This window comes from Bufo bufo, chromosome 2 (genome assembly GCF_905171765.1).
Source record: "Bufo bufo chromosome 2, aBufBuf1.1, whole genome shotgun sequence".
In the NCBI taxonomy this organism is placed as follows: Eukaryota; Metazoa; Chordata; class Amphibia; order Anura; family Bufonidae; genus Bufo; species Bufo bufo.
The window spans coordinates 776,369,960-776,935,624 of record NC_053390.1 but is presented as its reverse complement, the minus strand read 5'-3'; the positions used below and the strand labels follow the sequence as shown (position 1 = coordinate 776,935,624).

The window sequence follows — 565,665 nt, the reverse complement described above, 5'->3', positions numbered from 1 at the left end:
CATCGCTGGAGGGGTTAAAAAAATTTTAACTCACCTTAGTACACTTGATCGCGATGCCGGCATCTCCTTCTGTCTTCATCTGATCTCTGTGCAGCAATAGGACCTGTGGTGACGTCACTCCGGTCATCACATGATCCATCACATGATCTTTTACCATGGTGATGGACCATGTGATGAACGGAATGACGTCACCAAAGGTCCTGTTGCTGCACAGAGATCAGATGAAGACAGAAGGAGATGCCGGGCTACGCGATCAAGTGGACTAAGATGAGTTAAATTATTATTTATTTATTTTTAACCCCTCCAGCGATGTTTTACTATGCATTCTGTATTCAGAATGCTATTATTTTCCCTTATGACCATGTTATAAGGGCAAATAATACAATCTACAGAACACCGTTCCCAAGCCTGAACTTCTGTGAAGAGGTTCGGGTTTGGGTACCAAACACGCACGATTTTTCTCACGCGAGTGCAAAACGCATTACAATGTTTTGCACTCGTGCAGAAAAATCGCGGGTGTTCCTGTAACGCACCCGCACATTTTCCCGCAACGCCCGTCTGAAAGAGGCCTTACTTTTAAATGACAGACCGGAGAGGTGACAACTTCTCTATAAATCCAGTGACTCAAAGGTGACATTTTCTCTTCTATTTTCTTCTCTTCCAGCCCAGACAGCCATGACAACATCTCCTGACGACTGCAAAGTGTCCTGCCCATATATCATTAGCCTCTTGCTACTGCAGCCATCTCTAGCCTCTATAGCAACACAAATAAATGCTGAACCCTGAAATAAATACGGGAATAAATAGAAACCCCACAAAAAAAATACAGCTCCTAGTCCCCTAAACTATACAGGGAGTGCAGAATTATTAGGCAAGTTGTATTTTTGAGGATTAATTTTATTATTGAACAACAACCATGTTCTCATTGAACCCAAAAAACTCATTAATATTAAAGCTGAATATTTTTGGAAGTAGTTTTTAGTTTGTTTTTAGTTTTAGCTATTTTAGGGGGATATCTGTGTGGGCAGGTGACTATTACTGTGCATAATTATTAGGCAACTTAACAAAAAACAAATATATACCCATTTCAATTATTTATTTTTACCAGTGAGACCAATATAACATCTCAACATTCACAAATATACATTTCTGACATTCAAAAACAAAAAAAACAAATCAGTGACCAATATAGCCACCTTTCTTTGCAAGGACACTCAAAAGCCTGCCATCCATGGATTCTGTCAGTGATTTGATCTGTTCACCATCAACATTGCGTGCAGCAGCAACCACAGCCTCCCAGACACTGTTCAGAGAGGTGTACTGTTTTCCCTCCTTGTAAATCTCACATTTGATGATGGACCACAGGTTCTCAATGGGGTTCAGATCAGGTGAACAAGGAGGCCATGTCATTAGATTTTCTTCTTTTATACCCTTTCTTGCCAGCCACGCTGTGGAGTACTTGGACGCGTGTGATGGAGCATTGTCCTGCATGAAAATCATGTTTTTCTTGAAGGATGCAGACTTCTTCCTGTACCACTGCTTGAAGAAGGTGTCTTCCAGAAACTGGCAGTAGGACTGGGAGTTGAGCTTGACTCCATCCTCAACCCGAAAAGGCCCCACAAGCTCATCTTTGATGATACCAGCCCAAACCAGTACTCCACCTCCACCTTGCTGGTGTCTGAGTCGGACTGGAGCTCTCTGCCCTCTACCAATCCAGCCACGGGCCCATCCATCTGGCCCATCAAGACTCACTCTCATTTCATCAGTCCATAAAACCTTAGAAAAATCAGTCTTGAGATATTTCTTGGCCCAGTCTTGACGTTTCAGCTTGTGTGTCTTGTTCAGTGGTGGTCGTCTTTCAGCCTTTCTTACCTTGGCCATGTCTCTGAGTATTGCACACCTTGTGCTTTTGGGCACTCCAGTGATGTTGCAGCTCTGAAATATGGCCAAACTGGTGGCAAGTGGCATCTTGGCAGCTGCACGCTTGACTTTTCTCAGTTCATGGGCAGTTATTTTGCGCTTTGGTTTTTCCACACGCTTCTTGCGACCCTGTTGACTATTTGGAATGAAACGCTTGATTGTTCGATGATCACGCTTCAGAAGCTTTGCAATTTTAAGAGTGCTGCATCCCTCTGCAAGATATCTCACTATTTTTGACTTTTCTGAGCCTGTCAAGTCCTTCTTTTGACCCATTTTGCCAAAGGAAAGGAAGTTGCCTAATAATTATGCACACCTGATATAGGGTGTTGATGTCATTAGACCACACCCCTTCTCATTACAGAGATGCACATCACCTAATATCCTTAATTGGTAGTAGGCTTTCGAGCCTATACAGCTTGGAGTAAGACAACATGCATAAGAGGATGATGTGGTCAAAATACTCATTTGCCTAATAATTCTGCACGCAGTGTATACATGGGGCAGATACTGTATGCTGCAGAATTTTACAATAGTAAAGATGGTGAGATTTTACACTATGGATTCATCCTTAGGGTACTTTCACACTTGTGGCAGAGTGATCCGACAAGCAATTCCATCGCCGGAACTGCCTGCCAGATCCGGCAATCTGCATGCAAATGGACAGCATTTGAATAAGGATCAGGATCTGCCTCACAAATGCATTGCAAGAACGGATCCGTCTGTCCGTTTGTTATACGGACAAACGGATCAGTTTCAATTTTTTTTTCACATTTTTACCGGTCTGCACATGCGCAGACCAGAAGAACGGATCCGGAGTTCCGGTATTTTTAATGCCGGATCCGGCACTAATACATTCCTATGGGGAAAAAAATGCCATTCAGGCAAGTGTTCAGTTTTTTTGGCTGGAGATAAAACCGCACCATGCTGCGGTATTATCTCCGTCCTGAACAGTCAAAAAGACTGAACTGAAGACATCCTGATGCATCCTGAACGGATTACTCTCCATTCAGAATGCATTAGGATAAAACCGATCAGTTTGTTTCCGGTATTGAGCCCTTAGGATGGAACTCGATGTCGGAAAAGAAAAACGCTAGTGTGAAAGTACCCTTACGGTTCCCAGAACAGACCTTACCATAACAAATACAAACCCAAGAATAGACCTGAACCAGACCCCCTAAATAAATATAAACCCCCAAAACAGTGTGCATCAAGTCTCGGGCCAGGGACCATTGCAGAAGCCAGTCTTGAAAATATTAAAATATTAACAATTGCAGAATGGCTCAGCGGTTAGCACTGATGCCTGGCAGAGCTGGGGTCCTGGGTTTAAATCTGAGCAAGGACAACATCTGCATGGAGTTTGTATGTTCTCCCCATGCAGGGGTGTAGCTAAAGGCTCATGGGCCCTCGTGCAAGAGTTCAGCTTGGGCACCTCCACCTTCCCTCAGTGCTTTATGGCAAGGGGCAGGGGTGCACCTAGCCTTTCTGCTGCCTGAGGCAAAAATGTAAACATTCTCAACCTAACCCATTCCCTCCAGTCCTGCTGTTGTCCTCTTTTTTACTACTGATGACCTATCCTCAAGATATCAGACCGGCGGGCATCTCCCGGCACCCCCACCGATCAGCTGTTTGAAGAGAGGGCAGTGCTGATATGAGAGCTGCTTTCTCTGCTCTGTTCACCTGCTGGCCGCAGCAATTGCAGTGGTGAGCAGGAAAACAGAGCAGAGAAGGCAGAACTCATACGAAAAAAAAGTGGACAACCCCTTTACTTGGAAAACATTACATACAGCGCTACAGAACATACAGGGTAATAGAGTGCCACATATGCACCTCTTCCATCCAGTGACTTCTCTTCTCTGATGTAGATATTCTCTTTCCTCATCTTCTCCTTTCAGACCAGACCGCCATGATGATTTATTTTAGCCGCGTCTCATCTCTGCAGAGTTTAACAAACAGACATCTTACTTTCCTACTTTTCCATCCTCCTCCTCACCTTCTCAACACCCCATCCTGCCCCAATACTATACTGCAATAACAGTCCCTCTGAAAATACTGGTACCACGCAGATAGTGTGCCAGTACAAAAAATACCCCCTTACCTTTCAGATCAGACCCCATATCAAACCCCAGATGAGAACCCCCTATCTCAGACCAGACCCCCTTTAGACCTCTGTCAGACCCCATATCAGACCTCCATGTCAGACCCCTATTAGACCTCCAGACCCCAATTAGACCTCCAGACACCCAATCAGACCCCCATTAGACCTCTAGACCCCCAATCAGAGACCCATTAGACCTCTCTAGATCCCCAGCCAGACCCTTTAGACCCTCAGTCAGACCCTCCAGACCACCATTAGACCTCAGACCAGACCTCCAGACCCCCATTAGACCTCCAAACCCCCATATCTGACCCCCATTAGACCTCCAGACACCCAAGTGGACCCCCATTAGAACTCCAGACCCTCAATCAGACCCCCATTAGACCTCCAGACACCCATTAGACCTCTCTAGACCCCCAGTCAGACCCTTTAGACCCTCAATCAGACCCTTCACACCCCCAATCAGACCCTTCAGGCCCCCAATCAGACCCTTGAGGCCCCAAACCATACCGTTCAAACCCCCAATCAGATCCTTCAGATCCCTAATCAAACCCCCAATCAGGCCCCTAATCAGACCCCCAATCAGACTCTTCAGACCCCCATATCAGACTTCAGATCAGACTGTAAAATAAATAAACAAACTTACCTCTCCTGCTCTGCCGCTCCTCTCCCGGTCAGGCTGTCTCCTGGGCTCTCATCTTTTCTCAGGTCCCGCGCTGCAGTCACCTGACCTTCTGCAGCGTCAGGTCAGAGTGCGCTGTGTACGTCCTGATGCTGCAGGCGGCCAAGGCACAGCAGTGTGGGCCCCAGGAAGAGCGAGCAGGAGGAGGGGTAAGTACTGTACAGCGCTCACAGCGCTTCTCTCCCCCTCCTCCTGCAGACTAGTGAGCTCTTCCATAATAGAAGCGCTCGCTAGTATTCCCTTTATAAGATGCACTGCATCTTATTAAGGGAAATATACAGCACTACTGGCAAGGGGCCCAGTCGCAACGGTGTGTGGGTTTCCTCCGGGTACTCCAGTTTCCTCCCACACTCCAAAGACATACTGATAGGGAAATTAGATTATGAGCCCCATTTGGGACAGCTTGAGGCTAATGTCTGTAAAGCGCTTCGGAATATAGTAGCGCTATATAAGTGTGTATAATGTATAAAAAAAATCACAGCAAAAGTCCAAGGAGCAGTCATCTCTACATGTACAGTGTAATGTTATCTATCAATAGTAATGTACAGTATGTGGAAGGAAATAGAGCGACACCTTGTGGTAAGAATAGGTTTTACACAACCTCATTAAAGAGCTGTTCAGCAGGTACCTTACTATATAGTGTATGCTTACTATGAAGCAAAATAATGGGGTCTTGTGTTTTCCTAGGAGGGAGCAGCATTTGTTGAGCAGGCAGTCAGCTGCATTCATTGTATAGTCCTGCATGGACACTGCTGCTGGCATCATGTATCCTGGAATAAGGAAACAGCCCACTACAGCTCAGCAATAGATCAGAGATAAAGCTCTATATAGAAGCAGTAGTCATTTAGGGGCCCTAGTGCCAGCAGGGGTTCAAAGACCTGTCTCATCGACATATGAGCACAGTAATACACTGCTCAAAAAAATAAAGGGAACACTTAAACAACACAATGTAACTCCAAGTCAATCACACTTCTGTGAAATCAAACTGTCCACTTAGGAAGCAACACTGAGTGACAATCAATTTCACATGCTGTTGTGCAAATGGGATAGACAACAGGTGGAAATTATAGGCAATTAGCAAGACACCCCCAATAAAGGAGTGGTTCTGAAGGTGGTGACCACAGACCACTTCTCAGTTCCTATGCTTCCTGGCTGATGTTTTGGTCACTTTTGAATGCTGGCGGTGCTTTCACTCTAGTGGTAGCATGAGACGGAGTCTACAACCCACACAAGTGGCTCAGGGAGTGCAGCTTATCCAGGATGGCACATCAATGCAAGCTGTGGTAAGAAGGTTTGCTGTGTCTGTCAGCGTAGTGTCCAGAGCATGGAGGCGCTACCAAGAGACAGGCCAGTACATCAGGAGACGTGGAGGAGGCCGTAGGAGAGCAACAACCCAGCAGCAGGACCGCTACCTCCGCCTTTGTGCAAGGAGGAACAGGAGGAGCACTGCCAGAGCCCTGCAAAATGACCTCCAGCAGGCCACAAATGTGCATGTGTCTGCTCAAACGGTCAGAAACAGACTCCATGAGGGTGATATGAGGGCCCGACGTCCATAGGTGGGGATTGTGCTTACAGCCCAACACCGTGCAGGACGTTTGGCATTTGCCAGAGAACACCAAGATTGGCAAATTCGCCACTGGCGCCCTGTGCTCTTCACAGATGAAAGCAGGTTCACACTGAGCACATGTGACAGACGTGACAGAGTCTTGAGACGCCATGGAGAACGTTCTGCTGCCTGCAACATCCTCCAGCATGACCGGTTTGGCATTGGGTCAGTAATGGTGTGGGGTGGCATTTCTTTGGAGGGCCACACAGCCCTCCATGTGCTCGCCAGAGGTAGCCTGACTGCCATTAGGTACCGAGATGAGATCCTCAGACCACTTGTGAGACCATATGCTGGTGCGGTTGGCCCTGGGTTCCTCCTAATGCAAGACAATGATAGACCTCATGTGGCTGGAGTGTGTCAGCAGTTCCTGCAAGACGAAGGCATTGATGCTATGGACTGGCCCGCCCGTTCCCCAGACCTGAATCCAATTGAGCACATCTGGGACATCATGTCTCGCTCTATCCACCACAGACTGCACCACAGACTGTCCAGGAGTTGGCAGATGCTTTAGTCCAGGTCTGGGAGGAGATCCCTCAGGAGACCGTCCGCCACCTCATCAGGAGCATGCACAGGCGTTGTAGGGAGGTCATACAGGCACGTGGAGGCCACACACACTACTGAGCCTCATTTTGACTTGTTTTAAGGACCTTACATCAAAGTTGGATCAGCCTGTAGTGTGTTTTTCCATTTTAATTTTGAGTGTGACTCCAAATCCAGACCTCCATGGCTTGAAAAATTTGATTTCCATTTTTTTTATTTTTGTGTGATTTTGTTGTTAGCACATTCAACTATGTAAAGAACAAAGTATTTCAGAAGAATATTTAATTAATTCAGATCTAGGATGTTATTTTTGTGTTCCCTTTATTTTTTTGAGCAGTGTATTATAACAGGTACATGCTAGGGGTAAGTTACATGGAGGTGGGAGCTATTAGAGATTTTGCAGCCTTAAGTTATGTCTCTGAAGTCTTGAAAATAAAAATTTTGCACTAATTTCATGCTCTGTCCAGCTGTTGTCTGGAGGAAAGCAGGTTGATAACCCATGTAGCTTGTAAGAGAGTATGGCTGCAGGGGCCCCTTACAGTCAGAACAGATCTTTTTGGCTCCTCATGACACCCAGTATATCACACAGTCTCTCATTGGTCTTCCTATTATACAAGCCCTAACCCTAGCTATCAGGATGTACGGCCTGGAGCAGTGGCGTACATAGAAATGTAAGGGCCTCATAGCAAGGATCAAACCAGGCCCCCCACACAGGACAGAAAGGTTTCTGCCTAAACCCCTTTCAATGACCCTTGGGCCATTTTTGCACTGCCTAATTTGCAAAAAGTTTTGCCTTTAGAGGGTAGAGTCCTGACCAAGTTTTCACCTCCAGTAGAAGAGGCGATTGCACTGGGCCCCATAGCAGCCGAATGGTCTGCCGCTATGGTAGTTACGCCCCTGGCTAGGAGACTTCCTTCTACCCCTCAGCTCCGGCCGTAGCTGCCCTGCGGTGCTTAGCTGCATCTTTGCCCTATCTAGGCCATGTGATTGTGCACCTTTATGGTCTGTGACACTTACCTCGACTAATAGCTAGCTACACGCAGGAATCTGCAGCATCTATCAACTTACACTCAATTACCGAAACTCCTGCGTCCACCATGAGGTTAGACTGAGGAATGTGTTTTTTCACCCTTTCATGGGCATGTACTCCCGCTATGGTTCAAGTACCGGCATAATTAGATTATATGATGAAAAAGGTCCTGTTCCCCCAACAGCATATTTTCCAATAGCAATCACAAAATTGGTCACCAGATGGCAGCATAACTTGTACTGCTTGCAGAATACCCATATACAATACAACACAATTATATCAAAGTGCAATACAATAGTGCGTTTCTCATTGTCCCCAGTGTGGCTCATCTGCAATGTCCATCACATCCTGCCCAAGGAAATATGACTACCCCAGAGTGGTGATGTACCATTACAGACTGTCTACATTTCCCTCCATCATACAGCTATTGCCAGGGCATAGAGGACTTTTCACCCACATTAGTGCATTACCTGTTTTTAAGCAGCCTCATTGGTGTTACCTCAGCCGTGCCAAGCCTATGTTCGCACATGATCTTGCTGGTGTCTCACATGAGCTTAAAGGCGCAGTACACATGGTGTATCATTAGGGGTGCAAGTTACATGGCACACTTAAGTATAGGGAGATATAATAACATGCAATAAACAATGGTAACCCATAGCAACATGCAATAATAGAAAAGGATTTATTAATTCATGGAAGTGAGAGGGACACTTTGTTTCAACCCAACAATCTGTCATTATATCTTCCATAGTGTGCCCACCGTTCATATACCCTGCTCCGTTGACATTGTAGGTGAGGGTCCCAGACGTGGGACCCGCACCTATCAGACAATGGGGGCATATCCTCGCTATGGTGAATCTGCCTCGCTATGCATCATATGTCCTCCATGTTGCTGCCTTACTAGGTGGCTTTGTTGTTCACAATATCAGCTCTCGCCAGATGCCAGCACCCACCGGTGCCATGCCTTGTTTGTTCTGTCTGGCTACAATGAGTAATACACCTCAATGTTACAAATGACAAACCTGACAAAATTTACACCCTACAGTCTCAACCATTGCTGTCTCATAAGAGTGACAACTATAGTATCTTTATATCGGTGCATCCAGACAGGGTGAATTTTCTTGTCAATTTCAGCTATCACATTGCTTAGGAAGAGAAACATAGAAACATAGAATGTGTCGGCAGATAAGAACCATTTGGCCCATCTAGTCTGCCCAATATACTAAATACTATGGATAGCCCCTGGCCCTATCTTATATGAAGGATAGCCTTATGCCTATCCCATGCATGCTTAAACCCCTTCACTGTATTTGCAGCTACCACTTCTGCAGGAAGGCTATTCCATGCATCCACTACTCTCTCAGTAAAGTAATACTTCCTGATATTACTTTTAAACCTTTGCCCCTCAAATTCAAAACTATGTCCTCTTGTAGCAGTTTTTCTTCTTTTAAATATTCTTTCCTCTTTTACCTTGTTGATTCCCTTTATGTATTTAAGTTTCTATCATATCCCCTCTGTCTCGTCTTTCTTCCAAACTATACATGTTAAGGTCCTTTAATCTTTCCTGGTAAGTTTTATCCTGCAATCCATGTACCAGTTTAGTAGCTCTTCTCTGAACTCTCACCAAAGTATCAATATCCTTCTGGAGATATGGTCTCCAGTACTGAGCACAATACTCCAAATGAGGTCTCACTAGTGCTCTGTAGAGCGGCATGAGCACCTCCCTCTTTCTACTGGTAATGCCTCTCCCTATACACCCAAGCATTCTGCTGGCATTTCCTGCTGCTCTATGACATTGTCTGCCTACCTTTAAGTCTTCTGAAATAATTACCCCTAAATACCTTTCCTCAGATACTGAGGTTAGGACTGTATCACTGATTTTATATTCTGCTCTTGGGTTTTTACGTCCCAGGTGCATTATCTTGCACTTATCAACATTAAATTTTAGTTGCCAGATTTTTGACCATTCCTCTAGTTTTAATAAATCCTTTTCCATTTGGTGTATCCCTCCAGGAACATCAACCCTGTTACAAATCTTTGTGTTATCAGCAAAAAGACACACCTTACCATTGAGGCCTTCTGCAATTTCGCTGATAAAGATATTAAATATGGGTCCCAGAACAGATCCCTGAGGTACCCCACTGGTAACAAGACCATGGTCTGAATATACTCCATTGACTACAACCCTCTGTTGTCTGTCCCTCAGCCACTGCCTAATCCATTCAACAATATGGGAGTCCAAGCACAAAGACTGCAATTTATTGATAAGCCTTCTATGTGGGACAGTATCAAAAGCCTTACTAAAGTCTAGATAAGCAATGTCTACTGCACCTCCAGCATTATTTTAGTCACCCAATCAAAAAAATTAATAAGATTAGTTTGACATGATCTCCCTGAAGTAAACCCATGCTGTTTTTCATCTTTCAATCCATAGGATTTTAGATGTTCCACAATCCTCTCGTTAAGTATGGTTTCCATTAATTTCCCCACTATTGATGTCAGGCTTACTGGCCTATAGTTGCCCGATTCCTCCCTACTACCTTTCTTATGAATGGGCACAACATTTGCTAATTTCCAATCTTCTGGGACGACTCCTGTGACAGTGATTGGTTAAATAAATCTGTTAATGGTTTTGTTAGTTCACCGCTGAGCTCTTTTAATAGCTTTGGGTGTATCCCATCAGGCCCCTGTGACTTATTTGTATTAATTTTAGACAGCTGACTTCGGACCTCTTCCTCTGTAAAGACACATGCATCAAAAGATTCATTAGTCTTCTTTGCTAACTGAGGTCCATTTCCTTCATTTTCCTTTGTAAAGACTGAACAGAAGTATTCATTGAGGCAGTCAGCTAGTTCTTTATCTTCTTCCATATAACTTCCTTCTTTTGTTTTTAATTTGGTAATTCCTTGTTTTAGTTTCCTTTTTTCATTTATGTATCTGAAGAATGCCTTATCACCTTTTTTCCCTGACTAAGCTAATTTCTCTTCTGCCTGTGCTTTAGAAGCTCTTATAACTTGTTTGGCCTCTCTCTGCCTAATCTTATAAATTTGCCTGTAATCCTCTTTTTTTTATTATTTATAATTCCTAAATGCTATCTTTTTGTTTTAAATGATTTTGGCCACTTCTGCTGAGTACCACAGTGGTCTCTTCCTTTTTTTGCTTTTACTGACAAGCCTAATGCAATTTTCTGTTGCCTTCAATAGTGCCACTTTAAAGTAGTCCCATTTCTCCTGGACTCCAATGAAACTGTTCGAATCTGATAGGGACTCGTATACCACTAATCTAATTTTAGAAAAGTCAGTTTTTCTAAAATCTCTAACTTTTGTTTTTGTGTGGTGTGACTCAGTCACTGTACTTATAGTAAACCACACTGACTGGGGATCACTAGATCCCAAGCTTTTCCCTACAATAATATCAGATACCAAATTCCCATTTGTGAATACTAAATCTAAAATGGCCTCCTTCCGGGTTGGCTCCTCAACTACTTGCTGTAGAGATAATCCCAGTAGGGAATTTAGTATATCTGTACTCCTGGCAGAACTAGCTATTTTGGTTTTCCAGTTTACATCAGGAAGATTGAAGTCTCCCATAATGATAACTTCCCCCTTCAATGTCATTTTATCTATTTGCTCAACTAGTAGATCATCTAAATATTTGACTTGGCTAGGTGGTCTATATATCACACCTACACGAGTTACCTTATGATTATCAAGCTGCAAGGTAACCCAAACTGACTCTAAATTGTTCTCGCTAACTTGTATCAAATTAGATTTTATGCTATCTTTCACATACAGGGCCACCCCTCCCCCTTCTTGCCTTCTCTGTCTTTCCTGTATAGAGAGAACCCTGGTATTGTTATATCCCAGTCATTACTCCCCTTGAACCACATCTCAGTAACAGCCACTACATCTATATTCTCAGATGCCATTATAGCCTCAAGTTCATTGATCTTATTCCCTAAACTGCGAGCATTTGTAGACAAGAATCTGAGCTTGTAATTTCTTAACCTTTGTGCTACTGGCATCTTCTGGCATTATTCCGGGGGGCAGTCGGACTGCTGGATTATCACTCTTTTGCCCCCCTTTCCTAGTTTAAATGCTCCTTAGCAAATACCTGGAACTGTTCACCGAGGACATTCGTTCCCTTGAGAGAAAGATGCAAACCATCTTTCTTGTACAGTTCTTTTCGATTCCAACAAGAGCTAACATGAGACACAAAGCCAAACCCTTGGTTCAGACACCATTCACCAAGCCATACATTGAATTCCTTAATGCGCATCTTCCTGTCATGCTGAAGTTTATGCACAGGCAAAACTGCAGAGAATGAAACAGTTGATGCAACCTCCCGTATATTATTTTCCAAGTGTGTGAAAAGCTTCTTTCACCTTTGTCTGTCTGGAGAAAGCTCATTGACATCTATGGGAGAGTGTTATGGGCATGCTGTGTGACCTGTGCAGTGGTCATTGTGCAGGGAGGGAGAGCAGATAACCTGTGACCACCTATTGTGAATGGTGGCTGCTGTGTTATCTTTATATAGGTAATACTGTATCTGTCATTGCAGTCCTACCTGTGATGATAATGAGATGACTGCATAAAAGTGATCTGTACAGAACAGGAAGTGTCAGCCTATTATGACGATCAGTGGGAGAGCTGCAGGACTTCAGGATTATTTTAAAACTGTAGACCATGACACAGAAAATTTGACCAAAAAAAATCATGTTTTTTTTTTAAAGCTTTGCTTAACATGCTGCACAGAGCGGACAGCCTCTGAGCGATACAGAAGACCTGAAGCCTTTACAGTGACTGGTCTTGTGAAATTGGGTAAATCTCGTGAGATCAGCAGGTCTGTCAGCTCTGATTGGAGGGATGGTGGAGACAACAACTACTGAGGACAGATGTGGTCTCTTTCTCTTTGTACAGTACCTTGACTGCCAATTAACATATCTGGTGCCAAAACGGAGTGGGACAATGGGGGGAGGGCCTAGAAAAATAAAAATTACATTGCTGGAATTGGGAGGAAGGTGCATAAAAGGGAGATATGTGATTAAAAACAAAACAAATGACAGGTCCTCTTTAATATGGACCCCAGACTAGATTTGCCCTTAAAGGGGTATTCCCATCACATACAATGGGGGCATATCGCTAGGATATGCCCCCATTGTCTGATAGGTGTGGGTCCCACTTCTGGGACCCGCACCTACAATGAGAACGGAGCGGGGAAAGCTGTGGCTGGAGGATTTCCCGGGGTCCGTCCACCATCAAGCGCTACTCCCCGCTGCTCCCGTAGAAGTAAATGGGAGCGCCCCCTGCACGTGCGGCACCTGCTGCCATTAATTTCTATGGGGCAGATGGAAATAGCCGAACCAGCGCTCAGCTATTTTCGGCGGCCCCAGAGAAATGAATGGAGGGCAGCTGCGCATGCGCAGTGTGCCCTCCGTTAATTTCCCCGCTCCGTTGTCATTGTAGGTGCGGGTCCCAGAGGTGGGACCCGCACCTATCAGACAATGAGGGCATATCCTAGCGGTATGCCCCCATTGTCTGAGATGGCAAAACCCCTTTAATACAGACCCCAGACTAGATTACCCCTAAGTACAGACTTCAAACCAGATGATCTCCAAAATGCAGACCCAAGACCAAATATATAGTTACTCACCTCTCCCCATTACTGCAGTCCTCTTTACTCCTGGGTGCTCCTGATGAAACATCATCGACTGCAGAACCCAGAATTGAAGAGGACTCCAGCAACAGGGAGAGACAAGTGTAGTCCAAAAACTGTGTGGCACGAAGGAGTTTTGCCTGCTCTTTCCGAGAGTTCAGGACAATCCAGGAGAGCTGATAAATATGGTTTATATATACATTCAACATGATTTAATACAGTATGCTCCACTGGATGCTGATACTGCGTTTTCCCTATAGCTACGTACCAATGGAGATCCGAATATTCAGATTCATACAGTATATATACAGAGATCTGTTTAAAAAATGGCTTACAAGAAAGTACTGTATTTATTGTAACTTGTACTGCAACGTGCTTGAAAGTCCTTTTTTCTGATGCAAAGCATATGGAGCAAGACAAAATCCATATACAATACAGGAAGCCATACAGTGCTCAATCTGTGCACATCCACTTCTAACGATCTTAAGTCATTTATACAGATGCACACACCCATGTCTGCAAAAATATAGCTGTATGCAATGATCTCGCGACTCATGTCTTTGACAGACCCACCACTCATGTACATGTCAAAAAGTCTGTACCGATTCAGCTCTTAATTTATCTTTAGGACAGTCAGAGGTTGGTTCTCTTTACCTAGGTGTAAACCCCTATATACACACATTATTAAATGATGCCATTCTGGCAGCAGTCCCTAGAGAGAAAGTACTGTATATTGTGTAATGATTCAGTTCAATGCATAGGATATAAGCTCCCTCTACTGGTGACTGTAGGCAACAAGAATTTTACCAATTAGGTCTGTGTTGGTTGATTTGGAGTCCTGTATCAGAGCTAACGCTGGACATCAGGGGTGTACACAGATATCATGGGACCCCACAGCAAACCTTAGTACGCCCGCCCTCCACAAGTCTGCTAGATTTCTCCCCGAATTTCTTATATGGAGGAATTTTTTTAAGGTGAGCTCAGTGCATAGGAATGTATACAACTAAGGCCTCTTGCACACCACGCTGGTTGGGCCCGTGCTGCGGATCGCAAATTGTGGCCCGCAATGCACGGGCATCGACTTTCTGGGGCCGCCGCATGCGGATAGCGGACCCATTCACTTGAATGGGTCCGGGATCCGTCCGTCCCGCAAAAAGATAGAACAAGTTCTATTTTTTTGAGGTACGGAACGGAACCCTACGGAAGCACTCTGTAGTGCTTCCTTGGGGTTCCGTTCCGTGCTTCCGTTCCGTTCCGTACCGCATCTCCGGATTTGTGGACCCATTCAAGTGATGCGGATTGCACATGGCTTGTGCCCCGTGTATTGCGGAACCGCCGCATGCGGGCAGGCCACGGGAGCAGTACGGCCGTGTGAAAGAGGCCTAGCAGTGAATACAATGGTAGCTGTAAACATCTCTTTGCACTGAGCTCTCTCTAGTGACAGCTCCATGAAAATGCAATGTTTTCATGTCTGCAGGCACCCCTCCTCTTGGAACTACTAGAAGTCATGCGGTCTGCCTCCATCGAAAGTACGCCACAGCCGGCTGTGCATATAAGAATGAAACTAACCGATCAGTCATCTGTGGATCCTACCAGCAAGAGGACATACTAAACTGACTGAGGAAGTCAGTTTAAAAAACAAACAAAAAAAAACGGACTCCCTGCTTTTGGGGAGATGGCAGTACCCTGTGCCTCCAGAAATGGTCAGTTAATAGAGAGAGGGGCCCCTTTAGTGCTACCGTTAGGGCAGTTGTGCAGTCCTCAGTAATATGGTGCTTCAGCCACCATGATTGATAGGAACAGCAAGTGTGCCAGTCTCAGTGACCAGTGTGGGGGGCACTGATATGTTGCAACGCTGCGTCATCCACGTGAGTTAAGACTGGTAAGTAGGGTGGGGCTCGTTGCCTTCCAGTCAGGTGTTAAGAGAGCAGAAAACCCAAAGTAACCTGAGATTGAGGAACCTTCATCTAAGGGCTCATGCACACGACCGTATGTATCTTGCGGTCTGCAAAAACGGATCCGCTAAAAATACAGATGACATGTGCATTCCATATTTTGCGGAACGGAACAGCTGGCCCCTAATAGAACAGTCCTATCCTTGTCGGTAATGCGGACAATAATAGGACATATTCTAATTTTTTGCGGAACGGAAATACAGACATACAGAAACAAATTAACTTCCGTTTTTTTGCAGAACCATTGAAATGAATGATCTGGTGCCTGCACCCAGGGAATGGGTAGAGGGACAACTGTCCTAATTATTATTATTTTTTTTAATTCTTAAGGATTTTTTCCATCATGAGCCTCAAAATGTATCAGCAATTTGATAAACATTGGAAAAGGGGCCACATGGTCAGATTGTTCCCTTCCCAAGTTAGGACTGCAATAAAACTTAAAAGGGTTTTCCAGTACTCAGGATGCGGGTTTTCCAGTACTCAGGATGCGTCCCGGGTGCATTGCGGCAAACCCGCGCGAGTAGATACGCAATTGTAGTCCGTTTTGACTGCGATTGCGTTCCTTTGTTCAGTTTTTATCGCGTGGGTGCAATGCGTTTTGCACGCGCGTGATAAAAAACTGAATGTGGTACCCAGACCCGAACCCGGTCTTCTTCACTGAAGTTCAGGTTTGGGTTCAACGTTGTGTAGATGTAATTATTTTCCCTTATACCATGGTTATAAGGGAAAATAATAGCATTCTTAAAACAGAATGCTTAGTAAAATAGGGCTGGAGGGGTTAAAAAAATAAATAAAAAATTTAACTCACCTTAATCCACTTGTTCGCGCAGCCCGATTCTCTTCTGCCTTCATCTGTGAGGAATAGGACCTGTGGTGACGTCACTGCGTTCATCACATGGTCCATCACATGATCCATCATCATGGTGATGGATCATGTGACGGACCATGTGATGAGCGCAGTGACGTCACCACAGGTCCTATTCCTCCTGCACAGCAAAGAAGAAGAAAGAAGAGAAGCGGGCTGCGTGAACAAGTGGATTAAGGTGAGTAGAATTTTTTATTATTATTTTTTTAACCCCTCCAGCACTATTTTACTATGCATTCTGTATTAAGAATGCTATTATTTTCCCTTATAACCATGTTATAAGGGAAAATAATAATGATTGGGCCCCCATCCCGATTGTCTCCTAGCAACCATGCTTGAAAATCGCACCGCATTCGCACTTGCTTGCGGATGCTTGTGATTTTCATGCAGCCCCATTCACTTCTATGGGGCCTGCGTTGCGTGAAAAACGCACAAAATGGAACATGCTGCGATTTTCACGCAACGCACAAGTTATGCGTGAAAATCACCGCTCATGTGCACAGCCCCATAGAAATGATTGGGTCCGGATTCAGTGCGGGTGCAATGCGTTCACCTCCCACATTGCACCCGCGCGGAAATCTCGCCCGTGTGAAAGGGGCCTTACAGTTGAAACCAGAAGTTTACATACACTATATAAAAAGACACATCTGCATGTTTTTCTCAATATCTGACATGAAATTAGAATAAACCTTTCCTGTTTTTGATCAATTAGGATTATCATAATTATTATTATTTGCCAAATGCCAGAATAATGAGAGAATGTTTTAAGGGATTTTTATTACCTTCTGCAAAGTCAAAAGTTTACATACCGTACATTTCGTTAATACTTGGTACCATTGCCCTTCAACTGTATGACTTGGGTCAAACGTTTTGGATATCCTTCCACAAGCTTCTCACAATAGTTGGTCGGAATTTGGGCCCATTCCTCCTGACAAAACTGGTATAACTGAGCCATGTTTGTTGGTTGCCTTGCTCACACCTGCCTTTTCAGATTTGTCCATAAATTTTCAATGGGATTGTGATCAGGGCTTTGTGATGGCCGCTCCAAAACATTGACTTTGTTATCCTTAACCCCTTAGTGAGCACACATATGCCTTTTTACGGCGGTCACTAAGGGGCCTTAGGCTGGGCCGCCGCTTTTTTACGGTGGCCCAGTCTAAGCGCTGCACGGGTCACCCGTGCAGCAGGGAGCGGGGCCCGGCTCTCACATGAGAGCCGCAGCCCTGCTCTAACAGCCCGGACCGGCAGGGGTGCCGATCCGGGCTGTTTAACACTTTACATGCCACGGGCAATGGCGCCCGCCGCATGTAAAGTGCTGACAGAGGGAACGGACTTCCTCTGTCTCCCATCGGCACCCCGCAAATGCGATCGCAGGGTGCCGATGTGTGTGAAGGCTGGCTGGGGTCTTGTGTAGGCCCCAGACCAGCCTTGAGTGATTTCCAGCAGGCTGCGCCTCTCTGGCGCATCCTGCTGGTCAATGTCAGAAAAGCACTGATATTAAAATGCAATGCACTATAGGGATAATGCCTTGCATTTTTAAATCGATCAGAATGTTGTCTGTTATAGTCCCCTTGTGGGACTATTAAGTGGTAAAAAAAAGTTAAAAAAAACAACACATTTATTCAATAAAAATATCCCATGAAAAAAAATTATGATTGTTATTGGTATGTTTGGTATTGCCGCGTCCGTAACGACCCGGACTACATAAATATCACATAAATTATCCCCTACGGTGAACGCCTTAAAAAAAAAAAGAAAAAAGACAGAATTGCTCATTTATACTTAGTTGCCACAGAAAAAACGTAATAACAACTGTTTAAAAAGCGCCATGTACTCCAAAATGATACCAATGAAAAATACAAGTCGTCCCGCAAAAATCAAGCCCTCATACAACTCCACAGAAAGAAAAATAAAAAAGTTATGAGTCTTGGTAAGCGGCAATGCAAAAACTTTTTTTCTTTAAAAAAAGGGATTTTATTGCAAAAAAGTAGTAAAACGGAAAAAAAACTATATTTATTTGGTATCACTGTAATCGTAGTGACCCAGAGAATAAAGATATTATATTATTAATACCGAAAAATGAACGCCATACAATTTATAATGTAAAAACGCTGTGGCAGTATTGCTGTTTTTCACATTTCCCTCCCAGAAAGAGTTAAGAAAAACTACAACTTGTCCCGCAAAAAACAAGCCCTCATAAAGCTATATAGATGAAAAAATAGTTATAGCTATTGGAACACGACGATGAAAAAAGGAAGAAAAACTATTGGTAAGGCCCAAAACAGGCTGTTCACTAAGGGGTTAAGCCACTTTGTAACCAGTTTGGCAGTATGCTTCGGGTCATTGTCCATTTGGAAGACCCATTTCCACCCCAAGCTCTAACTTCCTGGCTGATGTCTTGAGATGTTGCTTCAGTATTTGCACATAATCTTCTTTCCTCATGATGCCATCTATTTTGTGAAGTGCACCCGTCCCTCCTGCAGCAAAACCACCCCAAAACATGACGCTGCCGCCCCCGTGTTTCACAGTTGGGATGGTGTTCTTAGGCTTCCAAGCTTCTCCCTCCAAACGTAACGATGGTCATTATGGCCATTTACAAACATTAATCTGGCTTTTTTATGTTTCTTTTGGAGTAATGGCTTATTCCTGGCAGGGTGGCCTTTCAGCCCTTGTTGATATAGTACTCGTTTCACTGTGGATATTGACACAATCTTACCAGCTTCCACCATCATCTTCACAAGGTCTTTTGCCTTTGTTCTTGGGTTGATATGCACATGTCGGACCAAAGCACGTTCATCTCTGGGACACAGAACCAGTCTCCTTCCTGAGCGGTATGATGGCTGGACATTCCCATCTTTTTGCATATAATTGTTTGTACAGATGAACGAGGAACCTTCAGGTATTTTGAAATTGCATCCAAGGTTGAGCCAGACTTGTGCAAGTCCATAATTCTCTTCCTGATATCTTGGCTGATTTCTTTAGACTTATTCCCATGATGCTACACAAAGAAGCAGTGTGTCTCAGGTGTGCATTTAAATACATCCACAGGTGTGTCTCTGATCACCAACCTAACAGAAGCTTCCAAACACATGACATCATCATATGGGCGGTCCAGAATTGTTTAAAGGCATCTTAGTGTATGTAAACTTTTGACATTGCAGAAAGTAATAAAAATGCCTTAAAACATTCTCGCTCTCATTATTCTGGCATTTGGCAAATAATAATAATTATGGTAATCCTAATTGACCAAAAACAGGAAATGTTTATTCTGATTTCATGTCAGATATTGATAAAAACATGCATATGTGTCTTTTTATATAGTGTATGTAAACTTCTGGTTTCAACTGTAGATACCGATGTCTATCCTTAGGATAAACCATCAATATCATATTGGTGGGGGTCCGACACTCAGCACTCCCATCAATCAGCTGTTTTGGGCAGCAGTTCTCTCCGACTGGTTGGAGCTGGAAGCACAAGTTTCCATCCACTGTGTAGTGGTGGTGTATGCAAACTCATCTCCCATTCAAACTGCCTTTGGAGATAACCACTTGCCACTAGGGTCTATTTCCTTGACTTAAAGGCTATGTACACCTTTGGGGCCATTTTTTTATTATTGCATTTTACTCATTTTGAGCTAAAAATATATTTTTGCAGTTGCTCTTTATAAAAAATTTGAAACCCTTATTAGGCAACAGAAGCTCGCAGGTCCTTCAGTCTCGACATACACATCCAATTTTACACCAGGTGCTGTGGTGGTCACTATTAAGGGGGTGGATTATTGTGGAAATCACTGTTAAAGAGACGGGGTACTGTGGAGGTCACTAATTAAAAGGGCGGCCACTGTGGAGGTCACTGTTAAAGGCGCGGGCACTGTAGAGGTTACTGTTAAAGGGGCAGGGCACTGTGGAGGTCACTGTTAAGGGGCAAGCTGTTGTGGAGGTCACTGTTAAAGGGGTGGGCACTGTGGAGGTTATTGTAAGGGGGCAGGTGAGTGTGGAGGTCACTATTAAAGGGGCAGCCGCTGTGGAGGCCACTGTTAAGGCAGCGGGGTACTGTGTAGGTCACTGTTAAGGGAGTGGGGTACTGTGGAGATCACTGTAAGAGAGAGGAGTACTGTGGAAGTCACTGTTAAAGGGGCGGGCGCTGTGAAGGTCTCTGTTAAGGGGGCAGGGAATGGTGGTGGTCACTGTTAAGGGGATGGGGTGCTGTGAAGGTCACTTAAAAAAGGACCTTTCACCTCTCCTGACATGCCTATTTTAATAGCTTCATGCATTCCCTACGTACTAACAATTCTGGAGCATCTATTCTTATGACTCTATGTTGTGCCATTCCTTTATTATTTCTACTAGAAGTTATAATTGAATTGCTATTAGCCTTAAATAAGGGGACTGAGGGGAGGTAACCAGTTGGGGGGGGGGGGGGGGGGGTCCCTGCACAGTCTGAAAATGGCAGCACTGATTGGATAGAGTGAGTCTGTGCAGGGACACACCCCCAACTAGTTACCAGCCCTCTGTCCCCTTACTGCAGACTGCTAGCAATTCATTCATAACTTCTAGTAGAAATAATAAAAGAATGGCACATCATAGAGCCATAAGAACAGATGCTCCAGTATTGTTATTACATGGGGAGTGCAGGAAGCTATTTAAACAGACATGTCAGGGGAGAGACAGGTCCTCTTTAAGGGAGCAGGTTACTGTTGAGGTCACTGTTAAGGGGGTGAGGTAATGTGAAGGTTACTGTTAAAGGGGCCACGCTGTGGAGGTCACTGTTAAGGGAGTGGGGTGCTGTTGGAGCGCACCGTTAAAGGGGCGGGGTGGTGTGAGGGGTGTCACTGTTAAGGGGGTGGGCTGCCGTGGAGGTCCCAGTTAAGGGGGCAGGGTGCTGTGGAGGTCCCAGTTAAGGGGGCAGGGTGCTGTGGAGGTCACTGTTAAGGGGGCAGGGTGCTGTGGAGGTCCCAGTTAAGGGGTGGGCTGCTGTGGAGGTCACTGTTAAGGAGGCGAGGTACTGTAGAAGTCATTGTTATGGGGAAAACTGTGGATATATTTTAACGACACACACAAACATTAAATGAAATAGATGAAATATACCCGTGTGAAGCCGGGTCCTTCTGCTAGTTTTTAATAAAGACTAATTGGAAAAATGATTTTTAGCTCAAAATGAGTAAAATACAATCATAACAAAAACCTGTTAAATCAGACTTTATTGATGATATAGGGGTTCGGCCCTGAGAATAATTTCCACTAATGGGCCCAAGGAACCCCAGACTGACAGGGCTATAAATCTGCGTGTGTCCATAGTACAGAAGTTTTTGGTTATTACAGTATCTTTATACATTATAAATTAAAAATGTTCTTCGAGTGTGATTCCATGATGTCCTCTGGGTGATGTAGTGCCTCCATCTGCCCTTCATTGTCCACTTTACAGTGTTTGTCCTCACATTATGAAGTCAGACAACGGCTGCTCACAGGCTTTAATTAAAGGGGAGGGAGGGAACCAATCTGGCCAGCAGCAGTTCTCCCATGGGGCAAACAATCAGTTTGCCTTCAGTTAGGGCGATGAATCAGGACTGGATCTCCAGAGGGGCCGCCTTCGCTTGGCCTATTGATGCTATAAACAATCTGTCAAGTGAGATGTCAGCGCAGCCCCCACTAAAGGTCAATGGATATTGTTTGCATCGGGAACACAAGCAGAAAGTAAAGCACCTGGCAATGGATTGCAATTGAAGAATTGCTGGCTTGTGCATTTTTTATGAGTTGTGCAAACATTGGGAATTTTTATTTTTTGGAGAATTTTTTCAGGCTTTTAACTTGTCTAATGATCCATTTTAATGATCATTTAGTGAGTACCCTCAGGATGATGCAAACAAGAGAACCAAGAGACAACGTAGAACATACAAGGTGAATGTCTACGATACTCTGACTGCGCACCAGCCTCTGTACCTAAGGCCTCCTGCACACGAACGTGTGCTGCCCGTTGCCGTATTGCGGACTGCATTTGCGGATCCGCAATACACTGTCGCCGTTCCGTGGGCATTCCGAATTACGGATGCGGACCCATTCACTTGAATGGGTCCGCAAATCCGGAGATGTGTAATGATGCGGAACCGAACCATACAGAAGCACTACGGAGTGCTTCCGTGGGGTTAGGTCCCTTACTTCCGTTCCGCAAAAAGATAGAACATGTCCTATCTTTTTGCGCAACAGCCGGATCGCGGACCCATTAAAGTGAAAGGGTCCGCGATCCGCTGCGGCTGCCCCACGGTCGGCGTTCGTGCATTGCGGCCCGCAGCATGGCCATGGGGCGCACACGTTCGTATGCAGGAGGTCTGGGGGTGCTGTCACATTGTCAGGTTTCCTGATGCAGTTTTAAAAGCCAAAATCAGGAGTGAATTAAAAAAAAGAGAAGTCATACCTGTCCTTTATACTTTATCTCCCTTTATGATCCACCCCTGATTTTAGCTTCCGAAATTGCACCAGGAAACCTGACCGAGTGGCTCTGGCTCCAGATTTTCTAATGCTTTGTAGCCTGTACTGTATTCATATGGGTCATCTTACACTGGGCCATTGTGCACCAAGTATAATGTATATATGACATTGTGGAGCAAAAATGTTACATGGGGTCACTGGTATAATACATATGCATTATATACAAATGTATCAATTGTAATCAGGTTTGATGCTATAGATGTAGCTGAGCTTTCATTGCTTTCTTTTGAGCAAAATTATATCTAATTTAAAGGGAACGTAATGGGGTTGTCCAAGTTATTTTTATTGAGGACCTATCCTCATGATAGGTCATCAATATCAGATAGGCGGGGGTCAGACACCTGGACTTCAATGGGACGACTGATAGAAGTGAATAGAACGGCTTGTAATTACCTGCTCACCGCTGGCATGGCGCACACTTTCTTTTCAACCAGCTGAGTGCCAGGTGTCGGACCCCCACTGATCTGATATTGATGACCTTTACTGTGGATGGGTCATCAATTAAAATAACTTGGACAACCCCTTTAAAAGACTGTGAACCCCTTTTCACATGTGCAGGCAGGGTGCAGGGATTGAAAACAAAAAATTCACTTGTCACTGGCACTGCCAAGCTCCCTTCTCCTCTTCTGGTCCTCACTGGACCAGAAGTGTTATGTGCTGTCTACATGAATGCCACCATTGCCAACCAATCAGTGACCATGATCGGTATTGATTGTGGCATCTAAAATAGTTGACAATATAATTCAGGAAATTTAAGCCCCACCTCCAGGACCACCCCTTAAACACCGACATCCTGCACAATTTGGCTTAAATTTGTACAAACCCCGCCCCCATCTTCTTTGTAGTCAGTCCCACCCACTTCCACTTGACACTTGGAGGTTTCTCCGATCCTGGCCATCACATCTAGAGTGTGGGGTCCATCACAACTGTGGGGCCCACAGATCTTCTATGTAGCTCTAGGTCATGGAGCCTCTAGGCGAGGTAAACCATGATGAACTTCCCCCAGGGGTTCGTTTTACCCATAGATAATACAAAGATATATAATTGAAAACTGATGAGCTTTCTGTGTAGGTTACAATGAACAAAGCACAAATTAGCCAATATATAAGGACTAGTTAATTAACCACTGGAGGACATGCTCTGTTCAATGCCACTTAATTAAAGGGAATTTACATGGGCTGGATTTATACTCTTGATTTACTAATTGGCGGCTTCCATTATTCTAATTAATAACAATCTAATTACAAGCTCTATATACTGTATATAAGTCCTACTGGGAACTTCAGAAGCCATCTGAGGGCCACACCATGTTTTTGCTTTAGGATAGGACACCAATGTTTGATTAGTGGAGTCCAAACCATGGGACCCCTGTACACCAGCAATATGAACGGCAAATACCAGGCACAGTCACTTATATGGATGAGCTGCTGCACCTATGGAAACCATGGAGGGAATCGCTAGCACTGAGTCAACTGCATTGTGCTGATGCTAAGGACAGGACGAAAAGGTTATCATCATCATCAGTATAGAGAACCCCTTTAACACAATGCTAAAGGAGAAAACTATCAGAAGGGCTGCTTTTCTGTGCTGTTGAAGAACACAGTCCAGGTGGATCCAACAAGGGTCAATGGAGGGGCAACCTAAATCATCAGAAAATAACATTATTAAAATCAGGTTTTTATTATGAACAGAAATATCTTACTTGTTCTTATATGACTTTGATAGATAGAAAAATGTATTTAAATATTCCGCTACTCACACTGGTTACCGTTATCAGCAGCCTGCTAATTAGCTTTGCTGTGTAGAATGCTGGAGCAGTGCTGCACCGTCCATGAGGCGAGATGAGCATCTCCGCCAGGGCTGTAGGAGGGCGGCAATTTAGTTAGTGTTACACAGCTCTGCGCACATTTGTGATTATTGCACATAAAGATTTTGTTGCATTATTTTTTTATGTGAATTGCAAAAGTCCCTGAAGATAAAATGAGTGCAGGATCAATTACTGCAGAAGGACCTGTGCAGATGAGGTCACATGATTAGATTTCTTCAGGTCCTGCAGTCAGGGCTGTAGGACTCTGCTGAGGAGAATCAAGAAAGGAAGTCTGTGGGATACTGTGTCAGTGTTATCTGCTTGGAGTCTGCACTTGTTTTGAGGGGGTCTGTATTTATTTTAGGGTACTGTCCAGAACTGTTATTACATGGGGGATGCATGTAGTTAATAAAGAGACACGTCAGGAGAGGAGACAGGAATAGGGGGCGATTCAAGTCTTTGTTTTATGTGGGACATATTAACCTGATGGTATAACTCTATTTTTTGGGGTCTTTACAAGTATGGATGATAATGTGCATTTTTACAGGTTATTATTTTTTTTATGAAAATTATAAAAAACGCTGAAAAATTTTATTCTATTTTTTTTTGTCTCAGGATGCAATTTGTTTATATAATCCTGCATTTTTTTTAGAATTATATTTGACATTACTCTCTGATCTCTATCTACAGATACAGCCAAGCTAAACTTAATGCGTTAAGTAAAGAATGGCAAGAGTCAATTTTAGCTCAGCTACATCTGCAGTTATATAACAGTATATAATATATATATATATATATATATATATATACATATACACACACACAATATACAGGTGAAACTCGAAAAATTAGAATATTGTGCAAAAGTCAATTTATTTCAGTAATGCAAATTAAAAGGAATTGCATTAATGCAGCTTAAAATTAGAATTTTGTGAAAAGGTTGAATATTCTAGGCTCAAAGTGTCGCACTCTAGTCAGATAATTAATACATACCCCCTGAGCAAAGGGGACCTGAGATTGTGACTTTGGGGTTTCATAAGCTGTAAACCATAATCATCCAAATTATAACAGATAAAGGCCTGAATTATCTGGCTTTGCATGTAATGAGTCTCATATCTTAGTTTCACCTTTTAAGTTGCATTACTGAAATAAATGAACTTTGCACGATATTCAAATTTTTGGAGTTTCACCTGTATATATACATAGTCATCTATCAAACTGGTGTAAAGTAGAACTGGCCCATAGCAACCAATGATATTCCACCTTTCATTTTCCTAAGGAGCTGTCAAAAATGAAAGGTGGAATCTGATTGGTTGCTATGGGTAACTAAGCCATACATTTATCAAACTGGTGTAAAAATGACCCTAATAGTGCTTAGGCATCAGTTAGGACATACCATAGGTGTTAATACTAAGCAGTCTTGGGTGTCTTTTTTTAGGCTCAGGGTTGTCAGCATCTTACCACTAACCCTGAGCTTAACCATGCTGGGCTGATGGGTAACGAACAACTGGAGCCTTGTAGTGCTTTTAGGGTTAAACAGTTGGAATTGGAGTTTTCTCCAAATCCAGCTATTAGTACAAAAGTGAATCGGTCATTCAGGCAATCACCATGATATGACTCTCGAAATAACACAGCACCTTATGTGTGGACAGGAAGTCAGGTGTGTATTCCTATGGGAGCCTCACTCTCAGTTTCCTGTCCTGTGTCAGTTGGAGATCAGAGAGGTCACATGACACAGCTGAGGATTAGAAGGGAGGTTATACCTTACAAGTACAGTCACATGACACAGCTGAGGATCAGAAGGGAGGTTATAACTCACAAATGCAGTCACTGGTGAGAAGATTACCTTCACTACAGTTTACATCATGGAACTTTCTAACAGGTCAGAGAATAAAAGTGCTTTTTCAATATTCAACATTGTGTCTGAATTACCTTGATTCAATGGCGTGCATGTAGGTTACTGAATGTTAAGGGGTTAAAGTGGATCCAAAGCTGCATATAGTCCCATATAATGTGCACAGTCATTAGTGAGGCCTTGCTGTTCAGTCCATTCCCTATGGAGAGCGTTTTCTGTGATTCATTATTGTTAGATGTACTGGCCTCATCACTACAGCGCGGTCAATAGTCCCATAATCTTCGCCGGTAATTAGCCCTTGTACACGCTCAGAGCTTTCCTGCCGCGGGAGGGAATAATAAATAAGGGCTTTATATTAGATAGTCAGCGCAGTACTAGTATTTAATGTATGGCGGACATGAGTAATGCTGGAATGACTCAGTGCAGAGGTGAAGTAACTGCCCCAGATAACATGTTCTCCAGCGTATGATCAATCAGCGACAAGGGAAAGCTCAGCACATTCACAATGGAGTCGTGTGTTATCGGCTTACGTCTTCCTGGGGCGGTTTGGTGAAAATGATGAGGCTGTCATTGCTCCAGTAAGAGTTGTCAGTTACTGGGAAACTCGGAGCCAAACAATATGTGCAGCGTACTCAAGTTGTGTGCAATAAGTGTTTCTGGGTGATGTAGTGCAATATACACTAACCTGGTACGGCTGACTCTCTGCAAGGGCAGGTGATGGTATAAATTGTTCGTGACGCCAGTGCCGAGTAAACGGTGGCACGCCGTTTGCGGATAGCAGGAATAAATTGAGGAACACGTGGTATTAAAACAGAACTCCAACTTTAGTAGTTTTCATGCAGAGACAATATTGGAATCGCAGTTCCTTGGCATACAGTCGATTTTGCAATACGGTTGATGCAGGCAATTACAGATTTAGCAAGGTGATTACAGAGTGTTGAACACAGGACTTGTAGTACAGGAGCTTGCACTCTATTTCTGTCTGATCCTGGAATATAGCAATTCTTCTCCAAGGCCCAATAACCTAGTTCTGGCTTTATATCCTTGGCTATAGCTTTAGAAAGTACCTCCTCTGTTATTTTTAGTACCTCTTGCTTCTCCGCACTTTGCCTCTGTCCCTCTCAGCTTCCTTAGGCTCTAGAAACTTCTGAGCTCTCCACTAGACTGACCTTTGCTTCCTTGACTGGGCCTTATATAAACTAGGGCTCCCTAGCTCCCTCTAATGACTAGAAGCTGGAATGACACCCCTAGCAGGCCTGTACATGCAAGTTTCACAGTAACAGGGAAATACATGCATTACATTATATGACATTTTATAAAACTGACATATACCAACTTCTCCATAATTAAGGAGGGACGACAGCACACCAAGTGACACTTTGGTAGTGACGGGTATTACAGTCCCCGTACACTACATACCCCACTGCTTTAAGCTGAGTACGACCTCGTACTCCATCATGGGTCGCCCAACTGGAATCTCTACCTGAAATAGAAAAAGAGACATGCAGGCATACATACATGTAATTCATCTGCATTTACATTCATATCAGGTCCACTTGGCAAAGGTGAAGGGTAGTGACAAGGGGCGTCGTTCTCTTCTCTCAGGATAGGGAATGGAACGGGGGCGCTGACCTGGCACAGCGTAACATTATAACCAGGATAGTCCATGACAATGAATAAGTCCATAATAGAACAGCAAAATGGATAAAACAGTATAAAAGTTCTTGGAGGCTCAAAGAACAAACATGAGTCCGTACCCAGGTTATTTTCCTATAAATCACAGAGGCTCTCATGCGGTGGAGTCCATCTCTGGGCACATTTCCTTTTTAAAAGAGCAAAAATCTCAGAGGCTCAGGTTCTTTTGAGTCTGTCTCCGGGCACGGTTCCTTAGTATCAAATTGCACAATAAAAGGACAGCAAAGACAAGTGCTGTAATACCCCTGATCAACCTGAAAAGGGGGTGAAGGGTAAAAGGTGCAACTAAAAGAACAGGCACAACTTGGCGTGGGGTAGCAAAAGCAGGCAGGAGATCCTGGAAACAAACGTGGCCTTGCTGACTTTGTGATTTCAGTGGTCAACACCTACCACTGAGCCGTGGACAAACTGGCAGCCGCAACAAAGGACCAGAAACGTAGGACCCCTGTCCTGGAAGGGTTAACACCATATTTCTGCGCTGAAATAAATCAAAGGCCTAGCAGGCTGTTTCACAGTGGCATATCGTACCCACTTGGCTCTGCTGGCAAGTACGGCCTGTAGTAGTCCTCTACAGGAGGATGGGCCCACATAACTGTATTAGGGGGTAGCTGCAAGGTGAAGGGGCCCCTAATAGGTACTGGCCCCATGGGCCTAGGGGTAAACCCTTGGGTGGACCGTACCGGTCCCGGCATGATAATGGTGGGATGGAACGGAGTGGTTACCGCCGTCTCAAGCGGTCCGGTGGGCTCTGCGCAGCTATTCATAGCAACCGGGGGTCTCCTTTGGGGCACTGACGGAGCGGTGGCAGCAGAAGGTGGTCTACGGGTGGTGACAGGCACCCTTACCTCGTCCTTCTTTGGCGGCGTCTGGATCCTGGCGGTCGCGATCTTGCGCAGCTCCCGCAACTTCTCCTCCAGCCGGACAATCTGCTCACCGATGCTCTCTGTGTCGGAGTCGCTGTCATCTGCTGGCGCCGCCGGCGCAGGTACAGTCACCGATGGCGCGGACTCGGCCTCTGCAGGTTCTGGCGATGCGTCTGGTCTCCGACCCCTCCGGATGTTCTCCAAGGTAGCATGAAGTCCTTTCAAGTTTTCCATATCTTGTATGGTCTTCTCCCGACGAGGCAGCTCGGGGGAAGGATAGGGGCTCACCCATTTCTCCAACACGGTTGGCTGCCAGAAGACGTTAGGCCCAATGAAGGAGCTCCGCTCCTGAAAGGCGTGATGGGCCGGCTCTGGAGAGCGTTCAGGTTCCCGCTCGCAGCCAGAGTAGTCTTCTCCTTCTTCTGCCTCCCAGTCCTCAGGTGCTCGTTTGGGACGGGTCACGGCAGTGGCATAAGGGCCTCGCAGGCTCTCGGCAGGGGTGTACTCCACTTCCTCTCCCTCACGGAGGCTGTGCTGATAAGAAGGGAGGTAGTCTCTTTTGACAGACCTTCGATTCACATAGAGGTCTCTGCCAGTTAGATAGTCCTGGATGAACCCGTAGCCACGGGTTTTGTCGAATGACAGCACCACTCCCTTTCTCCTTTCCAGGCGGGGTTGGGTGTTAGCATGCTTTTCATGGATTGTTTTAGTCAATTCTTCATAAACGATTTTGGTCTTCGTATTCCGCTTTATAGCGGCCTCCCGGATCTCCGCCATAAGTGATGACCACTTGAACGAGGGCTGAAAAAAGTCTCTCCACGAGCCATAGTAGGGCTCTGGTTCTTTCTCCCTTGGGCGGCAGGCGGGTGTCTCCGGTCCCGGAGAGTAGGCCGGTGGAGCCTCCTCTGGCTCTACACCAACATCAGGCACTTGCGGTATTTTAGGCGTAGACATTGCAGCACAATGATGCTCACTTTCCAACATGCTCGATCCTTCTGAGGAGAGCGATAGGGTCGCGTCAATTACAGCAGCCAGCTCCTCCCACTGCACTGGGAGGCCGCCCCCCCAGGTATTCCAGTATATGGAAGGCGGAGTCCATGCTGACCGACATGCAAATGTCCAGATAAGCAGTGGTGCCTGACCTTGAACTCCTTCCCGCTCTTTTCTCAGAAAGGCGCCAATTTTTCCCGCTTTTTCGGGATGAAGGTGACGCAGCAGTAAATTCAGCAAGCCCAGCAGCCATCTTTGGGTATAAACGCTGTCTATTCACTGACAGCAAGCAGGATTGTAAAAAGTCCACAAAACCACACTCCAATGCGGCGATTTTCTTCCTCTGTGTAGCGCAACACTGCACAGCGCTTTTTAGAGGTTTTAGGAACACTTTGGGTATGATTTTCAGTCCACAAAGTCCACTTGAATAAAACGGGCAAATTGTCACTTTGGTCACAGGCAACTGTATAAGGCACAAAGTTCACGCTTCTTGCACTAGAAAGCGTGCGTATCCTGTTCGTGATGCCAAAAGAGAAGTGCAGCGTACTCAAGTTGTGTGCAATAAGTGTTTCTGGGTGATGTAGTGCAATATACACTAACCTGGTACGGCTGACTCTCTGCAAGGGCAGGTGATGGTATAAATTGTTCGTGACTCCAGTGCCAAGTAAACGGTGGCACGCCGTTTGCGGATAGCAGGAATAAATTGAGGAACACGTGGTATTAAAACAGAACTCCAACTTTAGTAGTTTTCATGCAGAGACAATATTGGAATCGCAGTTCCTTGGCATACAGTCAATTTTGCAATACGGTTGATGCAGGCAATTACAGATTTAGCAAGGTGATTACAGAGTGTTGAACACAGGACTTGTAGTACAGGAGCTTGCACTCTATTTCTGTCTGATCCTGGAATATAGCAATTCTTCTCCAAGGCCCAATAACCTAGTTCTGGCTTTATATCCTTGGCTATAGCTTTAGAAAGTACCTCCTCTGTTATTTTTAGTACCTCTTGCTTCTCCGCACTTTGCCTCTGTCCCTCTCAGCTTCCTTAGGCTCTAGAAACTTCTGAGCTCTCCACTAGACTGACCTTTGCTTCCTTGACTGGGCCTTATATAAACTAGGGCTCCCTAGCTCCCTCTAATGACTAGAAGCTGGAATGACACCCCTAGCAGGCCTGTACATGCAAGTGTCATAGTAACAGGGAAATACATGCATTACATTATATGACATTTTATAAAACTGACATATACCAACTTCTCCATAATTAAGGAGGGACGACAGCACACCAAGTGACACTTTGGTAGTGACGGGTATTACAGTTCCCGTACACTACATATGTAGGGTGGCAAGCCAGGCAATTGCCACTGCCCCTGTTTCCCAGGGGAGAGGGGGAGTGCTGGGAGGAGGATGGGAGTGGTAGCGGTGGCACAGACAGGAGTACAGTTGACAGTGGTCGTCAGCGGTTATTCTAAGCTGAATGTACCTGCAATCGTCAGATCGCAGAAGATAAGCAGATTAAGGCTGGGCAAGTACCAGCTTGGTAGACTGGTTGGGAATTCCTGGTTCCGTTGACACAGACAGGAGTAGTAGCGGTTCACGGTGGCTGTCCTCACTCTGGTGCTCCCTGGAGACTGTGCAGTGACTGGAGGACACACCCGTTCTACACGTGGGGCACACTCTGGGCCTTTTAGGGACTCCCACCTGGTGGTAGCTGGAGTGCCCTTGATGGTGATCAGTTGGCAGGGTGAAAGGCAGGAGGACAGGTGCAGGGCCACCGAAAGGTTAATGGAGTCAATGACCAGGCCTGTTGGTTACAATAAACAAAGTCTCCCTTTACTAAATTGATGATAGGAGTAGTAGTAAAACACATAGCAGCAATAGGCACAGTTCCGAAGTGTAGTCTTTTCCCAATAGCTGTATATAGGCAGCAATGATGGTTGTAGTAGTGTCCCCTGTCTCACTCTAAGTACACTTTGCAGTCTTGCATGCAATCCCATTCTCATTAACCCTTTCTGCAGTCCCTGTCTCCCAGGATGCATGTCTTAGATCCAGATGGCCAGTCTGTCTCAAAGTGTGGTGGTTACCGAAGCAATATACCCTTTTCACAGCAGTGAAGTCTTAATGCCATAAACGTGCGGTACATTACTGTCTGAATCCAGTGCTCGGCCTTAATGGTTCCAACCCCTCTGTAGATGCCTGATATTTTTCCCTCTGGGGTAGTTTCTCAGTTACATTGTTCTCTGGCAGCTTTTCAGTCTCGGGAATGGTGTTTCCTGGATAAGGCTTCTCTATGGGCCTACTTGGCAGGAGCTCACACATGTAAGGCTACTTTCACATCAGCGTTTTCCTTTTCGCTATTGAGATCTGTCATAGGATCTCAATAGAGAGGAAAAACGCTTCAGTTTTGTCCCCATTCATTGTCAATAGGGAAAAACTGAACCGAAGGGGACGGAGTGCACCAGAATGCATTACGTTCCGTTTTATTGTGTTCCCAAGACGCACACGAAAACGCTGCAAGAAGCGTTTCTGAGTGCGTCCTGGGAAACTGATCAAGACAGTCATGACTCAAAACGGTGACGGATCCGTTTTCTCTGACACAAAATAAAACGGATCCGTCCCTCACTGACTTACAACAGTTTTAGAGACGGATCTGTTTTGGCCATTTTAGAGATAATACAACCAGATCCGTTCATAACGGATGCAGATGGTTGCATTATCATGATGGAAGCGTTTTTGCTAATTCATGACGGATCCAGGAAAAACGTAGATGTGAAAGTAGCAGTCTTGTGTTGTCTCTAGCTCTGTTCAGCTAAGACTAACTAACCAAAGGTGGCTGGACTACCCAGTTTCCATGATAATCTAACCAACACTAATGAGGAGAAAACCGGCACTCTGAGTGCCGGTTTTCTCCTCATTGGTTTATCGGGGATGACACCCGCTGACTGAGCACCCATATTGTGACGCAGTGACGCTTGACATCTTTGAACAAGAATCTAACCAACACTGTCAGTGTTAACTGTTTGTTGTCTATACAAAACCATTTTAATACATAGTGCATGGAGAGATCAGTGTTTTTAGCATTAAATCACAACATTTTACTTTTTGCAAACAATTAACTTGTGATCCTTTGGGACGCTGCACATCTAAGAGCAACATGAGAGTTGAGGATGCATGTTTTCTCTGTCATGAGCCACTTGGGATTATGCAACCCTCCACTATTTAGGCATTGCATGGCAGTACTATTTGGACTTGAATGGTACAATTGTGTGGGAAGTATGGCAGCATTATTTGGTATTAAATGGATGCATGGACCTATTAAGCATTGTAAATAGGACATTGTAAATGCAGACAGCACACGGAGTGATGTCTGCATCTTTTGGGGCCCCATAGAAGTGAATGGGTCCGCATCTAATCCACAAAATTGCGGATCAGATGCGGAAAGCAACAGACGGGCATCTGAATAAGCCCTAAGGAGAACCTGTTACTTCTCACATTTCGAGTAAATATTTACACTCACCTAAAGAATTATTAGGAACACCATACTAATACGGTGTTGGACCCCCTTTTGCCTTCATAACTGCCTTAATTCTACGTGGCATTGATTCAACAAGGTGCTGATAGCATTCTTTAGAAATGTTGGCCCATATTGATAGGATAGCATCTTGCAGTTGATGGAGATTTGAGAGATGCACATCCATGGCACGAAGCTCCCGTTCCACCACATCCCAAAGATGCTCTATTGGGTTGAGATCTGGTGACTGTGGGGGCCATTTTAGTGCAGTGAACTCATTGTCATGTTCAAGAAACCAATTTGAAATGATTTGAGCTTTGTGACATGGTGCATTATCCTGCTGGAAGTAGCCATCAGAGGATGGATACATGTTCTCATTCTGTTTACGCCAAATTCGGACTCTACCATTTGAATGTCTCAACAGAAATCGAGACTCATCAGACCAGGCAACATTTTTCCAGTCTTTAACAGTCCAATTTTGGTGAGCTCGTGCAAATTGTAGCCTCTTTTTCCTATTTGTAGTGGAGATGAGTGGTACCCGGTGGGGTCTTCTGCTGTTGTAGCCCATCCGCCTCAAGGTTCTGCGTGATGTGGCTTCACAAATGCTTTGCTGCATACCTCGGTTGTAACGAGTGGTTATTTCAGTCAACGTTGCTCTTCTATCAGCTTGAATCAGTCGGCCCATTCTCCTCTGACCTCTAGCATCCTCAAGGCATTTTTGCCCACAGGACTGCCGCATACTGGATGTTTTTCCCTTTTCACACCATTCTTTGTAACCCTAGAAATGGTTGTGCGTGAAAATCCCAGTAACTGAGCAGATTGTGAAATACTCAGACCGGCCCGTCTGGCACCAACAACCATGCCACGCTCAAAATTGCTTAAATCACCTTTCTTTCCCATTCTGACATTCAGTTTGGAGTTCAGGAGATTGTCTTGACCAGGACCACAACCCTACAAGCATTGAAGCAACTGCCATGTGATTGGTTGACTAGATAATTGCATTAATGAGAAATAGAACAGGTGTTCCTAATAATTCTTTAGGTGAGTGTATATTCCATATGAAATGGCCATTCCAGAGAATCTTTGCTTACAACTCTACATTGTTCCATTCCTCTATTATTCCCACTAGAAGTTTATTAATAAAGGTACAACTGGGTGTTACCAGTGAAGTCTGACAATATCCAATCAGTGCGGCCACTGGCAGAATGCACAGGGACAAACTAGTAACGCCCTGTTGTACTTTTATTCATAAACTTCTTGCAGGAATATTGAAGAATATCATAAAAAGATAAAGACGTTTTAATTAATATGCTAATGAGGCTCAAGTACCTAGTGGGTGTAGGGGGTTTCCGCACCCAATCCCTCCACTTGTAACTGATCCTAACTGCTCCCCTTGCTTTTCAATTTGCTCCTGCTCTCCTCCTGACATCACTCTTCTCCACCTTGAAATATCACGCAGGGTGCCGAATACCGCCCGTCAACGCACGTGGTACCAATGGTATGTTATTCATGCTGGACATGTGGACAGTTTACTATGTTAAAACAAGGTGGCAGACTCCCTTTAAATCTCCTTCTTAGCCCTAATATTTAGGGGTACACTACACAAATATGGAGAGAGACCTTGCTGGAAACCCTTGATACATTCAGGGCCGAGGGGTTGTCCCACAAAATATTTGGTGCATTTTTCAAACCAACACTTGGATCTGAATACTTTTGTAATAGCATGTAATTAGCAACTGAGCTATTCAATAAAATATATCTGTATAGTGCCACCTGCTGTTTGCTCTTTTCCTTATTTTTCCATCCACCCCATTGAGGTGGTCGCACACTCTCAATGTCAATCTTCAACTCTCACCAGCCCTATCTTCTGTTAGAAGCTGTGGCAGTTACAGGGAAAGAGCTATAGGAAAAATGAGACATCCCCTGAGCTTATGGTCTGAAATAAATCTAGTACAGCAATTGGTGCAATGAATGTTGAGATCTCTGGATCCATGTGAGGTTCAGGGCTGGTCCTAGTTTTGTCAGAAAGAGATTGTCATGGACTATATGATGTCCGATTTTAATTTTTTTAATCAATCATGGTAAAATCCCTTTAACACACTGGTGGACCAGTGCAAACATTTCGGTCGGCCACCTTCCTAAACATTTTCATATCCGATGCAGAGTGTCAGCTCTACGGCACTGCAGTACTATGGTCCCTATATTCTACTACTGTGTTATATGCAGTAAGTGGGTGTGATGTTTGTTCCTAGTGCCATGGAGGCACATACTGTATGTGTATAATGGCATTTTAATCACAAATAGTACCTCCTCCAGTATACCCCCCAAAAAATATAGACCTCCTAAACAGATAAAGACCACACACTAGACCCCTAAATAAATATCTAGACACTTCCATACAGTATATGGATGCCAGGCCAGATTTCAGTTTACAGATCCTAGAACAAACCCCTTAAAAAACATACCCCAGAACAGACCCTCTAAATAATAGAGCTCAGATTAGACCCCGCCCAATACCAGTCCTCTTCTATTTACAGGCACTAGTGGGATACTGCTGCTGAATATGCAGAGCTCTCTAAGGTAGCTCAATGAAGTCCCCATGTCACGTGTAAGGATAGGTCATCAATATTATGGCACTGCACTACTGCCAGAGTGCTTATACGTCTGTGGCTTGTTGGTCTCCATGGAACACCTCCCCCATGAAAAATGAAGTAAAACAAATAGAAGAGATATATATGAATAAATTACATGTCTTACTGAATCTTTTCTCACAAAACTATATATCAATCTGCTTGGCTTCGCCTGCACTATATGCAGCCCATCGGCCCACAAGGGAGACGAGAAGATAGGAGTAGTTGCGGCGGTAATGAAAGTGATCATAGTCCTCACGGTGGCTAACCCTGCTCCAGCGCTCCCCCAGTCTGTGTGTGCAGTGATGAGAGGGGTGCAACCCTTCTTCCTCAAACCAACACGGGACTTTGGGTTCTCCTGCCTGGTAGTGTCTGAAATGCCTTTGGCAGGAGAACAGGGACCAGTCAGTCACTGATGGAGACAAATAACGAGGCCAGCTTGGTAATTGTAAAACAGAGTCTCTCTTTACTGAGTAGATCTTGCGTGTCACAGTACAAATACAGGCAGAAAGCACACTGGGTGGGCTTTTAATAAAGACTGTGTGTAGGAAATGTCTGCTATGATAGTCCTGCTTGAGTTTCTCTCTAAAGATACAAGCAGTCTTCCCAAATGACCAAAGGTGTGCTAACTCTAATATTCGTCTGCAATGCCCAACTGCAGGGTGAAGTCCTAGAAATGAAGACCGATCCATCTCAGTAGTGTGTCGGGAGTGCAATAAAGTCTCCAGCTCTATGAGTGTGTTACCTTCACTGTCTTTCTTGCCCAAGCACTGTTCCTTTTAATTGGTCCTCAACCTTCTGCAAAAAGTCTGTTCTGTTCTCACTAAGAGGTTGGTTCTCAGCATAATTGCTATTTCCCTGAACAAATTTTACTTGTCTGGCTTACACACCAGCAACTACATGCATGTCTTCACTCTTGACCGACCTGCCAACTCACTAAGCAAGTGGACCCAGCCCACCACCTGGCAACTACCACTAAGGACTACAAGTTAACTATTTCCTTCCCATATATAGCCTTTTGAGATACATAGTTGTGCTACAACTATCTCATTATATAGATAGATGTAAGACAACATAACGAGACACATAAATCCTTCCTGAATTTCACATACCTTGTCAGTTGGATCCACCGGTGGTATCAGGACTGTCTGTCGGCTATGTCATAAGATGCTGTAGGCTGCATCCCTTCTTCACATGTACATAATGTATGTCCACCAAATACAGATGTCACGCCGTGCGGTGTCAGAGGGTAAAGGGGATCAGCCTGGCCAAAAAGGAGAGAAAAGGGAGCAGGTCACCTCCTACCGTGTCCCTAATCCTCTCCCTGACTCCTCACCATATGAGCAAACCCCGATGGTGGGACGGCTCATACACTGGATACCTAATATCCTGAGTCGCCCTGGAAATCCCTCACTTAGGAGCAGGGGAGAGGCGACCTGTTCATCCACAACACGGAGGAACAGAAGTCTCAAACTAAGGCCAGGCTGCAAGGAGGGGAAACACATACAGCTAAAGGAGATGGCAGGTAAGTGAAACCAGTAACACACTGCCACAGACACACTGACTGGAACCCGTGCACAAGTGCTAGTGTCCACACCAACATTAAAGGACACAGCACACACCACGAACCACACAGGAACCCCAGGTACCATAGCTGCAATAACTTGAGACAGGGGAATGTCTAGTAAACATGACACCAAACACAACCAGACATGTAACAGCAACCTAGACATACAAACACCCTGCACATAACCCACTCCATACAAATAGGGACAGGAAGGGAAGGAGACACCGGGATGACATAGAACATCTGTGACCACAAGGGTGGCCCTTACTGGACAGATGGAACACCCTGGACTGGAGCAGCACCAACGACAGCTGAAGTACAACTGACTCCAGCCAGGAAACCACAGAAGATATAAGGCAAGTGACCACACCCAGTCAGGGAGTTAACCCTTAAAGCAACAGACAGAGGGAGGCTACAACTTAAAGGGGAAGTGCACACACAAGCATACCAAACACGTAACCACCGGCAACAGCATGCGTGGCCACCAATTTCACGGCAATCACCCAGAAGGCCGAGACACTGCCACCGCATGCTCTCACAGCAACACGTTGCCGCGGGCAACCGCAGGTGTGGCAACAGTGTCACAGCGCAAACCAAAGGCCGTGACAACAGATGACTTATTTTTGCGTGAGTAAGTGATAGTCCTCAACCATGTAATTAGTTGGAACATTTCTTCAGCAGGAGCTTGATGGCTGGTAAGTCTTTGGGGCGCACATACCTTGCCAGCATTGCGCCCAGTCTACGTGGTGGTGCGAGACTGCTCAGGATTGTCCAAATCTCCTAAAATCAAACACAAAACAATAACAATATCGATAATAATTAATACAAATATAACATGAAAAGGTCTAATGAATTAAGGTTAAGCCTACAAGCATGGGTGACCAAAAAACCTGGATTAATAAACACGCGACAAATTAGAACAACTAATACAAAGAGAGGGAGGAAGGGCGGGCGCAGATCAGCTTCTTTCTTGAATTTTACGTCTTCTGTGGCTTGATCACCGTCATATAAAGGTCCATCTTCCCGCCACCGGAATCCACAAGCCAATCCTATAAGAGAATAAAAAAATCTGCCTGAGAGATGAGCCCGCAACCACAGCTCACGCCATTGCGCAGCTGACCATCCACAGGTTATGTAAGAACCATCTTGAAACACACAAAGGAGGAAGACAAGACAAGAGAAATTAGAAAACAAGAGGAGAGTAAGGAGACTTCCAACATACCATAGACTAAGTAAACATGACTATTTAAATAAGAAATGGTTGGTGGCAGGCTGTGTGAGCGTGTGCCCCCCCAAGCTAGTGTGCTTTCAAAATTCCAGCTAAAGATTTAGCAATAGCTGACCAAGATAAATCACATCATCAAAGCATGCCTATATAAGAGCACAATGACCATGTCACATTTTACAAGAGAAGAACCAATGGTGGCACAAAATTCCAGCCAGTCACTCTATGCGATCCAATAATCAGTCCATGTTTTACTGGCCACTGACCTCCTAATGCAGTCTGGTATCAATCTCAGATCAAAGTCCAAAGAAATTCACATAGTCTGTGCCTCCAGTGCCAGCAAACGGAATTGGTCCCGCTGATGACGAGACAAGGGATCTGCAATGTCTTTACTCTTACCTTCTACATAAGGTCTCTAAACAGCAAAGTACTAGGGGTCTCAGTAACTTAATGACCAAGCCACACTTAGGAGGCAGACTATTAACCACATAAACCACTATTATTATCCGTGTGCAGCATCAGTCTGCAATTTGCAAAATGATTACCCCAAATAACCACAGAAACTACAATGGGAAAGAATTGCTAAGGCACTTAATCCAAGACATAAGCCATTTCTCTGCTGACTGTTCCACATTAAAAACGCATCATATCCCAAACTACCTTCTGCATTTCTGAAGATCAGTATCCATGAGATCAGCTTGCCAAAGAATATGTCCATTAAACTTACTAAAGAATTCCAACCATAACGGTAAATCCTCCTTGAAAGCCATTGTGAGCCAAACCTGTGAATATGGTGACTTCAGACCTCTAGTGGCAAAGTACAATTGTTTAGAGAAGACCCAACCCATAGGAATCACTCTGGAAATAGGAATGACTCTAGAAGCAAAGTTCAACAAATCCAACAGTGGCTTCAGCTTCATCAGAGTAGTCTACCTTCCCGCCAAAAGCTCTACCAACAGGCTCCTAATACGACTTAATTTATCAACTAGTAAACTAAACTGCCTTCTAGTAGAAGTAATACTAATACCTTAAAATTCTAATGCCCTACAAGGAGAAATGTTTTTTACTCCAACACTAATGGTATGCCAAAATAATCAGCTAGCTCGGAAACTAACTCAACAAATTCTGACATAAATTTGAACCAGTCTCACCAACAAACAGGAAGTTATCTAGGCAATGTAAAATGCCACCATCCGGGATCTTGACATTTAGCACTCAATGCAAAAAGCAAGCGAAAATAATAATAAAACTGTGTAAACCCCATCGAGAAGCACTTATCAAAGAAGTAAGCATCCTCAAAATACATCCCCAAAAAATTGAAACCGGCAGGATTCACTGAAAGCAGACGAAATGCAGAATGTACAGTACAAACCAAAAGTTTGGACACACCTTCTCATTCAAAGAGTTTTCTTTATTTTCATGACTATGAAAATTGTAGATTCACACTGAAGGCATCAAAACTATGAATTAACACATGTGGAATTATATACATAACAAACAAGTGTGAAACAACTGAAAATATGTAATATTCTAGGTTCTTCAAAGTAGCCACCTTTTGCTTTGATTACTGCTTTGCACACTCTTGGCATTCTCTTGATGAGCTTCAAGAGGTAGTCCCCTGAAATGGTTTTCACTTCACAGGTGTGCCCTGTCAGGTTTAGTAAGTGGGATTTCTTGCCTTATAAATGGGGTTGGGACCATCAGTTGCGTTGAGGAGAAGTCAGGTGGATACACAGCTGATAGTCCTACTGAATAGACTGTTAGAATTTGTATTATGGCAAGAAAAAAGCAGCTAAGTAAAGAAAAACGAGTGGCCATCATTACTTTAAGAAATGAAGGTCAGTCAGTCAGCCGAGAAATTGGGAAAACTTTGAAAGTAAGGGCTATTTGACCATGAAGGAGAGTGATGGGGTGCTGCGCCAGATGACCTGGCCTCCACAGTCACCGGACCTGAACCCAATCGAGATGGTTTGGGGTGAGCTGGACCGCAGAGTGAAGGCAAAAGGGCCCACAAGTGCTAAGCATCTCTGGGAACTCCTTCAAGACTGTTGGAAGACCATTTCAGGGGACTACCTCTTGAAGCTCATCAAGAGAATTTCAAGAGTGTGCAAAGCAGTAATCAAAGCAAAAGGTGGCTACTTTGAAGAACCTAGAATATGACATATTTTCAGTTGTTTCACACTTGTTTGTTATGTATATAATTCCACATGTGTTAATTCATAGTTTTGATGCCTTCATAGTCATGAAAATAAAGAAAACTCTTTGAATGAGAAGGTGTGTCCAAACTTTTGGTCTGTACTGTATGTCAGCCTTTAAGGCATTTTGATCTAAAGGTCTAACTAACGACAAAGCATTGTCACGGATGATGTTGCAGATAGCTGTAACTTATGAATAAACGTCCGACTGGCTTGATCCCAAACTAAGGAGCATATAGGTGAGCCCTATAAAATCCTAAGAGCTCTCCCTGACTGCTATGCCCATGCAAGGGTCTCAATGGTAGACGATTGCATGCCCACGTACCTAAGACTGTGTGACACCTGAAAACCCTATAATAGTGAGGGCACACGACCACCGGCTCCCTGCACTTAATACGGACAGAGTCAGGGTCACCTAGAATCAAGCCAGCAAGGAAACACAATACATGAAAAGACTTATCTGAGTAAACAGCAGCAGCAGCCTCCAGCAGTGAACACTTCATCCAGGAAGTAGTATAAACCACAAAGTGAGGCAGTATGGGAGGGAATATAAAGGGAGACGATTAGTCTAAATAGGTTATACCTGGGAGAAGGAAAGGAGATGACAAAGTGAAACCAAAACAAAGAACATCATGCAAGAAGTAAAGAAGGATGTCTGCCAGACCTTCTCACAGAACTGGCGGTGACAAGCATTGTCTAAAGAAGCATAATGGACTGCAGCTTTAGCTTTAGAACAATCTTGAAACAAATAAAGGGGGAAGACCGTACAAGAGAAATGGGGAAAACAAGGAGACACACCATAACACACCATAACTTAAATAAACATGAAAATGTCAATAAGAAAAGGGAGTGTGTGTGATCTGGGGGGGCCTGTATTTTGTCCACCAAACCTGCCAGATATCTGACTATGGTGAATATCATTGTGCTGTTCTTATGGCAGAGTCCTCCTTCTATTAAGGCTGTCACAGCATGGCCTGGCCTGACAATATCCACCATGGATGATAGGGTACTGTCCACTGCTTCCCAGGTTATCGTGTTGTGATCGTTTGGTGGAGGTCGTAGTCCATGTTTGCTTGCAATATGGAGGACATCATGTCCAGGCACTTGATAGCTGCCAGGCACACTGCAGATCTCAGGTTGGTCACTTTATTACTGCAATCCTCAGTTCTTGCATTGTTGTTAGAGCAGCTTATGGATCGACGAATATCAGGGAGATAATTGGATTAATCCCTCTCATTTTCTTTTCCCAGTCTTCGCTTACCACTAAACTCAGGGCCTTAGCAACGCCCATCTTTGGCTGGGACAGTTTCTTTAGATGTTTACTGTGGTTTTGGATTGCATGATGACTCCTTGATTGTCCTATAGATGGTAATTCTGATGTCTTCTTTGTCTCAGGTGAAGAAGGCTCATCTTATTGGTCCCATGGGTGTAACTGAAATTTTTTATACTGGTTATAATGGTTTTGATGGATAAGAATACTTCTTTTTCCTGAGGGAGTCCAGGGTCTTTGTCGCTACTTCCAAATATTTACAGTCGGATGCGAAAATGTTTGGGCAACCTTGTTAATCGTCATGATTTTCCTTTATAAATCGTTGGTTGTTACGATAAAAAATGTCAGTTAAATATATCATATAGGAGACACACACAGTGATATTTGAGAAGTGAAATGAAGTTTATTGGATTTACAGAAAGTGTGCTATAATTGTTTAAACAAAATTAGGCAGGTGCATAAATTTGGGCACTGTTGTCATTTTATTGATTCCAAAACCTTTAGAACTAATTATTGGAACTCAAATTGGCTTGGTAAGCTCAGTGACCCCTGACCTACATACATAGGTGAATCCAATTATGAGAAAGAGTATTTAAGGGGGTCTATTGTAAGTTTCCCTCCTCTTTTAATTTTCTCTGAAGAGTAGCAACATGGGGGTCTCAAAACAACTCTCAAATGACCTGAAGACAAAGATTGTTCACCATCATGGTTTAGGGGAAGGATACATAAAGCTGTCTCACGCAGTTGTTACTTTCTGATCCTAAATGCTCCATTGACACTCGTTTATGGTCTGACCATGCCCCTGTATATGGCCTTATTTCACCTCAGCCCTCTTGCCCACGTCCTTTCTCGTGGAGATTGAGTGATAATCTACTATCGGATTTAACTTGCTTGACGGACATTAGGAAAGCTATTTCCGATTTTGGTAGTGACCATCGGGCGGATTTGACGGCCCCCCCCCCTGTAAAATGGGAGTCTCTCAAATGCGTACTGCGAGGCATATTTATTTCCCATGGTACCAGGCTGAAAAAAGAACGTTCTCATAAATTGAGATCTCTCTTATCAGACCTTGCTCAGAAGGAAAGTCAAAATAAGACCTCCCCATCAGATGTTCTAAAGTCAGACATTTCCCTCATGAAACAACAAATACTCCAAATTCTGAACCAGAAATCGCTGTGTATTAGGGACAAAATTAGGCATGTTTTTTTTGAGTATGGAGATAAATGTGGTAGCTGGCTAGCCCGAGCACTACATCCTCGAACGTCGCTAACCCATGTACCCTCAATTAGCACACAATCCGGGGGCTCCGTACATAACCCTGTAGCTATCACTTCAGAATTCAGGTCCTACTATTCTTCCCTGTATGATCTTCAGCCGACGGGTACAGCACAAGGGCCTTCGCACAGAGATGACATTTGCAACTACCTATCCCAATTCGGCAGCGCTCCCATGCCCGACACAGTTACTGCCACGTTAGACGACGATTTTACCCCCTCTGAGTTGGGAGCAGTCATCAAGGATTTGAAAAATGGGAAATGCCCAGGACCAGATGGGATGACCTCACGTTTCTACAAAATTCTCAGGGAAGAGTTAACCCCTATACTCGTTGAGACATTTAACTCCATCTCACAGGATTGCCCCTTCACACACCAAGCTCTCCAGGCGCACATCACGGTCATTCCTAAACCAGGTAGAGACCCTACGATATGTTCCAACTATAGACCTATTTCCTTACTCAATGTGGACCTCAAGCTGTATGCCAAGCTCCTGGCCCTGAGACTCCATCCTCACATTCCGAGTTGTATCCATAAGGAACAAGTTGGATTCGTCCCAAATCGTGAAGCCCGCGACAATACACTCAAAACATTGGGGCTGATTGCGAGATCACAACTACTCAAAATGCCCTTATGCCTACTCACTGTAGATGCGGAAAAGGCATTCGACAGGGTAAACTGGCGGTTTCTTGAGGAAATACTGCGCCACATTGGTCTGGGAGACAGAATGATACATAGAATATTAGCTCTATATGCATCACCCTCGGCCTGTGTTCGTGTCAATGGTCTTCTGTCTTCTCCTTTCGATATCCAAAACGGTACTAGTCAGGGGTGTCCCCTATCGCCATTCCTATACATATTAATGATGGAATCCCTGGCGAATGCCCTCCGTTCGAATCCCTCCATTTCAGGTGTTAGACTTGGTAATACAGAACATAAATTATCCCTGTTTGCAGACGACTTACTTTTATACTTAACCTCCCCCAGAATAGGACTCCCCTCGGTCCTTCAGGAATTCAACCTTTTTGGTTGCCTTAGCAATTTTAAAGTTAATGTACAGAAATCGGAGATCCTAAATGTCACTCTACCCCATTGAGAAACGGTTTACCTTAGGGACTCATTCTCCTTTAGGTGGGCCTCTCACTACATTAAATATCTGGGTGTTCTTATCCCGGCAAACCTGTCGCACCTGTTTAAACTTAACTACTTACCCATGCTTAAATCCATCGAGTCCAGCATCCAGAAATGGGCTTCACTTCAGATTTCCTGGTTCGGACGGATTAATGCCGTTAAAATGGATATCCTGCCGCGCCTTTTATATTTGTTCCAGACGATCCCGTGCAAAATTCCCATCACTTATTTCACTAGACTTAAGAGAATGATATCGGTTTTTGTTTGGAGGACGTCCAGGGCTAGGCTTGGCTATAGTTTATTGTCTCGTTCTAAATCTTCAGGGGGTACAGGATTGCCAAATTTCCTCACATATTACAGAGCGGCAGTTATGAACTGTGTCCTAGACATTCACCACAGCCGATCCTCTAAATTATGGGTTGATATTGAGCATGAATTGACTCCTCACCTAGCTACTGGTATTTTTTGGCTCTCTCCTACCTCCTTGAATTCCGCATTCCCCGATGCTCCTTTACTCTTTAGCTAGACTTTGGAGTAAATTTGCCACTAAACTCAACCTGATACACGCTCCTGGTCCCCTTACAGCTCTTACAGGTCACCCAGGCTTTCCTGTCGGCCTTAACCAACTTCCGGCATTCGGATCCCGAAGTGGCCCCACAATCCAAATGAAGGACATATGCACTCAGTCCGGTCTGCTCCCCTTAGAAGACATCTCTCATATTATACCATCGATTCCTGGGCGCTGGCTCCTTTATTTTCAGTTACGAAGCTATGTCAACTCCCTGATGCCTGGATTGCAGTCCTGCCCTCCCTTAACAGAGTTTGAAAAGCTGTGTACGGCTAGCTCTGCACCCGGACATGCTATATCTCTTTTTTATGCCATTTTGAACTCTGGGGAGACTGAGAGCTCTTCCATGGGTTCTCACAGAAAGCTGTCTCACAGATTTCAGCTGTCTGTTTCCACGGTTAGGAACATATTGAGGAAATGGAAGACCACCGGCTCAGTTCAAGTTAAGGCTCGAAGTGGCAGACCAAGAAAAATCTCGGATAGACATAAGCGACGAATGGTGAGAACAGTCAGAGTCAACCCACAGACCAGCACCAAAGACCTACAACATTATCTTTCTGCAGATGGAGTCACTGTGCATCGTTCAACCATTCGGCGCACTTTACACAAGGAGATGCTGTATGCGAGAGTGATGCAGAGGAAGCCTTTTCTCCGCCCACAGCACAAAAAGTGCCGCTTGAGGTGGGCTAAAGCACATTTGGACAAGCCAGCTTCATTTTGGAATAAGGTGCTGTGGACTGATGAAACTAAAATTGAGTTATTTGGCCATAACAAGGGGCGTTATGCATGGAGGAAAAAGAACACAGCATTCCAAGAAAAACACCTGCTACCTACAGTAAAATATGGTGGTGGTTCCATCATGCTGTGGGGCTGTGAGGCCAGTGCAGGGACTGGGAATCTTGTCAAAGTTGAGGGACGCATGGATTCCACTAAGTATCAGCAGATTCTGGAGACCAATATCCAGGAATCAGTGACAAAGCTGAAGCTGCGCCGGGGCTGGATCTTTCAACAAGACAACGAACCTAAACACTGCTCAAAATCCACTAAGGCATTTATGCAGAGGAACAAGTACAACATTCTGGAATGGCCATCTCAGTCCCCAGACCTGAATATAATTGAAAATCTGTGGTATGACTTAAAGAGAGCTGTCCATGCTCGGAAGCCATCAAACCTGAATGAACTAAAGATGTTTTGTAAAGAGGAATGGTCCAAAATACCTTCAACCAGAATCCAGACTCTCATTGGAACCTACAGGAAGCCTTTAGAGGCTGTAATTTCTGCAAAAGGAGGATCTACTAAATATTGATTTAATTTATTATTATAAACTTCATTTCACTTCTCAAATATCACTGTGTGTGTCTCCTATATGATATATTTAACTGACATTTTTTATCTTAACAACCAACGATTTATACAGGAAAATCATGACGATTAACAAGGTTGTCCAAACTTTTGCATCCCACTGTATGTACTTAGTCAAGGCCCTTGGTGATCTCTTCTAATGAGGCTCTTTGTGGCCATCTAGGTGGTTTTGAGTTAATAGGAATATCCCAACCAGGTTTGCTTTCATAGTCACTAGATGCTAGATGTCTTCTCAGCTGGGGGTTTCTGGTCAGCCTGGCCAGCACTCTCTAAATCTCCATGTCTCTGCGTTCAGTAAAGTTGTCACCTAGGTGGTATTTCATAGATAATAATCTTTGCTTCATGCCATACCAGATGGAAGATAAATCTGGGTGATCAGAATCTGATCTACAGTCACATCAGTCTGACTCCTACATCTTCCAAAAAATTCTCTAAACCACTCGCAAAGCACTTATCAATATCACTGCTGTTCTCTAGAAGGGAAGTGAACAAATGTACAGAGCTCTGAGCGAGCGCGGTTCTAATCCAATAACTCACAATATAGAATTTTCCACCCCAAAACTGAAATAATATTTGGAATATGGTTCAATAACAAATACACCTTATTCCATGAATTTTTTTTTATAAATAAAGGCTCAATCTGTGACTTTCTATATTTAATTATGGTTGAATTTATTTGTACAAAGGCGATTTTTACTTGTTATCAACCATTTTAAATACATAAAAGTCTAAATATTCAACATTCACAATCTTATAATTAATTTGCAATTACGTATTCAGGGAACTTGGTCACATTTTTATATACTCACCCAGCTGACTTTTGCTTTTTACTATGCCATCAGCATCAAGAACTGATTGCCTCCAGATGTTTGTGATATAAAAAGTGTGAGGTTGGGGTCTTCCTTAATGACTAAAGGGCTGAGCATGAGGGGACATGGGTTACTTTCACTGTTGGTTCCAGGAGTAACTGAGATTCAGTTGAGGAGGAGAACTATTAGAAGACATCAAGAGACTGATTATAGCCAGATAATGCCATCATATTGTCAGGGGAGCACCTAGCCTTTCTGCTGCCTGAGGTAAAAATTAAATTCTTTTCACCGATCAGCTGTTTGAAAAGAAGGCAGAGCTATGAGAGCTGTTTTCTGTGCTCTGTTTACCTGCTCATCACAGCGTTTGCAGTGGTGCAGGGCCGGCGCCACCCATAAGCAGAGTAGGCAACCGCATAGAGCGCACTCTGCCTGGGGGCGCCGGCCGCTGCCTGCGCCCCGCCCCCTACTTGTCATCCATCTGACATCATCTCATCTCCTTCTCTTCCTGTACTTGCCGGCCGATGCGCTCCGATGAGTTCACTTCGAGCAGAGAGAGCGGCACGCAGCTGTCGCAGCTGAGACACAGCTACGAGACCCTGGTGTATTTAAATCTTATTTAGGCTTTCTTTCAGAAAAGTTTCTCCTGGGATTTAAACTCACGACCTTGACACATCAGAGCCAAGGCATTTACCCTCACAGCCATGAAAGCTGTATTACCAGTTGCTTAAAAAAAATAAAAAAAATATAAGACTTCTACTGTAGGTAACTTTGATACCTAGTGTACATCCATACACATGTCAGCTGCCCCAACACACCCAGCTCTGCTACATCCATACACAGTGTACTGGGGCAGCTGTCATGTGTATGGATGTACACTATCAAAGTTACCTACAGTAGAAGTCTTATATTTTATTTTTTTTAAGCAACTGTTAATATAGCTTTCATGGCTGTGAGGGTAAATGCCTTGCCTCTGATGTGTAAAGGTTGTGTGTTTGAATCCCAGCAGAAACTTTTCTGAAAGTGTTTTTTTTTTTTTAATACCGGACTGTTACTTTACTGCCACGGGGGAGGGGGGGGCTATTGGCGCCATGATACTGGCACATGGAGGGGGGAGGAGAGAGGCACTTTATACTGGCACATTAGGGGGCAGGGGGAGAGGATGGCACTATGATATTAGCACATGGGGGGGGCAAGAAATGGACATGAATCATGAGGGGCAGAAATGTGAAATGATGGGGAGGGGGCAAGAAATGGACATGAATCATGAGGGGCAGAAATGTGAAATGATGGTGGGGGGGGGGGGGGAATGTACATTTGCTTCTGTTCACAAAAATCCTTGCACCGGCCCTGACTTCGGGCGCGCAATCCCGCGATATTATATATAAATGACCATAGTCAGACTGGCACAGGGTACGCGACTATAGTCAGACTGGCACAGGGTACATGACCATAGACTGGCACAGGGTACACGACCATAGTTAAATGTTGCATGCAATAGGTGGCTGAAATAGGGGCGAAAAAAGGTGTGTGGTCAATGGGCGGAGTCAAGGGGGCGGCAAAATTAGCTTTTGCCTAGGGTGGCAAAAATCCATGCACCAGCCCTGCAGTGGTGAGCAGGTAAACAGAAAAGAGAAGGCAGCGCTCATATGAAAAAAAAAAAAGCAGACAACCTCTTTAAAGACATACTTGGAAAACATTACATACAGCGTAACAGTGCTACAGAACATACAGGGTCATACAGACCTACATATGTACCTCCTACATCCTGTGATGTTTCTTCTCTGATATAAATATTCTCTTTCCTCATCTTCTCCATTCAGACCAGACAGCCATGATGATTTCTTTCAGCCATCTCTTGTCTCTGTGCAATGTGCCGGACCGCAGGGGAAAACACGTGAGGTGACGGTGGGCCGATGGGGGTAGTAGTTCATGTACTCACGGTTAGCAGAGCCACCCTGGTCGGGCGTACAGCGGATGGGAAGACAGCACTAAATCCTCCGGGGCACTCTCGGTTGCAGGGAATACCAGCGAGATGGAAGTTGAGGTGCCCTTGATTGTGTAGGTGTTTAAGGTGCTTGTGGTGGCTGGGCCCCTGGTTCGTGACGCCAGCACCGTAAGGTGCAAATGTTGAGTGTAGTAGTAGTAATGAAGAGTCAGTTGTTGTTAAACAATTTCAATCTTTACTTGAATCAACAGTCTCAAGGCAGATGTTACAGTCCATCAATAAAGTGCATTCATATGGCATAAGTGATGACTCAGAAATTAGTTCAATTGTATTCCACTTATCAGGTTTAGGCATTTGTCAGTTGAGGAGTTCTCTTTAAGGTTGACACTTTACAGGCAAGACTTCTTATAATAGTTCTAAGCTTAATCTATAGCACTCTGGTACTAAATATGCTGGTTTTGAGCTATCCTATAAGGGCGTTCTCAGTCATGGCAGGCAAACACTTTTGCTACATTATTTGCAGGATGCTCTCCTAAAAAGGTTTAGGTTTTTCGACTATGTCCCGGAAGGATACAGCGAAGTCACAGACAAAAAAAGTGACACAAACTCCAGCTTTTAGTAACCAATAAAACTTTACTAAACATTGACAACCAACATAACGATGTAGGAATACACAAGGTAATATTCCCCACCCCTGAGTCCTGTCCTAGTCGGCTAGCCAACCCTAACTCGGTGGCATGCAAAGCAGAGCCTGAAAAGTCGATACTGTGCTGCGGAATAGAACAACCCTGACCGATGGCGCCCACAGCAGAGTCTGAAAAGTCGATACTGTGCTGCTAACAATCCCGGGCAGCCTGCCGAGTACAAATCCTACCTATCTAACTAATGGCAGTTACAAGCTCAGTCTCAGATTCTTCAGGTACCACTAAAACAGTGTGATGAACACGACAAAACCCGGGTTCACTGACCTGATCTCATCTGGTAACAGAGGATGTCTCTCATTAGGATAGTTCCAGGCCTGTAAGCACAACTGCGGCCTTGCTGAGTAGATGTCCTTTTCTTTCAAAGCTCCAATCAGCTCTGCTGGAGACAATTCCTTCTCCTGAGGATAGGATCTGGGTACGGAACGGGTGACAGTCCCTCTCTACTATCACCCCAATCACTGCAGGACACTCCAGCGCCTTGATGAGACCGGCTTGTGTCTCACACACACCATCCTCCCAAGATGTCTGACTCTCTCCTTCCTGTTCTTCTCAGAGAAAACAGCCTGCATGAGTCATAAGCATGAGTCATCAGCTCCTTTGCATATTCAAATCCAGCAGTCACTTTAGCTGTGTGGGGAAACAGCGGCCTCTAGTGCCCGAAATGCCAAATGACAGTTCCAATGCAATTATACACAAACATTATACAGGAAGAGCTGTTCCACAATCTCACATAAGGACAATTCTGTGCACTAATTATCCATACGTGTCCCGGCACTTGGAAAGTTGCTCTTAGGCACTGGTGCTGATGAGGTCCATAAGCTAGATTCAGCTGTAACCCTCACTAGGCTCACTTCATATTTATACATAGACTCACTGTCTGGTGCTTGGTTGCTGTGGTTGTCTTCTCCAGGCTTGATCAGGGCCCAGAGGAAAGGAAAACAGCTAAATGTTGATTTAGTCCTGTTTCTCTCCTCCATGAACTTGCTTCTCCTCTCTCACTCTGACTCTAACATAACATTCTGCTCTAAGCTAGACACACCCCAAACTATATATAGTGTGGTGCCAGCACCACCTAGGGGCGAATGGGTGGAATGGCAATGCCGGACTGATAATGTGAAATACCATACATCAGATAAATACATAAATAAGCAGATGTTTAAAGTGTCCCATTTACACACTGATGTGGGACGCTGAATCTGCAGAGTTTGATAAACAGACATCTTAGTTTCCTACTTTCCATCATCCTCCCACCTTCTGAACACCGCATCCTGCCACCCCCTGTGCCCGCTGTGCTCCCCAATACTATACTACAGAGAGAGCCCCTGAAGATAATGGTACCACACAGATAGTGCGCCAGTACAAAAAATACCGACTTACCTTTCAGATCAGACCCCCATATCAAACCTCAGATGAGATCCCCCATCTCAGACCAGACCTTCTTTAGACCTCTATGTCAGACCCCATATCAGACCTCAAATCAGACCCCCATTAGACCTACATGTCAGAAACCCCCCCATCTCAGACCAAACCCCCCATGTATCAGACCTCAGACCAGACCCCCATCAGACCTCTCAGACCCCCATTAAACCTTTCAGACCCCCATATCAGACCTCAGAACAGACCTCAAGACCCTCATATCAGACGCCATTATACCTCCAAACCCCCATATAAGACCTCAGACCAGACCTCCAGACCACCATATCAGACCCCCATACCCCTATATCAGACCCCCATTAGACTACCAGACCTCCATATCAGACCTCAAACCAGACCTCCAGACCCCCTTCAGACCTCCAGAATCCCATATCAGACTCCCATTAGATCTCCAGGCCCCTATATCAGACCCCCATTAGACCTCCAGGCCCCCATTAGACTTTCAGACCCCCATATCAGACCTCAGACCCCCATTAGACCTCAGATCCCCCATATCAGATCCCAGATCAGACAGTAAAATAAGTAAATTAACTTACCACTCCTGCTCCGCCGCTCCTCTCCTGGTCTGGCGGTCTCCATGGTCTCTTCTCAGGGCCCACGCTGCACAGTCACCTGACTGCCTGTAGCATCAGGTCACAGTGCGCTCTGTATGTCCTGACGCTTCAAAGCCAGCACAAAATGGCGCCTGAGGCGAGATTCTCATCTCACCTCATGGCAAAAGCTGGCCTGCATATTGTTACCTAAGACAGAAGCCCATGTGTAGTTGAAAGGATTATACCTAGTAACTGGATGGCGGATGATTTCATATATTTTATATGTAGTATTTAGGTTTTAATCTGTTTGGAAGTGCAAGTGTCCCACGCCCACCAGTGATGTCGTGAGCTGGCACCGCTGTAACAAGTCAGTCTATGAAATTCTTTACCCAGATATTCCACCATCAACTGTAAGTGGTATTATTGTAAAGAGGAAGCGTGTAGGAACCACAGCAAGTCAGAAACGAAGAGGAGACCGCGTAAAGTAACAGAGCGGGGTGCCGAATGTTGAGGTGTATAATGCATAAAAGTCACCCTTAGGCTACATGCACACGATCGTATGTGTTTTGCAGTCTGCAAATTGAGGATCCGCAAAAAAAAAAACGGATGACTTCTGTATGCCATCTGTTTTATTTTGCGGATCCATTGTAACAATGCCTAAAACGGCCAAGAATAGGACATGTTCTAATTTTTTTGCGGGGCTACGGAACGGACATACTGATACGGACAGCACACGGAGTGCTGTCCGTATTTTTTGCGGACCCATTGAAATGAATGGGTCCGCATCCTATCCGCAAAACAAAACGGAATGGACACGAAAACAAACAACGTTCGTGTGCATGTAGCCTTAGTTTTACAGGTTTTTTATTTACAGCGTTCGATGTGCGATAAAACTGAGCAGTTACTTTCATTCTACAGGTCAGTACGAATCCAGCGATACCTTATATAAATAGTTTTGATAAAATTTTGTGTACGGAGCTGTGTTAAGGCATATTTTTTGTGGGGCGATCTGAACTTTTCATTGATACCATTCTGGGGTGTGTATGACTTTTAGATCACTTTTTATTATATTTTTTTGTAGAAAATGAAACGACCAAAAACGGCGAATCGGCCATTTTGACTTTTTTTTCCCGTTTTGCTGTTTGCTGTATGGGGAATATATTTTTATATTTTTATACTATAAGCGTTTTCGCACATGGCGACACCCATGATGTGTATTTAAAAAATATATATATTTTGGGAAAAGGGGCGTGATTTGAATTTTTATGTTTTTTATTTTTAAAAAACTTTATTTTATTTTTTACACTTTTTTATAGTTCCCCCTGGGAACTTTAACAAGCAATCTTTAGATTGCTAATCTCATAGACCCCAATGCATTAGCATTGGAGTCTATGAGAAAAGTGCTACTTTCCTGTGGAGCCCTATTACAGGCAAGGGCTCCATAGGAAATACTATGCAGCAGCCTCCTGTCATTCACAAAGACAGGGGCTGCTGCACACACGCTACGGCTCCTCTGATCGCCGCATGGGAGAGCTGGAGCATCACCGGAAGCTCGCACTTCCGGTGTTTCATGCGCTCAGATGCTGTGGTCAGGATTGCCGCGGACCGGGCTGAAGAAACAGCAGGCAGACGGCGGCTATGGCACCCACTCTGCTCAGGAGCGGGCGCCATCTTTAAAGACCCGGCCAGAGCCGTACTATTACGGCGCTGGTCGGGAAAGGGTTAATGAATCAGCATACCAAGAAATTTTGGACTATTGTCTGCTTCCAAGTTTGTGGGAACAGTTTGGGGAAGGCCCTTTTCTGTTCAACCATGATAATAAAGGTCATAAAAGCATGGTTGGTGAGTGTGGTGTGGAAGAACCTGACCGGCTGCACATAGCCCGGACCTCAACCACATCTGACACCTTTGGGATGAACTAGAACACATATTGTGAGCCAGGTCCTCCTATCCAACATCAGTGTCTGACTTCACAAGCGCCCTTCTGGTTGAATGGGCAAAAATTCCCAGACACTCCCCAAGATCTTGAAGAAAGCCTTCCCAGAAGAGTGGCAGCTGCTTTAGCTGAGACCAACTCCATATTGATGCCTATGGATTTAGAATAGGTTGTCATAAAAGCTCCTGTAGGTGTGGTGGGTAGGTGTCCCATTACCCTGTCCATATACTATATTTATGTGTCCCTTTCGCTGTCCTGGTCCCATTGTTTCTGATTTCAGGCATTGAAATTTTTGAATATGATGCCTTTTATTGGGGGTTTTCATTATTGTCAACATTAGGATCACTTTCTAGCATATAAGAGGCCTCCAAAATGCCAGTGTTCACAAAACACAGCATAAAGCTAGCCTTGGCTGTTCTTATATCCTTTTGCTATTTTCTACTAAGAACTTGTGTAGGACATTCGCTTCCAGAGGAACTGCATTGTTAGCATACAAGAGGGTTAGGAATTGGCCAAAGGATCTTAAAAGGAAGCAAAATGTGCCAGTATGATTGGGCTCCACTTTAAGGAGGTTAACCAATTGTTTAATATTGATGACCTATCCTTAGGATAGGTCATCAGTATCTGAATGGTGGGGGTCCGACTCACTACGCTGAGTGCTGGATCCTCCTCACAGCTTACCAAGCAGAGCGCCATCCATTGGATAGTGGCTGTGCTTGGTATTGCAGCTCAGCCCCATTCCATTGAATGGGACTGTGCTGTGCAAGGTCATGTGACTGATAAATGTGATGTCACGTTTGCCATGGCCAGTGACGGCCGTGGCACTCACTGGTCTCTTCAAACAGCTGATCGTGGTGGGGGGGGGAGGGGGGTTGATGCCAGGAGTTGTACCCTCGCCGATCCGAGACGCTAGGCTATCAATTTCAAACTCTTTGCTAACACCTTTAATCTTTGCTATGAGGTCACCCTCTGTTCTGCTGTACACCACTGTAAGTACCGTAAACGCTCCGTACTGGGGCTCATTAAGAGTAGTGTTCACTGTTATTAGCTCCCATATAACCCAGTAAGCAGTTGATGGTGAGAGTGTCATTTGTCACAATTTATTCCGTCTCTCCCAGAGACTCTGCCGAGTCATTGATATACTGTACACTGTGGGGGCATTTGTTACTGTAATATGATTGGGGGGCACTGTGGGGGCATCTATGGGGCACTACTTACTGGCACATTATTGGGGCACTATGGGGGCATCTACTGAAGCCACAAAGAAGGGGTATTTTATATGGGGGAAGGGGGGAGAGGAACACTATGGGGGCTTCTACTGAGGCCACAAAGAAGGGGTATTTTATATGGGGGGCTCTGTATAGGGGCATTTTATACTGGGGCACGTTATGGTGGGTACTATGGAGAAGGGGAGAGAGGAGTACTATAGGCTCATCCATGGGGGGCACTAAGAAGGGGTATTTTATACTTGCAAATTATGGGGGACACTGAGGGAATCTACTGGGGCACTATATATGGGGCATTTTATACTGGTACATTATGGGGGCACTAGTAAGAAGGGGGAGAGGAGCACTATGGGGCATTTACTGGGGCACTATATAGGGGTATACTGGCACATTATGGGGGCACTATGGGGACATTAGCTCAACTGGGGGCATTAAAAGGGGGTATTTTTTGCACATTATATGGAGAATTACGGTATTACTACTGGGGGCATTATTGATGGGCTTTATTACTTCTGGGGGTCTATGGGGAACATGATTACTAGTATGGGAACTATGGGAGCATTATTACTTCTGGGACACAGTGGGGACATGTTGGGGGCACTGTAGGAGCACTATTACTGTGGGGGCACCTTGGCACAGTATCAGCTTACCACAATTATTTTTGGGGGACGTTATGTTTACACTATTAGTGTCAGGGGCACTATTTGCCGGGCGCAGTTATTTTAGGGCAGTGTGTGCCAATAATTATTGAAGGGGGCATTATCTGCATGGTACTAGTATTATCAGGGGTTTTTTCTGTTTCTGCAGTATAATATTGGGGAGCACAGCGGCACAGTATTGGGGGTGGTAGGATGATTTGTCCAGAAGATGGGAAGATGATGGAAAAGTAGTAAACTAAGATTTTATTTGTCAAACTGCAGAGACGAGAAATGGCTGAAAACTGGTGGTCTGGTCTGAAGGTCTGAAAGGAGAAGATGAGGAAAGAGAACATCTACATCAAAGAGACGTCACTGGATGTAAGACGTATGTGGCGCTGTATTACCCTGTATGTAGGGGTGGATGGAGGAGGAGTTAGTAGTACAGTACTATCTGCACATTGTAAAAAAAAAAAGTAATCTGCAAAATATTATATATTTGTGTCAGAAGTTGTGCTTTTTAATTTTTAGAATGATACAGCCATTTTATTTGATACTTTTCTGCTGATTCTTTTTCCCCCCTCAATATTAAGGGACACTATAGTCACCAGAACCACAACAGCTAAACGTAGTAGTTCTGGTGTCTATAGCATGTCTCTGCAAGCTTTTTAATGTAAAGACAGGAAAAAAGGCAGTATTTACATTACTGCCAAGGAACACCTCTAGTGGCCACTCATCATTATTAAAGTTTACTACTCTACGAGGTGTGTGGATTTTTTTTTGTGTGTGTTGTGGTGGAGGGTGTGATTGCATGCTAGGGTGTGGGAAGGCAGGATCCAGGGGGCCCAAGTAAATTCTTGCCCAGGGTCCAATCAATATTAAAGACGGCCCTGGGTACAGTGGTCATAATGGGAGATTTTACCTTCCCAGACATTGACTGGGGTCATGATTCTTCCTCAACCGCAAAGGGGAGAAAATTCCTCAACTTGCTGCAGGACCACTTTATGGCCCAGTTTGTAGAAGCTCCCACTAGGGGCGATGCTCTGTTGGATCTGGTAAGTTCTAATGATGCAGAGCTTGTTGGAAATGTTACTGTTCGAGTAACACTAGGTAATAGTGACCACAATATAATTATATTCCGCCTAAACTATAAGAAGCAAACTCTGTCAGGCAGAGCATAGACACTGAATTTTAAAAAAGCTAATTTCCTTGTGTTGAGGGCAGCATTTCAGGGCATATGCTGTGAGGAGCTACTGTCACATAATAAGCCTACATACACACGAACGTGGTTTGGTTCCGCATCCGAGCCGCGTGTCCACATCCGTTGCTCCGTTCCGTAGCCCCACAAAAAAAAATAGAACATGTCCTATTCTTCAAAGAAAAAATGTGAGGGATTCAGTCAGCACAAATCTATATGCAGGTGCACATCGCTATGGCGAAATACATATACAAAGAAAAAAACAAATGCAATCGCACTCTGCAACCAGCACTCTGCCCTGCCTCCATGCTGGATGTTGAATGAGGCATTGGTGTACATTTTGGCCAAAGCGTAATAAGCCACTCACCACGTCAAGGTCGCCTCTATGAGTGGTCCCTAACACTAGTTCCTACCTGTTTATGGGCCATGATAGCCACACAAAGTCCAGGGAGCGCAGGTACAGCATGCACGCCAGGCACACTCTGCTTTTAACCCCGTCCGGTGCCGTTACAGCTTTCATCGGATCCAGGGATGCAAGTACCAACATGCATGCTGAGCCCACTATATACTTCTCCTGGAGCCAAATGGCTACTGGTAGGCCCTGTAGAAGTAGACTCAGTTTTATACTGACTTTAAAACCAGCCTCCAGGGCAGACTAACTGGTCAGGTGTGCATGACTGCATGGAGATCGCCACGCCTCCAATATATACTACCAGTAGCCATTTGGCTCCAGGAGAAGTATATAGTGGACTCAGCATGCATGTTGGTACTTGCATCCCTGGATCCGATGAAAGCTGTCACGGCACCGGACGGGGTTAAAAGCAGAGTGTGCCTGGCGTGCATGCTGTACCTGCGCTCCCTGGACTTTGTGTGGCTATCATGGCCCATAAACAGGTAGGAACTAGTGTTAGGGACCACTCATAAAGGCGACCTTGACGTGGCGAGTGGCTTATTACGCTTTGGCCAAAATGTACACCAATGCCTCATTCAACATCCAGCATGGAGGCAGGGCGGAGTGCTGGTTGCAGAGTGCGATTGCATTTTATTTTTTATTTTTTTTCTTTGTACATGTCCTATTCTTGTTAAAATTTTGCGGACAAGGATAGGCATTGTTACAATGGATCCGCAAAAAAAGGATACCATATGGACGTCATCCTTTTTTTTGCGGATCCGCAATTTGCGGACCGCAAAACACAAACATTCGTGTGCATTCAGGCTGATACTGAGGATAGATCCACATTGAGTAATTGCACTAAAAAATGTATTCCTTTATGTAACAAGTATAAACGGCTAAAATTAAACCCCCCCCCATGGCTTATAGCTACTGTAAAAAGTGCAATAAAAGACAAAAAAAAGGGCATTTAAAAAATACTAATCTGAGGGGTTCAGCTGTAGCGTTTGAAGATTACAAAGGGCTTAATAAAAAATACAAAATGAACAGCAGGTGGCAAAAGAAATCCCCAAAAATTATTTAAATGCTAAAAAAACAAGGTCCGAGCAGGTAGGTCCCTAAATAATGGTAAAGGGAAAGGGGGAAGGGGGGGGGGTAGTCACTGAAGATAAGGAAAAGGCAGGGTTACTAAATGTTTTTTTTTAGCTCTGTATATATAAAAGAAGAGAAAGGAGCTGATATCTGTGGCGCCGGGGTTGTTAGTACATCCAGTGATATACTCAATTGGCTAACTATAGATATGGTCCAAGATAAGTTAAATAAGGTAAATTTAAACAAGGCTCCGGGTCCAGATGGATTACACCCAAGAGTGCTTAAAGAGCTCAGTTCAGTCATTGATGTGCCCCTGTTTATCATTTTTAAAGATTCTCTAGGTACTGGTACAGTGCCAAGTGATTGGCGCAAGGCAAATGTGGTGCCCATATTCAAAAAAGGATCTAGGTCCTACACAGGTAATTATAGACCTATAGGCTTGGAAAGTATAGTTTGTAATTGGATTGAAAACTGGCTGAAGGACCGTGTCCAGAGAGTTGTGGTCAATGATTCCTATTCAGAATGGTCCCGAGTTATAAGTGGTGTACCCCAAGGTTCAGTGCTGGGCCCTTTGCTATTTAATTTATTTATTAATGATATCGAGGACGGGATTAATAGCACCATTTCTATTTTTGCAGATGACACTTCAGCCACTCGTACACCACCAAGCCCACCCTCCTTGAGCTGCAGCGGCAGAACGGCGTCCCCCAACATAGGCTGATATGCAACGTTTCCACCTGTTGGAATTCCATCCTCCATATGTTGGACCGACTATACGAACAGAGAAAGGCCATAAACGATTTCTTGATGATCAGAGCGGACAGAGGTACTCCCCTTTGTAACTTCGATGTTAGCCAGTGGCAGCTCATGCGTGACACCTGCCATTTGCTCATGCACTTTGAGGAGGCCACTTTATTTGTCAGTCGCCAGGACTACGGGATGTACAATGTCATCACACTGATTCATATCCTGGAAAAGATGCTGGTAAATCTGGCTGGTCAGGGGACTGGAGACGTGGCAACTATATCTCACGGCCACATGAGCCCTGTGGGGTCTAAACTGGAGGAGGCGGAGGACATTGGAGCACAAGCAATGTGTAGCGAAATGGGTGGTTTTTCTACACAGATGAAAGGAGAGGAGGAACAGCCAGAGGAGCAAGAGGGAGATGAGGAAGATTAGGCAGATGACCCAGGCACACTGTGGCAGTATGCAGTGGAGATAGGAAGTCCCTCCGAGTCACTTGCACAAATGGCCCGATGCATGCTTACTTGCCTGCATAGTGATAGCCGAATTGTCACCATTCGCCAGAGGGATGACTACTGGCTCTCCACCATGTTAGATCCTCGCTACCGGTCCAAAATGGGGGCCTTTTTTACACCCACTGAGAGGGAGGACAAACTAAACTACTATAGAAACATCCTATGTAGTCAGTTGGCCCCTGCATATCTGCACCATCGTCCATCCTCTCACAGGTCTGAACGGGGGGCCCTCTGCGCTCATGTTCCACTGCCATAGCTGCTGGGGGGGGGGAGGGTGCAGGAACAGTACCAGCTCCATCAGCAGCAGCCTGAGTCTAGAGTCGCTGATGAGCAGCTTTCTTCACTCGCATAGTGAAGAAACTACTCACCAGCAGCTAGACATAGTTCAGAACCTGAACCAGCAGGTGGTGGCATACTTGGAGTGCACCCTGCCACCTGTCATCGAAAATCCACTGGACTACTGGGCAGCCAAACTGGATTTATGGCCACAACTGGCCGAGTTTACCCTGGAAAAGCTGTCCTGCCCAGCCAGTAGTGTGGCATCAGAGCGGGTGTTTAGTGGAGCGGGGGCCATAGTTACCCCAAGGAGAACTCGCCTGTCCACCCAAAATGTGGAGAGACTGACCTTTGTCAAGATGAATCAGGCATGGATCAGCCAGGATTTCCACCCACCAGTGCCTGATGCATCAGATTAGATCATCCATGCTGCCTCAACCCAAACCTTGACAAAAGAGACCAGTTTCTTCTGGCTACCTGCCTCAGCTACTATTCTGATGCTGCCACCCGCCTGATACCACACATATGATGCCAAGTGCTCCTTCTTACACCCACCATCGTCAGCGGGTACTGTTATTGCCACCCACCTTCCCACTCTGTCACCGGGTCCCTCTGTGGTCTTCTCATGCTGTAGCCACCTCCACAATATGTCACCTTGCCATTCTGTGGTCTCCTCATGCTGCTGCCACCTCCACACTATGTCACCTTGCCACTCTGTGGCCTCCTCATGCTGCTGCTGCCACCTCCACACTCTGTCATTGTGCCACTCTATGGTCTCCTCATACTGCTGCCTAAACACTATGTCACCTTGGCACTCTGTGGCCCCCTCATGCTGCTGCTGCTGCCAACTCCACACTCTATCATTATGTCACTCTGTGGCCTCCTCATGCTGATGCGGCCACCTCACCACTATGTCACTGGGCCACTCTGTGGTCTCCTCATGCTGCTTTCACCTCACCACTATGTCATTGGGCCACTCTGTGGACTTCTCAAGCTGTTCTCCCACCCTCCCCACTCCATGACTGGGACACTATTTTGTACTTTTGGCCTGGATGACATCACCATTTATTTGACCCTTCTTCTGATCTGTCAGAAGGAAGGTAAAATGAGACGCACAACGGATCCTATCTGTGTAACAAACTTACTGCTGACACCCTCTCCACTCTGTCGAAGGGCTCTAATTGTATAATCGTTTAATAGAACAGGTTCTGTAGACATCTATGTGGAATCAGCTGCGGACGGTGTAAAAGGACTGCGCTTCTTCTTGGCTCTAACATCGACCTGTAAGGCTGAGTTTGTACTTGAGTTATTTGGTCAGTTTTGGCCCCGTGACTGCCCAAATAAGTGAAGTGTGCAGTGATTCTAAGAGCGACGCCTGTCATCTGCATGTCATACGGACTCACAGTATTATTTCACTACCACAGCAGACTCCCTATGAGTGTTACTGCAAGGCACAGTGTTCTACACCACTATACAGGCTCTCTGCAGCCAGGAAATAGCTGTTTTTTAACGCGATTCTCTGCGGATAAATTCGTATCGAATCGTTTCGTAAAATTTGGTGATCCGGACTAATCAAATCTTTGAAAAATTCGCTTTTTTCTAATAATAATAATAATAATAACAACAATAATAATGGTAATAATAAATATTTGTTGTATGTTGTGCTATTAACAAAAACAACAAATGTGAAAAAAAAGACTTTTTGCATTTTTTGTTACATTTTTCCTTTTTTTATAAAAAACTAGCAGAAAGACTTCACATGAGTGTATTGCGTGCACTTCATTTAATGTTTGTGTGTGTGGTTAAAATATATCCCCAGTGTTCCTATATCTGTGACCACCACAGTGCCCCAACCCCATAACAGTGACAATCACAGCACTTCGCCCCCTTAACAATGACCTATAACAGTGAAGAAAAATGGCTGTTGTTATGGAAACCTGATGTACAACTGTGTGTATGTCAGTGAAGCGAAGGCTGAAGGACCTGCATACTTCTATTAGCTAATAAGTGTCATGTGTCATGTCAGTTAGGATATGAGTGAAGGAGCTCTGAGCTTCTATTGGATAATACGGGTTACGTGATGATGCCAAATTAGCATTTTTGGGGGAATATCTCAAGAGAGCTGAGACCTGGTCTTAAAGTCCTTTCTAAGCTCACGATGAACCTATATGCCAAATTTGGTGCAGATGGGTCTAGTCTATTGGCTGTGAATAAAGAACAGACAGACAGACAAGCAGAAATAAATTTTTAAATATATATAAGAGATTAAAATGACATAAAGCCCAATTTATGACCGAAAAAAGGTGCAAAAATTATTTACATCTCTGAAATCATAGAGGCATGTGCAAAAAAAAAAAAAAAAAGGAAAATGTTCCTGATCAGGAAGGATGGTAAATGGCCCGATCTTTAAAGGGGTTGTCTCTTTTGTTTTCATTAACACACTGCCGGGCGGAAGCTTCCGCCCGGCAGTGTGTTCGGTGACGTCACCGGTTCTGATGGGCGGGCTTTAGCGCTGCCCTAGCCGTTTTACTGGCTAGGGCAGCGCTAAAGCCAGCCCATCAGTGCCAGTGACGTCACCGGGCTTCCTGGCAGCCCCATGGAGAGCCCGATTCGTCACCGGAACTCCTGAAAATGCCTTTGCCCTGCGCGATTTAGGGCAGGGCAAAGGAGAGCATCGGAGCATGAACTGCTTCGATGCTCAAGTCAGGGGGGCTGCCGGGGTGAAAATGGGGATATGTCCAGGTTCAGCTTTGAACCCGGACAAGCCCTTTAAGTGGTTAAGCCATTGCATAAGAAGACTTAGGTTACTTTCACATCTGCGGCAGATATTCTGGCAGAGAACAGCCTGCCGGAATTCTCTGGATATGGCACTGCCGAATGCAACTGGAATGTCCGCCAGCCCTATTAACTGTAATGGACAGAAACCACTGCACACTGCGGTTTGTTATTCTGGTGGCCGGATCGCAGTGCCGCGGATGTGAAAGTAGCCTTATGTATTGTGAGAGCAGGACTTCATTGGATGTGTTTCCAGCTTCTATTCTAATAGATCAGAAACGCTAATAACCTCCTATTATACAATACAGGATGAGAAACATGGCGGACACAGCTCCACATCTGTCCACGCGATGCATCTGCAGCTCGGCTCAAGTGAATGGAGCCAGGTTCTTCTAATCCTGTACAATCCCTTTAAGCTTCATGAAAATAAAACCAATTATTGGCATGTTCTATTATTCATTTGTATGCTAAAGTTCAATATTTTTAGAGTTAGTTCTGTGATACAATGTATCCAACCTCACTAGAAGTAGTCAGAGGTCTCCAGGTTACATGTAGAGCACATTTCTCAGCAGAAAACACATCTCTCCTGCCATTAGATGAATCTGACCAGATATGACGCTGACCTACGAGGAAGCTTTACTCTGCCATGTCTAACTGCATTAATCCTTCGCTTTTCTATCTGCAAACCTAAATACATTATTGACTGAGCCTCCAGCTCTCCCCATCTGTCTACAGCACTGGGGTCATATGAAGGTTACCATAGTAACCCATTTTTAGAAGAACGCGGCGGTGTGCAGGATGTGTTTTACATAAGGGTCTTTGATGTCCTCATATATCACGGAATAGGTGTCACAGGGAGAAATGGGAGGCTCATTCACACCTTAGTTCAGGGCACAGGGATACGGTTTAGACGTGGTCTGTTATCTAATAGATATATATCCGCCTCTCCTGAAGAATCTGCTGAGACGTCTTATACACTATGCAGATATATAACACTTATTCTTAACCTGGCATGGTGTCAGTGAATGGAACGAAATGTAATTTTGCAAGTGATATATGATTATTTGGAGACATTTGATCTTGAGTTCAGACTTAAAGGGGTTATCCAAACTATAAAACATGCCCCCCAATGCCCGGGCCCCTAATATAGATTATATTTACTCTGCTTGACGCTCCTGGTCCCCGCATCTCTCTGTGGCATGTATAAAAAAACATCCAGCAACGAGGGTGGCAGGTGCCTGGGGGGCAGCCGATAGCAGGCAGCGAAGGGAACGAGCCTCCTTAGCGTCACCCGTGAAAATGTATAGTCCCCTTAGAGGACTTGTACATGCGATCTTCTGGTCACTTGTACCATAAACTGCAATAGAATACTATTGCACTGTATGGTAATTTATAGGCTGCCTATCAGGGGCGGACTGGGAACTTAAAGTGGCCCTGGAAAAAATACTAAAAGTGGCCCAGTTTTGTAGTAGGGTCCAAATTGATGGAAGGCAGGGCCAACAATACCATATTGTGGCACATTATACCACCCCAACAGAGCCAAATACCACAGTCCATCACAAAAATACTGCCACCAGCAGCACAAGATACATCCCCGAAAACTTCCACTGGCCGGCATGAGGAGGGCTCAGGTGGCCCCCTGGGATTCGGCCCACCAGGAAATTTCCCTGTAAGGTCTTATGGCAAATATGCCCATGCTGCCTGTCAAGTCCCGCTGCTGGCATAGTTTTGCAGGCAATTTACTATGACAGGCCTGGGAGCCTTCACAAGGTCCCAGGCTGTCATTACAACAGATTGGAGCCCTGTGATTTTGCCCTCTGTCTAACCACTCAGATGCCACAATCACTATTGATTGCAGCACACTGTAGGCCTAAATGACCAGGATCAGAGTCATCTCTGATCCCGGTAACTGCCAGGTGGTGTCTGCTGTATTATATAGCTGGCACCGACCACATATGAAGTGAGCTCAGCTTGTGAGCCTGCTTCATATGATCCCATGTACAGCATTTTGCGTTAGAGGGTTAAAGGGGCTGGCTGCTTTCTTCCATCAACAGTGCCACAACTGTCTATGGATTGCTTCTAGTATTGCAACTCCATTGAAGTCAATGGAGATAACCTAAAATACCACACACACAACTTGTGACCATGTAGTGGCCGTGATTCGTACTGCAGCTCAGGCCTTCTGAGTTCCATTACTGTTAAGAATGCAGGGCATTTCTTGCCTTTATGCCAATGGAAATTTTGACTACAGAATGTCTCCCGCTCTGGAGGACCTGCCCTGCATTATACAGGCAACCCACTGATTGGGCGTGGGTTAGTGCTTAATTTTACCAGTGGTGGCGCTGCAGAGAAAATAAACGCTTACTGCCAAGTTTTCCCTTAGATTACAGATAATCACTAGAGGTCCCAGCAGGAGGATACTTTGTGACCACCTTATTGTAACGGGATCCTTCTAGAAAGTAGTGATTGTCCGTACCCCTTCAACTATCCAGATTGTTATTATAGTATATCACACATTAAAAAATTACCATATTTTCGCCCTTTAAGACGCAAGGTTTTAGAGTAGGAAAATAAGAGAATTTTTTTTTTTTATAAGACCTCAGCTCAGACCCCCAATCAGACCCCCAATGTTAGAGACCACAGAACAGACCCCCAATGTTAATTAGTTCCCCAATTAGACCTCATATCAGACCTCCATGTGAATGACCTCCAATCAGATCTCAGATTAGACCTTAATAAGTCTCCCAATTAGACCTCAGCTCAGACCTTCAATCAGACCCCCAATGTTACAGACCACAGAACAAACCCCCAATGTTAATTAGTCCCCCAATCAGACCTCATATCAGACCTCCATGTGAATGACCCCCAATCAAATCTAAGATTAGATCTCAATAAGTCGCTCAATCGGACCTCAGTTCAGACCTCCATGTGAATGACCCCCAATCAAATCTCCATATGTCCCCCAATCGGACCTCAGTTCAGACCTCCATGTGAATGACCCCCAATCAAATCTCCATATGTCCCCCAATCGGACCTCAGTTCAGACCTCCATATGAATGACCCCCAATCAAATCTCCATATGTCCCCCAATCGGACCTCAGATCAGATCTCCATGTGAATGACCCCCAATCAGATCTCCATAAGTCCCCCTATCGGACCTCAGATCAGATCTCCATGTGAATGACCCCCATGCTCAGATCAGATAAAAAACAAAAACAAGTCACCTCTCCTGCTCCGGACACCTCTGCTGCTCCTCACATCCAGCTCTCTTCTACTTCCTACCACGTGCTGTGCAGTGAACTGACGAGCACAGCATGAGGTCACAGTGCGCCAATGTCCCCATACTGTGTGCAGTCACAGCACAACAAGCAGCCGAGGACCAGGAAGCGGTGAGTAGAGAGCATGGGGAGCGCTGCATTCACCGCTTCCCGGTCCTCTGGTACTAATGATTACTTCCATAATGGGAGTGCTCATTAGTGTTCACCCCATAAAATGCACTGACATTTCCCCCCACTTTGGGGGGGGGGAAAGTGCGTCTTATAGGGCAAAAAATACAGCAAATATTATATTATCACACTTTGTAGGCTAGCAAAAATAGTGGTCAAACATTGAAGTAGCACTTGAATACAAGATAGGATGACACACAGGGTTTGTTCTCTGTAACCATGGAGACATATAGATTTGCATAGGAGCTCTGTTACCCAAATTGTAAAAATGACAATGACAGCAACACCCTCTAAGACTCTGTTCAAATCTGCATTAAAGGGGTTGTGAAAGAATGGAGGGTGCCCCGCCCACGGGAAAGGAAAAATGACTTACCTGCTTCCCGCTGGGCTCCCTCGATGTCAACATTTCGTTTGACATCACGGCACTGGCCACGGTAGAGACCGGATCCCCTTGCACCATGTGACCATTTGTCGTGACACAAGGGGAGCCGTTCATCTCCGAGGTCAGCGATTGGCTGAGGCGATCTCAAACCGGATGTTGACTTTGAAGGAGTCCAGTGGAGCATCACAGGCATGGAGGAGAAAGAGTGGGATGCCTTTACAAGTCTGGCCAATTGGTGGGGTTTGCCCCCCCCCAATCATTCTTTCACAACCTCTTTAAGGCATCCATTTCTGATGGATCCGTCACAAAACGCCTGAATTCCTTCCTCTCCTGCATATCAGTGACACCCACTGACCTCCATAGATAGATAGGTTTACATTGCCTATCACCCTAGCACTGTACTATGAGCTTTGTGTCCATTTTGGCACCCATATGAACTGACATGGAAGCCTACAAGACTCTGCCCCTCCTATGGAGCCTAGCTGTCCTTCATCCATTCTAACACTTATGGCTATATTTACAGTGTGTGGCACACATAATAAAATGTCATTTTACGTGACATTAACAAAGACATTATAAAATATTACGCGACACGTGAACTCAATTTATTCTAAACATAAAATGATCCCAATAAAGAGGGAAGCCATGAATGAGATTATTGTAGATCTTTCTGTGCATAGCTATGTGTTCCTCGGCTCACGCAGACTTCATGCATTATCCGGAAACCTATTATTCTTCATTCATAGGGATCAATAAATCAGTGTTCATAGTTTAATGCAATTCAGCGCATCACCGTCCCCCAGGAGTCAGCACTTACCCTCCTACAACCACAATGTAACCAAACGGGGCAATTAATAAGCTTGGATTGTTTCTTGATGAGATTGCTCTCAAAACAGCAATTAGAAGCCATTTCCAAGATTTTGTCACTAGATTTATGACAAGACTGGTATATGGCAAGATGCATAAAAAGAGCCAACAGGTACATAGCATGATCTTTATATTAATCTCAGCGTAATATACTGTATATGTGCAGTAGTCCTGTATAGCATCATCAATATGTCAGTTGTCTGTAAGTGCAAAAAGTTCTGTCCCTAAAGCCCATCCAATCACTGCCCATTTCAAAATAATGTCCCCTTAAATTTTTTTTTAAAAATATATAAAACTAAAATGTAAATGACCATGCGCTTGTAATTAATTTCCAGAATATTCTGACTATCAATTATCCACCTCATGCATAATGCTGCCATTCAGTGCACATAGTCCATATAGGGCCCACATCATAACGCCATGCAGAGCCTGGAATATACACTTAGCATAGCCAATATTGTAAATAATGGATACATATAGTGCTAGATTAATAGTCCCATGAATTACTGAAATATGAAATAGAAGTGCTGGACTCTCATAATAACAAAGTATATTATTCATATAATCATGGCCTTTATTAACAGCTGTGCAGATACGTATGTCTGCCATTCAGGTAAAGCCTTAAATTGTGTCTGTCAGCAGTTTTAACCATGCAGACAGTGTAAGGTAGTGGTCGAGGAGAGCACGACAAACATACTGTCACGACAGAGGCTAGGGATAAGTGCAGCCCTAAACTCCACCCCACCTCTGTCCCTGCCTACTTGCGCGGCCCCTCCTAACTGACGGCGTACAACTTGGAGGCAGTCCCTTGCTTAGACACGTGCAGGGGCCTAAGAAGATAAAGAAGTACCGTAACAGAGTCAGGAAAGTCAAGGTCAAAGCCAGGAGGTCACGCAGGTACACAGGGAGCAATACAATAACGAGGTCAAAACACAATCCGGAGTCAGAAGCCAAGAGGTCACGTCAATTCCAGGGAGGTCACAAGATCGAGGTCAAAAACAGAGCCGAGGTCCAAGCACACACAGAAAGGCGCAAAACAAAATGCTGGTGAGGGTAGCAAGACCAATCACAGGCAACCTGTGACCAGCAGGCTGCCTGTTTGAATAACCCCTACAGGTGAGTCACATGACATCCCCTGCTGCTCGTTGTCTAGGGGACGGAGGACGGCGGCCACGCTGAGGAGGCGTGCGCGGCTGGGTCCTCCCCGCCCCCTGGTCCCCATGGAGACGAGGATGCCGACCGCGTCCTCGCTCCGCTGTATGCACGGGATGCCGGCGGCACTGCGAATGAAGACCCATACCTTTTGTGAAGCTTTTTTTCGGAGTAGTGTGAATGTGAAGCTTTTTTTTCTGTAAATTTCTGTTCCTTAAAGGGGTTGTCTCATTTCAGAAAATTGCATTTAGCATGTAGACAAAGTTAATACAAGTCACTTACTAATGTATTGCGATTGTACATATTGCCTCCTTTGCTGGATTCATTTTTCCATTACATTATACACTGCTCGTTTCCATGGTTACGACCACCCTGCAATCCATCAGTGGTGCACATGCTTGCACACTACAGAAGAAAGTGCCAGCCTCTCTGGTGGTTGGGTCCGTGGGAGTGGGCGCAGACCAGTGCTTTTTATAGTGTGCAAGCACGGCTACCAATACTGGATTCCAAGGTGGTCGTAACCCATGGAAACGAGCAGTGTATAATGTGATGGAAAAATAAATCCAGCCAGCAAAGGAGGCAATATGGACAATCACAATACATTAATAGAATTAGAGGGGGTCCTTTCCTGGTGTAAAGTAGAACTGGCTTAGTTGCCCATAGCAACCAATCAGATTCCACTTTTCATTTTTGACAGCTCCTTTGGAAAATGAAAGGTGGAATCTGATTGGTTGCTATAGGCAACTAAGCCAGTTCTACTTTACACCAGTTTGATAAATGACCCCCAGAATGTTTCTATGACTAGTTTGTTTATGTGTTATCTAATCCTCCTTGAGGTCAATGATTATTATACTGTTCTTTCTGCAGTAGTCATTCCCCATACACCTCCCCTATCTGTGTTAGGTAGACAGAGCAAGCCCTGCAAAACATTACAGATAAAGGCATGCTGGGATTGGTTCCAGGGTTGCCCAACCTACGGCCCTCCAGCTGTTGCAAAACTACAACTCCCAGCATCCCATGACAGCCTACATCTATCAGCCTACACGAAGGCATGATAGGAGTTGTAGTTTTACAACAGCTGGAGGTCCGCAGGTTGGGCATCCCTAGGTTAGAGAACCCAGCAGGAAGCTGATAAAAACAGGAAGTCCTGCATATGAACATCCTGCCAGGATGCAGTGATGCCAAGAACAGGGGAAGGAAAGTGCTGACATAAAAAACAGGTGTATGGGGGCAAACATATATAACATGCCAAGACATTTTGGACAACTTTGTGGGAACAGTTTGGTGAAGGCCCTTTTCTGTATTAGCATGACTGTGTCCCAGTGCAAGGTCCATAAAGACATGATTGGGTGAGTTTGGTGTGAAACAACAAGACTGGCCTTCACAGTGTCATGACCTAAACTCCATTTAACACCTTTGGGATTAACTAGACCTGAGATTGTGATCCAGGTCCTCTCATCCAACATCAGCATCTGACCTCACAAATGCTCTACTGGATGATTGCAATTCCCAGGTCACTTTCCAAGATATTGTATAAAGTCTTTCCAGAAGAGTGGAAACAGTTTTATCTGCAAAGAGGGATCTCTATATATTAATTCCTATGGATTTAAAATGGGATATCATAAAAGCTCCCGTAGGTGTAATATGTAGAGGTCCCAATACTTCTCTCCATATAGTGTGTATTTGCATATGAGCTGGAGTAGTATTTTTATTCCGTTTCTGCATCATAAATTATTGCAAATACAGTGAAGCAATAAACAAAAATTGCAAAAGTATACATACCCTGTATTAATTCTCTCAGAGCTGATTCTGACTATGTAATACAACAGACAAGGAGAAGTAATTATCTTATTTTTTCCACTTGGTTTATATGGATGATGAGATTTATGCTGCATTCGTACTGTGCTTGTGGCTGCTTTTACTGCTGTAAACTGTGTACCAGAAAATTGGAGAGAAGCCGTGAACATCTTCTAGAAAGCTCTTCAGTCTGATCACTGTCAAGGTTGGCAACGTCAGTACAATTTAAGATGCAGGGTAAAAATAAGAATAAATTTTGGGGAATTGAGTCAGCACAACCTGCATATAGGTGCAGATCACTATGGCGAAATACATATACAAACGGAGAATACAAATGTGATCGCACTATATATCCAGCATTCTGCCCTGCCTCCATGCTGGATGAGACATTGGTGTACATTTTGGCCAAAGCGTAATAAGCCACTCACCGCGTCAAGGTTGCCTCCATTTGAGTGGTCCCTAACCCTAGTTCCCACCTGTTCATGGGCCATGACAGCCACACAAAATCCAGGGAATGCAGGTCAGCGTGCACGCCAAGCACACTCTGCTTTTAACCCCGTCCGGTGCCATTACAGCTTTCATCGGATCCAGGGATGCAAGTACCAACATGCACGCTGAGCCCACCATATACTTCTCCTGGAGCCAAATGGCCACTGGTAGGTTCTATATAAGCAGACTCAGTTTTATACTGACTTTAAAACCAGCCTCCAGGACAGATTGACTGGCCAGGTGTGCATGACTCAAAGGAGATCGCCACGCCTCCAATATATACTACAAAGAAAAAATGTGGGTGATTGAGTCAGCACAACCTGTATAATATAGGTGCAGATCACTATGGCGAAATACATATACAAACGGAGAATACAAATGTGATCGCACTCTATATCCAGCATTCTGCCCTGCCTCCATGCTGGATGAGACATTGGTGTACATTTTGGCCAAAGCGTAATAAGCCACTCACCGCGTCAAGGTTGCCTCCATTTGAGTGGTCCCTAACCCTAGTTCCCACCTGTTCATGGGCCATGACAGCCACACAAAATCCAGGGAATGCAGGTCAATCTGTCCTGGAGGCTGGTTTTAAAGTCAGTATAAAACTGAGTCTGCTTATATAGAACCTACCAGTGGCCATTTGGCTCCAGGAGAAGTATATGGTGGGCTCAGCGTGCATGTTGGTACTTGCATCCCTGGATCCAATGAAAGCTGTAATGGCACCGGACGGGGTTAAAAGCAGAGTGTGCTTGGCGTGCACGCTGACCTGCATTCCCTGGATTTTGTGTGGCTGTCATGGCCCATGAACAGGTGGGAACTAGGGTTAGGGACCACTCAAATGGAGGCAACCTTGATGCGGTGAGTGGCTTATTACGCTTTGGCCAAAATGTACACCAATGTCTCATCCAGCATGGAGGCAGGGCAGAATGCTGGATATAGAGTGCGATCACATTTGTATTCTCCGTTTAAAAATAAGAATACATCGACATTCCTAGACGTTATCACTTTTAGGATTATAGAGGTAGGGTGGACTTTGTTGCCACAAATGCTTCGCTGTAAAGCAATACATTTACCATGACTTCTTTTAGGCTAAAATCAATCAGCAATGAGATTCCCAAGGGTGTATTGAGATTTTATTTTTTAAATCTGCCTTGTGCCAAACATCTCAGGATATCCTGAGCCAGGAGAATAAGTAAGAAGAACACCTCTGTACACAGGGTATGCCATACATTAGGTGAGGGTCCCAGCTATGAAGAGAATTGGCCTCCACCTGCTTGGCTCTTTACATAACTCTAATGGAAAGGAGAAAGCATTCCACATGGGCTCAGCTCATTGTCTGCCTGGATGTGGGACCCTTGGTCTCCCGGTAGTGGGTTATGGTGCTGGTTCAAACCAAACTGAGAAAAGTGGTCACTTGTGAGGAGTATGGATTGGGCCCCCACTCATCATGGAGGTAGCACTCACTATATCAACTGTATATCACCCTGTTTTCTGCTGTCTGATGTCCAGGTCTATAAAATTCCCCACCTGCCTGCTCAATGTGGGGCACCACTATTAAAGGGGTTTTCCAGGAGTAGAGTATTGATGACCTATCTTCAGGACAGGTCATCGATATCATATCACTGATCAGCTGTTTGAAAGGGCGGCAGCGTATACCAAGCAGAGCACCATAAGTTGTATAGTGGCTGTCCTTGGTATTGCAGACCACGCCAATTCACTTGAATGGGAGTGAGCTGTGACTAATCAATGGGACATCACTGGTCTAGGAAGAGGTCGCAGCACTCAGTTGAGCACCGCAACCTCTTCAAACAGCTGATCCAAGGGGTTGCCAAAAGTCAGACACCTACCGATCTGATATTGATGACCTATCCTGGGGATAGGCCATCAATATTACACTATTGGAAAACCCCATTAACCTTTAGTGGCCTGCGACTACATGGGGGGTGCTGAGTGTCAAGGAATTTTCAAGGAAGTTTTCTTCCCTTCTCCTAACTCCAAATTCTGACTGCAGACCTGAAGGAATCCATGTAATCCCACACTGCACATCACGACAGAGCTATAGAGCTACAAAAAGTGCAGCATGTTACACTTAACCCCTTTCATGTGTCATTATAATTCTGCAACTCCTCAGATAGCAGTGCTCATAGCCAGAAATCCAGATCATTTCAACAACATATTTTATACACGTGTCCCTGGTTAAGCAAAAACTGATGACATTTTCATACTCATAGATAAAGTACACCTAGGTGATGTCTTGTACCCGGCCTTGAATTATAGGCAGGGCAAAGGGAGAATTGTTTATGATCCCGCTAGTTCAAATAAATCATGCCTGATTCTTGTTTTCCCCAACAGCAAACACCTCTGCTTATCTATATCTATACAAAATATACAGAGGTGAGCGCACTACAGAGACATTGACTATCTCTCACCATATAATGGTCAGATTAAAGGGATAGATAAAAATTAAAAAAAAGACTAGAATATGTTAAAAATAACAAAGAAGCTTTTCTCACCTCCAGTGATCCTCCACCACTGCCTTTCCGATGTTCCAGTCCCCATTACTCTCCACTAGTGTTGAGCGCGAATATTCGAATTGCGAATTTTTTTCTCGAATATCGCAATTTCGAGATTTCGCGAATATTTAGAATATCGTTCTATATATTCGCGAAATAGAATATTCGTTTTTTTTATTTTTTTTTTTATTATATTTTTTTCTTTCCCACTTCCCTAAAGTTGTTCTTACCTGTCCTTTGGATTCCTGGCTTCCTGGCTGCTCCAGTCAGTGGCGTTTTCAACTTACTGCTATATTCCATATTAGCTAAATTACAATCTAATCTATATGTGTATTTTACGAAATTTCGCAATAGTCGCAATTGCGATGCGAGTAATATAACACGAAATATTCGCATGAAGATTTCAACTTAGCACTGCTATACTCCATATTCTAGCCTAATATGGAATATAGCTGTGCTAAGTTAGCACTGCTATATTCCATATTAGGCTAGAATATGGAGTATAGCAGTGCTAAGTTGAAATCTTCATGCGAATATTTCGTGTTATATTAGTCGCATCGCAATTTCGACTTTTTCAAATGTTCTTAATATTGCTCTAACTTCGTCTTTTAGAAATTTCGTAATATTGCTCTAACTTCGTCTCTTAGAATATTACGAATATTCTAAAAGACGAAGTTAGAGCAATATTACGAAATTTCGTAAAATACACATATAGATTGTAATTTAGCTAATATAGTGCTATAATCCCTTTTTTTTCCTGTAATTTTTTTTTGCCTCTTCTGAACTTAAGTTTTGTAAAATATGTACACTATTAAAAATTATTACTATAGCAGTATATTAGCTTAAATACAATCTATGTGTATTTTACGAAATTTCGTAATATTGCTCTAACTTCATCTTTTAGAATATTACGAATATTCTAAAAGACGAAGTTAGAGCAATATTAAGAACATTTGCAAAAGTCGAAATTGCGATGCGAGTAATATAACACGAAATAGTCGCATGAAGATTTCAACTTAGCACAGCTATATTCCATATTCTAGCCTAATATGGAATATAGCAGTGCTAACTTAACACAGCTATATTCCATATTAGGCTAGAATATGGAATATAGCTGTGCTAAGTTTAAATCTTCATGCGACTATTTCGTGTTATATTACTCGCATCGCAATTTCGACTTTTGCAAATGTTCTTAATATTGCTCTAACTTCGTCTTTTAGAATATTCGTAATATTCTAAGAGACGAAGTTAGAGCAATATTACGAAATTTCGTAAAATACACATATTAGCCTAGCCATAGTCATTAGCATAGGAACGTTGCCTTATACTATCAAGATAAATTTTCGCAATATGCGAAAAAATAATTTCGCGATAATTGGAATAATTGCGAATATTCGATTTCGACGAATATAACACGAATATTCATGCGAATATTCGCGAAATATCGCGAAACCGAATATGGCACCTCCCGCTCATCACTACTCTCCACTTCTTGACCTGGCTCACTATGCTGGATGGGCTAGGACAGGATCACTGGATGAGGTGGGTCACTGCTAAAGCCAGTGATTGGCTAAGTGGGCCTTTCTGCTTTGTCAAGGATGAGAAGTGCAGATTAGCGGGGACTAGAGCACTCTTCGAAAGATGGGCAATTAGTAGAGGTGAGTAAAGCTTCTTTGTTAGTTCTAACAGTTTCCAACAGGTGGCCATTTGTGTGAAAAGGTTATTTTAGTGCTTCTAACCATTAAATTCCTTGTAATGTAGATGGTTAGTGGTAGCAGGTACCAGGCCTGCACCAGGTACTGCACACTGAAGACCTTTAGGAAAGGCTAGGAGAGGCCAGGAAGCTGCTACCTCCACCTCTCTTTGTATCATATAGGCATCAGCTAGATGCCATGTAGGGGACTGGTCGATGGGTTTCTCGCTCATATCTTGATTGCTTTGGTGACTGTTACTTTACTATGTATTTTATCTTAGTTTAGTAAATTTTTATGCATCTAAGCCATGATAAGCCTGTTTATTCTCGGATCACAGAATTCACAGAAATAAACCATGTATGCTTATGCCCTCTGAACTGCAGCCAGCGACTGCCTTAGATTTAAAAAGACATAGAGGGTCATTTATGAACTGATATATTCCAGTTTTCTGGCGAATATCTGTCACAGATTGCAGCGAAAAGGTTATTTGAGCCACAATCTGTGGCTTTTCCCAGCCCATGCTGGGTCTAAATAAGGGGGCATGGTGTGAGCGGCGGGAATCTGCCTCCAGCACAGCCAGCAGCACGATGTGAGTGTGGGAGCCTGTCATCAGGGAAGAAGGTAAGTATTATGTTTTTTTTCTTTCCCCATAAAGCTGCAAAAAGGGGCAACCACTAAAGTGAGGGGGGCACAAAAGAGCCACTGTGAGGGGCACATATCTGGGTAAAATAACTACTGTGAGGGGCACAGATATATAGGCATAACTACTATGAGGGGCACATATCAGGCATAACTGTTATAAGGCAGCTCATATCTGGTATAACTATGGGCACATATCTGGCATAACCACTGTGAGGGGCACATATTTGGCATAACTGTTATAAGGCAGCTCATATCTGGCATAACTATGGGCATTGGGCACATATCTGGCATAACCACTGTGAGGGGCACATCTGGCAAAACTGCTGTATGGGGGCTCATATCTGGCATAACTAGAGGCACATCTAGCATAACTGCTGTGAGGGAGGCACATATCTAGCCATAACGACTGAGGGGGCACATATCTGGGCATAACGACTGAGGAGGCACACATCTGGCTATAACCACTGTGAGGGAGGCACATATCTGGGCATAATGACTGTGAGAGGGGCACATATCTGGGCATAACAACTGTGAGGGAGGCACATATCTGGGCATAACGACTGTGAGGGAGGCACATATCTGGGCATAACTAATGTGAGGGGGCACATATCTAGCATAATGACTGTGAGGGGCACATATCTGGGCATAACTACTGTGAGGGGGCACATATCTGGGTATAACTGCTCTGACGGCTTAATTACTGTGAGGGGCCACAATGTGGGCATTAGTACTGTATGGTAGCACTAGATTACCCTGCTATACATTGGCATGGCTCAGTCTTACAGGACCAGAACAGTGCCCCCTGCTGGCGATTTCACAGGGGCAGTCACCATCCCTTCCTTATGTGATTATTCTTTTTCTCTATCACCACAGGGACCTTGTTCTGGATCCAGCGGACATCACGCCGACGCCAGTGACATCCTGGATGAGGTAGGAGCAGATTTTATTAGGACTGGGTGAGTGTAGCCATGCATTGGGTTTAGGGCTCTTTCACACGAGCGGATCCTGTGCGGGTCGTCCGCTGCGTGAAAGAGAGCCAAGCCCCGCACCGGACAGCAGAGACACGGAGCAGTAACATGATTGATAATGCTCTTTGCCTCTCTGTGACCTTTTTACTACAAAATCACGGTGACACTGTATGTTTTGCATTGCTATAAGTAATCTTAGGACGGAATTGGTTATGTTGAGAACTTGGCTTGGAGGGGAGGGGGCCCAGGCACATTCTTTGCACAGGGGCCCTCTGCTGTCTGTGTCCGCCCCTGGTGAGCGTGGAAGGGTGCGTTGTTCTAAATCTACGCGGTGTGGGTGGGGAATGTTCTAAATCTATGCCAGCACGGAAGCTGCCGTAGATTAAGACTGGCGATAGATGCGGCGAAGTTACGTAGAGGACAGCGCCTCTACAAAACCTCGGCAGATCACCCACTAGTGCAGGGGTTATAAAGACCAGCATCAAAAACTCCTGTCTTAATAAATGACCCCAATATTCTCTCGCATACCTGAAAACCTCTTCACCTTCATGCAGGAACCCAGTCTCCAGAGGAACAGCATTGTTATCAAACAAGTTAACCCAAGGTTCATGGAAAGAATGTGGAGGAGAATACAAACACCAGGTCCTTCTGTCCAGAAGAGTAAAACTATAATAGGTGCCCTTTTTGATCTTTGCAATGGGGCCTCCCTTTTAGTTTGCTACTGGAGATTCCATACATGTGTCTGGTGAGATTATGTGATCTAGAGTGTGTCTATTTCTCAACAATCACATATGGTGACTAGATGTTATATTCTATAATTTCTTAATAACAATTTCTTGCCCTTACAAGTTAGTAGTTCGCATTTTCATATCTGTCCAATCGTCCAGGAAATCTGATAATCCAGCACCTAGCTGGTCCCATCTCTGCTGGATTAAAGGACTTTTAACGATAGTTACGTCAATGTCAATGGCTTCATTTTATTATTTCCACCAGACATAAACTCAATCATTCAGATCTATTTACATACATGGCTTGTCTAATCTCAGACATCTATGTCACATACACTGGATAGGCAGTGACTGCTGCTATTTTCACACTCACCTTAAAGGGACACTGACAGGCGAAATCAGCATATATAGTTAGATATATGACATTACAGGTCTTATAGAGTCTTTTAAAAGCATATAAGTATCCCCCCTGTCCACCTTATAAAGAGCGAAATATAAAGTTTTATAACCTGCTTCTCCGTTCAGCAATCTGCCCAAGGGGCGGCGTTTCATGTGAAAATGCGCCCAGCCAGCCTTCCCAACTGCCGTTCTTAAGCCCCGCCCAGCTCATCATTATTCACTTCGCTGGGCGGGGCTAGAACTCTCCCCAGTCCCGATCCTGCGCCTGCGCAATTCAATCCTCCGGGCATCGTTCATGCCCAATCTTCTGCGCCTGCGCCCCGCCGTGCCGTTAGATCGCGCCTGCGTACACACACCAGCCTGCGTCTTCGAGGCAGCTGCAGCCTCAGCCATGCACTGTTCAGAGCAGCGCTTCAGAGCGCTGCTCACTCACATCATATAAGGGGTTAATTATAGTGCGTCCGACGGCACGGCGGGGCGCAGGCGCAGAAGATTGGGCATGAACGATGCCCGGAGGATTGAATTGCGCAGGCGCAGGATCGGGACTGGGGAGAGTTCTAGCCCCGCCCAGCGAAGTGAATAATGATGAGCTGGGCGGGGCTTAAGAATGGCAGTTGGGAAGGCTGGCTGGGCGCATTTTCACATGAAACGCCGCCCCTTGGGCAGATTGCTGAACGGAGAAGCAGGTTATAAAACTTTATATTTCGCTCTTTATAAGGTGGACAGGGGGGATAGTTATATGCTTTTAAAAGACTCTATAAGACCTGTAATGTGATATATCTAACTATATATGCTGATTTCGCCTGTCAGTGTCCCTTTAAAGGGGTTCTCCAGGAATAAAAAAAATATGAAAATACTTAAATATTATTTTATTATAAATATATTCACAAATATCTTTCATTACTTAGAATGGCTCGTTTTGTCAAGGGGGCAATCATTAGGAGAAATAAAATGGCCGCCGTCCTATCAGTACACACAAAACCCAACCTAATCACACAGCAGGACAAGTTACTTCACCACAATGAGCCATAGTGCTGCCTCATCCTCCTCTCTGCTCTGCTTGTCAGGAATCATGATCCTGAATACAGGTGAATCTCTGTGGGAATGGAGATGATGAGGAGACATGTGAGGAGAGTGAGGTGTGGATAATGAGCAACAGCTCTTGTTACAGTCTTCATTACCACAGCAACACATTACCGCAGCCTGTCCTGTCCGTCCTCTCTGTACCTCATGTCTCTTCATGAACTAAATTCCCCAGAGATTCAGCTAAAGTTCTTATCATCTGTATTTAGGATCATAATCCCTGACAAGTAGAGAGGAGGATGATAAGGCAGTTCTTTACCTCAGTGTTGTAAAGTAACTTGTCCTCATGTGGGATCAGGACAGGTTTTGTGTGAACTAATGGGACAGCGCCCATTTTGTTTCCTTCCCAGACAAAACAAGCCTTTATAAATAATGAAAGGTATTTGAGAATTGTGCCACAGTGAAGGGTATGATCTGGGAAAACAGGTATTGTCCTCCCAGTGTGTGCTGCTGGGCTGATTTGCAGCCAGATGGGGTCAAACACCGGACTCAATTTCAAGTGCCAATCCGGGTTTTGACAGCACCTAGCTGTCCTTCAAAAACAGCTGGGTTCAGCAGCAAAGTGTGTGTGTGTGCTGGGATCTGAGGCTCGTGCCGTGCTGGAGGGCTGAGACCCGTGTTTAGGGGAAACAGGCCCCCTAAACGCCTGCTATGGACTGCTGGAGATAGAACTGCCAACAAGGGAATTTTTGCTAAGTGGACTTTCCATTGTGTGTGAACTAACACCAAGACTGCAAAGTGACGTTTTGTTTTTGCCTTATGTGTGAATAAACACAGAAGTTTGATTTAACCGCCTCACGTCCGCCCATAGGATATAAACGTCCTATGGGTGGACGTCTATTTCTGACAGCACGTTTTAAAACGTCCTGTCAGAAATAGCAGCTGCACGCTAATCGTGCAGCTGCTGATCGGGTTGCCCGCTGTCAGTGACAGCAGGGCAACTCTAAGACAAGGCAGGGACAGTTCCCAGGTGTCCCTGCCTTCTAGATCGCTGCAGACACAGCGCTCACCGAGCGCTGTGTCTGCAGAGAAGGAAGCGCTGTGCGCTTCCTGTTCCGGCCCGGCGGTCATGTGACCGCCGTGACCGGAGTGTGCAGGGGCTGTGTGAGGTCTCTCAGAGACCTCGATCAGCCCTGCTGTGAGGCTGTACAGCGCAGGATTGCTGCTGTACAGCCTCTATAGGGGTGCATTTGTCCTGTAACTGGGGCTACTATGTCAGCCCCAGTTACAGGAGAAATCAACAGTGTAAAAAAAAAAAAAAAGTGAAGTAAATGTCCCCCAGAGGTCTTGTATGACCTTATGGGGGACGAAAAGTGTAAAATAAAATAATAATATAATATAGGGTTGAAAAAATAAAATAAAAAAAAGTTTCACATGTAAAAAAAAAAAAAATCCCAAGTAAGGAATAAAAAAAAAAATTAAAAATAGAAAAAATAAAATAAAATAGACATATTTAGTATTGCCGCGTCCGTAAAAACCAGCTCTATAAAAATATCACATTACCTAACCCCTCGGGTGAACACCGTAAAAAAATAATTAAAAAAACTGTGTCAAAACAAGCAATTTTTGTCACCTTGCATCACAAAAGGTGCAACACCAAGTGATCAAAAACGCGTATGTCCCACAAAATGGTACCAATAAAACCGTCACCTCATCCCGCAAAAAATGAGCCCCTACATAAGAAAATCTCTCAAAAAATAAAAAAACTATAGCTCTCAGAACATGGAGACACTAAAACATCATTTTTTTGGTTTCAAAAATGCTATTATTGTGTTAAAGTGAAACAAATAAAAAAAAGTATACATATTAGGTATTGCCGCGTCCGAAAAAACCAGCTCTATAAAAATATCACATGACCTAACCCCTCGGGTGAACACCGTAAAAAAAAAAAAAAAAAAACTGTGTCAAAACAAGCAATTTTTGTCACCTTGCATCACAAAAGGTGCAACACCAAGTGATCAAAAACGCGTATGTCCCACAAAATGGTACCAATAAAACCGTCACCTCATCCCGCAAAAAATGAGCCCCTACATAAGAAAATCTCTCAAAAAATAAAAAAACTATAGCTCTCAGAACATGGACACATTAAAACATAATTTTTTGGTTTCAAAAATGCTATTATTGTGTAAAACTTTAATAAATGAGAAAAAGTATACATATTAGGTATCGCCACGTCCGTAACAATCTGCTCTATAAAAATGTCACTTGACTGAACCCCTCAGGTGAACGCTGTAAAAATAAATAAATAGAAACTGTGCTAAAACAACCAATTTTTTGGTCACCTTGCCCCATAAAGTGTTATAATGAATGATCAAAAAATCATATGTACCCAAAAATAGTACTAATAAAACTGGCACCTTATCCCCTAGTTTCCAAAATCGGGTCACTTCTTGGGAGTTTCTACTGTAAGGGTGCATCAGGGGGCTTCAAATGGGACATGGCATCTAAAAACCATGTGGAGTTCCTTTTCTTCTGCGCCCTGCCGTGTGCCCATACAGCAGTTTATGACCACATGTGGGGTGTTTCTGTAAACCGCAGAATCTGGGTAATAAATATTGAGTTTTGTTTGGCTGTTAACCATCGATGTGTTAAAGAAAAAAATTGATTAAAATGGAAAATCTGCCAAAAAAGTGAAATTTAAAAATTTGATCTCCATTTTCCTTTAATTCTTGTGGAACGCCTAAAGGGTTAACAAAGTTTGTAAAATCGGTTTTGAATACCTTGAGGGGTGTAGTTTCTACAATGGGGTCATTTATGGGGGTATCCACTATGTAGGCCCCACAAAGTGACTTCAGACCTGAACTGGTCCTTATAAAGTGGGTTTTGGCAATTTTCTTAAAAATTTTAAGAATTGCTTCTAAACTTTTAAGCCTTCTAACGTCCTAAAAAAATAAAATGACATTTCCAAAATGATGCCAACATAAAGTAGACATATGGGGAATGTTAAATAATAAATATTTTATGAGGTATCACTTTCTGTTTTAAAAGCAGAGAAATTGAAATTTAGAAAATTGAGAATTTTTCAAATTTTTGGGTAAATTTGGGATTTTTTCATAAATAAAGGTGAAATATTTTGACTCAAATTTATGACTATCATGAAGCACAATGTGTCACGAGAAAACAATCTCTGAATGACTTGGATAAATAAAGGCGTTCCAAAGTTATTACCACATAAAGTGAGATATGTCAGTTTTGCAAAATTTGGCCTGGTCAGGAAGGGGGCAAAGGGCCCAGATGGGAAGTGGTTAAGAACTGGTAATTTGCCTCTGTACTGCGTCCGCATACCCTGTCTACCAGAGCAAATCCCCACAGAATATATTTTATAATAAAGTAATATTTAAGTATTTTTATTTTCTTAATTCCCGGAGAACCCCTTTAAGCTTTATAGGCAAGCTGTTCCGGCATGGGAACAGCCTGCTGGATCTGTACTACCGTTTGCACACGTGTGCTGCTGGAAGTCCGCCCCAGCCCCATTCAGATAGATAGATAGATAGATACATAGATACATAGATAGATACAGAGAAAGATAGATATGAGATAGATAGACAGACAGACATCTATTTAAAAGGAAAATACATAATCATACAGCTTTATAAAAGGACACAATGCTTCATCTATATCTAGGAAAGACAGATAGATAGATAGACAGACAGATAATTATATTATTTATTAAAGCATCATTCATTCCATGGTGCTGTACATATGAAAAGGGATGCACACTATATACATAATTTGAGATAATTGCAATAAGCATGAACAAGACGAGTTACAAACTGGTACAGAAGGAGAGAGGACACTGCCCGCGAGGGCTGACAATCTACAAGGGATGGGGAAGCATTAGGTGAGGGTAGAAGCTGGTCATATGGCGGTATAGCGGCAGCGGCTTGTCATATAGACAGATATACATCTATATAAAGAGTAAATACATAATATACATCTGTAACTAGGGCAAATACGTAATAAAACATCTACACCCCCATATATCTAGGGTAAAAAAGTAATGATAAAAGGTTGTCGTAGCATATACCTTAGGGCTCATGCACAGACCCCACAACCATATATATTTTGTGGTCCGCAAAAAAGGGTACTTTCACACTTGCGGCAGAGGATTCCGGCAGGCAGTTCCGTCGCCAGAACTGCCTGCCGGAATCCGGCAATCCGGACGCAAACGAATGGCATTTGTCAGACGGATCCGGATGCGGATCCTTCTCACAAATGCGTTGCAAAACCGTATCCGTCTTTCCGGTTGTCATCCTGAAAAACGGATCCGATATTTTTTCTTCTTCTCATTTTTAAAGGTCTGCGCGTGCACACTTGGGACCGGATCCGGCATTAATGCATTCCAATGGAAATTAATGTCGGATCCGGCAAGTGTCCAGGGTTTTTGGCCGGAGAGAAAACTGCAGCATGCTGCAGTATTTTCTCCGGCCAAAAAACGTAAGAGGGACTGAACTGAAGACATCCTGATGCATCCTGAACGGATTGCTCTCCATTCAGAATGCATGGGGATAAAACTGATCAGTTTTAGCCCCTAGGACGGAACTCAATGCCGGAAAACTAAAACCCTAGTGTGAAAGTACCCTTAATATTTCAGGTACTGGATGAATGTATCTGCGGGCTATCTTGCCTTATCACAGGTTCTATATCTATCTGTCTAATCTATTCTTGTGTGTGGCTCCAGCCTATTCTCCAGCTGCTAGCCAGTCCTTCAGGAAGAGGAGGGTCACATCCATCTCCCATGAGTGGTTCTCCTGAATGAGGCTGCTTCCTAGAGGTGTCCCCCTACTGCAAGGCAGTGCCTTGACTAGCGATTGCCTGCCTATGCTGTCTTTTCCCTAGCAGGCACCAGCCCTTTCCACCAGCAGAGCCCAGAGCCTGCTGTCTGCTTCCTTCCATGTGCAGACCCTGCCTCTGCCTCCAGGATTGTTGCCTCCATTGATTGCACATTGCCTCCCCTCATCTGCTGCTGCTGCTGGTAACAATAGGGTCCTTGTGTCTTTCCATCCAGACACCGCACTGCTGCATTTTATATGATCAGCATCAGCAGAAGCAGGAGCACATCATCCATCCTGTGAGAGGAGGGCATTAGGGGTGCAGCATGGCATCAGAGAGGAAAAGGAACTGGAATAAAGAAGATGATCTCCCTGTCTATCTGGCCAGACCAGGGACCACTGCCCAGACCCCCAGGGTGAAGTATGGGGGCATGTTTGCTTCTGTAGAAGGGGCTTATGAGAACAAGACTATAGATTTTGATGCCTACAGTGTGGGCAAGAAGGGGACCAGAACCCCAAGGAGCAGCAGCAGGGCGGATTTGGATGGGGACAATTTCAGTGAGACAGCCAGTGATGTGAGTGAGATCTCTGGATCTGTCATCAGCTCTCCTGGAGAAAGGGAAGACAGGACCCCAGGCATTGAGATCAAGTATTCCGGTGGGAAGGAGCTGCTGCAGGGGCAGGACAATGGCAAGGTACAGTGTGATGGGAGGGAGAGGCCGGGGGTCTGCACCAGCAGCACTGGGGACCAGCACATTGACCTCAGGGGGGGGCTACTGCATGGGCTGGAGGTCCATCATCTGTTGTTCTTGCAGGATTAACCCTTTTGCTTCCAGCAGCAATCTGTGGCTTATGCTTGTAAAAATCCAGATGCCGTGGATGTCTGTGCCAAAGAGCTAGCAATCTGGGCGGCTTGGCTTTTCAAGGTCATAATGAATTGCTATTGAGTTATTAGATATAGGTGTTAAATACTGTATATGATGCATTGTATATGTTATGTAAATATATATATATTGTATCTACAGACGTAACTGTATTAATATGTAGTAGAATATCTTATAATGAACAGACATGACTATGCAATTCATGATTAAAATGCCACCTTTAATTATCGGCCTGGGCCTGGTGTACTGTAGTCTAGCATGGGAATGATACATTGGATTTACTGCTGTACCTTGCATGCTACAGCGTTGGCATTAGATGTTCATTGAGAGTGTGCAGCGTTTCAGTCAATATTTAAGCAGGCTTTTAATCCTTACGTCTATCAAGCCACCTATACTATATTTCCAATGAGTAAGTCCATTGCATACTGGAAGAGTAAGGGTGCTCGGGTAGTTTGCCGTAGTGTAACAAAGAGAAGAGGTGCTGAATCTGGGAGGCCTCCAGACCTCCTCTCCCTGAGCCTGCCTTCTGTCCCACCACATTCACTTCTTTGCATTTTAATGTCCTCCAGCTTGACAATTTAAGTCTGGCGGACGGTATTTCAGTTTGTAACAGGGCGACATTCATAGGGAAACCAGGCTGGACTGGGAGGAGTGCAGTGTTGGTTGGCTTAACCACTTCCTACCTTCTAAAAGTTTGGGCTTTTTATTATTTTACATCTCTTTTATGCTTTTTTTTTTCTTGGGGGGAGGGGGCGGCTTTATAAAGTTTATTGGAAAATTCTAGCCTCTGGGGCTACATGGGCGATTTTCATCAGTGTCAGCTTATAGACGAGTCATTGTATTGCACCCTTGGCCACCAATAGCCGGTTCTCACACTACTGCAGTACTTGCTGCTGGTACATTGTTGATGCTTGCTGGTAGAAATTGCGCATCACTGTGTGGCCATGGCTTTAGATTAATTGAAAATTAGGTAGAAATGGTACCCCATACCAGGTAGTTTAGATGCCTTCAAGAAGACTGTTGGCGATCAAGCTGATTAGATGTTGAGGGTTGTATGACAACACACCTTTCATAGAGTATGGTTATTAACTTTTTCTATCTGGTAACTACCGTATGTTTAGGTTGTTTTTACATCTGGGCATCTTTTTAGAACATAGAATTAGAGAGTCCTGTCCTATGACTCCTTCAAAACTTCTTAGTCACATTTAAAAAAAATAAAGACAGTCAGGATGCCACTTGTGACAAAGTTGTCCTTGCTGGACTTCCATCCATTAAAACACCCATTCCTTTTAGAATGAAGGCGATAGGGAACTCACTTTTTTGGCCTCTTCTGGCTATTCCTGGGCAACCAACCAAAATAATGCATTACAGTCTATGGACCATCTTGGAGACCTACAGGAGCGAGCCCACATGGAAGGGCACTTTCTGTCTAGGGAATGATGGGAATCCAAGTCTGCAAAAATAGGGCACTTTTTTGTCTACAGTCTGTAATAAAAATAGATACAGCCAGAGTCGGACTGGGGTACTGAGGGTCCACCAGTAAAATTAATTCTGGGGGCCCACTGTAAAGCTACACGCAAATACTACCTGCTCACACAGTGGCAGCAGTGAGGTGCTACAAGATGATTACTTCAAGAGGGCAGGTCCCTGGCTAGCCTGACTCCTTACCTAGAAGTCATCTCCACCACCCGATTGCATCTAATACCTAGGTACTTTTTAAAATAATCTACCCAGTTATTTAGATGAACATAGGATTGTTAAGATGCTGTACACTGCCTATCCATATATAGTGCACTCAGACCACTCCGCCATGTGCCACATGTGCAGGGGATAGGGGACTAGGAACCCACTGTAGGATTCACCTGTTCCCGTGTGAGACTCTCTGAGCTTGGATAGAGCCATGATTTTTCCATCAGGGTGCCTTAGTAGATTGTTGTAATTGCTTATATTATGTACTAATCCATTTTGGTTCTCCAATTTGTCCACAAGAAATGTAGCTGTCTGTAAGTTTTAGGCTAAGCCTAAAAAGGATTTGACAACCCTAGCGGACCCCATTGACAAAATGTCTGTCTTGTCCTGTATTATAGGTTCTTCAAAACTGGAATTACACTTTAATTTCATGTGTCTTACTGTGATTCTATTGAAATTCCCATTATCCGTTTCCCTTCATGTAATCCTGAAGCTCAGTTCTCAGGGACAGTATTGTAAGGTTGTGTGTACTTACATGTTGATGCAGCGAGTCTAATAGTCTGGATCCAACCATACAATGTGATCTCTGAGATCTTGGCTTGAGGACGACATTGAGACAAATTGTAGTTCCAGTGCAGAAGCAGACTGAGTACTTTTAGACCAGAAGCTAATAAAGGCATTTCCTAACAATCAAAGAACCCATTCATAAAACCAGACACATTTCGAATCCCTTGAAGGGTTTCCTTGAGTGGATTATCGCTGAATGTTGAAGAGCACAGCTGTGAATCTAGGGTGTTCTGTAAGGACCATCTATAAAGTAAGCATTGACCATACTCCTCTCCCCATTACAGATCATACAGTAGATGTGGCCAGTGCTTTCGTGAATACGTTTTTATTCTGTCTCACTATTGGTATTGAGTTTTTAAATCCAGTTTTCTAAGGATTTATAAAAATATTCAATATTAATTTTTGCTTGGAACAATTTTTCATTGCAAAAGCTATTCGACCAATGTGAAATTGACAGCTGTTTGTGTCTATAACTTGTTTAAAAATCACTAAATCTTGAATACAAAGATTGTAAAGGAGCTGCTGATATGAGTTACACAAATGTATGTAGGGCTCTGTTCACACTTGCCTTTGAGGGTACTGTTGCAACCCCAACGCCTTGCTGGAATCTGTCTGAACACTGAACTGGCAGAGCTAACATGGCTCCATTATAAAACAGAATTCATGATGCTAGTGAGATTAGAACCAAAATCAATATTACCCAAACACATAAGTCTACATGTGGCTCCTTAAAGGGGTTTTCCGAGATAGGTCATCAGTATCTGATTGTTAGGGGTCTGACACCTGGGACCCCCGCCGATCAGCTTTTTAAGAAGGCAGTGGCTCTCCTGTGAGCGCTGCGTCCTTCTCTTCGCTTTTCTAGGCCAGTGACGTCACGTTCAATGATCAAGTGGCCTTCAAGTGAAGTGGGCTGAGCTGCAATACCAAGCACAGCCTCTATACCAGGGGTACTCAACTAGTTTTATTAAAGGTCCACATACCTGGGTCTGCAGTCAGGTGAAGGTCCGAGCTGAACGCCAACAGTAAAGATGCCATGCGATCATGTGATCCATGCGCGTGGGGCGCTCTGACGTTATAGTGGAGCGCCCCGGGTAAGTCCCAGAATTAGTAATGGCCACATTAGTGCCCCAGTAAGAATAATGCCCCCAGTAAGAATAATGTCCCCATTAGTGCCCTCAGTAAGAGTAATGCCCCCATTAGTGCCCCCCTTCTCTGCTTTTGCAAAAAAAAAAAATAGCATTCACCTGGCTGCGGTGAACATTCGCTGCTGACTGCAAGCTCAGGACCGGTGCTCTAACGTGATGGCGTCTTGTAGGTCCTGTCCTGAGCTTCTAGTCAGCAGGAAGTGTTCTCCACAGCGTCAGCAAATGGAGGTGGAGGTACCGTAATTTTTTATTTTTTTTTACTAGCACAAGTAGCGGTGGAGGTAACGGCTGTACTAATGGGCGTTCCATGATGGAAGCGCTCATTAGTAAGGGTACTTTCACACTTGCAGCAGGACGGATCCGACAGGCTGCTCACCCCGTCAGATCCATCTTACCACTACTTCGCCGTGCCGCTGCTCTGTGCCCATCGACTATAATGGGGATGGGGGCAGAGCTACGGCGCAGCACGGTGAGAGGCCGCCAGACTAAAAGTACTACATGTCCGACTTTTTCGTCTGGCGGCCTCACGCCGTGCACTGCCATGCTGCGCTGTAGCTCCACTCCCGCTATAGTCCATGGGGAGTGGCAGTCCGGCTAAATAGCGGCAGGACGGATCTGACAGGGTGAACAGCCTGTCGGATCCGTCCTGCCGCAAGTGTGAAAGGAGCCTAACAGTCCTTACAGGAAAATTCTGGCACCGGCAAGGGAACTAAAATACCAGCCTTGCTGGTGAACTACTGGCCGGGTGGCAACCCAAGCCACAGAACAGACATATGATAGTTTTGTTCCGCATCCAATTCCCATTATTGGGGGATTGGATGCGGCCCCTTAATTACAATGGGGCCACAAGAGATGCAGACAGCACACTGTGCTGTCTGCATCTTTTTCCGCTCCATTGAAACTAAGGGGTCTGCATCCAATGCCCCAATAATGGGAATTGGATGCGGAACAAAACTATCATGGTTTGATGGGGCTTAATCACTTTATGTAATCAGGTTACCTAAAGAAGATGGCCCAGGGGAGATGGGAACATGACACTGGAGTCAGTGACGTGTTCCCGCCTCTCTGTAGCCCTCTCCGCGCCCCCCTTACTTTCCAAATGTGACATTTATTTCATTGGTGGCAGTGGTGATGTCCCTCCCCTCTCCAGCAGCACGTAAGTGTCCTTTGGAGCTTGAAGCTCCCTTACGTGCTGCCGCTGCTGCAGGGGAGGAGGGACCTGTGAGCGCACTGAGGGAGAAAGCGCTGGTGCCTGCATGTGGAGGGAGCCGTCTCTCACTGCGCCCCTGGGGCAGGAGGAAGTGCGCCGGTAAGCTCCGCCTCCTGCATGTACCAGAGTGTGCAGGAGAGGAGGAGCGCTACATGTGGAGGGAACCCTGTCTCACTGCGCTCTGGGACAGGAGGAAGTGCGCCGGTAATCTCCTCCTCCTGCACGGCACAGTGTGCAGGAGAGGAGGAGCGCTCTGAAGGATGGCCGGGGTCCGGACAACTGGCGGCCGCGGTCCGTATTTGGACCGCGTTCCGCCAGTTGAGTACCCCTGCTCTATACTGTACGGCGCTGTGCTTGGTAAGCTGCTAAAAGGCAGCGGTGCTCACAGGAATGCCGCTGCCATCTCAAAACAGCTGATCGGCGGTGGTCCTGGGTGTCTTATCCCCACTAATCAGATACTGATGACCTAGGATAGGTCATCAGTAAAAAAAAATCTTGCAAACCTTTTTAAAGGCCTTTGCATGGACAGATGAGAAGGTCTAATGATTGCTCTCTACTGATCATGGCCTCCTGGTAAGGTGCCCAGCAATCAGTTGACAAACGTGCATACTTTGATCCTTTATGTGCAAAATGTATCGAATATTGGCTAACACCATGGCCATGTAGCACTTACTGGAACTGTAGATAAATAATTGGTTCTAGTGCCTGGTTTATAATTAATACACATTTATAGCTCTTGTGGCTCAATGTTGTTCGGTATATTTTATTGGCTATCTCCAACAGTGCCATAGTGTTTGGCTGGAGCAGCAGTGCTCATACTTGACCATCACTCCTTCAAACATGGGATCTTGAAATCAACGGGGTCCCAGTGGTGGGATGCCAAATGTTCAGACACTAATCAACCATTCTGTGGATAAGTGATGCAATGGCGTGCAAAAGTTTGGCACCCCTGGTCAAAATTACCTTTACTGTGAACAGTTAAAGCTACTTTCACATCTGCGTTTTTGCTGGATCCGTCAGGCATCTGGTACTGTATTTAATACAATCATCTGCTTTCATTCAGAACGTATCCAGTTGTATTATCTCCCAAATGAACAAGACGGATCCGGCACTAAATCCATTGTAAGTCAATGGGCGCCAGATCAGTTTTTTTAGTGTCCGAAAAAATGGATCTGGCACCATTGATTTACATTGTGTTTCATGCCCGATCCATCTTGCTCAGTATCCCATGATACACTCAAAAACACTGTATGCGTTGTGGGAACACAACAAAATGAAACGGAACACACTCTGGTGGACTCCGTTCTGTTCAATTCAGTTTTGTCCCCCATTGACAATGAATGGGGACAAAACTGAAACGTTTTCCTCCAGTTTTGAGATCCTCTAATGAATCTCAATACCGGAAAGGAAAACGCAGACGTGAAAGTAGCCTAAGCAAGTTGGAGATGAAATGATCTCCAAAAGCCATACAGTTAAAGACGACACATTCCCTTTGTATTTTAAGCAAAAACAATTTTTTTAATTTTTGTCTTTTACATTTTCAAAACAACAAAACAGGAAAAGGGCCCGAAGCAAAAGTTTGGATACCCTGCGTGGTTAGCACCTAGTAGCAACCCCTTTGGCAAGTGTCACAGCTTGTAAACGCTTTTACATCCAGCCAAGAGTCAATTCTTCTTTGATAGATTTTCATCCATTCTTCCTTGCAAAAGTTTTCCAGTTCTGTGAGATTCCAGGGGTCTATCCACAAATTTTTAGGGACTGTAAGGGCCATGGTAAAAGCTTCAGCTTCCATCTTTTGAGGTAGTTTCAGGTTGCCATTTACTCAATTTGAAATGTAATTAAGAAATGCCCGTTTTTGTTTTAAATAAATCTTTATTTAAGCAGTATATTTATAATGACAAGGATGAACATATAATCATATATGAGAAACGTAGTGAAACATTGAATAACAAAGAACAATGTCACGTGAAAATGAGGCATGGATACAAAGCGTACAAGTAAGGAGCATGTACATAAAGTTGGATCCTATGAGACCATGGTGCATATTTCGCAATGATCACTGGAGTGACCCTGTATGCAAAATAATGTAAGGTTAAGAGTGAGTTTTGATGTTGAGTCTTATCTGCCAGACAAGTACAAAATCAGTGTGAGTAAGACGTGTACCACTTAGGAATAGTACCACTTAGGAGATAGGAATTTATCATGCGATAAGGTTAACCAACTACTAAGTTCTTCCATTCTATAAATTTCCTGCATTTTCCCAACCAGTCGTTTATCGAGGGAGTTTGTTCACTGAGCCAGAATTTGGGTAATAACTTGGCTGCCATTATGAACATCGGTGGGAGGTGTGATTTTTTTTAAGTGGGCAATCGTGCTCAGGCTTGTTAAGTAAGACTGAGATGGCTATTAAAAATAGTCAGCGGCTTCTCCTACTGTCTTAGAATATGGACTGGTGCACACCTCTCGGTATCCCCAAATACAGAAGAAAACTGTATATGAAGAGTAGAAATGGAACGATGGGCACTCAATAACTAGAGGCGTATAGACATCAATACAAACGAGCTGCTCATTTGTATTAATGTCCATAGTTATTGAGTGCCCCTTGTTCCATTTCTACTCTTCAAGACTAGAGATGGGGTGAGGGTAATGGACGAGGAGCATATCTGATTAATTGCTGTTGTAACCTTCCCCCAAAATATAGAGATACGTGGACATTCCCACCATATGTGGAGCATGGAACTTTGGGCTTCGTGACATCTCTAGCAGTCTGCAAGAACGGATGGATTTATTTTATGGATTATATCAGGGGTGCAATACCATCTGGTCACTATTTTGTATGAATTCTCTTGAATTCTTATAGATTTTGAGATGCCATGAGAGTTTTGAAGGATCTGTTTAGATTCTAAATCTGAAAAGGATATACCCAAGTCCTTCTCCCACTGTTTGAGGAAGATGGGCTTAATTGTGGCATCGTTTTCTAAGATCTTTTTGTAGAGCAAGGAAATGAGTCCTTTGCGTTGGGTTGAAGAATCTAACAATGCCTCATACCAGGATTGAGACCTACTTGGCCTCTGGGCCTCTAGGAAGCTAGTGCATACCTTATGGAAATGTCTATAGTGGCTTTCGGACCATGATTTAGTGCAATAAGTATCCTTAATCTCGTTTCCGGGGGGATTGAGTTACCAGCTAGCAAATCCTTAATTAGGATGTTGCTTATTGTGGACCAAATCCCTAAGTCATCTCTATAATCAAACCACAGTAGGTGAGGAAGTAATTTGGCAGTAGTGAGAGAAGGGGAATCGAGTAGTTGTAAAGGGGTAGCTAGGTTTTGCCATGTGTATGACACCCCTTTGAATAGGGGGTGAATTGCCAAGCCCGGTTGGGGATTGCCAGGGGTTTTCCAGAGATTAGATATCTCAGATGGAGAGAGAAGCAGAGAAGCTATGTTCACACCTAGTTTGTTAGTGTGAGGGTTGAGCAATTCTATGTGCAGGCATAGTTGGATCGCTCTGTAATACGTTGTGATATCTGGAAGACCAAAGCCACCCATACTCTTAGGCAAAGTCAGGAGTTTATAAGATAATCGTGGGCAGGAATTTTTCCAAACAAATGCTGAAAAGAGTTTCTTGATTCAGGCCAAGAAGCTAGATGGGACATGTATCGTGGCAGTTTTCATAATATATAGTAGTTTTGGGGTGATGAAGGTTTTCAATAAGTTTTTGCGCCCTATCCAAGACATGAACGGGATATCTAAATTGTTTAGTTGTTGTGTAATCTCTTTTAATAGAGGGGGATAGTTTAGCTGGAACAAGGTCTCTGTCTTGGGAGCTATGTTAATTCCTAGGTAGAACATGTGCGTGAGGGCAAATTGAAAGAGGTATGTCTGGGAAAGAAATGTCTTTATAGTATGTGTTCTTTTGATACCTAGCGATGAACATTCTGGGAAATTAATCTTGAAGTTCGACATTGAGACGAACCTGTCAAATAGATTCAGAAGGGCCGGGAATGCACTGACCGGATCCGTAAGGAAGAGTAGCATATCGTCTGCAAAGGCAGCAACCGTATGAGTAAAGTTCCCGATAGTCAGCCCTTGAATAGCAGTATCTTGCCTAATGGCTTGAGTTACAGTCTCTAGACATAGACTAAAAAGGGAAGGAGATAGGGACATCCCTGTCTTGTACCATTGTGGATGTTGAAAGTAGGAGAGAGGATACCATTTACTCGGACCCTGGCGTAAGGAGAAGAATATAAGGACATAACTGCTCTGAATTGGGAAACGGAATTGGGAAGCCAAAATTTTGCAGTGTCAGTCCCATGAACCTCCAGTCAACCCTATCAAACGCCTTTTCGGCATCTGTGCTAAGGAGCGTTAGACCTGTTCCAGTACGATTGGCATATTCTATGGCCTGTATAACCCTGAAGGTACTGTCTCTACCTTCCCTTCCTTTAACAAAGCCTGTTTGTTCTGGAGAGATTATTTTTTGAAGCAGTGGGGCGATATGCGATGCCAGGACTTTGGCCCAAAGTTTGGTATCTGTATTTAAAAGTGATTTAGGCCACGGCCAAAGCCTTTGACTCACTAGAGTGGCTGTATCTGATGAAAGTCATGGGAAAGTTTGGCTTCGGACCTAGATTCATGCAATGGATCCGGATACTTTATAAAAGCCCCAGGGCCAATATCCTAGTAAACGGTACGACCTCAGCTTATTTTAATTTGCAGAGGGGTACGAGGCAGGGATGTCCTCTCTCCTCTCTCTAGTTTGCAATTGCCATTGAACATTTGGCTATCTGTATTCGCCGAGATCAAATATACACAGGAGTTGAGATGGGAGGGAGAGAGGACAGAGTAGGCCTCTATGCAGATGACCTTATATTGTTCATCAGTAGGATGGATGTCTCTCTACCACGGGCAATCACTATTATAGAATTGTTTGGAAGGTTCTCCGGGCTGCATATCAACTGGTCTAAGTCGGCCCTAATGCCATTATGGAGTTCTGACTGGCCCAATGTTTATCATAATCTTAGGATAGTAGACCGTTTTAAATATCTGGGGATTTTTATTACTAGAGAGCCGAGAGAGGCCTATACCAAAAATATTGCCCCTTTAGAATCTATTTTTTCTGGCAAATTCAAAATTTGGAGAACCCTGCCTATATCTTTTATTAGAAGAATCAACCTGATAAAGATGATCCTTTTACCCAAAGGGTTATATTTGTTGGAACATGCTTGCACTCCAATACCTCTGAGTTTTTTCGACCGCCTTCACTCATTAATGGTCCAATTTATCTGGGGCAGGGCCAGACATAAACTCGCCTTAAATACTCTGCAGCGTTCTAAGATACAAGGTGGTGCAGCACTACCAGACTTCCATCTGTACTTTCTTGCAGGTCAGTTGAGGTTCCTGGCTAGCTGGGTAAATGGGGAACCCCTTATGAACATGGAATATTATCTACAGCTATATTTGGAATTATCCCATTTATGGCCAGTGCTGGAAAGGGCTGAGTCTTTGTCTGGGAAATTGCTACAGATTCATAGGTTGGCACAACAGGTTTGGAGAGACACCAAATTGCGTCAATACCAGGACTGGGCAGATGATATACCCTTATGGGATAATCCATTATTCCCGCACTTACAGTCCATAGAGGGTACTCACATCTGGTTATCTTTAGGGATTACTGCGCTGCGAGACTTATATCAGGAAGGTATTCTTTGTTCCTTCTCCCCAATTCAAGAGAAATTTGGTCTGGAACGTACCCAATTTTTTAAATATCTACAGATCAGACACGCCTTACAGGAACAGTTTAAGGACCGGAATAAGGCCATCTCCTCCTACCCTTTAATCGGGGTTATAAAGTCACAAGGATCTAGGGGCATAATATCAGCTCTCTATACTTACCTGATAGGTTTACGGATGTCCTCACAGCCCATATTAGCTGAGACCAGGTGGAAAGGGAACATTCCCCATCTTACTGCAGAGGAATGGACGGATGCGCTGGAGGCTGTGATTCATGTGTCCCCCTCGGTTAATAACAGACTCATCCAATTGTTTATGCTGCACCGTAGTTATTTGACTCCTACCAAATTGCATAAGATGGGGAGGATGTCCCAGCCTAATTGTCTTAGATGCACTCATAATAATGCTGACTTCTGGCATATGATGTGGGACTGTAACCATATCAGATCATACTGGCGAGATGTACTTGGAGTTTTATCATCATTGGGTATGGGCCCTATAACTTTATGTCCCAAGGTATGTCTGTTGGGTATTTTAGATAATGATGGGTGGACTCACTACAATAAAATACTCCTAAGTGAATCCCTGTTTATGGCCCGCAATACTCCTAAGTGAATCCCTGTTTATGGCCCGCAAGGTGATTGCCCTTAAGTGGATGGCGAAGGAATTTCCTACAATAGGTATCTGGAAAAGACTAGTAAACCAGATCATCCCTTTTGAAAAAGTACTATATGTGAATAGAAAGTGTCCTGAGAAATTTCAAAAAGTGTGGGGTTTATGGTGTGATTCCACTCATCCGGCTCTGCGGTTTCTATAGATCCTTGATGTGATATAATAACAAATCTCACATGCTTATCATGGTTTTAATAGCTTAATTTATTATTCTGAGTGTCTGCATTTCATATGGGAAGAAACTTGACATAACTAACTCTACTTTATTATATTTTATTGTATTTTCAGCAGGGAAAACGTCAAAATACATGTTATTGTGTGCTGTATAGGATTATCTTGTATACATATGTCTGTACCATGAAAGTGCCTTGTTACTCTTTTTCAATAAAACGAGTAAAAAAAAAAAAGAAGTGATATAGGCCTGTAGCTGGTTGTTGCTTCAGGGTCTTCACCCGGTTTAGGCAGTACAACTACATGTGTGCTTCTAATGATTGTTTAGCAGGGGGTGATCCTTCCCAGAGTGCATTGAAATATAGTTCAATGCGAGGGCCCAATACGGGGAAAAATCTTTTTATAATATGAGATAGGCAAGGGCCAGGGCTTTTACCAGAGGGTGTGGAATACAGCGCTGATTTAATTTCATCTAAATGAATTGGGGCTATGAGGTCTTCAGTGTCTTCGTCACTTAAGGAAGGGAGCTTTAAGGAGTCTAGGAATTTTTTAATAAGTGAGGATCTTTTTGTGAGGTCTTCCTGAGATTCCTCTTTTCTCAAATTATATAGGGAGTGATAATACGTGGAGAAAGCGGAAGCAATATCTGACGTGTCGGTTAGTACATCGCCGTTCAACGTTTTGATAGATTTTATTTGGGTTTGTTCCATAAATAATAAGGGCATTTGTTCCATTTCTTAATAAGGGCAGACATAATATTATTCCCTTTTTCGCCATGTGCGTAGTGTTTATGTTTTACCTGCATATAAGCTTTAGCTGCTCTAATATTCAGTAAATCCTTAAGGGAGTTGCGTAATTTAGTTAGTTCTCCGTGGTCTCGCAGCGCCAAAGATCTTTTGTGTGTTTTCTCCAATTTGGCTATATTTTGGAGGAGTGAAGTAATTTGAGATGAGCGTTGTTTCTTAAAAAAGGAACATAATGCTATGAACTTGCCCCTGATCACAGCTTTATGGGCTTCCCATATAGATGACTTTTGAGGGGACGCATTTTCTGCGAAATACCTATGTAGTTTCTCAGAAAATGCTTGTACCATATCAGAGGAGTCTAAGAGAGTGGGATTGAGTTTCCACGTCCACATCCTTTCAGGTGACTCAGCGAATTCTAGAATAAATGTAATGGGAGCATGGTCCGATATTGTGATACAGTGTATGTCAGTTTTCACCACCAGAGGGAGACATCCACTGCTAATTAAAAAGTAGTCCAATCTTTGGTAGGATTTGTGGGCATTGGAATAGAAGGTGTAATCTCTGACGTTTGCATTGAGGGTGCGCCAGACATCACACAAGTGAAGATCTTGTAATTGACGGTGGATCCCCCTCAAGGCTTTGTAGGAGATAGCTGATTTCTGAGAGGATGAATCCACAACAGGGTTCAATGCAAGAATAAGGTCCTGAGGCAAATTGAGATATTATGCATAGTGTCTCTCTCAGCCATTTCACTGTCTTATTATTAGGGGCGTGGAGGTTACATATAGTAAGTTGGTTGCTGCCAATTTGGCCTTTAAGCAAGAGATATCTCCCTTCTGGATCGATAGGCTTGTCTGACAATGAAAAGGGAACATTGTTATGAAGGCGAATGCTGACACTCCTAGACGCCGAGCTATCTTGGCACGCGTGGTACCATTTCTGATAGTGGGAGTGAGAGAGATTGGGAATACGGCCTTTTTTAAAATGCGTTTCTTGTAACAGAACGATGTCAGCTTTGGTCTTTCCCAACACTTGGAAAACACGATTACTTTTACATTAAAGGATGCAAAGCCAATATGTAGATTAACCATAGTAGGTTACATGGGTATTATTAGATACATTAGTACCTCATTCCCACGAACACACCAATAACAATGAATAATACAGATAACAGTATAAAACCAAATAAATGTGGTGTTGTATAGTAATGTGAACAAAGTTTGTGGCTTAGGAAGTATGGGCTCCGAACGGAGCAGATAAGGGGGGAGGGGTGATGTTTCATAAATAGCCTGATCGATCAGGCCCCCATCCTAAGAGCCCAGCCGCTGAAGCATTAAAGAAATCTCCCTATGTGTATGTACAGGGAGTGCAGAATTATTAGGCAAATGAGTATTTTGACCACATCATCCTCTTTATGCATGTTGTCTTACTCCAAGCTGTATAGGCTCGAAAGCCTACTACCAATTAAGCATATTAGGTGATGTGCATCTCTGTAATGAGAAGGGGTGTGGTCTAATGACATCAACACCCTATATCAGGTGTGCATAATTATTAGGCAACTTCCTTTCCTTTGGCAAAATGGGTCAAAAGAACGACTTGACAGGCTCAGAAAAGTCAAAAATAGTGAGATATCTTGCAGAGGGATGCAACACTCTTAAAATTGCAAAGCTTCTGAAGCGTGATCATCGAACAATCAAGCGTTTCATTCAAAATAGTCAACAGGGTCGCAAGAAGCGTGTGGAAAAACCAAGGCGCAAAATAACTGCCCATGAACTGAGAAAAGTCAAGCGTGCAGCTGCCAAGATGCCACTTGCCACCAGTTTGGCCATATTTCAGAGCTGCAACATCACTGGAGTGCCCAAAAGCACAAGGTGTGCAATACTCAGAGACATGGCCAAGGTAAGAAAGGCTGAAAGACGACCACCACTGAACAAGACACACAAGCTGAAACGTCAAGACTGGGCCAAGAAATATCTCAAGACTGATTTTTCTAAGGTTTTATGGACTGATGAAATGAGAGTGAGTCTTGATGGGCCAGATGGATGGGCCCGTGGCTGGATTGGTAAAGGGCAGAGAGCTCCAGTCCGACTCAGACGCCAGCAAGGTGGAGGTGGAGTGCTGGTTTGGGCTGGTATCATCAAAGATGAGCTTGTGGGGCCTTTTCGGGTTGAGGATGGAGTCAAGCTCAACTCCCAGTCCTACTGCCAGTTTCTTGAAGACACCTTCTTCAAGCAGTGGTACAGGACGAAGTCTGCATCCTTCAAGAAAAACATGATTTTCATGCAGGACAATGCTCCATCACACGCGTCCAAGTACTCCACAGCGTGGCTGGCAAGAAAGGGTATAAAAGAAGAAAATCTAATGACATGGCCTCCTTGTTCACCTGATCTGAACCCCATTGAGAACCTGTGGTCCATCATCAAATGTGAGATTTACAAGGAGGGAAAACAGTACACCTCTCTGAACAGTGTCTGGGAGGCTGTGGTTGCTGCTGCACGCAATGTTGATGGTGAACAGATCAAAACACTGACAGAATCCATGGATGGCAGGCTTTTGAGTGTCCTTGCAAAGAAAGGTGGCTATATTGGTCACTGATTTGTTTTTGTTTTGTTTTTGAATGTCAGAAATGTATATTTGGGAATGTTGAGATGTTATATTGGTTTCACTGGTAAAAATAAATAATTGAAATGGGTATATATTTGTTTTTTGATAAGTTGCCTAATAATTATGCACAGTAATAGTCACCTGCACACACAGATATTCCCCTAAAATAGCTAAAACTAAAAACAAACTAAAAACTACTTCCAAAAATATTCAGCTTTGATATTAATGAGTTTTTTGGGTTCATTGAGAACATGGTTGTTGTTCAATAATAAAATTAATCCTCAAAAATACAACTTGCCTAATAATTCTGCACTCCCTGTAATGTATCCATGAGTAATAACGGATATATAGTTAAAAATTATATCTTATGTCTGCATCCGAGGCTTCAGAGACAACTGCTCATAGGATTGCTAGTAAGGCAAATCAGAACCCCTGCTTGACTGCAAAAGACCTTCAGGAAGATTTAGCAGAATCTGGAGTCTGGTACATTGTTCTACTGTTCAGTGACACCTGAGCAAATATAGCCTTTATAGAAGAGTCATTAGATGAAAACCTCTCCTGCATCCTCACCACAAAATTCATTGTCAGCAGTTTGTAAAAGAACATCTAGGCTACTTTCACATCTGCGTTTCTTTTCTGGTATTGAGATCCGTCAAAGGGTCTCAAAACCGGAGGAAAACGCTTCAGTTTTGTCCCCATTCATTGTCAATGGGGACAAAACTAAACTGAAAGGAATAGAGTGCACCAGAATGCATTCCGTTCCATTTGGTTGCTTTCCCATGCCGCACACGTTTTTGATTGCATCATGGGATACTGATCAAGACAGATCCGGCATGAAACACAATGTAAGTCAATGGTCCTGGATCTGTTTTTTCGGACTCGAGATAATACAACCGGATCCATTCAGAATGGATGCAGCCGGTTGTATTATCATAACTGAAGCATTTTTTGCTGATCCATGACGGATCTAGCAAAAACGCAGATGTGAAAGTAGCCTAAGCAAGATTGAGGCATTTTGGAAACAAGTCCTGTAGACCGATGGGGTTAAAATTTAACTCTTTGGCCACAATGGACAAAAGAACACCTCTCCAACCATTAAGCAAGGGGGGTGGATCTATCATGGTTTGGAGTTGTGTTGCAGCCAATGGCATGGAGAACATTTGACAGGTAAGGGAAGAATGGATTCAATGAAATTCCAGCAAATTCTGAAAGCAAGCATAACACCAAGTGTAAAAAAGCTGCAGTTGAAAAGAGGATGGCTTTTACAAATAGATAACGATCCTAAACACACTTCAAAATCCACAATAGACTACCTCAAAAGGCGCAAGCTGAAGGTGTTACCATGGCCCTCACAGTCCCCTGACTTGAACATCATTAAAAATCTGTGGAGAGACCTCAAAAGAGCAGTGCATGCAAGATGACCCAGCAATCTCACAGAACTGGAAGACTTTTGTAAGGAAAAATGGATGAAAATCTCTCAAACAAGAATTGAAAGACTCTTGGCTGGCTTCAAAAAGCATTTACAAGCTGTGATACTTGCCAAAGGGGGTGCTACTAGGTACCAACCATGCAGGGTGCCCAAACTTTTGCTTTAGGCCCTTTTACTTTTTTGTTATTTTGAAAATGTAAAATATGAAAATAAAAAAAAGTTTTTGCTTAAATTACAAATGGAATATCTTTAACTTTATGCCTTTTGGAGACCATTTCATCTTCAACTTGCTTAACTGTTTTACAGTAACAATAATTCTGACCAGGGGTGCACAAACTTTTGCATGCCACTGTATGTTTTGATATTGTTCCAACTCTTTTAAATGGGATTTAGTTGCAAAGAGCTACAGTAACAGGCACGGCTGTGTGTCTGGATTTCGAACCCCCAATTATCTGTTGCTATGGATAGGCCATCAATATCAAAGTCTCAGACAACTTTATTTCAGATTCAGACCAGCAGATTACTTAGACTATTTGCTGACAGTACCAGTATGCTACAAAACTTTTCTTTTACCCCAAGAATGGGTGCTGATAAGCTTTGGCTTTCACAACATTCTGAAAATGGGAACATCTTTGTCACATGATGGATATGATTTAGGCCTAGATTCCATCAGTTTGGGTTATTTATTCTGTACAGAAGATTTATGACAAAATAATTTAAAGTAATTCAAAGTCATGATGAAGTTCCCGTTCCTTGAAAGGAACGCAACCCAAGACATTTATAATGAAGTACCGTATAAGTTACTTTAGGCGAAAAAAAAAAGTCTAGGCCAGTCACATGGTCAGCAATTGGTTTGGATTTTGCATGAGTATTTGCAAGCCAAAACCATGAGTGGAACCTACAGTATCTCTTTAGTGTTTAAAGACCGATTCTTAGTTTTGGCTTAAAGATCTTGAGGCAGAAAAACTGACTAAAATACTACTAAGTACTGTATAAGTGGATGAAGACCATCCAGTAAGGCCAGTTGTGGTTACTGTGACACATCTTCACACATTATGACCTGGCCAAGACTCCTATGCAAAAACATAACCAAGACTTTAGAGATGTCTTTGGAATCTAAAAGGTTTATTAATAATGTGAGGTGTTATTTATTTTGCTCACTTATATAGCACTGACAAATTCTACAGCGCTTTACAGACGTTATCTTCACTCTCTGGCCCCAGTGGAGCTCACAATCAAAGTTTTCTATTCGTATGTCTTTGGACTGTGGGAAGAAACCGGAGTACTCAGAGGAAACCCATGCAAACACAGTGAGAACATACAATCTCCATACAGATGTTGTCCTTGGTTGGATTCAAACCTGGGACCCCAACTCTGGAAAGCACCAGTGCTGAACTTCAACAATGTTTCAATGACTTTGGCATCTGTATTTGAGTCTGCTTTTCGAGACCTTCTAGCTGTTCTGTTTAAGTGATGCTTAGATCCAACAGGTCCGACAGTGATCATGCCTGGGCCTGGCTAGTGAAACTTACCAGTTGTCAAATGAATTTGGTTAACTGGTTGGTGTAGTAGCTAAGGTTATTTTCATACCTGCAGTAAAGCTATCCAGCAGGTTGTTCCAGCAGAGGAACAGCCTTCCAGAATTCACGGTATCCAGCCTAGCTGGATACTACCAGGTACCGTGAGACCCCTGTTGTCTATAAGGGGATCTGGCCAAAACCCGGCACTCACTATGTTTTTGTCCCGGCAAAACCCAGCGCTCATGCTGGAAATCGGCAGAATCCCCACCGCAAGTGTGAAACTAGCCTAAGGGGGCAACTACTTTTTTTACTTTTTTATGGCTTTCTTAATGTAATTCAGGGGTTCATACAGAACATCTGGTGGTCTTTCTTCTAGAAAAACCTATTTAAAAATTATTTTGTTCTACTGTGTTCTCAATTAGTCCTAATGGTCATGTACTGGAGATTTTAGACCAATTTGGACCCTCTTCCACTGACTGTTGGTGTCATTGTGTGACAAAAACAAGTCTGACACAGACCAAAGACAGATTTCTTTGGAAAAGTTGATTGGCCCCGTTTTTTTTTTTTAGTTATTGGCAGATGCTGCTAAGGCAACCATCAGACCTGCATCCCATCAATGGATTCCCAGACCAGGCCACAAATCAAGGCTTAATTGGCAATTTGTCGATTTAACGTATGTACCGTAATTGTCGTTTAGGATAGCAACCTCCACAGATGAACTGTGAATGTCAAGTCGTTCACAAAGTGGCCACCTGCAATATCCATTATGTTCTTACAGTTTCTCCTAGGCTGGAATGGTAGGATTCTCTCCTAGATAGACTTGTATTCTTCTCGGCATCGCCATGACCTCCGATAGCGGTTGTCTCTTGTAGACAGGGATATTTCCTATGGTTGTTATCATTTCATTGTTGTTTTCCAGGCAGGTTTACCAAGCAGTTATTTATGTTGTGGTGCTGTCTACTGCACCAATTTCCCCTAGGCAGTCAAGACAGACCGATACAGCAGTAGCATTATTCCTAGGCAGGCATGGTGAGCGAACACTGGGCCAGACCTGTCTTAATACTTTAGACCAGGGGAGCACTAACTTTGCTGGTTTTTAAGGCTACTACATGTCACTCCCAAGGATCATACTGACCTGGAGAATGAAGGTTACAGGTCAGTTTTACTGCATAGGGAATGCTGTAGAAACGAAACCCATAAAACTGTGGTAGAATTGTGTTTTTTTCCCAAATCCACCTCATTTGTAATTTTTTTCCAGCTTCCTACCACATCATATGCAATATTAATTTACGCCATTAGAAAGTACAACTTATCCAGCAAAAACATGCTTTCATGTGGCTATGTAAATGGAAAAAAAAGGTCCACAAAGTCCTGACGAGGTTAAAAATTGAGGGTCTACAAAGTGAATGGGACAAAGTGGCAATACCAAGCACAACCATGATGAACAGTAGTGTTGTACGGTACGGTCCCATGTAAACAATGGAGAGACCACATCACCTTGGGGATTTATTAGGCCGTGCACTACAGACATTTGAGTTTTAAAAAAATCGCAATAAAAGTAGGGAATTGCAACTTTTTGGACTAATTTTCAACAAAATTTTTGGTGACACATTCCAGTTTTGAAAGTGAGTGGGACAGTTCTTGTGGTTAGTCTGACAAACAAATTTTTAAAAAGTTGCAAAAATTGTCACAAACTTCAGTGTAGAAGGTGGAGGAACATCTCAAGTATTTGGGGGCATTTATTATGAGGGGAATTTTAAAGTCATTTTTTCAGAAGTCTGCGTTGCCATAATTCTATGTCATTTTAACTCCCCTTTTCCATAGGAATACAAACCACCCACAACATGAAAGGACGCTGATAATCTTAAAGGGACACTCCAACTAGTTCTGATACATTGCATTACTCCTAATGCAGGTCCTTAAGGTGCAGTACATGGCTCTCTGTACTATTTTTTAAATGTCAGTGTTGATCTCCACGAACTAATGGCCTGCACTAAAGAACAGCGTTTTACCTGAACTGCTCCTTTAACCCCTAAAGGACCACTTAAGGACTGGCCCAGTTTTGGGCTTCAAAACCAGAACAATTTTTTAATCTTCCCTTTCTGCATTCCGGTGGTCACAACTTTTTTATTTTCATGTTCGACGTAGCAGTATAAATCTTTGTTTTTCTTGGAACGAGTTGCACTTTATGTCGGTTGCATTTTTGGTACATACAAAAAAAATGCAAACAATTGCTAAAAAATAAAAAAGGAATTGGACTTACTGGTTTAAACCTCCTTATCTACTGCAGCATTGGGACTCTAAACCTTCAAGCTGGGTTTGTTTACACAACTGCAGTGGTGATGGCCCGTATACCGCTCATGACCGCTGCAGCCAATCACTTGCCTCAGCAGTCATCGCTGCAGCCAAAAACATGACATCATGGCAGCCGCCAGTTTTTTATTCAGACAACTCCTCTGCTGTACACTAATTATATTTTGAGTAAAAATTTATTCAGTTCAGAGCAGTATTTAGCTTTTTGCTGCATACACCAGTAATCATTAAAGAGGACCTGACATTGCAATATCACTACCTGTAGGGCATGAGTAGATGTCAAGTTTTTTTAGTTTTTTTTCAGATGCACTGCTTCGTTTCCCCCGCTGTTCGCTCTGTTCTCTTTTGCCGACTGATGTGCATTAATAGCATCGGTATAGGGAGGAGGAGACGGCCATGTTTCTGAAAAGAACGTCTCCTTCTCCTTGGCTGTGAGCGGTCCAATTGTAGCGGAGAGCGTCACAGCCAGAGACAAGGTGAGCTATTTTTTCTCCCTGGCTGTGATGAGGTCTGTGATGGCTGTTAATAAAAACGGCCATCGCACTTCATATGAATGAGGCTGAAGTTAGCTACCGTGGAGAGCATATCAAGGATTAAATCTAGACTAAAAAAGATCACTGTAGGTGGACCTTCTTGAAAGACCAACATGTGCTTGATAGCTGATATAAGCTGGAGATCCCCTTTCCTCTTGGGTTTGAAGAGGTTGTCCAACTCTTATTCCACCATCAAGAAGTTTGCTTTCAAGTTGGTGAAATGTAAAAGACAGGCTCGGACTGGCCCACAGGGGTACAGGCGAGTCCCCCGTGGGCCTCTGTGTATGATGGGTACCTATTACCCCCACCTCCTTCACAACTTATCCAGCAAAAACATGCCCTCATATGGCTATGTTAACGGAATAAAAATAGGTCCTGAAGGTCTGCAATGTCCTTAAGAGGTTAAAAATTTATGGTCTACAAAGTAAATGGGACTAAGTGGCAATACCAAGCACTACAAAAGTAGTGTTTTACCGTATGGCCCAAAGTAAATAATAGAGAAACCACAGCACCTTGGGCATTTATCCGGCCGGGCACTCCAGACATTTGAGTTAAAAAAAAATTGCAAAAGAAGTAGGGCATTGCAGCTTTTTGGCACAGACTAGGCAGCGGACATCATCTCAACCAGCTTATGTTCATATAAAAACTGTATGCATTATTTAACAAACCACCAAGTCTATTATTATAGATCTATTAGGAGGCTGAGGAGACTTCTAGGTTTAGAGGCAGGTCAGTCAGTCCCAGAAAACCCCTTTAAGAGGTCACTAGGCACTAGCATCCCGTGCCTCGCATGACTTAGTGGTTGACAGCTATGCTGGAGGTGGTCAATAAGGAACGGTCCGGTGTGCTGAGACCAGAGTGGCTGACATCTGAGAGCCACTCCAGTCTCACTTTCATTTCTTCTTATTTCTTTTAGTAGTTACAGTATTGCAATTACTTTTTTTTGTCAATTTGATGTAGTGTCAAATAGTAACCTAATGATAATAGTAATACTTATTTATATACAACTCGCAGAAGGACCCGGCTTCGCACGGGTATATTTCATCTATTCAATTTAATGCTTGTGTGTCGTTAAAATATATCGACAGTATCCACTATAACAGGGACATCTACAGCACCCCGCCCCTTTAACAGTGACCTCCACAGTGGTCTTCCCCCTTAACAGTAGTATCCACAGTGCCGTCCACTTTAACAGTGACCTCCACAGCGGCCGACCCTTTTATTAGTGACCTCCACAGTACCCCGTCTCGTTGACAGTGATTTTCACAATAATCCCCCCTCTTAACAGTGACCTCCACAGAGCTCCATTCCCTTAAAATGTCACCTCCACAACACCCCGCCCCCTTAACACTGACCTCCATAGTGGACTGTCCCCTTAACTGTGACCTCCAACGTTCCATGCCCCCTTAACAGAGACCTCCACAGTGCCCGCCACTTTAACAGTGATCTCCACAGCATCCCACCCTCTTAACAGTGACCTCCACAGCGTCTCACCCCCTTAACAGTGACCTCCACAGCAACCCGCCCCTTTAACAGTGACCTCCACAGCGGCCGCCCCTTTATTAATGACCTCCACAGTACCCCATCTCCTTAACAGTGATTACCACAACACCCCGTCCCCTTAACAGTAGCCTCTACAGCAATCTAGCCCTTAACAATGAACTCCATAGCGGACCGTCCCCTTAACTGTGACCTCCACAGCAGCCTGCCCCTAGGGTGGCCAGAGGTCTGGTTTTAAGCGCAGGGCCTGGACGGACACAGGGATGTCCTTTTGAACAGCTCACTCTCAGACAGCAGCACTGTGCTGTCTGAGCGTGAGCTGCAGGGAGAAAGTCACCCTCCCTCCCACCCCTGCAGCAGACAGAAGTTGATTTTTACCTTCATTTTTTCAATCCCCGTCGGCTGTGGAGTGGGTGTGGTCTAACCAGATCGAGGGCGTGGCTTAGCGGGACCTTGGGGTGTGGTTTTTAAGTCCGTCTTTTGTGGGAGGCCTGAATGGCCACCTTACCTACCCCCTGAACTGTGACCTCCACAGCACTCCGCTCCCTCAATAGTGTCATCCACAGCGCCCTGCCCCTTTAAAGCTGACCTACAGCAGTGAAGAAAAATGGCTGGGTTGTTATGGAAACCTGGTGTAAAACTGTGTGTATGTGGAGACTAGGGCCTGCGAGCTTCAATTGGCTGATAAGGGTCATGTGACCAGGCTTCTATTGGATAATGCATTTTTTGGGAATATCTCAGTAACGGTACGTCCTAGAGAGCTGAGACCCGGTCTAAAACCTTCACGGACACCTGATGTACCTGTGTGCCAAATTTCATGATATGATGATGTAAATGCGACGGTGCGGATTCCTTTAGCGGACATGCATACATACATTCAGCTTTATATATTAGATATAATTACAATCGGGGAAGTGACAAACAAGTAAAATCACAAGTATTAAGAACAAATAAGCAACAATGGGAGGATAGGCCCCTAAAAAACTGTGAGAGGTCTCTGTCCATAAGAGCTTACTGTCACGGTGGGGAGTGGGGGGAACTCTCCACCGTACAATGTAAAGTAACATACACATAAGTACCGACAAAAAGAGGTCCAAGGAAGGACACCGGTTCAGTTCTTCGGTGTGAGTGTGGAGTAAAGGCGATCGATCCCACAAAAGAGCTACTGTAGTAGCTTAAATGGAATGTGTCATCCAAAAATGAGAAAAAATATTATTTAAATCCAATTTTTATGTTAAACATATTTGGGGTCATTTATCAAACTGGTGTAAAGTAGAACTGGCTTAGTTGCCCATGGCGGCCAATCAGATTCCTCCTTGCATTTTCCAAAGGAGCTGTGAAATATGAAAGGTGAAATCTGATTGGTTCTACTTTACACCAGTTTGATGAATCTCCACCACTGTTTTTAGAATTTTGGCGATTTTGTTTTACATCATTCGTATCCCTATCTATATTCAAAAGAAAAACCTAAGATCCTGCAGTTAAAATATGTCAAAACTTCATGTCTTTTGAGAGCAAAGACACAATATACAGGACAGGACCCCATTGACTTCTATGGGAGAGTTTTCTAGGCCTGCTCTGTGACCTGTGCAGCGGTCAGGAGGGAGGAGGATCAGCTGTGATATCACCTATGGCAAATGGTGTATCCTGTCTATACAGAAGTGATATCTGTCATGGTAATGCTGCCTGTGATGATAATGCAATGGCTACTGAAAAGTTACCTGTATGGAACAGGAAGTCTTAACATATTATTAGTTCTCGTGGCCAGTGTGAAAACTGAACGATTTTAGGTATTTTCCTTTTTTTTTTTTTTTTTTTATATAGTGATATGGAAAATGAAAACAAAAAATAAAATTATGAAAAAATATTTTTAACATAAAAACTTGATTTAAACAATAAGTTATTTCCTGATAACACAGTCACTATAATGTCAAAGCTGTGTTGGCAGTATGAGGTGGACCTACTTAGGTTTTAATGTTATGGCTGCTCAGTGTACAGGGTGTTGCATTTTCTGTCTGCTGAGGAGATCTTAGAGCAGATTCAGATATTGAGGCTTTGTTGCAATTTTAAAAGGGTTTTCCACGAGGATAGGTCATCAGTATCTGATCGGTGGGGGGTCCAACACCTGGGACCCCCGCCGATCAGCTGTGAGCGCAGCGGCCTTTTCCGTACTCACCAAGCGCAGCGCCTGTACATTGTATAACGGCTGCTGTGCTTGGTATCGCAGCTCAGTCCCATTCACTTTAATGGGGCTGAGCTGCTCCTAGGCCACTAGGGTGACCACATTTCCAAACTGCCATTCAGGGACACCCGCCCCGGCCCCCCCGCACCCATGTCCACTCCCCAAAAAATATGATTTTTGATACCTTATTTTTAAAATTAAGTCACTTAGTGACAGCGGCGTACTTTGTACTTACGCTGGCAAGTTCATTGCATCGAAGTTATGCTTGAGATTGCTATAAACATAACTGCCTGTGCATTGTTCAGTAATTTGTGATTGTGCCCTGCACACAATCACTGGCTACCTAAAACAGGTCATATTTTTAATGTGTTAGACATCTCTTAATCCCCTTTTATAGAGAGGGGGATCTGTGGATGACACTGCTATGGGGGGGATCTGTGGATGCCACATACCGTATATAGCATCTTATGCTATATGTGTCATCCCCAGATCCACCCCATGACAGTGTCATCCCCATTTCCCCCTCCATAACAGTGTCATCCACAGATCTCCCTCCCTATAACAGTGTCATCCACAGATCTCCCTCCCTATAACAGTGTCATCCACAGATCTCCCTCCCTATAACAGTGTCATCCACAGATCTCCCTCCCCGCCTCTCACAGGAGTGTACATATATAAAAAAAGCATATTTCACATGAACACTTACAGTTACTTGGCTTGGCCCTTGGGGATCTCGGACGCCACTTCAACACTTTGGCCGGGGGCTCGGCGGCGCTGATGTTGTGTTTTATCCTAATGAGAAAGATTTCATAATAAGGATTTGGAGAAGGGGCAGAGGGGTCGCAGAGCAGGGAGAGACTGGTGCTGCTACTAGGGGGTCATACCATGGGGGAGTAATAAAGCCCACCATAATGTCCCCCCAGTAGAAAGAATTCTCTTTATAATGTGCAAAACATACCCCCTTGTAATGCCCCCAGTTGAGCTAATGTCCCCCATAATGTGCCAGTATAAAATACCCCTATATAGTGCCCCAGTAAATGGCTCCATAGTGCTCCTCTCCCCCCTTCCTGCTAGTGCCCCCCATAATGTACCAGTATAAAATGCCCCATATATCGTGCCCCAGTAGATGCCCTCAGTGTCCCCCATAATTTGCAAGTATAAAATACCCCTTCTTAGTGCCCCCCGTAGATGACTCCATAGTACTCCTGTCTCCCCTTCTCCATAGTACCCACCATAATGTGTCCCAGTATAAAATGCTACTGTACAGAGCCCCCCATATAAAACACCCCTTCTTTGTGGCCTCAGTAGATGCCCCTATAGTGCCCACCAATAATGTGCCAGTAATAAGTGCCCTCAATAACGTGCCACTGCCAGTAACAAGAGCCCCCCAATGTGCCAGTAACAAGAGCCCCATCACGTGCCAGTAATAAGCCCCCCATCACGTGCCAGTAATAAGCCCCCCATCACGTGCCAGTAATAAGCCCCCCATCACGTGCCAGTAACAAGAGCCCCATCACGTGCCGGTAATAAGCCCCCCATCACGTGCCAGTAATAAGCCCCCCATCACGTGCCAGTAATAAGCCCCCCATCACGTGCCAGTAATAAGCCCCCCATCACGTGCCAGTAATAAGCCCCCCATCACGTGCCAGTAACAAGAGCCCCATCACGTGCCAGTAATAAGCCCCCCATCACGTGCCAGTAATAAGCCCCCCATCACGTGCCAGTAATAAGCCCCCCATCACGTGCCAGTAATAAGCCCCCCATCACGTGCCAGTAATAAGCCCCCATCACGTGCCAGTAATAAGCCCCCCATCACGTGCCAGTAATAGGCCCCCCCATTACGTGCCAGTAATAAGCCCCCCCATTACGTGCCAGTAATAAGCCCCCCATTACGTGTCAGTAATAAGCCCCCCCATTACGTGCCAGCAATAAGCCCCCCATTACGTGCTTGTAATAAGCCCCCCATTACGTGCCAGTATTAAGCCCCCCCATCACTTGCCAGTATTAAGCCCCCCATGATGTGCCAGTATTAAGTCCCCCCATCATCATGTGCCAGTATTAAGCCCCCCCATCATCATGTGCCAGTATTAAGCCCCCCCATCATGTGCCAGTATTAAGCCCCCCCATTGTAATAAGCCCCCCCATTGTAATAAGTCCCCCCATTGTAATAAGCCCCCCCAATGCCAGTAACACTATTGTAAAAAAAAAAAAACAACAAAAAAAACCACTTATACTTACCTCAGTGTCAGCGATGCGATGCAGACTCTTCCTGTGTCCCGCGCTGTAAGGCTCGGGCGGTGCGATGACGTCATCGCCCCGCCTTCGCCGGCCTCTGATAGGCTGCCGGCCTAGTGCCTGCAGCCTATCAGAGGAAGGGGAAGGGACACGCCTCTCCCTCCCCTGCACCTCCGCTGGCACAGGCAGATTACTAAGGAGATGAGCGCAATGGAAGCGCTCATCTCCCTGTGCCCGGCGGCGGCGGCGGCGGCGGCTCACTTGGGGGGGCATTTTAGTTGGGGGGCACAGCATGATGTAGGGGGGGCCGTGGCCCCCCCCTGGCGACGCCACTGAAGTCTGGCAGGCTGTTGATTCCGGGACTCTCTATTGTCCCGGTTTGAAGGCTCCCGGGACACGGGACAAAAACGTAAATTACGGGACGATCCCGGGCAAACCGGGACACGTGGTCACCCTATAGGCCACGTGACCGATGAACGTGACGTCACATGGTCTTGGAAAAGCTGTGAGAAGCTGCCTTCTTGAGAAGCTGAATCTACGGGGGTCCCGGGTGACGGACCCCCACCGATCAGATAATGATAACCTATCCTGAGGATTTTTTCGTCTTGGAAAACCCTTTAGAAAGTCTCGGAAAACCCTAAACTACTTCTGTCCGCTGAGGAGATCTTATAGCAGATTAAGATCAGTGATGGCCAGTTTGCCGTGTTCGCCCGCGAACACATGCGAGCTGCCATCTTAACTGACAAGTCCGGCGATGCACAGGTAAGTCCTTACCTGTGCCTGCGCGCGAGCCGGTCGGAAATGGGTGCAGTTCCGAGAACAGCCCAATGAAGGCCCCCGGCGGCTGTTCTCAGAACTGCCTGCTCCCGGTGACCGCATTTCATTTCAGACCGGCTCGCGCACAGGCACAGGTAAGGACTTACCTGTGCATCGCCGGACTTGTCAGTTAAGATGGCAGCTCGCATGTGTTCGCGGGCGAACACGACAAACTGGCCATCACTGATTAAGATATTTGGACATGCTGGTTACTTATAAACTGCATATGGTGTGAAATTTTGATTATATATTATGAACATTTTTATTCAGTTATTTTAGTATACCCCGAGGGCCCAGCTATAAGTTTATTATTTTATATGGAAAACCTTTTGCCATAAGTGGCATACAGTGTTACGGTCCATTCACACGTCACACGTCCCGGCCGGCACCACCCATATAACTGCCTATTCTATTTTTTTTGCGGAGCTGCGGCCCGGAAGTTTGGGGCCGAAGCCCGGAAGTTCGGAGCCGCACTCCGGAAATGCAGATGCGGAGAGCACATAGTGTGCCGGATCAGAAAAAAAAAAAACAAGAAAAAAAAAACATTAACTCTTCACGGAAATGAGTTCTTCAGTGCACTGACACCCCTGGGTGCACTAAACCCTTATTTGCATAGAGAACACAAGTCTAATTGTCACAAGACAGGTATCACTGTAATCAGCAGGATCAACTCCACCAGGTAGCATGCCTGGTTTGATAGAGTTGATCCTACTGGCAGGTGCTCTTTAAAGAAAATGACCTACGTAAATTGAAGTTTAAAGGGGTTACCTGGGAAAAGATATTGATGACCTATCATTAGTAGGAGTGTAGCTATAGAGCAGGGATGGCCAACCTGCGGCTCTCCAGCTATTGTAAAACTACAACTCCCACCATGCCCTGCTGTAGGCTGATAACTGTAGGCAGTCTAGGCATGCTGGGAGTTGTAGTTTTGCAACAGCTGGAGGACCACAGGTTGGCCATCCCTGCTACAGAGGAAGGAGGGGATGTGCCTGCTATGGGGCCCAAACTCAGAAGGGGCCCCACTTGGGATGCGACCTGAAAGGTTTTATTGTCAGGGCCCCCTCAACAGTATATACAGTGACATGACATACAGTATATACGTGTAGGAAACGGGCGGAGGGGCTGCCTGGCCTGGTCTAATAGAAGATCTTGACTAACCGCAGGAGTGGGGGTTGCACTGGCGGAGCGGGTTGTGAAGAAGTTACTGGGGGGGGGGGGGGGGGGGTAGATATTTAAAAATAGCTTTGGGGCCCAGTCATTTCTAGTTACATCACTGATAATAAGGATAGGTCATCAATATCAGATTAGCGGGGACCCCCACCTATCAGCTGTTAGTAGAAGCTGGGCGCTAGGTGAGTGCCGCGGTCTCTTCCTAGCCATTGGTCACGTTGCCTAGTTGTAGCTCAGCCCCATCTAGTCAGTATTGCTGAGCTGGGCCTAATAATAGGTCATGATTTCCAGTTCTGTATTGGTTACTTTTCAGTAGCCATTATCACCACAGGCAGGATTACAATGACAGGTATCACCATTCACAATAGGTGATATCACAGCTTATCTACTCCCTCCTAAACCTCTGCTCAGGTCTATCTATCTATCTCCTATCTATCTCATATCTATCTATCTATTATCTATCTATCTATCTCTCTATTATCTATCTATCTATCTATTATCTATCTATCATATATATCTATCTATCTATCTATCTATCTATCTATCTATCTATTATCTATCTTCTATCTAATTGATCTTTGTAGGCCTAGTGGTTAGTGATTTTAGGAGTATTGGGGGAGATTTTTCAAACTGAAGTAGAACTTGCTTAGTTGCCCATAGCAACCAATCAGATTCCATCTTTCATTTTTCAGAGTTCCTTTGGAAAATGGAAGGCGGAATCTGATTGGTTGCTATGAGCAACTAAGCCAGTTCCACTCTACACCAATTTTGATCACTCTCCCCCACTGTTTTTAAATATAGATAGGCATATAAATTAAAAGTCAACCAAAATTCTAAAAATATGTTTATTAATTTGAACAATAGGTTATTTTCTGATGACACATTATTTTATAGAGGAATATTGGAAACCCCTTTATCAAGCCAATTGATAGATGATTCAGTGTGCCTATGTCCCAGTGAGTGGTCCTCTGCAGGCCGGGGTCTGATAGAGGCCTGGTCCCTGTCATTGGGAGCCTTCCTGGGCTGAGCTTAGAGCAAGGTGTAGTGCCGCCCGGCCGCCTCTAGGAGGAGCTCTCGGCGATCTCCAGGGCAGCCTCTGCCTTGCATCACTGCTGCTGATACGCTGCCTCACAGATATTTATTTTTTTTCCTATTTTCTGTACAAAGAACTTCCTGCATTTTTTTTTTTTTTTTTTTGTAGCTTCAGTTTCCATTGCAAGATTAATCATGTCTTACCAGGGGAAGAAGAGCATCCCTCACATCACGGTAAGAGCTGGGGGTGGGGAGCAGGGAGGCTTCAGCACCAGGCGCTGTCCCTTTGTTACAGACGCTGCTGAGCAGAGCACGGGATGAGTGGGGGGCAGCTCGTCCTGGGGGGCATCCTGTACAGTGCAGCCATTAGAAGCCCCCCATAAATAGTGACTGTGGTGGGGGCATCCTGTACAGTGCAGCCATTAGAAGCCCCCCATAAATAGTGACTGTGGTGGGGGCATCCTGTACAGTGCAGCCATTAGAAGCCCCCCATAAATAGTGACTGTGGTGGGGGCATCCTGTACAGTGCAGCCATTAGAAGCCCCCCATAAATAGTGACTGTGGTGGGGGCAGCTGCATTGCACAAGGTCGTGTGTGGTCACCGGCAGTAATCTCCGGGCTGTGCACAGAATGTAGGGCACTGTGCAGATGCAGCAGAGCTGACAGGGTGGGGGGTGAGGAATAGAGACGGAGGAGCCGGCGCCATGACAGACAGCACCCCCGGAGGAGCTCCTCAATGGCTTCCCAGAGACCACATAGCAGAGCCGGGGGGAGAACTGCAGTAATGACATTGTCATCTACTAAGTGTGTGGAGCTGAAGGAGACGTCATTGTATTTCCCGGTATATCAGATGAATTTCTCATTTATGAATGATTTTATTTACATAGTATATCTAATATCTATCTATCTATCTATCTATCTATCTATCTATCTATCTATCTATCTATCTATTATCTATCTATCTATCTATTATCTATCTATCTATTATCTATCTATCTATTATCTATCTATCTATCTATCTATCTATCTATCTATCTATCCTTCTCATATCTATCTATCTATCTATCTATCTATCTATCTATCTATCTATTATCTATCATCTATCTATCTATCTATCTATCTATTTATTATCTATCTATCTATCTCTCTATCTATCTATTATCTATCTATCTATTATCTATCTATCTATCTATCTATCTATCCTTCTCATATCTATCTATCTATCTATCTATCTATCTATCTATCTATCTATCTATCTATCTATCTATTATCTATCTCATATCTATCTATCTCTCTATCTATCTATCTATTTATTATCTATCTATCTATCTATCTATCTATCCTTCTCATATCTATCTATCTATCTATCTATCTATCTATCTATTATCTATCTCATATCTATCTCTCTATCTATCTATCTATTTATTATCTATCTATCATCTATCTATCTATCTATCTATCTATCTATCTATCTATCTATCTATCTATCTATCTATCTATCATCTATCTATTATCTATCTATTATCTATCTATCTATCTATCTATCTATCTATCTATCTATCTATCTATCTATTATCTATCTATCTATCTGTCTCTATCTATCTATCTATCTATCTATCTATCTATCTATCTATCTCATATGTCTATTTCCTTCCTTCTCTCCCCTGTCTCCGGCGTCTCTCTGTATATTTCCTGGTGCCCTCTGCCCCCCCCCCCCCAGTCAGGATACAATAATCTGGTATATGCTATGACATTACTAGGTGGTAATACTCCGTTGAAGGGATTGTCCGTGATCCCCGGGAGCTCCTGTCTGGGTATCTGGCTGCATTGTATGGAGAAGTCAGCGTCTTCCCTCTCCCCCAGCTCCTCTCATGGACAGAAAGCTGGGTGCACTTACCTGCATTGCTGACATGTGTCCACACTACCCTTATAGTAATGGAAGGCGCTGATACTTGGTTCACATGCCACATGACAGTCCACATGCCACATGACAGCCCACATGCCAGGCCACATGACAGTCCACATGCCACATGACAGCCCACATGACAGGCCACATGACAGGCCACATGCCACATGACAGTCCACATGACAGCCCACATGACAGGCCACATGCCACATGACAGTCCACATGCCACATGACAGCCCACATGCCACAAGACAGTCCACATGCCACATGACAGTCCACATGCCACATGACAGTCCACATGACAGCGCACATGACACATTACCGTCCACGTGCCACATGACAGTCCAAATGCCACAAGACAGCCCACATGCCACATGACAGTCCACATGACAGCGCACATGACACATTACCGTCCACGTGCCACATGACAGTCCACATGCTACATGACAGTTCACATGCCACCTGACAGCCCACATGCCATATGACACCTGACAGCCCACATGCCCATGTAGCCTATTCTTAAATGCCATAGGCATGAATACATGGGACTTTGCTCCTTTTGCATCTCGGCCTGAAGCCTATATTTTATATTGGAGCTTCAATGTTCCCTTAAGGGCTGTAAAAATAAAAACTATTGTGACCTCGTAAAAACAGTCCATTGTGACCCCATAAACGGGTGACATTTTGCTGTATTTATAGAGCCAAGTACATTTTTATTGTCCTCCACCCTGGGTTGAGTCAGCAGTATATGGCAGACATGTATCGATATTACATTTCCGTCTGATGGGAGTTGCCCTCAGGGGTCTGGACAGAGCGATGAGTCCACATTGATCCTTCTCATTGTCATTCCGTGGCACACAGCGCACTGCCAGCTCTTATACCGGGCGGTGAGGCGTGGTATGTGCACATATTACAATAAATTATCGCCTTCCTGTGTGCATGATTCCAAGTTATTTGCAATTACAAGTGACAAAATACAGGCGGGAGGGTCTGGTGTGACATTAGGGTGTCAGATTGAGAGGCTGCGCATACATCAGCACTTCTGGGTGCAGACACATTCCTGGCTCCTCGTCTGAGATTCATTACCATTTAGTCGCCATCTGGAACATTTAAGACCTATCCAAAGCATGGGCCATAGATGTCAGATAGGTGTGGGTTCCACCTCTGGGACCAAGAGCAGACCTTGAAGTGAACGGAGAGCAAGCCGCACTTGCATGACCATCCTCCATTCACCGCCATGGGACTGAGTGCTGGCTCAGCTATTTTCGGAAGACCCATAGTGGCGAGCAGCGGGGTGGCAGCTTGCTCACCGTTCACTCAGAAGATCCATAGCAGTTGATAGACTGGACGCTGCGCATGGGCATTGTGCTCTTCGTTCACTTCGGAGGGCAGGACCCAAAATTTGGACCTACATCTGACATCAATCATCTATCCAATCAATATGCCATAAATATCCCAGGACGGAAATATCCCTTTAAATTACCACATTTTTTATCTATAAAAGGAGGCATTGCATTAAAGCAGTTTTCTGGGACCCATTGAGACCCATCCATCAACTTACCTTAATTTTAATTTGCCTTCAGAAGAAAGTTTCCAATATATTTATTGTCTTGAAGTTGCATGGATTGGCCGCTCAGGAATCCAGTCACTTGGCTCTACATCCGCTGAGGTCATGTTCTTCAGTCTAAAACTCAGGTGTCCGGTCTGGCCTATGAGATGGGCACATCACTTCTGCGGCCCAGAACAGGGTACTGGTGCCGAGGACGAGGTTTTCCTTATGCATGTGCAGATTAGGTGGTTTTAAGAATTCGCTTATGCCTCATCGAGACAAGTAGTTCTGGTGCCATTCACAGCACCTCTTCTGTTCTGGGCTGCAAAAGGGACTTAGTTAGTCCATAGAAAGGACTAGAAACCTGCTATTCTGAGTTATGTCGATGGATGTAGTATTTCCAAGAAGAGATGCCTTACATGACCGGGTTCCACTAAAGGCACAAAGGTGTGATGAGCAGAGACAGTACTTCAGAGGTTTCAAAATGGCCGACATTGGTAGCAACTACCTGCTCCTATTTACAGTAGGAAGAGCACAAACTGCTGTTGACAAATTAAACATTGGTGTGCATCTTTTTTGGGGTACAATAGAGGCCTTATTTATAGAAGCTTTTGCCTTTAGGTTAATTAAAATCTGGTATATTTTTGTGTATTATTTCCAATTTCGCAGCTCTGTGAAGGTAGGAGGATTTGTGAGGGTACTAATAGCTGCAGTTTGAAGATCTGAAATGTAGATGTATTGCCTTCTTTACCCACGAACATGTAGGGTACTGTACTTTGTTCACATTTTGTTAAGTTGCGGCCTTGTGCTAAAATCCAAAAAGTTCAAGTTTTCCCCCAACGTTCTGCGCTCAATGCCCCATAACGAGAAAGTAAAAACAGAATTTTTTTGACATTTTTGCTAATTTAGTAAAAAGAAAAAAAAGAAAAATTTTGCATGGATGTAAGTATTCAAACCCTTTGCTATGACACTTTATTAAATGTTTTAAATTTAGCTCTGGGGGCCTCCCATTTCTCTTGATCATCTTTGAGATGTTTCTACATCTTGACTGCAGTCTACCTGTGGTAAATTCAGTTGATTGGACATGATTTAGAAAGATATAGCTGCGTCTATATAAGGTCTGACAGTTGTCAATGCGTATCAGAGCAAGCAAAAACCAAGTCATGAGGAGGATAGAACAGCCTGTAGGGCTCAGAGACAGGGTTGTGTGGAGGCACAGATCTGGAGAAGGGTACTAAACCAAAAATTCTGCTGTACTGAAAGTTCCAAGAGCACAATGGCCTCCATACTTCTTAAATGGAAGAAGATTGGAACAACCATGACTCTTCCTAGAGCACCAAACTAAGGCTACTTTCACACTGGCGTTTAGGCTACTTTCACACTAGCGTTCGGAGCGGATCCGTCTGATGTTTCATCAGACGGATCCGCTCCGATAATGCAGACGTTCGCATCCGTTCAGAACGGATGCGTCTGCATTAAAACGTAGAAAATTTTTTAAGTGTGAAAGTAGCCTGAGCGGATCCGTTCAGACTTTACATTGTAAGTCAATGGGGAACGGATCCGCTTGAAGATTGAGCCATATGGTGTCATCTTCAAGCGGATCCGCCCCCATTGACTTACATTGTAAGTCTGGACGGATCCGCTCGCCTCCGCACGGCCAGGCGGACACCCGAACGCTGCAAGCAGCGTTCAGGTGTCCGCTCACTGAGCGGAGCGGAGGCTGAACGCTGGCAGGCGGATGCATTCTCAGTGGATCCGCGTCTACTGAGAATGCATTAGGGCTGGACGGTTGCGTTCGGGGCCGCTTGTGAGCCCCTTCAAACGGAGCTCACGAGCGGACACCCGAACGCTAGTGTGAAAGTAGCCTTACTCGTTCCGGCAGGCTGTTCCAGCAAGGGAACAGCCTGCTGGATCCGTAACTACAGTGTACATCCGTGAGCTGCCGGAGGTCCACCAATAATGGGGAGCGGCACAGATCTGGGCGCAGTGTGGAAAATATTCCGGGAAGCGGCCGGACAAATACCACTGCACACAGTGTGAAACAGGCTAAAGTAATTAGAGAAGGGCTTTGATAAGAGAGGTGACCAAGAACCCAATGGTCACTCTCGCTGAGCTCTAAAGATCCTGTGTGCAGATGGGAGAAACTTTCAGAAGGTCAACTATCACTGCAGCACTCCACCAATCTGGGCTTTATGGCAGAATGTCCAGAAAGAAGCCTCTCCTCAGTAAAAGACACATGAAAGCCCACCTGGAGCTTGCAAAGAAACACCTAAAAGACTCTCAGACTGTGAGAAAAAAGATTCTCTGATCTAATAAAACCACGATTGACCTTTTTTGCCTCAATTCTAAGCGTCATGTCTGGAGGAAACCAGGCACTGCTCATCACCTGCCCAATACTATCCCTACAGTAAAGCATGGTGGTGGTAGTAGCATCATGCCATGGGGGTGTTTTTCAGTGGCTGGGACAAGGAGAATGGTCAGTTGAGGGAAAGCTGAATGGAGCAAAGTTCTGAGATATTCCAAATTAAAACCTGACCCAGAGTGCCCGAACCTCAGACTGGGTTGAAGGCTTACCTTCTAATAAGACAATGACCCTAAGCACACAGCCAAGACAACAAATGAGTGGCTTAGGGACAACTCTATTAATGTCCTTGAGTGGTCCAGCCAGAGCCCTGACTTCAACCCAATCGAACATCTCTGGAGAGACCTGAAAATGGTTGTCCAACAATGGTCTCCATCCAACCTGACAGAGTTTGTGAAAAATAGCAGTGAAGAATAGCAGAAAATCCCCAAATTCAGGTGTGTAAACCTTGTAGCATCTTACCCAAGAAGACTGGAGGCTGTAATCGCTGCCGAAGGTGCTTCAACTTCAAGTCCTGAGTAAAGGGTCTAAATACATATGTGAAGGCAAGATTTTACTTTTTCAATAAATGAGCAAAAATGTTAAACATTCTGTTTTCTTATTATAGGGTATTGAGTGCAGAAAGATGAGGGTAAAACTTGAATTCTTTGGTATTTTAGCACGAGGTCGCAACATAACACAATGTGCAAAAGAGAAAGGGTCTGAAGACTTTCCGAAAACTTTGTATGTGCGGTATGAATACTTTGATATAAGAAAAGAGTTGGAGTCATTGTGGTCCATTTATTTGGGGAGTAACTGAAACAAAGGCATGGCTCAGCTCCAGACTATCTATAGTCCATAAATCAAATCTCTGAATGCTGGGCAGCTCAGGTAAAATGGCTGTCCTCATAATCATGAAAAAATAAAATCCACAATCAGAAAATAAAACAGATTAGAACAGAGAAGGAAGGAAATATGTTTCAATATCTAGGTGACACGTTCTCTTCAAGAATCTGTGAGCTGGAAGATTTCACTGGAATACCTCATGATGCACAAGCTGGACCTTCCAGTCGTCTCATTTCCATTCATACATTTTAATACCAATATGCTTATGTTGCTACAGAATATGATTTAAATGTAATAAATGGTTATTCATAAACGGAACTTTGGAATACAACCCTAATACGCCATGTGGATCCCGGTTAAAACATATTGCACTTCCCTCCTCTTTGGTCTGCTGTAGATGGAAAATTGATGTCTACTTTTAAGGGGAGTCTGTCACCAGGAAATTCACTGGTAAACCAGGCACAGGGTGGAACATAGATCACTTGACGCCACAATTGTGGCGTAAAAAAGTCACACATTATGGCGCTATAATGGCACTATAACTTTTGCCAGAAAGTGAAGGAAGTTATAGCTGAAGTCTACGCCAGCCTGTAGCTGCGGTTTGTGTCGGCCAGTTCTCCGCTTGTCTACCAGAACAGACCTGCCGGAGTTTCACACCATATGCACATGAGCAGTTAAGTGCACCAAGGGCGGGCCCAGGTCACTCTGTGCACCCTTTGCTCCTCCCTCTCCTTTCTGCAGAACTAATTTGGGCAATTTCCATGCAGCATTAGCTTTTTTGGGGGATAGTTAAATCTAAGACAATATTTTAGGGCATTGCATTATAGGTATGTATTACTTTACTGTTATTACTAGAATCACGTATTAATGGCGGAGATTACATGATAATATGAAGAGCTGTGAGGACGGACACATTTCATTTTTTCACATAAGCCTGGAAAATTCATCAGCAGACTCCTTTGTCTGTGGAAATGACTGGCATTAGAGACTGGTTCTGATTCTTCTGCGTTCCAGTCCAGCTGGTGTCCCTCCTTTCCTGCTCGGTGGGTCTGATCACCTTCTATTCAGGCTGAGGCCTGCTTCTTGCTGAAAATTCCTTTTACTGCCCATGTGGTGCTTGCACAAGCTTCTTTTGGCTCTTAAAGGGCCAGTGCATGCACCTTGATCTTCCTCTTCCAATGGCCAGCAACCCTGAGGGAAGGTGCCTAGGCACTAGGTTCTAGTGCTCTGCTAAGGTATGCTGTTTCTACATTCATCTGTCCATTTACTGATTTCTCCCTGTTTCCTGGATTTCACTTTTCACTGCCTGACCTAATCTCTGCCCGGTCTCCATGCTGCCCTTCTCTGACCTGACCCTGATTGTTTATCGGACCTCACAAACTTTGCCTGCTCGTACTTTGGCCTGTCCCTGACTACACTTTCGCCTGATCCCTTGGTGTTCTGTATCGGTGTCTCTTGGGTCAGAAGTCAATTGAATAGAGACTACTACAAGAGATATCGGCCTGGTGGTTGAAGTCCAGGTCCCTGTACAGGGGTTGAAGGGTGAAGGCCAGGAAGACCACTTAGATAATGCCTTTAGGAGTAGCCCTAAGCCAAATCTGTTCAAGTGACACACAGGGTTTGTTTGTAGTCTGTTTCAATGGAGACACATAGGTCTGCCTATGACCTCAAAAAATAGGACATTAATTTGAATTGAACACTGTAACGGAACGCCTAGCACCCCGACCGGGTACCTCCGTTGATAGATGCTCATAGTGCTTCAAGAGGTCCCCAAGCACTCCACTTGACACCGTCAGCACTGCAGACCCCACGAACCGTCAAAGCTTGGTGGAGGTCTCGCCGTCTCCTACCCACCCTGGACCTACGACAAGGCTCAGGCTCCAGTGGGTGAGTGAACCTCTCCTAAATGCAGAGACAGGAACCAGGAACAAGCTCTTACAAGAGCTTATACTCAGGGGAGTATTATGATATAGCAATCCCCAAGAGTGTAGTTATCCCATCCCCCAAACATGAGCCAAGACTTCATAAAGGGGCAAAGCAGGAACTCTTTAATGGGTTATTTTTCAGACTTTTATGCAGGTCTCCTAGCAAGGGACACTCCCCCTGGGGCCCTTGTAAAAGACTGTGACAGTTTATATTTTAGCCAATCACATGCATTTACAGTATTGAAACCCTTCCCAGCAATTGTACACAAAATCCCCTTCCCTCTGTCTGTAACGCAATCAACAAAATACAATGAGCATTGTCTGAGATGCAATTAACTAACACACTGGCATTGTCTGAGACAATAATCCTGGGGCAGGAGGCTGGCAAACAGCCCCCTCCAAAACACAGTGGCGAGGTTGGTTTCGCCACAAACACTATTTGCAAAGTTGATTCATTTCTATTTTAGATGCATTTGGACATTAACAAAATTGGTTTTGAAGTTGCACCTTCTGCTGTATAATTTCACTTTTACCTACTGTGCAGATAGCTTTACAACAGGGATGCTCAACCTGCGGCCCTCCAGCTGTTGTAAAACTACAACTCCCACCATGCCCTGCTGTAGGCTGATAGCTGTAAGCTGTCCAGGCATGCTGGGAGTTGTAGTTTTGCAACAGCTAGAGGGCTGCAGGTTGAATAAAGAGCAGTTCCTTGAAAAATAATAGCTATATAATATAAAAAAATGGTGTTACTCATCGGATGCCGTGACTGCCTCAATTTCACATTTCTTCAAATTTCTAATTGGGAGGATGTGATGGCTTTTTTCTAGATTTACGGAAAAATGTTCTTACTTGTAAAAATGTAATTGATCATCCAGGACCTCAAATGACATTTCCTATTATGAAAAATTAGATGACTCGTCTCTAACCTCTGATGTTAGTATTTTTCCTTCAAGGTATGTGTTATCTATGTACCGTGCGATACTCACAATTCTGTTACTAGAAGTCTGTGTGGATTGGATAAAATATAGAATTACTGTAAAAATGTCAGTGTAAGGTCATAAGGCCCAATGAAATACCCATACACTGTATAGAGAACCAATCAATGGATATTCCAGATTATTTAAAGGCAACGTACATCTTTGGGGGCCATTTTTTAATTATTGCATTGTACTCATTTTGAGCTTTGGTCTTTATAAAAAATGTAGCAGCCTTTGGATTTTCTGTCTTTTCCATCAGACCAGGAGCTGATGGACTCCTTATCTCCGATCTCTGACATTATAAACATTCATTATAGCTCAGTTTCTATCTTACTGATAAGAATGTCGCTTAAATTAGTGTTTATGACCTCTTAGTAGTTTAGAGATAAAGGTTATTAGATGACCGGCATAAAGTGAAAGCACCAGTCACACAGCTAAAAAACAGTTAACCTTTTGTGACAAAAAAGCTCAATATTTTCAACAAAGACCAATTGAAAAAGTGATTTTTAGTCAAAAATGAGTAAAATGCAATAAAAAAAAATTGACTCTGAAGGGGCATATGGCCTTTAAACTTCCCAGGATCTTCTAATGACCTGGCTCCAGTACTCGCCATTAATCTGGTGTTAATACTTCATTTCTCCTGTGGTGGCACTGCAGGGAAATTTTACACTTACTCTCATGTTCCTGCACAATTGACTGGCGGAGGTCCAAACAGTGAGAAATTGGCTTAACATTGGAGACCTTTTAATGAAAAAGTTATTTTCCACAGGACTTGGCAATTTCTTTTAGTTTTTCATCCCGTCTTTTTGAGAAATGCAATGTGTCTGTATTAAGCCCCTTTCACACGGGTGAGTATTCCACGTGGATGCGATGCGTGAATCCCGCACTGAATCCCGACCCATTCATTTCTATGGGGCTGTTCACATGAGCGGTGATTTTCACGCATCACTTGTGCATTGCGTGAAAATCGCAGCATTCTCTATTTTGTGCGTTTTTCACGTAACGCAGGCCCCATAGAAATGAATGGGGTTGAGTGAAAATCGCAAGCATCCGCAAGCAAGTGCGGACGCAGTGCGATTTTCACACACAGTTGCTAGGAGACGATCGGGATGGAGACCCGATCATTATTATTTTCCCTTATAACATGGTTATAAGGGAAAATAATAGCATTCTGAATACAGAATGCATAGTAAAATAGCGCTGGAGGGGTTAAAAAAAAAACACCAAATAATTTAACTCACCTTAATCCACTTGATCGCGCAGCCCGGCATCTCCTTCTGTCTTCATCTTAGCTGTGTGGAGGAACAGGACCTGTGGTGACGTCACTCCGGTCATCACATGGTCCATCACATGGCCCATCACCATGGTAAAAGATCATGTGATGGATCATGTGATGACCGGAGTGACGTCACCACAGGTCCTGTTCCTGCACACAGCAAAAAAAGAAGACAGAAGAGATGCCGGCTGCGCGATCAAGTGTTATAAGGGATAATAATACAATCTACAGAACACCGATCCCAAGCCCGAACTTCTGTGAAGAAGTTCGGGTTTGGGTACCAAACATGCCGATTTTTATCACGCAAGTGCAAAACGCATTACAACAATGTTTTGCACTCGCGCGGAAAAATCGCGCATGTTCCCGCAACGCACCCGCACATTTTCCCGCAATGCCTGTGTGATAGAGGCCTTAGGGCTTTTTTTGCAGCAGTTTTTTTTTTTTAAGATTTCACCATGCGCCATACATGATATATTTCCTTTATTCAAGGGGGTCAATACAATTATGGAAATAAGATATTTATATTTTTTGTGCTTTATTACTTTTGCACTATATATATATATATATATATATATATATATATAATTACTTTTTTCTATTTTTGTGGCATAAGGAAGTTTTAATGGGGTAAAGGTTTTTTTATGTTTTCTTTATTTTCTTATTTTATATTTTTAAGATTTTTTAAAATTTCCTTTTTTCCTTTTTTATTTTCATCCCATTTAGGGGACTTGAACTCTAACTGTGATCACTCATATAATACACTGCAATACTTCTGTATGGCGTAAAGCTGGCAGGACCTAGTAAGTGTAGTGAAATGGCAGACCTGAGTCGCCTCCATCTATCTAGCCACTTGGATGCCTTGGTCAGCAACCGCACACATGTACTATTACATCAGTTTTCAGGAGCGGTACAGTTCCCATGACATAATATTCAAGTTCTAAAAAGTTACAGTTGGATTGGTTGGAGTCTGACTGCTCGGACACCCACTGATCACGAGAATGGGGGCTGCGTACCCTGAAATAAATAGCTGTGCTATGTCTAACAGTCCCATACAGGACGAATGGAGCAGCAGTGAACATGCACAACCATCTTCTCTATTCATTTTGTGGTAGCCCTTAAAAGGGGTTCTTGTGGATTTAAGAAAATTAAAATACTTAAATATTACTCCATTATAAATATATTCCCAAATACCGTTCATTAGTTATAATGGCTTGTTTTGTCTGGGGAGAAATCATTAGAAGAAACAAAATGCCCGCCGTCCTATTCGTGCACACAAAACCTGTCCTAATCACACAGGAGGACAAGTTACTTTACAACACTGAGGTAAAGAGCTGCCTCATCCTTCTCTTTGCTTGTAAAGGATTATTATCCTGAATACAGATGATAAGATCTTTAGCCGAATCTCTGTAGGAATGGAGTTCATGAGCAGATGTGGCTAATGAGCAGCAGCACTAGTTTATAGTCTCCATTACCACGGTCTGTCCTGTCCATCCTTTCTGTACTTCATGTCTCCTCATGAACTAAATTCCCACAAAGATTCAGCTTAATACCATATTAAACTGTATTCAGGATCATAATCCCTGACAAGTAGGAGAGAAGGATGAGGCAGCCCCTTTACCTCAGTGTTGTAAAGTAACTTGTCCTCCTGTGTCATTAGGACAGCTTTTGTGCGTACTAATAGGACAGCGGCCATTTTATTTCTCCTAATGATTGCTCCCTAGACAAAACAAGTCATTATAACTAATAAAAGGTATTTGGGAATATATTTATAATAAAGTAATATTTACATATTTAACATTTTCTTAATTCCTGCAGAACCCCTTTAAATTCACCCTTAGTTCTCTTACAGATGTATTACATTTTCTGCAGAGTAGTTTGGGGGCATTTTATCTTCTGATTGCATTTTACTCATTACGGGCTAAAAATAATTTTTTAAATTGGTCTTTATTAAAAATATTCAGGCGTTTGAGGTACATGGGTTAAAACTCACTTTCTGTTTTCTTCAAATCTCGTCTCCCATCATCTCCTGACCTTTTAAACACTTATTAAGCCATATTCTTATGTTTGTTAAAAATTTAGCTATAATGAGTGAGGAGTCAGGAGATCAGAGATAGGAGTTAAATATGAGCCGTCAGATGACAGGATTCAAAGAAAACAGAAAGTGACTGCTTGCAAACAAATAGATTTTTAACCCCTGTATCTCAGAAACGGCTGAACATTTTTAGTAAAGACCAATTGAAAAAAAGATTTTTTTATGTCCAAAATTAATAAAATGCAATCATAAAAAATTGCCCTAAAGGTGGCATTTTTAAGTCACACCCCGTGTACCACCTGGGTACACCGCTAAAATACCCTGGAACACCATCCTAACACATGTTTGTATATTTATTGTGGATTTATACGTGGTGACAGGTTGATTTACATCAGGAAACTATACAATGTGATATCCAGTAGTTATTAGTTTTTTAAATAATAAATTCTAGATTAGATCCCATCCAGAATTAATCTTGTCCTTCTCTGATTTCAGAGTGACCGACTCCTCATCAAAGGAGGAAGAATCATCAATGATGACCAGTCATTCTACGCCGATATTTACCTCGAAGATGGCCTTATCAAGTATGTGCTTACTGTTGTATTGTAGTCTTTAGCTCTGCCCTAGCCTGTAAAAACAGGCTAGAGCAAATCTAAAGACCACCCATTAGTGCCAGTGATGTCACTGGGCTCACTGCTAGGCAGAAGCCTCCGCCTAGCTTACCCATGGACAGCCCGGTACTTTACTGGATCTCAAGAAAATTCCACTTTCCTGCGCGATTCAGCTCAGGGTAAGGGGGAGCAATGGAGCGTGAAAAGCTCAGATGCTCCACTCATTCATGGTGAATGAGTGCAGATTGGGTTGTGTCCGGGTTCAGGTATGACACTGGACAACCCCTTTGTGCACCTTGACGTAACTGTATGTCTGAGGTTTGCAAGAAGGGTATGGAACGGGCTCACAAGCTGAACCTGGCCTATATGTTGTTGGTGCCAGCTGTGTAATACAGCTGACACCTGCCTGCTGTGACCAGGATTGGAGATTTCCTGGTCATTTAACCTCCTTAGATGCCAGAGGCCAAGGCATCTGAGAAGTTAATGTAGTCACACAGAGGGGGTTCCTTGGGATCGTGGGATGTCAACAGGGTATTATGGTAGCCTGTAGTCTTGTAAATACTCCCACACTTGCCACAGTAAACTGCTTGTTAAGCCCTGCCTGTATATGTTGTATTGTGTTGGTTGTGTTGGAATAACAAGTCTGATCCATGGAGGTCTCCAGGTCACAGAGTTCGCTTGTCTTTTTTTGGAACCCATAGAAATGAGTGGAGAGCATGCAACGCAAACGCAACCACCTCTTTATTCTCTTCTATGGGTCTGCCGGAAATAGCAGAGCCAGTGCTTGGCTATTTTTGAAACTCCGATAGAAATGATTGCACTCGGTTTTGGGGGCCAATTTTGGAGTTAGGTGCGGGTCCCACCTCTGAGACCAGCACCTATCTGATATTGATGACATATCAAAGTCCCAGGTAACACAACCCCTGCTCCTTGGTGCCATAAACAACAAGATTCCATTAGAGGTCTTGTGAAGTCTATGCCTTGACAGGATCGAGGTGATTTAGTTGTATGACTGAGGCAATATTAGACAGGTGGTTTATTGTTATGGCTGATTGGTGTACAGTATATGAAGAGATTGTTAAAACTCTCTAAATTGTAGTCTCCAACCTGTGCCATTCCAGCAGTTGTAAGACTACAACTTTCAGAGATGCTAGGCATTGTAGTTTTGCAACAGTTGAAGAGGCTACAGTTGGAGGATATCTTCTTCTAAAGAAGTCACGTTGGCTTTATGAATGGTGTAACTGCTGCCCAAATTCTATTAATCCCTGCATCTAAAAATGTTTTCCTATCATCATATGGTTGTATAGTGAAATGTTATGCAGCGTCTTGAGATAATTATGCATCCACTGCTCATGATATGAAGATCTCCACTTGCTGTCAGTATGACAATTGGTGTTTCTGATATTTAGACAAATTGGAGAGAATTTGATTGTTCCTGGTGGAGTGAAGACCATCGAAGCTAATGGACGTATGGTTATTCCTGGTGGAATTGACGTAAATACGTATCTTCAGAAGCCCTACTTGGGTATGACGACACTTGACGATTTCTACCAAGGAACTAAAGCCGCAGTAGCAGGAGGGACCACCATGATCAGTGAGTAGATTAGGAGTACATGTACATGTGTGATGTATACAGCTCGTCGTATGATTTATTACTGGAATTATTTGCCGCCTTCAACCAGGTTGGCAGGTGTTATATGTATGGAACCTTAGCAGGTTGTTAACTACAGGTATCCACCTTGACTATGGCATAGTTTCTTCCATATGTCCAGATCTATGAACCAAGCGGAGAAAGCCGCTGCCAGACAATTCTGGTGGTGGCTTATCTCCCAGGAGAACAAAAGGATAAAGCAAAAATAAAAATTTTGCCTGATCCTTGTCTCCCCTGACATCATCTGTTGGGGGAGAGTTGGAAGCTCCCCACACACATTAGAGTGTCAGCTAAACCTTGGCAGGTTCGGCTGACAAGAGACTAACGTGTATGGCCAGCTTAAAGGGGTTATCTCATCTTAGACATTGTGGGCATATCACTAGGATAAGCCCCCAATGTCGATAGGTGCGGGTCCTAGAACGGAGCCCGCAAAGTTCCTATGGCTCGGCTATTTCCGTCAGCCCCATAGAAGTGAATAGGACCGCTTGCGTGGTGCACTTCCTATTCATTTCAACGGGACTTCTGAAAATAGCCGAACGCACTGTGCGGCTATTTTCGGCACTCCCATAGGAATGAATGAAGGGCGGCCGCGCATGCGCAGTGTGCCCTCCTTCACATTGCAGGCTCTGTTCTAGAGCTAGATGCGGGTCCCAGAGATGGGACCTCCTCCTATCAGACATTGGGGGCATATCCTAGTGATATTCCCACAATGTCCAAGATGGAAATAAACCTTTAAGCTGTTTTACAGCCCTCTGCATGACAGCTATGGTGGTCTCCTGGTTGGATGCAACAGCTGTCACTCAGAGAAGAGGGGAGGGACTGTGAAGCCTCTCAATGCAGAGGGCACTTGACACTGTAGCACCGCCTGTTGGGCAATTGCAAGAGCGGAATATTTACACTACGCAAAATGTATCAGGCTGAGTTCACATCAGCATTCAGCCTTTCCGTTCTTCTGCAGACGTTCTTGAGCAGAAGGACGGATTCGGCACATAACGGAACCGAATGGAGCCTATGGACCCCATAGACTATAATGGTGTCCGTTAGGTTTCCGCTCAGAGGAAGATCTCTAAGCGGAAACCTAGCGGACCTCATTATAGTCTATGGGGTCCGTAGGGCTCCGTTATGTGCCAAATCAGTCCTTCTGCTCAAGAACGTCTGCAGAAGAACGGAAAGGCTGAATGCTGATGTGAACTCAGCCTTATCTAGTACTGTCCGCAGATTAGGATGGTCAAAACTGCTGACACCCTTTAAGAAGGTCGAGATTATGTTAAACGTGATGAAAGGCCAGGACTCCCATCTACATAAAAAACTGATGGAAATGTTCAAAAAACTGATAAATTAATTATGCAGCATGACCACAGACTCGGTATCTGAATGATGGCAGAAACAGTGGAAACTGTAATGAAAAGTGTGCACAATGATCTTAAAGGAGTTGTCTCATCTCACCGATACTAAGGTGAGATGAGACATAGTCCTGACCACCTCCCGGCCGGGAGACAGTGGAGTGCCGGAGCCAGGAGGTGGTCGGGACTGTGTCTTATTTCGCCTTAGTAACGGCGACATGAGACAACCCCTTGTTCCGATTTTTGGACTCCTTTTAACTTTCTACTCCACCGTGATTTAAAACATCATACTTACCTCCTCTCATCAGCCATCAGGGTCCTTCAGCAGTTTTCCGTTCCTTGTCCCGTAAACTTCCAGACGGACAGGGTCATGTGCATCGGTGAGGAGCAGTTGAATAGGAGTTTTTCAATAGATGCAACATGCTGCCGGGGACAAGTAAAAAAATTAAGTCTCAGAAGATGGACTAATACTTTAAGAGCCAACATGACAACCCCGTTTGTCTTTGAATATGGCAACACATGGAGTAAAAGGAGGCGCCTGATGATGTCTGCAGAGCTGTGAGAACAATGAGGGGAAGAAGAAGAAGAAGCAGCGCTCCCGTTTTTACACCTATGTTCACAGGATCCAACTTTCTTGCTCCTTCATGGACCCATTTTCAAGCACTCCATGAATGAGCTGAAACTTTACATCCTGGGAACATGGGTGAATAAAATATGCAATTCCTCTTGATATATGAGGGTATATACGGGGGTGCTGCTTTTTATGTACCGTATATTGCTTGGACTGCAGACCCCTATTGGGTAGCTTATGCAGCTACAATCTTTGTCTAAATTCTTAGTTTTTTATGGAGTTGTCCTTTAAGCTTAGGTAGAACTTTGACGTCTATATTTCCAGATCCTATTATGTGCATTCACTATATCTACTAAAATGTGCAGCTTGAAATTATTGTAGTGAAAACTTCCTTGTAAACGTCCATTAATTTCTGACCCGGAATGAAGATTCCAATTCAATATCTGCAGGAAGAGATCTTGAGACTGTGAGGACTATTAGAATACAGCAAACATTGCCACTGTACTGTGATTAAAGGGGTGGCAGCAAGTCATTCCTTATTGCTGGGGGTTCCAGTGGTCAGACCGCACTGACTGGTGGGGGTCCAACTCTCTGGAAGACAGGTGTCCAGTTCCTTGTACTAAAGGAGAAGCAGGCCAAGCATGAACCCTGATACTCCATTCACTCTTAGTAGGACTGCTCTCTAGAGAATGAATGGGGCGGCAGGGCACATGTGGGATCGGTGGGGATCTCAGCCGTCTGGCACTCACCAATCAGTCAGTCATCCCCTCTCGCACGAATCAGCAACCTCCGGCATTTCAGCTGTAGTGAAACTACAACTCCCAGCATGCACACTTGCTTGGCTGTTTTGGAACTCCCACAAAAGTGATTGGAACGTTCTGGGAGTTTTAGTTCCACTAAGCGCCGGCCTCTACATAACTTCGGCGGATCCATTTTCTACGCCTAAAACAGGCATAGAAAATGGTAAATGAGACGGACCTGGCAGCCCGTCCCCTTCCCCGCCCACGGTACGTCCACTTTTGTAGACCTGGGGTGAGCGGGGATAAGTCTCAGATCTTTGCACTGCAATCTGTGGCAGAAATACACCTAATTTAGGCTTATTGCTGTTTGATAAATGACCCCCTATGTGTCCATGTCCTATACACTAGTTGGTAAGGCTGATTAGTCAGCCTGCATTTGTGGGAGGGGCGGAGGCTCTTCATATACGAGCCACAGCCTCACTCACAGGCGTGTGTTCTCAGGTGCACAGGCCGCATGTTACCTTGTCTGTCCAGGTTCAGCCACGGCTGATACTATATGTTTTTGTCTTGTTACCTGGATCGCCCAGGCAGAGTTAAATGTTGTATGTCACCTGGATCGCCCAGGTTCAGCCACTGCAGTTACCGGCTATGACATTTGTCTTGTTACCTGGATCGCCCAGGCCGAGTTACATGTTGTATGTCACCTGGATCGCCCAGGCCGAGTTAAATGTTGTATGTCACCTGGATTGCCCAGGCCACGTTAAATGTTGTATGTCACCTGGATCGCCCAGGCCGAGTTATATGTTGTATGTCACCTGGATCGCCCAGGCCGAGTTAAATGTTGTATGTCACCTGGATCGCCCAGGCCGAGTTAAATGTTGAATGTCACCTGGATCGCCCAGGCCGAGTTACATGTTGTATGTCACCTGGATCGCCCAGGCCGAGTTAAATGTTGTATGTCACCTGGATTGCCCAGGCCACGTTAAATGTTGTATGTCACCTGGATCGCCCAGGCCGAGTTATATGTTGTATGTCACCTGGATCGCCCAGGCCGAGTTAAATGTTGTATGTCACCTGGATCGCCCAGGCCGAGTTAAATGTTGAATGTCACCTGGATCGCCCAGGCCGAGTTAAATGTTGTATGTCACCTGGATCGCCCAGGCCGAGTTAAATGTTGAATGTCACCTGGATCGCCCAGGCCGAGTTAAATGTTGTATGTCACCTGGATCGCCAGGCTGAGTTATATGTTGTATGTCACCTGGATCGCCAGGCTGAGTTATATGTTGTATGTCACCTGGATCGCCCAGGCCGAGTTAAATGTTGTATGTCACCTGGATCGCCAGGCTGAGTTATATGTTGTATGTCACCTGGATCGCCCAGGCCGAGTTATATGTTGTATGTCACCTGGATCGCCCAGGCCGAGTTATATGTTGTATGTCACCTGGATCGTCCAGGCCACGTTAAATGTTGTATGTCACCTGGATCGCCCAGGTTCAGCTACTGCAGATACCATGCTATGTCATTTGTCTTGTTCCCTGGATCGCCCAGGACAAGCTAAATGTTGGGTGACAACTGGACCGTCAGGTTCAGCCGCTGCTGATACTACGCTATATGTCATGTTTTGTTGTTAGAATAAGTCTCGACCATACCCCACTCTATCGGTATATCGGGTTTACTCTACTCGCACCCAGAGCTGCGTTCACACGTCCTATACTACTACAGGTTCTTTCCAGGCCCATTTCAAGAACTGCATTCATGTCGCTGTTACATCTATGTTATGCTCCGTTCACAACCAGAGCTGCTGTTATACCAAATTTCATGCTCTGCTTATACCCAGAGTTGTGTTCACACTTATACTGCTACACCAGGTCGTATACCCCACTCACCAAAGCCGCTTTCCATGTCTGCTGTCACATCAAGTTAATATTCCGTGCACATCCAAAGCTGCGTCCGCATGTCCGCTTTTACATCTTGTCCTATACTCCATTCACTACTAGAGCTGCGTTCACGTGTCTGCTTTCGCATCACGTCAATACTCTGCTCACTTTCAAATTGCATTCATACGTCTGCTTATACCATGCTTTTCATGTGCTACCCATACTCGGAGCTGTGCCCATACCATGCTTTTTAGGTACCACTCACATCCAAAGCTCCGTTCACCCATTTGTTGTTACATCATGTGTTGTACTCTGCTTCCACTCAAAGCTGCATTCTCCTGTTCATTGCTACGTCATGGTTTTACTCAATAATCTCACCGGGGCAGTCTGCACCCACCGCTCTGGTTCTTTAATCCTGGTTCATATTCACTCAGACTGGTCTCCTTTTACTTCTGGTTCGTATTTACTTAGATTGGTCTCCTGCCCCAGTTCACCAAACAGCTCCTCAACGGAGGTCAGTCGGCCAATAGGAGTAAGTTTCCTGCTATGTTTTCACAAGCTGTTCATTTGTTTGTCACGATAGAGACTTCTCTTAGCGAACTTGCAATGACTCAGGCTCTTGTTTTTCTCCCATCTCTGTTTCAATTTCATGTTTACGTTTATGGTTCGCGGTGGTTAGTGTTATGTATGCACGTGCTTCGGATTTCTAATGTCTATATTTTCAACGCCTGTTGGCAGTTATGTTACTTAGGCCACCTTCTAGCCAATCCAATCATTCAAGCCTCTGCATATCCTATCAGGTCCGGCTTACGTTTTAATTACTTATCGTCACCGCAACGTCATCCCTCTGGCTTCGGGGGCCCTATGATTGATCCGGCCTCATGGCTCCGGGGTCCCCTTGACCGTTTTTCATGTTTTGTTTTGTTTGTTAGGGGTACGACATGGTTGTAGGCTGGTTAGTGTCCCAGGTTAGCTGTTGGAGGGGTCATGGCTATGCGAGTCCCCAAGGCATTCTGGTGCTGCATAAGTGGTTTAAAAAAAAACAAAAAAAACATAAGAGGCTTGCCCGAGTGGCTGTTCGCTTATAGGACCTCACGATTGGCACTGACACTTGTAGTTCGCACGGCCATCTGATACTTTTTTCCGCCATATGTGTCTCGCACGCATGGCTTCTGCCATAAGGGACTCGCACGCATGGCTCCCGCCATAAGGGACTCGCACGCATGGCTCCCGCCATAAGGGACTCGCACGCATGGCTCCCGCCATAAGGGACTCGCTGGAGTGGCTCTTGGCTTAGAGGATTTCACAATTGTCATTGACATTGGTAGGTCATACGGCCATCTGATACTATTTTCCATGGCACACCTTTCAGAAGTTTTATTTTGTTAATTTATATTTTACAGATTAGTACTAGCGGTTCATTTCAGCCTCATTTCATTAAGAAGCTTTACCCCATGTCTTTGTCTTTCTAGGTTATCGAGTCCCGGTTGATTACTAAACCCGTCGGGTTAAGCCCCAATCTTTTCCCCAGCCGTCCTCAATTCTAAGGTTCGCACCCCGGCGGCTGCCCGGCCCCATGGGCCCCTGGTGGTTGCTTCAGGGGTCCGACCAATGGTTGTCTGTCCACCTGTGCAGCTATGCTTTTGGTTTTGAATGACTCACATCTTTGCCTGCTTGCCAACTTATGTTATTTAGGTTTCATTTTAGTTAATGTCCGTTATTATCTCCATTTTCTGTCACGTTTCCCTTCGTCTTTTCAGGTCATGCAGTTGAATTCATGTTGGGGGTCACCTTCCACATCGGTCTGGTCTCGTTCCTAACGATATTTCGCCTTGCATGTTATTCAGGCCACGTAGTTTATCTTAGGTATCGCCTGCCACATCGGTCAGGCTCATGGTTTAATTTCACCTGCACCTTATTCAGGTCACTTATTATAGTCATAATTTCTTGATTTAAAAAAAAAAACCAAAACTCTGCCCCATGGCTTCGGGGGCCTGATGACTGCTTCGGCCCCATGGCTTCGGGGGCCTGATGACTGCTTCGGCCCCATGGCTTCGGGGGCCTGATGACTGCTTCGGCCCCATGGCTTCGGGGGCCTGACGACTGCTTCGGCCCCATGGCTTCGGGGGGCCCGATGACGGCTTCGGCCCCATGGCTTCGGGGGCCCGATGACGGCTTCGGCCTCATGGCTTCGGGGGCCCGATGACGGCTTCGGCCTCATGGCTTCAGGGGGCCCGATGACGGCTTCGGCCTCATGGCTTTAGGGGGCCCGATGACGGCTTCGGCCCCATGGCTTCGGGGGGCCCGATGACGGCTTCGGCCCCATGGCTTCGGGGGCCCGATGACTGTTTTCAGTCCTGCTGGTCTGATTGCCTGGTTGGTTGTCCATCTGGGCTGATTTTATCACATACATACCTGCTTTCCTAATTTCCTAATAATCCATGTTGATCGCTCACTTTATGTTTTGACCGCAAACTGGTCCGGTTCGCCCTACAGCATCATTGTCATGTCTTACGCAGATATTTTGTCTTGCTTTAATTGTTCATGTTTTCGTTCAGGTCCTGCCAGAGGAGGAACAAGTAGGGTAATTCCCTCTAGCATTTCAGTCTCCGATCGTAGTCGACCATATCTTGTCAACCAGGTCCCCGCGCAAAGTCTTTGCCTTTTTACCACGACTAGGAATTCATTTTCGCCGGTAGCTTCATTGCAATTGCATTCCCTCACTCATGGGAGGTCATAGACAGAATCTTGTATATTATGGCTTCGTAGCTTCTTGCCGCACTAACCTCAGACTCTCTACAACCACGTTAAATCGTGTTTTGGACAAGGTTCAGCATTTCCTCACAGTAGAAGATTCAGATAGTAGGTCGGTCTTCACGTCTCAATCGTTAAAACAATTCTCAGGGGCACACAGTAGAACAACGCGCGGACCACGGCTAGCAGATAGCTGTTGTCTGGAAAACTATTCAAGGATTCTCTTCCTATCTACATAGTCCTTTTTGGCCCTCATTCCTGCATAGTCTGGGCCGGGGGTCGGCGGCCTTCGGCGCTCCGGCTGTGGTGGGACTGCAGCTCCCAGTATGCACACTTGCTTGGCTGTTCTCAGAACTCCCGTGCAGGGTGACGGTGGCATGCTGGGAGTTGTGGGTGCCGGAGGTTGCTGAGCCCTGGTCTAGGCAGTTAGGTTTCGGTCCCACGATCTCCTGAGGCTAGGGCATTGCCAGTACTCCCTAGAACCAAAACTTTACAAGGTTCAGTTGGTTTTCATGATCCATTTCACAATGTATTCCCGGTCCTCCATTCCGCTTTGGGGCAGTATCCGCAATATTGAGCATCATTTCTCTGGCCTTGTCATCCACAAGATGGGTTGTAGGTCTCCTTCTGGCCTTGCCTCATACACCCCAAATTTTTCGCTTTAGATCCCTGACGCCTTGCAGTTGGCTTGGGGATTAGTTTGCACATGCCATTAAAGTTCCTTTTCTACCCTACTTGGCTTGGTTTTTGCCCACTTACAGGCCTATCCACGATCATGGCTTAGGGCACACAACAAGCCATTTAGTCAGGTCAGCTAAGACACGCCTAGCTCGGTTAGGTTGTTCCCGTTGTTTCTCTCCCTAGGGTTCTTCGGATATCTCTTGGCCGTAGCCATGACTACAAGTTGGTAAGGCTGATTAGTCAGCCTGCATTTGTGGGAGGGGCGGAGGCTCTTCATATACGAGCCACAGCCTCATTCACAGGCGTGTGTTCTCAGGTGCCCCACCCTCCCTCCCTTATCTTCTCATTTCCACAGGGTATGCCCACTTACAGGCCTATCCACGATCATGGCTTAGGGCACACAACAAGCCATTTAGTCAGGTCAGCTAAGACACGCCTAGCTCGGTTAGGTTGTTCCCGTTGTTTCTCTCCTTAGGGTTCTTCGGATATCTCTTGGCCGTAGCCATGACCACAAATAATGCAGTGTCTCTTCCCTTTTAGTTGACCATGTGGTTCCCGACCCTGGATCCAATATTTTGGCCTCATTTGAAAAATGGCATGAGGTGGCCGATACCAAATCCTGTTGTGATTACTCCCTCCACATGGACATCACCAGCTGGTACGATGGGATCCGAGAGGAGCTGGATATTCTGATGCAAGACAAAGGTATGGACTGGGGGTACACAGCCACCTGGCTCTCTGACAACAGAAAAGTCACGTTCTATTTTTATAAGGCTCTGTTCACATCTATATCATGGTTTCGGCACCGGATCCATTGCATGATGAAAACCTCCCCAGTGATTTATAATGGGTATATTGAATCTTAGGAAAAACCCTTTAAGCAGTTGCCACTTGCTTGTCAGGTTGCACTTGTTTTTCCTTCTCATCAGTTTTGATAAATCTTCCTTCTCCACCAAGAACTTCTCTCTCTAATGCTCCAGACTGGAGATCTGCAGTCATCTTCTCCTGGTGTACTGTACCATCAGAACATCTCCAGTATAGAAGGTGACCACACTGGTATCTACAACAGCATGGAGGATCCAGGGTGGTCACCAGTAGAGGTGGAGTTTGGAGTCATCCAGGGTCTCTATGGAAAACCCAGTGCTTCCAATCATTATTTATTTTACTGAGCGATTACAATGAAAAATTTCCATTTTCACCAGAGTTTTCCTTTAAACAGTCATAATGGTCCTGATATTTTTCCCCTTTTCCTCTTTACAGGTATCAATTCATTCCAGATATACATGGCCTACAAAGATCTATACCAAATGACGGATAGCCAGGTAGCTATATACTGCGTCTATATACGGGGATTCAGTGAAAACACTAGACGTTTGATTCATACAATGTAAAATATAATACCACCGCCATTGTGAGCTTGTTACTATGGGGAGGCATGGTACGCACCGTCTTGAAGAGCTTGTCCAGGGTTAGAAAACAAGTCTTCTTTTTCCAGAAACAGCGCCACTTATCTATGGTGACCGTGTCTGGTATTGCAGCTCAGCTCAAATGTATGGACCTGAGTTGTAATGCCAAACAGTTTATAGACAATAGAGGAGCCGCCTCTTGTCTAATCCCAGACGACACCTTTTATATAGTTGTTTTCTGTGTTATTTGTCTGCACAGAAATTACATAATCCTGAATGTATTATATATTTATTTATTTTCAGCTTTATGAGATCCTTACCTTCCTCAAGGGTCACGGTGCTGTAATTATGGTCCACGCCGAAAATGGAGATTTAATAGCTCAGGTGAGTGAGATTATTATTGACAACCAGTTAACCAGCAGACGTCACCCAGTACTCGTACCAGTAAGGCATCTTGCACACGACCATTCCGTTTTTTGCGGTCCGCAAACCCATTGTAGAAATGCCTATTCTTGTCTGCAAAACGGACAAGAATAGGACATGTTCTATTTTTTTTGCGGGGCCACGGAACGGAGCAACGGATGCGGACAGCACACGGAGTGCTGTCCGCATCTTTTGCGGCCCCATTGAAGTGAATTGGTCTGCACCCGAGCCGCAAAAACGGTGGCTCGGATGCAGACCCAAATAACGGCCACGTGCATGAGACCTAAGTGGTAGCATTTCTACATGCAACATGAACCCTTCTTTACAGTATGTGAAAAGATGTAGACTACTTTGTGCTTATATCTGGGCAAAGAGATAGATAGATAATAGATAATAGATAATAGATATATGTGAGATAGATATATGTAAGATAGATAATAGATAGATAGATGTAAGTTAGATAGATGATAGATATTAGATAGATGATAGATAGATAGATAATAGATAATAAATATAGATAGATAGATAGATAATAGATATAGATAGATAGATAAATAGATAGATAGATAGATGATAGATAGATAGATAGATAGATAATAGATAGAGGATAGATAGATAATAGATATAGATAGATATAGATAGATATTAGATAGGCAGATAGAGAATTGATAGATGTATAGATAGATAGAATTGATAGCTAGATATGGATATGGGATAGATACATATGGGAAACATAAAATATAGATAGATATTTCCCTATATTAGATACTACCTTTCAAAAAATAACACCCTAAATCTAGACCAGATTTGCTGTAAGAAAATGTTCCGTTCCATCTTATACTATGACTACTTTTCATCCTGTTTGAGAAGTGACCCCTCTAGAAAGTCATTTCCATGCTATTCTGGGTAGACTTTGCTGTATTTTCACTCTTCCCTTTGCTTTTGTCTGTGTCAGCTCAGCTTTTCGTAGTCAGGCAGTTCAATAGACTTATTTTTCTGTTAATAAATTCTAAGGCTGGTTTCACACGGGCGTTGCGGGTGCGTTGTGGGAAAAGATGCGGGTACGTTGCGGGAACATGAGCGATTTTGTCCCCGCGAGTGCAAAGCATTTTAATGCGTTTTGCACTCGCGTGAGAAAAATCGCCGTGTTTGGTACCCAGACCCGAATCTCTTCACAGAAGTTCGGGTTTGGGTTAGGTATTCTGTAGATTTTATTATTTTCCCTTATAACATGGTTATAAGGGAAAATAATAGCATTGTTAATACAGAATGCTTAGTAAAATAGGGATGGAGGGGTTAAAAAAAAATATTACAATTTAACTCACCTCATTCACTTGTTCGCGCAGCCCGACTTTTCTTCTGTTTTCTTCTTTGAGGAAAAGGATCTGTGGTGACCTCACTGTGCTCATCACATGGTCCATCACATGATCCATCACCATGGTGATGGTTCATGTGATGGACCATGTGATGAGCACAGTGACGTCACCACAGGTCCTTTTCCTCACAGATCATCAAAGAAGACAGAAGAGAAGCCGGGCTGCGCGAACAAGTGGATGAGGTGAGTTAAATTGTAATATTTTTTTTTAACCCCTCCATCCCTATTTTACTAAGCATTCTGTATTAAGAATGCTATTATTTTCCCTTATAACCATGTTATAAGGGAAAATAATAATGATCGGGTCCCCATCCCGATCGTCTCCTAGCAACCGTGCGTGAAAATCTTGCTTGCGGATGCTTGCGATTTTCACGCAGCCCCATTCACTTCTATGGGGCCTGCGTTGAGTGAAAAACGCACAATATAGAGCTTGCTGCGATTTTCACGCAACGCATAAGTGATGCGTGAAAATCACCGCTTATGTGCATAGCCCCATAGAAGTGAATGGGTCCGGATTCAGTGCGGGTGCAATGCTTTCACCTAACGCATTGCACCCGCGCGGAAAACTCACCCGTGTGAAAGGGGCCTAACTACTTGTAATGATAAAGTGACAAAATTCAGTTTTACTGCAGGATGTAAAACAATTTTTTGGGGGATTTATCAGCCTGGAGTGAAGCTTGCTGACATCCAGTGGCAAAGGGAGAACAGCAAATTTTCATAATTTCTATTTATGTGTCTAGATATGATAAAGACTGCATAAAATAAAATAAATGAGTCACCAAAAAAATGTTGGCACAAAGAATGTATTTTTTTTAAACATTTCAAGCTCTAAACGTAGTGTCCATATAAAATGAAGCCTGAGTTAGGCCTCATGCACATGGCCGTTGTTTTGGTCCGCATCCGAGCTGCAGTTTTGGCGTCTCGAATGCGGACCCATTCACTTCAATGGGGCCGCAAAAGATGCGGTCAGCACTCCGTGGTCCGCAAAATCCGTGCCGTTTCGCAATTTGCGGACCGTAAGACACACAACAGTCGTGTGCATGAGGCCTTAGATGTATTAAAACATTGGTATACAATGTTTGGAGCTGCGTCATTACCATTCAGGACACATCTTGCACACAAGTCATCCCGAGTCATTCTGTGTGCTCCTCTCCATGATTTATAGGACAGGGGGTAATCCTATTTCCTGCTGGAGAATTGCTCCCATTTAGTATTCACCTGCAGTCACATATTATATCAGCCGGCCCTGCTTAGTGTTTTATTATGTGCAGATGATAAGAGTAACGACAGATGGTTTATTGTGCAGCATTAAATTCCTCCCCGTCAGCGCATACATATACGGTATACAGCTCCATGATGCTGCATTATCTCTCATTGCCTCACTGTGTTGCTTGTACAGGATTGTGTGTGATAATGTAGCCCTATTAACTTCAATGGAACTGAGCTGCAATACTGAGCACAGCCTGTGGAAAGAAGAAAGCAGCCATGTTTTTTCTAATCCTGTACAACATCTGTGCCCGCCTACCAGCGCCAAGGTGGTCTCAGTCAGGCAGGTCCTACTCTAATCCTACCTATGCCGTATGGGCACCTATATTCAGGAGAGCAGACGCTGCACATATATTGTGCTGCTCCTAGTCAGCTCTGTGTGCATCAAGCAACGGGTAGGTGGGCACAGATGTGTTTTGATCAAAATATATTGGCTAAGAGTCTCAGATTTCATGTTTGCATCTATTGTTTCAGTGCATTATTTTCCGTGACTTTATAAATGTAGCCATGTACATCCGCATATTTACCATCATATCGTGCAGGATTTTTTGTATCTTTTTTCTGTGATTTTTTTGATTTGTCTTGAAGCAGCGGCATCTTCAGGTGCGAATGCGCTTCTATCCTGGGAATAGCATTTATGTGCACTTTTGCCCCACCTATCTAATAGGCCGCCTTGATTAGGTGGTACATATAGGTGTGTGTGCTCCTCCTCTCATCGGTTGCTGGATGCACATGGAGGTGACTAGGAGCAGTACACTATATGTGCGGGGTCTGCGCTCCTGAATATAGATGCATAACGGCATAGGTAGGTTTAGACTAGGACCTGCCTGACTGAGACCACCTTGGCGTGGGTAGGCAGGCACAGATGTGTTTTGATCAAAATATATTGGCTGAGAGTTTCAGATTTTATCATTAGAGTGAGGGCTTAGTCCATATGTTATGTTTGCATCTATTGTTTTAGTGCATTATTTTCCGTGACTTTAATCATGTAGAACCCCTTCAAATCAGTGGGGCATATTTTCTAATACCGTTCCTTTACCAAGTGGTACACAGGGATGCCATATGGTGCAAAATATGGTTCAGGTCTGACCTGAAAAATAATTCCCATAATGCATAGACATTTACATTTAGTAACTTTAGGTGACATCTCCTCCTTCTGTTCTATGTCTAGGAAGCTTTCATCATTTCAACATAAAAATATACAGTATATTTTTTTTTACATTTTTAATCAATAGGAACAAAAACGGATATTAGAAATGGGCATAACTGGACCTGAAGGACACGCTCTGAGCCGACCCGAGGAGGTAGGTACATTTTGCTGCAATCTTTTGTGCTTATTTCCAACTCTGATTTTCAGTCATTTACCACTAGTCAAAAAGTTTACTTCCACAAAATGAAAGAATGCCCTACATGGACAAAAAATTGTGAAAATAACATAGACTGCCTGCAGCTGACACCAGAGGGAGCAGGTGAGCTGACCGCATACTGTCTTATTATTGAGTTCAGTGTATGATCTGTATGCAGAAAGCGCCCTCTAGTGGCAGATACAGGTAAGAAATATGTTCTGTGTCAGAAAAAACAACATAATTAAGAAATGAATCAGCACATTTCATGTCTCTCCATATTTACCGCATGGAAGTTATTAAAACTATTTATTAGGGATTAATATTATGATGAAATATGATGCACATTTTGCATCGCTGGATCGGATTAGGTGAGATTCACTGAGTTAAGACTATTCATGCCTGGATCTTCTCTATTTTACCTTGAATCAGCAAAATTTTGAGCGGTGAATTATTTCGGCTCTCTGCTCTCAGGATTGTCCTTGAAAGATCAAGAGCCCGTGTTTAATTTAAACTTACAATGTGGATGATAAAATTTTCATCACGACCCATGTAGAAACCTTCCCGCTTGGCATCCTGTCAGCAATTTTTTTTTTTTTTTGCAGTGTAATTTATTTTTATTTTGCCATTTCAGTGCTGTGTTGCATTTTAGGCCCAGTATTGTAAGCTGATTCATTTAGTATTCTATCAGAGGTCCATTTTTGGGGAACTCACGATAGCCAAGAGTTGAATATGGTTGACTTCTGTCTGACTTTAGCTAAGACTAGACGGAGGCAGAAGAGCTGACTACGATATTAGCTCATAAGCTCCCCCTAGTGGTGGTTGCAGGCAGCCTGAAGTTTGTTATTTAACTTTATGTCTACGCAGGGAATTTGGAGCTCTATATCTGATTTGAGCATCAGGGCCTGTGTTAGGGGGGGGGGGGCAAACAGGGCAATGGCCTAGGGCCCCCATCCCTAAATGGGGCCCCTTGCTGAGCTACCCAGACAGAAGTGGAAGAGAGCTTGTGGCCGCACCTGAGAAGAGCACAGACAGCACAGCAAGGAGCGCTGGTCCCTGGTCTCCCGCCCAATGTAGTCCCCAGGGTCCTTATGCTGTAGTGAGGAGCTGGGGGCTGCATCCATAGCAGGGGCTCCACAGCAGTCAGGCAGACCTTGGCCCCTTCCCCTCTCTCACCGGAGGCCCTGCACTGTGAAGGTAATGGCCTCCTCTGCTCCTGTGGTTTACTGGGGAGTTCAGAATGTGTCGCCCTCTAATGACCTGACATGTGTGCTGCCAGCCCCTGTCTCCTCTCTGTGCTGCCCTAATAGGTGGAGCCGGACAGTCCAGACCCCGGACTAACAGTCAATGCAATCTACTTGGTCCAGAATGCTGCCTTTCTTCCATCATTTTAGATTGTTCAATGGAACGTTTCAGTCCCCAGGACTTTTCTCACATAGTATTTTTATAATGCTTGAGAAAAGTCCTGGTAAAAGGACCGAAACGTTGTATTGAACAACGTTTTGGAGCAGCATGGATTTTTTTTTTCTAGATAGGTATATAGATTTTAGATAGAAAGATAGATATGAGATAGAAAGATAGATATGAGATAGATATATATATTAAATAGATATGAGATAGATATGAGATAGATAGATAGATAGATAGATATGAGATAGATACAGGGGAGGGCTGGCAGCCTTAGTCCTGGGGGGCAAATCCAGTCAAGTGGCCCATTTTTAGCCCCGCCCATTATTAGAAGCCCCTCCTACATATAATAGGCCACTCCCAACACACACTGTACAGCTGACATTCTATAGTTGAGGCCTGTCTACATATCATACGGAGGGGAGGCCTGTCCTGGCTGCACTGCCTGCTTATACAACAAGCTACAGCCAGGAAGCTCCTCCGCTCTCCTCCCTCCCCTGATCCTGCTCAAGGCTTGTGGTTCCCCCCACCATCTGCCACCCGCCCGTGGCCTGCTGCCCCTTTGGCTGTCCTCACCCTGCTCTGAATCCTCCTTCTGCAAATGGCAGGGGGAGGAGCCGGAGCATCTCCTCTCCTACATAGCGCCCCCTACCTCTTACATCCAGTGATGTCACCTTTGTTGTAGACGTTCTCTTTCCTCATCTTCTCCATTCAGACCAGACCGCCATGATGATTTTTCTGCCATCTCCCGTCTCTGCAGAGATTGAGAAACAGACATTAGTTTCCTGCCAACCCCACTACTATACTGCAGAAACAGTCCCCCTGGAAATACTACTACCACACAGATAGTGCCCCCTTAAACAATTATTGGCACACAGTGCTCTAAAAAATAACTGCGCTCAGACACTAATAGTATAAAGATAATGTCCCCCAAAAATAATTGTGCTTAGCTGATACTATGCCAGGGTTCCCCCAAAGTAACAGTGCCCCCCAAAATCCCACCAATAGAAATAATTCTCTGCCAGAGCACACTTAGTAGTAATAATGCCCCTATAGTGCCCTAGTAATCATGTTCCTCATAGACCCCCAGTAGTAGTAAAGCTCCCCATAATACCCCCTAGTAGTACTAATTTTCCCTATAATATGACAGTACATGAAATACCCCCGCTTAGTGCCCGCAGTTGAGCTAATGTCTCCATAATGTATGCCAGTATAAAATACCCCTATATAGTGCCCCAGTAAATGCACTCATACTGCTCCTCTCCCCCTTCCCCATAGTGTCCCCCATAATATGCCAGTAAAAAAATGCCCCTTAGTGCCCCCAGCAGATGCCCCAATAGTGCTCCACTCCCCCATAGTGCCCCCAAATAATGTCCCATAGTGCCGCTCTCCCCTATAGTGCCTGCCATAATGTGCCAGTAAAAAATGCCCCCTTAGTGCTACCAAATGCCATAGTGCCACCCATAATGTTCCAATACAAAAGGCCCCTTTAGAGCCCCCACTTCCCCATAGTGCCCCCAAATAATGCCCCTATAGTAACACCAGATGCCCCATAGTGCTGCTCTCCCCTATAGTGCCCCCCAGAATGTGCCAATAATAAAAAAAAAAAAGCCCCTTTAGAGCCCCCAGATACCCCCATAGTGCTCCTCTCCCCCATGGTGCCCCCCCATAATGTGCCAGCAAGAAATGCCCCCATAGTGCCAGCTCCTCCAATAGGGCCAGCTCCCCTCATAGTGCCAGCTCCCCCCCCATAGTGCCATCCCCCTCATAGTGCCAGTTCCCCCATAGTGCCAGCCCCCCCCATAGTGCCAGCCCCCCCCATAGTGCCAGCTCCCCCCATAGTGCCAGCTCCCCCATAGTGCCAGCCCCCCCATAGTGCCAGCCCCCCCATAGTGCCAGCCCCCCCATAGTGCTAGCCCCCCCTATAGTGCAAGCCCCCCCCATAGTGCCAGCTCCTCCCCCATAGTGCCAACCCCCCCTATAGTGTCAGCCCCCCCCCATAGTGCCAGCCCCCCATAGTGCCAGCGCCCCCATAGTGCCAGCTCCCCCATAGTGCCAGCCCCCTATAGTGCCAGCTCCGCCTATAGTGCCCCCCCAAAGTGCCAGATCCCCCCCCATAGTGCCAAATCCCCCCATAGTGCCAGCTCCCCCTATAGTGCAAGCCCCCCCATAGTGCCAGCTCCCCCTATAGTGCAAGCCCCCCCATAGTGCCAGCTCCTCCCCCATAGTGCCAAGCCCCCCCATAGTGCCAGCCCCCCCATAGTGCCAGCCCCCCCATAGTGCCAGCCCCCCCATAGTGTCAGCCCCCCCATAGTGCCAGCTCCCCCATAGTGCCAGCTCCCCCATAGTGCCAGCCCCCCCATAGTGCCAGCTCCCCCTAGTGCCAGCTCCCCCTATAGTGCCCCCGCATAGTGCTAGCTCCCCCAAAGTGCCAGATTCCCCCCATAGTGCCAAATCCCCCCCAAAGTGCCAGCCCCCCCTATAGTGCAAGCCCCCCTATAGTGCCAGATCCCCCCTCCCCCATAGTGCCAGATCCCCCCCCATAGTGCCAGCCCCCTATAGTGCCAGCTCCCCCTATAGTGCAAGCCCCCCCATAGTGCCAGATCCCCCCCATAGTGCCAGCCCCCCCTATAGTGCCAGATCCCCCCCATAGTGCCAGATGCCCCCCCCATAGTGCTAGCTCCCCCAAAGTGCCAGATCCCCCCCCATAGTGCCAGCCCCCCCTATAGTGTAAGCCCCCCCTATAGTGCCAGATCCCCCCTATAATGCCAGATCCCCCCATAGTGCCAGATCCCCCCCATAGTGCCAGCCCCCCGCAAAGAAGAAAAAAAAAACCACACTAATACTTACCTCTATCAGCAGCGATGCAAGCCTCTTCTGGCCTGTGTCCCTGCTGTGTGCTCAGGCGTCGCGATGATAATGACGTCATCGCACTGCCTGAGCCGGCCTCTGATAGAAGGGGAGGGACACGCCTCTCCCTCCCCCTGCCCCACAGCACACACAGCACGGCCGCAATGACATCCAGGGCCGCGCCGCCTGTGGTAAAGATCGGCGGTGCGGCCCTGAAGAATAAAAAAAAATATATATCTTTTTTTTTAAGACGGGCGGCCCAGCGGCCGTTTATTTAGGGCGGCCTGGGGGGCAATTGCCTCCCTGCCCCCCGGCCCAGCCCGCCCCTGGATAGATATGAGATAGATAGATTTGTTGCACTTAATGTGATGTTAGGTGACAAAAAATTGCTTTTTTGGGAATGTTTTTATTTTATTTTTTTACAGTGTTCACCTGAGGGTTTAGGTATTCTGATATTTTTATAGAGCTGGTTATTACGGACGCGGCGATACCTAATATGTATACTTTTTTTTTATTTATTTCACTTTAACACAATAATAGCATTTTTGAAACAAAAAAAAATGATGTTTTAATGTCTCCATGTTCTGAGAGCTATAGTTTTTTTATTTATTTTTTGAGCGATTTTCTTATGTAGGGGCTCATTTTTTGCGGGATGAGGTGATGGTTTTATTGGTACCATTTTGTGGGACATATGCCTTTTTGATCACTTGGTGTTGCACTTTTTGTGATAAGGTGACAAAAATGGCTTTTTTGACACATTTCAATATTATTTTTTTATGGTGTTTATCGGACGGGGTGGGTCATGTGATATATTTATAGAGCCGGCCGTCACAGACGCGGCAATACCAAATATGTCTATTTTATACATTTTTTAAAATTTTTAACATTTTTTTTTATTACTTAATTAGGGAATTTTTTTTATAAAACACTTTCTTTTTTTTCTTTTGTCTTTTACTCTTTGCGTCCCCCATAAGGTCATACAAGACCTTTGGGGGACATTTAACTTCACTTTTTTTTTTCCCACTATTGATTTCGCCTGTAACTGGGGCTGACATAGTAGCTCCACTTACAGTGGAGATACACCCCCCAGAGAGGCTGTACAGCATATTACAGCGCTGTGCAGCCTCAGTGCAGGGCTGATCGAGGTCTGTAGAAGACCCGACAGCTCCTGCACTCTTCCACATGACCACTAGGCCGGGACAGGAAGTGGCATAGCGCTTCCTGATCTGTATACACAGCGCTCGTTGTATACAGCAATCTAGAAGGCAGGTCCCTGCCTTCTCCATGGGGTGCTATGCAGCAGATCCCCTTCCTTGGCAGCTGCACGATTAGCATGCAGCTGCCATCTCGTTCCAGAACGTCGATTCAGAGATAAACGACCACCCAAAGACGTTTATAGTCAACGGGTGGTCGTGAAGTGGTTAAGTAGGTTTAATGTTATGGCTGATGTATATGTGTGTGTATATCATTATATTTGCTAATAATGGGATGACACATTACTGTCTGATCACCAGTAATGAAAGGAGGTAACAACTGAGAAGAGATGGACGCATCAGAACTTGGAGAAGGGGGACGGGGGTCTATTACAGAAAAATGGTCTTACAGGGGGAATTGGGCTTTAAAGGGGTTGTCTCACTTCAGTAAGTGTCATTTATCATGTAGAGAAAGTTAATACAAGGCACTTACTAATGTACTGTGATTGTCCATATTGCTTCCTTTGCTGGCTGGATTCATTTCTCCATCACATTCTGCACTGCTCATATCAGGGGTTACGACCACCCTCCAATCCATCAGCGGTGGTCGTGCTCGCACACCATAGAAAAAAGTGCCTGCCTCTCTGGTGGCACACAGGGTGGTGCCTTTTCCTATAGTGTGAGACAATATGGACAATAACATTACATTAGTAAGTGACTTGTATTAACTTTCTCTACATGATAAATACTATTTGCATAAGTGAGACAACTCCTTTAAGTAATTGCTTTTTTGGTCGTCTTGCAGCTTGAAGCTGAGGCAGTATTTCGAGCCATTGCCATAGCAAGCCAAATCAACGCCCCTGTGTATATTACCAAAGTCATGAGCAAGAGCTCTGCTGATGTCATCGCACAAGCCAGGAAGAAAGGTAATCTACACTAGCCAACATGGTGGTCACTGAACTGTTACCCATACCAACCAATCAGAGCTCAGCTCTCATTTCTTAAGCTGCTTTAAAAAAATGAATGCTGTGCTGTGATTTGTTGCTATAGGTAACAGGGCCGGATTTACTTTTATACAGTTCTGATAAAACGGCCTGTGTTATTAACTAGGAATTAATGTGTTTACTAGAAGTTATGTATTAAAGCGTCCACCAACAGCATTTATCATCTATCTACAGGTGGTCTAGGGGTCCCACTAATCACAAGAACAGGGGTACTCAAGTTCCTTATGTGAACGGAGTGGTCGGGCATAGATGACTACTGCTCCATTAGGCCTCTTTCACACGAGCGTCACGATTGGCTCCGGAAACTCGCACCATTTTGTAAGCAAGTTCAGTCAGTTTTGTCTGCAATTGCGTTCAGTTGTTCATTTTTTTCCGGCCGAGTGCAATGCGTTTATATGCGTTTTTCACGCGAGTGATAAAAAACTGAAAGTTTGCAAACAACATCTCCTAGCAACCACCAGTGAAAAACGCATTGCATCCGCACCTGCTTGCGGATGCAATGCGTTTTTCACTGAAGCCCCATTCACTTCTATGGGGTCGGGGCTGTGTGAAAAAAACGCAGAATATAGAACATGCTGCATTCTTCACGCAACGCAGAACTGATGCATGAAAAACAACGCTCATGTACACAGCCCCATTGAAATGAATGGGTCAGGATTCAGTGCGGGTGCTATGCGTTCACGTCACGCATTGCACCCGCGCGGAAAACTCGCTCGTGTCAAAGGGGCCTTAGTCTCTATGGGACTGCTGAATACCGAGGTTGATTTTCTCCCAGGGGCGGACTGGGAAGTTAAAGTGGCCCTGGAAAAAAATACTGAAAGTGGCCCTATTTTTTTTGTTAGATACAAATTCATGGAAAGCAGGGCCAGCAATACCATATTGTGGCACATTATACTACTCTAACAGAGCCAAATACCACAGTCCATCACAAAATACTACCAGAAGCGCAAAATACATCCCCAAAAACTTTCACTGGCTGGTGATGAGGAATACCCAGGCGGCCCTCTGGGCATCGGCCCACCGGGAAATGTTCCTGTAAGGTCTATTGCCAATCCATCCCTGCTTTCTCCCTCAGTCTCATAGAAGTAAATGGAGGGTGGTCACACATACACATGACCACTCCAATCACACCGGGGACTGATGAACCCTGTTCTCCTGATCAGTAGAGGTCACCATGGTCAGATCCCCAGCAATCATTTCAGAGGTGGTCTTTTCTAGGAGGTGGTCTTTTAGACTTAATCCCATAATGATCATCATCAAGCTTTCTACTACTTACAGGGTTTCTATTGAAGCATTTTGACCTACCCACATTTATAGATGCAGCACTGTGTGGGAGGTTATGTTACTGCGGCCTCACTCTTGCAGGGTCTTGGGGGGCATTGCCTGCTCGTATTGTCACTTGGCTACTTGGTGTCATGCCTTCAGCATTCAAGTAGGTACCCACTTGAGTTCTTATGTCCATGCCATTAGATTTTACTTACCAACGATAGATCATTGGGTTGAATGTGCAGACAAACCTCCATCTCTTGTCTAAATGCCCCAAGCCCCGGAGGAGTGAAGCAAAGGATGGGAGTGGTAGTGGCTCTGGCTGCAATCATTATTCACAATGGCAGTCCTCACACTGATGCTCCCTAGGGTCAAGGCAGTGATAGGAAGGCACACCCTTTCTTCCCTCGGGGCAAACCCTACTGCCTGATGGTAGTTGAGGTGCCCTTGGTGTTATGAGTTTAGTACGTATGCAAGGTAGGAGATGTAAGTGCTGTTGCTGGCGAATGGTGCTGGAATCAGTAACCAGGTCGATAGTAGAAAATAAACAAGTCTCTGTTTACTAAAATGCAGATAGGGAGTTGTAGTACATCCAACGATATCAAAGCACAGTACCAAGGGAAGTCACAGTGCAGTCTCTTCCCAATAGCTGTATTTAGGCAAACAGTAACAATGTTGATAATAATAATCCCTGATCTCCTTCCAGACACCTTTCCAAGATGCATGCGTGCAAAACTCATAAAAATTTGGTAGGTGTCCCAGGCTACAAACCATCCACACACATAGCAAGAAAGTGTGGTAGGCTCCAGAATCTACAAACCATCCCCATGCAATAAGTCTCACAATCAGCTCTGCAATATCCCGAGAGATGCAGATTTTCAAATGGTCAAACCTGTTAATCCTTCCACAAGCACCACAATCTTTATCGACCATAAATTGTGAATGCCTTGCTAGCATACATGGCCTTGTGGTCCTAGACAGTCTAGAAATGTGTTCTCCTGCTTTCTCTCGAGAATTGTTCTCTCAACAGGAATGATGTTTCTCCTGGAACTATACTGAACTAGCCTCTGCCAATAACAGCAGGCAGAGCTAAACTGAAGTGGCTGATGCAATACTCACTAGAAAGCTCCTCCCTCAGAGGATAAAGCTATTTCCCTCTGCTGAGTCAGGGCATATTTATCTAGACAGTGTCATCTACAGACAGCTTTAGGGAATGTATACAAAGCATAATACAAAGCATTAATCATTTTAGTAATATACCAAATTAACACTTTGCAGGGCGTCGGTTCTGGGGGACTTCACATATTTACAAAAATGTTCTTCCATAGTGACCCATAGGATGAATATCATTGCATTGCTATATTGATTGTAATATGTACTTTGACTCAAAATCTTTCTCGATTTAAGGTGCGTTAGTGTTTGGTGAGCCAATTACGGCAAGTTTAGGAACAGATGGAACCCATTACTGGAGCAAAAATTGGGCAAAAGCTGCAGCCTTTGTTACCTCCCCACCTCTCAGTCCAGATCCTACCACACCTGACTACCTGAACACTATGCTGGCATGGTAAGGATTGAAGGAGCTTTCCCCTGAAGGTGAAACATATTGCAAAAATACCTGGATGTTTATAATACAGTAATATGTAGTAGTATGGATTCCCATTTTCATATACCCTGCTAGAACATATGAACATCATAAAGAGGATCCTTTCAATGAAACAAAGTTGAGAGCTGCTTAAAAAGCATCTCCCTATCTGCAGACTCAACACAACCATGCATTTATAGTGGTCGCCTATTCTTCTGAAATAATCAAAGTAAACAACCTCATAGTGCGTCCCCTGGGAATAACTGCTGTTGGGGTGCTTAATTCAAAGAAGTGGCCAAATGGGACAACCTTTGTAATATGGATTGGAAACCACCATGGTCATGGTTATGCCTTAGAGTCAAAGAATCGGTGAGATATCAAACGTACATTAGTAAGTTGTACCATAAAATAGTCACAAAAGTTAAAATGGATATAATTGGGATCCTGGTGGAATCTCTTATATCAATGGTTATTTCAATAAGCCATTGAAGAAAAGTTCTTTGCTGATGAGAAAGTATTGAAGATATTGAAGAAAATACCATTAGCCACTAACTGAAGGGTTCATCAACTTTGAAGCACCACTGTAGGTTTTGATTTTGGGCACAAGTACATCACAGATGCAACAAGTTGATTAAGAGGCCTGTATATTATTCTGGCGCCAATTTTACTAAGACCGGTGTGTGAAACGCTAGTCTGTGATAAATTACACCCAAGATCTTTATTCAAGGGGCTATTCCTAACCAAGACTTTTTTGACATATCCACAGAATATGGCATAAATGTGTGTATTGACTATATTTATAACTCCCATAGAAGTGGCCACTTTTCTACTCACAGAAGCCACAAGATCAGGAGACCCATCTTTAAGACATTTATGACATAAGCTTTGGTTATTACATGTTCTTTGGAGGTGTTGGTCTAATTTGATTTCTTGTTTATGCTGTGGTTATGCCATAAATGTGCACAATTCTGGGTGCTTGGATCCACAACTAGGGGGAGCTGCATACATTTTTACTTATGCATGCTATCTTAAGATCCCCCTAGTGGTGGCTGACATTCACCTTAAATGCTATGGCCACCTTTGGGGCTTGCATGTTACTCATTTGGGGCTAAAAATATTTTTTTTTGATATATGGGTTAAGAATCAGTTTGCAGACTGTCCCTCCTGAGTTTCGTCATCTGAGGGCTCATATGTAGCTGTTATCTCTGATCTCCTGACCTCATAAACACTCATTATAGCTAAACATTTATCAAACTGATAAGAATATGGCGTACATGAATGTTTATGAGCCGTCAGCTGGTGGAACTCAGGAGGGACAGTCTGCAAATAGACTGATTTTTAACCACATGTATCACAAAAACTGCTGAATTTTTTTTTAACAAAGACCAATGGAAAAAATAATTCTATCACAAAAAAAATTCCCATAAGGTGTCCATAGCCTTTAAGTATTTTGTGTCTTTATCGCTTTCCTGTTTTTAATATATAGTACAAAAAGTTTTCTTATGTCTCTTGTTTATAATTTAGTTTAGTTTTTTTTTGCTTTTTTCTCCTGACCTTTTTGCCCACTTGTACTGATCAGGCTGTTATTTCACATTCTTACATTTATTTTAGTAGTTCTCTATAATGTGCATAAAAGTTAAAATGTACATGTACTGACCTAACATGAAAGTTGTTCTCCAGCGGAGATCTACAAGTTACCGGAAGTGGACACTGCTCCTACAGCACGGCCCAGAAAGCCATAGGAAAAGATAACTTCACTCTTATCCCTGAGGGTGTGAATGGTATCGAAGAAAGAATGACGATTGTTTGGGACAAGGCTGTGGTAAGGTTCTAATAGAGATACCCGTAAAATAAAGGCAGTCCATATAACTGCTATGGGGCCCTGGAGAGAAGGTGCCCAGCCCAGGCAGGCCCCATCCTCTTGCCTTTTGGGCAGTGGGAACCTCTGATCTGCTGGGCTACTCTCTCCACAGGCCATTCAGTGTTAGCAAATAGTTTAGAGAATCAATCCAAAGAACAAGTCTGCCTATTCTAGGTGATTATGGGGTATGGTGATTCCAACCAGTATCAGAAGGAGACCCCATTTTAATTTTTACAATAGTGCCCCCTAGCTGTGTGCTTCTGGCTTTACCCCATGTGATGCTGCTGTCTGGCAATATCATTGCATGTCACTATTTCGAGCCACATTAGGTGTACGTTGATGTAAGGTGATGATAATGACCCCATTATTTCGTTACAATCACCAGTCTCCTGCTTTTTCACACAGGCTTCTGGTAAGATGGATGAGAACCAGTTTGTCGCAGTCACTAGTACAAACGCTGCTAAAATATTCAACCTCTATCCAAGAAAAGGGAGAATAGCAGTCGGCTCTGATGCCGATGTGGTCATTTGGGATCCTGATAAGATGAAGACAATTTCTGCAAAAAGCCACAAATCGGTGAGTTCACAAAATCTAATGTACTGGTAAATATAGTGGGTGCGGAGGATGTCATCGTACCCAGCCCCTGGTGCCTGCGGAGGACCAATCTCTGCCACATGGGAGGAATGCAGTATTATAAATGACGTGCTAAGGGAAACAATGGAGCACATTAAAGGCGCCATCTAAAAAAGACAAGGCTTGATTTTTCCAGGGAAGGCCATGTCCAACCAGATAATTTCCTTGCAGCAGCCTCTGCAGAAGTAATGTAGTATTACATGGTGGCCATTTAGTTGTATTAAATCTATATTATGCCAGAGTGAATCCTAATCTTACAGAACAGTTATCCATTCTGATCCATAGAGAGGCGTCTAGAGCTGGGAACATCCATATTGTCACTGTGGGGAGTGGTGGAAACCCCCCACCGTACAATGTGGGCAATATGGGGTAGCAACTAGGCCTGGATGCCGGGAAAAGGGAGCTGATCACCTCCTTCTGCAACCCTTATCCTAGCCCTAACCTCCTAATCGCATGAGCAAACCCAGATGGTAGGAGGGCTCATGCATCAGAACCTCGGACCCTAACCGGCCCTGATGATCCCTGGGATAAAGGTCAGGAAAAGGAGACGACCAGTTCATCCACAACACGGATGAACCGGAGTCTCCAACAGGCCTAGGTGCAAGGAAAGGAAAGGCAGAAGACAGCAACTGGATAGGCAGGTAAGAGCCCACAACAAGAAGCACTCACCTGCCGAGGCAACAACGACTGGAACCCGTGCCTCCGTACTGGAACCTGATCACCTACCAGGACACAGCACAAAGACAACAAACACGGAGTCCAGCAAACCAGAAAACTGCCTGGACCCCCATGCGGACAGGATGCATGGCAGCCCCAGGCAGAGCTGCTAACTGACTGGTAGTTCCCCCTCCGTTGAACCTAGGGACCCCCTTCCGGAGGACACAACAGACAGGGGAAATGTCTAGCAACCATTCTGGATAACAACACCAAACATACCAGACATGGAACACCAAACTAGACATTACAACACACCTAAAACATAAACCCACACCAAACATAACTGTGACAAATACCGTACCCCGACTAACGTCAACTACGTAGGGCCAGCGAGATACGGTATAGTCACTAGTTACCAAGGCGTGACGTTACGCTGTCCCTGAGTAGCAGGTAAGGTCAGCTTGGTACAGTTTTTACACACTCCTCCTGTCCACATGGGCACAGAGAGGCAACAAGCTGAGGGAGCCTTTTCACTGCCCCAGTGAATCAGCACTTTCTCAGCCCGGGTATATACGTCCACCAGCTTCTCGTTTGATATAAGCACGGTCCGCTAATGGGATTATATAGGGTGGGAAACCAACCCGCAGTAGCGTATAACTAGGCCAAAACACGGACGTGGGAATTCGTGATCGAGATACCAGACAGCACAAGATTAAATTATATATTTAATCGCTTTAAGGGCTTGCTAGATATAACACTATACACACAAAGAATATATACAGTGGTCTGAGGTTGCAAATATAGGTAGTATGGTACAAACAGGATTAAACAGAGAAAAAAAAGTCAGTTTACCAGATGGATGAGTACTTTGGGTTGATGAATAATGGTTACTGTAATCCTTGGCCGTCGTCACCTGGGAGGCAGTGATGTCAGCCATTTCCCGGTCCCTTCCAAACACGTGATGCAGCATGACCATCCTTCAGAAAAAAGACACGCCCGCTGGCTTGCATGGGCCTTTTGGCCTGTAGCCGGCCCCTCCCCTCCCTGCCTCTGGGAGGGGTCCACTCCTCCTCTTCTGGTGCTGGCAGCCAAGGACCCACAAAACCCATTAGGGCTCCAGACCAGAAGGTCACAGGGAGATGGTTCTGGGACCAACGGATCCGCCTGGGTTCCAGCTACAGGTAGAGTCCAAACATGGTAGCATTATTAGGTTTCTGTGGGAATATCTGTATACCTCCCCTCCCTGGCCTCCTATTGCCAACCTATGACCAAGGCCATGTTTGTCTTGGCCACAGGGTGACAAATATATATCTAGTTTATGCCTGTGATGGACGGGCGATTCATAATTCCTTATGAATCGTCGGTTACATGATGTCTGAGGGGTATGATAGATCTGGGCAAGGGCTGAGACCCCCTACAAAGAGGTTTTCCTGTAGGATTAGCTGGCCTCCATGCTGGCTGGTCAAGGTGGGAATTTGTACGCATGTGGCCTCCTTGAAGCCAGAACCCCTGTGGAGTTCACTACTTCTGCTATCTGACAGCAGATGTCTGGAATGAGATCATGTCTGACATTAAACAATAATTCTACATTCCCCACAATACCAAACATGTAAGGAAGGGTACAGAACAGAGGTAACAAAGGGAAGACAAGGTGACATCGATGTCCAACTAGGTGGCCCTCAAACTGGACCGATGACACATCCAGAACTGGAGCAACTCCAGCACACACCAAGGCTGGAGGACAACTACTCCAGCCAGCCACAGGCAGATATCAACCCAGTGGCCATACCCAGCCAGATAGTTAACCCCAAAGACACCAAACAGGGGAGGAACCTGGAGAAGGGGAGAAAAGCACATACATGCTGAGACAACAACGCGTTGCCGCTGGCAACCAGCATGCACGGCAAAAGTGTCACTGCGCACAACACCAAGGCCGTGACACATATGCCCAGTTAGGAGAGAAAGCTCCTTTAATGCTTTCTTTCTGAATAGTTGGGTGAAAGATGTTGCAACAGGTCAAGGAGCTTCATTGTCAGCTGTGTGTATATGAATATTTGGTGTAGTATGTTATAATGATCCTTCTATAAACATGTATTTCTTGCTAGGCGGTGGAATACAACATTTTTGAAGGAATGGAGTGCCATGGAGCTCCACTTATTGTTATAAGCCAGGGAAAGATTGTGTTTGAAGATGGAAACCTGCACGCCAACCAAGGAATGGGACGGTTTATTCCCCGGAAACCCTTCCCAGAATATATTTATCAGCGCATCAAGACAAGGAACATGGTATGTTCATCGGATTCATTAAAGCGTATTTCCAGCCTGCAATGAAGCCATGGCTGTCAACCCTTATGTACTGTACAGCGACTGTGAGCAGCTTTTGTATAGTAAGTCTGGCTGCAGTCCTCGGGACCAGGGCCGATCTGTGAGGTAGACCAAGAGCATCAGTCTCCCCTGTTAAAGGGGCACCACAGATCACCTGGTACCCAAGGCTTGCAACCACTGCAAGGTTAATGTTATCATCATTACTATTAATATTACCATTAATTTGTTTTTATTCTTAGATTACTTTATGTCTTGAGTAGATATGAGCAAACCAATTCTAATGAATTGATTTGTCTTATTAGCTGGACTTAACCGTTTGGGGGCTGTCCCTGCAGGAAAAGAAGCGCCCCCCTGCCGCTAGATTGACAGGGCCGAACCTTTAATTAGCAGAGCAAGGGCAGAGACTCTGCTTAGGCTCTGGAGCTGCGACTGCGCAGGTGCCACTACCAGCTGGTACAGTTGGCATGGTGGATGACTGGGGACAGCGCACACAGTTCCAGACAGAACTGCATAGACATGTTTGTCAGTGTATCATTGAAAGGGCTGCACAAGCCTCACACCCCTTTTGTTCTGCAGATCGGTTGGGCCCCTGTCCCATTGATGGGCCATTAATACTATATTCCCTGAACACAAAGAATTTCCAGATACCAATTGATATTAATATCAAATTGATGCCGTTATTGTAGGTGAGCGGATTGCAACCTGTGTCCCGCGGGATGTATGATGGACCAGTGTATGAAGTTCCAGACATTCCAAAGTATACAACCCCTGCCCCTTCTGCTAAATCATCACCCTCCAAACCCCAGCAGCCTCCACCCATCAGGAATCTTCATCGGTCAAACTTCAGTTTATCAGGTAAAACTATGTTAGCCATGAATTGTGTTTCTTTCTTTATGGGAGACAGGTGAATACATTATTTTACAGTTTTTCAGTACCGGTATACAATGGTATATAACTGTTGCAGTATATATTAGGAAATATATTAGGAAATATGCAACCAATCCAATATTTAGTCAGGATGTAATTATTTACTGCTGACTCCTATCATTCATATTTAAAAGCTGTGTCCCTTTCACCGCCATTTTTCCTTTGGATCAACAATGAAAAATGAAGCAACTTTGGAATTTGACTTTATTACAAATCTCATATTATTCTTTACAGCTTCTATGAAGACCTATGGGTCTCTATGGTAACAGACTACAAACAAACTCTATGTAGTCCTACTTTCTTTTATGTGGCCTGTACTTCTTACTAACATACCAAATCGGATCCTGTAAAAAAAACGCATCCTGAGCATTATTAGGCTGCGTTCACACGAGCGTGTCCGGATTAGTTCCGGATGCGTCCCGGTGTGTCGCGCCAAACCCGCGCGAGTAGGAATGCAATTGCAGTCAGTTTTGACTGCGATTGCGTTCTGATGTTCAGTTTTTATCGCGCGGGTGCAATGTGTTTTGCACGCGCGTGATAAAAAACCGACTGTGGTACCCAGACCCGAACTTCTTCACAGAAGTTCAGGTTTGGGATCGGGGCTGTGTAGATGTTATTATTTTCCCTTATAACATGACCTTGTACTAAGCATTCTGTTTTCAGAATGCTATTATTTTCCCTTATAACCATGTTATAAGGGAAAATAATACAGTGAATAGATTGTCACCTAGCAACCATGCGTGAAAATCGCACCGCATCCGCACTTGCTTGCAAATGCTTGCGATTTTCACGCAACCCCATTCACTTCTATGGGGCCTGCGTTGCGTGAAAAACGCAGAATATAGAGCATGCTGCGATTTTCACGCAACGCACAAGTGATGCGTGAAAATCACCGCTCATCTGAACAGCCCCATAGAAATGAATGGGTCAGGATTCAGTGCGGGTGCAATACGTTCACCTACCGCATTGCACCCGCGCGGAATACTCGCCCGTGTGAACGCAGCCTTATTCACATTTGGCATTTCATTCAACCATTTCCGTCTGAGATCCGTTATTTTAGATGGAAAAAAGTCCTGCGTGCACTTTGTGATTTAAGCTGGAAAAACATGTATTTTCTCCTACAGTACCTTGTATGTGTGCTCATCTTCCGGCAAGAGCTACACTCAGTCTAAAGATCCTGCATCTCTAGTTGTCCCTTATGAGTGACAAGACTTGTTGTGTCTGAGGTGGACCAGATATTGTGGTCCATCAGAAGATTGGCCTTGATCTCAATCTCTTTATCTGCATGTAGCATTTACCTTCAATAATATAGCGATAAAGGTTACATAGGTTACAATTTCAGCTAGGCCCTTACAGTGTAGTAGTCACTACCTCTCATGACGTTGATGTGGTGAGACAACCATACAATAAAGACCCCTTTAGTTGAAATCATAAAAGGTAGCATCATCTCACCCTACAAATGTAGAATTGGTTTTCAAAGAGCATACAGTACTGTATCTTTATGGAATTATATCATCAGGGAGTAGTTGGGTGGTCCAAGTCTAGTGTTGGACAGAGTCGCATGTTACATCTCATGATCATAAAAATGTGTCTCATTGTAATGTGTTATTATCTCATTGAACTTCAGGTGCACAGATTGACGATAGTAACCCTCGCCGCACAGGACACCGTATCGTTGCCCCACCAGGAGGTCGCTCAAACATCACAAGCCTTGGCTGAATATTGGCTAATAGAGAAAGCTGATAAGGAAGATCATCACCAGAAAATTGTTCAATTCTATGTCAGTGTTATTGAGCCCACAATGTTTTTGCTACTAATGGAAAATTAATTTAAAAAAATGGTCTGTTTTGTATCGGAAAAGATGGTCATAGTGTGGTGAAGTGCTTGGAATGGTTTGCCTCACCTTAAAGCATGGAATACACCCATCACTGTATTAGACTAGAGACATCAGCTTTGTCTTGTAGCTATCTTGTTTTTTTGCACCATTACGTTGTATGTTGGGTTGGTAATGCATGGTTTTTGCGTTATTTATTTCTAAGATGTAGCCTGTGAGTTTAATGCCAACCGTCATCTAGACACAATGCCAAGAATGACTTTGCCACACATAACTAAGAAATGTGAACAATTTTATGTATGCAGTAGGTAACTCAGTGTATCATATTTCACTTACTTTTAGTCTTTTTATTGTAACTATGACACAGCAGGAGAGATCACTCATGTACAAAAATCTGACTAACTGTACAGTTCTGTATGTTTCACCACTGGGGATATTCACACATACAGCTTTCTTTAAGCCGTGCAACACAATGAGCCGGTTTGCATGGGATTTTGATACTGTCAGTCCAGCGTAGCTGCCTAATTTTTAAAGTTTTGTACAAAGGTTTTTTTTTTTTCAGTTTGTACTTCACATTGCATTTTTACTTAACAGTTGCGTATGACGTTTTAGATGTGATTCTGTTTCAGAATTTGAAGCGTGTGAAATAAATAATGAGGAACATTGCAAATGTGTGACACTTTCCTGTTGTCTTTATTGATTCAGGTGCGGGGGCATATGGAGCCGAGTTTGTCACATGCAGTATAGCACAGGTTATAATAACTTGCAATGAAGCACATTTATAAAAAGAATATAAAAGGTATTTGATCTAGAAATGAAAGACTTGCTTGATTCAGCGCTGATGCTGCTGTGATCACAGGACTTTAATATCCAGAAAGTTCCCTCTACAAAAATATAGACATCTTGTAATTCTCCGTACCCTTTAGCTATATCTATATTTTAGCAGGGAGCAGTGAACAGAGTTTTTAATATTCTTCCCTAGAAATATTGTATCCAGATGATCTCCTAAATATAGAACCATGTGAAATGTCAGAAAATGGACCATGGAGTGGCTATTGTCCCTACACAGCCATGGAGACTCTATGTGATTAAGTACAGGCACAAGTGGGGTTTAGTGAAATCACTAAACCCCACTTGTGATTTCACAGAAACATGCATAAGAGAAACACACCTGTGACATCACAGCATCTTATGTTACTAAAACACACTTGTGATGTCACAGGAGCTTCCCTGACTGAAAAACACTTGTGATGTCACAGGAGCTTCCCTGACTAAACACACTTGTGATGTCTCAGGAGCTTTCTCGACTAAAACACACTTGTGATGTCTCTGGAGTTTCCCTGACTTAAACACACTTGTGATGTCTCTGGAGTTTCCCTGACTTAAACACACTTGTGATGTCTCTGGAGTTTCCCTGACTTAAATACACTTGTGATGTAACAGGAGCTTCCCTGACTAAAACACACTTGTGATGTCACAGGAGCTTTCCTTACTAAAACACACTTGTGATGTCACAGAAGCTTCCCTGCCTAAAATAAATTTGTGATGTCACAGGAGACACCAATAACAGAAAACACTTCAAGGACAGCACATGAGTTTTCCAGCTGCCTAATGGTAGGACTGCCTTCCATACATCAATTTATTCATGGCTCTCATGAAAATTCTTCACCAAAACAATCCCAAAGTAATTATGAGACCTAGGTACAGTAGAAAGGATGTTTCTGACATGTAGAGAAGAGTGCCAATGATTGCTATATCAGCTGAAGACCTAACAGTTACCCCTAGGTCGACAAAGTATGGAAGCCTATTAGGCTTAAAGGGGTCGGCCCTTCTCAGACTTTGATAGCATCAATGTCATATTGGTGCAAGTCACACCTCTGGAACCCACTCCTATGTCGACAAGAGGCCCCTGGAATAAAAGAGAGCACATCATACATATGCGGGTGTTCTCCGTTCACTGTTACAGGAGTTCCAAAAATAGCCAGGTGAGTGCACTTGGCCAGTTTCTGGAAGTCCCTTAGTTAGGAACGGACAGCGCACCGCACATGCATGGCCACTTCTCCACTGTGATGGGACTACCGGAATCGATCGCCTATTTTCAGAACTCCTCTAATGGTGAAGGGAGTGCGGCCGTGCTTGTGCAGTGCACTCTCCTTCACTACAAGGGGCCGTTCTGGAGACAAGAAGGTGGTGGGACCTGCACCTATCTGACATTGCTGGCATATTCTATCAACCTCTTTAAACCCTTTTAAATAGTGCAGCTTGTTATGTATGTGAAATAAGTAAGGTGTGGAAAAATAAATCTATGCAAATTTGGTATCTCCACGTGTGTAGTGACCCATCCTATAACGTTAACTTGCTATTTCACAGATGCTGTGAACGTCGTATTAAAAAAAGATTTTTTTTTTGTTCATCCCAGCTTTCAAAAAATTTAATAAAAAGTAATAAAGTTGTATGTACCCCAAAATGATACCAATTTAAACTACAGGCCGTGATGCAAAACAAAAGCCCCACATAAAGAGGTTTTCTGGGATTTTGATACTGATGACCTAAACTCAGGTAAGTAATATTATTTTTTTTAACTAATAAATCTCTGAAAGCCCTCATTTTTTATCTCAGATGCCACGATGAGCGATGAACGCAGGATCTGAAGGGTTCAATGACGGGGGGGGGGGGGGGGGGAGTCGGGCCAGGATTGCTCCCTCTACTTACAAAAAAATGTGCTTCATGATGATTGATGAAGTAATTAGTCACAAAGCAAATTTCTTTGTGAAATTTGGTGAAGCAGCTGAATCGAGTTTTAGTAATCTTCACTCAACACTACTGATGACCTATCCTGAACAAAGGTCATCAATAGGGATGAGCGAATCGACTTCAGATGAAACATCCCAAGTCGAATCGCATAAAACTTTGTTTTATACTGTAAAAACCATTTCCCGAACTCGGGTTCGGTTCCAAGGTACCACTTGGAACTGAACCTGAGTTCCGCAAATGTTTTTTTACAGTATAAATCAATTTCTGAAGTTATTATGCGAAGTCTCACGAGACTTTGCGAAGTAATAACTTCGGCTCATCGGAGCCAATACATTCTAATACTGTATGCAGCGCTTGCTCCGTACAGTATTGAAACTAAGTTTTATGCGAATCGACTTCGGATATTTCATCCTAAGTAGATTCGCTCATCCCTAGTCATCAGTATAAAAATCCCGGAAAACCCCTTTAACGGAAAAATAAAAATGTTATGGCTCTTGAAATGCAACAATAGAAAAACAAACAAAAAAACGTTTCGTCCTAAGACCCGAACTCGCCTGGTTGTTAACAATGTAAGGTATGTTCACACGGTACAAATACACATAAGAAAAGTCTAACGTGTATTTGCCTTGGAATCCACAGAAGAAATGCAATGTTGACTCTTGGATTTCTGCTGCAAGTTAACAGTCATGGCACGGAACAGCCCATTGAATGGTGCCCAGACACAATGCCAAGTAGTTCTATTTTTTTATTCGTAATGGTAAGTGTATGATGCTTTCAATATTGCCCCACAGGTCCTGTGCCCTGTAAACTGGAAAGTGATAATGGCACCAATGCTGTGTGCCAGACATGTACTGTGCCACACACATGCCCTCTGAGATATACTGTGTAGCCATGTATGCCCTCTGAGTTGTACTGTGCAGACCACACCACACCACAAAATACATATCCTAAACCAGACCCCAAATAAATTTAGACCCAGGCATTTTATTACTGCTCCTTGCTGCAGCCCCCAATGTCTTGACATTGGCCCCGACATCAGATCAGTGTATGGCAGGACCTCGGTGCGAAGGGCCCAGGAGCAGGAAATAAAAAACACGCCTAATAGGATAAAAAGTGGAGCAGCTGCCTCGCTCATTGCCATGGTATAAATCAGTGTCTTTCCTGTTGGATTCACCCAAATCTGGGACGCTCATCTCTAGATCATTTGCTATTTTAAAAATTGGTGACTTTATTATGTGAATCAATTCTTACATGTGAAATCAGGAAAACTGTGACTCAGATCCTGAAATAAAATGTTCCAAGAACTAAACTCTGCTAACCATAAAAAGGTGCTTTTTCTGCCTTATGTAGAGAATCCATATTATTTCTCAACTAAAATAGTAGTTTATATGGAATCCACTAGAGGGCGCTGCAGGGCTTTATATACAGTATATGTAGCTATTGTACTACATGCTATATGCCATATGGTACTGGTTCAGATTAATTAGAACTGAAGGCCTGAAGTTAGGACTCTGTCATTCAGGGCAAAGGCTAATAGAGTGTATGTATACAGGGATTCGTAGTTCAGCGGCGCGCTCACTAGGCTGCTCTGAGCTGGCACTGCTACTACTAGGTGAGAGACCCTCTGGTCTACAACATAATCATCATACAAAGTCAGCTTGCTGCTGAAATAGTGTATATATTGTGACACAGTGAGGGTTTGTGTCTGTCAAGGCAGGTATTTTCCTCCTAGCATGTGTGGCTGGGCTGGTTTCCAGCCAGGTGAGGTCAAATACCGGACTGGAGTTTAAGTACCGGTCCGGGTTTTGGCAGCACCTGGCTGTCCTTAAATAGGCAACTGGGCTCAGCAGAGATGTCTCAGTTTTTGTGGATCTGAGGCTTTGTGCCGTACTGGAGGGCTGAGAGCTGCACGCTGGGGAAACAGGTCCCCTAAAGCCTGCTTTGGACTACTGGAGGCAGAACTGCCAGCAAGGTGACTTGTGTTATATGAACTTTCCATTGTGTGTGAATTAACACCAAGACTGCAAAGTTACGTGCTCTTTTGTGCAATTGCCTCAAGTGTGAATAAACATTGATGTTTTGAGTTAAGAACTTGTACTTTGCCTCTGTACTGCGCCCGCTTACCCTATCTACCAGAGCGATACCCCACAATTGTTGGAGGATGCGGGCAAAAGCATTGAGGCTGGCATGAACGCCAATATTTTTGGTTTTCCATTTTTCAGGCACGGTTGTATGTCGTACATTAAACCAGCTGCATTACAACCAGTGCCCCATGACAAAATGGAGGCTGTTGTGAAGGCCCTCATGGAGGCTAATCTGCAGCAGCGAAAGACCAACCTGCAGCAACACGAGGCTAATAAGCAGCAGCAGGAGACTAACCCGTTGCTGCTACAACACGTTATGGCTTTGCAGACAGCAGGAGCAACCCCGAGCGTCCACGATGCCCGGAAAGCAGTCCGTGCTGCAATTCCTAAGATGACCCCACAGACGACATCGAAACCTACCTGGTGATGTATGAGAAAGTGGCCATCAGGGAAAAGCTACCCCGTGACCAGTGGGCTGAGGTCGTTGCTCCATTCCTGGCATCCAATTCCCAGCGGGTGCATTTCAACTTGCCGGATGATCAAGCGGCCGACTACCAACAAGTAAAGGGTGAGATTTTGGCAAGACTGGGGTTGAATGTGTTGGTCCGGGCCCAGCGGGTACATCAGTGGGGGTTTAAGCCAGCTGAGCCTGCGAGGACCCAGTATTATGACTTGCTCCACCTCTTGCAAAAGTGGCTACAGCCTGATGTGCTGAGTCCCACGGCTATGCTGGATAGACTATTGGCTGATTTTTTATGGAGGGCTCTGCCACCCCTTCTCCAGTTCTGCATCGGCCAGGTGTCTCCTGGCAACGCACTAGAAATGGTGGACCTGGTGGAGTGCTACGAGGCTACCAAGACTGTTACAGGGGGTTCTTTTGGGAGGGGGCCAGTCAAACCCCGTAAATCTCCATCCCAGACCCGGCGACTTGTACCAACCAAACCCACCCAGGGTGTACCCTCTACGGACCTGGCTCCGATAGTCTGCTGGCGGTGTCAGGAGCCGGGCCATGTAAGAGCTGACTGTCCCCATCAGGTGGAACCCATGGATACCAACTATGACTACCGTCAGTCGCTATATGCCAGGAAGCTGTGTGCAGCAGATAGGAGACACTCCAGCGGAGTCTGGTGTCCCTAGTAAGGCCTCCCCTGGTATGGTCAGCGGAGTATACTGGCCGGAAAGTCGGGGTCATGTGCATCCATGGAGACTTAAAAGACTATCCAACGCCCTGGTGTCTCTAGCCACAGGGACTGGCAGATGGACTCACGAAGTGGCAGTTGCCCCAAATCTACACTACGAACTTCTAATAGGGAGAGACTTCCCAGAACTGTGGCCTGCTATGAGAGTGACTGATACCCATGAGACAGGCGTAACCCTAGCAGAGTGGCCCGGCTCAGCGGGGAGACCAGAACCCTGGGAACCTGAGACTGAAGGGCCAGCAGTAGGGGTGACAACCCCGCTAAGTGTGATGGTGGGAGACGTGGAGGGTCCTTGCCGCCGGGTCCTGAATTGGCAGACCTCAATGTCTCCGGGGGTAATTTTGGTACCACCCAACGTCAGGACCCAACCCCGCGCCTGGGAAAATGTGTTAATAGTAGATGGTGAACTACAACAACCTGGGGCAGGGTCAATGTTTCCCCGTTTTGTGATTCATCAGGATATGTTGTATCGGGTAAACCAGCTACAGGGTGAGCCTATTTAACAGTTGGTGGTCCCCAAGGCTTATCGCAAGCTTGTGTTAGATCTAGCCCACCAACACGGGGTCACCTGGAGCTGCAGAAAACTCAGGATCGTATTCTACAGCGGTTTTACTGGCCCAGCATAGTCAAAGAAGTGGAAGAGTTTTGTAAGTCTTGCCCGACCTGCCAGATAACTAGCCCCCAGCCACATTTCCGTAGTCCCATAGTACCTCTCCCGATTATCGAAGTACCGTTTGACTGAATAGCTATGGACCTCATAGGCCCAGTACGGAAGTCCACCAGAGGGCATCAACACATCTTAGTCATTCTAGACTACGCCACTCGGTACCCGGAGGCAGTGCCACTGAGACATACATCCGCCAAACTCATAGCTAAGGAGTTAATGGAGATGTTTTCCAAAGTAGGACTACCTAAAGAGGTTCTGACCAACCAAGGGACCCCTTTTATGTCCAAGGTGATGAGGGAACTCTGTAAGTTGCTGCACATAAAACTATGGACGTCCATTTATCATTCGCAAATGGACGGTCTGGTAGAACAGTTTAACCAAACATAAAAAAATATGTTGAAAAAGGTAGTGACTAAAGATGGGAAGGACTGGGACCTCCTTTTGCCCTATCTCATGTTCGCAGTGCGAGAGGTACCCCAGACCTCTACTGGGTTCTCGTCCTTCAAACTGCTATATGGCAGACACCCTCGCGGTCTCTTGGACATGGCCAAAGAGGCGTGGGAACAACAACCCACTCCACATAAAAGTGTCATTGAGTACGTTACCCAGATGCAATATCGGATATAGACAATGTTGCTTCTTGTTAGGGAGCATATGGAGGCAGCACCGAGATCAGAGTTGGGTCTATAATGTGCATGCTCGGGTCCGGATCTTTAACCCGGGTGATCGGGTTTTGGTTCTGGTGCCGACCGTGGACAGTAGGTTCCTAGCTAGGTGGCAGGGCCCCTACGAGGTACTCGAGAAAATTGGAGATGTAAACTACAAGGTACACCAGCTAGGGCGGTGAAAGCCGGAGCAGGTTTACCATGTGAATTTACTCAAACCATGGAAAGATGGGGAAACCTGTACAGAAGACAGCCCGCAGCCGGATTTTCTAGGAGAAGTAGTACCGGCCCCTCTGTCTGATGCAAGAGAGACGGCTGCCACAGTAAAAATTGTTGACAGCCTCTCCTTAGGAGGCCAGGGAGTTCGTTAGTCGGAACACGGATGTGTTCTCAGACCTTCTGGACGCACTTCCATAATCCAGCATGACATTGTCACTGAGCCTCAGGCAAAAGTCTGATTAAAACCATACCAGGTACCCGAGGCTCGGCGACAAGCCATATCGGAGAAGGTGCAGCTAATGTTGCAGCTAGACGTCATTGAGGAGTCAAAAGTAAGTGGGCCAGTCCTATAGTATTAGTACCCAAGCCAGACAGGAAGTTGCGGTTTTGTAACGACTTTCGAAAACTTAACAAGGTTTACAAATTCGATGCGTATACCATGCCCGGGTGGATGAGCTTATCGAGAGGTTAGGACAAGCCCGGTATTTTTCTTTTTTGGACCTCACGAAAGGGTACTGGCAGGTGCCCTTAACGGAGGCTGCCAAAGAGAAAACTGCCTTCATCACGCCTGAGGGGCTGTATCAATATAAGGTCTTACACTTTGGTTTGCATGGCGCCCCCCCTGCCACTTTCCAGCGACTAATGGACATTGTGCTTCGTCCATATCGTCGGTACGCTTCTGCTTACCTGGACGATAATGTCATCCACAGTACCAACTAGGAAAGTCACCTACCCAAAGTGCAACCTATAGTGGACTCCCTTCGGAAAGCTGGCTTAACAGCTAACCCAAAAAAATGTGCGATAGGGTTAGAAGAGACTAAGTACCTGGGGTATGTCATTGGGCGCAGAGTCGTCAAACCCCAGGAGAACAAAATATAGGCGATATATGGAATTGGCCCCGACCTGTCGCCACTAGGAAAATAGTCATTCCTGGGAATGGTGGGCTATTACATGAGGTTTGTTCCCCACTTTGCTACTCTAGCCGCTCCCTTGACAAGGCTCTTGAAGGGACGAAAAGCAGTGATGGTTCGCTGGGATGATCGGGCGGAAGAGGCTTTTGCCGCTTTGAAGTCGGCCCTGTGTGGGACCCCGGATTTGGTGACGCCCGACTTTAAGAGGGAGTTCGCGGTACAATCGGATGCCTCCAAAGTAGGCCTCGGCGCTGTACTGTCTCAGGAAGTCAATCCCGTTGTCTTCCTAAGCCGCAAGCTCATCCCAGACGAAACCAGGTACAGTATAGTGGAGAGTGCCTGGCTATCAAGTGGGCACTCGAGTCTCTCCGCTACTATTTGTTGGGGAGAAAGTTCTGCCTGGTGACCGACCACTCCCCTCTCAAGTGGATGAGCAATGCTAAAGACAGGAACGCCCGGGTCACCAGATGGTTTTTGTCTCTGCAGAACTTTTAAGTTCTCGGTAGAACACAGAGCAGGGCGATTGCAGGGAAACGCGGATGCTCTGTCCCGGGTACATTGTCGGGCGTGTGTCCACCCCCTCAGGGTTGAACAAAGGCGGCTATGTGACACAGTGAGGGGTTGTGTCTGGCAAGGCAGGTATTTTCCTCCCAGCATGTGTGGCTGGGCTGGTTTCCAGCCAGGTGAGGTCAAATACCGAATCAGAGTTTAAGTACCAATCCAGGTTTTGGCAGCACCTGGCTGACCTTAAATAGGCAGCTGGGCTCAGCAGAGATGTCTCTGTTTTTGGGGATCTGAGGCTTTTTGCCGTGCTGGAGGGCTGAGAGGTGCACGCTGGGGAAACAGGCCCTCTAAAGCCTTCTGAGAATTGAGAAAGCTCGTTGGAAGAACGAGTGAAACGTTTTCAAGAAATCTACAGTAAGTCCAGTTGCCTTGATTAATTCTTTACAGATCTTTACAGAACTGTTTCAGTTCAGCAATATTCTTGGGATGTCTGGTGGGAATCACTTTCTTGAGGTCATGCCACAGCATCTCAATCGGGTTGAGGTCAGGACTCTGACTGGGCCACTCCAGAAGGCGTATTTTCTTCTGTTTAAGCCATTCTGTTGTTGATTTACTTCTATGCTTTGGGTCGTTGTCCTGTTGCAACACCCATCTTTTGTTGAGCTCCAGCTGGTGGACAGATGGCCTTAAGTTCTCCTGCAAAATGTCTTGATAAACTTGGGAATTCATTTTTCCTTCGATGATGGCAATCCGTCCAGGCCCTGACGCAGCAAAGCAGCCCCAAACCATGATGCACCCCCCACCATACTTCACAGTTGGTATGAGGTTTTGATGTTGGTGTGCTGTGCCTCTTTTTCTCCACACATAGTGTTGTGTGTTTCTTTCAAACAACTCAACTTTGGTTTCCTCTGTCCACAGAATTTTTTGCCAGTACTGCTGTGGAACATCCAGGTGCTCTTGTACAAACTGTAAACGTGCAGCAATGTTTTTTTGGACAGCAGTGGCTTCCTCTGTGGTATCCTCCCATTCTTGTTTAGTGTTTTATGTATTGTAGATGCGCTAACAGGGAGGTTAGCATATGCCAGAGACTTTTGTAAGTCTTTAGCTGACACTCTAGGATTCTTCCTCACCTCATTAAGCAGTCTGCGCTGTGCTCTTGCAGTCATCTTTACAGGACGGCCACTCCTAGGGAGAGTAGCAGCAGTGCTGAACTTTCTCCATAAAAGCGTGTTAAAAACAATCTGTGTTGCCCAACACAGATTGTTTTTAACACGCTTTTATACCTGTACTTTTGTGAGTATATTAAATCCTCTTTATCTGACACATTGGTACGTACTTCCTCCTTCCTTTGAGATCGTTGGAAGTGGGAGTCCGGTGTTATCCTTTACAAGCGGCACTTTACTGGTTGGATCGCGGTTTGGATTAAGACCTGCTGAATCGATGGCTCCTGGCTCATGCCCGCTCTACCTACAGAGCTCTCCTATTGAAGACACTGATGAGACCTTCATCCACGCGTTTTACAAGTGGAGTCTTGTGAGTATATCATATACACAAGGCGCGATAGGTGCTTGGAGCATACTACACCATAGTGCATTTTTTTCACTACATTTCAGGTTTCCATGCCACTGTTGAGAGTTGACGTGTGTATGTGGTCCTATTAACTGAAGACTTTTTTCGAATATAAAAGAAAGAGTTTTGACTTAAACAGAAAAGATTCTCCTGCAGCGCGATCCTTCTTTTTATCACTATATTTGGCGGACTCTTTCACCCACATTGTCCTAGGATTTGCAGCGCTTGAGGGGACAAATATCCTGTACAGAGACTTTATTATTTATTGGAATCCTTCTATACCTGTTGGATTAACAAATCCTGAGATATGTGGTGTGAGGTGACACACAATTTAGTTTAAAATAAGCATGGATTTTGTGATACTGTGCCACAAGATGTCTATCCTCTATGTGTGGCCACCCAGTGGCCGTGTTGTGGGTTGCAACCTGTTAAATGTTTGGCAATGTATTATAACAAATAAGCAGACAATAAGGAAATATATATGTTTTATTAAAACCACAAAATAAATATTTTAGAAAAACATTAAATATTATTTTCAAAATTTGTGAAATAAAAAAGCAGGATACTATTTTATTAGTACCATGTTTAAAAATAATTACCCCAAATATACATTACACCCCCCTACTGTATGTCCATTTCTTAGGAATGTGGTGATTGCAGGTAAACAGAATTCTATCATTTATCTATATCACTGTGCAATAGAAAAGGAGATTTGGAGCTATGTAACAGAATAAAACTAAACTCCCACCCCAAAACATGATGTGGACATTTGGACTATTTAGATCTGAAGTGCAAACTGTTTAAGGCTACTTTCACACTAGCGTTTCTATTTTACGGTATTGAGATCCGTCATAGGGTCTCAATACCAGAAAAAAACGCTTCCGTTTCTTTCCCATTCATTGTCAATGGGGACAAAATGTAACTGAACAGAAACTGAATTCTCCAGAATGCATTCCGTTCCATTTGGTTGCGTTCTCATACCGGAGAGCAAACCGCAGCATGCTGTTTTTCTTTCCGTCCTGGGATGCAGAGAAAGACGAAACGTCATGACCCACAATTCAAGTCAATGGGATCGGATCAGTTTTCTCTGACACTATCTGACACAATAGAAAACTGATCCGTCCCCCATTGACTTTCAGTGGAGTTCATGACTGATCCATCTTGGCTATGTTAAAGATAATACAACCGGATCCGTTCATAACGGATGCAGATGGTTGTATTATCAGTAACAGAAGCGTTTTTGCTGAACCCTGCCGGATCCAGCAAAAACGCTAGTGTGAAAATACCCTAAGCTTAATATATTACAATGATAAATTCCACGCTATTTCCATGCCTACGTGTTATCTGCTATACATGTACATAATGTACACCCATGCAACAGACAGCTTGTCATTTGGCATCATACTCTGATGTTCTGTGTGTTTTTCTATAGAACTGTATTTACAACTTTAAAGGGGTTGTCTGTCGCCTCTCACACATTCCATCAATGTCAGATAGAAGCTGGTCCCAGAGGTGGGACCCGCACCTATCTCCAAAACAGGGTCCCCAAAATGAACAGAGAGCAGTTACACATGCACAGTCACCTTCTGCTAACCACTATAAGAGTTCCGAAAATAGCCAAGAGCAGTTCTTATTGGACACTAGCCATGTGCATGGAGGATGGATTAGCCCGAGTTTGTCAGAAGAACGTTAGATCTTTTTCACAACGCACTTTCCTATTCCATACTTTACTTCAGACTACAAGTTGTCACAATTATGTGTGGTTTGATGTTCATCCTTGTTCGGTGGTGTTAAGGAGACCACCCATGAATGTGAAGTTGTGAACCACAGTACAAGTTATCCATCTCGTAGAGACCAGTACCATAGAGGAGATGGGGTTCACTTCAATACCAGTTTCATATTCAGGTGTCCGGTTGTGCGGCAAGCTTCATGACTTCTGCTGACACTTCTACCTGGTCATTTTAACTTCTTCATGGAGGGGATCCTGCTGGAAGGTTCTAGAGTAGGAAGACAATGCAACAATAAGAATGAAGTCATCTACATCCAGAAGAGCGAAATGTAATAATGAAAAAGTTCTCAGAAAACGTGCTTATCAAACAGATTTCATTACTGAAGTCAAGCCACCCTACTTTCCTAACACAAGCGGGATCATGTAATACAGACCTCACTTACCCCTTCAACAAGGCAAAATCTTTCATGAGGCAAAAACACAAAAAAACTGGCCCTATAAACAGGATATAAAGAGAACAAAAAATGCTGAATAATAGCAAATGCCCATTAAATTTCAGTAAACTTTTGATATGTTATAGGAACTCCCACCAATCTATTGAACGAGAGGAGAGAAACGTGCTCTTAGCAGAGTCTCTCTCCTCACTGTACGAGATGGGAGCTATGAGGCGCCATTTGTTCACAGTGCAGCCCAGAATGTCATTTTGTCACACAGAATTCAGTTTGTTGCACTAAATATCATTGTGTGACAAAATGTCATTTTGTCGCACAAAATTTTAATTTGTCACTCAAAATGTCATTTTGTTGCAAAAATTTTGTTTTGTCACACAGAATTTTATTTCTTGCACAGAATGTCCTTTTGTGACATCGAATTACATAAATCAATTTGTCACACAAAATGTCATTTTTGACAGAATTCTACTAAATGCACTGTGAACAAATGGCACACCATAGTTCACAATGGGAACAAACAGCAGCCTACATGCTGCCTTTTGATAACGTCACAAAATAGCATTGTGTGACAAAACGGCACAAATGAATTTTGTGCCACAGAATGAATTCCATGTAACAAAATCCATTGTGTGTCACAAAATACCATTCGGCGCGACAAAATGAATGTGGCGTAAAAAAATGAATTTTGTGCCCCGAGATACAATTCTGTTAATTTTGCGACACAAAATAAATTCTGTTTATCAAAATCAATTCTGTGTGAAAAAATGACAGAAATGAATTTTGAGTCACAAAATAAGTCTGTGACAAAATCATGAATTGTGTGTCACAAAATAACGTGCGACAAAAAGATTTCTGTAAAGACAAAATTAATTCTGTGATCACTAAATTCATTTTGTGTCACAAAATACATTGTGAACAAACGGCACCCCATAGGGAGTGAGGCGGGCCCATAGACTTTCTATTCAGTCTGTATCACTTCCTGTCCTGCAGTTAGAAGAGGGAATGCGCTGTGTGCGCTTCTCTTCCCTTGTTCTAGGGATCGTGGGGGCCTCAGCGCTCAGATTGCAACCTAAACTTTTGATATGTATAGATAAGATTTTAAAAGTATCATCTGCCTATCTGATGCTGTATTATTCTGCTGATTTTCCATGTCCAATATGCAATGTGTACACATGGCCTAAATGGGTATTCGAAACCACTAATTTTATGGCATATCCACGGGATATCTTATTTATCTTGAGAACGGGGCCCCATTTGCTGGCTATATACGGCTGTGTATGGCGAGGTGGTCGCACATTTGTGATTCTGTCAATTCACTTCTATGGGAGTTCTGTGAATAGTCAAGTGCAGTCCCGAGGCATTATAGACACATGGGAGGAGATCAGACCACCACTCATTCTTAGAACAAAAGGACTCAAAGGTCCATTGCCAATGACAGTGTATCTAGAAGGTTATGTCAGATTTACAGTAAGTGAAATCTCTAGTCAGTGCTAATGCGTTCTTTAGAGACTATCATCAGTAGCCGAATATTACACAGTTCATGTGTTCTTCATACATGCATCTATGGCGGTTCAAAAGATCATTAGATTTTCCTATTAAAGATTTGTTCACACACATTTTTTCGGCCTTTTTAAAATGTCACGATGACTTCCTAGCATTTGGCATTTGATGTCATATTTGTTACATTTTTAAATATAGAGAAACCTGTTGGAGGAACGCCAGAATTAATGTCATACCCAGAACATGCAGAGTTAAAAAAGAAAAATACCATTGGACAAATGCTGGAAGGTGTCTATTTTGGGGTTACCAAGTTACTCCTTTAGAATACTTAAGCCAAAAATAGGCTGTAATTACTAATAGAATACCCTATAGTTTAGGATTTAAACTAATTTCCACACCTTCCACTCATTTTTTTTAATTTTTTTTTTATGCGCACTGGAGCTCTGTTTTTTGAGGGACTCTTAGGCTACTTTCACATCTGCATTTTTCTTTTCCGGTATTGAGATCCGGCAGAGGATCTCAATATCAGAGAAAAACCACTTCCGTTTTGTCCCCATTTATTGTCAATGGGGACAAAACTATACTGAACGGAACGGAGTCCACCAGAATGCATTCCGTTCCGTTTGGTTGCGTTCCCATACCACCATGGTATGGTGCCAGGTACATTTTCTCGGACACAATAGAAAAACGGATCCGTCACCCATTGACTTACAATGGTTTTAATGCCGGATCCGTCACTGCTATTTTAAAGATAATACAACCAGATCCGTTCACAACGGATGCAGCTTATTGTATTATCAAAAATGGAAGCGTTTTTGCTGATCCCTGCCAGATCAGGCAAAAACGCAAGTGTGAAAGTAGCCTTACCTTTTTGCTCTTGCCAGGATTCTCCTTTTGTTGACAGAAAATGACAAGGAAAACTAGGAGTAGACTTGCTACCAAATTATTATCTCGCAGGGTCAAGCAATAAAAGAGTCTAATATTCCTAGAGGTCAGTTACCAAGACAGCCATGAGGTAGAACATACCTCAGCAATAGCATGAGGTGTACAGGTGGAGGTACCATATTAAGAAATGTTCAGGTAGCTACACACAGAAGATTTTCTCTGACCGGGGTAACATGACCTGTCAGTGAGAAGTTCTTACTTTTATACTTCATTGTCATCATGGTTTTTCAGTGAGTGCGGTGATTCTGAATAGTTAAGAGACATTGTAATAGGAGGAAAGAAAAATAAAGCAGTTTTCCTCAATGAGATATATATTATAAACATAATGCACTACTAATTTATGGGAAAATAATTTAAATAATAGGTAGGCTTTAAAATAGCTTCCTCACTGAATCCATCAAAAAAATAGAAGCCTTGATGCAAGTATAATCCCTTAGCCCTTTCTACTAATGTGTATTTGTGAACATAAAGCATAAAACCTCGAGAAGTTTTCTAGAAAACAAAACCTTCCATCTATCAACTTATCTGTTCCAGCTACTGACCAGAATTCATGTTCCTGTTGACTGAAGAACTGTTGTCAGCCAGACGCATCCTAGCCATTGAAGCCAGTTCAGCGATGAACTCCTGTTCTGTATCCTAAAAAGAGGAATAGACGAATGGATACAGAGTTTTAGGGTGTGCATAGACGTAACATTTTATTACATTTTTCCAACATGACCCTTCACATTGTGAAGACACCCCAAAATGCTACCTTCAGCTTGTTCTCCAGCTGTCCTTCTAGAAGATGTAGAACCGATTTCTTCTGTTTCAGGGTTTCCAAACGGATCTGTTGAAAGTGTCTGAGCTTTTCCAGCAACTGCTTTTGTTGAGAAATCAGCCTAATGAAACAGATATTAATCATGTTTTTTTTAAAATATACAAATCGTTAGTATATCTTTACATACGGTAGATAAGATGGAAAGAAATGTGGCAAGATGACGCTGGCTAACTTTCTGTTATAACCAGCAGAATGCTTTTGAATGATGGCTGTCCCATTTGGATAACCTCCTCCATAAATGATGGATTTCTGGCGATCAACTTAACACCATGGGTTTGGCAGCAAAAATGACCCAGAAATGTTGCAAGCAAAAAGCACATTTCTCCTTTAGTGGCCACTGCAGGAATTGTGGTAGCACATGGCACTTCAAGTCTCCAAAGCCACAGCTGATCTGTGTTATGACCCGACATCCGGATCTAACACAGCATATGGAGAGATGTTGCTCCACTTATGTCTACTGTGAGTACAAGAACCTCTCGCAACACATCCAGAGATGGCAAAGCATAAAAAACAGAGGTGCGACTTGAACCTTTTGTGCCCCATCTGTAACAGGGCATCTCACCTACCATGTGCTATCTACAATGTTGGTGTTTTCTTATATGGCAGAAGGGTCTTTGGACTCCGTTAGGCACTAAAGCTTAGATGTAATTGCAACAACCGCACTTATACCATTATGCCACTGATGAAAAGCTTCAAGCCATGACCATATTGTCTTTGTGCTTACAAAAGGAGGCCCACGTCCATATAAATGGGTATTCCAGTTTTTAGATATTGATGACCTATCACTTGAATAGGAGCCAAATTGCAGTAGGCTGGCACGACCACTACACCGTGTACGTAGCCTTCTGTTTCAGCTCCATCCACTGCTTAGTTTCTGGTGCCTGCCAAAAACAGCTGATCGGCAGGGGTGTCGGGTGTCAGACCCCCATCGATCTGATACTGATGACCTATTAGGAGGACAGGTTATCAATATCTAGAAGTTGCAATACCTCTTTAAGGTCAATCAATACCATTTCTGGAATCTAATGTGACTGGAGAAGACTTGGGTAGATAGCTTTGTATTATAATTTTTAAAGGTGTGGTCCACTTTGGATAAACCCATTCTATTTTCCCTATTATGGCATACTGACAGATTTATCAAAACTATTGAAAATGAAAAGCAGAGCGGAGCACACACTTTTCATGAAGATCGTAACTTGAAGATGGTTCCGGAAGTTTCTTCATGGGGTTGGTTTTGGCGAGTTTGTGGTTGCTTCCCAGTTTTGATGCACTTTCTGTTAAATAAAACATTTAATTTAAGAATAATGATACATAATGATACATTTTTGCTTTAAAGGGAACCTGTCACCAAAAAAACGCTTAGTGTTGTATAGTAGTTTCCTAATGCACTTTTTCATCATTTAGCCGCATCTAGCCTCCTTGAGAAATCGATGTTTTATTCAGCCGCTGCCCCCTGCTTCAAGTCAGGTTTGAAGTCAAGGGGGCAGCGGCCTAGGTGTCTCCAATGCTGCTCTCCCCGCCTCCCGCCGCCTTTATTGACAAGCCGGATCTCAGTGCCGGGACCGCGCTCCCAGCCCGCATGCGCAGTAAAGGGCTGCTGTAGCGCGATCCCGGCTCCGGCTCGTACACTCAGCCGGCTTCAGTTTCGCTACTGCGCAAACGCCCGGCATCTTCTGTAACTGCGCTAGTATGTAAGGCTGGCGGGCGCATGCGCAGTAGCAAAACTGAAGCCGGCTGAGTGTACGAGCCGGAGCCGGGATCGCGCTACAGCAGCCCTTTACTGCGCATGCGGGCTGGGAGCGCGGTCCCGGCACTGAGATCCGGCTTGTCAATAAAGGCGGCGGGAGGCGGGGAGAGCAGCATTGGAGACACCTAGGCCGCTGCCCCCTTGACTTCAAACCTGACTTGAAGCAGGGGGCAGCGGCTGAATAAAACATCGATTTCTCAAGGAGGCTAGATGCGGCTAAATGATGAAAAAGTGCATTAGGAAACTACTATGCAGCACTATAAGGTACTATTAACAGCTTAGTAAGCATTTTTTTGGTGACAGGTTCCCTTTAACATGAAAGGGTTTGTTCACTTTGAACAATCCCTGTTTGATAAACTGGTCACACGGTATCCTGCAACTGGGAGAACCTACAAGCAAGTGTTCAATCTCCCTGAAATATCACCACAAGGGACATGAAGCACTTACTCGTTTTCATAAATAAATGGGCTGTGCAATGAACTGTTGAGTCCGGGAATAAGAAAGGCTAACTCTGGCTAACAGGTGGGGATTCTGACTGTGCCCCCACCCGCCTATTAACTATCATATCACATATATTTGAAATTCTGCAAGCAGACAACCCCTTTAACTTTAACAATTTGGTTTTCTGGCCATGGACAATGCTTATCAATGATCTCTATCCCTCAAAAGGATTGTGTGACATTAGAAAAACTGGTCATTCATGGGCCATCCATGGACACCAATAACATATGTATACTACTGAATTGGCATTACAGTTAAATATGTTTGGTACATATAGAGGTGTCCACTCTTACCTTATCTTAAAGGCTATGTACACCTTCGGAGGCAATTTTTGTTTAGGATTGCATTATACTCATTTTTTGCTAAAAATCATATTTTCAATTGGCCTTTATTAAAAATAATGAGCCGTTCTGTCACAAAGGGTCACCTGTTTTTCTAACTCGGCAACTGGTACTTTCACTTTCTGCTGGTCATCTAATTACCCTTAACTCTAAAATACTGAGAGGTCATAATCACTTATTTAAGCCACATTTTTATCAGTAAGATAAGAACTGAGCTATAATGAGTGTTTATAAGGTCAGAGAGCAGAGATAAGGAGCCTGTCAGCTCCCCAACTGACGGAAAAGAGAGAAAATCCACAGACTACTGCTACGGCTTCTCAGCTCTGTACACAAAAAAGAATCCCATAATTGTAATAAAGCCCAAGTGAAAAAATTATTTTTAGCTCAAAATAAGTACAATGCAATAATAGAAAATTGCCCCCAGAGGTGTACATAACCTTTACATTTAGTTGAAGTAGTTGTCCCATGAAAAATAGTCTACATTTTTCAAATCAGCATGGATCTGAATACTTTTGTATTTGCGTGTAATATAATTTTTTAGCATAGCCATTGAGCTATTCAATAAAATTTAACTGTATAGCGCCACCTGCTGTTTGTTATTTTCCTTACTTCTTTGTCTATCTCAGTAACATGGCTGAGATGGTCGCATGTGCTCAGTTATATCCGTTACTGCCACCAACTAGATCTACCATTAGAAGCTGTGACAGTTACACAGAAAGCTGCAACAGAAAGGACATACCCCTGATAAAGGACACACACCCAGAGCGCCAGCCTGAAATAAAACTGTTTGAAGAGGCTGCGGTGATTAAATTAATAATTGAACAACCCTTTGAAGAACACTCATTTCTGATTAAACAAATTCAACAGGCTAGCAAAAACCTTGGTAGACTGCAATGCAAAACACAACCACTGGCTGGCTGCATATAGGCACCTATAGAGTAGACATCTCATGACAAAATATCAAACAAATCATGTTGTTTTCTCTCTTGCCAAACATCTCAGAATATGTTAAGCCAAACGCAAAGGTAAGTAAGGACACATCTAAATGTTTGTTGGAACTTTCAAAACATGCAAACTGAACAGCCTGACTATGAACTATAGGTTTCATTAAAGTTGTCTGAGGGTGGACGTCCCTTTCAGGAATATTTATTTATTCCTAACATATTCAACAGTTCTATACGGAGATTGTCCCCATTACATCAGTTCCTGCCCCCATCTCTCATCCCTATTTCATACGAAGCCAATCAGAACCTATTAGAATGTTTCTGTAATGTGGAAAGATAATGAAAACAAAAACACTGGAAAATACAAACTCCATGCAAATTATGCCCTTGGTCAAATGAACCCAGTGCTGCAACGCAACAGTGCTAACCACTAAGTCACAGATATGTCCACCCTTATCTTAGCTCCAATTTGGTTCCGAACTTCTCATTCAAACAATATTGTGACATGAATGCAAAACCCTTGACGTCTATGGGCACCTAGACAGTTTATCCTAATTTCTAGCCGGCAAGAACCCCCTTCCCCCCCTCAGACGAGAGCCATTTTGGAAATCTATATTAAGGATATCGAACCCAAATGGGCTTATGTGTACCCCATCACTCCATTTCAACACCCTTCTCCTATCCTCTAAGCCGACACAGAAATGTAAGATCCAATAGTGCTTTAGAGGCAGCAGAAACTGAGCCTTCTTGATATCTTATAGCTGCTGTAATGACCTAGAGTGCCATTACCACTCCTTTTGAAACCTTGCTACCATTTTCATATGTGCTAATATCTGTCATCCAATGTAATTCATGTCATCTTCTGATAATGTGCATATTTACTCCAAGTAATTATTATGTTCATGTAATGTGCCTGGTTACCACAAGGTGGCAGCAACTCTTGGCAGTGCAAGAGGAGGGAATGGACTGGATTGTCTATTTTCTTTCTCCCTCTAGAGGGGGAAGGAGAGGAGGAGTTTAGTGGTAGTGAGTCAGTCTAGCTTAGCCCCTGTAAGGGGAAGCAGCAGGTTCCCGTTCCTCCTGGGCGAGCCTGCAGAGTTCTAGTCTACCCTCCTAAGGGAGAGGTTGTGTGTAGGCCAGCAGAGTGCTGCCTGCTCTGGTGGGCCGGCAGGTTCTGCCTGCAAAGGACTGTTTAGCTACATGTCCTGAGCTTGCATTGCCGTCACCCAAGCTGAGCCAAAGCTTGAGGTACTGAATACCAGGACAAGAGGTTCCTAGGAATACCTACAGAGAAAGAGACTACTACTATTGCTAACATAGCAGAGCTGAGAAAGCTACAGCATAGCAGAGCTGAGATTGTTGCAGATAAGTATTTGCCTGCTGAAACCTATTGGAAACCAAGATAAAGTCTGGAAACTGTATTGATTACCGTTTATGCCAAGTAAAAGCAACTGTTCAACGTTTACCAAGTCTGGACTCAAGTTTGTTCTACCCCATCCAAGTTCTTTATCCCCTTTTGCACTGCCTTGGTCGACCACGTCTGGGATCCACCCGTATTCAGATAGGAGCACCGTGACACAAGTGCTACACAACATCAGCAGGGATATTGTGGGTACCAACACTACCATCTAGAAAGGGGACTCCATGTTCCTGTTGCTTAACCGCAACTGGCATCACATTTACTTGCTCTATAAGAGGGACATATTTCGTAGAAACCTCCTAACGGGCAAGGGATCCCCCAGGCGCTGGCCCCGGCCATGGGCATCACACTGCCAAGAGAGGCTAAAACACTGTCTTTATAGAGCAGTTTCCCTGCTTCTTCTCCCCTAACCGTCTCTAGAGAATGCTCCATCAGTCACATAAGGTTTCACAAATGAGATTCCATAATGAGGGAGGCACTTCCATTTCCAAATCCTTGATGTCTGGAGGTAGCTGACAAGACCTCTCCTTCTTGAAAGGTGACAATGCGTTTGTCAGGGAGATACTATGGTAAATGGGATCCAAAAACAAACTGTATTTCAAAATTGCTGCTTCCCACCTTCTAGGACACAGAGTGTGCTGATAGATTTGGAGGTTGCCAATTGAGCCTTTTTGAAGCCTTTCTATATCATATCAACATATGTAAGGAGAGCAGCTCCCTGTTCTTGAAAGCATTCGCAAATAGTGTTCACCAATATAGCGAAACATTGAAGCCAATTTCCAACATTACGAGGCAATGGCTTTGATTTCTCTGTTCGGACTTGCCCATGCGTTTAAAGGGCCTGTGTATCGATTCCCTGTCCACAGGAATGCTAGCTAAATGCCAGCTTAATGGTAACATAAGACATGTAGGGGACAGCCTCAAGCCAGGCTCATATTGATAGGTGGGCCTATCTGCATTGTGAAGTGGGGATTGAGTATGTGTGGTTTGGACAGCTAATGGCATCTGTGATGGCTTTGACAATCTGTCCAATATAAGTGTTCATATTTGGCGTATGTCTCCCATGTTGTATACTAAATCCTCTGTACCCCTCCATGCACTCTACCACTCACACTCACTTGTTGGCAAGCCAAATTGTCGAGACGGAGAAAGAAAGTCAAGGTAGGGATGCCGGTGTGCACAGGATGCCTTGGATTGGAATGAAGGAAGCGGTCTTGGAGGCTAGAGGGTCAGTGAAAAGGAGGTCTGACTCCACTAGGCAGAAGATAAGCAGAGCGGTGGTCGTACTGGAAACTGGGTGGGAGTGGAGGGTGTCTCCTTTACTGCTGTGTGAGACCCATGGTGGAGAAGATTAAATAGATGAGGTGGGAGTTCCAGCAGCTGTGCAGCCCAGTGATGAGTGTGTCACTGGGATGCTTGAAGGGGTAATGGGGTGGCCATTGGAGGTATGGGCAGTGGGGTTGAGGAGGAGGATGGGCCGCAATGGAAAAGAGGCCTGCGCCACGTTTCGGGTGGGAACAGAAAAGATAGGTACCCACTTCTTGTCACTAACAACGCAGCCTCCACATCACTTTCTAGCGAGGGAGAGAGGGGGGCACTGAGCCATGAGGAGAATGGAAAGGAGCTCCACCAGCCTGTGTTGTCTTTGAGGCTGGGGACAGGGGTGAGGGAAGAACGAGCCCATGGGGAAGGAGTGCGGGCTCTAACACAGGGGTGAAAGGTAGAGGCAAGAGGTCTTATGGCAATGTCTTGTTCTGACACTGCTGCTGGTCCAAGAGGGTGGTTGAGAAACAGGAGGCTTTGGCTGGGAGAAGCCAAGTGGAGGAGAAAATTTGGGGTCATAGAAGTCATGTGTGTGTGTGGAAGTTTCTTTCTTGCAGCAGGACGCATGGGACAGGCTGAGCCTACAGGGAGGGTCGAGACTGCTGTCGCCATTTAGAGCCTAGACACTCAGAGGGATAATCAGAGAAGCCCACCTCAGAGTTACGGGATGTGGCCACCTGAAAAGGAGGACTTGCAGCCATTCTACTCCTGTCTCTACACACTGTCAAACTTGTAGGTATGAAGGTATATTCTTTCCTATGTATATATGTTCTCAGTCCAGGGACAAGTGTCAAATGGCAAGAATGCAGCACCAAGCCAGGTAGAACCCACCCTTACAAAGCCCGGCCAATAGTAAGTAAAAACAATGCCGTATTGTATATGAAAGAGACCCGACCAGTCTTCTAGAAGCTTCAGGTCAGTCATGAGCATGACACCCATGATCTCAATCCATAGGTCATGAATGCCACTTGACAGGCTGCAATGCACAACACAACTACTGGGTGACCGCACAAAGACTTATACAGGATTGACACTTTGTGACTCAATATCTCGAAATCATGTTTTTTTCCCCCTGAAAAGCTATCAGGACATGTCCGGTGAGAGGAAAGATGAGGAAGGATAAATCTGTACCATGCTGTCCAAAGATAGTTTGAGACGTGTACGGTAGTTGAGGACTAGATCTTACCTTTTATTGCCTTCAAATGTTTGCTCTTCTCCTTTTCATGATCCTTTAAGATTTTTTCTATATTTTCATTGTAGCCTTGGACTAACTTGTTGACGTTGTTGCTTGTGACATACACACTCTCAACTGCAGCTTCCACCAGACGTTCCTGCCATTTAATAAGGTGAAAAGTAAAAAAGAATAACATTAAAACACATGTTGCTTGCATGTAGCATGGTGGGAGGTGAAGCAGAACAGTCACGTACAATTCCATCCATGGAAAAATAACTGAATTTCATGTTATCCAAGCACAAAAACACCATCTGGATAGCGCTCAATTATTTGTGTCCACAACCTAGGGTCTAAAATAGAATGTGCCGGCACTATTGGCATCTGGTATGATGTAATATGTTTACACATGTCACCCTTTTTTCTAATCTTATACAACCCCATTTAAAGGGAATGTGTTATCAGAAAATTATCTACTGTTTAAATCACATTTTTACATTAAATATATATATTTTAGAATTTTAGGTTATTTGTGTTTCAATTTTTAAGGTCATTCTTTATATTAAAAATGCCTAAAATCATGCAGTTTTCACACTGGGCACTAGGCCTAATAATAGGTCAAGATTTCCTTTTCTGCATAGGTAGCTTTTCAGTAGCCACAGGCAGAAAACCAAAGACAGATCACACATACAGTCGTGGTTAAAAGTTTTGAGAATGAAACAAATATTAGTTTTCACAAAGTTTGCTGCTAAACTGCTTTTAGATCTTTGTTTCAGTTGTTTCTGTGATGTAGTGAAATATAATTACATGCACTTCATACGTTTCAAAGGCTTTTATCGACAATTACATGACATTTATGCAAAGAGTCAGTATTTGCAGTGTTGGCCCTTCTTTTTCCGGACCTCTGCAATTCGACTGGGCATGCTCTCAATCAACTTCTGGGCCAATTCCTGACTGATAGCAACCCATTCTTTCATAATCACTTCTTGGAGTTTGTCAGAATTAGTGGGTTTTTGTTTGTCCACCCGCCTCTTGAGGATTGACCACAAGTTCTCAACGGGATTAAGATCTGGGGAGTTTCCAGGCCATGGACCCAAAATGTCAACGTTTTGGTCCCTGAGCCACTTAGTTATCACTTTTGCCTTATGGCACGGTGCTCCATCGTGCTGGAAAATGCATTGTTCTTCACCAAACTGTTGTTGGATTGTTGGAAGAAGTTGCTGTTGGAGGGTGTTTTGGTACCATTCTTTATTCATGGCTGTGTTTTTAGGCAAAATTGTGAGTGATCCCACTCCCTTGGATGAGAAACAAACCCACACATGAATGGTCTCAGGATGCTTTACTGTTGGCATGACACAGGACTGATGGTAGCGCTCACCTTTTCTTCTCCGGACAAGCCTTTTTCCAGATCCCCCAAACAATCGGAAAGAGGCTTCATCAGAGAATATGACTTTGCTCCAGTCCTCAGCAGTCCATTCACCATACTTTCTGCAGAAGATCAATCTGTCCCTGATGTTTTTTTGGAGAGAAGTGGCTTTTTTGCTGCCCTTCTTGACACCAGGCCATCTTCCAAAAGTCTTCGCCTCACTGTGCGTGCAGATGCGCTCACACCTGCCTGCTGCCATTCCTGAGCAAGTTCTGCACTGGTGGCACTCCGATCCCGCAGCGGAATCCTCTTTAGGAGACAATCCTGGCGCTTGCTGGACTTTCTTGGACGCCCTGAAGCCTTCTTAACAAGAATTGAGGTGCAATCTTAGTAGCCACAATATCCTTGCCTGTGAAGCCATTTTTATGCAACGCAATGATGGCTGCACGCGTTTCTTTGCAGGTCACCATGGTTAACAATGGAAGAACAATGATTTCAAGCATCACCCTCCTTTTAACATGTCAAGTCTGCCATGTTAACCCAATCAGCCTGACATAATGATCTCCAGCCTTGTGCTCGTCAACATTCTCACCTGAGTTAACAAGACGATTACTGAAATGATCTCAGCAGGTCCTTTAATGACAGCAATGAAATGCAGTGGAAAGTTTTTTTGGGGATTAAGTTAATTTTCATGGCAAAGAAGGACTATGCAATTCATCTGATCACTCTTCATAACATTCTGGAGTATATACAAATTGCTATTATAAAAACTTAAGCAGCAACTTTTCCAATTTCCAATATTTATGTCATTCTCAAAACTTTTGGCCACGACTGTATATATATATATATATATATATATATATATATATATAAATAAAACATGATCCCCCATTTACAATATCACAGCTTATCTACTCCCTCCTGACCTCATCACAGAGCATGCCTAGAAAACCTTCCACAAAAGACAGTGTGGTCCCCTCCTGTACACCATTCATAATAGGTGATATCGCAACTTATCTACTCCCTCCTGACCATTGTTCAGGTCACAGAGCATGCCTAGAAAAATCTCCCATAGAAGTCAATAGGGTCCCCTCATGTCCACCACTCACAATAAGTGATATCACAGCTCATCTACTCCCTCCTGACCTCAGCACAGGTCACAGACCAAGCCTAGAAAAATCTCCAATAAAAGTCAATTGGGTCCTCTCCTGTCCATTGTGTCTATGGGCCATGTGGCTGCTCTAAAAAAACAGGAAGTCATGACATATCTTGGGTCCTAGTGGCCGGGGTGAAATCTTCACAATTTTAAACCTTTTTTTTAAATATAGCCAGAATTTTTAATTAAATGTCTGACAGGTGTAGGCCCCACCTCTGGGACTGGTACTACAGCTCATTCCTATTGACTTGGGAAAACATGGAACGGTTTCTGGAAGATTAATTTTATTTTATTTAAAATCATTCTCCAAAAAACTCTCTGAAACCTCAGTATGTGATGGTTCATTGCAACAATGCGAGTCTCTAACTAGAGGAGAGGAGGAGTGAAGTGAGCTCTAGGGAAAGGATCTTCTATGGAGATGGCTAATATTCAGATGGCAGGAGAGAACAAGTACATGACTGATACCTTAAATTCGCCATTATCTTCCATCATGGTCTTTGCTGCTTCCTGCTGTGCGCGGTGTATGAGCATTTGTCCAATTGTTCGCTCCATGTGATGCCGGATGCCATTATTTGCATCTGTCAAATCTAAAAGTAGCTGCTGCTGAAAATCACTGTGCGCTTGCCAGGTTTCTTCTTCCAGTTTGTTCTCTTCTTCTAAGATGTGAGCATTCTATTAAAAATACAAGAACATACTAAGAGTGCATTCGCACGACCGTAATTCTGGGTCCTCATCCGTTCCGCAATTTTTCGGAACAGGTGCGGCCCCATTCATTTCAATGGGGCCGCAAAAGATGCGAACAGAACACTGTGTGCTGTGCGCATCCGTTGTTCCGTTCCGCGGCTCCGCAAAAAATATAAAGCATGTCCTACTCTTGTTCACAATCGCGGAACGCACACAGCCGGTATCCGTGTTTTGCTGATCCGCAATTTGCGGACCGCAAAACACTTACGGTCGTGTGCACGCAACCTAATACTTACATTCCCACAGTGCACACTATTATGCACAAATATATAGGTGCATACCATTTCATTTAGACCCAATGCCAAACATGGCAGCGTTCTTCAAAAAATAACAGCGTCACACCTGTCCATGGGTTTTGTGTAGAACTGCAACTCTGTTTCAGTCACTTGAATGGCTGAGCTGCAATACAACAAACAACCTGTAGAGAGGTGTGGCACTGTTTCTGGAAGAAAGTAGGCTCTGCTCTGAGGCCCTATCATATCTCTGCTCTGAGGCCCTATCATATTAGGAATGTCACAAAAAGAGGTGGAGAGAGAATGGTCCAAGAATGCTGTTGCCACATACAGTTAAAGTACATGGAGGGCTGCTTTAAAGGGGTTCTCACATCTCATACAACGGTGGCATATCCCAATGTTAGATATGTGGGGCCCGCACCTATCTCTAGAACAGGGCCTCCAACGTGAAGGTAGAGAGCAGCGTGCATGTGAGCGTTCTCTCCATTCACTTCTATTGGAGTTCCAAATATAGCCAAGTGAATGCTCGGCTATTTTTGAAAGTCCTGTAGAAGTGAATAGAGAGCGCACCGCACATGCATGGCCACCTCTTAATTCACCTCTATGGGACTGCTGGAAATAGCCGAATCTATTCTATAGCGCTCTATACATTGTTTATCCAATAATTTTCCAAGTATGACAATCGGCACTTACATAACGTACTAGGTGGGCACCACTCTACTAATATACCAGTCCTCTCATTCATACCTCCTCTCTGTCATGATATTCTTATATATAGTTTTTCACACAATGTGCCTTTTCAGAGATCATAATTTATGCACACCGATCCCTTGTCATATGGTATGACACTAACGTGCCGCACAGTGACACCAAGTCCTTTGCTGAATAAACTATCTACACTGGCGTGCAACATATTGTCAGCAGAGGGATACGGGAGTGTTAACATGAGCTTCAGTGTTTAAGATTAATGCAGGTGGCCAACACTCTCCCTAAGATTGACATGGCCGAGTGGGACATCTATGGCGCTCCAGTTTGGCCGTGCTACATTGTGGGGCACCTGCCACCAATTGACAGCAGGTGGGGGAACCCTACCAGGGGAACTAATTGGTCATGTATTCTTCAGGAGATCATCTTTTATTATATTTCATCATATGGCCTTCTTTATGGGGATGGATGTATTGGCCAACTTAGACATCCCATCTTCAGGTTGACCTATTTAACTCCATCTCTATTGTATGGTATTATTATAGCTTCTTAGTTATTATAGGACACCAGAGACCTGATTAATTTTCGCTGTTATCTGCTGAACAGGTGGTTGCCATCAACATATTGTGCCATATTGTCACACATTGTTACAATCTGCTCTCCTTCACTTTGGGTGGAAAGTTCTGGAGATAGGAGCAGACATGGGACCCGCACATATCGGACTGTGGTGGCGTATCATAGTGATATGGCACCAATGTATGAGATGAGACAACCCCTTTAAAGGGAAATTTGCCAACTTTTCTGGAGAATGTCAGACTGGAGTTCCTTGGGCCCACCAGTGGAAATTATTCTTCGGGCTCAATCCCTATATCATCAACGAAGTCTAATTGTTTTGAATCAAGAAATAGAGCCTAGTGGCAAGTGATTAGCTACAAAGGCAGCTCCAATTTGGGATTTTTCTTCTGGACTTTTGGGGCCCACTTTGTCTTCAGACAATAGACCCACTGGAGGATCCTCTGGTATTGTGGCGGGCCAGTACAGCCCTGCTTCCAGAAGTCCAGGAGGTTTCTCCTTTTTTCAGAAGCCTCCCAGATGTTGCAGGAGAGTTGACAAGTATATGCATACATACAGAAAGAATATCACAAATACACAGATGTTTGCAAAAAGTTAATTAAAAAAATAAAACAAAAAACAAGCAACCCTATTAAAGTTTTTTTTTTTTTTATCCTATCCTCAGGATAGGTCACCGATATCTGATCAGTGTAGGTGCGACTCCCATCACCCCCACCAATCAGCATTTGAAGAGGCCACATCACTCCGGTGAGCGTTTAGGCCTCTTCCTATTTCTGAAATGGTCTAAAAGAAAACCTTATCTTTCGTCCATAGTGACCAATCACATCACAGCTTTTATTTCATATACCAGTCCTGTAAAATTATAAGCTGTGCTGTGATTGGACGCTATGGGCAACAGAGACAGGCTTATTTTTTAGACAGTTTCATAAATGTTTTTATAATTGATGCTGCAAATTAAGAAGATTGGGGAAGAAATCTGATTTACAACACAAGTGGCAAGCTCCGAACCCATGGCTGTGCCCAAGCGCTTGGTATGATGTATTGGCTGGAGAATTTTTTACAGAGATCTTGGGCATCGTGCAGTAAAGTGACATCTGCAATTACCATCTCCTTCTGAGTCTGCCACTGCTCCTCATCCTGTAAATGCCATTTGCATCTCTCCAGGGCATGCTGCTCTCTCAGCTCCTGGACAATGACAATCTTCCTCCACATTCTCATTTGGGTCAGGGTTGCTATGGCGATGTTCCGCAAAGCGAGCGTGCGCAGGATAGATCTCAGCAAGAACTTGTGCCTTTGAAGAGCAAATTTATTGGAACTGAAAGAATATAAATAGGAGAATTGCTCAATCTTGGATCCTGAGAACAATATTTTTTATCAATCAGCCCTGGCGGTACTTGAAGAAATGTAAAGTCCATAAAGGGCATCCTTGAGCAGATTAGTACCTATGACACTGGCTGACCTGTTACATGTGCACTTGGCAGATGAAGACATCTGTGTTGGTCCCATGTTCATATGTGCCCGCATTGCTGAGAAAAATGATGCTTTAATATATGCAAATGAGCCACTAGGAGCAACAGGGGCGTGGCCATTACACCTAGAGGCTCTGCTCTCTCTGCAACTGCCACGCCCTCTGCACTTTTAATGACAGGGTCAGGTATGATGCCGTTTACACTGCCTGGTCCTATCAAAGTGAAGACGGTGTTGGCGTAATTTTCTCATAGCAAAGTGGTCTGGACACCTTTCTTTCATTCATTCATAGAACTATATAGCTAGATTGCTCTATAAACAGTGGAGAAGGAATTACATACCATATGTATCTCTCGAGCTATATGGGAGGGAGTACTATCTATGTTGGGGAAGAAGGGGGTTAAAGGATAACTGTCATATTTTCATCAAAAAAATCAATTTTAGCATATGTTACTGCTGCAGCAGCATTATGCATAAAGCAATCTTTAGTTTCTACACTTACCACTGTTTTCCTTGAGTTTTCCCCTTAGTTACGACTGTTTTGAATCCTACATTATGAGGATCTTCTCAAGATGGCTCCTCTGCCAGTTCTCTGAGGCCAAAACTGCATTCCCTCAGGTCACATACAAACTTGCTGTAGCCAGCAGCTCCCTGCCAGCCAATCAGATTGGATTACTGAGAGACACGCCTACTCACTCTGAAGCCTAATGCAGGCATGCAGTGTGGAGGACCGCCCCTTTGTCTTCCTAGCTGGAGACAGATGAGCAACGGTCTTTTAAGGGAGCAGTGGAAAGGGACAGGAGACATTAATGAAAGCTGTTATTATAAGGTAATTACAGATCTTTTGGCAGTCGTTGACTAACTCAGGTATACATGCCTAGCTCTAATAAACTAGCAAATAAAATAAAAATATGACAGTTATCCTTTAACAAGAGCTATCCTGGGAGATGCAGGTGTTTAATTGTCTCATGTGAGCTGCTGCCCACCCACAGAAAGTGAATAAAGTCCCCCAGAGAAGCACAAAAGTGAGTTTAAAAAAAGTATTAAATTCATGGGATAACCCCTTTAAAATCTGAGGCATACAGTTTGGTTCCCTATGAGTGGTGAACTGCAGATCCATATACATTGGAACTTGTATGCTGCTGTAATACGGTCGAGTGCAAGAGGAATAAAGTGATAATAAGCCCCTGTCTAAGAGGTTTCAATTTGGATTCTGCTAGTAAGGGCACATTCACACGACCGTGTGTAATCCTTTTCTGTTCTGCGGTCCGCAAATAACGGAACTGTGTGTCCGTAATTTGTTTCCGTTGTGTTTCCGCATCCGTTCCGTGTGTCTGCATTTTGCAATAGTAATATCAGAATCTTTTGCACCAAGCTCAGGGGGCAGGGACTTCAATTACACGGAAACGGATCAGCAAAAAACGGATGAATGGTTTCCGCATATCTTCCTCAATTTGCGGATCCATTGACTTGAATGGGGCTGCGGACCGATCTGTGCAGACAATAGTAGTACAAGCTTCATTTTTTTGCGGACGAGAAATGCGGAAACACGGATGCGGACAACATAACGAACGCTGTCCGCACATTTTATTCACCCATAGGAATGAATAGATCTGCATCTATTCCGCAAAATGCGGAATGGATGCGGATTGGAGGCAGATAAAATTACACGGTCGTGTGAATGTAACATAATACGTAAAGGGGAACGGGTAAACAGACCGGTAAACAGAGCTCCGACTGCTAATAAAATATATTAAAGTGTCACAAGAGTAAGGAATATGTAGAAATATAAACTAATCACGGACGTTAATAATGAAAAGCTTTTTAAAAAAAGTCACATTTCTGCTCACTTACTCCTCGCTGAGACCACTCAGTCGGATTAGGACTCCTTGGATGACCTGTTGCTGCGTCTCACACACGTATTTGTCTAGGTCAGATGATTGGACTTGTTCCTTTATCCACAACTAAATGAAAAATAATCAAAAGACAAATTATACTTCATCACTTAGAAAATTACTCCTTCCTAACATGGCGAGTTTTGATTTTCTAACATTTTCGTTTTTTTACTCCCTGCCTTCCCAGAGCCATAAGTTTTTTTATTTTTCCGTTTACATAGCCGCATGAGGGCTAGTTTTTTTGCGGGATAATAAGTTGCACTTTCTAAAAGGCACAAAAAAAAAAAAAAAACTCCTTGAGGCTATGTGCAGGGTGATGTGAAGACATACAGCCCGAGAGCTAACAGGAAATCAACAGAATTTAAGTGCACTTGAAATTGTGAAAAAGTGCACACACACAAAAAATCCTGCGACCAAGGCCTCATTCAGACAGCTGTAATGTGGACACATTTACAGCCACAAATTCGGGCCTCACGCGGGTCTAATGATCTGAACTTACTGTTACTTTGGGTCAGTGGATCTGCCGTCGGGCCTGTAATATGGATGCTAGAGTGTGCCCATATTATGGCCACCTGAGTGATGTTTAACCCCTTAAAGGGGTTGTCCGAGTTATGAAAAAAATATATATAGCACTGAAAATCTGATGGGCAGCAATATATAACTAAGCTAAGCAAGTTTTATGCAAAAGAAATATATATATATATTTCCTCGTTTCCCTGGTTCTTTTCTGGCCCTTTGTTTACATGCAATAAAAACAATCTCTGCCCCTCCCCCTGCACTAACAAGAGCTGCCCTGAGTGACATGTCTGCCTGCTGGGAGACTCTGCAGCATGTTGTATGTGTAGGACTACAAGTCCCAGCTGTATAATGACACTGCTAAGGGAGTGAATACAAGTGCTGCCCTGAGTGACATGTCTGCCTGCTGGGAGACACTGCAGCATGTTGTATGTGTAGGACTACAAGTCCCAGCTGTATAATGACACTGCTAATACACACAGGATCTTCCCCCTACCTTCTTGTGCAATGCTCTCTCTAGTCCTTCAGCTTCTATGCCCAGAATTGTCACTGCCTGCTAGCTGCCTGCCTTCAGTCTGTGCAGCTGAAGGGGTTAAGAATCCTAGCAGAGAGCAGAGTGAAGGGGGCGTGGCCAGCACAGTGACGTCTCGTTTACTGGCTTGTTAGGCTGGGTTCACACGAGCGTGTCCGGATTAGTTCCGGATGCGTCCCGGTGTGTTGCGGCAAACCCGCGCGAGTAGGAATGCAATTGCAGTCAGTTTTGACTGCGATTGAGTTCCGATGTTCAGTTTTTATCGTGCGTGTGCAATGTGTTTTGCACGCGCGTGATAAAAAACCGACTGTGGTACCCAGACCCGAACTTCTTCACAGAAGTTCAGGTTTGGGTTCGGTGTTCTGTAGATGGTTATAAGGGAAAATAATAGCATTCTGAAAACAGAATGCATAGTAAGTGATCAGTTGAGGGTTTAAAAAAATAAAAAAAATTAACTCACCTTCTCCGTTTGTTCGCGTAAGTCCCGGTCTCTTCTTTACTTCTTAAAAGATGAACTATGGGCTAAAGGACCTTTGGTGACGTCAGATCACATGCTCCAATCACATGGTCCATCACCGCGGTGATGGACCCTGTCATTGGAGCATGTGATCTGACGTCACCAAAGGTCCTTTAGCCCATAGTTCATCTTTTTAAAGAACTAAAGACCGGGAGAACTACGCGAACAAGAGGACAAGGTGAGTTAATTTTTTTTATTTTTTAACCCTCAATTGATCACCTACTAAGCATTCTGTATTCAGAATGCTATTATTTTCCCTTATAACCATGTTATAAGGGAAAATATTACAGTGTATAGACAGTCACCTAGCAACCGTGCGTGAAAATCGCACCGCATCCGCACTTGCTTGCGGATGCATGCGATTTTCACGCAACCCCATTCACTTCTATGGGGCCTGCGTTGCGTGAAAAACGCAGAATATAGAGCATGCTGCGATTTTCACGCAACGCATAAGTGATGCGTGAAAATCATCGCTCATCTGAACAGCCCCATTGAAATGAATGGGTCCAGATTCAGTGCGGGTGCAATGCGTTCACCTACCGCATTGCACCCGCGCGGAAATCTCGCCCGTGTGAACGCAGCCTAAACGACCTTTATCAGAGCAGGGAGAGAAGCTGACATGACAGGTCATGTGACCCTCAGTGAAATTTGAGAAACCAGCCACTGGAGATAAAGTGAGTTAATTGGAAAGCTGTTATATTTGCTTAGTTAGGAACATAGAAAGAACAAATAAATAACTTGGATAACCCCTTTAAATGGATTCTGTCACCTCCCCTAACCCAAAATCGGATTTTAAAGCAGTCATGCAGCACAGCTTACCTTGAATGGGCTGTGCTCTTCTATCTTGTAATCCGTCCAGTAGTTTATGAGAAAAACGACTTTTAGGATTATGTAAATTAGCCCTGAAGGTGCCCAGAGGGGCGTTTTATTCCCCTTAGTGTGCCCAGTAACGCCCCTCTTACAGTGCCCGAAACGCCTTCCTTCCGACTGCCTAACCGCCCACAGCCTCTCATCCCTCTCCTCCCCCTCCCTCACGGCCGAACGAACTCTCGCGCAGGCGCAGTACCCACTGAGGGCTGCACCAGTGCGATCTGCAGGAGACTGAGGGCAGGAGCTTCATCCTCGTCACTGGGCATGCGCCGAGCCCAGTGATGTCCGATGCTCGCTCTTCCCTCAGTCAGCCTGGGAGGAAGCGCAGAGGATTGACGATCGTCTGCTGCACCCTGCGTTTTCTCCAGCCTGCCTGCCTGCCAGAGTGAAGTGTAGTGTACGGGGACTGTAATGCCCGTCACTACCAAAAGGGTCACTTGTTGTGCTGTCGTGTCCCCTTATTCATGGGGAAGTTGGTATAAGTCATATTTATAAAATGTAATGTAAGGTAATGCTATGTATTTCCCTGTTACTGTGATACTTGCATGTACAGGCCTGCTAGGGGTGTCATTTCAGCTCTTAGTCACTAGAGGGAGCTAGGGAGCCCTAGGTTATATAAGGCCCAGTCAGGGAAAGGAGAGTCGGTCTAAAGTCAGTCTAGTCTAAAGCCAGTCTACAGCAGTTGGAGTTTAGACTATGTCAGAGTCAAGTCCAGGCCTGAAGCCTGCGGACCAGGAGAGGGTATTGCAGTCCCTGTAACCGGGTTCCAGATCCAAGGAGAAGGTTCCCCTCCTGAATTTATATATGCAGAAGCAGGAAGACCACTGTTAAACAGCCTGGGAGTCAGAAGTTTCCAGAGTCAGTGCTGAGAGAGAGACAGAGGCAAAGCTCAGAAAAGCAAGAGGTACTCAAGACAACAGAGGAGGTACTTGATAAAGATAAAACCAAGGATATACGCCAGAGCTAGGGTATTGGGCCTTGGAGAAGATTTTCTATGTTCCAGGATCAGTCAGGAATAGAGTGCAAGCTGCCTGTACTACAAATCCTGTGTTTAACACTCTGAAGTCACCTTGCTATATATATATTGCCTGCATCAACTGTATTGAAAATCAACTGTCTGCAAAGGAACTGCGTTTCCGTTAATGTCCCTATATGATGACTACTAAAGTTTGAGTTCTGCTTTAACATCACGTGGTTCCTCAGTTATTCCTGCTATCAGCAAACGGCGTGCCACCGTTTAATTGGCACTGGCGTCACGAACATTTTTCATCATCACCTGCCCTTGCAGAGAGTCAGCCGTCTCAGGTTAGTGTCTATTGCACCACAACACCCAGGAACATTTCTAAACCTAACTTGAGTACGCTGCAGAAGCCAGCCAGCGATTTCTTTCCCCACCCTCCCTCTTGGAAACAAATCATTATTACTGGGCTCGGCGCATGCCCAGTGACGAGGATGAAGCTCCTGCCCTCAGTCTCCTGCAGATCGCACTGGCGCAGCCCTCAGTGGGTACTGCGCCTGCGCGAGAGTTCGTTCGGCCGTGAGGGAGGGGGAGGAGAGGGATGAGAGGCTGTGGGCGGTTAGGCAGTCGGAAGGAAGGCGTTTTGGGCACTGTAAGAGGGGCGTTACTGGGCACACTAAGGGGAATAAAACGCCCCTCTGGGCACCTTCAGGACTAATTTACATAATCATAAAAGTCGTTTTTCTCATAAACTACTGGACGAATTACAAGATAGAAGAGCACAGCCCATTCAAGGTAAGCTGTGCTGCATGGCTGCTTTAAAATCCAATTTTGGGTTAGGGGAGGTGACAGAATCCCTTTAAGGACTCAGCCGTATTTCACCTTAAGGACTTGGCCATTTTTTGCAAATCTGACCAGTGTCACTTTAAGTGCTGATAACTTTAAAAAGCTTTGACTTATCCAGGCCATTCTGAGATTGTCTTTTCATCACATATTGTACTTCATGACACTGGTAAAATGAAGTCAAAAAAAGAAATTTTTATTTATAAAAAAAATACCAAATTTATCAAAAATTTGTAAAAAATTGCAAATTTCCAAGTTTCAATTTCTCTACTTCTATAATACATAGTAATACCTCCAAAAATAGTTATTACTTTACATTCCCCATATGTCTACTTCATGTTTGGATCATTTTGGGAATGATATTTAATTTTTGGGGGATGTTACAAGGCTTAGAAGTTTAGAAGCAAATCTTGAAATTTTTCAGAAATTTTCAAAAACCCAATTTTTAGGGACCAATTCAGGTCTGAAGTCACTTTGCGAGGCTTACATAATAGAAAAACACCCAAAAATGACCCCATTCTATAAACTACACCCCTCAAGGAATTCAAAACAGATTTTACAAACTTTGTTAACCCTTTAGGTGTTCCACAAGAATTAATGGAAAATAGAGATACAATTTCAAAATTTCACATTTTTGGCAGATTTTCTATTTTAATAATTTTTTTCCAGTTACAAAGCAAGGGTTAACAGCCAAACCAAACTCAATATTTATGGCCCTGATTCTGTAGTTTACAGAAACACCCCATATGTGGTCGTTAACCGCTGTATGGGCACACGGCAGGGCACAGAAGGAAAGGAATGCCATACGGTTTTTGGAAGGCAGGTTTTGCTAGACTGTTTTTTTTTTACACCATGTCCAATTTGAAGCCCACCTGATGCACCCCTAGAGTAGAAACTCCATATAAGTGACCCCATCTAAGAAACTACACCCCTCAAGGTATTCAAAACTGATTTTACAAACTTTGTTAACCCTTTAGATGTTTAACAAGAATTAATGGAAAATAAAGATACAATTTCAAAATTTCACATTTTTGGCAGATTTTCCATTTTAATATTTTTTTTCCCAGTTACAAAGCAAGGGTTAAACAGCCAAACCAAACTCAATATTTATGGCCCTGATTCTGTAGTTTACAGAAACACCCCATATGTGATCGTAAACCGCTGTACGGGCACACAGTATTGGAAAGGAACTCCATATGGTTTTTGGAAGGCAGGTTTTGCTGGACTGTTTTTTTTGACACCATGTGCCATTTGAAGCCCCCCTGATGCACCCCTAGAGTAGAAACTCCAAAAAAGTGACCCCATTTTAGAAAATACGGGATAGGGTGGCAGTATTGTTGGTACTAGTTTAGGGTACATATGATTTTTGGTTGCTCTAGATTACACTTTTTGTGAGGCAAGGTAACAAGAAATTGCTGTTTTGGCACCGTTTTTATTTTTTGTTATTTACAACATTCGTCTGACAGTTTAGATCATGTGATATTTTTATAGACCAGGTTGTCACGGACGCTGCGATACCTAATATGTATACTTTTTTTTATTTATGTAAGTTTTACACAATGATTTCATTTTTGAAGCAAAAAAAATCATGTTTTAGTGTTTCCATAGTCTGAGAGCCATGATTTTTTCAGTTTTTGGGCGATTATCTTAGGTAGGGTCTAATTTTTTGCGGGATGAGATGACTGTTTGATTGGCACTATTTTGGGGTACATATGACTTTTTGATCGCTTGCTATTACACTTTTTGTGATGTAAGGTGACAAAAAATTGTTTATTTAGCACAGTTTTTATTTTTTACGGTGTTCATCTCAGGGGTTAGGTCATGTGATATTTTTATAGAGCCGGTCGATACGGACGCTTACGGTGTCGGTTAGATTGGTACTATTTTGGTGGGCAAACGCGTTTTTTGATCGCTTGGTGTTGTACAGTTTTTATTTTTTATGGTGTTCATCTGAGGGGTTAGGTCATGTGATATGTTTATAGAGCCGGTCGATACGGACACAGCGATACCTAATATGTATACTTTTTTTCCCCCCTATTTCATACCAATTTTTTTAACTTTACTTGGGAAAAATTACATTTTTGTTTATTTTTACTTGAAACTTTTAATTTTATGGGGGGGGGACTTTATTTTTTCAACTTTTTTTTTCACTTTCTTTTTTGTCCCACTTTGGTACTTGAACTTATGGGGGTCTAATCCCCTTTACAATGCATTCCAATACTTCTGTATTGGAATGCATTGGCTGTATGAGTAATACTGTGTGTATTACTCATACAGCTTCCGGCCTGTGAGATCCAGGGGGCTGGATCTCACAGGCTCATTACCGGAAGGCATGGCGCTGCCTTCCATGCCATCGGGTCCCCCCTACAGCCGCATGAGGACCCGATGGCACAGCCGATCGCCGCTGCAAACCTCAGGTAAAGCCACAAACCGCAGGTCTGAATTGACCTGTTTGCTGCGATCGCCGATGCGCGGGGGGGGGGGGGGGGGGGGGTCACATGACATTGTGACAGGATTCCCGCTGAATGTGATTTCAGCGGACATCCTCTTCCGATTAACCCCCGCCACACCATAGTTTTAAAGTTAGGACGTACCGGTACGTCCTAAGTCCTTAAGGGGTTAATATATAAAGAATGATTCTCTCTGACCACGCTCTGAGGAAGACACATGGTGAGGATGAAAGGCATCACAAAGTGTCCGACGTCATTCTACTCCTGCATGGCATTGCTCCATGCCAACTCCAACCCTGGCACCATTCCTTGAGCAGTCATGCTCCACTGGCTCTATGCAGTTCCCACATTTGCACTAATGATTCAGCATCCGATTGCTGGGTCCCAGTGCCCATCTGGATCGGACACACATAGAGGCATATGGCTACCAATACCTACTCATACGTTCCCTGATGAAGAGCAGCTGCCGGTTGATGTATGGAAAACCCTATGACATCTAAATAACACTAATCATATTCGTTACCATGCCACAGGTTGCTGATGATGCAGGACGCATGTTGCGCCCTGCATCGGCTAACCCCCACCCCCTTCTGTGTCCACTCCTTCATGCCTCCCTCCAGTGAAAGAGAATGCGTGGTGTCCTCATGCTCCTCCATTGGATGCTTCTGCCATCGGATCAGGTGTTCAGTTTTTCCCTAACTGTTCCTAATCCTTGGTTGTTGGAGCTGCTAGTGATGTTGTGCTAGCAGTACTTCCTACATTCTAATACTGTACAGAGACAATTTTCCGTACAGTATTATTTCGAAGTTACTGAACGAAGCGACTTCGGATGAAGCATCCCAAGCTTGCTTCGCTCAACACTACTTGCAACCATTATTAAAAATCAGGAACATAAAAATCTGATTGCTTTAATTAAAAATAGAGAAGGGAGCATAGTCAACAACTCAGAGAATATTAATGATGTGTTTAAGGAGCATCTAGCTGCGAGTTATACATTAGTTTCTAATATAAATCTGAGGGAGGTAGAGTTTTTTTTTTAAATAGTGTTACTATTCCAGTGCGGTCTTTAGAAGAGGTGAAAGATCTAATGGCCCAGATTACTTTGGCTGAACTAAGACAGACCTTATCTGTTAGTCCATCTAATAAATCTCTGGGTCCAGATTGCATACCATTCAAGGTTATCTCTACCCATCAAGACGTGGTTCTTCTTTTTTTTTTGTGAGGTAATTCAAGAAATATTTCTGCAAGATAAATCTTGTCACGTAGCGAAAAGCTAATAACCCTAATTCCTAAATCAGATAAAGTTCACAATAATCTGGGAGCTTTTAGACTAATTTCTCTAATAAATGCAGATACAAAATTGTTGGCCAAAATTTTGGCTGTTTATCAAAAGTAATCCCCTCAATTATATGGACCAAAATAGATTTATGTGTAATAAGTGTTCTAGTCTCAATCTTCGATGTCTTTTTCGGAATTTAGGGTTATGCTCGGCTTTTGGGGCTGCCCAAGATGATTTTTCAGTTATTTTCTTGGACAACTCCAAAGCTTTTGATAGTGTCGAATGGATTTATTTGTGGAAAGTTTTGGAGCATTTTGGTTTCCCATTTATCACATGGTTAAAAATATTATATTATAATCCAACCGTGAGGGCCAAATCCAATCAAGTAATATCAGGGGATGTCCATTGTCTCCCCTGTTATTCTCTATTATTATAGAACCATTGGCTATAGTTATTAGGAAGGACAAGAGTATAAAGGGCTTTGAATTTGGTAATATATTGGATAAGATTCTATTGTATGCAGATGACGTTTTGTTTTTGAGACAGACATCGGAGTCCTTGGGTATGGTTTTTTCTATTATAGATAAATTCTCTTCAATTTCTGGGTTAGAAATTAATAAAGAAAAATCAACACTAATGCCATTGGGAAAGGTGGCATTGTTAACCTTGGGCCTTAATGTGGTACAAGAGGGAGGATATTTTAGGTATCTAGGAATAAAAGTGAGTAGGGATTACCGTGTATATTGTATGTTTTGGTAAATTTTTCACATTGGATTAATGATAATGTATAGACGGGCTTCTGGGCCTCTTAATATAGAAGGGAAAACCAGCCAGACTGAGACTGTCCTTTTGTCAGTGGCACAAATTCAGAGGGGGTTTGGGTATCTCTAATTTAAAGTTTTATATAATGGCAGCTCAGTTTAGGCATCTTCCATTTTGGGTTGATTTTTTTAAGTAAAAATAAAATAAAAATTTAATAAAATTATTTATATGTATTCTGTATTTCAACTACCAGAAGCAGGTCCAATGTTTTAAAGGTATTTGAAACAGCACATAAAGTGTGGGTATGGTTTAGGAAGTACATTTCCAGTTACAAAGCAAGGGTTAACAGCCAAACCAAACTCAATATTTATGGCCCTGATTCTGTAGTTTACAGAAACACCCCATATGTGGTCGTTAACCGCTGTATGGGCACACGGCAGGGCACAGAAGGAAAGGAATGCCATACGGTTTTTGGAAGGCAGGTTTTGCTAGACTGTTTTTTTTTTACACCATGTCCAATTTGAAGCCCACCTGATGCACCCCTAGAGTAGAAACTCCATATAAGTGACCCCATCTAAGAAACTACACCCCTCAAGGTATTCAAAACTGATTTTACAAACTTTGTTAACCCTTTAGATGTTTAACAAGAATTAATGGAAAATAAAGATACAATTTCAAAATTTCACATTTTTGGCAGATTTTCCATTTTAATATTTTTTTTCCCAGTTACAAAGCAAGGGTTAAACAGCCAAACCAAACTCAATATTTATGGCCCTGATTCTGTAGTTTACAGAAACACCCCATATGTGATCGTAAACCGCTGTACGGGCACACAGTATTGGAAAGGAACTCCATATGGTTTTTGGAAGGCAGGTTTTGCTGGACTGTTTTTTTTGACACCATGTGCCATTTGAAGCCCCCCTGATGCACCCCTAGAGTAGAAACTCCAAAAAAGTGACCCCATTTTAGAAAATACGGGATAGGGTGGCAGTATTGTTGGTACTAGTTTAGGGTACATATGATTTTTGGTTGCTCTAGATTACACTTTTTGTGAGGCAAGGTAACAAGAAATTGCTGTTTTGGCACCGTTTTTATTTTTTGTTATTTACAACATTCGTCTGACAGTTTAGATCATGTGATATTTTTATAGACCAGGTTGTCACGGACGCTGCGATACCTAATATGTATACTTTTTTTTATTTATGTAAGTTTTACACAATGATTTCATTTTTGAAGCAAAAAAAATCATGTTTTAGTGTTTCCATAGTCTGAGAGCCATGATTTTTTCAGTTTTTGGGCGATTATCTTAGGTAGGGTCTAATTTTTTGCGGGATGAGATGACTGTTTGATTGGCACTATTTTGGGGTACATATGACTTTTTGATCGCTTGCTATTACACTTTTTGTGATGTAAGGTGACAAAAAATTGTTTATTTAGCACAGTTTTTATTTTTTACGGTGTTCATCTCAGGGGTTAGGTCATGTGATATTTTTATAGAGCCGGTCGATACGGACGCTTACGGTGTCGGTTAGATTGGTACTATTTTGGTGGGCAAACGCGTTTTTTGATCGCTTGGTGTTGTACAGTTTTTATTTTTTATGGTGTTCATCTGAGGGGTTAGGTCATGTGATATGTTTATAGAGCCGGTCGATACGGACACAGCGATACCTAATATGTATACTTTTTTTCCCCCCTATTTCATACCAATTTTTTTAACTTTACTTGGGAAAAATTACATTTTTGTTTATTTTTACTTGAAACTTTTAATTTTATGGGGGGGGAACTTTATTTTTTCAACTTTTTTTTTCACTTTCTTTTTTGTCCCACTTTGGTACTTGAACTTATGGGGGTCTAATCCCCTTTACAATGCATTCCAATACTTCTGTATTGGAATGCATTGGCTGTATGAGTAATACTGTGTGTATTACTCATACAGCTTCCGGCCTGTGAGATCCAGGGGGCTGGATCTCACAGGCTCATTACCGGAAGGCATGGCGCTGCCTTCCATGCCATCGGGTCCCCCCTACAGCCGCATGAGGACCCGATGGCACAGCCGATCGCCGCTGCAAACCTCAGGTAAAGCCACAAACCGCAGGTCTGAATTGACCTGTTTGCTGCGATCGCCGATGCGCGGGGGGGGGGGGGGGGGGGTCACATGACATTGTGACAGGATTCCCGCTGAATGTGATTTCAGCGGACATCCTCTTCCGATTAACCACCGCCACACCATAGTTTTAAAGTTAGGACGTACCGGTACGTCCTAAGTCCTTAAGGGGTTAATATATAAAGAATGATTCTCTCTGACCACGCTCTGAGGAAGACACATGGTGAGGATGAAAGGCATCACAAAGTGTCCGACGTCATTCTACTCCTGCATGGCATTGCTCCATGCCAACTCCAACCCTGGCACCATTCCTTGAGCAGTCATGCTCCACTGGCTCTATGCAGTTCCCACATTTGCACTAATGATTCAGCATCCGATTGCTGGGTCCCAGTGCCCATCTGGATCGGACACACATAGAGGCATATGGCTACCAATACCTACTCATACGTTCCCTGATGAAGAGCAGCTGCCGGTTGATGTATGGAAAACCCTATGACATCTAAATAACACTAATCATATTCGTTACCATGCCACAGGTTGCTGATGATGCAGGACGCATGTTGCGCCCTGCATCGGCTAACCCCCACCCCCTTCTGTGTCCACTCCTTCATGCCTCCCTCCAGTGAAAGAGAATGCGTGGTGTCCTCATGCTCCTCCATTGGATGCTTCTGCCATCGGATCAGGTGTTCAGTTTTTCCCTAACTGTTCCTAATCCTTGGTTGTTGGAGCTGCTAGTGATGTTGTGCTAGCAGTGTCAAAATTGAGGGGTGTACCTGGTGTGCCACGTGTGAGGTGCATGGCGTTACACATGTCCATGCCACATGTCTAAATACTGTTTACCGCATTCCACACATCCTCTGTTCTGGCTCCTGACGGCTAAGAGCCCTAAAAGGGGTTCTCCAGGAATTAAGAAAATGAAAATATGTAAATATTACTTTATTATAAATATATTCTAAAATACCTTTCATTAGTTGTAATGGCTCATTTTGTCTATGGAGCAATTATTAGGAGAAACAAAATGGCCGCTGTCCTATTAGTACACACAAAACCTGTCCTAAATCACACAGGAGGACAAGTTACTTCAAAACACTGAGGTAAAAAGCGGCTTCATCCTCCTCTCTGCTTTGCTTGTCAGGGATTATGATCCTGAATACAGTTTAATATTATATTTAGCTGAATCTTTGTGGGAATGGAGGGGACATGAAGTACAGGAAGAATGAATAGGACAGACTGTTGTAATGTGGGGCTGTGGTAATGGAGACTGCAGACAAGAGCTGCTGCTCATTAGCCACATCTGCTAATGAACTCAATTCCAACAGAGATTTAGCTAAAGATCTTATCATTTCTATTCAGGATCATAATCCCTGACAAGCAGAGAGGAGGATGAGGCAGTTCTTTAGCTCAGTGTTGTAAAGTAACTTGTCTTCATGTGTGATTAGGACAGGTTTTGTGTGTACTAATAGGACAGCGGCCATTTTGTTTCTCCTGATGATTGCTCCCCAGACAAAACAAGCCATTATAACTAATGAAAGGTATTTGGGAATACATTCATAATAAAGTAATATTTAAGTATTTTCATTTTCTTAATTCCTGGAGAACCCCTTTAAAGAAAATACTGCAACTGCTGTGCTGTTTATCCTTCTTTCTCCTATTTGCGTGGATTGGTAAGGAAGATAAGAAGGACTGCTGGTTCAGACCCCCAGGGTTTCCACAGAGTCCCCGCAGGAATAACTTAACTGAACAGCTGAATAAGGAGTGAAAAAGAAAAAAAAAAAGAAGTGAAAGAAAGGTTCTACATAAAGAAAGTTATCGCAAATAAGAATTAAAAGCAGAAAAGAAAGTGATTAAAGCCAAAGGACAGTGAGAGTAAAGGGAAAGAGGAAAAGAAGGAATGGAAAAAAAGGAAATAGGGAAAGGAGAAGGAAAGAGAAAAAAAAGAAAAGGGCTTTTCAAACTGTATTTTTTGAGCAGTGATTAAAGCAGCAAGATCGGTGAGGAATGTCTGGTCAATAGTGGAGTATAAAAGCATCAAAAATGGATAACAGAGAATTTTGGTTCACATACCTGTAGTACCTCGGAACCAAAGCAGAGTTTGGTTTCAAGTTTTAAAGGGATTTTCCACTTTAAAAATCAACTACCAAAGTTATTCAACAAAGTCACGCGCTACTTCGTGAATAACTAACTTCGGCTCATTGGAGCCCATACATTCTAATACTTCCTACATTCTAATACTGTACAGAGACAATTTTCCGTACAGTATTATTTCGAAGTTACTGAACGAAGCGACTTCGGATGAAGCATCCCAAGCTTGCTTCGCTCAACACTACTTGCAACCATTATTAAAAATCAGGAACATAAAAATCTGATTGCTTTAATTAAAAATAGAGAAGGGAGCATAGTCAACAACTCAGAGAATATTAATGATGTGTTTAAGGAGCATCTAGCTGCGAGTTATACATTAGTTTCTAATATAAATCTGAGGGAGGTAGAGTTTTTTTTTTTAATAGTGTTACTATTCCAGTGCGGTCTTTAGAAGAGGTGAAAGATCTAATGGCCCAGATTACTTTGGCTGAACTAAGACAGACCTTATCTGTTAGTCCATCTAATAAATCTCTGGGTCCAGATTGCATACCATTCAAGGTTATCTCTACCCATCAAGACGTGGTTCTTCTTTTTTTTTTGTGAGGTAATTCAAGAAATATTTCTGCAAGATAAATCTTGTCACGTAGCGAAAAGCTAATAACCCTAATTCCTAAATCAGATAAAGTTCACAATAATCTGGGAGCTTTTAGACTAATTTCTCTAATAAATGCAGATACAAAATTGTTGGCCAAAATTTTGGCTGTTTATCAAAAGTAATCCCCTCAATTATATGGACCAAAATAGATTTATGTGTAATAAGTGTTCTAGTCTCAATCTTCGATGTCTTTTTCGGAATTTAGGGTTATGCTCGGCTTTTGGGGCTGCCCAAGATGATTTTTCAGTTATTTTCTTGGACAACTCCAAAGCTTTTGATAGTGTCGAATGGATTTATTTGTGGAAAGTTTTGGAGCATTTTGGTTTCCCATTTATCACATGGTTAAAAATATTATATTATAATCCAACCGTGAGGGCCAAATCCAATCAAGTAATATCAGGGGATGTCCATTGTCTCCCCTGTTATTCTCTATTATTATAGAACCATTGGCTATAGTTATTAGGAAGGACAAGAGTATAAAGGGCTTTGAATTTGGTAATATATTGGATAAGATTCTATTGTATGCAGATGACGTTTTGTTTTTGAGACAGACATCGGAGTCCTTGGGTATGGTTTTTTCTATTATAGATAAATTCTCTTCAATTTCTGGGTTAGAAATTAATAAAGAAAAATCAACACTAATGCCATTGGGAAAGGTGGCATTGTTAACCTTGGGCCTTAATGTGGTACAAGAGGGAGGATATTTTAGGTATCTAGGAATAAAAGTGAGTAGGGATTACCGTGTATATTGTATGTTTTGGTAAATTTTTCACATTGGATTAATGATAATGTATAGACGGGCTTCTGGGCCTCTTAATATAGAAGGGAAAACCAGCCAGACTGAGACTGTCCTTTTGTCAGTGGCACAAATTCAGAGGGGGTTTGGGTATCTCTAATTTAAAGTTTTATATAATGGCAGCTCAGTTTAGGCATCTTCCATTTTGGGTTGATTTTTTTAAGTAAAAATAAAATAAAAATTTAATAAAATTATTTATATGTATTCTGTATTTCAACTACCAGAAGCAGGTCCAATGTTTTAAAGGTATTTGAAACAGCACATAAAGTGTGGGTATGGTTTAGGAAGTACATTTGTTCATTACACTTTTCACCCTCATGGGATAATTACTTTACAGGTCTGATACATAATTTAGAACCTGGATTTTTTTTTTTTAAAAGGAATTTATCTTAATATACCCAAAAAAGTATTAAGAACTCATCTTTCCATATTTTGGAAGAAAAATAATTAAAAGATGGAGTTCTGGTCAATGAAGAGGGATGGTATACGAGTTTTGCGATGCTTTATAAATATTTTCCTTGTAGGTGTTGAGCGAAGTTCTTGAAAAATTGACTGGCTGCTTCGCTGAATTAAAAAAAAAATTTGTTTTGTGACACATTACTTTGTCATAAAGCGCATTTCTTTGTAAGTAGTGGGCGCAATGACAGGGAGCAGCAATTGCATGTTCATTGATGATCGCGGCATCTGACATTAATATTAAGGTCTATAATAATAATAAAAAATATAAACTCATACTCACCTCATCCATTTGATTGTGAAGAGCCCACTGCTGCCATCTTGATAGGAGATCAAGCACGAAATCTTGAGCGGTGCGAGACAACGTCACCACTTTGATCAGCGTGGTGACTTCATACGTCACCGCGCACGAGATTTTTGGCGGGATCCTCAATCAAGGTGGCGGTGCCGGGCTCTTCGTGCTCAAACGGATGAGGCGTGTATTTTTTTTTTTACCCCAATTCAAGGGAAAAATCGATGTGTTATCAAGAAGCACGAGGAAATTAGGCTTTGCAGCGAATCAAATTTGCCCTCAAATTCGGATCAAAACTCACTTTGGACACTTCGATTTGCTCAACACTACTACACAGAGCAATTCCATTTAATATATTACATAGGCTTTATTTTTCAGTTACACAATTAAAACAGATATTAAGATGAGAGATTCAGATACTAAATGTACAGCTACACAGGCAGATTGGATACATCTAATATGGCACTATTCTAAACTGGTTAGATAGATACTGGTCGTCTGTTTTGGATTTCATTGTTAATAAAGTGGTGTTTCTATCCCTTTTGAACAAATGAATGGACTTGGTCCTATGAATAAAGGTCACTATATATCATTGACAATAACTACAAAAATTGTGATTTGTTGGTTGTATTAAAACATAACTTTTACTAAAGAATTTAAGAAAAATAGGCCCAAAATACATAAATAGTGAATTAAATTGTCAGGACGGCGGTATAACAGGTCAATGTGCGCGGCGGCACCCAAGCAAATATGAAAAAGGTACTCGGCGGCACCCAAAAAGAAACCTGTACTCCTACACCTCTGTCGTCAGCGTCCAGGGTGCAGGATGCGTCCAGATGACACCAAGGTGATTGTCTCCAAACCGGACGCTCAGCCGCTAGGGACGGCGGGGTCAAGGATCAACCCTAACTTGGCCCTATTATGTGGTCTAAGGCTTGCCCTAATAACTAATAAGGGGTAGCAGCCTAACCACAGGGAACTCGTCCTTATAAGGGCGACCCCGTCCAGAACCTCTCCCTGTGAACTGGCCCTATGTCGCCCTAATCTAGTCCCGCTCCCTACATGCACGTTTCAACAGAAATCATCAGGGGAAATTTTTAACTAGGACTTGTATATGTGAGACGATTGGGTGATACCAGGTATAACCCACCCATATGATCGTCTGTGAACTAAATGGACTGCTGGAGGGAGTACTAGATAACGCTCCTCTACTATAGTACGGGCATCCTCAGATAAGCCGCGGGCAATAGATCGCCATCGCCGACGACAGAGCGGTAGGAGTACAGGTTTCTTTTTGGGTGCCGCCGAGTACCTTTTTCATATTTGCTTGGGTGCCGCCGCGCACATTGACCTGTTATACCGCCGCCCTGACAATTTAATTCACTATTCATGTATTTTGGGCCTATTTTTCTTAAATTCTTTAGTAAAAGTTATGTTTTAATACAACCAACAAATCACTATTTTTGTAGTTATTCTATCCCTTTTAGCATACATAATTGTGTGTTAGGGAATCTTTCTGGAATTGCTTTATCTTTATCCCGTTTTGCCCGTGTGTATAAATGATTGTTTATGGCTCAGGCAGTTATTGCTATTGAATGGCCATTGTATAATTCGACAATACAATTATGGGCCCCACTGTGTTATATTGAAATGTATTAATATTTTTTTCTTTTCCTTTACTTCTCCACTTCCGGTGGCTATAGGGGGAGGGGGGGAGGTACGGATGGGTATTGGGGGATCTAAAGTATGTATGTATGGATCATATTTCTTTTCTTTGTTACCTTTAAACTATTTTTGATGGCTTCTTTTTTATTTTTTGGAAAAAATGGAAATAAAGTAACTCTAAATAATGTCTGATTTTGTGAAACTGGTGTAATGCCCACATGTAGTGCTCAATCTAATATATAAAGCTGAGTGTATGTGTGTATGTATGCATGTCCGCTAAAGGAATCCGCACCATCGCATTTACAATCACGAAATTTGGCACAAAGGTACATCAGGTGTCCGGGAAGGTTTTAGACCCACTCAGCTCTCTAAGACGTACCGTTCCTGAGATATTCTCAAAAAAGGACCTGCATTAGCTAACAGAAGCCTGGTCACATGACCTTTACTAGCCAATAGAAGCTCGCAGGCCCTTAGTCTCCACATACACACAGTTTTACTCCAGGTTTCCATAACAACCCAGCCATTTTTCTTCACTGCTGTAGGTCAGCTTTAAAGGGGCAGGGCGCTGTGGAAGACACTGTTAAGGGAGCGGAGTGCTGTGGAGGTCACAGTTCAGGGGGCAGGTAGGCCACCCTTAAAAGACAGACTTAAAAACCCCGCCCCTGGTCCCACTAAGCCACCCCCCTGACCCGGTTAACCCACTCCCCCTCCCACTCCGCAGCCGATGGGGATTGAAAAGATAAGGGTAAAAATCAACTTCTGCCAGCTGCAGGGGTGGGAGGGAGGGTGACTTTCTCCCTGCAGCTCACGCTCAGATAGCACAGTGCTACTGTCTGAGAGTGAGCTGTTCAAAAGAACATCCCTGTGTCTGTCCAGGTCCTGCGCCAGACGGAGGACAGGGAGTCGGAAAGCCGGATTGTTCGGCCTAAAAACAGACCTCTGGCCACCCTAGGGGCAGGCTGTTGTGGAGGTCACAGTTAAGGGGATGGTCTGCTATGGAGGTCAGTGTTAAGGGGCAGATTGTTGTAGAGGCCACTGTTAAGAGAGTGGGGTGTTGTGGAAATCACTGTTAAGGAGATGGGGTACTGTGGAGGTCACTAATAAAAGGGCGGGCCACTGTGGAGGTCCCTGTTAAGGGGGTGGGATGCTGTGGAGGTCACTGTTAAAGGGGCGGGCGCTGTGGAGGTCTCTGTTAAGGGGACAGGGAATGGTGGAGGTCACAGGTAAGGGGATGGTCCGCTATGGACATCAGCTTTAAGGGGCGGGGTGCTGTAGGGTCACTGTTAAGGGGGCGGGGTGTTGTGGTGGTCACATTTTAAGGGAATGGAGCTCTATGGAGGCCACTATTAAAGGGGCAGCAGGGTACTGTGAGGTCACTGTTAAGGCAGCGGGGTACTGTGGCAGTCACTGTGGAGGTCTCTGTTAAGGGCGACGGGAATTGTGGAGATCAGTTAAGGGGACTGTAACCTATGGTCAGTGTTAAGGGGCGGATGCTGTAGAGGTCACTGTTAAGGGGGCGGGCCCCTGTGGAGGTCACTGTCAAGGGGGTGCTGTGGAACTCACTGTTAAAGGGACAGGCTGCTGTGAAGGTCAAAGTTAAAAAAGGGTGGGCTAATGTGGAGGTCCCATTTTAAGGAGTTGGGGCACTGTGGAGGTCACTGTCAAGGGGGTGCTGTGGAACTCACTGTTAAAGGGACAGGCTGCTGTGAAGGTCAAAGTTAAAAAAGGGTGGGCTAATGTGGAGGTCCCATTTTAAGGAGTTGGGGCACTGTGGAGGTCACTGTTAAGGGGGTGGGGTACTGTAGATGTCACTGTTATAGTGAATACTGTCAATATATTTTAACGACACACACAAACATTAAATGAAATATAAACGTGGGAGATTCATTTTAGATCACGTCTATTTCATTTCTAATTCTTTCTGCTGCAATTTCTGTAATCCTGTAGTGATTAGTTAGGTAACAGCACCATCTAGTGGTGGTAAAAATGTATTACACTTGTGTTTCTTGTTAATAAAGATTATTGTATTGTTGGGAGGTGCTAAGCATTGTGGGTAGTGCAAGGCATTCTGGGAAAGAGAATCCTAGTCTCCATTTTACAGAACATCAGCAGAGCTGTTCCATGCAGCTCTCATTCTTAAAGGGAACCTGTCACCTGGATTTTGGGTATAGAGCTGAGGACATGGGTTGCTAGATGGCCGCTAGCACTTCCGCAATACCCAGTCCCCATAGCTCTGTGTGCTTTTATTGTGGAAAAAAACCGATTTGATACATATGATAAAAACGATTTGATACATATGCAAATGAACCCGAGATGAGTCAGAGCTTGAAAATATGACTCTTCTCTGGTCACACAAGTAAGATATGACTCTTTTATGTTAGTTTGCATATGTATCAAATCGTTTTTTTTTTACACAATAAAAGCACACAGAGCTATGGGGATTGGGTATTGCGGATGTGCTAGCGGCCATCTAGCAACCCATGTCCTAAGCTCTATACCCAAAATCCAGGTGACAGGTTCACTTTAAAGTCCACCATCTTTGTGCAGGTATATCTGGTGAGTGAGATCTACCTTGTCTCAGGGATATTATGTTATGCAGTGATGTTTAGTTAGCTGTAGTATTACTCTGGGAACATGTTGTAGCTGTTAGATGTTAGCTATGCAATTCTATGTACAGGCAGCCATTTTGGGACATCTGCTCAGAGTTAATGTAATGTTTGTAGTACATGTTGTTCTATGCTTTCTGCTGTACATGCTATCTTGTATGCTTAATACTTATACAAGCCATTTGTATTCTTATAGTTTTACCAATCAATTGATCGCACATCAATACTCCTGTTTTGCCAATAAACAAGTTAGACTACAGAAAACAGTCCTCTTATTTGGAAGACAGGAATGGTTTATACTGAATGTCAGACTGCACACTGTGTGAACGTGTATGAAGGCAGAACACATATAAATGCTGGAAAACCAAGTTCAGATCTATAGTTGTTATTATGGCTATTCCAATTTCATTTAGAATCAATTTCCATGGTTGGAAACAAACAAACAGAGGATTAGTTGTATGATTCTAGATCAGAGGAATGTTCCATGATTGTAAGTAATCTAGTGCAGGCATGATTGTTCAACATCTACAGTATAATTCATCTTATATACACAGTGTCCAGCTTAGAAAATATGGGTTCTAAAGGAGTAAGTTCTCTATGCCGTTTTATATAAGAAAAGAGGGGTTACCGCTATGTTCCCCTGGATTATGTCTCCTCCTCTGGATGATAGCATTCTCTGGGAACGGACCTCCTGGCTCACCGTGCTTCAGGCAGTGCGCACCTCAGCCCGGCGTCTCACGTGATCGAATAGCTTATGGATCACCGATGCAGCTCACTCGCAAACAGTCCGGTCTTTTTTAGTGCGGTAAACCTTGGATGCTCTGCGGCCACGGAAGGAGCCAGGACGCTCCGAAACACGTTTGGTACTAGAAGCAATCCAGATAGACCCCTGGCACTACCGTATGAGACACCGGAAATCCTAGAGCGGCCACCGAGCATCCAAGGTTTACAGCACTAAAAAAGACTGGACTGTTTGCGAGTGAGCTGCATCGGTGATCCATAAGCTATTCGATCACGTGAGACGCCGGGCTGAGGTGCGCACTGCCTGAAGCACGGTGAGCCAGGAGGTCCGTTCCCAGAGAACGCTATCATCCAGAGGAGGAGACATAATCCAGGGGAACATAGCGGTAACCCCCTCTTTTCTTATATTAAACGGCATAAAGAACTTACTCCTTTATAACCCATATTTTCTAAGGAGGACACTGTGTATATAAGATGAATTATAGATGTTGAACAATCATGCCTGCACTAGATTACCAACAATCATCTGATCTAAAATCATACAACTAATTCTCTGTTTGTTTCCAATCATGGACATTGATTCTAAATGAAATTGGAATAGCCATAATAACAACTATAGATCTGAACTTGGTTTTCCAGCATTTATGTGTTCTGCCTTCATACACGTTCACACAGTGTGCAGTCTGACATTCAGTATAAACCATTCCTGTCTTCCAAATAAGAGGACTGTTTTCTGTAGTCTAACTTGTTTATTGGCAAAACAGGAGTATTGATGTGCGATCAATTGATTGGTAAAACTATAAGAATACAAATGGCTTGTATAAGTATAAAGCATACAAGATAGCATGTACAGCAGAAAGCATAGAACAACATGTACTACAAACATTACATTAACTCTGAGCAGATGTTCCAAAATGGCTTTCCCAGAATGCCTTGCACTACCCACAATGCTTAGCACCTACCAACAATACAATAATCTTTATTAACAAGAAACACAAGTGTAATACATTTTTACCACCACTAGATGGTGCTGTTACCTAACTAATCACTACAGGAATACAGAAATTGTAGCAGAAAGAATTAGAAATTAAATAGATGTGATCTAAACTGAATCTCCCTCTGCTGGAGGCAGAACAACGTGGCTATCAATTGAGTCAAGTATGGAATATGGACATTCCTCAGTGAAATATACGATCATTGGACATTGCATTTTTTCTTCTATCTTTTTATATGTATAGAAGATAGGTGTGTATTTTAGAAGGAATTCGCGTGTTGATGTGCTGCATACCTGCCTACCCTCTACGGTTCACATGCCTTATGGTGGGTTGATCAGGTGGACAGTGACACCACATCACACACACACACGTGTCAATATTTTAACAGTTTTTTACCTTTTTATATGGTTTTGATGTATGCGGATTAATAAATATCTGTTATTTGAGGAACCATTATTGTGTGCCATTCATTTGTCTCTGATGCATTCCTGGATGGTTGAGTGCCTGCTGATATATTTATTACTCATTTAGTTCCAATACACAGACTGGGGGCAGTCTGATAGCAGTGCACTTATGTCTATAGATCAAGACGGGTGAGCCGCTATAATATATATATATACAGTACAGACCAAAAGTTTGGACACACCTTCTCATTCAAAGAGTTTTCTTTATTTTCATGACTATGAAGGCATCAAAACTATGAATTAACACATGTGGAATTATATACATAACAAACAAGTGTGAAACAACTGAAAATATGTCATATTCTAGGTTCTTCAAAGTAGCCACCTTTTGCTTTGATTACTGCTTTGCACACTCTTGGCATTCTCTTGATGAGCTTCAAGAGGTAGTCCCCTGAAATGGTCTTCCAACAGTCTTGAAGGAGTTCCCAGAGATGCTTAGCACTTGTTGGACCTTTTGCCTTCACTCTGCGGTCCAACTCACCCCAAACCATCTCGATTGGGTTCAGGTCCGGTGACTGTGGAGGCCAGGTCATCTGGCGCAGCACCCCATCACTCTCCTTTATGGTCAAATAGCCCTTACTTTCAAAGTTTTCCCAATTTTTCGGCTGACTGACTGACCTTCATTTCTTAAAGTAATGATGGCCACTCGTTTTTCTTGCCATAATACCAATTCTAACAGTCTATTCAGTAGGACTATCAGCTGTGTATCCACCTGACTTCTCCTCAACGCAACTGATGGTCCCAACCCCATTTATAAGGCAAGAAATCCCACTTATTAAACCTGATAGGGCACACCTGTGAAGTGAAAACCATTTCAGGGGACTACCTCTTGAAGCTCATCAAGAGAATGCCAAGAGTGTGCAAAGCAGTAATCAAAGCAAAAGGTGGCTACTTTGAAGAACCTAGAATATGACATATTTTCAGTTGTTTCACACTTGTTTGTTATGTATATAATTCCACATGTGTTAATTCATAGTTTTGATGCCTTCATAGTCATGAAAATAAAGAAAACTCTTTGAATGAGAAGGTGTGTCCAAACTTTTGGTTTGTACTGTATATATATATATATCACACAAGGCCCTAATACACTTGGCCCTAAGGTTTTTAATTGGGTTATAGACACTGTCATCATGCACATATGCACGTTATTACTTATACATGCATGAATTTTGTATGCTATATAGCACTGCCACCTTTTATTATATTGTTGTAGAACCTTACATATGTGATAAAATATCGATCACTGTTTTTATTACTATATAATACTTTTTTTTATATATTGGCTGTTTTGTATCATGTACACGGATTTGACCTATATATATTTCACTTTGCACTTGTGTTCAATGCTTGAGAAAGGCTCTATTGTTGAGCCGAAACGTTGCTTCCTTTTTTGCCACATGGGTGAATAAATCTTGTTTTCTATTTGGAGTGCTGTCCGATTTTCCTCGTTTACATTTGGGTTTTGGACACATACCCTGGGACATAGCACCCGCTTCACGTTTGTCTGGTGCCGCTATTTTTTAATAATATATATATATATACACACACACACACACACACATTTATTCTCCCTTACCCTTGATTTAGTGCAGGTGCAGTGATCTCATAGAGAAGCAGGTGAAGCTGTTCAGACACATTCATTCATCAACTCATTCCTACATCTAAATGCATAGAAGTATACAGCTATATAGCTCTCTAGACAGTGGAGATGGAAATTGCAGGGGCATTATATACTATATGTATCTCTGGTGCTATATGCAAGGGATCATTCTCTATGCGGGGGAGGAAGGGGGTTAATAAGAGCAAACTGCATTGCGTCCTGGGAGATGTAGGTAAATGATTGTTACATTTGAGCTGCTGCCTACCCACAGAAAGGGAAGAAAGTCATTGAAATAGGTCAGTAAAACTACCGTATTTTTCACCTTATAAGATACGCCAGCCCATAAGACAAACCTAGGTTTTAGAGGAGGACAATAAGAAAAAAAATGTTTTTATTAGACCTCAGCTGAGACCCCAATGTGAATGACCTCCAATCAGACCTCAGATAAGAGCCCCAATATAAATACACCCCCCCCTCATTCAGACCTCAGATGAGACCCCCATGCCTCAGAGCACATAAAATAAATAAAAATCCACTTACCTCTCCTGGTCCGGATGCCGCGGGCTCTCAGGATCCAGCTATCATCATCTTCCTCCCGCGGCTGTGCTGTGACCCGACGTGTACAGCGCAAGGTCACAGAGCATCCTCACTCTGTGTGCAGTCACAGCACAGCCTAAGGCGGAGGACCAGGAAGCGGTGAGTACAGAGCCCGAGGAGCGTTGCATTCACCGCATCCCAGTCTTCCGATACTAATGAGCGCTTCCATAATGAGTGATCATTAGTATTAGCCCCATAAGACGCAGTGACATTTTCCTCCCCTTTGGGGGGGAAAAAAAAGTGCGTCTTATGGGGTGAAAACTATGGTGAGATTACCCCCTTTAATGTAACATTTTTCAACTGATACATTTTCAAATTGCCAATAACTGTTTGCTTGCTACTTCACAATGAGATTTAGGCCCCTTTCACACGGGCGTCATGTTTTTGGGCCGGATAAGATGCGGGTGCGTTGCTGGAAAATTAGGATTTTTCCGCGCGAGTGCAAAACATTTTAATGCGTTTTGCGCGCGTGAGAAAAATCGGCATGTTTGGTACCCAAGGTGTTGTGTAGATTGTATTATTTTACCTTATAACATGGTTATAAGGGAAAATAATAGCATTCCTAATACAGAATGCAGAGTACAATAGCAATGGAGGGGTTAAAAAAATAAATAAAAATTATTTAACTCCCCTTAATCCATTTGTTTGCGCAGCCCGGCTTCTCTTCTTTCTTCAGGACCTGGGTAAAGGACCTTTGATGACATCACTGCTCTCATCACATGGTCCATCACATGATCTATCACCATGGTAAAAAAAAGATCATGTGACGGACCATGTGATGAGCGCAGTGACGTCACCACAGGTCCTTTTCCTACTGCACAGCAAAGATGAAGACAGAAGAGAAGCCGGGATGCGCGAACAAGTGGATTCAGGGAAGTTAAATTATTTTTATTTATTTTTAACCCCTCCAGCCCTATTTTACTATGCATTCTGTATTAAGAATGCTATTATTTTCCCTATAACCATGTTATAAGGGAAAATAATAAAGATCGGGTCCCCATCCCGATCGTCTCCTAGCAACCGTGCGTGAAAATCGCACCGCATCCGCACTTGCTTGCAGATGCTTGCGATTTTCACGCAGCCCCATTCACTTCTATGGGGCCTGCGTTGCGTGAAAACAACACGCACAAAGTAGAGCATGCTGCGATTTTCACGCATCGCACAAGTGATGCATGAAAACAATCGCTCATGTGCACAGCCCCATAGAAATGATTGGGTTCGGATTCAGTGCGGGTGCAATGCGTTCACCTCACGCATTGCACCCACGTGGAAATCTCGCTAGTGTGAAAGAGGCCTTAGGCTGGCCATATGCTTCACACAGCTGTTGGTGGGATCGGCCGGCATTAATGTGTACGACCAGCTTTACATCACCTGACTATATGCATAAAACAGAACTATCCGCAGACATGGACGCCGCTTTCTTTTGAAAATACATGAAGGAAGGCAACACTATGGAACTGCAGAATCCAGCAGACGATCAGTACCAGGTTGTAAGGAGGGATTCCAGGAAAGGATTTTTGTATGTCTTCTGAAGCAGTGTAATGTGAGTCTGACCGGTCACACCGCATCCTTCTTCTCCTGAATAAAATACATCTTTATGTAATACAATGTGGAACATGACTGCAGAAGTCTATCTGCAATGTGATAGATTATGCAAAGCGCTTTCATGGCTGGCAGTTAATCCTAATATTGCCCAGGTAATTGCTTTTTCTTCATGCAATGATTAAGATGCAGGTCATAGCAGTGGGAGATGTTATCATAACCAAAGTCGGTGAAATCGGCCAAATCGCTCATGCACACGGCCGCTGCTGGCTGTTCCGTGCATTAGGAACCGCAATTTGCACCATCTGTGCGGCTGCCGCAGACGGATCCAGACCCATTCAACTTGAATGGATCTGTGATCCGTCCGCACCACAAAAAAAATAGAACACGCGGAAGCAGGGAGAGAAACCCCAGGTTCCGAGCCTCCATTCTGCACTGGACCTTTCGGATTGCGGACCCATGCGTGATGTGGGGTGCACACGGCCGGTGCCCACATATTGTGGACCCCCGCTGTTTGCTGGCTACAATACAGGCATGGCCGGACAACATGAGAGTGCATGAGGCCATAGTCTAAGGATCCATGATCAGATTCAGAGATCATAATGGGAAGTGTCTCTCTGATGGTACTTGCCAGGTGGTGGTCCATCACTCACTTTAAGGAGGACCTGTCTCCTCCCCTGACATGTACTTGCAATACCAGTTCTAGAGCATCTATTCTTAGGGCTCTATGTTGTAGTACAAATCCTTTATTGTTCCTGCTTTATTTATGAATCAATTACTAGCAGTTGGTAGTGAAGGTCCTACTGGGTGTTACCAGTTGTTGGACTATTCGTGCGCAATCTGACACTGCCAGCACCGATTGGATAGTATCAACCTGTGCAGGGACAACTGGTAACTCTAAGCTAGACCTTTGTTGCAACCTGCTAATTCATTCATAACTTCTAGCAGGAATAATAGCGGAATGACACATCATAGAGCCATAGGAATAGATGCTCCAGAATTGGGAATGCAAGTAGTTACTAAATCAGACATGTCAGGAGAGGTGACGGCTCCTCTTTAGGCTCTGTTCACTCTGCTGTACGGTGTACATTCCCAGGGCATATGCCAAACACGTTCATAAACTGCAAATGCGCATGTTCATAGGCACAGGGTGTCCTTTTGGCATATATCTGTCTGGTATGCGTCAGCATACCTCTATTTTTTTGTTACTATCCTAGGTCTGGGATGCTCAACCTGCGGCCCTTTAGCTGTTGCAAAACTGCAACTCCCAGTATGCCCTAATGGCTGTAGGCTGTCCAGGCATGCTGGGAGTTGTAGTTATGCAATAGCTGGAGAGCCGGAAGTTGGGCATCGCTGTCCTAGGTCAATGTACAAACCCTGGCCCCAGAAAACAGAATGGCGGGGCAGCTATATCATTGAAAAGGAAACCACCCCCATATAACAGTACTGCGATCCTGGCTGTTGTCGCAGTAGAGTAGCTGTCAATCACAGTCATGTTTCCGAGGCTGGGATCCTGACTGACTGGTGGGTGTCCAACCACTTGGACCACCAAAATAGCTAGACCAGCTTTGATGCTGGTGCTCCAGTAGGCCATACTTAGCTTGGCATCCTGAAAAATCAGTTTGGCCTGTTGACCACTTAAAGGGTTATTCCTCTCTTGCAAAATGATGGCATATCACTTGGTAATGCCACCAATTTATGGTCGGTAGGGGCAGGGGTGCACATAGCCTTTCTGCTGCCTGAGGTGAAAACTGAAACGGCGCCCTCCCCTTCATTCTCAGGAATAGTGAAGGTCCTAACAGATATGCCATCTCTGTACCTCTTTAACACTGATATTATAACAGGGTCAAATGTGATGCTCCACAAGACAAAACTGACATGACCAGGGCAGTCTTTACCAAGGGGCAAAAGGGGCAGCTGCCCCGGGTGTCAGGCTGTCAGCTCTACCAGGATTCCAGGCATCATGATCGTACTGTCTTAAAGTTGTGATTTAGGACCTTAATGACATCATCACCATGTGACCAGTAACCTAGCAATTACTGGTCACATGGCTATGAGGTCATCACAGGTCCTGTGGAGTGTTGCAGAAGTTAACTGTGGAGTTTTTTTGTGTGAAGATTACATCAAAAAGGTGACAGGGGCTGTTATGTTAATATACTGTAAACTACTGTATAGTGGGGGGCTGTATACTGTGGGGGGCTGTATACTGTGGGGGGCTGTATACTGTGTGGGGGCCTGTATACTGTGTGGGGGCCTGTATACTGTGTGGGGGCCTGTATACTGTGGGGGCTGTATACTGTGTGGTGGGCTGTATACTGTGTGGGGGCCTGTATACTGTGTGGGGGCCTGTATACTGTGTGGGGGCCTGTATACTGTGTGGGGGCCTGTATACTGTGTGGGGGGCTGTATACTGTGTGGTGGGCTGTATACTGTGTGGGGGCTGTATACTGTGGGGGGCTATATACTGTGGGGGGCTGTATACTGTGTGATGGGCTGTATACTGTGGGGGCTGAATACTGTGTGGTGGGCTGTATACTGTGGGGGGCTGTATACTGTGTGGGACTGTATACTGTGTGGGACTGTATACTGTGTGGTGGCTGTATACTGTGTGGTGGGCTGTATACTGTGTGGTGGGCTGTATACTGTGTGGGGGCTGTATACTGTGTGGGGGCTGTATACTGTGTGGTGGGCTGTATACTGTGGGGGGCTATATACTGTGTGGGACTGTATACTGTGTGGGGGCTGTATACTGTGTGGTGGGCTGTATACTGTGTGGGACTGTATACTGTGTGGGACTGTATACTGTGTGGGACTGTATACTGTGTGGTGGGCTGTATACTGTGTGGTGGGCTGTATACTGTGTGGTGGGCTGTATACTGTGTGGGGGCCTGTATACTATTGGGGGGGCTGTATACTGTGGGGGGGGGCCTGTATACTGTGGGGGCCTATATACTGTGGGGGTCTGTATAGTGTGGGGGCCTGTATACTGTGGGGGTCTCTATAGTGTGGGGGTCTGTATAGTGTGGGGGGGCTATACTGCTGTACTGTATACTGTGGGGGTCTGTATAATGTATACTGTGGGTGCGGTATAGTGTGGAGTGCTATACTGCTGTACTGTATAGTGTGGGGGGCTGTATCGTGTATTGTTTGGGGTGCTGTATACTGTGAGGTGTTGTATACTGTGGGCTGCTGTATACTGTGGGCTGCTATATACTGTGGGGTATTGTATAGTGTGGGGTGCTAAACTGCATACAGTGTGGTGCTGTATACTATAGGGTGCTATACTGCATACTGTGTGGTGCTGTATACTATAGGGTGCTATACTGCATACTGTGGGGTGCTGGGGTGCACTGGAACACTAGGGTAAGCCAAGCCCCAGTCTCCTTCCTGCAGAGCGGTGCCCACTTCCAGCCTGAGCCCAGCTGCCCAGAGCACTGATCCTGAGCCGCTGGAGTCTTCAGAACTGGAAGTATTTACAGTCATTCACTGGACTCTACCAGGTGTGTGGATTTTTTGTGTGTGTGTTGTGGTGGAGGGTGTGATTGCCTGCTAAGGTGTGGGAAAGCGGGATCCAGGGGGCCCAAGTAAATTTTTGCCCAGGGTCCAATCAATATTAAAGACGGCCCTGGACATGACCCCAAGTGATGCAGTGGCGGAGTCCCTCTATATACACTCCATGTTATTACATACAGTACATGTTATTTCTCCCGTAATAAGCTGCGCACTTAACATTTGTATTTAGTCATAGGTCAAGTCACTGCTAATACTGTGTAGACTAAATGACAGGATTAATTACCTCTCTCTCGACAATCACATTAATTAGGCAAGGTGCCAGGAGACGTCTGGATCTCTCTGCTTAGTAACACCTGTCATCTCAGTGACGCTCAATGCCACCTGAGAATTAATGGCATCCGCTTCTCAGCAGGGACAGAAAAGGGAAAACTAATCACCCCTGACGAATTTAAATGAATGAACAAATTAATAAAGGAAATGGCAAATTGTTTGTGGCAGGAATGATTCCCAGTTTGTCACGCAGCCAAGATCTCAAGAGATTTAGATCAAACCTCATCTCTACAATAACCAGTGGATGGGACCAATGGCAATAAATGGGGTGCAAGAAATGTATTGTGTGTGAAGACAAAATAAGACCCTATATTAGGACATATGTGCTATAGAGGGCCCCCCTGTAAATGAGAACCTAATCTTAGCAAACCCCAGACAGCCAATCAGTACATGAAAAGATTAGGACTTGTGCAAGCAACGCCCCAACGTGCAAGGTTTGTGGGCATTTCAGTCCACTTTGGGGACGTTTCTAGGTGGTCCAATTGAGCAGGTTTCTTCACCTTTAGTCATAATATAATTTCTAGGTTCAATGTTTTGTACAGTACATCTTTGTAGTAAGAGCTAAAAATTTTTTATAAAAAGGTCAAAATACACTGCATAGATAGGTTTAAAATAAAATATGCTGGCTACTATAGCTGCCACTAGAGGGAGCTTATGAGCTTTATGTATACTGCCTATACCAGGGATGGGCAAACTGCGGCTCTCCAGCTGTTGTAAAACTACAACTCCCAGTATGCCCAGTCTGCCTACAGCTATCAGCCTACAGCAGGCCATGATGGGATTTATAGTTTTACAACAGCTGGAGAGCCGCAGTTTGCCCATCACTGGCCTATACAATACATTGAAGTCAATAATAAACCGTAAGCTCCCTCTAGTGTCAGCTACAGTTCTGCTCCCCATTCCCTATTAACCCCTTCAACCCCGGGCCTGTTTGCACCATTTTTTGCAAATCTGACGTGTCACTTTATGTGGTAATAACTTTTACTTATCCAGGCCATTCGGAGATTGTTTTCTCGTCACATATCGTACCCATGACAGTGGTAAAAATAAGTTTAAAAAAATCATTTTTATTCATAAAAAAATACAAAATTTACCAAAAGTTTGCAAAAATTAGCAAAATTCCAAATTTCAATTTCTCTACTTTTATAAGAGATAGTAATACCTCCAAAAATAGTAATTACTTTACATTCCACAAGAATGGAAAATGGAGATGAAATTTCAGAATTTCACTTTTTTGGCAGATTTTACATTTTAATCCATTTTTTCCAGTAGCAAAGCAACGGTTAACAGCCAAATAAAACTCAATATTTATTACCCTGATTCTGCGGTTTACAGAAACACCCCACATGTGGTCGTAAACTGCTGTACGGGCACACAGCAGGGCGCAGTAGGAAAGGAACGCCATATGGTTTTTGGAAGGCAAATTTAGCTGAACTGGTTTTTAGATGTCATGTCCCATTTGAAGCCCCCATGATGCACCCCTACAGTAGAAACTCAATAAAGTGACCACATTTTGGAAACTACGGGATAAGGTTCGTTTTATTGGTACTATTTTGGGGTACATATGATTTTTAATTGCTCTATATTACATTTTTTTGTGAGGCAAGGTAACCCAAAAACTGATGTTTTGGCACAGTTTTTATTTTATTATTTTTACAGCGTTTACCTAAGGGATTAGGTCATGTGACTTTTTTATAGAGCAGATCGTTACGGACGTGGCAATACCTAATATGTCTACTTTTTCTTATTTAAGTTTTACACAATAATAGCATTTTTTGAAACCGAAATAATGATATTTTAGTGTATCCACAGTCTGAGAGCCATAGCTTTTTTATTTTTTGACCGATTCTCTTAGGTAGAGTCTCATTTTTTGCGGGATTAGGTGACAGTCTGATTGCAGATTTTTTGATCACTTGCTGTTTACAATTTTTGTGATGTAATGTGACAAATTGCTTTTTTAATTTTTTTTTTTTACTGTGTTCATCTGAGTGGTTAGGTCATGTGATATTTTTATGGAGCAGGTTGTTATGGACGTGGCGATACCTAATATGTATACTTTTTTTATCTATTTCACTTTAGCATAATAGTTTGGAAACAAAAAAAATTATGTTTTAGTGTCTCCATGTTCTGAGAGCTATAGTTTTTTAAATTTTTTTGCCGATTGTCTTAGGTAGGAACTCATTTTTTGCGGAATGAGGTGACCGTTTTATTGATACTATTTTGTGGGACATACTTTTTGATCGCTTGGTGTTGCACTTTTTGTGATGGAAGGTGACAAAAATTGCTTTTCTTTTTTACACCGTTTTTATTTTATTTTTTTATGGTGTTTATCGGACAGGGTGGATCATGTAATATATTTATAGAGCCGGTCATTACGGACGCAGCGATACCTAATATGTGTGGGTTTTGTTAGTTTTTTTTTCAGTTTTTTTTTATTACAAAATAAGGGGAAAGGGGCGTTTTTTTAAAACTTTTTTATAAATTTTATTAAACACTTTTTTTAACTTTTTTTTTTTCCTTTACTTTATTGATGTTCACTTTTGGGGGTCTGATCCCCTCTGCAATGCATTACTATACATCTGTATCGTAATGCATTGCCTGTTCGTGTACTACAGTAAGTAGTACACAAACAGGTTGCCTAGGAGACCCAGCCTGAGGCTGGATCTCCTCGGCACCCGTAGAAGGCAGTTCCCAATGCCGTGCAAGGCATTGGGCAGCCTCTGCACGGCATCGGGCTGCCTGGTGACGCATCGAGTCCCCGCCACAGCAGCGCAGAGACTCGATGCGATCACTCACCCGACACAAACCCCTTCTATGTCGCGGTCAGCGCGGACCGCGGCATAGAAGGGGTTAATCTGCCAGCATCAGCTTTTACAGCGATGCCGGCGGATACAGCAGGGGCCCGGCTACCACAGACTGCCGGGCCCCTGCAGTGATCACACGCACATTGCTCCGATGCCCGCGCGATCACTATGACGTACTATTACGTCAAATTGCGGGAACGCAGTGGTTCCCATGACGTAGTAGTACGTCATAGGTCGGGAAGGGGTTAAATAACAAATCTTATAATTGTTTGTGTTGTCATTCTTCTGTTATTCCTCCTTATTGTTAGAGGCAGTAGGTGTGTGACAACTGCGCCAACTAATCGGTTTGACTTAGGGCTAGTCCTAGGGGCATTATCCTGGCAGTACCCTGTTTTTTACTCTTTAACCTCTAAACAAGGATCTAGACTTCGATGCAGGGGACCCACTAGACCTCTATCTTTTGGAATAGTCCCAGTGTAGTTTGCAGCTCATCCATAGGGGTCAGAGACACTGGTGCAAGGTACAGAGGGGTCAGGCAATACTCATCGTCAGGTAACAGTTAATGGTCAGGGCAGACAGCATATGTGCAAATCCGTGAAACAAGTAGGAGGTCAGAGCAGGCAGCAAATGATCAATACAGTAAACAGGCTAAGGTCAGGACAGGTAGCTGAGGATCAGAGTCGGTAAACAGGCAGAGGTCAGTACACGAGTAGAGAAACAGAACATCTTCACTGGTTACTAACAACTTCAAAACCTAAAGCTCAGTAACCCTGCCAAAGGGGAAAGTTTCTTAAAGGAATTCTGTCATGATATTTCACCCCTATAACCTAAACATATGCTCATGTCCGGAGTAATAATAAGAATCCTAAGCTGGCATTGTTAACCCCTTAAGGACCCATGACGTATAGTTCCGATCACCGCCGCCCGGCGGGCGGTGATCGGAACCCGGTGCCTGCTCAAATCATTGAGCAGACACCTCGGCTAAATGCGCAGCTTTTACCTGGTGCGGTGGCGGTGGGGCCATCGGGTCCCCATGGGGCTGTAGGGGGGACCCGATGGCACGGAATGCAGCGCGATGCCTTCTTTAGGCATCTGCGCTGCCTTCCAGTGACGAGCCTGTGAGATCCAGCCCCCTGGATCTCACAGGCCGGAAGCTGTATGAGTAATACACACTTTATTACTCATACAGCCAATGCATTCCAATACAGAAGTATTGGAATGCATTGTAAAGGATTAGACCCCCAAAAGTTCAAGTCCCAAAGTGGGACAAAAAAGAAAGTGAAAAAAAAAGTTGAAAAAATAAAGTTTTCCCCCCAAAAAATTAAGTTTCAAGTAAAAATAAACAAAAACGTAATTTTCCCCAAATAAAGTTAGAAAAAATGGGTAAAAAATAGGGGAAAAAAAAAAAGTATACATATTAGGTATCGCCGCTTCCGTATCGACCGGCTCTATAAACATATCACATGACTTAACCCCTCAGATGAACACCGTAAAAAATAAAAACTGTGCTAAATAAACCATTTTTTGTCACCTTACATCACAAAAAGTGTAATAGCAAGCGATCAAAAAGTCACAAGCACCCCAAAATAGTGCCAATAAAACAGTCATCTCATCCCGCAAAAACCATACCCTACCCAAGGTAATCGCCCAAAAACTGAAAAAATTATGGCTCTCAGACTATGGAAACACTAAAACATGATTCTTTTTACTTCAAAAAAGAAATCATTGTGTAAAACTTACATTAAAAAAAAAAATTATACATAATAGGTATCGCCGCATCCGTGACAACCTGGTCTATAAAAATATCACATGATCTAACCTGTCAGATGAATGTTGTAAATAACAAAAAATAAAAACTGTGCAAAAACAGCTATTTCTTGTTACCTTGCCTCACAAAAAGTGTAATATAGAGCAACCAAAAATCATATGTACCCTAAACTAGTACCAACAATACTGCCACCCTATCCCGTAGTTTCTAAAATGGGGTCACTTTTTTGGAGTTTCTACTCTAGGGGTGCATCAGGGGGGGCTTCAAATGGGACATGATGTAAAAAAAAAACAGTCCAGCAAAATCTGCCTTCCAAAAACCGTATGGCATTCCTTTCCTTCTACGCCCTGCCGTGTGCCCGTACAGTAGCTTACGACCACATATGGGGTGTTTCTGTAAACTACAGAATCAGGGCCATAAATATTGAGCTTGGTTTGGCTGTTAACCCTTGCTTTGTAACCGGAAAAAAAAAATGTAAATAGAAAATCTGCCAAAAAAGGGAAATTTAGAAATTGTATCTCTATTTTCCGTTAATTTTTGTGGAACACCTAAAGGGTTGACAAAGTTTGTAAAATCTGTTTTGAATACTTTGAGGGGTGTAGTTTATAGAATGGGGTCGTTTTTGGGTGGTTTCTATTATGTAAGCCTCGCAAAGTGTCTTCAGACCTGAACTGGTCCCTAAAAATTGGGTTTTTGAAAATTTCAAGATTTGCTTCTAAACTTCTAAGCCTTGTAACATCCCCAAAAAATAAAATATCATTCCCAAAATGATCCAAACATGAAGTAGACATATGGGGAATGTAAAGTAATAACTATTTTTGGAGGTATTACTATGTATTATAGAAGTAGAGAAATTGAAACTTGGAAATTTGCTATTTTTTACTTATTTTTGGTAAATTTGGTATTTTTTTTATAAATAAAAATGATTTTTTTTTTACTTCATTTTACCAGTGTCATGAAGTACGATATGTGACGAAAAAACTGTCTCAGAATGGCCTGGATAAGTCAAAGCGTTTTAAAGTTATCAGCACTTAAAGTGACACTGGTCAGATTTGCAAAAAATGGCCAAGTCCTTAAGGTGAAATAGGGCTGAGTCCTTAAGGGGTTAAACTTAACTGTGGCTCTATTTGCCCAAAAAACTGGTTTTTATAACCTGTCAATCACTCACTTAAGGTGCCCAAGGGGAGGTCCGTTAATACAGGGTGCCCGACCGCACCCCTCACCGGCCTGATGCACATGCGCACTTCGCTCAATAAGAGCTGGGAAGTGTGCATGCTCTAGAGACACGCCAGGAGGAGCCTGCAGAAGCCACATGGGACACTGGCGGCAGGACCCGCTAATGGTGGGCAGAGGAGGAAAAGCGGGTCCAGGTCGCCGGCAAGGAGGGGGAAGAGAGGTAAGTCACATGGCACCTGTGCCTGTCTGAGGGAGTGAGACAGGGGTGGACACGGGCCGCCACAGCAACACGTAAATTTATGAATAAATTGACAACTTGATGTTCCTATTCCTTGTGAAATGGGTGTGTCCCTACACAGTCTCACACTGGCAGCACTGACTGGATAATGTCAGACTGTGTAGACACTCACCCCTTCAACTGGTAATACCCAGATGGACGACTGCAGCCGCAACGCTGGAAGGGGAAGAAATAGGTCTGTATTCTTTTATTTTTTGGCTTGGGAGAAATTTATTTTAAAAAGCACGTGTAATATAGCAAACATTGCTGCCATTGTGACTTGTGCAGCATTTTATCAAAACGTATTATTGGACTGCACACGCTACAAAATATCTCCTTTCTATACACACAAACACCCAGCACCATCCTCTATTACTGACCGTCTGTCCTGTGGACAGTTCTCTACAGTGACACTAGATGGCACTAGACACCTGTGCACATAATAGCTCCTTCCTGTGCACTGCTCTGCTGCAATCGTTCGCCTTCTTACTTTGGACCATTACCTGTTTCTCTTGCACCAGCATCTCCTGGAAGAGCCGGATTTTTGTCTTCCTTTCATTTTCCGCCTTCTCAAGTTCAATAGACAGATTTTGTCTCAGCTCGTGTTTCATGCTTTCACACTCCCCTAATGTCAAGTTAGTATTTTCAGGAAGGGTCTGAAGAAACAATTTTTTCACCAGTTTTTCAAACGTCTGCGAGGCTCCTGTGTAGAGATCCTGGAAGATACAAAATGTACATTCAATAAGCACTTTAATGATACGTCATGCCATGATGTGACACATGTAGCCTCCCCCTAGTCTTCCATTGTTAATCCTTTACTTGGCCACACACATGAAGCCAAATCCAGAATTTAGTCAGGTGGTGATCAGAGAGCAATGGGGTCCTCAATATAACAAAAACAAAAGAGGTCATAGTGGCTTTTAGAAGGACAAAGGAGGACGACACCTTCTCCTCACTACATAGATGGAGAGGAAACAGAAAGAGTGACTGACTTGAGGTTTTTGGAGCTCTTCTAATAAAAGTTATTTATTATATTATGGGTTGGGATGTATTTTGTTTCGGATATAAATGCACTTTTAAGTATGTGATCCTGCATATTGCTGCAGGAACGTGCGAGCTTCAAAACTTCAAAAAGTTTCTGTGTGTTTAAGATGTGAATGACAATAAAGTCTTATCTTAAATCGGTATTCCAGGGTTTTAATATTGATGAGCTATCCTCAGGACAGGCCATCAATATCAGATCGGAGGGGGGTCCAACACCCTGCAGCTCCCACCGATCAGCTGTCTGCAGTAGGTCCAGGGCTAGTCAGCACCAGAACTACAGGTCTATCCATTGTGTAGTGCACAAAACTGCAGTTCTGCTGCCAATGAAGTGAATGGGGGCAGTGCTGCTGCCAATGAAGTGAATGGGGGCAGTGCTGCAGTTACCAGCTCTGTCCACTATACAATAGATGGAGCTGTGTAGTTCTGGCTCTACAACGTAACTGATGATCGGCAGCGGCAATGTTGTTGTGTTAGACCCTCACCAATCTGGTATCGATGGCTTATCATCAGGTTTCCAGCCAGGAGGCTTGTACAGGTGAAACATATTGACAACATATTTTTACCTGCGGCCAAAAACATTCTAATTTGCAGCAAAATTGGGTGCGCGTGTATGGAGACCTTTATAGGTCATCTGTAAGGTGAACATTACCAGGAAAGGTCATCACCCTCTAGATGTAAGTATGAATGTTTTCAATCAAGAATGTTTGTGTGTGGCCTACTACCACGGAGACACATCATATGGCTGAAAACTGTAGGAAATCTGTAACAGAGGCTACTTGCAAGCTTCATTTTTATTTTATTTTAGATGCACTGGAGCAATAAATAATAAAATGATAGCAAAGTGGACAGAGATTCAGCAAATAATGAGTAATTAGGGAGTCGTCCTAATTCATCATTTTTCATGTGTACTATTTTCTAAGTGGTGGCTTGAACATGCTTGTGCCAATGCTCAGCCAAATAGCACACTCCTGTTGACAAAAACGGGGTTTCCGTACTCTAGTGGAAATCTGGTCAAAGACCAGTAGGGGTTGCAGAGGTAGCATTTGTACCCAGACCTTGGTGACTGAAATCAGACAGGACCAGGTTACAGCTTTTACATGGCAGCCCAGGAACTTAAAGTAACACCCCTACAACTTTGTGTAGAAGGGCAGGGTCTGGGCGGCCAGGGAGAGGCACGTGGAGGTTAGGACCCAGATCTGAGTTGTGGATTTCTGAGTATTTATTCATCTGTTGGAAAAAAAAAAAAAAAAAAAAAAAAAGATTACCTTGCCGAGTTCAGCAACAGCATCAATGACTTTACAGTCCTCTTCATCTTCTAGTGCACCTTGAAGTTCCCTCTGATCTTCTAGAAGTTTATGGTACTCCTGGATAAGCAAAAGTTTTAAAGGAAAACGTTACAATTTGCAGCATTAAACAGTTAAATTCTTCATTCTTTGTAAATTCTTCACTTTGCTCCTCTCATAGTGAGGGTACATTCACATGACCGTGCTGCGTTTTGTGGTCGTGTGAATGGACCCCGATTCTGAGCTATGCGTGGTCATTCTCTAGTTCTAACTGTGACTAAGTTCAGTGCATTGTGGGAGCTCGGGTGACAGAGCTCAGCTCATAAACCTGTGACCCCCTCTGACAGCAGGGTGGAGCTCAACAGTTGTCCGTTTCCAAGGACAACCAGCAGTATTCTGAAAACTATGTAAGAAAAATAAAAATTTTGGTTTTGGATATTTTTGCTAATTTTTTAGCTTCTTTAACCCCTTAACCTCTTAAGGACACATGACGTACCGGTACGTCATGATGTCCTGGTACTTAAGGACACATGACGTACCGGTACGTCATGAATGGTTCCGATCACTGCCGCTCGGCCGGCGGTGATCGGAACCCGGTGCCTGCTCAAATCATCGAGCAGGCACCTGGGGCAAATGCGTCGGGGGGTCCTGTAACCCCCCCATGTCGGCGATCGCAGAAAACCGCAGGTCAATTCAGACCTGCGGTTTTCTGCGTTTCCGGGATATTCGGGTCTCTGAAGACCCAATAACCCGGAACAGGATGGTGATGGTGGTGTGATTTCACTCCACCAATCACCATCCAGCGATCCTGAGTGGTGATGGTGACATCACCACTCAGGATCGCTTTCTGATTGGTCTGTGGGCGGTCCGGCGGCAAATTCAAAAGAGGCAGGCGCTCCTCTCCTCCACCTTTTGTGTTCCGGAGCCGGAGGAGAGAGGAGCTGCCTGCACGTGTGTCTGCCAGCACCCCCAGGACCCGATCTGTGCCCCCAGGACCCGATCTGTGCCCCAGCACCCCCCATCAGGTACATAGGGACAGCACAGGGAAAGTTTGGTTTAGGCAGGGAAAAAAAAGGGAAAGTTAGTTTGTGAACTTTTATTGCATAGGGTGTCTGGGGTGCTGCCACTTCCCCTTTGTTTTTTTTCTGTTAGTTTTAGGGTTAAGTCCGCGAACACCCGTGCCCCCACACACACGCACACAAAATAAAGAGTTACACACACGCACATATACACGCAGACACACACTCCCCTATGGCCCGCCGGACGTTCTCGGCCGAGGGGGCATACGCCCAGCTTGCCTCTGACTCCGAGAGTCCCAGTGAGGATGAGGATGACCCCACATTCCTGTTGTCATCCGCGTCCTCCTCATCATCTAGCGATGATGATGAGCCCCCAAGGCGGCGGAGACGCCGCCAGGCGGAGCAAGGGGACCGCCATGTTAGGGACCCTGTGGCCCAGCCTGGTACGAGCAGCTCTGGGGCTCGTACTGGTTTCCCGGCCCACCAGTTAAATCCACCGGAGCCCCCTGCCGGTGAACTTGTCTGGTGTAGCCCAGAGCGATACGAGCCTGTGATTCCTGATTTTGTAGGCCAATCAGGAATCCAGATTTCCACAGTGGGCTACACTGAATATGACTTTTTTTGTCATTTTTTCAGTGAGCCACTGGTAAATCTGATGGTGGAGCAGACGAATCTGTACGCCCAACAGTTCGTCGCTCAACACCCGGGCTCCTTTTTGGCCAGGCCCGGTGGCTGGACGCCGGTCAGTGCAGCCAAAATGAGGACATTTTGGGGCCTCGTGCTGCATATGGGCCTGGTCAAGAAACCCAGTGTCAGGCTGTACTGGAGTGGGGACGTCCTATACCAGACCCCACTTTACAGTACAGCCATGACACGCTCCCGGTTTGAGGCCATCCGGAAATGTCTGCATTATTCCGATAATGCAGCATGTCCACCCCGAGGTGATCCTGCCCATGACCGTCTGTATAAGATACGGCCGGTCATCGATCACTTTGGGGCCAAATTCATGGAGGCCTATGTACCTGGAAGGGAGGTCGCAGTTGATGAGTCTCTCATTGCGTTCAAGGGGAGACTCATTTTCCGCCAGTATGTGCCCTCCAAGCGGGCGAGGTATGGCGTAAAGCTATACAAAATTTGTGAGAGTACCTCAGGGTACACTTACAAATTTCGTATATACGAGGGGCGAGATTCCCGGATTCAACCACCAGAATGTCCCCCCACTCTGGGTGTTACCGGGAAACTTGTGTGGGACCTTATGTACCCACTGCTGGATAAGGGTTACCACCTGTACGTGGATAACTTTTATACCAGTATCCCCTTGTTCCAGTCCCTTGCCGCCAGATCCACGTTCGCTTGTGGGACCGTGCGGAAAAATCAACGCGGCCTCCCTGCCCCCCCCCTCCAGGTACCTATCCCCAGGGGTGAGACCCGCGCCCTTACCACTGGAAACCTGTTGCTGGTCAGGTATAAGGACAAGAGGGATGTCCTTATGCTGTCCACAATTCATGGTAACGGCATCACCCCTGTCCCTGTGCGAGGTACCGCGGCAACGGTCCTCAAGCCCGATTGTATCGTCGCCTACAATCGGTATATGGGAGGAGTTGATCTCTCAGATCAAGTCCTCAAACCATATAACGCCATGCGCAAAACCCGGACATGGTACAAAAAAGTTGCGGTCTACTTGGTGCAGGTTGCCATGTACAACTCTTTTGTACTATCCCGAAGCGCTGGCAGCACAGGGACATTCCTGCAGTTCTATGAGGCAGTCCTCATGGCCCTGATCTTACCGGGAAAGGGCAGGCCGGAGTACCTCGGGAACTGTAGGTGCCCGGATCGTCCCTGGCCAACACTTTCCAGGTGTGGTCCCCCATACTGGAAAGAAGGGACGAACCCAAAAAAGGTGCAGAGTGTGTCACAGGAGGGGGATACGGAAGGACACCACTACTCAATGTGACACGTGCCCCGATCATCCGGGCCTCTGCATTATTGGTTGCTTCAGGGAGTATCACACTTCCATGGAGTACTAAATTTATATCCCAATTTAGCACTGACATCGGAAAAAAAAACTGGTTCTCAGACTTGAGACACCCAAAAAAACAAAAATAATTTATTAAAAGTAGACATATTAGGTATTGCCGCGTCGGTAATAATCTCCTCTATAAAAATACCCCATGACCTAACCCCCCAGATTAACACGGTCAAGAAAAAAAAAAAAAAAAGTGCAAAAAAAGATTTTTTTTTGTCACCTTACATAACAAAAAGTTTAATAGCAAGCGATCATAAAGTCATATAGCCCCCAAAATAGTGCCAATAAAACCGTCCGCTCGTCCCGCAAAAAATGAGCCCCCACATAAGATAATCAGATAAAAAAAAATAAAAAAAATGACACCTAGACTTTAGAGATACAAATTTTTTTTTTTTTGTATCAATAAGGATAATATAGTCTAAAACCTTATTAGGTATCGCCGCATTCGTAAGAATCTCCTCGATAAAAATACCCCATGATCCAACCCCCCAGATTAACACGGTCAAAAAAAAAAAAAAAAAAAGTGCAAAAAACGATTATTTTTTGTCACCAAACATAACAAAAATTTTTATAGCAAGCGATAAAAGAGTCATATAGCCCCCAAAATAGTGCCAAAAAAAAACGTCCGCTCGTCCCGCAAAAAATGAGCCCCCACATAAGATAATCGGATAAAAAAAAAAAAAAAATGACACCTAGACTTTAGAGATCCAAAAATTTTCTTTTTGTATCAAAAAGGATAATATAGTCAAAAACCTAAATAATTGTAAAAAAAAAGTTGACTTAATAGGTATCGCCGCGTCCGTAAGAATCTCCTCTATAAAAATATCCCATGACCTAACCCCCCAGATTAACACGGTTAAAAAAAAATAAAAAAAACGGTGCCAAAAACGCAATTTTTGGCACTTTTCCATTTCAATCCGTTTTTTCCGGTAACAAAACGAGGGTTAACAACCAAACAAAAGTTAAAATTTATTACCCTGATACTGCAGTTTACAGAAATGCCACATTTGTGGTCGTAAACTGCTGTATCAGTAAAAGGGAGGCCGCAAAAGGAAAGGACCGACATGGTTTCTGGAAGGCCGATTTTGATGGCCTTTTTTATTGACACCATGTCCCTTTTGAAGCCCCCCTGATGCCCCCCTAGAGTAAAAACTCCCTAAAAGTGACCCCATCTAAGAAACTACACCCCTCAAGGTATTCAAAACTGATTATACAAACTTTATTAACCCTTTAGGTGTTTCTCAACAGTTAATGGAAAATGGAGATGAAATTTCAGAATTTCAATTTTTAATAACCTTGCCTCACAAAAATGTAATATAGAGCAACCAAAAATCATATGTACCCTAAAAATAGTCCCCCAAAAAATGCCACCTTATCCCCTAGTTTCCAAAATGGGGTCACTTTTAGGGAGTTTCGACTCCAGGGGTGCATCAGGGGGGTTGAAACAGGACACGGTGTAAATAAACCGGTCCATAAAAATCAGCCCTCCAAAAACCAAACAGCGCACCTTTCACTCTACGCCCCGCTGTGTGGCCGTACAGTAGTTTACGGACACATATTGGGTGTTTCTGTAAACGGCAGAGTCAGGGCAATAAAGATACAGTCTTGTTTGGCTGTTAACCCTTGCTTTGTTAGTGGAAAAAATGGGTTAAAATGGAAAATTAGACAAAAAAATGAAATTCTCAAATTTCATCCCCATTTGCCAATAACTCTTGTGCAACACCTAAAGGGTTAACGACGTATGTAAAATCAGTTTTGAATACCTTGAGGGGTGTAGTTTCTTAGATGGGGTCACTTTTAGGGAGTTTCTACTCTAGGGGTGCATCAGGGGGCTTCAAATGGGACATGGTGTAAATAAACCAGACCATAAAAATCAGCCCTCCAAAAACCAAACGGCGCACCTTTCACTCTACGCCCCGCTGTGTGGCCGTACAGTAGTTTACGGTCACATATTGGGTGTTTCTGTAAACGGCAGAGTCAGGGCAATAAAGATACAGTCTTGTTTGGCTGTTAACCCTTGCTTTGTTAGTGGAAAAAATGGGTTAAAATGGAAAATTAGACCAAAAAATGAAATTCACAAATTTCATCCCCATTTGCCAATAACTCTTGTGCAACACCTAAAGGGTTAACGACGTATGTAAAATCAGTTTTGAATACCTTGAGGGGTGTAGTTTCTTAGATGGGGTCATTTTTGGGTGGTTTCTATTATGTAAGCCTCGCAAAGTGACTTCAGACCTGAACTGGTCCCTAAAAATTTAGTTTTTGTAAATTTCTGAAAAATTTCAAGATTTGCTTCTAAACTTCTAAGCCTTATAACATCCCCAAAAAATAAAATATCATTCCCAAAACAATTCAAACATGAAGTAGACATATGGGGAATGTAAAGTCATCACAATTTTTGGGGGTATTACTATGTATTACAGAAGTAGAGAAACTGAAACTTTGAAATTTGCTAAATTTTTCCAAATTTTTGTTAAATTAGGTATTTTTTGGTGCAAAAAAAAAATTATTTTTTGACTTCATTTTACCAGTGTCATGAAGTACAATATGTGACGAAAAAACAATCTCAGAACGGCCTGGATAAGTCAAAGCGTTTTAAAGTTATCAGCACAAAAAATGGCCTGGTCCTAAGGTGTAAAAAGGCTGTGTCCTTAAGGGGTTAAGGACTCAGCCCTATTTCACCTTAAGGACTTGGCCATTTTTTGTAAATCTGACCAGTGTCACTTTAAGTGCTGATAACTTTAAAATGCTTTGACTTATTCGGGCCATTCTGAGATTGTTTTTTCGTCACATATTGTACTTCATGACACTGGTAAAATGAAGTCAAAAAATAATTTTTTTTTGCACCAAAAAATACCTAATTTAACAGGTCTGAAGTCACTTTGCGAGGCTTACATAATAGAAACCACCCAAAAATGACCCCATTCTATAAACTACACCCCTCAAGGTATCCAAAACAGATTTTACAAACTTTGTTAACCCTTTAGGTGTTCCACAAGAATTAATGGAAAATAGAGATACAATTTAAAAATTTCACTTTTTGGGCAGATTTTCCATTTTAATAATTTTTTTCCAGTTACAAAGCAAGGGTTAACAGCCAAACCAAACTCAATATTTATGGCCCTGATTCTGTAGTTTACAGAAACACCCCATATATGGTCGTAGACCGCTGTACGGGCACACGGCAGAGCGCAGAAGGAAAGGAATGCCATACGGTTTTTGGAAGGCAGGTTTTACTGGACTGTTTTTTTTGACACCATGTCCCATTTGAAGCCCCCCTGATGCACCCCTATAGTAGAAACTCCAAAAAAGTGACCCCATTTTAGAAACTATGGGATAGGGTGGCAGTATTGTTGGTACTAGTTTAGGGTACATATGATTTTTAGTTGCTCTATATTACACTTTTTGTGAGGCAAGGTAACAAGAAATAGCTGTTTTGGCACAGTTTTTATTTTTTGTTATTTACAACATTCATCTGACAGGTTAGATCATGTGATATTTTTATAGACCAGGTTGTCACAGATACGGCGATACCTAATATGTATACTTTTTTTTTATTTATGTAAGTTTTACACAATGATTTCTTTTTTGAAACAAAAAAAAAAAATCATGTTTTAGTGTTTCCATAGTCTGAGAGCCATAATTTTTTCAGTTTTTGGGCGATTACCTTGGGTAGGGTATGATTTTTGCGGGAGGAGATGACTGTTTTATTGGCACTATTTTGGGTTGCGTGTGACTTTTTGATCGCTTGCTATTACACTTTGTGTGATGTAAGGTGACAAAAAATTGTTTATTTAGCACAGTTTTTATTAAAAAAATTATTTACGGTGTTCATCTGAGGGGTTAGGTCATGTGATATTTTTATAGAGCCAGTCGATACGGGTCTCATTTTTTGCGGGATGAGATGACGGTTTGATTGGCACTATTTTGGGGTGCATATGACTTTTTGATCGCTTTTTTTTATTTATGTAAGTTTTACACTAACAGCTTTTTTAAAACAAAAAAGTGTCTCCATATTCTGAGCCATAGTTTTTTTTATTTTTTGGGCGATTGTCTCAGCACTGCCCATACCCCTGAAGACGCCAAGTGTTTGGCGAAACATGTCGGAGGGGAGAGAATGAAACATGTTATATTTTAGCCAGCTGATGTCCTGCAAGAAACAAGTTTGGTTCTGACCTAACAATGAGCAATAGTGAACGCTAGGAGAGCTGCTACTATCCGTGGGGAGTGCACTGTGATACTAACAGTGCGCACCAATAGAGTCTGGTAGATCCAGCACGTAGATAGTGGAGCTAGCTAGGCAGCCTTCAGTTCAGGCTGTACCTCCAGTGACTTCACAGCTATAATCAGACTATTTACTAGCCACAGTGCAGACATGGCTGATAGTTTTAAGTATGTTAGTTCTAGTTAGTGAATTTTAAGGACAAATAATACACGTTAAATTTTAGATACCTCAATAACACGTGTCAACCCAGAGACAATCACTGGTCCTAGTGACCAATTGTAAACATATTGTCTCAGGTAGGGGCTCATTTTTTGCGGGATGAGGTGATGGTTAGATTGGTACTATTTTGATGGGCAAACGCCTTTTTGATCGCTTGCTGTTGAACTATTTTTTACGGTGTTTATCTGAGGGGTTAGGTCATGTGATATGTTTATAGAGCCGGTCGATACGGACGCGGCGATACCTAATATGTATACTTTTTTTTCCCCCCTATTTTTTACCAATTTTTTTAACTTTATTTGGGGAAAATTAAGTTTTTGTTTATTTTTACTTGAAACTTTAAAAAACTTTTTGGGGAAAACTTAATTTTTTCAACTTTTTTTTTCACTTTATTTTTTGTCCCACTTTGGGACTTGAACTTTTGGGGGTCTAATCCTTTACATCGCATTCCAATACTTCTGTACTGTGTGTATTACTCATACAGCTTCCGGCCTGTGACATCCAGGGGGCTGGATCTCACAGGCTCGTCACCGGAAGGCAGCGTGATGCCTTCCTTAGGCATCGCACTGCCTTCCATGCCATCGGGTCCCCCCTACAGCCACATGGGGACCCTATGGCACCGCCGATCGCCTCCGCAAACCGCAGGTCTGAATTGACCTGCGGTTTGCTGCGATCGCCGACACGGGGGGGTCACATGACCCCCCCCCGGCGTTGTGACAAGATGCCCACTGAGCATTTCAGCGGACATCCTGTTCCTATTAACCCCCGCCGAGCCGCAATCTAGTTTTAAAGTTATGACGTACCGGTACGTCATGGGTCCTTAAGGACCTGGGAAACATGCCGTACCGGTACGTCATAAGTCCTTAAGGAGTTAAAAAACATTTTTTTAGGTTTCATTTTTTCCCCCTTATATTCTTTACTTCAACTCTCCACACCCTGCTGTGTGATATCATTCATGTCTATACTGAGACCACTTCTTCCAATCCCTGCTCCCCACTCTAGGCTGTAATGTCTCATCACTCCATCCTTCACTTTGCTATTTGAGATCTTCTCTCCTACAGCGAGACACACTACTTATTACCTCTCACCACTCTGCATTAGTCCCTGATTCTGAAAGGGTTCTTCTTAGTCAATGCAGCCTGCTGTTTAACATCTGAGAGAGAATACATTCTGTTCCAAAAGGTGTCCATACTTATTAGAAATGTTGGCTATACCTACCGATTTCCGCAGGACCACCCGACCTATTGTGTATCTGAATGTCCCGACTTTCTGCCAATGGCATACTGTAGATCAGTTGGATTTTAACTGAGTTAAGCCGCTGCCAGAGATGTCTGACAGTGGCACATCTAACCCTTCCTATTAAGAACAAGTGCACCTTTGGCTAAGGGTGGCTTCTACAGACAGAACCTGACTACAAGGGAGACTTTTTGTAGTCAGGATCCACTATTAACCACTGAGTGATGTACACAAGTAGTCAACATTTCCATGAGTGAAACTGGGCTCAGGTGGCAAAAATAAAGATATATTACAAAGTGATAAATCTTTATATATTTTATAGTTATACGCCCAACTTGTCTAATGTCACTCGTGTTTTAACTTTTGTTTTCAGCGCCTATTAATGTACAATGAATAAATTTTGATGATGCCACTCTAGACAATCTCTAGAGAACATGCCCAACTTTTTCTCTAGTGCACTTCAAGTCAATACAGACAAGAAAATAACATAACTATAATATCAGTTTCATTCCATGGGCACTTGTTGTGAAGAGAAGGGTTGCAGGCCACGTCTCTAGCGAAGAAAAGTTTTCTTTACAAAAATATACTTGGCTTTTTTAAAATAATGTATTGCAATGTGAAAGTGAAAAGGTGCTTTTAGCAAGAGTAAGAACTTCAGAGTATTACCATTATGAAGTGATCTGCATCTACAGAACCTTTATTCCTGGCTAAGAAGTTGGCACGCTCTTCTATTTGCTTTTTCTGTAGGATATCGATTAGTTTATTGCGATGTCCCAAGTGCTCAGCAATCGCAGCTTTAGTTTGTTGATAGGAATCTAGAGAAGACACCAGGGTAAGTTATTGTATTACAAAAAGACCAACTTAACAGGTTTTTAAAATCAATAGCTTGGCGGACAACACACTTGCCATGTATCACTGGAGTCTGAAATCTGACCATGGCCAAAATCTGCATGGAGTTTACATGTTCTTCAAGAGTTTATGTGGGTTTTCCATTGCTTCTCCAGTTTCCTCCCATACACCAAAAACGTGCCAAAAAGTACAAATAACTTTTTATGAAATGTGTTAAATTTCTCTCAATTTCGATGGAGCATGACTGTTATAATGGCCGATGCCCAGCAAAAGTAGCACCCTGATGCATCCCTGTGCCAAAGAGCACCAAGCTGCTGATCCATGAAAATGTTTATCGTGCAACCCAATGCACTAAAATTGCATTGCATGGTTTAAGCTACCAACTATTGATTGAACAGCAGTGGATTTAATATGCTGAACTGAATAATTGCAGAATGTCTTATAGTAAAAACATACAGTATTAAAGAATTGCTGTGAAACATACACACTAAGGTTCAATCAAAGAGAATATATTCTTTAAAGGGGTTTTCCAGAACATAGCTAGACCCGGCACCCCACCTTAATTAAACATATCTTGCTGCAGAAGAAAGTTTCCAATATACTTACCATCTTGCGGTTGCATGGATTTGGCGCTCTAGGACCTAGTCCCTTGATGCTCTTCTTTGGAAAATCCTACACTGTCCAACCTCACAACCTTTACCAGGTTTTCCGGTCTGGTCTATGGACGGGGACATCAATTCTGCAACTCAGGGTTGGGGAAATATTCTAGAAGGAGCCAGAACTATTACGGGAGATCTATCAAGACTGGTGCTTTCTCCCCTGCGCTGCCAGAAGATGCGCCTAATTTCTGATGAGTCCATGTGCCAAACAGAAATCTATGTCAGCTCTGAGCTGCAGTAGATTTCAGGCTTCATTTGCTCCAGAAAACTGGCGTAAAAAAAGATAAATTTGTCGCAGCGGCTGGCCATGTCACCTTACCGCTCTTTCCACATACCTTTTGGAAAAGTAGTGAGGGCAACATAAAAAAAAACAGTTGCAGCAATTTATTTATTTTTTCTTAAAACATACAGTTTGTGACTTATTCCCTTAGTCTCCCTGGAGCATGTGCAATGGGCGCTTCCCCCTAGGGCCCTCTATATCGCGTCCCAGGTTTAGGAATGCCGAGTGGTGTAGTGCGGCCTAAATGTCTATTTGTGTGTGTCACGGCGCTCCTACCTGGATACGGCTGGACCCCAGGCTTTGGCTCCGAAGCAATAAATAGGGGGAATAATTGAGGGATTTGAAGAAATAACTTGAGTCCAGACCTTGAGATGAAGTTCAATGGTTTTGTCTTGGTTCCAGCAGGCTTTAGCAATAAACTGGCAGGCAAACTCAACTCTGCTCTATCCTTCTCTCACGCTGCTGTACTGACAAGCTGACTTGGTAACTTGGCTTCTTATTTATGCTGTACTTCACTCTTGTAGTCGGACTTATGTTAAGCCAAAAAGTAGGTTAGAATCCTGGCAGCTCCAACATGGAGTCTAAACCAGAACTGCCCCACCTCCTTCTGGTAGCAAGCAGGACTGGCCCACTTCTGACCAAAAGGGGAGAGAATAGAATGGTGAGTTCCATTCAGTCTAAGATAGCTCTGCCAGAAACGCTGACACCTGCTGGTGAACCAGGCACATTACATATGAACAATTGCATAAATATTAGGAATGCACATTGTGGAGGACCTGAACAAAATACATAAGATGACGTTTTGTTAGTCCATTAGAGATATTAGCAGGGTGCAGGAGTGGTAACACCACTCTGGGGTGTTACACATGCACAGAGGAGGAGGTTTCAGGCATTTGGACATGCTCCAGGGAAATGATTCATTCTGGCTCTGTCCGCTTCACCTTCCCTGTCCTGGGCTGTGGAAGTGATGTCCCCGTCTATAGACTAGGCCAGACACCAGGTAAAGAATGTGATATCGGTCGATGTAAGATTTTACAAAAAGAAGCACCAGGTGAAGGGGTTCCAGAGTGGCTGATCCAAGCAATTTTGAGAAAGGAGGTATATTAGAAACTTTCTTCTACAGGTGAGATGAGCAAGTTATGTTGCTAGATCCCGGAAAACACTTTTAAATGGTTAATCCAAACATGAAATTTTTTTGCATTTCATACATATATGTAAACCATGAATTGGTCTGAACTCTCTCTATACCTTTTTAGTACAACTTAGAGATATGTGGAATTAAAAATCTTGGGAGTACCACCAATGATGAGACTGACTGAAAATAGCCTTTGTGTTCCCAGGACATGATGGAAGTTGTAGTTCTGCAATAGCTGGAGAGTGGCAGGATGGAAAACATTGTTTAAAGAACATTTACATGGGGCGATGATCACGAAGATGATTGTTTGCCCCCTGTAATCATGTCCAGTAATCAAATGCCTGTTTCTTTGTTAATCATCACATCTTTTATGCCAATATAAAATCATTATTTATCGGCAGCTCATCTACTCGTGTACAGGGGGCGTGCTGATGATAATAAATGAGAGAGGAAACAGACTTGTTAGGTTTCGAGTACAATGGTTTGGGGTAGGAAATAGCCTCTAATGACGTCATAATCTGACAGGTCAATAAGATATGGCAGAAGAGAATATTTGGTTGGAAATCCTCTTGAAAGCAGTTATCTCATCACAGGCTGACACTTTCTTAATAGGTCTCGTTCCCAACAACCCCAGCAAAGTAACTAATTTTGATAGAGGAAGCAGTGACCAGTCAGACGACCAGACTACAGGAAAAACATAGCATTATATGGTGGTCATTCAAGTCAGTGGATGGCTCAAGCACGCCGTATATGGTGGTCATTCATATCAGCGGATGGTTCAAGTACGTTGTATATGGTGGTCATTCAGATCAGTGGATGGCTCAAGTACGTTGTAGGTCATTCAGATCAGTGGATGGCTCAAGTACGTCAGAGTGATAGCTACACTTACTGAGCATCTCTGCATTCTGGTTCATAGAGGGAGGTCCCATGTCTTCCATATGGCCTAATAGGGGGTTCTCTTCATGAGAAAAAAAAAATGCAATACCAGCGGCAGCCAAACAACAAGGGTGGTGCTGTTTTTGGTAGTGCTGGGGGAAGCAAATGATATCTGTATCTTGTATAGGATTCTTCTTTCTAGTCTTATTACTTATTGTTCCTTTTTTCAGTCTTTAAAATTTACACCTCTCTGGCTCTCACTATGCACTTGATGTCATTTTACACGACCTATAAAAGGAACACTAGATATCGTCCTAATCCCTTTATCCATTGATATCCCTGTTACTATTCACGGTCGGACGCTGTACCAGGCAGCTCCATCTCTGGAAGGAAATGAAGATTCTGAGATACCCCCGAGGAGATAGCTATTGGATTAGTGCAGTGAACCTTAACAAAATTTCTATGAAACTGCAGGTGACAACTTTTCAGAGCAATAGCCTTTCTGTAAGATGCCTGGCATGATACTCCTCTGCACATCACTACAGGTTATATATAAACCGTATTATTTTTTTTGTAGAAGCGGAACAAATTGAAAAATATTTCAGCATTGTTGATTTCCCCCCCTCATATTTGCTGGTAAGAAAAGTATATTTTCAGTCCCATTCATGCTGTCACAGCTGCTGGCTCCATATGCCGTGAGGAGGGAAGGATGAATTGACTGGTTGACTGGTGCTACCCATGATAATAGTGGGTGACGTGAACAATGCCTTGATGTTGTGATGCCGGGAGAGAGGTAGCGGTGCAGTAAGCTGTGTGTCTGCCCATCACAGGGATGTCAACAAACCAAGTTGAGCTGTCATATCTTATATCAAGAAGTTTAATGCGCCCAACTGGAAAAATAAGCTAAATTAGTCATGTCAGAAAATGAATATAGGTTGATCGTCATGACTTATTACTAGGATAATATAATGTATAGGGAGAGCACTGTGTAGAAATGTGGCAGCTACAGCAAAATATGTAATGCAAATTTAAAGGCTATGAACACCTTTGGGGCAATTTTTTCACTGCTTATTACTCATCTTCAGCTAAATACCACTTTTTCAATTGGTCTTTATGAAAAATGGCCAATAGTTTTAGCTTTAAAGCCTTCACTTTGAGTGTACAGACAATTTATTCCTGCTTTTAGTGAATCTGTTATTCTGCCACGATGTACGTGAGAGAAGTCTGTGATGAGTGTGAGTGTCAATCTTTTGCACAAGTAATGGAAGACCGTGAACTTGCTATACACATTTCCCTAGCAACACCAGTTGCATGTCGAATTCCAGTGAGGGTAATTTATTGAATATACTTTGAGAAACGATGAGGTTAAAAGGGAAATTCCCTCTCCAGCTCTGTGATGCATATCTGACTAGGAAAAGAGGAAACGACTGCAGGACACAGTATATGAGTTCATAGAGGAGGAAGAGTTACAAATAGAGTTGAGCGGACACCTGGATGTTCAGGTTCGACGGGTTCGGCCGAACTTCACAAAAAAGTTTGAGTTCGGGAACCGAACTTGACCCGAACCCCATTGAAGTCAACGGGGACCCGAACTTTTGAGCACTAAAATGGCTCTAAAAAAGTCATGGGAACGGCTAGAGGGCTGCAAATGGCAGCAAAATGTGGTTAAGAGAATAGCAAGTGCCCTGCAAACAAATGTGGATAGGGAAATGACTTAAAAAATAATAATCTTGATCTAGGAGGACAAGGTCCATATGGAGTAGGAGGTTGAGGAGGCGGTGGATGTGGCGGTGTAGGTGGAAGCGGAGCAGGAGGTAGCCAACACTGGTGTTTGGTTTTGTTTTTTATTAATTAATTTATTTTTATTTAAATTTGGGTAGACCCCAAAACATTGAGAAATATAACCTGTGATAACCCTCTCCAGCCGTGCTAAACAAACGTTCAGACAATACACTGGCTGCAGGGCAGGCCAGCACCTCCAAGGCGTAAAGGGAAAGCTCAGGCCATGTGCCCAATTTGGAGACCCAGAAGTTGAAGGGGGCAGACCCATCAGTCAGTATGTGTAGGCGTGCACACAAACTGCTCCACCATGTCGCACGTCCCCGTGATGTCCACGATCCAATTGGATATCTTCTCTATCAATTTTCGATGTTCTTTTCTGCGCCTACCATGTTGATCACGGTTACTGGCGAATCAGGGTTCCACGACGGGGAGGGAGCGTGAGAAAGAGATACCACATCCAAGGGAGGTCAATGGCTGAAATGTGATTGAGCAGAAATGTGGAACAAGTTGTTAAAGCGGAAGGATCAAATGAAAGGAGGGGGCGCGCGTCAATTAAAGACGAATTTTAGAAATTTAAGTCCCTGACACCTATGCAGAGCAGGGGTTTTTCATCTGCAAAAATGGGTTCATGTCACCCACCAATGGAACAGACGATTTTTTTAAATTTCAGTCCCTGTCAACTATGCAGAGCAGTGGTTTATTCGCGGCAAACCTGTGTTCATGTCACCCACCAATTGAACAGACGATTTCACAAAAATTAGGTCCCTGTCACCTATGCAGAGCAGGGGTTTGTATACGGCAAAATTGGTAAAATGTCACCTGACAATGTAACAGACGATTTTTTTTGAAATTTAGGTCCCTGTCATCTATGCAGAGCAGGGGTTTATTCACGGCAAAAATAGTAAAATGTCACCCAAGAATGTAACAGACGCTTTTGCACCCTGCTCCCTCTTCTGCTGTGCTGGTGCCTCTGTGTGACCACCGCCTCTTGCGCCGAACTAGTCACTCGCATGACCTTGATTCCATGTGGGGTCGAGGACTTCATCGTCCCCCACATCATCTTCCACCCAGTCTTCACCCCTGCCCTCCTTGTCGGTCTGCACACTGCAGAAAGCCACAGCAGTTGGCACCTGTGTTTCGTCATCATCCGAGACGTGCTGCGGTGGTCCTCCAATGTCCTCATCCTGAAACATAAGTGGTTGGGCATCGGTGCACTTAATCTTCTGTAGCAGGGCTATGTGGATGGCCCTGGGAAAGCTTGCTAGCAGAGTCATCAAAACGCAGAAGAGACTGCTCCATGACTTGGGGCTCAGACTGATTGGCTGATTTGCAAGGGGGTGAGGTGAAGGACTGATGGACATGAGCTGCAGGCAGTGGCGTCTCTAGCTTTCAAATTTTGGGGGGGCACACTGGGGGCCAGGACAAAAGTAGGGGGGGGCAGCTATAACAACGATACATTTACACAAGTACGCTTAGAAATGCTGCAATACTTTACCCAATACCTAAAACCGCAACAGGGAAGAAAAGTCCAGCTGTCTGTGGATGACACTTTTATAGAGAGGGGGATCTGTGGATGACACTGCTATGGGGGGGATCTGTGGATGCCACATACCGTATATAGCATCTTATGCTATATGTGTCATCCACAGATCCACCCCATGACAGTGTCATCCCCATTTCCCCCTCCATAACAGTGTCATCCACAGATCTCCCTCCCTATAACAGTGTCATCCACAGATCTCCCTCCCCGCCTCTCACAGGAGTGTACATATATAAAATAAACAGATTTCACATGAACACTTACAGTTACTTGGCTTGGCCCTTGGGGATCTCGGACACCACTTCAACACTTGGCCGGGGGCTCGGTGGAGCTGATGTTGTGTTTTATCCTAATGAGAAAGATTTCATAATAAGGATTTGGAGAAGGGGCAGAGGGATAGCGGAGCAGAGAGAGGCTGGTGCTGCTACAAGGGGGCTCATACCATGGGGGAGTAATAAAACCCACCATAATGCCCCCCAGTAGAAATAATTCTCCTTATAATGTGCAAAACATACCCCCTTATGCCCCCAGTTGAGCTAATTTCCCCCATAATGTGCCAGTATAAAATACCTCTATATAGTGCACCAGTAAATGCCTCCATAGTGCTCCTCTCCCCCTTCCTGCTAGTGCCCCCCATAATGTACCAGTATAAAATGTCCCATATATCGTGCCCCAGTAGATGCCCTCAGTGTCCCCCATAATTTGCAAGTATAAAATACCCCTTCTTAGTGCCCCCCGTAGATGACTCCATAGTACTCCTCTCTCCCCTTCTCCATAGTACCCACCATAATGTGTCCCAGTATAAAATGCTACTGTACAGAGCCCCCCATATAAAAAACCCCTTCTTTGTGGCCTCAGTAGATGCCCCTATAGTGCCCACCAATAATGTGCCAGTAATAAGTGCCCTCAATAACGTGCCAGTAACAAGAGCCCCCCAATGTGCCAGTAATAAGCCCCCATCACGTGCCAGTAACAAGAGCCCCCATCACGTGCCAGCAATAAGCCCCCATCACCTGCCAGTAATGAGCCCCCCATCACCTGCCAGTAATGAGCCCCCCATCACCTGCCAGTAATGAGCCCCCCATCACGTGCCACTAATGAGCCCCCATCACGTGCCAGTAATGAGCCCCCATCACGTGCCCGTAATAAGCCCCCCATCACGTGCCAGTATTAAGCCCCCCCATGTTCCAGTATTAAGTCCCCCCATCATCATGTGCGAGTATTAAGTCCCCCATCATCATGTGCCAGTATAAAGTCCCCCCCATCATCATGTGCCAGTATAAAGTTCCCCCCCATCATCATGTGCCAGTTTTGTAATAAGCCCCCCCCAATGTGCCAGTAACACTATTGTAAAAAAAAAACAAAAAAAAACACTTATACTTACCTAAGTGTCAGCGATGCGATGCAGCCTCTTCCTGTGTCCCACGCTGTAATGTAAGGCTCAGGCGGCACGATGACGTCATTGCGCCGGCCTCTGATAGGCTGCCGGCCTAGTGCCTGCAGCCAGGGGCGTACATAAAAATCACTGGGCCCCATAGCAGGAATCTAAATTGGGCCCCCATTCCCCTTTTATAGCCCCTCCCTTTGTTCCATGAACTATTCTTGCTGCTGCGTTTTATAATTTATGCCATCAGGGCCGGAATGGGATTACAAAACAGGCCTGACACACAAAAGAGGTATAATAGATGCAGATGTATATTATATACAGCAGTGTACAGTTATGTGAGGTACGCGGTATAATAGATGCAGTGTGTACAGGTATATAGTATATTTCCTAGTGTTCTGATATGTGAGGTACAGGGTATAATAGATGCAGTGTGTACAGGTATATAGTATATACAGCAGTGTACTGATATGTGAGGTACGGGGTATAATATATGCAGTGTATACAGTATATACAGTAGTGTAATATGTGAGGTACGAGGTATAATAGATGCAGTGTGTACAGATATATAGTAAATACAGCAGTGTATTGACACCTCGTACCTCAGATATCCGTACACCGCTGTATATACTATATATCTGTACACACTGCATCTATTATACCTCGTACCTCACATATATAGTATATACAGAAGTGTACTGATATCTGTACACACAGCATCTATTATACCTTGTACCTCACATATCAGTGCACTGCGGTATATACTATATATCTGTACATATTGCATGTATAATACTGTGTAATATATGCAGTGTGTGTGCATGTATGTGTGTGTATCTATCTATATATATATATATATACAGAGCAGTGTATTGATGTGACACATAGAAGGTATAATACTGTAGATGCAGTGTTTATAGAAATATGTGGTCAGTTATACATTATGGTCACTGTGGGTGAAGTACATGAGGTAGTGGTCACTGTACCTGTCTGAAGTATTATACATGAGTGAGCAATGAGTAAAAACAGGGCATGGAGGGGGGTAAATGATGAGAAGTGGAGGACCTCCTCTTACCACTCCATTCCAGTCTGTATGGATCAATGCAGAGCTGCTTGTGAACTTTTAATACTTGCTGTTAGGGGTTGAAGGACCTGTGATGATGTCATCACAGGTCCTGGCAGATGTACCTTTGAAACCTAGGAACTACACCATTTTTGGTGCAGTTCCTTTGCTAGATTCTGCAGGACCTGTGATGTTGAAGATGATGTCATCACAGGTCCTGGCAGATGCACTGTTCTAACCTGGGAACTACACTTTACACTGTGCAGTTCCCTTACAGGACCTGTGATGACATCATCAAAGGTCCTTTAGCTTTAGAAAGGTAAACAGGAGTAATTAGGGGCGGGGCCTCTCCTCCACTTCGGTGCCTGCCTGCAGCCTATCAGAGGAAAGGGAAGGGACACGCCTCTCCCTCCCCTGCACCTCCGCTGGCACAGACAGTTTACAATGGAGATGAGCGCAATGGAAGCGCTCATCTCCCTGTGCCCGGCGGCGGCTCACTTGGGGGGGGGTCATTTTAGTTGGGGGGGCACATGGAGCGGCACAGCATGATGTAGGGGGGGCCGTGGCCCCCTCTGGCCCCCCCCTGGCGACGCCACTGGCTGCAGGTGCCAACTCTGATCTTTTAGCAGGAGTCTGGGTGGGAGACAATGTTAAGGAACTGGAGGCACTGTCAGCCACCCCATCTACTATCGCCTGTACTTGTTCTGGCCTCACCATTCGTAGAGCCGCATTCGGCCCTGCCAAGTAACGCTGAAGGTTCTGTTGCCTACCCGCACCTGAAGAAGGTGTTTCACTTGTGCGTGTAGCTGGCACAGATCGACCACGTCCTCTTCCTGCAACAGGAGCTCCACCAGCAGCACCACGACCGGGGCCACATCCCTTATTTGAAGCTCTCCTCATTCTTTGCGTTCACCCACCAAACTAACAGATGGTTTATGTCAGGCGAAAATGTAACTGCCAATAGTCAACAATTAAGTTCACTGAGAGTAAGGCAGCGCCGATGTCATAAAGAGGAAACATTTATTGAGGTCACACAACAGTGTGACAGGCGAATTTTATACAATTACTTCACGGTCCCAAAAATTTTTAATTTGTCAACCAACAATGTAACTGCAGTATTGACTGGTTGTATTTGACTGTGACAAATGCAACAAAGGCCGCAAATGTAGGGTCTTGCCTAGAATGGTTGTTTTTTTTAAAACCAGAATAGAACAGCAGTATCTAACGCTACTATTTGACAGTGCCAAATGCAGCTAAGGCACCAGATGTAGAATCTTTAAAAAAAAATTGTGTTTTTTTAAACCCAGAAAATAATAGCAGTATTTAAAGTTTGTATTGGACTATCAGAAATGCAGCAAAGGCCACAAATGTATTATCTTGCCCAAAATAGGTGTTTTTTTTAATCCAGAATATAACAGCAGTATCTAACACTTGTATTGGTCTGCAAGAAATGCAGCAAAGGACCCAAAATGTATTATCTTGCAAAAAATGGGTGTTTTTTTTAAACCCAGTATATAATTGCAGTATTTAAAGCTTGTATTTCACTGTGACAAATGCAGCAAAGGCCCCAGATGTAGGGTCTTGCAAAAAAAGGGTGTTTTTTTAAACCCAGAATATAATTGCAGTATTTAAAGCTTGTATTTCACAAATGCACATATGCTGTGCTGGTGCACTGAACTTGCACAAAATGGCCGCCGACGTCCACCTAACTAACAGACGGATAAAAGTTCTTTTTTTGTGTCACTGGGCTCAGTGAAGGGTAAAAAAATGGTGCACTGCACCAACAAAACAAAATCGCTGTAGATCGCTGAGTTAACAAGCACTTCTGATAACAGATTCTTTCCTATTCTCTCCCTCACAGCAGCAGCATCCTATCCCTACAATAGTAAGAGCAGAGTGACGTGCAGCGCTATGTGACTCCAGCTTATATAGAGGCTGGGTCACATGCTGCACTGGCCAATCACAGCGATGCCATTAGTAGACATAGCTGTGATGGCTTCTAAGGGCACACAAGTTAAATGCTTGTTGATTGGCTGCTCTGCAGCCTTTCAAAAAGCGCCATTAACTCGCCGAACACCGAACTTGAACCCAAACTTTTACTGAAAAGTTTGGGTCCAGGGTCTAAAAATCCTAAAGTTCGGTACGAACCCGAACTTTACATTTTAGGTTAGCTCAACCCTAGTTACAAAATGAATGACATAATGAAATTACAACCATAGATAACTTCATAAAACCAAATATAACAATGGCCAGGATTGTTGGCCAGGTGGCAGCAAAGCATACTAAGTGTAATGGATAACAGATATAACATGACTCAATACTATGAAGTCTTGATGCTCTCCAAGAGAGAAACAATATAAAATATTGTAATTTGATACCTTTTAATGGCTAACTAAAATACATGATGTTATAAGGCAAGCTTTCAAGACACTCAGGTGCCTTCTCTAGGCTTGGGCTGAAGAAGGGACCTGAGTGTCTTGAAAGCTTGCCTTATAACATAATGTATTTTAGTTAGCCATTAAAATATTTTATATTGTTTCTCTCTTGGAGAGCATCAAGACTTCAAAGTATTGAGTCATATTATACCTATTATCCATTCACTTCTATAGGATGGCTCTGTAGTACAGTCGTGGCCAAAAGTTTTGAGAATTACATAAATATTGGAAATGGGAAAAGTTGCTGCTTAAGTTTTTATAACAGCAATTTGCATATACTCCAGAATGTTATGAAGAGTGATCAGATGAATTGCATAGTCCTTCTTCGCCATGAAAATTAACTTAATACCAAAAAAACCTTTCCACTGCATTTCATTGCTGTCATTAAAGGACCTGCTGAGATCATTTCAGTAATCGTCTTGTTAACTCAGGTGAGAATGTTGACGAGCACAAGGCTGGAGATCATTATGTCAGGCTGATTGGGTTAAAATGGCAGACTTGACATGTTAAAAGGAGGGTGATGCTTGAAATCATTGTTCTTCCATTGTTAACCATGGTGACCTGCAAAGAAACGCGTGCAGCCATCATTGCGTTGCATAAAAATGGCTTCACAGGCAAGGATATTGTGGCTACTAAGATTGCACCTCAATCCACAATTTATAGGATCATCAAGAACTGCAAGGAAAGAGGTTTAATTCTTGTTAAGAAGGCTTCAGGGCGTCCAAGAAAGTCCAGCAAGCGCCAGGATCGTCTCCTAAAGAGGATTCAGCTGCGGGATCGGAGTGCCACCAGTGCAGAGCTTGCTCAGGAATGGCAGCAGGCAGGTGTGAGCACATCTGCACGCACAGTGAGGCGAAGACTTTTGGAAGATGGCTTGGTGTCAAGAAGGGCAGAAAAGAAGCCACTTCTCTCCAAAAAAGACATCAGGGACAGATTGATCATCTGCAGAAAGTATGGTGAATGGACTGCTGAGGACTGGGGCAAAGTCATATTCTCCGATGAAGCCTCTTTCCGATTGTTTGGGGCATCTGGAAAAAGGCTTGTCTGGAGAAGAAAAGGTGAGCGCTACCATCAGTCCTGTGTCATGCCAACAGTAAAGCATCCTGAGACCATTCATGTGTGGGGTTGCTTCTCATCCAAGGGAATGGGCTCACTCACAATTTTGCCCAAAAACACAGCCATGAATAAAGAATGGTACCAAAACACCCTCCAACAGCAACTTCTTCCAACAATCCAACAACAGTTTGGTGAAGAACAATGCATTTTCCAGCACGATGGAGCACCGTGCCATAAGGCAAAAGTGATAACTAAGTCGCTCGGGGACCAAAACGTTGAAATTTTGGGTCCATGGCCTGGAAACTCCCCAGATCTTAATCCCATTGAGAACTTGTGGTCAATCCTCAAGAGGCGGGTGGACAAAAGAAAACCCACTAATTCTGACAAACTCCAAGAAGTGATTATGAAAGAATGGGTTGCTATCAGTCAGGAATTGGCCCAGAAGTTGATTGAGAGCATGCCCAGTCGAATTGCAGAGGTCCTGAAAAAGAAGGGCCAACACTGCAAATACTGACTCTTTGCATAAATGTCATGCAATTGTCGATAAAAGCCTTTGAAACGTATGAAGTGCGTGTAATTATATTTCACTACATCACAGAAATAAAAGATCTAAAAGCAGTTTAGCAGCAAACTTTGTGAAAACTAATATTTTTGTCATTCTCAAAACTTTTGGCCACGACTGTATACACTTGTATAGGAACGTGCCTTCCTATTGAAGTGAATAGGATAGCTTCTTGTAATTACACCTGCTCACCACTGCAATGTCGACGGCGAGCAGGCAAACAATAAGGGGAAGGCTGTGCTGGCACTGCGCACGGCCTTCTCTTCAACCAGCTGATCGGCAGGGGAGCTGGGTGTCAAATTCCCGCTGATCTGATATTTATGACCTATCCTGAGGATAGATCATCAATACAAATATCTCGGAAAACCACTTTAAAGTGTTTTATGGGACATATTTTTATGGAATGGCAGGTAGGTATTTGTAGTGGGACGTTCCATTCCCTCACCACTCCAGTACACTACTTTGCCCCAGCCTGAGGAAAACCCAGGTGTAGCTGCTGGACTCATTTTTGTGGGGATACAGGACTGAAATGTTCATTGTGGGTCAGAGCTTGAAGACTACAACTTGCCTGTGATGGAAGCCTGATCTACCGGTGTTTAGTTAGTGCCCAGACAGGCAGGCATTTTGTTCATCTCTTTTCTGTCAACTGCGAACATTTACCAAACTACATACATAAATTTGGGCTGCTGTTATTGTTTTAGATACAAATAAAGTGCTTTGGACTTTTAACCTACGGTATCCAGTGGAGTCTGTCATCGCTGGCCCCATCTGTACGTACAAATCCCAACACTGTATCCAAGACCAAACATCTGGATCAGGACACTAAAATCCAGGAATATTAGTACAATGTAAAAACTGTTCCACAGGTAAACCATTTCTGGCCATAGTCACAGACCCTATAAGCAAATGTTTTTCAAAACTCCATATATGAGACCCGTATCTATACCAATGGGCAATAACTGATCCAAAAATATGTCAGTATGTACATCTGGGGCTCGTGGCTCCCGGGATGTCATTGCTTATGGGTTTTTATAATTACCAGCCCTTCCATTGCTAAAAGCAAATAACATGTGGATATTACTTGAGCACCAGATTCAAGGAATGTTTGTTATGTATCTTACTGACAACGTTCCTATCCAATTTAAATCCTTTAATTAGTCATGATATGAGAATCGGAGTTGCCTAGACTGATATTCCCTTTCTGATAGTAGACCAAAGGCTGTCTCCTTCATGCTTAGTCAGCTATGCATGTTAAATTAGCAATTTCACTTAGCTCATGGAAGATAGTAAACAAGTAACAAGACAACATTTTTCATCCATAATTAAAGGGGATATTTGGCAGAGGAAGTTTTCTTGGAAACTTTCATATTTGTCTCTAATGTTTCATCTCGTTCTTCTATGATCGCTATTAATGTCTTCCAGGCGCTAAAACCAGGAGATGTTTTGGCCAACCATGGTGAATGGTCGTACCTGGAATTCACAGATCTATCTGAAGATGGAATAGTCAGGTAGTATTTTTTTCCGAGTCCGTTATTGGCAATTATTAGCTGAGCTTGCCAATAGTTGCCAAAAACCCTTACCCCCACAAATTAACTCTTTCATGTAGGTTGCCACAGGTCAATGTCAATGTTGGCTGTATAGCTGAGTAACTTTTCTGTAATGACTAATGGACAGTTTAGAGGTCCCAGATTAATACTATTTTACTAAAATTATTGGCTATAAGTAGCTATGTTAAATGGGTTATCCCATAATTAGTGTAAAACTGATAATCAGACATCATATAGTACATGACTCTTTCTAAGTAAGCTGCAACCAGCTCTGTACCTCACATGGATCCAGAGATCTCCCCATACAATATTCTGCTAGATTTATTTAAAGCTGGCAGCTAAGGGTGTGTGTCCTTTCTCAGGGGGCACGTTCTGTAACTGTCTAAGCTTCTAAGAAGATATGTGTCACGCTCGTTTGTGGGAGAAAAACACCACACCGAGCATAGGAGGGAAAGGGGATACCGGAATAAGGCCCGGAAAACCCTAAATCCAGTCTTGACAGACTACCAGTATGAACAGGCCCCAAAAGGTAGGCAAGTTCATACACCGGATACCTAGAATCCTATCTTACCCTATAGGACCCTGGAACTAATGTCAGCACTGAGTCTACCTGTTCCTCCAAAGTGAAGGATGAACAGGAGTCTCCCTCAGGCCTACTGACAAACAACAGGGAAAGGCAACAGATTATATATATATACACACATACACACACACACACACACACACACACTGCCTGTCCGAAAAAAAAGTCGCCACCAAAAAAAAGCGTTTAGCTTTGATCACGGCACGCATTCGCTGTGGCATTGTTTCGATAAGCTTCTGCAATGTCACAAGATTTATTTCCATCCAGTGTTGCATTAATTTTTCACCCAGATCTTGCATTAATGATGATAGAGTCTGACTGCTGCGCAAAGCCTTCTCCAGCACATCCCAAAGATTCTCAATGGGGTAAAGTTCTGGACTCTGTGGTGGCCAATCCATGTGTGAAAATGATGTCTCATGCTCCCTGAACCACTCATTTACAATTTGAGCCTGATGAATCCTGGCATTGTCATCTTGAAATATGCCTGTGCCATCAGGGAAGAAAAAATCCATTGATGGAATAACCTGGTCATTCAGTATGTTCAGGAAATCGCTGACCTCATTCTTGGAGCACATACTGTTGCTGAACCTAGACCTGACCAACTCCAGCAACCCCAGATCATAGCACTGCCCCCACAGGCTTGTACAGTAGGCACTAGGCATGATGGGTGCATCAATTCATCTGCCTCTCTTCTTACCCTGATGCGCCCATCACTCTAGAACAGGGTAAATCTGGACTCATCAGACCACATGACCTTCTTCCATTGCTCCAGAGTCCAATCTTTATGCTCCCTAGCAAACTGAAGCTTTTTTTTCTGGTTTGCCTCACTGATTAGTGGTTTTCATACGGCTACACAGCTGTTCAGTCCCAATCCCTTGAGTTCCCTTCGCATTGTGTGTGTGGAAATGCTCTTACTTTCACTATTAAACATAGCCCTGAGTTCTACTGTTGCACCAGTTGGGGTTAAATAACTTATTGCCAGCTGAAAGATAATCGCCCATGCAGTAATTATCCAATAGGAGGCTCATAACTATTTGCTTAGTTAAATCCAGGTGGCAGCTTTATTTTTGGACAGGCAGTATATATATATATATATATATATATATATATATATATATATACACACATATACACACACACACACACACACACACACAAAGCAAACGCAAAAGGGAAAGGAAATACTTATCTTTAATGAAGCTTTGGTAGCACCAGGAACTCAGCCAAGAACCAGACACAAGCTAACCATAAGTCCAACAGAAGCTATAAACCGCATAGCATAGTGGGAGAAACAACAATAAATAGAGAAGGCTAAATGACCACAATAGCCACACCTGGGGAAAGAAGGTCTGGCAAGCACCAGAAACAACACAGACGTAATTTGATCCAAAAGGAAAACATGTCAGATCACACCACGTGTTGCCAGTCTCACAGATCTCCTGCCACCTGTCGCCGGAATGTCCGAATGTCTCGGTACGTCTGTGACAATATGGCTGATGGCAGTTGAAGGATGGAACTGAGCATCTGCGTCCACTTCAGCAAAGTGGACAGAAAGTTGAGGAAAAGAACAAACAGTAGGTGGCGCTATGCAAGTACATTTTATTGAATAACTCCATGGCTATGCTAAAGTTTTAATTACATGCAATTACAAAAGTCTTCAGATTCAGGTGCTGGTCTGTAAAATGTAGAGTATTTCTCATGGTATAACCCCATTAGTAAAAATGAATCCGCTTAAAAAAAAATAATCTCCCTTAAAGAAATACTCCCGTATTTTTTTCTATTTTTAAACTACACAAGTGATAGGGTACTGCAGTGAATTATATTAAGCACCGCTAGTTTTCTTCCTATCTCTCTGGCCGCTCTTTCAGTGTATCATTCTCTGGGTCTATTTCCCTTCCTCTCCCTCTTGCTGTTGGAGTTCCCCAGGGTTCAGTTCTAGGACCTCTCCTCTTTCCTCAATACACAGCCCATATTGGACAGACTATCAGCAGATTTGGTTTCCAGTACCATCTCTATGCTGATGACACCCAACTATATACTTCATCCCCTGACATCACCCTGACTGTACTACAGTCCACCAGTGACTGTCTGTCCGCTGTCTCTAACATCATCTCCTTTCTCCATCTGAAACTGAATCTTTCCTAAACTGAACTTCTGGTGTTTCCTCCATATACTAACCTACCTAAACCAGATATCTCAATCTCAACGTGTGGCACAACTATCAAGCCTAGGCAGCACGCCCGCTATCTCCAGGTTATGTTTGACACCGATATTTCCTTTATCCCCCTATATTCAAAACTTTGGCCCACTCATGCTGCCTCTACCTCAAAAACATCTCCAGAATTCGCCCCTTTCTTACAGTGGAAACAACAAAAACTCTTAATTTTGCCCTGATCCATTGCCGCCTTGATTATTGTAACTCATTACTAATTGGCCTCCCCCTCACCAGACTCTCCCCTCTCCATTCTATCCTAACTGCAGCAGCCAGGCTGACCTATCTGTCTAACTGCTACTCCGAAGTCTCTACTCTGTGCCAGTCATTGCACTGGTTGACCATACAGTACAGGATTCAATTTAAACCTCTCATTCTCACGCATAAAGCTCTCCACAGTGCTGCACCCCCTACATCTCTTCCCTCATCTCTGTCTACCACCCTACCCATGCTCTCCATCCAATGACTTATGACTGACATCCACCATAATCCGAACCTCTCACTCCCGGCTCCAGGACTTCTCCCAAGCTGCACCAATTCTCTGGAATGCCCTACCCCAAGATATTAGGTTAATCCATAACATCCACAGTTTTAGGCGCTCCCTGAAAACACATTGGCCTATCACATTCCCTAATCTTACTCTCCTCCACCCCCACCCCCTTCCTTCAGAATAAATTCTTCTGAACTTGATCCATTGCCAGATATCCACCACACCCCATACACTCAGAAGCACTACAGATACCAGCTAGTGACCGTCATGCAGCCTTAGATCTACTCCCCTATTGTGTTTTAAGATGGCAGACCATTGCACAAATCAAGCACTTGTTACCCTTTGTCTCACCCCTATCGCCTCATAGATTGTAAGCTCTTGTGAGCAGGGCCCTCATTCCTCTTGTTTTAATTGTTGACATGTTTGTTGCTATGTTATTTATGACTCTGTACTTGAATATGTTGGCGCTGTATAAATAAAGATTATTATTATAATGAATCCCCTAATCAGGACACCCTATATTATAAAAAAAAAAAAACACAAGTAACACAGAAAGAAGTAGTTCATATCAGATCGCACCTTTATGTAATGTGACCATCTGCAGATACACTACATGCAGATTCTGAGAAGGAACTGGCAGAATTTTTACTCGCCCTTTGGATGTGATTGGAGAAGAAAATGGCCTATAGATAAAATCCGTAAGACAAGTAAAGGAAATTCTTGGCAAAGTTCTAAAGATTTTATGTAGACTATAATTGTAAAATGTTGGAGAGGGATATTTCAGCTGTGATAAACCCAAAATCAATGCAATATTTTACACTGTAAGAATGACTTTCCCCCAACTAGGGTTAGACTTTCCTCTACAGTACTGGAAGATCCTCTGGTGAGCTCAGATCCTGATATGATAATGGACCCTAAAGTTCCAGAAGGAACCTCAGCCAGATTTTGCACATTATGTTACACCGGTCATATCTACTGTATTAGTGTGACCAATCTACTAAAATAACTCATGATGGGAGATTTATGTAAAATCGATTGATAACTCAACATTGTAATAAAACTATACCAAAATAATAGTAATACAAAAAATGAAATTAGAAAAATTGTAATATAGATCCAGGGCTTAGTGATTGGCTATAGGAGCAGATAGTAACATCTTATGATGGACAATTATTTATAGTCCCATCATGGGCGTCCGCAGGGAGGGGCAAGGGGGGGCAAGTGCCCCCCCCTGGCCTGCCGCAAACTAACCCTACTACTTACTAGTACTACTATTTTGTTGCGGTCGGCGGGCGGTCGCCGGCTGACTAACAGCGCTGAGTGAAAGCGCACGCCCAGCCTGAAAGAGTGAGGAGGGGGCGGGGCCCGCGGCCTCTCTGAGCTCCGCTGCCTGGCCTGTCTAGACTCTGCAGTGGCTGCTGGAGCATGCCGCAGGCTCGCAGCTGCCGCACAGGCACGTCTTCACGTGACGTTGCCACTGAGCCTGAGCTCCGCCCCCAAAGAGAAGGAGCGACGAGCGAGCGCGGCGCATCAAGGGTCAAGGGCCTGCCTTTCACAGTCACTCCCTGAGCCAAGTTCGGTTCCAACTTCCAAGTTTCCTATTCCAACAGTCACAGAAGTAATGTTATTACAGGTATTTATATTTGGTACAAAGAAAAAGAAAGATAACAACAAGTGGATGGATCATGGTGGATCCCATGTCTGCCACTGGCCCATGAGATGGTCTGGAGTGGGAGAAATGTGCCGGGGGGGGGGGGGGGGGATGGATGGGGAGAGATGTGCTGCTGCCAGCCCACTGGCCCATGGATTACAGTGGGAGAAATGTGCCATGGGGGGGGGGGGGGGGGGGGCGACAGAAGGAGAGATGTGCTGCTGCCATATGGCACTGGCCCATGGAGGGGAGAAATGTGCCATGGGGCTGGGGGGGGGGGGGGGGGAAGAGAGATGTGCTGCTGCCAAGTGCCACTGGCCCATGGAGTGGGAGAAATGGGGGGGGGGAGAGAGATGTCCTGCTGCCAACAGTGCCAAGTACACTGCCACTGGCCCATGGAGTGGTAGAAATGTGCTATGTGGGAAGTGTGCTGCCATGATGGAGGGGGGGAGAAATAATGTGACGCGAAGGGGGTGATGTAAAAAGAAGGGGGTGACGTGACATGGAGGGGGAGAAATGTGACATTAAGGCCGGGGCCCGTGGGGGCATCATTGGGGGCACTTTTTACTGGCACATTATTAGATTGCACTATGGGGTCACTTCTTACTGGCACATTATTGGGCGGCACTATGGGGGCACTTCTTGCCAACACATTATTGGTGGGCACTATAGGGGCATCTACTGAGGGCGAGGCTACAAAGAAGTGGTATGTTATATGGAGGGCTCTGTACAGTAGTATTTTATACTGGGACACATGGTGGGTACTATGGGGAAGGGGAGAGGAATACTATGGGGTCATCTACGGGGGGCACTAAGAAGGGGTATTTAATGCTTGCAAATTATGGGGGACACTGAGGGCATCTACTGGGGCACTATATAGGGGTATTTTATACTGGTACATTATGGTGGCACTATGGGAACATTAGCTCAACTGGGGGCATTACAAGGGGGTATTTTTTGCACTGTCACATTATAAGGAGAATTATTACTACTGGGGGGGGGGCATTATAGTGGGCTTTGTTACTCCCCCATGGTATGAGCCCCCTAGTAGCAGCACCAGCCTCTCCCTGCTCTGCTATCCCTCTGTCCCTTCTCCAAATCCTTATTATGAAATCTTTCTCATTAGGATAAAGCACAACATCAGCTCCACCGAGCCCCCGGCCAAAGTGTGGAAGTGGCGTCCGAGATCCCCAAGGGCCAAGCCAAGTAATTGTAAGTTTTCATGTAAATTATATTTGTTATATACATATAGCCTACACTGTGCCACACAATATACAGTTTCTTTTGTATGAACGTCCACAAATTAAATCTCCAAACTGATTGATGAACCAGATGTGTGGGCCAGCCACGATTAAACCTATTATTGTTTTTATTGATGACAGTACTCCCTGAGTGTTAGGTGTGGGGTGACCAGGCGTTATATGAAGGGGCAATACTGGTATTATATGGACAGAAGATATGGCATCCTCTGGGCAGTACTGTCTATGGTCAATTCATCCTTCACAAGCTCCCTGACTGCCACCTGCTTGGCTATCAGTGAGTGACAGTCAGTCAGTGTCACAGTGTGACTACTGAGTCACTGATAGCCAAGCAGCAGGCAGTGAAGTGCCATGAGAGCCAGGCCAAGCAGGTGGCAGTCAGGGTGCTGGAGAAGGAGGACCATAGACAGTACTGCCCAGAGGATGCCATCTCTGCTGTCCATATACCAGGCAGTATTGCCCCTTCAATCATATACCGCCTGCCTGCCTGGTCAGGGTGACCAGGCAGGCAGGCGGTAATCCTGGTGGTAGGCCTGGTATTCTGCAGACCATCTGCTTGTAAGTTACAAAAGCCTGGAAGCGTTCAGGTACAGAACACAACATTTCATTTGTTGGCGACAAAATGCAAATTAACATATTGCTGAGACTATAACAAAGGGTGCAAAAATAATATAGAATTAATAGACATTCAAGTGAAATAAGAAGAATTGGTCTTTCCTTTTGTGGTGACTTCCTATTTTAAAGTTTAGTCCCTGTACACAAACGGGGTTCCGTTCCACCCTCTTATATCTGCAATTAGGCTTCATACACGTGACCGTTTCAATGTCAATAAAATTATGCCCCCCCCTGGAAAAATTTCTGCGGACGCCCATGAGTCCCATATAATACTTCATATAATTTAACCATAATGTTTGAATGCTTGCTTGAGATAAAAAAGTGACTGTGCATTTATATTGTGGTTATAAATCATCACGTTGTCATCTACAACACGAAGGATTAATAGTACACTTTTTTCTCTAACTGCACACAGTATATAAAAAGACATTGACCTTGGTTAAATTAAAGTCACCACACGGAGTACCCCTCGAGCGTTTAGTCTGGCATCCAGCCTTTTTTTACAGAACATGCCAGTTTTATCCACAGATGACGATACATGGAGAATATAGAAATGTGCAGGTCAAGGTTGTATATGAAATCCTGCTTATAGAAGTGATATCATATAAAACATAAAAAACACTAAAAGAAAAAGTATTTTGTAAACAGCATTACTACATAGTAAAATAAATGACATGCATTCACATCAGGGCAATGCTTGAAACTGTGAGGGTCATGTGGAGCACTGCCTTGGACTGTGAGGGCAATGCAAGCATTACCTTGGACCGTGAGGGCCACATAGGGCACTGCCTTGCACAGTGAGGGCCATCTGGGCCACTGCCATGAACTGTAAGGACCATGTGAAGCACTGCCTTGGACTGTGATGGCCACTACCTTGGATTGTGAGGGCCATGTGGAGCTCTGCCTTGCATGTGAGGGCCATCTGGGGTATTTTCTTGGACCATAAGGGTGATGTGAGGCACTGCCTTTTACTGAGAGGGCGATGTAGTGCACTTCCTTGGACAGTGAGGGCCACGTGGGGCAATGCCTTGGATCGTGAAGGCCACTTGTGGCCTGATTTGGCCTCCGAAGGTCAATGGCTAATGTTGTAAAGGTCATGTAAGCAGTGATGTAAGGGACAAGTGGAGTCTGATCAAAGCTGTGGAGGCAACTGGGGACTGACTGGAACTGAGGGGGCCACATGAGCACTGACTGGTTCTGTGAGGGCCACATGGGCACTGACTGGGAATACTAGAAGGGTACTTCTGTGTGGCTTGGCTCACTTTGTGAGCACTGCACTGTGGCTGGATGAAGACAGAGACTAATATCTAATATGGACAAACTAGTCTGAGGAGTGAGAAGCTTTAATTTTGGATACTATGAGCTGTACAATTTTTGTAAAATTCCGTCCATTGAGCCCAATGATTAAACCAGAACAAAAACTCTTTGTAACATTAACATAATATAAAACATGGACAGCCTAATACTAGTAACACGGCTGCTGGGGAAATTTCCCATTATCTTCCCGCTGTTCAAACCACTCACCTTTGTTATATCGGGACACCTCCTCCCAAAAATCCTTGAAGAGCTGTGTAAGGTGCTGCTCCTTCTGCTTCACCGTCAGTTTCTTCTTTATTGTCAGCTGCTCAAGAGTTTTGGAAACTGCATTAAGTCGGCATTCACTTTCCTCCTGTATCTGATACTTTAGGGACTCAACTATCTTCGCCATGTGTTCCCAGCGGATCATTTTTTCTTGGATTTCCTTTCAAGAATATAGGACATTTAAAAGACGGTGCTTTGTCCATGGGATATGCTTGGTATTGTAGATCATCTCCATGCAAGGCAATGAAACTAAACTGCAATACCAGATACATCCTATAGAAAAGAGAGGCGCTGTTTCTGAAAGTCTCCTGTCCCTTCAATGACCTGCAGGTGGTGTCAGCACAATACAGATGCTGTTTCCTTTCACTGCAGATGCCTTTATTCTCCAATAAACTGGAGGCACAAATCATTGAGATGAGCACCATGAGGCCATGTACCAGGTCCTTTGAGAACTGCAGATGGCTGCTGCACTTGCGTTAAATACACTGCTGCAATAAACTTTAAATTGACACTTAAAGGGGAACTCTCAGTTGGGACGTTGATGGCATATTGTTAGGATATGTCATCAGTGTCAGATAGGTTTGGGTCCCACGTCTGTAGTGTTAGGACCACCTCACACCCGGTCACTGCAAGAGCCGCGAACCCATGAACACTAGGGATGAGCGAACTTCTGTTTTCAAGTTTGGCGTACAAGGTTCGGGTTATCTAAGAATTCCATTATGGATTTCGCTACCACGGACCATAAGTTATGGTCTGTGGTAGCGGAATCCATAACAGAATTCTTAGATAACCCGAACCTTGTACGCCAAACTTTGAAAACAGAAGTTTGCTCAACACTAGTGTGGGTCCCAGAGGACAACGCCTTTAACAAGCCACTGAAAAGGTCAAGATAAGGTTTGCTACAACTTGTATTTAACTTTGTAAGAGTCTTACGTTAAACTTTGCTACATCTGTAAGCATTTTCAGATACAGCATGGATCACCATGGAGCAATGGGAAGATAAACTGAGTCAATCTGAAGTAAGTGTCTGAGAGGGCCTGGCTGCAACTGGAAGTTACCTGCTGATTTTAGCACTATATGGGAGAGTTTTGTGGGTCCTGTATTATTTTTTATGGTAAGGCACTGTTATGCGAGTGCTCTACCATGTTATTACCGGGGCACTGTATGTTACCGTTATTTAGGCAGTATATCTTGGCACTTTATAGCCCTGTTATTCAGGATCTAAATGTCGATATCACACAATTATTAATTTGATTGTAAAGCTCTCTAAGGCCTCATGCACACGGCCGTTGTGCGGCCGTTCCGTGCTTTGGGGACCGCAATTGTGGTCCCCAATGCACGGGCAACATCTGTGCAGCGGGCCGGACCCATTCAACTTTAATAGGTCCATGGTATGTCCGAGATGTCATATTTTTTTGCTGTGGAACCACGTTAAGAAACACCACGGAAGCACTCCGTAGTGCTTCCAGTGTTCTGTTCCGTGACTCCGTTCTGCATCTCTGGAATTGCGGACCCATTCAAGTGAATAGGTCCGCATCCGTGATGTGGGGTGCACACAGCCGGTGGCCGTGGATTGCCGACCGGCCGTTTGCGGGCCGCAATACGGCCACGGCCACCAAACGGCCGTGTGCATGAGGCCTAAACGGTTGAAAAATCACCATATGAATGAAATGCTCAAGTTTAAAAAGTGCAGTGTATCCTGATAACCACACAGTTTTTGTTTGCCTTGGATTTTTAAACAAATCACATCCTATTCAACAGCACGTCTAGTGGACATAGTGTCCAAGAGGTGACAAACACCCTCAGACTCCACTGACCTACAAGTAAAGGTGCCCCTATACCTTCATTAGTGGTCTCTCCTTCATACACATACATGTAAGTGTTTGGTTTGTATGTATGTGTTTTCATTTTGGAAAGAGCCAAAAGGTCCCTGACACCTCTGGTGGTGGCTAATCTCCTGGGAGAACAAAAGAATCGGGCATTAAAATTCAAAACTATCTAAAAAAAAATAGTGTTTTTGTCCTTATCCGTTTTCCACTCCTGGGTGCCGCTGGATCTTCAAAGGATCAGTCCTTTCCCTAGTTTGCAAAATATTTCCATATGATCTGCGCTGCTCCTCTTTAATTTCCACCCTGCACACCAAAAAGTTCTGCTCCGTGTTGACAGAACCAGTTACCGATACCCCTGAGGATGCGAAACCTGGGTCGGGTGATATTGAGAGTGATACGCTGTTTTTAAAACTACATATATAAGTACAATAAAGTGGTTTTAAGAATTTTATAGACGGTGCTTCGCTATTAGAGGATCTCTATTGTTCTGTTTCCTCGCAGACACAACGGTGTTGGTGTTTGGAGCATATCAGGATGGTGTGAACAGGGAGGAAACCGGCGGTGTTAAGTAACACGGATTTCAGATCGGCTGGTTGATATGCGAGTGGACACAAGTGTTCTAGGAGTAGACCCTAAGTGTTGGGTGTATCAATTGCCTTGCAGTACTTCACTATTTTGGAATATCTTCTTTTGAGAAACATCTTGCCTACCAGGAAGGTAGTTGAGTGAAGTTACTGTGGGACGTGCATCACTAACTGATTCTGTCAACGAGGAGGAGAACTTTTCGGTATGCAGGGTGAAAATTAAAGAGAAGCAGCGCAGAACATATGGAAATATATTGAAATTCAAAACACCCGATTCATCTCTCCCTCAACATTATCTGTTGGGGGAGAATTGGATCTTTAAAGGGACAATCCATTTACATTAGATTGTCGGCAGGTCATGCTGGAGACATTGGGTTTTGCTAAGGTGCACATCATTTTGATGGGAACGGAGACTGACTGTAAGCATTTCAGCCATGAGCTGGTTTTCTTTCTTTGGAAGGAGAGATTAGTCCAGTATTTACACTGGAAGATCCCTGGAAGATAAAGTAGACCTTTATCTCATGTCCTTTTACCCTCACTTACATGGTGTTCAATGACAATATCTTCTAGTATTTTCATAGCTCTATTGTTTTCAGTTTGTGGAAATACTGTTTCTGCTCATATTGTAATCTCTTCCCACGGTCCAAATTGCCTGAGCTATTCTGTGTTTCCCTCCTTAGAAGTAAGTTCATGGTGCCCCATCCCAATGATTTGCAAGGAGACAATTACAACCCCTATAGCTCAACCACCGATCTAGGTGTTATATACAACTTCAACATAAAGATCCCAAACACAAACTGAAAATACATACAACTTCATAAAGTTAGTCATGTAAACTACCATGGCCAGCTCCTCCTGGGAATCACTCAGGATGCCTTCAACAGCGATCATTTTCAAAATCAAGTTCATCATTATCCTTTCGGCTTCCTCATAAGAACATTTTGCTTTGTCATGAAGTAATTGATGGACGTTCTCAATCTGCTTCCAGAAGCCTTCTAACTGTAAGGGAACAATGAAGCGCATAGGACAACGGGTCAAGACATGAAGGGCAAAGTTGCCAAACATCTGTAAACTTTTGGATTGGGCACTTTTTTCAAGATTCCATAAAAATAATTGAATGCCATCATAAGGAGCTTGTACAAATTATTTTGATTATTTACGCTTCCCAGTATCTACTGCTAAAGTCTTCATATTCGTATCCTGAGCTATAGGGTACCTTATTTTCACATGGACCATTGCTACCAGGTCCCAATACACAGCTGATCTCCTTAACCCTTTCAGCCCCTGGAAATTTTCAATTTTTCCGTTTCCGTGTTTTACTCATGGCTTTCCTAAAGCCATAACTTTTTTATTTTTATGTTCACATAGCTGTATGAGGGCTTGTTATTTGAGGGACAAGTTATACTTTCTAATGGCATCTTTTACTGTTGCATGTGATTTAGTGTTAAGCTGGAAAAAAATTCCAAATCAGGTGCATTAGGCGCATTTTTGCCACAGTTTTATAGGTTTTGATTTTACTGCGCTGTCTATGTGGTAAAACTGACCTGTTACCTTCATCCTCTAAGTCAGAACGATTACAGAGATACTACATTTATATAGTTTTTCTTGTGTTTAATACTTTAAAAAAAATAAAAACTTTGAAAAAAACATTTTTTTATTTGCATTGCCATATTCTTGCCCTCATAAGTTATTTATTTTTACATCTATGGAGTTGTGCGATTGCTAATTTTTTGCAGGGCAAGCTATACATTTATTTTTAGATATATTTATCTAATATTCCATCGTATATATTTTTTGGGGAGATGTGAAGTGACCAATATATTTTATAAATAAATAATATATATATATATATATATATATATATATATATATATATATATATATATATATATACACACACACAGTCAGGTCCATAAATATTGGGACATCGACACAATTCTAACATTTTTGGCTCTATACACCACCACAATGGATTGGAAATTAAACGAACAAGATGTGTTTTAACTGCAGACTGTCCGCTTTAATTTGAGGGTATTTACATCCAAATCAGGTGAACGGTGTAGGAATTACAACTGTTTGCATATGTGCCTCCCACTTGTTAAGGAACCAAAAGTAATGGAACATAATAATAATCATAAATCAAACTTTCACTTTTTAATATTTGGTTGCAAATCCTTTGCAGTCAATTACAGCCTGAAGTCTGGAACGCATAGACATCACCAGACGCTGGGTTTCATCTCTGGTGATGCTCTGCCAGGCCTCTACTGCAACTGTCTTCAGTTCCTGCTTGTTCTTGGGGCATTTTCCCTTCAGTTTTGTCTTCAGCAAGTGAAATGCATGCTCAATCGGATTCAGGTCAGGTGATTGACTTGGCCATTGCATAACATCCCACTTCTTTCCCTTAAAAAACTCTTTGGTTGCTTTTGCAGTATGCTTTGGGTCATTGTCCATCTGCACTGTGAAGTGCCGTCCAATGAGTTCTGAAGCATTTGGCTGAATATGAGCAGATAATATTGCCCGAAACACTTCAGAATTCATCCTGCTGCTTTTGTCAGCAGTCAAATCATCAATAAATGCAAGAGAACCAGTTCCATTGGCAGCCATACATGCCCACTTCATGACACAACCACCACCATGCTTCACTGATGAGATGGCATGCTTAGGATCATGAGCAGTTCCTTTCCTTTTCCATACTCTTCTCTTCCCATCACTCTGGTACAAGTTGATCTTGGTCTCATCTGTCCATAGGAAGTTTTTCCAGAACTGTGAAGGCTTTTTTAGATGTTATTTCGCAAACTCTAATCTGGCCTTCCTGTTTTTGAGGCTCACCAATGGTTTACATCTTGTGGTGAACCCTCTATATTCACTCTGGTGAAGTCTTCTCTTGATTGTTGACTTTGACACACATACACCTACCTCATGGAGAGTGTTCTTGATCTGGCCAACTGTTCTGAAGGGTGTTTTCTTCACCAGGGAAAGAATTCTTCGGTCATCCACCACAGTTGTTTTCCGTGGTCTTCCGGGTCTTTTGGTGTTGCTGAGCTCACAGATGCGTTCCTTCTTTTTAAGAATGTTCCAAACAGTTGTTTTGGCCACGCCTAATGTTTTTGCTATCTCTCAGAAGTTTTTTTTGGGTTTTTTTCAGCCTAATAATGGCTTGCTTCACTGATAGTGACAGCTCTTTGGATCTCATCTTGAGAGTTGACAGCAACAGATTCCAAATGCAAATCGCCCACTTGAAATGAACTCTGGACCTTTTATCTGCTCATTGTAATTGGGATAATGAGGGAATAACACACACCTGGCCATGGAACAGCTGAGAAGCCAATTGTCCCATTACTTTTGGTCCCTTAACAAGTGGGAGGCTCATATGCAAACTGTTGTAATTCCTGCACCGTTCACCTGATTTGGATGTAAATACCCTCAAATTAAAGCTGACAGTCTGCAGTTAAAGCACATCTTGTTCGTTTCATTTCAAATCCTTTGTGGTGGTGTATAGAGCCCAAAATTTTAGAATTGTGTTGATGTCCCAATATTTTTGGACCTGACTGTGTGTATATATATATCATTTTTTTTTTACTCTTTTTAAAAGTTCCCCTTTTGTTATACATTATATGGAAGTCTATGAGAATTTCACTATGTTGCTAAAGAGCCCTCCACAGGAACATAGCTGTGGCAGCCTCGGATCATACACTGGGACCAGGGTTTGCCGCAGGAAATGAACGGCTTCCCCGATCGTCCTTAGTGGGAGCCTTTGCAGTTTCATTAGTTGTCAGATGCCATGTCACGTTTGACCACGGCATCTGAGGGGTTAAATATCTGCGATTAGCCTTATTGATGATTACATATTTCAGCCCCGGGTGTCTGCTGTAGGCTTCCGGCGGCTATGGCGCCCGCTGTGGCTGCAAGCGGGCGCCCTCTTAAAAGACCCAGACAGGGCTGTACATCTATGGTGCTGGTCTGGAAGGGGTTAAGGAGATCAGTACCTCCTTTGCTTGAGCTATAGACGTGTATTACTTATAATCTGTATGGTTCATTATGGATTTCCACTGCGTCTGTAAAAAATGTTGGCTGTCCATGATTTTGTCCGGAAAAAAATAGAAAATTAGGTAATCCTGATGAAGAGTTCTTAAACAGATCATAAGACGCAGGAAAGTAATATTACGTTTTTACATTCTGCACATACATTTCGGATGAGGTGGTCAGAATATTCTCTCTCCCTTCTCTCGATGTCTTCCATGGTTTGAGACTCTAAACCTTTCCCATGGTATGATTTGTTTGACATCAACCTGGACTGGTACTTCTGTTCCAGCTCCTCCAGCTCCTGCATTGTAAATACCAAAGGCCAATGGTTATCGCTGTGACATACTGTATTTATGGGGGAGATCAACTATACAGGTGGTGTAAAGGAAAACCTGGCTTAGTTTCCCCTAGCAACCAATCAGATTCCACCTTTCATGTTTCAGAGCTTCTTTGGAAAATTAAAGGATTAATCTGATTGGTTGCCATGGGCAACTAAGCCAGTTTGCCTTTGAACCACTTTTGTAGTAAATCTCCCACTGTTTCTGGCCTATAGGAACAGATTAATAAACTAATATAGATTTCACTGTACTTTCACACAACTTCATTTCATTTAATAGAGAATGGTGTAACTAGAACATTTCTAAATCATCACAGTGGTGAGCAGGTGTAATTACAAGCCATCCCATTCACTTCAATGGGAAGGCTCGTTCCTATACAAGTGACTACTACAGAGCTGTCCTATAGAAGTGAATGGGACGGCTTGGTTGTGATTACACCTGCTTACCGCTGCGGTTGCAACATCGAGCGAGAAGGCATCGCTCGTACACTTTCTCTTCATACAACGGATCGGTGGGGGTGCTGGGAGTAGGACCCCCGCCGATCTGATATCGATTACCTATGTGAGGGATAGGTCATCAATATAAAAAAAAAAAAAGCAGACAACCCCTTTAAGATGGGCATATACATTAGCTGTTGAACACTCATTATACTGACTGTGCTGTCTTGACTCCCCCCATACACATAATGTACTAGCAGACACCTCTGGTAGCGGTTTATCACACAGGGATCGAAATTCATCTCCAGCATCATCATCTGACCCTACCTCAATCCCATGTCTTTATACTCACGGGATCTGATGAGATATTTTACCACCAGCCATTTTATAACTGACAATGCCTTAATCCCCCCCCCCCCCCCCCCCCACATTAAATATTAAAGGGGTATTCTTATCTGGGCATATTGATAGGATTTTCCATACATATATGATAGGTGATACGTATAGGTGGCCCAAGGCATGAATGAGGAGCATACCCTCACTGCTATGTATGGCCACTCCTCCATTCATTACTATGGGACTTCCGAAAATAGCAGAGCCAGCACTCAGTGATTTTCTGAAGTTCCATAGGCGGCTTTCTCTCCAGTTCCAGCGGGGCGCTGTTCTTGAGCTAGGACTCGCACCTATTGGACACTTAAAGCATATCCGGTCGATATGCCATAGACGCCCGGGTGGGAATGCCCCATTAAAGATGATATCAAATAGTAGAAATACCCCCTACAATGCCCAGGCCCCTCCTATAGACAATACTTACCCAGTCCCCGACACCTGCGTCCCTCCGGATCGCTGCGCGGCCGCCTCTGCATCTCCCTGCCGCGTGGATCAAAACATCCAGCGACGGGGGAAGCAGCCAATAGCAGGCCGCGACAGTGACCAGCCTCCTTAGCATTGTGGGTGACGCAGGTGGCCAGGGACCGAGTAAGTATTGTCTATTGGATAACCCCTTTAAGGTAATACAGAACTTAGAACTTAGTCAAAAATGCTAACAATTCTAGGAAGCCAAAAGGTTAAGTATAGTACTATAACCCCTAGTATCCTTAAATAAACACTTTCCACAATAAATAACACCAATGTGACCGCCTTACCGCCTCCTGTGATGAAATAACGTGTGCGTACAGTTCTCTATCAATCTTTTTCTGCAGCAGTAAGTCGCTCAGGTTTATACGGAGAATCTGGACAAACATCTACAGCACAAGATTATAAAGAGGGGAAAAAAATAATCAATGTTTAAGTGAATACAGGGCTCAGAGGTGTCAGCACAGCAATTTATTCCCATCTAATGGAGACATACACTGTGAACTATAGTCTGCAGAAAATATCGTATTCCCAATGCCTACATCAAATGAAAGACACAGTCACAATAACATGTTCCGTACAGATCCATTATAAGTTTATAACGTACGTTTGTGCTGAGATGAAATCATTGTCCAGGCTTAAAGGAAATGTGTTATCAGAAAATGATCTATTGTTTAAATCACGTTTTTATATTTAACATATATATATTTTTTTTTTATTTATGTTATTTTAATTTTCTATGTCACATAAATCCTGCTGTTTTCACACTGGCCACTAAGCCTAATAACAGGCGCCACTTCTTGGTCTGCACAGATCACTTTACTGTAGTTATCTGCTTATCTATACACAGAGGTGATAGAATTACAGGCAGGATTAGAATGACAGATAAGACAGGATCCACCATTCACAATAGGGGATTGTCAGAGTGTATCTATTCTTTCCTTATACAATGACCGCTGCACAGGTCACATAGCTGCCTAGAAAACTCTCCCATAGAAGTCAATGAGGTCCCATCCTGACCATTGTGTCTATGAACCACGGGGCTGCAATAAATCTTCTTAATGTTTTATTAATGCTGTTAGGAACAGCTCAGGCAAGATGGCCGCCGCAATCAGAAAATAAAAACAGATTAGAAGAAAAGGATGTGTCTAAGCATGTAGCAGTACAATAGAATTGTCCTCTGTCATTAAAACCTCCACCCTCCAAAGATGAGGTGACTCTGCTAATCATATCCCAGTCTACACAGTAAAGCTTTAAAAAGGGAGTTGTAGAACATGTCACTGCTTTGAACTGGTATACTGGGTTTCCTGCATCCCCATTACCCAATAGACAAGGGACCAAGAGGTGGGACGCACAGTAATCGAGCATTAAAGGTAGATCCTCTGACTACACCATAAATTTATTATACTGTTCCAAAACATGCTGAGTGGTCATCACTAACTAAAGGTTTTGCCTGAATGGCATATATTCCACCATTGATATGCAAGGTTGAGCAGACTGTAAATCACTGTACATGTACAAACAGACACGGTAAAGAGAGGTCCCATCAGGACAACCCCTTCTCTAACTTGGGACCTGCAGCCCAACAGCTGATCACTGTGCATGCTCTGTTGTGGTCTGTTTAGTGACATGCAACATAATGCAGTCTAACATGATGCCGTTTATAAACATTTTTTTAAAGGAGGCATCTCAGCATTTCTCAGCTTTATTCACTCCACTGTTGAGTTGAAGGTGCACATGCTGTATTTTGACACTCTTAAAGGGGTTATGCCAAAACTGATGTAAAACATGAATACCAGACATCATATAGTAACAAAGCCAGAACCAGCCCTATACCTCATATGGATCCAGAGATCCAGCCCATTCACTGCTCTGCTAGTTTCTTTTCAGGCTGGCAGCTCAGGAGGTGTGTCCTTTCTCAGGGGGTGTGCCCTTCCTGCTGCTGCAGCTCTCTCCCCATCACAGCTCAGTGGTTGTGTTCTTTATCAGGGGCATGTGCTGTCTGCTGTATTTCTCTCCTTGTACCTTTCACAGCTTCTAACAGTAGGTAGGGTTGGTGACAGTTGAAAGATGGAACTGAGCATGTGCACATTACTATACAGATTTACAGTACCCCAGAAGGAGTACTGCAAAGGGTTAATAGTTAATGCTATGTTACTGAGTAAAATATTGTGATTTATTGTGGTTTATATGTATTTAATAGCAATGTATAGGCAACCTGTAGTTAAAAAAGTGGCAGGCTGGTTAGGTTGCCAGGGTGATGGACTGGGTCTGTTTTAGTTTAGTCTGAGCAGAACAAAGGAAAATACATGGTGTGTGAAAGCTCCTGCTATCCAGACCCAAGTTCAGAGAACCGCTTTATCTAAGACTTCATCTGCCAAAGAAGCAACTCTACTACCCGAGTACCCTTGAGAGAAAGAGAGCCGACAACTTAGAAGGTCCAGAACCTTATCCAGGCCACGCTGACAAGTCAGTAAGGTATTTGATTGTTTACGGCATAAGAGACTTTATTGCTGTGGAAAGGATTATTGCCTCCGACACCTCGAGACGGACTGGCGACCCGTATCCAAGACCTGCACTCCTCAGTTCAGAAACTGCAGAAGGAGTTAACGAAAACCTGCTGCTGTTCTGTATAGAAACTGCAAAGTGTCCTTTGATAGAGAGAGAGAGAAAGAGAAAGAGAAAGAGAGAAAGAGAGAGAGAGAGAAAGAGAAAGAGAAAGAGAAAGAGAAGGTGTATGGGCAGCTGGGGACTCATTGTTCGGCGGCACTCACCACGTATTGCTCTTCTCGGAGTTCAGTGTTCAGTAGAGGTAAGCTTTGCAAACACAGAGAGTACAGACACAGCTTCACATCACAGCTGAAAGAGAACAATCACCGACCATTAAAAGATAGATCTTCATTTAACCAACAACATGTCACAGTACACACAGTAAAGCTTTATTAGTTTCACATTATTGTATCGTGTTATAGGTCCTTTTTTGCATTTTAGTAATATACTAGCACAATATGATTTAAAGGGGCATTACACCAGTAAAAGGGCTATGTCATCACTCGCTCATAATTCGGGCTGACCTCTGGGACCTTCATCGATTGCTAGAACGAAGCAGGGACTGCAAATCCCACTTACTTGAATTAATTAACACAGCACTTAGTTGGGCACAGGCCTTCCCTTCCTGTGGTGGTCCTTAAGGAGGTTACCTCACTGTTAGCCAACTGACAACACATTAAAGGGGTTATCCAAGACAGACAGACCTCCCAGAGTGGCCGACTCAAGGTGGAGATCATGCTTACCTGGTCCCTGCCTCTGGGTTCGGTGTCAATGCTCCTGGGACGGCTATCCCACTCCCTGCTGCACTAAGATCAACATCCGTCGACAGGGGGACACGTAACCGCTGCAGCCAATCACAGGCTGCAGTGGTCACCTGCTCTCCTTGCATCACATGACCAGCTGTCATGATGCAAGGGGAACAGGTTACAACTGCGGCCTGCGATTGGCTGCAGAGGTCACACATTCCCACTGTTGACAGATGTACAGGCATAAAAGTCCTCATTTTATGCAACCAAAGATGGAAGCAATATTTTCATTCAAATGCAATAATAAAAGTATTTTCTCCCAGATGACTTTTGGTTTTGGATCCTAGGGAACCTGAGCAGTCAGAACGCAGATCAGTACCCATATCTCTCATGAAGAACTGCCTGCTCCATCAGCTGGTTGTATTTAAGGGGTTCTCCATGATTTTAACACTGATGGACTATCTTCATCCAATCAGCATGGGCACTCCTCTACATGGGCAGCTGTATCACCGCAGCATCGGGCACAAATGTCTGTATGGATAAGCCGCTGTGCCCCCATAACCAATGAAGGGGACATGGCGCTTGTAGCTGCAGCACGACCCCGTAACTGGTCAGTGGAGGCAAATATTTACTAAGACGTGGAGAAGAAAAATCGGCCTTCCAGAAATAGCCGACTTGCCAAAATGATTCCAAAAGTGTGTGAATGGCTTATCTAAGAAGTCAGAGAACATGTGAGAAACGACAAGCTTCCCAGCTTCAGCTGCTGCTGTACAGGACTCAATCGAGTAGATTTGCTAATCAAAGCGCACCATAAGGGCTCATGCACACGGCTGTTGCCCGGCCCTGGCTGTATTGCGACCCGCAAACAGAGGGGCCGCAATACACAGGCACCGACCGTGTTCACTTGAATGGGTCCGCAGTCTGGGAGATGTGGAACGGAGGCACGGATCGGAAGCCCACTGGGAGCCCTACGGTGTGCTTCCGTGGGTTTTCTGTCCGTGCCTCCGCACGCGGATCGTCGGATGCGGATTGCGGACCCCATTCAAGTGAATGGGTCCGCGATCCGCATGCGTCGGCCCCACGGTCGTTGCATGAGGCCTAAATCTGATACACATGCCATTCACCACATTTATTCATTTTTTTTTGGACACTTTTTGCACCTTGGGTAACAAGACGGTGAGACGTTGTATAAAAGGGGGGGCTCAAAGGAGCTCTTTGGGACATTCATATGGATTGCCTATATGATAGGATATCGGCGAGGCTCCAACTCTTGGCAGCCCCGTCCAATAGATAGTGGCTGTGCATGGTATTGCAGCTCAGCCCCATTCACTTGAAGGACATGTGACTGATGAACGTGATGTCATATGGCCTAGGAAGAGGCCTAAGCGCTCACAGAATGCCATGGCCTCTTCATACAGACGACCGGCAGGGCTGTCGGGAGTCATTTAGATATTCATCTGAGGATAGGCCATCAATATAAAAAATTCGGAGAACCCCTTTAAGATGTCACATAGTGCGCACAATTTTGGGGCAAAGCAAGCCATCCAATAGGCACTGTAAAGTCTGACAGTAGCTTTTAAGAATGCACCAAAAGGTACAGCAGCCGCCACTCGGATAAATCTGGTACATCGTCACACTATCTGGTCTAGTAGTTCATTTATATGGGCAGATCATTGGGTATGAATACCCGTTTTCGATAAGTGCCCCACGTGAATGTGCCGCCGATCACAGGACACGGGATCAAAACGCTCGTTTCTCATTTATGCAGCACAAATAATCACTTTATGCTGCCGACCTGTGTAAACGGAGTTGTGCTGACAACAAGGGGAGGAACAATTGCAGAAGTGATCATTCATCCCTGTGCAGCGGAGATGACTGCTGCATGTGATTGCAGCTGAACGAGCAGGGAGTGAACAGTTCATTTCTGACCATTGCCCGGGCCCTCACTCCTATTGTTTGAATTGTGGATTAGTTTCTTAGGCCTTATCCGCACATCAGTGAATCACGGACAGCACATGTACCCATTGATTTTAAAAGGGTTTTCTAAGACTTTAGGTATGTCATCAGTATCTGATCGGTGGGGGTCCGGCACTCCTGTGAGCAGCACAGCGCCATACATTGCATAGCGGTTGTGCTTGGTATCACGCTCAGTCCCATTCACTTCCATAGGACTGAGCTGTGCCTAAGCCATGTGACCGATGAACGTGGCCTAGGAAAAGCTGCAGAAAGGTCGTGGCACTAATGCTAGCTCCACAGCTGATCAGTGGAAGTTTATTAACACATCATTGGTTTTCCACACTGACCATGGCCATTATTTTGGTCCATGGTGCTGACCAAACACGCCCACTGAAGACTATAGGTCCGTGAAAAACCACTGACCCAACGCAAATTACACATAAGCCCATTCATATCTATGGGTCTGTAAAAAATGCGGACAACACGATGATGTCATCCCTGTGATGTTTGCATCCATTCCACAAATTATAGAACATGTCCCATTCTTGTCCAATTTGCGGACAAGAAAAGGCAGTTCTATTAAGAAAATGCGGCATGCACACAGCTAGTATATGTTTTTGGCCGATCCAAGGGTTACAGATCACAAAATCCATATGGTCGTGTGCATGAGGCCTAACTCTGCAACATGTGATTTTGCTTGTACATGTATCCTCTGATTTGGTAAGTGCTGCATATATAACTGGCTGCAGCAGGAGCCCCCCCCCCCCCCCATGTCTTCACTAAGCAGTCATGCATGTGGACACTTTTGACATGGGAATTTTTTTTTTTACATATGCTGGTTGCACTAATTTCAGTCTGTAAACTTTATACCATCATTCATTTTCAGAACTGGCTCCTAGTTTCAGATTTTTCTCATACGGGTATGTCCCTTCCAATAATACGTGCTGGATCTGTGTGTCCAGGATGCTGCTGTCTTCCCCTGCAAACTACACTGCTCAAAAAAATAAAGGGAACACAAAAATAACACATCCTAGATCTGAGTTAATTAAATATTCTTCTGAAATACTTTGTTCTTTACATAGTTGAATGTGCTGACAACAAAATCACACAAAAATAAAAAAATGGAAATCAAATTTTTCAACCCATGGAGGTCTGGATTTGGAGTCACCCTCAAAATTAAAGTGGAAAAACACACTACAGGCTGATCCAACTTTGATGTAATGTCCTTAAAACAAGTCAAAATGAGGCTCAGTAGTGTGTGTGGCCTCCACGTGCCTGTATGACCTCCCTACAATGCCTGTGCATGCTCCTGATGAGGTGGCGGACGGTCTCCTGAGGGATCTCCTCCCAGACCTGGACTAAAGCATCTGCCAACCCCTGGACAGTCTGTGGTGCAACGTGACGTTGGTGGATAGAGAGAGACATGATGTCCCAGATGTGCTCAATTGGATTCAGGTCTGGGGAACAGGCGGGCCAGTCCATAGCATCAATGCCTTCGTCTTGCAGGAACTGCTGACACACTCCAGCCACATGAGGTCTAGCATTGTCTTGCATTAGGAGGAACCCAGGGCCAACCACACCAGCATATGGTCTCACAAGGGGTCTGAGGATCTCATCTCGGTACCTAATGGCAGTCAGGCTACCTCTGGCGAGCACATGGAGGGCTGTGCGGCCCTCCAAAGAAATGCCACCCCACACCATTACTGACCCAATGCCAAACCGGTCATGCTGGAGGATATTGCAGGCAGCAGAACGTTCTCCACGGCGTCTCCAGACTCTGTCACGTCTGTCACATGTGCTCAGTGTGAACCTGCTTTCATCTGTGAAGAGCACAGGGCGCCAGTGGCGAATTTGCCAATCTTGGTGTTCTCTGGCAAATGCCAAACGTCCTGCACGGTGTTGGGCTGTAAGCACAACCCCCACCTGTGGACGTCGGGCCCTCATATCACCCTCATGGAGTCTGTTTCTGACCGTTTGAGCAGACACATGCACATTTGTGGCCTTCTGGAGGTCATTTTGCAGGGCTCTGGCAGTGCTCCTCCTGTTCCTCCTTGCACAAAGGCGGAGGTAGCGGTCCTGCTGCTGGGTTGTTGCCCTCCTACGGCCTCCTCCACGTCTCCTGATGTACTGGCCTTCCTCCTGGTAGCGCCTCCATGCTCTGGACACTACGCTGACAGACACAGCAAACCTTCTTGCCACAGCTCGCATTGATGTGCCATCCTGGATAAGCTGCACTACCTGAGCCACTTGTGTGCGTTGTAGACTCCGTCTCATGCTACCACTAGAGTGAAAGCACCGCCAGCATTCAAAAATGACCAAAACATCAGCCAGGAAGCATAGGAACTGAGAAGTGTTCTGTGGTTACCATCTGCAGAACCACTCCTTTATTGGGGGTGTCTTGCTAATTGCCTATAATTTCCACCTGTTGTCTATCCCATTTGCACAACAGCATGTGAAATTGATTGTCACTCAGTGTTGCTTCCTAAGTGGACAGTTTGATTTCACAGAAGTGTGATTGACTTGGAGTTACATTGTGTTGTTTAAGTGTTCCCTTTATTTTTTTGAGCAGTGTATATCTGCTTTCCTCCCTATCCACAGCCTGTGTGAGATTCCCTCCTTGGATCATCTCCCCCTCTCCACACACTTGCTATGTACGACCTCCTGCAGTTATCTCTTTGTATTGAGAAGAGGGAGAAGGCAGAGAAAGACAACAGAAGCAGGCGTGGTGCTCTGACAAATTAATATCAGATTCAGCAGCACCAGCAGATAGATGAAGCGTAACGAAAGAAAATTTGTTATGAAGACTATTTAGAAAGGGTATCTCCCTCCCAATAATACATGCTGGATCTGTGTGTCCAGGATGCTGCTATCTTCCCCTGCAACCTGTGTGTGCTTTCCTCCCTGTCCACAGACATTTTGAGAAAAGAAACAGCAACAAAAAAAAAAATTATTAGCGCTAAGATGTCCATGGCCTCACCCCATAAAGGGTTTCCAAAAATGAAAGGGATCAAGAGGAAATGAATACCTGTGTGCTGTTTCAGGGGCATGCAACACTGTGGGCAAGATTTTCTTGTTTCCCTCTAATTTTTTAGGCTTACTGTTCCTTTAAGGAGAATATCCATTCAGAGTCAGGTTGCGGATACAGTAGTGACGTGTTATGTATTTTTTAGGTGCACTACATAAAACAGTAACAATCCATAGACTGTCATGTAATTACGTATGCTCCCATTGTCTGACATGCCGCCTGTTGTCTTGGTTCAAGAATGGGAAAACAATTCTTTTTGCTTTTCCATTAACCTTTCCTAAAATATTAAAATATGTGGTTGAAATGAAGCCACCAGACATTTCAACAACTGCAAGCTGCATACAGTCATCCATTATCCCCAAAGAAAGCACTTAATGAAGTCATTTATTCATTATGTGCAATTTATCTTCCCGTAGGAATAAACTATTAATCTTCTGAAATAAGACCACACAGCCTTTGTACACTTATTAATACACAAAACCTCAGCGTGCGCCAGGCATCACTTTGGAGCCCCTACAGAACCACTCTACTTGTATCTGTCTTTATCTGGACCAATGGTAGTAGATCATGGGGTATTTGCATGCCCCTTTTATTGGTGTGTGGCACCCCTTAACCCCTTAAGGACCAGGCCATTTTTTGCAAATCTGACATGTCACTTTATGTGTGAATAACTTTAAAACGCTTTTACTTATCCAGGCCATTCTGAGACAGTTTGTACATATTGTACTTCATGACACTGGTAAAATGGAGTAAAAAAAAAAAAACATTTTTATTTATAAAAAAAAAACACCAAATTTACCAAAAATTTGGAAAAATTAGCAAATTTCCAAGTTTCAATTTCTCTACTTCTATAATACATAGTAATACCTTCAAAAATAGTTATTACTTTACATTCCCCATATGTCTACTTCATGTTTGGATCATTTTGGGAATGACATTTTATATTTTGGGGATGTTACAAGGCTTAGAAGTTTAGAAGCAAATCTTGAAATCTTTCTGAAGTTTTCAAAAACCCACTTTTTAAGGACCAGTTCAGGTCTGAAGTCACTTTGTGAGGCTTACATAATAGAAACCACCCACAAATGACCCCATTCTAGAAACTACACCCCTCAAGGTATTCAAAACTGATTTTACAAACGTCGTTAACCCTTTAGGTGTTCCACAAGAGTTAATGGCAAATGGAGATGAAATTTCAGAATTTAGATTTTTGGGCAAATTTTCCATTTTAATCCATTTTTTCCAGTAACGAAGCAAGGGTTAACAGCCAAACAAAACTCAATATTTATTGCCCTGATTCTGTAGTTTGCAGAAACACCCCATATGTGGTCGTAAACTACTGTACGGGCACACGACAGGGCGCAGAAGGAAAGGAGCGCCGTGTGGTTTTTGGAAGGCAGATTTTGCTGGACTGGTTTATTTACACTATGTCCCATTTGAAGCCCCCCTGATGCACCCCTAGAGTAGAAACTCCATAAAAGTGACCCCATTTTGGAAACTACGGAATAAGGTGGCAGTTTTCTTGGGACTACTTTGAGCGTACATATGATTTTTGGTTGCTCTATATTACATTTTTGTGAGGCAAGGTTACCAAAAATAGAAATTGTGAAATTTCATCTCCATTTGTTGGAACACCTAAAGGGTTAATAAAGTTTGTAAAATAAGTTTTGAATACCTTGAGGTGTGTAGTTTCTTAGATGGGGTCATTTTTATGGAGTTTCTACTCTAGGGGTGTATCAGGGGGGCTTCAAATAGGACATGGTGCCTAAAAAAAGGCCATCAAAATCTGCCTTCCAGAAACCATGTGGCGTTCCTTTCCTTCTGCGCCCTGCCGTTTGGTCATACAGCAGTTTACGACCACATATGTGGTGTTTCTGTAAACTGCAGAATCAGGGTAATAAATATTACGTTTTGTTTGGCTGTTAACCCTTGCTTTGTTACTGTAAAAAAACGGATTAAGATGGAAAATTTGCCAAGAAATAGCTGTTTTGGCACAGTTTTAATTAGATTTTTTTCACAGTGTTCATCTGAGGGGTTAGGTCATGGGGTATTTTTTTAGAGCAGATTCTTACGGACGCGAAGATACCTAATATGTCTACTTTTTTACATTTATTTAGGTTTTACACTATATTATACTTTTTTAAACAAAAAAAAAAACATTTTTGTATCTTTAATATTTTTTTTTAGTTTTTAGCCGATTATCTTAGGTAGGGGCTAATTTTTTGTGGGATGAGAGGACGGTTTTATTGGCACTATTTTGGGGGGCATATGACTTTTTGATCGCTTGCTATTACACTTTTTGTGATGAAAGGTGACAAAAAAATAAATTTTGCACCGTTTTTATAATTTTTTTTTGACAGTGTTCATCTGAGGGGTTAGGTCATGGGGTATTTTTATAGAGCATATTCTTATGGACACGGCGATACCTAATATGTCTACTTTTTTTTTTTTTTTTTTAAATCAAATCGTTTTTATTGAACCAATAAATGCAGGATATTACAAAAACAATACAATGTCTTTTCTTTCTTTATCCACCTTGTGGAATCGGTGTACAGCAGTATCCGATGAAATACCAACACACATTTATATCATGTATCTGTACATAGCGTGTACACATATAGAAACAAATATTGAGTCAAAGAATTGTAATGTCCTAACAATCTCAGATCCCCTCCCAGGGAATAGGTGATTATTTCTAATAGGGGAAAGCTCACTGATTCCACCTACACCTCTCAGTTGCTTCACCCTTGCCCAAACCTTTTTCATAAGTTCAATAAGAGGGAGTTTTCCCCTCCCAGCATGCATACCCGACCCTTCCAGAATACCCATGAGGTCACGACTGCCCAACCAATGCTGCAATATCTGCCCTGTCATATCCGGCACTTGGAAGCTAATCCATCCCTTGATATGCTGACATTGGGAAGCCAAAAAGTAAATCCATGCATTAGGAACAGCCAGGCCACCTTCAGACTTAGGGTACTGCAATGTCTCCAGTTTAATCCTAGCCTGACCATATTTCCAAATAAGATCCCTAAATATAGAATGAATTTTCTTAAATCTATCCAGGGGGATCCATACGGGAGCATTATTCAATACATAGAGTAACTGGGGCATCATAACCATTTTTAAAAGGTTCACTCGACCTACCACCGAGAGAAAGAGCCTACACCATGACCTCACCTTTAGCCTGAAAGTAGCCAGCAACGGAAACAGATTAAGGTCTTCAAATGCCGACAGTCTAGGTGTCATATACAGTCCCAAGTATTTAAATTTATCCACCCAAGGAACCAGACTATCTACTTGTCTGCCTGACAGGGCCTGCCCATCGACTGGCATCAAAGAGGATTTTTGCCAATTTATCTGAAGCCCAGAGAAGCCACCAAATCTGTCAATCAATGCCATGGCCGCAACCAGGGATGCACCAGTATCGCCCAAAAAAAGCGTACATAGCCACTTTATTGTGCAGCCCACCGTATCTAAACCCCTCTATATTTGTTGATAAGCGGATATAAGCCGCAAGCGGCTCTATTGCAAGAGCAAACAATAAGGGCGACAATGGGCATCCCTGTCTGGTGCCCCTGGCCAGGGCGAAACAGTCTGACAACCCTCCATTAGCTCTGATTCTCGCCTTGGGACAAGAGTACAGGACCTTTACCCACTGAATGAACCGCGCTCCGAAGCCCATGGTTCTCAAGACCCCCCACAAGTAGCTCCACTCCACACTATCAAACGCCTTGGCGGCGTCGAGAGCAAGCAAGGCCCTGTCTCCACAATTATCCGCCGGAATATTCAAACTAGCATATAGCCTACGGAGATTGATAGCCGTCGATTTCCCAGGCATAAAACCCGTCTGGTCCGGGTGCACAATAGTCAGAATCACCTTGGACAGCCTGTTCGCCAACACCTTCGCCAGGAGCTTAACATCGGCCGTAAGAAGCGAAATTGGTCTGTAGGAATCCAGTATTTTAGGATCCTTCCCAGGTTTAGGTATAACCACAATTATAGCTTCCTGCATCGAATGTGGTAGCGAACCTGCCTCCAATGAGTGCTCAAGCACCTTAAGTAATTCAGGAAGTAATATCCCCTGCAGCTTTTTATATACCTCTACTGGGAGGCCATCAGCTCCAGGCGCCTTACCATTCGCCATATCCCCAAGCGCAGCTTCCAGTTCCTCAAGTGAAATCGGCTCCTCCAGCCTTTCTCTATCTTCCTCTGACAGCACCGTTAACTGCGCCTCCACTAGGAAATCATTCAGAGCCTCCTCAGAACTAGAGCCGGTGGAAGCATATAGAGATACATAAAAACTTTTTAGAATATCTAATATCCCTTTTGTGTCCTGACTACTGTTCCCCATGTCATCTCTCAGTTCCTGAATACAAGAGGAGCCTCTCTGGGCCTGTGAAACCACCGACAACAGATGACCCACCTTCTCACCCTCTTCAAAAGATCTCTGACGATAAAAACTTCGCTTTCTTTCTGCGGCCTGCACTAAATGACACCTCAGCTGCTCCTGAGCTACCGCCAGCGCCTCACTATTAATCAGGGTGGGGGATCTACCAAACTCTCTCTCAGCCTCAGCCACTAGGACATGCGCCTTAACATCTGCCTCCCTAGACCTAGATTTATGCTTGCTAATTTCTTTCATCAAGACTCCCCTCAGGAATGCTTTCATGGCGTCCCAGACACCCGGTATCGAAGCCGTCCCTGTATTGATAGCAAAGAATTCCTTAATCTCCAGAGAGATCCCAGATAGGTCACCCAACACGTTCAGCCAATGTGAGTTACATTTCCACAGCCTAGGTCCCTGTCTGAGCACCCCCAGGCACAAGTCAATCTGCACCAGAGAATGGTCAGACAACGACCGAGGATGATAGACAACATTCCTAACCAGTGGCAGCATTATATCATTAACAAGGGCCAAATCAATACGCGATAACGAATGATGCGTGGCTGATCTGCACGAAAATTCACGCTTATCAGGGTTACGCAATCTCCATACATCATGTACACCTATTTCACACATAATATTTCTGAGAGCCACACTCCCCGGTAAACCCCCTGCTCCTTCCACCCGACATCTATCTAGGGAGTCATTCAGTGTGCAATTGAAGTCTCCAACCAATAGCCACGGCAACCCAGGGAAGTCCGCCACAAAGTCCATGATCTCTCTTATCAATGGGGACGCAAACGGTGGAGGCACGTACACAGACACCAGCACCACCTGTATTCCATCCACCTTACACACGACACACACATACCTACCGTCAGCATCCACACGTTCCTGCATATGTTCATACCTAATGCTACTATGCACAATCATACTAACCCCTCTAGAGTGAGAGGAATGAGTTGAATGTAACGCATGGATCACCCAATTTTTACTCATCCAGTGTAAATTATCTCCAATCAGATGCGTTTCCTGAAGACAACATATAGCCGGCTGAAACCGCCCTAAGTATTGAAAAACACACTGTCTCTTCCGTGCATCCGCCATCCCTCTCACATTCCAGCTTAAAACTCTAATCACCTGCGACATGATAGAACTTCAGACCATACTTTTTTTTTTAAAAGGCTTTATTTATAATCTCACGACCCACTCAGACTCCCTCTGCTCATAGTTCAAGACCATATCCCTTCCCCCCAACTTTCTACCTACCCTCCCACCCCCCTCCCTTCCTCCCATAATCAGATTGCTGTAACTGGGGATTACTATCCCTTTGGTATCAACCTCACACATTAAAACAGGGCAATCCGAGAGCACCTTGCCCCCCAACATATAATAATCATAACAAATTATAACACAATTCCTCAGGTAGAGAATCCTCCCCACATCTGAGAAAAACATTTTCCTCTCTCAGCCACCTACTCCCTCCACAGGATCTACCTTGTGGTAGCATTACATAGTACACTTCTTAACTGGTGCAACATTTAAAGCAACCCTAGAGTGCGAATGCATATATAAAGTGAACATAAGAAACCATATCTTTGCCTCCTTCAAGTGTCCAGGGCCCCACTTCTCAATTGTTGCTCGTGGACGTCCAGCCACTGCGCCGCCTCCTCCGGATCTTCAAAAAATCTGGTGGATCCCAGTGCCACCACACGCAGTTTAGCAGGAAACAACATAGCGTACTGGACTTGTAGACCTCTCAGCCTTTTCTTTATTTCCATAAATCTGCTTCTCCTCCGCTGCACTTCGTTGGAATAATCCGGGAATATGGACACTTTAACACCATTCAGGACCATCTCCTCATTGTCCCTTGATTGCTGCAGGATAGTGTCCCGGTCTTTAAAATGCAGGATCTTCGCCAGTATAGGACGGGGAGGTCTGCCTGGCGGAAGCGGCCGCATGGGGACTCTGTGCGCCCGCTCCACCGCATACAGGGAAGATAGACCTTTCTCATGAAATAGCTGATGCAAGCATTTTTCCACAAACTCTGTAGCGTTATCCCCCTCCGTCTTTTCTGGCATTCCCACAATCCGCAGGTTGTTCCTTCTGGACCTGTTCTCCAGATCATCTGTTTTGGCATATAAAGCAGCTATGTCCTTAGCAGTTGTTTTTGCCGCCATTTGCAAAGGCTGAATATCATCTTCTATGGTGGACACCCTCTTCTCCAATTCAGAGGTGCGCTCAGAAATCTTGTGTAGGTCGTGCCTAATTATAGACACATCTGACCTCAGGCTGCCAACTTGCACTGTAAGCACCTTCAGGGTGCTGTTACAGCTGGCCACAGCAGCCATGATTTCTTTTAAAGTGGGTTCTTCATTGGCCGCAGCTTTAGGGCCTACCGCGCTTTTAGCTGGACGTGCAGGGGTCAATGGCGGCCAATTCACCGCATCTAGGGCCTCCCCATCAACAGATCCGTCCTCCTGTTCAGAGGAGGTATGTGCGTCTGTCTCCTTTCCCTCTGCCCAGTTGCCCACACCGCTGTCAGTGCGGGCAAACTTGCTCAGCTTTGCGGCCGCACTCTGGCTCAGCTTTGGCTGTAAGGCCGGCCCCTCTTCTTCCTCGGCGCCATGCTGGCTCACCTCTGGCCTGTCGGATCGCGGCCCCTTGCTGGACTTCCTCGGCATTTCGGAGCTCACAAAGTTACCACCGCACCCTCCGGTCACTTCTCACCCACCAGGTAAGGTAAAATCAGCGATTCAGGAGTTGCTACCACTCTAATAATCAGGATGCCGGCAGGAGCTATGAGCGGTGCGACTTACTCCATGCGCTCTTAGGCCACGCCCCAATATGTCTACTTTTTTAATTTATTTTAGTTTTACAAAATAATATTTTTAAAAAAAATATTTTTGTTTTAGTGTCTCAAGTCTGAGAACCATAGTTTTTTTTCGACTGTCAGAGGCTAATTGAAATTAAAATTGGGGAAGGGGATTATAAATTAAGTACTCCATGGAAGTGTGGTACTCCCTGAAGCAACCAATAATGCAGAGGCCCGGATGATCGGGGCACTTGTCACACTGAGTGGTGGTATCCTTCCGTATCCCCCTCCTGTGACACACTCTGCACCTTTTTTGGGTCCGTCCCTTCTTTCCAGTATGGGGGACCACACCTGGAAAGTGTTGGCCAGGGACGATCCGGGCGCCTCCAGTTCCCGAGGTACTCCGGCCTGCTCTTTCCCGGTCAGAAAAGATCAGGGCCTTGAGGACTGCCTCAAAGAACTGGAGGAATTTCCCTGTGTTGCCAGCGCTCCGGGACAGCACAAAAGAGTTGTACAAGGCAACCTGTACCAAGTAGACCGCAACTTTTTTGTACCATGCCCGGGTTTTGTGCATGGCGTTATATGGCTTGAGGACTTGATCAGAGAGATCAACTCCTCCCATATACCGATTGTAGTCAAAGATACAATCGGGCTTGAGGACCGTTGCCACGGTACCTTGCACAGGGACAGGGGTGATGCCGTTACCGTGAATTGTGGACAGTACAAGGACATCCCTCTTGTTCTTATATCTGACCAGCAACAGGTTTCCACTGGTAAGGGCACGGGTCTCACCCCTGAGGATAGGTACCTGGAGGGGGTGGGTAGGGAGGCCGCGTTGATTTTTCCGAACTGTCCCACAAGCGGACATGGATCTGGCGGCGAGGGACTGGAACAAGGGGATACTAGTATAAAAGTTATCCACGTACAGCTGGTAACCCTTATCTAGCAGTGGGTGCATAAGGTCCCACACAAGTTTCCCGCTAACACCCAGAGTGGGGGGACATTCTGGGGGTTCAATACGGGAATCTCGCCCCTCGTACACACGAAACTTGTAAGTGTACCCTGAGGTACTCTCACAAAGTTTGTACAGCTTAGAGGGAACATACTGGCCTCCAAAAATTTGGCCCCAAAATGATCGATGACCGGCCTGATTTTGTATAGGCAGGATCACCTTGGGGGGGGGGACATGCTGCATTATCTGCATAATGCAGGCATTTCTGAATGGCCTCAAAACGGGAACATGTCATGGCCATACTGTAAATTGGGGTCTGGTAGAGGATATCACCACTCCAGTAATGCCTGACACAGTTTTTTTTACTAGGCCCATGTGCAGCATGAGGCCCCAAAACGTCCTCATCTCGGCTGCACTGACCGGAGTCCAGCCACCGGCCCTAGCCATAAAGGAGCCCGGGTGTTGAGCAATGAAATGTTGGGCGTACAAGTTCGTTTGCTCCGCCATCAGATTCACAAAGTGGTCACTGAAAAAAAGACTAAAATAGTCATATTCACTGAAGCCCACTGTGGGAATCTGGATTCCTGGTTGGCCAACAAAATCAGGAATCACAGGCTCAAAATCCTCTAGGGTACACCATGCAAGTTCACCAGTAGGGGGCTCAGGTTGACTTATCTGGTGGGCTGGAAAACTAGTACGAGCCCCAGAGCTGCTCGTACTAGTGTGGGCCACATGGTCCCTGGCATGGCGGACCCCTTGCTCCGCCTGGCGGCATCTCCGTCGCCTTGGAGGCTCATCATCATCGCTAGATGATGAGGAGGACGCGGATGATAAGAGGAAAGTGGGGTCATACTCGTCCTCCCTAGGGCTCTTGGAGTCGGAGGCAAGCTGGGCGTATGCCTCCTCGGCCGAGAACATCCGGCGGGCCATAGGGGAGTGTGTGTGTGCGTGTGTGGGTGCGTACATGGAAAACTTTATTTTGTGTGCATGTATGTGGGGGCACGGGTGTTCGCGGACTTTGCCCTAAACCTAACAGGAAAAAAAAACTAAAAATTAAAAAAAAAAAAGTGAAAACCCCCAAAAAAGGCAAAAAATATGAATATTCAAACTCGCTGATCAGCCGTCCGAAGCTGATCAGCGGTGGGTTGGGCGATACGCTAACAGTGGCCGGACACTAAGGCCCCTTTCACACGGGCGAGTATTCCGCACGGATGCGATGCGTGAGGTGAACGCATTGCACCCGCACTGAATACCGACCCATTCATTTCTATGGGGCTGTTCAGATGAGCGGTGATTTTCACGCATCACTTATGCGTTGCGTGAAAATCGCAGCATGCTCTATATTCTGCGTTTTTTACGCAATGCTGCTCCTCTCTCTACGGGCTCCGAACACAGAAAGGGAGAGGAGGCAGAGCCGCAGGAAGTTTAAACCTCCCGCCCGCCCTGCAGCCAATCAGAAGCGATCCTCGCAGGATGGTGATCGGTGGTTGGTGCACCAGAGACCCGAATAACCCGGAAACGCAGCAAACCACAGGTCTGATCGCTCATGCATTGTCGCAGGGTGCTTGCTGATTGATTTCAGCAGGCACCCAGTTCCGATCATCACCCGCTGCGCGGCGGTGATTGGAAATAAACATGATGTACTGGTACGTCATGTGTCCCCAACAGGTTAAATGCATGTTTGGGTACCAGGACTCAGTCAGCATCCTGGTGCCTGAAACAGTTAAAGAAAAACAGCCCTTAATGTGGCACCCAGGAAATTGTTCAACTCTTCTGGAAAGTATCATGTTTTTCCAGGTTGCCACCTGGACATTCTGGGAGAGTTAGTGTAGAGCCCTGAAGCAGGGGTACTGTGTAGTCTGGACATTTGTGGTCATTTGCCCGCTTCCCCTATGCAAAGTTATAAACGTCTTACTTTATTTCACTTGAAAGGGTTAATGTGCGCTGTTTAATACTGCGTAACTGCATTTTATATGTATCTTGTGATATATATCTTGTTCATTTGCACTGTATTTGAGGCTCTGTGAAAAGGGTTGAAGAATACTGAGAGACTTTTGGGACTTTGAATAAGAAGCTGGTAATTTTCCTGCTGCCATAGGGTTTAAAGAAGAGCCAGACTTGTTAACCACCAAAACCAGACAGACCGACATTTTGAATGTCTGGTTTTAGTTATATTGTTATGTCTGGAAACTTGGTTTTTGTCTGGAAAAACTGCTGTGTCATTACCATTGAGTATCACTGAAGCTGTAATGTACAGTTGTGTTCAAAATTATTCAACCCCCAATGCTGTAAAGGGTTTTAGGGAATTTAGTGTACATTTGTAATTGTGTTCAGAATGAAATCTTACAAAGACTTTTTAAAGAACCAAATGCAACTAAAATGACATCAATTGTTCTTTGTAATACAGTATTAAATGTTTTTTCTCGTGCTTTTTTCCCATTGGGGGACACAGACCATGGGGTATAGCTTGAGGTATTAGTAGGAGGGACACTATGCAAATGAAAGAGCTCCTCCTCCTCGGGCTATACCCCCCGACTCCACCAGGAGGAACTCAGTCTTTGCTTAGTGTCTGGTGAAGGAGGTTGACACTCTCTGATTCTACTCCTTTTTGTTATTTTTATTCTAGATGGGGACACAGGTCGGCATGGCGCCTTCCTGGTCCCCCATGGAGTGCCCGCCGCCGTCTTTGGGACGTTGCCTGGCTGCCTCCATTTCCCCCCAAGAAGATAAGTGGAACCGGGCTCGACCTGTTAGCTCCGGCATCCCACCAGCTCCTGGGTCACCTGCTGCTGCCCTCCTCCCAGAGCACTGCACTCCTGGAGTCAGACGTCTGAAGAGGTGAGCCCTGCTGGTCCTGAACGGAGGGAGAAGACTGCAGGAGCAGATAAGTATAACGGCGTGGCTGTTACTGCAATCGCTCTGCTTCCCCTCCCCTCCCTGTCTTATGTCTATGGGCCGCCTGGGTGAACTGAGGATGTTCTCTGTCCGGGGGTTCTGGGGCATGGAGGCACTATACTGGCTTATCTCCCTGCTGGGACTCTCTGCTCCCCCTTTATGAGGCATGACTTTTCCCTGGCGGCGCCAGCTAACCTTGGACAGAACAAGGATTTTGGGCTGCAACTGCAGGCAGGCGTGTGTTCCTTGTTAACCCCCGCTTTGCTGTGTTCGGCACTGGGGGACATGTTTTTCAGGAAGCACAGGGAGTGGAGCGCGCGATTTTTTCGCGCTTCTATGATGCGGCCGGGGGCCGGAGCCTAACGCGGCCGGGGGGCGGAGCCTAGCGCTCGCTCCGGCATCTTCCTCCGTCTGCTACAAAGGTTCCCACGCTCCTATCCGCTCCCCTGCTTCTCTCTGAACATGGATTAAGGGTGTCAGCCTAAATGGGCTGTGTCATTTTACCATTTCTTTTTTCATGTGCAGCACCATACTGGTCCACAAGGGTATGTGTGGTATGGCATCTTAACCCTATTCAATCGGCTTCTCTCTGAACAGCTGTCTAGCTGTGTATGTGTGTGTGTGTATAAATGCCTTGCTTCTGATGTGAACAATCTCTAGTTCGATTCCCAGAAGACACTTTTAAGGTTTCTTTTCTCTAACTGCAACTGTAGATTCTTGCATAGTTGTTATCATGCCTAAGCCAAGTCACCTTCTGCGCGGCCGCTGATTTGGCCTGAGTCACCAAGGCAGCCATGTCCTTTTTGGACCGTATGGCAGTTACCAATCCAGTGGCCCCTACCACTCCGTCTCCCCGCAGTCCGACCCTGGATCCGAAGCTGCTCAAATTTTTTCCTCCGGATAAGGAGGTTTCAATTGGTATCCCTCCGCTCCGTTATTGTTTCTCTTCTTCAGGGTAATTCCTCGCGTCCGTAGACTTCCAGGACGCCTGTCCGCATGGCCCGATCACAGAATCTCACAATGATTCCCGCGCTTGCCATGGGTGGCCGACTCTATGTATTTTTTTCGCCCTCCCTTTCGGGTTAGCGACTGCCCCTAGGGTCTGTACCATGATCCTAGCGCCTTTGATCGCTCTTCCTCGCACCAAGGACATTTCTTGGCGTCCGGATTACTGTTCAAATTAAACAGCTCGGACGGTTGATCGACTTCCACGATCCTTCTCCTCCTGTCCCTGAAGCTCTCCTGGGGATATTTTTGGATGCCTTGACCAAGAGATTTTTCTTTTATTTTCTTTCAGACAACTAGGTCTTCTGGATCCAGATGGCGGTGTCGCACCTTCTGCGCTCCCTGTGTCTCTCCTTTCGGGGGTACCTGCGAGTCCTCGGTCTTGTGGTGGCCTCTTCCGAGGCCGTACCATATGTCCAGTTTTTTTCTCACACTCTGTCGCCGCGACAGGAGATTTTTCCCTCTGGGACGAGACCTCTCGTGGTCTGTATGCTTACATCTGCAGGTGGCGCGTTCTGTTTTTTTCTACAGAACCTGACGGCGGGAAGATCGTTACTCCCGTTCTTTTCCTGGACCACTGATGCCTGCCTCTGGCTGGGGCGGCGTTCTCCGGTCCCACTCGATTCTGGGGGTTTGGTCGGCGACGGAATAGTTTTCCCTATCAACATCCTTGAGCTGAGAGTGAATGACTTCAGCCATCAAGGTGGGACCGCAGCCGGACAGTGATGCGGGAAGTAAAATAAATAAATAAAATAAAAAATTCTGCTGTGGGCAGAGTCGCACGTTCCGGTGTGGCCAGCAGTATTCCTTCCGGGAATAGGCATCTGGGCTGCGGACTTTCTAAGTCGAAACAAGGTGGAGCCAGGCGAGGGTCTCTGCATCCGGGTGTCTGCGATGACGTGCGTGGCAGGTGGTGCCGTCCGGATGTGGATCTGATGTCGTCATAGGTTCAACAACAAGCTCCCAGGTCTCCGGCTCGCGCCAGAGGTCCGAAGGCGTATGGGGTGGACGCGCTGGTGTCTCCGTGGCAAGTCTTCAGCCTCCTCTATGTCTTCCTTCCGCTTCTCTTTTGTCGAGGGGTCTACGCAAGATTGCGGTGGATGGGATTCGACCGTCCTCATCACCCCAGATTGACCTAACTGCGCATGGTTCTCGGACGTGGCTCGGATGCTGGCGGATGCCCCATGGCTTCTTCCCGACAGGGAGGTTCTACTGTCTCGGGGTCCTCTCTTCCTCCGGAATCTACGGTCTTTTCGTTTAACGGCGTGGCTGTTGAAACCGCCATCCTGAAGAAGAGGGGATTCTCGGATTCGGTGGTTAGAATCATGATCAGGGGAAGCCGGCTTCCTTCCGGATTACTATCGTACCTAGTAGGCCTTCATGACTTTTTGTGAGAACTCGGGGTTCCCTCCCCTCGCTTTTCCATCCCGATGGTGCTGTCTTTTCTTCAGTCCGGACTTGAGATGGGACTGTCGCTGAGTTCCCTGAAGGGTCAGGTTTCGGCGCTGCCGTCCTTTTTCAAGGGTCCCTTGCTCTTATGGGTCCTGTGAAGTTCTTTCTTCAGAGGGTGGCACATTCGGTTCCCGTATGTTCCCCTTTTGCCTCCTTGAGATCTCAATTTGGTCCTGCGCGCTCTGCAGACGGCCCCTTTCGAACCTCTGAGAGAGGTCTCCCTGAGCTTTCTCTCCTGGAGAGTGGTCTTCCTTGTGGCCACATCTCCCATCAGACGGGTGTCGGAGCTGGCCGCTCTTTCCCGCCAGGAGCCCCTTTCTAGTTTTTCTCCAGGTTACGGTTGTGTTCCGTCCGGTTCCCTCCTTTTTGCCCGAGGTGGTCTCTTCTTTCCACCTTTAGCAAGGATCTTGTCCTGCCCTCCTTTTGCCCTTCTCCGGCAAACTCCAGGGAACGCGCTCTACACTCCCTGGCTGTCGTCCGGGCCTTGGAAGTGTATCTCACGGCTACCACTTACGTCCGCAGTTCTGATTCCTCCTTGTGGTTTCTGAGGGACCTCGTAGGGGTCTGGCGGCCTCCAAGGTCACTGTGGCGCAATGGATCCGATCTGCTGTTGTCGCGCTCGTGTTAGGGTTCCCCCGGCACAAAATGCTGCTCACGCCACTAGGGTGGTGAAGGCTTCCTGGGCAAGGCGCAATCGTGCGTCTAAGCTGCGTAGGGCGGCCACCTGGTCGTCCTTACGTTCCTTTACGAAGTTTTATCAGCTGCATCCCTGATGCTGTCTTTGACCGCAGGGTTTTACAGGCTGTGGTTCCTGTTTGACCGTTGGACGTTCCTCCTGGCGGTGCTGAGATTTTTTCCCACCCCATGGACTGCTTTAGGACGTCCCATGGTCTGTGTCCCCCAATGGAAAAAAGCACGAGAAAAGGAGATTTTTGTGAAACTCACCTGTAAAATCTTTTTCTCGTCTTTTCCATTGGGGGACACAGCTCCCACCCATTCTGTCTGTTGCAGGAGGGGTCTTCAATTCAGTTTTTGCTTATGGATGGACCTTATGGCTTGGTCCGATGGTTTCCATAATTTTTTCTTGCTCCTTCTCCTACTGCTTGTGCAACGCCTGAGTTCCTCCTGGTGGAGTCGGGGGGTATAGCCCGAGGAGGAGGAGCTCTTTCATTTGCATAGTGTCCCTCCTACTAATATCTCAAGCTATACCCCATGGTCTGTGTCCCCCAATGGAAAAGACGAGAAAAAGATTTTACAGGTGAGTTTCACAAAAATCTCCTTTTTTGTGATTTCTTAATTGACACAATTATTCAACCCCTTAAAGACTACCACTCTTAAGAACAGAGGTTCATTCAAGTGTTTTCGATCAGGTATTGAAAACACCTGTGGATGTCAAGGAGCAGCAATCAAGCATAATAAGCACCAATTAGGCAGATTTAAAATGACTGTGATACTCAGCTCCTTCTAGACATTTACTGGTGCGTTTACAAACATGGTGAAGTCAAGAGAATGGTCCAGGAAGACAAGAGAAGAGGTGATTTCTCTTCACAGGAAGGGCAATGGCTATAAGAAGATTGCAAAGATGTTAAACATACCAAGAGACACCATAGGAAGCATCATTCGCAAATTCAAGGCAAAGGGCACTGTTGAAACGCTACCTGGTCGTTGCAGAAAGAAGATGCTGACTTCGACTGCTGTGCGCTACCTGAAGCGCAAAGTGGAGAAAAGTCCCCGTGTGACTGCTGAGGAACTGAAAAAAGATTTGTCAGATGCGGGTACTGAAGTTTCAGCTCAGACAATAAGGCGCACACTGCGTAATGAAGGCCTCCATGCCAGAACTCCCAGGCGCACCCCCTTGCTGTCTCCAAAGAATAAGAAGAGTCGACTGCAGTATGCCAAAAGTCATGTGGACAAACCACAAAAGTTTTGGGATAGTGTTCTGTGGACTGATGAAACAAAATTAGAAATGTTTTGGCCCATGGATCAACGCTATGTTTGAAGGAGGAAGAACAAGGCCTATGAAGAAAAGAACACCTTGCCTACTGTAAAGCATGGCGGGGGGTCAATCATGCTTTGCGGCTGTTTTGCTTCTACAGGTACAGGGAAGCTTCAGCGTGTGCAAGGTACCATGAATTCTCTTCAGTACCAGGAGATATTGGATGAAAATGTGATGCAGTCCGTCACAAACCTGAGGCTTGGGAGACGTTGGACCTTTCAACAGGACAATGATCCCAAGCATACCTCCAAGTCCACTAGAGCATGGTTGCAGATTAAAGGCTGGAACATTTTGAAGTGGCCATCGCAGTCACCAGACTTAAATCCCATTGAGAACCTCTGGTGGGACTTAAAGAAAGCAGTTGCAGCGCGCAAGCCTAAGAATGACTGAACTGGAGGCTTTTGCCCATGAAGAATGGGCGAAGATACCCGTAGATTGCTGCAAGACACTTGTGCCAAGCTATGCTTCACGTTTAAAAGCTGTTATAACTGGAAAAGGATGTTGTACTAAGATTGAATGTCACTAGGGGGTTGAATAAAACTGATAATGATGTGAGCACAGAAAAGACATTTGTGGTTATTTCATTATAAATGTTATGTTATATTTGTCTAACTTACAAGTGCCTCTTTGATTTAATTGTAAACAAGATGACTGAAATGATCAAAATCAATGTCAAACTGGACAAAACACTCAATTTCAGTGGGGGTTGAATAATTTTGAACACAACTGTAAGTCTATGACAGACGGGAGTGGTAACTTTGTAATTGTTTGGGCTGAGTTTCTCCACTCCATCTCTCCCACTAGAAGGTTCCAGTCTAGCTAGAAATGGTATGTAAGGAGAGCAGTCAGAGCCCCTAGTGTGCTGCAGTTAGGGAACAGTGCTTGGAAGAGGAGACTCTGCCAGACTACCGAGTGACCAGAAGAAGACACTGAGACGGGGATACGCTGCCACAGGCGCTGGATCACCAGCCTTTGGCCAGGGTACCAGTCTTGAGAGAGACAGAGAGAGAGAGACAGCTAGATCAGGCCTTTCCTCAGCATCAAACCCTTCTTCTGCCATGGAGGAGACTGGAGAAGCCTCACCTGTATTGTTTTGCACCTGAATTCCTCCAGTAAAGAAGCCCACTGGTTTACTGCAGACCCTGACTCTCTGGACTTATTTCCCATTGGGTTGCACCATGCCTTACCATCCCTTCCGGAGAGCAGCAACACGTGGAGACACCTCAAGGTTGTCTGGGGGACCTAGCGTAGCGTTGGGGCTATCCCAAACCTGGCCTCTGCATTGGTAAGTCTGTTTTATATTTAGTCAGTGTTATTCCATGTAAAATGCTTGTCGACAGTGGGCCTTTTTCCTTTCCTCTTCTTTTTCCCCTTCTTTACAGTTAAAGGGGTTTGCCCCATAAAGAGCATTTATCATCTGTTGATGGGGTCACTTGGGATCTGTCAGAGAGCCTCAGCAATCCCAAGAATGGGGGTCCCCAGTGGGAATGAAGTGCTAGTGCACATGCCTGACGAGGGGCGGACTGGGAACTTACAGTCAGGTCAATAAATATTGGGACATCTACACAATTCAAATGGTTTTTTGGCTCTATACACCACCACAATGGATTTGAAATGAAACAAACATGATGTGTCTTTAACTGCAGACTGTCAGCTTTAATTTGAGGGTATTTACATCCAAATCAGGTGAATGGTGTAGGAATTACAACAGTTTGCATATGTGCCTCCCACTTGTTAAGGGACCAAAAGGTAATGGGACAGAATAATAATCATAAATCAAACTTTCACTTTTTAATACTTGGTTGCAAATCCTTTGCAGTCAATTACAGCCTGAAGTCTGGAACGCATAGACATCACCAGACGCTGGGTTTCATCCCTGGTGATGCTCTGCCAGGCCTCTACTGCAACTGTCTTCAGTTCCTGCTTGTTCTTGGGGCATTTTCCCTTCAGTTTTGTCTTCAGCAAGTGAAATGCATGCTCAATCGAATTCAGGTCAGGGGATTGACTTGGCCATTGCATAACATTCCACTTCTTTCCCTTAAAAAACTCTTTGGTTGCTTTTGCAGTATGCTTTGGGTCATTGTCCATATGCATTGTGAAGCACCGTCCAATGAGTTCTGAAGCATTTGGCTGAATATGAGCAGATAATATTGTCCGAAACACTTCAGAATTCATCCTGCTGCTTTTGTCAGCAGTCACATCATCAATAAATACAAGAGAACCAGTTCCATTGGCAGCCACACATGCCCACGCCATGGGGGGGCGTGGCCTGATCGCCGATGGCGCCGGTCGCATATCGCTTCTGCTCCGGACTAAAGCATCTTAAAGCGGCTTACAGCAACTACTCCAGCACCCTAATTTTATCAGGCACGTTCTTAAAAAGAGCACCAGTCATGGGGAAGGTTCGGAGGCGTCCTGCTCCGACGAAGCTAACCGAATTCTTCGGAAAATCGACCCCAAAAGAGTCGGGCCTAAGAGGGACCCCTCCTCCTTCATACATGCCCACGCCATGACACTACCACCACCATGCTTCACTGATGAGGTGGTATGCTTAGGATCATGAGCAGTTCCTTTCCTTCTCCATACTCTTCTCTTCCCATCTCTCTGGTACAAGTTGATCTTGGTCTCATCTGTCTATAGGATGTTGTTCCAGAACTGTGAAGGCTTTTTTAGATGTTGTTTGGCAAACTCTAATCTGGCCTTCCTGTTTTTGAGGCTCACCAATGGTTTACATCTTGTGGTGAACCCTTTGTATTCACTCTGGTGAAGTCTTCTCTTGATTGTTGACTTTGACACACATACACCTTCCTCAAGGAGAGTGTTCTTGATCTGGCAAACTGTTGTGAAGGGTGTTTTCTTCACCAGGGGAAGAATTATTCGGTCATCCACCACAGTTGTTTTCCATGGTCTTCCGGGTCTTTTGGTGTTGCTGAGCTCACCGGTGCGTTCCTTCTTTTTAACAATGTTCCAAACAGTTGTTTTGGCCAGGCCCAATGTTTTTGCTATCTCTCTGATGGGTTTGTTTTGTTTATTCAGCCTAATGATGGCTTGCTTCACTGATAGTGACAGCAATTTGGATCTCATCTTGAGAGTTGACAGCAACAGATTCCAAATGCAAATAGCACACTTGAAATGAACTCTGGACCTTTTATCTGCTCATTGTAATTGGAATAATGAGGGAATAACACACACCTGGCCATGGAACAGCTGAGAAGCCAATTGTCCCATTACTTTTGGTCCCTTAGCAAGTGGGAGGCACATATGCAAACTGTTGTAATTCCTACACCATTCACCTGATTTGGATGTAAATACCCTCAAATTAAAGCTGACAGTCTGCAGTTAAAGCACATCTTGTTTGTTTCATTTCCAATCCATTGTGGTGGTGTATAGAGTCAAAAATGTTAGAATTGTGTCGATGTCCCAATATTTATAGACCTGACTGTATAGTGGCCCTGGAAAAAATACTAAAAGTGGCCATGTTTTGTAGTCGGATCCAAATTGATGGAAGGCAGGGCCAGCAATACCATATTGTGGCACATTACACCACCCCAACAGAGCCAAATACCACAGTCCATCACAAAATACTGCCAGCAGCACAAAATACATCCCCAAAAACTCCCAATGGCCGGCCGCGAGGGCTCAGTCGGTCCTCTGGGCATCGACCCACCGGGAAATCTCCCTGTAAGGTCTATGACCAATCCGCCCCTGTGCCTGACTACCATTTGATTCACTCCTATGGGACTGCTGGAAGTAGATCCCAGAGAAATAAATGGGATTGCATTGTGATTTGCATGTTTGCTGCGGGTCGCAAAAAAAAATCCAACATGACAGTGAAGAATACCATCCCATTAGATATATAAGGGTCTGCGGTTAGTGGGGTGCCCGGTGGGTATACCACAAAACTTGCATTTAGGACCTTGCTATGTATTAAAGGGATTACCTCACCATGATAACCCTTGCCCATATGTCCTCTTAGCTCTTACAGACATCACAGAGGAGGGTTCCTCTCTGGGGAGTTCCTACTGTATATGCCGTAATGCTCTTGGCATGACACTTGCCACTTCTATGCATTACATGGAATGTAATCCATTTAAATGGCCAGCAACACTAGGAAGTGGAGGGTGGAGGACGGAAGCACAGGGATCGATAGTTTTTTTTTAAGGGATATTCCCATGAACAACTCCGTTAAGGACATTTTATACCATGTGGGATGTGCATTATATTCATGTCCACAGTTCTAGCATGGGTGTGACCATTGGTTTTCCTGTTGCTTCATGCATTTATGGATTTGTACTGACTGGAGACTTTCTACACCTGTTCAGACCTGTGTGAAGTTGGCACCCCATGTTCTTAAATTTCAAAAAGAAATACACCATTCGTTTGTGCTGCGTTTGTGCTGGTTTGTGCTGCAAAAATGAACGTTTGTGCCGGTTCGGTTCCTGAGATATTGCGCGTTAGATTTTTATGAAGCCCCGCCCACTTTCCACCCCATGTTTTTAAATTTCAAAAAGAAATACACCATTCGTTTGTGCTGTGTTTGTGCCGCAAAAATGAACATTTGTGCCGGTTCAGTTCCTGAGATATTGCGCTCTTGATTTGCTGAAACCCCGCCCACTTTCCACCCCATGTTTTTAAATTTCAAAAAGAAATACACCATTCGTTTGTGCTGCATTTGTGCTGGTTTGTGCCGCAAAAATGAACGTTTGCGCCGCTTTGGTTTCCGAAATATTGCACTTTTTTTGGCCTTTTTTTATTTTTATTTTTTTGTCTGTTAGGTTTAGGATAAGTTTGCAAACACCCATCCCCCCACACACACGCACACCAAATAAAGTTTATCACGCACACACACACTCCCCTATGGCCCGCCGGATGTTCTGGGCTGAGGCATACGCCCAGCTTGCCTCCGAGTCCGAGAGCCCCAGTGAGGACGAGGATGACCCCACTTTCCTTTTGTCATCCGCGTCCTCCTCATCATCTAACGATGATGATGAGCCCCCAAGGCGGCGGAGACGCCGCCAGGCAGAGCAAGGGGACCGCCATGCTAGGGACCCTGTGGCCCACCCTAGTATGAGCAGCTCTGGGGCTCGTACTAGTTTTCCGGCCCACCAATTAAGTCCACCGGAGCCCCCTACCGGTGAACTTGTCTGGTATACCCCAGAGCGTTTTGAGCCCGTGATTCCTGATTTTGTAGGCCAACCAGGAATGCAGATTTCCACAGTGGGCTTCACTGAAAACGACTACTTTAGTCTTTTTTTCAGTGACCACTTTGTGAATCTGATGTTGGAGCAGACGAACCTGTTCACCCAACAGTTTGTTGCTCAACACCCGGGCTCCTTTTTGGCTAGGCCCGGTGGCTGGACTCCGGTCTGTGCAGCCAAGATGAGGACATTTTGGGGCCTCGTGCTGCACATGGGCCTAGTCAGGAAACCTAGTGTCAGGCCTTACTGCAGTGGGGACGTCCTCTACCAGACCCCACTTTACAGTACGGCCATGACACGTACCCGGTTTGAGGCCACCTGGAAATGCCTGCATTATGCAGATAATGCAGCATGTCCCCCCAAGGTGATCCCTACCCACCCCCTCCAGGTACCTATCCCCAGGGGTGCGACCCGTGCCCTTACCAGTGAAAACCTATTGCTGGTCAGATATAAGGACAAGAGGGATGTCCTTGTACTGTCCACAATTCACGGTAACGGCATCACCCCTGTCCCTGTGCGAGGGGTCTGGTAGAGGACGTCCCCACTCCAGTAATGCCTGACACTAGGTTTCCTGACTAGGCCCATATGCAGCACGAGGCCCCAAAACGTCCTCATCTTGGCTGCACAGACCGGAGTCCAGCCACCGGGCCTAGCCAAAAAGGAGCCCGGGTGTTGAGCAATGAACTGTTGGGCGTACAGGTTCGTTTTCTCCACCATCAGATTTACAAAGTGGTCACTGAAAAAAAGACTAAAGTAGTCGTATTCAATGAAGCCCACTGTGGAAATCTGGATTCCTGGTTGGCCTACAAAATCAGGAATCACGGGCTCAAAACGCTCTGGGGTACACCAGACTAGTTCACCGGTAGGGGGCTCGGGTGGACTTAACTGGTGGGCCGGAAAACTAGTACGAGCCCCAGAGCTTCTCGTACTAGTGTGGGCCACAGGGTCCCTAGCATGGCGGTCCCCTTGCTCCACCTGGCGGTGTCTCCGCCGCCTTAGGGTCTCATCATCATCGCTAGATGATGAGGAGGACGCGGATGACAAAAGGAAAGTGGGGTCATCCTAGACCTCACTGGGGCTCTCGGACTCGGAGGCAAGCTGGGCGTATGCCTCCTCAGCCCAGAACATCTGGCGGGCCATAGGGGAGTGTGTGTGTGCGTGCGTGATAAACTTTATTTGGTGTGCGTGTGTGTGGGGTGATGGGTGTTCGCGAACTTATCCTAAACCGAAGAGACAAAAAAATAAAAAAAGGCCAAAAAATTAGAATAAAAATAAGAATAAAAATTCAAACTCTCTGATCAACTGTCTGAAGTTGATCAGCGGTGGGGTGTGCGATGCGCGAACAGTGGCCAGACGCTAAGAGTCCTGGCCACAGTCAGCGTACGCAGAAAAAAATAAAATAATATGCTTGTGCTCCAAAAATAGTTGTGAGGGGGGCAAGCTGCAGCACACCTGGGGGGTCTAGGGTCAGGGTTAAAAACATGGGGTGCAAATCAAGCGTGCAATATCTCGGAAACCAAAGCGGCGCAATGTTAATTTTTGCAGCACAAACTAGCACAAACTCAGCACAAACGAATGGTGTATTTCTTTTTGAAATTTAAAAACATGGCGTGGAAAGTGGGCGGGGTTTCAGCAAATCAAGCGAGCAATATCTCGGAAACCAAAGCGGCGCAAACGTTCATTTTTGCAGCACAAACCAGCACAAACGCAGCACAAACGAATGGTGTATTTCTTTTTGAAATTTAAAAACATGGGGTGGAAAGTGGGCGGGGCTTCATAAAAATCTAACGCGCAATATCTCAGGAACCGAACCGGCAGAAACGTTCATTTTTGCGGCACAAACCAGCACAAACGTAGCACAAATGAATGGTGTATTTCTTTTTGAAATTTAAGAACATGAGGTGCCAACTTCACACAGGTCCTGTTCAGAGAGGAAATCAATAGAATTTTTTATAATCTACCATGTACATAGAAGAGATTTATAGTTATATTACCCATTACACTGTAGGACTTCCGGGAAACTGCTGACACGAGGAAACATTCTCTCGTAGAATCTATCCAGACTGGTATTCGAATGTATGGTCGTAGAAGAACTCCCATCTTCCTTCTCCCCCTGACTCATGGATTCCATACTGCTCTCTGCTGAGTCCTCAAAGATCTGGTTGGGTAACCGGGTCCTCTTATAGTTCTCGTGCAGCGAAGGGTTTGATGCTCCATCCGCAAGAGGCTGGAACCATAAACATGGCGGAAAGAAGAGTTACCATAGTTACTGGACCTTTCCTATATGATTTATATATGGTATTTAAAAGGGGTTGTTCCCCGGAAAATATTCTACGGTTTTCAAACCAGCACCTGGATCTGAATATTTTTGCAATTACATATAATTAAAAATTTTGTACAGCTACTGAGATATTCAGTAAAATGTATCTTTATAGTGCCACTTCATTTCTTATTTCTTTGACCTGCTCACTGAGGTGGCCGCACATGCTCAGTGTCATCTTTTAACTGCCTCCTGAGCTGTGATAGGGAGAACATGGACACACCTCCTGAGCTGTGATAGGGAGAACATGGACACGCCCCCTGAGCTGCAGCAGAAAAGACACTCCCCTTCAGCTGTCAGCTTGATATAAATGTAGCAGAGCAATTATTGGGGAGATCTCTGGATCCATGTGAGGTGCAGGGCTGCTTCTAGCTTTGTTAGAAAGAGATTGTCATGTACTATATGATGTCTGATTTTTATTTTATTTTTTCATGGGAGAACCCCTTTAATGCTCAGTTCTTATTACAAATTGACTGCTATAACTACTGGGGGGAAAATGAACATTGCTGACACTACTGGTAAAGCAGAGAAAGGGAGAAAATTTTCTATTAAACATTTTAACAATATTTTTTTAGCACATATTAAAAGGGACTGTCCCACGAAATATATTCTACAGTTTTTAAATCAGCACCTGGATCTGAATACTTTTGTAATCACTTGTAATTAAAAATGTAGTATAGCCAATGAGTTATTCAATACAATGTATCTGTATTCCTCTTTGTTTGCACTTTTAGCACAGCAAACAACCCTGACTTTCTCAGTCAGACCATCTCTCTGACCAGAGAGGGAAGGTGGAAGAGTGACTCAAATAGAGCATCACACATCACACTGATAAGTGCAATGCTCTACTGTGGACATCTATATCTGGGCCTATCAAGAGAACATTGTTATACCAATTCTACACCTACTATTATCATAAGGATTGCCTTGCAGATAAAACCTTCCCCTCACAGCACGAGTAAACTCCCAATGGATTTTCCTATCTATATAGGACTTTTACCTTTCTGTACTGACTGCTACAGAAAGGCAATATTTTGTATTCAATTTCCAATGGTATACTGCTGCCAAAATAAGAAACAGCCTAAAATTCTGTGAAATGTTTTTTCGATGAATACATACCCTTTTCTGATGGAAGTGTTCCTTTAAGGGGTGGGGGAGGTATCCACTGTGACTACTAAAGTGGAGCACAGAACTATTGTGAGTAGTGCTGTGGAAGTGGCCAAATATATACAAGTGAAAACTGCACATGGTTCGCTTCCGATCCACATTTTATTTGCGGATCACACACAGACCCATTCATTTCTATGGGCCCGCTCCATACAATAGAATGAGATTCGAATTTCTTGTTGAAGTTCAGCTAATCAGCCGAATAACATTTTTGAAAACTTCGCTCATCAGTATAAAACTCCCAGAAAACCCCTTTAAGGCCTCATGCACACGGCCGTTGTTCTGTCGTTCCGTGCATCGGGCACTATCCGTGCGGCTGCTGCGACGGATCCATGCCCATTCAACTTGAATGGGTCCGTGATCCATCCGCACTGCAAAAAAAATAGAACAACTTCTATTTTTTTGTGGTGTGGAGGGAGGCACGGAGAGGAACCCCACGGAAGACCTCCGTAGAGCTTTCGTGGGTTTCTGTGCCTCCGTTCCGCACCGCACCTTCCGGATTGCGGTTCCGCTGTTTGCAGGCCACAACCGTGTGCATGAGGCCTAAGGCCTAAGGGTCTGGCATCTAGAGCTGACCAAGATGTGTCTAGACTACCTAAACCAGAAAGAATTATTGTTTTTAGAAACATCATTTTATTTTTTATTTTTTTTCTAAAATCTTCAATTTAAATGCTAAACATATGATCCCTGGTGCAATCTCTTCTTGCAATTCCGATTAGGTTAGATGTGAATAGCTTTGAATATTAAGGTTCCTCGCGGATCCGTTCGGTGTATTGTTCGCTGCAATAATGTGCACTTTATATGTATCTATGTATATTAGGTGACGACCTATTCACAGGAAGAAAAAAAAGCATTATACGGTGAAATATGCCGCCCCGTAGACAGAGGTCCTCTCTGCCTCATGGGCGCAGAATTCTTACCCTGAACTTTTGATTTATTGGATAAACGACTTTGGCCTTTAACGCAAAGGCTGCGACTCCGTTATCCGACAGTCGGTCACCCTCCTGTAAAAAAGAACAGAGCGTATATTACCCATAGTCCTCAGCACCCTTGGGGCAGGGGGGGGGGGGACCCTGAGTAACGATATTCAGACCGCCAACCACACCAATTTATTTTCCACCACAGAAAATAAATCCCAGGGTATAAAAAAAATCTAAAGAGCGGAGATTGCATAAAATATTTCCATGCAGCGGTGGGAATGGAAGAAAAATAAAGCAATTATTCACACAAATAAAGCCTAACAGAGCGGAACCGTATTAAGTTGACGAAAGCTGTTTCGCTATTAATTATTATGCGTCTGATTATCCCCTTGCTCGCCATTAGTGGAAGATTTATGCGGTTGTATCTCAACAAGGTGCTGTAAATACCTTTAATGTATGCACATGGCAAGCCGCCTGCTATTATAACCTCACAGATATGGATGGTGCCCAGGAAGGTAATTGGAAGATAATCAGATCTCATCAATGCAAATTACGTCACATGTACGTGGAAACGGAAGGTTCCCATGATCTAGGCCTGTGGACTTTGACGGCCTGTGTCACTCGTCGCGTATATTGGTCTCATCTAGCCCAGCGTGGCTCTGTGATTAATACCTAGCACCTCTGGTGGTCTAGGGTGATGAAGGGGTTAATATTCCTACCTATTAGGTCTCATGCACACGGCTGCATGTACTTTACGGATCCGCGAAACACTGATCCGCAAAAAAAAAACAACTAAAAACGGATGACATCCTTTTTTTGCGGATCCATTTTAACGATGCCCGTCCTTGTCCGCAATGAATAGGACAATTTCTATTTTTTTGCGAAACGGACATACAGAAACAGAATGCACCCTTAGAGTCCATTCACACGTCTGCAAAATGGTTCCGCATCCGTTCCGTTCTGGTGACCTAACCAGTCTTCCAATGGTAAGCACTTGTTGCCCATACATTGCCTTTAAGTGTACATAAGGCATAAACAATTATGTACTTTAACATTTCACATGGTAACATCAAATTAGCTCTTAACATTAGTTAAAGGGGTTCCCATTGATTTTAATATTTACAAATAGTCATTAGACTAGTAATTGCCTTGTTTTACATATGCCTTAAAGTTGTTTGTGCTAAAACATAACCTTTATTACGTGATTTGTAAAATCCCTATTAAAGCCAATAAAGTTATTTAAAACGCTCCGTTGTGTCACCTTCTTTACTTGCTATTGATTACCTATTAGAACACTGTTTCTTTTACAATGCAACCTCCTTGTCTGTGGGCTGTGGTACGCTGCTTCCGGCTCCACTACTGCTCAGTCCCTCATTGTATGCAATTCCACTACTCTCTCTCTAGAATTAGCTATAAGGCCCCTTTCACACGGGCCAGATTTCCACGCGGGTACAATGCGCGAGGTGAACTCAATGCACCCGCACTGAATCCGGACCCATTCACTTCTATGGGGCTGTGCACATGAGCAGTGATTTTCACGCATCACTTATGCGTTGCGTGAGAATCGCAGCAAGCTCTATTTTGTGCGTTTTTCACGCAACGCAGGCCCCATAGAAGTGAATGGGGCTGCGTGAAAATCGCAAACAAGTGCGGATGCGGTGCGATTTTCACGCATGGTTGCTAGGAGATGATCGGGATGGGAACGTGATCATTATTATTTTCCCTTATAACATGGTTATAAGGGAAAATAATAGCATTCTTAATACAGAATGCTTAGTAAAATAGTGATGGAGGGGTTAAAAATTTTTTGCAAAAAATTAAACTCACCTTAATCCACTTGTTCGCGCAGCAGGCATCTCTTCTTTATTCTTCTTTGAGGAAAAGGACCTGTGGTGACGTCACTGCGCTCATCACATGGTCCGTCACATGATCCTTAGTGGGTCGTGTGACGGACCAGGTGATGAGTGCAGTGACGTCACCAAAGGTCCTTTTCCTCAAAGAAGAGAAGCCGGGCTGCGTGAACAAGTGGATTAGGTTGAGTTAAAAAATATATATATATTCCATCACTATTTTAGTAAGCATTCTGTATGAAGAATGCTATTATTTTCCCTTATAACCATGTTATAAGGGAAAATAATAAAATCCACACAACACCTAACCTAAACACGAACTTCTGTGAAGTACCAAACATGCCGCTAAATGCATTCCGTCATAGAATCGCGTTATGGTCCGTGGTAACAGAATCCATAACGCAATTCTGCTTATACCAGTGAACGAATTTCAAAATATGAAATTCGCTCATCTCTAATTTATACCTATGGGAGGGACAGAAGGATGGGGGGAGTGGGAAGGAAAAAGGGCATAATATTTTAAAAAAAATTCTATGATTATTCATTTCAATGGGCCTTCCGAAAATAGCAGAGCTTAGCACTTGTTTATTTTCAGCGCTCCCATAGGAACGAATGAAGAACGCGGTGCACCCTCTGGGAATTTACGGCTCCGTTCTGAGTATAGGTGCGGGTCCCAGAGGTTCTAGCGATATGCCCCCAATGTCTGAGATGGGACAACCCCTTTAGTCCTCTAGGGTATGGCACAAGGAGGTGGTCTTAAATATAAAAAAGGGGCATATAAAATTAAATATAAATATATTTGTGATCATGGCTAAATACGAACTCGGGCAGCGCGCCTGCCTGGAACCTAAACCGGCTGGTGTGTGCCTGGAGCCGGGTACGAGAGCAGCCTAAAAGGGGGCAAAAATGACAACAATATAGTTAAGGTGCAAGACTTTATTACCTTATAACACCAATGACCGAAACGCCTGCGAAATCTCCACCTGTGGGTTAGGTATGTATCTGGTGAAGCAAGACGAACGCCATCTCCCCATCTTTCGGATGACATGGGCGGGGACCCCCTGCCGGGAAGCCGCTCCAATGCGGAAGGGATGGCCGGATATAGCGCCAGGGTCCAATCCTAAGCCAGCAGCAACCGTGCGGATGTGGCTGATGAACTGTGCTGCGGTGAGAGCGCCATTGAGATGTGGTAGTAGAGGGCTGTGAGGTGGCGCATCTCGGAGGGCGAGCATGAGCTGGCCAAACACATGTACCGGGCACCATCTATTACCAGTCGGGAAAAACTGAACCTCCACCGGGGGGCCTGCTTGACTAGTCTTGGTGGAAATTAACTTCAGCGTGTAATGGTCTATATCCTGCACCAGCTGTTCTCTGTGCAGACTGCACCGTCCTGCCGTGCTGCAAGTGAACTCGCCTGGCCTAAGGAAGCCGTAAAAGGCTAAATACATAGCAGCTTTAAAAATCAAGCTGGAGAAGGGCCCAAAAGGAGCACCATCCAGGGCTGAAGACAATTTCCGGAACATCTCCCCCGTGACGCCCTGCCTGCGGGACAGGGGATTGGACCTACCCTTCCGGACCCCTCGCAAGGTGGCCTTGATTGCGTGCGCAGAAAAAATGGACCCGCCCCCTGGGTTGCGGAGCATAGTGCGGTGTTGGACGCCCGCCAGGTACAACTTAACGGTGTTGTAGGAGAGGTGTAACTGGTGGTGACAATGGGCAATGAAGGCCATGATGTAAGGAATGTCCGCCAGGCCAGCCTGCGGGTGCAGACACGAAAACTCCTGGAAAGTTCTCAGGCCTGAAAGATAGTTCCTGGCTGTATTGGGGGCGAGGGACTGCTGCGCCAGGTCTCTTGCCAAAGAGACAAGCATGCCTAATCCATTGTCAGGGAACTGAAAGCCGGGGTGGGATATCTGAGCGGCTCGGCCTCCGGCATGACCTGAAAAAAGAGTGCGAAATTAAACCTGGATAGCGCGTCAGCTGCCACATTTTGCTCACCCGGAATGTGGCTACAATGCACATGGAAGTTGTGTGACAGGGCCAGCCAAACCAGCTGGCGTAATAGTGCCATGATCTTGGGGGACTTGGCCCTGCCCTTGGCTAAGATGTCAACCAAGGCCTGGTTGTCTGTCACAAACATCACCGGCAAGTTAGCCCAGAGGTGACCCCATGCCTGGGCCGCTGCAACGATGGGGTACAACTCCAACAGGGAGGAGGTGCGAATGGACTCGGCCTCCTCTAGGATAGCAGTGGGCCAACGATCCACTAGCCAACGGGGACCCCAAATGGCCGCGTAGCCGCAAGATGCAGCAGTGTCTGAAAAAATGGTCGGGCAGGAGGGAGACCGAGGCGATACGAAAAAGACGAAAAAGGAGACGCCGTTCCATCGGGACAGGAACAACTCCCACATGGCCAGGTCTGCCATGGCCTGGCCGTCCAACCGGATGATGCTGTCCTGTTCGGGTGCTGAGGGAAGAAGCTGGAGCAGCCTCGACACGAAAGTCCTCCCCTGGGGCATAATCCTAGAGGCAAAATTGAGCCGCCCCAGAAGAGATTGCAACTCGACTCTAGTGAGGCACCCCGTGGAAGCCGCATGGGAAATGACCTCCCGACACTGAGCGAGTTTCTCTTCCGGTAGGCTGGCCTGCAATAGAACCGAATCCAGGACGATGCCCAGGAACGAGACCCTCGTGGCGGGACCCTCAGTCTTTGACTCTGTGACCGGAACAGCCAGACTGGCGAACATCTCGAGGAGGATGGTGAGAATGCCGGACCCGCCCTGCGGATCCTCGACAACTAGAAAGTCATTGAGGTAGTGGATGACTGACCGGAGGCCCCCGTGATGGACCAAGATTCAATGTAGCGCCTTGGCCAGCTGGTCGAATAACCAGGGGCTACTCTTGGATCCAAAATACTGCCCGGCCCACTCGATGCCGTAGAACTGCCACAACTGAGGTTGGATGGGAAGGAGTTTAAACGCATCGGCGATGTCAACCTTTGCCAACCAAGCGCCCCTACCATGCAACAGGATGGCCTGAATTGCGTCGTCCACCGAGGAATAACGCATGGCAAATTCCTCCGAGGGAATCGGGGAATTAAGGCTAGGGATTCCGGAAACATGAGGGGCGGACAGATCATAAATCAATCTTTTTTTATTGGTGTTTTTCTTAGCCACTAAGCCGATGGGGTTGATTCGCCAAGAGGAAAACGGGATGCGCGGGAATGGGCCTATGAGAAACCCTTTAGCTACCTCCGACTGGAGCAACTCGCTAGTTGCTGGAGGGTCCAGGGTGGCGGACAGCAGATTCCTGCCTTCCCAGGGCACTTGTGGCAGCGTGATGAGCCCTGTGTGGAACCCCTGGCGGAAGCCTGCCAACAGGAACGCCACAAAATGCTGATCGTGGTGATCGTGAAGGAGCGCCGCCAAGAGGTCCACGTTGATGTCCGCTAGTCAGGACCCTTTAGCAGACTTCTTGGGGCAGGCGGACCGTGGGTGGCCCCTGAAGCACAGGGAGCAGACGTGGAGTGATCTGCAGCTGGCATACGAGCACCCCCCTGAGTTGAAATTATTGCAGACCTGGCTCTTCCCCAAGTAGACAATGGGTCTGCCCAGTTTGTCAGTGGAGGGGTTAGACGGAAAAGACCCGGAGGTCCCCGGGAGGGCCCTGTCCTGAGACGGGTGGGCGGTATTAGGGCACCATTCAGAAGAGTGGAAGATTGACTGACACGTCACACAGTTGGGAGCCCTGAGGCCAGCGAAGTGACGGCAAAAAAGCTCTGTGTCAATCAAAGACCAGCTGGTGACATACTGGAATTGGGCCAATGCTGCCGCTGCCTTAGCCGAGAAGGAACGGTGGTAGTCATAGAAGGCCGACCCACCATACTTGTGCCCCAGGTCAGTGACCAGGTACAAGTAGCTGTCCAGCTCCTCTCTCCTCTCCGGCTGTGCGGTGCAGATGATGTCTCTGAAGAGGCTGAAAGCTAAGAAAAACTCCGGGATTGTCAACTTGCGGTTGAGCCGTGAGTCCTTGGCCCGGAGGACCACCGACACATCGCCACAGTTGATGACCCTATTCTCGGGAACATCTTGAGCGGCAATTAGGATTGATGCCAGATTGACATCCTTCCCTGCCAGAATGTCTCTTTTGAGGTTGTCGGGAATGAAGTGAGAGGGGGACACCTGGGGAATGGGTCTTGGCATACCTGTAGCCAGCCAACCCGATGTAGATGGAGCCATCAGCGGGACGGGAGCCGGGGGTGCCATGGGTGGCCGGGATTCCAGCTCAGAAACCCTTGCCCGAACGTCTGCTACCGAGTCGACCAAAGAATTTAGGGTCGACTGTAGCTGCACCAGAGACAACTGGATGGACGACGCCTCCTGCTGCACCGCCGAAGTGCTGGGGCTGGTCATGAGCAGTTTGTACAGCTCTGCCTTCCTTGCGGTGGCCGGGTACGGAATGCCTCTTCGGTTTAGCTCAGCCAACAGCTTTGGGATGGTCCAGCTCCGAAGGGATGATGGACCCGCCTGGCTTGACATGATCGAGCCGGAGATGGACAGGCCGTCCTCCATATCCGAGGCACGAGACATGGCAGAGCAGCTAAAAATGAAAAGGCATGACAAATAAAGGAGAAAAAAAAAACGAGAGGGCGATGACGGAATGGTATTCGGATTGGTGCACGATAGAGAAACACGTACCGGAATAGAATTCGTAGGATGGCTCAGTAGAACCTGACCTAGCCGAACAGACGAAGGCATAATTAAAAGCGTGAACATGATCTGACTGGGACCCCGGTGGCGTCAGTGCGAACTTACCTGAACAGGACCGATAGGAACGGAGAAATAGGAACAAACCCCTGAAAATAAAGTAACAGGCGAAAAACATTTGAAAGTGCAGAGGAAACGGGTGACCTCAAACCTGTTGGAACCAATCGAACTTGCCAGGATGGGGCGCACCCTTAGGCCAAGTAACCATCCGAGCGCATCAGACCGGATACTTGACCGAAGAGAGCCGCCTGAGCGTACCAGGCGGTTGACAGAAGAGAAGGCGCGTAGCCATGAGATAGAGGCTGCGCGTAGCAGCGGCCCGCGAAGGGCGGTGGTAAGACATGAACCTAGAAGCCATGGAAAGCAAAGAACGACCAGGGGAGCAGCCGAAGGATGGCCCCTTAGAAAGACTCGGATAAGTCAAAGGACAGGTGCGTTAACCCGTGTGTTAGAGAAGAAACATGAAGACCCGGGCGTACCAGGAGTGTACAGTGCCCTGGGCGCACCAGGGAAGATAATGTGGCGCAACCAAAACCGTGACCGGACACCCGACTGTGCCCAGCAGACCAAATAAGCCTAGTGACATGAAGACAATGACGGCCTGGGCGAACCAGGAAGACCAGACAACCCTGGGCGTGACCAGGTGCCAGAGGCGCGAGGGAAGCCGAGCTAGCCCTGCGTAGGATACCCACCCTTGAATTTGAAAGATGGTGTACCCCAATGTGGTGACGCAGGTTTTTTTTTTTTTTTTTTACAGGTTTATGTCTGAATTTTGTTTCTTTCTGAAATTGCGTTTTTTTTTTTTACGATATGGCAGGTTTTAGGAAATTTATTGGCAGACTCATGCCCAGGGCCCAGCCCAAGCGGGGCCAGGACCGTGCAGCCACCTGGAGAACCTAACTTCTTCTACCCCCTTTCCCCTATCCGGCCTGGCTGCCCGCGAGCCTGCGCTCCACGTGGAACGCAAGCCGACACCGCAGCCAGGGAGACCGGCCAGGGGGCGGGTGACGTCACTGCCGGCGCCGGAAGGAGAGTGCCTTCCACTCTGGAACGCGAGTGCCTTCCACCCTGGAACGCACGCCTCCGTGCGCTGTTTGTAGGCAGAAGGAGCGAAGATCGGGCCCCAGCCTCCCCCCATGAACACCCCCCCAGGATAGGGGAGTCGCAGCGGTGTGTGCTGCTCACCCCCGAGCCGCCCGCCGCCGGAAGCCTGAGAGCGGCCGGGGACCGGCACCAGGAAGCGCGTGTGTTCCACCCTGGAACGCACGCCTCAGTGCGCCGTCTCATCCCCCCCCCCGGTAAGGAAAGAGCCGTGCTGGCTCCAAGGTGTGCTCCCCGCCGCCGAGCCGCCGGACAGTCAGGGAGACGGGCGGTGACGAGAACCCGGAAGCGCATGCGTTCCACGCTGGAACACACCCGCAGAAAGAAGCGGTGGAAAGGAGCCAGACTGCCGCTGTCCTCTGCCCCGCGATAGTGCCTCATACTTACCACTGGAAGGGATGAACTCTGCGCGAGGCGGCCGGAGATACAAGGAGACACACGTAACAATCGCAAGTGAAAATCCATGAACCGGAACGCCTACTGGAGGTGAGGGGAGTGGGGTTTATAAAGGCTCAAGCCCCTCCCACAAATGAAGGCTGAACTTCAGCCTTACCAACATATCTCGACCTGCTCAGCTCCTCCTACGCTATAAAACACTGTCCACAGATTGCATTGCATTTTGCGGTGACAGGTTCTCTTAAGACATGCTTCCAGATAAATTCTCTAACCCTAGATGTGTAAAATTGGGCCACATTTTGCCTTAATTTATGCCAAAATCTAGGTGCTCTCTTATTAGTAAATGCGGGCCAATGTTTTATCTTGAACTGCTCTGAAAGGAACTTCTGGGCACCAAGAAAATTTGTCCATGTCATTATTTATTAAAACTTGGAGGGAAAGTTAGGAGAAATAGCAGCCTGTGCTTACTGTTTGAATGGCTGAACATTGTGGCCTACAAACAGGACAGAATGGTGAGGAGACTCCATCATTTATGGAGACAGTTTTGTCTACCTCACTTATGCGATTACCTTGATCTCTGACATCTCCACAAGGCTAATTTCTTGCATCGTATGTATGCTGCGGAGAGCCCTCTGAGCTCCTGGGTATATGTGCCTATAAGCAATTACATCTTCTGAACCATCTATAACTGCTCAATTTAGGATGGTTGTCATTCCCCACAAAAGACTTCACACTACATTCTTGACTTACCTCCTCCAGGGGCAACAGTTTGGACTCTCTTATTTTCATCTTCTTTTTGGCTTTGGTAGGCGCCTCCTGGTTGCCTTGTTTAATATCAGACTTTTTGTCTTCCACAGAGGTCACAACTTTCTCCTTTACCTGCAATAAAAAAAGGGGGATAATACTGAAAACATTTATAGCTGCAAAGATGACCAGCAAAGGATGGAAAACGTTATCAGCTGAAAGAGAGTCTACAAAGGCTATGGAACCAGTTGACATAGAAAATTTTTTTTTTTTTTTACATGTTAGCTACCTTGAATAAAAAAAATTAAAAAAAAGTTGCATTAAGTTTCAGTCTGCAATCTTCTTTCCTACATTCATTTTCAGACCCCTTGACATTCAGTTTCCAACCTACTCCAAGTTTCTGAATTTTCTCAGGTGGGTTTGTCCCCCTCAGTAATACATGCTGGATGTGAGGTCTGTGTGTCTAATGTATCAGCATAGCTTCATTCCTGGACTAGTTTTCCCGTCTACAGCACTTGTATTAATAGTCATTGATGCTGAGAAGTGTCTGATTAGTCTCCCCCCCCCCCCCCCCAAGAAAAGTTTGCAAAGGGTGCTCTGGTTTCTACATACACTTGTGCACAGCCTACATGATCCCCCTCCCACAAATAGCTTGTCTCCTTTTCTCCCTATCTACAGCCTCTGTGAGCTACCTTCCTTTGATGCTTTGTCCCCTCTCCAAACTCTGATCTGCCATGTACATTTTCTTCCCCCTCCCCGCTGCCATCTCTAACACTAAGAGAGGAGTTGGGGTAGAGCAGACAGAAACAGTAGCAGAGCTCCGACAGATTTTATGCCAGATCAGGAGCACAGGCAAGGACCTTCACAAATTCTGCAGAAGCAAAATAACATGATGTTTTTAATGAAACATTTTTGAAAGTCGAACTTAAAAATATCAGTGTAAAGACCTTTAAAGGGGTTTACAAAAGGTAGTGGTGGGTAGTCACGGGCTCAAACGAAAAATAAATAAAAAATACCCCACTAACCTGGAGCCGCCTGGTTCCAGCACTGTGCCTCTTGTCCACCCGAAGTATGAATGGCCATCAGTGGTGACATGCATGCAAATGCCATGTCACCCTTTCAGTTGGCAGGGACAGGAGGTATGGCGCTAGAACAGTGAGGCTCATACCAGGTGAGTGCTGTGCTTAATTTTTATATTTTTAGGTGGATGCCCACCCACTCCTAATTTTTTATTTTCCCTGCTGTTCCCTGCCTGAGTTCTCTGGATCTGGCATTGTCAGAAGCTGCCTGAATGTCTGCCAGCCCCATTAACTATAACGGGGACTGGCGGAGATCCGGTTGCAACCTGGTAAATATGCAAAGAACTGGCCGGACTAAAACCGCTGAACACTACTGTGATAGTATCCTAAGGGTACTTTCACACTAGCGTTGCCGGAACTGCCTGCCGGATCCGGAAATCCAGTGTCTCTCCAGTGTCATCCGGAAAAAAGGATCCAGTATTTTTTTTTTTCATATTTTTAAGGCTCTGCACATGCGCAGACCAGAAAACCGGATCCGGCATTAATACATTTCAATGGGAAATAATTTGGCATTCCGGCAAGTGTTCCGGAATTTTGGCCTGAGAAAATACCGCAGCATGCTGCAGTATTTTCTCCGGCCAAATACCGTAAAAGTGATTGAACGGAAGACATCCTGATGCATACTGAACGGATTGCTTTCCATTCAGAATGCATTAGGACAAAACGGAAGCGTTTTATTCCGGTATTGAGCCCCTAGGATGGAACTCAATACGGGAAAATGTGAAAGTACGCTAAGGGCGAGTTGCTACTACTTCTGCACATTTGTTCCCTGCCAGTGTGGATATTATTACCGGTATTCTTGCAACGCTCCAGTTGCTAAACCATTTGTCTTACTGTAGGTTCTGGGGGCATCTGACTACCAGGAGATACTGAGAAAGGCGACTGCTAGAGAGGAAACCAGTTCTGCAGTTGTGTGAGCAACTGGTGTCATTTCAACGAACGACAAATTATCAGATTTCAAAAACTAGAGAAAGGAAACAAGTGAGAAATTCCAAGAGTAAGAATATTAGAAAAAAAATAATAAGGAAAAAATATTTCTCGAGGATCCAGACAGCTCCTTGTCTGACCCTTTCTAACTTTAAAATAAAGACTTTAATCATGACCGGTGTCTTGTCGTTACCTTGAAGTCTGGGTGCTTCAAGTTACTGAAGGACATAGTTAAGATGGACACTAAAGGCTACTTTCACACTAGCGTTTCTATTTTCTGGTATTGAGGTCCGTCATAGGGTCTCAATACCGGAAAAAACGCTTCCGTTTTTGTCCCCATTCATTGTCAAGGGGGACAAAACGCAACGGAACATAAAGGAGTGCTCCAAAATGCATTCCGTTCCGTTCTCATACCGGAGAGCATGCTGCGGTTTGCTTTCCGTCCTGGGATGCCGAGCAAGATGGTTCCGTCATGACCCACAATGCAAGTCAATGGGGACGGATCTGTTTTCTTTGACACAATAGAAAACGGATCCGTCCCCCATTGACTTTCAGTGGAGTTCATGACGGATCCGTCTTGACTATGCTAAAGATAATACAACCGGATCCGTTCTGAACGGTTGTATTATCAGTAACGGAAGCGTTTTTGCTGAACCCTGCCGGATCCGGCAAAAAACGCTAGTGTGAAAGTAGCCTTTTGTTAAATGTGACATTTCTACAATTCTCCCCATTTATCTTCACCTCTCGGCTCCCTTCTGCTCATGCAGGTGCCTGAGATTTTCTACTCAGATTGAATGGAAACAATTGGTTCTGATGGAAATAGACCTCTTCATATTATTCATTACAACTACTGACTATATTGAGGATGTGATGCATTTCATTCTGAGTACAGGATCAGAGAAAATGGCTGCATTCTTCTAAAGTGAAGAAAAAGCTTTGCGGCACTCGGTTGTTGGTACGCTACTGGAAGTCGGGTTCCCGCCCCGTTGTATCAAGAAGAATATAAAATCCAGTTTGTGCGATGTGATAAATTTCATTTAATCAGAAATGCGGCAAATCATATACGTGATGTTTCGGCCACAATCCGGCCTTCATCAGACTGGTACCGCTAGAGGGACTGCACGGAAAGCGGGCGTTGTCTTAGGAATCGCAGAAGAACTCTGCCAATGGTTAAAGTGTCACCCCTACTCCGTAGTGCTTCTGTAGGGTTTCCGTTCTTCCGTTCCGCACCATTCCGCATCTCCGGATTTGCAGAACTATTTGAGTGAATGGGTCCGCATCCGTGATGCGGGATGCCCACGGAACGGCGCCTGTGTGTTGCGGATCCGCATATGCGGTCCGCAATACGGCAACGGGCAGCACACATTTGTGAATAGAATAGGGTGAATAGAATTTTTACAGTCTCCATTCTGAGCTGTGCCTCGTGCATAGTTCAGTAGGGAGACTGCCATGGCAAGCCTGGATCACTTCAGCAGCGTCCAGTCTGCCATGGAAACTGATCGGAGCCCCGTGCTTTCATTGCAGGGGCTCCGATCAGAAGGCAGAGGGAACCACATCCCTCTGCCTTCACTCACAGGTGCCACGATCAACACTGAAGGGTTAAATGAAACAACCAGCACCCGCTGCGTATGGAGCAGGGTCACTGCAGAGGCCAGCTCCATACACCCGCGGGCGCATAACGCCATATGGGTTAAGGGGGTTAAAATATCATTACTTGAACCAACTACAGAAGAACTACAACCAGGAAATTCCGCCTATTTTCACCTAAAAATGATCATGAAAATGGTATTATAGTCATAAATAGCATCAAGATATGTAATACCATTTTGTCTTCCACTACCTTTACCTCAAATAAAATGATACCATCTCTAAAACAGGGGTTTCACTTTCTCCATCATCGCAGATTCTCCTGGAGAGACTAAAGAATCCAATTTCTTGCAGCAATTGTATGTACAGGCTGTTGAGGTTCTGTTTTGCTCCCTCATTACCAGATACCCACTAAAATGGAGGAACTAATACACTAACATTCTGGTAAACATCTACATTTAAGGTCCGGTTAATTAGATCTTTGGTGGTCTAGGGAAGTAAAGTTTTTAGTTTTTTTTATAATATCCTTGGTGGTCTAGGGTAGTGAATTTTTTTTAAATAATATCCTTGGTGGTCTAGGGTAGTGAATTTTTTTTTATATAATATCCTTGGTGGTCTAGGGTAGTGAATTTTTTTTTATATAATATCCTTGGTGGTCTAGGGTAGTGAATTTTTTTTTATAATATAATATACTTAATGGTCTAGGGTAGTGAAATTTTTTATTTTTTTATTATATCCTTGGTGGTCTAGGGTAGTGGTTTTTTTTTTAATAGCCTTGGTGGTCTAGGGTAGTGTTTTTTTTTTATAATATCCTTGGTGGTCTAGGGTAGTGTTTTTTTTTTTATAATATCCTTGGTGGTCTAGGGTAGTGAAGTTTTTTTAAATAATATACCTGGTGGTCTAGGGTAGTGAAGTTTTTTTATAATATCCTTGGTGGTCTAGGGTAGTGATTTTTTTTTATAATATAATATACTTAATGGTCTAGGGTAGTGAATTTTTTTTATAATATAATATACTTAATGGTCTAGGGTAGTGAAATTTTTTATTTTTTTATTATATCCTTGGTGGTCTAGGGTAGTGTTTTTTTTTTTTTAATAGCCTTGGTGGTCTAGGGTAGTGTTTTTTTTTTTAATAGCCTTGGTGGTCTAGGGTAGTGAAGTTTTTTTTTTTATATAATATCCTTGGTGGTCTAGGGTAGTAAATTTTTTTTATAATATAATATACTTAGTGGTCTAGGGTAGTGAAGTTTTTTATTTTTTTATTATATCCTTGGTGGTCTAGGGTAGTGTTTTTTTTTTTAATAGCCTTGTGGGTCTAGAGTAGTAAAGGGGATGAATACCAACAGCAGCTAGGCTTAAGGCTGAAGATCTCCTAGGATATGGCCATAGACGGCTTAGCACACAGACGCTGCATCATCAGCTATTAGTCAATTACAGAAACACTTGACTGATTAATATGACTGTGCAACTGGCTGATGGGATGTGTGAGAGGAGAACAGGGAAAGCAAGATATTTCTACATTTCTGTAACCAGAATGGGCCTCCCCCTCTGGTCACCCATGGAGCTGAACAGGCATTACAGACTATGGCCCCTTTCACACGAATAACACGGATTAGGACCGGATGCGTTCAGGGAAACTTGCGCAATTTCGCAAGCAAGTTCAGTCAGTTTTGTCTGCGATTGCGTTCCGATGCGTTTTTCACGCGCGCGATAAAAAACTGAAGGCTTACAAACAACATATCTTAGCAACCATCAGTGAAAAACGCATCGCATCCGCAAGCAAACGCAGAATATAGAACATGCTGCGATTTTCACGCAACGCACAAGTGATGTGTAAAAAACAACGCTCATGTACACAGATCCATTGAAATGAGTAGGTCCGGATTCAGTGTGGGCGCAATGCGTTCGCATCAGGCATTGCACCCGCGCGGAAAACTCGCTCGTGTGAAAGAGGCCTATATGTCCATCCTTAAATTTATATTTTAAAGATGTTTCCAGGTTCAGGATATCGATGACCTATCTTTAAGTCATCCATAATATATTGGTGGGGGTCAGGCTGTCAGCAAAGGGGCTGTGACTCTTGTGTGAATGCTGCAGGCTCTTCCTCTGGATCTGCCTTCCTGCGGTGGTGCAGGATATTGCAGCTTCTGTTTATTCAAGCGAATGCGACGAGGCTGTAATACCCTGCACGGCCACTAATAAGTCGGTGACATGAAATGACCCAAGAAGCCACAGTCTGACATTATCCAATCAGTGCTGCCAGCGTCAGAAGGCGCAGGGACGCTCCCCCAAATGGTAACTCCCATTTGGACCTTTACAGCAAACTGGTAGTAATTCATTCATTATTTCTAGCAGGAATAATAGAGGAATGGCACAACATGGAGTCATAAGAATAGATGCTCCAGAATTATTATATAGGGATCACAAGTAGTTACTAGACATGTCAAGAGAGGTGACAGGTCCTCTTTAAGATGTGGCCTACTTGATGGACAGAGTTCTTATTGTAAGGGCCATAAGCAACACTAAGGGCTAATGCACACGAAGTATTTCCTTTCCGCTTCCGTCCCGTTTTTTTTTAACTTACATTCACTTCAATGGGTCTGCAAAAACAACGGAAGGCACTCTGTGTGCAATCCGTTTCCATATTTCCGTTCTGCAAAAAAGTAGTGCATGTCCTATTATTGTCCGCAAACCATGGTCCGAGGCCCCATTCAAGTCAATGGGTCAGCAAAAAATATGGAACGCACACAGAACACATCCTTATTTTGCGGATCCATACTGTAGAAATGCTATGCCCAGCCCATATTGCTCATGTGTTTGGTGATTAATAAGTTACTGTTTCCGATCCGCAAAAAACGGATCGCATACGGAAACCATACGGATATGTTTTGTGGAATAACGGAACAGAAGAGGACTTGAATTAGAGGGGAAAAAAACTCAGATACGGGACAACGGACCGCAAAACAACAACGGTCGTGTGCATGAGCCCTAACCATGGAGAGGCTCGTTCCCTTTTTTCGAGGGATGAAGGCTATCACTAAGGCAATGCATGGAAGTCTTAATAGAGAGGATGTCACCTGGTTCAGAGACTGACAGAGCTCCGCTAACACTGCAGCAGCATGCTGATGTCTTGTGCGGTCCCCATGTGCTGTTCTTCAAACTGGGTTGTTAACAGGCTTCCGTAATGTGACAACCAACATTGTGGGTTATGCTCTTCTCCCGGCCATATATACGCTATGACACTGAGAATTATCTCTGACCTTCAATGTTCGTACAGAGTCACACTGGAAAAGACAGTATAATGTAATACACAAGATCATCTACCAGGATGACTTTAAAGGATAACTTTTAAAGGTCATATTTTTTATTCATTTGTTCGTTTATTAGAGCTAGGCATGTACACCTGAGTAAGGATAATTTTCACACTGCCGTTTCTAGGTCCGCCTGTGAGATCCGTCTCAGGACTCTCACAAGCGGCCTAAAACGGATTAGTTCAGCCCCAATGCATTCTGAATGGATAAGGATCCGTTCAGAATGCATCAGTTCAACTCTGTTCAGTCTCCATTCCGCTCTGGAGGCGGACACCGCGTTTTGATGTCCGTCTGACGAAACTGAGCCAAACGGATCCGTCCTGACTTACAATGTAAGTCAATGGGGACGGATCTGTTTTTACTGACACTATAACGTGCAATTGAAAACGTATCCGCCTCCCATTGACTTTCAATGTAAGTCAAAACGGATCCGTTTGCATTATCATGGTAATGCAAACGGATCCGTTCTGAACGGATACAAGCGTTTGCATTATAGGTGCGGATCCGTCTGTGCAGATACTAGACGGATCCGCACCTAAACGCAGGTGTAAAAGTAGCCTTAGTTTATCAATGACTGCCAAAAGATCTGTAATTACCTTATAATAACAGCTTTCATTAATGTCCCCGTCCCTTTCCACTGCTCCCTTAAAAGACCATTGCTAGGGCTGGACTGTCTTCCCTTTAGTATAAACAGAAGACGGAGGGGCGGTCCTCCACACTGCATGCCTGCATTAGGCTTCAGAGTGAGGAGGCGTGTCTCTCAGTAATCCAATCTGATTGGCTGGCAGGGAGCTGCTGGCTACAGCAAGTTTGTATGTGACCTGAGGAAATGCAGTTTTGGCCTCAGAGAACTGGCAGAGGAGCCATCTTGAGAAGATTCTCATAATGTAGGATTCAAAACAGCCGTAACTAAGGGGAAAACTCAAGGAAAACAGTGGTAAGTGAAGACACTAAAGATTGCTCTATGCATAATGCTGCTGCAGCAGTAACATATGCTAAAATTTATTTTTTGATGAAAATATGACAGCTATCCTTTAAAAGTGAAATGTAAGTAAATGGACACCCCTGAATTCCATTTCTTGTTAAATTTTTTTTAATCTAAAATATATTTCCACTGGATATCTGTTATTTTGGTACAGAGCTACAAATCCCCTGTGTAGACACAGATTTAAAAGATAAAATTCTGTCTACAAGTATCCACCACTAGGAGGAGCTTAGGAGTTTGCTGCATACTGTTATACTTTACAGGCATTTCCAATTCATTAAGGGTATGCCCTATGTACAGGATAAGTGGGTCCAGCTCTGGGACCACTAGTGTCATGAGAGGGGACTTCCAAGCTAGCACTGCACCCAAAAGTTATCAAGTAAGGGGGTGAAGAACTGACACAATGGTCATGTAGAGAAAAAAACAACAAAAAAAAACAAATGCCAGGCAAGTCTGTCTTGGCTGACATATCCCAGCATCCTAATGGAAGGCGCATTTTGATATTTGCTATGGAATTTTCCCAGGTCTGGGACAAAGGGTAGGAGGAGGTAGTAGGGAACCGTCCAGGGTGCATACTTATATTAGGCAGAATGAGAGCACAATTCTCAGAAAGCATAGTTGCCAACTGTCTCAAATTTGGCAGGATTGACCCTGATTTTCAGAGACAGTCTCGCGAAATTTGCGCTGTCCAAGGCCAGAAATGGGCAGAGCTCAGACCCGGACCGGGTGTTCCCAGGGGCCGGGCTTAGATGCCGATTTTATCAACTGAAACATTGGTAAGGATGTTAAAGGAGTCGTCTGAGATTTTGATATTGATGGCCTAGCCTCAGGATAGGTCATCAGTATCTGATAGGTGAAGGTCTGTACCAATCAGCTGTTTGAAGAGGCCGTAGAGCTCTGGTAAGCACTGCGGCCTCTTCCTAGGGCAGTGGCGGCACGTTCATTAGTCACATGGCCTAGGAGCAGTTTAAAGGGCTTCTGTCAGCCCACTAAACCGTTTTTTTTTTTTTTTGCTTAATAATAACCCCTACACTGCGATCTCAGCATACATAAGTAAAATAAGAATTTTGGTTCAGTAGAATTTGCTAAAACCCTATTTTTATAATATGTAAATTACCTTGCTACCAGCAAGTAGGGCGGCTACTTGCTGGTAGCAGCCGCATCCTCCGATGGTAATGACGCCCCCTCTGCTTGTTGATTGACAGGGCCAGCAGACGGGATCTTTCTCCGCTGGCCCTGCCTGTTTTCATTCAATATCTGGCGCCTGCGCCGCGGCCGTACCTATCTTCAATCGGCGCAGGCGCACTGAGAGGTGGCCACTCACTCAGCCGCTTCATCCTCAATGCGCCTGCGCCGATGACGTCACATCTACACCCGGCGCAGGCGCATTGAGGATGAAGCGGCCGAGTGAGTGGCCACCTCTCAGTGCGCCTGCGCAGATTGAAGATAGGTACGGCCGCGGCGCAGGCGCCAGATATTGAATGAAAACAGGCAGGGCCAGCGGAGAAAGATCCCGTCTGCTGGCCCTGTCAATCAACAAGCAGAGGGGGCGTCATTACCATCGGAGGATGCGGCTGCTACCAGCAAGTAGCCGCCCTACTTGCTGGTAGCAAGGTAATTTACATATTATAAAAATAGGGTTTTAGCAAATTCTACTGAACCAAAATTCTTATTTTACTTATGTATGGATAAATCGCAGTGTAGGGGTTATTATTAAGCAAAAAAAAAAAAAAAAACGGTTTAGTGGGCTGACAGAAGCCCTTTAAGTAAATGGGGCTGAGCTGCAAAACCAAGCATGGCCACTATACAATGTACGGCACTGATCCTGAGGACAGGCCATCAATATCAAAATGTCAGACAACCCCTGTGGCAGAAGTTAGCCCCGCACTGCCTGCCAGTGTACCCTGTACTGCAAGCTGCATTGATGTGGCCAGGAGCGGGGTGTCAGGTACAGGCTTTAGAAAGCGGGAAGGCCATGCTCAGGGAAAGTAATGCTGACCAATAAACCCAATTATATTAAGGGGAGCACTCACTGCTCGTGTCACTGTGTCAAAATGTTCACAGTAGAGATGAGCAAATAGATGTGTTCATCAAACAGTCCTTGAGCAGCGAGGGGCAAGAGGCGCTGCATGATTGACATTGCAGATATCTCGCCTGAGCCTGTTAATCTTGCACCTGAACCGTTGCTCAGAGGCGCAGCGCATGCGCAGAGGCTCTGCTGCGGATAGCGGAGCAGCTGCACATGCCACTACACTTCTGGCTAGCCGGAGCACTGGCACAAAATTGACTGGACCGGGTGAGACATCCGCCCTGACAGCCCCTCGCTGCTCAAGAACTCTGGTAAATGATTTAATTCGTACAAATCGATTTGCTCACCGCTAATTCACAGCAATGTGAAAGTTTAATAAACCTGTGAATAATTTATTTAACCCTTTCATATAAGTTTAATGAGTCAGACAAGTCCCCAGCACACTGACATTAACAGCGCTGATCGGTAAGCTATAATGGTCAACAGTTGTACGGTATTATAAACATGGATCTTATAAGAAGTCAGAGGTTAAACTGTACCTAAACATTTCTATATACTTTATTAAATCCTATTCTAAATGCCATTAAATGAACCCTTAGGCCCCTTTCACACGGGCGAGAATTCCGCGCGAGTTGGACGCATTGCACCCGCACTGAATCCGGACCCATTCACTTCAATGGGGCTGTGCACATGAGCGGTGATTTTCACGCATCACTTGTGCGTTGCGTAAAATTCGCAGCAAGCTCTATATTGTGCACTTTTTCATAGAAGTGAATGGGGCTGCGTGAAAATCATAAGCATCCGCAAGCAAGTGTGGATGCGGTGCGATTTTCACGCATGGTTGCTAGGTGACGATCGGGATGGGGACCCGATCTCTATTATTTTCCCTTATAACATGGTTATAAGGCAAAATAATAGCATTCTTAACCCCTTCCCGACCTATGACGTACTACTACGTCATGGGAACCACTGCGTTCCCGCAATTTGACATAATAGTACGTCATAGTGATCGTGCAGGCACAGGAGCGGTGTGCGCGCGATCACTGCAGGGGCCCGGCAGTCCCTGGTAGCCGGGCCCCTGCTGTATCCGCCGGCATCGCTGTAAAAGCCGATACCGGCGGATTAACCCCTTCTATGCCGCGGTCCACGCTGACCGCGACATAGAAGGGGTTTGTGTTGGGTAAGTGATCGCATCGAGTCCCCGTGCTGCTGTGGCGGGGACCCGATGCGACACAAGGCAGCCCGATGCCGTGCAGAGGCTGCCCAATGCCTTGCACGGCATCGGGAACTGCCTTCTACGGGTGCCGAGGAGATCCAGCCTCAGGCCCGGTCTCCTAGGCAACCTGTTAGTGTATGACTCAGTGTTATACATGAACAGGTAATGCATTACAATACAGATGTATTGTAATGCATTGCAGAGGGGATCAGACCCCCAAAAGTGAACATCATAAATAAAGTAAAGAAAAAAAAGTAAAAAAAAACAAAAAAAAAACGCACCTTTCCCCTTATTTTATAATAAAAAAATAGGAAAAAAAAGCCATTTTTGTCACCTTACATCACAAAAAGTGCAACACCAAGCGATCAAAAAGGCGTATGTCCCACAAAATGGTATCAATAAAACAGTCACCTCATCCCGCAAAAAATGAGCCCTTACCTAAGACAATTGCCCAAAAAATAAAAAAAAACTATAGCTCTCAGAACATGGAGACACTAAAACATCATTTTTTTTGTTTCAAAACTGCTATTATTGTGCTAAAGTGAAAAAAAAAAAAATATATATATATATATATAAACATATTAGGTATCGCCACATCCGTAACAACCAGCTCTATAAAAATATCCCATGACCTAACCCCTCAGATGAACACCATAAAAAATTAATAAATAATGTAAAAAAAAAAAAAAACATTTTTGTCACATTACATCACAAAAATTGCAACAGCAAGTGATCAAAAAGGTGTATGCCCCTCAAAATAGTACCATTCAGACCGTCACCTCATCCCACAAAAAATGAGACCCTATCTAAGAGATTCAGTCAAAAAATAAAAAAGCTATCATTCTCAGACAATGGAGACACTAAAATATGATTATTTTTTGCTTCAAAACTGCTATTATTGTGCTAAAGTGAAAAAAATAAAAAAAGTATACATGTTAGGTATCGCCACGTCCGTAACAGCCAGCTCTATAAAAATATCACAAGACCTAACCACTCAGGTGAACACTGTATAAAAAAATAAAAAAAAAACAGGGTTAAAAAAAAGGCATTTTTGTCACATTATATCACAAAAATTGCAACAGCAAGTGATCAAAAAGGCGTATGCCCCCCACAATAGTACCAATCGGACCGTCACCTCATCCCGCAAAAAATGAGACCCTACCTAAGAGAATCGGTCAAAAAATAAAAAAGCTATGGCTCTCAGACTATGGAGACACTAAAATATCATTATTTCAGTTTCAAAAATACTATTATTGTGTAAAACTTAAATAAAGAACAAAAAGTAGACATATTAGGTATTGCCACGTCCGTAACGATCTGCTCTATTAAAAAGTCACATGACCTAATCCCTCAAGTAAACGCTGTAAAAATAAAAAAGCTGCCAAAACATCAGTTTTTTGGTTACCTTGCCTCACAAAAAAGTAATAGAGCAATTAAAAATCATATGTACCCCAAAATAGTACCAATAAAACTGGCACATTATCCTATAGTTTACAAAATGTGGTCACTTTTTTGAGTTTCTACTGTAGGGGTGCATCAGGGGGGCTTCAAATGGGACATGGCATCTAAAAATCAGTTCAGTTAAATTTGCCTTCCAAAAACCATATGTCGTTCCTTTCCTACTGCGTCCTGCCGTGTGCCCGTACAGCAGTTTACGATCAGATGTGGGGTGTTTCTGTAAACCGCAGAATCAGGGTAATAAATATTGAGTTTTATTTGGCTGTTAACCCTTGTTGAAAAAATTTATTAAAATGTAAAATCTGCCAAAAAAGTTTAATTCTGAAATTTCATCTCAATTTTCCATTAATTCTTGTGGAACACCTAAAGGGTTAACAAAGTTTGTAAAATCAGTTTTGTATACCTTGAGGGGTGTAGTTTCTAAAATGGGGTCATTTTTGGGTGGTTTCTATTATGTAAGCCTCACAAAGTGACTTCAGACCTGAACTGGTCCTTCAAAAGTGGGTTTTGGAAATTTTCCTAAAAATCTTAAGATTTGCTTCCAAACTTCTAAGCCTTCTAACGTCCCCAAAAAATAAAATGTCATTTTCAAAATGATCCAAACATGAAGTAGACATATGGGGAATGTAAAGTAATTACTATTTTTGGAGGTATTACTATCTATTATAAAAGTAGAGAAATTGAAATTTGCTAATTTGCTAATTTTTCCCCATTTTTGGTAAATTTTGTATTTTTTTTCATGAATAAAAATGATTTTTTAAAATGATTTTTACCACTGTCATGAAGTACGATATGTGACGAGAAAAAAACAATCTCAGAATGGCCTGTATAAGTAAAAGAGTTTTAAAGTTATCACCACATAATTTGACACATGTCAGATTTGCAAAAAATGGCCTGAGCAGGAAGGTGAAAACAGGCCCGGGGTTGAAGGGGTTAATACAGAATGCTTAGTAAATTAGGGATGGAGGGGTTAAAAAAAAAATAATAATATTAAACTCACCTCATCCACTTGTTCCCGCAGCCCAGCTTGTCTTCTTTCTTCTTCTTCGAGGACCTGGGAGAAAAGGACCTTTGGTGACATCATTGCGCTCATCACATGGTCCATCACATGGTGATGGCCCTTTGTGATCAGAGCAGTGACGTCACCAAAGGTCCTTTTCTCCCAGGTCAACAAGCCGGGCTGCGCAAACAAGTGGATGAGGTGAGTTTAATTATTTATTTTATTTTTCTACCCCTCCAGCCCTATTGTACTATGCATTCTGAATTAAGAATGCTATTATTTTCCCTTATAACCATGTTATAAGTGAAAATATTAAAATCTACACAACACCGTCCCAAACCCGAACTTCTGTGAAGAAGTCCGGGTTCGGGTCTGGGTATCAATCATGAGGATTTTTCTCACGCGCGTGCAAAATGCATTAAAACACTTTGCACTTGCGCTGAAAAATTGTGCATTTTCCCGTAACGCACCCGCATCTTGTCCGGCCCTCACACGCGTCAGTTCTGTGTTGTGTGAAAAACGCAGCATGTTCTATATTCTGCGTTTTTCACGCAGCCCTGACCCCATAGAAGTGAATGGGTCTTCAGTGAAAAACGCATTGCATCTGGAAGCAGGTGTGGATGCGATGCGTTTTTCACTGATGGTTGCTGAGAGATGTTGTTTGTATACCTTTAGGTTTTTTATCACGCGCGTGAAAAACGCATCAAAACGCATTGCACCCGCATGGAAAAAAACTGAACAATTGAACGCAATCACAAATAGTGCGAATTTCACGGAATGCACCCTGAACGCATCCGGACCTAATCCGTCACGCTCGTGTAAAAGGGGCCTAATGGAACCATTTACTATTGCATACAATATAGTGGGAAGCTGATTCCAAATGGGGTGGAATTGAAAAAAAAAAAAGCCTCTGGATAGGTCATCAGTATCTGATCAGTGGGGGTCCAAAACTCGGGCTGTTTGAGAGGGCACTGGTACTCGCTACAGCGCCGCAGCATTCTCGCAGCTTTGCCTAGAGCCCTAGACCATATGATATCACATTCATCGATCACATGGTCTAGACCAGTGATGCTCAACCTGCTGTTGTAAAACTACAACTCCCACCATACCCTGTTGTAGGATGGTAGCTGTGGGCTGTCCAAGAATGCTGGGAGTTGTAGTTTTGCAACAGCTGGAGGGCTGCAGGTTGGGCATCCCTGGCCTAGACAAAGCTCATCCCTACTGAAGTCAATGAGGCTGAGCTGCGATACCAAGCGCAGCCACTATACAATGTATGGCGCTGTGCTTGGAGAGCATTGAGAAGGCCACAGTGCCTTCTCAAAAAGCTGATCTGCGGGGGTCCCAGGTGTCGGACCCCCACCGATCAGATACTGATGACCTATTTACCTGTCATCAGTGCCATGGGTTCCAGCACCACACTCCCTTCATCTCCACCTCCGTTCCCCCTGGACTGAAGCGTGACGTGTCGTCTACACGCACAGTGTCACTGGCCAATCGATGACATCGGAGAGAACGCGTAAAGGCCTTGCACTTCACCGCTGAGGCTGGCAGCTGTGAGACGGCATGTCACACTAAGGCCTCTTGCACACGACCGTATGTTTATCGCGGTCCGGAAAAAATGGATCCGCAAAAAATACGGATGACGTCTGTGTGCATTCCGTAAACAGCTGGCCCCTAATAGAACAGTCCTATCCTTGTCCGTAATGCGGACAATAATAAGACATGTTCTATTTTTTTGCAGAACGGAAATACGGACCTGGAAAGCCCACGGAGTAACCTCTGTTTTTTTTTCGCACCCATTGAAATGAATGGTTCCGTATACAGTCTGCAAAAAAAAAACAAAAGACGGAACGGACACGGAAAGAAAATATGTTTGTGTGCAAGAGGCCTTGGTGCTGAGAGGTGAGTCTTTTTATTTTTAACCCCTGCCTGCACATATGAAGGGTCCTCTGTAATGTAGGAGCGGTCTGAGATGGTGCAGACTTCTGGACCATATTTCATATATGTGCAGCGCCACCAGAGTATGGTTCTTTAATAATATAATAATAAATGTTGTGGGGGATTTATACATTTGGTGCAGTCGTGGGATACTCCGCCGAGAGGGCGTTATACCGAAAATACTTTACACATATATACATTGGAAACAGTAAAACATGAATCCAAACAGATGAGAAATACAGGAGGACATTATTATCTACTGGTCTGCACATAGACATACACATGATGGTCACCTACCTTCCTGGAGAGCAGGGGAAGAAGCACATACCAACACAGGAGTCCTGCAGCCACCCCCCCAGTCACAATGCCCAGCACCACAGCAGTGGCCAGCAGACCAGGGACCACCTGGAGGGAGTCTACTGAGAAGGTCAGGACTACATCAGAGGAGCAGCTATTGCTAGCCATGGCTGGAAGTGTGGAGCTAGAAGCCCTCACATAGACTCAGGACACACTCCCCTGACATCTTCTAGGGTTGCCATACACATGATGCAGCCCTATTGTTAGGTGCAGAGCCTGAAGGCAAGTCTTACAAGTTCTCAGAGAAGTTTCCATGGAAGTTTTGCCTCAAACCCCCTCACTACAAATCCCATGATGCAAGAGGAAGAAGAAGAGGGCTCACATTACTGCTCAGTGCACCAATCTCAGCCTGGAGGTGGGATCATCTCACATTCCTAAAACTGTTGAGTCCCAAGTCCTTCCTCCCCTCCTGGAAGTGCTGAGCTTTCTGCATTACAATGTAACCAGTTCCCTGCAACTTGCAACATTGTATCACTGAAGGGCTGTGGAGCCATGCCAGGGATGGGGATGCCAGGCGGCACATCTGACTGTGGACCCTAAAATCAGCCCATAGCTTTGATATCATGGAGGAGGGTGGTTATGTGTGGGTGACAGCCCATCTCAGGGGCCACCCATGGGTTGCACTAGTCATCATGGTTTTATGTGTGACTGCTCTGCCCTCTGCCAGGGCTTCCTCCGTGATCCCTGGCACCTCTTTATTAAATGGGGGGCAGACTAATATATATGACAGAAGCGGTGAGGATGCCGGAGGCCTTCTGAAGACTAGATCGCCCTGTGTCACTTCTGATTGTGAGCTTCTGGACAAGAACTCTGGAGATAGCCAGGTAAGTGGTCCTTGTACTATATGTCGAGGAATAGATAGGTGGTGCCTAATTTTAGGCTACTTTCACGCTGGCGTTTCGGCTTTCCGTTTGTGAGATCCGTTCAGGGCTCTCACAAGCGATCCAAAACGGATCCGTTTTGCCCTAATGCATTCTGAATGGAAAAGGATCCGCTCAGTTTGCCTCCGTTCCGTCTCCATTCCGCTCTGGAGGCTTGCAGCGTTATGGTGTCCGTCTGATGACACTGAGTCAAACGGATCCGTCCTGACACACAATGTAAGTCAATGGGGATGGATCCGTTTTCTATGACACAATCTGGCACAATAGAAAAGGGATCCCTCTTGGCTATTTTAAAGATAATACAACCGGATCTGTTCTGAACGGATGCATGCGGTCGTATTATCTGAATGGATCCATCTGTGCAGATCCATGACGGATCCGCACCAAACGCGAGTGTTATATGGAAGGATAAGTGAGAGATAGTACTTAAAATCTGATAGATATTTCTATATTCGTTGTATTGTTATCCTGTTCTGGAGTCGCAGCCTGTTTGATGGCCCAGAATGTCTGTCGGTATTTTGCTGGTTGCTATTGGAAACAGTCAACAAGCTTGTCGTCGGACACACCCCAAGCAGAGCTGATATAGTGGTGATGACTAGTGTTGAGCGAACTTGTGTTTTAAGTTCGGCGTCTAAAGTTCGAGTTCAGGTTATCGAAGTATTCCGTTATGGATTCTAAATTCCGTTATGGTCCATGGTAGCGGAATCCATAACGGGATACTTCGATAACCTGAACTCGAACTTTAGACGCCGAACTTAAAACACAAGTTCGCTCAACACTAGTGATGACCTTAGCAACCAGCCCACCCAGCACCCTCTGTAGCATCTTCCGCAGGCAATCTCAAGGGAGATTTAGGCTACCCTGGTGACTTTTAGCAGCCATAAAAAAATATTGAGTTGCGAAATGCGTGTGACTAAAGTTGCATTCTTCTATCGCTTTTCTGCAAAAACGCTTGAAAGTGGTTGTCAGGTTTGGACAATCCCTTTTATGTTAGAAGAGACCTCCGGCAAGAAACTGATCATAGGGAGTTCCATTACTGAAATTAAAGGGATATTCCAGTTATTTAAAGTATTAGATTGATGGGGGTCCTACCTCTCGGGAACCCCACCGATCATGAGAATGGGGCCCTTTACCCCATGGAGCCCCTCGAAATGAATGGAGCGGTTGGTTGTGCAGACGCTCAGCAGTTCCATTCATTTCTATGGGAGATACTAGACTATCTCTCGAACTGCCATAGAAATGAATGGAGTGCCTGAGCACATGCACGGCTGGCTGCTCTGGTCATTCGGGAAGTTACTCCTAACCTGTGGATAGGGCAGGGATCAGCAACCTTCGGCACTCCAGCTGTTGTGAAACTACAACTCCCAGCATGCTCCTTTCACATCTGTGGGAGTTCAGAGAGCAGCCAAGCAAGTGTGTATGATAGGAGATGTAGTTTTACAACACCTGGTGTGCCGGAGGTTGCTGGTCCCTGGGATAGGGGATAACCTCCAGATGTTGTAAAACTACAACTCCCACAATGCCCTGCTGTAGGCAGATAGCTGTAGGCTGTTCGGGCATGCTGGGAGTTGTAGTTTTGCAACAGCTGGAGGGCCGCAGATTGAGCATGCCTGACTTAATATAACCGAAATACCCCTTCAAGGCTTTATGGCTATTTCACATCTGTGTACTGTCTACTTTAAAGGGGTTCTCTAGAATTTAACTACAGATGATCGATCCCTGGGATAGGTCATCAATTTCAGATCGGGGACGGTCCAACATGCCGAACCCCACCAGTCGGCTCAGTAGCTCAGCTGCAGAACTACACGGCTCCATCCAATGTGCAGTGGGCAGGAATGGGAGCTGTGCTGCAGTTACCAGCTCCGGCCACTACATGGTGGAGGGAGCTGTGTAGTTCTGGTGCCCCTGAACAGCTGATGAGGGGGCGGGGTGTTGGAATCCCACCAATCAGATATTAATGACCTGTCCTAGGGATAGATCATTGTTAAATCCTACAGAACCCCTTTAAACTGGACAGTACACAGATGTGAATACGCCATAAGGCTCTTTAGGGTGGGTTAATGTATTCGGAGTCTTCTGTGGATCAGGAGGAAAACTCTCTGAAATGTGCGTTGGGCGGGTCCTCTGCTGCTTTCGACCTTTGCATTTCATAAAATGACACACTGGTTGAGATTTATCAGAACTGGTGTAAAGTAGAACTGGCTTAGTTGCCCATAGCAACCAATCAGATTCCACCTTTCATTTTACAAAGGGGCTCAGGAAAATAAAAGGAGGAATCTGATTGGTTGCTATGGGCAACTAAGCCAGTTCTACTTTACACCAGTTTTGATAACCCCCTCTGTGTACTGAATACTCGCAGCGATAATATTTCTCTACAGGTTTTCTTCACACCTTAGAATCTCATCCACTTGTGGGTACTGTACAATGGTACAACTCCATGACGGTAACACTGCGGATTTACCGCCACGTGTGGATGTACCCTTAAGGAGGTTATCCAGGAATATCATGGTCATGAGTCGGCACTCCGGTTATTTTGCTGGTGTGGTGCTTGCGTCCAGGGGAGCCGTTCCGTATCAAATAAGAAGAAAAGACCAGCATTCACTTCTGAATTCCAGTGTATCTTAGTTTATTATCACTTTATGTATGTGACACGTTTCGGCTCTACTCTGAGCCTTCCTCAATACTTACCTGAGGATAGGTCATCAATATCAGATTGGCAGGAGTAGGACTCCTGGCACCCCCACTGATCAGGCTGCTGCACTCACTGCGGTCTCTTCACAGTTTACTAAGCACAGCGCCTTACATTGTATAGTGGCTGTACTTGGTATTGCAGCTCAGTCCCTTTCAAGTGCAACTAGGCCATATGACCGATGTATGGTGATTTTACTGGCCTAGGAAAAGGCCTAAGCGCTCATGGGGCACCGCGGCCTCTTCCAACAGCTGACTCACAGGACCCCCGCTGATCTGATATTGATGACCTATTCAGAGGATAGGTAATCAATATCAAATTACTGAATAACCCCTTTAAGGCCGAAAATTCCTGAAGGGGGTAACACATCAGTGTTTTAGTACAGTCCGTGTTTTTAGCACAGATGCATGCTCTATTTTGTCCGTGTTCATGGATCCATCACGCCCATTATAATCTACGGGTCCATAAAAACCAGAGAAGCATCACAGATGACACCCGTGTTTCACGGATCATTAGGAAGACACCTTTTTCGCGGATTTAAGCATGGACATGGATGTGTGAATGAGGCTTTAAAGGCTTGTGTGCCTGGAGACTGTACGGCTCCCTAATATGAAGATGGTCCGGTACATTGAGAAAGCAATGCACAGTATGGAGTCCAGCAAAGAATGCCACAACTTTCTATCTTTCAGATTAATATGGATTCCAAAACAATGTGGGGGGAAATTTGTCATTCCCCCTACCCCGGTTTTGCATCTTTATAGAAGCCATTGCGACTTTAAGTCACAACTGGCCTCCCTTACCAGTTTCAGAAAAGGGGTTGTGGTGAGGGTAGGGTATGGGGCCCTGTACATCCATCATCATTTACGCCAGAAACCGCCATAAATTATGACTGCAATGCATTGTAGCTCAGAGAGGGCGTAGATTTCAGACTGGTTGCGCGGACTGCCGGAGGAGGAATGTCATTTATGATGAGTCATGCCTCCTCCGGCAGCGCAGGCTCCTCAAGACTGGTATAGCGCATGCTGGTCTAGTGCCTTTATGTTTCCTTACAAACTGCCATGCACTAGGACAGGAGCGCTATTATGGCACCATACAAAATTGACCTATAACCTGCTCTCCTGCGGTAACCAAGTGCCACCCTACGAAGTCAGTAATGATACCAAGGGTGCTTTTGTTGCGGAAAAATTGATTGAAAATCAGTTCCATTCTTCTCAGGTTGTTTTAGCGGCAAGCTCATGGATTTCTGCAGACTCCATTCAGATGAATGGAACTGATTTTCTGCAACATAATCTGCCGCATATGAAGGCGCCCGAAGACTGCAGATACTTCTTGTGTAAGAAAGACTATCAATGATCCGGGGCCGGGCCCAAGCTCTGAAAACTCCATATTCATGCTTTGTGATTTAATATTCAATTCAATTGGTAATAACTTGTGAAATTAGTTTTCAGGTCTGAGGGAAAAGACTCCTGCTTTGGGGATTACTGCTATATAAATTCCTTGCTGGTTATAAGCCTATAACAATACTGCCTTTATTATGTAGGCGAGATTTTATCTGCTCAAATTGCAAATCAGCTTCCTGACCTAGTCTAGTGCCAAGGTATCAGTCGCAACGTTGAATTTGGAATTATTAGTCAGGGAAGATGGTTGAGATTGTGTGTAATGAAGGTCCAACAATTTACATACAGTGTACTAAGGTAATATGGTTGATGATGGAGTGGGGTTTGGAGCACTTACAAGTTCACCAACATTAAGGTAAGACCCCATTTTAATGGAGCATAGAGTATATCCACAGCACTGGCTGACAATGAAAGCTACAACCACCAGCATGTAACTGTAATGCCACAATATTCACTGGAGCGGGACCCACCTATCACATTTTCACTGAGGACTGTAGGGAAGTGGATGATAATAACATCCCTGGTGGTGTACAGTAGTGAAGGGGTCAACCGCACCATCTAGTGAGCTGGGGAAGTGAAGAGGTTAATAATAACATCCCTGGTGGATTTGAGGAGGGAAGTGTTGATAAGAACATCCCTGGTGGTGTACAGCATTGAAGAGGTTGACAGCACGATCTAGTGAGCTAGGGAGGTGAGAGCATTAATAATAACATCCCTGGTGGACTTGAGGAGTGAAGTGGTTGATAACATCCCCGCTGGTGTACAGTAGTGTTGAGCGAGCATGCTCGGCCGAACACCAGTTCGGCTCGAGCATCGCTTTGCTCGAGTCAGTGTATTTAAGTGTGATTTAGCATCTATTTGAACTCCCAATCTCTTGTACATTAGAGGCAAGGACCTTATCCACTCAGCTATAAAGCTGAACGCTAAACTGTGTCAGAAAAACCTCATAGTAGTTTCTGATGTAGTAAGTATTCCTATTCAGCAGAAGACTTATTTTATATTTCTGTGCAGGTTAACATGTAGCTGTATAGTGTAGTGGTTAACATCCTTGCCTGCGCTGCGGTTTAGCATTCAGCTTTATAGCTGAGTGGATAAGGTCCTTGCCTCTAATGTACAATGCTGGGAGTTCAAATCCTGGCAGAAACTTTTCAGAAATTTAGATTTAAAACACTGGGTGTCCCCAAGCACTGACTCCATATATGGATATAGCTATATATGGAGTCAGAGCAGGAACTCCTAAGCCGAACTAGAGCCGACACTAGAGCTGAACTAGAACTCCTAAGCCGACACCCTCCCCTCTTCAGAGCAGGGGGTGCCTAGGGTTCTCCCATTGACTTCCATTGTGCTCGGGTGCTCGGTAGAACACACTTTGGTGCTCGCCCAACACTAGTGTACTGCATTAAAGAGGTTGACAGAACCATCTGGGGAAGGGTGGAGGTTAATAATAACATCACTGATGGTCTAGGACAGTGAAGGTGTCAATCAGCACATCCCTGGTGGTCTAGAAGCTGCTCAGACTGATACTGCATCACCATCTATCAACCAGAGTGCAGTTCAGACAACTATCGAATGAGAGAAGATAAACAGGTTAATTTTTTTAATACTTCCTGACAACAAAATGGGCCCCCTTGCTGCTGAACAGGCTGCATAGACTATATGTCTGATGGGACTGCATGTATACCGTGAAGGGTCAACTGGTTTCCTGGCCCATACTAGAGCCGATTAATTGGACATTGTTGAAAGGTTTTATAAAATGCCAAAGGGGTGACATCTAGGGGTCGGCTACACAACGATTTTGGTTGCACGACAACTGTTGCATCCAAGGATCTCAGTGGGGTAACAGTGCAGCATAAAAGTGGATCAGGTAGCAGCGTGACTTACACGTGTGCCGCAACCATGACCACTGATTTTCACAAACTCCAATACTGCTGGATTTGTTGCGATCGCTGCAAATGTTCGAGTCCCACTGCAACCCCATTAATTTCCGTGCTAGCACCACTACACTGTGGTCCTTGGGTACAACACTTTTTAGGCGTGCACCTAGAATGTTGTTTTTTTGGGTCTACAGGTGAAATTCGCAAATTTGAATATCGCGATAAAGTTCATTTATTTCAGTAATGCAGCTTAAAATTAGAATTTTGTGAAAAGGTTGAATATTCTAGGCTCAAAGTGTCGCACTCTAGTCAGCTAATTAATCCATACCCCCTGAGCAAAGGGGACCTGAGATTGTGACTTTGGGGTCTCATAAGCTGTAAGCCATAATCATCCAAATTATAACAAATAAAGGCTTGAAATATCTCGCTTTGCATGTAATGAGTCTCATATGTTAGTTTCACCTTTTAAGTTGCATTACTGAAATAAATTAACTTTGCACAATATTCTAATTTTTCAAGTTTCACTTGTACTGCGCAGCTTAAAGGGGTTGTCTTACTTCAGCAAATAACATTTATCATGTAGAGGAAATGAATACAAGCCACTTACTAATGTATTGTGATTGTCCATATTGCCTCCTTTTCTGGCCAGACATTTCTCCATCCCATTATACGCTGCTCATTTCCATGGTTAAGACCACCCTGGAATCCATCGGCGGTGGTCGTGCTTGCGCGCTATCGGGAAAAGCACCAGCCTATGTGCGCTCCCACAGTCCCGGCCACCAGAGAGGCCGGAGCTTTTTCCTATAGTGTGCAAACACGACCACCGCTGATGAATTGCAGGGTGGTCAAACTCAAGGAAACGAGCTGCGTACAATGTGATAGAAAAATGAATCCAGCCAGCAAAGGAGGGAATATGGACAATCACAATACATTAGTAAGTGCCTTGTATTAAGTTTTTTTTATATGATAAATTCCACTGGTGGAAGTGAGACAACCCCTTTAATAATAGAGGAATATTAGGGTATTGCCATCCACAGGTTCCTACACTGTAACATCCATGCCGCTTGCTCTCTCATCACATGTAGACTGCATGTGAGTCCCATGTAAAATGCAACATCCTCCGAAAAGTTCATCAATCCTTTTTTATAGCCGCCCCGGGATATAACAACAGCTAAGGTCAAAGTTGTACAAAGGATTGTATCGAAAGGTCTATTGATGTAGTCGTGGAGCAGCAGCCCTCCCCGGAATGAAATATTTCTGTGACGTCCATGTTTTACTTTTGCTCCACTTATCCATTGTTCTCCTTGTCCTATTTTTCTTTTATAGAGATGGAATAACGTAGAAACGAGGGCTGAAGATGTACCAGCATCTGCTACAGGTTTGTGTTCTCTTACTTCCCCTCCTTTTCTTCTGCGCATTTAGCTTTTTGTTACATTTGTGTAAGGACAGCAGGGAATCGACAATCAGAGACTCTTTAGGCCCTCTTCACACGAGCGAGTTTTCCCGTGCGGGTGTGATGAGTGACGTGAACGCATAGCACCCGCACTGAATCCTTACCCATTCATTTCAATGGGTCTGTGTACATGAGCGTTTTTTTTATTTTTTTCACGCATCAGTTCTGCGTTTCGTGAAAAAAACACAGCATGTTCTATATTCTACGTTTTTCACGCAGCCCTGGCCCCATAGAAGTGAATGGGGCTTCAGTGAAAAACGCATTGCATCCGGAAGCAGGTGCGGATGCAATGCGTTTTTTAACTAGTGGTTGCTAAGAGATGTTGTTTGTAAACCTTTTCGTTTTTTATCATTCGCGTTAAAAAACGCATTGCACTCAAAACAAAACTGAACGCAATCGCAGACAAAATTGACTGATCCTGCTTGCAAAATGGTGCGAGTTTCACTGAACGCATCCCGACCTAATCCGTCGCGCTCGTGTGAAAGAGGCCATACATGATGTATACATTCGGCTCCGGGTCCACACACAGACATTAAATACTGCGGACATGCTACGAAATAAACCAGCTATCGCATCCTTAGGCCTCATGCACACGGCCATTGTTTTTGTCCGCATCCAATGTGGACCCATTCACTACAATGGGGCCGCAAAAGATGCGGATAGCACTCCGTGTGCTGTCCGCCTCCGTCGCTCCGTTCCGTGGTCCGCAAAAAAATAATAACCTGTCCTATTCTTGTCCGCGTTTTGCGGACAAGAATAGGCAGTTATATCAATGGCTGTCCGTGCCGTTCCGCAAATTGCGGAACGCACACGGACGCCATCCGTGTTTTGCGGATCCGCAATTTGCAGTCGGTCGTGTGCATGAGGCCTTAAAAAAACACTGGACTACACCCACGCATTTTGTGCCCAGTACATTGGGGTTTTGTTTTTTTCAATACCCAGAATTGTTTCTGAAGAATGTACCGTATGTTTACAAATACATAAATAGGATACAATGGGAAATACATTGTTGCATTTTGTGCTCCCCTCCCCCTTCATTGACTCAGAATGAAACAAAGGGTTGGAGGTTGTGCTCTAGTATTAGGCTCCTAATGTATGGAGCCCTTGTTTAGGTGTCCCAATGCCATAGCTGCTCCTCCACCTCTCGTGAATAAACTTTCCCCAATAGAAATTGGTGACATGTGGATTGGAGATGGATAAATGTCTGAAGGATGGGATCCCGCGCAGATCTAGAGTATTGGGGTGCTCGGTCTGCATATGCCCGTCACTGTCCATGGATTAGTGGATGGCCACAGGTTCTGCTCCAGGTTCTCCTGGAAAACAGCTTTAGGCCTATTGCACACGACCGTATGGCTTTTTCAGTGTTTTGCGGTCCGTTTTTCACGGATCCGTTGTTCCGTTTTTTGTTTCCGTTTCCGTTCTGTTTTTCCGTATGGCATATACAGTATACAGTAATTACATAGATAAAATTGGGCTGGGCATAACATTTTCAATAGATGGTTCAGCAAAAAACGGAACGGAAACGGAAGACATACGGATGCATTGCGTATGTGTTCCGTTTTTTTTGCGGACCCATTGACTTGAATGGAGCCACGGAACGTGATTTGCGGGCAATAATAGGACATGTTCTATGTTAAAACGGAACGGAAAAACGGAAATACGGAAACGGAATGCATACGGAGTACATTCCGTTTTTTTTTGCGGAACCATTGAAATGAATGGTTCCGTATACGGAACGCAAAAAACGGCCAGTAAACGGCAAAAAAAAAACCCGGCCGTGTACAGGAGGCCTTATACAGTAGGGTAGGTGACAGGAATTTGTGGCCAGCTATGAATGACCACCCCTGTAGTATAAGGACCACTCAAGCCTGCTGCCAGAATGAGAGCTGCTCTCTGTTCTGCCACAGAGAAGGGGGCTCCCAATATAAGGACCCCCCTCTATGATGCCCATATGCCCTAACAGAACATAAAGACATGGATTGGAACGACCCCTTTAAGGAGGCAAAGTGCTGAATCCATTCATCCCTTCAGCTATAATGGGGAATAACTGTGTGGGAAGAGACCACATACTCACTTTTGGGGGGTCCCAGGGGTCATACCCCACTAAACAGCCATTTATGACATAGCTATTGATATAGAGTAGGGGAATTCATCTTAGGACAGATGACCGCAGGGCAGAAGACTCTGAGACACTGTGGTAGTTTGAAAACAGTCGCAGCCATTACAGAGGACCTGTCCCCTCTACTGACATGTCTGTTTCAGCATATGGTTGTATTCGCCATGAAATTACAATGCTGAATCATGTTTTCTTGCAACACTTAATTTTGTCGTTCCTCCGTTATTCCTCCTGTAAATGCATATATAAACGGACAACTTGGTGTTATCAGTAGGGGGGGTGTCCTTACACCGTTTGAAACTGTACAAATCTGTAGGGACACGCTCCTTTGGCAGGGGGAACGATAGTGCTCAGTTGTCAATTGTTACATAGATTTCTAGGAGGAGTATCAGAGGAACAGCATAGTAGAGCATTCAAAGAGAAGAGTCTCCAGAATTGTTATTTTACTAGAACAGACTTTCCTAATAGATGGCGGGTCTCCTTTAAGGGGGCTCAAGGCTGTACTAATGACGAGAAAACTTTTTCTGGTGGAGTGGTGGTAGGGGGGCATTTAGTGTAGGCAGTGAGTCAGTCAGTATGTCACCCAGCTTTCAAGATTCCTTAATGACAAATCTGACTAACTACATGGCTATAGGGAAAAGGGGGCGTATATATTAGTGGATAATGGTGATGGACGAACATCTGCCAGGACTGTCCCATTCATACACAGATTTTCCATACAGGAATCTACTACAACTTCCTAATGGATTAATATAATTTTCTCTATATAACAACCTAAAGGGGTTATTTATTTATTTTATTTTACTCATTTATAAAGCTCATGATTAATGTAAAAATGGAAATCAGACATCATATAGTACATAACAACACCTTTCTAACAAATCTAGGACCAGCCCTGCACCTCACATGGCTCCAGAAACCTCCCCGTTTATTGCTCCAGTTCTGCTAGATTTATTTCAGGCTGGCAGTTCAGAGGATGTGTATTTTCTGCTGCAGCTTTCTCCCTATCACAGCTCAGGGGTTGTGTCCTTTCTGCTGCAGCTCTCTCCCTATCACAGCTCAGAGGACATGCCATTTTTGCTGCAGCTCTCTCCCTATCACAGCTCAGGGTGTGTGTCCTTTCTGCTGCAGCTCTCTCCCTATCACAGCTCAGGGGTTGTGTCCTTTCTGCTGCAACTCTTTCCCTATCACAGCTCAGAGGACATGCTATTTTTGCTGCAGCTCTCTCCCTATCACAGCTCAGGGCGTGTGTCCTTTCTGCTGCAACTCTTTCCCTATCACAGCTCAGAGGACATGCTATTTTTGCTGCAGCTCTCTCCCTATAACAGCTCAGGGTGTGTGTCTTTTCTGCTGCAGCTGTTTCCCTATCATAGCTCAGAGGGTGTGTCCTTTCTGCTTCAGCTCTCTCCCTATCACAGCTCAGCTGTTGTGTCCTTTCTGCTGCAGCTCTCTCCCTATCACAGCTCAGGGTGTGTGTCCTTTCTGCTGCAGCTCTATTCCTATAACAGCTCAGGGTGTGTGTCTTTTCTGCTGCAGCTGTTTCCCTATCACAGCTCAGGGTGTGTGTCCTTTCTGCTGCAGCTCTCTCCCTATCACAGCTCAGGGTGTGTGTCTTCTCTGCTGCAGCTCTCTTCCTATCACAGCTCAAAAGGATGTGCCCTTTCTGCTGCGGCTCTCTTCCTCTCACCGCTCAGGGTGTGTGTCCTTTCTGCTGCAGCTATTATCCTATCACAGCTCAGGAGGCGTGTTCTTTCTGCTGCAGTCTCTCCCTGCAGCTGTCACATCTTTTAACAGTAAGTACTGTAAATGGCATTTGAAGGATGGAACTGAGCACGTGCGACCACCTCAGTGAAGTGGACTGAGAAATAAGGACAGCAGGTGGTGCTATCCAGATCCATTTTTATTGTATATCTCAGTGGCTTTACTACATTTCTAATTACATGTACTGTCCTTCTGAAAGTATTTAGATCCAGGTGCTGGTTTGGAATATGTAGACTATTTTTCATGGGACAACTCCTTGCCAGTATAGATATTTACTGCCTGCAGCAATGGATTCTGGGAGATGTGGTCACATGACTATGTGATATTATACTGGCCATGTCTGTAGCCATAATAGGAATAGATTTTTTGGGGATCCTTCAGGTATGATGCTTAGTATTATCATTTGCAATATTTAAAAGGGTTTTCTGAATTTTTTTTAACTGATGACCTATACTCTGGGTAGGTCATCAGCATCTGATTGGTGGGGGTCCTACACCGGGGACCCCCGCCAATCAGATGTTTGAGAAGGCACCAGCAGTGGCGCCGTGGCTTCTCTCAGCAAACCAAGCACAGCGCCATACATTGTATAGTGGCTGAGCTTGGTATTGCAGCTCAGCCCCATTCACATGTGACCGGTGAATGTGACGTCACATGGCCTAGGAATACCGTGGCGCTACTGCCAGTGCCTGTGCCTCCTCAAACAGCTAATCGGCGGGGGTCCCGGGTGTTGGACCCCCACCGATCAGATACTGATAACCTATCCAGAGGATAGGTCATCAGTAGTCTTGAGCGAATCGAGCTTCGTATCATAGATCCAAAGTCAATTCGTTCAAAAACGTATGGGCTGCGCGTAGGCAAAATTAGTTTTTGCCCGAAGTCGTGCAAATTAATTTGGTATTCTGCTGCGTTTTCTATCTGCGTCTTTTAAACGATTTTAAAATAGGAATCCGAATTCGCTCAGTCTAAAATTCTTGGAAGAGCCCTTTACTAGTAGCGTGCTATCACCAACCATAGAAGGGTTAACGTCACGGTACGATCCCTTTCTACTCGGCGGCGTGTTTGCCCTTTCTGTAATCCATACCCTGTCGCGGGATTTAGCCCGTGTTCTGTACACTCATAAACCAGCTTGTCAATATTTGCGGTGCGGTCGCGGCCATTGATGAGCTGGATCCGCTCTGTGCTCGAGGGCTCGCGTGCACACAGGGCAGGGAACGGCTCCGTGACGGCTGTCCGTACTGGTCAGGCGAGTGTTTGGCATCTTAGAGACCGGCGTTTGTTTGACAAGGCGTGTGCGGCTCAAGGGGCTACATTAGTAACTGAGATGGCAACGCGTTGGGCGTAGGGTCATGGAGGCTGTAATTATTGACTTTGCTGGGCTGAGGAGCAACCCACAAATATTTGTGCACATTTTTTTAAAAAAATTCTTTTTTGCCGCTCCATAGGAACCAGGGAAACACGGCGTCTCCGCGGCCATTACTAACCGGCTTGTTAAGTGTAATTAAAGGTTCTTGACGTTCACAAAATAAAGACAAGTTAATGATAGGGTCTGAATGACAGACGCGCCTTTACAGCTCTGCTACATGTGAACTTTCCTTGTGGAAAATATCACGTCAAAATTATAGCCAAAAGCCATTTCCTCCAAGGCTTAGCTGGATATTACGGTTTTCTGACACAGCCGCAAATGATCGCATTTAATTATATCGTCTATTACATGGATGGTGAGGGATGCAAAGTGCCGCCAGGTAATGACTGGAATGCCGCAAGGAAGGACTTGTCCAGGAAAATAGATTTATTTTCAGAAGCATCAGCGCTCTTTTCCAGGGGACGCGTCTGGTATTGCAGTTCAGTCTCATTTAGGTGAATGGGGCTGAGCTGCAATACCGGACACAGCCTTTGGACAAGAGGGGCGCTGTTTGTGGGGAAAAAGAGCAAACTGATCCTTTAAGGCTCTGTGGTTGCCGCTCATAACTGAAACTGTGAAGCAGCGCTGCATCCGTTTTTATGAGGCGACATCAGTGTCCTGTTGGACCCCATGGACTTTTGAGGGGCTCTGTTGGGGTTCACAGATCATTTTCCATCAAATGTGACCTGTGGGATCTGTGACAGAGGTTACTGATTCAGCCGCCCCATTTTCAGATTTAAAGGGCGTGCCAGCTTTGTAAGACCCAGGTTTGTTAAAAGGGTCCCTTGATGAAAATCTAATTACAGGACCACCCCCCTCAGGGACATAGGTAGGGTTGCCACCTTTCCCAACAAAAAATACTGGGCAAGTTAAGCCACACCCCAACGGTTGTGGGGTGTTAAGTCGCTGTCATACTGTGGCTCCCAATAATATTAATCCCCCCCAGTAATATTAATGCCCCTATTAGTGCAGCCCAGAATTAATAATGCCCTAATTAGTGTCCCCCAGAATCCCAGAATTAATATTGTTCCCATTAGTGTCCCCATTAGTGCCCCCCAGAATTAATAATGCCCCCAGTAATAGTAATGCCCCCATTAGTGCCCCCAGTAAGAGTAATGCCCCCATTAGTGCCCCCCAGTAAAAATAATGCCCCCATTAGTGCCCCCCCCAGTAAGAATAATGCCCCCATTAGTGCCCTCCTGTAAGAATAATGCCCCTGTTAGTACCCCCCATTAAGAATAATGCCCCCATTAGTACCCTCCAGTAAGAATAATGCTCTCATTAGTGCCCTCCAGTAAGAATAAAGCCCCCCATTAGTGCCCCCAGTTTGGATCTGCCAAAAAAAAACAAAAAACACTCCCCTCCTCCATTTGCTCATGCCGCGGGGAACACTCACCGATGACTGGAAGTTCAGGACAGGACCTGCGCTCCAGCGTGATGACGTCTTACAGGTCCTGTCCTCTAGTCAGCAGCGCGAGCAAATGGAGGAGGTGGGTGCTTTTTTTTGTTTTAATTAACACCACGGGGGGAGGTAAAGGCTGCACTAATGAGTGCTCCTCAAAGGAAGCGTTCATTAGTAATAGTGCTTGTAGGAAAAATTACTGGCATCAGCAAAGCCACTAAAATAACCACCTTGCCAGAGAGATGCCGGCCGGGTGGCTGCCCTAGACCTAGGTGAGTAGCCGTAATTAGTGGGGGAACCCCGTACAGAGACATGAAGTTGTCTGTGTAATGCCTGGAAATGCCGGTCCTCCAGAGCAGGAATTGTACGCTATGGAGATTTATCAAACTGGTGTAAAGTAGAACTGGCTTAGTTGCCCATAGCAACCAATCAGATTCCACCTTTCATTTTGTAAAGGAGCTGTGAAAAATGAAAGGTGGAAGCTGATTGGTTGCTATGGGCAACTAAGCCAGTTCTACTTTACACCAGTTTGATAAATCTCCTCATATGTCTCTAGTCTATTGGCTTCTAAACCAGACAATCCCTCTAATACGGAGGTACGGAGGGGGTCTCCGTTCAGGATTCTCCTTTCAGTCAGTGCGTTGCACATACATGCCCAGTCATTTCAATGTTTCACTCATCCTGTGTAGGTGCTGTAATAACAGAATGATATTAGCCAGAGCAGAGCGCCCCTTTAATGTGTGTGACTAGCCGATCCTGTAACTAGCTGCTGGGATTTGCATCCCCAGCATTTCACGGTATATCTGCCGGTGGAATATCAGCTATTGTTTTACGATAGTGAATACATGCTGAAGAGCAGCCAGCATATACCCCGAGTGCAGCACTATGGGTGGGGGTTCACCTATAGGCATAGAATTTTCCCAACGTAAAGGGCCTCATTTATCAAAACGGTCTTTGTTGCCCATGGCAACCAATCAGAGCTCGCCTTTAATTTTTTCGGAACACTTAAAGAAATAAAAGGTGAGTTCTGATTGGTTGCTATGGGCAACCAAAACAGTTTCCTGTTAGACCGTTTTAATAAATGAGGCCCAATGTGTTGCTCATAGCAACCAATCAGATTCTAGAGTTCTGATTGGTTGCTAAGGGCTACACTGATGCTTTTTGTTTAAGCAGTTTATGCTTAAAAGGGTCCTCCGATCCCAAGGCAAATATAATTAAGGGCTGGAATGTATTAAACATTATCTATTCACCACTACTGTTCCAACGCTGAGGGTCCCGTCTCGGCTGCTTTCAGTCCCCTATGGACTGGAGGCGTGACATCTCATCTGTGGTCACTTGCACTGCTCAGCGGGGGCCTGTCCCCGAGTGCCACGTGGCTGAAGAGGCTCAGCGGTCAGTGATTGGTTGCAGTGATGACGGACAGGACAAAGGAGAGGCGCTGAACAAGTGAGTGGATTTCTCTCTGTATTCCAGCCATTAATGGATGTTGCCATGGGGGTTGGAGAACCCCTTTAAAGCCAATGTTGCGTTACAGGGCGTACAAGACTGAAATACCTAGAACATTACGGAATTCATTTTTTTCGTCTGTAGTAATGAAAGTGTCTCTTTCTTTTTATATTTTCCCAGATCAGAAATTGATGCCAAATGAGACATTAGACTTAATTCTAAACCCGCCATCCGCATCTGATCACTTGTGGACCCCGACCGTTCCTGCTGTAACGCCATGGATGAAAAGAAGGCAATTCAAACGAGCGGCAGTGACCCACAAAGTATGTAAAGGCTTTTAAAGGGGAAGGGCCTGTCACCTCTCCGCACATGTGTTATTAAAGGGGTTTTCCATAAGTTTTTTTTTTTTACTGAGTGATGACCTATCTTCAGCACACCTGGGACACCCGCCGATCAGCCGTTTGAGAAGGCACTGGTGCTCACAGTTGCACCACGGCCTTCTCCGTGCTCGCCAAGCCCAGCGCCGTACATTGTATAGTGGCTGTGCTTGGTATTGCGTTCAGCCCAATTCACTTCAATAGGACTGATCTGCGCCTAGGCCGTGTGACTAATCGCCGTTGCCTTCTCAAACAACTGATCGTCGGGGGTCCCGGGTGTAGGACCTCCACCGATCAGATACTGATGACCTATCCTGAGGATAAGTACTTGGAAAACCCCTTTATTTATAAAACCGCCTAAAAGAAAATTGGTTGCCATGGGCAACTTTTAGACAGTTTCATTAATCTTCCCAGTTAACGATCTTAGGGCTTCTTTTGCTTAGATTGTTCCATTTTGTCATTCCTCTATTATTCCTCCTGGTGATGCATTAAAGGGGTCGTGCCCAGTATGAAAGTCTTCCCCTATCCACAGGACAGGGAAAACGAACTGATTGGTGGGGGTCCGACTGCTGGGACCTCCTCCCATCACAAAAACTAGGATCCCATATTCATCTCCTGATGGAACGGCAGGCCGAGCATGCACCCTGCCACTCCATTCATTCTCTAGGAGAGATAGCCAAGCACTTGGCTGTCTCAGGCAGTCTCATAGAGTTGAATGGACTAGATTGGCTTGTTCCCCAGTGTTCAGACCCCCACCAATGAGACACTTACCCCCTATGCTGCGGATAGGGGATAAGTTGTTATATAATGGTACAATCCCTTTAATGATAACATAGGATGGCACAATAGAATACATAGGTCTCAACATTTAAGCCTGCCCCATGACTGCCCTGAAACATCCAGGAAATGCTCATAAACAACCCACTTTGGGGGTAAATTTGCACAAGCCCCACACCTTTTCCAGTAGGACCTGCCACTTTCCGGTGATTGTTGGCAGCTAGGAGAATTTCTTAAAGCAGACATGTCCGGAGAGCCGACAGGTATCTCAATATTGACTGACATAACATTTGAATCCCGAATCTTGTGAAGTTCTAAACCCTGTCCTCGTTCTGTCGGGAACGTCTCGTTTAATGCAAATTTCCCCCACGCCTCCACAACGGCACCACCTGGAGGATAACCCGCCTTCTCAGGGACAGGAAACAACTGTGAGATCAGCCAATAAAAGGCCCCCTCCCTCTTACCTTCTCCAGTTGTTTCCTGTTCCTCTGAAGGCGGGATCATGGATCAGCTGGAGCGCAGGGCCTTTGGTTTGTTAACTTAGCTAGTCCGGAGGGCCGCTGCAGGAGGAGGGATCGTGGAGCAAGGCGGATCGCTCCTCCCTCCTCTCGGTGTAAGTCCGGCGTGTTCCGGCAACCCCGGGCATTTTTTTTGCGTTCCTGGAATAGGAACCGTTGAGGCACTAGAAGGGAGCGCTCCCGTTTTCGCACGCGCGAACGCTGATGTAACGCAGGGCGCGACGTGAAGCGCGCTGATGTCATCGCGCAACCAGGAAGTGGATTTAAAAAAGGAGAACGTGGGTTCCACATGTTCTCCTTTCATGGTGGACACAGAGTGATTCCTGCTGGCAGCATGTCTCTGCAAGGGGAAAGTGATACCGCCCGCAAATCCACTGATGCCTCCAGGCCCTCTAGCTTGGGGAGAGAAAGCATTAAAGGGGAACCGTCCCAAAGGAAGAAATGTGCTATATGCAAAAAGGCTCTCTCTGCCTCTGCCAAAAAATCTCTGTGCCCAAGGTGTATTAATAGGGTAGTCTCTGAGGAAACTCCCTCCCTGGTAGACAGCTTTAAGAACCATGATTAAAGAGGAAGTAGGAGCAGCGGTTGATGCAAAACTTTTGGCCATGGCCCCCAGAGCCTCAACTTCAAATACCCCTACTCCGGAAGATCAGGCGCCTGACCTTGATGAGGGGGAAGTTTCTTCTGATACAGACTCTAACGTCTCAGAAAATGCTCAAGGTCGTCCGCTCTGTTCTATTGAGGAGACTGAATATCTCTTAAAAACTATCAGAGCTACGATAAATTTGGAAGAACCCAGAGAACCTCTTTGGCAGTTTAGTTGAGGTCATGGTCAGGAGACACTGCGTCTAAAAATAGGTTATGTTCCCTACCATGTGAAGGTGATCGGGTGTTTGGCACTGCATTAGACGACATCATGGAGAAAGCCTCGGACAGAAAAAAGGGGTTTCCTAGGGAGTCCAAATTCTTCCACCAAAGGCGCTCCTTTCACCCCCAAAGACGTACTAGATTTGACCCAAAGAGAAAGGAACCCAGTACTTCCTGGCAGTACCCAAGACATGGGGGTATCTTCAGATATTTTATATGTATTGTAATGTTATGTTTAGGCCATGTATTCCAGCAAGAGGAGGCAAGGTTGGCAGGAACAGGGCTAACCACCTTGTTCCTCTTCTCTTGGTAGGAATGGGCTGGTCCTGCTTTTTTGGGCGGGATAGTTAGAGTCCAGACAGCAAAGAGATAGGAAGCACATGCTAGAGCTCCTTCTCCAAGGGACCGTATCTAGGAGATTGCCACAGTCAAGAACACTGCTTCCAAGAACCTGCAGAAGTCTAGACAGCAGAATGATCAGCAAAATTATTGCTTTACAGACCCTGTTGCTGGTGAGGGACTACAGCTCAGACACCCGTCACCTAGAATATCCACCAGACCAACTCCAAGCCTGTATCTCACAGTAGACTCCTATATCCTACTAGTGCCATTTAAATTACACTTCAACCAGCCGCCATAAATCTTCATTTGGTGTCAGAATCTGCAATTTGTACCTTCCACTGCCGGATGTGCTACAAGTTATATTTTGCACCAAGTAAAGTGAGACTTTTATACTTTTACTTCCGGCCTGATTCTTCAGATCACCTTTCCACTGCACCAATCCCCAGGGAGCAACGGCCTGAGGAAGTACACTGTGACACAACACCTCATCAGGGCCACTACCACTCCTATCCTCTGCACCAGCTCCTCAGGAGGCTCTCTGGATATATAGCCAGCCAGTAAATCGGGTAATCTGCAAGTGACACGTGAGGTCTCTGTGCTACCCCGATGTTCTCCGCTTCTTCCCAAACTCTTGTTCATCGATTTCTACATTTTTGCTTTTTTCTTCTCCTTACATTCATGTTAAAATAATGTGCCTTCTTGTCACAGCAAATTATTTGTGTTCTCGTCAAAGGAAATCAATAACTAATTTTCTGCTGCTCTCTTACACGGGTAGTTGAGCAGCTGCTCTTAAAATGTGAATATTTGCGCTGTGCAGTTGGCTCGGTGCTGAGGGGGGTTTCAGTACTAGAAGCAATGCATTAAACTGAATGTGAATCACGGACTGTGCAGTAGTTTTGTCTGAGTTACTTTAACTTTTGGGCTCAGAAAAGGTGTCTGTATACTGTAGTCCTTTCCATGACAGACACCTTTTCTGAGCCCAAAAGTTAAAGTAACTCCTTGTATCTAGAAAAGAGGGCTACGGGAGTCAAGCAAAGTAGTTGCCCCCTCCTATTGCTATTTTCATATACAGCCAACATAATACTACCATAGGGTGCAGTGTCAAGAATAAAGCCAGCATCATACCATAATACCGCTATATAGCTCACATTTCCCAAACAATATCACCACACACTGCTAAATAATACTCAATGGTTTTGGCTTGCTCTTCAGGCTCCTGTCCTGATGGATCCTCAGGACGCGGGCCAATTGCTCACTTACCCTCCCTCCACAAATGAGCCCTGTCCATCTTTCTACATGTTAGAACTATACAGCATTAGGCCTCTTTCACACGACAGTATGGCTTTTTCAGTGTTTTGCGGTCCGTTTTAAACGGATCCGTTGTTCCGTTTTTTGTTTCCGTTGTGTTTCCGTCTCCGTTCCGTTTTTCTGTATGGCATATACAGTATACTGTAATTTCATAGAAAAAATTGGGCTGGGCATAACATTTTCAATAGATGGTTCCGCAAAAAACGGAACGGATACGGAAGACATACGGATGCATTTCCGTATGCATTCCGTTTTTTTGCGGACCCATAGATTTTAATGGAGCCACGGAACGTGATTTGCGGCCAAATATAGGACATGTTCTATCTTTCTACGGAACGGAAAAACGGAAATACGGAAACGGAATGCATACGGAGTACATTCCGTTTTTTTTGCGGAAGCATTGAAATGAATGGTTCCGTATACGGAATGCAAAAAACGGCCCGCAAAACGAAAAAAAAAAACGGTCGTGTGAAAGAGGCCTTAAGGGGGTTTTCCACCTTTAATGAAGTGATGACCTATCTTCACAATAGGCTATCTCTGGCTGATTGATGCGGGTCTGACACCCTGACGGTCAGCATCAGCCATTCAAGCCAATGACGGGGATGCGGGGTGTCGGACCCCTGCTGTTCAGCCAGTGATAGGCCATAACTTAATAAAAGGTGGACAGCCCCTATAATGGAAAAAATAAATACAAAATCCTATAGGACTGGGTGCCAATCATGGATAATGGTCTCATAAATGGTTTCACTGGCCAGGGTGGTCATTTACTCCTTGTTAGGACATCTCCTTAAATCATTTACCCCTGTGCAGGGTAAGGGAAGCAAAAAAGCACCAAGTGCTATTTGGAGATGGGATGGCGGCCTTATCTGGGGCAATCCAGCGGTAACTGCTGGTTTATCTAAAGTTAGTGCCCCCTATTCTTTCGTCTATGAGCAGCTTTTTTTCTTTATTGCTTCTTAGACTTGAGGTTATAATGTTTCATTTAATAATTTTTTTTTTTTTTATAGTCTCGAGATGTCTTGTCATCTAGTATTGGAGGTGTAACATTCCAGAAATGTGCAACGGTGAGTATTGTCATACCGTAATGTGAATTCATAGTGGAAAGATACACACGTAAAAATATAAATTAAATTCCAAGAATTACAAATTTTTGTTCAGATTGAAGTGAGGTGAACGCCTTCCTTTTTGTATCATTTCTACCATTGAAGATGACTAATGATAACCATAGATCTAAGCTGTTGGACAGAGGAACATTCACCTGCCTGCCGTCTTCCCCGACTGTCCTATAAAAGGGGTTTACCGGGGCTCCTATATTGATGAGCTAGCCTCAGGATAGGACATCAATATCTGATCGGTGGGGGTCCGACACCCTGCAATGCCACCGCTCAGCTCAAAGGTTGCACAGCGCCGTACATCATATAGTGGCCGTGCTTGGTATTGCAGCTCAGCCCCATTGACTTGACTTACAGTATTTTGATGGAAACAAACTATCGGACGTACACCTTTCAACCACCCCGACCCATTAGAGAAGGCTGGAATAGTCTAGCTGTATCCATAGACATATGATTGTCAGCAGATCCAGAAGAAATCAGCAGATAATATATATCTATGACCCTTAGGCTACTTTCACATCTGCACTTTCTCTTTCCGCTATTGAGATCCGTCATCCTTCCGTTTTGTCCCCATTCATTGTCAATAGGGACAAAACTTAACTGAACGAAACGGAGTGCGCCAGAATGCATTCCGTTACGTTTGGTTGCGTCCCCATCGCGGACAGAATAACGCTGCAAGCAGAGTTTTTCTGTCCGCGATGTGGAGCGGAGCAAAACGGATCCGTCCTGACACACAATGTGAGTCAATGGGGACGGATCCGTTTTCTCTGACACTATCTGACACAATAGAAAACTGATCCGTCCCCCATTGACTTTCAGTGGAGTTCATGGCGGATCCGTCTTGGCCATGTTAAAGATAATACAACCGGATCCGTTCATAACGGATGCAGATGGTTGTATTATCGGTAACGGAAGCGTTTTTGCTGAACCTGCCGGATCCAGTAAAAACGCTAGTGTGAAAGTAGCCTTAGCAGAAAGGGTCTTTCAGGAGCCACAGGACCCCCTGGGAATTTCAGCTGATCATGAATGGGACTGTGCTGCAGTTCCCTCTACAATGGGTGGCCAAAGTGACGCTGCACAAGGAGAAACTGCGATATAGAGAGCGCTAAATTAGTACAATGTCCCCTTCATTGTCAGGATTGGAGGGGATCCCAGAGGTCAGACTCCCACCGACCATAAAGTCATAGCTTATCCTAGAAATATGCCGTGACTTTATAAGGTGGGAATAACCCCTTTTAAAATTCCAAAATAAAGAGAAATAAGGTACCTGGAACCAGCACAAGAATCTAATGGCTTCCTAATCTAAGGATCAAGAAGTTGCTTAATGGGGGCATCTAAAAGTCTGAAACTAACACTTATTTATTCAGGTTACTTGAAGGGGTTGTGTCAGGAAACATATTTTACATTTTTCAAATCAGCTCCTAGATTTGAATACTTTTATAATTGCATGGTGTAATGAAAATTTTAGCATAACCACTAAGTTATTCAATAAAATGTATCTGTATAGCGCCACCTGCTTTTTGTTTGTTTTTTCTTATTTTTTTTGTCAGTCGCACTGAGGTGGTCGAACGTGTTCAGTTTAAATCTTTAGCTGCCACCAGCCATGTGTTCAGTTAGAAGAGAGGAGAGAGCTGCAGCAGAAAGGACATGCCCCCTGGGCTGCAGCAGAAAGGACATGCCCCCTGGGCTGCAGCAGAAAGGACATGCCCCCTGGGCTGCAGCAGAAAGGACATGCCCCCTGGGCTGCAGCAGGAAGGACATGCCCCCTGGGCATCAGCAGAAAGGACATGCCCCCTGGGCATCAGCAGAAAGGACATGCCCCCTGGGCTGCAGCAGGAAGGACATGCCCCCTGGGCTGCAGCAGGAATTGCATGCCCCCCTGGGCTGCAGCAGAAAGGACATGCCCCCTGGGCTGCAGCAGAAAGGACATGCCCCCTGGGCTGCAGCAGAAAGGGCATGCCCCCTGGGCTGCAGCAGAAAGGGCATGCCCCCTGGGCTGCAGCAGAAAGGGCATGCCCCCTGGGCTGCAGCAGGAAGGACATGCCCCCCCTGAGCTGCAGGGCTAAAGATAATCTAGCAGTGCAATTGCAGGAGATCTCTGGATCTATATGAGTTCTTGCTTTGTTAGAAACTTATTTTCATGTACTATATCATATCTGATTTTCTTTTTTTACATCAGTCATGGCAGGACCTCTTTAAAGGGGTTTTCCAGGAATTAGATATTGATGATCTATCCTCAGGTCAGGAGCTATGCTCAGGACAGGTCATCTATATGTGATTAGTGGGGGTCTGACACCCGGCACCACCACCAATCAGCTGTTTGAAGAGGCCATGGAGCTCGGACGACCTCTTCATACTATAGTAACCACAGCGCCATACATTGTGTACTGGCTGTGCTCGGTACTGCAGCCCAGTAAATAATACAGTATACAATACAGGTGCCATCAGTACATTAATACATTGTACCTGGAAATCCATTTAATTTACCCCCTTTCCCCTTCCCCCCAATCACTTCTATACATAAATGTATTAGCAGGAATCATTCTTGCATTTGACATCATATATATAGATAAGACCCATAGATTACCCTGCAATCTTCCCGAATAATATGTTGACATTTACTGTCCAATTCTATGGGCAGACAGTGATTTGCGCTCCCAGGAATTAATATGGCAGAGCTTTATCAAATCTGTTAAACCGGGATTGTGACTGCCACAATGGAGGCTTTAATTCCTAGGCAGAATTAGTTAGTTATGAGCGTTCTACATTTCCTGATTGTCTGCCATGGCTCAGCTCGCTATAATCCTGTCTCTGCCTCCGAAGATGTCTCGAGCCGTGTTAATAACTGATGGAGGGCCACGTGAATAGGAATATGACCACGGTGTCACATATTATTTGAAACGAGGACAGGAGTTTTTTTCAGGGCCGAGGCTGTATATGAAACTAGAGACCCCGCAGAGTAATGACCATGAGCCATCGAGTATCGGGATATTCTTATGTGTCAAATACAGTGACGAGGGGTCTTATAAGTTTGCCGTTTGGTCCGAGTGTTTATGCTGGAAAACTAGAGGAATAGCATTTAGAATTTTGCCCCCATGCACATACAGCTGCCACCCCTCTGTGTCACGGCTGTCAGCTGCTAATCTCCCCATGGGCAGTGTCAGCTGTACTAAAAAATAACTCCGATTGCATAAGATGTCATGTAAACCGGCTTGAAGAAAAATGAATCCAATAATAGATGTATAATAGTCTAGAAACTAATAGTTTTTGTCAAGTTTAAAGAGATTGTCTTGAATTAAAAAAGAAATAAAAAAATCCCCCTACTGAGGCTACTTTCACACTTCCGTCGCCGGAACTGCCTGCCGGATCAGGCAAAACGTATGCAGACTGATGGCATTAGTAAGACTGATCAGGATCCTGATCAGTCTTAAAAATGCCTAATCAGTCGAAATAATGCATTGAAATGCCGGATCCGTCTTTCCGGTGTCATCCGCCAAAACCGATCCGGCATTTATTTTTTTTCACCCTTTTTTCAGTCTGCGCATGCGCATACCGGAAGGACGGATCCGGCATTGCGGTATTCTGAATGCCGGATCCGGCACTAATACATTCCTATGGGAAAAAATGCCGGATCCGGCATTCAGGCAAGTCTTCAGTTTTTTTCGCCGGAGATAAAACCGTAGCATGCTACGGTTTTCTCTTTTGCCTGATTAGTCAAAATGACTGAACTGAAGACATCCTGATGCAAACTGAACGGATTTCTCTCCATTCAGAATGCATAGGGATAAAACTGATCAGTTATTTTCTGGTATAGAGCGCCTGTGACGGAACTCTATGCCGGAAAAGAAAAACGCTAGTGCGAAAGTACCCTTACCTACTTGCCACCGCTCTGTGGCTCCCGGACTGACTTTATGACAAACAATCCAGTACCACATCTTAGTAAGTGCCACCAGTTATACCGTGCACATAAGGAACCCGCTTTCCTGCAGCAAATGATATATTATTCCACTTGACTCCATAATGCAAAGATTATCTTCTTTTGCATTAAGGCTAAATGCACGCCATCAGGATTGCATGCGGATTTTCCGCCCGGATTTGCATGCTGAAAATCCGCACCGTAGGTCATGTAGATTGTATTCTATGAGAATTTGAAATTCTCATGTACACGATGCAGATTTTTTTTTCCGTGCGGATTTTGACCTGCGGTGTGGATTTTTAAAATCCGCAACATGTCAATTTATTTTATTTTTCTTGACCTGATTTTCTCCATTCACTTCAATGCAGAGAGTAAAATCTGCAGTAAATCCGCACCAATGGATTTTCCTGTGAACACTTGCGCATTCTCCGCACATAAATCCTGAACGTGTGCATTTACCCAAAAAGGGTTTGTCTCACTTCAGCAAATGCCATTTATCATGTAGAAAAAGTTATTGCAAAGCACTTACTAATGTATTGTGATTCTCCATATTGCCTCCCTTGCTGGCTGGATTCATTTTTCTATCACATTATGCACTGCTCATTTCCATGGTTACCACCACCCTGTAATCCAGCAGCGGTGGTCGTGCTTGCACACTATAGGAAAAAGCACCAGCTTCTCTGGTGGCTGGGACCGTGGGAGCGCACATAGGCCAATGCTTTTTCTGGCCGTGTGCTCCCCTTATCACTCGAATGGGTCCGCAATCCGGAGCTGCGGTGTGGAACGGAGGCATGGAACCCTACGGAAACACTACGGAGTGCTTCCTTGGGGTTCCTCTCCGTGCCTCTGCACCGTAAAAAATTAAACATGTTCTATTTTTTTGCAGTGCAGCAGACTGATCATGGACCTATTTAAGTTGAATGGGTCTCGATCCGTCCCGGTCGCCGCAGGGACGTTGCCCGTGCATTGGGGACCGCAAATTGCGGTCCCCAATGCACGGCACGGCCGTACAACGGCCGTGTGGATGAGGCCTTAAAGAGGTTGTCCCATGAAAAATATTCAAATCGGCCCCTGGATCTGAACACTTTTGTAATTTCATGTAATTAAAAAGGTAGTTTTAGCCACTGAGTTATTTAATTTAAAAAAAGATGAAAAAGAGGGCATCAGGTATGTTTTCTGTATGTTCCCTAGTTAACCCCTTCCTGCCCTGCGTCATACATGTAAGGCGCTGGATGGGTCTTTTAAAGATGGCGCCCGCTCTCGAGCACAATGAACTTTACACGATATTCAAATGTTTCGAGTTTCACCTGTATTAAATAGTGCCATTAGAAAGTACTACTTGTCCTGCAAAAAACAAGCCCTTATATGTCAAAGGAAAAATAAAAAAAAGTTATGATTGGGAAGGCAGGGAATGAAAAACAAAAATGCTAAATCCTCAGGGGGGAAAGGGTTAATGTTCCATATTTTTTTTTCCTTCAGAACTATTTCGCCATCTTTAATCTCTTTATTCTCGGGCTAAATAGATAACTGGTCGGCACTGCTTCCAGCAATGTGCGGTGCGCGTGTCAACGGGCTGGCGTCCCAGGAAACAAAGACCGGCACTTCGCAGTAGATATCTTTTGGTATGGTAAATTTATCTTGGGCTGTCAACTTCTTGATGGTCGGGGGTTATGTGCGCTGCTGCAGTCCATAACTGGCCTCACTGTGATGTGCCCCCAAGTGGCACGCCACAGCTGGGTCACGTCTAGCTTGGGGACACGTCACCGCTGAGGCCAGTCGTTGTCTGCAGTTACGTACCTGACTGCGTTCATGCAAAGTTGACAAACATGGAGTGAAGACAACCCAGGAGCCACAGAGTCAGAATGAAGCAGCAGAAACCATCAGCTTTGGCTAAAAATCTTTTTTCAATAGGTCTTTATAAAAAACAAAACGTTCAGCCGTCTCTGAGTTACAAGGTTAAAAATCAAATATTATTATTTTTTTTTAATCCCCCTCATCTGACAGCTCATGTGTGGCTCTTATCTCTGATCTCCTAACCTCATAAAGACTCATCATAGCTCAATTCATATCAAACTGATAAGAATATGCCTGAAATAAGTGTTTATGAGGTCGGGAGATCAGAGATAAGAGCTACACATGGGCTGTTAGATGAGGGGACTTAAAAAAAAAAAAAAAAAAAACTGACTGCTTGGAGAAAGACTGATTTTTAACACTGTTACTCAAAAATGGCTGAACATTTTTAATACAGACTAAGACCTCATGCACACGGCCGTTGGGCCGCCGGCTGTGAGCACCACGCATCACGGATGTGGACCCATTCACTTGAATGAGTCCGCAATTCCGGAGATGCGGAACGGAGTCACAGAACGGAACACCGGAAGCACTACGGAGTGCTTCCGTGGTGTTTCGTTCCGTTGTTCTGCACCGCAAATAAATTGCGGTCCCCAATTTACGGAACGGCCTCCCAACGGCCGTGTGCATAAGGCCTAATTGAAAAAAGATTTTTAGCCCAAAATGAATGAAATACAATCATTAAAATATTCCCCCAAAGGTGTACATAGCCTATAAGAAAAAAAAATCTGGACAACTCTATTAGTCTCTACTAATACTAAAATAGAAAATTTTATTTTTATAGAAATAGTGCAAAATCTTATACAGGGAAATCATATAACAAAACTCAGAATAACCCCATTCCTCTACTAAATGTCACTTTTCGCTTTAAAGCTAATATCCACCATCATTTCCAGATATATATTTATATAAGGCCTCATGCACACGACTGTATGCCACGTCCGTGTGCATTCCGTATTTTGTGGAACGGAACAGCTGGCCCCTAATAGAACAGTCCTATCCTTGTCTATAATGCGGACAATAATAGGACATGTTCTATTTTTTTTGCAAAACGGAAATACGGTCATACGGAAACGGAATGCACACGGAGTACCTTCCGTTTTTTTTTTTTTTCCCAGACCCATTGAAATGAATGGTTCCGGAAACAGTCCGCAAAAAATACGGAACAGACACGGAAAGAAAATACGTTTGTGTGCATGAGCCCTAAGTGTCTGTGTTTGTCACACATGGACATCCAAATCCATCCATTCTCTTTACATGCTTGCATGCGGCCACCACAAGGGGGAGCTCACCGCATGAGGGGGTTATCAAGCTATTTAGCGAGCCCTGTATATGCGGGAACATCCCCCTAGTGGTGGCTGTTGGTAAATGCTATCGTGTGATGGAAAGCAGTTCAGTGGTCCACTCCGTTTTATCACAGGTCTCACGGCAGACACGTTCATCAACACATTTGCATAACGTAGACGTGGCATGAAAGGGTTACAGGCGATGATACGTCCCTGTGTGGTGCTGTTTACAGACTTGGCACTGCATACTCATTAACACATGCTGCAGATTCCTCTCCGTCGCTACCTGTTCGCAGCCGCTCTCCCACTGATTGCGTTCCGCTGTTAACTTGTCTGGTTCTTTGTTGCTGTGGATGCATCTGAGCACCTTTCCCTGATTAAACCTTCATTAGGCATGAGAGCATTTGTGTTAAGAGATTATTTTTAGATCCTATATTAGTCAGCGGAATCCATCAGAGCCCTCTGTCGTCGCCTTTTATATTCCGAACTTGCTTTTCACACCCGCATTTTGCCAATTAGCCACAAAGTGAGAAAACTTTCACTGTTAAATTGATGACGCAACATTCAACACATTCCAGTCCTGCTACTCTCAAGATCATGGCAAGGTGCAGACAATGCATTCGGAAAGCCTTCAGACTCTTTCACTTTTTTGACATTTTGTTCCTCCTTGTGCTGAAATAAAAAAATAAAAAAAGTTTTCCCCCATGAATACAACATTTTAGAAATGTTTGCAAATTTATTAAAAAGGAAAAACTGAAATTTTGCATCGTATTCAGGCCCTTTGCTATGACACTTGAAAGTTAGCTCTGGTTCTTCCATTTCTCTTGATCATCTTTGAGATGTTTCTACACCTTGATTGGAGTCCACTTGTGGTCAATTCAGTTGACTGGACATGATTTGGAAAGACAGCTCTGTCGATATAAGGGCACATAAAAGACAATGCATATTAGAGCAAAAACCAAACCATGAAGAGGAAAGGACTGCCTGTAGAGCTCAGAGACAGGATTGTGTGAAGGTACAGACGTGGAGAAGGGTCCAAAAAAAAAAAAATTCTGCGCCACTGAAAGTCCCCTGAATAATTCTTAAATGGAAGAAGTTTGGAACAACCAGGACGCTTCCTAGAGCTGGCCAGCCCTCCAGGCTAAGTAATTGGGGGAGCATGGCCTTGGTACGATAGGAGACCAAGAACTCAATGGTCACACTTAGAGATGAGTGAATCAAAGCTGACTAAGGCCCCTTTCACACGAGTGAGAATTCCGGGCGGGTGCAATGCATGAGTGCACTGAATCCGGACCCATTGACTTCAATGGGGCTGTGCAGATGAGCGGTGATTTTCACGCATTACTTGTGCGTTGCGTGAAAATCGCAGCATGTTCTATATTCTGTGTTCTTCACGCAACGCAGGCCCCATAGAAATGAATGGGGATGCGTGAAAATCGCACAGCATCCGCAAGCAAATGCGGATGCAATGCAATTTTCACGCATGGTTGCTAGGAGATGATGTTAGTAAAGTGATAAAATTCAATTTACTGTATTATTTTCCCTAATAACATGGTTATAAAGGAAAATAATAGCATTCTTAATACAGAATGCTTACTAAAATGTTGTTTGAGGGGTTAAAAAAAGAAATAAAATAACTCACCTCATCCTCTTGTTCGCGCAGCCGGCATAGTCTTCTTTCTTCATCTTTCAGGACCTGCAAAAGGACCTTTGGTGACCTTTGATGTCAGCGCAGGTCCTGTGAATGAACATAGAAGGATCTTCTATCTTCATTCAGCAGGACCTGTGCTGATGTCACCTCGCTCACCACGTGGTGAGCGCTATTACGTCATCAAAGGTCCTTTTGCAGGTCCTGAAAGAAGAAGAAAGAAGACGATGCCGGCTGCGCGAACAAGTGGATGAGGTGAGTTAATTTATTTTTATTTTTTAACCCCTCAATTGACCTTGTACTATGCATTCTGTATTCAGAATGCTATTATTTTCATTTATAACCATGTTATAAGGGAAAATCATAAAATGAATAGAACACCAAACCCAAACCCGAACTTCAGTGAAGAAGTCCGGGTTCTGGTCTGGGTACCACATTCAGTTTTTTCTCCCGCACGTGCAAAACGCATTGCAGTTGCGCGGAAAAAACTGAACATCGGAACGTCATCGCAGTCAAAACTGACTGCAATTGCGTGCCTACTCGTGCGGTTTTCCCGCAATGCACACGCGACGCATCTGGAGCCAATCCGGGACGCCCATGTGAAAGAGGCCTAGGTGGAATTCGATCCGAATTTCAGGAATTATTCGATTCGCACCGAATCTGAATTTCCTCACGCTTCGTGGTAACGAATCACATTGTTTGCTAAATGCTGCTGCATGTGTGAGGAACATGGAGCAAGGAACTCTGGGAAGGCGGGATCACCCATAATGCCATGCATGCAGCCAATCAGCAGCCAGCCAGCCCCTGTGATGTCACAGCCCTATAAATAGCCTCAGCCATCTTGGATTCTGCCATTTTTCCAGCGTACTTAGTGCAGGGAGTGACGTCAGCAGGCGCTAGGGACAGTGCTAGAAAAGACTTCATTGTGCAAAAAAAAACTATTTACAAGTTCAGGGAAAGATTATTTAAGGTGTAGGGAAAGGATAGGAGGAATCACTCCACAGCATTTATGTAGAACAGGGTTCAGTAGGGGAGGTTACAGCCTGGATAAGGGTACTTTCACACTAGCATTAAAGTTTTCCGGTATTGAGTTCTGTCACTGGGGCTCAATACCAGTAAAAAACTGATCAGTTTTATCCTAATGTATTCTTAATGGAGAGCAATCCGTTCAGTATGCATCAGGATGTCTTCAGTTCAGTCACGGGATTTGGCCGGAGAAAATACTGCAACATGCTGCGGTATTTCCTCCGTCCAAAATTCCGGAACATTTGTCGGAATGCCGGATCCAGCATTATTTTCCATTGAAATGCATAGACCAAGTGTTAAGGCAAAACGGATCTGGTTTTCCGGTCTGCGTATGTGCAGACCTTTTAAAAATGCAAAAAAAATAAAAAAATACCGGATCCGTTTTTCCGGACGACACCGGAGAGACGGATCCGGTGTTTCAATGCATTTGTTAGACGGATCCGCATCCGGATCCGTCTACAAATGCTATTCCGGATCCGGCAGGCAGTTCCGGCGACGGAACTGCCTGCCGGATCTTCACATGGTAAGTGGGAAAGTACCCTATTAGGAGCAATCCTATTACACCTTGCTGCACTGACTGGGGATCCAAATTGCCATTATACAGCTCTGTAATTCCAGCAAACCATTTTTATTGGGGTGCAAGTGCTGATTGATACAGGCATTAACAGGGTTTATAACAAGGCAATATTTCTACGTCTTTATTAGCCCTTGTGCGGTGCAGTTATATATATGTTCTAAAGCATTTTTTGTCGTGTATTAGTGGCAAAAGAAAAATATATTTGCTATTTAGCGATGTAGTTATATGTTGTAAAGCCTTTTGTGTCGCGTATAAGTGGAAAAAAATAAGGGCCTATTTGCCGTTCAGTGGTGCAGTTATATGTTCTAAAGCCCTTTTTTATGTGTATTAGTGGGACAAAAAAGTATTTTCCGTTGTGTGGTGAAGTGAGAAAATTACAGCCCTTTTTGGGGTGTTTTAATTTCCTATTTATTTATTAGATTTTTTTGGCATTAGCAATACTGATGGATTACTGACCAACAGTGATGGTCAGTTTGCAGTGATCGCCAGCGAACACATGCGGGCTGCCATCTTTAGTAAGGTAGACTCACCCGTCCGGCGATGCACATTATCTGTGCCGGGAGCCGGTCTGAAATCAAATGCAGTCACCGGGAGCGGGCAGTTTCGAGAACAGCCGCCGGGGGCCTTCATCGGGCTGTTCTCGAGACTGCCTGCTCCCGGTGACTGCATTTGATTTCAGACCAGCTCCCGGGACAGGCACTTGCCGGACGGGTGAGTCTACCTTACTAAAGATGGCAGCCCGCATGTGTTCGCTGGCGATCACTGCAAACTGACCATCACTGCTGACCAAATGCTGACCGAGTGAAGGCGGATGCTCCACAGACAGGATCTGTTTTTTGTGGGTTATTGTTCTGACGAATCAGAGGAAGGGCAAAATAATCAGTGACGTCAACACCAACTTACTGCTGACACCCTCTCCACTCTGTCGGGGGCTCTACTTGTATAAGCGTTTAATAGAACAGGTTCTGTAGACATCTATGTGGAATCATCTGACGACTGTGTAAAAGGACTGCGCTTCTTCTTGGCGCTAACATCAACCTGTAAGGCGGAATTCACAGTTGAGTTGTTTGGTCAGTTTTGACCCTATGACTGCCCAAATAAGTAAAGTGTGCAGTGATTCTAAGAGTGACGCCTGTCATCTGAATGTCATACGGACTCACAGTATTATTTCACTACCACAGCAGACTCCCTATGAGTGTTACTGCAAGGCACAGTGTTCTACACCACTATAAAGGCACAGTGTTCTACACCACTATAAAGGCTCTCTGCAGCCAGGAAACAGCTGTTTTTTAACGCGATTCACCGCAAATAAATTCGTATCGAACTGAGTTTTTTCAATAAATTCGGTGAACCGGCCAAATCGAATTTTTGAAAAATTCGCTCATCTCTAGTCACACTGGCTGAGCTCCAAAGATTCTATGTGCAGATGGAAGAAACTTTTAGAAGGTCAACCATCAGTGCAGCACTCCCCCAATCTGCGCTTTATGGCAGAGTAGCCAGAAAGAAGCCTCTCCTCAGTAAAAGACATCCCTCTTAAAGTTTGCAAAAAAATAAAAATAACTAATGTACTCTCGAACTGTGAGAAATTCTCTGGTCTGATGAAAATAGGATTGAACTTCTAAGCATCATGTCTGGAGGAAACCAGGTACTGCTAATCACCTACCCAATACTATCCCTATAATGAAGCATGGTGGTTGCAGCATCATGCCATGGGGTGTTCCTCAGAGTCCAGGTGTCTAGCAATTGGTAGGCTTTATATCTGTGGGACCCACTCACTAAAATATTGATTGGAAAATGTAATAAATCAGTGTCTAATAGAGAATCTGTCACCCCGATTTTCTACTACTATCAACAGCAATATGTAGTACTGCAGATAAGGGGTCCAGGTCACAATTTTTTATTTTCCAACTGCCCCCCATTCCCCCACTGTCAGCGCTCAGAGCTGTGTTGAAATACATTGTCAGGAGGGCTGTGCATCCGCACAGGAGTTCTCTCCATTATGTTAGAACAGCACTGCAATCCGGACTGTGTATTTCAGTGCAGCTTTGAACACTAACAGTGGGGAAAAAGGGAGCAGTAGGAAAATAAAAAATAGTTATCTGGACTTCTTATCTGCAGGACTACTCATGGATTACTGCTGAGTTTTATGGTTAGGCTTTGCCATTTTTCAGTCTTGAGTAGAGTGTATAAGCAATATGGGACAGAATGCTTGTTAAGAACATCAGCTTTTCTGAAAATTTACCCCTTTACCCTTCCACTAAACTCTTTAAGCAAATCTGTCAAGCAAACAAATTGATCGCTAAATTTTTACATAGAAACTTCAGGAAATTAAAGGCGTTCTGTGTGAATTAAGAATATAAAATTATTGAAAATACTTAAATATTAATTTATTAGAAATATATTCCTAAACACTTTTCATTAGTTATAATGACTCGTTTTGTCTAGGGAGCAATTATTAGGAAAAATAAAATGGCCACCGTGCTCTTAGTACACGCAGAACCCGTCCTAATCACACAGGAGGACACGTTAATTCAGAACAATGAGGTAAAGAGCTGCCTCATCCTCATCTCTGCTCTGATTGTCAGGGATTATGATCAGCTTTTTTACAGTACAAAATGTTTTTTACAGTACAAATTAATTTATGAAGTTTTTATGCGAAGACACGAGACTTCGCAAAGTAATAACTTCGGCTCATCGGAGCCAATACATTCTAATACTGTACGGAGCTCCTACTCCGTACACTATTAGAATGAAGTTTTATGCGAATCGACTTTGGATGTTTCATCCAAAGTTGATTCGCTCATCCCTGCTCCTCATGAACTCCATGAACGCCATTCAGCTGAAGATCTTATCAGCTATATTCAGGAGGATTATGATCCCTAACAAGTAGAGCAGAGAGGAGGATGAGGCCGCTCTTTAGCTCAGTGTTCTGAAGTAACTTGTTCTCCTATATGATGATCAGGACAGGTTTTGTGTGTACTAATAGGATGGCAGCCATGTTATTTCTCTGAATGATTGCTCCCTAGACAAAATGAGCCATTATTACTAATGAAAGGTATTTGAGAATATATTTACCGTATAATAAAGTAAAGTAAGCCTTAGCTTGGAATTGAACTTTTTCTAGTAGTAATTCTCTTGAAGATTGCAGCAGGTTTCCTCCATTAATTTTCATAATGTACTGCATTCATTTACCTTCTGTCTCTACTACACTATTTTTTCACTGAATATAGCTAGAAGGGTGCAACTTCCTGCACCCCTGCCGATCAGGTGTTTGAAGGGGTAAGTACTGTGGCTTCTTCTTTGTATAGCAGGTACAGTGTCATACATTGTGTAGTGGTTGTTTTGATAGTAGCGCAGTTCAATTAACTTGAATGGGACTGAGCTACAAAAAGACCATTTGACCGAGGAACGTGACATCACTGGCCTGAAGAAGAGGCCGCAGCACTTGCCCCAGAGCCGACTATTCAAACAGCTGATTGGCGGATAATTACCTCTCTGCCACCACCCAGTTAAACATGGAAGAGATTAGTGGCAAATTAATCACTTTGTCTTCTACAAGATTTCTGTTGTTGAAGGTTCATGCTTTCAGTATTCAAATCAGGATGCAGCTCGTACAAAGAGCTTATTTTGTTGGGAGAAGCCATGGCCAGCCAGATATTCAGAGTAGTATTACTGTAGCCTTTCATGATGCACATTCAGATGAATGACTATCCTCGTAAAGCAAGGTTGGCTTGAGTCTTCTGAAAGGGGAGTTACGTGTACATAGTGGCTCTCCATTCTGCCTCCATGCTTATGTACCATGTCATAGATAGTTCCACTGAGTCCTCCAGAGTGGGATCTTCTGAATGGTCTCCTGAGTAGGACAAATGGGCAAGGGTTGTCAAGCTGAGAGTAATCTAAGGGTATTTTAACTTGTCTTACAGGTAAAAGACCAGCAAACGGCCTACATTGCCCTGATCGCAAATAACACCGGAATGTCCTCGTCTTCAATGAACGTGTCTAATATCAGCCTCATGGAGAACATCACCGGCCTTCTTATAGGAGAGACCAGTGCTAACATAAGCAGCTCTGTTACAGGGATGCAGACCCTCCGGAAAGACTTTCTAAGAGGTGACGACCATGTGTGTGTAGACTGCGTAACAATTAGAGCGTCCATAAGACGTCAGCATGAAGCCTCCACTATACTGTATGCGACAGCCGCTGACGCCGAGTGTGGGGAGCAGAATAAAAGATTCTCCTAATTTATAGTCATAGCAAAACCTTCCATGAATGCTGGTATCTGCAGTGTGTCACTTTGTGACAAGATCCTCAATTTCTAGAAAGGCGGAGAGAACGCAGGATGCAGGCATAATCACACCACTTTGTTCTTGATTCATTCATGGCGGTGATTGCAGCTTGTGGATTGCAGAGCAGGGAATGTCGGAACAAATGGAGAATATTCTTGCTGCTAAAAGGTGTGAGGTAGAGTTAAAGACGAGAGGATGTGATCGTCCTCCAGTTATCTGGGCTGATGACTGACTAGAAGTAGGTTCATTTAAAGGTGGCATAGTCTAATATGTGATTTTCATTGTAACTGTACCTTTCTAATTGAGTTTGTTTTTCAGTTTAACTTTTTTATCATCTGTGTTGGGTGTCAGTGAATGGAGACTTTTTTTTAAAGTTAGAGGCAATAAATTTGATCATGTCCATTAGACTGCTCTGGAGGATCATTTCAAGAGAGATATATGTATGACGCATTTAAAGGATCACGTTTCAAATGTTATAGAGACAAATCAACGTTTTAGATTGGTGGGGCTTTAAGCGCCAAGACCCCCACCGATCTCTAGAACAAGAGCGAAAGATTTTGTTCGCTCTCCTTGCTGCAGGAGAGGAAGCAAGATGCTATGTGAGCACTTCTCTCTCCTCATTCTAGGGATTGAGGGGTCTCTGGGCTCGGACCTCCACCAATCAAAACCTCGGTGACATATTAAGAGATTTCTGAAACCTCAGTGACTCTAAGTATATGCAGACCCTGTACGGAGACTATGTATTGGTTGTCCAAGACACTTCCTATTTGTCCAGCTCTGCTCTTTGATTGGCCAGCGCAGCTCACTTAAACAGTGCTGGCCAATCCGTGGGCAGTAGAAGGTGTCTTAGACCACCACATGGACAATGTTCATCAAGTAGTCTGAGAAGCGGTGAGGACATCTTGGTTGGCAGTAGAGGAACCTGGGAACTGACGTATCTGCAGCTAAAAAGGCTAAAATGAGGACACCATATAAGTGCTCCGTTTGTTCTCAGGTTAATGTGATTTTCTTTTTTCTTGAACTGGAGTGGCACTTTAAGCTATCCAAGGATATTTGTGGGTATAAAAATGTGGAGAAAAGAAGCGACACTTGTGCCTTTATGGTGAATTCCATGATCTGTCTTTTCATATTCCAGCTGGCGACTCCTTCCAGGTGTCATACACTGCTTCACTAAACACAATGGAGGCTAAGAATGGGCTGGTGTTCTCCCTTCCTGCTGTGATAACCTTTCAGAATTCTTCAGAGGTAAACCTGACCAAACACATCTTTCTTCCCCAGCATTCAGAAAAAAAACAACTTTTGACAAATAACTCAATATTTAGGGACTCCTAAGAAAAAGAGATAAAATTGACTTTATTTTCAAAGCATTTACAGTTGAAACCAGAAGTTTACATACACTATATAAAAAGACACATATGCAGGTTTTTATCAATATCTGACATGAAATCAGAATAAACATTTTCTGTTTTTGGTCAATTAGGATTACCATAATTATTATTATTTGCCAAATGGCAGAATAATGAGAGAGAGAATGTTTTAAGGCATTTTTATTACTTTCTGCAATGTCAAAAGTTTACATACACTAAGATTACTTTGCCTTTAAACAATTCTGGACCGCCCATATGATGATGTCATGTGTTTGGAAGCTTCTGTTAGGTTTGGTGATTAGAGACACACCTGTGGATGTATTTAAATGCACACCTGAAACACACTGCTTCTTTGTGTAGCATCATGGGAAAAAGTCTAAAAAATCAGCCAAGATATCTGGAAGAGAATTGTGGACTTGCACAAGTCTGGCTCAACCTTGGGTGCAATTTCAAGATACCGGAAGGTGCCTCGTTCATCTGTGCAAACAATTAATCGCAAGTACAAATAAGACTGAATGTCCAGCCATCATACCGCTCAGAAAGGAGACGGGTTCTGTGTCCCAGAGATGAACGTGCTTTGGTCCGACGTGCATATCAACCCAAGAACAAAAGCAAAAGACCTTGTGAAGATGATGGCGGAAGCTGGTAAGATTGTGTCAGTATCCACAGTGAAACGAGGACTTATCAACATGGGCTGAAAGGCCGCTCTGCCAGGAAGAAGCCATTACTCCAAAAGACACATAAAAAAGCCAGATTAATGTTTGTAAATGCACACAGGAACAAAGACCTACATTTTTGGAGACATGTCCTGTGATCTGACGAAACTAAAATGTAACTTTTTGGCCATAATGACCATTGTTACATTTGGAGGAAAAAGGGAGAAGCTTGGAAGCCTAAGAACACCATCCAAACTTTGAAACACGGGGGCGGCAGCGTCATGTTGTGGGGTTGTTTTACTGCCGGAGGGACGGGTGCACTTCACAAAATAACTGGCATCATGAGGAAAGAAGATTATGTAAAAATACTGAAGCAACATCTCAAGACATCAGCCAGGAAGTTAAAGCTTGGGGTGGAAATGGGTCTTCCAAATGGACAATGACCCGAAGCATACTGCCAAACTGGATACAAAGTGGCTTAAGGATAACAAAGTCAATGTTTTGGAGCGGCCATCACAAAGCCCTGATCTCAATCATATTGAAAATGTATGGGCAAAGCTAAAAAGGCAGGTGCAAGCAAGGCGACCAACAAACATGGCTCAGTTACACCAGTTTTGTCAGGAGGAATGGGCCCAAATTCCGACCAACTATTGTGAGAAGCTTCTGGAAGGATATCCAAAACGTTTGACCCAAGTCATACAGTTTAAGGGCAATGGTACCAAATATTAATGAAATGTATGTAAACTTTTGACTTTGCAGAAAGTAATAAAATGCCTTAAAACATTCTTTCTCTCTCTCTCATTATTCTGGCATTTGGCAAATAATAATAATTATGGTAATCCTAATTGACCAAAAACAGGAAAGGTTTATTCTGATTTCTTGTCATATATTGAGAAAAACATGCACATGTGTCTTTTTATATAGTGCATGTAAACTTCTGGTTTCAACTGTATACTTTAAAAAAAAACAGTACTTTGTGTAATTTGTGTAGCGGTCCACCAAGAACTCCCATTGATGGTGGAGCAGGGTTGTGTTTGTTACTTGGCTTGCTTCTTGTTATTCCAATTCCATTCCATTCTTTTTATGATATTGGACTAAAGAACCTGTCCACCTCTCCTAACATGTTTGTTTTAGGGCTCATGCACATATTGGGTGTTGTTGTGGTCCACAAATTGCGGATCTGAAAAAACATGGATACCGGCCAAGTGAATTCCGCATTTTGCGGAACCGAACATCCAGCCCATAATAGAACTGTCCTATCCTTGTCCAAAATGCGTACAATGATAGGACATGTTCTATTTTTTTGCGGAATGGCCATGCAGACATACGGACATGGAATGCACACTGAGCCATTGCTGTTTTCACTGAATGTTTCCGCATATGGGCCGCAAAAAAACCCCGGAACAGACATGGAAAAAAAATATGTTCGTGTGCATGAGCCCTTAATAACTGCTTGCTAGAGAATTTTTTTCATACAACTATATGCGGTGCCATTCCTCTAGAACTATATGCTCATGCCCACGAACTTAAGGGCTCTGTGCCTGTGCTGCGGACCACAAATAATGATCCTATATATATGGGCACTGGCCGTGTGCACTCTGTGCTGCAGATGTGGACCCGTTGACTTGAATGGGTCTGTGATTTGCAAGATATTGCAAAAGATAGGACATGTCCTATCTTTTGCGTTGCAGAAGCACAGACCCCAAAGCCCATGAAAGTGCTTTCCGTGGGCAGCTGATCCGTGTCTCTGCTCCGCAAAAGATAGGCCACGTCCTATCTTTTGACACTTCTTGCGGATCACGGACCAAGATTTAAGTCAACGGGTCCGCACAGCAGCATGGAGTGCACACAGTCAGTGCCCGTATATCGCAGACCCGCCGTTTTGCGATCCGCAATATACGGGCACAAAGACCATACGTTTGTGGGCATGAGCCTTTATTCTTACTAGACTTTCATGAAGAAATTGCCCTCTGGGTGTCACTAGTTGAGGATATATCCCTGTATATTCTGACACTGGCATTGCTCAATGGACTGTGTCGGACTATGCAGGGACACACTACTACCTGCTGACACCCAGTTGGCAATTTCTTCTTAAATGTCTAGTAGGAATAATGGAGGAATGTCACAACATAAGGTCATAAAAAACAATGCTCCAGAATGGTCATCTAACATAGAGTACAGTTATTTACTAAAACAGTTCTTTAATCAATTTGCGCATATGGACATGCACTAACAACCAAATGCACGCCAGGCTAATGCGTTTGAACATATAGGTTTCTGCGTTCCTCAAAGCGTTGTTATATAAAGTTTAATTTTAAAAAAAGCCTCCTGAAATATAAAAAAAGCCGCCTGAATATAAAATTTTTTTTTTTTGTTTAGAAGTAGTTCTTCATTAAGTAGATAAATATAGATACGTAAGTCCAGATTTACAAATGTTTCTGTGCCAAAACTTTGTAAAAAAAAAATATGGTGCAATTTGGCGCATCTTGGGTTTGTAAACACCCTCGGCAAATAGAGCCAGGCTTGACAAAAAGTGAGTGGAAATTTCACTGCAATTCTTGTGTAAAAATCAGTTTTAAGGTTTAGCCAACTAATAGTTGGTATAGGATCAGAGAAAATGTCTATCCTTGCAGCACATGTATCATCCAGCCTGAGCCCCTGTGATAAATCTGGTACAGGTCTAAGTTTACACCATCTTTAGGAATTAACAACATGGACAGTAAACAGTCAAAATCCTTTTTTTTTTTTCACCCCCCATGAAATGAATAACAAATAGGGTACTGAATTAAATGTACCCCAAAATTATGTGAAACATTATGAAAATTTGTAAATACATTGCATTATTTATCATCTCCTGATCCTGAGCTACAGCCAGATTTATGCTCCAGAGCTGCATTCACAGTGTGTAAAGGGAGTGCTACTCAGAATGCAGATAACCAAAAAAGTGCGGTGCAGATGTTGAGGCAGAAAGGATTGCTGAGAGTTCACCTCTGTAGCCAGCAGAATTGTGAATGCAGCTCTTGACAATATTACATGCTGTAACCCAGGATCAGTATGAATTAAACATGTTCACTTCCCTCCATCTCGTACTGGTTCTGGGGTTTGGATTGTGTGTATAATGGAAACCCTTCTCTCTTCTGTTACAGATCACTGGAGCAACATACAACATCATAGCCCCGTTTTCTGTCACCGCCAAAGAGGTCTCAAACGTAAGTAATTCATGTGCCCATCACATGTGCATTTCTTTTATATAAGGCTAAACCGGTCCATATTTTTGTTATGGGGGTCACTTTTTAAATATGGCAGGCAGTTTTGGGATGGGGTATTGTATTACTATGAGGTCAGAAGCTCAGGAAAAAATAGACTTAACACGACTTAGGTTTATAAAGAGTCTACTAAACTATGATAAGAGATATTTACAAAGATATACAAAGACAAAGATTAAAGGGAACCTGTCACCGGGATTTTGTGTATAGAGCTGAGGACATGGGCTGCTAGATGGCCGCTAGCACAACCGCAATACCCAGTCCCCATAGCTCTGTGTGCTTTTATTGTGTATAAAAAAATATTTTATATATATGTAAATGAGGCAAGTAAGAAGCCCAAGGAGCTGTTACTAACCTTTCCGGAGCCCAGCACCGCCCCGCATACTCCGAATCTCCTCCTTGCTTCCCGACGTCACAAATCTAGAGCGCCGTAATCTCGCGATGCGTGAGCTAGCGCATGCGCAGTGTCGGCATAGTGTTCCTTCCCTGTGCTGGCATCGCGAGATTACGGCGCTCTAGCTTTGGGACGTCAGGGAGCAAGGAGAAGATTCGGAGGAGGCGGGGCGGTGCTGGGCTCCTTCACAGTGGGCATGGCTGGGCTCAGAGTCAGAGAACGCTGGACTCATCTCTCAAGCATGGAGGAGACGGGACTCATCTAAGGTTCATTTACATATATATAAAATCGTTTTTTTTACACAATAAAAGCACACAGAGCTATGGGGACTGGATATTGTGGATGTGCTAGCGGCCATCTAGCAGCCCATGTTCTCAGCTCTATACCCAAAATCCAGTTGACAAGTTCCCTTTAAGTAAAGTAACAGTCACTGAGAGTTGTCAACGAATAGGCGGACTCCATCGACCAGTGCCCAACATGGCACTTCACCAATGCCCATATGATTCAAAGAGAGATGATGGTAGCAAGAAATTTTACCTTGAGGATGTCTTCAATGAAGCTGAGCTCTCTGTTCCAAAACTAAGTGTTTTCTACTCTCCTGGCCCCTCCTAGCCCGACCTAAAGGTCAGTACGCATACACAGTTACCTTATACTGCAGAAATCTGGCCAGGTGTAGACATTACTAAGCAGTTATATAAAGTTAAAGGGGAAGAAGCAATTAAAAACCCTGTTTTACATTCCAGCCCTGGTTCTTCCACTTTAATTCATTTCAACTTGTCTCAAAATAAAAAATGATTCAAAATATGTATAAATGTATGCAACGGCTATTACAGAGTACCCATGTGCTATGCCAGGATTTAGTAAACCACTGGGGGGTACAGGTAGGAGCAGCAATGTGTACTCCTGCCAGTACTCCATTCTCTGTGGCCCCATTTATAAAGTGTACAGTCCATATTCCGTACACCGCTGAGCAGTCAGTTGTGTGGAGAATAGTGAATTTAAGGCACACAGGGAATATCTCTAGTAAAAATTCAAAATCCATAAATAAAGTACATTAGAACAAGTATTATTAGGGTATTTTGGACATTTAAAAAACAAACTTAATTAAAAGTTTAGTTACTCTTTAATATTTGCTCTGTTTCTGCTTGTGTTTATTCTGTATTAAACAACATAAAAATATTAACAATGCAACATTGTAAGCCTTAAAGGGAGTCTGTCATCACAGTTTCACCTTTTTAACCCTTCCCATAGCTTTCTAGCCGCATTACAGTTGATAAAAACTTTACCTTTATAAGCAATCGTGGACTTATAAAACTGGCAAAAATCATCTTAGTATGATATGCAAATGAGGGCTCGCAAAGTGCCCAGGGGCGGCGTCAACCTCGTAGGTGCCCGGGCAGCTCTGCCTTATCGTCGCTTCCACGGCCCAGTCTTTCCCTCTGCCCGCCCATCTTCTTACTTCTCTCGCCGAGATCCCGTGCCTGCGCGCTGAGTCCATCGGCCGGCGCATGCGCACTGCGATGTCCATTCCTGGTACGGCATCAGAGTAATTCATGCGCATGCGCCGGCTAACGGCGAGTTAGCCGGCGCATGCGCCGACGGACTCAGCGCGCTGGCGCGGGATCTCGGCGAGAGAAGTAGTAAGAAGATGGGCGGGCAGAGGGAAAGGATGGGCGGGCAGAGGGAAAGACTGGGTGGGGGGAAGCGACGATAAGGCAGAGCTGCCTGGGCACCTACAAGGTTGACGCCGCCCCTGGGCACTTTGGGAGCCCTCATTTGCATATCCTACTAAGATGATTTTTGCTAGTTTTATAAGTCCACGATTGCTTATAAAGGTAACGTTTTTATCAACTGTAATGCGGCTAGAAAGCTATGGGAAGGGTTAAAAAGGTGAAACTGTGATGACAGACTCCCTTTAAACACATATTTAACTTATCACTACATTTTCTCTTATATCAGTATACTTGTAGTTGCTCTGAACAAAGATGTAACTGCGCAGACCCAAAACCAATATACTGTATGTGTGTACTTGTAACAACTCATACCAAGTGCAGAATCTGGGAGAGGCTGACAGCTTACCTACAGTTGAAACAAGAAGTTGGCATACACTATATAAAAAGACACATCTGCATGTTTTTCTCAATATCTGACAGAAATCAGAATAAACCTTTCCTGTTTTTTTTGAGAGAGAGAGAATGTTTTAAGGCATTTTTATTACTTTCTGCAAAGTCAAAAGTTTACATACATTTCATTAATATTTGGTACCATTGCCCTTAAACTGTATGACTTGGGTCAAACGTTTTGGATATCCTTCCACAAGCTTCTCACAATAGTTGGTCGGAATTTGGGCCCATTCCTCCTGACAAAACTGGTCTAACTGAGCCATGTTTGTTGGTCGCCTTGCTCACACCTGTCTTTTTAGCTTTGCCCATAAATTTTCAATAGGATTGAGATCAGGGCTTTGTGATGGCCGCTCCGAAACAGTGACTTTGTTATTCTTAAGCCACTTTGTAACCAGTTTGGCAGTATGCTTCGGGTCATTGTCCATTTGGAAGACCCATTTCCGCCCAAGCTTTAACTTCCTGGCTGATGTCTTGAGATGTTGCTTCAGTGTTTCCACATAATCTTCTTTCCCCATGATGACATTTATTTTGTGAAGTGCACCCGTCCCTCCGGCAGCAAAACAACCCCACATCATGACGCTGCCGCCTCCGTGTTTCACAGTTGGGATGGTGTTCTTGGGCTTCCAAGCTTCTCCCTTTTTCCTCCAAACGTAACAGAAAAGTTCAATTTTTGTTTCGTCAGACCACCGGACATGTCTCCAAAAATGTAGGTCTTTGTTCCTGTGTGCATTTGCAAACTTTAATCCGGCTTTTTTATGTTTCTTTTGGAGTAATGGCTTCTTCCTGGCAGGGTGGCCTTTCAGCCCATGTTGATACAGTACTCGTTTCACTGTGGATATTGACACAATCTTACCAGCTTCCACCATCATCTTCACAAGGTCTTTTGCTTTTGTTCTTGGGTTGATATGCACATGTCGGACCAAAGCACATTAATCTCTGGGACACAGAACCCGTCTCCTTCCTGAGCGGTATGATGGCTGGACGTTCCCATCTTGTTGCATATAATTGTTTGTAGAGATGAACGAGGAACCTTCAGGTATCTTGAAATTGCACCCAAGGTTGAGCCAGACTTGTGCAAGTCCACATGTCACTACCAGAGCTTTGGGACGTTCTCACAGCTCTGTTTCTCCACCCCTGTGATGTCACTACTAGAGCTGGGAGGCGTTCTCACTACTCTGTTTACTTCTGGTTTCTTTCACCACAGCTGTCCTTCATGTGTTTGATTTCCCTCTCTTTATATCACCCCTCCTCCTATGATAGGATGTGGATTATAGTTCTCACTTCAGTTGTGGCTCTTGCTTTGGTTTCTTCACTTGTAGCTATCAGTCCACTGGACCTGTCTTCTGCTGCAGCTAGCACTCCGGATTTTGCCAGCCTGTCCTTGGATCCGTCTTCTCTGCGGCTACAACACCTTCAGCTAAGTCTGCAGACATTGTTGTATTCCTGTTTGTTTTCTGACTGGATCTGAGGTGGCCACGGTTCCCTCCATATACTGAGTAGGGCACTGGTGGCCGTGCCCCTTCCACTATTGTAGGGGTTACAGGGGTCATTAGTCTTAGGCACGTGGGCATGCCTCGTTCCGCCTTTTGGATCCGGGCATGTGCTTTAGCAGAATAGGGAAAGCGTTGAGGGTCGGACAGGGGTCACCCTTTATCCTCCCTAGTTCTGGGTCCAGTCAGTTGCTCTGTACTGTGAATTACTATCGTTGCTCACATACACCTGTGACATTATAATCCACCAAAACCGTCCTTTTTTGACATGGATCCGCTTTCTGACCTGGTTGACCGCATGCAGGGTCCTTTCTTTGGAAGTAGCGGATCTCCGTCAATCTATGACCCAGCTTCAAGCATTGGGCCCTGCTCCGGCTCATGGAGTCTGTTGCGAGCCAAAAGTCTCACTTCCGGAGACGTTCTCCGGGGGCAGTGAGAATTTTGTTCGTTTCAGAGAGGCATGCAAACTCCATTTTTTGCTTGTGTCCTCACTCTTCTGGTAATCAAGAGCAGAGGGTGAGGATTGTCATCTCCCTGCTCAGGGGTAATGCTCAGACTTGGGCTTTTTCGCTGCCATCAGGGGATCCCTCCCTTCGATCCGTGGAGGGATTTTTTGTGGCCCTGGGGCAGATTTATGATGACCCGGATCGTGTTGCTCTGGCCGAATCTAACCTACGTGTTTTATGCCAGAACAAACGATCTGCGGAGCTTTATTGTTCTGAATTTCGGAGATGGGCAGCTGATTCGGGTTGGAATGATGCTGCACTCCGGAGTCAGTTCTGTCATGGTCTCTCGGAGAGATTAAAAGATGGCGTTTGCTTTCCATGAGAGACCAACGTCCTTAGAGTCTGCCATGTCATTGGCGGTACGCCTTGACAGGCGTCTAAGAGAAAGAAACGAGACCTCTCTGTCCAGCCATTGTCAGTCTAGGGGCAGTGGTGCGGACTCATTCAGTGTGCAGGGGGCCTCATCCTGTCTCGCTCCCCTCTGAGGAGGAGCCCATGCAGCTAGGTCGACTTGCCCCTGATAAAAGAGGATTTAGTCCTCAGAGTATGGTATGTTTTTGTTGTGGGGGCATAGGTCATTTGGCTAATGTTTGTCCGTCTAGGAGATTCTTGAACCGTACTAAGAGCGATAATAAGAGAAAAATCTCAAAAGGTAAATCATCAAGTTCTGCTTCATCTGCTACTTTGGGCAAAGTTGATGTAGGATTTGATGCTTTTCCTCTGACCTGCAGTTCCCGTTTTCTCCTGTCTGCCAGGGTGGCGCTAGAGAGCAAAGTCATTTCTTGCGAGATTTTTGTCGATAGTGGAGCGGCCGTCAATCTTATTGACACTCAATTTGTAGCCATGCATGGTTTTCAGGTTTGCACATTAGATAAAGATATACCTGTTTTTGCTATTGACTCTGCTCCACTCTCACAGAGATCTCTGAAGGGCATTGTTCACAATATCCGGCTAGCTGTAGGTGACACTCATGTGGAGGATATATCTTGTTTTGTCCTTAACGGATTGCCGTCTCCTCTAGTTTTGGGGTTACCCTGGCTCACTAGACATAACCCCACTATTGATTGGCAAGGAAGGCAAATAAATGAGTGGAGTGATTTTTGTAGAGAGAATTGTCTCACAGCGACTTTTGCAGAGGTGTCTACTAAAACGGTGCCATCATTTCTCTCTGATTTCTCGGACGTGTTTCCGAGAGCGGTGTTCAGGAGCTACCTCCTCACCGGGAGTTTGACTGTCCCATTAACCTCATTCCCGGCGCCAAGCTGCCAAAAGCACGCCTCTACAATCTCTCACAACCGGAAAGAATCGCAATGCAAACTTACATCTCCGAGAGTCTCGAAAAGGGGCATATTCGTCCCTCAAAGTCACCTGTGGCCGCGGGTTTTTTTTTTGTTAAAAAGAAAGATGGCTCTCTGAGACCTTGCCTAGATTTTAGGGAGCTGAACCGTATCACGATTCGCGATCCCTATCCCCTTCCTCTGATCCCGGACCTCTTCAATCAAATTGTTGGGGCCAAGGTGTTTTCCAAATTGGATTTGAGAGGCGCGTACAACCTGGTCAGGGTCAGAGAGGGGGATGAATGGAAAACGGCCTTTAATACCCCTGACGGGCATTTCGAGAATCTCGTTATGCCTTTCGGCCTGATGAATGCTCCGGCCGTCTTTCAGCATTTTGTTAATAGTATTTTCTATCATTTAATGGGGAAATTCGTATTGGTATATCTTGATGATATTTTGATTTTTTCCCCTGATGTTCAGACCCATCAGGATCATCTTTTTCAGGTTCTGCAGATTCTGCGGGAAAATAAATTGTACGCCAAGCTGGAGAAATGTCTTTTTATGGTATCGGAGATTCAATTTCTGGGTTTCTCCTCTCTGCTTCTGGTTTTCGCATGGATCCCGAGAAGGTCCGTGCTGTACTTGAGTGGGAGCTTCCTGAGAATCAGAAGGCATTGATGCGCTTTCTGGGTTTTGCGAACTATTACAGAAAGTTCATTTTGAATTATTCCTCTGTTGTCAAACCCCTCACTGACATGACAAAAAAGGGGGCGGATTTTTCCTCTTGGTCGGAGGAGGCGCTTGCAGCCTTTTCTAAGATTAAAGAGAATTTTGCGTCTGCTCCCGTCTTGGTGCATCCCGATGTTTCCTTACCTTTTATTGTTGAGGTGGATGCTTCCGAGGTGGGTGTGGGTGCGGTTTTGTCCCAGGGCCCTTCCCCTGCCAAGTGGCGACCCTGTGCCTTTTTCTCTAAAAAACTCTCCCCGGCAGAGAGAAACTATGATGTGGGAGATAGGGAGTTGTTGGCCATCAAGTTGGCTTTCGAGGAATGGCGCCATTGGTTGGAGGGGGCCAGGCACCCTATCACCGTTTTTACCGACCATAAGAATCTGGCATACTTGGAGTCGGCCAGGCGTATGAATCCGAGACAGGCCAGATGGTCTCTGTTCTTCTCCAGATTCAATTTTGTTGTTACATTCCGACCTGGGATAAAAAATGTGAAGGCTGATGCTCTCTCTCGCTGTTTTCCGGGAGGAGGAAACTCCGAGGACCCGGGTCCCATTTTGGCGGAGGGGGGTAGTTGTTTCTGCTCTATATTCCGATTTGGAGGCCGAGGTCCAGGCTGCCCAGACTGAGACACCTGCCCGTTGTCCTTCTGGGAAGTTGTTCGTGCCTCCTGAGCTACGTCACAAACTCTTTAAGGAGCATCATGATACGGTTCTTGCTGGTCACCCCGGGAGTAGAGCCACGGTGGATCTCATTGCTCGGAGATTTTGGTGGCCGGCTCTTCGTAAGTCGGTGGAGGGTTTTGTGGGCTGCTTGTGAGACGTGCGCTCGTGCTAAGGTCCCTCGTTCACGGCCTTCAGGTTCCCTTCTCCCGTTACCCATTCCTTCCCGTCCTTGGACACACCTGTCCATGGACTTTATCACGGATCTTCCTCGTTCCTCGGGGAAGTCGGTGATCCTGGTGGTGGTGGACCGTTTTAGCAAGATGGCTCATTTCGTACCTTTCCCTGGTTTACCCAATGCTAAAACGTTGGCGCAAGCTTTTGTCGACCATATTGTTAAATTGCACGGCATTCCCTCTGATATTGTTTCCGATAGAGGCACGCAGTTTGTGTCCAGGTTCTGGAAGGCTTTCTGTTCTCGCCTGGGGGTTCGGCTATCCTTCTCTTCTGCTTTTCATCCGCAGTCGAATGGTCAGACTGAGCGCCTCAATCAGAATCTGGAGACATATTTGCGCTGTTTTGTTTCAGAGAACCAGGAGGATTGGTGTTCATTTCTCCCTCTTGCTGAGTTTGCTCTGAACAACCGTCGTCAGGAATCTTCTGATAAGTCACCATTCTTTGGTGCATATGGGTTCCATCCGCAGTTTGGTACATTCTCGGGAGGGGCTCTTTCTGGTTTACCTGAGGAGGAGAGATTTTCCTCGTCTTTGTCTACCATTTGGCAAAAGATTCAGAGTAATCTTAAAAAGATGAGTGAGAGGTATAAGCGTGTGGCTGATAAGAGACGTGTGCCTGGTCCGGACCTGAATGTGGGTGATCTGGTGTGGTTGTCTACTAGAAACATTAAGTTGAAGGTTCCCTCCTGGAAATTGGGTCCCAAGTTTATTGGGCCTTATAAAATCTTGTCAGTCATCAATCCTGTTGCCTTCCGTCTTGATCTTCCACGGGTTTGGAAGATACATAATGTATTTCACAGATCTCTCTTAAAACCATATGTCCAGCCCACGGTACCCTCCTCTTTGCCTCCTCCTCCGATTTTGGTTGATGGCAATCTGGAGTTTGAGGTTTCCAGAATTGTGGACTCTCGCATGGTCCGCGGTTCTCTTCAGTACCTCGTTCATTGGAAGGGTTATGGTCCTGAGGAGAGGATGTGGGTTCCAGTGTCGGACATTAAAGCCACTCGCCTCATCAGGGCATTTCATAGGGCTCATCCTGAGAAGGTGGGTCCTGGGTGTCCGGAGTCCACCCGTAGAGGGGGGGGTACTGTCACTACCAGAGCTTTGGGACGTTCTCACAGCTCTGTTTCTCCACCCCTGTGATGATGTCACTACTAGAGCTGGGAGGCGTTCTCACTACTCTGTTTACTTCTGGTTTCTTTCACCACAGCTGTCCTTCATGTGTTTGATTTCCCTCTCTTTATATCACCCCTCCTCCTATGATAGGATGTGGATTATAGTTCTCACTTCAGTTGTGGCTCTTGCTTTGGTTTCTTCACTTGTAGCTATCAGTCCACTGGACCTGTCTTCTGCTGCAGCTAGCACTCCGGATTTGCCAGCCTGTCCTTGGATCCGTCTTCTCTGCGGCTACAACACCTTCAGCTAAGTCTGCAGACATTGTTGTATTCCTGTTTGTTTTCTGACTGGATCTGAGGTGGCCACGGTTCCCTCCATATACTGAGTAGGGCACTGGTGGCCGTGCCCCTTCCACTATTGTAGGGGTTACAGGGGTCATTAGTCTTAGGCACGTGGGCATGCCTCGTTCCGCCTTTTGGATCCGGGCATGTGCTTTAGCAGAATAGGGAAAGCGTTGAGGGTCGGACAGGGGTCACCCTTTATCCTCCCTAGTTCTGGGTCCAGTCAGTTGCTCTGTACTGTGAATTACTATCGTTGCTCACATACACCTGTGACACCACAATTCTCTTCCAGATATCTTGGCTGATTTTTTAGACTTTTTCCCATGATGCTACACAAAGAAGCAGTGTGTCTCAGGTGTGCATTTAAATACATCCACAGGTGTGTCTCTAATCACCAACCTAACAGAAGCTTCCAAACACATGACATCATCATGCCAGAATTGTTTAAAGGCATAGTAATCTTAGTGTATGTAAACTTTTGACATTGCAGAAAGTAATAAAAATGCCTTAAAACATTCTCGCTCTCATTATTCTGCCATTTGGCAAATAATAATAATTATGGTAATCCTAATTGACCAAAAACAGGAAATGTTTATTCTGATTTCATATTCAGATATTGAGAAAAACATGCACATGTGTCTTTTTATATAGTGTATGTAAACTTCTGGTTTCAACTGAATATGAACAGTCAAAGCCCTGCTTAAAGGTACCAATAGTTAAAGGGATCTTCACATTTTTACATTAACACTTATTTTCTCTAAATCTTTAAACGTTTTCCAGTCTCTAGTGCCAGTCATGGATCTACTGGCACTAAGGCATAATACTTAAACAACAGATGCATTTTTCAAGATGTTTCCTAAACATTTGGCCATTCTTTCTTATTAACTATTGGATGAACAATGCCTACAGTGGGCAGACTCTCAAATATCCAAGTTCTTGCAGACTATTAGACTGCGTCAATGATCTCTACATATCTATATATTTAGCCACTTGTAGAGTTCACAGCGCGTCAGGTCAAAGTGCTCACTACTCCCTCCGTCCTCCAGCGCGGCCGGCAGCCCGGCAGGCGCGGCAGTAGCGGCAGGCGCGGCAGTAGCGGCGATGTGGTCAGTGGCCTGCCTGCCGCCCAGAGGCTGGGGAGCTGGCCTACGTCCTGAGGCTGGAGCCTCCCCAACCTCTGTGTCGGCCCGGCCCTGACTTAGGTGCATAAAGAGTTTACTTAATCTTTGTATATCTTTGTATATAGATATGTTTTATCATAGTTTAGTAAAGTAACAGTCACCTGTTACCGAACAAATGGGCAGACTCCATCGACCAGTGCCCAACATGATACTTGGCTGACGCCTATATGATACAAAGAGAGGTGATGGTAGCAAGACCACCCCGATGATGATGTCTTCAATGGAGCTGTGCTCTCTGTTTCAAAACTAAGGGGGTCATTTACAAACAGATATACGCCACTTTTGTGCCATATATCTGGTGCAGATTCTGTTGCACACCATGTTGGGACAGAATCTGCAACTTCTTTCCCACTCACACCAGGTCTAAATAAGGGGGCGGGGAAGGGGACGGGCCGGCAGGCCCATCTCATTCATCATTTTCTACGCCTGGTTTAGGCATAGAAAATGGTCTACATGTAAGACAGCAAGGAAGCTGTCTTGCATTTAGAATCGATGGTGGACATGCTGAAGTTATGTAGAGGCTGGAGCATCTACATAACTTTGGCAATCCACTGCCAGTGGCAGGGCATCTAAAACGTCGGTCTTAATAAGTGTGACCCTAAGTATTTTCTACTCTCCTGGCTGCTCCTAGCCCCACCCCACTACAGTTACCTTACTGCAGAAATGTGGCCAGGTATAGACCTCACTAAGCAGTTACATGAAGTTAAAAAACTTGCTTTACAGGTATCCTAAAATATGTTGTAGACTACTGACTCCTACAATATATAAGCTTCAAATGTCAGCCATGCCCCTAGAGCAGTGCCTGGTGAGATTTCCAGATCCATGTGAGGTCCAGGGCTGGTTCTAGCTTTGTTAGAAAGAGATTATCATGTACTATATGATGTCTGATTTTTCTTTTTTTACATGAGTTATGGAATAATTCCTTTAAAGGGGTTGTCCAGGATAAATAAAAAGGATCTGCTTTTGTTTTCCAGAAACAGTGTCACCTCCGGTATTGCAGCTCAATCTCATTCACTTCTCTTCTCTTCTTTGAGACAGTCCATTTCTGTTTAATAAATGACCCCCATATTTAGATATGGTCCTTTTTAATTGATATTAAGGAGTTTAATAATAGTGTAGATGAACTTTGAATGCTCATTAGCTCTTGAGTGTTTGTTTTTCACCCTTTGATATCAGAGAAGACGACGTGTTTTACATAGTTTTTATTATTTTGTGTTTTATACCGTTTCCCTTCATTATTTTACGTGCTCTTTTTTTACTATGTTCAAAGTATTTAAGAGAAGATTTTATGTCTTTTGCCTCTTTGGTACATATTGTATGAGGATGTATTATTAACGCGGCTGTGTTTAATTATGCAGCGTCCAGGTGTGAAGATGCTAGACATGTCCAATTTTTAGATTTGTCATAAAACATTTATCATTGGTTTTGTTCAAAGCGCCCGCACACCCTAGGTATGCTTCAGTCAGTGCATGCTCGGAAGGACTTCTCACGAGGTGGCCACCTTTGAAGTTCTTCCCAGCCCTTGTGTACCCAGACAAGCCATTTATTGAATTTATTCTTCTTTCATCTGTCGCTGAGAACTGCTGGAAATTTAATGGGATTTCACCGTTTTCTATACAGTAATTAAAGTCCTATCCTTTTACAATGTATGCTTTGAGTTTCAGCTCTTTTCAAGATCTCTGCTTCCTGTCAGTGGATGCATTCTGGTTTATATTCAAAGACTGAAAGCTGATCCTGATCATTTGCTCCACTTAAAGCTCTCGCTTCCAAAAAAAAGTCAAGGGGGGTTGTCCTGCCAGATAAAAAGTTGCTTTAATGCACTTAACTTTGAAAGTGATTGCACTTACTAATATACTTTGAGTACCATAGGTGCCCCGATGGCCCATTCTCAGTGCAGCTCCTTTGGCACTTCTGGGTTGGTTGTGATACATTGATATATGAGGGAGCTGGCTGAGTGGCCCAGTGCAATAAAGAAACTTTGGAAGAACTCTTTAATAGAAGAGGATCCCTTGTTTAGGGTCCTCAATTATTCGCTAGAGCATAGAGAAACTGGAGGACCTGGGGTGTGCAATGCCCAATTTCACCTGTGGTGGTGCTGCAGGGAATACTTTCTAAAAGTGGAACAGCCCTTTAAGCATTGTTTTCTTTAACAGAAAACTGGCAAAGTTTTTACTACAAAGGACATATAAGGATGGTGCCACCGCTAGTTCAGTGTTAGTGGTGTGCCCATATGATGCCCTGCCCTAAAGAGAATCTGTTCTTGATAGTTTTTGCTAAAACTTAAAGGGTGACTGTACTTTCACACAATTTCATGTCATTTAATAGAGAATGGTGTAACTAGTAAATTTCTAAATCACTTCATTAAAAAAATCTGCCTGCATCCACTTAAAATGCTGTAAAGTCATGGCCACTAAGAGTCTTGTAGTGTATATTGAGGTTATGCACACTGTCTTTTAGGTGCCCGAGAAGGACTTGGCAGTCATTTAAATGTTTTGAGAAATTTGCGGTACTCTGATGCTAATTCAATGTATCAGTTTATTTTATTGTACAATATCATAATCATATCATAATGCAAGATCCAGTAATAATTATTTTATGGAATAGTAGTCCATCTATATCCACAATATCATGCCGTACGTTTTGGACCAAGAGGACCTTCATCAGCGACCTTATCTGTGGTCAGGGCTGCTCTGTGTATTAGGGGCTGAATCCCTCTAGGAGTCTGACTTCCACCTAATTTGCAGTCCACTGCCTGTTGTCAGACAAGATCTATCCGTATGACAGAGACACAGAAGACAGCTCACAGGAAATGTGGGGGTGTCAGAACTAGCCGAGATCCTGAACCTGATAAAACAACTGCTTCTACACAGCTTCTGTAGATTATAAGAACCTTCTGTGTGTCTGTAAGTGTGATCTCTCCCTCCCTATCTGTTCTGTGAGCTCTAGAGCTGAAGACAAACATAGTGAGAAGTAAGAGAAGGGATGTCACAGTAGTACAGTGCTGGCAGATTCCTCTGAGAGAAATGCATCTAGCTGTGCAGCTGAAGAAGGGAATAATTAGACTGAAAAGGACAAGGGAAGCCCCCAAAAGACCTGTTCCTTCACAGTTATTTTTGTACAAAGAAGCTTAGCCATTATGCAAACCTTTTTTGAAAACTCATGTTATGCTTTAAAATCCATGAACCCTACCACATGCATGCCAATTGTCTAGGTATGCAATAACCTATTAATATTCTCTCTCATATCATTCAGACCACTGGAATGATGGGACTGTTGTGGTCTACTGGTCCTTTCTTGTAGTTTTCCCCTTAAGCCACCCATGCAGCTCATGGGTTCTCTATGTGGAGAACCCCTATTCTGTTACATCTAAAGGCCTAATAGGACATATGAAAGGGGGTTTCTGGAGTAGACAATCCTATTAAATAGTGAAATTATAATAGTCTCCTAAACTGATTCTGATTTATTACAAATCTCGAACCATGCACAAGCCTGAACATGAAGCTAATAGGCCAACAATCAAAATGTGTACCAGGTCCCCCAGCCATCATGTACCATTCAGAGTGCTGGTGTTCTTCTCCTATGAGGTACAAGTGCCTATGGACCCCATCAGATAGAAGGATAGGGTACAAATGCATCTGTCACGGATGAGGTAAAGGAGTAAACACCACACCGACAAGAGCCGGCTTAGACTCAAGATCAGGATATAGGGCAGATAGGACTACCCCCTTCAGACAAAATAGGACTAGGAGCTTTAGAATCACCCCCCCCCTCCCCCCAGGAAAGCTGCGCGACAAAGTATCCACCTTGACGTTCTTAACCCCAGGGCGGTAGGTGACAATGAAGTTAAATCTGGTGAAAAACAGCGACCATCTGGCCTGCCTTGGATTCAGTCGTTTAGCTGACTCCAGGTAAGCCAGATTTTTGTGATCAGTAATTACCGTAATAGGATGAATTACTCCTTCCAACCAATGGCGCCATTATGCGAAGTATAATCCGACAAGCGTCCTTTCTCTTATATGTCTGTGTGATTACACAGTGTTCCTGTAGCCCACAGGGTACTTCAGATCCAAAATGTTAAAAACTTTTTCCTCAATGCCGAGTGTCTCAATATCTCTCCTCACTTCAGCAAAAAGGTCCTGGAAAGGGATATGTGCATAGTGCTCACCGTGTTTTATTTTTATTGTGCTTACAAGATATAAAACTTGCTTCATTCATATAAAAATACCATAAAATCTCATAGCCCGACCCGGGTTTCGCACCGCTTCATCAGGGGCGTGTCACCATTTGTATTTAGTGCTTTTAAACCTCCCACTTGCAGCATCATATCCGCCTGTTTTTTCTTTTTTCCTTATTTGCATAAAACCCTTTACACATTTAAAAAACAAATCTCCATCACCATAGTGATTTGCAAACATACATTCCTTAAAATACACAAATACAACTTCAAACACCACATTTTTTATAGTCTCCCATAACCCTTTCAACAGGTGGCTAATTAACCCTTTTGTTTCCTATACAGGGATTAACATCTCTTCCCATACCCCTCCTCCCATACCCCTCCTATGTATAACTACTACTTCTGCTCCCCAAAAATGTGTATATATATATATATATATATATTTTTTTTTCCTGATGTTATACTGTGGTTGACTGTTTCTAATCATGGGCGTTACCATTGGAAATGCTCCTACATAGGGACATTAGATCTAATACATAGAGACCGCTTTCACATCCCACTCTATATTCAGACCTGCTGGTTGCAAGGTGCGCATCTGATATATCCTCTCAGTCTCCTTTTTATTTATGTACTCGACGTGATCTCCACCTCTCCATTTGTTCCGTACCAGCTCCACACCCATAAACCTCATCCCTGCCGGATTGCATTGATGATATTTTTTTAAATGTGCTGACACACTGTAGGTTTCTAGACCTTTTCTTGTTCCCCTATCCTCACTTTCAGTTTCCTCAGGGTTTTACCCACATATTGTAATTAGAGTACATAAATAACTCCTATATTTTCACAGGATATGTGTCCTTTTATTTAAAAATCCTTATTTTCCACATTACTACTAATCAAACTTTTTTCGGGCATTTTTTCTCTTTGGTTCTATTTTTACACGCGGCACAAAAGCCGCACCATATGAATTGTCCATTTAGTACATGCAGATCCTTGCGCAAGGAACTTTGGACTATTTTATCTTTAATAATCAGTGCCCTTCTAAAAAATTTGCTGAGGGTTATCGGGGAGGATATTACCTAATATTGGGTCATTATGTAGTACTCCAATTTTTTCAAATAATCTGCTTTAATAATGGACAGAGATTAGAATACTGGGTGGAGAAGGCAATCCTATGGCCCTCACTACCATTGCTATCCCTCAGGCACTTTTTATTTTCTCCCTTTTTTTGTTGTTTTTCTTCCTTCTCATATCTCTGTGCAATCTCCTTCTTCTCTTTCTCTAACTTACTTTCCTCATAACTTTTCTCCATACATCTCCGCTGAATAACCTCACTTTGTTTGATGTAATCACTCTTCTTAGTGCAGTTCCTTTGGATCCTTTGAAATTGCCCTCTGGGTATATTATCTATCCACGGTTTATAATGACAGCTATTCTTTTCTTTATATCCATTGTGGTCTGTGGGTTTAAAATACGTCCTTGTATTGATTAGCCCCTTTTCCACAAATATTTCTAAATCCAAAAAACACACCTTTTCTTTACTAGTATTCACAGTGAATCTCAGGTTCCAATTATTATCGTTCAAAAATACAATAAAATGCCCTAATTCTTCTTCTCCTCCCTTCCAAATGAACAGACAATCATCTATATATCAGCTGTAGCAAGTATCATATCTCCTTGAAAGTTTTCATTTTCTTTTAGTAACTTCAAGGCATCGTTAGTGTCTTTTAGAAAGGATGGTGTTTCTCTCACATATTTTTGCAGAAACACATCGATATATTCAGAGACGCTACTGGTAATTGACTCGATACCAGAAACTATTGGTCTTCCCAGGTTTTTTTTTTTGGTCCTTATGGACCTTTGGAAGGAAATAGATGACCAGGGTACTAGGATGAGGGTTGTTCAAATAGTTCTCCCACTTAGAAATCATGGACGGGTCTGAAATTCACATTGTAGGTGCATTCCCACTCTGAGAGACAGAATTTTAGAAAAAAATTCAGGAAATCACATTGTATAATTTTTAAAGAATTTATTTGTCTTGCACTGCTGAACATAAGTATTTGAACATCTGAGAAACAGCAAGAATTCTGCCTCTCAAAGACCTGTTACTGTGCCTTTAACCACCTCCGGACCGCCTAACGCAGGATCGCGTTCCGGAGGTGGCAGCCCTGCGCAGAGTCACGCATATATGCGTCATCTCGCGAGACGCGAGACTTCCTGTGAACGCGCACACACAGGCCGGCGCGCTCACAGGAACGGAAGGTAAGAGAGTTGATCTCCAGCCTGCCAGCGGCGATCGTTCGCTGGCAGGCTGGAGATGTGTTTTTTTTAACCCCTAACAGGTATATTAGACGCTGTTTTGATAACAGCGTCTAATATACCTGCTACCTGGTCCTCTGGTGGTCCCCTTTGTTTGGATCGACCACCAGAGGACACAGGTAGCTCAGTAAAGTAGCACCAAGCACCACTACACTACACTACATCCCCCCCCGTCACTTATTAACCCCTTATTAGCCCCTGATCACCCCTGATCACCCCTGATCACCCCATATAGACTCCCTGATCACCCCCCTGTCATTGATTACCCCCCTGTCATTGATCACCCCCCTGTAAAGCTCCATTCAGATGTCCGCATGATTTTTACGGATGCACTGATAGATGGATCGGATCCGCAGAACGCATACGGACGTCTGAATGAAGCCTTACAGGGGCGTGATCAATGACTGTGGTTATCACCCCTTATAGACTCCCTGATCACCCCCCTGTCATTGATTACCCCCCTGTAAAGCTCCATTCAGATGTCCGCATGATTTTTACGGATGCACTGATAGATGGATCGGATCCGCAAAACGCATCCGGACGTCTGAATGAAGCCTTACAGGGGCGTGATCAATGACTGTGGTTATCACCCCATATAGACTCCCTGATCACCCCCCTGTCATTGATTACACCCCTGTCATTGATCAACCCCCTGTAAAGCTCCATTCAGATGTCCGCATGATTTTTACGGATCCACTGATAGATGGATCGGATCCGCAAAACGCATCCGGACGTCTGAATGAAGCCTTACAGGGGCGTGATCAATGACTGTGGTTATCACCCCATATAGACTCCCTGATCACCCCCCTGTCATTGATTACACCCCTGTCATTGATCAACCCCCTGTAAAGCTCCATTCAGATGTCCGCATGATTTTTACGGATCCACTGATAGATGGATCGGATCCGCAAAACGCATCCGGACGTCTGAATGAAGCCTTACAGGGGCGTGATCAATGACTGTGGTGATCACCCAATATAGACTCCCTGATCACCCCCCTGTCATTGATCACTCCTCCTGTCATTGATCACCCCCCTGTCATTGATCACCCCTCTGTAAGGCTCCATTCAGACATTTTTTTGGCCCAAGTTAGCGGAATTATTATTTTTTTTTCTTACAAAGTCTCATATTCCACTAACTTGTGTCAAAAAATAAAATCTCACATGAACTCACCATACCCCTCACGGAATCCAAATGCGTAAAATTTTTTAGACATTTATATTCCAGACTTCTTCTCACGCTTTAGGTCCCCTAGAATGCCAGGGCAGTATAAATACCCCACATGTGACCCCATTTCGGAAAGAAGACACCCCCAGGTATTCCGTGAGGGGCATATTGAGTCCATGAAAGATTGAAATTTTTGTCCCAAGTTAGCGGAACGGGAGACTTTGTGAGAAAAAAATTAAAAATATCAATTTCCGCTAACTTGTGCCAAAAAAAAAAAAATTTCTATGAACTCGCCATGCCCCTCATTGAATACCTTGGGGTGTCTTCTTTCCAAAATGGGGTCACATGTGGGGTATTTATACTTCCCTGGCATTCTAGGGGCCCCAAAGCGTGAGAAGAAGTCTGGTATCCAAATGTCTAAAAATGCCCTCCTAAAAGGAATTTGGGCACCTTTGCGCATCTAGGCTGCAAAAAAGTGTCACACATCTGGTATCGCCGTACTCAGGAGAAGTTGGGGAATGTGTTTTGGGGTGTCATTTTACATATACCCATGCTGGGTGAGAGAAATATCTTGGTCAAATGCCAACTTTGTATAAAAAAATGGGAAAAGTTGTCTTTTGCCAAGATATTTCTCTCACCCAGCAAGGGTATATGTAAAATGACACCACAAAACACATTCCCCAACTTCTCCTGAATACGGCGATACCACATGTGTGACACTTTTTTGCAGCCTAGGTGGGCAAAGGGGCCCATATTCCAAAGAGCACCTTTAGGATTTCACAGGTCATTTACCTACTTACCACACATTAGGGCCCCTGGAAAATGCCAGGGCAGTATAACTACCCCACAAGTGACCCCATTTTGGAAAGAAGACACCCCAAGGTATTCCGTGAGGGGCATGGCGAGTTCCTAGAATTTTTTATTTTTTGTCACAAGTTAGTGGAAAATGCTGATTATTTTTTTTTTTTTTTCATACAAAGTCTCATATTCCACTAACTTGTGACAAAAAATAAAAACTTCCATGAACTCACTATGCCCATCAGCGAATACCTTGGGGTCTCTTCTTTCCAAAATGGGGTCACTTGTGGGGTAGTTATACTGCCCTGGCATTCTAGGGGCCCAAATGTGTGGTAAGGAGTTTGAAATCAAATTCTGTAAAAAATGACCAGTGAAATCCGAAAGGTGCTCTTTGGAATATGGGCCCCTTTGCCCACCTAGGCTGCAAAAAAGTGTCACACATCTGGTATCTCCGTACTCAGGAGAAGTTGGGGAATGTGTTTTGGGGTGTCATTTTACATATACCCATGCTGGGTGAGAGAAATATCTTGGCAAAGATATTTCTCTCACCCAGCATGGGTATATGTAAAAAGACACCCCAAAACACATTCCTCAACTTCTCCTGAATACAGGGATACCAGATGTGTGACACTTTTTTGCAGCCTAGGTGGGCAAAGGGGCCCATATTCCAAAGAGCACCTTTCGGATTTCACAGGTCATTTTTTACAGAATTCGATTTCAAACTCCTTACCACACATTTGGGCCCCTAGAATGCCAGGGCAGTATAACTACCCCACAAGTGACCCCATTTTGGAAAGAAGAGACCCCAAGGTATTTCGTGATGGGCATAGTGAGTTCATAGAAGTTTTTATTTTTTGTCACAAGTTAGTGGAATATGAGACTTTGTAAGAAAAAAAAAAAAAAAATCATCATTTTCCGCTAACTTGTGACAAAAAATAAAAAGTTCTATGAACTCACTATGCCCATCAGCGAATACCTTAGGGTGTGTACTTTCCGAAATGGGGTCATTTGTGGGGTGTTTGTACTGTCTGGCCATTGTAGAACCTCAGGAAACATGACAGGTGCTCAGAAAGTCAGAGCTGCTTCAAAAAGCGGAAATTCACATTTTTGTACCATAGTTTGTAAACGCTATAACTTTTACCCAAAGCATTTTTTTTTACCCAAACATTTTTTTTTTATCAAAGACATGTAGAACAATAAATTTAGAGCAAAATTTATATATGGATCTCGTTTTTTTTTGCAAAATTTTACAACTGAAAGTGAAAAATGTCATTTTTTTGCAAAAAAATCGTTAAATTTCGATTAATAACAAAAAAAGTAAAAATGTCAGCAGCAATGAAATACCACCAAATGAAAGCTCTATTAGTGAGAAGAAAAGGAGGTAAAATTCATTTGGGTGGTAAGTTGCATGACCGAGCAATAAACGGTGAAAGTAGTGTAGGTCAGAAGTGTAAAAAGTGGCCTGGTCTTTCAGGGTGTTTAAGCACTGGGGGCTGAGGTGGTTAAAAAGTCCACTTCTACTCCACTCATTAATCTAACTTAGTAGCACCTGTCTGAGTTCTTTAAAGACACCTGTCCACCCCACAGTCAGTCAGACGACAACTACTACCATGGGCAAAACCAAAGAGCTGTCAAAAGACACCAGAGACAAAATTGTGGACCTCCACAAGGCTGGAAAGGGCTACGGGGCAATTGCCAAGCAGCTTGGTGAATATAGATCAATTGTTGAAGCAATTGTTAGAAAATGGAAGCGGCTAAAGACGACTGTCAGTCTCCCTCGGACTGCGGCTCCATGCAAGATCTCACCTCGTGGGGTATCATTGATGATAAGAAAGGTGAGGAATCAGCCCAGAACTACAAGGGAGGAGCTGGTCAATGGCATGAAGAGAGCTGGGACCACTACGCCGTCATGGTTTCAAATCATGCATTGCACGGAAAGTTCCCCTGCTCAAGTCATCACATGTCCAGGCCCGTCTAAAGTTTGCCAATGACCATCTGGATGATCCAGAGGAGGCATGGGAGAAAGTCATGTGGTCAGATGAGACCAACGTAGAACTTTTTGGTCTAAACTTCACTCGTCGTGTTTGGAGGAAAAAGAAGGATAAGTTGCATCCCAAGAACACCATCCCTACGGTCAAGCATGGGGGTGGTAACATCATGCTTTGGGGGTGCTTTTATGCAAAGGGGACAGGATGACTGCACTGTATTAAGGAGAGGATGAATGGGGCCATTTATTGTGAGATTTTGAGAAACAACCTCCTTCCCTCTGTCAGAGCATTGAAGATGGGTCGTGTCTGGGTCTTTCAACATGACAACGATCCGAAGCACACAGCCAGTATAACCAATGAGTGGCTCCGTAAGAAGCATATCAAGGTTCTGGAGTGGCCTTATGTTCAACAGTGCAAGACCAATAAATTCTTTAAAAATCATACAATGTGATTTCCTGATTTTTTTTTAATTTTTATTCTGTCTCTCAGAACTGGAATGCACCTACAATGTGAATTTCAGACCCCTCCATGATTTCTAAGTAGGAGAACTTGCAAAATTGCAGGGTGTTCAAATACTTCTGTTCCTCACTGTATCTATGTACACCTAAATGCATCTGAAATTTATTACCTGTATGGATGCGGGCAGATTTTAAGCCTTTATTCAATATTTTTATCTCCTCATTGTACGGTGGGGGGTAATCCTTGCCCTAACTCCTCACCGTATGAGCGGACCTGGATGGTAGGACGGCTCATACCCAGTAAACCTAGGACCCTTAGTCGCCCTGATAATCCCTCAAATAAAGAAAGGGCAGAGACGACCTGTTCATCCCAGACACGGATGAACAGGAGTCTCCACTGGCCTAGCTGCAAGGAAAAAGAGGAGACTGTATACAGTAACTGGATCGGCAGGTAAGCACACAATACAACACACTTACCTGCCGCAGCAACACCGACTGGAACCCGAGCATGAGTACTTGTGCCCACACACCATACAGGACACAGTACAAACAACCACACCCAGGTATCCAGAACACCAGTTAATGCCTGGAAACCCCCATGTAAACAGGATGCATGGCAGCCTCCAGGCAGAGCAGCATACAGACTTGTAGTTCTCCCTTCTGTCACCCCCTTCCGGAGGCATACCACATAGGGAACATATCTAGCAAACATGCTGGACTATAGACATCAACAGACCAGACATGTAACAACCACTAGACAAGACAACAACCACCCATACATAAACAACACCAAACATATGCAAGGGTAGTGAAGGGAAGGTGAGCAACGGGAACATAGGAGAGACATCATGAAGACCTTGATGTTCCACAGCTCCATCACACAGCAAGGCTGGAGGAACACTCCACACTCAGCCAGTCTCCTTGATCTCCTGACATCAGTCACCGGAGGGACCGTGACAGCATCCTTTGCAACCCTGTGTTTAGACCCTATCTTCTTTAATAGCTATCTTATAAGAAACGTGGGCCAAATTCATAAAGGGGCCATTTCTGGCAGAACATAGACCTTCATTTTTTAAGTTTTGTTTTCTATTTTATGTAGTGGTGACCCTAAAGAAAAATGTTCCACTTTGTCCATTATCTTACTAGGTGCTGCCTGACCATGGTCTTCACGGAGCTGGATTTGTCATTGCCTTCGTGATTTCCTTCTTATTGACATGTGCTGTGTTTGCCCTCCTTTACCGGACCAAGTGCTTAAAACAGAGAATGTCTGTAAGTTTTTTTGTATTCTTATATACATTGATAAAAAAGGTGGAGGTTCCCTTCTCTTTTAATAATGACTTATGAATTTTATTTTAGTTTTATTAACTAGATTTAAAATATTTCCTGAGGGTGGCCATGTTGGAAACATACTGTAGAATAACAGTCAGGACAGAGAAACGTCATGGATTATTACAGTCTCCAGGAAGTACTGGAGTACAGCCACTTATCATCATTGATCAGAGAGTGACCGAGGAGCTGAATACAAGACGTTATATGAGTGAATAATCCAGGGGTCAGCAACCTTCGGCATTCCAGCAGTCGTGAATTCTGAACTTCGATAGAAGTGAATAGAGCATTGTTGGCAGTGGCAGTTTCATAATGGAATAATCAATAGAGTTATTATCATGTCTGCTGAAAGCCTCCAGCTGACAATTGAGCTGTCATTAGGACTCTGCATATTCTGTCCTAATCTATACAGAAAAGCTGCCAATTTAGTTATAGAAATCAGGAAGCCTAATGTTTGTGCTCTAGTGGCCAGTGAGAGAGCTGAAATATTTCAAGATTTTTCTATATGGACATTACTAAAATGAAATAATAAAAAAAAAATGTGAGGCTGATTTACAAGTGTAATGATTATGTGCTTTTTTTTATTTATAAAAGTATATTGGTGATTTTACTCATTTGTAAATAAATATACGTTGTTAGGCAATTCAGTTTCTTAATCTTTAGCTCCTTATGTGCTAAAACTACTCCTAAACTGTAGCCTATATGATTACAGCAACTGGCTACTCAGTAGATGCTAAATACAGGTCCTATACAGGTCCAGGCTGGGAAGAGGGGGTTTCAGAGGTCTTGGAGATTGATGGTATAATCAGAAACAGGATGGTGTGATTATTGCTTGGGTCTGATTATTACAATGATCACTGACACCCCTGCTAGTTAGTGAGAATGCCAGGAACAGGGCAGAGCAGAGGTGTCTGTGACCGATGTTGACACCAGCGCAGGAGCAAGACAGTGTAGATAAACCTGATGCATCATACCAGCAGAAGACAGCTGAGGACAAACTGGGCCTCTAGTCTGTACACAACCCATATTCAGCATCTACTGAACACTGAATAAGGCCGAACACTATTAGCATAGGTCTGCAGTTCAGGAGTAGTTTTAGCACCTAAAGAGGCTGAATTGCCTAATGAAGTATATTGGAAAAAGTAAATAACTATGAAAGCCGTGGACAGGAATTTAGCTGTGTACCTGTCACGGACGTACCACGACATACAGACGTCCCAGCGACATTAAGTGGCAGGAGATCTGTGAGACTGGAAACACGTGGTTTGATCTGACAGGTTTTCCTTGTGGATCAATAGGCGTCTGTGTTGTTTCCGGTAATGGCCACACCGCTTGCCTCCAGGTGTTGCTAATGTGGTCATTTAACCTTCCTTATGTATAGTTGCTTCTCCCACTATGCTGTGCGGTTTATAGCTTCTGTGCCTGTGGATAGTTTGTGGTTGGATCTCGGCTGAGTTCCTGGTGCTTCCATAGCCCCTTTGAAGTTAAGTCTTTCCTTTCCCTTTTGTATTTTGTTTGGGTTCTGTGTGTTGCATTTCCCTATTGTTTGTATTAGGCCTGAAGTAGACTCCTGTTCGTCTTTCTTTTTGAAGTAACAGGTAGTCTCGTCCCTGCCATTAGTGCCAGTGTCCAATAGGGCTAGATAGGACTAGGCATTCCTGCGTATGAACTCACCTACCTCTGGGTTCAGTTCATACTGGTAGTGAGTCAGGATTTTGAGTTAGGGTTTTCACTAGGAGGTGTCCATCTTCCTTCCCTACTTCTCAGGCTTGATTCCCTGTTCCCCCCTACCCTCATATGCTGTGACAGTACCTACATCTGACTGGTTTAAAAGAGGTGTGAAAGATGCTATTTATATTTTTTGTCAAATTATAGAAAATGAGCTTGGTTAGAGGTGGAGGGGTGGGAGATCTATTGTCTGACACTTACAATGCTTGTTCTAACACATCTCCTTAGACAGTTTAATGACACCTAATAGCTTCAGTCATGCAAATTGCAATCAACATCTTACTTTAATAAGGTCCTTGACCTCGTGTTGATATGATAAACAGATTATGCTGACTGAAGCATAAGTTAACCAGTACTTAGTGCTGGAGGTTCCTTGTACAAGTCATTTGAATTGAGAAAGCCAGTTGGATGACTAGCGAAATGTCTTCAAGAGAAAAAACAACAGCAAGTTCAGCTGTTCTGACTTCTTACTACGGTTATAGCTGAATGGATGAGAACCTTCACAGACGTAATACAATCACTTAGGGAATGCAAGGCGTAAAGGGAACCTGTCGTCAACTTTATGCTGCCCATACTAACGCCAACATAAAGTAGAGACAAATTAATTTATTTCAGCGGTCTGTTATTTCTAAGTTAAAAGCAAGTGGTTGCCGAGAACCAACATCACAATCATTGCAGAGTAGTCCTGGAAAAGAGTCAAATCTACATGAGAAGAGTCATGGTTATTCATGAATTCCTGCTCTCCTGCCCACCTGCTGATGACTGACCGTCTTCTACCAAGTTTTCTCCCTTTCTCTCTAGGAGAGAACTGGTAATTATAAGCAGATGGGTGGGAGAGCAGGAGATTATAATAACCAGGACTCTTCTCAGGTAGATTTCACTCTTTTCAAGGCCTGGGCTGCAATGATTATGATGCTGGTTCTCGGCAACTACTTAGTTTTAGTTCATGAGTAGTGTTTGTGTTTTAAGTTCAGCATCTAAAGTTTGAGTTCGGGTTATCTAAGAATTGCGTTATGGATTCTGCTACCACGGACCATAACGGAATTTAGAATCCATATTGCGATTCTTCGATAACCCGAACTTTAGACGCCAAACTTAAAAAACAAGTTCGCTCAACACTATTCATGAGTGACACACCACTGAAATGAGCATTTCTGTCACTATTTTATGTGGCATAGGTCTGCATAAAATTGATGATAGATTCCCTTTAAACCTTACCAAGCTGCTTCCTATTCATTGGTGTCAGCATAGTGTCAATCCAGGGCACATGTGGCCATTAAGACAGACTGGATGCTAGGGTCTAGCATCAAGAGCCATCTCATCCTTACCAACCAGTCTGCCTCAAATTACTCAAGTCTTCAATTATGGGCCAAATTGGCACCAAGTTATAATACTTGGTACTGTCTCTTGTTCCTTTAGGCAAAGAACCTCTTTAAATGCTTAGCTTCAATATTATAACATACAATTGCAAGAAAAAGTATGTGAAGCCTTTGGAATGATATGGATTTCTGCACAAATTGGTCATAAAATGTGATCTGATCTTCATCTAAGTCACAACAATAGACAATCACAGTCTGCTTAAACTAATAACACACAAATAATTAAATGTTACCATGTTTTTATTGAACACACCATGTAAACATTCACAGTGCAGGTGGAAAAAGTATGTGAACCCCCTAGACTAATGACATCTCCAAGAGCTAATTGGAGTGAGGTGTCAGCCAACTGGAGTCCAATCAATGAGATGAGATTGGAGGTGTTGGTTACAGCTGCCCTGCCCAATAAAAAACACACACCAGTTCTGGGTTTGCTTTTCACAAGAAGCATTGCCTGATGTGAATAATGCCTCGCACAAAGGAGCTCTCCGAAGACCTACGATTAAGAATTGTTGACTTGCATAAAGCTGGAAAGGGTTATAAAAGTATCTCCAAAAGCCTTGCTATTCATCAGTCCATGTTAAGACAAATTGTCTATAAATGGAGAAAGTTCAGCACTGCTGCTACTCTCCCTAGGAGTGGCCGCCCTGTAAAGATGACTGCAAAAGCACAGCGCAGACTGCTCAATGAGGTGAAGAAGAATCCTAGAGTGTCAGCTAAAGACTTACAAAAGTCTCTGGCATATGCTGACATCCCTGTTAGCGAATCTACGATACGTAAAACACTAAACAAGAATGGATTTCATGGGAGGATACCACAGAGGAAAGAGAAAGCCACTGTTGTCCAAAAAAAACATTGCTGCACGTTTACAGTTTGCACAAGAGAACCTGAATGTTCCACAGCAGTACTGGCAAAATATTCTGTGGACAGATGAAACCAAAGTTGAGTTGTTTGGAAGAAACACACAACACTATGTGTGGAGAAAAAGAGGCACAGAACACCAACGTCAAAACCTCATCCCAACTGTGAAGTATGGTGGTGGGGGCATCATGGTTTGGGGCTGCATTGCTGCGTCAGGGCCTGGACAGATTGCTATCATCGAAGGAAAAATGAATTCCTAAGTTTATCAAGACATTTTGCAGGAGAACTTAAAGCCATCTGTCCACCAGCTGAAGCTCAACAGAAGATGGGTGTTGCAACAGGACAACGACCCAAAGCATAGAAGTAAATCAACAACAGAATGTCTGAAACAGAAGAAAATACGCCTTCTGGAGTGGCCCAGTCAGAGTCCTGACCTCAACCCGATTGAGATGCTGTGGCATGACCTCAAGAAAGCGATTCACACCAGACATCCTAAGAATATTGCTGAACTGAAACAGTTCTGTAAAGAGGAATGGTCAAGAACTACTCCTGACCGTTGTGCACGTCTGATCTGCAACTACAGGAAACGTTTGGTTGAAGTTATTGCTGCCAAAGGAGGATCAACCAGTTAATAAATCCAAGGGTTCACATACTTTTTCCACCTGCACTGTGAATGTTTACATGGTGTGTTCAATAAAAACATGGTAACATTTAATTCTTTGTGTGTTATTAGCTTAAGCAGACTGTGATTGTCTATTGTTGTGACTTAGATGAAGATCAGATCACATTTTATGACCAATTTGTGCAGAAATCCATATCATTCCAAAGGGTTCACATACTTTTTCTTGCAACTGAATGTTTTTGTTGTGTTTTTCGTCATGTAGAATCAAAGCCCAAACACTGGATATTATAGTAATTTTGCTGGTTGTGCTTTCCTGGTTTTCCCAGGATGGATGAAGCTGAGGAAGTTATATAACATCCAGTGTTTTCCAGAACATAAAATGCCTTGTTCCTCTGCCTCAGGCTTCTCCACTTATCTCTTACTGTTCACGAGCCGTACATAATACTTAGTGGGGCTGTACAGGGACCGCTGGGATTGTATTATGGTTTTTTTTTATTTCGTGCAGATCCAGTAATGGCTATTTTGATGTGATCATGAACCTATTAGACTGACAAAACGCACAAGAACCCTGTTTCTTTGCAAAATCGCCTTCAACGCCAACATTAATCTTGTGCTTTATCTTAAATTCCCAGGGAAAATCACATCAAATTAACAGCCTGCGAAAAAGCGAATCTCCAGCCAAATCGACCGATGGTGTTCCAGAAGACTTGACTGGGGTTGATCGCTTGATTGACATAATATGTTTTGAAGAGGCAGAAAACATGCTGCCAGCCTTGGAGGAGTGAGTGTTTGTTGTCTCTCTTTTATTCTTTCTGCCTTGAAAGTGAAATCAACAGCAAAGAATACAAATTTTGCAAATCTAATTAGCCCCCATGGCGCGGATGTTTTTTTCTTCTACAATTTTTTCTTCTTCTTGTTGACGCAATTATCAATAATAGAACCTCAGCACATCAGATAAATTAATTTTAAACTCTTGCCTTCCTCACTTCAGAAATCCACATAGGCCCATGCGTTGCCTAATTATCGGGCTCTGGTTTAATGAGCCGCTGTAGTAAAATGACTACTCGTGAGATTTATGCCTTGAAGTGGTGGAACACCTGTTCAATGCCTACATCTCTGGGCTGTCCTCAGAGAGGAAACTGCTGAAAAATAATAGCAAAGCCTTTCCATTCAGAACAGTAGAATAGCTTGGGGGGCTGTTGCTGGTATCATTGGGTGAGCAAGGAGGGGCACAGAGGTTACAGTCACATCTGGATTTCTGAACATGAGAGGTCCCAGAAGCCCCAGATCTACTGTATGGTATATAGGGGTTTGCAAGATGTTGTCCTTACTTTCACCTCATGAGGGCCTACATTGGCAATCTTTATTAGTATGATTTAGTAGTCTGTTTTGGGTTGAGAATTGGGTTTTTTCAACACTGTATCTTCCTGTGTCAATTATTTTTCTTTCGGGACAGACCTTCTTTTATTTCCGAAACAGAACTGCGTTCCTCCACACAATAGAATCAAATTACAAATTTCTGATTCTGACCAACGCTAGGGGGAGCTAAAGAATTTATATATACAGATTAAAGGGGTTTTCTGGTTATAAATTTTTTTAAGCAAGTGCTCACGGCCTACCTTCTGAAACAGAAGATTCATACCTACCTGCTTCACACCGATCCAGTCCTCCGCGATGCCTATGGTATCTCCTTCTTCCAGTCCCCGCGCTGTTTACATCCAGTGATGCATGGACATAGTCACATGCACCGCTCCAGCCAATGACTGGCTTCAGTGGTGACGTGCTGCTTGAGGCCACATCAACACTGAAGCCAGTCATTGGCTGGAGAAATGCATGTGACCATGCCCATGCACCACTGGATGTAAACATTGACAGGACCGGAAGAAGGAGATAGCGGAGGCAGTGTGGAGGACTGGGGCGGCGGGAGCAGGTTAGTATAAATCCTCTGGTTCAGCCTTTCATGAACAAGATGGGACTAACCTGAGTGAGTGCCAGCAGGGAGTGGCCAAAGGTACAGACACATAGAAGCCAGCTGTGCTCTGCTGTTTTGGTAACCCCCATAGCAGTGGATAAGGCCTCATGCACACGACCGTTGTTGTGTTCTGTTCCGCAAAATGGGGTTCCGTTGTTCCGTGATCCGTTTCCGTTTGTCTTCCTTTATTTTTGGAGGATCACCAGACATAAAGGAAAGTAAAAAAAATCTAAGACAGGTTTGCCATGCAAATAATAGGAAAAAAACGGACGCGGACAACAATCTTGTGTTCCTCCGTGTTTTTTAGAGGTCGCATTGACTTGAATGGGTCTGTGAACCGTTTTCTGCGAAAATAATAGGACAGGTTATATTTTTTTGACGGACTGGAACCACAGACGCGGATGACGAACGGTGCATTAGCCGAGTTTTCAGCGGACCCATTGAAAGTCAATGGGTCCGCAGAAAATCACGAAAAATGGAACAATGGACACGGGATAAAACAACAGTCGTGTAAATGAGGCCTAAGGGCGATATGAACAGAGTAGCACAGCAAGCTATGCTGTCTCTGCCGATGCTGGATTTTTTGGAAGCTCAGCTGTGCCATGCTGCTTGTTTAACTCTAATTCACTGCTTTGGAAGTTATGGAAACAGTGGAGCATAACCCATTCAACCATTTTCTTAACTCTTCTGCCGTTCCTGTGGTAACACTTGTCTCTGTATCCTGGCTTCTGGTGATGACATGTTGACGCCTGTGACTGTCGCAGTCTGTGATTGGCTGCAGCAGTCACACGTCTACAAGGCACATCAGTGTTGAAGGCCAGGATGCAGTGACTGGTGGGAGAAAAGGCAAGCAGTTCCACATGAGCGGCGGAAGATTGGAAGGAGAGCATAACCTTTGCTAAGATCTAATCTGCTTTGCTGGGTTGTTGATCCAGGAAGTTATTCTGATTGCCTGATTGGAGTCGGGAAGGAATTTTTCTCCCGCCTGAAATAAGGAAAATTGGCTTTTATCGCATGAAAGTTTTTTGCCTCCATCTGAATGAACTTTGCAGGATAAGGGCTCATGCAGACGATCGTATGCATTTTGTGGTCCGCAAAACACGGATCTGCAAAAAAACAAAACAGATGTCATCTGTATTGTATCTGTTTTTTTGCGGATCCATTGTAACAATAAATAGGACATGGTCTATTCTTTTGTGGAGCGGACATACGGAAACGGAATGCACACAGAGTCATTTCCGTTTTTTTGTGTGGACCCATTGAAGTGAATGGTTCCATACAGACCTGTGAAAAACCGGAAAGGAAACGGAAAAAAAAAATAGGTTTGTGTGCATGAACCCTTACTCTGCAGGATAATAGGATGAACCGGATAGACATATGTCTTAGTGATCCGTTGCTTTGTTCTAGAGAAAAAGTACTTATAATCTATATGCAGATGAGCAGTTTACAGCACTGAGGGCTGGCCCAAGCCACTCTGTGCACCCTTGCCCCTCCTGCTTTCTCTGCAGGTCTCCACTCTCCTTCTTGATTGACAGGACCAGGTTCCTGCACAGTCATATCACCTGGTCCTGTCAATCAAGGAGGAGCGGGAGGGGCTGGTAGAGGAAGCAGGAGGAGCAAGAGTGCACAGAGTGGCTCAGGCCTGCCCCCAGTGCACTTAACTGCTCATTTGCATATGGATTAAAAGTACTTTTTTTCCAGAATGAAGCAACATATCCTTAAGTGAAAAGCATTATAACATTCAGCTGAGCTAGACCTACAAGATATTGTGCCTGGTTTATCAGTGAATTACCTGGTGACCAACTCCCTTTAATGAACAATTCAACACTTCTGCATCTGCATCATGGCTGGACTTAGTGAATGTTTTCCTTTTTGTTTTGCTTCCAGCTCGGAGATAGGTAATATGACGCAGGCAGACGCCTATTTAGAAGTTTGTCGGATCCAGGTCTACAAAGATGTGACAGGAATACTACTGAGAAATATGACGCAGGCAGGGAACCTCTTGCCTCTGGAGGAGAAGAGAATGAATAAGATTTTAAGTGGTAACTGGACTGACCTTGAGAAAAGAACACAAGAGGAACATCAGAGGAAACTGGTGGCCTTGACAGCTGAATGTAATTTGGATAGTAAGAAACAAATGGACACTCAGCAGCACAGGCAGAAAGAGGTCGTTGAAGAGGCGGAGGCGATCCTGAAGAATTCTGGGGAAAAGGTATGTTCTCAAGACACTAATGATTGAAAGATCTCTATCCTCTCTTTACAAACTCTAGGTAGAATTCTTCATCATAGGAGTTGACTAATATATACTAGATGGGGTGGTCTGAGACCACAGACCAAAAATCAAAATAAAGCCCAAAATTACTGGTCAAGCTATACTTCTCACAATTTGCTAAGGCTGTAGCATTTGTGAAGAAGGGGGCAGGGGTATAGATATCTGCTGTCCCAAGAGGAGGATGGATGGTTCCAACTAAAGATGAGCGAATTTCTAAAAAATTAGATTCGGCCGGTTTGCCGAATTTTCCGAAAATATTTGATTGATCCGAATTTATTTGTGGCAAATTGCATTAAAAAACAGCTATTTCCTGGCTGCAGAGAGCCTGTATAGTGGTGTAGAACACTGTGCCTTGCAGTAACACGCATAGGGAGTCTGCTTTGGTAGTGAAATAATACTGTGAGTCCGTATGACATGTAGATGACAGGCGTCGCTCTTAGAATCACTGCACACTTCACTTATTTTGGCAGTTACAGGGCCAAAACTGACCAAATAACTCAAGTGTCAACTCAGCCTTACAGGTTGATGTTAGCGCCAGGTAGAAAGAACCGTGCAGAGGCCCAAGATCCTACTGTAGCGTGAAAGAGCGCACTCCTTTTACACCATCATCAGCTGATTCCACATAGATGTCTACAGAACCTGTTCTATTAAACGCTTATACAAGTAGAGCCTCCCCCCCGACAGAGTGGAGAGGGTGTCAGCAGTAAGTTTGTGTTGACGTCACTGATTATTTTGCCCTTTTTGATCCGTCAGAAAAATAACCCCCCAAAAAACTGATACTGTTTGTTGAGCATCTGCCTTCACTCGGTCAGCATTTGATCAATAATCCATCAGTATGGGGCTAAGGCCCCCAAAAAAACAGGAGTGGATCCAAAACAGAGATGAAAAGTAAATGGAATATTTGCATGTCTTCTGGGTTTTGTACCCACTGCTGCTTTTGGCTACCAAATCATAAGCCAATAATGATGGGACCATACAGGCCTTACAGCTGCTACAGGATCCGTTGTGCGTCCATTTTTCCTTCCTTCTGACAGAAAAGAAGAAGGAAGGGTCAAATAAATGATGTCAACCAGGTCAAAAAGGCAAAATAGTGGCCAAGTGGGGAGGGTGGGAGAACAGCTTGAGAAGTCCACAAAGTGGTCCAATGACATAGTGTTGAGGTAGCAGCAGCATGAGGAGACCACAGAGTGGCCCAGTGACACAGTGGGGAGGTGGCAGCAGCAGCAATATGCGGAGACCACAGAGTAGTCCATTTATATAGTGTTGAGGTGGAATCAGCATGAGGAAGCCACAAAGTGGCCCAGTGACATAGTGTTGAGTTAGCGGCAGCATGAGGAGGCCACAAACTGGCAAAGTGACATAGTGTGGAGGTGGCATCAGCAGCATGATGAGACTTGAGTGGTGAGGTGGCAGCAGCATCAGGAGACCACAGAGTGACCTGGTGACAGAGTGGGGAGGTGGGTGGCAATAACAGTTACCCACCTTGCTGCACTGATTGCGGATCCAAATTGCCATTATACAGCTCTGTAATTCCAGCAAACCATTCTTGCTATTGGGGTGAAAGTGCTGTTTGATACAGCCATTAACAGGGTTTATTACAAGGAAATATTTCTACGACTTATTTGCCCTTGTGCGGTGCAGTTATATATATGTTCTAAAGCATTTTTTGGCTTGTATTAGTGGGAAAAAAAGAGCTTATTGGCCGTTGTATGGTGAAGTGAGAAAATTACAGCCCTTTTTGGTGTGTATTAGTGGCAAAAAAAAAAATATTATTTGCCGTTCAGAGGTGCAGTTATATCTTCAAAAACCCTTTTTGGCATGTATTAGTGGCCAAAAAAATATATTATTTGCCGTTCAGCGGTGTAGTTATATGTTCTAAAGCCTTTTGTGTCGTGTATAAGTGGAAAAAGATAAGGACCTATTTGCCGTTCAGTGGTGCAGTTATATGTTCTAAAGCCCTTTTTTGCGTGTATTAGTGGCACAAAAAAAAGTATTTGCCGTTGTGTGGTTGAGTGACAAAATTACAGCCCTTTTTGGCGTGTATTAGTGGCAAAAATATATATTTGCTGTTTAGCTGTGCAGTGGTATGTTCTAAAGCCCTTTTTGGCATGTATTAGTGGCAAAAAAATATATATATTATTTGCCGTTCAGCGGTGCAGTTATATGTTCTAAAGCCTTTTGTGTCGTGTATAAGTGGAAAAAGATAAGGACCTATTTGCCGTTCAGCGGTGCAGTTATATGTTCTAAAGCCTTTTGTGGTGTGTATAAGTGGAAAAAAAAGTATTTGCCGTTGTGTGGTGAAGTGAGAAAATTACAGCCCTTTTTGTCATGTATTAGTGCCAAAAATATATATATTTGCCATTCAGCAGTGTAGTTATAAGTTCTAAAGCCCTTTTTTGCGTGTATTAGTGGCACAAAAAGAAGTATTTTCTGTTGTGTAGTAAAGTGAGAGAATTAATGCCCTTTTTAGCAGAAAAATATATATTTGCTGTTCAGCGGTTCAGTTATATATTCTAAAGCCTTTTTTTGTGTGTATTAGTGTAAAAAAAAGGGGCTTATTAGCCGTTATGTGGTGAAGTGAGAAAATGGCAGACTTTTTTGGAGTGTTTTAATTTCCTTTTTATTTATTTATTTGATATAACAGAATGTCAGACAGAGAAGTGCCAGGCCCTGCACAGGGGAGTGGCAGAGGCCTAAATGTTTCTGGTGTGGGCACAGGTCGCAGCAGAGGAAGGGGGCGTCCCAAGTGACATCAGAAACCCCCAGCCGAGTCGGTTAGGTTCGTCAGACACAACCCTTAGTTGGCATGGTCCGGGAGCGAGCCCTGTGCCCTCACCTGTCCTCAACCTGCCTCTGTCCTTTTCTGTTCCCTCAGCCAGAGAAGTATTATATTCTGTGGGCTCAGCTCCACTATACAGCAAGGACAAGCTACTAGAGGACAGTCAGAAGCTACTGCCCAGTCAAGATATGGAGGAGACATCCGCCGCCTCCACCGGTAGGCGGGCAAGTAGTGATGAGGAGCTTGGTGTGGGAGCTGGTGTCGCGAGCGATCAGGCACCTGACCCAGAGACCGTTGAGAAGGACATCAGTGACATGCAGACAGTACTCGATGATGATGATGATGTAGCAGATCGCACTTGGGAGCCGGGTGAAATAGGGGCTTCATTATCATCCGGAGAAGAGTGTGGCAGCTTGCCCGTGGCCAGGTGACAGCAGGGTGGCAGCAGTGGGAGGTCAGGAGCCAAACGTGGCCGGGGTAGACCACCCGCTTTCAGGAGCCTACCTGCCCGGAAAGTAGTGGTGCAGGGGTTCACGGAAGCAGCGGCGGTAGCAGTCAGTCAGTGCCGAGTGTTGGGGGTAAGATCACTTGGCGATGTGGCAGTTTTTTGTTAAGTCGCCAGAGAAGGTGAACATGGCCGTTTGTAGAATCTGTGGGCAGAAGGTGAAGCATGGCCAGGGTGCCAACGTTGGCACCATGGCCCTGCATCCACATATGCAGCATCACCATAAAGTGGCCTGGGAGAACCGTGGCTCCGATGTGGTGGTCCAGCCTGCTGCAGTAACCGCTGCATCACCCAGTGGCATGCATCCGATTTCAGGCAGTCAAGACTCCACCACCTCAGCTGAAGGGAGCTGTCTGTCCTTCCCATCATCTGCTGGTCCTGATGCTCCTGCTCATCCTCCTACTCCTCATCATTCATTCCGTCAGCTATCGATCACCGAAGCGATTGCCAAGAGACAACAGTATGCGTGCACTCATCCAACGGCGCAGAAGCTGAATGTGCTCCTGGCCAAGTTGCTGGTGCTGCAGTCCCTCCCTTTCCAAGTGGTGGACTCTTTCAGAGAACTGATGGCTTGTGCCGAGCTGAGGTGGAGAGTCCCAAGCCAACCTCTTTGCCAAAAAGGCAGTACCAGCCCTGCACACATATGTAGAACAGAAGGTGGGCCAGTGCTTGAGCCTGTCGGTCTCTGCCAAAGTGCACAGCAGCGCCAAAGTGTGGAGCTCTATCTATGGTCAGGGAAGATGCATGTCTCACTGCCAGATCCCGCGCGTGCGCACTAGGCGGCGCTGAGGTTAGGAAGGCGGATATGGGTGCTGCCGGGCACACTGTATGAAGAGACGTCCCCTTGGGCACCCTAGGTAGGTGAATGACAGGTTATAAAAACCAGTTTTATGTGCTAATAGAGCCACAGGAAGATTTAATACGGACAATTTCGGATTCATGTTATTAGTACGGACCTGGCCATGTGTTTAGGTTATACGGCTAAAATGTCATGACAGAATCCCTTTAACAGCCTTGCTTTCTCCTCGTCGCTCTCTGCGATTCCCCCCTTATTACTCTTTAAAGGGCCAACACCTTTAGATTTATACTTTTTAACATTTATATAATTGAAGAAAATTTTAGGGTTAGTTTTACTCTCTTTAGCAATTAATCTCTCGGTCTCTAGTTTGGCCGCTTTTATTAGTTTTTTACATGTTCTATTTTTTTCCTTATAGTTTTTCAGTGCTTCTGTGCTACCTCCTGTTTTAGTGATTTATATGCTTTCTTTTTGTCATTTATTGTTTTCTTTACAGTTCTATTTATCCACATCATTGGTTTCTTTTTGTTCCTTAACCTTTTATTCCCATACGGGATCTACCTCTCACAATGGGATTTTAGGATGCTTTTAAAGATATCTCATTTTGTGGCTGTATTTTTATTTTTGAGCACTTTTTCACAGTTGATTAGGCTTTTTTGAAGTTTGGTATTTTTGTTCCTCCCTGTAGAAACGCTCTTTTGAATGATAATTGGAAGGTTATTACTTTATGGTCACTATTTCCCAGGTGTCCCCCAACCTGCACGTCTGTTGTTCTGTCAGGCCTATTGGTTAATACTAAGTCCAGTATGGCCATCCCTCTAGTTGGGTCCTGAACCAGTTGGGAGAGGTAATTGGCTTATGATTTGGTAGCCAAAAGAAGGAGTGGGTACAAAACACAGAAGACATGCAAATATTTCATACACGTGTCATCTCTGATTTGGATCCACTCTTTTTTTTATTTTTTTTACTTTAGCAATACTGATGGATTACTGACCAAATGCTGACCGAGTGAAGGCGGATGCTCCACAGACAGGATCCATTTTTTGAGGGTTATTGTTCTGACGTATCAGATGAAGGGCAAAATAATCAGTTACGTCAACACAAACTTACTGCTGACACCCTCTCCACTCTGTCAGGGAGGGGCTCTACTTGTATAAGCGTTTAATAGAACAGGTTCTGTAGACGTCTATGTGGAATCAGCTGCCAACAGTGTAAGAGGACTGCGCTTCTTCTTGACGCTAACATCGACCTGTAAGGCGGAATTCACAGTTGAGTTATTTGGTCAGTTTTGGCTCCGTAACTGCCCAAATAAGTAAAGTGTGCATTGATTCTAACAGCGACGCCTCTCATCTGCATGTCATACTGACTCACAGTATTATTTCACTACCACAGCAGACTCCCTATGCATGTTACTGCAAGGCACAGTGTTCTACACCACTATGCAGGCTCTCTGCAGCCAGAAAATAGCCGTTTTTTTAATGCAATTCACCACAAATAAATTCGGATCGAGCTGAATTTTTCCCCAAAATTCGGCGAACCGGCCAAATAGAATTTTTTAGAAATTCGCTCATCTCTATCGATCACCATGGTTCCAATTTTGAGTTGTCACGGAGAAAGCCAGGATTCGATTTCTTGATGAAGGACACAGAGCCGTTCCTCACCTGTGTGACTCCTTTCGCCCAGGCAAGCAAGGTGTAGAACAGCGTGACACCGTCTTGCCCTGCACATGTGGTATGCTGGAGGAGCACTGTGAATTGTACCTGCAGTGGAGGCTGAGGACACGGTGGTGGATAAGGAGGCAGAGGCGGACATTGTCACAAGACCAACAGCTTAAGAACGTGGAGGTAGAAGCGGCGTCAACTGATCAAGTTGCTGGTTTGGCTGGGCAGGAACCACATTCACCCAGTAGGCCGTAAAGGACATATATTGTCCTTGATCATAGTTACAGCTCCACACGTTGGCGCTGCCGTGCACTTTAGTAGACACCGATAGGCTCAAGGACTTGCCCACCTTCTGTTCTACATGTGTGTGCAGGGCTGATACTGCCTTTTTGGCAAAGAAATTACTGCTTGAGACTCTCCACCTTGGCTCGGCACAAGCCATCAGTTCTCTGAAAGATGCAGAGTCCACCACTTTGAAAGGGAAGGACTGCAGCACTAGCAACTTGGCCAGGAGGATATTTAGCTTCTGCACCATTGGATGAGTGCACGCATACTGTTGTCTCTTGGCAATCACTTCGGTGATGGATTGTTGACGGAATAACTGACGAGGAGTAGAAGGGCGAGGACCAGGAGCATCAGGACCGGTAGATGATGGGAAGGACAGACTGCTCCCTTCGGCTTAGGTGGTGGAGCCTTGACTGCCTGAAATCGAGTGCATGCCACTGGGTTATGCAGTGGTTGCTGCAGCAGGCTGGACCACCATATCGGAGCTACCGCTGCTGCTTCCGTGAACCCATGCACCACTACTTTCCAGGCAGGTAGGCTCCTGAAAGTGGGTGGTCTACCCTGGGCACGTTTGGCTCCCGACCTCCCTGCTTACTCCTGGCCATGCTACCGACTTGCTGCCTTATGCGCAAGCTGCCACCCTCTTCTCCCGATGATGATGAAGCCCCTTCGTCACCCGGCTGCTAATTGCGATTGGCTACATCATCATCGAGTACTGTCTGCACATCACTAATATCCTCCTCAAGGGTCTCTAAGCCAGGAGCCTGACCTCTCTCAACACCAGCTCCCACACCACTCTCCTCATCACTACTTGCCCGTCTACCGGAGGAAGCGGCGGATGTCTCCTCCACATCTTGGCTGGCCAGTAGCTGCTGACTGTCCTCTAGTAGCTCGTCCTCTCTGTATAGTGGAGTTGAGCCCACAGCATACAATACTTCTCTGATATAGAAGAAAGGCAGCTCACCACCTTGTAAATTCGCTTGCACGGGAAGGGATTGCTTCCACCATAGAATCAAAATAAATCCCAGCAGGCGTATCGATTTTTTTCTTCAATGCTTTATTCCATACACAGATTGATCCATACACAGGACGCGTTTCACCCGTCCAGCCTTCCTCAACTGCATCATTTATTTTGATTACAATACTTCTCTGGCTGAGGGAACAGAAAAGGACAGAGGCAGGTTGAGGGCAGGTGAGGGCACAGGGCACAAGGGCACAAGGGCTATTAAGACGTAAAAATATTTCCTAGTAATACACCCTGTTAATGGCTGTATCAAACAGCACTTGCACCCCAATAACAAGAATGGTTTGCTGGAATTACAGAGCTGTATAATGGCAATTTGGATCCGCAGTCAGTCCAGCAAGGTATAATAGGATTGTTCCTATTACCCAGGCTGTAATCTTCCCTACTGAACCCTGTTCTGCTTCAATACTGTGGAATGATTCCTCCTTATTTTTTCCATGAACTTCTATACAGCAAAATGAAAGTTTTAAAGTCTTTCCTAGCACTGTCCCTAGCGCCTGCTGACGTCTCTCCCTGCACCAAGTACACTGGAAAATGGCAGAATCCAAGATGGCTGAGGCTATTTATAGGGCTGTGACATCACAGGGCTGTCTGACTGCTGATTGGCTGCATGCATGGCATTGTGGGTGGTCCCTCGTTCCCAGAGTTCTTTGCTCTATGTACTAACATGTGCAGCAGCCATTTTAGGAAAATATGTGATTCGTTACCATGAAGCAAATTTTTCTCTAGTTCTAACCCTAGTTTAGACTTTCCAGCTTTTGAGAAGAGTTATCAAAGAAATTCCAAAAATGGATGTTTGTGACAGACCCTGGAACATGGATACGTGACTATGTTGAGCAGCCAAGAGCATTCTTATCAACAATTGTGTTAGTAAATGGAATTTAAAGGGGTTTTCTGAGTTTTCTGAGTTTTTAATACTGGTTTCCTACTGATTAATACTGATCGGTGGCAGTCCAAAACCTGGGACCCTTGCTGATCAGCGGCTTGAGAAGGCAGCGGCACTTGCAGTACCACCACGGCCGTCTCTAAGCTGCCATACCAAGTATAGCTGCTATACAGTGTTTGACGCTGTGCTTGGTGAGCTGAGAGAAGGCCATAGCGCTACTGCGAGTACCAGTGGCTTCTCCAACAGCTGATCGGTGGGGTCCTGGGTGTCGGTCCCCCACCGAGCAGATAGTGATGACCTATCCAGAGGATAGGTCATCAGTATTAAAATCTCAGAAAAACTTTTTAAACAGGACCTTTCATGGGTTTATATGTTAGAAACTAATATGCTCACCAGATAGGGCAGCCCCTACAGATGCCAGCACTTTTTTTTTTATAAAATACCCCTCCGTTCAGGTGCTGTGTCCCCTGCTGTTTTTCTCGCCCAGTATGTTAATTTAGAGTATCGGTTCAGGGAGGAGGAGACAGCCGGGTTTCTCAATGGGTGTCTCCTTCCTGGCTGTAGCTTGGTCCAATTGCAGCTGAAAGCGTCACAGCGAGGAAGAAGGTGAGCTGTTTTTTCTCCATTGAGAAACCTGGCCGTCTCCTCCTCTCTGTACCAATACTCTAAATTAACATACTGGGCGCGAAAAACAGCAGGGGACACAGCACCGGAACGGAGAGGTATTTTAGAAAAAAAAGTGCTGGCATGTGTAGGGGCCGCTCTATTTGGTAATCAAACCAGTTTGTAACCCATAATCCAATGAAAGGTCCTCTTTAAGTCTTGCTTTGAGCATGCCTTAAACCAGTCACAAGCCAGGTAATTATCGGTGGAGTTTAAATATGCCCCACCCATTTTGAGTCTGGGACCAACCAAATTTGCTGGGATTGTCTTTGAAAATTAAAGGACAACCCAGGTAAATTTAGGATCGTTGGCAACTACACCAAGAAATTTGGTAGCTCTTTGCTGGGAGATGTCTACTTTTTCTGAGATGGTAGTCAAGCATGTTTTTTTCAATGGGAAGCTGCTGGCAGACTACTATGTATGTCTCTTGAGAAAAAAAATGGATCAGGCATATTGAAGTCCAACATGGCTATCCACCCCTCCCCCTGACATCACTACAGTAGAATTTGGAGGCTCCAATACACATCATAACCCTGAGTTTTGCCTAGTGTGTATGGTACCCAGAAGCAGATTTTGCATTTCTGGGGTCTTATACAAGGTTACGTCTAGGGGCCTATCACACGACTAAGCTCCACTCACATCCCGCAGCTATGCTCCATAATGTCGCAGTGCTGAGCTCTCCCCCGTCAGTTTGCAAAGCCCCACTCTCAACTTAGCAGTTGAGCCTGGGCAGCCTTCTGCTACTGATCTACAGTAAGTTCTATCGGCCAGCAGAGCTTCCCCTGATCTCTGCTGCCCCAAGCAGTTGCTTGGTGGTAATCTCCTCCACCAATGGCACCTTTTAAAGACGCGGAAACAAGTCTAAAGATGTATGCAGGAAATCTTCCCAAATACATTCAGTTTCAATGCAGATGTTTCTCTGCTATGATTTAAGCGAAAGGCCACAATACTGCAAAGAGATTTGTTGTTGCCATTTACTTCCTCCCTGCCCCTGTTGATGCCCATGCTATGAGCAGATCTTCATGCCATTGCAAAAAAGAAATGACCGGCTATTCCTTATATTTCTGGGGTCCCCCTTTAACCTATTTAGATATCTGTAACTGATGAATAAATTGTATGCATAGTGGTGTAAGTTGCGTGGAGTGACAGTCTGGCATCTCTCCTGCTCTAGGCCGGGCTTATGTGGTCTTGGTTTGAGTAGCGTTTTAGTATGGGGCTTTTCTCACATTCATAGGCTTTATTTTAGCAATCTTCTGGAACATCCACAGCGAATCCTTCTTTATTGTCATCTTACAAGATGAATAATTGGCTAACAAACCCTTAAGGCTTTTAAACTTAGAAAGGTCTCTGTAAACACCAGCAAATGCGGTGAGAAAATGCTCGACTTCCATTCTGATGTACAAATCAGTTTAGCTAATAGAGAAGGGATATACAGAGCCACGGTCTGGAGTAAATAAGAAGAACGAAGACGTTTTGTAGCCTCCTCCATTATTAATAGTGACATATGCCATGAATGTGTAACCTTCTGAGATCTTCTGTGCATGTTATTACCTTCAAGGCAAGGATAAAAACGTTCTTGGAATTCTAGTGAATTGGATTTTTACGAAAAAAGTTGACCTAAATCAAAAATAATTGGGAAAAATTGCTGAGAAAAATTATCTTTTAATATGCTCAAATGAGCCTCTGGTAGCAACGGGGGAGTTGCCGTTACACCTGGCGGCTCTGCTCTTTCTGCAACTGCCGCATCCTCTCCACTTTGACAGACAGGACCAGGGGTGATAATGTTGCTTCTCTACAAGAAGATGCAATTTTTCTTCCAACATGTAACTCATCTAAGAGAGAGAAAACCTGACCTATCAGTCTTGGGCTTGTTTCATTTGAGTGCATGTGTCAACAGATCTGTAACAAGGCTATATTTATGGATCCTTCCACATGTTGTCAGTATGGCATCCATATTACTGATTTATAATACTGACTGCTGAAAACACAATATGGATACAATAATGATGACATAAAGCTGCATTTATATCTGTATCACATATGCATTTGGTGCGGACCCGTCTTGTATCTGCACAGACGGATCCGCACCGATAATGGAAACGCTTGTATCCATTCAGAACGAATCAGTTTGCATTCATGAACAAAGTCAAAACAAATCCGTCCTGAACACCATTGAAAGTCAATGGGGGACGGATCCATTTTCAATTGCACCATATTGTGTCAGTGAAAAGCAGATCCGTCCCCATTGACTTACATTGTAAGTCAGGACGGATCCGTTTGCCTCCGCATCGCCAGGCGGACAAGCAACGTTTTGGTGTCCACCTCCAGAGCGGAATAGAGGCGGAACGGAGCCAAACTGATGCATTCTGAACGGATCCTTATCCTGATTTGATCCTTATCCTTATCCTGATCCTTATCCTTATCCTGATCCGTTTTGGGCCGCTTGTGAGAGCCATGAAACAGATCTCACAAGCGGACCCAGAAACGGCAGTGTGAAAGTAGCCTAACACTCTCTATAGATTTCAGTGGATTACCAGATCAACCCTCATATTAACCAACATTAATACATTAATTGTATTACTCATTTCTTTCATCTAAATTAGTCTACCAAACATAACTTTACTTTTGTTTCAAGCATGGGTGTAGTCTAACAAAGTTCCAGGGCTGTGGGGTCAAAGATATTTTCCCTGATTGTAAAAGTTCTCTTTACTTGTCCATCTGGCCCACACCACTATGACAACTTCTCCTCACAACTGCTAAGTTTACTGCCTAGGCATCTTTGACTTCTTGCTTCTGGAGCCCAGCCTCTATAGCAACATAAATTCAGACCTAAGACACCTAAATCGATTCACCTTCCACACCAGGGCCCTAAATTACTTCAGACCCTAGACCAGACCTAAAGCATTTCACCTTAAGTAATCTTCTTTTATATATGAACAACAATCGCTGCAAAAAATGCACCAAAATGATACGCAACTGACAATACTAGCTAATTCCTCAGGCCAATGTTAAAAGCTGAGAACTTTGCCAATATCTTCCAGTCAGGAACATATCGGAGCCCCTCATGCACCACGTCACGGTGTCTCAGCACGCATGGGGTCCTACCACTCAACTGCCCGTGGTGTGTGAACAGGGTCTGAATCAGTGCTAGAAACCAACTCACAGCCAGACTCTCACGTTCCTCCATAGTGGTATCACCAATGCACTGTGAGGTAGGATAAAGCTGTGAGCCGCACCCACAACAGACCATGTGACACAGAAGCCGCACCCACAACAGACCATGTGACACAGAAGCTACCAGGTGCGAAAGAACGTTACCAACAAAATAAAGTGGCACATTCCATACACATAAAAACTAAAAACTCACTGAAAAAAGTGGCCTAAACGGCTGAAAATGCTCCAAACCCAGACACTGTAGCGTGTCTTTAACCGGGGGAGCAATTCCTCCGCATGCGGTCCGCAGACAACTGCAATCCCCAGCAAAAAATGCGTACAATGGAGGATGCCGGGGCGAACCGCATGCACCACAAGGACATCTTACACAAAATGATACATTGGGCAGATGAAAAAATATACATACAAAAATCACTGCAAAAAAAGCACCAAAATGATACGCAACTGACAATACTAGCTAATTCCTCAGGCCAATGTTAAATATATATATGAACAAGCCTTAAGTACATGGAATTTGACATACAAGGGTATACTGTAGTGGTAGAACATTCAAATTATGATATAAGGATCTAAGGAAGAGTCTAGGACCGTGATGGCTAACCTCCGGCACTCCAGCTGTGGTGAAACTATGACTCCCAGCATGCTCCACTCATTTCTGTGGAGATCTGAGAACAGCCAAGCAAGTCTACATCTTGGGAGTCGTAGTTTTAACCCAGCTGGAGTGCCGGAGGTTAGCCATCACAGGTCTAGGAGAACATAAAATTAAACAAAGCAAATAACTAAGAAGCAAATAAATGATATAAGAACTTTATTGACATGTTATAACTGATGTTGGCCATGGAGATAATGGATAATAATCGGTCAGTTCGTAAAATTTTCCAAAAAGATTTGATTAGATCTGAATTTGTGACGAATCATGTTAAAAAAACTGCTATTTCCTGGCTGCAGAGAGCCTGTATAGTAGTGTAGAACACTGTGCCTTGCAGAAACACGCATAGAAAGTCTGCTGTGGTAGTGAAACAGTACTGTAATGACATGCAGATGACAGGCTTCACTATTAGAATCACTTCATACTTCACTTATTTGGTCAGTTACGGGGCCAAAAGTGACCAAATAATTCAAGTGTGAACTCAGAAGAAGGATAAAATAAATAGTGATGTCAACAAGGCCAAAAATGGAAAATGGTAGCCCCGTCATAGAGTGGGGAGGGTGGGAACAGAATGAGAAGACCACAGACTGGCCCAGTGACAGAGTGTTGAGGTGGCAGCAGCATGAAGAGACCACAGACTGTTGGGGTGGCAGCAGCATGAGGAGACCACAGAGTGGTGAGGTTGCAGTAGCATGAGGAGACCAGAGAGTGGTGAGTTGGCAGCAGCATGAGGAGACCACAGAGTGGTGAGGTTGCAGTAGCATGAGGAGACCAGAGAGTGGTGAGTTGGCAACAGCATGAGGAGACCACAGAGTGGTGAGTTGGCAGCAGCATTAGGAGACCACAGAGTGGTGAGGTGGCAGCAGCATGAGGAGACTACAGAGTGGTTTCCTCCCTGTGTGACTCCATTCACCCAGGAAAACTAGGCACAGAACAGCTTGACACCGCCGTGCCCTGCACATGTGATATGCTGGAGGAGCACCCTGAATTGTCCCTGCAGTGGAGGCTGAGGATACAGTGGAGGATGAGGAGGCAGAGGCGAACACTGGAGCAGGACCCACAGCTTGAGAACGTGGAAGCGGCAGTGACGTCATCTGGCCAAGTTGCTGGTGTGGCTGGGCAAGAACCACATTTACCCAGTGGGCCGTAAAGGACATATATTGTCATTGACTGTAGTTACAGCGCCACACATCACCGCTGCTGTGAACTTTAGCAGACACCGACAGGTTCAAGGACTGGCCTACTTTCTGTTCAACAACATGTGTGTAGGGCTGGTACTGCCTTTTTGGCAAAGAAATTACTGCTTGTGACTCTCCACCTTGGCTCGGCACAAGCCATCAGTTCTCTGAAAGGTGCAGAGTCCACCACTTGGAGAAGGGAGGGACTGCAGTACCAGTAACTTGGCCAGGAGCATGTTCAGCTTCTGCGCCGTTGGATGAGTGCATGTGTACTGTTGTCTTTTTGCAATTGCTTCGGTGATTGATTGCTGACGAAATGCCTGATGGGGAGTAGGAGAAGGAGGAGCAGGAGCATAAGGACCAGTAGATGATGGGAAGGAAAGACAGCTTTTTTTCGGCTGAGGTGGTGGAGCCTTGACTGCAGGAAAAGGGTTGCGGGACACAGGCTGGACCACTATATCAGAGCCACAGTTCTTCCAGGCCACTTTATGGTGACGCTGCATGTGTTGACGCAGGGCCGTGGTGCCAACATTGGCACCCTGGCCACGCTTTACCTTCTGCCCACAGATTCAGCAAATGGCCATGTTCATTTATTCTGGCGACTTGAAGAAAAATTCCCTCCAACACTCCACGCTGACTGCCTGCTACCACTGCCTCTGTGGACTCCTGCACCACTACTTTCCGGGCAGGTAGGCTCCTGCGAAGCACGGCAGTCTACCCAAGGCACGTTTGGCTCCTGACCTCGCACTGCTGCCACCCTGCTGACTCACGGCCACGCTGCCACCTTGCTGGCCCAGCCTGCCTCACACGCAAGCTGCCGCCCTCATCTTCTGATGATGATGATGAAGCCCCTTCTTCACCCTGCTCCCAATTGCAACGGGCTACATCATCATCCACTACTGTCTGCACGTCACTGATGTCCCCCTCAACTGTCTCAGGGCCAGGAGCCTTGACCACTCACAACACCAGCTCCCACGCGAAGCGGAGGATCTCTCCTCCAGATCTTGGCTGGGTAGTAGCTGCTGACTGTCCTCTAGAAGCTCGTCTTCGCTGAAAAGTGGAGCCGAGCCTATGGCATATAATACTTCTCACGCTGAGGGAACTGAAAATGACAAAGGCGGGTTCAAGACAGGTGGGGTCGCAGGGCCTGCTCCAGGGCCATGCGAACTAAGCGTCGTGTCAGAGGAAACCACAGACTCTTGGCTGGGGGTACAACAATGAATATTGGACCAGGCACTCATATATGGAATCAAACGAGATATCTATTTATTGGAGATTGTGCTCCCTAAAATGGCAGTGTAAAATAAATATAAAAAAATATTAAAAACAATAAGCAACATTAAATACACAAAATAGCAGCAATAGGTATAAATTGCATTAGGTACACAAAATAGCAGCAATGGATATATTCATAAGAGACCGCAATCAGTTCATAATCATCAAAGGGTCCGAATGTACTGCAATGTGAAACAGCAATTGGATGGTCGTGGTTTGTTAAATTACTTGCTGAAATCCCCCTTTCAGGCAGTTGTGTTAGACCTTTAAAAGGTGATCAGTCCCGTATGTTGCTCCTACAAGAGGTATCAGGCAGACAGAGCATAAGTAAACAGTTACAGGAACTTGAGGTATCAAACAGACACAGTGCGATATTATGTCAAGGTGGCGTCCCACCTACTAAACGCAACTGTAGCACTTTTACCTATGTCCAGCTGGTGTCTTCTTATCCTTACGGAGACTTAAGATGTTCGTATTGAAACAGACGCCAACTGAATGTCCGCTCACGTGTCTTGCTGAAGCTCATGTGACCGGAGCTTTTAGACTGAGGTTCCTTTAGTGATCGCCGGCCTCCAACACGGCCGTTGAACTTTAGAATTCAGGGGAACCGCTATGCCAGCATGCCGGTACAAGGTATAAACCATACGCGTTTCGGGGTTTCTGAGTGACCCCTTCCTCAGTGGTAACCTTGAAGTGCTTCCCCACATCCTTTTATATTGGATTATACAAAAGCTAAAATCTGAACTGGAGTCAAATAACCCCATGGAGGTATAGAAGACCCGGATTTTCAACGATTTGAGTATTTTCATGGTAATGGGGTTTCTGTTTTTTTTTTTCCACATTGCGTTTTATATGCCATTGCTGCTTAAATACAACAAAAATAATATTCAATATAAAATTTCGTTAAAAACAAACTTATATTCAGTAATATATCCAATAAATAATCATAGCATTTTATATATCACTATTGATCCGGCAAAAGCAGTAATTTGCTTGTATTGCGGCTAATATTAATGTCCACAACGAATCAATAATGTATCTCCACATTAGATGAACCAAAAAATAAATGGAGGCCCATCGACAACTGGTCTTCCATTTTGCCGGGGGCGCCCAATCACTAAAAAACATATAACTCCCAATCTGCAGTCAACCCATTTGGGGTTAATGAGCCAAAATCAAATATAAACTTGGATTCTATTCTTGACATCTTCTTAATCAGATCACCTCCTCTCCAATCTGATGCCACATTTATCTATGCTGTGTGAATGAGGCCAGTAGGATCTTCGTTGTGGCATGATTTAAAATGCTTGGAGATAGTGTGATTCTCATAACCTCTGCGTATGTTGGCTACATGTTCCGAGATCCTCTTTTTTAGACATCTCTTGGTGCGGCCAACATACAATTTTTTACAAGGACACATTAACAGATAAATCACATTCTTACTGTTACATGTCAAGAAAGTTTTTATTTCATGTGAATAACCATTATTGGTTGAAATAACTTTCCCGGTTTTCCTAGGGAAGCTTGTTATCTTACAATTGGAGCAGGAATTACACCTAAAAAAAACTCTATTGGGTAATTTTACTGTGGGTGCTATTTTCAAACCTAAATTGTTCGCCCGTGTGTACACTATATTTGGTCTTACTGGTATCAATGGTCCTATAACTTTATCTTTTTGTAAGAAGGACCAATGCCTTATAATGATGTTCTCAATTTTTTTATACTGGGTGTTGAAGGGTAATATAATCTGCAACCCCTCACATGACATTGGGTCATCATATGGCTGAACTGATCCTTCTACAAAAAATTCCTTGCGGTCCAAATCTCTGACCTTATTCAGAGCTTTATCAATACAGTCGCTCGGATATTTTTTTTTATCAATAAACTGTTGTTTTAGAACTTCGGCCTCTTTCTCAAACATATCATCCATTGTGCAATTTCTTTTGAGGCGTCTAAACTGACTCATAGGTACATTTAGCAACCACCTGGGGAGGTAGTAGCTGGAGTGTAAAATGAAGTTGTTTCTGGCTGTGGGCTTATAATATGTGCTACAATTAATTTTATCCAGATTAATATCAATTTTTAAATCCAAAAAAATCAATACTGGTCTTGCTGGTATTTGCTGTAAAATGGAGATTCAGGTCATTGGAATTTATATTACATAGAAAGGAACTCAATGTCGATTCTGATCCCCTCCAAATAAAAAAAAACATAATCTATGTACCGCCACCAAAGCACCAGATCCACCCCCAACATTGGCAGGATAACTCTTGGCTGGGGGTGTCTGATGTCACTTGCGACGAAGTAGAAGACCGAGTCAACTGAGTTGCTGGTCAAGAACCGACTGCTAGATGACACTGGGAGTGTCACTGTGAATCCTGCTGCCACCCCCCCCCCCCCCTCTTCTTCTGCTACTACTCCTGCCTGCGCCAGAAACATTCTGGCCACTGTCCGTTCCCTTTGAAGGGCCTGTCAAATGTCTGTCTGACATACTGTAAATTAAAAGAATTAAATTAAAAGTAAATAAATACAACCTAAAAATGGCTGTATGACCATGTCATTTCACCGCAGAATGGCTAATAAGACTTACTTATATTTCCTATTAATACACCCCAAAAATGGCTGTATAACGGTGTAATTTCACCTCAGAACGGCTAATAGGATGTACATATATTTCCTATTAATACACCCAAAAAAGGCTGTATCACAATGTAAATTCGCGGCAAAACGGTTAATAACACGTACTTATATTTCCTATTAATAGACCCCAAAAATGGCTGTTTCACAATGTAATTTCACCGCAGAACAGCTAATAACACGTACTTGTATTTGGTATTAATACACCTCAAAAATGGCTGTATCACAGTGTAAATTCACTACATGGCATTGTGGGTGATCCCTCGTTCGCAGAGTTCTTAGCTCCATGTTCTAACATGTGCAGCAGCCATTTTAGGAAAAAAACGATTCGTTACCACGAAGCGCGAGGAATTTCGACTTTGGGAAGAATCAAATTTTTACTGAAATTCGGATCAAATTCTACTTCGTCATCTTCGATTCGCTCATCTCTAGACATTGTCTTGATGTGGTGTGGGAATAACTCCCTCTTTTTTCTATTTAAGCTTCACAGATACACAGGTATAGGGGACCCCCTTCAGCTTTGACGGTCTATTAGATATTTACTATCACTGCAGCAACCATGACGGCTGCTATGGGGCCCACTTGTAAGCAGCTTTGGTGGACTATTTTGGCAAATGTGCAACTGAATGGCTTTTATAGTGTATCTGGAAGACTTTGTCCCATATCTCTTCTTCTTATCTCTCACAGGCTATGGTTGAATACAGATCACTTCTTGACAAGTTCCATGGCCTTGAGAAGACCGAAATGAAGAGGACGCTTTTATATAGGCAAGAAGAGGAGTTTGCAAAGTCCATCAGACAACTGAACGTCACTCAAAGATCTGACCTCCATAAAATGTTCTTTGACCAAGTATCAAGTTTAGTGAAGACTAAACCTGAAATGCAGAGAACGCTGACTGAACACTATCTGAAGACCCAGGTAAATGATGTGAATTCTATATATTGATTTTAGTAAAGGAACCATAAGAAAAAATATAATATTATTCCACTTAAGCTGATGCCTGTACAGAACATAGACCAGGAGCACCTTCATCTCCGTGCCACAGTCTCCCTAGGCTTACTCTAACTGAACAGACGCTAGAGATGCTCAATGATGGGCTTTTGACTGCAGATTGGTGTACTCTCAGCACTCTAAGGGTCCATTCACACGTCCGTAGAATGGGTCCACATCCGTTTCCATTCATTCTCAATGGGGATGAAACGGATGCGGACAGCACACATTGTGCTGTCCGCATCCGCATTTCCCGGTCCGCGGCTCCCCCAAAAAATAGAACATGTCCGATTTTTGTCCGCAATAGCAGACAAGAATAGGCGTTTCTATAGGGGTGCCGCAATACACTATGGACGTGTAAATGGACCCTTACTGAGACAGCTTACTTAAAGGAAGTCTTCACTTCAGATATAATAAACACAGTGATGTCACAGTACAAAAATAATAAACACCGTGAAGTAACAGTACAGGGATAATAATCAGTAATGTCACAGTAAAGTTATAATACACACAGTGATGTCCCAGTACAGAGATAATAAACACAGTGACATCCCTGTACAGTAATAATAAATGCAGTGATTTCACACTACAGATATAATGCACACAGTGATGTCACAGCACAGGGATAATAAACACTGTGATGTCACAGTAAAGTTATAATACACACAGTGATGTCACAGTACAGGGATAATAAACACAGTGATGTCACAGTACAGGGGTAATAAACACAGTGACATCCCTGTACAGTAATAATAAACACAGTGATGTCACACTACAGATATAATGCACACAGTGATGTCACAGCACAGGGATAATAAACACAGTGATGTCACAGTGCAGATATAATGCACACAGTGATGTCACAGTACAGGGATAATAAACACAGTGATGTCACAGTACAGGGATAATAAACACAGTGATGTCACAGTACAGATATAATGCACACAGTGATGTCACAGTACAGAGATAATAAACACAGTGATGTCACAGCACAGGGATAATAAACACAGTGATGTCACAGTGCAGATATAATGCACACAGTGATGTCACAGTACAGGGATAATAAACACAGTGATGTCACAGTACAGATATAATGCACACAGTGATGTCACAGTACAGAGATAATAAACACAGTGATGTCACAGCACAGGGATAATAAACACAGTGATGTCACAGCACAGGGATAACAAACACAGTGATGTCACTGTACAGGCATAATAAATACAGTGATGTCACAGTACAGGGGTAATAAACACAGTGATGTCACAGTACAGGGGTAGTAAACACAGTGATGTCACAGTACAGAGATAATAAATACAGTGATGTCACAGTACAGGGATAATAAACACAGTGATGTCACAGTACAGGGATAATAAACACAGTGATGTCACAGTACAGGGATAATAAACACAGTGATGTCACAGTACAGGGATAATAAACACAGTGATGTCACAGTACAGAGATAATAAACACAGTGATGTCACAGTACAGGGATAATAAACACAGTGATGTCACAGTACAGGGATAATAAACACAGTGATGTCACAGTACAGAGATAATAGACACAGTGATGTCACAGTACAGGTATAATAAACACAGTGATGTCACAGTACAGGGATAATAAACACAGTGATGTCACAGTGCAGGGATAATAAACACAGTGATGTCACAGTATAGGTATAATAAACACAGTGATGTCACAGTACAGAGATAATAAACACAGTGATGTCACAGCACAGGGATAATAAACACAGTGATGTCACAGCACAGGGATAACAAACACAGTGATGTCACTGTACAGGCATAATAAATACAGTGATGTCACAGTACAGGGGTAATAAACACAGTGATGTCACAGTACAGGGGTAGTAAACACAGTGATGTCACAGTACAGAGATAATAAATACAGTGATGTCACAGTACAGGGATAATAAACACAGTGATGTCACAGTACAGGGATAATAAACACAGTGATGTCACAGTACAGGGATAATAAACACAGTGATGTCACAGTACAGGGATAATAAACACAGTGATGTCACAGTACAGAGATAATAGACACAGTGATTTCACAGTACAGGGATAATAAACACAGTGATGTCACAGTACAGGGATAATAAACACAGTGATGTCACAGTACAGGGATAATAAACACAGTGATGTCACAGTGCAGGGATAATAAACACAGTGATGTCACAGTACAGGATAATAAACACAGTGATGTCACAGTACAGAGATAATAAACACAGTGATGTCACAGTATAGGTATAATAAACACAGTGATGTCACAGTGCAGGGATAATAAACACAGTGATGTCACAGTACAGGTATAATAAACACAGTGATGTCACAGTACAGGGATAGTAAATACAGTGATGTCACAGTACAGGGATAATAAACACAGTGATGTCACAGTACAGAGATAATAAACACAGTGATGTCACAGTACAGGGATAATAAACACAGTGATGTCACAGTATAGAGATAATAAACACAGTGATGTCACAGTACAGGGATAATAAACATAGTGATGTCACAATACAGAGATAATAAACACAGTGATGTCACAGTACAGGGATAATAAACACAGTGATGTCACAGTACAGGGATAATAAACACAGTGATGTCACAGTACAGAGATATTAAACAGTGATATCAACAATTTGTAAGATAACTCTTTGTATTTTCTGTGTGTCTCCAGGAAGAGACAGAGGATCTTCTAGATTCCCTGCATGCTACCAAAAAATATCACGTGAACAAAAGACTTGCTGTACGAAAGCACTTGTTATACAACCTCCAGCTAGGTGACAGCCGCTCTCGATGCCTATTGAATTCTGCAGCTACACAAATTGCAAACCTTATTAACAGGACTGAAAGGTAAAGATTCCAGTTTTCATCTGTGTCGGGAGGGATAAATGAAAGCAAACTCTTGCTCATTATTGCAGGACGATGTGCAGGAGTCGGAGCATTTATGGTTTTGTGCAAATGTTAGCGTTCACACAGTAGTAAACTTTGAAGACAAAACGTGCAAAGCTTTGGTTATGCTGTATCTGCGTCGTAGGCACCTCCGTCTCAGGATGGAATAGCACAGCGGTAAAATACTGGGCTCCTGAAAAGAACCCTGACGGACACCATTGTGTTTAATGGGGTCCATTGGGTGGTCTTAGTTTTAATCAAATACATAGATACAGTCCTGTCATATTGCTGTCCTTAGAATGGGACAGAAAAAACGGAAAGAAATTGGGGTGTGGGGGGGGGGATAGCTTAATCTATATACAGAGTTTTATATTATCTATGTTAAATACAGTGCAACAGATACAGATTAAAATCACAGGTATAACTTTAAAAGGGTTGTCCCAACATTTTTTTTTTTATGCACTTATATAGCGCTACTATATTCCTCAGCGCTTTACAGAGATCAGCATCCAACTGTCCCCAATGGGGCTCACAATCCAAGGTCCCTATCAGTATGTATGCACACAAACACAGGGAGAACATACAAACTCCATGCAGATGTTGCCCTTGGTCAGATTCAAACCTAGGACCCCAGCGCTGCAAGACGCCAGTGCTAACCACTGAGCCACCGTTGTAATTCAGCATGTAAAACTTTTTAAAAAAATGCTCCGGTTGTGAGATATTCTCTTTACCTGAATATAATGGCGCCCCCTCTTGTTCTACCTGCACAGTAATGTTTATATCCTGCTTTTGAGCTGAATGAGCAGGCCACACATGCTCAGTTCCATCCTTCAACTGCCACCAACCTGATGCTACTGATAAAAGCCGTGACCGTTAAAGGGAGAGAACTGCAGCAGCAAGGACACACCCCCGTGGAATGGACATGTCCTCCTGGAAAGTAGACGCCCCCTGAGCTTCCAACCTAGCAGAGCAATAACTGCAGAGATCTCTGGATACACAGATGTACATGATGATGTACTGGGCTGGTTCTAGCTTCGTTATAAATATATGGTCATGTACCATATAATGTCTAATTTAGTTTTTTTACATTAAAAGGTTACTAACTTTTCACAAAATGTTTGATATTTCATAGAGACATTTTAAAAGTTGGGATCAGTGGGGGTCTGAGTACGGAGACCCACACAATCCCTAGAACGAGGGGAGAGAAGCGCGCACATATTGTGCTCTCTCTCTTTGCTGCTGAAGACGGAATCAAGACGGGCCCATAGACTTCTATGGAGCCCGATTTATGCGCACGCTTCCTCCTCTTGTTCTAGGTATCGGCTGGAGTCTCAGTGCTCAGACCTCCACCATTCGCAATTTTTGAAATGTCTCTATGACATATTTAAAGTTTTGTAAAAGGTTAGTTGAAAAGTTTAGTGATCCTTTAACCATGGAGTAACCAACCTCTTTAAGGGGGTGCGGAGGCTGCAATCACAACTGAGCCCTGGTACCCTAGTGGGCTCAAAGACCCTTCTTCCCCCTGACAGCAGACAATACAGTAAAACATCCACCACTAGAGTCTCATCAGATGGTTACTGTCTACATACATTTTGTAGTAAACGCTTAAGCTCCCTCTAGTGGTAGCTACAGACAGACAGAATTTAATCATTGGTGTCTACATATGCAGAGGATGTGGAGTTCTGCAACCAAACAACATTACCTTGACATCTATAAAGATATATTAAGAAATGAATAATGTTATATCCTATACTGGTTCTTGGGATTCTAATGTCAACCGCTGCTCGGGACCTGAACTTGCACCTGCCGGCATGAACCAGAATGGCAGTACATTGAGGGTGGGATGAGCTGCTTCCCTTTTGGTTTTTCCTTGACGGTCACTTTAATTCTTTAATATAATCAGGGGCACATTGGAAACTTAAAGTGGACCTGGAAAAAAACTGAAAAGTGGCCCCATGTTGTAGGAGTGTCTAAATTGACTGGAGTGGGGTAACATAAGTCGGAGGGGTCAGCAATACTATAGCTTGAAATGCCATATACCACAGTTCAGCACAATATATTGCCCCAAAAGCTGTCCCTCTATGTTGGCCATCAATAGCTGCCATTTTCTGTTCTCCTTTTCCTCCAGTCGTCTCTGATTAAGATATAGAGCAGGGGGCTTAGGAAGTGAGATGCGGGCCATAGTTGAATTCAGGAGGACATGTGCAGTTACTGGCTGGGTACATGAGTACTTAATTTTCATAGCATTAATTACCACTGAAAGCTCATTATCGGCTCACCGCCATATTTCCATGTAAGGTCTATGGCACAGCCTATACTTGTTACATTTGGCCCCAGAATTAGGGTATATTCACACGACCGTATTATTTTATACGCATCCGATCCGCATCCGTTTCGCATTTTGCGGAATAGATGCGGATCCATTCATTTCTATGGGTGGATAAAATGTGCGGACAACGTTCAGTATGTTGTCCGCATCCGTGTTTCCGCATTTCTAGTCCGCAAAAATATGAAGCTTGTCCTACTATTGTCTGCACAGATCGGTCCGCTGCCCCATTCAAGTCAATGGATCCGCATATTGCGGATGAAATACAGAATGGTTTCCGTATGTCATCCGTTTTTTGCGGATCCGTTTCTGTATTTTTGAAGGCCTTAGGCTGGATTCACACGTCCGTGGTGGGTTGCGGACCCGCAAATTGCGGGTCCGCAACACACCAGCCCGGCACCCCCATAGAAATGCCTATTCTTGTCCGCAAGCTGCGGACAAGAATAGGACATGCTCTATCTTTTTGCGGAGCTGCGGACCCAAAATCGGGGCCGCGCTCCGCAATTGCGGCTGCAGACAGCACACTGTGTGCTGTCCGCATCCATTCCGTCCCCATAGAGAATGAATAAATGGGTCCGCACCCATTCCGCTAAATTGCGGAAAGGATGCGGACCCATTTTGCGGACGTGTGAATGGAGCCTAAATAATTCATTTTTTTTTCTCTATCTTTTTTTTTCCTTCCATTTTTTGCGGACCGTAAAAAAACGGAAGACATACGGAACACAAACGGAAGTCATCTGTCCGCAAAATGTGGACACGCGGTTCCGTTATTTGCAGACCGCAAAACAGAAAGGATTACACACGGTCTTGTGAATGTACCCTTACTGTAATTGGCTTCCTACCTCTTTATAGGGACCCTACAAATATATTAGTTTATGTCTCTTTGATATCTTCAGATTCCGATAGACTCGGGTTACCACACTGAATCCTCGCTCTTTCCTTCGATTCATTCAATGCAAGGTGACATTAATCTTTCAAGCTGACAGTCTGTAGAAAATAATACATTATCTGTCTTTCTTGTACCCACCTGACGGAATTCTTCAGGTCACGTGGCTTAGCGAGAACCGAACCGGGTCAAAGTTATGTATTCATTCTGTCACGAAAAGGACAGCTGTGGGAATTAACTTGTCCTCAAACTAGAAAAAAAACCACAATGTAATCTGGGTCTGTGGAACAGAAAACTAATCCAGCAGAACAGTTTAAATGAAAAGATCATGTATGAAAGGTTGAGTAAATCTTTATTTGCATTGTAGTCTGAAGGCCTCCTGAGTTGTATTCATTTTATTGATGTATCTGTAGATGGCTTTATGGTCCAGCCCCATGGAGTCTGTATCACTATTAACTCATTGGACATGTTCTCCAAGTCCACATAAGCAGTAATATAAAATGTGCTGTCAAATTCATTTATCAGTCATTTAAGGGGTTCTAGGATAACAGATGAAAGGGGTTCTTTATTGACATTTGTGGGTCCCACAAAGCCACCTCAATTACATAGAACTCACCTGCAGTAGAAAGTTTGTAATATACTTACTGTTCTGAATTTGTGTGGACCGACCTCAAACAAACCTGGTGACATGACACTCTTCTGATAATCCAGCTTCTGCAGACGTAACGTTCTTTACCAGGTATCTGGATGGATTCAGGAGTTTGCGCATGTAAAGTACCCCAGTACAGGGGGTATCTGCAAATGGTTTGTAATTTTATGTTTTATAATGCTATGTATTGTACTCAGCATATCTGTGCATCTTGTAGGCACAACTAGGGTTAACTAATCCTGACCCAGCCCTCTTAGGCTGGGTTCACACTTGAGCGTTTTACAGCGCGTTCAAACGTGCTGTAAAACGCTCAACACATGAAAACCAATGATTCCCTATGGCCCTGGTTCTCACTTGAGCGTTTTACAGCGCGTTTGAACGCGGTGAAAAACGGCCTACGCTCAAAAAAGTTCTTGAGCTTCTTTGGGGCGTTTTGTCGCGCGTTCCCGTACATAGACTTCGGCGGGAACGCGCATACAGAGCGCTCCATCCCGTACGCTCAGGTCTGAACGCAGCCTTAGGAGCACAGGGTGTGGGATGGCTCCAGCCCTAGCTCTAGAATATTTTATGCAGAATGAGGGAGAGCTTGAAGAAGGAGGAAGCCGTCACCATGTGCTTCTCAAAAACCTAAAATTTCAGAGACTCGCAGTTCTCTGCATTTTCTTGGAGAAAGAAAGATATATAATATTAGAGAATATGCATGGCCGAGCAAGGAGTCAGGTTAGCAAGTAAACCTGCTACTTCAGCTATTCCAGACTTTGCTGCTGTGGAGAGATGACGAGTTAAGACACCCTACACACTTGGACACGATTTGGCCCATCATAGTCATTTGGTCCTGTACACTGCAGTGTGAATTGCAGGCATAATTGCCAAAGTACAGTCACCAGCCAGAGATTCTACGGAGGGAGACTTTAGCAAGGAAATGCTTCTAGAAGGCCATAATTCCCAGCTTTGCCCAAAAGCCATATCTAGAAAAGGAGTTGCACTGTGTGCAGATGAGACTGTGTTTCCTTGTTGGGTGTACTACAACTCCCATTTTGCACTACAGTAAACAGTGATGTTTATTCTGTTTAAAGATGGCCTGGTTTACTTACTCCTACCACACCATACACTGTCGTCAGAGCCACTACCCCTCCCATCCTCCACTCTGGCTCCTCAAGGGCTTTCTGCAGGTAGTAAAATAGTTCTGGCCACGTCCATTGCAGAAGTGATGTCCCAGAAGATGCCTAAAGTGTGCTCTTTTGTCATCTGTTGAGTCTGTAGGACCATTAGGTATGTGTGCCAAGAGCATATCCCAGCACATAAGGCAAACATACAAACTAAATGTAGTAGGAGCATAGCCTAAGTTTTACAAGAATACGTTTCCAGGTGGGGAGGATGTACGTGTAGATAATTTGGTAATATTGCCTATTAAATTTACAGGATGTGTTTTTCAGGGCCGGGCACATAAGTGACTCTCAGGTGCAGATGTTATTGGAGAAGGCTCAGGCAGAAGTTCTTAAAGTGAAGCAGAAGTTAGAAAACGCTCTGAAACAAGAAACACGGAAAATGTACCAGAAATCAAGCAACAAGAGAAGCCGCCACATTGCACAGAAGGTAATTATTGAAGGCTTTTATACATTCTGCATTCAATAGTTAAATTTCACATTACATTAAAGGCTATGAATGAACACCTTCAGGGCCAATTTTTTATGATTGCATTTTACAAATTTTGGGCTAAAAATAATTTTTTCAGTGGCTATTTACTAGAAAATGTCAGCAGTTTTTTTTCTATTGGGTTAGATTTCAGCCTATTTGCAGAGTAACTTGCTTTCAGTTTCAGATAGCTGCTCTGTGGGCTGCATGTATAGCCCTTATTTCTGAATTCCTGACAGCTTGTAACAGCGGTAGCTGTCCGCCGATGATCCCCTGCTTACCGCCGTGGTCCCGGGCTCCATGTTCAGTGATGATTTTCTGCCGATGTTTCCCATTCACCTCTGCAGTCCTGTGCCCTGTCCTTGCAAGCATCGTTTGTTCTGTTCTGGAATCCGCTGCACGGTTTCCTTCCAGCCCTGGGCACAGCAGGCTTTCTGCTTGTTCACTGTAGCACTTCCTTAAGGGCCGGCGTGCGTCACTTCCTGTGATTTATGGGTTTAACACATGTGATCGTGCTGACCAATCCCAGTCATCCTGCACTTATTTAGTGGTCCAGCCCCTTTCCCAGGTGCCTGAGCGTCAGAGGTCCTTGTGTCCTACAAAGGTTGCTTGCATTCCTGTATACTTGACCTGTGCTTGTATTTCTGGACTCCGCTACCTGTTTGATCCTTACCTGCTTGACTTGAGTCTGTTGACTGTTGACGACCCAGATTGCCTGACCTGTCCTGCCTGCCCTGACCCATTACTTGTTTGACTTCGCCTCTGCCTCATCCTTCAGTCCTGCACTGTTGCTCCTGATTACGATTCGGTCTGCTGACTATGACTGTACCTCTGGTACCTCCTGGTCCATCTGGACCAGCTGCCACGTGTGCCAATCCTCCTCAAGAGGAAACGACCTGGTGTTACCCTCGGGAAAGTCTCAGGGATATTGTGAAGAACGAGAGGTTCACCAACGCCCATATAGGAAGTAGGCACAGTGGGTTCACAGCGCTGGTTCGTGGCACAGCTCTTACTTTGTTTAGGCACTATATTATGTATGCTTTGTTCGTTGCCTAATTTCTAGACATCTTATGGCATCTGTAGCAGAGTCAGTTCAATAAGACACCGTTCCAACATCCACTTTTTACATTCTCATGAGCTCTGAAGACAAATTGCAATTTTGAATTTGCATGCAACGTCTTGCTATAGGGAATCCATCCTGGGGCGTAATAGCGCTCATTTGCATTTTAACAGTTTGGCACTATTAATGAATAAATATAGGCGCACAGTGAATCATTGAAGCTGGAAATCTCAGGGTAAGTTTTCCTTTTTTTCATCTAAAAATAGTTTTACATTTCCATCTTAATCCTTCCCTTTGGAAAGAGAAGATGGCATTGCGTTTGTGAAATTCAGAGCCCAAATATTATCTGATTAATTGGCTTGTAATGTTTATAACATCCATTGTAAAGACGCTGATGAGAAAATCTGTTACTGGATGACAGCAGATTGTTTTTTGTAGTCTGACTGGTATTTGTAAGGGATCTGAAAATTGCCTTTTTGTGTCTGCTTTTCGAATCCCATTAGTATGTCGAAACGTGACGCGAGGATAAATCTAATGAAGGAAAGAGAATACTGATAAGTACAGTGGACATGGAGTTTTAAGATGGCTCTCCAGATGAAACTACAACCCCCAACATTTTCTGACCGTCCCATAGCATGGTGGTCGTCATAGTTTCACATTATGTAGGGTATGTGTATACCCCCAGGGAATATTAGGCATGTCATACTATTCCCATGCCGTTCCATAATATGTGTATAATCAAAGCCTTGTGGTTAATTTAATGTAATATATTTACTTGCCTAAAAACCTGGAGAAATAACATTGCTTTTCACTGCATTGAAACCAATTTAAAGGAACACTCCAGGCAAAACTGATACTGTGCTATGCCTAGGGGGTGGTATATGACACAGGGATGCAAAAAATACCAAGGGCAGAAGTCAAGCACCACCTCATTAAGCCCTGCAGTAGACATAACACAGTGTATCAAGTTTGCTTTGAGAGTTCCTTCAAAGGCTCTGTTATGTTGGCGGCCATTCTGCTCCTCTGATCAGACATTGGCACTGCCTTACGCTGTTGCTGCTCCTGCCTCCGCTCTCCTACTGGCCCTCCTCTCCCCTGTAGCATTTTGTCTGGCCGCCATGGCACCACTCTTAATCTGCTGCTGCAATAGGCTGACCCCTCCACTGTGTACATAGGAGGATGCATGCCCCCCCACTATTTAAGGGCCAGCACATGCGCAACCTAGTTATCACTAGTGATGAGTGGCAGGGGCAATATTCAAATTCGCGATATTTCACAAATATTTGGGTGAATTTGCGATTATTTTCTTGATTGCGAAAATCGGCAATGTAATATGCGTGTATTGCAGGCGCAATACAGGCGTGGGTCACTGTTGCTACATTTTTTAAGCTGCTAGAAGTTTCCTGAGACTGGAGAAAATGGTTGGCACGGCAGAACATTACAATAGCTTTATATGCAGATAGAGTGCTCTAATATATTCGCGATTGCGCAAATCGGCAATTAATGATGCACATATTTTTGCGCAATATGTGCAACTTCACATTTTAGCAGGTCTGACTACATATTAGTGATTGGTGCACTAAGTATTGTTGTAAACTTGTGACATCACAGCACTATGTATGTAGCATGTATGTATGGACAGCTACACTATATCACGATCTAACCTACACTGACTATCTCCCACTAACTATCTGTATTATATATATGAGCTAACTAAATAACTAGCTAACTAACTAACTAACTAACTAACTATCTAATGTAACGACACAGCAAAGCACAGAGCACAGCAATGTCACTGCTCTCTCTCTCAGAACTCCATAAAACTACAGAAAATAGCTGTTGGGGAGGTTCTTATATAGTAAGGTGTAGGCAACTTTCCTATTGGTTGCTAGGGATGTTGCTAAGCTCAGCCAAAGACATTGCAGCCTTCTCATTGGCCCAAAAGCAAGAAGAGCGGTTACTGATGAAAAAAAATCTAGAATATTTGAGAATACGAATATATATTCTAAATCTTCGCAAATTCTCGAAGTGGCGATATTCACGATTAAAATTCGCGATTCGAATATTCGCGCCCAACACTAGTATCACCCACTGATGGCTGGCCACCCTGGAATACTTAATTCACCTTACCCTATGGGAGGTGCCTGAGCAAAAGGTTCACTTGTCTACTAGTTCTTGCTAAGGTGTGCTGAATTTCATTGTCTGCCCATATACCATCTGCCTGATTCCTGACTCTGACCCTCTGCTGCCTGACCTGTGCCTGATTACTGTATTGACCCTATGCTGCATTCCCTGACCTTGGTCTTCTTTCATAGATTTGCAAGAATTCAGCCTGCCCTAACTTTGGCCTGTTAGTGACTACGAGTTTGCCTATTCCCTTGGTGCCCCACACCAGTGTCTCTAAACCCTGTGGGTCAGCTGTCAATCACACCAGGACTACTTCAGAAGGTAGCAGCCTGGTTTCTACCCTGCAGTGAAGTCTAGATCCCTGTAGAGGGGTTAAAGGGGGAATATCAGGGCACTGTCAGGATAACACCCTTAGGTTTAGCCCAAAGTCAAACTGGTTGGTGGACACGGTGGTTTCACACCCACTGAACTTAACAGGTCCTCTGTGTTAATGCCATTAAACTGCTCCCAAGTAACAAAATAGCAGTGAAGTAACGTGTGGGCAGATAACTCTCAAAAATTTTTAGATTTTTTTCACCACTTGTTTTATACTGTGTACACCATATTCTGTTTGTCACAGATGTCACTTACTATCATGCACTGTATATGTCTTACAGTTTATGTAAATCTCCATTACCTTGCCTCTATCTAGTTGCCAAACCACATTAGTAACTTATTGTATTGTATTCATGCCATAGGACGGGGTTGGCAACCTTTTTTGTACAGTGTGCCAATTTAAAAAAAATCAAAGCTGAAGCGCTCAGTCTGTCATGCAGTACAGGAAAGTCATATAACCCAACTGTATGTGACATAAACCAAATAATCAGTTTAAAGGGGTTCTCCGGAAATCAAGAAAATAAAAATAATTAAATATTACTTTATTATAAATATATTCCCAAATACCTTTTTATTAGTTATAATGGCTCATTTTGTCTACGGAGCAATCATCAGTGGAAATAAAATGTCCGTCGTCCTATTATTACACACAAAACCAGTCACACAGCAGGACAAGTTACTTCACAACACTGAGGTAAATAGTCGCCTCATCCTCCTCTCTGCTCTGCTTGTCAGGGATTATGATCCTGAATACAGCTGATAAGATCTTCAGCTGAATCTTTGTAGGAATGGCATTCATGAGGAGACATGAAGTACAGAGAGGATGTGGGGAGCAGCACTTGTATGTAGTCTCCATTACCACAGCCCCACATTATCACAGTCTGTCCTGTCCGTCCTCTCTGTACTTCATGTCTCCTCATGAATTCAATTCCTACAGAGATTCAGCTTAAGATCTTATCAGCTATATTCAGGATCATAATCTGTGACAAGTAGGAGAGGAGGATGAGGCAGTTCTTTACCTCAATGTTCTGAAGTGACTTGTCCTCCTGTGTGATTAGGACAGGTTTTTTTGTGTAGTAATAGGACGGCGGCCATTTTATTTCTCCTAATGAGTGCTCCCTAGACCAAACGAGCCATTATAACTAACGAAAGGTATTTAGGAATTTTTTTATAATAATGTAATATTTAAGTATTTTTTCTTAATTCCCAGAGAACCCCTTTAACTTACTATTCAGTGTCAGCCCTGTCCCTGACTTTCTTTGCAAAGACAATCCAACTGTGGTTCATATGAGGTGGCTCTGAGCTGGACACAGGTCTCAGAGTGGTCTGCAGTAAGAAGCTTGCTCTCCATCGCCCCCCATAACCCTAGCAGTTACATGCCAGAAGCTTGCTCCCTATCATCCCGCTATCCCATCAGTAGTCACATACAGGCTCATTATCCTCCAACACCCCTCAAAGTTCAGAAGCTTGCTCCCCATCGTCTCCCCAGCAATCACATGCAGGCTCACCATCCTCCCACCCTGCAAAATTTGAAGAAGCTTGTTTCCTGATTGTTGCCCCCGTCAATCACCAGTAGGCTCACTATTTTCCAACATCTCCCAAGTTGTCAGAAGCTTGCTCCCCATCATCCTCCTTTTCCTCCTCGGCAGCCACATACAGGCTCACTATCCTCCAACACCCCCAAGAGTTGTCAGAAGCTTGCTTTCCATTGTTTCCCCATCCCCTTAGCACTCACATGCAGGCTCACTATTTTACAGCACCCCCCAAAGTTGTAAGAATGTTGCTCCCCATTGTCCGCCCCCATCCCGACACCAATCACATGCAGGCTCATCATCCTCCCCCACCCTCCTGCGTGGCAACAAAATATGACATGCATTGTGGGGGTTGCTGACTTCTGCTGTAGGACCTTTAGGTCACATAGCCCTATTGCGTTGGTAAAATCACATTATTGTAAAGGCACTATTGGCCATGCCTTTTTTCAATATGGTCCTGGAAAACTACGACCCCAGACGCCATGATTAATGAGGAATGAAATGGAAGTGAGTCTTAAAGTACTACTACTTCCATGAGACATAGACTGTCCTTGTATCAGAGACGTCTCGCAGACCAGTATGAGAGAGAGTTTCACCACTGCCGTCTGTTACTAGACTGTTTGTAATGTTGAAAGAACAATACCTCCTCTCCTTTTATTCAGTAAAGTTGACCGTATGACCACATTGAACTGTGTCAGCCCTAATAGAATTTGTAGGGGCCCAATTCATCAGCTAGAGGATTGGTAAAATCCAGTTGTTAATTTATTCATATATTTTCAGTAGTAATAACAGAGAAACAACACAATGTAGACTTTTATGAAAACATGTTCCAGAATCATTTTTTCAGACAAATCAGGAGACTCGTCAGGTCCATTTACAGGTAAACATGCCAAAGAGATGGACCTTACAACATCTATTGGCATCAGTGAGAAGTGGGAACCATGGTCAGACTTCCCCTCTCTGCTTTTCCTATCGATTTAGTGAATCTCTAACTTCACAATTATGGCAGTGCTCAAATAGTCGGGCCTACTAAGCATTGTGCCTCTGTAACAGCTGTCAGATTTCTAATCCTCTCCTCGAAGAGGTGGCTCAGATAGTACCAAGTGAGTTGGCATGCAAGCCAGGTCCTAAAAGGGGTACCTCTGGTACTGCTCTTATGGCAGTCCTGGGCACAGCCTGTCACAATGTTTCCTTTTACCTATCTTTACCTATTGTTTTGTGTGTGATCATCTGATACTTAGTTACTCTGCTTTTTTTTTTTTTTTTTCTATGTAGCTAAAGGAGCAGAAGAAGGAGCTAAGCGGAGTGCAGGAGGTCTGTAAATACTCCAAGGAAGTGCAGCCCTACTTGGAACATTGGGGAAAGCTGTTTGCTAATCATTGCCGGGAGCTTGAAGAACTCTATGAAAAGCTGGATAATGATGCCACCGATGAATTAAAGGAGATTAAATACAGCCTGACGGAGAAGGCGATTGAAGATCTCAGACACGTCCAGAGTGCTGTAATTATCCAAGAAATGTTAAAACTCAATGTGCCCAGACTGCATCTCCAACAAGTGCTAGACGAGCACAAAAGAGAGACGGCACTCCTAGCTCAGCAGCTAGAGAAGGAGGAAAGTGACAAAGCGGCCGAGTCAAGAGCCTCTCTGGAGAATACCTTGCGGAAACTCGATGATGAATTCAAAGTCAGTCTCAAGGAGCAGAAGAATCTAAGAAACTGGGAACAGCTGTTATTCACGTACGTTTTCCCTATGTTCCCGCTCTTCAAATTTATAATGTTGCTTTGAAGCATCGTGTTGCATGAGAAATATGTAAATTTTAAAGGGTAGTTCCATTTGTGGAGACACTTTATAAAATGGTTTAGGAAATTATATAAATATCAGTTCCTGAATATGATGTTCGTGGAAAAGTTACAATGGTGGTGACAAGATAACCTACAGTGCTGTGTGAAATATTTTCTTCCCTAAGTATACACCACAGATGCTTCAGTGGTCACAAGCTAGTGGTGAGAAGTTGATGTGTTGCATGGCAAACCCAGGAATCTTCCCCAGCCTATGAATGGTCACTAAGAGTATTTAAGGCCCATTCCCAGGGGGAAGATGCCAGAGGAATAGGTGTATCTATCTTGCTAATTCCTGCGTAAGGTGTCCTGTTCTGTTTGTCTGCCCATGTACCACCTCTGTCCCTTTACCTATTCTAACCATTCACTGTCTGACCTTACTACAGCCTGTTTATCGTGATGACTAGTGTTGGTCGAGCATGCTCGGCTACGCAGCCAATAAATATGAGGGGAGATACTGGCGCTTAGTGTAATGCAGTAGCCATGTTGGTTACTGGCATTACAGTGATTGGCTGACCAGATTGCGTCATCGGGTGCTATATAGCACCCGATGACACGTGGTTCGGCTCAGTCTTAGTCAGGGCAAGCTGCAGCTGTAGGGACAGGAATTGTTGTTTTTTTAATTTTTTAAGGTAGGGTTTAGTGTTGAAAGATGTTAGAGACCCAAAAGTCCTTTTAAGGACTATTGTTTTATATGGCTGCAATATATATTATTAGCGCAACCTGCACTAAATTGCGTGCAATTGTTTGGCCGCTGTTGACAGCGACATTACCTGCGCTACATCTCCTGTATAACATTTGCGCATCCTAAATATCTGTGACATTCAGTGTAATTTATTTGCGCATACACAAAACCTGCGCTACTGTACGTGTGACATACTTGCAAGCATATATACCATTTAATATGCTCAAGGTGAGCAGTAAAGGACAGGGAAGTGGCCTAACTCAGCTTGCCACCTTCCTCACTCTGGTCATCCTCCTGACTTGTTGACCTAACATGAACCTCACTTATTAACAACTGTGTCTCATCCTCATCATCAACCTCTTGAGACACTAATTGCCGTTGACTTATTGGCAACTGTGTCTCTTCATCATCATCCACCTCGTGAAACATTAATTGCTGTTCCCCACCGTCATCTTCTTCTGACGGTGGATGCTCAAGAGTTTGGGAATCAGTGCACAAGATCTCCTCATGACCCTCTTCAAGCGGGCTTGGCAAGAGCAAGTGCTGATAGTGCACGCAGAGACCATGGCCCTTGGTGTGGTGAAACTGTGCCTGCTGCAAGAGCACAAGAAACACACTCATCCACGATACCTAGCTTCATGTCCCAGTTTGCAGGGCGGCACAGGACACCACTCTCGAAGTCACACCAGTGCGACCAGGTGGTCGGTTGGATTTCAGCAGAAAATGCTTTCAGTCGGTTAAGCACCACCCTGTCTTCCACAAAGTCCAGTCTCAGTAGCCAAGAGTCTGGTCAACAGAATCCTCTCCCTGATCCTCCTTCCACCCACCATGGAGAGTCTTGGCAAACAAGTGATCCCACACTCGGATATTCCAATGAGCTCTTTTCATTGCCATTCCTTGATTTGGGCCTCTTGCCAAGCCCGCTTGAAGAAGGTCATGAGGAGATCTTGTGCACTGAATCCCAAACTCTTGAGCATCCACCGTCAGAAGAAGATGACGGTGGGGAACAGCAATTCATGTTTCACGAGGTGGATGATGAGGAAGAGACACAGTTGCCAATAAGTCAACGGCAATTAGTGTCTCAAGAGGTTGATGATGAGGATGAGACACAGTCGTCAATAAGTGAGGTTCATGTTAGGTCAACAAGTCAGGAGAATGACCAGAGTGAGGAAGGTGGAAAGCTGAGTTAGGACAGCAGTACAGAGGGCGAGGGATCCGCAACAGGCTGGAAGAGGCAGTGGGGTGGAAAAAGAGAGAAGGCGGGCCACACAAAACAGGCCCGCAACTGTTCCCCAGGGCACCCCCTTGCAGCAATCTCCCTTGCCAAGGGCTATGTGTTCCGCAGTCTGGCGCCTTTTTGAGGAAAGTGTGGACGAGAAAAGAATTGTCATTTGCAACCTGTGCCGTGCCAAAATGAACTGGGGCGTGAACACTAGCAACCTCACCACCACCAGCATGATCCGCCACATGGCATCAAAACACCCTAATAGATGGGCCGAACGCCTGGGTCCACTATCAGTGTCTGCCGGTCACACCACTGCCTCCTCTTCCCCTGTGTTACGTGCTGGCAAATCCCCTGCCCAAGATGCAGGCCCGGATGCCTCCCGCCCTGCACCTGGACCTTCGCAAGCACCATCAGCTAGCACATCCACTTCTGTGTCCCAGAACAGTGTACAGATGTCCATACCCCAGGCCTTTGAACGAAAGCGCAAATACCCAGCCACCCACCCACAGGCCATAGCACTAAATGTGCACTTTTCCAAATTGCTGACCCTGGAAATGTTGCCATTTAGGCTTGTGGACACTGAGGCTTTCCACAGCCTGATGGCGGCGGCTGTCCCTCGTTACTATTTTTCCCGGTGTGCCGTCTCCGCCTTACACCAGCATGTGTCCCGTAACATCACCTGTGCCCTGACTAACGCAGTTATTGGGAAGGTCCACTTAACGACTGACACATGTAAAAGTGCTTTTAGCCAGGGATGCTACATTTCCCTGACTGCACACTGGGTGAACGTTCTAGAGGCCGGGAGCGGGTCTTACCCTTGAATGGTACAGGTGCTACCGACGCCAAGGATTGCGGGCCCTACTTCCATCAGGATTTCCGCCACCACCTACATTAGTGGCTGCAACCCCCCCTTCTCCTCCTCCTCCTCCACTTCCACCTCTGAATTCTCATCTTGCAGCACCAGTCAGCCATCAGTCAGTAGCTGGAAGCAGTGTAGCACTGCAGTGGGGAAGCGGCAACAGGCCGAGCTGAAACTAATTTGCTTAGGTGACAAACAGCACACCGCCGCAGAGCTGTGGCAGGGTATAAGGCACCAGACTGAGCTGTGGCTCTCGCCACTCAACCTACAACCAGGCATGGTTGTGTCTGATAATGGCCGTAACTTGGTGGCGGCTTTGGAGCTCTGCAAGCTCACACACATCCCATGCCTAGCCCAAATGTTCAACTTAGTGGTTCAGCGGTTTCTCAAAACCTACCCTAATTTGCCTGAGCTACTGGTGAAGGTGGGCCGCGTGTGTGCCCATTTCCGAAAGTCATCTACAACTTCCGCCATTCCACATGTTGGCCAGGCTTTGTGAGCAGCAGAGGGCAGTAGTGGAATACCAGCTGCAACATGGTCGTTGCCTTTCCAGTCAGCTTCCGCTCTTCACAAGCGAGGAGTGGGCATGGATGTCTGACCTCTGTGAGGTTTTTACGCAGTTTTGAGGAATCAACACAGATGGTGAGCGGCGATGCCGCTATTATCAGCCATCCCACTTCTGTGTCTACTGCATGGAGAAGAGGTGGAAATGGGGGAAGACAGTACACATGGTGATAGCCAGACCACCCTCAGTTCGTCTTCTCAGCACGAATTTGATGATGAGGAGGAGGAGGAGCAGGAGACGGTTGCCTCCGCTACAGAGGGTAGTACCCATAGCAGGTTTATTCCATCTGTTCAGCGTGGATGGACCGAAGAGGATGAGGAGATGGAGAGTCATTCTCCTGATGAGGACAGCAAAGTCTTGTCTGTTGGGACTCTAGCACACATGGCTGACTTTATGCTAGGCTGCCTTTCCCGTGACCCTCGTGTTATACGCATTTTGGCCAACACAGATTACTGGTTGTTCAGCCTTCTCGACCCCTGCTACAAAGAGAACTTCTAATCTCTCACTCCTGTGGTGGAGAGGACTAGCAAAATGGTGCAATACCAGAAGGTCCTTGAAAAAATTGTCCCAAAAATCTCCAACTGGCGTCAGAGTAAGTAGTTCCTTGGGCAACTGAGGAGGGGAGACGAGGGGAACACATAGCGGTTCCAACAGAGGCAGGGCAACACTCTCTAAGGCCTGGGACAGTTTCATGACACCCCGCCAGCACCCCCACCCTGATGCGCTGCCTAGTGTCACAAAGAGGGAAAAGTTTTGGAAGATGGTGAAGGACTACGTAGCAGACCGTGTCAGCGTCCTCAGTGGTCCCTCTGTGCCTTGAAACTATTGGGTGTCCAAGCTGGACACGTAGCACAAACTGGCGCTCTACGCCTTGGTGGTGCTGGCCTTCCCTGCCGCCAGCGTTTTGTCAGAGCGGGTATTTAGTTCTGCTGGGGGCATAATAACTGAAAAGCGCATCTGACTGTCAACTGAAAATGCTGAAAGGTTGACTCTTATCAAAATGAACAAGGCCTTGATTTCCCCTGACTTCTCTACTCCACCAGAGGAAAGCGGCTGAACATGAAGGCACTTTAAATGTGGCTTTTATGGTGTATTGAATACACTGTATTCCCATGCACCCCTTCCACCACAAAAATGGGTATATGGTTCAATCTTCCTTTTCTCGCCCTCCTCCTTCATCATATCAACATGCTTATTAGGTTGCCCCCGCTACTAATGTTTTAGAGGGTCAGCTCAGCAGCAGACCCTCACCCCTAATGTTTTAGAGGGTCACCAGCAGGCCCTCGCCCATAATGTTTTAGATGATCAGATCAGCAGCAGACCCTCACCCCTAATGTTTTAGATGGTCAGATCAGCAGCAGGCCCTCGTCACTAATGTTTGAGGGTCAGTTCAGCAGGAAACCCTCACCCCTAATGTTTTAGAGGGTCAACTCAGCAGCAGACCCTCACCCCTAATGTTTTAGATGGTCAGCTCAGCAGCAGGCCCTCGCCCCTAATGTTTTTGAGGGTCACCAGCAGGCCATCAATCATAATTTTTCAAGGGTGTGTATGATGCCCTCCATTATGTGTAATAAAGGATGTATTGGAGTGCCGGTTCCTTGTAATTTTTTGGCAGCCCTTTCACTTAGTGCAATGGCTTTATGAGTGTAGGAGTCCCACTACCTGAACAATTGTACCACAATGTGAATGAGGGCCTCCTTTATGTGATATACAGGTTGTATCGGAGTGCCTCTTCCTTGTAATTTTTGGCAGCACTTGCACTTTATTTACAAGTAAATATACAGGAAAGAATGTTTTCTAGCAATTGTTCCTCTAAAGTCGATTTTATCTTCGGTTTGGTGCGTATTATTGTCAGTCTGTAAAAGTGGCATACTACTCGGACAACATCGTTCCCAGCAGCGACCTGGGAGTCCAAGATGCATCCAGACATCCTCCCCATGCTGTTCCCGAACCATTTCAGTGGTGTTTTCATCAATTTCTGACCTTTTCCTGTGAACCAGACACCCTCCCCTTTTCAGAGCAGGGGGTGCCTGGTTTAATGCTCTGGTTCTCATATTGACATCCCAAAGTGTTCTACTCGAGCACCAGAGCACCTGAGCACTTTGGTGCTTGATCAACACTAGTATTGACCCTTTATTGCCTTCCCAACTTTGTACTTGTTTCCTGGATATGCATATACTCTGCCTGCCCTGAACTTTGCCTGTTTTCTTACTATGAGTATTGCTTGATCCCTCTTTGCTTCGCACCGGTGTCTCTGACCCCTGTGGGTTAGCTGCCAGCCATACCGGGAGTATTCCAAGAGGTAGTGACCTGGTGGCTCTCTTGTAGTGAAGACCAGACCCTGTATACTGTAGGGGTTAAATGGTGAAAACCAGGGGACTGCCAGGATAATGCTCTTAGGTCTAGTCCAAAGTCAAACCGGTTGGTTGTCACAATGATTCCACGCCCACTGGTAGTGATTGTCACTTCACAATCTTCTTCATGGACACTCCATTTTGTAAGGAAAGGATTCATTACAGTTAGTGTAGTCCAGCTATGAAATGCCGTATGCCAAGTAGTAGTCATGGCAGATACCATGACTACATTCAAACAAGGGCTAGATGTTTATCTAATGAGCATTTCATTGAGGTTTATGAATAATTTATAATTGAATGATGTGTAATTGAACTGAGACAGAGGTATACACTAGGGGGTGGTTACATGTCTAAAACCACCTTCTCGAGCTACTCTTGCTCTAGGGGAAGTCTACCCCTAAATGATCGGGCAGAGCTCTACTGAATCGCCCTGTCCTCTCTATCCCCTCCCTGCATTCATCTCTGTAATTAGTGCCAGGAGGAAACTGGAAGATGAATGATTAATGCTTAGAGCCTGAAGAGGTGAGTTCCCACTGAACATCATGTAAGTAGCATTAACTCTTTCACTTCTCCATCAGGATTCTGAAATGTAACTATTTGACAGTCCTTGACCACCAGTGGTCCTTAAATGAACCCCTTAACTGGCCTAGGTCACCAGGGATTCTGGAATTAACACCCTAGTTTCAGTACGCCAAAAGATTGACCGTGCCTTGAGGTTTTCCCATGAAAAGTAATTTTTGTAGCATGGTCCTAAGGACCTTTAAAATAAGGTTTGTAAACTGTGTTCAATATCCTGCCAGAAAAAGAAATTTGGAGTGGAAAGCTATTATCTGACCTGAATAATTGTGGGAAAGAAAAGGTTGGCAAAGAAAATGTATTCAGATATTGGACAGTCAATGGAATTTTGGACCTAAAAATTACATGATGAGAAAAGGTGGAGATTCAACAGAATGGCATTCGTGGTCCATAGGATAATGTATGCCACTCAAAACAAGGAGGACTACAATCTGCTTTTGTTGTAATTTTCACATATGTAACTTGGTGTTTTATACAGGAAGGCCCAGCTGTTACATCTCTGTGTGTCCGAGGGTGATGTGCAAAAGACAAAACTTGAGTTCCACTCTGGCTTTTCTCAGATGGATATTACTTTAGCTCTTCCAAAAATTCAAAGCAGAATGCTCCTCCAGAAATACCTGAGCGACTGGAGAGTTGTAGAGCTGCAGAAAGTGGACCAGCGTATGCAAGAGCGTGAGAAGAAGGTGAGTTGGATTGGGATGTTCAAACATCCTGTGTCAGTTACCTTCATGTATCTAGCAGGTTATTTAACCGCTTCCAGACCAGGTCATTTACCCTCTTCCTGACCAGGCGCATTTTCCATTTTTCAGTACATGCTTCTTTGAAAGTCATAACTTTATTTTCCTCTTGGCTATGTAAATAGTTTTTTTTACTCCCTTATACTTGGAGCTTTATTTTTATTTTAGTTTTAGTTTTTTATTGTTATTTTTTTTTAAACCAGAAGCAATGTTAAAAAACGGTAAAAATAGTCAATTTTTCAAAATTTTTTATTTTTATTTTTGTTAATAAAAATTAACTAACAATCTTGATGTACTGCAGCACTCTTCATATAATCCAGTGAGGATTTTATTTAATCACACGTAGCACCAAACACAGTCCCCCCCCCCCTCCCCACCCTCCATGTTTCTCTGTATATCCCTGTATTCTGTTGAAGTTATAATGTCTCCCCTATGTAAAGAACCTGGAGTGCAGATACATAGTCGGTGAATGTATACAGTGATTAGCTGCAGTTATATTAACCTCGTGACTCAGACTGCCTGCCTGTACTATCTGTGTGTGCAGACTCTCCAGTGTAGTTCTATGAGATGTAGCTTCTCACTGGTCTCCCTGCCTCCTGCATGTAAAAACTGACTTGGGATAGAGAGGATAGGAGGGAAGAGAGACAGGCTCAAGCTGCATCACATAGGAGAACATGAAGACACTGCAGTGTGAGGGGACAGCAGCCCTGTGTTACTAATCTGTCATGGCTGCCATTACACAGAACAGTGTCATGAGACTCCGCCCCTGTTCTCTCTCTGCAAAGCTAAGCATGATTACAAATGTAGGATTTATTTGGCATAAAGGACTGCTATCTTATTCTAATAGCCGATCCTGCACTATATAGGCAAAGAAAAAAATCCTGGAGCATTTATTTCAAATAGATCAAAAATTATCATGTGATAGACTCCATCTGTAAATTAACTGCACATGCCAATTAAACATCAGTGCCTTGATGTGTTCAACACATAGCAGACCAAGAATTATAACTTCTTGTCATATACTGTGGCGTAGGTGGTGGTAGTAATACTTGGGAGTCCACAGTGGGTCTCCCCTCTAGATCTCCCTGGGACCATACAGTGACTGGAGGGCTTACTATTTTTCCCTTAGGGCACACCCTGCTATTGGGGCTCCTTCCTGGTGGTAGTTTAGGTGCCATTGATGATAGGTGTTTTGGCAGGGTGCAAGGAGGCAGTGTAGGTGCAGCAGCCAATGTATGGTGGAGTCAATAACCAGATCAGTTGTTATCAACAAATAAGTCTCATGCAGAATAGGAGTTGTAGTACATCCAGCAATAACAAGGCACAGCTCCAAGTCATATAACACAGTGCAATCCATCCCCAGTAACAGTGTATGGACAGCAGCAATAATGAGGGTTGTAGTACTCTTTCCCTCTGTCTCTCTATAAAGTCTCTCTGCAGAACCTTATGCATGCAATTAGGTTCTTGTTAAGTGTTTCTGTAATTTCCAGGCTGAGTGGTACAGATATTAGATGCAGCTGACCAAACCATCTCAAAGTGTGGAAGGGTGCACTGGCAATCTCTCTCACAGCAGTAAGGTCTCTCTCTACCATAAACGTGCATGATATCTTACTAACTGACTCCACTGCAGAACCTTATAATCCTGGACCCTCTAACTTCCTTCTCTCGCTCTGGAGTACCTTCATGCAACAATTATAAATCTCAAAGGTGATGATCCTCTGGAACTGAAAGTGTTTGTCTGCAGAGCATTCTCAAACACATCTGTCCTTCTCTGCTAACAACAGACTCCTCTGGGAGGTGGACCCAGGTTCCATCTCCCAAGAAACCTAACCTATCAACAGGCTTTAAGGGGTTGTCCGGCCATATATAGATGATGGGGCAGCACGGTGGCTCAGTGGTTAGCACTGGTGCCTTGCAGCAATGGGATCCTAGGTTTGAATCTGACCAAGAATAACATCTGCATGGAGTTTGTATGTTCTCCTGGTGTTTGCGCTTGTTTCCTCCCACACTCCAAAGACAAACTGATAGGGAACTTAGATTGGGAGCCAGATTAGGGACAGTATTGATGCTATAGTCTGTAAAGCGCTGCGGAATACAGCAGTGCTACATAAGTGCGTAAAATAAATAAATGACCTATCTTCAGGATCGGTCATTAATATTAGATTGGCAGGGGTCCGATACCCAGCACCCTACCGATCATCTATTAGAAGAGGAAGCAGCGCTCCATGCATGGAGCACAGTTTCCTCTTCAAACAGCTGATTGGCAGGGGTGCCAGGTGTCGGACACTTACCAATCAAATATTGATGACCTATCCTGATGATAGGTCAGCAATATATGTGGCTAGACAACCCCTTTAACCCTTACTTGTCCATGCAATGCCATTAGGTACACAAGTATAATAAATCACATTTCACTTAACAATATAACACTACTTCAGTTCATCTTTTGCAGTGACCCTATTCTGGGGTACTACACTGCCACTTACATGGCAGATATTTTATAGATATTTTATTTAGATGAATCAGTGACTTGTGCTCATTCTATCCAAAGCGTTTCATCAAAACATCATATGTGGTGTCTGGCCAGTCACAAAAACTTTCCTCTGCAAGTCAGTACGATTATAGAGATCCAAAGTGTATATACTTAAAAAATTTCTTTACATCGCTATATTCTGAGTTCTGACACCCATTCCTTTTTTATTTTTTTATTTCTGTCTACTGAGATGTGTAAGTACTATATTTTTGAGGGAACATCTTTTGTTTTTATTGATATTTTGGGAGTATGTATGACTTTTTGATCACTTTTTATTAATTATTTTTTAAAGTGGTAACTAAAAAATGGTGATTTTAATTTTTTTTATCCATTATGGGGTGCCTTCTTTCTTATTTTGATAGGGCATTTTTGGATGCAGTGGTACCAGTTGTGTTTGTTTATTTTTTTATATGTCAAATGATTAGAATTTTTATTTCCTTTTTTAATTTAACATTTTATTTTTAACTTTTTTATTTTTAATATTGTATGCATATTTTTCGATTTATATTATATTTCATTTGTATTGTTTCTTACAATATTACAATACTACTCATTTCACTTATTCCAAAGCTCCATCTTACCCTTAAACAGGGGTTGTCCAGGATTAGAAAAACATGGCAGCTTTCTTCTAAACATGGGGATCATTCTAAATGAAAGTGGTATTATAAATACTATAAATGGAAAACTAAAAGCTCTTTAGTTTTTGATCAAACGCGTGTCGGGCCCATCTACCAGGCGTCAAGGTGGCTTCCGCAGATGGATACCTAACACTAGAAAACCGCCTCTCTTGGACTTACCTAAGTCTACATTTTTCAGGGCAGTGTAGGAACCATCTACATTTATACTCTGCTCAGAAGCCCCAGGCAGATCGGCGTTGCTCAGTCTAAAAGAGGCGCTACCCTCAATATATACTACAAGAAAATTTAGACTGGCACATTCATATACATAATCACAGGTGCATATCCATCAAGCAAACATGGTTGATAATAAAATGGCTGCACAACATTTATTATCAACCATGTTTGCTTGATGGATATTGACCTGTGATTATGTATATGACTGTGCTACTCTAAACTTTCTTGTAGGTTCCTACGCTGCCCTGAAAATTGTAGGCTTAGGTAGGTCCAAGTGTTAGGTACCCATCTGCGGAAGCCAGCTTGACGCCTTTTTCTATTCCTGGACATCCACTTTAAGCCCTGTGAAACATTATAGAGCAAAGCATGCTGGGATTGGTTAGAAAACCCATCAGGAAGCTGTTAAAAATAGCAAGTTCTGCATGTAAACATCCTGCTAGGATGCACTGATGCTGAAAACAGGGGAAGGAAAGTGCCATTATAAAAAACAGGTATATGGGGGCAAAAATATGCAGTGTTTGTCATAGTCCCGGCAGCTAATTTTTTTTTATTATTTGACTGGAGAACCCCTTTAAGTACTGAGAACCTTGTAATGACATTCTCTGCACTTGAGGGTCTCAGACCAGTCATTTTACCACTGGTGCCCCCGTATTTGTCATGCAACCTATGCCTTCTATGGGTACACATGACATATTCTATTCTTAATCAGAAGCAAAATATTCAACTTTCATTAACATTTCCCACAAGGTTTTCTATTGTAATTGGGTTTTCTTTCCGCTAAACGGATTACAGTGCATTGCATTTGCTATCCTGGTAGCAGATATGTTGCCCGTGGACCTATTATTCCCTGACTGTGATGAAGAGTCTTTCTGTCCTTTATCCGGGTCCCACAGGACATAGAGTGAACATTTTTATACTGAGATATCCGAGAAGTGGGAAGAATGTGATTACATAGCCGTGCTTGACAGCCTCCATGGTGTAATCTGCAGTCCCGGAATGGTGTCCTCTGACATTTCATTTGTTTTTCATTTGCTAATTACACTTCAGATCTGTATTCGTAAGAAGGTTTGAGCGCAGAAGCTCCAGATCAATGGCACCCGCCTGCATATTGTTCAGCAGTCTAGATTCAATGACATCGCTGCTGCTTTCATGTCTGGTTTCATTATCCATTACTCTTTGTAACGTGCCAGAGCATTGACTGCAGTCACAGGGACTTTTATATAGTTACATAATTTACAATGGAAACATTGTGATATTGGTATTAGCTAAACCTAGGGTATATGGTGTATAGCAGAACTTGGGGTATCTGCAATTGTTTTGTATTGTATCGTGTTATGTGTATGCTATGCATAGCACACCAGCATGAGAGGTATGCTTGGTAGGTACAGGGTTAACCATCATGTTCCTCTTGGTAGGAGTGGACTGGTCCTACTTCCTGCCAGGAGGGGAAGTTCTAATCTCACCGGTGTGGAGGAAGGAAGCAAATGGGACCTTATCCAGTTCTCCTGTATGATCACTACTCTAGAGAGATTCACAGAACCAAGATATATTTCATATTAGAAGCAGAGTAACCAGCAACCACAGCTTTACATACCCTGCTGCAGGTGAGGGAAATACAGTGCAGACACCCATCACATAAACAACATCCAGGGCAGTCTAACTCCAAGCCTGTATTACACAGTGGACACAAGTGCATACTGCTTTTAGTCAGAATTACAAGAGAGACATCAGCAAGATAGCATATCTGAAGTGCCAGTTAATTGCTACTTATCCAGCCACCATACCTCATCATTTGGTGACAGGAATTGCACTTTGTACTTACCACCTCTGGATGTACAAGTTATATTTTGCATTAAGTGAAGAGAGACTTTTATACTTCTGACCGAATTCTTTCAACCACCTTTCCAACACAACATCTTATCAGGGCCACTACCACCCCCATTCTCTGCACTGGATACTCAGGGGCTCGTTGCAAGTGCAGCAATTTATAGGGGATTTGCAGTACCCCAGAATAGGGAACTTGCAAACTGTTCTTTATGATATCGCATCGCAGCACGGACCCATTGACTTGAATGGGTCCGCGATCTACAACATACAGCAAAAGATAAGACATGTCCTATCTTTTGCAGTGCGGAGGCCCACAGAAACACACAGGAGCCCTTCTGTGGGCTTCTGGGTCCGTGCCTCTGCACTGCATAAGATAAAATATATTCTATCTTTTGCCATAAATTGCATTCAATGAGTCCGCTTCGTGATGCAGAGTTCACATGGTCAGTGCCCGTGTTTTGTGGACCTGCGGTTACACCATGGTCATGGGAATTTCGTCTAATGGCGGTTATATTGGAGATGATATCGCCAAGCAAAATTACACACAGCTAGTTATCCACAAGCTGACCATGCACATGTATCTTGCTGATATTGGTGGGATGAAGTTGGAGATCCATTGTGTATTGTCGAGGAACAGAAAGATTGGACATGTTGGATTCCAGCATGCCCAATCCTGTGTTTTAATGGACTGAATGAAGCATCCATCAAAGACGTTTGGCAGCTGCACAGTCCACTCTCCCCATTGAAATAAAGGTATTTATGTTGGGAGAAATGGCTGCCGGCCAAACAAGCCTTCAGCCCACAGCTTCAGAATCACCATGTACTCATGGACCATGTGCAAGAAGATAATTTTGATATTTGCCCCCAGGCATGAGATTTGGATGCCTCAGTCTTCTGAGAAGTTGCGTTACATCACATTCTCTCCCTTGGAAGTTTGCCTAGAAATGAAATGTGTGATTTGCTTACCTGCAGAACATTATGAAGAACGCTCCAGGATCATTTTTGCAAGCAATGTGATTTTTTGTCCAGATGTTCTTTCCAATTAAGCGGAGATATGTTGTATGTACATAACCTGGTTTGTTCTCTTTGGAATAAGCTCCTGTGCATAATTGTGTGTGTGTGTGTTTTTTTTCCAGTCTGGTTCAAAGACGACAAATCATCCTCAGGACAGAGCCGCAGAAATCGTGAGGAAATCTGTTGAGGATAAAGTCCTGATTTATGAAGCACAAATTGCAGATGACAAGATTAAGCAGGTAGCGAAAATGAGACGTGACCAGATCAGACGGTGAAGACTTATCCAGTTACATGAATGTTTGCTTCTGATTTGTTCTTTCTAGTTCTAGGAAAATAAGACTCGGTTCAAGAAATACAACCTATTTAATGGTGTGCAGGAACTGTTCCCCTGGGAGCTATTCACTGCAGCCTCCTCTGTAGATTGGCTTAGTACATAGGCATATTAAAATAGGTATGAAAATGTCATACACCTAATACTCACCCACCACCTCATATTCCTATTTGGAATAGCAACTAGGAAGATGGAAATGAAGATTGATATAGAAAAGATAGAACTTAAACGTGATTTTATGGGAAAATGCAATGGTTATTCCACATCTCCCCCACCCCCCTGTTTTTTTTCCCCCTTTCCATTTTATATATGAATAGAAAACATATAGAAATAATATGTTTGAAGGAAGCTTACACAATAATGATAAAGAAGTAGAGAGTGTGATCTGCCTCTGTGATGTTTATATGCCTGAAAGAGTCAATGCCGTTTTTTCCACCCATAAATTAATAGTACAGGTGGTGGCAAAAAAGCTTTGTAATATATTTTATTACAAAAAATGCTTCTTTCTCCACTTACCACTTACCGTACTTCTTCCCCCCCCTGCCTCCTGCATTGATCACTCACTCTCATGTTAATGGTAAAATCTTTAGAAAGGCAGAGATGAAGACTGAGTTGCAACTTTTACTGAGAAATCAGGTTACAGCTGCTGCCCATAAAATGATTAAGAATGTGGTGGTGGAAAGGGGGAGGAGGAGAGAGGAGCAGTTGCACACAAAGGGTATGTTTACATGGCAGATTTTGGCACCAGAAGTTTGTCGTTGATTCTGCACCAGAATTCTGTCAGTGGACTTGTGGTGTCTGCATCGTATTATTTTTCATGGCAGGCCTTGCTCCTGTTCCCACAGCCGGCGGATTAAATCCACAATTGCACCAAGAAAGGACACGTACCTTTATTGGTGCAGTGTCCAGACAGATGCCACTGGAAGCCACAGCAAGTGTCTGTTCACAGTTTAGCTACATTTAGTGCAGTTATAGCAGGAGCAGGTCCACAGCATTTGCGGCTATATGTGGCTATACCATATGTAAAAATCCACTGTGTATGACACCGACACACGATGATGCTTCTAGTAACTGTTTTACTACCTCACCCCAGTGCTTGATTCACAGCTACACTGCTCAGTAGTGCTGTATAGTGTCCCCCATGTTGCCGCTTCAGTGTGTTTGGTACAGATTGGGGAGCAGGATACTCCTCTTCTCGATGTGTGCTGTGTATGGGATATGTCGTAGAGGTTAATCTTCGCTCATTGCTGTGGAGCTAAAGGAAAACTGGCAATTAGGGATGGAGTCTGTACAGGCGAAAACTGGTGAAAAATTCTGAGTATTTCATCTAATGGTCAGATATGATGTTATTCCTCATATATACTCATAACAGCTGATATGGGTAAGTAAGTAAAGACTTATCACTGTATAGTTTTCCCCCCACCATTTCAAGAACTCTGTTTAATGTCAGTGAATGATAACTTTATTTACCTTCAGAGTCTGGAATTCTGTCCGTACAGTGCATTAAAGAAAGCTGAGCACTTGCTACAGTATATCAGTCTAGACAATCCTATGTCATTGCTCTTTATGCCAAATTATGGTCTGTTCTGGCGGAAGTTGTACAGATCATTGTGCATTGTAGTATGCATGATTGACAGCAACTCAGGTGGCCAACACAAGAGACAGAGTTGCTGTGCTCAATTTTCATTTTCAGAACCTTTAAACCAATATCTCCACCATCACATGATTCCACTGGCAAGTGCTGTACAAATGAAAATGTTTTTATCATTGTCTGATAGAGGTGGTGACTACCTCTGTGCCTCATACCTATATCTAGAACAGGTTCCCTGTCCTCATTACTCCTGGATGTGGTGGCCAGAGGTGGTAGGGATTACAAAAAGATCCAAGCGGACAGTGCTTCACTGTTACTGTAACTCCCATTCACTCCCGCTTGGCTCTTTCCAGCTCCAATCTCCTCTGGTCTCTGCATCCAGGTGAGAGACGATTGGGAGGCCCTGCTCTAGATGTAGGTGTGGGTCCCAGAAGTGGGACCTGCATCTTAGACACATTTATGGCATGTCCTGTAAAAATGTCATAAATGTCTGAGGTGGGAATACCCCTTTAACCCCTTACCGACATCTGCCATACATGTACAGTGGTTGTCAGGTCTTTAAAGATTGTGCTCTTCCAAGAGCCTCCATAGCTGCCAGGTGCCTGATGTTTTACACAGCAGACACCCAGAGCAGAGTTCATGTTCGGTGATAATGCCGATCACAGACATTTAAGTTAGAATTTTTTAGTTTTTTTATATTATTTCAGGTTAAATCGATTCGCTGACACGAAGTACGAGGAAATTTGGCTTCTAGGCGAATCGAATTTATCCTGAAATTCGGATCGAATTCCACTTCGTGGGATTTGATTCGCTCATCTCTAATCATTAGCATTGGCACACATCAAAACCCCCATGCTATTAAAATTTAAAAGTATTTATCCGGTACAGTGAATGCCATAACTTCACTTCACTTTCCAAAAAATGAATAAAAAGTGATCAAAAAGTCATACACACCCCAAAATGATATTAACAAAAACTACAGATTGCCTCACAAAAAATGAGCCCCCCACATAGACATAAACATAAAAAAGTTATGGGGTCCAAATATGGCAGTGCAAAGAAAAAGTTATTTTTTTCAAAGTTTTAATATTTTTTTAAAGTTCTAAAGCTCCAGAAAACAATATAAATGTTTGTCTGTGATTGTACTTAGCCATAGAATAAGGGTAACGGGTCAGTTTTACTGAATACAAGTTTTCCCACAAAAAAACAAGCCCTCATATGTCTATGTTAATGAAAAAATAAAAATGTCATGGCTCCAGGAACACATCTTGATCCATACTGTATGTCCTGTAGTAATGCCTGCCTCATCCGACCTGCTTACTATTGTGTTTATCTGGTAATGCTTCTTTGATTTCCTTGGCCTACAGAGATGTCTCTTGGGTGAATTTTACTACCAGCAACTCTCTCAATAAGTATCGGTTCAGTTGATTTTACATTGCTGCTCTTTCTCTGAATAATACATGTTCAATTCTCCGTGTAGTATTTGGTATCCAGCGGTTCAGAGATGGGCAATATATACTTGATAACATTCACTGTTAATTTTGGAAGATCATTCATAAGACTATGGGCTGTTAGTTGTTGCATTGTTGTTTATGGAGGGATACAGGGGAATGAGAGAAGTATTTGCCCTCGATTTTTTCCTATATATGTAGTGCCCTAGATATTTGTGGATATTCAGCCTTATTGCTACTATGCAAAGCCAGCAACTCCCTACGTTATTGCACATTGAAGGGTTTAATTTGCAATGTGATTTATGCTGTTTTGTGCACTTATACTGTTTCATATTGTTGAACTGCTTGCACTGTGGAAAGGGTTAGTTCACACCCTAGAGACTTTATGACCTTCTACCTATGCAAACTTTTGGAGGGAAAAATCAGACAAACTGAACTTCTGACTGTCTGTTTTAGCTCCGTTGTTTATGTCTGAAGACCTGTTTATATCTAGAAAAACACCTTGTTCATTCCCATAGATTTGCACTGCAGCTCTATACAAATCTTTGATCGACAGAAATTGTAACAATGTTTCTGTTTAGGCTGTGCTTCTCTATCTCTCCCCTCCCACTAGAAGGTTTTACTTCAGCTAGAAACTGTATATAAGGAGAGTAGTCACAGCCCCTAGCGGTCTACAAGTCAGGACTAGTGCTTAGTAGGAGAGACTCTGGCAGACTGCATGAGTGACCATAAGAAGACGCTGAGATGGGGAGGCTGAGCCACAGACCTCTGGTTACCAACTTGTTCACCAGGGAGCCAGCCAGACAATTAGCCACAGATCCTGGGCCTCCAGCCTTTGGTCAGGGTTCCAACTCTCTGAGAAAAAGAGGGACAGCTAGCTCAGGCCTTTCTTCAGCATGAAACCTTCTTCTGCCAGGGAGGAGAAAGAAGAAGCCTGTTCAGTTCATTGCCTCTATTGTTTTGAGTTTGCTTGAGTTCCTCCAGTAAAGAAGCACACAGGTTTACTTGGAAACCATGACTCTCTAGACTTATCAACCATTAATGTGCACCTTATCATCCCTTCTGGAGAGCAGTAACACGTGGTGGCATCTCGACGGTGTCCGGGTGAGCCAACGTACTGTTTGGGCAAACCCCTAACCAGCCACTGCTTAAATCATGGTTTGTTTGAAATCTAGTGACGTTAAAATTATCCATTGCCAAGTGGTTTCCCCATCTTAAAATTTTTATTCCCAGTTGTACCACCTTGTGCAGCAACAACTGCAGTGAAATGCCTTCTATAACTGGTGATCGCTGTGAAGACATTTTTGCCCACTCTTCCTTGTAGCTTTTCCTGTCCTTTTGTCACTTTTGTTTTCCAACTTAATGTTGGTGAAATGAATCCCATATCTCTCTTCTTTGTATTCCCCAGGCACGAGCAGAGTTACTACTGCAACGAGTGCATCAGTTGAAAGCGAGAGAATATAAATTGGGGGAATATATAACTTATTTACAGTTCCAAGATGTTCATAACGAAGCTAAGACCCTGGAAATCCACAAGGCAATCCTGGAGCTGCAGTCCGTGTTACTGGAAGAAAAGAGCAGATCTGCTATTACTTCAGAATATGAAAATCTTCTGCAGGCTCTGAATCAGGTGAGGGATGAGGAACCTTCTCTAGATAATGTCTAACTTAGACTGTCACTGACGACTCTACAGGAGAAATAAGAAGTCCCAAGTGTTATGAGGAATGCAAGAAATACTTGGGTAGATAAAAGAAGATTAGTAACAAGGAATATAAATAGGGATGAGCGAAACCTACGTTTTCAGGTTCAGGCAGTGGAGGAAAACCAAGTCCTGTCCTGCATAACAGAAATCAGACGGATCCGTTATGCTGCCCATAGACTTCTATTATGACGGAATCTATAACGGAATTCTTCCACTGCCCGAATGCCGAACCCAAACCTGAAAACATCAGGTTCGCTTATCCCTAAATATAAATCATTTGATGTAAAAGATCTGTATTAGGCTTGTTTCACATTTGCATGCCAGATCCGTGACTACCGGGTGCTTCTGTGCACTGCCAAGGTTTCATCCAGCCCCATTCACTATAATGGGGACCGGCGGAGATCCAGCCTCAACCCGGCAAATATACAGAGGGGCGGCAGGACAAATACTGCGTGCAGCAGTTTTCGTCCCACCTTCCCTTTGGCATATTAGTCCCATTATAGTGAATGGGCCCAGACGGAACCTCGGGAGCGCACGGTCAGAGGGGGTCAAGGATTGGAAAATCTGGTGTTTGTCAGAAGCACCAGGTTACAGAGATTTTTTGGTTATGACTAGGGATGAGCGAATCGACTTTAGATGTGCATAAATTGAACCCGAGTTCGGTAAAAGTTTTTTTACAGTAGAAATTAATTTCTGAAGTCTCGCGAGACTTCGAAGTAATAACTTCGGCTCATAGGAGCCAATAAATTTGAATACTGTACGGAGCGTTCGCTCCATACAGTATTCTAACAAAGTTTTCTGCGAATCGACTTCGGATGTTTCATCCGAAGTCGGTTCGCTCATCCCTAGTTATGACCATGCTCACAGCAGTGAGCTTCATTTAATTAATTATCTGGTTAAGAGTCTCAACAAATGAGATTAGTTGTTGGGGGAAATGTATATTTTCGGTGTGTAGAGATTTATATAGATCAGGACTTCTGAACCTTATTCTACTGGTCTTCAGCATGCCCAGCATGGGGATGCTAGACCTGACCACCAGTTGTCAAAATACAACCCCAGTTCCAAAAAAGTTGGAGCGCTGTGTAAAATGTAAATAAAATCAGAATGCAATGATTTGCAAATCTTATAGACCCATATTATATTCACAATGGATGATAGAACACATATCAGATGTTGAAAGTGAGACATTTTACCGTTTCATTAAAAATATAACTTATTTAGAACTTGATGACAGCAACACATCTCAAAAAAGTTGGGACAGGGCCATGTCTACCCTTGTGTATCATCCCCTCTTAACAACAGTCTGTAAACATCTGGGAAGTGAGGAGACCAGTTGCTGGAGTTTTGGGAGAGGAATGCTGCCCCATTATTGTCTGATGTAGGATCACTGGCGTAACTATAGGGGTCGCAGCAGTTGTGGTTGCGACCGGGCCCCTAAGCCAGGGGGGTCAAGAGGGCCCCCCTTGCCAGTGGTACTGTACTTTTTCCTTTATAAGATGCAGTGCTCACTAGTCTGCAGGAGGAGGGGGAGAGAAGCGCTGTGAGCGCTGTACAGTACTTACCCCTCCTCCTGCTCGCTCTTCTCAGGGCCAGCGCTGCTGTGTCCTGGCTGCCTGCAGCGTCAGGACGTACAGAGCGCACTCTGACCTGACGCTGCAGGAGGTCAGGTGACTGCAGTGTGGGCCCTGAGAAGAGAAGACAGCCAGGACAGGGAGAGTGGCGGCAGGAGAGGTAAGTTACTTTATTATTTTACAGTCTGATCTGAGGTCTGATATGGAGGTCTAATGAGGGGTCTGGAGAGGTCTAATGAGGGGTCTGGAGAGGTCTAATGGGGGTCTGGAGTGGTCTATGGGGGTCTGGAGGTCTGACTGGGGAGTCTGGAGGTCTGACTGGGGGTCTGGAGGTCTGACTGGGGGTCTGGAGGTCTGACTGGGGAGTCTGGAGGTCTGACTGGGGGTCTGGAGGTCTGACTGGGGGTCTGAAGGTCTGACTGGGGGTCTGAAGGTCTGGAAGTGTTCCTGAGCCCATGCAGTGATTTCCAGTATGGAATCATGCCTGTTTTTAATGCAGTGCCGCCTGAGGGCCCGCAGATCACAAGCATCCAAAACTGACTATTGGCCTTGTGCCTTGTGCAAATGTATTTTTCCAGACTCTCTGAATCATTTGATTATACTGTATATTGGAGATAGTGGGATATTCAAATTCTTTGCAATGTTACATTGAGAAACATTTTCATGAAAGACACAGTTTTTTGCAGATTGGTGAACCTTTGTCTATCTTTGCTTGTGAAAGACTCTGCCTCTCCAACATGCTCTTTTTATACCCAGTCATGTGACTTAGTTGCAAATTGCTCCTCTAGCTCTATTACATTAGTACCACTTACTTTTCGGGTCTTTTGTTGCCCCTTTCCAACATGTGTTGCGGCCATCAACTTTTAAGTGAGTTAATTTTTCCCATGAAATGGTAAAATGTCTCACTTTCAACATCTAATATGTGTTTTATGATCCATTGTGAATGTCATATGGGTCTATGAGATTAGCAAATCATTGTTTTCTGTTTTTATTCACTGTACATTTATTTACAGGTTATACAGCATTCCAACTTTTTTGGTATTGGTGTTGTAAAAGCAAAAATGGTTCAGCCGGAGAAAGAACTGTGCAGCTTTGTCGAGATCACAAAGCCAACATTTCGGTGGACGCCCATAGGAAAGCTGCTCCTCAGTCCATTGTTAAAGGGAACCTATCAGCCTGTGTTTGCCCTCCAAACCAACTGGAGTACCTGTTCTGGGCTTCTTTATTCCCCAATCCCGCCATATTCTCATTAACCATTTTAAGTGAAGGAAGATGGCAACTACTGCCTTGAAGTCAAGCTAACTCTACCCAAACCCTGCCGCTTAAGAACGCCATTGGAAACCACATCATGAAACCATATAGGTATTCTAGTGTTTGGAGGGCAAAATGAGGCTGACGGGTTCCCTTTAAGCTATGTGGGCAATATCTGCTGACAGTGACACAGAAAAAAACAGCAGATGTAGCATTATACTCCATCAGCAGGGAGATCTAATTTAACACAGTTAATTGTGGAACTTGAAGCCATTGGCTCTCTTTTCCCATAATTGTTAAACACTGTGTTCTATTTGAGCATCATGTCCCCAAATATGTCGAAGAATTTACTTTAGGTTGTTTCTGTCGAATCCTGCAAGAACAAAATGAGACTCTGAGTCAATGGAGGGTAAGGTGGTGCATACATGAAAAAAATAGTATAAAATATATATAAATGGACAGTTGCCATTAGATCACTGTTACCTGTCATCTGTACACTGTGTGCACAATTATTAGGCAAGTTGTATTTTCAAGGATTCATTTTATTATTGAACAGCGACAGTGCTGTCGGTCAATCCAAAATGTTAATAAACCTCAAACCTGGATATTTAAAGAGGCGATGTCAGCATGATCAACCCTATTAAATCAAGCGCAGTGCCTGGTAGGGCTCATCATGCTGATTAAAATGACACCTTTCTTTTTGTCTGTATGATAAACAGCTGCAGAGATACCTGTGTTTATATTCAGATGCAAATGAGCAAGTTGGAGCACCAGGGGGTAAGGCGGAATCCTTTGAGCACTGCTTTATAAAACCCCTTGAGTTCTGACACTCCCCCATCCCCTTCATTGACAGGGCTAGACATCAGCATGCTAGCTGATGTGTGCTAGCGTCTACATGTCATATACACCACATACTGTAGCCTTACCACATTGAGATATGCTCAGAAAGCTAATATACATATTTCTGCTTTATTCACGTGCACAATATGTGATTATACCGGAAGAGAACAGTAACATGTGTTAGCTTCTAAGAACCGAAAAAATGTGGAAAGGCTGCAGTTTAATGGTAAGTGCTCATTCTTGTATGTAGAGATCCTAAGTTCAAGTCTTAGGACTTATACATGTTTTTTTCTGTTACTTTTTTCTCTCTCTCATTTAACCCATAATAAAAGGCTACACTATAATAAATATATATTTTTTTTTTGCTTAGAAATAGTGATGAGCGAACTTTTGAAAAATTAGATTCGCCAGCTTTGCTGAACTTCGTTAAGTAATTTAATTCGTTATGAATGACTTTGTCACAAATCGCTTTTCATTGTATGGAGCGGGCGCAATGACAGGGAACGGCGATCGCACCTCCCCCGTTATTTAATCCCTCGTTCAATGCTGATCGTGGCATCTGCATTCGGGTGCTCAGGGGGTTAATCCAGGGTTAAAATGACGGGCAGCGTGATTACGTGGTGATGTCTTCATGCTCGTCGCAGGTCCTTTGGTGAGTTTTCTTCTATCAAGACGGAGCAGACAGCTGAGTATCATTTTTTTTTATTTTCAGCCACCATTTTAGGAAAAATCTATTTGTTATCACGAAGCACAAGAAAATTTGGCTTTGCGGTGAATCAGATTCCTAAACTTCAGATTACATTCTGATTTGTATGCTTCGATTCGCTCAACAGTACTAAGAAACCTAAAACTTATTATTGGTTTATTTACAGACACAATATATGATTATAAAGAAGCCAGCAATATTTATTAGCCTTTTAACCCTTTGACTACCAGCACCGTACATGTACGGCGTTGAAGTGATAGGCAAATATAGCGCCCGCTCGCATGTGCAGCGGGCGTCATGGCCGTCAAGTCCCTGCTGTTTCAAACAGCAGATACCTGCCGCTAATTATCGCAATAATGCAAATCGCGGTAATTAAAGCCTTTAGATCCTACCGACATCCCCTGCGGCCAATGGGGATGCCGGTAACTAGTTTGAGTGCCTTGGGTCTCTCTCAAGCGACCTAGAGTATTCAAACTGTAATTCTTATTTTGGCCACCAGATGGCAGGCCAACATAAGAAATGAGCAATAGACAGTAATAAAGTCATTTTAAAAATACATATATGAGCTTCAAAATCATTACAAAAAATAAAAATGTAAAAATATATAAGAAATTTTAAAAATATAAAAGTTTAAATCACCCCCCTTTCCGTGTAATAAAAAAATAAATACCTAAATAACAAATAATATAAACGTCATGGGAATCACCGCAACCGAAACCGCCCGTACTATTAAAATATAAAAATATTTTTCCAATACAAAAAATAGCGTAATGGAAAAAAGGGTGAAAATGGCCAATTTACCATATTTTTCATTGCTTCTCTTACCCCAAAAAATGTAATAAAAAAAATGTGCCCCCACACAACTCAGTAGATATAACTATAAAAAAAAAGTTATGGGGGTCAGAATATGGTGATGTGGAATTTTTTTTTTTAAAGTTTACATTTATTTTTACCAGATACATACCTATACATATGGGGTATTGTTGTAATCGTACTGACTCAGAGAATGAAGGGCATGGGTCAGTTTTTCCGCAGGCGAAACGCTGTGGGAACAAAACCCGTAAAATGGTGGAGGAATTGCGTTTTTTTTCTAATTCCACCCTAATTGGAATTTTTTTTACCATTTCCCACTACATTGTATGCCATAATTAATGGTGGCATTAGAAAGTACAACTTGTTCTGCAAAAAATAAGCCCTCATACAGCTATGTGAATGGAAATATAGAAAAGTTATGGCTCAAGGAAGATGAAAACGCAAAAAACCAAAAACCTCCGGTAGTAAAGGGGTTAAGCATTAAAACATATTCTCAATATGATAAGGATATAGACCTTTTATTTTGGGTTAAATGTGGAATAAAAAAAATATCAGAAAAAAAAATCTGGAAGTCTCTCCCAAGATTCATACGTGACCTGGGATCTCTACATACAAGGCTAAGCACTTAGCACTAAGCTATAGTCTTTTCACATAGAGAAGAGTGTTTTTTCTATGTCCTTTCAGCGGCAGCTCTCTCTTTATAACAGCACAGGGGGTGTGTCCATTCTTGAGGGTGTGTTCTTTCTGCTGAAGCTCTCTCTTTATCACAGCTCAAGGGGCGTGTCCATTCTTTGGGGCGTATCCTTTCTGCAGCAGCTCTTCCTATCACAGCTCAGGGGGCGTATCCTTTCTGCAGCAGCTCTTCCTATCACAGCTCAGGGGGCGTATCCTTTCTGCAGCAGCTCTCTCTTTGTAACTGTCACAACATCCAGCAGTAGATCTAGGCGGTGCCAGTTGAAGGATGGAACTGGACATGTGAGGTGGATAGAAAAATATGCAAAAGAACAAACAGCAGGTGGCGCTATACAGATACATTTTTAATTACATGCCATTACAAAATATGTCGCACAACTCTGAGTACATACATGTTGTACAGCCATACCCGGTAGAACTTGATGACTGAGTTCTGTAAGATGAATTACATTTTTCCCTATTTGTCGACTTTATCATAGATCAGGTTCCAATATCTTATCCAAGGAAAGCCTTATCCGTCACAGAGAAAAACTGAGCTGCCAGGAAAGGTTTCATCTAGAGCGATGATCTTTGTGCTTTTCCCCCCCTTGTGTCTCTCTACATGTAAATGAGATCTGTAGGTGTTCTAGCGCGGTGTCCGCTGTCACCCCGTAAGAAGCCACCAGTCAGAAATGAACATTGTCTACAGATGGGAAGAGGCAGGGATTATGTTAGATGACAGGCGATTGATGTGACACAGCAAATCATGCGGTGTCACCAATGGAGGCCTCTACTCACTGGTGTCAGGTCCTGTCCGTCTCTGTCATGTTTCATCTGTCGCTGGGAAAGTACAATGTCTCCATCATTTTCATTTTGTCTAAATCTTATCTCTTCTATTAGCTACATGCTATAATTTTGGGGTACATTTATTAATCTAAATCTAATTTATAAATCTAATTTACTGGCATAAAAAATTGCATATATTTGCACAAGCAGTGTGTGTGCAAATATGACCGCCTTTTTGTAATTTTTCACTGCTCTTTGCAAAAAAAAAAAAAAAAAAGTGGACATGCCTTGTTGGAAAGGGGTGGTGTTACCATTTTTTTATTATTTTTTTTTGGCAATTTATGCGAAAAAAAAACATAAATTATAGAACAAATCTGTGCTATATCATGACTGATTATTATTATATATCTTAGATTTTTCTCCAAAAATTTGTGCTTTTTTAAAAATTTCACCCCCCTCTTTCCACTATAAAAAAAGTAGTGTAGTGGAAGAGGTGATGTCACCATCTGTCCTGCAAAAATGTTATAATTTGTGCAAGATACTGGCATAAACTGCAGAGCAAATGGACACCAGCTCACAGCTCGAGTGGATATGATTTTCTGGTGCACGAAATGCCAAAAGATGTGCCACATTTATCTCCTGACAGGTCTGGTTTAGTAACTACTTGTGTTCTTATCACTCTATGTTGTGCCAGTCCTTTATTATTCCTGCTAGAAGTTATGAATGAATTACTAGAAATTTGCAGTGAAGGTCCAGATGGATGTTACCAGTTGAGGGTGTGCCCTCTCAGTTGACAGCATTGATTTGACCAGTGTCAGACCTGATCACACCTGGCCCTGTCAATGAGAGTGCAGGGGGCGCAGCAGTTGCAGAAAGAGCTAAGTCTCTAGTAGGAGCATCAACGCCCCCGTTGCTCCTAAAGGCTCATTTGCATATATTAAAACTTAATTTTTCTCAGCCATGGGACCAACACAGATGCCTTCAGCTGCCAAGCACACATGTAACAGGTCAGCCAGTGTCATAGGTACAAAACTGCTGACAGATGCCCTTTAAACTATAAAAATGATGCTACCTGTAGGGGTTTCATATGGAGCTACATGGCTGGGATTCACTTTAAAGGGAGTCTGTCACCTCCATATGGCCATATACAGTGCGTACATGGCTCTGTAGCACACCTATACAGGATTGGAACGGTACCTTTTGTTCTTTTCTTTAGACTTGCACCAGCAGGAAAAATGAAGTTTATTTCATATGCAAAGGAGCACTCGCAAGTGCCCAGGGGCGGCCTTCAGTGTGTAGGTGCCCAGGGGCGACGTTCAGTGTGTAGGTGCCCAGGGGCGGCGTTCAGTGTGTAAGTGCCCAGGGGCGGCGTTCAGTGTGTAAGTGCCCAGGGGCGGCGTTCAGTATGTAGGTGCCCAGGGGCGGCGTTCAGTGTGTAGGTGCCCAGGGGCGGCGTTCAGTGTGCAAGTGCCCAGGGGCGGTGTTCAGTGTGTAGGTGCCCAGGGGCGGTGTTCAGTGTGTAGGTGCCCAGGGGCGGCGTTCAGTGTGTAAGTGCCCAGGGGCGGCGTTCAGTATGTAGGTGCCCAGGGGCGGCGTTCAGTGTGTAGGTGCCCAGGGGCGGCGTTCAGTGTGTAGGTGCCCAGGGGCGGTGTTCAGTGTGTAGGTGCCCAGGGGCGGTGTTCAGTGTGTAGGTGCCCAGGGGCGGCGTTCAGTGTGTAAGTGCCCAGGGGCGGTGTTCAGTATGTAGGTGCCCAGGGGCGGCGTTCAGTGTGCAAGTGCCCAGGGGCGGTGTTCAGTGTGTAGGTGCCCAGGGGCGGTGTTCAGTGTGTAGGTGCCCAGGGGCGGCGTTCAGTGTGTAAGTGCCCAGGGGCGGCGTTCAGTGTGTAGGTGCCCAGGGGCGGCGTTCAGTGTGCCTTTTTAACTGTTACTCCTCCCCCAGCCTCTTCCTTTGCCCACCCTTCTATTCCCTTATATCATCGCTAGGTCCGGCCGAGATCCCGCGCCTGTGCACTTCTTCGCCGGCTGGCGCATGCGCACTAGTTGAATTGATGCCATACCCAAAATTGGCATTGCAGTGTGCATGCCCCGACCCGGCGAAGCAGTGCGCAGGCGCGGGATCTTGGCCGGACCCAGCGATGATAAAGGGAATAGAAGGGCGGGCAAAGGAAGAGGCTGGGGGAGGAGTAACGGTTAAAAAGGCACACTTAACGCCACCCCTGGGCACTTACGCACTGAACGCCGCCCCTGGGCACTTACGAGTGCTCATTTGCATATGAAATAAACATCGTTTTTCCTGCTTCTGGATGTCTAAAGAAAATAACAAAGGTACCATTAGACTCCTGTATAGGTGTGCTACAGAGCCATGTAAGTGCTGTATATGGCCATATAGTGGTGACAAATAAAATCCATTCAGTAAGCTCTAAAGCTCCACCTAGTGGTGGCAGAAGTTAGCTACATTTTTCCCATTATGGCTTTGTTAAGAGATGCAGAGCACTGAATACTGTAGCAACATTGTAGTATGTAAATTCGCGGCATGTAAGTCCCGAACCTGCCCAGGAACATTCACTTATGGCAGCACAGTGGCTCAGTGGTTAGCAGCGCTGGGGTCATAAGTTTGAATCCGACCAAGGACAACATCTTCATGGCGTTGGTATGTTCTCCCCGTGTTTGCGTGGGTTTTCTATGGGTACAGTTTTTCGACTTAAGACAAATTTGCCAGGACTGTCTCTGAAAATTAGTCACTGCAAATTTGGGACTGTTGGCAACTATGGCATTGGACTAAACAAAACAATGTTCTATGCTCCATAAGGGTCCATTCACACGTCCGTAAGTGTTTTGCAGATCCACAAAACACGGACACCTGCAATGTGCGATCCGCAATTTGCGGAGCGCACATAGACACTATAAGGCCCCATTCACATGTCCACAATTTCGTTCCGCATTTTGCAGAACGAAATTACGGACCCATTCATTTCTGTGGGGCCGCACGATGTGTGGCCCGGAAATACGGCCCTGCACTTCCGGGTCCGCATTTCTGTTCCCGAAAAAAATGGAACATGTTCTATTCTTGTCCGCAATTGTGGACAAGAATAGGCATATTCTATTAGTGCCGGCGATGGGCGGTCCGCAAAATGCGGAACGCACATTGCCGTGTCCGTGTTTTGCGGATCTGCAGATCCGTGGATCCGCAAAACACGTTAGGGACGTGTGAATGGACGCTAATAGAAAATGCCTTTTCTGGTCCACAATTGCGGACCAAAAATGTTCTATTTTTTTCAGGAACGAAATTGCGGATCCTGAAAAAACGGATCCCGGAAATGCGGATGCGGATCCCGGAAATGCAGATTTGCATCCATTCCAGCCCCATTGAAAGTGAATGGGTCCGCAAATTGCGGACCCAAATTCCGGACGTGTGAATGGATCCTAAAGCTGCATTATGAAATCAGCAGTGAAGTCCTTGCTTTATTCTCTTCCTCTGTTTAGGATCCGTTCTTGATTTGCGTAAAAAAACATAGAAACGACAGAACTGCCTCAGTAGTCCGTGTGATATCATATGATAATCAGATTTAGGAAACCTCTCATTTCCAGTCACATTTTGTAGCACAGAGGGAGAGGCTTATGCAAATTTGCCTTCAAAGAGGATGTTTTTGGTAGGTTTGGGGGCGTTCCTGGGCAGATGGGGGATAGGCGTTAGGCAGGATGGATCGGGGTTAATAATAACCTCTGTGGTAGCTCTAAAATGACTTCTTCATCTCCGCTTCCTCACAGATGCCCAGTTACATACACCAGTACATTCATTTCACTATGTTTCCTGTTCACCCACGCGTTTCAATGAATTGTTTTATTATAATTCTCTACTTAGGAAATAAGAGAACTGGAAAAGAACATGGAAACATGGAGTAGAAATGAGCCATTAGTCAGCAGGGTTCTGGAGGATGATCCGCCCCATGTTCTGGTTGATATCACCGGTGAGGGAGACGGCTTGTCTGTATCAGCAACTCTTTGCAAGGCCATGAACAGGAGGAAAGACGTCATAAATCTCTGTAGAGACAGGTACGCCGCATCCTCAGCATATGGAGGAATATAGAAACAGCGAGTTACAGCGATAAGTGTTAATGGGGTCTTCCAGGCCTTTAATATTGATGACCTATCCTCAGTATAGGTCATCAATATCAGATTGATGGCGTCCGACACCAGGCACCACCGCCAATCGGCTGTATGAAGTGAAGGCATGCGCCGTACACGTGCCGTCTCCTGTCTCTCTTCCTGCTTGTCATAGACATAGCAGCAGCGAGCAGGAAGAGAGACCGGAGACGGCACGTGTACGGCGCATGCCTTCACTTCATACAGCCGATTGGCGGTGGTGCCTGGTCTCGGACCCCGTCAATCTGATATTGATGACCTATACTGAGGATAGGTCATCAATATTAAAAGCCTGGAAAACCCCTTTGAATAATCAATATCTTCTCCTCGATAAATGTAAAGGGTCTCTCCATCTAAATCAGCAGGTGGCGCTATAAAGATACATTTTTATTGAATAGCTCACTGGCTATACTAAGTTTTTAATTACATGCAATTACAAAAATCTTCAAATCCAGGTGCTGGTTTAAAAAATGCAGGCCATTTTTCAATGGACAACCCCTTTAACTCCCTAACGCATAATGCCATACATAAACGGCATTGTATAGGGACAGCCATCCTAGCGCCGATACTCTCACCAGAGTGTCACTGATCGCATCAGGCAGTGACTTACATGTAGCAGCGTCTCTTTCTGTAGGCTCCTGATGAAGTGCCGGCGATACCCAGGCACAGAAACGCGTCGAGCGCACAACATGTCTCCCAAATACTAGAGACAGATACTATGAATGGCGGCAGTAGCCGTGAGTGAGGGTATCTAGGAAACGGTCATTGCTAGTCATAGGCAATAAACATTTATTATTTAGAATTTTAACGTTCCTATCAGGCTTTGATGATTGAACAGGATAAGAAATCAAAAGATCCCATGTACTAGCCCTTAAGGGGGCTAATAGTTATTAAGTAAAAAGTTTTAAAAAAAGTAAAAAAAAAGCAAAAATATTAAAAGTTTAAATCACCTCCCTTTTCCAATTTTACATATAAAAATATATAAGCAATAAAAAGATAAACATATTCGATATAGCCATGTCCAAAACTGTCTGAACTATTAAAATATAAAAAAAAAATGTGTGGTGAATGCCATAATGCAAAAAAAAAAACAACAACATTTAAAACACACGATTCGCCATTTTTAGTGACCTTGTCTCCTCAAAAAAAAAATTTGAATAACAATGATCAAAAAGTTGTACATACCACAAAAATGGTACCAATACAAATTACAGTTCATTCCGCAAAAAACGAGCACCAGACAGATCTGCAGACCGAAATAAAAAAAGTTACGGCTGTCAGAAGGGTGATGTGTTTTTTCGAAGGCTTTTATTTAAAAAAAAAGTAATAAAACGAAATTAAAAACTCTACAAGTTCGGTATCACCGTAATTGTATTGAGCCGCAGAATAAGGACATCGTGTCCTTTTTAGTGCACAATGAACGTCATGATGTCAAAACACGCAAAAAGCTACTTCTTATGTTTGCCGTAAGTGGCACACCTAAAAGGTATCAATCCTAGATCTAATCAGACAGTGTAATAGAGATAAAGGATATACTTTATTTTGTGGGTGGTGTTATGCTTGTGAAGCTCAGCTGCCATACCAGACACTGCCTAAGGTCAAGAGTGGCGCTGTTTCTACAAAATAGAAGCCTGGAGAGCCCCTTAAACTATGAGCACAATACATATCACTGGACGCTCTAATCAGAACCAGAATACATGAACAGATGTTTTTCCCATGGACATTGCAAAGGTTGCAATATTTTCATTATTTCATTTCATGTTACATTTTGGCCAGTCGTTTCTACATGCTATGCTAATGCATCACATCAGGAAAAAATGCAATGATGTCCTATAAATGTCATGAGAACTCATCATCAGCCCCGGGGACACTTCATTGGGCGTAGACATTCCTCTATATTTTGTACATTTTAGGATGCATAGGGAAGAGATGGAGTATGCTCATGGAGAACACCAAGAGGAGAGAGCTCACATGGACTCACTGCTGAGGCTACACAACCAGGTACTTGAGAAACTACTGCTTAAATCCTAGTTACTAAGGTGAATGCTGCATTTTACTTTCTGGAAAAATTACATAATAGCATTTCAGCATCTTGTCTGCAACATCTGTTGACCAAAGATCACTGCGCAGCCATTGACCTGAATCGGGTCACAGTTAGACTTGCACATTGCTGCAACTGTGATCCTGGAAACGCAAGAACTCCAACCCTGCTATCATTTTTGGAATTCTAATGTCACGGTCATGGCCACTTGCAACCCCATTCAGCTCAGTGGCAGCACTGCTACACCTTGATCGTGGGCTGCAGACAAGATGTGGTGTTGTATAGGAAACATGCTGTAAGAAAATCTCCCCCCCCCCCCCCTTCAGATATCACCTATTATTTTTTAATTTACCAGACTGAATGATTTGTGATCCTAAGATTCCAGCACACATACCGAATCTGTCCACAGGTCCCCCCTACACACAGGATCATGCTACTTTTGTTATGCACTTGGCCAGAATGTGTTGGAGCTGCTGGTGCAGTGACCCGCTGGTTGAATGCTAAAGGGTTAATTATATGGTTTAAGCTGTCAAAATGTTTACTGTAATGCTAACGATGCACTATGTATTCCAAAAGGCTATGCATATGGGTAGCGAATAGTCAATAGGCAGTTCTTAGTTCCAGTTGCCAGGTAGTGGACCAGTCCCATTTCACCTGGTTAGTGATCTTCTGGTAGCAAGGCAGAGTTTTGTGTGTACTGCTGGCAAGTAGCCCAATACAGAAGCCTTGTCCAGGGAGACACCATCCCTGTGAGTGAAAGCTGCCAGAGAAGCAACTTTGCTAAGAACCAACCTCTAAGGCCTCATGCACACGACCGTTGTTTTGGTCTGCATCCGAGCCGCAGTTTTTGCAGCTTGGATGAGGACCCATTCACTTCAATGGGGTGGCAAAAGATGCGGACAGCACTCCGTGTGCTTGAAAGAAAGAAGATGGCTCCGGCAGCATTCCGCAGTATCAAATATGCTTTAATCGTACCTCCAGACACAAACAGCAACGTTTCGACTGAACACCAGTCTTTGTCAAGCCTAATAACATCAATGCTGATAGGCATATATATACCCCCCACATAAAATACACACCCCGTTACATCATCAGTACAAATCAATGTATAGTAGAATACATATGTCCACATTCTAACTTACAGCTGGTGATATATCCGCCATACTCGTGTTGTTCGCCTCGGCGTTCTCATGTCTGTATTGCGCAGCCGCGTCTTAATCCATTTGCATATCCGGAAGCGTCATGCGTCACCATGGTACCCGGCGGCGCACGTGTCTCTGGCCAATAAGCTGCCAAAGGCAACCACCGACGTCACAGCCTGCGCGTCCACCCTGTGAACCTCCCCCAAGAGCGCACGTCCGTGCGTCAGTATCGTAGGTCACATGGGGTCCGCAGCCAATAACAACACAGCGCAAACACCGGTGTCATGGAACGATGACGCCTCGGTCAACGCTACTTCCTATACAGATAACAAGTGCAATCTGTATCTAAAACAAACCGGTCTATATGTGATCATACTCATCAAACTCACTGTGGGGCCCATGCCCTCAACAGTGATCACCTGATTATAGAAAAGCATCAATACAGATTGCACGTAGTCACACACAAGACAGTGATGGAAATTACATATATCACCACAGGTGTGGTACACAGCAGCCACACATAGCCAAAGTGTGAATGGTGTACCATATATACATATCCAATATATACATAGATCATCACATTAACCCATTGTCATATGGATTGGGGATTGATCCCCCGGGGATGTGTTACATATATATTAAAAACATGATGTCCCTATACTAAGAGGACAAAACAGTTACCGATATCAATCAATGGATGAGACATTGAACTCTATATTCAAGCCAAAGGGTTGTAGGGACCTAAGGGTATGGATCCATTTAAGTTCCTTTTTCCTCAGGATTCCCTTCCTGTCCCCACCCCTTTTCAAATATCCTACGCTATCAATTGCCCGAAATTTCAATTGATTTATGGAATGTTTGCATTAAATGAAGTGTTTTGCAACCGGTTTGTCGAGTGCACCTGTTCTTATTGTGCTTTTGTGTTTGTTAATTCTTTCCCTTAATTCCATCGTGGTCTTCCCCACATAGATCAAACTACATGGGCACTGTATCATGTACACCACATCAGTGGATTTACATGTATAATGACCTTTGATCTTGAACCGTTTGCCACTGTATGGGTGTGTAAAACCTTCACCTTTCATGATGCCACCGCAGTTGCAACAGGAAACGCAAGGGAAATTACCACTCCTCAGTGGTGCCAATCTTTTCTGTCTCTCGATGTCCTTACCCCCTATATCAGCCTTCACCAATCTATCACGTAGGTTAGGGCTCCGTTTGTATGCCATCATTGGGGGAACTGAAAATTCAGTGACTGCAGGCAATCCTTTCTGCAGGATCTGCCATTCCTGTCGTAGGATGGTGGCAATATTGCCGCTATCACTCCCAAAGATGGATACAAATGGAATTCGGGGGGTCTCCTGTTTTTGTGGTTTCCTTGTAAAGGTGGAACTACGTTCCATAGATACAATCTTATGTTTGGTACGATTGATCAATTTGGTGGGATAACCTCTCTTGCTGAACTTATTGCACATTTCATCCACCCTAAATCCAAAGAGGGTGTCATCCGATACGATACGACGTACCCTAAGTAATTGACTCCACGGTAGGGAGCTTACCATATTCTGGGGATGGCTACTGTCATACATTAACAAGGTATTCCTATCTGTAGGTTTTTGGAAAAGATCAGTACAGATCTTTCCATCGCGCACCTGAATTCGGACGTCAAGGAACTGCACCTCACGGGCAGAATGCATCACGGTGAACTGCAGGTCCCGGGCCCCAGAATTCAGGTGCGCATGAAATTCATCTAACTCAGGTACAGTGCCCGTCCAAATCAAGAAAATGTCGTCGATGTAGCGCCACCAGCACAGAACTCTCTCAGAAAATGTGGAGCGGTACACAAGCCGATCCTCGACCTCCGCCATGAAGATGTTTGCGTAGGTGGGGGCCACATTGGACCCCATCGCCACACCCCGCTTTTGCTGGTAGAATGTGTCCCTGAAGAGAAAGTAATTCCTCCTCAGGACCACCTCCAGGAGGGCGAGGATCAGCCGGCGCGCCCCAAGAGACAGTTCCGTGCTGGCCAGGGCCACATCGACGACATTAAGGCCATAGGAGTGATCAATGGATGTATACAGGGATACAACATCAAAACTCACAAGCAAAAACTCCGCCGGCAAGTCAAGTGATCTCAGCTTTGTCAGGAAATGGCCGGTGTCCCTGACATAGGAGGGAGCCGTGGTCGCGTGGATCCGCAACACCTTATCTAAAAAGATGGACACAGGGTTAAAGATGGAGCCCCTGCCCGACACTATGGGTCGACCAGGGGGATCCACAAGACTCTTGTGGATCTTTGGTAATACATATATCACAGGGGTGATCGGATGGCTCACACGCAAAAAGCTGTTTAGCTCATCATCAATGATTCCTTGGCTAAGAGCCTCATCCAATAACACCCCTATGATATCTGCTATATCCCATATTGGATACTTAATCAACATCTCATAAACATTACCATCTCCTACCTGTCTTTTGATCTCATCAACATATTTACAGGTATCCATCACGACCACGGCACCCCCCTTGTCAGCTGGCTTGATCGTCAATTGTTTATTGTGTTCCAGTTCAAGAACAGCCCGTCTTTCATCTTGAGACAGGTTGTGTTTGAACTTATGGGTTCCCTCAACCCTCAATTGATCGATACGTTTCCTGACAAAGCCGATATATGTTTCAACCACATGATTGTTCTGCGGTGGAGCAAACTGACTTTTATTACGTAATTCGAAGTTTTTACAAGACAGGATATTAGTGGGCGCATCAGGTTGACTGACAGGTACATCAATATTTCTAGCTGAAAAAAAGGCTTTCAATCTCAAGCGCCTAAAAAACTTTTGCAGGTCAAGCTCAAATTCGAACCAGTCCCGTGATGTTGTAGGGCAGAATGTCAGGCCCCGGCTCAGCACATTAATTTGTGCAGTGTCAAGCTGGGAGGAGGAAATATTCACTACCAAGTTCATCATTTCCGCTGTCCGCGTCTCGTTATTCTCCCCTGTGTATGGGTGGAGGCCTCTATCGGTATTGGGGGAAGGGTTCTTGTTGGATCGGTGGTGTTTCCTACCACCCCTTCTATATCGCCCTCCCCTCTTTTTCTGCTTGGGCCTAAAAAATTAGACGCACCTGACTCATCAGCGGAATCAGATTCACCAGTGCTGAAGCCAAATTTGCCTTGATCAAAGCGTTTACCCCGTCTGCGTCTATTAAACCTTTGCGGTTGAGATGACTGCCAGTTGTATATTTTGCCAGACTGGTAATCATCTAAATCTCTATGCCACTTATCTCTCTTGATGTGTTCCACTTCCAACTTATGTCGTGAAATGTGTTGAGTGGTCTTTTCTTTGTATACCGTAAAATCCTCAGCACTCATAAGGTCCTGGATCTGGATTTCCAACTCGGCTGTAGTTTTCTTCAGGTTGTCCACCTCTTTCTGCAAAAAGTCTATGTTTAATAACATTAACTCAAAAGAATATTGATTATTAATTGCTTCAAAGGCTTTACAAAAGTCACCATTAGTGGGAAATAAATTGGGGCGAAGATTAATGTCTCATCCATTGTTCAATGTCTCATCCATTGATTGATATCGGTAACTGTTTTGTCCTCTTAGTATAGGGACATCATGTTTTTAATATATATGTAACACATCCCCGGGGGATCAATCCCCAATCCATATGACAATGGGTTAATGTGATGATCTATGTATATATTGGATATGTATATATGGTACACCATTCACACTTTGGCTATGTGTGGCTGCTGTGTACCACACCTGTGGTGATATATGTAATTTCCATCACTGTCTTGTGTGTGACTACGTGCAATCTGTATTGATGCTTTTCTATAATCAGGTGATCACTGTTGAGGGCATGGGCCCCACAGTGAGTTTGATGAGTATGATCACATATAGACCGGTTTGTTTTAGATACAGATTGCACTTGTTATCTGTATAGGAAGTAGCGTTGACCGAGGCGTCATCGTTACCATGACACCGGTGTTTGCGCTGTGTTGTTATTGGCTGCGGACCCCATGTGACCTACGATACTGACGCACGGACGTGCGCTCTTGGGGGAGGTTCACAGGGTGGACGCGCAGGCTGTGACGTCGGTGGTTGCCTTTGGCAGCTTATTGGCCAGAGACACGTGCGCCGCCGGGTACCATGGTGACGCATGACGCTTCCGGATATGCGAATGCATTGAGACGCAGCTGCGCAATACAGACATGAGAACGCCGAGGCGAACAACACGAGTATGGCGGATATATCACCAGCTGTAAGTTAGAATGTGGACATATGTATTCTACTATACATTGATTTGTACTGATGATGTAACGGGGTGTGTATTTTATGTGGGGGGTATATATATGCCTATCAGCATTGATGTTATTAGGCTTGACAAAGACTGGTGTTCAGTCGAAACGTTGCTGTTTGTGTCTGGAGGTACGATTAAAGCATATTTGATACTGCGGAATGCTGCCGGAGCCATCTTCTTTCTTTCATGTATACTATATGGCCTGATGGATCAAGGGCCTATGGTGAGGCTGTTGCATTGAAACAGACGCATTATCGTGAGACCGCACAGTGCTGCTTCTACACTACTATTTGCAGCACTCCGTGTGCTGTCCGCATCCGTTGCGCCGTTCCGTGGTCTGCAAAAAAAATATAACCTGTCCTATTCTTGTCCGTTTTACGGACAAGAATAGACAGTTAGGAAAAGAGAAATGTAGCAGCTCTCACCTGCCCTTCCTTTAGTTGTGAGCACGGATGGCCCGTGTCAGGTGCGGGCAGCAAATGCAGAAAAGAAGTTGAGAAAAATCCAGCTCCACTTTAAAGGAATGTGCGTTTATTCAGCTTGCGGTTAAAAACTTATCCATGAAATACAAAAATTTAGCAGTCTTGCCTACATGTTTCGGGCTACCAGAGACATTTCCAGCCCTTCTTCATGATGAAGGGCTGGAAATCTCTCTGGTAGCCCGAAACATGTAGACAAGACTGCTACATTTTTGTATTTCATGGATAAGTTTTTAACCGCAAGCTGAATAAACGCACATTCCTTTAAAGTGGAGCTGGATTTTTCTCAACTTCTTTTCAAGAATAGACAGTTATATCAATAACTGTCCGTGCCGTTCCGCAAATCGCGGAACGCACACGGACGCTATCCGTGTTTTGCGGATCCGCAAAACACACAATGGTCGTGTGCATGAGGCCTAAGGGAAAGAATCATTGAATTATTACAGAAGGTTGAGGACCAAGAAGGACAGTTCTTGGACTAGACGAACACCTATGGCTTTAGACTTTACTGCATGTGGTGTGGGTTTTGTTGCTTCTGGTGCCCGCCATACTACTGGGATGGACTGGCCATCTGACATGATACTGTACCCCACAGTTGGCATTGCAGAGAAATATTGAGGGTGATTGCACACCTTTGGTCATTTGGGAAGATTGCATGTATCTATAGAAAGACACTCTGGGAGAACTATCATAGGAACCTTTGGGAAAAGCTTACTCTGTGAATTACTGGAGAACTGTGCCTACTGCTTGTTTTTGCACTGTAACACCCATCATCCACTCAGTAAAAGAGAGAATATATTTGTGCTGTAACTAAGCCGGCCTGGTCTTTTGGTCTCCATATCTGATCTGGGTCTTCTGTTTTCCTGTTTTGCACCCCACTGCTCATCTAACATCAAGGGTAGCCACCACCAGACAGGAGGCCCCAAAATCCAGGGAGTGCCCTGAGTGAAAGAAGGGTTGCGCCCCTTTTTGCACTGCACACCAAACCTGGCAGATCAATGGAGAAAGTAATAGTCACTGTGAGCATTATAACTACCCTCATTGCCACCACCACCACTCTCTTCCTCTCCACCTCCTCCGTGCATCCCCTGTGGGCCTACAAACACACTCTGACAGGTTAGCTGAGCTCCAGGGTGGACATACCTCCTCTGCAGCTCGGGGACTCCTCACGTGCCACAAATGTGCCACGTCTCTCGTTATGCACGTCCAGTGCACCACTCATCAACTGCTAATCTGCCTTCAGCAATCAGTTTCCCTTTCCTTATCCTCAAAACTGACCAAGTCGCCCCACTTGTGTAGTTCTTTGTAGGCAGTGTATCCAGTGTTTGTATAGGAGGAAGGATAAATTTCCATATTGTCGGCGACAGATGGAACGGGCCCCGTCCCTCTCCTTCTGACACAGCAAGAGGAGACCTACTCTGCCCAATGCCGTCACCAATAGGATTTGCCAGTTTCTCCTTCATAAACACAGACCACACTGGCTGCCAACAACTACAAGGGTGCCCCCAGGCTTATCCATACTTGCACATACCCCCTCATAACCTTCTGCCTCCCTCTCCGAACGGGGTGCCTCATCCCCTGTCAGCCAATCCCAGACAGATCCTGCTTTCGGGGGATCTCTCAGGAGTCCCGGCTACCATGGCCAGCAATGGACAGGTGGACAAGTGCTGCTCTGGTAATTTTGCTGGAGGGGGAAGGGGGGCAGGCATTTTTTCTTTGCCAGGGCCCTCTCTGCAGTCTGTATCCGTAATTGGATTACGTGTCTGCGATTGGATTATGTTATCCCACAGAGATCCTCCAACGCGTTCCTGTCTGAAATAGCAGAATAATACCTTGTCTGATTCATTTTTTTCGCTTCATAAATTGCATTACCTCCCATGTATCCCACAGCATAGAACATGAGCATTTATATGGATATTTATTTGCCATGTTGTGCGCTGCCTGACAAATAAATGATAGCTAATCCTGTTTGACATCAGCTGCTTGACACCGTGCCATCTCTTCTTCCCCAGGACATCCGATTGGCAGCGTATCTGTCTAAACGATCCATGATACCGGAGGCAATGCTGCAGCGAGTCCTCAGCCTATTACTTCCCTCCAGCCCCGAGAGTGAAATCGCTTCTCTCGTATATTCAGTAGGTCATAAATATTCAGACAGTGTCACCGAGACTGACAACGGCGAGGATGGGGCTGACAGCTGGAGGAAGAGGTAAGCGCATGGCCGCCCCCGCTGGAAAAATCCAATTGTGTTATATTGTTGGGGTAAAAAAAAAAAATCTTTCCCTGGTCTGATAACCGCATTACCGCTCCTCGTGATTCCTAACGAGAACTGATAATTGTCCGCCTGTTCTTTCCTCTGGACATTAACTTTGAATCGCCCTGTTACTGATGAGCGTAGACTAAGTACTGCCCGTGTTATTACCGCGCATTGCTCGCCTGTTTCCCTTGCTCGAGGGATAGAGCAAGTGACAATTACTGTACATCCAGTCATTCATTCTGCTGCTGCACAGATGCTGCAGAGTTGATTTTGCACACGTCATGAAACCGTAATATTCTCTTTTTACTTTTACATAGGATTGTTGTCATGTCTGTGTTAGGCTGGGTTCACATCTGCACTTCGACAGCAGGGGTGTATCTACCATAGCGGCAGACCATGCGACTGCTAAGGGGCCCGGGGCAAGAGGGGGCCCAGTCTTACTTGGGATCATCCCCTCTTCTACTGGGGGTGAAAACGTGGTCAGGACTCTACCAGCAGGCATGCTCAACCTGCGGCCCTCCAGCTGTTGTAAAACTACAACTCCCACAATGCCCTGCTGTAGGCTTATAGCTGTAGGCTGTTCGGGCATGCGGGGAGTTGTAGTTTTGCAACAGCTGGAGTGCCGCAGGTTGAGCGTGCCTGCTCCAAAGGAACAACTTTTAGCAAATGAGGCAGTGGAAAAAATGGGGGGGATGGAAATAGTTCCTAAAACAGTCATGTCAGTAGAGGTGACAGGTCCTCTTTAATTAGGGCATGGCTTGTGCTACCCACAAATCCCTCTCTCCTAAGATAAAGTAAAAAACGAAAAAAGACTTGGTATAGGTCCTACCTCCCGGTTAGATTCGAACCTGCTCCCTATGACTGACCCAACCGTTGGGTCGGTCATAGGGAGCAGGTTCGAATCTAACCGGGAGGTAGGACCTATACCAAGCTATTTATTTATTTATTTTTTACCATTGTCACACAGTGTCCAGTCTTTTTTCTTTTTTTTACTTTATCTTAGGAGAGAGGGATTTGTGGGTAGCACAAGCCATGCCCTAATTAAAGAGGACCTGTCACCTCTCCTGACATGACTGTTTTAGGAACTATTTCCATCCCCCCCATTTTTTCCACTGCCTCATTTGCTAAAAGTTGTCCATGTATCACCTGGTGGGTAGTGCCGCCAGCTCTCCCTTCTGTCCCCTCAACCCCGATTTAGACAGTCATCACATGTCCCAAAACCTGCTCTCTCTTCTGACCCCCTCTCCATTCCCTCCTTACATTAACCCTAAACCTGCCTTCCCCTTTCATACTTACCATTCTTGTTGGTAAATTTGAGGTATTTATGACCCGCATCCGGGGACACGCACTTCTGGAGGGGCTTAACCCCCCCCCCCCCCCCCTTGACCCAGGACCGCCCACATTTTCCAGGATTGTGTCTGAAAATTCGGGACATTCCCGGCAAATTTGAGACTGATCTTTTTGACAAATGCATGAGGCTTGCGACGTGTGTCAGAGATAAATGTATTATTTGTCCGGACTCATGGTGCTATCTCATAGTTAAACCTAGGTAAACCTCCTGAGTGCTGACCATGGACACAGTTGGAGATCCCGCAGAGGATTCGGCTCTGCTATGTCTGTCTGTGGTCTCCAGTTTACCGTTCTCTAGCTTTGCATTGTGTCAGTGTAGTAATGAATGGTTCCTGACCCACTGCATATGTTCTGAGCAGATGCACCAGGAATGAAGTTCAGGCGACCTGTGGCTTTATTAATGAGGATGAAATGTAATTTGTAGAGCGGGCCGTGATGGTTGGAAGCAGGTGATCAGCCCCCATGTAAACAGTAACCTGAATAAGAAGATTCACTGTAGTTATTTAAAGGGGCTCTCCACTTTCAACAAGGTTTCCTTGATAAGATAATCCTTCCCTTCAGCGGAAAACCAAGACAGATGTGTGACATTTTTCTGCAGCACTGCCACATGGGAAAATAGGTATTAAATAGTACCCGTTGTAATGTACATGTGTAATGACGGTCAGGTCCTCCGGAGCGAGAAGTACTCTCTTTTTAATAGCTCTCCACTGTGGCCAAGAGATAAGATACTAGACAGAGGACCACATTGCGTTTTAAACCATTACACACGCTTTTGTAACGCAATGTACAAAATAATAAACTGCGAACTGTTATAGAAACATAGAATGTGTCGGCAGATAAGAACCATTTGGCCCATCTAGTCTGCCCAATATACTGAATACTATGAATAGCCCCTGGCCCTATCTTATATAAAGGATGGCCTTATGCCTATCCCATGCATGCTTAAACTCCTTCACTGTATTTGCAGCTACCACTTCTGCAGGAAGGCTATTCCATGCATCCACTACTCTCTCAGTAAAGTAATACTTCCTGATATTACTTTTAAACCTTTGCCCCTCTAATTTAAAACTGTGTCCTCTTGTGGTAGTTTTTCTTCTTTTAAATATGCTCTCCTCCTTTACCGAGTTGATTCCCTTTATGTTACACAGTTTGAAAACCACAAAAACAAAACTGCCCCATATGAATATACACATATAACATAGGTTATGGACACCTTCAGTGCAATTTTTTTATAATGCCATTTTAGGCTAAAAATCATTTTTTCAATTGGTTCCTATTAAAAATTTTCAGCAGTTTTTGTGATACATGTGGTTAAAAATCAGTCTATTTGCAGACTGTTCCTCCTCAGTTCTGTCAGCTGATGGCTTACCGTAAGTCAAGCCTTATCTCTGATCTCCTGACCTCATAGAAACACAGTCAAACTCTTATCAGTTTGATAAGGCTTCACATGAGCCGTGGCGGACCTGCCTACAAGATGGAGAGAGAGGAGATATAGATCCTCCTCTTCCTGCTTTACTTCTGTGGGTGACCCCAGGGGGAGGGTAACATGGACTTCTGTGCATGTCCTCCCTCTATGAATCACATTGCACACTTGCTCTCAGATTGTCCCATGTGGGCGTCTTTTATATCCGAAAAGGAGTGACAAGATGAGAGCTTTCCCTTCTAATTACCTCTCTGCCTAATTAGACCGTTTACCAGCGTCTGGATCTTGGTGTAAAATAAGTCAAACAAACACTTGCCCCTCACACACATAAACATCAATAATTGTATTCTTAGGGTACTTTCACACTAGCGTTTTTCTTTTCCGGTATTGAGTTCCGTCCTAGGGGCTCTATACCGGAAAAAAACCTGATCGGTTTTATCCTAATACATTCTGAATGGAGAGCAATCCGTTCAGGATGCATCAGGATGTCTTCAGTTCAGTCACTGTACGGTTTTTGGACGGAGAAAATACCGCATACATGCTGCGGTATTTTCTCCGTCCAAAATTCCGGAACAGTTGCCGGCATGCCGGATCCGGCATTATTTTACATTAAAATTCCTTTACGGCCCTAAGTGTTCCGGAAAAACGGATTTGGTTTTGCGGTCTGCGCATGCGCAGACCTTTAAAAATGTGAAAAAGATAAATACCGGATCCGTTTTTCCAGATGACAACCGGAGAGACTGATCCGGTATTGCAATACATTTGTGAGACGGATCCGTCTACAAATCGTATCCGTTTGCATCCAGATTGCCGGAATCCAGCGACGCTAGTGTGAAAGTACCCTTGTCCTGTCATTTTTCCATGAAATGTGCTGCAATTGTAGAAAGGTGATAAAATGTAAAAAAAAAAAAACACATTATGTATGGTATTACCCTAATTGTACTGATCCAGCAAATTATTACATTATTTACGCCACATGGTAAGGAGACGGCCATATACATATTGCCTTCCTACATCATGCCTGCAACACACCTAACATTAGCAGTGCGGCATCTCATTTCTCCTGCACACAGCAGGGGTGAAGACATCTTTGTCTCCTCTATTAATAAATCTAGGGTGCAGCGTAAAAGGATTAGGGGTTTATCTGAAGGACAGATACAAGCAGCATGCCTTCTTATTTCTATTCTGTACTCCAGGAAGCAGCAGGAGCTGTGGACGGCCCTTGAGAAGAGGATCAGGGAGGGTCTGGTGAACACCGATGAAGACAAAAGTCCATTATCTGCAAGAAAGAAACGAAGGTGAGTAACAAAGCAGCGGGCTTTAATCACAGGTTTAGTATCCATCATTCCTGTAGTTGCTCCTTAGCACTGTATGTAGACAGATCTTTCTCCAATTTAGGGCTGTATTACACAACAGATTGTCTGACCAATCATTGGTCAGATGGCCAATTACACACGCAGATCTTTTGTTATACTGATTGGACAGATATTGGTCAGATAATCTGTTGGTGTAATGCAGCCCTAAAAGGGGTTATGCCATGGAATGAAAATCAGCCATCCTATAGTACAGGGATGGCCAACCTGCGGCTCTCCAGCTGTTGTAAAACTACAACTCCCACCATGCCCTGCTGCAGGCTGATAGCTGTAGGCAGTCTGAGCATGCTGGGAGTTGTAGTTTTGCAACAGCTGGAGAGCCTTAGGTTGGCCATGCCTGCTATAGTACATGACAAAACTAGAACCAGCCTTGTACCTCACATGGATCCAGAGATCTCCCTATTCGTTGTTACAAGTGTTCTGCTAGATTTATTTTAAGCGGGTGTGTCCTTTCTGCTGCAACTCTCTCCCTATTGCAACTCAGAGGACATGTCCTGTCTGCTGCAGCTCTCTCCCTATCACATCTCGGGGGCATGTCCTTTCTGCTGCAGCTCTCTCCCTATTGCAACTCAGAGGACATGTCCTGTCTGCTGCAGCTCTATCCCGATCACATCTCAGGGGGCATGTCCTGTCTGCTGCAGCTCTATCCCGATCACATCTCAGGGGGCATGTCCTGTCTGCTGCAGCTCTATCCCGATCACATCTCAGGGGGCATGTTCTTTCTGCTGCAGCTCTCTCCCTATTGCAACTCAGAGGACATGTCCTGTCTGCTGCAGCTCTATCCCGATCACATCTCAGGGGGCATGTCCTGTCTGCTGCAGCTCTATCCCGATCACATCTCAGGGGGCATGTCCTGTCTGCTGCAGCTCTATCCCGATCACATCTCAGGGGGCATGTTCTTTCTGCTGCAGCTCTCTCCCTATCATGGCTCAGGGGATGTGTCCTTTCTGCTGTAGCTCTTTCCCTGTAACTGCCACAGCCTCTAACAGAAGATATGCCTTATGGCAGTTGAAGATTTAAACTGAGCGCGTGCGACCGCCTCAGTGAGGTGGACAGAGAAGTAAGGAAAAGAACAAAAAGCACAGATACATTTTATTGAACAGAACAGCTCGGTGGGCTATACTAATATCCCCACTTGCTACCCACTGCCACACACAATCACCAATAGTAGAGCATGCCCGACAATGACTGGCCACACCGTGGAAGTTGATGGCTTGTACCCAGAAGCTAACCATCTGTTACCTTTCGCATAGCCAGTTGCTGACGCGGGTGGCAACTTAAAGGGATATTCTTATGAAATCACTATAGGATCAGTGGGGGTCCTGACCTCTGGGATCCCTACCCTTCCTGAGAGTGAAATGGTCATAGAGTTGATTTAGCGACATTGCCCCTGTTGCGCCAGCCACCCCTCGTGCTGAGAACTGAAGTATGGCCGCAATCAAGTGAACTTGGATGGAGACATTCTGCAATCCCTTCTGTCCTAGGATCAGTGGGGTTCCCAGAGGTCAGATCCCCACTCTTCATAAAGTGATTGCATAGCCTTACGAGAAGCCATCATGGGATGCACTAATTATACTGAAACGCGTTGCCATTGGAATAACATATACAGGAAAAACAACGTCATCCTTTCAGATAGAATTCTGCTAGGGCAGGAGGAGGATTTGTAGTCCTGCCCTCAGCATGGTGCAGCTTTGCTGGCGGTGTGGTTCAAATTCCTGCCAGCTTTCTATCATACTGTACTATAATGGTTACGCAGGATCATTGCACAAGGGTATATTCACACAGGGTGTAAAATGCAGATTTGCAGTGGATTTCACCCTTTGCGTAGCACAGGTTTGGCAGGATCGGGACCACACTGAGGATATAGGGCAAGGGTGCAGATCACAGTATGTTATGGAGGAAAATCTTACAACTTGCCCATCTACTATGTGTGCCCAAAACAATCTGGCATGGAGATGCATACCAGCAACCGGCCATGTAGCTGTTGTGGGCTTGATTAAAGGGGTTGTCTCAGCTGTACAAAGGGGTTGTCTCAGCTGTACAAAGGGGTTGTCTCACTTCTGAGAAAATTCAGGATTACACTGTGCCCTGTCAAATGAATGGATGACCATGTAATACAGGTCCTCCGAAGTAGGAGCCACTCTTTATGTTATCTATTGGAGGGAGGACCTCCGACCTTACCCTTTATGTGCTGTATACTGAGGATAGGCCATAAATATATTTTCTTGGATAAGCCAGGCTCGGACTGTGCCATCGGGGAAGCGGGGGATTCTTCGGTGCGCCCCCAGTCTCCTGCACCCAGAGATAAATAGGCTACTTTCACACTGGCGTTTTGGGTTTCCGTTTGTGAGATTCGTTCAGGGCTCTCACAGGCGGTCCAAAACGGATCAGTTTTGCCCTAATGCATTCTGAATGGAAAAGGATTCGCTCAGAATGCATCAGTTTGCCTCCGTTCCGTCTCCGCTCATCTTTGGAGGCGGACACCAAAACGCTGCTTGCAGCGTTTTGGTGTCCGTCTGACGAAACTGAGCCAAACGGATCCGTCCTGACTTACAATGTAAGTCAATGGGGACGGATCCGTTTTCACTGACACAATGTGGCACAACAGAAAACAGATCCGTCCTCCATTGATTTTCAATGGTGTTCAAGACTTATCCGTCTTGGCTATGTTAAAGATAATCCAAACGGATCCGTTCTGAGCGGATGCAGACGGTTGTATTATCTAAACGGATCCGTCTGTGCAGATCCATGACGGATCCGCACCAAACGCGAGTGTGAAAGTAGCCTAAGATGGAGGAGTAATTATTTCTCCTTTCTCAGGAGAGATAATTATTGTATCCACTAGGTGGCAGTATCGCACAGTGATGCAGCCTCCTACTGGTGTAAATTGTACAGGAGGCACCGCAGTATTTTCTAAACTTCCTGGCTGCTGGCAGTGAAGGAGGAGAGAACATGTCTGGCCATCCTCCTGCCCTCCCTGCTGTCAGAAAACTGGCTGCTGGAGAGAAGGACTCCTCTGCGGTGCTGGGCTGATTTCTCAGGTGTGTGACAGTAGTGAGCTGTAGGAGACTGGAAGGGGGAAATAGGGGATTTGTTTATAGCAGACACAGATCTATGAATGTGTGCTGCTCTCTGCAGAGTTCAGAGTGGCATTGGGGGGACTCTTCCCTAGGTCCCCCCAATGCCTCTGCTTTAGCTGCACCCATCTCTAGATGCCCACCAATGTCCCCACTCTAAATGCACCCCTAATATTGCATCTTTTCCAGTTGCCCCCAATACCTCTGCCCCAGGATCCCCACTATTATCCTGCCTCAGGTGACCCTAATGTCTCTGCTTCAGTTATGACCCTCCGTTCGTGCTCACGTTGCTCCTCTAGCACTTTTACTTGGGCTTTGTTAAAGGTTATGTACTACAAAGGGGGTTGGACTTATGCCCGAAAAATTCTGCACAGCGCATCACATTCTCCAGTATTGACACTAATGGTTTACATGGTGGTAATGATGATATTCCGTACTTACAGGCATCACTGCTGCCATGTAAAGAGATACTGGTGAAGGATTTAAAGGGGTTGTTCAGGTTTTCAAGTTATCCTCTCCACACCATAGAGCATAACTATATGATTAGTGGGGTCCGATTCTGCAACCCCCTCCCCCACCCCACACCACCCCCACTGATTCCAGGAATGGGTCCTGTTCCCCCTTTTTGATGGTGTGACAGGCTACACATGCGCTGCTCCATTCATTCTCTTTGGGAAAACTAGAAATAGCCAGCGCTGTACTTTGACATCTCCAGCGACCCCATAGACTAGAGAATGGATAAAGAGGCAGGGCATATGCTCGACCTGCCACTCAATCAAGAAGGGGGATCAGTGGGGGCTCCAGCATTCAGACCCCCACGGATCACTTAGTTATCCCTGATCCTGTGGATAGAGGATAACTAGAAAAGTGGACACAGGCGCTTTAACAGGCGAGCATTTCTATTTTAGTTTGACACATATTTTGGGCCAGATTTTTAATATTTATTTTACTTTTTTTTTTTTTTTTTTTACATCCAAAGAAAACCTTTAAAGATAGGGAATGTAAAAAGGTCCAACAGCTATGACACAACAGGTGATAAGTGCCTGATTGATGGGGATCTGACTGCTGGGACCCCCATGATCAAGGGAACGTGGTTTTAAGACCCTTGTGTACATAGATTGGTGGTAATGTAATTGAATGTCTCAGGACCCCTTTTTTCATGATCAGTGGGTGTTCCAGCAGTCAGACCCCAGCAATATGATATGTATCACCTATCCTGTAGATAGGCGATAGGTCATTATGGTAGGACAACCCTTTTAATTATACTGTAGATTATGTGCAATCTGAGGAGGTTACGATTTGGTAAATTTCATGCCAGACATTTATGCTTAAAGGGGTTAAAGGGTTTGTCTCACTTCAGTAAAAGGCATTTATCATGCAGTTAATACAAGGCACTTGCTAATGTATCGTTATTATCCATATTGCCTCCTTTTCATCACATTATACACAGCACGTATCCATGGTTATTACCACAGTGTAATCCAGCAGTGGTGGCCGTGCTATAGGGAAAGGCTGGAAGTGCTCATAGGCCAACACCTTTCCCTATAGTGTGTAAGCACGGCCACCGCTGCTGGATTACACGGTGGTAATAACCACGGATACGTGCTGTGTATAATGTGATGGAAAGGAGGCAATATGGACAATCACAATACATTGTAGTGAGTGCCTTGTATTAAAGGGTTTCTGTCACCAGAATTAACCCTAATGTCAGCTAAACCTAACTAGTCTATTCCTACTTTTATCTATGCCCCCGTTACTCCAGAAATATAACTTTTATAATATGCTAATTAGCCTCTAGGAGCAGGGGGGGCGTTGTTCCTGCTCCTAGAGGCTCCGTTCTCCCACCTCTGGCCGCGCCCTGCTACCCTAGATTGACAGGGCCGGCCAGCGTTGGTCCCGTTCAGTATTTGGCGCAGGCACAGTGAGTGAAGGGCGCTCGGCGGCTTCCTCACTGCGCCTGCACCGAATACTGAACGGCGCACAATTTCCCCAGGCCTCAGGGCTGGCAGTTGGAGGTGAAGGCTACCTGGCCCTGTCAATCTAGTGTAGCAGGGCGTGGACAAATATGGGAGAGCCCCCCCCCCCCCTCCTAGAGGCTAATTAGCATATTATAAAAGTTAGATTTCTGGCATAACGGGGGCATAGATAAAAGTAGGAATAGACTAGTTAGGTTCAGCTGACATTAGCATATCGCTAATGTCAGCTAGCTTAATAGGGTTAAATCTGGTGACAGAAACCCTTAAACTTTCTCTACATGATAAATGCCAATTGCTGAAGTGAGAGACAACCCCTTTGACCCCTTTAGTGTGCTACACGTAATAGGGCTGGGCATAAATATATTGGTGTGTGCATTGCTTGTTTCCTATGTGTGATTGGTGTGTGCTATATATGTTCTGTGTATCAGTGGTGTATGTGCAGTATGTGACATATGCATCAGTGACATGTGACCAGGGCCGGTTTTAGACAAAATGTGGCCCTAGGCAAAATCAAAAGTGGGGCCCCAAATCTTGTAATAATGTGCTAAAAACACAGTCTGACACCTGACACCCCCGCCGATCAGCTGTTTGAGCAGACTGTGCGTGCTGTTCACTACTGCTGTCCCATAGACATGCAGCGGTGAGCAGGAAGAGAGAAGGGAGACTGCACATGCGCACAGCGCACGCCGTCTCCTCAAACAGCTGATCGGCATGGGGAGCCGGGTGCCCCTACAGTACCCTAGTAGTAATAATAAAACCATAATGTCCCCCTGTAGTGCCCTCCACTAGTTCCAATATATAATGCTCCCCCCCATAGTGCCAGTATATATATATATATACACTGCTCAAAAAAATAAAGGGAACACTTAAACAACACAATGTAACTCCAAGTCAATCACACTTCTGTGAAATCAAACTGTCCACTTAGGAAGCAACACTGAGTGACAATCAATTTCACATGCTGTTGTGCAAATGGGATAGACAACAGGTGGAAATTATAGGCAATTAGCAAGACACCCCCAATAAAGGAGTGGTTCTGCAGGTGGTAACCTGACCACTTCTCAGTTCCTATGCTTCCTGGCTGATGTTTTGGTCACTTTTGAATGCTGCCGGTGCTTTCACTCTAGTGGTAGCATGAGACGGAGTCTACAACCCATACAAGTGGCTCAGGTAGTGCAGCTTATCCAGGATGGCACATCAATGCGAGCTGTGGCAAGAAGGTTTGCTGTGTCTGTCAGCGTAGTGTCCAGAGCATGGAGGCGCTACCAGGAGACAGGCCAGTACATCAGGAGACGTGGAGGAGGCCGTAGGAGGGCAACAACCCAGCAGCAGGACTGCTACCTCCGCCTTTGTGCAAGGAGGAACAGGAGGAGCACTGCCAGAGCCCTGCAAAATGACCTCCAGCAGGCCACAAATGTGCATGTGCTGCTCAAACGGTCAGAAACAGACTCCATGAAGGTGATTGATATGAGGGCCCGACCTCCACAGGTGGGGGTTATGCTTACAGCCCAACACCGTGCAGGACGTTTGGCATTTGCCAGAAAACACCAAAATTTGCAAATTCGCCACTGGCGCCCTGTGCTCTTCACAGATGAAAGCAGGTTCACACTGAGCACATGTGACAGACGTGACAGAGTCCGGAGACGCCGTGGAGAACGTTCTGCTGCCTGCAACATCCTCCAGCATGACCGGTTTGGCATTAGGTCAGTAATGGTGTGGGATGGCATTTCTTTGGAGGGCCGCACAGCCCTCCATGTGCTCGCCAGAGATAACCTGACTGCCATTAGGTGCCGAGATGAGATGCTCAGACCCCTTGTGAGACCATATGCTGGTGCGGTTGGCCATGGGTTCCTCCTAATGCAAGACAATGCTAGACCTCATGTGGCTGGAGTGTGTCAGCAGTTCCTGCAAGACTAAGGCATTGATTCTATGGACTGGCCCGCCCGTTCCCCAGACCTGAATCCAATTGAGCACATCTGGGACATCACGTCTCGCTCTATCCACCAACGTCACGTTGCACCACAGACTGTCCAGGAGTTGGCAGATGCTTTAGTCCAGGTCTGGGAGGAGATCCCTCAGGAGACCGTCCGCCACCTCATCAGGAGCATGCACAGGCGTTGTAGGGAGGTCATACAGGCACGTGGAGGCCACACACACTACTAGCCTCATTTTGACTTGTTTTAAGGACATTACATCAAAGTTGGATCAGCCTGTAGTGTGTTTTTCCACTTTAATTTTGAGGGTGACTCCAAATCCAGACCTCCATGGGTTAAAAAATTTGATTTCCATATTTTTTTTTTGTGTGATTTTGTTGTCAGCACATTCAACTATGTAAAGAACAAAGTATTTCAGAATAATATTTAATTAATTCAGATCTAGGATGTGTTATTTTTGTGTTCCCTTTATTTTTTTGAGCAGTGTATAATGTTCCCCCATCAGAGGTCTCACTATATTTTTTCCAGAAGAGTAAAAATACTCCGACCATTTTTGAGGAGTATTTTTACCCGAGGAGAAGTACGGAATTTGCAGTAATTCAAATACATAATACACTGCGTGCAGAATTATTAGGCAAATGAGTATTTTGACCACATCATCCTCTTCATGCATGTTGTCTTACTCCAAGCTGTATAGGCTCGAAAGCCTACTACCAATTAAGCATATTAGGTGATGTGCATCTCTGTAATGAGAAGGGGTGTGGTCTAATGACATCAACACCCTATATCAGGTGTGCATAATTATTAGGCAACTTCCTTTCCTTTGGCAAAATGGGTCAAAAGAAGGTCTTGACAGGCTCAGAAAAGTCAAAAATAGTGAGATATCTTGCAGAGGGATGCAGCACTCTTAAAATTGCAAAGCTTCTGAAGCGTGATCATCGAACAATCAAGCGTTTCATTCAAAATAGTCAACAGGGTCGCAAGAAGCGTGTGGAAAAACCAAGGCGCAAAATAACTGCCCATGAACTGAGAAAAGTCAAGCGTGCAGCTGCCAAGATGCCACTTGCCACCAGTTTGGCCATATTTCAGAGCTGCAACATCACTGGAGTGCCCAAAAGCACAAGATGTGCAATACTCAGAGACATGGCCAAGGTAAGAAAGGCTGAAAGACGACCACCACTGAACAAGACACACAAGCTGAAACGTCAAGACTGGGCCAAGAAATATCTCAAGACTGATTTTTCTAAGGTTTTATGGACTGATGAAATGAGAGTGAGTCTTGATGGGCCAGATGGATGGGCCCGTGGCTGGATTGGTAAAGGGCAGAGAGCTCCAGTCCGACTCAGACGCCAGCAAGGTGGAGGTGGAGTACTGGTTTGGGCTGGTATCATCAAAGATGAGCTTGTGGGGCCTTTTCGGGTTGAGGATGGAGTCAAGCTCAACTCCCAGTCCTACTGCCAGTTTCTGGAAGACACCTTCTTCAAGCAGTGGTACAGGAAGAAGTCTGCATCCTTCAAGAAAAACATGATTTTCATGCAGGACAATGCTCCATCACACGCGTCCAAGTACTCCACAGCGTGGCTGGCAAGAAAGGGTATAAAAGAAGAAAATCTAATGACATGGCCTCCTTGTTCACCTGATCTGAACCCCATTGAGAACCTGTGGTCCATCATCAAATGTGAGATTAACAAGGAGGGAAAACAGTACACCTCTCTGAACAGTGTCTGGGAGGCTGTGGTTGCTGCTGCACGCAATGTTGATGGTGAACAGATCAAAACACTGACAGAATCCATGGATGGCAGGCTTTTGAGTGTCCTTGCAAAGAAAGGTGGCTATATTGGTCACTGATTTGTTTTTGTTTTGTTTTTGAATGTCAGAAATGTATATTTGTGAATGTTGAGATGTTATATTGGTCTCACTGGTAAAAATAAATAATTGAAATGGGTATATATTTGTTTTTTGTTAAGTTGCCTAATAATTATGCACTTGAATAGTCACCTGCACACACAGATATCCCCCTAAAATAGCTAAAACTAAAAACAAACTAAAAGCTACTTCCAAAAATATTCAGCTTTGATATTAATGAGTTTTTTGGGTTCATTGAGAACATGTTTGTTGTTCTATAATAAAATTAATCCTCAAAAATACAACTTGCCTAATAATTCTGCACTCCCTGTATATCGGGCTACACTTGCTCACATCTGCGTTGGAGGCTGCGTTTGGAACCTCTGTTGCAGATTCCGCCTAAAGACCGGACAAAAAAGCCTTGTATGCAGCCCCTTTTTGGTCTGATAAAAAACAGGCTCGTGAATGGAAACTGAACAAACTCAATCATAGTCGGCGGGGTCTGTTCAGCTTTTTCCCTGTCAGTTAGGCCGGGTTCACATGACATTTTTGCCATATATTAATTGTACACACAAAAAACGTATATACATTGACAGACGCCTCAGACAGACGCCATACTGTGGCATCTGTCACCATAGAATTCCATTGTAAAAAAAAAAAAAAGATACGTTAGCATACATGTTTTTTGCTGGACTTTACAGGATGGAAAAACATGGTACACTACACTTTTCCATCCTGCCGAGTCCTCCCAAAAAGTATTTTTTTTTTTTTTACTATGAAACTCCATGGTGATGGATGTCACAGTATGGCATCTGTTGTGTATGTTGATGGTATTACAAAAACCCAGCCTTACGTGCCTGATCCAGCACTTCCGTTATTTTTGTTGTTCTGCTCCATTAGATGAGCAGAACAACAGAAATAAATAGTGGTGATGTGAACGGGGCCTAAGAGGTGGGGATTTATGCAGGGACCATTACTGGTCTAAATAGCATCAAGCTAAGTTATAAAGTCCAGTCCAATATGGCGGATCTTCCCTGTACTTGACCACTTGGCTATAATAGCCTGTCTGCATTCACTACATACTGCACCACATACATGCATGTGATGCATACATGTGTGTGATGTATGTAGTGCATCGTGTGATATATACATATGTGTGATGTATGTAGTGCAGTGTGTGATGTATACATATGTGTGATGTATGTAGTGCATCGTGTGATGTGTACATGTGTGTGATGTATGTAGTGCATCGTGTGATGTATACATGTGTGTGATGTATGTAGTGCAGCGTGTGATGCATACATGTGTGTGATGTATGTAGTGCATCGTGTGATATATACATGTGTGTGATGTATGTAGTGCATCGTGTGATATATACATGTGTGTGATGTATGTAGTGCAGCGTGTGATGTATACATGTGTGTGATGTATGTAGGGCAGCGTGTGATGTATACATGTGTGTGATGTATGTAGGGCAGCGTGTGATGTATACATGTGTGTGATGTATGTAGGGCAGCGTGTGATGTATACATGTGTGTGATGTATGTAGGGCAGCGTGTGATGTATACATGTGTGTGATGTATGTAGGGCAGTGTGTGACGTATACATGTGTGTGATGTATTTAGTGCAGCGTGTGATGTATACATGTGTGTGATGTATGTAGGGCAGTGTGTGATGTATACATGTGTGTGTCGTATGTAGTGCAGCCTGTGATGTATACATGTGTGTGATGTATATATATGTGTGATGTATGTAGTGCAGCGTGATGTATACATGTGTGATGTATGTAGTGCATCGTGTGATGTGTACATGTGTGTGATGTATGTAGTGCAGGGTGTGATGTATACATATGTGTGATGTATGTAGGGCAGCGTGTGATGTATACATGTGTGTGATGTATGTAGGGCAGCGTGTGATGTATACATGTGTGATGTATGTAGGGCAGCGTGTGATGTATACATGTGTGATGTATGTAGTGCAGCGTGTGATGTATACATGTGTGTGATGTATGTAGGGCAGCGTGTGATGTATACATGTGTGTGATGTATGTAGGGCAGCGTGTGATGTATACATGTGTGATGTATGTAGGGCAGCGTGTGATGTATACATGTGTGATGTATGTAGTGCAGCGTGTGATGTGTACATGTGTGTGATGATCACACACTGCACTACATACGTCACCATCACCGTTATGTTACATTCTGCGTCCATCTTCATGTCCGAGCCCAGTCTTTAGCTCCACCGCTGCCATGGTCCTTGTGTAGCGCGCCCGCCACTCCATATTCAAACATCCCCCGGGAGCCGGCCCCTCCTCCTTCCAGCGCCCGCCGGCTTCTCCTGATGCAGGACCTCTATCGCTCCTGTGCCTGCCCAAACTAACCAATAGCAAAGCTCCTTGCTGTCCTGAGCTTTGCTATTGGTTACTGCGGGCAAAGGCAGCATCGCTGCGCTGCCTGTACCGATCACAGCGCACCATATGCTGATGAAAAGCAGGGAAAAGTCTAATGTCTATTAGTGCGCCTTAGACTTTTTCCAGGGAGTAAAATGGGCTGAACAGGCGTCTATGACGCTTGTACAGGCGTTATTGCGACCTCTGTTCCCCGTAGTGTCAGTATGTATAAAATGCTCCTCCATTCCTCCCCAGTAGTGCCAGGTATATATAATGATCTCCATCCCCCCTTTCCTGGTGCCCCCAGCAGTGTAGACATTTAGGATAAAAAATAAATAAACACCTCCCTCCCGTCCCCCCGCGCTGTCTGCGATGCAGACCACAGTTTTATCTGTAGCTTGTGTTGCTGCGTCCTGATGCATGCAGCCCCAATGACATCACCACTCCTGCTTCGGGTCTTACGTGATGACGTCATCATGCGAGACCCAGAGCAGGAGGTTGCAGTGATGTCATTGCGGCTTCTTGCTCTGTTCTAATGCCTCACAGGCTTGAGGCCTAGCGGCCTGAGGCTTGTGAAGTTGGACGGCCATGAATGTGCCCCCCTTTATGGGGCGAACTGGTGCCCTAGGCAGAGGACTACCCTCCCCTATCCATTGTCCCGGCCCGAAGGCCCCTTTCAGACGAGCGAGTTTTCCGTGCTGACCTCCCTATCATGTGACCAGAACAGGAGGCGGAGCTATGCAGTAAAGTAAAGAAGAAGAAGACCGGTGATGCATTGGAGGAAGTGAAGGATTCAATGTAACTGCCAGGGAAGTGCTGGGAGTTGTAGTCCTCTCCTCTTTTACCTCCTGTTATGTAATATCAGAGTACATTAAAAGATGAGGTATGAGGAGAGGACTAAAACTCCCAGCATGTCCAGCTTGTTATGTAATATGTATGTCATGGCATCTTAAAGGTAGTCTGTCATCAAAAAATTCACTGATAAACCCCTCCCAATGCCTTGTAGGGCTAGCTCTGCTGAATGTAATTATACCTTTCACGTAGTGATCTGTTGCTTCATTCAGGAGAAAAAGTACTTTTAATCCATATGCAAATGAGCAGTTAAGTGCAGTGAAGGTGGGGCTAAGCTCCTTTGTGAATCCTTTCGCCTCCTGCTTCCTCTGCCAACCCCTCCCTCTCCTTCTTGATTGGACAACGACAGGTTCCTGAATAGTCATCTCAATCAAGGAGGGGGGGGCAGGCAGAGGGAGCAGGAAGGGCAAGGGTGCACAGAGCAGTTAAGTGCAGTGAAGGTGGGGCTAAGCTGCTCTGTGCACCCTTGCCCTTCCTGCTCCCTCTGCCTGCCCCCCCCTCCTTGATTGAGAGGACTATTCAGGAACCTGTCGTTGTCCAATCAAGAAGGAGAGGGAGGGGTTGGCAGAGGAAGCAGGAGGCGAAAGGATTCACAAAGGAGCTTAGCCCCACCTTCAGTGCACTTAACTGCTCATTTACATATGGATTAAAAGTACCTTTTTTCCCAGAATGAAGCAGCAGATCACAAAGTGAAAGGTATCCTTACATTCAGCTGAGCTAGCCCTACAGGGCGTTGTGCCTGGTTTATCCGGTGACACACTCCCTTTAATTACTCAGTCTTCTCCTGTGGTTAGACACATATATACTGTTTCCAATTATAAGAATCCTATTTAGCTAAAAAAAAAAATGTTTCTGGGTGAAAATTGGAGTACCTGGAATAAGACAGTGTTTGATCCAAACCCATGGCCTCCTTGCTGCAGTGCCCGCACTGGCCAGCTGATGGTGGTGATTCATAGTGGTGTATAGTGCCAGTGCTGTAATTAGACGTTTCTAGGGTAATGCATATTAATGAGGCTGGCATTGTCCAGGCTACTGACGTGCTCTCTGCCTGCAGTGTTTCATTATTATAATAACGCTTTTTAAAAAAAAAATTTGAAGCAGTGTACGTCAGTGGACAGCAGGTTATTAGTGATCCCGTCAGATAGCTAACATCGATACTAATTATACTCAGCAATGAATCAACTCAATATTCAATTTTTTTTTCATTTCCGCACCAGATTTTTTAAATAGCATATGGCTGGATGACTGGTACAGGTTTTAAAAGTGTTATCCCATGATTAAAGGGGTTTTCCGGGAGTATATCTGATCGGGAATCTGACTCCCGGCACCCCAGGCCACTGACATCATGTTCACTGGTCACATGGCCTATGTGCAGCTTAGGCCTCTTTCACACTTGCGTTGTCCGGATCCGGCGTGTACTCCACTTGCCGGAATTACACGCCGGATCCGGAAAAACGCAAGTGTACTGAAAGCATTTGAAGACGGAACCGTCTTCCAAATGCGTTCAGTGTTACTATGGCACCCAGGACGCTATTAAAGTCCTGGTTGCCATAGTAGTAGTGGGGAGCGGGGGAGCAGTATACTTACAGTCCGTGCGGCTCCCGGGGCGCTCCAGAATGACGTCAGAGCGTCCCATGCACATGATCCATGCGCTTGGGGCGCCCTGACGTCACTCTGGAGCGCCCGGGGAGCCGCACGGACGGTAAGTATGCTGCTCCCCCGCTCCCCACTACACTTTACCATGGCTGCCAGGACTTTAGCGTCCCGGCAGCCATGGTAACCACTCTGAAAAAGCTAAATGTCGGCTCCGGCAATGCGCCGAAACGACGTTTAGCTTAAGGCCGGATCCGGATCAATGCCTTTCAATGGGCATTAATTCCGGATCCGGCCTTGCGGCAAGTGTTCCGGATTTTTGGCCGGAGCAAAAAGCGCAGCATGCTGCGGTATTTTCTCCGGCCAAAAAACGTTCTGGTCCGGAACTGAAGACATCCTGATGCATCCTGAACGGATTTCTCTCCATTCAGAATGCATTAGGATAAAACTGATCAGGATTCTTCCGGCATAGAGCCCCGACGACGGAACTCTATGCCGGAAGACAAGAACGCAAGTGTGAAAGAGCCCTTAGTCCCATTCAACTGAATGAGCCAGGGCTTCAATACCAAGAACAGCCACTATAGAATGCAAGGCGCTGTGCTTGGTAAGCTGTGATGAGGCCACAGTGCTCACTGGAGTGCAACAGCTGATCACCAGGGGCTCCAGGAGTCCGACCACTGATCAAATATTGATGACCTATCCTGAGGATAGGTCATCAGTATTCTACCCTCAGAAAACTCTTTTAATGTAAAAAATTAAACCAGACATCATATAGTACATAACAATGTCTTTCTAACAAAGCTAGAACCAGCCCTGCACCTCACCTGAATCCAGAGATCTCCACATTCATTGCTCTGCTTGATTTATTTTAGGCTAGCAGCGGGTGCGTCCTTGCTCAGTTCCTAGGGGTGTGCCCTTTCTGCTGCAGTGCTCTGCCTATCACAGCTCTCAGGGTGCATGTCCTTTCTTCTGCAACTCTCTCCCTATCACAGCTCAGGGGGGGTTTCTTTTCTGCGACAGCTCTCTGCCTATCACAGCTCAGGGGGCACGTCCTTTCTCAGAGGCGTGTCCTTTCTGCTGCAGCTCTCTCCTTGCAACTGTCACAGCTTCTAACAGTAGATATGGCTGGTGGCAGTTCAAGGATGTAACTGAGCATGTGCGACCACCTCTTCGATGTTACTGAGGTGGACAGAGAAATAGGGGGGAAAAAAACAGCAGGTGGAACTATACAGATACATTTTATTGAATAACTCAGTGGCTATACTACATTTTTAATTACATGCAATTACAAAATTTATCAGATTCAGAATATTTTTGTGGGACAACCCTTTTAAGGATTGTTCTTTGTCCCTCTCAAGCTCACATAATATGATGCCATAAAACTTGACTAGCAAAATGTTTTAACGATTTGCTAGTTTACCTTGCCAAATTACCAGTCCGCGTAATGCCGATTATTCTCTTACATTTGCCGACGCTCAAACATGGCAAATTCTATTGACCAATGAATCCTAATGGTCAGGGAATCGATCCCTGAACTGGTAAGATTCAAATTGCCAGGGGTTCCCCATACACTTGGCCAACATTAGTCTAAGGCCTCATGCACACGACAGTATTTTTTCACGGTCCGCAAAATGGGGTTCCGTTTTTCCGTTATCCGTGACCGTTTTTTCGTCCGTGGGTCTTCCTTGATTTTTGGAGGATCCACGGACATGAAAAAAAAAAAATCGTTTTGGTGTCCGCCTGGCCGTGCGGAGCCAAACGGATCCGTCCTGAATTACAATGCAAGTCAATGGGGACGGATCCGTTTGACGTTGACACAATATGGTGCAATTGCAAACGGATCCGTCCCCCATTGACTTTCAATGTAAAGTCAGGAGTTTATATACCATAGGATCAGAGTTTTCTCCAATCCGATAGTATATTTTAACTTGAAGCGTCCCCATCACCATGGGAACGCCTCTATGTTAGAATATACCATCGGATTTGAGTTAGATCGTGAAACACCAATGATAATACAATACAGGGAGGGAGGCCGCACACTGTGCCACCAATGAAAATAATACAATAGAGGGAGGGGGGGCCGCACACTGTGCCACCAATGAAAATAATACAATAGAGGGAGGGGGGGCCGCACACTGTGCCACCAATGAAAATAATACAATAGAGGGAGGGAGGGGGCCGCACTGGCCACCAATGAAATTAAAACTGGGGAGGGAGGGGGGTCTGCCCCCTGCTGCCTGGCAGCCCCTGATCTCTTATAGGGGGCTATGATATGCACAATTAACCCCTTCAGGTGCAGCACCTGAGGGGTTAATTGTGCGGATCACAGCCCCCTGTAAGAGATCGGGTGCTTCCAGGCAGCAGGGGGCAGTCATGTACACAGTTCTCAGTATATTCTAACTAGAAGCGTCCCCATCACTATGGGAACGCCTCTGTGTTAAAATATACTGTCAGCTCTGAAAAAGCTTTCATACAGACGGATCTTCGGATCCGTCTGTATGAAAGTAACCTACGGCGACGGAGGACGCGGATGCCAATCTTGTGTGCATCCGTGTTCTTTCACAGACCCATTGACTTGAATGGGTCCGTGAACCGTTGTCCGTCAAAAAAATAGGACAGGTCAGATTTTTTTGACGGACAGGAAACACGGATCATGGATGCGGCTGCAAAACGGTGCATTTTCCGATTTTTCCACGGACCCATTGAAAGTCAATGGGTCCGCAAAAAAAAAAAAAAACGGAAAACGGCACATTGGCCACGGATGCACACAACGGTCGTGTGCATGAGGCCTAATTGTGAGAGAAATGCATCTAGCTGTGCAGCTGAAAATGGGAATAATTAGGCTGAAAAAGACATGGGAAAGACCAGTTCCTTCACAGTTATGATTGTACCGAGAAGGACCACCATTATGCAAACTTTTTTTTTTTAAACTCAGCTACGCTTTAAGTTTGCTTGTGAAGAATGGCAAAGATGCCACCATAATATGGATGTTAATATGCAGCTGTTTTATTATCACCTGAAACCAGCCTTAGTCGGCACAGTAATTCACTTTCTGTGGCAGCAGTTTATACTCCAGAGTGCACTTTCTGTCATCAGGGTTTATTCACACAGTGCAGTTTAGGTGCAGCTCTAATGCTAACTGCTGTGGTTTCATGGAAATTGTGGGTTCATTTTCAGCACAATTTTCACCCCAAGGACTCATTCACATGTAATACGAAATGCATATCGTTGCAGATCCATTATGCCTGCAGCCTATAAGTGGCCAGAAAGTTGCAGCCAAAATTAGATATTACACAGTCTATGCAGAGCTGTCTTTAAATCTAGAATTGGGACTCTAGTTACTTATTCTAGCAAGTCTGCCACCTGCAAGAGTTTCCATCTTGTATGGATTTACTACAATGCTAGGTTGTTGAAATTGTGACCTATAAAATGTACAACTCAATTGAAAAACAAACTGAAATCTTTTAGGTAGAGGGAAGAAAAAATATTAAAAAAAAATAACATGGTTGCATAAGTGTGCACACCCTTAAACTAATACTTTGTTGAAGCACCTTTTGATTTTATTACAGCACTCAGTCTTTTTGGGTATGAGTCTATCAGCATGGCACATTTTGACTTGGCAAGATTTGCCCACTCTTCTTTGCAAAAACACTCCAAATCTGTCAGATTGCGAGGGCATCCCCTGGGCAGTGCCCTCTTCAGATCACCCCACAGATTTTCAATCTGATTCAGGTCTGGGCTCTGGCTGGGCCATTCCAAAACTTTAATCTTCTTCTGGTGAAGCCATTCCTTTGTTGATTTGGATGTATGCTTTGGGTCGTTGTCATGCTGAAAGATGAAGTTCCTCTTCATGTTCAGCTTTCTAGCAGAAGCCTGAAGGTTTTGTGCCAATATTGACTGGTATTTGGAACTGTTCAGAATTCCCTCTAGCTTAACTTAGGCCCCAGTTCTAGCTGAAGCCCCTTGGCATGATGCTGCCACCACCATGCTTCCCTGTGGGCATGGTGTTCTTTTGGTGATGTGCAGTGTTGTTTTTGCACCAAACATATCTTTTGGAATTAAGGCCAAAAAGTTCAACCTTGGTTTCATCAGACCATAACACCTTTTCCCACATGCTTTTGGGAGACTTCAGATGTGTTTTTGCAAAATGTAGCCTGGCTTGGATGTTTTTCTTCGTAAGAAAAGGCTTTCGTCTTCCACTCTACCCCATAGCCCAGACATATGACGAATACGGGAGATTGTTGTCACATGTACCACACATCCAGTACTTGCCAGATATTCCTGCAGCTCCTTTAATGTTGCTGTAGGCCTCTTGGTCGCCTCCCAGACTAGTTTTCTTCTCGTCTTTTCATCAATTTTGGAGGGACGTCCAGTTCTTGGTAATGTCACTGTTGTGCCATATTTTCTCCACTTGATGATGACTGTCTTCACTGTGTTCCATGGTATATCTAATCCTGACTGATGCCTTCTAACAATGAGATCCCTCTGATGCTTTGGAAGCTCTCTGTGGACCATGGCTTTTGCTGTGGGATGCGACTAAGAAAATTTCAGGAAAGACCAACTAGAGCAGCTGAACTTTATTTGGGGTTAATCAGAGGCACTTTAAATAATGGCAGGTGTATGCTGACTCCTATTTAACATGATTGTGAATGTGATTGCTTAATTCTGAACACAGCTACATCACCAGTTATAAGAGGGTGTGCACACTTATGCAACCACATTATTTTAGTTTTTGTTTTGTTTTGTTTTCTTCCCTCCCCCTAAAAGAGTTCAGTTTGTTTTTCACCTGAGTTGTACAGTTTATAGGTCACATTAAAGGTGGAAAAAGTTCTGAAATGATTTATCTTTGTCTAATTTTTTTACAGCACAGAAACCTGACCTTTTACCAGGGGTGTGTAGACTTTTTATATCCACTGTATAAGTAGATATTACATTTTGAGCCTCACTGGTGACAGGGAATATGAGAAAGTAATTATTTAGTACATGGATATGTAAAGGTTACATTTGGTAAAGGCTTTCTTCGGATTATGGATCAGTGCACTAGAGATCCTGAGATCAATTTTTACTCCCTGTGGCATGAAATATACAGTTATGTGGAGACAGATGATTTGTTGTGTTTTTTCCCCCCATCCATTTGTGCTTATGAAGTATCTGAAGCTTCATCTATTGGCGTGGTAGCCTCAGCCTCACTAGGGGTTCCTTCTGTGCAGCGGCAGTAACCACTGACACACCTAAGAGGTTTTCTAGATTCTCATCATTGTTGAAATGTATTTCCATTGCTCTGATCTCCACATTAATTACATGCTGGAGAGCAGAGCTTTGGGTTTTCTTTGTAATTTATTTGAAAGGGTCTAGTAATTACTCTGCCACTTCATCTGCGGCTGAGCTGCTGGGCTGGTAAAGTCTAGTCACTTGGCCTTGTGGTGCTTCGGTCAGGGCCGGCTCCAGGTTCATGTGGGCCCTTGGGCGATAAAGCCTCAGTGGGCCCCTTGTGGCATTTTACACCACAACACGAGGCAATAAAACTGCATGTATTAGGCTACTTTCACATTAGCGTATTTGCTGGATCCGGCAGGGTTCAGCAAAAACGCTTCCGGCAGGGTTCAGCAAAAACGCTTCCTGATAATACAACCATCTGCATCTGAACTCCACTGAAAGTCAATGGGGGACGGATCCGTTTTCTATTGTGTCAGATTGTGTCAGAGAAAACGGATCCGTCCCCATTGACTTGCATTGGGGGTCATGACAGATTCGTCTTGCTCCGCATCCCAGTACGGAAAGAAAACCGCTGCATGCTGCGGTTTTCTTTCCGGTCTGGGAATGCAACTGAACGAAACGGAATGCATTTTGGAGCGCTCCGTTCTGTTCAGTTACGTTTCGTCCTCATTGACAATGAATGGGGACAAAATGGAGCTGTTTTTTTCCGGTATTGATCCCCTATGACGGACCTCAATACCGGAAAACTTTAATGCTAGTGTGAAAGTAGCCTAATATATGGTGCCCAATACAATAGACAGAACACGCTACAGAGTGGATATATTAGGCCTGCCTCTCATTACTGATTACCACAGGACTGTACTGGTAGAGAGTATGGCAGAGAACTACAAGGCTCAGCATGTCCAGCCTGTGTCATTACTGATTACCAAAGAACAGTACTAGGAGGGAGCATAAGAGCAGAGAACTACAAGGCTCAGCATGTCCAGTCTGTCATTACTGATTATCAGAGGACAGTACTGGGAAGGCATATAAGGGCAGAGAACTACAAGGCTCAGCATAATAATCTTCAAAGGAGAGAAACAAAACGAGCGGCACTCACCGATTTGTAGAAAGGTATACTTTAATCCAAAGCAGGAGGGGGGTGCATGGGATGCAAACACAGCATCAAGCAACAGCCGTTTCGTGCGTGTATGCGCTTCTTCTACCTTTCTACAAATCGGTGAGTGCCGCTCGTTTTGTTTCTCTCCTTTGAAGATTATTTTGCATACGTACAGCTGCTACAGGCTGAGCACCACCGCAAGGCATCACTCCTTGGTATTTATTTCCAATAGCACATAGGTTTGGTGTAGTGCCACTGATTTACCTTTTCTACAGTTTCATACAAGGCTCAGCATGTCCAGCCTGTCATTACTGATTACCACAGGATAGTACTAGGAAGGAGCATAAGAGCAAAGAACTACAAGGCTCAGCTCAGTACTGATGGATACTATAGCAGAGATACTATCCACCAGTACTGTCCTCTGGTAATCAATAATGACAGCCTGGAAATGCTGAGCCTTGTAGTTCTCCGCCCTTATACGCCTTCCCAGTACTTGTCCTCAGATACAGTAATCAGTAATGACAGGCTGGACATGCTGAGCCTTCTCTGAGAGAACTACAAGACTCAGCAGGTTGATTAAATGTTGATTTACCTTACGGTAAAAGCTTACACTGGCGCTGGTAGGTAGAAATGTGACACATAAAATACAGTGGCCGGATGAATATTCCGCTATAGTAAAAGATGGATGTCAATTGACAATCCAATGAATTAATCACCGCAATGATAATTACCTTTTCTCTGGATGTGGGCTGGAGAAATAGTCTAAGTTCTTTAAATATTTGCACGGTTCCCGTTCCTGTGTGTAGAGGGGTGTGAAGAGAGGCAAAACTTCACTGCTCACCTACCAGCATTCACACTGCTCCGGCCGGTAGCTGTGTGGTGCGAGGGAGCAGACTATGGTTTCGGCGTCCAGGATTTTCTGTGCGTGTGACGTCACCGCGAAGTACTACTGGTGCTCCCAGAGATCAAAGTTCATCCTTCAAGACTCAGCAGGTCCAGCCTCAGCAGCCTGTCATTATTGATTACCAAGAATAACATGTCAGTGCAACTAAGGCTCAGCAAAGGGAGAACTACTGCCTGTGTCTGAAACCAGTTACTCACCACCAGGGGCGGATTAAGTGCATGATAGGCTCGGGGCTGTCTACCCAATTTGGGCCCCTACCTCTATTTTAGTTTCGTTTTTTTCTGTATGAAGAGGCTGCGGTGCTTCATGAGCGCCACAGTCTCTTCCTAGGCCATATGAGGATTGTGCAGATGACAGGTTCTGTAGTTGTTTCTATTGTTTGGTCATTCTGGGACTTCAATCCCTCACTCTTTTTTTATTTGTTGTGTTTCAGCATCCTGAAAAAGAAGAGATTACGGCCTGTGAAGCGCGTCTCGTTTTCACACTCGGACAGTCTCTCCAGGCTCCTCCAGGCTGGCCCGCGCTTTGACCAGTTTGGAAGCGCAGAAGCTTTAAATGTCTCAGATACTGGAGAAAAACTGTTTATTTTCCGAGTTCCCAGTGTTTCCCCCTCTCCTCAGTCTCGGCCCAAAAAGAAGCGGAACTTTCTCAATTCCAAGAAGTCCAGCCTTGTTTCTACATAATGTGAATAAAGAGCAAAATATTTTATTTTATTTTTTTGCTAATATTTATAAGGTATATAAGCAATGATGGTTGATGTCTGTAAATAAATAAGTACATACAGAAAATCTTATTAAAATTGTACACAAATGATGGAAATGCTGAGTATACTGCAGTATCTTGATTGCAGAGATGTGAATATTTTGTACTCTACAACCTGGTTTATTCAGGACGCCTGTCTTAATTTGAAGTCATTAAGGCCGGGGCAACATGCACATTAGAGATGAGCGAATTTCAAAAAAATTTGATTCGGCCGGTTCACCGAATTTTTCAAAAAAATTTGGTTCGATACGAATTTATTTGTGGCAAATCGCGTTAAAAAATTGCTATTTTCTTCCTGCAGAGAGCATTTATAGTGGTGTAGAACACTGTGCCTTGCAGTAACACGCATAGGGAGTCTGCTGTGAGTCAGTATGACATGCAGATGACAGACGTTGCTCTTAGAATCACTTATTTGGGCATTTCACTTATTTGGGCAGTCACGGGGCCAAAACTGACCAAATAACTCAAGTGTGAACTCAGCCTTACAGGTCAATGTTAGCGTCAAGAAGAAGCGCACTCCTTTTACACCGTCCGCAGCTGATTCCACATAGATGTCTACAGAACCTGTTCTATTAAACGCTTATACAAGTAGAGCCCCCCCTGACAGAGTGGAGAGGGTGTCAGCAGTAAGTTTGTGTTGACGTCACTGATTATTTTACCCTTCCTCTGATCCGTCAGAACTATAACCCCCAAAAAACGGATCCTGTCAGTGGAGCATTCGCCTTCACTCGGTCAGCATTTGGTCAGTAATTCATCAGTATTGCTAAACCCAAAAGAAACAGGAGTGGATCCAAAACAGAGATGACACGTGAATGGAATATTTGCATGTCTTCTATGTTTTGTACCCACTCCTGCTTTTGGCTACCAAATCATAAGCCAATTCTGATGCAAAATAGGGAACATGTCATGCAGGCCTTACAGCTGTTACTGTTCTGTCTTCATACACGTTCACACAGTGTGCAGTCTGACATTCAGCATAAACCATTCCTGTCTTCCAAATAAGAGGACTGTTCTTTGTAGTCTACCTTGTTTATTGGTCAACAGGTCGTACATGTGATTGATTGATTGCAAAAACAGGATTGTTTGGTAAAACTACAAGAATACAAATAGCATGTGTGAAGAATACCGCGCCTTGTGCCGGCTTGACGTCACCTACGTCGAGCTCACGAGACGCAGTATGGTCACTTGTTACCAACGCGTGACATTACGCCCTCCAGAGGAGCAGGTAAGGTGAGCTTGGTACAATTTACACAGACACCTCCTGTCCACGCGGGCACAAAGAGGCAACAAGCTGAGAGAGCATTTTCACTGTCGCAGTGAAAACAGCGCCTCCTCAGCCCGGGAAATCTGCCACCAGCTTCTCGTTTGATATTAGCCCGGTCCGTTAACAGGATTATATAGGGTGAGAAACCAACCCGCGGTAGCTTATAATAGGCCGAAACACTGATGTGGGGATTCGTGATCAAGATACAAGATAGCACAAGATTAAATTATATATTTAATCGCCTTAAGGGCACACTAGATATAACACAATATACACAGAGGATATATACAGTGGTCTGAGGTTACAGATACAGGTGATATAGATACAACAAGGTAAAGCCGAGCAAAAGTCAGTTACCGGGTAGATAAAAGTTCCTTAGGGTGATAAGGTTGGAATAGTCCTTGGCTGCAGTCACGTGGGGGCAGTGATGTCAGCTGGTTCCTGGTCTCTCCAAACACATTGACACGATGTGATCCCCTTTAGAAAAGACACCGCCCGCTGGCTTGCATGGGCTTATGACCTGTAGCCGGCTGCTCCCCTCCCCGCCTATGGGTAGGGTCCACCCCTCCTTTTCTGGTGCTGGCAGCAAATGACCCATAAAACCCCTTAGGGCTCATAGCCCCAGACCAGAATGTCGTAGGAAGATGGTTAAGCCCTTGCTCTCCTCACATGAACTAGCAGGACCAATCACATCGCAGATAACTTCCCACAGTACCCAGAGCAGTGTATATCCTCACATACAGCTAACCAGAGACAAGCCCTGCAATTACATTAAATCAATAAGCATTTCTTTTAACCTCTTAGGGCTGTTTCACATGAGCGGATGCCGTGCGTGACATCCACTCCGTGAATGACAGCCAAGACCCAATGCAGACTGCAGAGGCACGGAGCATTAACATGATTGATAATGCTCCGTGCCTCTCTGTGAACTCTTTACTACGAAATCACAGTGATATAAAGTTGTCACTGTGATTTCGTAGTAAAGAGTTCACAGAGAGGCACGGAGCATTATCAATCATGTTAATTATCCGTGCTTCTGCAGTTCGCATCGGGTCTTGGCTGTCATTCACGGAGCGGATGTCACACACGGCATCCGCTCGTGTGAAACAGCCCTTAGGGCTGTTTCACATGAGTGAGTCCATTACGGGATTCACGCTCCGTGTGTGAGTGTGATCCTTTGCTCTGGACTTGCAGGAGCGCACGGCATTATTATGATTTATAATGCTATGTGTCTCTGCATGGCTTTTTCTCCACAGAATCATAGTGACATAAAGCTGTCAGTAGGAATCTGAAGAAATAAGGTCAAGCGGAGGCACATAGCATTATAAATCATGATAATGCATTGGGCTCGTTCAAGTCCAGAGCGGAGGATCACACTCACACATTTGGCTGTGATTCCCGCAATGGACTCGCTCGCGTGAAACAGCCCTTAATAGTCAGCTGTCCCTGGGGGGCTGCTTTAGCTGCCTATATCTCTGGTTTGGTACCAGCTAGAAATATGGCCTTTGTATTGTCTGTCCAAGCTTTCAGACAATACCAGAATAACATAAATCTGTTCAGTACAGGGGAAGATATCAATTATAGAATATGCGATGCTGTGAATGAAGGTGAAAGTAAAAGCAGATTTTACCCGCGATTATTCCTAACTCTATTTCTAACAGTGATTTATCCTCTGTTGCTTGGACTAGAGCGGTCATGGTTTTGTATGAATGCCTTGACTGTCAGCTTTCAAACAAGACCAGTTGCACATTTCTAGCTGCTACTATTGAGAAGATATCACCATCTAAAGCAGCCCTCCCCCTCCACTTTCTGCCTCAGCCCAGCTCCATGCTATCAGGGCTGAGCTCCTTCTCCCAGAGCTCATCAGTCTTGTTATAATACTGAGAAGACGGACTGCACATGGCAACGCTGTGAGATGAGAGCTGCTGAATAGGAAAGTAGCATGCATTTGTGGGAGTTATTAGCAGGTAAAACTGAAAATGATCAAATTTTAAATCACAAAAGCACTTATACAGCAGGGTGTACTATACCATTAGGGAATAAAAAATGAAACGGCAGTTACACTTTAAGTAGAAAAAAACTACTGACTTTATAGATGGGCTCCTTCACGTGATCTTCAGTTTATTTTGTCTTTTCTCACCACCTTTTCAATCTCTGTACCGACATCGCATATACAATAAAAATGCTGCCCGACCCAGGTTTCGCTCCTGGGGTCAGGGAGCATTTTTATTGTATATGCGATGTTGAAAGAAAAAAACTGAGTATAATAAAGTATACCGAATGCTTTTACCAAAGGGTCTGCTCTATGTGGGATTCCTCTTTAAAGGAGTGCATGAAAGCGGTGTCCGCAGGTCAATCTATATACTGTGGAGGAAATGAATATGCTCGTTGCTGGTCGGTACAGAGATTGAAAAGGTGGTGAGAAAAGACAAAATAAACTGAAGATCAAGTGAAGGAGCCACCTGAAAATCAATAGTTTTGTGCAAGTTTTTACTTAAGTGCATAGCGCAGATAGGCAACTGCCAAATGACTACATAGGATGTCTCTATAGTAGTTCAGTTTGTCATCCCTCTCAGTGGGTGTAAAAAAGACCCCATATGAGGGTCCAACAAGGTAGAGAGCCAGAAGTCATCCCTCTGCTGAGTGGTGACAATTCAGCTGTCACTACGCAAGCAAGTGAGCATGCATCGGGATGTTTGTGCAACTGACTCGGAGGGTCTCCCGGCCTTCATCTCCACTGCATACTGCCACGGTGTGTCTGGGTCCTCTGCCTCATCTTCCTCATCGCCCTGTAGATCTCCTGGCTGCTACTGCTTCTCCTCTCCTGTCACTTGTGTAGAAAAAGCACCAATTTTGCTACACATTGCTTGTGCTCCAATGTCCTCCTCCTCTAGTTCAGCCCCCACAGGGTCATGTGGCCGTGAGATCTAGACGACACGTCTCCAGTCCCCTGACCAGCCAGATTTACCAGCATCTGTTCCAGGACATGAAGCAGTGGAATGACGTTGATCATCCCGTAGTTCTGGTAACTGACAAATAATGTGGCCTCCTCAAAGGGCCTGAGCAAATGGCAGGTGTCACGCATGAGCTGCCACTGGCTAACATCGAAGTTACACAGGGGAGTACTCCTGTCCGCTTGGATCATCAAGAAATCGTTTATGGCCTTTTTATGTTGGTATAGTCGGTCCAACATATGGAGGGTGGAATCCCAACGGGTGGAAACGTTGCATATCAGCCTATGTTGGGGGATGCCGTTCTGCCACTGCAGCTCAAGGAGGGTGTGCTTTGCGCTGTACAAGTGACTAAAGTGCATGTATAGTTTCCTGGCCATTTTTAGGATGTCTTGCAGATTGGTGGAAGACTTCAGGAACCGCTTAACAACCAGATTGAACACGTGTGCGATGCAGGGCGCATGGCTCAGCCCTCCTTGACTCAGCGCCGACACCATGTTCTTCCCGTTATCAGTCACCATGGTTCCGATTTTGAGTTGCCGCAGAGAAAGCCAGGATTCGATTGCTTGATGAAGGACATGGAGCAGTTCCTCCCCTGTGTGACTCCGTTCACCCAGGCAAACGAGGTGAAGAACAGCATGACACCGCTGTGCCCTGCACGTGGTATGCTGGAGGGGCACTGTGAATTGTCACCCAGTGGGCTGTAAAGGACATGTGTTGTCCCTGACCGTAGTTACAGCTCCACACGTTGGCACTGCCGTGCACTTTGGCAGACATATGTGTGCAGGGCTGGTACTGCCTTTTTGGCAAAGAAATGACGGCTTGGGACTCTCCACCTCGGCACAAGCCATCAGTTCTCTGAAAGGTGCAGAGTCCACCACTTGGAAAGGGAGGGACTGCAGAACCAGCAACTTGGCCAAGAGCACATTCAGCTTCTGCTCCATTGGATGAGTGCACGCATACTGTTGTCTCTTGGAAATCGCTTCAGTGATGATTGCTGACGGAATGACTGACAAGGAGTAGTAGGAGGAGCAGGAGCATCAGGACCAGCAGATGATGGGAAGGACAGACAGCTCCCTTCGGCTGAGGTGGTGGAGCCTTGACTGCCTGAAATCGGGTGCCTGCCACTGGGTGATGCAGAGGTTGCTGCGGCAGGCTGGACCACCACATCGGAGCCACGGTTCTCCCAGGCCACTTCATGGTGACACTGCATATGTTGACGCAGGGCCGTAGTGCCAACATTAGCACCCTGGCCACGCTTCACCTTTTGCCCACAGATTTTACAAATGGCCATGTTCAACACCTCCGGCAGCTTATCAAAAAACTGCCACACCGCCGAGTAGGTGATTTTACCCCAAACACTACGCACTGACTGACTGCTACCACCGCTGCTTCCATGAACCCCTGCACCACTACTTTCCGGGCAGGTAGGCTCCTGCGAAATGTGTGGTCTAACCCGGGCACATTTGGCTCCCGACCTCCCACTGCTAGCACCCTGCTGACTCCCGGCCATGCTAGCGACTTGCTGGCTACGCCGCTGCCTCACGGGCAAGCTGCCACGCTCTTCCCCCGATGATGATGAAGCCCCAAATTCACCCAACTCCCAAGTGCGATCAGCTACATCATCATCGAGTACTGTCTGCACGTCACTGATGTCCTCCTCAATGGTCTCTGGGTAAGGAGCCTGACCGCTCGCAACACCAGCTCCCACGTCACTCTCCTCATTACTACGTGCCCGCCTACCGGAGGAAGCGGCGGATGTCTCCTCCACATCTTGGCTGGCCAGTAGCTGCTGACTGTCCTCTAGTAGCTCGTCCTCGCTGTATAGTGGAGCTGAGCCCACAGCATATAATACTTCTCTGGCTCAGGGAACAGAAAAGGACAGAGGCAGGTTGAGGACAGGTGAGGGCACAGGGCCTGCTCCTGGGCCTTGCCAACTAAGGGTTGTGTCTGACGAACCCACCGACTCTTGGCTGGGGGTGTCTGATGTCACTTGGGACGAAGTAGATGACGGAGTCAACCATTCAAGAACCGCTGGGTTGCTAGTCAAGACACGACCGCTAGATGACACCGGGAGCTTAGGCCTCTCGCTGCGACTCCTGCTGCCACGCCACCTTACTTTTCTGCGACCTGTGTCTGCGCCAGAAACATTTAGGCCTCTGCCACTCCCCTGTGCAGGCCCTGGCACTTCTCTGACTGACATACTGTTAGATCAAGTAAATAAATAAAAAGGAAATTAAAACAACCCAAAAAAGTCTGTCATTTTCGCACTTCACCACACAATGGCTAATAAAGCCCTTTTTTTTTCACTTATACACGCCAAAAAGGGCTTTAGAACATATAACTGCACCGCTGAACGGCAAATAGTATCTATTTTTGTGGCACTAATACACGCCAAAAAGGGCTGTAATTTTCTCACTTCACCACACAACGGCAAATAAATTTTTTGTGCCACTAATACACGCCAAAAAGGGCTTTAGAACATATAAGTACACTGCTGAACGGCAAATAATATATATTTTTTTGCCACCAATACACGCCAAAAAGGGCTGTAATTTTCTCACTTCACCACACAACAGCTAACAAGCCCTATTTTCCCACTAATACAAGCCAAAAAATGCTTAAGAACATATATATAACTGCACCGCACAAGGGCTAATAAGATGCAGAAATATTTCCTTGTAATAAACCCTGTTAATGGCTGTATTAAACAGCACTTTCACCCCAATAACAAGAACGGTTTGCTGGAATTACAGAGCTGTATGATGCCAATTTGGATCCCCAGTCAGTGCTGCAAGGTGTAATAGGATTGTTCCTATTACCAAGGCTGTAAACACCCCTACTGAACCCTGTTCTGCTTTAATACTGTGGAATGATTCCTCCCTATCCCTGAACTTCTATTGAGCAAAATAAAAGTTTTAAAGTCTTTCCTAGCACTGTCCCTAGCGCCTGCTGACGTCACTCCCTGCACTAAGTACACTGGAAAATGGCAGAATCCAAGATGGCTGAGGGTATTTATAGGGCTATGACATCACAGGGCTGGCTGGCTGCTGATTGGCTGCATGCATGGCATTGTGGGTGATCCCTCGTTCCCAGAGTTCCTTGCTCCATGTCCTAACATGTGCAGCAGCCATTTTAGGAAAAAATGTGTTTCGTTACCACGAAGCGTGACGAAATTCGGAGCAAATAAAATTTTTCCTGAAATTCGGATCAACTTCGATTCGCTCATCTCTAATGCACACATTTGTAGAAATTTTCCAAATTTTTATCTAAATAAATCGAATAACAGCAGAATGCCTGAGGAATACATGGAGTTGCATACAAAATGTCTGTGCATTAGTGATGACAGAATGGATTCTTTTACAGGGGTTTTTACAAATCTGGATCTGTTAAAGGGGTTCTATAGAATTAGTAAAACATGGCTGCTTTCTTCTAGAAACAGCTCCACACCTTTTCAGGGTTTTGTCTGGTATCGAACTCAGTGTTATTGAAGTAATTTGTCACAAGTCACAGCTCCTGGACAGGTGTGGTACTGTTTTTGAAGGTAGCATTCATTTTTTTTCATCCTGGACAACCTCTTTACCTCAGGGAAATTTATAAAAAAAAACAGGAAAATGTCTTGCAGGCTAGCTCAGCTCATTGTAATGATACCTTTCATTTAGTAATCCGCTGCTTCATTCTGGAGAAACAGTATTTTCAATCCATATGCACATGATCAGTTAAGTGTACTGAGGTCCGGTGCAAATCACTCTGTTCACCCTTGCTTCTCTTCCTGCTATATCTGCCAGCTCCACCCTCTCCTTCATAATTGAGTTCATTATCTATTAACCAGGCAATGTCAATGAAGAAGGAGATGGATGGACTAGCAGAGGAAGCAGGAGGAGCAAGGGTGTACAGAGTGGCTTGAGCCTGCCCTCAGTGTACTTAAAGAGTTTATCTAACACTATAAGAGACCTCCTAGATGGTCCGACCTGTGGTGGTGATCATACTTACCTGGTACCCACTGCTGGGTTCGGTCTCCATTGCTCCACAGGTCATAGGTATGATCACCACTGCAGTATGATCACCCTGGGAGGACTGTTACAGTTTTGTTTTTTGCAATTATTTAGCAATTTTTGGAAGTCCCAGTTTTTACCTCACACCAGTACTCTTCCGGGCCTAGAATTAGAAACATATTCGTAAATTAACATACGTTAACACCTGCATCATGATGGACCCAGACAGATGCCATCATACAGTGGTGCTTGAAAATGTGTGAACCCTTTGGAATTTCCTATATTTTTACGTAAATTTGACCTAAACTAACATCAGATTTTAAAAGTAAATAAAGATAACCAAATCAAATGAGTCAAAAATATGGTCATTTATTTATTGAGGAAAATGATCCATTATCACATGTCTGTGAGGGTCAAATGTATTTGAACCTTTAGGATTGGCAGATAATTGGAAGGTGAAATTAGAGTCAAGTGTTCAATCAATGGGATGACAATCAGGTGTGAATAGGCGACCTGTTTTAAGTAAAGAACAGGGATCTATCGTCTGACAACATGTTTATGGACATGTATCATGACACGAACAAAGGAGATTTCTGAGAGGACCTCAGAAGAAGAGTTGTTCATGCTCATCAAGCTGAAAAGGTTACAAAACCGGTCAGACAGATTATGTACAAATGGAGGAAATTCAAGACCATTATTATAATCCCCAGGGGTGGTCTACCAACAAAGATCACGCCAAGGACAAGAGGTGTAATAATCACAAAGGAAACCAAGATAACCTCTAAGCAACTAAAAGCCTTTCTCACAATAGCTAATGTTAATGTTCATGACTCCACCAACAAGAGGACACTGAACAACAATGGTGTGCATGACAGGATTTAAAGGAGAAAGCTGCTGCTCTCCAAACAGAACATTGCTGCCTGTCTGCAGTTTGCTAAAGATCACCCCTGACAAACCAGAAGACTAATGGAACAATGTTTTTTTAGATGAATGAGATCAAAATATAACTTATTGGTTTAAAAGAGAAATGTCATGTTTTTGACTTATTTGTTTAATTTGGCTATCTTTACCTAGTTTTAGGGGGCTGTGTGAAAATGTGATTGATGTAGTTGTACCTGAATTGTATGCAGAAATATAGAAAATTCTGAAGGATTCCCAAACGTTGAAGTAAGTCAGTTGGTTCTGTAGATGCTGGTGATATCCATGATGTGTCTGATTTGGTAGTGCATCATGGTTTACTTTAGAACTGGCAACCACAAAAGAAAACAGAGCCTTATATATGCAGTGAAAAAAAAACAAAAAAAACATGTCCTTAAAAAGGACACCCCTTTATGTAGACCGGATTTCCTAGGTCAGAATTTCTGTTCCATCTATGGTTGTCAACCATAAACTGGACAGTCCATAAAAATATGACTTTTAGTTTTCTTAAGAAAAAAAATGCATCTAAGATTTTCTTTGAAGCTGGAGGATTGTGTCAATTATTGTAATTATCATCATTACACAGATGAGAGTGAATGTTGCTCCCATGGTCATACCAGTTTTCTACATTACTTCTAATCTTTGATTCACTATAGATTTCCTATATGGTTTTAAAAAATGTTGGCAGTCCATGATTTTTTGATAAATTGCCCAGAGAAAATAAATAGGTGGTTCCATCTGGTGATGAGTGGCAGAGACCATATTCGAATTCGCAATATTTCGCGAAAATTTTGTAGAATATTCGTCATATATTTGCGAATTTCGAGAATTTGAGATTATTTTATTGAATGCAATAAATCGGCAATATAAAAATCGCGTAATGCGAATTCGTAACGCGAAATACAGGCGTGGGTCAATTTGGCTACATTTTTCAAGCTGGTATAAGTTTCCTGAGACTGAAGAAAATGGTTGGCACGGCAGAACATTACAATAGCTTTATATGCAGATAGAGTCAAGTGCTTCAATATATTCACGATTGCGCTAATCGGCAGTGATTAGAATATTTTATCACACTACGTGCAACTTCACATTTTAGCAGGTCTGACTACAGATTACTGATTGGTGCACTAAGTATTGTTGTGAACTTGACATTGCTTCCTTCTCATTGGCCCACAAGCAAAAAGCAGAGAGGAATCATGTGTTCAGATGGAAAAAAAATGCTGAATATTTGATATAACGAATATATAGCACTATATTCTAAATATTTGCGAATTCTCAAAGTGGCGATATTCGCGATAAAAATTTGCTATTCAAATATTCGTGCTCAACACTAGTTCCATCATATATTTTGCATAGTGACCTCAACTTTAATGGAATACCTGTGCAGAAGACAGTTTTTAACACAATGTTAGGTGTTCTCCTCAATGAGAACATTGTTAGAACATTACAACCATTTCTGGCCTCACAAAAATTAAGAACATTTAATTGCCATACACCCGAAGTCTGACTAGTATTTTTAAATGTTCTTAATTTTTGTGAGGCCAGAAATGGTTGTAACTCTGTAAGTACAAAAAAAATTGATGATTATTTAAATGCAATTATTGATGGAGTTATAATTTGTGATTAAATTTGATCTATGTATCTAAGTATTGGTTTCGCTAATGGTGATACTGGATCGCTGATATAGCAAGTTAAAGGGAAACAAGTGTTGGTTGTTTATGAATATTTCTTTTGTTTTAGGATTTCCCGAATAATATGGACTTTCGTGCCAAGGAAAGTGATTGGCTGTCACAGGTCACCACAATATTCAGGGATGGTGCTGCACCGACAAGTAACGCTGCCCAGCCGGATGTGTTTGAGACACAAAAATTACTGAAATATCTGTACAAAAGTCGCACCAAGACTTGGTGGAATAAAGTCGCATTGGAGCAATATCTTATTAAGGACCTAACTCCACGTGGTCTTCGTGTACAGGTATACCCTTCATTTCCTCTGGAAGATGAGATACTAAAACAAAGATGGGAGGATGCATGTAAATTATGCTCCCGCACGTTTATAGAGCTTCTAATCGGATATGAGAGGAAACATCTGGAGGAAATTGAGAAATCAATTAGCCCTCTACAGGAGAAATTGCGTGGCCTTGCAGACCCTGAGGCATTGAATCGCTTTGAACAAGAACTGAATTCTGATCATGGACGTTGGGATAAGGAAATTCAGGACATGAAGGCCAAGAAATTTCAGCGTGATGTTGCGGACCACCAACAAAGTAATTTGTTCCGCTGGCAATATAAACGAAGGCTGACAGCCTCGGGCAATAGCTCTTCAGTATCTGTAAATAGCAACATATCTCAACAATCCCAACGATCCCTAGTACCACCTCAGGATGGACAGAGATCGAATGCCCTGCCCCAGGATTTATCTAAAGTCGTGGCCAAAAGTTTTGAGAATTACATAAATATTGGAAATTGGAAAAGTTGCTGCTTAAGTTTTTATAATAGCAATTTGCATATACTCCAAAATGTTATGAAGAGTGATCAGATGAATTGCATAGTCCATCTTTGCCATGAAAATTAACTTAATCCCAAAAAAAACTTTCCACTGCATTTCATTGCTGTCACTAAAGGACCTGCTGAGATCATTTCAGTAATCGTCTTGTTAACTCAGGTGAGAATGTTGACGAGCACAAGGCTGGAGATCATTATGTCAGGCTGATTGGGTTAAAATGGCAGACTTGACATGTTAAAAGGAGGGTGATGCTTGAAATCATTGTTCTTCCATTGTTAACCATGGTGACCTGCAAAGAAACGCGTGCAGCCATCATTGCGTTGCATAAAAATGGCTTCACAGGCAAGGATATTGTGGCTACTAAGATTGCACCTCAATCAACAATTTATAGGATCATCAAGAACTTCAAGGAAAGAGGTTCAATTCTTGTTAAGAAGGCTTCAGGGCGTCCAAGAAAATCCAGCAAGTGCCAGGATTGTCTCCTAAAGAGGATTCAGCTGTGGGATCAGAGTGCCACCAGTGCAGAGCTTGCTCAGGAATGGCAGCAGGCAGGTGTGAGCGCATCTGCACGCACAGTGAGGCGAAGACTTTTGGAAGATGGCCTGGTGTCAAGAAGGGCAGCAAAGAAGCCACTTCTCTTAAAAAAACCCCATCAGGGACAGATTGATCTTCTGCAGAAAGTATGGTGAATGGACTGCTGAGGACTGGGGCAAAGTCATATTCTCTGATGAAGCCTCTTTACGATTGTATGGGGCATCTGGAAAAAGGCTTGTCCGGAGAAGAAAAGGTGAGCGCTATCATCAGTCCTGTGTCATGCCAACAGTAAAGCATCCTGAGACCATTCATGTGTGGGGTTACTTCTCATCCAAGGGAGTGGGCTCACTCACAATTTTGCCCAAAAATACAGCCATAAATAAAGAATGGTACCAAAATACCCTCCAACAGCAACTTCTTCCAACAATCCAACAACAGTTTGGTGAAGAACAATGCAATAAGGCAAAAGTGATAACTAAGTGGCTCGGGGACCAAAACGTTGACATTTTGGGTCCATGGCCTGGAAACTCCCCAGATCTTAATCCCATTGAGAACTTGTGGTCAATCCTCAAGAGGCGGGTGGACAAACAAAAACCCACTGATTCTGACAAACTCCAAGAAGTGATTATGAAAGAATGGGTTGCTATCAGTCAGGAATTGGCCCAGAAGTTGATTGAGAGCATGCCCAGTCGAATTGCAGAGGTCCTGAAAAAGAAGGGCCAACACTGCAAATACTGACTTTTTGCATAAATGTCATGTAATTGTCGATAAAAGCCTTTGAAACGTATGAAGTGCGTGTAATTATATTTCACTACATCACAGAAACAACTGAAACAAAGATCTAAAAGCAGTTTAGCAGCAAACTTTGTGAAAACTAATATTTGTGTCATTCTCAAAACTTTTGGCCACGACTGTAGGCATCATCATGTACGAACACCTATGAAACGCAAATATAACAACTCTGATGATAATCGTGGTGGTGAATTGAAGGTAATTAACCTATCTCATGTACCACTAACCGCTGCACAGGTGGAGGTCTTATCACTTGGACTGACTTTCAGTCCGGTCTCCACCTATGACAATTTTGCTGCAATTAAAGGGAACCTGTCATGTGGATATTTGATTATAATCAAACTAATTATATACAATCATTAACTACTAAAAAGTGCCTTAGATGTATTCACTTACTGGTGTGACAGATGGTTACCTCATAATAAACACACAAAGATGCTGCTTGCCGCATGCTAATGAGCTGATTGGAGTCCAGCGTGATGTCATTGAGTCCAGCGTATATTTAATTCAGAGCTATAGCCACTCCCCTGCCCACCTGCTGCTGATTCCTGTCATTCAGCAGCAGGTGGGCGGCGAGAGGCAGGAGCTCATAAATATTCATGACTCATCATTATCAGCTGGAGCTTTTCAATACAAGATGTTGGCAGATTGACTGGGTCAATTAAAGAAAGTGACCCAGCATTGTGCTAAGAGAATCAATCACTTATTTATGTTGCCCTTAGTTAGGACACCATAAAACTGGTGACAGGTTCCCTTTAAGGACACATTCCTTTTTGCACGCAAATTGATCTATAAAAAAAATGTCTCTAAAAATGATCAGGATGTCTTTTCAGCCCCGGAGGAATTGGAGGCGCTTCGAGCGTTAGAGTCACTACTGCTGGAAAAAGAGGTAGGCACACCCAAATTTCCTCCGTTTACCCGTGGTCGGTCGACCACATTTCCACCCTTGTCCTGTAATTCCGCCATTGAAACATTTGTTAAGATGGTGGTGCAGGAGTTATATAAACTACCTGCAAGGAGGCGCTATGATAATATCTCTAGAAACCAGCGGCTAGCCATACAGGAACTTAAAAAGATGAAGAACGTGGTGATAAAACCAGCTGACAAGGGTGGAAATGTGGTCGTCTGGCCGACGGAAATGTATGAGACCGAAGTCTTTAGACAATTGCGTGATAGGGCATGCTATGAACGTTTGCCCAATAATCCAACCAATGGGTTTAAATCCCAGCTGGAGGATATCTTAATGAGGGCGGTGGAAGATGGTATCATCACAAAGTCTGTATACCATAGTCTTTTAATAAAATTTCCGGTCATACCAACATTATACATACTGCTGAAAATTCATAAATCCATCACAAAACCCCCGGGGAGACCGATTGTCTCCGGCTGTGGAGGTCTGAATGAACCCATATGTGGGTTCTTGGATTATTATCTGAAGCCCTGTGTGGAAAGTTTGCCCTCATATATCCGTGATTCAACTGACGTTTTGAAACATCTAGAAAATATCAAAATGGAAGACAACATGTTTCTAATAACGTGTGATGTCGAATCATTATATACATGCATGACAAGGGCTTGGAGTCCTCATGTTTTTTCCTACACACCAGAAGTTTGTCATCGGATCTGATTGATCTTCTGATGAGGTTATTGGATTATGTATTGAGGCATAATTATTTTTTATTTAAAGATCATTATTATTTACAATTGCGCGGGGTGGCGATGGGTGCGACATGCGCACCCTCGTATGCAAACGTGTTTCTAAGCAATTGGGAACGACAGTGTGTACAGGCACCCATTGATGAAGTAGATGGGGAGGTGATTTCATGGATGCGATTTATAGATGATGTTTTGTTTATATGGCAGGGGTCACGGGAGTCTTTGAATTTATTTTTGGAAAAACTGAATGAGAACAAATGGAACATCATCCTAACTAAAACGGTGAGTCAAAAGGAAATAGAATTTCTGGATATAAATATTAAAGTAACGACAAATGGTGACCTAGAAACTTCGGTCCATAGAAAATCCACTGTCAACTCTCTGCTCCATGCTACTTCGTTTCACCCTAAGCATCAGAAAAACTCAATACCTATTGGCCAATTTTTAAGGGCAAAACGTATCTGTACATCAAGAGAAGACTTTGAAAGGGAGTCGGACACCCTGAAAAACCGGTTCACACAATGGGGTTATAATCAATGCGACATACAGCATGGCTATATGCCTGCTATTAACACATCGAGGGAGTCTCTATTATCCTCAAAAACTCGAGATGATTCATCGGCGCTGTCCACTGTACGTATGATAACCAACTACAATACACAGTGGTACAATATGAGAGGTGTCTTTAAGAAATTCTGGCCAATCCTGAAATCGGATGCTGATTTGGGGAAAATACTAACACCTACTCCATGTTTGTGGCTAAACGCAGTAGGAATCTCAAGGATATCCTGGTGAGGAGCCACTATATACCAACAAAGTCTGGATTCATTTTTGAGTCCAAGGGCCCCAAATGGGGATCAGTACCATGTGGACATTGTACAATATGTAGGGCCATCGTAAAGACTAAAACCTTTGAGGACTCCTTTGGTAGAGTGAGTTATAACATTGTGCACTTCATCAATTGCAGTGTCACAGGTGTTATATATCATGCCACATGTCCATGTGGCCTGATATATATTGGTATGACGACCCGAGAATTACGGATCTGCATACAGGAACATCAAAAAGATATTCGGGCGGCAGCTAAAATAGGCGATGGAGATAGGGACAAACTCTTAAAGCTAAAACCGATTGCGAAACATTTTCGCCAAAAACACAACAACTGTTGGCAAGATTTAAAATTTAGGGGGATAGATAGGGTTTCTCTAGGTGCGCGAGGCTGAGATTTGTTCAGACGGCTGGAGCAGGTTGAAAGCAAGTGGATTGTAAATCTGAATACGCAAGTGCCATATGACCTGAATGACAAGATCCCATTTGCTTCGTTCTTGTAGGGTGCAGCATCATCCTTGAATTGTGGGGTTTTAAGTAGTTTAATTAATAAAGATTTATTGTATTTTAGTGTTCTCGTAGCCGGAATATTGTGGTCGTGGTTTGTGATATCTACTAATGTGTTTTTCCTTTATCCTTATATGTAGGATATATGTGTAGTTTGGCCATGGAATATGAATACAGGAAGTCCATCCTCTCCATGATGACTTTATCACCACTATCCGCTTTATGTGGGATTTGTGATAAACATAATAGTGCGAATCAATTTAATTTATGTAATCACATATGCTTATGTACACGATTAATATGCTTTTTGTTTTTTACTTTTGTGTGTCCATATGGTGGTGAATGTAAGGGTTGAGTTTGAGGCTGTGTGATCCGGTTCCCCGGATTGCACACTCCCAGATCCCATGGATCCCTTGTATTCATATGTGTACTCCCTTCACTTATACGTATATACTTTTTTACCCTTGTCCTCTTTCTGTCACTTTGACACAATCATTTTATATCAGGGATCACAATGATGCTGGTTTGTGTAGTCACACTCATATATACGTTTCCTTATTCGTCACTTTATTATCTCCTCTCCCCCTTTTCTCTTATTTTTTCTCATTTCACTTATGATTAATTATTTTGTGCTGGACTATATACTTAACACAAAGGGTTACTATGTGATGGAGGAATCAAAACTTTGAACTAATATATGCACTGTCACTTTAAATGAATTGATAATGAATTTTTTATGTATATTTTTTTAGGACACAATATATATTGTCAGTTATAATGTGTGAACACAATTGAACACTGTCAGATCTTTATGATCATTACACATATTATATGTAATACTGTTACTTTATCAGTATCCTTATGATTATCTAGGATTTTCTATGGAATGAAACGATTGGAGATATTGTATGTATGTTCACTACCATAGAATGCACAGAGTGTATCTATTGGCATTCTTTTGAGAAGTCTGTTGGATTTTATATATATCTATGGAGAAACATGCTATACTCTATACATGCGTCCATATAATGATTGTAAAATGTGACATATATGGACGATGGATATACACACTGTATGGATGGCCCGTGAGATACTTTTTTCCCTTACCCAAGATGGGGCTCGTGGTGCGCGCGTCCTTCTGCGCAGCCGCGGGCGTGCTAACGCGGTCGTGGCTCTGACGTGGGACGCTCTGTGCTCTAAGGAGCGCGGCCGTCCTGCGTCATCGCTGCGACCGAGTACGCAGGCACCGGCGGTGCGCGGCGGTTCGCGCGCCATACCAGACGATGCCATCAATTTAAATCCACACAGGTGAGGATTTATATCACCTGGCCCACTATCGATTTGACCATTATTCATTGGTCTAATACAAAACACTCCGCCCACTCCTGTGACCATATATACCCGGCTATTTAATTATTATCATTACCCCTTGAAAAAGCTGACGGCGAAACGCGCGTCGGGGCACAGTCTGCCGGTGTTGTGGCAGATACTTGGGTTAGTATGCTTGATTTTCTGCCGATTATATGATCATTTAGTAAGACAGTGTGTTTGACAATGTCCGTAGGATCCAGGGTCGGAAGTCTGACTCTGTGACCATACATTGTGGACAGGATAACACTTTCTGTATGCACTGATTGTATTTTCCCATATATACTGTTGCACTTGCACTTTACATGTATGAATTGTAATTGCCATACACCCGAAGTCTGACTAGTATTTTTAAATGTTCTTAATTTTTGTGAGGCCAGAAATGGTTGTAACTCTGTAAGTACTAATAAAATTGATGATTATTTAAATGCAATTATTGATGGAGTTATAATTTGTGATTAAATTTGATCTATGTATCTAAGTATTGGTTTCGCTAATGGTGATACTGGATCGCTGATATAGCAAGTTAAAGGGAAACAAGTGTTGGTTGTTTATGGTTAGAACATTATCTTGGTAACTGCTAAGGGCCCTGCTGTTTTTTGTTTTTCCCATTTTACTGAACGTTAAATATCTTTTTTAAATGTACAGGTTATTTCACTTCATTGTCTAAAGGAGAGACTTTGGGAGTATCAGAACAATCATTGGGGGTCATTTATCAAAGACCTGAGTTTTACACTGGTCTTTGATATCCCCTGCACTGCCAGAGGATGTGCCTAATTTATGACGAGACGCCATGTGTCTTTTTTGTGCCAAAGACTGGCAGAGAAAGTCTTAATAAATGACTCCCATTGTCTTTCTGCTTGAGGGTTCTCTTTAGTTACCTTCACGCTAGGACGTTCCTATACTTCTGAAATCAGCAGCAGACTTACTATAGTTTCTGACAGAAGGTTCTGAATGTAAAAGGATCATTTTAATTTAACATAACATTCAAATCTCCTCAGATGACAGGATAACTAAATTATAGAGCTGCACAGATGGTTGTAACACTGGAGACACTGAGCCAGAGAGAAAGATCTCATTTAAAAATCACATTACCTGCAAACATTTCCTCCTGTTGTTGTTTATGAAAGGCTTCACTTTTGAAGAAGACATTAAGTGGCATCAGGCAGAGAGCTTGATATGTATGTTGTGTTCTAACGTTGAGGATAAGTTATTATTATGATGTTGAGTAACGACATTGAATCACATTGGATTTAAAGGATATGTCCACCTTTGATCACAGTCTTACAACTTACAGCATTACTTATATTGTGCTGGTCCCGAGTTACAGTCTGTATTATAATTCAGAGCAGCATTCACAATTTTGCAGGTTTAAAGGCTGTACACACGTGCCGCTGTGAGCTCTGCTCTGGGTCTAGTGTAAACAAGCCTAATTTGATACCTCAACAAACCAGAAAATGGGCAAAATCTTGAGCGACAGGTCCAAAGACACCCTAGGACCGAATAAACCCGGTACCAGACATGGAGAAATGGACAAATTTGTCCGAAAGCAGAGCGCCGCTGGGGGAAAGCAGGTTTCCAAGATGGCGCCTAGAGTGGAAACCCCTGCAGCTTCGGAGATGTCCGCAGACTCAGACAGAGAAAGTGAACAAGAGATAGAACATGAGGGAGAGAACTTGCCGATCTCCAGAAAGTTCATGAAAGATCTCCTGGCGAACACAATAGCTCCTCTCCGCAAAGACCTGCAGGACTTTAAGCGCAACCTCAGGCAAGTGAAGGAAAGAGTGGATGTGGTGGAGGGCCAACAAGACGCCATTATAAATCATAGTTCGGCAGTGGCTAGTAGCCTGGACAGAACCCAGGCACATATCAACCACCTATACAATATGGTGGAAGATCAAGACAACTGCAGGCCCCGCAACAACCTACGGCTGAAAGGCCTGCCAGAAGCAATAGGGCCGGACGCTCTGCGTGGTTCAGTAACTGAACTTTTCACAATGCTTGTAGGCCCCGACTCTGTGGGAGATCTCACCATGGACAGAGTGCGTAGGGTAAAAATCCAGCTAATTTATAGATACTTATAATAGGATCAGAAAATCGAAAGTGTTCCAGCAAAATAGACCCCTATAAATCGTAACTTTTATTCATAAACAATTGATACGACAAACCCACCACAGTGGTTCACCAGTGGAATCTGTGAAGGGAAGATAGTGCCCAGAAAAAGTGGATATCTACATAGGGTACCCAGCCATTTAGACGGTCATTCAGATAAACGTAACAAGGGCGAAAATTGGGGAGTGTCAGAAGTCTCACCTGTCCCTGCATTTGCGTTCCATAGACCGGTAGTGACGCACTAGGGGACACTACGTGACCAGCAGTGACTCTTCCGGCGTCCCAGCGCTTAAATTGAACACCTGAACATGGGGATATTTATAAGGATCAAGCAGACCTTACATTGTGTGACGATTTGGAGGAGCAGGATGGCACTAGAACGGAAGGCATTTTGAGGACTGGACCTTTACTTGGTGTAGCAAGGTTTATCTCATGTCAACATTGGAGTGATTTATTATTCTTTTACAGCTTTGGGCAGACAGTTTGCCCCTTATCCTTGTGGGTTTCTGGTTTATCTGACCTCATGCTTTAAGCTAAGTAAGTGTTGTACTGGGGGTAATCAGTGGTAATTATCTTTAAGCTCTCTCCCCCTGATACATGTGTACCTTTTATTCACAGGTGGGACTAATCTGTTGTTCCCCTTGGTCCTGTGTTCACATCAGTATCCTCGCTATCTGGCTGCGGATCCTCCATTTGTATCATGAGTATATCTCACTTGATTGATTTTTGACACTTTTACACCCATGACTGGTTATATACCTACCCCCTGATGAACCTATGAATAGGGGAAACGCTTCAGGGTTGTGTTTACTAAGCCGAGGGAGATATAAGATACCTTTGCACCCTGTTAGGGATTTGTGTATGGTGCTGTAGGTGATACTATACACCCCAGCACCTTTTTAAATTTATTTACATGGGCTGTATCTCATTACGGGTGACATTGTGAACCCCTGATACGGTTTCTGTCTTATCATAGCGTACCCCCATATCGTATGGCTGTTATTTAGCAGAAGGGTGTGCTAAGGGCAGTTAGTCCAGGCTCGAGGACAGGGAGTTCCTACCATCAGGGGATGTCCCTGGGCTGAGGTCTAGCTTAGGGAGATTGCAGGGACTGGTGAGACTTCTGACACTCCCCAATTTTCGCCCTTGTTAAGTTTATCTGAATGACCCTATGTAGGGTACCCTATGTAGATATCCACTTTATCTGGGCACTATCTTCCCTTCACAGATTCAACTGGTGAACCACTGTGGTGGGTTCGTCGTATCAACAGAGTGCATAGGACCTTGAGGCCCCCCTAAACAGGGGGAACCCCCGAAACATGTGATCTGCCGATTGTCCAGCTTCCTGGCTAAATATCAAATAATGAGGGCGTCTAGAGCCAAAAAATCCATCCCCTTCGGAGATGCAGAAGTGCTAATATTTCAAGATCTGTCTCCTATTACCCTCCTAAAGCGTAGGATGCTAAAGCCGCTCTTGGACATCTTAAAGGGAAAAAATATAATTTACCTTTTGGGCTACTGATAAATGCCCCGGGCCGGAAAATAGGCGTGCGTTCACCGGCAGACCTACCTGTGGTATGCGATGTTCTGGAAATCGCCTCCTTGGACATTCCTGACTGGAACTCGGCGAAAGACCTGACAGACCTACCGAACTTGCCAGGAGTGGACCCATGGATACCCACTGGTCGTTTGAGGGATCGTCGCAGGGGGAAGAATTTGGATGACCCCCTGCCGAACAACCCAAGATTGTAAATAGAGTGATTCGGCTCACTTCTGCTATTATCAAAAGTGGGACAATCCCCCGTTGTAGGTATACTACCGGCTCGACAATGTCTTGATTGGGCCTGAAGTTCCGGAAGTCACCCAGTTACTCGGACAGTTGAGAAATAAGTTACCCAAGTTTAAGCACACATGTTAATTTTGTGGCTTCTTTTCCATTACGGCATAGTATATTTACTGTATTCCGCCTCTAATAGCCCTCAGTGGTAGTTGGAAAATTCACAATGTCATATGTAGATAGATTACAGCTCAGTTATCCCCATTTAGGTCTATCTACTCGTTCTCCACACAAAGGATCCGGTATTTGGTCCTTTTCACCCCCACTAGATGACCATGATAGCATTTCTGTCTCGGAAATTCAGTGTTAGTTTCACGCTATTGGTCATCAACGCTTTAACAAGACTAGACTTAAAGATGTTAACATGTATTGCATGTATTATACTCTCCCTCCCCCTCTACCTACTACTAGCACTGACGTCATAAGACAGGATAGACCTAAACATAGCTGGAAGATAGCTCCCACTCTTGAATTACTATGGCAGAGATAAAACTATGCACTTATAATGTTCGGGGATTGAATGCACCACCCAAGCGAACCCAAATCTGTCAGCTCCTTAATAAACAGAAAGTGAGCATTGCATTTCTGCAAGAAACTCACTTCAGAAAAGCTCATGTCCTGCAATTGTCGCACATGATATATAACCAGTGGTTTCATAGTACATCCTCTTCTGGAGCCTCGAAAGGCGTATCTATAGCAATTCACAAAAACTGCTGGTGGTGCATTCAACTCTCCAAAATGAAGAGGGGCGTTATTTATTCCTAAAAGGGTCTTTAGGCACTCAAAAAATAACATTAGGTCATTTATATACGCCTAATGTAGCGCAAGCTGTCTGGATGGAGAATACCTTGTCAATCCTACAGAGCTTCGCCGAAGGTATAATAATAGTAGGAGGAGATATCAATGTAGCCTTAAACCCCCCAATAGATACATCAACAGGTTCCACTTCACTGTCTCTGATCACTCTCCGAAACCCTACAACAAGAGACTACACATATTACTCAGTGACTCATGTCTCATACCAACGTTTGGACGACCTATTTGTCCCCCCACTGCTGTTAGGTGAATGCTCCCAGGCTTCAATAGGCAATATATTGCTATCAGATCACGCCCCTGTGTACTTAACTGTAAAAGTAAAATCCCTTCCTAAAACTCACTTTACATGGAGGTTGGATGAAACCCTATTTAGCGCACAAGAGAATATTCATACTATACAAAACCACATTGAAGTGTACTTCAGTCTCAATGAGACGGTGGGAATGTCTTCGGGTCTGGTCTGGGAGGCGTGCAAGGCGGTAGTGAGAGGCCATTTCATTGCCCTAAATTCGCATATATAAAAAAAAAAAAGAGAAACCTTAATACTATCACTACAGGGTCAAATACAAAAACTGGAATTTTATCTCAAGACACGGAGGCTCCTATTGCTTAACCCTGCCTTTACTGTACCACACAGCAGCAAAGAAAAAAGGAACATAACCATAACAATGAGGTAATAGCCCCTCCCCATAATCCCAGTATAAAGGGACCTCCCCCAATTGGATCTTCCTCTTTCTTTGCCTGCTGCCACCTCAGCTAAGTATTACTCTCATGCCTGTTTCTTCAGGCTTTCGTGTTTTTTATTGTCACGTTTTATCCCTTATCTTTGAGGGAGTGTTTCTCTACCATTTTCCTACATTGCTTGGATAGTGCTGTGTTTTTCCTGTGTCCTATCTATTTTATTATCTATATATATATTTTCGGCTCTGCCCCACCTCCTGCTTTACTGGGGGGGGGGGGGGTATTTATAGATTTTTTACCAGCGTTTTTCTCTGCCCGTGCCTCCCACCGCACCTATAGGGGGTTTATTCTTACTGCAAGTTGCTGTTCTCACACACCGCCTCCTGCTTCGGCGCCATCTTTGCTCTCTGGCGCTTCTTCTCCGTTCGGCTCTGCGCCCGAGATCTCGCGACCTTTTGCGGGATCTCGGGCGCCATCTTAGTTTTCAACTCACCGCCGTCTCTTCATACTGGTCGTGCGAGATCTCGCGAGATTTCGGACGCCATCTTCTCATGCATCGGCCGCACCGCTGAGTGTATTTTCAGCGAGCGGCCCTTGCACTGCGTTTTGTCTTCAGCTCCCAGTCTTTTGCTTAGTTTGGGGTGACTAACCCCTATCAGGTACACCAATCATGTCCTCTGCACCCCCCCATAGGCCCGCTACACCGGCCCAAGTTATGCAGGAAATACGTGCTCATGAGACCAACTCCCCTCCTTCTAGACAGGATGTCATGCCCGCATCTATGGGGATACTACCGTTCTCTTCTGAGGCGCAGGCCCTAGGCCTTCAGCAGTCAATATCCAATGCTATCATGACTGCCATGGGCTCCATGTCCTCAGTGCTGATGTTGTCAATATCCCAAGTGCTTATTACTAACCCGTCCATTAGCCTGAGCTCCAATCCACCTCCTTTGCCGGTCCCAGATGCCTCCAGAATTAATAGCATTGATGGCCTTGCCCCACCCCAGGCAGAACTTGCACGGAATTGGAAATCGGCTCGGTCGCAGCCGGAGGCTGATTCTGACTCATGTGTAGAGTCTGAGGAGGAGGCCTTGCTGGAATCTCCACGCGATTCCGAAGAGGAGGGTATGGATTTGGCAGTGGACCCGGTTGCGTCAGGTTCTGATGCCCCTGGGTCGCTATGGCCTAATGCTTCCAAGTCGGCAACGACTTCGGCTTCATCCGCTCCCCTTATGGACCCAACGGGTGAACCTTTATTTTATCCAGACTCCCTCCACAACCCTAGGTCCGCGGAATGGCTTCCGGCTACCCATGTGGCCAGTTTTCTAGAGGCCATGGTCCGTAAGCCCCTCAGCAAGGAGACACGGAATAAACTACGTGCCGAGTGCCCACGACTGGCTATCCCGAAAAAGGTCTGTGAGACACCTGTGTTGGACCCTAAGATGGTCCAGTTTTTATCAAAATCGGGTTTTAGTCCCCGTAGAGGTCTGGATTCGGCTCTACGAGCCTGCCAAGACAAAATTACTGGATATCTTGGGGTCGCTAGCAAAAATCTTCGATCTGGCAGAGTCTGCCAAGACAGAAGGCTGACAGGTCGACCCAGAGGAACTCCGAGGTTGGGTCCAAAGAGCCATTTGCATGGCAGGAAATGCAAACACATCGCTTGCCATTGAGTGGCGCAAGGCCATTTTAATTAAAATAGAGCCAAAGCTAGCCAATATGGCCCTGACGGAATCGGGAAAGGAGGCCCAGGGGGTTTCTCTTCGGAGACCCATTTATAAAGGACCTCGGAAAATTAGTAGGAACCTTCACTGCCCTAGATAAAGCGCAAACATCCATGCGCAGGGTTTTTCACGGTAAGGTTTCCTCCAGGGACGGCAGTGCAAGGGGCCGTCTGTCCGGCCGGTCATCCTTTTAGACTCGGGGCTCGGGTCGAGGCTCCTTCTCCTACCAGACTTCAGATCAGGATCCAAGGCACCAGCAATCCTTCTTCCCATCCCGTGGTGTTCCAGGAAGAGCGAGAGCCTACAGATGAACCCCGAATCTCAGGCGTCCCTTTGGTGAGTCTTCAACCTCATCCCCTTTCTTTAGCCAGTTGTCTAGGGGGCAGACTCCAGCTTTTTTCTCATGTTTGGGCCACCATCACCACAACCCCAGGGTTTTAGCGACGGTTCGGGGCTTTTACATAGACCTCGTGGATGTTCCTCTAGTTGTGCCCCAGCCGCACCCCATGTTCCGGTCCCAATCGGCGCGATCCCTCATGGACGCGGAATTACAGGCTTTATGCCAAAAGGGAGCAGTGGAGCGGGCCCCCCATACTCACGAAGGTGTGATCAGCAACATTTTTCTGGTCGAAAAGAAAGGAGGTCAACAGCGACCTGTCATCAACCTCAAGGCTCTGAACGCTTTCATCAGGTACCGCCATTTCAAAATGGAGGGCATCCACCTTCTCGGGGACATGCTTCTACCAGACGATTGGATGGTGAAGTTGGATCTCAAAGATGCGTACCTAACGGTCCCGATCGCATCTTCGTCCAGGGATCTGCTCCAGTTTCTCTGGAAGGGGAACGTTTGGCGCTTCACTTGCCTTCCATTCGGCCTGTCTTCCGCCCCCTGGTGCTTCACCAAGCTCATGCGTTCTGTGGTGGCGTGGCTGCGCAGCCGAGGAGTGAGACTCATAATTTACCTGGACGACATTCTGATCATGGCCAGGGATTGTTCCACCCTCCTGGTCCATCTGCAGATGTCTATCACCCTCCTGTCCGACTTAGGTTTCATTATCAACCACGAGAAATCATGCCTAACCCCATCCAGAACCATGGAATTTCTAGGCTTCATGGTAGATTCGTCATCAATGACGCTCAGTCTCCCTTCAGCGAAAGTACGGGCAATTCGCAAGGAATTGCGCCACACTCTGGCACTGCCCCAGGTTTCTCTCCGTCATCTGGCTCAGGTGATAGGTCTCTTATCTTCGTCTATTCAGGCGATTTTCCCTGCACCTCTGCATTATCGCGCCCTCCAGCGACTCAAGATCGCCCACCTGCAGACGGGAGCGTCATATGCGGACCTGATCTCGCTGGATCCGGAAACCCGAGACGAGCTAACATGGTGGATCGGCAACCTCTCCGCATGGAACGGCAAGGCGATCGTCGGTCCTCAACCGGATTTGATTGTGGAGTCGGATGCCAGTCTCCACGGCTGGGGGGCCCACTGCGAGGGAGTTTCCACTGGAGGCCCATGGTCGATGGACGAGTCGCACCTACATATCAATGCCCTGGAGCTCCTGGCAGGTTCCTTCACGATTCGCAGTTTCACCAGCGGGAGGGCCAGGGTATGCATCAATTGACCTTTTTGCGTCCCGCTGGAACGCCCAGCTTCCCAGATATTTCAGTTGGAGGCCGGATCCAGGCGCAGAGGCGGTAGACGCCTTTCTTCAGCAGTGGTCCGGTGCCCTGATGTATGCCTTCCCGCCATTCTCTCTGATTCCTCGAGTCCTGGCCAACGTCCGTCTCCAAGCATCAGAGCTTACCCTAATATTACCTTTTTGGGGGACCCAATCCTGGTTCCCACAACTGCTAGAATTGCTGGTGGACAAGCCCCTCCTGCTTCCCAGCTACCCGGCACTTCTGCCTCACCCGTTGCTTTTGGAGGGCTCCTTACGTCTTCTGGCATGCAGAGTATCAGGGGTTCCTGGGAGATCACGGAATTTTCGGAGACGGCTCGATTCCTTTTGGAAAGTGCATGGGCCCCCGGCACCAGAAGGGCCTATCGGGCAGCCTGGCAGTCTTGTCTCGTTGGTGCTTCCTTCGGGACCTGGATCCCGTTACTACATCTGTGAATAATGTTATCCAATTCCTCACCTCCCTATATGAGGAAGGCAAGGCCTACCGCACTATTAATGTCTTTAGGTCGGCCATCTCATCCGGGCATAGGGGTTTTGAGGGCTGTCCTGCGGGACGCCACCAGCTCGTATGTCGGTTGCTTAAAGGTTCCCGTCTCACTCGCCCTCGCTTCGGCCTCTTAGGACGTCTCCACGGTTCTGTCTTTTCTTTCGGCTTGCTCGGCTAATGATGTTTTGTCACTTTGCCAATTGTCAGCCAAACTAGCTACCCTGTTTTGTCTTATCTCGTGCAAGAGGGTTTCGGATGTCCGAGCTTTGGATTATGACGCCAGGTCCTTTACCCCTGAAGGGGTCACGTTTAATATTTCTCGCTGTACTAAGACCAATAATAGTTCGGTCTCTTATCCCAGTTTCCCATCGTCTTTTGCTCTCTGCCCAGTCGCATGCTTGAAAGAGTATGAGTCCAGGACCCTATCACTTCGGTCCACAGCTTTTTCACAATTGTTTATTTCTTTCCGTCGACCCTATACCCCGGTTACCAGTGTCACGCTGTCGCGATGGATTAAGTGGATCCTCTCCTTGTCGGGAATAGACACTTCCATTTTTACAGCACATTCTGTTCGTGGGGCATCCGCCACTTCTTTGTCAATGTCAGGGGCTCGTCTGGAGGATGTCATGAAACTGGTGGACTGGTCACGCGTTTCCACTTTTAGGGAGTTTTATTTTATACCGGATCCGCACGTGTTCGCCTCTATCATAAACCGGCTTTAAACTAGCAATAGGAGCCTCCGTGTCTTGAGATAAAATTGCATGATTTTCCTAGTTTATGACTAGAGTTGAGCGGACACCTGGATGTTAGGGTTCGACGGGTTCAGCCGAACTTCGGAAAAAAGTTTGAGTTCGGGACCCGAACTTGACCCCGAACCCGAACCCCATTGAAGTCAATGGGGACCCGAACTTTTGAGCACTAAAATGGCTGTAAAAATGTCATGGAAAGGGCTAGAGGGCTGCAAATGGCCTCAAAATGTGGTTAAGAGCATGGCAAGTGCTCTTCAAACAAATGTGGATAGGGAAATTACTTTAAATAACATAAAATACGTAAAAATAAAAAATAATAATCTTGATCTAGGAGGACCAGGTCCATATGGTGTAGGAGATTGCAGAGGCGGTGGATGTGGCGGTGTCGGTGGAAGCGGCGGTGGAGGAGGAGGTAGCCTACACTGGTTTTTGGTTTTAAATTTTATTTTTAAAATTAGGGTACACCCCAAAACATTGGGAAATATAACCTGTGATAACCCCCTCCAGTCATGCTAAACACACGTTCAGACAATACACTGGCTGCAGGGCAGGCCAGCACCTCCAAGGGGTAAAGGGCAAGCTCAGACCATGTGCCCAATTTGGAGACCCAGAAGTTGCAGGGGCTGACCCCTGTCAGTCAGTTTGTGTAGGCGTGTGCACACTTACTGCCCCACCATGTCGCACGTCCCCGTGATGTTCACGATCCAATTTGATATCTGCTCTATCAACTTTCGATGTTCTTTTATGCGCCTACCATGGTGTTTACGGGTGGCGGGGAATCAGGGTTCCAGGCCGGAGAGGGAGCGTGAGAAAAAGAGACCAAGTTTAAGGGAGGATCCATTTTATAAATTTAAAATTAGAGTTGAAATATGGGAGAAAATATTAAAGCATAAAAGTGTGACAACTTTTCAAAGTTTAAGCATTGAATGAAAGGATGTGGTGCGCATTAATTACTGAATAATTTATTACATTTTATTCCCTGTCACCTATGCATAGCAGGCGTTTATTCAGGTCTAAAATTGTATAATGTCAACCCAAGAATGTAACAGAAAAACTATTGAAATTTATTAAGCGGTCAACTAGGTAGAGGAGGGGTATATTACACCCAAAAATTGGTGAATTTCACCAAAAAATGTAACTGACAATTTTTTTTTTCCCCGGTCTACTAGGTATAGGAGTGGTACATTACACTCAAAAAATTTTATTTCCCCAGAAAATGTAACTGACAATTTTTTATTTTTTTTTACCGTTGTACTAGCTATAGCAGTGGTATTATACACCCAAAAATTGGTTAATTTCACCCGAAAAAGTAAATGACAATTTTTTATTTTTTTGTTTAACCTGTCTACTAGGTATAGCAGTCGTACTATACACACCAAAATTGGTGAATTTCACCCAAAAATGTAAATGACAATAATTTTTTTTTAACTGGCCTACTAGGTATAGCAGTGGTACTATACACCCAAAAATTTGTTAATTTCACCATAAAATGTAACTGGCAATTTATTTTTATTTTTTACCGGTCTACTAGGTATAGCAGTGGTACTATACACACCAAAATTGGTGAATTTCACCCGAAAATGTAAATGACAAAGTAGTCAAATTCTATAAAATAAAACACGTCCAAAAAAAAAAAAAAAAAAAAAAAAAATGGATTTATGAGGTGGAGTTCCATATGGAGTAGGAGTTTGAGGAGGCGGTAGAAGTAGCGGAGTAGGTGGAAGCGGCGGTGGAGGAGGACGAGATAGCCAACACAGGTTTTTGGTTTTAATTTAATTTTGTAAAATTAAGATACACTCCAAAAGAGTGTGAAATATCCAAAATACAAACAAGAGCAATTGTAGTGTACGGGGGCTGTAATGCCCGTCACTACAGAAGGGTCACTGGTGTGCTGTCGTTTCTCCTTATTTAAGGGAAAGTTGGTATAAGACATCTTTATAAAATGTAATGTAATGTAATGCTATGTACTTCCCTGTTACTGTAAAATGTGCGTGTACAGGCCTGCTAGGGGTGTCATTTCAGCTCTTAGTCACTAGAGGGAGCTAGGGAGCCCTAGTTTATATAAGGCCCAGTCAGGGTAAGGAGAGGCAGTCTTGAGTCTAGAGTTAAAGAGTTGGAGTTGGAGATTAGACTATGTCAGAGTCAAGTCCAGGCCTGAAGCCTGTAGACCAGGAGAGGGTATTGCAGTCCCTGTAATCGGGTTCCAGATCCAAGGAGAAGGTTCCCCTCCTGAGTTCATATATGCAGAAGCAGGAATACCACAGTTAACCCGCCTGAGGAAACTGAGAGAGACAGAGGCAAGTCCAGAAAAGCAAGAGGTACTAAAGACAACAGAGGAGGTACTTGATAATTATAAAACCAAGGATATACGCCAGAACTAGGGCATTGGGCCTTGGAGAAGAGTTTCTATGTTCCAGGATCAGTCAGGAATAGAGTGCAAGCCGCCTGTACTACAAATCCTGTGTTTAACACTCTGAAGTCACCTTGCTATATATATTGCCTGCATCAAATGTACTGCAACCAACTGTCTGCAAAGGAGCTGCGCTTCCATCTATGTCCATGCATGATGACTACTAAAGTTTGAGTTCTGTTTTAACATCACGTGGTTCCTCAGTTATTCCTGCTATCAGCAAACGGCGTGCCACCGTTTAATTGGCACTGGCGTCACGAACATTACTTATCATCACCTGCCCTTGCAGAGAGTCAGCTGTCTCAGGTTAGTGTCACAATTGCACTACAACACCCAGGAACATTTCTACACCTAACTTGAGTACGCTGCACCTCTCTTTTGGCGTCACGAACAGGATGCGCACGCTTTCTAGTGCAAGAAGCGTGAACTTTGTGCCTTATACAGTTGCCCTGTGACCAAAGTGACATATTGCCTGTTTTATTAAAGTGGACTTTGGGGACTGAAAAACATACCAAAAGTGTCCCTAAAACCTCCAAAAAGCGCTGTGCAGTGTTGCGCTATCAAGAGGAAGGAAATCGCCACATCGGAGTGTGGTTTTATGGACTTTTTACCATCCTGCTTGCTGTCAGTGAATAGACAGCGTCTCTTGCTAAAAGATGGCCGCTGAGCTTGCTGGATTTTCTGCTGCGTCATCTTCATCCCGAAAATGCGGGAAAAGTTGGCGCCTTTTTACTGAAAAAGCGGGAAAAGGTTCAAGGTCAGGCGCCACCGCCTGTCTGGACATTTTTTATGTCTGCCAGCATGGACTCCGCCTTCCACATACTGGAATACCTGGGGGGCGACCTCCCAGTGCAATGGGAGGAGCTGGCTGAACTTGTGGGCGCCGCCCTGTCGCTCTCCAGAGAAGGATCGAGCATGTTGGCGAGTGAGGACTGCTTTGCTGCGACGTCTGCGCCTGAGTTACCAAAAATGACTGATATCGGTGTAGAGCCAGAGGACGCTCCACCGGCCTACTCTCCGGGACCGGAGAGACCCGCCTGCCCGGCACTGGGGAAAGAACCAGAGCACCATTATGGCTCCTGGAGAGACTTCTTTCAGCCCTCATTCAAGTGGTCAACACTTATGGCAGAGATCCGGGAGGCCGCTATAAAGAGGAATACCAAAACTAAAATTTACTATGAGGAACTAACCAAGACTATTCATGAGCGCCACACCAGTACCCAACCCCGCCTGGAAAGGAGAAAGGGGTTGGTGGTGTCCTTTGACAAAACCCGTGGCTACGGGTTCATACAAGACTACCTAACTGGCAGAGACTTATACGTCAACAGGAGATCTGTCAAGAGAGACTACCTCCCTTCGTATCAGCATAGCCTCCGCGAGGGAGAGGAAGTGGAGTTCACCCCTGCCGAGAGCCTGAGAGGCCCATATGCGACTGCCGTGACCCGTCCCAAGAGAGAGCCTGAGGACTGGGAGGCAGAAGAGGACTATTCTGGCTGCGAGCGGGAACCTGAACGCTCTCCAGAACCGGCCCATCACGCTTTCCAAGAGAGGGGCTCCTTCATTGGTCCTAACGTGTTTTGGCAGCCAACCGTGTTGGAGAAGTGGGTGAGTCCCTATCCGTCCCCCGAGCTGCCTCGCCGGGAGAAGACCATCCAAGACCTGGAAAATCTCAAAGGACTCCGTGTTACCCTGGAGAATATCCGGAAGGGTAGGAGACCCGATGCGCCACCGGAGCCTGCCGCGGCCGCGTCCGATGCATCGTTGACTGTACCTGCGCCGGCGGCGCCAGCAGAGGACAGCGATTCCGACACGGAAAGCATCGGTGACCAGATCGTCCGGCTGGAGGAAAAGTTGCGGGAGCTGCGCCAGATTGCCACCGCCAGGATCCAGACGCCGCCTAAGAAGGACGAGGTAAGGGTGCCTGTCACCACCCGTAAACCACCTTCTGCTAATATTGCTCCGTCAAGGCCCCAAAGAAGACCCACTATTGCTGTGAATTGCTGCACAGAACCCACCGGACCGCTTGCGGCGGCGGTACCCAATGCAGCACAACCCACAATCCTTATGCCGGGACCGGTACGGTCCACCAGTGTGTGTACCCCTAGGCCTATGGGGCCAATACCTATTAGGGGTCCCTTCACGTTGCAGCTGCCCCCTAATACTGTAATGTGGGCACATCCTCCTGTAGAGGACTACTACAGGCCATATTTGCCAGCAGAGCCGGGTGATTATGACATGCCTCTGTGAAACAGCCTGCTAGGCCTTTGATTGTTTTTTTTTTTATTTTTTTGCCAAGGGATTGCTCAAAAGATTTAACCCTTCCAGGACAGGAGTCCTATGTTTCCTGGTCTTTTGTTGCTGCTGCCAGTTCATCCACGGCTCAGTGGTAGGTGTCAATCACTGAAATATTAAAGTCAACAAAGCCAAGTTTGTTTCCAGGACCTCCTGCCTGCTTTTGCTATCCCACACCACGTTGTGCCTGTTCCGTTGTTGCACCTTTTACCCTAACCCCCTTTTCAGGTTGATCAGGGGTATTACAGCACTTGTTTAATATTATGCAACTTGATATTAAGGAACCGTGCCCAGAGATAGACTCAAAAGAACCTGAGCCTCTGAGATTTTTGCTCTTTTAAAAGGAATGTGCCCAGAGATGGACTCCACCGCACGAGAGCCTCTGTGATTTACAAGAAAGGTACCTGGGTACGGACTCATATTTGTTCTTTGAGCCTCCACGAACTTTTATACTGTTTTACCGTTTTTGCTGTTCTATTTAGGACAATTTGCACATATGGACTATCCTGGTATTAATGTCACGCTGTGCCAGGTCAGCGCCGCAGTTCCATTCACTATCCTGAGAGAAGAGAACGACGCCCCTTGTCACCACCCTTCACCTTTGTCAATTGGACCTGATATGAATGTAAATGCAGATGAATTACATATATGTATGCCTGCATGTGTCTTTTTCTGTTTCAGGTAGAAATTCCAGTTGGGCGGGCCCTGATGGAGTACGAGGTCGTACTCAGCTTAAAGCAGTGGGGTATGTAGTGTACGGGGGCTGTAATGCCCGTCACTACAGAAGGGTCACTGGTGTGCTGTCGTTTCTCCTTATTTAAGGGAAAGTTGGTATAAGACATCTTTATAAAATGTAATGTAATGTAATGCTATGTACTTCCCTGTTACTGTAAAATGTGCATGTACAGGCCTGCTAGGGGTGTCATTTCAGCTCTTAGTCACTAGAGGGAGCTAGGGAGCCCTAGTTTATATAAGGCCCAGTCAGGGTAAGGAGAGGCAGTCTTGAGTCTAGAGTTAAAGAGTTGGAGTTGGAGATTAGACTATGTCAGAGTCAAGTCCAGGCCTGAAGCCTGTAGACCAGGAGAGGGTATTGCAGTCCCTGTAATCGGGTTCCAGATCCAAGGAGAAGGTTCCCATCCTGAGTTCATATATGCAGAAGCAGGAATACCACAGTTAACCCGTCTGAGGAAACTGAGAGAGACAGAGGCAAGTCCAGAAAAGCAAGAGGTACTAAAGACAACAGAGGAGGTACTTGATAATTATAAAACCAAGGATATACGCCAGAACTAGGGCATTGGGCCTTGGAGAAGAGTTTCTATGTTCCAGGATCAGTCAGGAATAGAGTGCAAGCCGCCTGTACTACAAATCCTGTGTTTAACACTCTGAAGTCACCTTGCTATATATATTGCCTGCATCAAATGTACTGCAACCAACTGTCTGCAAAGGAACTGCGCTTCCATCTATGTCCATGCATGATGACTACTAAAGTTTGAGTTCTGTTTTAACATCACGTGGTTCCTCAGTTATTCCTGCTATCAGCAAACGGCGTGCCACCGTTTAATTGGCACTGGCGTCACGAACATTACTTATCATCACCTGCCCTTGCAGAGAGTCAGCTGTCTCAGGTTAGTGTCACAATTGCACTACAACACCCAGGAACATTTCTACACCTAACTTGAGTACGCTGCACAATTGCGCTGCAGTATAACAATGGCTGCTTAGTGCCGGTATACAGGGAGTGCAGAATTATTAGGCAAATGAGTATTTTGACCACATCATCCTCTTTATGCATGTTGTCTTACTCCAAGCTGTATAGGCTCGAAAGCCTACTACCAATTAAGCATATTAGGTGATGTGCATCTCTGTAATGAGAAGGGGTGTGGTCTAATGACATCAACACCCTATATCAGGTGTGCATAATTATTAGGCAACTTCCTTTCCTTTGACAAAATGGGTCAAAAGAAGGACTTGACAGGCTCAGAAAAGTCAAAAATAGTGAGATATCTTGCAGAGGGATGCAGCACTCTTAAAATTGCAAAGCTTCTGAAGCGTGATCATCGAACAATCAAGCGTTTCATTCAAAATAGTCAACAGGGTCGCAAGAAGCGTGTGGAAAAACCAAGGCGCAAAATAACTGCCCATGAACTGAGAAAAGTCAAGCGTGCAGCTGCCAAGATGCCACTTGCCACCAGTTTGGCCATATTTCAGAGCTGCAACATGGACTGATGAAATGAGAGTGAGTCTTGATGGGCCAGATGGATGGGCCCGTGGCTGGATTGGTAAAGGGCAGAGAGCTCCAGTCCGACTCAGACGCCAGCAAGGTGGAGGTGGAGTACTGGTTTGGGCTGGTATCATCAAAGATGAGCTTGTGGGGCCTTTTCGGGTTGAGGATGGAGTCAAGCTCAACTCCCAGTCCTACTGCCAGTTTCTGGAAGACACCTTCTTCAAGCAGTGGTACAGGAAGAAGTCTGCATCCTTCAAGAAAAACATGATTTTCATGCAGGACAATGCTCCATCACACGCGTCCAAGTACTCCACAGCGTGGCTAGCAAGAAAGGGTATAAAAGAAGAAAATCTAATGACATGGCCTCCTTGTTCACCTGATCTGAACCCCATTGAGAACCTGTGGTCCATCATCAAATGTGAGATTTACAAGGAGGGAAAACAGTACACCTCTCTGAACAGTGTCTGGGAGGCTGTGGTTGCTGCTGCACGCAATGTTGATGGTGAACAGATCAAAACACTGACAGAATCCATGGATGGCAGGCTTTTGACTGTCCTTGCAAAGAAAGGTGGCTATATTGGTCACTGATTTGTTTTTGTTTTGTTTTTGAATGTCAGAAATGTATATTTGTGAATGTTGAGATGTTATATTGGTTTCACTGGTAAAAATAAATAATTGAAATGGGTAAATATTTGTTTTTTGTTAAGTTGCCTAATAATTATGCACAGTAATAGTCACCTGCACACACAGATATCCCCCTAAAATAGCTAAAACTAAAAACAAACTAAAAACTACTTCCAAAAATATTCAGCTTTGATATTAATGAGTTTTTTGGGTTCATTGAGAACATGGTTGTTGTTCAATAATAAAATGAATCCTCAAAAATACAACTTGCCTAATAATTCTGCACTCCCTGTACATGTCTATTCTGCACAAGGTACGGACAAGTCCTGAGGGATCCATTTCTGGTTCATTTTAATGAACGCGAGCTTGTCCACATTGGATGTGGAGAGGCGGCTGCGCTTGTCTGTGATGACGCCACCTGCCGTGCTAAACACACGTTCAGATAATACACTGGCTGTAGGGCAGGCCAGCACCTCCAAAGCGTAAAGGGCAAGCTCAGGCCATGTGGCCAATTTGGAGACCCAGAAGTTGAAGGGGGCAGACCCGTCATTCAGTACGTGTAGGCGTGTGCACACATACTGCTCCACCATGTTGTTGAAATGCTGCCTCCTGCGAAGATGTTCCGTTTCAGCTGGTAGTGCTGGTTGTTGTGGCGTGCTGACAAAGCTTTTCCACATTTCGGCCATGCTAACCCTGCCTTCTGAGGTGCTGGCGGTGCCCCAGCTGCGTTGTCGACCTCTTCCTCTGCCTTCGCCTTGTGCTTCCACTGTGCCCCCGCTGTCAGGTGGGAATGCCACCAGCAGCGAGTCTACCAGCGTGCGCTTGTACTCACGCATCTTACGATCACGCTCCAGTGACGGAATTAAGGACGGTACGTTGTCCTTTTAACGGGGATCCAGCAGCATGGCCACCCAGTAATCAGCACAAGTTAGAATGTGAGCAACTCGGTGGTTGTTGCGGAGACACTGCAGCATGTAATTGCTCATGTGTGCCAGGCTGCCCAGAGGCAACGAAAAGCTGTCCTCTGTGGGAGGTGTATCGTCTGTGTCCTCTGTATCCCCCCATCCACGCACCAGTGATGGCCATGAGCTGGTCTGGGTGCCACCCTGCTGTGAACATGGTTCCTCCTCCTCCATCTCCTCCATCTCCTCCTCCTCCTCCTGCACCTCCTCATCCTCCAGAACTGTGCCCTGGCTGGACAATTGTGTACCTTGGGTTTGTGGGTGCAGGAACACACCCTCGGAGCCACTTGGGAATGACTGGCCGGAAACCCTACGAAATGATCCCTCTTCCTCCTCCTCCTCCTGTGCCACATCCTCTTCCATCATCGCCAGGAGCGTTTTTTCAAGGAGGCATAGAAGTGGGATAGTTATGCTGAGAACGGCGTATTCGGCACTGGCCATGTTGGTGGAGTACTCGAAACAGCGCAACAAGGAACACAGGTCTCGCATGGAGGCCCAGTCATTGGTGGTGAAGTGGTGCTGTTCCGCCGAGCGACTCACCCGTGCGTGCTGCAGCTGAAACTCCACTATCGCCTGCTGCTGCTTGCAGTCTGGCCAGCATGTGCAAGGTGGAGTTCCACCTTGTGGGTACGTCGCATATGAGGCGTTGAGCGGGAAGGCCGAAGTTACACTGCAGCGCTGACAGGCGAGCAGCAGCAGGGCGAGAACGCCGAAAGCGCGCACAGACGGCCCGCACTTTATGCAGCAGCTCTGACATGTCGGGGTAATTTTTAAGGAATCTCTGCACCACCAAATTCAGCGCATGCGCCAGGCAAGGGATGTGCGTCAAACCGGCTAGTCCCAGAGCTGCTACGAGATTTCGCCCATTATCGCACACCACCTGGCCGGGTTTGAGGCTGACTGGCACAAACCACTCATCGGTCTGTTGTTCAAGACCCGTCCACAGCTCCCGAGCGGTGTGGGGTTTGTCCCCCAAACAGATAAGTTTTAAAACTGCCTGCTGTTGTTTACCCCTGGCTGTGCTGAAGTTGGTGGTGAAGGTGTTACGCTGACCGGATGAGGAGCTGGTAGAGGATGAGGAAGCAGAGTAGGAGGAGGAAGCAACAGGAGGCAAACTGAAGTGCCCTGCAATCCTCGGTGGTGGAAGGACATGCGCCAAACTGCTATCCGCCTCAGGCCCAGCCGCCACTGCATTTACCCAGTGTGCTGTTATGGAGATATAACGGCCCTGACCGTGCTTACCAGTCCACGTATCCATAGTCAGATGAACCTTGCCACAGATGGCGTTGTGCAGTGCACACCTGATTTTGTCCCCTACTTGGTTGTGAAGGGAAGGGATGGCTCGCCTTGAAAAGTAGTGGCGGCTGGGCACGACATACTGTGGGACAGCCACCGCCATAAGGTCTTCAAAACTATCCGTCTCCACCAGACGGAATGAAAGCATTTCAAAGGCAAGTAATTTAGAAATGCTGGCATTCAGGGCTAGGGATCGCGGGTGGGTAGGGGGGTACTTCCTCTTCCTCTCCAGCGTTTGGGATATGGAGAGCTGAACGCTTCCGTGGGACATTGTGGAGATGCTTGGTGACCCAGGTGTTGGTGTTGCTGGAAGATCCTCTGTTTGCGGGGTGCCAGGTGGCACTGTCACTCCAGAGGTGGATGAAGAGGCCGCGACTGCAGCAGAAGAGGAAGCAGGAGGAGCCAGAGACCTTTCTTGGTTTTTGAGGTGTTTACTCCACTGCAGCTCGTGCTTTGCACTTAAATGCCTGGTCATGCAGGTTGTGCTCAGGTTGAGAACGTTTATGCCTCGCTTCAGGCTCTGATTGCACAGCGTGCAAACCACTCGTGTCTTGTCGTCAGCAAATTGTCTGAAGAACTGCCACGCCAGGGAACTCCTTGGAGCTGGCTTTGGTGTGCTCAGTCCCTTGCTGCGGTGGGCAGTAGGAGGCGTACTGTTTAGAGGACGGCCGCTCCGCTTTTGCACCCTGCTCCCTCTTCTGCTGTGCTGGTGGCTCTGTGCGACCACCGCCTCTTCCTCCAAACTACATCGGTCACTCGCATGACCTTGATTCCATGTGGGGTCGAGGACCTCATCGTCCTCCACATCATCTTCCACCCAGTCTTCATCCCTGACTTCCTTGTCGGTCTGCACACTTTCGAAAGCCCCAGCAGTTGGCACATGTGTTTCGTCATCATCCGAGACGTGCTGCGATGGTCCTCCCATGTACTCATCTTGAAAAATAAGTGGTTGGGCATCTCTTCCACTTCTGGGGGAGGGCTAGGTGAATGGCCCTGGAAAACCTTGCTAACAGAGTCATCAAAAAGCAGAAGAGACTGCTGCATGACTTGGGGCTCAGACTGCTTGGCTGATTTGCAAGGGGGTGAGGTGAAAGACTGATGGACATCGGCTTCAGGTGCCAACTGTGGTCTTTCAGCAGGAGACTGGGTGGGAGACAATGTGAAGGAACTGGATGCACTGTCAGCAACCCATTCTACTATTGTCTGTACTTGTTCATGGCTCACCATTCGTAGAGCAGCATTAGGCCTGACCAAATACCGCTGCAGCTTTTGTCGCCTACTTGCACCTGAGGAAGGGGTTTCACTTGTGCGTGTAGCTGGCACAGATCGACCATGTCCTCTCCCTGCAACAGGAGCTCCACCAGCAGCACCACGACCTGGGCCATGTCCCTTATTTGACGCTCTCCTCATATTTTTCAAATTTAGGATCTTGCCCTAAATGGGTGTTAAATTAATAGTAGAATAGAATGACAGTATGTAAAGGGTGTAACTCACACGGTCTGAACCAGTGTACGCCTAAATTAAATATTTCTTTGCCCAAAATGGCTGTATTTCAAATGCCTGATTCAAACCCCTGTATGTAGAGGGGGTATCTCACAGGGCCTGAACCACTGTAGGCCTGAAGTAAATATATCTTTGCACAAAATGGCTGTATTTCAAATGGCTGTATTTCTAATGCCAGATTCAAACCCCTGTATGCAGGGCTGCCATCAGAAATTTGGGGGCCCCTTACACAGCTCAAGGCCTGGGCCCCCCCCTTTTACCCCGCCCCTTTAGAATCTGTCCTGACTCCGCCTCCCGGCCCCCCTCCACCCCCAATTTCATTATTTTTTTACAACTACAAAGACAGTAAAAAGTGCACCTCTTCCGAGCTCCGCCACAGTGCTACTGAGGTAAGGTAACGAGTGACATCATAGCGCAGTGGACGTACCTCAGTGGACAGACCCAGAGGTATGACCGGGTGCTGCATGAAAGTGTATGATGTCAGTGTGTGTGAGTGTGACTGATCGATTGACTGCACTGAGTACAAATTGCAATCAGTCAGTCAGGTCAGTAGCAACTCTAGTAACAATATATAGGGGGGGCACATAAGATACCACAGTCAAAAAGGGGGGGGGGCACTAATAATTTTCACCGCTTAATCATACTACTGAAAAAACTAAATAAGTATATATAAATAAGATATATAAATACGAGAGTATTGCAGTATGCAGGGATGCCACATTATAGCACCACTGGCACTACATTTACATTTATTTATTATCAAAAAGCATCATACATAACTAAAAAAAAAACTTTTTTACTGTCCCTTTAAGCAAAAGACAGAATATAATAAAAGACAAAAACAGACATTAAACTGCATTTATAATAAAGCAATTTACTTACAAAAGAAGCTATTCAGTCGTCTGCTGTGCTTGCTTTTGAGGATTCTTTCCCCTCCTTTCTCTCTCTTCCTCAGTGCGCAGGCACACTGTTATGGGGGCTCTGTGGAGAACACACTGTTATGGGGGATCTGTTGAGGGCACACTGTTATGGGGGATCTGTGGATGACACACTGTTATGGGGGGGATCTGTGGATGACACACTGTTATGGGGGGATCTGTGGATGATGCACTGTTATGGGGGATCTGTTGAGGGCACACTGTTATGGGGGATCTGTGGATGACACACTGTTATGGGGGGATCTGTGGATGACACACTGTTATGGGGGGATCTGTGGATGACACACTGTTATGGGGGGGGATCTGTGGATGACACACTGTTATGGGGGGGATCTGTGGATGACACACTGTTATGGGGGGGATCTGTGGATGACACACTGTTATGGGGGGGATCTGTGGATGACACACTGTTATGGGGGGGATCTGTGGATGACACACTGTGACACTGTTATGGGAGGGATCTGTGGATGACACACTGACACTGTTATGGGATGGATCTGTGGATGACACACTGTTATGGGGGATCTGTGGATGACACACTTATGGGGGGGATCTGTGGATGACACACTTATGGGGGGATCTGTGGATGACACACTTATGGGGGGGATCTGTGGATGACACACTTATGGGGGGGATCTGTGGATGACACACTTATGGGGGGATCTGTGGATGACACACTTATGGGGGGGATCTGTGGATGACACACTGTGACACTGTTATGGGATGGATCTGTGGATGACACACTGTTATGGGGGGATCTGTGGATGACACACTGTGACACTGTTATGGGATGGATCTGTGGATGACACACTTATGGGGGATCTGTGGATGACACACTGTTATGGGGGATCTGTGGATGACACACTGTTATGGGGGATCTGTGGATGACACACTGTTATGGGGGATCTGTGGATTACACACTGTTATGGGGGGGATCTGTGGATGACACACTGTTATGGGGGGGATCTTTGGATGACACACTGTTATGGGGGGGATCTGTGGATGACACACTGTCATGGGGGGGATCTGTGGAGGACACACTGTCATGGGGGGGATCTGTGGATGACACACTGGCAATGGGGGCATCTGTGGATGACACACTGGCAATGGGGGCATCTGTGGATGACACACTGTTATGGGGGGATCTGTGGATGACACACTGTTATGGGGGGATCTGTGGATGACACACTGTAATGGGGGGATCTGTGGATGACACACTGTTATGGGGGGGATCTGTGGATGACACACTATTATGGGGGGGGATCTGTGGATGACACACTGTTATGGGGGATCTGTGGATGACACACTGTTATGGGGGATCTGTGGATGACGCACTGTTATGGGGAGGATCTGTGGATGACGCACTGTTATGGGGGGATCTGTGGATGACGGACACTGTTATGGGGGGGATCTGTGGATGACACACTGTTATAGGGGGATCTGTGGATGACACACTGTTATGGGGGGGATCTGTGGATGACACACTGTTATGGGGGGGATCTGTGGATGACACACTGTTATGGGGGGATCTGTGGATGACACACTGTTATGGGGGGATCTGTGGATGACACATTTTTATGGGGGATCTGTGGATGACACATTTTTATGGGGGATCTGTGGATGACACATTTTTATGGGGGATCTGTGGATGACACATTTTTATGGGGGGATCTGTGGATGACACTCAACCACTCTCAAACCCAACTGGTCAAACTTGTTAAATGGATCCCAAACACAATATGCACAATAATAACACCCCCACCCCCTCCAACACTTAATTAACCCCTTCAGGGCCTAAAAATTTTTTTTCAAAGCAGAACACACAGCGACAGCTAAATGGGGCTGGGTGGGCTGGCAAGGGAGGGGTTAATAACAATAAGTGATGGATCATGGAGGATCATAATGGCCCTGGATAATGTTGCAAAGCTGTTTTCTGGATTATATCCCACAGGGCCATGATCCTCCATCACTTATTGTTATTAACCCCTCCCCTGCCAGCCCACCCAGCCCCCTTGCCTTATGGAAACAAGACAAGTAAAAGTAATAACCTAACCTAATGGACCTAATGAATCATTATGGGGGTCCATCCAAGTCCAAGATCATGTGTGTGATGGAGGAGGGGCGAGGGCACTAGGGCAGCTGGGCAGGCTTCCACAACTTAGTTACCTCCACAAATTATTTTTTCCAGATTTGATTATTCCAGGGCCAGGCAGTCCGTCCCTCCCTCTCCCAGGCTAGCCAGTCAGCCAGAGGCCAGAACAGAAGTTCCCGCCGCGCTAATCTGAATGCCGGCGGCGTCCAGGCGTGAGGCAGCAGCAGGCAGTGACAGGCTACAGGCACAGCGTCTGACGTCACCTGCCGTTGCGCAGCCACGTTCCTCTGCGCAAGTGCGCAGCGGCTCCAGAACCTTTTAAAGGGGAATGCAGCCAGAATACGTCCGCAGGTTAGGTTGTACTACTACACAGCTACTAGGTATAAATTATAATAATACGGCCGAATCAGCGCAGCGGGGGGAGGGTCGGGCAACGGGGCAAGGAATAATTAATTGCCCCCCTGCTGACACAAAAAATAAAATAAAAAAATATGTATTTAGAACTGGCCGGGCCCCCCCGGGGTCCGGGCCCCTTACTGGGGTATCGGCTGTACCCCCCTGATGGCGGCCCTGCCTGTATGTAGAGGGTGTATCTCACAGGGCCTGAACCAGTGTAGGCCTGAATTCAATATTGGTGCACCAAATGGCGGTATTTAAAATCTCTGAATGTAACCCAAATGTATTAAGGGTGTATCTCACAATAACATCTGCATCAAAGGCTGCCAACTAAATTTTTTGTGCCCAAACGAGTGTTTGTTTAACAACTGAATTTGACAGCAGTATATAAGCCTGTAATTTCACACGTGCTGATGCTGCAAGGGCTGAAAATAGTGTTTTTGTCAAAAAAGTGTGTTTTTTAATCCCCAGAAAATGATGGGTGTATTTCTATCTTAAATTGCACACTGACTAATCAAGATGTTGTAGATTGCCAAAATTGTATTTTTTTGGTAACAGAAATATGAAAGATGTGTATATTACACTTGAAATTAACACTTGCAGATCTGGAAAATACAGTTTTTTGAAAAAAAAAAATTGTGTTTTTCAAACCCCAGAAAATGATGGGTGTATTTCTACCTTAAATTGCACACTGACTAATACAGATGTTGTAGATTGCCAGAAAAGTGGTTTTTTTTGGGTAACAGAATATGAAAGCTGTATATATTAAACTTGAGTTTAACACTTGCAGATCTGGAAAATACCGTTTTTTGGGGGAAAAAAGTGTGTTTTTCAAACCCCAGAAAATAATGGGTGTATTTCTACCTTAAATTGCACACTGACTAATCCAGATGTTGTAGTTTCCCAAAAAAATTGTGATTTGCAATGTCCCAAAAGCTCAGAAGCAGTGCTGGTGCACTGAGCATGCATAAAATGGCCGCCGCCGCCGTCGCCACCCACCTAACTAACAGAATTATAAAAGTTATATTTTTTTTGGTCAATGGCCTCAGGGCATGGTAAAACGATTGTGTCCTGCACCCAACAACTATTTCTAGGTAGATCGCTGAGCTAGATTCTCTATTTTCTCCCTGAAATCACAAGTCCAGCAGCATCCTCTCCCTACACTTGTAACAGCAGAGTGACGTGCAGCGCTACGTGACTCAAGCTTATATAGAGACTGGTTTACATGCTGCTCTGGCCAATCACAGCCATGCCATTAGTAGGCATGGCTGTGATGGCCTCTTGGGGCAAGTAGTATGACGCTTGTTGATTGGCTGCTGTGCAGCCTTTCAAAAAGCGCCAAGAAAGCACCGAACATCGAACCCGAACTTTTACGGAAATGTTCGGGTTCGGGTCCGGGGTCCAAAAATCCTAAAGTTCGGTACGAACCCGAACTTTACAGTTCGGGTTCGCTCAACCCTATTTATGACGTAAAGTCATGATTTTGTGAAAGACACGGAGACGAGTATTGACCCACCCAGCTCCCTCCCTCTTTCTTTTGCCCGTACCTATTTAGTTGTCCGTTCTGAGGGCTATATTTTTATCTATTTATTTATGTGTTTATTGCTTATTATTTATTACAATTTTTTGTTCTTACTTGCCTATGTCTGTGCTGATAAGATATACGCTTTGGTCGCGTTTTCTCTCTACTATTACCTGTTTTTTATTTCTATTAACACCTAAGAAGAGGGTGTTTTTCCATCCTACTCAAGAAGCTCGTTGCAGTTTGGTGTTGGCAGCTGGCCAGTTGTTTATCTTGCCGGATCGGTTCGGTTCTCCAAGTTGGTTCATCATCCATTGTAGTTGGTTCCTCCTCCAGTTGACGGCTGTTTCGGTTCCGTTGATGAGGGTGTCAAGTTGACAAAGAAAGAGGAAGATCCAATTGGGGGAGGTCCCTTTATACTGGGACTATGGGGAGGGGCTATTACCTCATTGTTATGGTTATGTTGCTTTTTTCTTTGCTGATGTGTGGTACAGTAAAGGAAGGGTTAAGCAATACTCGCCTCCGTGTCTTTCATAAAATCATGACTTTACGTCATAAACTAGGAAAATCATGCAATTATTACACAAAAAGCAAGTTTCCCCTGAAGTGTTGGATAATCTAAACAGATTGAGAGCTGAACTAAAGAATATCCTAAACGCCCGTGCTGCCAAACTATATTTATCAGCAAAATTTAAATCTTATGTGCATGGGGATAAAGCCTCGAAGTTTATGATTGCCAGTTTAAAAAAACACAAAGGTAAATCATACATATACTCTATCTTCCCGGTCACTTATGTCCACAGACCTTATAGCAAAAAATTTAGCAATTTCTATAGCTCTTTATATAATCTCAGGGAACGGGGAAGCCCGCAAGAAAATGAAAAGAGATCAGACAAGATAGAGAAATGGCTTTCCCAGCTGCAGCTGCCAGCTCTCTCCCAAGAACAGGCCATGCTCCGTGCTAAACCCTTTACACTGCAAGAAATAAATAAGGCTCTCAAAACAGTTCCCAAACACAAATGCCCCGGACCCGACGGATTAACCTCTAGTTACTACAACACATTCTCCTCGATATTACTACCTAAATTGCTTAGAGTGTACAATAAGGTGTATAATGGCAACTCGCTTCCACCGCAGATGTTAGCAGCCTTATTACCATTACCATTCTGCCGAAGGAGGGCAAAGACCCGTCTTCATGTGCCAGCTACAGACCCATCTCGTTATTAAATGCGGATCTAAAGCTGTACGCTAAAATACTGGCACTAAGATTACAGCCCTTTTTGCCTCGGCTTATTAACGCGGAACAGGTGGGTTTTGTGGCTGGCAGGGAGGGAAGTATGAATACTACTCGGCTAGTGAATCTCATACATCATGCCAGGGAGAAATCCATTCCTCTAGTTCTTTTAGGAACGGACGCTGAGAAAGCGTTTGATTGCATTGATTGGCTTTTTATGCAACCTAGAATCACAATACCCGTACCAATGATCAACGCAATCAATTAAAATTTTAGGGGTAAACATAACATCAGATCCTAACGACTTGTACGAAGAAAACTTCCGAAAGGTTCCCAAGAACATTACAGCAACCATAGATTCATGGGGTACCCCCTTTACCTCTTGGTTCAAAAGCTGTACCTTAATTAAGTCCATATTAGTACCCAAAATTCTGTACCACTTGTCAGCACTACCCATTCCCTTACCAAGGGCCTTCTTCACACAATTAAGGCAATGCTTTTCCAGCTTCCTCTGGAAAAAATCACATCCGCGACTCCCTCACTCAACATTGATACAACCAAATAGGCTTGGAGGGATGGGCCTTCCCGATATGTCAGTCTACTATAGGGCGGTACAGGGGATGAGGTGCCTAGAATGGATCAGGTGCACAGATGATAGACTAGATATCTTAGCAGAAGCAGGAGATATGAGGCCTCCTCTGAGAACCTTCCTGCTTTCACCCCCCAGTGACATGATTCGGCAGACTAACTTACTAAGCAGCATGGCGAAAACCACCATGAAATTATGGCATTCTGATCTGGCTAAAATATTACTCTCCACCCAGGAAATATCACCTGCGCTTCAGGTGAGAGATATTTTATGGGATTCTGGGAGGGCCTTCAGCTCCACTTTGCCGGATGACACTCTAAACCTGTCCCTTCCAGTAGTCGACCTGTTGGACCCCTCAGGGCTTCTCATAGAAAGCTGGGATTCACATCCTAAACTGAAATCACTAACTTTTATCTACAAAATGCATATCAAACAATATCTAGGGAAAAGAAAAGCTTTGCCCAACGCTTCCAAAACACAATTTGAAAACATTATCCTATCTAAAACAGCCCCTGGAAAGAAAGTGGCACAAATATATTCCTTGCTGGTTTCCCAGGCCAGACCCGACACATATAGCTTCATCCTCAAGTGGGAAAAAGACCTAGTCACTCAGTTCTCAAATAGAGAAATCTCACAACTTTGCTCCAACGCCCCTAAAGTATCCAGATGCGTAAAGCTTCAGGAAAACTCATACAAAGTGACCTCTAGGTGGTACTACACGCCTCAAAGGCTACACCTCATTTACCCGGAATGTGACCCTAAGTGCTGGAGGTGACATAGTGCTGAGGGTACATTCCTCCACATCTGGTGGTCTTGCCCCAGCATCACCATCTTCTGGCAGCAAGTATGTTCATTAAGTTCAAAAATAAGCAACACACAGGTCTTACCTTCAGAAAAAAGATGTTTATTGGGATTATTGGGAGATATCAAATGCAACAGACAAACCACTTCTCTGATAAGCCAACTCTTAGCGGCTGCTAGGGTTCTGATCGCATACAATTGGAAAAGGCAAATGGCCCTCTTTTGCTCTCAATGGAAAACGAAATGTAATGCCATATATAGGATGGAACAGATAGCAGGGTGGGAATCCAAGAGAACACATATGTTTAAGGCCATCTGGTCACCATGTACAAAATTCAGAAAGTTTTCTTCTTAACGCCCAAATAACAAGCTTCCAGATTGTATCATTTCTAGTAGAAAGGTACCTACCACCCCCCCCCCCCCATTGAAGGTACTTTACTGTAACTGCAGACAATTACTGTAATATGTGATGATTGTACCCTCTTGTGGGGACTGGTTTTCTCAGTATTTTCTCTGCTCATCATTTCTCAATAAACATTTTAAAACAATTAAAATAAAAAATAAGTTAAAAGGCTGTACAGAATTTGTTCTGGTGGTTTGGACTTTGAAAAACTGCCACCTTTACATCAAGCATTGTACGGTATAGTGGTCTGATGTCTCACTGCATTTAAGGAGATCAACAAAGCTATGGAGTGGAGTATCTAACAAATAGTAACTGGCCGCAGTGTTAAAGGGGTTGTCCAAGTGTTTTATACTGATGACCTATCCTCGGAATAGTGAATAGGGCTGAGATGCGATACCAAGCACAACTGCTATCCAAAGGATGACGTTGTGCTTGGTAAGCCGCGAGGAGTCCTCCTCAAACAGCTGATTGTTGGGAGTGCCGGGTGTTGGACCCCCACAGAGCAGATACTGATGACCTATCAGTTGGGAAACCCCTGTAATGCAGCTGTGGACTAATATGGCTTACAGAAGGGGCCCTCTCCCAGCACATTGACTTTTACTGAAGAAATGATTTTACAGGTCTTCATCAAATATCAAACCCCAGACCTTCTGTATGACAAATAGGAGAGTTACCATTACACTACAGGCCTGCTCTTTTGAAATGAATGTATTTTATGTGCTTAAAAGACATCTGTCAACAGATTTGTACCCATAAACTGGTATACTTGTTGCATATTGCTGAGAAAAATGATGTTTTGATATATGCAAATTACCCTCTAGGAGCAACGGAGGCATTGCCGTTACACCAGGAGGCTCTGCTCTCCCTGCAACTGCCGCACTCTCTGCACTTTCATTAACAGGGTCAGGCATTGTAAACGTGATCATGTCTGGCCCTGTCAATCAAAGTGACGAGGGCGTGACATTTGCACAGAGAGCAGAGCCTCTAGGTGTAACAGCAACATTGTTCCTAGAGGCTCATTTGCATATATTAAAACTGTACTTTTCTCAGCAATGCGGGCGCATATGAACATGGGACCAACACAGATGTCTTCAGCTGCCTAGTGCACATGTAACAGGTAAACTAAATAAATAGCATTTGAATTTCAAAATCGGAAAAAAACATTTAAATACATTAACAAAAAAAAAAAACATGTTACGGTGGTTTGATTGCTCAGCTGTTTTATTTCTGTGTGCTGTGTTCTGACTGGAGATGAGCAAAGTTTTAAAAAATCGGATTCCGCAGCTTCACCGAAATTCTACATGAAATGTGATTCTTTAAAAATTAATTGGTCTCGAATCGCTATAAATCAGGTATACCCAGGCCACTTTGCCTTAGGGTACAGCGACAAGGAGTGGCCATGCTGCGGGTGGGTTGCAACCAGGCTGCGGTGAAGAAACATGCGGCCAATCACCTTGTAGCTGTCTTTCATCTAGTAATGAAGACAGCACTGTATAGTCCGTCTTCATTGTTAATGGCCGTGTTGCCCCTTTAATGCTCCTTTACACAGGGGCTGTACCCATTTCTCCAACCCCAAGATTCTCCTGCCCTAAAGGTGGGAGCCCTTCTTCTGCCATCTGCATTTCCTCCTTTTCCACATCATCTAATATCGATGAGAATATGTTATTAGGAACCATCCAGCTCCTCCTATCTCTGCATCTTGCTGACTTTTCTAGGACAAAGATGAGGATGTCATCATTAAGACCAGGCCCACTATCATCTGCTGACCATACATTGTGACGTCATAATGGAATCCGGAATACTACCATCTTCAGACCATACATTGTGACATCATAATGGAATCCTGGATACTATCATCTGCTGACAATACATTGTGACATCATAATGGAATCCGGGATACTATCATCTGCTGACCATACATTGTGACGTCACGTCATAATGGAATCAGGGATACTACCATCTTCTGACCATACATTGTGACATCATAATGAAATCCTAAATACTACTATCGGCTGACCATACATTGCGACATCATAATGGAATCCTGGATACTATTATCTGCTGACCATACATTGTGACATCATAATGGAATCCAGGATACTATCATCTGATGACCATACATTGTGACGTCATAATGGAATCCAGGATACTACCATCTAATAGCTATACATTGTGACATCATAATGGAATCCTGGATACTAATATCTGCTGACCATACATTGTGACAACATAATGGAATCTTGGATACTATCATCTGATGACCACACATTGTGACATCATAATGGAATCCAGGATACTATTATTTGCTGACAATAAATTGTGATATCATAATGCATTCCCATATACTACCCTCTACTGATCATACATTGTGACATCATATCTAAATCCGGGATACTATTATCTGCTGACCAAACATTGCGACATCATAATGGAATCTGGGATACTACCATTTGCTAGCCATACATTGTGACATCATAATGGAATCCCGGATATTATTATCTGCTGACCATACATTGTGACATCATAATGGAATCCGGTATACTAACATCTGATGACCATACATTGTGACGTCATAATGGAATACAGGATACTATTATCTGCTGACAATACATTATGATATCAAAATGCATTCCCATATGCTACCATCTACTGACCACACATTGTGACATCATAACTGAATCCGGGATACTATTATCTGCTGAATATACATTGTGACATCATAATGGAATCCTGGATACTATTATCTGCTGACCATACATTGTGACGTCATAATGGAATCCAGAATAATACTATCTGCTAGCAATACATTGTGACATCATAATGGAATCCTGGATACTATTATCTGCTGACCATACATTGTGACATGATAATGGAATCCGGGATACTATCATCTGATGACCATACAGTTGCAAGAAAAAGTATGTGAACCCTTTGGAATGATATGGATTTCTGCACAAATTGGTCATAAAATGTCATCTGATCTTCATCTAAGTCACAACAATAGACAATCACAGTCTGCTTAAACTAATAACACACAAAGAATTAAATGTTACCATGTTTTTATTGAACACACCATGTAAACATTCGCAGTGCAGGTGGAAAAAGTATGTGAACGCTTGGATTTAATAACTGGTTGAACCTCCTTTGGCAGCAATAACTTCAAACAAATGATTCCAGTAGTTGCAGATCAGATGTGCACAACGGTCAGGAGTAATTCTTGACCATTCCTCTTTACAGAACTGTTTCAGTTCAGCAATATTCTTGGGATGTCTGGTGTGAATCGCTTTCTTGAGGTCATGCCACAGCATCTCAATCGGGTTGAGGTCGGGACTCAGACTGGGCCACTCCAGAAGACGTATTTTCTTCTGTTGAATCCATTCTGTTGTTGATTTACTTCTTTGCTTTGAGCCGTTGTCCTGTTGCAACACCCATCTTCTGTTGAGCTTCAGCTGGTGGACAGATGGCCTTAAGTTCTCATGCAAAATGTCTTGATAAACTTGGGAATTCATTTTTCCTTCCATGATAGCAATCGTTCCAGGCCCTGACGCAGCAAAGCAGCCCCAAACCATGATGCCCCCACCACCATACTTCACAGTTGGGATGAGGTTTTTATGTTGGTGTGTTGTGCCTCTTTTTCTCCACACATAGTATTGTGTGTTTCTTCCAAACAACTCAACTTTGGTTTCATTTGTCCACAGAATATTTTGCCAGTACTGCTGTGGAACATCCAGGTGCTCTTGTGCAAACTGTAAACGTGCAGCAATGTTTTTAGACAGCAGTGGCTTCCTCTGTGGCATCCTCCCATGAAATCCATTCTTGTTTAGTGTTTTACGTATCGTAGATTCGCCAACAGGGATGTTAGAATATGCCAGAGACTTTTGTAAGTCTTTAGCTGACACTCTAGGATTCTTCTTCACCTCATTGAGCAGTCTGCACTGTGCTCTTGCAGTCATCTTTACAGGACAGCCACTCTTAGGGAGAGTAGCAGCAGTGCTGAACTTTCTCCATTTATAGACAATTTGTCTTACCATGGACTGATGAACAGCAAGGCTTTTGGAGATACTTTTCTAACCCTTTCCAGCTTTATGCAAGTCTACAATTCTTAATCGTAGGTCTTCTGAGAGCTCTTTTGTGCGTGGCATCATTCACATCAGGCAATGTTTCTTGTGAAAAGCAAATTAAGAACTGGTGTGTGTTTTTTTTATAGGGCAGGGCAGCTGTAACCAACAGCTCCAATCTCATCTCATTGATTGGACTCCAGTTGGCTGACACCTCACTCCAATTAGCTCTTGGAGGTGTCATTAGTCTAGGGGTTTACATACTTTTTCCACCTGCACTGTGAATATTTACATGGTGTGTTCAATAATAACATGGTAACATTTAATTCTTTGTGTGTTATTAGTTTAAGCAGACTGTGATTGTCTATTGTTGTGACTTAGATGAAGATCAAATCACATTTTATGACCAATTTGTGTAGAAATCCATATCATTCCAAAGGGTTTACATACTTTTTCTTGCAACTGTACATTGTGACATCATAATGGAATCCTGGATACTATTATCTGCTGACCATACATTGTGACATCATAAAGGAATCTGGGATACTACCATCTGCTAGCCATACATTGCGACATCATAATGGAATCCTGGATACTATTATCTGCTGACAATACATTGTGACATCATAATGGAATCCTTGATACTACCATCTGCTGACCATACTTTGTGACGCCATAATGGAATCCGGGATACTATTATCTAATGACAATACATTGTGACATTATAATGGAGTCAATGATATTACCATCTGCTGATCATAAATTGTGACGTCATAATGGAATCCGGGATACTACCATCTGCTAGCCATACATTGTGACATTATAATGGAATCCAGGATACTATCATCTGATGACCATACATTGTGACATCATAATGGAATCCTGTATACTATTATCTAATGACAATACATTGTGACATCAAAATGGAATCCTTGATACTACTATCTGCTGACCATACATTGTAATGTCATAATGGAATCCGGGATACTACTTTCTGGTAGCCAAACATTGTGACATCATAATGGAATCCGGGATACTATCATCTGATGTCCATTTATTGTGACATCATAATGAAATCCTGGATACTGTTATCTACTGACATACATTGTGACTTCATAAAGGAATCCGGGATACTACCATCTGCTAGCCATACATTGCGACATCATAATAGAATCCGGGATACTACCATCTGCTGAACATACATTGTGACATCCTAATGGAATCCTGTAAACTATTATCTGCTGAACATACATTGTGACATTATAATGGAAACCGGGATACTATCATCTGCTGACCATACATTGCAACGTCATAATGGAATCTGGGATACTACCATTTGCTAGCCATACATTGTGACATCATAATGGAATCCGGGATACTATCATCTGATGACCATTCATTGTGACATCATAATGGAATACTGGATACTATTATCTACTGTCCATACATTGTGACTTCATAAAGGAATACGGGATACTACCATTCGCTAGCCATACATTGAGATATCATAAAGGAATCCTTGAAACTACCATCTGCTGACCATACATTGTGACGCCATAATAGAATCCGGGATACTATTATCTGCTGACCATAACATTGTGACATCATAATGAAATCCGGAATACTATCATCTGATGACCATACATTGTGACATCATAATGGAATCCAGGATGCTATTGGATACTATTATCTGCTGACCATACATTGTGACATCATAATGGAAACCGAAATACTACCATCTAAAGACCATATATTGTGACATCATAATGGAATTTAGGATGCTATTATCTGCTGACCATACATTGTGACATCATAATGGAATCCGGGATACTATTATCTAATGACAATACATTGTGACACCATAATGGAATCAATGATACTACCATCTGCTGAACATACATTGTGACGTCATAATGGAATCCGGTATACTACCATCTGCTGACCATACATTGTGACATCATAATGGAATCCGGGATACTATTATCTAATGACAATACATTGTGACATTATAATGGAGTCAATGATATTACCATCTGCTGATCATAAATTGTGACGTCATAATGGAATCCGGGATACTACCATCTGATGTCCATTTATTGTGACATCATAATGAAATCCTGGATACTGTTATCTACTGACATACATTGTGACTTCATAAAGGAATCCGGGATACTACCATCTGCTAGCCATACATTGCGACATCATAATAGAATCCGGGATACTACCATCTGCTGAACATACATTGTGACATCCTAATGGAATCCTGTAAACTATTATCTGCTGAACATACATTTTGACATCATAATGGAATCCAGGATACTATCATCTGCTGACCATACATTGCAACGTCATAATGGAATCTGGGATACTACCATTTGCTAGCCATACATTGTGACATCATAATGGAATCCCGGATACTATTATCTGCTGACCATACATTGTGACGTCATAATGGAATACAGGATACTATTATCTGCTGACAATACATTATGATATCAAAATGCATTCCCATATGCTACCATCTACTGACCACACATTGTGACATCATAACTGAATCCGGGATACTATTATCTGCTGAATATACATTGTGACATCATAATGGAATCCTGGATACTATTATCTGCTGACCATACATTGTGACGTCATAATGGAATCCAGGATAATACTATCTGCTAGCAATACATTGTGACATCATAATGGAATCCTGGATACTATTATCTGCTGACCATACATTGTGACATCATAATGGAATCCGGGATACTATCATCTGATGACCATACATTGTGACATCATAATGGAATCCTGTATACTATTATCTAATGACAATACATTGTGACATCAAAATGGAATCCTTGATACTACTATCTGCTGACCATACATTGTATCGTCATAATGGAATCCGGGATACTACCATCTGCTAGCCATACATTGTGACATTATAATGAAATCCGGGATACTATCATCTGATGACCATACATTGTGACATCATAATGGAATCCTGTATACTATTATCTACTTACATACATTGTGACTTCATAAAGGAATCCGGGATACTATCATCTGATGACCATACATTGTGACATCATAATGGAATCCTGGATACTGTTATCTAATGACAATACATTGTGACATCATAATGGAATCCGGGATACTACCATCTGTTGACCATATATTGTGACATCATAATGGAATCCAGGATAATATTATCTAATGACAATACATTGTGACATCAAAATGGAATCCTTGATACTACTATCTGCTGACCATACATTGTATCGTCATAATGGAATCCGGGATACTACCATCTGCTAGCCATACATTGTGACATTATAATGAAATCCGGGATACTATCATCTGATGACCATACATTGTGACATCATAATGGAATCCTGTATACTATTATCTACTTACATACATTGTGACTTCATAAAGGAATCCGGGATACTATCATCTGATGACCATACATTGTGACATCATAATGGAATCCTGGATACTGTTATCTAATGACAATACATTGTGACATCATAATGGAATCCGGGATACTACCATCTGTTGACCATATATTGTGACATCATAATGGAATCCAGGATAATATTATCTAATGACAATACATTGTGACATCATAATGGAATCCAGGATGCTATTGGATACTATTATCTGCTAGCCAAACATTGTGACATCATAATGGAATCCGGAATACTATCATCTGATGACCATACATAGTGACATCATAATGGAATCCAGGATGCTATTGGATACTATTATCTGCTGACCATACATTGTGACATCATAATGGAATCCGGAATACGATCATCTGATGACCATACATTGTGACATCATAATGGAATTTAGGATGCTATTATCTGCTGACCATACATTGTGACGTCATAATGGAATCCGGGATACTACCATCTGCTAGCCATACATTGTGACATCATAATGAAATCCGGGATACTACCATCTTCTGACCATACATTGTGACATCATAATGGAATCCTGGATGCTATTATCTGCTGACCAAGCATTGTGACATCATAAAGGAATCCGGGATACTATCATCTGATGACCATACATTGTGACATCATAATGGAATCCTGGATACTATTATCTAATGACAATACATTGTGACATCATAATGGAATCCTTGATACTACCATCTGCTGACCATACATTGTGACGTCATAATGGAATCCGGGATACTACCATCTGCTGACCATACATTGTGACATCATAATGGAATCCGGGATACTATCATCTGCTGACCATACATTGTGACATCATAATGGAATCCGGGATACTATCATCTGATTACCATACATTGTGACATCATAATAAAAATCAAGGATAATATTATCTGCTGACCATACATTGTGACATCCTAATGGAATCCGGGATACTACCATTTGCTAGCCAAACATTGTGACATTATAATGGAATCCGGGATTCTATCATCTGATGAAAATTCATTGTGACATCATAATGGAATACTGGATACTATTATCTACTGACCATATATTGTGACTTCATAAAGGAATACGGGATACTACCATTTGCTAGCCATACATTGCGACATCATAATGGAATCCTGGATAATATTATCTGCTGACAATACATTGTGACATCATAATGGAATCCTTGATACTACCATCTGCTGACCATACATTGTGACATCATAATGGAATCCAGGATGCTATTGGATTCTATTATCTGCTGACCATACATTGTGACGCCATAATGGAATCCGAGATATACTACCATCTTCTAGCCATACATTGTGACATCATAATGGAATTCAGGATACTACCATCTTCTGACCATACATTGTGACATCATAATGGAATCCTGTAAACTATTATCTGCAGACCATACATTGTGACATCATAATGGAATCCAGGATACTATCCTCTGCTGACCATACATTGTGATGTCATAATAGAATCCGGAATACTATCATCTGATGACTATACATTGTGACATCATAATGGAATCCAGGATGCTATTGGATTCTATTATCTGCTGACCATACATTGTGACATCATAATGGAATCTGGAATACTATCATCTGATTACCATACATTGTGACATCATAATAGAATTTTGGATGCTATTATCTGCTGACCATACATTGTGACATCATAATGGAATCTGGGATACTATTATCTAATGACAATACATTGTGACATCATAATGGAATCAATGATACTACCATCTGCTGACCATACATTGTGACGTCATAATGGAATCCGGGATACTACCATCTTCTGACTATACATTGTGACATCATAATGGAATCCTGTAAACTATTATCTGCTGAGCATACATTGTGACATCATAATGGAATCTGGGTTACTATCATCTGCTGACCATACATTGTGACGACATAATGAAATCTGGGATACTACCATCTGCTAGCCATACATTGTGACATAATAATGGAATCCCGGATACTATTATATGCTGACTATACATTGTGACATTATAATGGAATCCGGAATGCTATCATCTGATGACCATACATTGTGACATCATAATGGAATCCAGGATACTATTATCTGCTGACAATGCATTATGATATCATAATGCATTCCCATATGCTACCATCTACTGACCACACATTGTGACATCATAACTGAATCCGGGATACTATTATCTGCTGATCATACATTGTGACATCATAATGGAATCCTGGATACTATTATCTGCTGACCATACATTGGGACATCATAAGCGACTCCTGGATGCTATTATCTGCTTACAAAACATTGTGACATCAAAATGGATTCTGGGATACTACCCTCTGCTAGCCATACATTGTGACATAATAATGGAATCCCGGATACTATTATATGCTGACCATACATTGTGACATCATAATGGAATGCGGGATACTATCATCTGATGACCATACATTGTGACGTCATAATGGAATCCAGGATACTATTATCTGCTGACAATACATTATGATATCATAATGCATTCCCATATGCTACCATCTACTGACCACACATTGTGACATCATAATGGAATCCTGGATACAATTATCTGCTGACCATACATTGTGACATCATAATGGAATCCAGGATGCTATTGGATTCTATTATCGGCTGACCATACATTGTGACATCAAAATGGAATCCGGAATACTATCATCTGATTACCATACATTGTGACATCATAATGGAATTTTGGATGCTATTATCTGCTGACCATACATTGTAACGTCATAATGGAATCTGGGATACTACCATCTGCTTACCAAACATTGTGACATCATAATAGAGATGGCCCGAACTATCCGACGGCGAACAGTTCCCGGCGAACATAGCTTGTTCGCGTTCGCCTCTGCCGGGCGAACACATGCGATGTTCGGTCCGCCCCCTATACATCATCATTGAGCAAACTTTGACCCTGTACCTCACAGTCAGCAGACACATTCCAGCCAATCAGCAGCATACCCTCCCTCCCAGACCCTCCCACCTCCTGCACAGCATCCATTTTAGATTCATTCTGAAGCTGCAGTCTTAGTGAGAGGAGGGAGACTGTAACTGCTGCTGATTTAATTGGGAAATCGATAGCTAGGCTAGTGAATTCAGTGTCCACTCCAGTCCTGAAAGACTCATCTGATCTCTGCTGTAAGGACAGCGTCCTGACAGCACCCCAAAAAGCCCTTTTTAGGGCTGCAACATTAGTCTGCTTTTTTTTTTTCCTTTATATACATATTGCAGTTGCCTGGCCTGCCTGTGTGTGAGGAGCTGCAGGCCCACAGACTGTAGTGTGCCCACTGCCAGTGCTCACCCCTGTCATTCCGTGTGGCACAGGACTTTGCTTAAAAAAAGGCACTTAATTTTTACACTTTAATCTAAGGTTAGTTGCCTGCCAGTGTGTGTCAGGCTGACTTCCACTGACTGTAGTGTGCCCACTGCCAGTGCCCACCACTCATACCGGCTGGCACAGGACTTTGCATAAAAAAGGCATTTAATTTTTACACTTTAGTGTAATTTCAGCTGCTTGCCTGCTGCTAGTGTGTGTCAGGGCGACTTCAACTGACTGTAGTGTGCCCACTGCCAGTGCCCACCCCTGTCATCCCGTGTGGCACAGGACTTTGCTTAAAAAAAAGGCACTTCATTTTTACACTTTAATCTAAGGTTAGTTGCCTGCCAGTGTGTGTCAGGCCGACTTCAACTGACTGTAGTGTGCCCACTGCCAGTGCCCACCCCTGTCATCCCGAGTGGCACAGGACTTTGCTTAAAAAATAGGCACTTAATTTTTACACTTTAATCTAAGGTTAGTTGCCTGCCAGTGTGTGTCAGGCTGACTTCCACTGACTGTAGTGTGCCCACTGCCAGTGCCCACCACTCATACCGGCTGGCACAGGACTTTGCTTAAAAAAAAGGCACTTCATTTTTACACTTTAATCTAAGGTTAGTTGCCTGCCAGTGTGTGTCAGGCCGACTTCAACTGCCTGTAGTGTGCCCACTGCCAGTGCCCACCCCTGTCATCCCGAGTGGCACAGGACTTTGCTTAAAAAATAGGCACTTAATTTTTACACTTTAATCTAAGGTTAGTTGCCTGCCAGTGTGTGTCAGGCTGACTTCCACTGACTGTAGTGTGCCCACTGCCAGTGCCCACCACTCATACCGGCTGGCACAGGACTTTGCTTAAAAAAGGCATTTAATTTTTACACTTTAATGTAATTTCAGCTGCTTGCCTGCTGCTAGTGTGTGTCAGGCCGACTTCAACTGACTGTAGTGTGCCCACTGCCAGTGCCCACCCCTGTCATCCCGTGTGGCACAGGACTTTGCTTAAAAAAAAGGCACTTCATTTTTACACTTTAATCTAAGGTTAGTTGCCTGCCAGTGTGTGTCAGGCCGACTTCAACTGACTGTAGTGTGCCCACTGCCAGTGCCCACCCCTGTCATCCCGAGTGGCACAGGACTTTGCTTAAAAAATAGGCACTTAATTTTTACACTTTAATCTAAGGTTAGTTGCCTGCCAGTGTGTGTCAGGCTGACTTCCACTGACTGTAGTGTGCCCACTGCCAGTGCCCACCACTCATACCGGCTGGCACAGGACTTTGCTTAAAAAAAAGGCACTTCATTTTTACACTTTAATCTAAGGTTAGTTGCCTGCCAGTGTGTGTCAGGCCGACTTCAACTGACTGTAGTGTGCCCACTGCCAGTGCCCACCCCTGTCATCCCGAGTGGCACAGGACTTTGCTTAAAAAATAGGCACTTAATTTTTACACTTTAATCTAAGGTTAGTTGCCTGCCAGTGTGTGTCAGGCTGACTTCCACTGACTGTAGTGTGCCCACTGCCAGTGCCCACCACTCATACCGGCTGGCACAGGACTTTGCTTAAAAAAGGCATTTAATTTTTACACTTTAGTGTAATTTCAGCTGCTTGCCTGCTGCTAGTGTGTGTCAGGCCGACTTCAACTGACTGTAGTGTGCCCACTGCCAGTGCCCACCCCTGTCATCCCGTGTGGCACAGGACTTTGCTTAAAAAAAAGGCACTTCATTTTTACACTTTAATCTAAGGTTAGTTGCCTGCCAGTGTGTGTCAGGCCGACTTCAACTGACTGTAGTGTGCCCACTGCCAGTGCCCACCCCTGTCATCCCGAGTGGCACAGGACTTTGCTTAAAAAATAGGCACTTAATTTTTACACTTTAATCTAAGGTTAGTTGCCTGCCAGTGTGTGTCAGGCTGACTTCCACTGACTGTAGTGTGCCCACTGCCAGTGCCCACCACTCATACCGGCTGGCACAGGACTTTGCTTAAAAAAGGCATTTAATTTTTACACTTTAATGTAATTTCAGCTGCTTGCCTGCTGCTAGTGTGTGTCAGGCCGACTTCAACTGACTGTAGTGTGCCCACTGCCAGTGCCCACCCCTGTCATACCGAGTGGCACAGGACTTTGCTTAAAAAATAGGCACTTAATTTTTACACTTTAATCTAAGGTTAGTTGCCTGCCAGTGTGTGTCAGGCTGACTTCCACTGACTGTAGTGTGCCCACTGCCAGTGCCCACCACTCATACCGGCTGGCACAGGACTTTGCATAAAAAAGGCATTTAATTTTTACACTTTAGTGTAATTTCAGCTGCTTGCCTGCTGCTAGTGTGTGTCAGGCCGACTTCAACTGACTGTAGTGTGCCCACTGCCAGTGCCAACCACTGATACCGGGTGGCACAGTAGCTTGCCGATAAATAAGGCATTTAATTTTTAGACAGTAGTCTAAATTCAGTTGCTTGCCTGCTGCCAGTGTGTGTCAGGCCCGCTTCCACTGACTGTAGTGTGCCCACTGCCAGTGCCAACCACTGATACCGGGTGGCACAGTAGCTTGCCGATAAATAAGGCATTTAATTTTTAGACAGTAGTCTAAATTCAGTTGCTTGCCTGCTGCCAGTGTGTGTCAGGCCCTCTTCCACTGACTGTAGTGTGCCCACTGCCAGTGCCAACCACTCATACCGGGTGGCACAGTAGCTTGCCGATAAATAAGGCATTTAATTTTTACACTTTAGTGTAATTTCAGTTGCTTGCCTGCTGCCAGTGTGTGTCAGGCCCGCTTCTACTGACTGTAGTGTGCCCACTGCCAGTGCCAACCACTGATACCATCTCCCCGTTCGAAAAATCTATTCAATAAATGGCACCCAGATTGGGGACGTTAGAGGGATTAAACTGATGAGAATAGTACTACAGAAAATACCACTCATATCGGGTGTGACAGTAAATTGCACGGCGCAGACGCAGTCACCGTGGATAAAAACAAAGGGGAGGGAGCCAGCGTTTTTTTAACCATCTCCCCGTTCGAAAAATCAATTCAATTGACCTTTCGGGGACCCTTGGTGTTGTACGTGGCTGGGTGGAGGAAGAAACCTTCAATGACATCACCGGGACGTGGCTAGCTTGGTATCCAACCTTGTGCAAATGGGGAGTTTGCGGTTGTGCAAATGAACTGTTTGCGGTGCATTAAAAGGGGAGTTTGGTCTGTCAATGTCTGTGATGCGGGCGTAACCCTTACACTACCTGATCGATACAACATCATACCTGATCGTATACACACACTGGATGTTTTAAAGCACGTTATTCCAAACAATTTAGGAATGTTAGTTGATTTATGCCCTTTATGGATTAAAACCCGACTCTGCGTCCACTACGTAATTTTCCATGGGAGTTTTGCCATAGATCCCCCTCCGGCATGCCACAGTCCAGGTGTTAGACCCCTTGAAACAACTTTCTCATCACTATTGTGGCCAGAAAGAGTCCCTGTGGGTTTTAAAATTCGCCTGTCTATTGAAGTCTATGGCGGTTCGCCCGGTTCGCCAGTTCGCGAACATTTGCGGAAGTTCTCGTTCGCTGTTCGCGAACTGAAAATTTTATGTTCGCGACATCACTACATCATAATGGAATCCGGGATACTATCATCCGAAGACCATTTATTGTGACATCATAATATACATTGTGACATCATAATGGAATTTTGGATGCTATTATCTGCTGACCAAACATTGTGACATCATAATGGAATCTGGGATACTACCCTCTGCTAGCCATACTTTGTGACATCATAATGGAATCCTGGATACAATTATCTGCTGACCATACTTTGTGACATCATAATGGAATCCTGGATACTACTATCTGCTGACCATACATTGTAACGTCATAATGGAATCTGGGATACTACCATCTGCTTACCAAACATTGTGACATCATAATGGAATCCGGGATACTATCATCCGAAGACCATTTATTGTGACATCATAATAAAATCATGGATACTATTATCTACTGACATACATTGTGACTTCATAAAGGAATCCGGGATACTACCATCTGCTAGGCATACATTGCGACATCATAATGGAATCCTGGATACAATTATCTGCTGACAATACATTGTGATATCATAATGGAATCCTTGATACTACCATCTGCTGACCATACATTGTGACATCATAATGGAATCCGGGATACTACCATCTGCTGAACATACATTGTGACATCATAATGGAATCCTTGATACTACCATCTGCTGACCATACATTGTGACATCATAATGGAATATGGGATACTACCATCTTCTGACCATACATTGTGACATCATAATGGAATCCTGTAAACTATTATCTGCTGACCATACATTGAGACATCATAATGGAATCCGGGCTACTATCATCTGATGGCCATACATTGTGACGTCATAATGTAATACAGGATACTATTATCTGCTGACAATACATTATGATATCAAAATGCATTCCCATATGCTACCATTTACTGAGCACACATTGTGACATCATAACTGAATCCGGGATACTGTTAACTGCTGACCACACATTGTGACATCATAATGGAATCCTGGATACTATTTTCTGTTGACCATTCATTGTGACATCATAATGGAATCCTGGTGTCACGGCTGAGGATGGGGGAAATCCTCAGCCGTGCGCTGCCATGTGCTGTAGGCCTACTCGGCCCAGGAGAACAGGATAGGGAGCAGGTCACCTCCTACAGCGTCCCTACCCTGACCCTAACTCCTAACTGCATGGGCCGACCTTAAAGGTAGGAGGACCCATGCGCAGGAACCTCGGATCCCTAACTCACCCTCCGTCCGGTCCCTGCGCTAGGAGTCTGGGTAAGACGACCTACTCCTCCTAGGCACGGAGGAGCAGGAGTCTCAATGGCCAAGCTGTTGGGAAAAGGAGAACTCATACAGCCTTACGGGAATGACAGGCGAACTATTAGTTCCACCAACCTGTCACAGCCTTGCTGACTGGATCCCTGCGCAAACAGGAATCCAGAACCGTTAGCTGCACCAAACACATAGAAAGGTCCCAACAGAAGATAACATACAACATCAACACACAGCAGACATAAACATAAGGACAATATCTTTATGACCACAGGGGTGGCTCTCACTCGCAGATAGTAACACAGGAGGCTGCTCCAGCAAGCATGGCTGAAACAACCCCCAGAGCCATGCTAACAGTGAGGCTATAAAGGCTAGGAAGCCACACCCCACAGTCGGACACACCCAGTGACACATACACACACTGGGAAGGAAGTTAACCCTTCCAACACCCGGGAAGGGAAAACACAACATTAAAGGGAAAGTGTCCAAGAGTAGCAACCCACTGTGGTTGTTGCCGCTGGCCACGACATGGGTGGCAACCGTGTCCTGGGGAATAGCCCAGAGGCCGGGACACTGCCACCACATGTACAGACAGCCAAACGTTGCCACAGGCAACCACAGTGCAGGAAAAGTGTCAGTGCACACAACACACTACACAGAGTGCACACAGACAAACAACACAGTGAACACAATACACACACACCTAACATAGGGGTTGCTAGGTGCAACCGCATGCACAGCAGGAAAGCTGCCACAAGCAAGCGTTGTCAGCGGCAACCACAGGTGAGACAAATACCACTGCCCTCACCTGTGATTGACAACAAAACCAAACCGCTGACAATCGCATGCGGTTGAAGAGTCACGGTCATAGCCATGGCCGTGACACCTGGATGCTATTATCTGCTGACCAAACATTGTGACATCATAATGGAATCTGGGATACTACCCTCTGCTAGCCATACATTGTGACATCATAATGGAATCCTGGATACAATTATCTGCTGACCATACATTGTGACATCATAATGGAATCCTGGATACAATTATCTGCTGACCATACATTGTGACGTCATAATGGAATACAGGATACTATTATCTAATGACAATACATTGTGACATCATAATGGAATCCAGGATACTATTATCTAATGACAATACATTGTGACATCATAATGGAATCCTTGATACTACTATCTGCTGACCATACATTGTGACGTCATAATGGAATCCGGGATACTACCATGTGCTGACCATACATTGTGACGTCATAATGGAATCCGGGATACTATCATCTGATGACCATACATTGTGACATCATAATGGAATCCAGGATAATTTTATCTAATGACAATACATTGAGACATCATAATGGAATCCTTGATACTACCATCTGCTGACCATACATTGTGACGTCATAATGGCATCCGGGATACTACCATTTGCTAGCCAAACATTGTGACATCATAATGGAATCCAGGATACTATCATCTGATGACAATTCATTGTGACATCATAATGGAATACTGGACACTATTATCTACTGACCATACATTGTGACTTCATAAAGGAATACGGGATACTACCATTTGCTAGCCATACATTGCGACATCATAATGGAATCCAGGATACTATTATCTGCTGACAATACATTGTGACATCATAATGGAATCCTTGATACTACCATCTGCTGACAATATATTGTTACATCATAATGGAATCCTGGATACTACCATCTGATGACTATACATTGTGACGCCATAATGCAATCCGGGATACTATTATCTGCTGACCATACATTGTGACATCATAATGGAATCCTGGATACTACCATCTGATGACCATACATTGTGACGTCATAAGGGAGTCAATGATACTACCATCTGCTGACCATACATTGTGACGTCAATGGAATCCGGGATACTACCATCTGCTAGCCATACATTGTGACATCATAATGGAATCCCGGATATTATTATCTGCTGACCATACATTGTGACATCATAATGGAATCCGGTATACTAACATCTGATGACCATACATTGTGACGTCATAATGGAATGCAGGATACTATTATCTGCTGACAATACATTATGATATCAAAATGCATTCCCATATGCTACCATCTACTGACCACACATTGTGACATCATAACTGAATCCGGGATACTATTATCTGCTGAATATACATTGTGACATCATAATGGAATCGTGGATACTATTATCTAATGACAATACATTGTGACATCAAAATGGAATCCTTGATACTACTATCTGCTGACCATACATTGTATCGTCATAATGGAATCCGGGATACTACCATTTCTAGCCATACATTGTGACATTATAATGAAATCCGGGATACTATCATCTGATGACCATACATTGTGACATCATAATGGAATCCTGTATACTATTATCTAATGACAATACATTGTGACATCAAAATGGAATCCTTGATACTACTATCTGCTGACCATACATTGTATCGTCATAATGGAATCCGGGATACTACCTTCTGCTAGCCAAACATTGTGACATCATAATGGAATCCGGGATACTATCATCTGATGTCCATTTATTGTGACATCATAATGAAATCCTAGATACTATTATCTACTTACATACATTGTGACTTCATAAAGGAATCCGGGATACTACCATCTGCTAGCCATACATTGTGACATCATAATGGAATCCTGGATACTATTATCTGCTGACAATACATTGTGACATCATAATGGAATCCTTGATACTGCCATCTGCTGAACATACATTGTGACATCATAATGGAATCCGGGATTCTATAATCTGCTGACCATACTTTGGGACGTCATAATGGAATCCGGGATACTACCATCTTCTGACCATACATTGTGACATCATAATGGCATCCTGTAAACTATTATCTGCTGACCATACATTGTGACATCATAATTGAATCCTGGATACTATCATCTGCTGACCATACATTGTGACGTCATAATGGAATCTGGGATACTACCATTTGCTAGCCATACATTGTGACATCATAATGGAATCCTGTAAACTATTATCTGCTGACCATACATTGTGACATCATAATGGAATCCGGGCTACTATCATCTGATGACCATACATTGTAACGTCATAATGGAATACAGGATACTATTATCTGCTGACAATACATTATGATATCAAAATGCATTCCCATATGCTACCATTTACTGACCACACATTGTGACATCATAATGGAATCCTGGATACTATTATCTGTTGACCACTCATTGTGACATCATAATGGAATCCTGGTGTCACGGCTGAGGATGGGGGAAATCCTCAGCCGTGCGCTGCCATGTGCTGTAGGCCTACTCGGCCCAGGAGAACAGGATAGGGAGCAGGTCACCTCCTACAGCGTCCCTACCCTGACCCTAACTCCTAACTGCATGGGCCGACCTTAAAGGTAGGAGGACCCATGCGCAGGAACCTCGGATCCCTAACTCACCCTTTGTCCGGTCCCTGCGCTAGGAGTCTGGGTAAGACGACCAACTCCT

General features: G+C 44.3%; 3 protein-coding genes across 3 annotated transcripts; 2 read left to right on the top strand and 1 right to left on the bottom strand.

Annotated features, from left to right (window-relative positions):
* The first annotated feature begins 84,244 nt into the window (after positions 1-84,244).
* CRMP1 (collapsin response mediator protein 1) lies at positions 84,245-160,386 on the top strand. The gene is made up of 14 exons (XM_040420569.1): positions 84,245-84,613; positions 127,418-127,506; positions 128,943-129,127; positions 137,691-137,855; positions 138,411-138,472; positions 138,860-138,940; positions 142,856-142,924; positions 149,219-149,339; positions 152,091-152,247; positions 153,946-154,087; positions 154,532-154,702; positions 157,522-157,701; positions 158,427-158,595; positions 160,295-160,386. Exons 1-14 carry the CDS (start codon positions 84,245-84,247, stop codon positions 160,384-160,386), a joined length of 2,052 nt encoding a protein of 683 aa, XP_040276503.1.
* A 12,233-nt stretch (positions 160,387-172,619) lies between these two features.
* Positions 172,620-328,377, bottom strand: EVC (EvC ciliary complex subunit 1). The gene is made up of 20 exons (XM_040419113.1): positions 328,033-328,377; positions 312,213-312,341; positions 303,351-303,434; positions 300,938-301,170; positions 272,744-272,828; positions 270,260-270,358; positions 268,503-268,640; positions 265,157-265,315; positions 261,847-262,063; positions 239,011-239,159; positions 229,602-229,700; positions 227,796-228,008; positions 192,062-192,171; positions 189,845-190,055; positions 186,951-187,157; positions 183,979-184,123; positions 177,694-177,790; positions 176,451-176,577; positions 176,242-176,335; positions 172,620-173,070 (listed from the first exon to the last, which is right to left on the bottom strand). Exons 1-20 carry the CDS (start codon positions 328,198-328,200, stop codon positions 173,030-173,032), a joined length of 2,805 nt encoding a protein of 934 aa, XP_040275047.1. The 5' UTR covers positions 328,201-328,377; the 3' UTR covers positions 172,620-173,029.
* A 118-nt stretch (positions 328,378-328,495) lies between these two features.
* EVC2 (EvC ciliary complex subunit 2) lies at positions 328,496-500,000 on the top strand. Its single transcript, XM_040419112.1, has 22 exons — positions 328,496-328,916; positions 336,260-336,311; positions 344,694-344,836; positions 349,710-349,766; positions 364,042-364,228; positions 365,540-365,649; positions 369,574-369,636; positions 391,799-391,921; positions 397,198-397,346; positions 400,425-400,749; positions 419,009-419,239; positions 422,013-422,188; positions 427,525-427,684; positions 434,093-434,553; positions 441,398-441,602; positions 448,007-448,123; positions 452,666-452,887; positions 463,461-463,651; positions 465,655-465,742; positions 473,720-473,916; positions 477,934-478,035; positions 499,430-500,000. Exons 1-22 carry the CDS (start codon positions 328,656-328,658, stop codon positions 499,677-499,679), a joined length of 3,870 nt encoding a protein of 1,289 aa, XP_040275046.1. The 5' UTR covers positions 328,496-328,655; the 3' UTR covers positions 499,680-500,000.
* Positions 500,001-565,665: the final 65,665 nt, after the last annotated feature.

Coding starts and splice junctions, on each gene's coding strand:
- EVC (XM_040419113.1), bottom strand. CDS start 328,200: ATGGCTAGCAATAGCTGCTCCTCTGATGTAGTCCTGACCTTCTCAGTA. Junction 262,064..265,156: donor CCCAGGAGGAGCTGGCCATG/GTAGTTTACATG, acceptor TATTCTTGAAAG/GAAATCCAAGAAAAAATGAT. Junction 176,578..177,693: donor AGTTACGATCTTCATGAAAA/GTGTGTGCTCCG, acceptor CTGTTTCATTAG/GCTGATTTCTCAACAAAAGC.
- CRMP1 (XM_040420569.1), top strand. CDS start 84,245: ATGGCATCAGAGAGGAAAAGGAACTGGAATAAAGAAGATGATCTCCCT. Junction 149,340..152,090: donor CGCACAAGCCAGGAAGAAAG/GTAATCTACACT, acceptor TCTCGATTTAAG/GTGCGTTAGTGTTTGGTGAG. Junction 157,702..158,426: donor GCATCAAGACAAGGAACATG/GTATGTTCATCG, acceptor CCGTTATTGTAG/GTGAGCGGATTGCAACCTGT.
- EVC2 (XM_040419112.1), top strand. CDS start 328,656: ATGGAGGAGGGTGGTTATGTGTGGGTGACAGCCCATCTCAGGGGCCAC. Junction 365,650..369,573: donor CCTTTCAGAATTCTTCAGAG/GTAAACCTGACC, acceptor CTTCTGTTACAG/ATCACTGGAGCAACATACAA. Junction 473,917..477,933: donor GCTGACAGCTGGAGGAAGAG/GTAAGCGCATGG, acceptor TCTGTACTCCAG/GAAGCAGCAGGAGCTGTGGA.